Genomic DNA, 576,716 nt, shown 5'->3' with positions numbered 1-576,716 from the left:
CCCAGAGTAGCACCTGATTCCTCTGCTCGGTCCTTCCCTGGTCACGGAGTCGATTGAGCCACCGTACGGCCTTGGTCGGTACGAGTTGATACCTAGTTACGCCCCTCTGGCCCCTCCTTGCACCGCAGCACAGAGGTTCCACCACCCAGAACCATAACACATTATACTGTATGGAGGACTATGTGGGGGCATTATACTGTATGGAGGACTATGTGGGGCTATTATTCTGTATGGCGGACTATGTGGGGCCCATTATTCTGTATGCAGGACTATGTGGGGCCATTATACTATATGGAGGACTATGTGGGGCCATTATTCTGTATGGAGGACTATGTGTGGCCATTATTCTGTATGGAGGATTATGTGGGGCCATTATTCTGTATGGAGGACTATGTGGGGCCCATTCTTCTGTGTGGCGGACTATGTGGGGCCATTAGACTGTATGGAGGATTATGTGGGGCCATTATTCTATATGGAGGACTATGTAGGGCACATTATTCTGTATGGCGGACTATGTGGGGTCATTATACTGTATGGAGGACGATGTGGGGCCATTATTCTGTTTGGACGATTATGTGGGACCCATTATTCTGTATGGAGGACAATGTGGGGCCATTTACTGTATGGAGGATTATGTGGGGCCCATTATGCTGTATGAAGGACTATGTGATCCCCATTATACTGTATGGAGGATCATGTGAGGCCATTACTCAGTAAGGAGCACTATTCAGGGCCATTATTGTGTATGGAGGACAATGTGGGGCCCATTAGTCTGTAGAGAGCACTATACAAGGCCCGTTTTGCTGAATAGAGCATTATACAGTATGGAGCAGTAAATGAGGCCCATTATTCTGTATGGAGCACTATACGGGGCCCATTATTCTGTATAGAGCACTGAACGGGGCCCATTATTCTGTATAGAGTGTAACATCCCTGGAGGCGTGCTGGCATGGCTTACCATCTCCCACCATGCAAGACTGCCATCTTACCTATCACTCCAGGCTGCACACTTTGCTCCAGTGCCTGCTGTGTGCATGTCTCTTGTCTGATTGCTTTGGGCGGCGGCGCGGTTACTGCCTGATTCTTGTAGTTACTGTGTGTACACTCCTAATGGGTCCCCAGCCTATTGTTGTGAGTCACTGGATACTTAAACCCCCTCCACCCAATAGGAGGTGTCTGAGCAACACTTTCTTTCAGTGTGTTCTGTGCAACTGAGTTGCCAGGTCCTGTCCTGTATCTTGACTCTTTCTGCCACCCTGGGGGCTGTATACCAAGGCCTGTTACCTGTATTTGTGACTTCTAGTCTGTTCCGCCACCTTGGGGGCTGTATACCCAGGCCTGTTACCTGTATCTGTGACTTCTAGTCTGTTTCCGCCACCCTGGGGGCTGAGTTCCCAGGCTCGTTTCTGTATCTTGTTCCTGGTTCAGTTCCTGTCTGATCAGTGTCCTAGCCCATTACTTGTTTGTCTCTATGGTCGTATCTTCCCTTTTCCCGCAGTGTCTGAACCTGCACCTAACTCCAACTTGATGTCTCTGTACTTCTGTTTGTGAGTTTAGTGTCCACTCGCTACTTTATTGTAAGTACCTTGTGTGTATCTGCTCTGCTTGTCTACTGCACCTGCGGGTTTTGCTCTGCTCTGCTTGTCTACCGCACCTGCGGGTTTTGCGCTGCTCTGCTTGTCTACCGCACCTGCTGGTTTTGCTCTGCTCTGCTTGTCTACCACACCTGCGGGTTTTGTTCTGCTCTGCTTGTCTACCGCACCTGCGGGTTTTGCTCTGCTCTGCTTGTCTACTGCACCTGCAGATTTTGCTCTCCTTAGCTTGTCTACCGCACCTGCAGATTTTGCTCTGCTCTGCTTGTCTACCGCACCTGCGGGTTTTGCTCTGCTCTGCTTGTCTACCGCACCTGCGGATTTTGCTCTTCTCTGCTTGTCTACCGCACCTGCGGGTTTTGCTCTGCTCTGCTTGTCTACTGCACCTGCAGATTTTGCTCTCCTTAGCTTGTCTACCGCACCTGCAGATTTTGCTCTGCTCTGCTTGTCTACTGCACATGCGGGTTTTGCTCTGCTCTGCTTGTCTACCGCACCTGCGGGTTTTGCTCTGCTCTGCTTGTCTACCGCACCTGCTGGTTTTGCTCTGCTCTGCTTGTCTACCGCACCTGCGGGTTTTGTTCTGCTCTGCTTGTCTACCGCACCTGCGGGTTTTGCTCTGCTCTGCTTGTCTACTGCACCTGCAGATTTTGCTCTCCTTAGCTTGTCTACCGCACCTGCAGATTTTGCTCTGCTCTGCTTGTCTACCGCACATGCGGGTTTTGCTCTGCTCTGCTTGTCTACCGCACCTGCGGGTTTATCTCTCCTCTGCTTGTCTACCGCACCTGCGGGTTTTGCTCTGCTCTGCTTGTCTACCGCACCTGCGGGTTTTGCTCTGCTCTGCTTGTCTACTGCACCTGTGGGTTTTGCTCTGCTCTGCTTGTCTACTGCACCTGCGGGTTTTGCTCTTCTCTGCTTATCTACCACACCTGCGGGTTTTGCTCTGCTCAGCTTGTCTACCAACCCTGCGGGTTTTGCTCTCCTTTGCTTGTCTACCGCACTTGCGGGTTTTTCTCTCCTCTGCTTGTCTACCGCACCTGCAGGTTTTGCTCTTCTCTGCTTGTCTACCGCACCTGCAGGTTTTATTCTGCTCTGCTTGTCTACCGCACCTGCGGGTTTTGCTCTGCTCTGCTTGTCTACCGCACATGCGGGTTTTGCTCTGCTCTGCTTGTCTACCGCAACTGCGGGTTTTGCTCTTCTCTGCTTGTCTACCGCACCTGCGGGTTTTTCTCTCCTCTGCTTGTCTACCGCACCTGCGGGTTTTGCTCTGCTCTGCTTGTCTACCGCACCTGCGGGTTTTGCTCTGCTCTGCTTGTCTACTGCACCTGCGGGTTTTGCTCTGCTCTGCTTGTCTACTGCACCTGCGGGTTTTGCTCTTCTCTGCTTATCTACCACACCTGCGGGTTTTGCTCTGCTCTGCTTGTCTACCGCACCTGCGGGTTTTGCTCTCCTTTGCTTGTGTACCACACCTGCGGGTTTTTCTCTCCTCTGCTTGTCTAAGGCACCTGCGGGTTTTGCTCTTCTCTGCTTGTCTACCGCACCTGCAGGTTTTATTCTGCTCTGCTTGTCTACCGTACCTGCGGGTTTTGCTCTGCTCTGTTTGTCTACCGTACCTGCGGGTTTTGCTCTTCTCTTCTTGTCTACCGCACCTGCGGGTTTTGCTCTGCTCTGCTTGTCTACTGCACTTGCGGGTTTTGCTCTGCTCTACTTGTCTACCACACCTGCGGGTCTTGCTCTGCTCTGCTTGTCTACTGCACCTGCGGGTTTTGCTCTTTTCTTGTCTACCGCACCTGCGGGTTTTGCTCTGCTCTGTTTGTCTATTTCACCTGCGGGTTTTGCTCTGCTCTGCTAGTCTACTGCACCTGCGGGTTTTGCTCTGCTCTGCTTGTCTACTGCTCTTGCGGGTTTTGCTCTGCTTTGCTTGTCTACCGCACCTGTAGGTTTTGCTCTGCTCTGCTTGGCTACCGCACCTGTGGGTTTTGCTCCTCTCTGCTTGTCTACCGCACCTGCGGGTTTTGCTCTTCTCTGCTTGTCTACCACACCTGCGGGTTTTTCTCTGCTCTGCTTGTCTACCGCACCTGCGGGTTTTGCTCTTCTCTGCTTGTGTACCGCACCTGCGGGTTTTGCTCTACTCTGCTTGTCTACTGCACCTGCAGGTTTTGCCCTCCTTAGCTTGTCTACCGCACCTGCAGGTTTTGCTCTGCTCTGCTTGTCTACCGCACCTGCGGGTTTTGCTCTGCTCTGCTTGTCTACCGCACCTGCGGGTTTTGCTCTGCTCTGCTTGTCTACCGCACCTGCGGGTTTTGCTCTCCTTTGCTTGTCTACCGCACCTGCAGGTTTTGTTCTGCTCTGCTTGTCTACTGCACCTGCGGGTTTTGCTCTGCTCTGCTTGTCTACCGCACCTGTGGGTTTTGCTCTGCTCTGTTTGTCTACTGTACCTGCGGGTTTTGCTCTGCTCTGCTAGTCTACAGCACCTGCGGGTTTTGCTCTGCGCTGCTTGTCTACTACTCTTGCGGGTTTTGCTCTGCTTTGCTTGTCTACCGCACCTGCAGGTTTTGCTCTGCTCTGCTTGGCTACCGCACCTGTGGGTTTTGCTCCTCTCTGCTTGTCTACCGCACCTGCGGGTTTTGCTCTTCTCTGCTTGTCTACCACACCTGCAGGTTTTTATCTGCTCTGCTTGTCTACTGCACCTGCAGGTTTTGCTCTCCTCTGCTTGTCTACCGCACCTGCGGGTTTTGCTCTGCTCTGCTTGTCTACCGCACCTGCGGGTTTTGCTCTGCTCTGCTTGTCTACCGCACTTGCAGGTTTTGCTCTCCTTTGCTTGTCTACCGCACCTGCAGGTTTTGTTCTGCTCTGCTTGTCTACCGCACCTGCGGGTTTTGCTCTGCTCTGCTTGTCTACCGCACCTGCGGGTTTTGCTCTTCTCTGCTTGTCTACCGCACCTGCGGGTTTTTCTCTGCTCTGCTTGTCTACCGCACCTGCGGGTTTTGCTCTCCTTTGCTTGTCTACCGCGCCTGCAGGTTTTGTTCTGCTCTGCTTGTCTACCGCACCTGCGGGTTTTGCTCTGCTCTGCTTGTCTACCGCACCTGCGGGTTTTGCTCTTCTCTGCTTGTCTACTGCACCTGCGGGTTTTTCTCTGCTCTGCTTGTCTACCGCACCTGCGGGTTTTGCTCTTCTCTGCTTGTCTACTGCACCTGCAGGTTTTGCTCTCCTTAGCTTGTCTACCACACCTGCGGGTTTTTCTCTGCTCTGCTTGTCTACCGCACCTGCGGGTTTTGCTCTGCTCTGCTTGTGTACCGCACCTGCGGATTTTGCTCTACTTTGCTTGTCTACTGCACCTGCAGGTTTTGCTCTCCTTAGCTTGTCTACCGCATCTGCAGGTTTTGCTCTGCTCTGCTTGTCTACTGCACCTGTGGGTTTTGCTCTGCTCTGCTTGTCTACCGCACCTGCGGGTTTTTCTCTGCTCTGCTTGTCTACCGCACCTGTGGGTTTTGCTCTGCTCTGCTTGTCTACCGCACCTGCGGGTTTTGCTCTGCTCTGCTTGTCTACCGCACCTGCGGCTTTTTCTCTGCTCTGCTTGTCTACCGCACCTGCGGGTTTTGCTCTGCTCTGCTTGTCTACCGCACCTGCGGGTTTTCCTCTGCTCTGCTTGTCTACTGCACCTGCGGGTTTTGCTCTTCTCTGCTTGTCTACCGCACCTGCGGGTTTTTCTCTGCTCTGCTTGTCTACCGCACCTGCGGGTTTTGCTCTGCTCTGCTTGTCTACCGCACCTGCTGGTTTTTCTCTGCTCTGCTTGTCTACTGCACCTGCGGGTTTTGCTCTTCTCTGCTTGTCTACCGCACCTGTGGGTTTTTCTCTGCTCTGCTTGTCTACCGTACTTGCGGGTTTTGCTCTGCTCTGCTTGTCTACCACATCTGCGGGTTTTGCTCTCCTTTGCTTGTCTACCACACCTGCGGGTTTTTCTCTGCTCTGCTTGTCTACCGCACTTGCGGGTTTTGCTCTGCTCTGCTTGTCTACCGCACCTGTGGGTTTTGCTCTTCTCTTCTTGTCTACCGCACCTGCGGGTTTTTCTCTGCTCTGCTTGTCTACCGCACCTGCGGGTTTTGCTCTGCTCAGCTTGTCTACCGCACCTGCGGGTTTTGCTCTGCTCTGCTTGTCTACCGCACTTCTGGGTTTTGCTCTACTCTACTTGTCTACCGCACCTGCGGGTTTTGTTCTGCTCTGCTTGTCTACCGCACCTGCGGGTTTTGCTCTTCTCTTCTTGTCTTCTGCACCTGCGGGTTTTGCTCTGCTCTGCTTGTCTACCGCACCTGCGGGTTTTGCTTTGATCTGCTAGTCTACCGCACCTGCGGGTTTTGCTCTGCTCTGCTTGTCTACCGCTCCTGCAGGTTTTGCTCTGCTCTACTTGTCTACTGCTCCTGTGGGTTTTGCTCTGCTCTGCCTGTCTATCGCACCTGCGGGTTTTGCTCTGCTCTGCTTGTCTACCGCACCTGCGGGTTTTGTTCTGCTCTGCTTGTCTACCGCACCTGCGGGTTTTGCTCTGTGTAACATCTTTGGCGGTGTACTTGCATAGTGCACCACCTCCCACTATGCAAGACCACAATCTTACCTGTTAGGCCAGCCTGCAAACCTTGCTCCAGTTCATGCTGTGTGGATGTCTCTTGTCTGATTGCTTAGAGCGGCGGCCCGGTTACTTCCTGATTCCTATAGCTGCTGTGGGCGCACTCCTAATGCGTCCCCAGCCTATTGCTGTGAGTCACTGGATATTTAAACCCCCTCCACCCAGAAGGAGGTGTCTGAGCAACACTAACTTTCAGTGTGCTCCTTGCCTCTGAGTTGCCAGGTCTTGTCTTGTATCTTGTCTGTTTCTGCCTCCCTGGGGGCCACATACACAGGCCTGTTATCTTGTCTGTTTCTGCTACTCTGGGGGCTGTATACCCAGGCCTGTTATCTCTGACTTCTCGTCTGTTTTCGCCACTCTGGGGGCAGTATACCCAGGCTCGTTCTTGCATCTCATTGCAGCAGCAGTTCCTGTCTGAACTGTATCCTAGCCTGTTACCTGTTTGTCTCTTTGTCCGTACCTTCCCTTTTTCTGCATTATCTGAACCTGCAGCTAACTCCAACTCATTGTCTCTGTACTTCTGTTTGTGATTTTTGTGTCCACTCGCTATTTCATAGTAAGTACCTTGTGTGTATCTGGTTCTGCTTGTCCCTTTTCCCTTCCTCCGTATCTTCCTCCTGTGTTCTAGCCATCTTCCTGTATTTTCCAGTCTGTTCCATGTGAACCGAGCCCTGGCCTCTCTGCCTCCATCTTCAGCCCTGTTTGGCTCTGCTTGCTCACTGTGCCAGCGGTTTCTCTCTGCTCTGACTTGCACACCGCTCAGGCGGCTTCCCTCTGCTCTGCCTTACCCACCGCTCCAGCGGCTTCTCTCTGCTCTGACGTGCCCACCGCTCCGGGGGCTTCTCTGTGCTCTGCCTTGCTCACCGCTCCAGCGGTTTGTCTCTGCTCTGACTTACCCACCGCTCCGGCGGCTTCTCTCTGCTCTGACTTGTCCACCGCTCCGGTGGCTTCTCTCTGCTCTGCCTTGCTCACCGCTCCAGCGGTTTTTCTCTGCTCTGACTTACCCACCGCTCCGGCGGTTTCTCTCTGCTCTGACTTGTCCACCGCTCCGGTGGCTTCTCTCTGCTCTGCCTTGCTCACTGTGCCAGAGCTTTCGCTCTTCTCTGACTTGCTCATCGCTCCGGCGGCTTCCCTCTGCTCTGCCTTACCCACCACTCCGGTGGCTTCTCTCTGCTCTGCGTTGCCCATCGCTCCGGCGGTTCTGCTCTGCTCTGCCTTGTCCACCGCATCTGCGGTTTCGCTTTGCTCTGCCTCATCCACCGCACCTGCGGTTTCGCTCTGCTCTGCCTTGTCCACCACTCCGCCGGTTCCTCTCTGCTCTGCCTTGTCCACCGCTCCGGCGGTTCCGCTCTGCTCTGCCGTGCCAACCGCATCTGCGGCTCTGTACCTGTCTCCCAGTCTGTACTGGACCCTATCCAGCCTGCGCTCCAACCTCCTAGTACCTCCCTGTCTGCACTCCAGCCATGCTTGCCAGTGCCCACCTGTCTGCATACCAGTTGTGCTTGCTAGTGCCCACCTGTCTGCACTCCAGCTGTGCTTGCCATTATTTCACTGTCTGCACTCCAGCCGTGCTTGCCAGTGCCAACCTGTCTGTATACCAGCGGGGCTTGGCAGTACCCACCTGTCTGCATTCCAGCCGTGCTTGCCAGTACCCACCTGTCTGCATATCAGCCGTGCCTGCCAATACCCACCGGTCTGTATGCCAGTCTAACCTGCCTGTTCCTGCATTCCCCGGTGTGGGTCAACAGCTGTGACCGGGGTCTGACCTGGAGTAGCACCTGGTCATTCTGTTCGGTTCCTCCTTGGTTCACGGAGTCGACTAAGCCGCCCTGCGACCTTGGTCGGATCGGGTTGATACTTAGTTACGCCCCTCCAGGCACTCCTCGGTTCATGGTACAGTGGGATCACTAATCACGCTCACGCCAGTCAGTCCAGGTGCGAGCGTAACACTCTGCTTTGCTTGTCTATCACACCTGCGAGTTTTGCTCTGCTTTGTTTGTCTACCGCATCTGCGGGTTTGCTCTGCTCTGCTTGTCTACCGCATCTGCGGGTTTTGCTCTGCTCTGCTTGTCTGCCGCATCTGCGGCTCTGTTCCTATATCCCAGTCTATACTGGTCCCTATCCTGCCTGCGTTCCTATCTGCCAGTACCCACCTGTCTGCATACCAGCCATGCCTGCCAGTTCCCACCTTTCTGCATACCAGCTGTGCCTGCCAGTACCCACCTGTCTGCATACCAGCCGTGCTTGCCAGTACCCACCTGTCTGCATACCAGCCATGCCTGCCAGTACCCACCTGTCTGCATACCAGCTGTGCTTGCCAGTACCTACCTGTCTGTATGCCAGCCTAGCCTGCCTGTTCCTGCATTCCCCGGTGTGGCTCAACATCTGTGACCGGTGTCTGACCGGAGTAGCACCTGGTCCCTCTGCTCGGTTCCTCCCTGGTTCACGGAGTCGACTGAGCCGCCGTGCGATCTTGGTCGGACCGAGTAGATACTTAGTCATGCCAGGCACTCCTCGGTTCATGGTCCAGTGGGATCACTAATCACGCTCACGCCATTCAGTACGGGCGTGTGCGTAACATAAAACACTATACGGGACCCATTATTCTGCATGGAGGACTATGTGGGGCCCATTATTCTGTATGGAGGACTATGTAGGGCCCATTATTCTGCATGCAGTACTATGTAGAGCCATTATACTGTATGGAGGACTATGTGGGGCCCATGATACTGTATGGAGTACTATGCGGGGCCCATTATTCTGCATGGAGTACTATGTGGGGCCATTATACTGTATGGCAGACTGTGTAGGGCCCATTATTCTGCATGGAGGACTATGTAGAGCCATTATACTGTATGGAGGACTATGTGAGGCCCATGATACAGTATGGAGCAGTATATGAGGCCCACTATTCTGTATGGAGCACTGAACGGGGCCCATTATTCTGTATAGAGCACTATACGGGGCCCATTATTCTGTATGGAGAACTATGTTGGCCCATTATTCTGTATAGAGCACTATTCAGGCCCATTATTCTGTATGGAGGACTATGTGAGGCCATTATTCTGTATAGAGCACTATACGAGGCCCATTATTCTGTATGGGGGACTATGTGGGGCCATTATATTGTATGGAGCACTATGTGGGGCCATTATACTGTAAGAAGGACTATGTGGGGCCCATTATTCCGTATGGAGGACTATGTGGGGCCATTATACTGAATGGAGAACTCTGTGGGGCCCATTATACTGTATGGAGGACTATATGGGCCAATTATACTGTATGGAAGACCATGTGGGGCCATTATTCTGTATAGAGGACCATGTGAGGCCATTATTCTGTATGCAGGACTATGTGGGGTCCATTATTCTGTATGGAGGACTATGTGGGGCCTATTATTCTGTATGGAGGACTATGTGAGGCCATTATTCCGTATGGAAGACTATGTGGGCCTATTATTCTGTATGGAGGACTATGTGGGACCCATTATTCTGTATGTAGGACTATGTGGGACCCATTATTCTGTATGGAGGTCTATGTGGGGCCCATTATTCTGTATGGAGGACAATGTGGGACCATAATACTGTATGGAGGACTATGTGGGGACATTATACTGTATGGAGGACTATGTGGGGCCCATTATACTGTATGGAGGACTATGTGGGGCCCATTATACTGTATAAAGGACTATGTGTGTCCCATTATTCTGTATGGAGGACCTTGTGGGGCCATTATACTGTATGGAGGACTATGTGGGGCCCATTATTCTGTATGGAGGACTATATGAGACCATTACTCTTTATGGAGGACCATGTGAGGCCATTATTTTGTATGGAGCACTATGTGGGGCTCATTATTCTGTATGGAGGACTATGTGCGGCCATTATACTGTATAGAGGACTATGAGGGGCCATTATACTGTATGGAGCAGTATCTGAGGCTCATTGTTCTGTATAGAGCACTATACCAGGCCCATTATTCTGTATAGAGCATTTTACGGTATGGAGCTGTATATGTGCCCCACTATTCTGTATGGAGCACTATACGTGGCCCATTATTCTGTATAGGAAACTATATGGGGCTATTATATTGTATGAAGCACTATGTGGGGCCATTATACTATATGGAGGACTATGTGGAGCCATTATACTGTATGGAGGACTATGTGGGGCCCATTCTTTTGTGTGGAGGACTATGTGGGGCACATTATTCTGTATAGAGGACTATGTGAGGTCATTATTCCGTATGGAGTACTATGTGGGCCCATTATTCTGTTTTAAGGACTATGTGGGACCCATTATTCTGTATGGAGGACTATGTGGTGCCCATTATTCTGCATGGAGAACTATGTGGGGCCATTATTCTGTATGGAGGACTATGTGAGACCATTATACTGTATGGAGGACTATGTGGGGCCATTGTTCTGTATGGAGCACCATGTGGGGCCCATTATACTGTATGGAGGACTATGTGAGGCCATTACTCTGTATGGAGGTCTATGTGGGACCATTATACTGTATGGAGGATTATGTGGGCCAATTATTCTGTATGGAGGACTATGTGGGGCACATTATACTGTATGGAGGACCATGTGTGGCCCATTATACTGTATGTAGGACTATGTGGGGCCCATTATACTGTATGGAGCACTATGTGGGGCCCATTATTCTGTATGGAGAACTATATGAGGCCATTACTCTGTATGGAGGACTATGTGAGGCAATTATTCTTTATGAAGCACTATGTGGGGCCCATTATTCAGTATGGAGGACTATGTGGGGCCATTATACTGTATAGAGGACTATGTGAGGCCATTACTCTGTATGGAGGACTATGTGGGGTGTAGCGTCGGCGTCCCTGCCTCCTGGTAGGCAGGGACGCCGTTCCCCTCACCTCTCCGCTCCGTGCTCGGCGTCTTCCTCCCGCTCTGCTGGCAGCGCACGCTCCTTCCCGGCCACTGTGCTCAGGGCGCGCGCACGCGCACTCCCCCTCTCTTAAAGGGGCCGCGCGCGCCATCCTAAGGAGTCCCCGGCTAATGGCCGGAGGACCTCTCCATATATAAGGCACCTCCTCCAAAATGGAGGTGCCCGAGCAATGTTGTTGCAAAGCCTTTCAACTCTGCTTCAGCCCTCAGGTCCCGTTACCAGTTACCTGCCAGTTACCTGCCAGTTACCTGCCAGTCACCTGCCAGATTCCTGCTTGATACCTGCCTGATACTTATCTATCTGCTGTCCGACAGTCTGCCTACCAGCCCTGCCAGTCTGTCTATGGATCAGTCTGCCCGCTCACCTGGGAGCGCTCACCTGTTACCTGCCTGCTAGCCGACCTGGAGGCTCCGCCATCACGTGCTGTGACCACCTGCCTGTCCAGAGACTCTTGCCCGCTCACCTGGGAGCGCTCACCTGTTACCTGCCTGCTAGCCTACCTGGAGGCTCCGCCGTCACGTGCTGTGACCACCTGCCTGTCCAGAGACTCTTGCCCGCTCACCTGGGAGCGCACATCTGCTACCTGCCGGCTAGCCTACCTGGAGGCTCCGCCGTCAAGTGCTGTGACCACCTGCCTGTCCAGAGACTCTTGCCCACTCACCTGGGAGCGCACATCTGCTACCTGCCTGCTAGCCTACCTGGAGGCTCCTCCGTCACGTGCTATGACCACCTGCTTGTCCAGAGACTCTTGCCCGCTCACCTGGGAGCGCACATCTGCTACCTGCCTGGTAGCCTACCTGGAGGCTCTGCCGTCACTTGCCGTGACCACCCGTCTGTCTAGAGACTGTCCCTGTCACTTGCCGTATCCTCCTGCCCTTCTACCCAGAGACTGTCCCTGTCATTTGCCGTATCCTCCTGCCCTTCTACCTAGAGACTGTCCCTGTCACTTGCCGTGACTACCTGCCCACCTTCCCTGGGAGCCACCCGCTTCCTTACAAGGACTGCCCCTTTGTATTGTAGCTCAGAGGTTCCACCTCCCAGACCCGTTACAGTTTGCTCGGGCCATGGAACCCGGTGGCACCCAAGCTCCCTCGCTCTCGGACCTATGTCATGAACTGTCCCATCAGAGGTCCCAACAGGAGTCCATCCTGAGTCACCTGCGGAATGTCAACTCTCGCCTGGACACTCTGACTGCTCCACCAGCAACCACCGCTAGTGTCATGACTCGCAACCCGGCAGCGCCGCTGCCCACCAATACCATGGCATCCTGCCTTGGACCCCGGCTTTCTGCACCTCCTCGCTTCGGAGGCGACCCCGCTCAAGCTCGGGGTTTCATAAACTAGTGCACCCAGCACTTTGAACTCCTGTCCCACCAGTTTATTTCCAACCGGGCCAAAGTAGCCTTCATCATGTCTCATCTCACGGGGGAGGCACTGGCTTGGCTAAATCCTCTATGGGAGAGAGGAGACCCCCTGGTGTCCAACCTGCCAGCCTTTCTCACGGCTTTCCGGAAAGTCTTCGATGAACCAGGACGGAATACCTCATCCGCATCATCTCTGCTACGCCTCCGTCAGGGAAATCTCTCCATGGGCCAATATGCCATACAGTTCCGTACCCTTGCTTTGGAGCTGGCCTGGGATAACGACGCCCTGGTGGCTGTCTTTTGGGAGGGTCTGTCCGGCCGTATTAAAGATGAACTCGCCGGTTGGGACATTCCTACCACTCTCGATGACTTAATAACTCTTGCCACCCGGATTGACATCTGGTTCCAGGAGAGCGCCAAAGAGGTCACCCGTGAGAGGAGTTTTCCACGTCTAGCCCCTACCTTTCAGAAACCAGTCTCTTCTCTCGCTACTCCCCAGGCGCACTCACCCGAACCTATGCAGGTCGACCAGACCAAGATGGTCAAAACCTGTCAAGAGTTACGCCGAGCTGAGGGGAGCTGCTTCTACTGTGGCAGTAAGGAGCACCGGATCCGTTCCTGCCCGGAGAGGTCGGGAAACGCCTGTGTCTAGGATCGCTCAGAGAGGTCGTCCTAGACAAGAATAAACCCTCTCCATCTCTGTTGTTGTCGGTCTCTATCATTTGCGGGGAGAACCGTTATTTTGAACTAGCCCAACTTGACTCTGGAGCTGCTGGAAATCTCATTTCTCAGTCCCTGGTAGAAAAATACCGCATTCCCACCAAACCTCTGGCTGTACCCTTATCTGTCGCTGCCGTGGATGGGGGCCTCTTACCTCATCCCATCCAACTCATCACCGAATCCATTACTCTGCAGGTGGGAATGCTGCACTCTGAGAGCATCTTCTTTCATGTTCTGCCTGGACTCTCTCACGCCCTCTTGCTTGGCCTACCGTGGCTTCAAAAACATGCACCCGTGCTTGATTGGCAGACCGGAGAGGTCCTTCGCTTGGGGCAGGACTGCCATAAGACTTGTTTAGTTCCCGTCCATCCTGTCCGTCCTTCTCCTACCCCAGCCAATCTACCTGGACATCCGGTTCCCTATTGGTCTTATGCGGACGTCTTTAATAAAAAGGAGGCAGAGACATTACCCCCTCATAGACCATACGACTGCCCAATCGACCTGATACCCAACGTTACTCCTCCCCGTGGGCGTATTTACCCTTTGTCCGCTGCTGAGACCCGGTCCATGTCTGAATATATTGAGGAGAATCTGGCCCGGGGTTTTATCCGGAAATCTACCTCCCCGGCGGGAGCAGGCTTCTTCTTCGTCAAAAAGAAGGACGGCTCACTCCGTCCCTGTATAGACTATAGAGGCCTTAACCAGATCACGGTGAAGAATAAATATCCCCTTCCGCTCATTCTGGAATTATTTGACCGTCTGAGGGGGGCTAGAATCTTCACCAAGCTGGACCTCCGTGGGGCCTATAACCTGGTCCATATCTGTCAGGGGGATGAATGGAAGACGGCATTCAACACCCGGGACGGCCACTATGAGTACCTTGTAATGCCCTTTGGTCTCTGTAATGCTCCCGCCGTCTTTCAAGAGTTGGTCAATGACATCTTCCGGGACCTTTTCTACTCCTGCGTAGTGGTGTACCTGGACGACATCTTGATCTTCTCTCCGGATCTTCTCACTCACCGGAGAGATGTTCGTCAGGTCCTGCTCAGGCTCAGGCAGAACCACCTCTACGCTAAATATGAGAAGTGCCTCTTTGAGCAGACCTCGCTTCCGTTTTTGCGCTACATTATCTCTCAGACCGGCCTACGAATGGATCCTGAGAAACTGTCTGCCATCCAGAAGTGGCCTCGACCAGAGGGGTTGAAGGCTATTCAGCGGTTCCTGGGCTTCGCCAACTACTACCGCCTCTTCATATCGCACTTCTCTTCCCGGACTGCCCCAATCTCTGCGCTCACCCGTAAGGGCACTAATCCCAGAGAATGGCCGCCCGAAGCAGAGGAAGCCTTTCTTTCCTTAAAACAGGCTTTCTCTTCCGCCCCGGTGCTGCATCGCCCAGACGGCAACAAACAATTCTTCCTGGAAGTAGACACCTCCTCCTCTGCAGCCGGGGCGGTACTTACCCAAAAGTCATCTTCCGGAAGAATGGTAACTTGCAGCTTCTTCTCCAAACTCTTCTCCTCCTCTGAGCTCAACTATTCTATAGGAGACCGAGAGTTATTGGCCATTAAGCTGGCACTGGAGGAGTGGCGTTACCTGCTCGAGGGGGCTCTTCACTCGGTAATAATTTACACTGACCACAAGAACTTGGCTTACCTCCAGAGTGGCCAGAGACTTAACCCGCGCCAAGCCCGGTGGTCCTTGTTTTTTGCTCACTTTGATTTCGTTCTTCATTTTCGCCCGGCTGACAAAAACATCAAAGCTGACGCCTTGTCCCGATCCTTCCTGGTGTCTGATCTCGAGGAGGAACCTAAACACATCATCGATCCCGCCAGAGTAATGCAGGTGGCCCCCGTGAATCTAAATCGTCTCCCTCCCGGTAAGACGTTCGTAACTACACTGTGTTCCAAATTATTATGCAAATAATATTTTCTCAGATTTTCCCAAATTACCTATATGAATTGCAGTCATTGTAATTTTCCAGTCAAATAACTATTAGAGTACAATTGAAAGGTTTTTGTACAAACTGCCTATGATAACAGTATATTTTAAAAAAAATAAAAAACTCAAACTGCACTCAAAATGCATGTTCCAAATTATTATGCACAGCAGAGTTTTCAACCTTTTCATTTTAATAAAGAACAAAAAAATTGTCATTTTTGAAATTATAAGCATTAGCAGGTTATTACAAACAGAAATCAAACAGTTTTCAACTCAAAACTTTATTCTAGGTGATGTTACATTTGCACATACGACCGCTTGTTCGAAAGAAGCTTCTGAACTCTCTCGTCCATTGAATTTGTCAGGTTTTGGATGGTTTCTGCTTCAATTGTTTTGCATGAGGACAGAAGACCCTCCCAGAGCTGTTGCTTAGATGTGAACTGCCTCCCGCCATCATAGACACTCCTTTTGATGATGCTCCAGAGGTTCTCAATGGGGTTGAGGTCGGGGGAGCATGGGTGCCACACCATAAGTTTGTCCCCTTTTATGCCCATAGCAGCCAGAGATGCAGATGTGTTATGTGCAGCATGAGACGGGGCATTATCATGCATGAAATGATCTCGATGGTCCAGATGGATGGAGTGGAGGATGGCTGGTTGATGGACACCCCATGCAAACACGGCTATGGCGCTAACAACGAGGAGGTGGAGTAATGTTTTGGGCTGGAATCATGGGGAGAGAGATTGTCGGCCCTTTTAGGATCCCTGAAGGGGTAAAGATGAACTCCATAATGTATGTGGAGTTTCTCAAACAGTACTTCCTTCCATGGTTCAAGAAGAAGAACCGTGCATTCCGCAGCAAGATCATTTTCATGCGTGATAATGCCCCGTCTCATGCTGCACATAACACATCTGCATCTCTGGCTGCTATGGGCATAAAACGGGACAAACTTATGGTGTGGCCCCCATGCTCCCCTGACCTCAACCCCATTGAGAACCTCTGGAGCATCATCAAAAGGAGTGTCTATGATGGCGGGAGGCAGTTCACATCTAAGCAACAGCTGTGGGAGGGTATTCTGTCCTCATGCAAAACAATTAAAGCAGAAACCATCCAAAACCTGACAAATTCAATGGACGAGAGAGTTCAGAAGCTCCTTTCGAACAAGGGGTCCTATGTGCAAATGTAACATCACCTAGAATAACGTTTTGAGTAGAAAACTGTTTGATTTCAGTTTGTAATAACCTGCTAATGCTTATAATTTCAAAAATGACCATTTTTTGTTCTTTATTAAAATGAAAAGGTTGAAAACTCTGCTGTGCATAATAATTTGGAACATGCATTTTGAGTGCAGTTTGAGTTTTTTATTTTTTAAAAAATATACTGTTATCATAGGCAGTTTGTACAAAAACCTTTCAATTGTACTCTAATAGTTATTTGAATGGAAAATTACAATGACTGCAATTCATATAGGTAATTTGGGAAAATCTGAGAAAATATTATTTGCATAATAATTTGGAACACAGTGTATACTTGATCGGGAGAAGATCCTACACTGGGGTCACTCGTCTAAGCTAGCAGGCCACGCTGGTCAGAAAAAGACCCTCCAGCTTATTACCCGACACTACTGGTGGCCTACCCTGCACAAGGACGTAATAGACTTTGTTTCTGCCTGTGTGTCCTGCGCCCGCAACAAGGTTCCGAGACACCTGCCAGCCGGTCGCCTCCTTCCTCTTCCAGTACCTGCTGCCCCCTGGCAGCATATAGCTATGGACTTTATAACAGATCTCCCTGTCTCTGCCGGTTGTACGGTCATTTGGGTGGTCGCTGACCGCTTTTCCAAGATGGCTCACTTCATTCCCCTGCCGGGCCTCCCGTCTGCACCCGAGCTGGCTAGAGACTTTATCCGCCACATCTTCCGTCTCCATGGTCTGCCCCTCCACATCATGTCGGATCGTGGGGTTCAGTTCACCTCACGCTTCTGGAGAGCCACATGTAAGCTGCTAGACGTCACTCTGGACTTCTCCTCCGCTTACCACCCACAGTCCAAAGGTCAAGTGGAGCGGATTAATCAGATCCTGATCAGTTACCTCCGGCACTTCGTTAATGCCCACCATTCAGACTGGGTGGATCTCCTACCATGGGCCGAATTCTCTTACAATAACCACGAGAGCGAATCTTCCTACAAATCCCCGTTTTTTGTAGTCTTCGGTCAGCATCCTCGGATCCCATTTCCCGTCTCCACCTTGGTGGACAATCCGGCTGCGGAATCCCTCGTTAGCGAATTTTCCTCCATTTGGGAGAGTACCCGATCCGCACTCCTTCAGTCGTCCGAGCAGATGAAAAAACACGCTGCCAAAAAATGCCTGGATCCTCCACAATTCCATCCTGGAGATAAAGTCTGGCTCTCGTCCAAGTGTGTCCGGCTCAAGGTTCCTTCCTACAAGTTAGGGCCTCGGTTCATCGGCCCACTGGAGGTTATCAAACAGATCAACCCGGTGGCCTATAAATTGAAACTCCCGGCCAACTTGCGGATTCCTAACTCCTTCCATGTATCTCTCCTCAAACCCATGGTAACTTTTTCCAAGTTTACAGGTACGCCTCCTGCACCGGTTTCTGCTGAAGACGAGTTTGAGGTAGAGAACATTCTGGTCACCAAAAGGGTAAGAGGAAAGACCTTTTTTCTAGTAGATTGGAAGGGGTTTGGTCCTGAGGAGAGAACGTGGGAGCCCCGGGAGAGCATCCATGCCCCGCTCATCCTTGATAAATTTCTGTCTGGCCTAAAAAAGGGGGGGCCTAAAGTGGGGGGTACTGTAGCGTCGGCATCCCTGCCTCCTGCTAGGCAGGGACGCCGTTCCCCTCACCTCTCCGCTCCATGCCCGGCGTCTTCCTCCCGCTCTACTGGCAGCGCACGCTCCTTCCCGGCCACTGTGCTTAGGGCGCGAGCGCGCGCTCTCCCCCTCTCTTAAAGGTGCCGCGCGCGTCATCCTAAGGAGTCCCCGGCCAATGGCTGGAGGACCTCTCCATATATAAGGCACCTCCTCCAAAATGGAGGTGCCCGAGCAATGTTGTTGCAAAGCCTTTCAACTCTGCTTCAGCCCTCAGGTCCCGTTACCAGTTACCTGCCAGTTACCTGCCAGTCACCTGTCAGATTCCTGCTTGATACCTGCCTGATACTTATCCATCTGCGGTCCGACAGTATGCCTACCAGCCCTGCCAGTCTGTCTATGGATCAGTCTGCCCGCTCACCTGGGAGCGCTCACCTGTTACCTGCCTGCTAGCCTACCTGGAGGCTCCGCCATCACGTGCTGTGACCACCTGCCTGTCCAGAGACTCTTGCCCGCTCACCTGTTAGCGCTCACCTGTTACCTGCCTGCTAGCCTACGTGGAGGCTCCGCCGTCACGTGCTGTGACCACCTGCCTGTCCAGAGACTCTTGCCCGCTCACCTGGGAGCGCTCACCTGTTACCTGCCTGCTAGCCTACCTGGAGGCTCCGCCGTCACATGCGGTGACCACTTGCCTGTCCAGAGACTCTTGCCCGCTCACCTGGGAGCGCACATCTGCTACCTGCCTGCTAGCCTACCTGGAGGCTCCGCCGTCACGTGCTGTGACCACCTGCTTGTCCAGAGACTCTTGCCCGCTCACCTGGGAGCGCACATCTGCTACCTGCCTGCTAGCCTACCTGGAGGCTCTGCCGTCACTTGCCATGACCACCCGTCTGTCTAGAGACTGTCCCTGTCACTTGCCGTATCCTCCTGCCCTTCTACCCAGAGACTGTCCCTGTCATTTGCCGTATCCTCCTGCCCTTCTACCCAGAGACTGTCCCTGTCACTTGCCGTGACTACCTGCCCACCTTCCCTGGGAGCCACCCGCTTCCTTACAAGGACTGCCCCTTTGTATTGTAGCTCAGAGGTTCCACCTCCCAGACCCGTTACATGGGGCCATTATACTGTATGGAGGATTACGTGGGGCCAATTATTCTGTATGGAGGACTATGTGGGGCACATTATACTGTATGGAGGACCATGTGTGGCCCATTATACTGTATGGAGGACTATGTGTGGCCCATTATACTGTATGGAGGACTATGTGGGGCCCATTATACTGTATGGAGCACTATGTGGGGCCCATTATTCTGTATGGAGAACTATATGAGGCCATTACTCTGTATGGAGGACCATGTGAGGCCATTATTCTTTATGGAGCACTATGTGGGGCCCATTATTCAGTATGGAGAACTATGTGGGGCCATTATACTGTATGGAGGACTATGTGGGGACATTATACTGTATATAGGACTATGTGGGGCTATTATTCTGCATGGAGCACTATACATGGCCCATTATTCAGTATGGAGGACTATGTGCGACCCATTATAGTGTATGGAGGACTATGTGGGGCCCATTATACTGTATGGAGGACTATGTGGGGCCCAATATTCTGTATGGAGTACTATATGAGGCCATTATTCTGTATGGAGGACCATGTGAGGCCATTATTCTTTATGGAGCACTATGTGGGGCCCATTATTCTGTATGGAGGACTATGTGGGGCACATTATACTGTATGGAGGACCATGTGTGGCCCATTATACTGTATGGAGGACTATGTGTGGCCCATTATACTGTATGGAGGACTATGTGGGGCCCATTATACTGTATGGAGCACTATGTGGGGCCCATTATTTTGTATGGAGAACTATTTAAGGCCATTACTCTGTATGGAGGACCATGTGAGGCCATTATTCTTTATGGAGCACTATGTGGGGCCCATTATTCTGTATGGAGGACTATATGGGGCCATTATACAGTATGGAGGACTATGTGGGGCCCATTATTCTGTATGGAGCACTATACGTGGCCCATTATTCTGTATGGAGCACTATACCGGGCCTATTATACTGTATAGAGCATTATACAGGGTACAATGAGACGAACATGGCATCACCTGGTCTTATATAGACCCGATGACATCATGCAATCGGCCAATCACTGTAATGCCAGTAACCAACATGGCAATGGCATTACCATGATTGGCGGGCAATCTCCACATGTTTAGTGGCTGAAAATCAGTTGCAAAGCATGCGGGGTGGGGAATCAAGCATACTCGATTGAGTACCGAACAGTGCCTAGCACACTCGCCCATCACTAAACATCATCATTACCACCTAACATCAACCCTCACCAAAGAAAAGTCGCCCCTGCTACCACATTAGGGAGGAGATAATTTAATGTCTGACCACACATAGCAGGATCATTTATTAGTTGGTAATTTTGTACGGCTGTTAATGATGTTATACATATCAAAATGACACTCAGCAAAAATAAGGTCTAAAATTAATAAGTAGCACGTTCCTTCTCTCAGATATGCAAAATGTGCAAAAAATGCATTTGGCCCCAACATAAACAAGGAAGAAACATCCTTGTCCTCACTTTCTGTCAGTGTGTGATACAAGGCATTACCATTGTGAGTGGTGTCTTCTTCTCTCTGGTCTTTACAGAAGGTGTGAGTGGACCTCCTGTGGACCTTCCTAATCTCTGTGATCTCCAGAGGATTCAGCTGACTCCTCACACCTATGACATTACCATTTCAGCAGGAGCTTCCAGCTGCTCACCATCATTAGGATCCATGGCCAGGGATGATGGCCATGTATTACTGTTACAGTCTTAGGCTACGTTCACATGTCCAGTAATGATCCATTAGAACAGATCCAGCAGAAATTCATTAGGAAAAAAGTTGTGATGACACACCGTTTCACTCCATTATTCACTAACTGGTCTCTGCCAGATCTGTTTTTTTAACATTGGAGTCAATGGGTAACGGATCTGTTAATGCGGCATCCATTGTCGGCTATTTCTAACAGATCCGGCAAGAAAAGCAGTCCCTATAATGTATTAGGGCCCCCACAGTAGTCCCTATAATATATGAGGGCCCCCACAGCAGTCCCTATAATATATGAGGGCCCCCACAGTAGTCCCTATAATGTATGAGGGCCCCAAAAGTGGTCCATATAATATATGAGGGCCCCCCACAGCATTCCCTATTATATATGAAGGCATCCAAGGAAGTCCCTATAATGTATGAGGGCCCCACAGTAGTCCCAATAATATATGATGGCCCCCACAGCAGTCCCTATAATATATGAGGGCCCCCACAGTAGTCCCTATAATGTATGAGGGCCCCCACAGTTGTCCCTATAATGTATGAAGGCGCCCACAGTAGTCCCTATAATGTATGAGGGCTCCCACAGTAGTCCCTATAATATATGAGGGCCCCCACAGCAGTCCCTGTAATATATGAGGGCCCCCATAGTAGTCCCTATAATATATGAGGGCCCCCACAGTAGTCCCTATAATGTATGAGGGCCCCCACAGTAGTCCCTATAATGTATGAGGGCCCCCACAGTAGTCCCTATAATGTATGAGGGCCCCCACAGTAGTCCCTATAATATATGAGGGCCCCACAGTAGTTCCTATAATATATAAGGGCCCCACAGTAGTCCCTATAATATATGAGGGCGCCCAGAGTAGTCCCTATAATGTATGAAGGCCCCCACAGTAGTCCCTATAATGTATGAGGGCCTCCATAGTAGTCCCTATAATGTATGAGAGCCTCCAAGATAGTCCATATAATGGATGAGGGCCCCCACAGCAGTCCCTATAATATATGAGGGCCCCACAGTAGTCCCTATAATATATGAGGGCCCCCAGAGTAGTCCCTATAATGTATGAAGGCCCCCACAGTAGTCCCTATAATGTATGAGGGCCTCCATAGTAGTCCCTATAATGTATGAGAGCCTCCAAGATAGTCCATATAATGGATGAGGGCCCCCACAGCAGTCCCTATAATATACGAGGGCCCCCACAGCAGTCCCTATTATATATGAGTGCCTCGAAAGTAGTCCCTATAATGTAAGAGGGCCCCCACAGCAGTCCTTATAATATATGAGGGCCCCCACAGCAGTCCCTATAATATATGAGAGCCCCCACAGTAGTCCCTTTAATATATGAAGGCACCCACAGCAGTCCCTATAGTATATGAGGGCCCCCAGAGTAGTCCCTATAATATATGAGAGCCCCCACAGTAGTCCCTATAATATATGAGGGCCCCCACAGCAGTCCCTATAGTATATGAGGGCCCCCACAATAGTCCCTATAATGTATGAAGGCCCCCACAGTAGTCCCTATAATGTATGAGGGCCCCCACAGAAGTCCCTATAATAAATGAGCCCCCACAGTAGTCCTTATAATGTATGAGGGCCCCCACAGCAGTCCCTATAGTATATGAGGGCCCCCAGAGTAGTACCTATAATATATGAGAGCCCCCACAGTAGTCCCTACAATACATGAAGGCTCCCACAGCCATCCCTATAGTATATGAGGGCCCCCACAGTAGTCCCTATAAGGTATGAAGGTCCCCACAGTAGTCCCTATAATGTATGAGGGCCCCCAGAGTAGTCTCTATAATGTATGAGAGCCTCCAAGTTAGTCCATATAATGGATGAGGGCCCCACAGCAGTGCCTATAATATATGAGGCCCCCACAGCAGTCCCTATTATATATGAGGGCCTTAAAGGTAGTCCCTATAATGTATGAGGGCCCCCACAGCAGTCCCTATAATATATGAGGGCCCCCACAGCAGTCCCTATAGTATATGAGGGCCCCCACAGAAGTCCCTATAATAAATGAGCCCCCACAGTAGTCCTTATAATGTATGAGGGCCCCCACAGCAGTCCCTATAGTATATGAGGGCCCCCACAATATTCCCTATAATGTATGAGGGCCTCCACAGTAGTCCATATAATGTATGAGGGCCTCCAAGATAGTCCATATAATGTATGAAGGCCCCACAGCAGTTCCTATAATGTATGAGGGCCCCCACAGCAGTCCCTATAATGTATGAGGGCCCCCATAGCAGTCCCTATAATATATGAGGACCCCCACAGCAGTCCCTATAATGTATGAGGGCCCCCACAGCAGTCCCTATAATATATGAGGACCCCCACAGCAGTCCCTATAATGTATGAGGGCCCCCACAGCAGTCCCTATAATATATGAGGGCCCATCATTACATAGTTACATAGTTAGTAAAGCCGAATAAAGACTTGCGTCCATCAAGTTCGACCTGTTAGTTCTGTAATTGATAAAGTTGATCCAGAGGAGGCAAAAACCCCAAATGATTTAGCCAATCTTCACCTGAGGAAAAATTCCCTCCCGACTCTGAAACCAGCAGTCAGAATAAATCCCTGTATCAACCTACTATTTTATTCTATTTTTAAGTATATGCAGAAATCTGCCTGGTATCTAGAAATGCATCCAGTCCCTGCTTGAACTGGTGTAGTGAATCCGACATTACCGTCTCCTCACTCAGTGAATTCCATATTCTCACTGCTCTTACCGTAAAGAACCCCTTCCTATGCTGGTGCTGAAACCTTTTCTCTTCCAGTCTTAGTGAGTGCCCTCTTGTTACCGTAATATCCCTCCTTTTGAACAAATCCCGGGCTAGATCTCTATACTGTCCCCTAACATATTTGTACACATTTATTATGTCCCCCCTCAACCTTCTCTTTTCCAGGCTGAATAGTCCTAGTTTTGCCAACCTCTCTGGGTATTGCAGTCCCTCCATTCCCCTTATTAATTTTGTTGCCCTCCTTTGTACCTTTTCAAGCTCATTTATATCCTTTCTATATATTGGGGCCCATAACTGAGCACAGTATTCCAAGTGTGGTCTGACCAGTGCTTTGTACAGTGGAAGAACAATGTTCTCATCCTTTGCAGCTATACCTCTTCTGATACATCCCATTACCCTGTTTGCCCTTACAGCAGCCGCCTGACTTTGGGCACTCCAATTTAGTTTGCTATCAATCAAGATGCCCAAGTCCTTCTCCATCTCTGAATTCCCCAATGATTTCCCATTCAGTGAGTACTGGTGACTTCCATTTTTCCTTCCCATATTTATGACCTTACATTTCTCCTCATTAAACCTCATTTGCCATTTAATGCTCCACCTACCCAGCTTATCCAAATCCCTCTGTAGGTCTGCACTGTCCTCTTTTGTATTAATTGTTTTACATAACTTTGTGTCATCTGCAAATATTGATATTTTACTATTTATCCCGTTGACTATGTCGTTAATAAAGATATTAAATAACATTGGGCCTAGTACAGACCCCTGTGGTACCCCACTAGTGACGCTTACCCAATCTGAGTATATTCCATTTATAACCACCCTCTGCCTTCTATCCTTTAGCCAGTTAGCTACCCACTTGCAGACATTTTCCCCCAGCCCCATCATTCTCATTTTGTATACCAACCTATTATGTGGCACGCTATCGAACGCTTTTGAGAAGTCGAGATACACGACATCCACTGGTTCCCCCTGATCTACTCGAGAGCTAACCTCCTCGTAGAAGTCAATCAGGTTTGTTTGGCAGGAGCGATTCCTCATGAATCCATGTTGGTTCGGGGTTAATAGATTATTAGCATCAAGATGCTCCGTAATTGCCTCATTAATAAAGCCTTCAAAAATTTTGCCCACAATGGACGTCAGACTCACCGGCCGATAGTTTCCGGCGTCACTTTTCGCTCCCTTTTTGAATATTGGCACTACATTCGCCTGTCGCCAATCAAGTGGCAAAGACCCAGTCTCAACAGAGTCCTTAAATATAAGATATAACGGTCTGTCTATCACATTACTTAGTTCCCTTAGTACCCGTGGGTGTATGCCATCAGGTCCTGGTGATTTGTTTATTTTAATGTTACTGAGGCGTTTCTGTACCCCAGCTTGGGTTAGATTTGTCATACTTAGTGGAGGATTAAGTTTGTCACTTCTCATTTCTCCTGTTAGTTCGATTTCCTTTGTGAAAGTTGTCGAAAAAAAATTATTTAATAGATTAGCTTTTTCCTCATCTTTCTCTATGATTTTGCCTTCCTCACTTTTTATCGGTCCAATATTATCTGGTTTAATCCTTTTACTATTTATATACGTAAAGAACAGTTTGGGATTTGATCTACTTTCCCTAGCAATACGTCTCTCTGTTTCCTCCTTCGCTATTTTTATTTGTTTTTTGCAGGTTCTCGTTTTTACCTTGTAACACATTAGTGCCTCCTTACTGTTTTCCTGTTTTAATCTCTTGAATGCCTCTTTTTTGCTATTTAACGCCCCTTTTACGTTCTTGTTCAACCATATTGGTTTCCTCTTATTTCTAGCCCTTTTATTCCCATACGGTATATACCTCTCGCACTGAGTATTCAGAATTCTTTTGAAGGTTTCCCATTTACTATTCGTATTCCTTTGATTAAGTACTTTGTCCCAGTCAATAAGTTGAAGGTTTTCTTTCAGATGATCAAACTTCGCCCTCCTAAAGTTTAATGTTTTTGTTGTTCCCTTATTGATAACCCTACTGAAGGGCATTTTGAAGTCGATAATATTATGGTCGCTATTACCTAGGTGCCCCCCTATCTGTACCTCAGTTATTCTATCAGGCCTATTAGTCAATATTAAGTCCTACACGACCTTCCCTCTCGTTGGTTCCTGCACTAGTTGGGAGAGATAATTATCCTTAATATTTGTCAAGAACCTTTTTCCTTTCTGCGATCTACAGGTTTCTGTTTCCGCCAGCTTCCCACTTGTTCTCAGACATTGTTTCAGGTTCCCTCATTATTTATGATTCGCCCACAAGTTTTTAATTTAAATTAAAAAAATCCTATCCTCACCTAATCCAGGATCCTGACGACTCCATCGGAGAGACTCAGGCTGACCAACTTGCTGTCATCGCACCGACACATGCACAGGACGTCAGAGTTCGGCGCGGCGCGAAGGCTTCACCGTCCTGGGACTTTGACATTCTGCGTCTGTGTCAGCGCCTCAACCGTTCTGTAGACCCCAGGCTTAAATTGTCCTGCAGTCTACAGAACAGACAGCATTTACAGTCAGTGAGTCAAGTCACTGACAGGTCTCCAGAAACTGCCGTAGATGAGTACTACAGTGTATGAGACCAATGATAAAAGTAAAAAATACACATATCCAACAGTGGGACTAAGTGAAAAAGTAAAAAAAAAATACATAAAATGTGTAAAAAATAAAAAAAAACAAAAAAGAGAACCCAAATCACAAAAAGCCATTCTACCACTAAAAAGGCAACATTTGCATCAAAGCAAAAATAAACAAAAAAAATACACAATTAGTATCTCCGCTTCCAGAACGACCCGATCTATAAAACTGACGAGTTATTTATTCTGTACGAGGAATACAGTAAAAAAAAACACCCCAAAAATGTCTCTTTTAAATCTTATTGACACATAAAAAATTGAATAAAAAGTGATTGAAAAGACAGATTTAAAAAATGATATAAAAAAGTAAATTAATTTTTGTAAAATATTGGGTAAAATAAAAGCAGCCGTTTATTAAATAATTTTAAAAGATAATGTATACAAATACATTTTATCAGACGTACATTAGCTATTTCATAGATAGAAGAGAGGGGATTTTGTTCCTAAATGCAGGATAGGAAAATAGGTGTCTATAGATGCTGGGTGGAGGAGTCTGGCAGGCCATGACTATTTCAATTATTGGGTTGATTCTTCCCTGGTGGAGAGGAAGAGAGGGGCAGAGTAGTTAGTTGCTAGAAAGAGTATATTAAAATATATGAAAAAGAGGGGTAAAAGGTGATATTACTTAAGAATTTTGATTTAGTTTTTTTTTTACTAAGGTAGGACAGTGGTTAGGGACAATTACCTGGAGAAGGTAGATGCCGAGGTAGATGAGCGGACTCTTCACTGGTGCTCATGGAAGGCGGCGTGTAGGTCTGGAGGAGATGAGAAACTGCCAAAAATAAAGATGCTGCTGAGCATGTGTAATTTGTGAGTGTATATGGTAGCGTACCTCACCGGAGGTGTGCCTGGCGCCTGATGTAGACTTACCAGTAATATGTTGTAGTTAGTATACAAGGTGGTCTGCAGATATGCCCTATGTGGCTGGTTTAGGCACCAGGTTGTGTCCTCAAGGTTCATGGACCTGGCGTGCTCTTTGCCTGGGGAGAAGTGACAATTACCAATTTACGGGGTGCAGGTCTCCACAATCACAAGGCAAGGTGGGGACACTATACTTTATGGGGGCACAAAGAAAAAAAGCCTGGCGTGAATGTTACAAAACAGTCAATGCAACCCTGAATTAATTCATTAAGAGGTGCAATTTCTACAATGGGGTCAACTTTTGGGGTTTCTCTGCTGTTCTGGCACCTTAGGGGCTCTGCAAATGTTGCCCGCAAACTATTTTAGGGTTCCAAAAGCCAAATGGCAGTCTTACCATCTCAGCCCTGACGTGTGGCCAAAAAGTATTCGCTGATGACAAATGGGGCATCACCGCCTTTGAGAGAAGCTGCGCAATAAATTGTGGGATCCAGTTTCACCTATTAACCCTTGTGAAATTGACAAATTTGAAACAAAAAAATACATTTTTACCACTAAAATGTTATATTTCCACATCCCAATGTTATAAAATTCTGTGAGGCATCTATGGGCTATAAATACTCACTATAACCCTGATCAATTCCTTAAGCAATGAAGTTTCCAATCTGGGGAGTTGTGGGGGTTTCTGCTGATCTGGCACCTGAGGGTCTCGGCTAATGGCGCCCATAATCTATTGAATCTGCATTCTAAAAGCCAAGTAGCGCTGCTTGTCATGTGCGCAAACAGTAGTGTACAACCACATATGGGTGCTGCCACGTTCATAACAAATTATGGGGTCCATTGCCTCCTATTACCCCCTCCTGCAAATTATAAATTTGGTGCTAAAATAGTACATTAATGGAAAAAAATAATTTTTTTGTTTTCACATCTAAATGTTATAAAGTTTTGTGAATCTTCTGTAGGTTACAAAATACTTAGTACACCCCTTAATGAATTCCTTGAAGGGTATAGTTTCCAAAATGGGGTCACTTTTGGTGGGTTTCTGGTATTTTTGGCATTTCAGTGGCTCTGCAAATGCTACAAGGCATTCACAATCTATTCCAGACAATTTTACGCTGCAAAAATCAAATAGCACTGTTTCCTTTCCGAGCCCTGCCATGTGCCACATATGGGGTATCTTCGTATTTGAAAGAAATTGTGTTACCAATTATTGAGTCCCTTTTTTCCTATTATCCATTGAGAAAATTATAAATTCGGGGCTAAAACAACATTTTAACAGAAAAAAACATAATTTTCTTTTTCATATGCACTTTTTAAAAAGTTCTTGAAGCACCTACGTGTTCAACAAGCTCAACACAGCCCTAGATGAATATCTTGATGCATCTAGTTTCCAAAATAGAGTAATTTGTGGGGGTTTCTGCTGTTTAGGTACCTCAGCGGCTCAGCTAACCAGACATGGTGTCTGCAATCTATTCCAGCCAAATGTACATTCCAAATACCAAATGTCACTTCTTCCCTTCCGAGCCCTGCCGTGGGTCCAAGCAGAACTTTTAAACTACACGTTGGGTATTAACGCCTATAAACATGACACACAATCTCAATATAATAAGATATAATGATTATTAATGATATTAAAATTTTACAAAAGAAAAATAAATTAGAAAAGAATGCCCAAGAGAAACAGGCACTGGGGTGTCAGTATATATATTGACAGTATAATGCTAGAGTAATTAAGCACTGCAATTGGATGTCAGAGCCAGAGATGGGGACTAGAGTGTGCCATCCAACGCGTGTTCACCGTATGCTTTGATGAGGATGTGTCCTCGTCAAAGCATACAGCGAAGCACGTTGGATAAAGCACAGACACTTTTGGGTTAGTATTCACCATTTATTCCTTGTTCATGCATATATACTCTGATTTATTGGCACACTCTAGTGCCCATCTCTGGTATAACAATTACCTTGTTTAGTAGCAATGAACAGGGATGTGCTATTTTGCTATTGGCATTTTAAAGCATATTTTAACGTCTGCTTTTGGTAATTACTTTATCATGTACTGCATACTATAGTTATTATATTAGGCACCTTATGTACCACATATTATAGCATAACACTAAGCACTTTATCTATTTGTCATTTTTGCTTGGGTAATGTTGATATGCATAAAAGAAGTTCATGACTTTTCATGACATTCAATTGCATTGCTTAATTATTCGAGCAATATACTACCAACAGTGCCTGTTTCTCGTGGGCATTCTTTTACAATTTTTTATTCTTTTGTCATATTTTAATATCATGAATTAACATTATATCTTATTATATCGAGATTATGTGTCATGTTTATAGGCGTTAATGAATTCTTGGTGGGCACGTAACATATGCTATTTTTTCCATTTTCTGACTACACGTTGGGTTTTCCCAAACTCAGAAGAAAGTGGGTAACAAACTGTGAGGTCATCTTTTTCACGTTACCTCTTGCAAAAGCCAAAAGTTTGGGGCTAAAGCAACCTTTTTGTTAAAAAAACTGAACATTTTCAATATGATGACCTACTGTTATCAAATTCTGTGTAGTACCTGTGAGATCAAAATGCTTACTACACCCCTGGGTAAAATTTACAAATAAAGTAAATGAATAAATAATAAATAAAGTAAATACATTTATATATATACTTTTTCTTTGGGAGGTTGCGACGACACATCATGTGGGAGAAGTCATGCAACAGTGGGGATCACAAGCCTCCCATGTGGCTGCCACTCCCTCGCAAGCCAGGCCTTTCATCTGACAGGTAACTGACTCTTAATATCTGCATACTTTTGTACCACTACTATTGTGTTTGCATCTCTGACCATTACATATGTATAAGCCTTGTGTATATAGTGTATTGTCTAGTGTGCCCTTAAGGTGATTACACATGGGGTCAAAATTGTTGGTATCCCTCGTTACATAGTTACATAGTTACATAGTTTATAAGGCCGAAAAAAGACAAGCGTCCATCCAGTTCAGCCTATTTCTTGTGCACTGCAGCTATTCCGCAGCGTTGATCCAGGGGAAGGCAACAAAAAACCATGAGGTATAGGCCAATTTACATCACTGAGGAAAAATTCACTTCCCGACACCAATCTGGCAGTAAGATTAAATCCCTGGATTAATTAACTAAGCATAAAATGTAATTTTATTGTTCTCAAGAAAGGCGTCCAGGCCTCTCTTGAACTCTTTAAGTGAGTTGGACATCACCACTTCCTCTCCCAGAGAGTTCCAGAGTCTCACGGCTCTGACCGTAAAGAATCCCCTTCTATGCTGGTGCAGGAACCTCCTTTCCTCCAGACGCATAGTGTGCCCCCTCGTCTTTGTCACCATCCTTGGTATAAACAGGTCATGGGAGAGATCTCTGTACTGCCCCCTGATGTATTTATACATGTTTATGAGGTCTCCCCTAAGCCTTCTCTTTTCCAATGTAAATAGGCCTAATTTTGACAACCTCTCTGGGTATTCTAGTCCCTCCATTCCCTTTATTACCTTAGTCGCCCTCCTTTGTACCCTCTCTAGCTCCAATATGTCTTTCCTGAGCACCGGAGCCCAGAACTGTGCACAATATTCTAAGTGCGGCCTTACCAGCGCTTTATACAGAGGAAGAATAATGTTCTCATCATATGCCCCTATTCCTCTTCTGATGCATGCCATGACTCTATTTGCCTTCGCAGCTGCTGCCTGACACTGGGCACTCCAATTTAATTTGCTGTTAACCAAGACGCCCAGGTCCTTCTCCATGTCAGATTTCCCCAACGGTTTCCCATTTAATATGTATGGGTGACTGCTGTTTTTCTTTCCCATGTGCATGACCTTACATTTATCGGCATTGAACCCCATTTGCCATTTTTTGGCCCAACTCCCCAATTTATCTAAATCCTCCTGTAGCTGTGCCCTGTCCTCATCTGTATTAACTACTTTACAAAGTTTAGTATCATCTGCAAATATTGCTATTTTACTATGCAACCCTTCCACTAGATCATTAATAAATATATTAAATAATATAGGGCCGAAGACAGACCCTTGAGGCACCCCGCTAGTAACCCTGACACACCCTGAGCTTACTCCATTGATAACCACCCTCTGCTTTCTATCACTCAGCCAGCTATTTACCCACTTGCACACATTATCCCCCAGACCCAGCATTCTCATTTTATATACCAACCTTTTGTGAGGCACGGTATCAAACGCTTTGGAGAAGTCAAGGTATACAACATCCACTGACTCTCCCCGGTCCAGCTGTGAGCTCACCTCCTCGTAGAAGGCGATCAGGAGCGATCCCTCATGAATCCATGTTGATATGGAGTTAGACAGTTATTATCATTAAGATATTCTACAATAGCATCTCTAAGAAATCCTTCAAACAATTTACCCACAACAGACGTTAAGCTGACTGGTCTATAGTTCCCAGGGTCACTTTTAGACCCCTTTTTGAATATTGGTACCACATTTGCTTGGCGCCAGTCTAGCAAAATCGTAAATTAAAGAAAAGCACACAATGGTCACAGAAATAACTTGAATCTGACAAAAGTAATAATAAATTAAAAATCTATGGAAATGAACAAATGAAAGTCAGACATTGCTTTTCTACCCTGCTTCCACAGAATTTAAAAAAAAATTAAACTCGTGAAATAGGCCTGGACAGAAATGATGGTACTCTTAACTTAATTTTTGTTGAACAACCTTTTGAGGTAATCACTGCAATCAAACGATTCCTGTAACTGTCAATGAGACTTCTGCACCTCTCGATAGGTATTTTGGCCCACTCCTCATTAGCAAACTGCTCCAGTTGTCTTGTGTTTGAAGGTTGTCTTTTCCAGATGGCATGTTTCAACTTTTTCCAAAGATGCTCAATAGGTCAGGGCTCATTGAAGGGCACTTCTGAATAGTCCATTGTTTTCTCTTAGCCATTCTTTGGTGTTTTAGCTGTGTGTTTTGGGTCATTATCCTGTTGCAGGACCCATGACTTGTGACTGAGAACAAGCTTTCTGACACTGGGCAGCAAATTTCTCTCTAGAATCCCACAGATTCAAGACACCATGTGCTAGATGCAGCAATGCAGCCCCAGAACAAAACAGAGCCTCCTCCATGTTTCACAGTAGGGACAGTGTTCTTTTCTTGATATGCTTCATTTTTCCGTCTGTGAACATAGAGCTGATGTGCCTTGCCAAACACTTCCATTTTTGTTTCATCTGGCCATAGGACATTCTAACAGAAGCTTTGTGGCTTGTCAACATGTAGTTTAGCAAATTCTAGTCTGGCTTTTTTATGATTTTTTTTCAACAATGGTATTCTCCTTTGTCGTCTCCCATGAAGTCCACTTTGGATCAAACAACGATGGATGGTGTGATCTGACACTGATGTTCCTTGAGCTTGAAATTCACCTTTAATCTCTTTAGAAGTTATCCTGGGCTCTTTTGTTACCATTCCTACTATCCGTCTCTTTTCCTCCTGCGGCCACGTCCAGGGAGGTTAGCTACAGTCCCATAGATCTTCCCTTTGGAAGTACATTGAGCAGTAGGTTGGATTGCTGCTAAAAGAGGAAAAAAATCCTCTTTAAATCCTTTTCCTTAGCGAGTGTGAACGGAGCGTAAGTGCAAACGGATGTAAGTGTGTGACTTGTTTTTCAGTGAAGAGGTATTTGGGAATCCTGCAGAAAATACCTGTATGAATTGCTGTGAGTTGTTGAATTGTGGACTGCTGAGTGCTTTTCTACCTGTTTAGTATTATTGGGCTTTTTAAAACCTATTTTCTCTCTATAGTTTTACAGTCTCTTATTTTACTACCTGTGTATTTAAAGGTTGTAGCGCCGGCGTCCCTGCCCTCTGCTAGGCAGGGACGCTGTTCCCCTCACCTCTCTGCTCCGAGCCCGGCGTCCTCCTCCCGCTATGCTGGCAGCGCGCGCTCCTTCCCGGCCACGGTGCTTAGGGCGTGCGCGCGCGCGCTCCCCCCTCTTAAAGGGGCCGCGCGCGCCGTCCTAAAGAGTCCCCGGCCAATGGCCGGAGGACTTCACCATATATAAGGCACCTCCTCCAAAATGGAGGTGCCCGAGCAATGTTGTTGCACTGTTCACTACTCTGCTTCAGCCCTCAGGTCCCGTTGCCAGTTACCTGTCAGTTTCCTGCCAGTTTGCTGTCTGATTCCTGCCTGATAATCCGCTTACCTGCTTGCTAGCCTGAGGTCCGACGGTCTGCCTTCCGACACCTGTCAGTCTGTCTATGGACCAGCTTGCCCGCTCTCCTGGGAGCGCTCATCTGCTACGTGCCTGCTAGCCTACCTGGAGGCTCTGCCGTCACGTGCTGTGATCACCTGCCTCTCCAGAGACTCTTGCCCGCTCACCTGGGAGCGCTTATCTGCTACCTGCCTGCTAGCCTACCTGGAGGCTCCGCCGTCACGTGCTGTGACCACCTGCTTCTCCAGAGACTCTTGCCCGCTCACCTGGGAGCGCTCATCTGCTACCTGGCTGTTAGCCTACCTGGAGGCTCCGCCGTCACATGCTGTGACCACCTGCTTATCCAGAGACTCTCGCCTGTTCACCTGGGAGCACACATCTGCCATCTGCCTGCTAGCCTACCTGGAGGCTCAACCGTCACAGGTCGTACCTACCCTTTACCCAGAGACTGTCCTGGTCACTTGCCGTGACCTCCTGCCCGTTCAACCAGAGACTGCCCCGGTCACTTGCTGTGACTCCCTGCCCGTTCACCCAGAGACTGTCCCGGTCACTTGCCGTGACCTCCTGCCCGTTTACCAGAGACTGTCCCGGTCACCTGCTGTGACCGCCTGCCCGTCTTCCCTGGTCGCCACCCGCTTCCTTACAAGGACGGCCCCCTTGTATAGTTGCTCAGAGGTTCCGCCTCCCAGACCCGTTACAAAGGTTAACTACATTGCACTTAAATCCTGAGGTGTAGCTATACTCACAAGGGATTAATTAAAGGTGAGGGGTCATAATTAAGGGTTTATCAGGGGCAGCTGGTTGGGGCATCCAGTCCTTTGGAAGTGCATTGAGCTGTAGGTTGGATTGCTGCTAAAAGGGAAAAAAAAAAAACCTCTTTAAATCTTCTTCCTTAGCGAGTGTGAATGAGCTGAGTGTGACCGGAGTGTAAGTGCAAATGGAAGTAAGTGTGTGACTTGTCTTTCAGTGACTTGGATTCAGGGAGTTTGGAAGGGAGGAATTTGGACTGAATTGCTGTCTGTATTTTATTAATTCTTAACATTTCGCTTTACCTAACATTTCTGTCTAGTGTAATCCCCATTAGGAAATGAGCTCTATTATTGACATTGCTATCCGGTGTACATCTTGCCACATGTATGCAATCCTTGAAAAGCCGTTTGGGGGTGCATACTGCTATGCGAGATGTGTGCACATTGTGTGTTTGGAAGCCCAGGTACTGTATCTAAATGAGCAGCTGGCAACACTGAGATTCTTTGACAATATGGAAAGGAGTCTGCTGCTCATTGAGTGGCTGCTCACTGGGGTAGATGTGGGGGAGGGTGGTAGTAGGGAGCTGCAAGACAGTGAGGCAGCTAGCTGGGTGAGAGTTAGAAGGGGAGTAGAAGGAAGAGTGCCAGGGAGGCTAGTCCTGATCTGGCACACCCCAATAAGTTTGCAAAGTTGACAATTGAGGGGGGTGTGGGTACAGGGGTAGCACTGCTGCTGCAAGGCATGTCCTCTGAAAGCCGGAGGAGTGTCAGCTCCAGTAAGGGGGAAAATAGGAGAGCAGGGCAGACAAGGCAGGTGCTGGTAGTGGGGGACTCAATTATTAGGGGAACAGATAGGGCAATCTGTCACAAAGACAGGGATCGTCGAACAGTGTGCTGCCTACCTGGCGCTTGAGTCCGGAACATCGCAGATCGGGTTGACAGATTACTGGGAGGGGCTGGTGAGGACCCAGCGGTCATGGTGCACATTGGCACAAATGACAAAGTTAGAGGTAGGTGGAAGGTCCTTAAAGATGATTTCAGGGAATTAGGTTGCAAGCTAAATGCAAGGACCTCCAAGGTGGTATTCTCTGAAATACTTCCTGTACCACGCCAGAGAGGCAATGGGAGATTAGGGAGATAAATAAGTGGCTGAGGAACTGGTGTAGGAAGGAGGGGTTTGGGTTCCTGAAGAACTGGGCCAACTTCTCAGTTGGCTACAGATTCTACGCTAGGGACGTGCTGCACCTCAATGGGGAGGGTGCAGCTGTGCTGGGGGAGAAAATGGCTAGAAGGTTGGAGGAGTATTTAAACTTGGGATTGGGGGGAGGGTATTCATTTTATAGGTGGGGAAGATAGTGCAAATAGTGACCTGGGCACAAATAAAGAAATTGGGGGTGGGGTTAGAACAGTCAATATAGTAAGAAGGAATAGAGGTACAGAGAGATACATAAAATGCATGTACACTAATGCCAGAAGCCTCACCAGCAAAATGGAGAAATAGGAATTAATTTTGTTGGAAAATAATTATGACATGGTGGGGATATCTGAGACATGGCTGGACGAGAGCCATGACTGGGCAGTTAATTTACAGGGCTATAGTCTGTTCAGAAATGACCGTACAAGCAAGCGAGGGGGGTGTGTGTTTATATGTAAAATCATCCTTAAAACCCATCTTGCATGAGAATATATGTGAATCTAATGAAAATGTAGAGTCCCTGTGGGTGGTGATAAGGGGAGGGGGAAAAAATAATAAATTACTGATAGGGGTTTGATATAAATCTCCAAAAATAATGGAAGCAGCGGAGAGTATCCTCATAAAGCAAATATATGAAGCAGCGACTGAAGGAGAAGTCATTATTATGGGGGACTTCAACTACAGAATTTCAATTGGGGAACAGAAACCTGTAGTTCAAGCAAAGGTAATAGGTTTTTGACAACTATGAGAGACAATTACCTTTCACAACTGGTTCAGGACCCAACAAGAAGGGGGGCACTGCTAGACCTAATATTAACCAACAAGCCAGACCACATATCAAATATACGAGTTGGGGGTCACTTGGGTAATAGTGATCACAAAATAATAAGTTTTCATGTATCCTTTAATAAGATGTGTAGTAGAGGGGTTACAAGGACACTAAACTTCAGGAAGGCAAATTTCCAACGGTTGAGAGATGATCTTAGTGCAATAAACTGGGACGATATCCTGAGACATAAAACGACACAAAGCAAATGGAAGACATTTATTAGCATCCTGAATAGGAGCTGTGCACAATATATACTCTATGGGAATAAACATGCTAGAAATAGGAGGAAACCACTATGGCTAAACAGAGTTGTAAGGGGTACAATTAGTGACAAAAAGAAAGCATTTAGAGAACTAAAGCAAATAGGTAGTGATGAGGCATTAAATAAATACAGAAAATTAAATAGATTCTGTAAAAACCAAATCAGGGCAGCAAAGATTAAGACAGAGAGACTCATTGCCAGGGAAAGTAAAAATAATCCCAAAATATTCTTTAACTACATAAATAATAAAAAACTAAAAATTGATAGTGTTGGCCCCCTTAAAAATAGTCTGGGTGAAATGGTGGATGAGGATGAGGTAAAATCCAATATGCTTACACAAGAAAATCGCATGACAGAAAACATGATTAGTGATAACAAAAATTCTCCATTAAATGTCACTTGCTTAACCCAGCAGGAAGTACGGCGGCGTCTAAAAATCACTAAAGTTGACAAATCCCCGGACCCGGAGGGGATACACCCGCAAGTACTGCAGGAATTAAGTAAAGTCATAGATAGACCATTATTTTTAATCTTTAAATATTCCATAATAACAGAGTCTGTACCACAAGACTGGCGTATAGCAAATGTGGTGCCAATATTCAAAATGGGGACAAAAACTGAACTTGGAAATTATAGGCCAGTAAGCTTAACCTCTACTGTGGGTAAAATCCTGGAGGGTTTCCTAAGAGATGCTATTGAGATAATTGTAAAGCACTGTGCAAAACTGTAACTGAAAATGACCTGGGTGTATTGGTGGATGACAAGCTCACGTTTGGTGGCCAGTGTCAGGCAGCTGCTGCAAAGGCAAATAAAATAATGGGATGCATTAAAAGAGGCATAGATGCTCATGAGGAGAACATAATTTTACCTCTATACAAGTCATTAGTGCGACCACACTTAGAATACTGTGTACAGTTCTGGTCTCCGGTGTATAAGAGAGACATAGCTGAACTAGAGCGGGTGCAGAGAAGAGCGACCACGGTTATTAGAGGACTGGGGGGGTCTTCAATACCAAGACAAGTTATTACACTTGAGGTTATTTACTTTGGAAAAACGAAGGCTTAGGAGTGATCTTATTACTATGTACAAGTATATGAGGGGACAGTATAAAGACCTTTCTACTGATCTTTTTACTCTGAGGCCAGAGATGGGGACAAGGGGGCATCTTCTACGTCTGGAGGAAAGAAGGTTTAATCAAAATCACAGACGGGGATTCTTTACTGTAAGAGCAGTGAGACTATGGAGCTCTCTGCCGCATGATGTTGTAATGAGTGATTCACTACTACAATTTAAGAAGGGCCTGGATGCCTTTCTTGAAAAGTATAATATTACAGATTATATATACTAGATTCCTTGATAGGGCATTGATATAGGGAACTAGTCTGATTGTCATATGGAGTCAGGAAGGAATTTTTTTCCCCAGTGTGGAGCTTAGTGTTGCCACATATTTTTTTTTTTGCCTTCCTCTGGATCAACATGTTAGGCTATGGGTTGAACAAGATGGACTTAGTCTTCCTTCAACCTTAAAAATTATGTTACTATGTTAAATTTCTGAATAATATGTGCAACTGTAGTCACAGGAACATCAAGCTGCTTGGAGATGGTCTTATAACCTTTACCTTTAACATGCTTGTATATAATTTTCTTTCTAATCTGAGACAACTCTTTCCTTTGCTTCCTCTGGTCCATGTTGAGTGTGGTACACACCATGTCACCAAACAGCACAGTGAGTATCTGCAGCCCTATATACAGGCCCACTGACTGATTACAAGATTGTAGACACCTCTGATGCTAATTAGCGGACACAAATTGATTGAACATGTCCCTTTTGTCACATTATTTTCAGGGGTACCATCATTTCTGTCCAGGCCTATTTCATGAGTTTAATTTTTTTTTTAATTCTGTGGAAGCAGTGTTGAAAAAGCAATGTCTGACTTTCATTTGTTCATTTTCATAGATTTTTAATTTATTATTACTTTTGTCAGATTCAAGTTATTTCTGTGACCATTGTGGGTTTTTCTTTCATTAAATGAGGGGTAACAACAATTTTGACCACGTCTGTAAATATATAATTTAACCTTGGGCTGCTCTTTTATCTCGATCCATGAATCCACACGTCCATTGTTCGGTTCAATTCCCATTCTACCAGGGCTGGTTTCTGGCCCGATATAATAACCGTTAATGGATCGAGGCTTATATTGTATAGGAACCGGTGGTGGCTCTACCAGGCTGATAAGGTTCTGTTTTCACTGGGGCTAGTAGAAGGGGCCTCTCAGCCTGTCAGGGGTGTGAGCGAGTGTGGTGCTACGTCAGTGACTGAGTGGGCCACTTCTTCTCACTCCCGGTTCCTTCCTTAACTCATGCGAACAGGGGTGTCTATGTAAAACTGTACCAATGTTACCTTACATGTCCCCAAGGGGGTGTGGAAATCACGCTGGTACAAAGTGCGGATCTGTATCACATGATCCATCTGACATAATAGCGACATAATTTGGGAGGTGAGGATCCTTCACATGGTAAAGTATATAAATAAAATGATTATTATTGTTATTATTATTATTATTATTATTATTAATAATAAAATCCTTGAGGGGTGTAGTTTCCAAGATTGGGTCATTTGTGAGCCTTTATTTCTATTTGGGTGGCTTAGAGGCCATGAAAATGCGACATGATGCCCTCAATCTCTTGCAAAAGTGAAAAATTTGAGCATAAAGCAACATTTATTGTGAAAAAAAAAAAGAAAATATTAGGTTGTCATATTGAAAATTATTAAATTCTGTGTAGCATCTGTGGATTCAAAATGCTCAGTATACCCATGAATAAAATTCTTGAGGGGTTTATTTTCCAAAATGAGGTCACTTGTTTGGAATTTATGCTCTTTAGGCACCTTAGGGGCCCTGCAAATGAGACATGGCGTCCACAATCTATTTCAGCCAAACTTGTGTTCCAATATTCAAATGATGCTGCTCCTTCCCTTCTGAGCCTTGACATTTGTCCAGAGGTTGCTGAATACATGTGTGGTATCAGCATGGTCAGAAGAATCTGGGTAACAAATTGTGGGGTCCATTTTCTTGTGCTATATCTTGTAAACGTGAAAAAATTGGGAAAAAAGCAACATTTTAGAATAAAAATTATTATTTTTTTTTTTCATTTGACTTTGCATTAATTCCTGTGTAGCACCTGAAGGGTTAAAAAATCTCCTAACAGCAGTTTTGAAGCATTTGCGAGGTACAGTTTTTAAAATGGTATCACTTTTGGGGAGTTTCCAATATATAGACCCCTCAAAGTCCATTGAAATATGTATAGAAGACACAAGTTTTGTAAATTTCTTTAAAAAAATGAGAAATTGCTACTAAATTTTTAACCCTTTTGACATCCTAATAATAACAAAATAAAATGACATTTGAAAAATGATGCAGATGTAAAGTAGACATATGGGAAATGTTATTTGTTAATTACTCTGTACAGTATGACTCACTGGTTTAAAGGGGTTGTCCACTACTAGGACAACCAATTCTTGAACTAAATGTTTGGCTCCGATAAAATAATAAAAAACTATACTCACCTCCCATGCTGCCATCGTTCCAGCGGTGTCGGCACTCGCGGTCCCGGAGCCCTTGTGAGGTGGAATGACACGTAATGCCTCAGCGCTGCCATCACTGTCTCCGCCTTCGGACAAATCGAGCATGAAGAGTAAGTCTGGGCTTCAGCTGATCCTGAACTTCCTCTTCGTATTCATTTCGACAAGAGGCAGGGACAGTGATGCCATCGCTGATTGGGCGCTGGGCATCATGTGTTATTCCATTCCATCACAGCTCCGGGACCGCCGAGTGCTGACAATGCTGGAATGGCGCCAGCACGGGAGGCGAGTATAGTTTTTTTATTTTATCGGGGCCGACCATTTATTTCAAGAAGGGGTTGTCCACTTTAAGGATATAAAGATTGAAAGTTTGAAAAGTGTGATTTTTTTTTACATTTTTTGTCAAAATTCTGATATTTTAACAAATAAACACAAATAAAAAATCGACCTAAATTTATCACTAACATAAAGTACAATGTGTCACAAAAAACAATCTCAGAATCACTGGGATCCGTTAAAGTGTTCCAGAGCTATTACCATATAAAGTGACACTGGTCAGGTTTCATAAATTTGGCCTGGACATTAAGGTTAAAATTGCCTCGGTTACTAAGAGGTTAAATAAAATATATCACCAATTGAAACCTTATTGTCATTGCATTGACTGAAAATCCCAGACTTTAATTTCAAGTTCAAATTATCTGCTAATCCTAAAGGATCACATACTTTTTCCTCTCACAGACATGTGATATTAGATTATTTTCCTCAATAATAGATGACAAAGTCTAATATGTATGACTCATTTCTTTAATCTGGTTCTCTATATCTACTTTTAGGACTTGTGTGAAAATCTGATATAGTATTAGGTAAAATTTTTGCAGAAATATGGTAAAATTCTGAAGGTCTACAAACTTTCAAGGACATCTGCATACTCATTCTGTGTCCTCCACCGGACTCCTGACTTTCACTTCCGGAGGCGTATGCCATGTGCCAGGCAGGGGGCAAGGTATTCTGGTGTCCTAGGAAGATGAAGCCAATGGCAATCAACCTACCAACAAAGAAATGGGTCAGAAAATTAGGTAACTGGACTCCTAATGCATCACTCTCCTTCATCAGATGGGTCAAGTAGCAATCTCATGATCTACTTCAACTAGAATTGTTACCTCTTTCACCAAACAATTCCAGCAAAAGTAAAAAAAAGTATGGCTGACTAATTGTTTGTGGATTGTATACATGATACCAGGGACATATAAAGATATTCATCCCTGAAATCCTCTATTTTAAATGCTAAATCCAAGGATAGTCATGAAAATGAATATAGCATTTGTTTTCAATTAAGGTGCTAGCATTTGGTGGATATCCTAATGGAAATCAAACAGACCCCATTATAGTTGAAGGGTTAAGTCTGATGGTTTTTTATGTCTATCTTGGGAGAAATACAGTTTGCAATAAAACAAATGGTGGTTCTTGAGAAGCATTCAAGTACTGATGATCGTTCTGGTGCCGTATTCATGTACTGATGGTGGTTCTTATGCTATATTCATGCACTAATGGTGGTTCTAGTGACATATTCATGTACTGAAGGTGGCTCTGATTATGTATACATGTAGTAATGGTGGTTCTGGATACAGTATGTATCCATCATCAGTGCATAAATACGGCTCTAGAACCATCATATTTATATAAAGGCATACTGCACAAGACCCACTATCAGTACTTGACTACAAAGCTTTTAAGTACAGACATCATTTGTAATGTCAGTTCAGTCCCAACAAACATTTGTATCACATGAATCTACAACTCCCAGTATGTACTTAATATTGGAAAGAAAATGCTGGAAGTTGTTGCCAGTAGTGTTGAGTAGCCACCCCCGTAGTGTTCGGGTTCGGTTCGGTTCGTCGAACACCGGGATGTTCGAGGAACTGTTCGTCGAACTGTTCGTCGAACACCTTAGAACACCGTCGAACACCGTTAAAACCAATGGCAGGCAAACAAAAACACATAGAAACACATAGAAAACACCTTCAAAGGTGTCCAAAAGCTGACAAACTGCTCAGAAGACACTTTCTTTAAAAAAGCCGGCCGGCAATTCAGCAGCGGCATACACCGGTACCCGACAATTTAGACAAGAAGGAATAGAGCCTCACACATAGATTAGATAGATAGAAACATGTCAGTCACACATATAAGAAGCACAGTGACAGTGTTGCTTACTGTACTTGTCATTTAGTGTTAAGGATTTATTAAAAATATAATAGTGTTTTCGTGCACCGTCTCTTTAAAAAAGCCGGCCGGCAATTCAGCATCTGTACCCGACAATTTATAACAGACAGAATAGAGCTTCACACATAGATTAGATAGATAGAAACATGTCAGTCACATATATATGAAGTACAGTGACAGTGTTGATTACTGTACTTGTCATTTAGTGTAAAGGATTTATTTAAAAAAATAATAGTGTTTTCGTGCACCGTCTCTTTAAAAAAGCCGGCCGGCAATTCAGCATCTGTACCCGACAATTTATAACAGACAGAATAGAGCTTCACACATAGATTAGATAGATAGAAACATGTCAGTCACATATATATGAAGTACAGTGACAGTGTTGCTTACTGTACTTGTCATTTAGTGTAAAGGATTTATTAAAAAAAATAATAGTGTTTTCATGCACTGTCTCTTTAAAAAAGCCGGCCGGCAATTCAGCATCTGTACCCGACAATTTATAACAGACAGAATAGAGCTTCACACATAGATTAGATAGATAGAAACATGTCAGTCACATATATATGAAGTACAGTGACAGTGTTGGTTACTGTACTTGTCATTTAGTATTAAAATAAAGGATTTATTATTAAAAAAAATTGGCGTGGGGTTCCCCTTAATTTTAGGCTCTAGCGGAGGTTAAGCAGACGACTGGGGCAGATGTTTGAAGCCTGGGAAGGGGGTAATACCCATGGAGCTTCCCAGGCTACTAATATCAGCCCCCAGCTGAATACCTAGCCTTTACTAGCTATTAAAATGGGGGACCCCCCCAAAAAAATGACGTGGGGTCCCCCCTAATTTAATAGCTAGCAAAGGCTAGGCAGACAGCTGGGGGCTGATATTAATAGCCCAGGAAGGGTACCATGAATATTGGCCCCCTCCCAGGCTAGAAACACCAGCCGTCAGCCGCCCCAGAAATGGCGCATCCATAGGATGCGCCAATTCTGGCACTTAGCCTCGCTCTTCCCACTGCCCTGTAGCGGTGGCAGTGCGGTAATAGGGCTGGGGTTGATGTCAGCTTATAATGCCAGCTGACATCAAGCCCAGGTTAGTAATGGAGAGGCGTCTATAAGACACCCCCATTACTAACCCCATAGTCAAAGTTACAAAAAAACACAAACACCAAGAATAAAGTCCTTTAATTGAAATAAAGACACATTCCTTTATTGTTCTAAATTAAACCCTACTTACCGTATCGCCCATTCCAGCTGAAGCCAACGATCTCCTGCAATAAAAGAAAAATAATAAAGCAACATCATCCTTACCTTTCCATGGTTCCCACGATGGCTCCAGCTCTGCTAAATCGAGATGACAGGCTGGACCGCAGCAGAAAGCTGCCATCCAGCCTGTCATCCCGCAGACACTGAGAAGCACAGGCATGCTTGCGCTCCTCAGTGTCTGACTGTGACGGCATCCAGATGAGCCGACAATGAACTCTGCTCACCTCATGTACGTCACTGACAGCGTGGGAGAATTCTCGTGCTGAGTGCAGGAGAATTTTCCCACACTGTCAGTGACGTGCATGAGGCTGATATTTAAATTTGGCGCACAAATCGGTGATTGGTCGCGGGCAGCGTCCGCGACCAATCAGCACAGTAGTGTTTAACTTTGGCGGCAAGATCAGTGATTGGTCGCGGTCAAGACGGCGACCAATCACCGATTTGTGCGGCACATTTAAATAGCGGCCGCGACCAATTGGATGTCAGCGCCGCTCCCCGGTCCTCCCTTCACGCCCTAGCCGCATGGATGTCAGTGGCGTTGCCTGTGTGGATACTTCCGTTGCGAGAACCCGGGACATGAGCGGGCACTCGCAGCAGAAGTATCCCGACCCGCAGCGCCGCTCCCCGGTCCTCCCTTCACACCCTAGCTGCTGATCTCCCCACAGTATCTGCATGGTGTTACAAAGGTCCGGACATTTGTGTTAAAAATCGCTGATTGGTCGCTGGCGCTGCCCGCGACCAATCACCGATTTGGGCGCCAAATTTAAATATCGGCCGCGACCAATCACCCATCTTGGCTCCACATTTAAACACCGCTGTACTGATTGGTCGCGGACGCTATTTAAATGTGGCGCCAAAATCGGTGATTGGTCGCGCCCAGCGTCGGCGACCAATCAGCACAGCGGTGTTTAAATGTGGAGCCAAGATCGGTGATTGGTTGCGGCCGATATTTAAATTTGGCGCCCAAATCGGTGATTGGTCGCTGGCAGCGCCAGCGACCAATCAGCGATTTTTAACACAGATGTCCGAATCTTTGTAACACCATGCGGATACTGTGGGGACATCAGCGGCTAGGGTGTCAAGGGAGGACCGGGGAGCTGCGCTGCGGGTCGGGATACTTCTGCTGCGACCAGTCGCTCATGTCCCGGGTTCTCGCAGCGGAAGTATCCAACCAGGCAGCGGCGCTCCCCGGTCCTCACCAATACGATTCGCTGATTGGTCGCGCTCTCCGCACGCGACCAATCAGTGATCTTGGCGCTAAAGTTAAACACCGCTCTGCTGATTGGTCACGGACGCTGCCCGCGACCAATCACCGATTTGGGCGCCACATTTAAATAGCGGCCGCGACCAATCAGCGAGCTTGGCGCCAAATTTAAACAACGCTCTGCTGATTGGTCGCGGACGCCAGACGCGTCAAATCAGTGAGATTGGCGCCAAATTTAAACAACGCTCTGCTGATTGGTCGAGGACCCCAGACGCGTCCAATCAGTGAGATTGGCGCCAAATTTAAACAACGCTCTGCTGATTGGTCGCGGACTCCAGCCGCGACCAATCAGCGAGATTGGCACCAAATTTAAACCCCGCTCTGCTAATTGGTCGCGGATGCCGGCCGCGACTAATCAGCATTATTGGTGCCAAATTTAAACACCGCTCTGCTGATTGATCGCGGTCACCGTCCGCGACCAATCAGCAGTATTGGCGCCAAATTTAAACCCTGCTCGGCTGATTGGTCACGGTTGCCGGCCGCGACCAATCAGCAGTATTGGCGCCAAATTTAAACCCTGCTCGGCTGATTGGTCACGGTTGCCGGCCGCGACCAATCAGCAGTATTGGCGCCAAATTTAAACCCTGCTCGGCTGATTGGTCACGGTTGCCGGCCACGACGAATCAGCAGTATTGGCGCCAAATTTAAACCCTGCTCGGCTGATTGGTCACGGTTGCCGGCCGCGACCAATTAGCGATTTTGGCGCCAAATTTAAACCCCGCTCTGCTGATTGGTCGCGACCGCCGGCCGCGACTAATCAACATTGTTGCCGCCAAATTTAAACACCGCTCTGCTGAATGGTCGCGGTCGTGACCAATCACCATTATTGACGCAAAATGTAAACACCGCTTTGCTGATTGGTCGCGACCGCGACCAATCAGCATTATTGGCGCAAAATTTAAACCCCGCTCTGCTGATTAGTCGTGACCGCCGGCCGTGACCAATCAAGGATATAGTCGCCAAATTTCAACACCGCTTTGCTGATTGGTCGCGGTTGCTGGCCGCGACCAGTCAGCGATTTTGGCGCCAAATTTAAACACCGCTCTGCTGATTGCGTCGGGTCTGCGGCATACATATTCTAGAATACCCGATGCGTTAGAATCGGGCCACCATCTAGTTTCATGAAATAATTAAAAAAAAAATTGATGTGGGGCTTCGCCCTATATTTGTGTCCAGCCACGTACAGCAGGCAGGAACGGGCTGCCCCCAACCACCAGCTGCCTATTTGTACCTGGCCGGACACAACAATATAGGGAAGCCCTTTTTTTCTTAATTATTTCATGAATTTCATGAAATAATTAAAAAAAAAAATACGTGGGGCTTCGCCCTATTTTTGTGTCCAGCCAGGTACAACTAGGCAGCTGGGGGCTGGAATCGGCAGCGCAGGGAGGCCCAAGCTTTCTGGGTCCCCCCCGCTGCAAAATGCAGTCCGCAGCCACCCCGGAAAATGGCGCATTCATAGAAGCGCCATCTTCTGGCGCTGTACCCAACTCATCCAGGGCCCTGGTGCGGTGGCTCACTGGGTAATAAAGGGGTTAGGGCCAGCTTGGCATTATCAGCTGGCCCTAAGCCTGAAATTCATGGGGTCACGCCAATATTAGACATGACCGCCATGAATTTCTAGTAAAGTATTTAAAAAAAACACAAACACCCAGAAAAAAGTCCTTTAATTGAAATAAACACACAATTCTTTATTGTTCTAAATTAAACCCTACTTACCGTCACGCCCATTCCAGCTGAAGCCAATGTCTTCTGCAATAAAAGTAAAATAATAAACCAACATCATCCTTACCTTTCCATGGTTCCCACAACAGCTTCAGCTCTGCTACATCGAGATGACAGGCTGGACCGCAGCAGAACGCTGCCATCCAGCCTGTCATCCCGCAGACACTGAGAAGCGCAGGCATGCTTGCGCTCTGCAGTGTCTGGCTGTGACTGCATAAAGATGAGACGAGTTCATGTCCAATGAACTCGGCGCACCTCATGCACGTCACTGACAGCGTGGGAGAATTCTCCTGCACTCAGCACTTCAGCGTGAGAATTCTCCCACGCTGTCAGTGAAGTGCATGAGGTGAGCTCATTCATGTCCAATGAACTCAGCTGACCTCATGTACGTCACTGACAGCGTGGGAGAATTCTCACGCTGAAGTGCTGAGTGCAGGAGAATTCTCCCACGCTGTCAGTGACGTGCATGAGGTGCGCCGAGTTCATTGGACATGAACTCGTCTCATCTTTATGCCGTCACAGCCAGACACTGCAGAGCGCAAGCATGCCTGCGCTTCTCAGTGTCTGCGGGATGACAGGCTGGATGGCAGCGTTCTGCTGCGGTCCAGCCTGTCATCTCGATGTAGCAGAGCTGAAGCTGTCGTGGGAACCATGGAAAGGTAAGGATGAGGTTGCTTTATTATTTTTCTTTTATTACAGGAGATCGTTGGCTTCAGCTGGAATGGGCGTGACGGTAAGTATGGTTTAATTTAGAACAATAAAGGATTGTGTGTTTATTTCAATTAAAGGACTTTATTCTGGGTGTTTGTGTTTTTTTTAACTTTGACTATGGGGTTAGTAATGGGGGTGTCTTATAGACGCCTCTCCATTACTAACCTGGGCTTGATGTCAGCTGGCATTATAAGCTGACATCAACCCCAACCCTATTACCCCCTCCCACCGCACCAGGGCAGCGTGGAAGAGCGAGGCTAAGTGCCAGAATTGGCGCATCCTATGAATGCGCCATTTCTGGGGCGGCTGATGGCTGGTGTTTCTAGCCTGGGAGGGGGCCAATATTCATGGCTCCCTTCCTGGGCTATTAATATCAGCCCCCAGCTGTCTGCCTAGCCTTTGCTAGCTATTAAATTAGGGGGGACCCCACGTCATTTTTTTGGGGGGGTCCCCCATTTTAATAGCTAGTAAAGGCTATGTATTCAGCTGGGGGCTGATATTAGTAGCCTGGGAAGCTCCGTGGGTATTACCCCCTTCCCAGGCTTCAAACATCTGCCCCAGTCGTCTGCTTAACCTCCGCTAGAGCCTAAAATTAAGGGGAACCCCACGCCAATTTTTTTAATAATAAATCCTTTATTTTAATACTAAATGACAAGTACAGTAACCAACACTATCACTGTACTTCATATATATGTGACTGACATGTTTCTATCTATCTAATCTATGTGTGAAGCTCTATTCTGTCTGTTATAAATTGTCGGGTACCGCTGCTGAATTGCCGGCCGGCTTTTTTAAAGAGACGGTGCATGAAAACACTATTATTTTTTTTAATAAATCCTTTACACTAAATGACAAGTACAGTAAGCAACACTGTCACTGTACTTCATATATATGTGACTGACATGTTTCTATCTATCTAATCTATGTGTGATTCTCTATTCCTTCTATTCTAAATTGTTGGGTATAGATGCTGAATTGCCGGCCGGCTTTTTTAAAGAGACGGTGCATGAAAACACTATTATTTTTTTTAATAAATCCTTTACACTAAATGACAAGTACAGTAATCAACACTGTCACTGTACTTCATATATATGTGACTGACATGTTTCTATCTATCTAATCTATGTGTGAAGCTCTATTCTTTCGGTTCTAAATTGTCGGGTACCGGTGTATGCCGCTGCTGAATTGCCGGCTTTTCATGTTTCACTGTTGGCACTGTTCCCATCGATTTGGGCAATTATTGCAATGCCGCAACCACCATGGCTGTGGCATTACAGTGAGTGGCAGACAATCCCTGCATGATTGGTGCTCTAAATAGCGCCAGACATGCAGGACACGCTTTTGGTGCATGAACAGTTATCGAACATAACCTCGAACAGCGGAATTTTTTGCAAATCGTTCGGGTTCGTCGAACAACTCGAACACCGCCCAAAACAGCTCGAATTTGAGATTGGCGAACAGTTCTAGTCGAACACCGCTCATCTCTAGTTGCCAGCCACAAGACAGCGGACCATTCAGGAACCATAATACTGGTTAGATGTAGTTCAAATCAGAAATAAGCAGATACATTCTGGTACCTTAAATGTGATGTCTTCTGTGATTGGAGTCATTCTTATCCCTTTTGTTTCCATCTGGTACAGATGTCATCATGACTTTTTACAGCCATTGCTCATATCTGCAGACTTGCCTCTTTTCACTTCTTCTCCAGCACAACCTGACGTAACACAGCATCCTTAACGATACGAATGTTATCATAAGACCCTCTACATAAAAATATCTGTCCATACTGTGCATCATTTTAGCAGAACATGAGACTCTTATCTGAAGAATATTCTTATAAAGGTATTAATTACTTCTTACAACCTCCTTCGAGATTTGTTTTACACAGCGGACTGTGCACTATTGTACCCCACCAGCCCAGTTTTACTACATTGTTCTAACTCGCTCACACGGCTCATGAAATAGTTCTTTACTTTTGTCATCTTCTTTTTTTTTTGCCTTTTTAGTATAAAAAGTCACTTGGTCCGCTAAAGGTGTTGCAAAAGTTTCACAAAATAAATGTCATATTATTATTATCTATTATTTATTATTATATTGACTTGCCCCCTGGGCCGTGGGGCACTCGGATCCGGGCAATAGGGGAACGATGGGGGTAGTAGTGGCTGCCCGGTCCGTGGCTCAGGGTGGTCAGGCCAGTGGTAGTCTGCTATGTGCTGTTAACAATGTCCGACTACGCCACCCGTGGATTTGCGGTCATTAGGAACCGCCGCTGCAAGGCAGACCGCTGGGGCTGATGATGTATGCAGCTGGGATGCTGTGACTCCCCACGGGAAGAGTGCGGCCCCAGGGCAGTGTAGTGGATGGTGGGAGTGATAGTAGTGAGAGTCCCAGTGCTGATAGTGCTGGAGGAGCAAGGAGCACACAGACAACAGGTTGCAGTACAGGGTCTTTACTAGAACAGGTAAACTGACCCACAACCAGTCCCGGCTAGGAGGGGGCCTGGATGTCTGAGAGCAATGGGGAAATTGGCCCTGGTCAGGGTGAGGGTGTAGGCCTACCATGCTTTCTGCGCTCCTTCTGGCTATCTCCTCCTTATAGGGTAACAGCCCACGTTTCCGAGCTCTCCGTGTATTCTCGCCTGTATGACCTGCGACGTGGGTTCCTTTCTGCTCCCAGCCTTGTACGGCTTTGCTGGTCCCTTCTGTTGTGGCAGGGCCTCCAGGCTTCTTAGGCCAAGGAATATACAGTCCCCTGTGGACTGGTTCTCTGCTGGGGGATGTGGAATCCTCCCAGCCTCAGACACCAAAGTCTGGTAAATTAAGTCCGTTATCTGCCAAGACAGGCTCTCTTCGCCTCTTGTCTCTGGCTTGTGGCTCTCCTCCTGCCTCACTTCCTCTTAGGTGCAATACAACTTTCTGTCCCTGCTCTGCTCTGGGACACGTCTCAGTGCTGAGACAGGACATCCAGTTCTCTCTAACCCTGCCCCTAGTACCAGCTTTTATAGGGGCATCCAGCTCCCCCTACTGGCCTGAGACAGGAGGCATTGCATGCTAATGTTCCCCTGACTAGAGAACCTCCCCCTTGCTCTCAGACACAGCTTTATTACACTTATGGCATCCAGGCCAGGGTGACACATTCCCCCCTAGTAGAATTTTAGTACTCCGGGACTAAACAATAAACAAAGACAATATACATGACTATAAAACATTAACAGGCAAACGACGCACAGATTGAGTTCTTAAGGTCACAGTGTGGTCTGTGACAGGGTGTCCATATCACCAATACAACGGGGAGCCTTAACCAGGTGGGGGTCTGTCCTACCCCAAGTCCTTTACAGTCTTAGTTCATTTCTTGGTTAGGCTCCGAAAGCAGTCCATACAAGGTCCCGGTTATAAAAAGCCCATAACCTTTGAGTCCTTACGGTAGCTGCAAGAAACTGAAACACAGAATTACCAAACATGCATGTAACTTTGCAAACATTTCAACATTTGGCAACAAGGTTATTTACAATTTTAGCATGCTCTATATTCTCCAGCGAGCGGGTATCTGTCCCTTTGTGCTCCTGGTTGACCTCCTTAACCCACTGTCTGGTGGTGGACTGACTTGGCTTTCCCCACTAGCGTTAGGGGTGCAGCTACCAGCTGGGTGTACAGGTAGGGCAGGCAGCTGTCTGCGGGTCCTTTGGCTTACCGCAGGCATGGCAGGCTCACTGTCAGCAGAGGGTTGACTCTCCCGGGCTGCTGGTACAGGCTCTTCTGCCTCTGGAACCGCTTGCTCCTCTTCACCTTCCGGCTCTGGTGTTGGTTTTTGCTGTGCCGGTTGCAGGAAATGCAGGACGGGTACCACTATGGCATCATTTATGCGAGTCCAGGACTGAGGGAACTCTCCGAGAATGGCGCTGATCATTTCTTCCTTGTCCTCTGCGGGTTCAAGGTCACTCTGATCCTCTTCTGCACTACGGAGTTGCTCGGGGCATCTTTTGAGGTGGTCTCTGGAGACGGTGCTAGTGGTTTCTCCTCCGTCCTTGGTGATCACGCACACCTTCGGGTTGTCGTGATGAGACTGCAGTACGGTGTAGGTTTCCCTTTCCCACTGGTTGTCCAACTTATGTAGCCTTCTCTTCCACTTCAGGACTTGCTCACCAGGTTCTAGGGGACCAGCAGGGGCATGTTGGTTTAAGAGTTTTTCTTGCCTCTCTCTCACCTGGGCCAGGCTCTTCTCCACACTCTCCTGTACCTTCTTGTACTGCAGTTGCCTTTCCGTATCCCAGTCTGCATCCGGGGAGGTGTCCTCAGGTATTAGGACTCCCATCTCCAGGTCTACGGGCAGCTTACCTGGTCTGGCTCGCATCAGGTAAGCCCGGGTGCAGTTGGTAGCATTCACCGGGATATGATTGTATAAGTCTATCAGGTCCGGCAGTTTTTCTGGCCACAGGCTGCGTTCCTCCAGGGGCAACGTCTTCAGGAGATCAAGAACTATATTGTTCATCTTCTCACACATCCCGTTGGTTTGTGGGTGGTAAGACGTTGTACGAATCTTCTTACAGCCATAGAGGTTGCAGAACTCCTGGAAGATTTCAGCTTCGAACGCTGGACCCTGGTCTGTCAGGACCTGTTCCGGATACCCGTGTGGACGGCAGAAGTATTGCTGGAAGGCTCTGGCCGCTGTTTGGGCTGTCAAGTCCTTTACCGGGACCACCACTAGAAAACGGGAATAGTGGTCCACGATTGTCAGGGCATAGATGTATCCTGAACGGCTGGGAGCCAATTTAACATGGTCCAGAGCTACCAGCTCAAGAGGCTGCGTGGTGACGATGGGCCTCAAGGGTGTCTTCTGGCTGGTGCGGTCCTTCCTCCTTAGGTGACAAGGGCCACAGTCTCTGCACCATTTTTCTACAGCTCCTCTCATGCCGACCCAAAAGAACCTTCCTCTTAGCAGGAACTCCAGTTTCTTCCAAACGAAGTGCCCCGCTCTGTCATGGTAAGCCCCCAGGACCATAGCTGCATCCCGCCTTGGGACCACGACTTGCCAGGTCAGCTCGTGCGTCCGGTGGTTGACAATCCTTCTGCACAACTTGCCTTCGTAGAGGAACAGCTTGCTCTTCTCTTTCCATAGCTGCTTGGCTTCCTCTGGTTCGTCCGGATCCATGCGGGCATCTTCCTGGGTCAGCATATCTTTCACCAGGCGGATGGCAGGGTCACTATCTTGGGTCTCGGTCCAGCTGTGGTGAGGTAGGGGATTGATCATCACAGTTGTTAGATCCTCCTCCTTCACGCGGTGGGATTGTTGAGCGGCTCCATACCGGTGAAACGTGGGGAGTTCTACCTCCTCCAGCGCTTCTGGGTCTTCGTCACCTTCAGATAAGTGAGGCATTCTTGATAGGGTGTCCACGTTGGCATTGCTTTTGCCTGCCCGGTACTTGATCATGAAGTCATAGTTGGAGAGACGGGCCATCCACCACTGTTCCAGGGCACCCAGTCTTGCATTGTCCAGGTGTGTCAACGGGTTGTTGTCCGTATACACGGTGAACTTTGCGGAGGCCAGGTAATGCTTGAAGTGTTCCGTCACGGCCCACACCACCGTCAAGAATTCTAGCTTGAAGGACCTGTAATTCTCCGGGTTCCTCTTGGCGGGCCTCAGCTTCCGACTGGCGTATGCGATCACCCGTTCTCTGCCCTGTTGGTTTTGGGACAGTACGGCTCCCAGTCCCACATTACTGGCGTCTGTGTGGAGAATGAAAGGCTGGCCATAATCAGGGTAGGCCAGGATCTCATCCCCCGTGAGGGCCATCTTTAGCTGGCGGAAGCACTCCTCTTCCGGTTTATCCCACTTGAAGGGTGGCGTTTGACTTCTGGACTTAGACTGTCCGATCAGGAGGTCCTGCATAGGAGCTGCCATCTTAGTGAACCCGGGGATGAACCTTCGGTAGTAGCCTACCAACCCGAGAAACTGTCTCACCTCTTTGATGTTCGAGGGGCTTGGCCAGCTCTTGATTGCCGTGACCTTGTCAGGGTCAGGGGCTACTCTTTCCGCGCTTACCACGTCCCCTAGGTACTGGACCTTTGGTTTCAGCAGGTGACACTTCGATGGTTTCACCTTCAGGCCATAGACTGCCAGGGCTTCGAACACCTCGGCCAGGTGCTTTAGATGGTCCTCATAGGTCTTCGAATAGACGATCATGTCGTCCAGGTAAAGGAGGACCGTCTCGAAGTTTCGGTGCCCTAGACAGCATTCCATCAGCCGCTGGAAGGTCCCTGGTGCGTTGCAGAGCCCAAAAGGCATACAGTTGAATTCGCTCAGTCCCATCGGGGTGGTGAAGGCGGTCTTCTCTTTGTCAGCCTCTGCCACAGGAACCTGCCAGTACCCGCTAGTAAGGTCCAAAGTAGAAAAGAAGTTAGCTGATTTTAGTGCGGCTAAAGACTCCTCTATTCTAGGCAGCGGATATGCGTCTTTGTGGGTGATACGGTTGATTTGTCTATAGTCCACGCACATTCTCATGGTGCCATCTTTCTTTTTCACCAGAACCAATGGGTCTGCCCAGGGGCTACAGCTATCTCTAATGACCCCAGCTTCCTTCATTTCTCTTAGCATGCCCTTTGCGTTCTAATAATGTGCAGGGGGTACAGGTCGGTGTCTTTCTTTTATCGGTGGGTGGCTCCCTGTGGGGATGTGGTGTTCTATCCCTTTTACTCTGCCGAAGTCTAACGGGTGCTTATTAAAGACTCTCTCGTACTCCTGTACCACCCGGTAGACTCCTTGTTTTTGGTGCAGGGGAGTGGAGTCAGCACCCACGTGGAGTTTCTGGCACCAGTCCTCCTTTTGTTTCTGGGAGCCATTACCCTCCGCCTGAGGAGATGGAGGCAAGGGTTCTACGGCCCTGATAGCTTTGTGTTCGACAACAAACAGTTTGGCGAGTGTAGCGTACCTGGGTAAGTGTACTTCCCTCTCCCCAATGTTGAGGATGCGGACGGGCACCCTCCCATGACGGACATCAACCACCCCCCGGGCTGTCAAAATGGTGGGCCTGCTGTCTGAGTACATGGGTTCTACCATGGCTTGGTAGTCTCTACCTCTCAACTAGAGATGACCCTTGACTTTTGTTATTGAGGTTGTGGGACCAGTGGGAGAAAACAGTCATTAATTACTAGGAATGTAATTAGCAAAGCAAACAGCTCCCTGGAGGTCTCTTCACAGACAGGAAGGGACAGGGGCTCCTTGATTCCCTGTGTGGCCTGAATGGACACGTCATCGTCTGGGGGATGTGTGCACCTGAGGAAGGGGGCTGCAGAGGATGGAGCATCTGGATGACGTCTAAGATGGCTCGTAATTTATCAAATACTGTAGAGATTAGTTACAATTCACACTGGAGATGAAATGAAGACTGGCGGCAGAGGTGCAGCTGTAGGGGGCGCAGTACATGGACTTAGAATGTTAATTAAGATTGTAAGCCATCACGGGCAGGGTCCTCGCTCCTCCTGTACCAATCACCGACTTGTATTGTTCAAATTTAATAAACTTTACATAATGCGTTAAGCACAAAAGGCCCCAAATGGGGCTTCTATCCATGTGGCCAATGTTTGGCCTGTTCTAACATGGAGAGATCCCTTACTTTTGACTCCAGTGATAATACCAAAACCTTTAGGATCACACAACATATTACCTGCGATACTGAGAGGGTCATATACTATGCTTCCAGCCCATGTGGACTCGTTTATATTGGACTTACTTGGGTTAGAATAAGGGAGCACATACTTGATATTGGTAAAGCCAAAGAGATTTGTGATGTAACCACGCTCAAACCAATTCCTAGACATTTCAAGTTGAAACATGATTGTAATGCCAGACTCATGGGCGCACCCACCGTGGGGCAGGGGGGCAGCTGCCCCCCCCTAGAAGCAGGGCCGGCATCAGCACCCGGCACACCCGGGCAAATGCTGGGGCCCTGAACAGGCAGGGGGGGGCCAGTATCCTGTATGGAGCGTTATATGCGAGCCAGTATTCTTTATGGAGTGTTATATGGGGGGCCAGTTTTCTGTATGGAGCATTATATGGGGGCCAGTATTCTGCATGGAGCGTTATATGGGGGCCAGTATCCTGCCTGGAGCGTTATATGGGGGTCAGTATCCTGTATGGAGTGTCATATGGGGACCAGTATCCTGTATGGGGTATTTTATGGGGGCCAGTATACTGTGTGGAGCGATTTGCCGGTTTCTCAGCTATTGTGGAATTTACAATAGATATCACTCATGTAATGTAAGAAGTGAAATCTTTGCATTGTACTATATATATATTTCTCTTCGGTATCTGTGACCATGGCTTGCCCCCCCCCCCCAGTTTTGATCCTGGGTACTCCCATGGCCAGATTACTGAAGGTGAAGGGAATAGATCGAGTTCATTTGAACAACAGAGGGGGCAATTTAATAAAGATGTTAGCTCAGCTAGATGTGCAATGGATTTGGAACATTTTGAGTTTTGAACATTTTTTATGAGTCGGGCACAAGTCATTTTTGATAAGCTTCTCTTTCTTAATTGTTTTATTTTATTGTTTTTAGGTTTTTAATTATCTTGTATACTCACCTTACGGCACCATCTTGAAAATTGGCACATTTTGACAATCAACTCCGGGACACTATATATAATCATTTTTCTTTTTATTTATTTCATAGTTAGTAATGGTTGTAATGAGTATATATATATATATATATATACATGTATATATATTTTGTAAGTTTAATCAGATATTATTTTTTTATCTGTGCAGCATATTTCACTCCACTGGACGTTGTGATTGCACTCTCTGTCCACCATTTTGGTGGGCTGGTAGTTCAATTGCAGTGTCCCTTACTTTTTAACACTCCTTTTCGTCACTTTTTTCACATTTTGTCCCTGTATTTTTTCAGGGTCTTTTTTTCAACTTTATGGTCTGGATGGGTGATTTTATTTTATTGATTCAGTGTCTGCATCAAGTATTTGAAATATTACCCTCCCCTTTTTTTAATCATATTTTACAGCAATTTGAGGTTTATCATACTCCAGTGTTTATATATATTGATGCATTTTTCACATCTCACTTGTTTTATCACAGATTTTCTCAATAAAATTCTTCTTTTATAAGTAATTTTGTATTTTTATGAATTTCTTTTAATTATGAAATGGAATTATTATTTTTTTTTTTTAAATTATTTTCATTGTATGTATAATATTTAATTATTTATTATAGTATAATGATTATTTAAAATTTAGGAGGAATAGAAAGAACATAATGCCCAGTGGTTTTGATAGATTTGTTTGTTTTTCTATGGCTAGTATGGATGCTTGTATGATTTTTAAAAAGAACTCTAGATGACATGGTGCGCGTCCTTCTACAACCGAGCCACGCAGCCATGACAACCACAAGCGTCTCAGTGACGTCGAGCTCCCTGCCTCATGCTCTGACGCGTCGAGCGGAGGATTGTGGGAGGCTGACGTCAGACGCCGAGGTCCAGGCCTGTGATGCTCGTGATTGCGGGGACGCCTGAGTATATGTCGCACTTGAGGTAGGGTATATAAGATCTGCTTCCCTGTATAGCATCACCCCTTCTTGAAGAATCTCGTGCGAAACGCGCGTAAGGGGGGTATTTCTTGGTGGCTGACCGGTCTTCTTTCCCTACTTGGGTAACTATGTTATTACAATTAATGTGCACATGTGTGTTTTGATGGTGTCTCCTGGGCATAGATGAATCATGATGTCACTGTGATTTGTCTTTTTTAGATGTACTAACTTCAATGCCCATGTCACACCATCTGTGGGACAGTCTACAAGCTTTCTTTAAGATTAATATTTTTTAGACTAAGATGCATAAAATGTGTGGTAAAACAACATTGCTTTCCGTGTCTGTTATTTAAATAAATTACAGTTGTTTGTAGAAAAAAAAATTTCACCGCTTGGTGGCACCATTATAATGTGTTTTAGTATTAAGCACTAAGCGCTATGTAAACTGTCTTACAATTAATAAAAATAAAGTGTAATTTAATTGGTCATGCCACTTGATACCCATCATTGTGATACCTCATGCTTTTTTACTCTTCATTGTTTTTAATAATGTCTGAAATAAAGAATTGTTAATTGTTATAAAAAATCTCTGTTTGGTTATATCGGTTTACTTGTTGAAGTGGAGAGGTTATTATATAATTGGCCTATTTATTGGTATAATTATATATTGTAGTGCGGCGGTGTTCAAATTGTGCGGTAATGAGGCAGTGACCCAAGTACAGTTCAACTTAAATGTCTTTATTTCCAAAACTCACAAATTAAAGGCAAACGGTATCCTCCGGTTCGCAGCCGGGTCCACAAAGAACAGTCAGTTTCCAAACCCGTTGCCGTGGGCGACTACGCCGCCGTGTCGCTCTGAGGTGCGTCAGAAACTTTGCCTTCTTGGGCTCTGTGTTCAGGTCACACAGGGCAGTATTGCAGGGCCTCCAGCTCTGCGGCTTGCAAACACAAAACTGGCACACCCAAACCTTTGCTGCAGGTTTTTAAATGAAAACTGTAGACATGAGCCACATGCAAGACCCGGGCTATAGGGAGTGGACCGCCCCACTGCCATCCTGTAGTCCACTCAAAGAATAAAAGCCCATGCCGGGTTTTACTAAATCTGCCTTGGTCAAATAGCTTGACCACGTCCAAACTTACTTTTATTCTGCACTGCAACCACAGTTGTCGGTGATTGCAATGCACTCTAGCGGATTCAATATGCTTCTATGCACATCCTGGGGGATACATACCGTCCCTCGCATATAATTCCCCTCACTGCCTCACATAACTCCCCCATGTTCAAACTTGTGGGGTTGAACACTTGTCACCATATAGGGTGCCCGTGACAGGGCATCCGCATTGCCCTGCGACTTTCCAGACTGATGTTCCACCAAAAACTAAAATTTTGTAGGGACAAGTACCATATGGTGAACCAAGCATTCCTCTCCTTTGGGTTTCTCATCCATACCCAGGGTAAATGATCCGTCACCAAACGAAACTGTCGCCCCAAGCAAATAATAGCGTAGGGACTCCAAGGCTCACTTAATAGCCAAGCACTCCTTCTCCACTATGCTATAATTTCTCTCTGCCGGGGTAAGTTTCTTACTCAAATAGGGGTCCGGATGTTCCTCTCTGTTCACCTCTTGCGACAGTACCGCACCTAGTCCTACCTCTGAGGCATCCGTTTTCACAATGAAGTTTGTTTTGAAGTTGTGGCTGATGAGGACCGGCTGTACACACAACGCCAACTTCATGGACTGGACTGAGGGTTCCACCGAACCATGACTGACTTCTTCCTCTTTAAGAGATCAGTCAGGGGTGCCGATCTCAAAGCAAAATTAGGTTAAACCGACGGTAGTACCCAATAATGCCGAGGAACGCTCTCTTTAGTAGTCAAGGGCCTGGGCCAGTTTTGAATGGCCTCAATCTTATTTAATTTGGGGTTTTGATAACCCCACGGCCAATCACGTACCCTAAGTACCAGGCTTCCTTGAGACCTATCGCACATTTTTTTGGGTTCGCTGTTAACCTCGCGACTCCAAGTGAATCCAGCACGGCTTGTACCTGGGACAGGTGGGTATGCCAGTTGGTACTAAAGAAGATATCATCTAAATATGCTGACACTTATTTTTGATGAGGTTCTAACACTATGCCCATCAATCCAAAATGCAAGATGACATAGTGATAGAGACCCTCGTGTGTTACAAAGGCGGTCTTTTCTTTCGCCGACTCTGTCAGAGGTACCTGCTAGTAACCCTTGGTGAGATCGAGCGTGGTGAAATACTGGACCTGCCCCAGCCTCTCGATCAGCTCATCTAACCGAGGCATTGGGTAAAGGTCAAAATTCGACACTTCATTCAATTTTCTGAAGTCATTACAAAATTGTAATGATCCGTCCAGCTTCGGTATCAGCACAATGGGGCTAGGCCACTCATTCCTGACTCCTAAATGGAGCATTTGCTTTACCTCAGCCACGATGGCTTGTCTCCGGGCCTCCAGCACATGGTACGGTTTCATTCGTACCCTTACCCGAGGCTCGGTAACAATGTCATGTTGGATCACAGATGTACGGCCGGGCATTTCGAAGAATATGCCCGTAATCTACTGCACCAATTTACTAATTTCCGAGCCTCCCACCGCTGATGTTTAGTGAGAGCGTCATTTTTTTATCTCTTCTCCGGCCTCCTCCCAGGCCAGTGTTGGAGGGTCCACAGACGATACGACCGGAGTTGCTTCTGTAATCATACATTCCTGGTCTTTCCAGGCTTTAAGCAAATTGACGTGATATAGATGTTCAGGGTTTCCTCTTCCTGAGCTGGTATATGCTATAATTTACCTCCCCCACATTTTCCCAGACTTCACATGGCCCTTGCAACTTTGTCAATAGCTTACTCTCTGCAGTGGGCACTAATACCAATACCCGATCCCCTTCTTTAACCACTTGGGATTTTCCATTTTTGCATTTTCAATTTTTGCTCTCCTTCTTCCCAGACCCATAGCCTTTTTACTTTTCTGTCAATATTGCCATGTGAGGGCTTATTTTTTGTGGGACAAGTTGTAGTTTAAAACGCCATCACTGGTTTTACCATATCATTTACTGGAAAGCAGGAAAAAATTCCAAGTGTGGTGAAATTGCAAAAAAAATGCAATTTAACAGTTGCTAAAACTGACCTGCCATTATTATTCTCCAGGTCATTATGAGTTCGTAGATACCAAACATGTATAGGTTCTTTTTTATTTAAGTAATGAAAATAAAATCCAAAGTTTGCTAAAAAAAGAAAAAATGGCGCCATTTTCCGAGACCCGCATCGTCTCCATTTTTCGAGATCTGGGGCCGGGTGATGGCTTATTTTTTGCGCCTCATACTGATGTTTTTATTGATACCATTTTGGGGGTAGATACAATGTTTTGATAAAGCGTTATGTCATTCTATTGCAATGCTGCAGCGTCCAAAAAAACATAATTCTGGCGTTTAGAATTTTTTTCTCATTATGCCGTTTACCAATCGGATTAATTTTTTTTTTATATTGATAGATGGGGCGATTCTGAACGTGGCAATACCAAATATGTGTATGTGGTTTTTTTTATTTTTTATTTTTAATGGGGTGAAAGGGGAGTGATTTAAACTTTTATATTTTTTTACATTTTTAAAAACTTTTTTTTACACTTTCTGCTTGCTTCAATAGTCTCCATAGGAGACTAGAAGCAGCACTTACCCGAATGCTCACTTTCTATGAGCGCCGACCACTGGGTGGCACTCATAGCAATCAGGACATGACAACCCAGGGGTCTGCTGCAGACCCCGGGTTGTCATGTCCACCCATCGGTGACCTGCGATCATATGATGGGGTCACCGATGGGCGGGACTAATGGCACGTTTCCGGTGCGGCAATGTTAAATGCCGCTGCCTGAGATTGACAGCGGCATTTAACTGGTTAACAGCCGAGGGTGGATTGCGATTCCACTCACGGCTGTTGCGGGCGCATGTCAGCTGTATAAATCAGCTGACATGTGCCCGGTTCAGTGCGGGCCCAGCGCAGGAGCCCTTACTGAACTGGCCTGCTGACCTGGTGCGTACTATAACTGACCAGGTTGGAAAGGGGTTAAAGGACCTAACACTGGCCTTTCTATTAAACCTCTCGACTAAACCGTCGGTCTGAGGATGGTACACCGACATGCGCAGCTGTTTTATTTTTAGCAGATTGCACAGTTCTTTTGTCACCTTGGACATAAAAAGGAGTCCTCTTGTCCGTCAGGATTTCCTTAGACAGCCCAAGGCAACAGAACATGACAAACAGCTCCCGGGCAATAAGTTTAGCCGAAGTGTGGCGTAGCGGATGGCCTCTGGGTAACAAGTGGCATAATCGACAACCATAAAGTATGTGTTGGTGGCCACAAGCTGACTTTACAATGGGCCCCACCATATCCATCGCAATCCGTTCTAAAGGTACTCCTATAACCGGCAGAGGTACCAATGGGCTATGAAAGCTTGCGGTGGGTATGGTCAACTGAAATTCTGGGCAAGATTCACAATACCTCAGCGTAAATCCCAGGCCTAAAGAACCGCTGCAAGATGCGCTCTTGCGTCTTTTTAAACCCTAGATGCCCACCCAGCAGGTGTGTGTGGGCCATCTCGAGTACTGTCCGACGGTACGACTGAGGCACTACTAGCTGTTCCATGACCTCATCTCAGATCCTGTCAACCCTATAGAGTAAATCTTGGCTGACCACCATGCGCGGAAAAACCGTCTCTGCACCCGGTTGCTGAGCCACCCCATTTACCTCTATTACACTTTCCCGTGCCCGGGTCAGGGTAGGATCCTGCAGCTGAGCTGTCCCAAATGTTCCCTTCCATCTCTGGGATCAATGGGGTCTCCTTGACCTTTCCTGCCAATACCTCTAAGGGAAACCTATCGGGTTTACACTCTGTCCCTAGGTTTGCGACCCCTACGGCAGATATCCCTGACTAGAGATCTTCGGGTTCCACACCCGTACACACTTTTATTCTGGGAGGGTTAATCTTACTCTCCCAAAAGGACCAAAACAGGGGTAAATCTCTTCCGAGCACAGTCCCTTAAGGAAGAGTCTTCACCACTCCCACCACATGTTTAACTTCTCCACACAGAGTGGAAAAGGTAACCCAACCTCCGGCGTCAGATATTTGCAGAGTTTGCCATGTATGCAAATGACCCCGACTTTACCCCCAGTGGGTTCTAACCCCGAGATAAATGACCCATGGACGAGGGTCACTAGGCTTCCTGAGTCCATGAGAGCCTCCGCTCGATGTCCATTGACGTGCACCTGACACAGGTGGGGTTCAGTCATTGGACCGACAGGGTCCGTGGCGTACATACATAGACACCCGTCATGTAAACCCGCAGTCCATGGGTTCAGCAGTCAGGGGGCAGTTGGCAGCCACATGTCCTGGCACTTGGCATCGCTACCACCTAATAGTGGTGGCACCGGCAGTCCTCGAGATCGATTTAGGGGAAACTGGTCTCCCGCCTCCCTCACTCCGGGTACCCTCTCAGTGTCGGCTTGGTTTTTGACTGTCCCCAGCAGAGGGACGTGACCCTTTCCCAGGCTCTTGGGCTTGCAGGGTCCAGCGTGATAGCCGCAGAGGGGCATAGTCCCGTACAAAGTCCTGGGTGGCTGTGTACCACTCGATCAGGCTAACCACCTGGTCTAGGTTACCTGGGTCCCCTTGCCCCACCCAACGCTGTATGGCTGCTGGCAGAATTCACACCAGCCAGTCAACCACTACCCTTACCATTTGGGCTGGGCTCAAGGTCTCAGACTAGAGCCACTTTTTGACTAACTGTAATAAGTCATATGCATGAGACCTAGCTGGTCGGGACTCCGCAAAAGACCACTGGTACACACATTGTGCCCGCACATAAGTGTTAACCCCAAGTCGGGCAATGATCTCACCTTTTAGCTTCCCGTACTTGAGGGCATCCTCCCGGGTGAGGTCAAAGTAAGCCTTCTGGGCATCTCCCATGAGGAACAGGGCCATCACCTCAGCTCACTGAGCAATAAGCAAGCTCTCCCGCTCTGCTGTGCATTCAAACACCATGAGGAAAGCTTTCACATCGTCCCCAAGACTCATCTTTCTCACTGCTGACCTGACTTTGTCCCGGGCTTCAGAACGAATCGGAGTTGGTGTTGGGGGCGTCTCTCGCAGGACTGCAATCTGTTGCAAGATCAGTTCATTAGTTTTCTGCTGCTGTTGATATAGTAGCTGCTGCTGCTGATTGTGTTGCTGTTGCTGCTGCTGCAATTGATGCTGCTCTTGCTGTTGCCACTGGAGCTGCTAGTGCTGTTCCTGTTGTTGCCGCTGAAACTGAAGCTGCTGCTGCTGGGTGAGTACCAACTGCTTTAGTAGCTCCTCAATGTTGTCGGCAGGCCCAAGTTGTAGTTTTGCAGGCTGGCTCACGGACATGCAGGTATGCCTCAGTTTACACTGCCCGCATTCTCCACTATATTGTAGTGCGTTGGTGTTCACATTGTGCGGTAATGAGGCGGTGACTCAAGTACAGTTCAACTTAAATGTCTATATTTCCAAAATTCACAAATTAAAGGCAAACAATATCCTCCGGTTTGCAGCCAGGTCCACAAAGAACAGTCCGTTTCCAAACCTGCCACCGTGTCACTCTGAGGTGCATCAGAAGCTTAACCTTCTTGGGCTCTGTGTTCAGGTCACACAGTGCAGTATTGCAGCGCCTCCAGCTTGCAAGCACAAAACTGCCACACCCAAACCTTTGCTGCAGGTTTTTAATTAAACTGTGGACATGAGCCATATGCAAGACCCGGGCTGGAGGAAGTGGACCACCCCACTGCCATCCTGTTGTCCACTCCAAGAATAAAAGCCCATGCCGGGTTTTACTAAATCTGCTTTGGTCAAATAGCTTGACCAAGTCCAAACTTACTTTTATTCTGCACTGCAACCACAGTTGTCGGTGATTGCAATGCACTCCAGCGGATTCAATATGCTTCTATGCGCATCCATGGAGATACATACCGTCCCTCACTGCCTCACAATATGTACAGCTGGTATAACCTGGGTATCTCCTGTATATAGTTATATATGGACAGCAGGCATAACCTGGGCATCTCCTGTATATAGTTATGTAGGTACAGCTGGTATAAACTGGGCATCTCCTGTATATAATTATATATGTACAGCCGGTATAACCTGGGCATCTCCAGTATATAATTATATATGTACAGCCGGTATAACCTGGGCATCTCCTGTATATAATTATATATGTACAGCTGGTATAACCTGAAAATCCTCTGTATATCTGGTAATATGGAGCATGCTGGAATAACCTGGGTATCTTCTGTATCCAATTATATATGTACAGCCGGTATAAACTGGGCATTTCCTGTATATAATTATATATGTACAGCCGGTATAACCTGGGCATCTCCTGTATATAATAATATATGTACAGCTGGTATAACCTGGGCATCTCCTGTATATAATTCGATATGTACAGCTGGTATAACCTGGCTATCTCCTGTATATAATTATATATGTACAGCTGGTATAACCTGGGTATCTCCTGTATATAATTATATATGTACAACTGGTATAACCTGGGTATCTCCTGTATATAATTATATATGTACAGCTGGTATAACCTGGGTATCTTCTGTATACAATTATATATGTATTGCTGATATAACCTAGTTATCTTCTTTATATAATTATATTAGTGCAGCTGGTATAACCTGGGTATTTCCTGTATATAATCATGTATTTATAGCTGGTATAACCTGGGCATCTCCTGTATATAATTATATAGCAAAGGGTGTGAATACTTATGACCATGTGATATTTAAATTTTTCTTTTTTAATAAATTTGCAAAAATTTCTACATTTCTGTTTTTTTTTCAGTCAAGATGGGGTGCAGAGTGTACTTTAACCCCTTCAGGACCCAGCCTATTTTGACCCTAAAGACCTTGGCATTTTTGTCAATTCTGACCAGTGTCCCTTTACGAAGTAAAAACTCTGGAACACTTCAACGGATCCTAGCGATTCTGAGATTGTTTTTTCGTGACATATTGGGCTTCATGTTAGTATTAAATTTAGGTCGATAATATTTGCGTTTATTTGTGAAAAAATCAAAAATATGGGAAAAATTTTGAAAATTTTGCAATTTTCAAATTTTGAATTTTTATTCTGCTAAACTAGAGAGTGATGTGACACAAAATAGTTAATAAATAACATTTCCCACATGTCTACTTTACATCAGCACAATTTTTGAAAAAAAAAAAATTTTTGGTAGGAAGTTAGAAGGGTTCAAAGTTCATCAGCAAATTTTCTTTTTTCCAGCAAAATTTGCAAAGCCATTTTTTTTAGTGACCACATCACATTTGAAGTCCCTTTGAGGGGTGTACATGACAGAAAACACCCAAAAGTGACACCATTCCAAAAACTGCACCCCTCAAGCTACTCAAAACTACATTCAAGAAGATTATTAACCCTTCAGGTGCATCACAGGAACTAAAGCCACATGGAAGAAAAAAATGAACATTTTTATTTTTCTAACAAAAATTTTCTTTTAGCCTAAATTTTTTAATTTTCACATGGGTAACAGGATAAAATGCATCCTAAAATTTGTTGGTCAATTTCTCCTTAGTACACTGATACCTCATATGTGGTCATAAACCACTGTTTGGGCACACGGCAGGGCTCAGAAGGGAAGGAGCGCCATTTTACTTTTTGAATGGAAAATTAGCTCCAAAAGTCAAATTGCGCTCCTTCTCTTCTGAGCCCTGTCATGTGCCCAAACAGTGGTTTACGACCACATATGAGGTATCAGTGTACTCAGGAGAAATTGACCAATACATTTTAGGATGCATTTTATCCTGTTACCCATGTGAAAATTAAAAAATTTAGGCTAAAAGAAAATTTTTGTGAAAAAAAAAGTACTTTTTTGTTTTCACAGATCATTTTGTGAAGCACCTGGGGGTTCCAAGTGCTCACTATGCATCTAGATAGGTGCCTTGGGGGGTCTAGTTTCCAAAGTGGGGTCACTTGTGGGGGAGCTCCACTGTTTAGGCACATTAGGGGCTCTCCAAACGCAACATGGTGTCCGCTAACAATTTGAGCCGATTTTCCATTCAATTTGTTAGCGGACACCATGTCGCGTTTGGAGAGCCGCTGTGTGGCCAAACATTGGAGCTCCCCCACAAGTGACCCCATTTTGGAAACTAGACCCCCCAAGGCACCTATCTAGATGCACAGTGAGCACTTGGAACCCCCAGGTCATTCACAAATTAATCCGTAAAAATAAAAAAGTGTTTTTTTTTCCACTTTTTCATTTTTATGAATCAATTTGTGAAGCACCTGGGGGTTCCAAGTGCTCACTATGCATCTAGATAGGTGCCTTGGGGGGTCTAGTTTCCAAAATGGGGTCACTTGTGGGGGAGCTCCAATGTTTGGGCACACAGCGGCTCTCCAAAAGCAACATGGTGTCCGCTAACAAATTGTCGGCTCAAATTGTTAGAAGACACCATGTTGCGTTTGGAGAGCCGCTGTGTGGCCAAACATTGGAGCTCCCCCACAAGTGACCCCATTTTGGAAACTAGACCCCCCAAGGCACCTATCTAGATGCATAGTGAGCACTTGGAACCCCCAGGTCCTTCACAAATTAATCCGTAAAAATAAAAAAGTGTTTTTTTTTCCACTTTTTCATTTTTATGAATCAATTTGTGAAGCACCTGGGGGTTCCAAGTGCTCACTATGCATCTAGATAGGTGCCTTGGGGGGTCTAGTTTCCAAAATGGGGTCACTTGTTGGGGAGCTCCAATGTTTGGGCACACAGCGGCTCTCCAAAAGCAACATGGTGTCCGCTAACAAATTGTCGGCTCAAATTGTTAGAAGACACCATGTTGCGTTTGGAGAGCCGCTGTGTGGCCAAACATTGGAGCTCCCCCACAAGTGACCCCATTTTGGAAACTAGACCCCCCAAGGCACCTATCTAGATGCATAGTGAGCACTTGGAACCCCCAGGTCCTTCACAAATTAATCCGTAAAAATAAAAAAGTGTTTTTTTTTCCACTTTTTCATTTTTATGAATCAATTTGTGAAGCACCTGGGGGTTCCAAGTGCTCACTATGCATCTAGATAGGTGCCTTGGGGGGTCTAGTTTCCAAAATGGGGTCACTTGTGGGGGAGCTCCAATGTTTGGGCACACAGCGGCTCTCCAAAAGCAACATGGTGTCCGCTAACAAATTGTCGGCTCAAATTGTTAGAAGACACCATGTTGCGTTTGGAGAGCCGCTGTGTGGCCAAACATTGGAGCTCCCCCACAAGTGACCCCATTTTGGAAACTAGACCCCCCAAGGCACCTATCTAGATGCATAGTGAGCACTTGGAACCCCCAGGTCCTTCACAAATTAATCCGTAAAAATAAAAAAGTGTTTTTTTTTCCACTTTTTCATTTTTATGAATCAATTTGTGAAGCACCTGGGGGTTTCAAGTGCTCACTATGCATCTAGATAGGTGCCTTGGGGGGTCTAGTTTCCAAAATGGGGTCACTTGTTGGGGAGCTCCAATGTTTGGGCACACAGGGACTCTCCAAACGCAACATGGTTCCAATTTGTTAGTGGACACCATTGTGTAGTGTATGTCAGGTTGGTGTGCGGTGTGGTATATTGTAGTGTATACACCACACACACACACACACACTACAACACACACACCAACCTGACATAGCCTACTAAGCTGAGTACGCCCTAGACTGGGATGAGTGGGACGGGCGGGACATTTTGTGTGCTGTGTGCGTGTGTAAAAAAAAAAAAAAAAAAAAAAATCGAAACTTTATTATAGTGTGAGTGTACGTGTGTGTGTGTGTGTGTGTGTGCTTGGTGTAACCTTCTGCAGTCACGTGTGGGGGCTGTCAGGCGTAGGGGGCTGTCAGGCGTAGGGGGGCTGTCAGGCGTAGGGGGGCTGTCAGGCGTAGGGGGGCTGTCAGGCGTAGGGGGGCTGTCAGGTGTACGGGGGCTGTCAGGCGTACGGGGCTGTCAGGCGTACGGGGCTGTCAGGCGTAGGGGGGGGGCTGAAGAGATGGAGGAGCCAGCAGCTGCAGCAAGGGGGGTGATCACTGGGGCAGGAGCCGGCAGTAGCAAGGGGGGTGATCACTGGGGCAGGAGCCGGCAGCAGCAAGGGGGGTGATCACTGGGGCAGGAGCCGGCAGCAGCAAGGGGGGTGATCACTGGGTTTGCGGGGGGGGGGATGATCACTGGGATGGGGGGGTGCACACTGGGGATGGGGAGTGAACACTGGAGACAGGGGGGGTGAACACTGGGGACAGGGGGGGTGAACACTGGGGGGGTGAACACTGGGGTCAGGGGGGGTGAACACTGGGGACGGGGGGGTGAACACTGGGGACAGGGGGGGTGAACACTGGGGACAGGGGGGGTGAACACTGGGGACAGGGGGGGTGAACACTGGGGGAGGGGTGATTATTGGGAGGTGGGGGGTGATATCACTGGGACTGGGGGATGGTGGGTTTGATCACAGGAGCAGGGCATTTACACTGAGCCTGCTGCTGCTGTGATCACAGTCCACCGGCTGTCAGAAGGAGAGCAGCAGCCGGTGGATGAAGACGTGGGAGAGGGAGCAGAGGGAGCGGAGGTCGGGGTGCAGGTATGAAAGTGGAGGGGGGGTCGGGGGTGGAGGGGGGGGGCAGGGTGGAGTGGAGGGGGGGTCGGGGGGGAGCGGGGGCAATACTACCTGATGCAGATCAGCGGCGGCAGCAGGCGATCAGCGGCGGCAGCAGGCGATCCACGGGGGGGCAGCTGCAGAGGGTCCACGGGGGGGCAGCAGCAGAGGGTCCACAGGAGGCAGCAGCAGAGGGTCCACAACGGCCGGCACCCGATCCATGGACGGGCAGTTGCGGCCATCATTAAAAACTCCCTCCACATCTGATTGGGGCTAGTATCCATGTGACGCTAGCCCCCCAATCAGATCTGGGGGGAGGGGGGGACAGAGGTGACACTCCCCCCAGCCAATGGCTGATGCTGTAAGCATCAGGCCATGCCCAGATTTAAATATTACACCAATTTTCATTGGTGAAATATTTAATTCATACCGATTGGCAGTTTCATTAAAAGTGAAAATGAAACAGCCAATCGGAGGGGTCCCAGGCACGGGGGGGTTAATCCACCCCCCGGGGGGTCGACTTCAGGATGTCCAGTTGCAGTAGCAACTGTGACACCTGAGCGACCCCGCTCGCAGGCGCTGCAGGGGGTCTTTCCCTCCATGTCACAGACGCTGTGACATGGGTCGGGAACGAACTGTTTTCCATGTCACAAACGGTGTGACACGGGTCGGGAAGGGGTTAATGAGAAAATAATTGAACTCTTTAGAATTTACCAAATGGCTGCAATGAAACAAAGAGTGAAAATTTTAAAGGGGTCTGAATGCTTTCCATACCCACTGTATGTGTACAGCTGGTATCACCTGGACATCTCCTGTATATAATTATATATGTACAGCTGGTATAACCTGGGCATCTCCTGTATATAATTATATATGTACAGCTGGTATAACCTGGTCATCTCCTGTATATAATTATATATGTACAGCTGGTATCACCTGGACATCTCCTGTGTATAATTATATATGTACAGCTGGTATAACCTGGGTATCTTTTGTATATAACTATATATGTACAAATGTATCACCTGGGCATCTCCTGTATATAATTATATATGTACATCTGGTATGACCTGGGCATCACCTGTATATAATTATATATGTACAGCTGGTATAACCTGGGTATCTCCTGTGTATAATTATTTATGTACAACTGGTATAACCTGGGTATCTTTTGTATATAATTATATATGTACAGCTGGTATAAACTGGGCATCTCCTGTATATAATTATATATGTACAACCGGTATAACCTGGGCATCTTCTGTATATAATTATATATTTACAGCTGGTATAACCTGAGTAAATGTAGTATTTAACTATATATGCACAACTGGTATAATCTGGGCATCTTCTGTATATAATTATATATGTACAACTGGTAATACCTGAGCATCTTCTGTAAACTATTATATATTGTGAGGCAGTGACGGGGATCATATATGAGGGACGTTATATATCCCCCAGAATGTGTACAGAGACCTATTAAATCCATTGGAGTGCATTGGAGTCACAGACACAGCTGCGGCTGCAATGCAGGAATGAAGGTGAGCAATCACCTGGTCAGACTACCTGGCCAAGGCAGATTAAGTAAAACCCGGCAGGGCCTTCATTTCTTGGAGGAGGTCACAGGAGGCAGTGGGGCGGCCTCCTCCCTCCAACCCGGATTTTCCAGTGGCTCTTGCCACAGGGCCTTTAAAACTCCTTCACTAAGGTTTAGTGTTGTTCTATGTTGCAACCTGCTGGGAGCTTAGCAGGACTGAGTGTGGCTGAACCACCGCCTAGGAAGGCTCTGCACCTGTCAGGCTCTGCGCGGCCCGGCGTGGCCGTTGTTCCCGGCAACCGTTGTTTATGGACTCATGTTAACCCGGCTGCGAACCGGAGGACTTTCTGTTTAAACCGTGAGTTGCTGAATAAAAGCTGTTTAAGTTTGACTTGCTTGGGTCACTGCCTCAGTTACTGCATGGTGTGAACACCGCCGCCTTACAATATGTACAGATGGTATCACCTGGGTATCTTTTGAATATAATTATATATGTATACCTGGTATAACCTGGGCATCTCCTGTATATAATTATATATGTACGCTGGTCACATGAGCTGGCCGCACATCACAGTGATCATGTGATCAGGCCAGGTCACATGATCCTGCTAGTACCGCTCAGTACAGACACGAGCAGCGCGGAGGGACATACGGTATGTATGACATGTATGTTAGGAAGGCCGGAGTCACATTACGGTATAACACGGCTGAGTGCTCTGCGATAAATCATGGCATAGCACTCGGCCCAGTGTTATTCTATGGGCCGGCTCAGATCAGCGATAATTTTCTCATGACGATTTGGCATGAGAGAACAATGGCAGCATGCTGCGATGTGCAGCGAGACTCGATTCACCCGCCCCCATACAAGTCTATGGGTGCGAGTGAAACATAGAACTGCACTCAGATGTCAGCTCAGTGCAGTCCGATATATTCAGTCATGTCATGGAGGAGATGGAAAGATTACTTTCTCCGTCTCCTCTGCGGCACGAGAGAATCGCAGCATGGTAGCATGACTGCCGCTCGCAGGAGCCGATGGTCATTAGCATAATCGGATGTGATATGCTCTCGCGTCGTATGCCATACGCTGGCGTGACGCCGGCCAAATAAAGTGAATTGCACTGTGTAATGCGCAAAGTGACCACTTGTAATATTAGAAACTGACACAAGATGGCGCTGGGGAAAATAGAAGAGCAGGTGCGCTCACACAGCAGTATGGCTGCTAGAAATGAGAGGACAAGTGTGTGTGTGTGTGTGTGTGTGTGTGTGTGTGTGTGTGTGTGTGTGTGTATATATAAGGATGAAGAGGAGCGGTGGAGAAGCGAGGGGTGTGAATGTGAGGAAAAGGTGAGCAGCAGGGAATATAGATGCAGTAACCCCTCCTCACACCCGGTCATGTTGGGGTGATGTACCCCTGCTCTCCCCCTTGATAAAGCTTCCATCCTGTCCGGTGTTGTTAGAAGGTGGATTGGAATATTCTTAATATCAGCACTGATTTTTCTCGATTCAGATCAGATCTTTTGTGACATTCAGTTCGGCGACTCTTCTTATTGCCAGTCCTGCCATACATAGGTCATGGCCACTTGATCTTTTTCTTACAGGGTGGCATGGTGGCTCAGTGGTTAGCACTGCTTCTCTGGGGTCCTGGGTTCAAACCCCACTAAGGACAACATCTGCAAGGAGTTCGTATGTTCTCCTCTTGTTTGAGTGGGTTTCTTCCAGTTTACTCCCACACTCCAAAGACATACTGATAGGGAATGTAGATTGTGAGCCCCAATGGGGACAGTGTCCATAATGTCTGTAAAGCGCTGTGGAATTAATGGCGCTATATAAGTGAGTAAAATAAATAAATACATTTTGTATACTTTTCTCTTATAAAAGATTATTTTCAATCATTCCTCTACTTCTATACTATGACCTTTAGGCCACGTTCACACGTTCAGTATTTGGTCAGTGTTTCACATCAGTATTTGTAAGCCAAAACCAGGAGATAAATCCAGAAGTGGTGACGTGCTTCTATGATACTGATTGTTCCTCTCCTGGTTTTGGCTTACTGAATGTGCGAATGTGCCCTAACACCTTGTTCACGCTGGGGTTGTCTGTTGCGCGGCCCCTTATATTGGTTGTCTAATCCCCTGTTCACACTGGAGTTATATGTGGAGACTCCGGCCCTTTACACTTATCCAGGTTTCCTGGCGGCCGTTGGATCCGGTTCTGATTCCTACTAAGTGATGTCTCTGGTTCCTCCACTTCTGGAGATCTGGGTGTCTGTGGATTATCTTCCACATTAGGGGGGGTGTTTCTCCAGGACCCCCGGTTCCTGCCATGTTATAAGTTATGGAGGCGCAGGAAAGAGCCATTATACACATTGTCGTCACTTATTCCCTATTTTGCCCTTTCTTTATCGCGGTCTCCCTTATCCAATATGGCGTTTACATAGTTGATAATACTAACTGAGCATGTGCGGATGAGCGCTGATTATATATGGGCCTTTCCCTTTTCCAAGATGCCGCCTGTGGGTGCAGAGCTCAGGACCTTTTCCTTCTTCCTGTTTGGAATAACTTTATTGAAAACCACTGCACATATCAATAGACGCCGGATTCGACTCCACATGGGGCGTTTTAGACCATTAATGGAGTGAGTTCCTCTCCGTCCTGTATCCTCGTGTGCGGTACACAACAGATTTCTGCTCTTTATTTCCCTTGTCACATTGATCTGCTGACCACATCTGCACGGTGTGATGATGACCTACAATATCTGATTATATCTAGATCCATGTTCCACTGATGCCACAAAATCAGGATATTTACATATTAATGACGTCTAATGTCTCTAATTCTTATACCGTTCTATACGCTGCTTGTGCTCTTGTATAACTGCCTGAGGAAGGTCACACCGAGCCTGAAACGTCGTCACATGGGCCATTACAGTCCTATAACCTGTGTTATTCTCGTAGCGCTGCGTCTAATTTTTTTGTTTTATTTGATCGGCCTACTGAAGCGCAAAAATAATTGAGGCAGCACGTTCTTTAATAAAACATAGAAAAATATTGTTCCCAGGGAACGTGACCTTTTTGGCTCTAGGGCCACGTTCACACGGTCAGTAATTTACAGCAGTATTTGTAAACCAAAATGAGGACCTTTTTCCTCTGATTGTTCCTCTCCTGATTTTCACTTACAAATACTGATGTAAATTACTGAACGTGTGAACGTGGCCTAAAACGGAGCTTTTCTCGGAGCTGAACAGTACTTTGGGTTTGGAATATATATTTTTATGTAGTCAAGATGTATCAGTAACGGGCCATAAATTGGCGCTAATCAACTTGTATATAAGTAGATGGATTCGCTGAAATATGAGCACACATTGGGTATACGGAATATAATGCACCAGTGCTGTATGGAATAGTAGTTATCCACCATATGCATCAGGTTTAGGGTCCGGCCTTGGCTGGTGGGCTCACACCAATTGGCCAATTTGTTCCTTCATTTCATAAGTATCTTCTATATGGCAGTAATGGATTTCTATTCACTGTTGTCGTCTTTGTTTCTTAGATGGATTGTACTTTATGGGTTAATAATCCATCTTTGTTGCACAGTAATATTGGAGTACTGTCGGCTTTTTTTTTCTGATTAGTTATTTATGGGGTCTCCGGTAATCCTTTGAATTTGTCCAACCAGCAATACATTACTAGTACAGCATCATTTTTTTTTCTATTAAACAAAAAACAACAAAAAAAAAATGGAGCAGCACAATCCAAAGTGCCGTTATTCCGAGAGCTCAGGGTCACCTGACAAAGGTGCAGTTGCTCATGAGCGAAAAATGTGGCACCTGTTTACATTGCCTAATAAATACTGCAAGTTTTTTTTTTTTGCTATTGTATCCTGCCCATTATAGATAGATAGCAGAGTAACAGTTCTATAACTGTGCTATAGTGTTATAAGAGTTATACATTATAATTAGTGATGAACGTGAGTGCTCGTTACTCGAGTTTACAAAGGGTGCGCGGGTATGCATAGAGTATTGCGGTGCATACCTCAGCACCCTCAGCAGATTCGAACGCTCCTCGCTAATTATTAGTGATGAGCGAGTATGTTCTGTTAACCCTTTTGGCGAGTATACTCGGGCGAGCACGGAGTAGTTACAGCTGCTCAGTGATATGTTTGAATCACTCCCATCTGCATGATTTGAAACTATTCGACAGCTTTATTACATGTGAGGAATGTGTAAGAAGCAGACACTCCTCACATGTATTAAAGCTGTCAAACAGTCGCAAATCATGCAGATGGGAGCCATTCAAGCATATCACCGAGCAGCTGTAACTACTCCGTGCTCGCCCGAGTATACTCGCCAAAAGGGTTAACAGAACATACTCGCTCATCACTAATAATTATAACTGTGTAATAGCAGTGCTATACAAATACTGTACCAATATTAAAGTATTATGACAATAAGGGTGGCACTATGTCACTGAGCCAGGGAAGGGTTAATTAGGTTACATGGTTAAATCTACCCCACTGAGCCTGTTAGGCATTTGCTGGATTCAAAATGGGTTCAGAACCATCAGTGGATTCTGTGGTTTCCCATTCCAGTCCAGCCAGGGCTGATGCTGCTCAGCATCATAGTCAGTCCCAACGCCTAGCTGGTGCACGAGATGTACAAGTTGTCTCTCAGGTCTTTGTTCCTAGCAACTTGAAGCATAGGTTGCGGAGGGAAACAGGGCTGCTACAGCCTAAGTCCAGGATTCACTGCATGCCCGTGACATTGCGGACCGTGATTGGTGGTTTGGGAGTCAGCTGATCCTGTGACCTGGCACCGCCTGATTGGTCGCGGGTGATGTCACTAGTAGTGCGATGGTGGGCAGGGCTTAATTGTTAAATAGCCCGCCCACAAACATGGCGGCGTGCTCTGATCATTGAGCTGTGATGGTGTTGCTCCCAAATACCGGCATCACTACAGAGAACAATATTACAGCAGTAGTTTTCCATTATGGAATTATCCAGCACAATGTATCACAACAATTTTAGAACAGTATATTGGTATTATATGGCTCAGTATTTAGCACTGCAGCCTTGCAGCGCTGGGGTCCTGGGTTCATATCACACCAAGGTCAACATCTGCAAGGAGTTTGTATGTTCTCCCCGTGTTTGCATTTTCCTCTGGGTTCTCCACTTTCCTCCCACACTCCACAAACATCATGATAGGGAATGTAGATTGTGAGCTCCAATGGGGACAGTGCTGATAATGTCTGTAAAGAGCTGTGGAATTAACCCCTTTACAGCCCAAGACGTACTAATACGTGTCTGTTCCCTGGGACTTAAGAGCCTGATCCGTATTAGTACGTCGTATCTTTAATGCGGCACTGTGACTTAAGTCACCTGTATTCAGGAGCTCTGATTACCTGACTACCTCCACCTGTCACCACACCATCATCACCCTGTGACCGCCCTGCAGACCCTCACACTTGGTGAGGATTTCTACAGAGCGGTCACATCTGATGTGTCTGTGCTGGGCCTTGTAGTGCCACAGAATATTCTGTGACACCTCAAGACCATCTTCTCACCTGTTCCAGTTGCTGCTGCTGCTGGATCTTCTGCTCCAGCGTCCTGGGTATCCTGCTCCTGACCTGCTGTGGTTCCTGCTACAGAGCCTGCTGCTGATCCTGCAGAGAAGACTTTGGTAAGTCTGTTCTCCCCTCATCCACCCCAATCCCATCTTACCACCATTTTTTTTTTTCTGCGTCCTGCAGCGGTCACCAGCGCCGGTCTCCTGCTCTGGGCTCCCGGTCCTGAAAGAAGAACAGAGAGGACTTTGGTAAGTTATCTCTGTTCTCCCATCATCCACCCCAATTCCCCTCTTCCCGCACATCCAGCAGCCGCCGAGTATTGATTGGTGACATAGTTCACCAATCCACACTCGTGCTCGCTGTTTGCACCACATACAGTATTTCCTTTTTCCACACACTCTAAATAAAGTACTGACACACACGCACCACATGCATAACAAACAATGTCCCGCTCATCCCAAACTCGCTATTCAGCGGAGGAGGCATACGCTATTCTTGCCACTGACAGCGAGGATCCCACATTTTTTTTATTTTTCTGACTCCTCGTCTTCTTCTTCCTCTTCCGCTGGACCGCCACGACGTCGTCGCAGGAGTCAATGATCCAGCGCTCCTCACTACTGATCCCATATGGACCTCACCCCCCTGAAAATTATGAGCCACTGATTCCTGATTTCGTGGTGGAATCAGGAATCAAGTTTGACACCACCAGCCTCACAGAAATAGACTTTTTCAAAGTCTTTTTCTCTGAGGATTTTGTAAACCTCATGGTGGGCCAAACTAATTTATACGCTCATCAATTTTTGGAACAAAACCCCTCTTCATCATTTTCTAACTGGTCTCCTGTAGACACAGTAGAAATGATGAAGTTTTGGGGCCTGGTCCTTCTTATGGGGATCCTGAAGAAGCCCGAGCTTCGGCAATACTGGAGTGTTGACGTTTTGTATAACACTCCAGTGTTCCAAATGGTCATGATCCGGAGACGCTTTCAGGCCATCCACAAGTTCTTGCATTACCAAGATAATGCAATGTGTCCTGCATGCGATAACCCGAACTTTGATCGTCTTTTCAAAGTTTGGCCGGTCATCGAACACTTCAACAACAAGTTTGGTGAAGTGTACGTGCCCCAAAGGGACATCTGCGTGGATGAGTCCTTAATTTCTCTTAAGGGGCAGCTTGGATTCCGGCAGTACCTGCCCAGTAAGAGGGCAAGGTACGGGATCAAGCTGTATAAACTTTGTGAGAGTACCTCAGGGTACACTCACAAGTTTAGAGTTTATGAAGGGAAGGACTCCCGGATTGAACCCCCTGAATGCCCCCGCCCCGTTCTGGGAGTGAGTGGGAAAATTGTGTGGGACTTGGTGCACCCACTGCTGGATAAAGGTTATCACCTGTACGAGGATAACTTTTTATACAAGTATCCCGCTCTTCAAGTCCCTCTCTGCGCGACGTACTGCAGCCTGCGGTACTGTCCACAAAAATCAGAAAGGCCTCCCAAAGACCCTAATTGGGCAGCTGCTCAGAAGGGGTGAGAGCAGCGCCCAATGTAGCGACCACCTGCTGATGGTCAAGTACAAGGACAAAAGAGATGTCCTTTTCTTGACCACCATACTTGGTGATGGCAGCACCCTCAGCTCTGTACGAGGTTTCACTACACAGGTCGCCAAACCAGACTGTGTAGTGGGGTACAACAAGTACATGGGGGGAGTTGATCTTTCAGATCAAGTCCTCCCACCGTACAGTGCTTTGAGAAAGGCCAAGGTATGGTATAAGAAGCTCGCCGTGCATATTGTAGAGATGGCAATGCACAACGCTTTCCTTCTGTCACAATGTGCAGGCCAATGAACAAAAAAAGCAGCACACTGTAACACTGAGTATGTAGATATGAAATATGAATAGCATAACTGCTGTAGAAAATAGAAATGAAAAAGAGAGAAACATTTTTGTGCATGTAAATATGAAGTATGAAATATGAATAGCATTACTGCTGTAAAATAAATGAGAAATCTTGGCGCATAAATTGGCCAATTCATGTGTACCTGACAGCCGCGGTAAGGCGTTTCTCGATGTCAGGACCTAACTATGTGAATACCTCTCTAAGAGACCTCCGTCTGCTTATGTGTGGTTAGGTCCTGACATCGAGAAACGCCTTACCGCGGCAGTCAGGTACACATGAATTGGCCAATTTATGCGCTAAGATTTCTCATTTATTTCACAGCAGTAATGCTATTCATATTTCATACTTCATATTTACATGCGCAAAAAATGTTTTTTCTTTTTCATTTATTTCTATTTTCTACAGCAGTTATGAAATATGAATAGCATATCTACATACTCAGTGTTACAGTGTCCTGCTTTATTTGTTCATTGTATATGGAGGTAGCTGCTCTTAGTAAGCACCTGTTCACACCTATTTCTTGTAGTGGAAGTGCCATCATTTTCTTTGTTACAATGTGCAGGCCAGACTTCTACATCATACCTTCACTTCCAGGAGGCTGTTATCAAGGCCCTGATATTTGGCAGCGGTGACGGAGCAGGCCCTAGTAGTTCCGGAACTGAAGGACCAAGAATTGTACCAGGCCAGCATTTCCCAGGGCAGATCCCTCACAGCGGAAAAAAAAGAAAGTCACAAAAGAGATGCTGAGTGTGGAATACGCAAGGACAACATTTATCAATGTGACACCTGCCCTGATAAACCTGGCCTGTGTATGAAAGACTGCTTCAAAAGGTACCATACTTCGATCGACTATTGAATTAATTTCTGACGTATGACAACCTGACGAACACTACACAGCTGACGTAGTGTTCGTCAGGTTGTCATACGGCAGTTGTGTAGTGTTCGTCAGGATGTCCTACACAACTGATGTATAACACTACATTATAAAATTCAAAAATCAACTACACCACATTTCCGGGGGACAGGGTGAGAATGCTCCTACGGGAGAGCACAACTGTCCCTGATCCCTGGCTGGAGTGGGGAGGAACCACTTAGATAGGGGGAACCGGGTAGTGGATGGGTGGAGGACGTACATCCTGGGCGCACTGAGTAGGAGCATAAAAAGAGGGAAGCCATCTTAGAGACAGAAGACAGTCAGAGGAGTAGACAGGGGGCAGAGGCCCTGTATGAGCTCTGCTTCACAGGCAGGCCCAGACAGGAGGCCTGAGCCTGGATGGAGAGAAGAGAGGAAAGGGGAGCAGGAGAGGCTCCAGGACGAGGAGAGAAGGGACCCCAGGGGTACGGGCCGTGCAGCAAGCCACCCGTACGCCCGCCGCTGCCAAGAGGTAGGGGGGTCAAGCCAAAGAAGGGGAACCGGGTCCCCCAACCAGCAGAGACTACAGGGCTCAACTGGGAACCGGAGGCTGCAGCACTTTAAGTACAGCAAGCCATAAGTCCACACCAGCCACCAAGAAGGTAGACGCATAGGACCCAGGGGACGGAACACACGTCGCCCGCCAAGGCCCGAGGGTACCGGATAGAGGTGCCACTAGGTGTGAGGTACAAGGAGAGAGGCCAGAGAGAGGACACACTGAAGGGGGTCCTGATAAGTACTCCGGAGCTACCTGGGAGTCGACTGAGCCCCTCACTCGGTAAACACAGGACGACGCGGTAAGTTATAAACCTGCAGTAATAACTTGGAGTGAAAGAACTGTGAGTAAAGACCCTGGGACTGCACTGCAAAGACTCCGTGTTGTTATTACCGATACCCTGCACTACTACCATCATCATCCTTACACGCTGCCATGAAGCTACACTTCTCCTGTGGGGAGTCACATCACCTAGCTGCATACACCACCAGCTTCAGCCGACTGCTCCGCAGCGGCGGTTACCAATAACCGCAGTCCACAGGTGGTGTAGTCGGACATTAATATTTGTACACATAGACTACCCCTCTGGTTTGACCGCCCTAAGTCATGGACCGGGTCACCGCCATGGTGACTACAACCCCCCCCCCCCCCCCCCCTGCATCTAACAGGCCCAGCTCCGGGTACCCCACGGCCCAGGGGGCGCGTCATCACCAATAGTGTTGAGCGAGTATGCTCATTACTCGAGATTTACGAGCCTGTTCTGACGAACACCAGGTATCTTCAGTGTATGTGGTGATATGTTTTAATCACTCGTGTGCATGATTTGCGACTGTTTGACAGCTTTAATACGTGTGAGGAATGCCAAAGAAACAAGCATTCCTCATCTGATTTTGACTCTGCTTCACTCTTCGATTCTGACTTTGGTTCTTCTCGTACCAGAACATTGACATCTGCATCCTCACTCCTCTGTGTCCAGTTTTCCTCTACTATGGATCATGATTTAGGGTCAGGAGCAGACATGCCATTATTGGAACCTGTGCAGCCACGCAAGATCCCAAGAGATCCAAAGCGGAAAGAAACTTCTGTAGGACAGAAATGGGCGCATTATCATGATCTACTGGACTGAAAGGGTCCTTGTACTGGTTTTGCTATTCTGTGTGTATAAGCATTTGCGTAGGGTCCATATTGGCCTATAAAATTTGTACAAGGTGTATGACTATAGGGGAACATCGAGAACAGTTGCACCTTGACTCAGGAGCCTTAGATGACCAATTGTGCCCCTGTCATATAGGAAGACATCAAGGAGAAAAGGGTACATAGGTGTTGGGGGCCAATGTGGTAGTACTTTTTACATTATGGCCCCAAAGTTATGCCCCTGATTGCTGTGACTATTGATATAAAGTAGATTGAAGATTTTTAGCTCCCCCCCAACCTGGACGACCTGTTTATTTCTATCAAGAGAGAAAAATAAGACCTCAGACTGTCTGAGCTCTGAAGTCCCAGCCCATCATCAGCTTCGGTGTGCTCAGAGCCCCCTTCATGATTCCATAGACCCAACAGCTTCTACATGTGGGTGACTGTTAAGCCCCCCCATTCATTCTATATAGCTGTCCACCAAACTATGACTCCGCTGATCATTCGTCCGGCAGCTATCTCTCCTACTTCTCTCATACACACGCCAGGCCGGCTAATCAAGAGGAGCTGTGACATGGCGTCTCGCTGTTTATTGGACATTGATATTTACTCCCAGTATTCTGTACATCAATTTACTTTATTTTCTGTTAGTGTTTCACATGGTTTACAGAGAGGGTACAGACTAGGGCATTTAGGGCCATTCTAGGTTGAGTGGGGGCACCATTGCGTAGTTTAGGGTCTTATCAGGGACCTTTAGTTACTTCTCATACTTTTTTGTCCTATATTTTTCATTTTGGTCCTGTTACTACCCAGCACCTTTTCTCCACACTATTGAATTTGAGTGCCAGTGTATCGTTTTTAGAGCATATCCATTAGAAGTAAAGCCCTAAAAAATTACATATACATATATAATTTTTTTTTTTTTTTGGAGTGCTGTGTCTACTATTTTTTTTCATATATATATATATATATATATATATATATATATATATATATATATATATATATATATATATATATATATATATATATATATATATATATATATATATATATATATATATATATATATATATATATATTAGAAATAGCACTCCAAAACCTCTACATCATCATGTGACAGTGTGATCTACACGTGTGATAATTTTTTTGCATGTCAATATATATTGTTGCTAATTTTTGGATCAACATTGAGTATCATATGAGTCTTTATTATATATTCTCTTTATAATGTATATAGCCAATATGCCTATACGGTTCATTTATTAAAGGGCTTGGTTGAAACTTGGCATGTGTATATAACATGGGAATGGATGCATTGGGCATGGTGGGCTGAGTAACTTGCCCCTAACCGGGTGAGTGGCTCCCCCTATTGCTCTGATATTGGGTTTACCAACCCCAGCTAATAGGGTATCCTTATATGTCCCTATTATAAAAAAGAGAAAATATACAATATCGCACTATTACCTGTTTTTTGGCCCTTTTTGTCCGTTATTGTTGCTATGTGCTAAGCATTATTAGGTTTCAGACTTTAATTATTGTATAATACAGTATATGGTAATAGCCTAAACATATATGACTCTTGTGGGCATACCTTAATAATAATGGCGCTGATGCAACACATTTATATAGCTACTTGCACAATGGATAGTGGGTATATGTACCACATCAAGGATGGCGTCTAAGGGCGGACGTGCTATAGTACAATGTCATATCCGCCAGTGATGTCATTGGAGCGTGCTCAGTGTCGCTTCTCTGTACGCCACAGTTTGGTCTCCTCCCTTTTTCGGCAGCAATCCTGACATGCGTTTTTTAACACTGGAGACGCCGCTTTTCGCCGTTGTTCACATGGTGATGCGGTGAGTCAATCCTGATTCCTTTGATTCCATACACCTGTATCTATTAAGTGATTTATCATGGATTGAGCTATATCATGTAAACATTGTGTATGTATTCTCATGAATCAAAAAAAGCTTTATATAATGTGATCTATCTATGGATATGTACTGTATGTTTTTATGCACTTTTTGCGCTTTATAATGTAATTGTCCTTTAAATGGATGACCTGATATATACTTCACCTGTATACTCTGCACTTTGCTTGAAAAAGGCTGTATTCAGCCGCAACGTTGCCGCAGCTCTAGATGAGCTAATAAATCATCTATTTTGGAGGCTGTTTCTACTTTTTTTCATATGTAAGAAGGTTTGGTATTTACCTGGAGGACGGGCACCCGCTCATTTACAAGTTGTTTGCTTGTGCTGCTCTTTTTCTTCTTTTTTTTTTCTCTAATATATATATATAAATTAATATAATATAATATAATATAATATATAATATATTTATTTTTCTCGACCAAGTTGTTCTCCCTGAAATAAGTTGCTTTCTCAGAAGACAGAAGCTCAGGCTGTCTACATCATAGGAGTCTTAAAGGCTTTTTTTTCCTTTTCAGCCCCTTCTGTCTGTTACCTGTGAGGAGATGCAGGTTTCTCCAGGGGCAGATGTCACATCTCTTTATTCATAGTGTGACACCCCAGGGGTCTGGTTGCCACAGTGATAGAGATATTACGTCTGAGAGCAGGTGGGAGGTCTCTTGGTCAGGAATCCTATGCATGCCACACCTCCTGCCCAGTCCTGGGAGGGGAAGAACTTCCCCCTATATAAACCTAGGGCTGAGGCAGGGTTAGTGAGTAGAGAAGAAGTAGAGACAGAGAAAAGAAGCAAATATAGGAACAGAACATCAGGAGCTCTGTGGGAGCAGTGTTACAAGGAGTCAGGGGCTGGCAGCTGCAGAGCTCGCCCTGACTGAGAAGATTTCTTACCGGACCCGGAGTCCGAGGCTGTGGGGACTAACTCCTACCCAGCAGCAGAATCCGTCAGGCAGGGGATTCCAGGTCCTCTGGCCAAGAAACCCGAAGGCACGGTCACACGCGTGGGACCAGCACCGCCGTCGTGGAGCGGAAGCTACTAGAAGGCCCCGAGTCACCGGCCATACGGGTGAGCACCACACGGTACACTCAGGGACGTGGGCTACTTATACCCGCCTCTAGCAAGGTAGCCAGAAGAGTACAGTTAGTTTGGGAGGCCTACAACTCCGCCTGGCCAGGGGAGATCCCATCTGCTCAAGGACTGACCAGGCCCCAATCGCTAGCCAGTACTCCGGGAGGGTCTATCTTTGTCACCAGTAAAGACCCTGAACTACACCGTACCGTCTCCGAGTGGTTCCTGCTACCCCCATCATCCACGTCGGCTGCCCTGAGGCCATACCCCTCCCGTTGGGGGTTATACTATCACGCTGCACAATCCTACCACCGGCCTCAGCGGTCTGCCCTGCAGCAGCAGCTCCTTAGCTGTACTCAACGGGTGGCGTAGTCGTCCAACATCTACCGCTGATACATCGCCGCTCAGTTTGACTCCCTGGGCACGGACCGGGTCACCGCCACGAGACTACAACCCTCAACAGATCCGGCTCCGGGTAAGTGTGGCACCCCAGGGGTCTGGTTTTCCACAGTAATGTAATGTTATGTCTGAGAGCAGGTGGGAGGTCCTTTGGTCAGGGATCCTGTGCATGCCACACCTCCTGCCCAGTCTTGGGAGGGGAAGAACTTCCCCTGTATAAACCCGGGGCTGAGGCAGGGTGAGTCAGACAAGTGGAGTAGAGACAAGAAGCAGCATAGGAAACAGCAGAGTTACAAGGAGTCAGGGGCTGGCAGCCGCAGAGCTCGCCCTGACTAAGAAGACTTCTTTCCGGACCCGGAGTCCGAGGCTGTGGGGACCAACTCCTACCCAGCAGCAGAATCCGTCAGGCAGGGGATTTCAGGTCCTCTGGCCCAGAAGCCCGAAGGCACGGTCACACGCGTGGGACCAGCACCGCCATCGTGGAGCGGAAGCCATTAGAAGGCCCCGAGTCACCGGCCATACGGGTGAGCACCACACGGTACACTCAGGGACGTGGGCTACTTACATCAGCTTCTAGCAAGGTAGCCAGAAGAGTACAGTCAGTTTGGGAGGCCTACAACTACGCCTGGCCAGGGGAGATCCCATCTGCTCAAGGACTGACCAGGCCCCATTCGCTAGCAAGTACTCCGGGAGGGTCTATCATTGTCACCAGTAAAGACCCTGAACTACACCGTACCGTCTGAGTGGTTCCTGCTACCCCCATCATCCATGTCGGCTGCCCTGAGACCATACCCCTCCCGTTGGGGGTTATACTATCACGCTGCATAATCCTACCATCGGCCTCAGCGGTCTGCCCTGCAGCAGCAGCTCCCTGGCTGCACTCAACGGGTGGCGTAGTCATCAACTATTTACTACTAGTAGACTGCCGTCCAGTTTGACTCCCTGGGCACGGACCGGGTCACCGCCACGAGACTACAACCCTCCACGGATCCGGCTCCGGGTAAGCTCCCGCGTGCGCACCGCAGCGCGACACAGGCCCAGGGGCGCGTCATAAGCTCCCGCGTGCGCAACGCAGCGCGACACAGGCCCAGGGGCGCGTCAATAGCTCCCCATAAGTGTGAAATGTCCAGAGTAGTGGAGGGTGCCGGTGTCCGTACCCCATGTGCAGGCACAGAGGTGATTCCACACTCTTCAGCTTGTTATATTAATTATTTATATCTAATAATTAGTATTTGGTGCTAATAACATTTTTACAAAAAAGTTGATTAGATCAAGAGTGATGAGGACTTTTCTTTCAGATTAAGAATTTCTGAGACTTGTGTTTCTCACATCGGAATCTTGGATCTCGCCTGTAGAAGTTGTCGCTCTGTGTTCTCGAGTCATAGGAGCGCTAATTCTTTCTTTCATGTGCCAACAGCGCCACCTTCTGCTTTTTCCAGGATATACAGCCTTCACCAACTGTCCCATAGGATCTCTGCCCTACAAGATGGGACCCTCCAAACTGAAGAGGATTAGGACGGTCTTCACTCCAGAACAGCTGGACCGCTGGAGGAAGACTTCCAGAAGCAGCAGTACATGGTGGACCTGGCGGCCACACTGAGCCTCACAGATCTCCAGGTAAGGGCTGCCACATGCACTGACTGTTCTCTACTTTTGGATTTTGCAATACATTATTTTTTTTGTTAGCTAAACATATTTTCCTTGTAATATATTATATACAGTGCCTTGAAAAAGTCTTCAAACCTCATAAACTTTTCCACATTCTTTTCACATTACACCCACAAACTTAAATGTATTTTATTGGGATTTTATGTGATTCAAACACAATGTAACAAGTATTTTTTAAGTGTAATGGAAATTGAGGTTTTCTAAATATTTAAAAAATATAAACCTGTAAGTTGTGATGTGCATTTGTATTCAGCCCCTGAGTCAGGACTTTGTCGCACCTTTCTCTGCAGTCTTTTGGGGTCTGTCTCTCTCAGCTTTCGCTGCAGTTTATTGTGGATGTCTCTTCAGCTTTGCACATCTAGAGGGGACATTTTGCCCGGTCTTCTTTGTACACTCGCTCTCGCTCTGTGAGATCGGATGGAAACGTCTGTGATCAGTCATTATCAAGTCGTCACAGATTCTCACTGGGATTTAGGTGTCTATAAAATACACTTATGTTTGTGGGTGTAAAATAGAAAAAAATGTAAAAATGTGGAAAAGATCACTGGGCATGGACACTTTTTTTATATATGGGTCACTGTGGTGTAACTAAAGTTTCACAGTTTCTTTACATTGCAGTTTTTAACAATGTCTTCTCCTTTCTTCATAGGTGAAGGCCTGGTTCCAGAATCGCAGAATTAATTGGAGGAAACAGTCTGGAACAAAAGAAGGCTAAACTGTCCTAGTTTGGAGTCCTCCCAAAAGCCTCAGACCCCAGAGAAGAGAGGGAGAATGAAGAGGATGAGGTGGATGTGGTTCAGTTGATCTCCACCCAGACCTTCTTTCTCTATTGACCATTAGTTTGAGGAATTCTGCTGACTACAGGATGATGCGATCTTTCTTTGTCAAAAGAAACACTATGGACAATGAGATGGATGCCTAACGTACTAGTCACTTGGTGCACAAAGGTTATCTTTGGAAAAACCTAACCCTACTTGTCCTTGTCCTCCAACCATGAAGACTCCAAGCAAGAGTTGTGTGATGGACTTTTTCTTTTCCCTACGTGTGGTAGACGTCTTAGTGCTTGGATGACACATTGGAGTCCTATGTTGTAGACCATTTGACATGGAGGACTTTATATTCTTTCTACCATCTTCCATAAATGAAAAATTGGCTTTATACTTTTGTCTGATTTTTAATTTTAGGACAGAGGTTGGGTTAATGAACAGATCTCCCGGAGCCCCTCGTTGGCTGGACATGAGGCGCAGTATATATGATTTGTCCCTCATCTTACTGTGGTCCTTTCTAGTAACTGTGTTACTGTTATTGCCTTTTATACTTGCGTTGTCTCAATGCATCTTGCACTTTTCTCCTACTTGCAGCAGAGTCAAGAAACCCAGAACCTGATTTGTGGATTTCTTCCAGTTTTAGCCTTTATCACTATCAGTAATGGGGGGCTTGGCTCTGCCTGTATAATTATAATACCCCTCACCCACCTTCTGATTGGCTGGAGACTGTTCAGCCCGTCCCCTGTTCTATAAAATACATCTCAGCCCCTATGGCGGCTTGTGAAGGGTCATTGTACTTTATATTTATACGTAGGCCATTATATAAATCAGATGTTTTATTCTGTTATTTATTTTATCTTTTTAATAAAGATTTTTTTTTATACGCTTATTACTAAATTGTCTTTTAGCATTCTCTCCCCATGTATCTTATTATAATGCTCATCAATCATCCTTTTATTTAATTATTATTAATCAGCTTTTGTAAAGTTCTGAATCTTTGTAATATACTCCATTACTATATTTTCTTTCTATCTATAACACCGTGCTGGAAGTTCTGGCTTATCTGCTTAGTTCTTGCTGTCTTAGTAGCTGACTTGAACTGCAGGTCTAGAAAACTTTGTCCCCCTGTGTGATCTTGTCTGCTCCCCTCCCCCCATGCTCAGACTGTGAGGGTGTCTGTACATAGTCTCTGAGTGTGGGGGGAGGGGAGCAGAGAAGATCACACAGGCACAAGGATTGCAAGACCTGCAGTTCAAATCAGCTACGAAGACTGCAAGAGCTAAGCAGCTAAGCCAGAACTTCCAGCATGGTGTTCTAGATAAAAAGAAAATAAGGTAATGGAGTATATTAAAAATTCTAAAAAAAAAAATACTTTCTAAGGGAGACTTATCAGGGGATGGACAGGCAATGAGTGACAAATTTACTTTACAGAAACAACCCGACTGCAGATTTCTTCACTGAATGTATATATTAAATCAGTATAATAGCGCCAAATTTGAGCAGACCTTTAGTACACTGCTCAAAAAAATAAAGGGAACGCTCAAATACCACATCCTAGATCTGAATGAATGAAATATTCTCATTGAATACTTTGTTCTGTACAAAGTTGAATGTGCTGACAACAAAATCACACAAAAATCATCAATGGAAATCACATTTATTAACCAATGGAGGCCTGGATTTGGAGTTATCCCCAAAATTAAAGTGGAAAAACACACTACAGGCTGATCCAACTTTGATGTAATGTCCTTAAAACAAGTCACAATGAGGCTCAGTATTGTGTGTGGCCTCCACGTGCCTGTATGACCTCCCTACAACGCCTGGGCATGCTCCTGATGAGGCTGAGTATTGTGTGTGGCCTCCACGTGCCTGTATGACCTCCCTACAACGCCTGGGCATGCTCCTGATGAGGCTGAGTATTGTGTGTGGCCTCCACGTGCCTGTATGACCTCCCTACAACGCCTAAGCATGCTCCTGATGAGGCTCAGTATTGTGTGTGGTCTCCACGTGCCCGTATGACCTCCCTACAACGCCTGAGCATGCTCCTGATGAGGCTCAGTATTGTGTGTGGCCTCCACGTGCCTGTATGACCTCCCTACAACGCCTGGGCATGCTCCTGATGAGGCTGAATATTGTGTGTGGCCTCCACGTGCCTGTATGACCTCCCTACATTGCCTGGGCATGCTCCTGATGAGGCTGAGTATTGTGTGTGGCCTCCACGTGCCTGTATGACCTCCCTACAACGCCTGGGCATGCTCCTGATGAGGTTGCGGATGGTCTCCTGTGGGATCTCCTCCCAGACCTGGACTAAAGCATCCGCCAACTACTGGACAGTCTGTGGTGCAACGTGACATTAGTGGATGGAGCGAGACATGATGTCCCAGATGTGCTCAATCGGATTCAGGTCTGGGGAACGGGCGGCCAGTCTATAGTTTCAATGCCTCCATCTTGCAGGAACTGCTGACACACTCCAGCCACATGAGGTCTGGAATTGTCCTGGATTAGGAGGAACCCTGGGCCAACCGCACCAGCATATGGTCCCACAAGGGGTCTGAGGATCTCATCTCGGTACCTAATGGCAGTCAGGCTACCTCTGGCGAGCACATGGAGGGCTGTGCGTCCCTCCTAAGAAATGTTACCCCACACCATTACTGACCCACTGCCAAACCAGTCATGCTGAAGGATGTTGCAGGCAGCAGATCGCTCTCCATGGCGTCTCCAGACTCTGTCACATCTGTCACATGTGCTCAGTGTGAACCTGCTTTCATCTGTGAAGAGCACAGGGCGCCAGTGGCAACTTTGCCAATCCTGGTGTTCTGTGGCAAATGCCAAGCGTCCTGCACGGTGTTGGACTCTGAGCACAACCCCCATCTGTGAACGTTGGGCCCTCATACCACCCTCATGGAGTCAGTTTCTAACCGTTTGTGCAGACACATTCACATTTGTGGCCTGCTAGATGTAATTTTGCAGGGCTCTGGCAGTGCTCCTCCTGTTCCTCCTTGCACAAAGGCAGAGCTAGCGGTCCTGCTGCAGGGTTGTTGCCCTCCTACGGCCCCCTCCACGTCTCCTGGTGTACTGGCCTGTCTCCTGGTATCGCCTCCAGCCTCTGGACACTATGCTGACAGACACATCAAACCTTCTTGCCACAGCTCGCATTGATGTGCCATTGTGAATGAGTTGCACTACCTGAGCAACTTCTGTGGGTTGTAGAGTCCGTCTCATGCTACCACTAGTGTGAAAGCACAACTAACATTCAAAAGTGACCAAAACATCAGCCAGAAAGCATTGGTACTGAGATGTGGTCTGTGGTCCCCACCTGCAGAACCACTCCTTTATTGAGGGTGTCTTGATAATTGCCAATAATTTCCATCTATTGTCAATTCCATTTGCACAACAGCTTGTTAAATTGATTTTCAATCAGTGTTGCTTTCTAAGTGGACAGTTTGATTTCACAGAAGTTTGATTTACTTGGAGTTATATTCTGTTGGTTAAGTGTTCCCTTTATTTTTTTGAGCATACCTTTAGTATAATATATATATATATATATATATATATATATATATATATATATATATATATATATATATATATATATATAACCTTGATGACAAATTCTCTTTAAATACCTCTTCCCAAATGCTTGCTTTCCCTCTATTTGAGCCAGATAAGGGCGGAGATAGTGGGAAGGTGCATTTTAATAATTGGTCAAAACATGGTGCACCGAGCCCCTGTTCTTGGTTTTAACAGTCATTCTGTGCTGACAGAGTTCCTTTAATACATTGGACCTCAGGGTGGTTCTGATAACAAGGCGGCTCTGGTCCTTGTATGATCAGGTCAGTCATTATCAGCCGCACTGAATAAAACCTGTTTCCCTGCAGCTCTGAAGTGGAAGCTTCACACCCGGCCGAGGGCTTCATCTGCATGTGTCTGGTCTCCATGTGCATGATCTCCATGTGTATGATCTCCATGAGTCTGAACACAGCTCTACACTGGGGAGGAGCAGACACCACAGGAGTCTCCTAGACTCGGCTTTCTAACAGAAAAGTTACAAAGATGCAGGTGTGAAGCTCATCATTGTAGGACGCCCTGGCTGGAACTGGTGGAGACCATTTTATTTTTAATATCAGACAGTCTGACATTGTCAGTGATGACACGGATAAGGCCCCGTCACACTCAGCGACGCTACAGTGATTCCGACAATGATACGACCTGTCAGGGATCGTTGCTGCACCGCTATGTGGTCGCTGGTGAGATGTCAAACAGTGAGATCTTCCCAACGACGCAGCAACGATGTGGCGACCTGTAACGATCTGTATAACGATGCACGCCTATGTGTTTCTGTGTCTGAGTCGTCATCAAGGTCGTTGGTAAGGTGTCAAACACAGCGATGCCTGCTACCCAGCTGGACCTCAACGATCAAATAAATGTCCAGACCATTCTGACACGACCAGCGATCTCACAGCAGGGGCCTGGTCGCTGCTAAGTGTCACACATAGCGAGATCGCTGCTGAGGTCGCTGGTGCGTCACAAAACTTGTGACTCAGCAGCCATCTCGCTAGCGATCTCGCTTAGTGTGACGGGGGCTTTATGAACTATTCTGGCAGCAATGGAGGATGCAGCAAGATTGGACTTTAATCCATACAATTCTTTGTTTTAGGCCATGGCTCCACTATGAGTATTTGGTCAGTGTTTAGTCAGTATTTTTTCTCAGGAGTAGGAGCCAAAATCAGGAGTGGGTGATAAATGTAGAATTGGTGACTTATGACCCACTCTTTGTTTTGGCTCCTACTCCTGAGAAAAAATACTGACCAAGTACTAATATTGGTGCCGTGGCCTTACAGGACCGTGACCGTGCAGGAAATCCTTGGCGATGCTTAAGGTTTCCAGGTGATGATTACCCTTCCCAAACTGTCTCTCTCCAGACTTGAAAGCAAGTATTGTGTCAGGACTTCCAGGTGATCTTATTCCCATTCCAACTTTTCTAGTTTTTCAAAAAGCTTATTAATATATTGTCTAAAAGCAGAACACGCCTATATTCTAAGTCTTGCGCTCACATTACTTTGTGGAGGAATATACAGTGCTGATGCCTACTGTGGCTGGGATCACAATGGAGGTGCAGGTTACGTGTGAAGAGACAAGGTCACTGGCGGCCGGGTGCACAGACTGGAGGAGAACAAAGCTGGCATTACAATGGATGCATCCTGGGGAAGGAGAGAGGATTAGTGATGAGCGAGCACTAAAATGCTCGAGTGCTCGGTCCGAGTAACGAGCCCAATGTAAGTCTATGGGAAACTCGAGCATTTTTCTGGCGGACTCCCCGGTCCCCGGAGGTCTGCAGAGGGCCTAAAAATTGCCCAAATCGATGGGAACAGTGCTCAAATGACATGGGAAAAGCATGGGGAAGACCCCTGGAAGCATTTCTCACTCCCAGATCACTGCTGTCAACAACGTTGTCAGAGATATTACGCCATTTTTACGGTCTCACAATAAAACATACAAAAACGAAACCAAAATGGATTTTCCTGGGAAATATGTTAAAGAACATGCTTTCCAGGGTAATGACTTGTATATAAAGCAGAATAAATATACAAAAATGCTCGTCCACACCTTGGGCTATGTTCACAAGTAGCGTTTTTGATGTGTTTTTGCACTTTTGCATTGCTTTCAACCAAGACAAATGCATTCACTGGGAAATGTCATTTTGCCATTTTACAACCTTATCTGGCCATGTGGTGTGTGACACATCATCAGACACATCCTGTTTCATTATGATGGAGGGACTCTGAAAGTCACAAAGCCTATTTTTATATGGCCATCAGGCCGGCCTTACTTTTCTTAAAGGACCAGCAGTCGGCTATGCTTTGTTGTTCCCATTATTAACGAGTCGGTCTCCTATACAGTTGTTGCGTATGCAGTGACTGCAACGCCTGCCAAAAATTTGAAGGAACTCCAATGCCCCTTGCAAGAGACATAGAGGTCGGAGGGCCTCCTGCAAAACATGCTCCCATTATTAGGAAATGTGTCTGTAGCACCCCGAGGACTCGGTCGCTACAGAGGTATTGCACCTCAGCCAGAGGTGTGATATTCCACTCCCAGGTAAGGATGGAGTATGGACCAGGGCTTAGATAGCTGCATGCATCACACACACCCCATTTCCGGGGGACAGCTCAGCGGTGCTCCCATTTAATAATAATGCAGGTACGACAGAAGCTGTCCCTGGCTGGAGTGGGGATGGGGGAGGAAAACCCAGTGGTGTAGGAGCAGGAGGGGATGGTTCCTGAGCGTAGGTAGGAGCTCATTGAGTGCTAGTCACCCGTGCTCATGTTTTGGAGGGAGGTATAAAAGGTGGGCACCATCTTAGAACAGTGTTCAGTCTGTGTGGAGAACGCAGAGGAGAAGACAGAAAGCAGAGGCTCTGTAGGAGCTCTGCTCAGAGGCATGCCTGAGAAGAGGCCGGGGCCTGAGAGAGAGGAGAAGGAACAGTGGAGAGGAGAAGGAACAAGACTGGAGCAGGAGTGACAGAGAAACAGAAAGGCTCAGGAACAAGAAGGTGGAAGGAACCCTAAGGACCCAGGAGATTGCGGGTGACGGGTTGGCAGAACAGGGTACCGGATCCCAAGTTGGTGGAGGTGACTAATCTTCAGCCAAGAACTGGAGGTCGCGACCATCACTTGGTGCGACCCCTTGCTAAACCCTGCTAGGAAGGCATACCACATAGGGTCAGGGAGGTGAGCACGAAGCCCTCCCAAGAGAAGGCCCGCGGGAGCTAGACATAAGCTGGGTCACTGGTGGGGCAAGAGCCAGAAGAAAGGATAGGAAGGAGCTCTGAGCCATACTCCTGAAAGACCTGGGGGTTGATCGAGCCCCTTGCCTGGTGGACACTGCACGGCTTGGGTGGTCACTGCTTGCGCAGAAGTGACCCGGAGTTTATGAACTGTGAGTAAAAGACATTGGACTGCAGTACGTTGTCTGTGTACTGCTTGCTCCTCCAGCACTGAGACTCTCTTCATCATCACCCCCACCATCCACTACACTGCCCTGAGGTTATACTCTTCCCGTGGGAGTTATCCCATCCCTGAGCTGCACACCAACATCAACCTCAGCGGTCTGCCCTGCAGCGGCGGTCACCCTGACCGCAATCCACGGGTGGCTTAGTCGAACTTTAACTCTAAAACATACAAATAGACTGCCACTGGTCTGACCACCCTGGGCCACGGGACCGGGCCGCCACTACTACTCCCAGCGTTGCCCCGTTGCCCGGTCCCGAGTGCCCCACGGCTCAGGGGGCGAGACATGTCTCCCATGCTGTTTGCCTATGCAGTGAAGCAACGGCTGCCAAAAATTTGGAGGAACTCCAATGCCCCTTGCAAGAGACATAGAGGTCGGAGGGCCTCCTGAAAACAACATTTCCATTATTAGAAAGTGTGTCTCCCATACTGTTTGCTTATGCAGTGAAGCAACAGCTGGCAACAATTTGGAGGAACTCCAATACCCCTTGCAAGAGATGTAGAGGTCGGAGGATATCCTGCAAAAAATGCTCCCATTATTAATAAGTGTGTCTCCCATACTGTTTGCCTATGCAGTTAAGCAACGGCTGCCAAAAATTTGGAGGAACTCCAATGCCCCTTGCAAGAAACGTAGAGGTCGGAGGGCCTCCTGAAAACAACATTCCCATTATTAGAAAGTGTGTCTCCCATACTGTTTGCTTAAGCAGTGAAGCAACAGCTGGCAACAATTTGGAGGAACTCCAATACCCCTTGCAAGAGATGTAGAGGTCGGAGGACATCCTGCAAAAAATGCTCCCATTATTAATAAGTGTGTCTCCCATACTGTTTGCCTATGCAGTTAAGCAACGGCTGCCAAAAATTTGGAGGAACTCCAATGCCCCTTGCAAGAGACGTAGATATGTTGATATGGTACATATGGTGGTGATATGGGGGTGGAGGATGAGGATGCGGAGAAGGATGAGGACAAGAGCAAATAGACAAAATCAGGAATCGTATACCCATGTCTGGGTGTGAAGACTGAGGTGCATGGGAATAGGGTTACACCTCCCAAAAAAAGACACTGTATTTGAGTTTATGTTACACTTCTATCATTCAGTGGTGTTGAGAAGTCTGGCCCTATCCAGCCCTTGTTAATTTTTATAAGAGTCAGCCTGTCAGCATTTTCAGTTCATGGGCGGATGCGCCTATCGGTTATAATTCCACAGGCGGCACTAAAATCCCGCTCTGACAAAACTCTAGCGGCAGGGCAGGCCAGGACCTCCAAGGCGTAGAGATCCAGTTCATGCCACGTGTGCAACTTGGATACCCAATAATTATAAGGCACAGAAGAATCATGGAGGACGTTGGTATGGTCGGGAAGGTACTCCCTCAGCATCTTCCTCAACTTTTCCCTGCTTGAGAGAGTACCCCGCGCATCAGAGGTTGTGCGATGGGAGGGTCTGAAAAAAGAGTCCCAGAACTTTGACAGTGTTCCTCTGCCTCTGCTCGATTGCATTTGTGTCTCTCTCACCTGTACTCCTTGGTTGTCCAACGAACTGTGACCTCTGTAGCCAGTGTTTTCAGATGGGAATTTTTTTAATAATTCCGCAACAAGGGCCTTCTGGTACTACACCATTTTATAAGGCCTGTCCTGCAAGTGAATAAGAGACAGAAAGTTCTCCTTGTAGTGTGGGTTTAGAAGTGTCACCAACCAATAATGACTGTCGCCCAAAATTTGGACAACGCGAGGGTCACGGGAAAAGCAGCGTAACATAAACTCAGCCATGTGTGCCAGACTGAAAAGAGGCAAGACTTCCGTGTCCTCACCAAGAGGACGACTGGCCATGCTCTCCTCTTCATCATCCTCCTCTTTCTCCTCCTCCTCCCTGTCCTCTGGCCATCCACGCTGAACAGACGGTATGACAGTTGTGCAAGTAGTACCATCTATAGCGCATGAAACTAGCTCCAGTTCTTCCTCTTCCTCCTCTTTCTCATTGTCACCCAATCCACGTTGGGATGAGATGGGGCTGGGCTATGTGGAATCACTTTGTATGGTTCCTTGCACCATCTCATCGTGCTCTGCCTGCAATGCATCCTCTTTAATTGTGAGCAGAGAGCGTTTCAGAAGACAGAGAAGTGGGATGGTGATGCTAATTATTGCGTCATCGCTGCTCGTCATCTTGGTGGAGTCCTCAAAGTTTTGAAGGATGGTACATATGTCTGACATCCATGTCCACTCCTGAGGTTTTATGTGTGGAGTCTGATCTGAATACTAACGGCCTTGTTGATGCTGGTAGTCAACAACTACCCTCTTCTGCTCAAAAATTCTTCCCAACATCTGCAATGTAGAGTTCCAATGCGTGGGGACATTGCAGATCAGTCTGTGAGCTGGAAGCTGCAAATGCTGCTGAAACACGGCAAGGGCGGCGGAAGCTGTAGCTGACTTTCTAAAATTGGCACACAGGCGGCGTGCTTTGACAAGCAGATCCAACAGATCCAGGTAGGTTGTGAGAAACTATTGAGCCACGAGGTGAAGCACATGGGCCAGGCATGGTACGAGTGTGAGCTCGCTTCAGAGCCGCCACCAGGTTCTGGCCATTGTCACACACGACCATGCCTGGCTGTAGGTTCAGCGGTGTCAGCCACAGATATGCCTGCTCTTTCAGAGCTGTCCACAACTCTTTAGCAGTGTGCGGTTTATAACCTAAGCATATTAGCTTCAGCACAGCCTGTTGCCGCTGGGCAGTGGCAGTGCAGCAGTGCTTCCAGCTTGCGACTAAAGTCATTTCAGAGATGGAGGCTGAAGAGGAGGAGTAGGAGGTGCAGGAGCTGTGGAATGTAGGGGCAACCCTGATTGACCCAGGGCCCGCAATCCTTGGCGTCGGGAGGATGAGTTCCGTTCCAAGGTCCAACTGGGTCCCAGCTTCCACTATGTTTACCCAGTGTGGCATCAGCGAGATGTACCGCCCATGCCCCCAAGCACTTGTCCACGTGTCCGTGGTTAGGTGGACTTTCCCAGTTACTGCGTTGTTGAGGGCACGGCTAATGTTGTGGGACACATGCTCATGTAATGCGGGGACTGTACTCCGGGAGAAATAGTGGTGGCTGGGGACCGAGTACCAAGGGACGGCTGCCAACATCAGGTAGCGGAAAGCTTCCATCTCCACAAGCATAAGAGGCAACATTTTGAGAACAAGCATTTGCGAAATGTATGAATTTAGTAGTGTGGCCTGTGGGGCGTTGGCTGCGCATTTGCACTTGCATTCCAAGAACTGGGGTAGGGACAACTGAGCGCTGTACTGGGACATGGATATGGACGTGCTTGCTGATGGTGCTAGCTGAGAGTTTGCAACGACAGGTGCAGGGCAGGAGGCATCTTGGAAAGCGCCATGGACAGGGGATTGGCATGCACGCACAACATCGGAAGAAGCAGTGGTGTTATCCACAGACACTATTGCTGGACCCTGGGGTTTGGCCCACTTAGTTGGGTGCTTTGCTGTCATGTGCCTGATCATGCTGGTGGTGGTCAGGCTGCTAGTTTTGCTACCTCTGCTTATGCTGGCCTGGCAGGTGGTGCAAATGGCCTTTTTTGGGTTATCGGCAGAGTCTTTAAAAAATAACCAGACTCGGGAAGACCTACCAGTTGTACTGGCAACTTCCATTGTGTTGTCGTTACGAGGAATGCTTTCCTGCCTTGTGTCTGCGTCCACCATGGTGCTTCTTCCTGCATGTTGTGGTGCTATGCCTCCCTCCCCCTGTGTGCTGCTGCTTTCCTCGCTCTGTATCTCCCTCTGCCAGGTTGCGTCAGTTACTATATTATCCACAACCTCGTCTTAAACTTCCGCACCCTGGTCCTCCTCCTGACATTCTGGCAATTGTGTCTCATCATCATCATCTACCTCTTGTGACAGTAATTACACTTTCCCACCGTTGCCTTCGTGTGACCGTGGCTGATCCAATATTTGGGCATCGCTACACGCGTTCTCCTCTTGACTCGCTTGAAGCTGGCCGGGCGAGAGGCCCGAATCTACCAATGGAAAAGTGAACAGCTCTTCTGTATGTGCAAGTGTGGGATCAGTTGTCTCTGGGCACTCGGCATGGTGGGAGGAAGGAGGATCAGGGTGAGGAATATGCTGTCCAGACTCACGGCTACTGAGACTTGACTGTGTGGAAGACAGGGAGGTGGTGGTGACTAAGTGACTGGAAACATTATCTGCTATCCAACCAATAACCTTTTGACATTGCTCTGTGTTGAATAGTGGTGTTCTGCGGTCCCCTAATAATGGGGACAAGAAGGTCGAGTGACAAGATGTGGGTGTTTGTTGTGGCACAATTTCAGCTTGCCCACGGCCACGTTCTCGGCCTCGGCCTCTGCATGAACCTTCAACATCACGTCCAGTTCCCCGTCCCTTGCCACGCACCTTGCCCATTTTTAATAGAGGACAATATTTTCAACGTTCACGAAAATTGCTGATTTTGGAACGCAGTTATATGTGATACGTCTGACAGAGAACCACAATTTTAAATAGCAGGCCAGTAATTTGCTAATGCTATCTTTCACAGACACATAGTGTGAATAGCTTGACCAACACACTGCAATGGAATGAAAATGGAAGAAATGGCTGATTTTGGAACACTCTTATAGGTGTTATGTTTGACAGAGAACCACTGTTTTAAACAGCAGGTATGTTATTTGCTGATACTATCCTTCATAGACACCTAATGTGAATAGATTGACCAACACACTGCAACAGAATGGAAAATATTTTTCCATTTTCCAATATTTTGCACGTTCAGTTTAAATTTTTGGATTTTATCACTGAAATATGGAACAGATCTGGCTTTATTCTGCAGTGAGAACAAGCAAATGGAGCAGAAAAATGGTGTACTCTGGATTGCTTTTTAAGCAAATAACCAGGATTAAGATAAAAAAAAATTTCCCTGGCCCCTGATATTCGGGGCTATGTCTACAAATATCTGTAATAACAGCAGCAGCAGGAATGTTCATTGGACCCTCTTGCATTATATGCACTGCAGTCTGCCACATACTCTGCCTGCCTGCCTAATTACTGCTATCACCACTGAATATATGCAGCTGGATTAGTCCTCAGAAGGACTGTTAGTTCAGATGTACATATATACAGTATATATACTGTATATATATATATATATATATATATATATACAGTGTATATATATGTTGTGAAATACCTATACTAATGGATAATATGCTAATACTAGTATACTAGTATAATATACTAATGGATCCTCAATGGACCCTCTTGTGCTGTATCATGCACTACAGTCTGCCTAACTCCTGCTATCACCACTGATTATATGCAGCTGGATTAGTCCTCAGAAGGACTGTTAACTCAGTTGGATATAAATACTATTTATGCTTTGGAATACCTATACTAACTATGAAGAAGCAAATCTATCCCTGATGCAGCAGCAGCTCTCCCTACTCTGCCTGTTTCCGGAGTGACAGTGACGAGCATAGCGGCACCCGGTCTTATATACACCTGATGATGCTGTGTGGCCAGCCAATCACTGTAATGCCCACAACCAACATGGCTACGGCATTGCAGTGCATGGCAGGCAATCCCTGCATGTTCATTGGCTCTCTAAAGAGCGCCAAACATGCAGAGAGGGGACCCGAGTACCCGCACAAACAACCCGAAAATACTCGCCGAGCTGTTCGAGCACAGTGATGCTCGGGCAAGTACCGAGCAGTGGCGAGCACGTTCACTCATCACTAGAGAGGACCTTTTATTTTTTTATTTGATCCACTGCTGCAAATTACTGTATATTAGAAAAAAATTGTAACAAATTCCACACGATTTGCTTCTGTGGATTACTCTACAGCTTCATTTGGATTTGCTGCACATTTTTTTTGCAGCAAATTCGATGTGTGAATGTACTTTAAAACTGGGCTTGCACACAATATTACTGGCTTCTTTGTGCCGATTTTATTGTCTGCTTATATATCTGGGTTCTTATAAAATGCAGTCTTTGGTTTATTTAAAACCTGACTTCTCGTCTGTGACCGAAGGTTTCCCAGTTGATGGTTATACTTGATTCATGGCTAGATAAGGATAGTAAAGACTGTTATGCTCTTAGGTGCTGCACATGGTTCATGGACCCACTGAGCCACAGACTTTTGGTGTTCGCTGGAGCCTCTAGTGGTGAAGTCTGGTTTGTGAGGCAGTTAGCTGCCAGGTGCCACTCCAGGGGGTGTTTCGACAGGAGCAGCTGACCCCAAAGGGCAGAGACGTTACTTAATATTCTCAATAGGGCAGAACGGCCACTTGTGACAAGTTCAGACAGGACGGAAACTTGGGAAAGGGTTCAGACTCGCTGGTCTTGGGTAAAAGGTCTGGTACCACCAATGCAGCCACAGGGTGCAGATGCAGTTTCAGGATCAGGGTTTGGACCTGGGCATTCAGCCCCTCAATGAATCTGAGGATATCATCCCCATACCTTATGGCATTCAGGGTACCTCTGGCTAGGACATGGAGGGCTGTGCGGCCTTCCAAAGAAATGCCTTCCCACATCTTGTCTGACCCACTGCCAAACCGGTCATGCTGAAGGATGTTGCAGGCAGCAGAACGTTCTCCACGGCACCTCCAGACTGTCACGTCTGTCATATGTGCTCAGTTTGAACCTGCTCTCATCCATGAAGAGCACAGGGTGCCAATGTGGAATCTGCCAATCATAGTGTTATCTTGCAAACGCCAATCACCCTGCACAGTGTTGGGCTGTAATCTCAACACCCACTTGTGGATGTCGGACCCTCATGGAGTCTGTTTGTGACAGTTTGAGCAGACACATGGATGTTAATGGCCTGCTGGATGTCATTTTTCAGGCTCTAGCACTGCTCCTCCTGTTCCTCCTTGCACAAAGGAGGAGGTAGAGGTCCTGGTGCTGGGTAGTTGCCCTCATACAGCCCCCTCTACATCTCATGATGTACTGGCCTGTCTCCTGGTATCTTCTCCATGCTCTGGACACTGTGCTGACAGACACAGCTACCATTCTTGCTACAGCTTGCATTGATGTGCCATCCTGGATGAGCATCACTACCTGAGCAACTTCTGTAGGATGTAGACACCGCCTCATGCTACTGTACTGCTAGAGGTGAGAGCAGTGACAAAATGCAAAAGCGACCAAAACAACAACTAAAAAAACATGAGAACAGAGAAATGGTCTGTGGTCACCACCTGCAGAACCGCTCCTTTATAGGAGGTGTCTTGCTAATTGCCGATCATTTCTACCTGTTGTCTGTTCCATTTGCACAACAGCAGAAGAAATTAATTCACAATCACTGTTGCTTCATCATTAGACAGTTTGATTTCACAGAAGTGTGATTGATTTGGTGTTATATTGTGTTGTTTAAGTGTTCCCTTTATTTTTTTGATCAGTGTATATTGTGGTAGATCGCTCACTCAGTTTCACGAGGAGGTAGACACAGGTACTGTGTCTCTTTAAATTTCTTGTTGGTTTTTTAAAATGCGGCATAAACCAACATTGAGTCCATGAAAGTAAACACAACCCTTTGGGCAAAAACAGGAAAACAAAACAAAATGGTAACACAAAGCACAGTCCTTTTGGTAGCAGGGATCCGCCTGCTCAGAATTCAGCAACTCCACGTGGTTCAGGATATCAAAACACAAACAGATCTGGAGTTACTCTCTCCAGACCAACTGACCACTGAAAGCCTCCATAGGCCGAATATTTAAACACCAGACCACACCCTGGGGTGGAGATATGGTGAACGACCTCCCACCTGCTCTATAATAGTTCACAAAAAAACTGGCCCATTAAAAATGGGTGCTTTTCCCTCTCAGCACATAACATGCAGGAGAAGACTTCCCGGTTTCACATCACTGAAGCTAATAGCCTCAGTGAAACATATCTCCCCTCCAGCACTTTGCCAGTGACTTTGTCACAATGTATACATATACACTGATGAGAAAAAGGGTAACAATGTTTTGAACTTTTGACTTTCAGGCTCCATATCTCACCATCCACTACTGCATTGAAAGTGAGACTACCATCGTTTTATAGATAATCATCTTGGCTATGTCATAGATAAATTTGACTTGCAACTATTATGATAAATAATGCAGATTCTTGTCATGCCTCTGCATTGTTACTGTTTTGCTCCTGATTGTTGTAAAAACATTTTCTTCCTATATACTACAAAATACAACCTGTTCTCACATTCCCTAATAGCTCAGTGTGTTATTAGGTTGATTCCCAAGTGAAAAGACACTGGTTTGAATCGAGGAGCAGCCATGGAGAAGATTTCCCAAGAAAAGAGAAACAGCATCATCCAGCTCATGAATAGCGGCAAAGAAAATTGCCAAACTGCATCATGTGAGTGCCATGACATTTGGAAGAATACGAAATGAAGTCTGTGCATCCATTCAAAAGCCAAGAGGTGGACGTCCAGGCAAAATATAGGAGTCAACAAGTTGTCCCATCACAAGGTCTATCAGTTCAGGAGTTACAATCATGGCAGTGGAGGTGGCTCATATGCTTCATAATAGTGTCATGCACGTTACTTAAGTATGGAATGGTGGCTAGAAAAAAGTTAAAGAAGCCACGAATTCTATATTCTCAGCTTGAGTTTTCAAAAGTGTATAAAAATTGGACAATAGAAGATTGAAAACGGGTCGTTTGCAGCAATGAAGCGAAAGTCAATAGACTAGGCTCTGATGGGTGCAAATGGGTCTGGAGGAAACAAGGGATAAAGGGGCTAATGGATTGAGAAATTGAAGGAACTGTGAAGTTCGATGGATGAAGCCTAATGATGTGGGGTTATTCCAAGCAAAGACGTTGGATACTTGACCAGAATTGATGGTGGTGTCAACGCTGAGCTGTATGTGAGTATCATACAAGATGAGTTACTTTGTACACTCAGGTACTATGGGTATGAAAATGATGACATAATTTACCATTACATAGTGGAGACTCTAGCTCTTAGCTTTAGATTAAGCTGTTGTCTGCAATAATACAGGCTGTGGGTTCAATTCCCGGGGCGATCAAATTTCAAAGCGAAAAAATGGTGTTTTTGCAATTGCTTTAAATTATTTTTTACTAATCTTATAGAAAGAAAAAATGATGACCTTTATTTTCTCTGTAGAACACAGGTACATTATAACTGTTTGCACTATTCCTCCCACAAACTCATCCTCAAACAGAACAAGTGGTTTGGCATCAGTGCAATCAATCTCTTCCACTTGTGGGGCAGAGCCAGGTGGATAGCCCATGGAACCACAGCCAGCAAAGTCATCAAAAAGCTGAAGTGACTGCTGCGTGACTTGAGGCTCAGACTGCTTTCCTGATTTGCAAGGGTGTGAGGTGGAAGACAGATGTCCATAGGCCGCAGGTGCAAAATCTGTGCTTTCAGCATGGAACCGGGTGGAAGACAAAGCGAAGGAACTGAAGACATTCTCAGCCAACCAATCTTATACCCATTCTTCTTGCTTTGTCCACACCATTCATCCAGCAGTACTCAGGCCTTCGAAATTACACAAAACGTCCTGCACCAAAGGAAGGTGTTTTATTTGGGCGCGACCACGGCCTCTCTCTCCCTGCAGTAGCTACACCACCACTGAGATAATCTTATAAATGTGCCCCTGCTGTGTACTGTGTAATGGCTGTGTCTGACAGTACAGCAACATGGTCTGATCATACCACATCTCCTGGGCAGGGCTTGTCATTTGCCTATCCACATTCTTTGTACCCCAAAAGAGTGCAGAGTATTGCATGGCTAGCAGATAATTACACTGCCTGTTTTCAGAGTACATCCCACCAAAAAAATAAATAAAGACTGTTGGCTACCTCATCATCCTATGCTTCTTCTACCTATACGCTACATTTCCACATATCCACATTTGTTTGCAGGGTAATTGTCCTGCTCTTACCTCCATTTAGCTTCATTTTGCAGCCCTATAGCCCTTACTGTGACCATTTTACAGCCATTTTAAAAAAACAAATTTCAGGTCCCCATTGACTTCTATTGGGTTCGTGTTCGGGGTCAAGTTCGAGGTCACGTTCGGATGCCGAACCAAACTTTGGACTACAGTTTGGCCGAACCTGACAAACTCAAACTTCCAAATGTTCGCTCCTTTCTACTAGTGTTGAGCCACCCCCGTAGTGTTCGAGTTCGGTTCGGTTCGTCGAACACCCGTGTGTTCGCCGAACTGTTCGCCGAACTGTTCGTCGAACTGTTCGTCGAACACCTTCGAACACCGTTAAAACCAATGGCAGGCAAACAAAAACACATAGAAACACATAGAAAACACCTTCAAAGGTGTCCAAAAGCTGACAAACTGCTCAGAAGACACAACTAACACATGGAAAAGTAACAAGTACATATAGTCATGCGAAAATAAAAGAGGTGGAGGAGTAAAAGGAGGGGGAGAAACAGATATAGGCATGTCATGCCCTTCTAAAATCCAAAAAGTGAGAAGCCGACACGGCCAGTCCGCTCCTGCCCGTGCCACCTCCGTGTCGCCGGGTTTGTGCCAGAGCCGCGGTGAACCCTGATGGCCAGCCCCCCTCTCCCAATACTGGTGCCTGTCCGCTGGTGGGTCGAGCGAGCCCCCCTGTGGTGGAGGCAGCTCTAAGCTTTTTAATTTAAATTGTCTCTCTAATTTGAATGAATACACTTTAAATCCATTTACAAGGATCTATTGGAGGGCAAGTCTCATGCCAGCAGCCGCGTAATTCCAGCTCCAGTAGCGTCCACTAAAGCTGCTGCAGTTAAAAAGCTTTTATAAGGATCGAGCTCGGCTGTCCACCGCAAGGCATTCTACTGCCAGTCCCAGCCCCTATGCCTTGGGGTGCCTCCTGATGCTCTTCACTGAGTATCCCATGGTCCCGAAGCATTTCCTTTGAAAAAATTAAGTGTCTAAACTACAGGTGGTGTAGCTTGCTTAACAGCCGGGATAATCCGCTGACTAGCAGACACTGCTACTAGGCACAAAGTATTTCCTGGGCTAGATGCAGTTAAAAATTTGTAATTAGATACTCTCGTTGGATGCTGAGAAAGCATTCCATAGAGTCTCCTGGCACGCCATATATGATTCTCTTAAAAAGCTTGGGGTAGGGGTCTAGGGGACCCTTTTATAGCCAAAATCACGGCCCTGTATCGCAATACGTCACCTAGGCTGAAGATAAATGGAACTGTAGCACCCTGAGGGCTCGGTTGCTACAGATGTATTGCACCTCACCCAGAGGTGTGATATCTCACTCTCAGGTAAGGATGGAGTGTGGATCAGGACCCGACACCTGCATGCATTACACCACATTGCCGTGGGGCAGGGCGACCAATATGCCCCTGAGATGGGCACGACAGTCCCTGTCCCTGGCTGGAGTGGGGGGAGGGAACACTGAGGAAGGGGAACCCTGTAGTGCAGGAGCAGGGAGGAAGCAGTTCCTGGGTGCATTGAGAAGGGAGTATAAAAGGTGGGCACCATCTTAGTTCAGTGCAGAGAAGTCTGAGCAGAAGTGGCAGGGAGCAGGGGCTCTGCATGAGCTCTGCTCCGGAGGCGGGCCTAGTAACAGAGGCCCAGGCCTGGAAGAGGGAGAAGGAAGGAAGAGGAGCGGAGAAGGCTCCAGGAACGAGGAATGAAGGGATCCCAGGGGTGCGGACGGGCGAGTCGCCACCGCACGCCCGAATCCACCTGCGTGGAGGGGTCAGGCCAAAGGGGGAGACCGGTCCCCGAACTAGTGGAGGCAGGAAACGACCCTCAGCTAGAAACCGGAGGCTCTGACATTTTATGTGGCGCAGCCCCTCGCTACACCCGCTAGGAAGGCACCACATAGGGTCAGGGAAACTGGCGCCAAGTTTACCAAGAGGAGGCCCGAGGCAGCCGGACAGAAGTGTTGGTAAGAAAGGCCAGACAAAGGACACACAAAGGGGGTCCTGTGAAGTGCTCCAAAGTTATCTGGGAGTTGTCTGAGCCCCTCACCTGGTGAGCACAGTACGACGTGGGCAGCCGTTACCTGCAGACGTGGTCTGGATAATAAGAACTGTGAGTAAAGGCCCTGGACTGCATCACTGACTCCGTGTCGTTACTGCTGCTGCCCTGCACCATCACCCCCATCCTCCGCATACACTGCCCTGAGGCTATACTCCTCCCGTGGGGAGTTATGCTACGCTCTGCTGCACCCACAACACCAGCCTCAGCGGTCTGCCCTGTAGCGGCGGTTCACTCTGACCGCAATCCACGGGTGGCGTAGTCGGACATTTAAACATCAAAACCACATAAATAGTTCCGCCACTGGTTTGACCGCCCTGAGCCACGGAACCGGGTCGCCGCCACGAAGACTACAACCACCAGCATCCACCAAAAAGGGTCCGGCTCCGGGTGTCCCAAGGCCCAGGGGGTGCGTCAGAACATTTTCATCACCTTTCACAATCACCAATGGGACAAGGCAGGGATGTCCTCTGTCCCCTCTCTTATACATCCTAGTGACGGAGCACCTGCTCTCATAAATTCGCCATAACCCCAATATTAGGTGGATTGAGGTGGGAGGCACCGAGTACAAGTGCTCTCTATTTGCTGATGATGTCCTAGTATATATCACTCAATCACATATATCCATCCATGCTGTTATGGCTGAAATAGATCACTTTGTTACATGGTAAAATTTTAAAATCAATGCAGCGAAGTCTGAGGCCCTCGATGTCTCCCTCCCCAAATCCATATAGGATTCCATCCAGTCCAACTTTCCCTTTGCCTGGCCCTCACAGGGTATCAAATACTTAGGAATTCCTATTCATAGAGACCTCTCCCATCTATGTTATCTTAATTTTGGGCCCTTTATTGAACAATTCCATACAGACCACGGTTGGCAAGTTAGAACTGTAAGATTCACTACGTGAACCGCTGGTGTTTTGTGGAAAAGCACATGTACACCGCGTTCCAAATTATTATGCAAAAAGTGTTTAGGAGTGATAAGGGAAGAATTTGTTTGTTTGTCAGTTAAACTCATTGATGGTGATGTGTGTCAGGGCTCTTTATATCACTGTAAGCAATTGCAGACACCTGTGCTAATTAGTTTGGCAGGTGTGTCCAATGAAAGGCAAGACTACTTAAGAAGGCTCTCTCACATTATTAAACAGCCTACATTTTCTGCCAAAATGGGAAAGAAAAAGGATGTGTCGGCTGCTGAGAAGCAACAAATTGTGGAGTGTTTAGGTCAAGGCATGACTACAATCAACATTGTGCGATGATCAGGATGAAGTGTCTTGGCAATCAAGAAGTATGTAGCTGATTCACAGTACACACGTGTGCGTGCTGATAAGGGCAAATTGAGGACTCTTTCCTACAGGCAATTACGTCAGGTTGAAAGAGCAGCGGCAAAAAAGCCTTGTCATAGCAGCAGACAAGTTTTTGAAGCTGCTTGTGCCTCCAACGTCCCCCGAACAACAAGATGCAGGGTCCTTCAGAGGTTTGCAGCTGTGCATACGCCATCCTGTCGACCTCCTCTATCCACTTCACACAAGCAGAAACGGCTCCAGTGGGCCAAACATTACATGAAGACTGATTTCAAAACTGTTTTGTTCACGGATGAGTGCCGTGCAGCGCTCGATGGTCCAGATGGATGGAGTGGAGGATGGCTGGTTGATGGACACCCCACGCAAACACGGCTACAGTGCCAACAAGGAGGAGGTGGAGTAATGTTTTGGGCTGGAATCATGGGGAGAGAGATTGTCGGCCCCTTTAGGATCCCTGAAGGCGCTAAAGATGAACTCCATAATGTATGTGGATTTTCTCAAACAGCACTTCCTGCCATGGTTCAAGAAGAAGAACCGTGTATTTCACAGCAAGATCATTTTTCTGCATGATAATGCACCATCTCATGCTGCACATAAAACATCTGCATCTCTGGCTGATATGGGCATAAAAGGGGACAAACTTATGGTGTGACCCCCATGCTCCCCTGACCTCTACCCCATTCAGAACCTTTGGAGCATCATTAAAAGGAGTGTCTATGATGGCGGGAGGCAGTTCACATCTAAGCAACAGCTCTGGGAGGGTATTCTGTCCTCATGCAAAACAATTGAAGCAGAAACCATCCAAAACCTGACAAATTCAATGGACGAGAGAGTTCAGAAGCTCCTTTCGAACAAGGGGTCCTATGTGAAAATGTAACATCACCTAGAATAAAGTTTTGAGTTGAAAACTGTTTGATTTCAGTTTCTAACAACCTGCTAATGCTTATAATTTCAAAAATGACCATTTTTTTGGTCTTTATTAAAATGAAAAGGTTGATCGAAAAGTTTGGGGGATCTAAGAGTGTGGCAACCCAGTAGTCATGATTACTTCGAATTCTGACAATATCAGAATGTGTCTTGCGCATCTCGGAGCCCCAAAATTATTTTCCGGGCTAGATGCAGCTAAAAATTATTTTTAATTTTAAATCTGGTGGAGCTTATTATAGATGGCCTAATAGGATCAGTGCTGCACACTGCTACAAAGCCCAAATTATTTTCCAGTCAAGATACAGATAAACATGATTAGTAATTTGAAAACTTAAAACGTTTGGTAGGGTGATTTTAACCAATCATCAAGCTTTTACTCTCCCCAGGATGACACAGGGGTAGAAAAGTCGTTTCGGATCCATGATTTGTTCATCTTTATGAACGTGAGTCTGTCTACATTATCAGTGGAGAGCCGCGTGCGCTTATCTGTCAGCACACCACCAGCAGCGCTGAACACACGTTCAGACAGAACGCTGGCTGCGGGGCATGACAAGATCTCCAAGGCGTAAGTGGCTAGCTCCGGCCATTTATCCAGATTGGAAGCCCAAAAAGAGCAAGGGTCCAGTGACACAGTCGTGGCTTCAATGTTTACTTGGAGATACTCCTGTCTCTAGGCGTTGACTATGTGTCAGACTTCTTGTCTCCTGTGGCCTTGCAAAGGATGGGCTAAAAAAGTGGTGAAATGATTCCGCAAAATTGATGTTACCAGCAGATACTGTGGTTCTGTTACGGTTTGAGTGCTGAACACTTGACGGTCCCACGGTTGGCAAGTTGGAACTGTGAGATTCACTACGTGCACCACTGGTATTTTGTGGAAAAGCACATGTAAGATTCTGCAACAGTCTCTGCTGATACTCCTGCATGCATGCATCCCTTTCTATGGCAGGAATAATTTCTGCAAATTTACTTTTGTACCGGGGATCTAACAGTGTGGCAACCCAGTAGTCAGGATTATTTCTAATTCTCACAATTCGAGGGTCATGTTGCAGGTAGTGCAGCAAGAAGGCACTCATGTGTGTTGCGCATCCAGGAGCACCAAGTCCCTGTTGTGTTGGTGGCGAGGTAACAATCATGCTTCCTTCCTCTGTCCTCTCCCCCCAACCTCGCACAACAGAAATGTGATCAAGGTCTCCCTCATCTGATGAGTCTTCCATCAGTTCGTCCTCCACTTCTTCCTGGGCTCCTGCACCTTGCTCACTAGTTTGGCTGCTACCATGCGCCCTGGTAAAACCATCTCCCCCACCCTCACATGCCTGCCGCCTTGGTGCTGCCGACCTTCTGGACCTTGCAGATGTTAGCCCTTCCGCATACAACTCCTCCTCCTCTACTTCCTCCACCTCCTCTTGTGCCACCACCTGACTCCGAATTCTGTTTAACATGTGCTCCAGCATGTAAATCACTGGAATAGTCATGCTGATAATGGCATCGTCAGCACTAAACATCTTCGTCGCCATTTCAAAACTGTGCAGAAGGGTGCATAGGTCCCTGATCTGAGCCCACTCCTCCAGCGTGATTTGCTCCACCTCTGAATCTCGTTGGCCCAGGCTATACGTCAGAACGTATTGCACCAGGGCTTGTCGGTGCTGCCACAGTTGCTGCAACATGTGCAGAGTTGAATTCCACCGGGTAGGCACATCGCATTTTAGCCGGTGAAGTGGCAGGCCCAACGACTTCTGTAGAGATGTAAGTCGCTGAGCTGCGGGATGCGAACGGCGGAAGTGAGCACACAGCGACCGTGCCCTCTGCAGAAGGCCATCTAGTCTGGGATAGTGGGCTAAAAATTGCTGGACAACCAGGTTCAACACGTGAGCCATACAAGGCACGTGTGTGACATTGCCCCGGCGAAGGGCCGCACCCAGGTTTGCAGCATTGTCGCACACGGCCTTCCCTGGTTTCAGGTCCAGTGGAGACAACCATTCATGAAATTGGTTCTCCAGAGCTGACCACAACTCCTCAGCTGTGTGACTCACATTTCCCAGACATTTCAATGTAAAAACCGCCTGATGACGTTGAGCCCTACTGCCAGCATAGTAAGGAGGTGTGCAGGATCCCTTCTGCGCAGTTAGAAAGCTTGTGGCATGACCAGACAGGCTTTGGGTGCAGGTGGAAGACCGAGAGGAGGTTGAGGAGGCAGAAGCAGTGGAGGAACTTTGACATAAAGAGGATTGACGCACAACTCGTGGGGACGGCAAGACTTGGACAGCAGCCCCTTGTCCTGCTGTCACCATAGTTGCCCAGTGCCCAGTCAGCGACATGTAACGCCCCTGTCCATGCCTACTCGTCCAAGTGTCTGTGGTGAAATGCACCCTGTCACACACAGAGTTTCTCAAAGAAGCGGTGATGTTGTGTGCGACATGCTGGTGGAGCGCAGGCACACCTTTCTTTGAGAAGTAGTGCCGACTGGGCATCTGGTACTGGGGCACTGCGACGGACATAAGGTCTCGAAAATCCTCTGTGTCCACCAGGCGGAAAGGCAGCATTTCTGTAGCCAAGAGCTTGCAGATGGTGAAATTCAACCTCTTAGCTTTCTCATGGCTAGGAGGAAATGGTCTTTTACTTGTCCACATCTGAAGGACCGAGGGCTGGCTATTGTGCTTAGACGAGGTTGATAAGGGTGTCCCCGGCAAACTGCCGGTCTGTGAGGAAGATGCAGGCGGACATGTTAGGTTGCCTTCATCCAAAGGTGGTGCTATCGATGTCGGACAGCGCTCAACACCAGCTGGTGTTACCACCTCCAAAGAAAATGATGACCTGCCAATCACGCTGGCTGTTGCGGGTAAAGAGGTGGCAGGTCTGCGCCCCAAAACAGGTGTGACTGCTGTCCCCCCAGTCACAGAGGATGAAGAGGCCGCGGATGCACAAGATATGGCAGACGGTGGTTGGCCCGGCCGGCTAGGCCGCATTGTAGCACACTGAGCTTCCCACTGCAACTTATGCTTCATGTCCATGTGCCGGTTCATGCATGAAGTACTCAAACTATGTATTTTTTGGCCTCTACTTAGCTTTTGCTGACAAATGTTACAGATAACACGAGTTGGGTCATCTTTATCGATCTGAAAAAATGCCCAGGCTATGCAAGGCTTAGCACCCATGCGACCTGAAGAGCCACCACGACTTGTGGTGAGAGGCAGAGTTGTGTTTGAGGATGCAGTTGTTGACGTGCTTCCAGTACTACGTCTCTGTCCAGGAAGGCGCAACCTGACCTCGTCGTCACTAGCATCTTCCTCCACCTCCTCTGCTGACCTCATCTCTTGGCTGACTGTGGGTTGACAGTAAGTGGGATCTCCGACCTCATCATCATCACCCTGTGCGTTATCACACCCGTCGTCCTCAGAGCCAACCTGTTCCTGCCCTGACAAAAAACTAAAGTTGTCGCTCCAATCAGGTATTTGAGTCTTATCATCATCTTCCTCATTGTCTCCACCAACAGGAGTTACAGTTTGGGAATGAGGGTCTACATTATGGTCAGAACCTTCTGCGTCTGGTCCTGGATCCGACTCATAAAGATTCTGGGCATCAGTGCAGATCATTTCCTCGTCTGGATTCACAGAAGCGCTGGAGTCGACCTCTGATTCCCAGGCTATAGTATGAGTAAACAGCTCTGCAGACTCAACCATCTGTTCTACCTCATACTCAGACGGGCAGCTGGAGATTTGGGAGCTGTGAGGAAGCAAGTGCGATTTGGGTGACACCTTTGAGGACTGGAGTATTTGTGATGTTGAAGTTGATGTGGAGGAGAGCCCACTTAAAGGAGCACTTGATATCCGTTGAAGCACCTGCTGTTTTTGTGCCTCATCTGGAATTTGTAGCGATTGGCGTGGCCGTAAGAAAGGGATCTTATCACATTGTCCGCTAAAAGAAGTAGACATTTTAGTTTGGCTGGAAGATGGTCTTTCTTCTGCAGATGTTACTGTTGCTTTAACACCTACCCCACGGACACAACCTTTTTTCCCCTTCCCAACACGCCTATTCCCCTTTCCACCAGCAGCAGGCCTTTTTCCACTCATTTTGGTGGTTAACTAATTCACAACTCTGGAGTTGTTTGCACAAAAAAACAATGGATGGTAACCGAGCAGAGCTGAGTGGCCAAACTGTGGTATTAGGCCAAAACTATTGGCTGGGTTAGATGCAGAAAAAAATTATTTTGAATTTGCAACCTGATGGAGGTCAGTATAGATGGACTAATAGAGAAAGTCCGACACACTACTAGAAGGCCAAATATTTTTTCAGAGGTAGATCCAGAAAAAAATATATTCAGTTTGCAACCTGATGGAGGTCAGTATAGATGGACTAATACAACAAGTCCCGCACACAGCTAGAAGCCCAAATATTTTTTCAGAGGTACTGTAGATGCAGATAAAAATTAGTTTTAATTTGCAACCTGATGGAGGTCAGTATAGATGGATTAATAGAACAAGACCCACACACAGCTAGAAGCCCAATATTTTTTCAGAGGTAGATGCAGAAAAAAATATATTCAGTTTGCAACCTGATGGAGGTCAGTATAGATGGACTAATAGAATGATGCTATGCCCAAAAGATTTTACTTCACTAGGTGCAGTAAAAAAATTGGTATTCTATACACAGGTGTTATATCTTGCAACACAGATAGGCTACTCCACTGACTAACACACTCTGCAATAGGCCAAAAAGGATTAGCTTTGCTAGATTCAGCCAAATGCTGTGAAAAAAACTTGCACAGCACTGGCACAGACCTGCCTGGCAAAAACTGATAGGAACTCATGTAACCTAGTCCTGAAAAGGACTGCAATTACAATTAGTCTTTACTCCCACAACCGATCTATTTAAGAGCACAGACCTCCCTGATAAAAGTCGTAGGAAATGCTGTAACCTAGTCCTTAAAAGGACTGCAATCACAACTATTCCCTACTCCCAAGCTATCTGTATATTTGTGCGAAAATTGGCTTGAAATTAACAAGGTATAGCGCACACAGCAACAGCGGTGCCGTCTAACACGCAGCTGCAGCAGTGAGAAAATGGTGGCGACGGGGAAAATGGCTTGGTCTTATAGGGAAAGGACATGTGACATACACTGCCAATGACACATGCCCTTGCTTGTGTGAAAAAAAGCACTTCGCTCCGTGTGTGCGCTGCTGATAGGCTGACAGATTGCACCTCCCCACTGTAAATGCGGGAAAGAGAAAAAAAAATGGAGATCTTCATTGTTCCTGCAGAGATCCATCCCCTGACCCTCCCCCCACCCCGCTGTACACTCAAACTGCGTATTAACATTAATTTTCATCATTACTGAGAAAAAATCCAGTTATGATTTTGGTGCACGAACAGTTATCGAACATAACCTCGAACAGCCGAATTTTTCTCAAATTGTTCGTGTTCGCCGAACGGCACGAACACCGCCCAAAACAGCTCGAATTTGAGATTGGCGAACAGTTCGAGTAGAACAACGCTCATCTCTACTTTCTACCTGTGAACGTTTCCATATTATTTCACGTTACACCAACAAACAGAAATGGATATTATATGTGGTCAGTTAGGTTGTTTGTTAGCATCGGTTACAATCCATTTTCCCCATGACAGATAGGTTGAGGTTACTTGGACATTAAAATGGCTGTGTTTGCATTACAAGGCTTAAAATGCTTTTTAAGGGAAATTCAGAGTGTTATACCCATAGGTTCCAGAAATTTGAAAACTGTTTAATTTTGCAATTTGTGGCAAATTTATTTATGGCACATCAAATATTCTGAGAAATTTTGTCAAAGCCGGAATATTTCAATCCCAAAAGATCTTCTCATCTCTACCCTCAATACATTAGGTGCATTGTGTCACGGTTTCATCGCTGACTGTGACCTAGGGACTCTGTGAGGGACAGGTCAGCTGACCTCTGGAATCTGGAGTGTGCTGGACTATCGGTTTTGTGAGTGAAAGTCCAGTCATCCAATTTGATCCTGGGTCGTGCTGGGTAGAGATGGGCAAACCTGAACGGTAAAGTTTAGGGTGCATACCGGATACTCAGTGTCCGTGCACGGACTTCTCCGAGAAGTTTGTGTTACTGTTTGGTTTTGGCAGCCCGAACAAAGCTTGTTGAAAGTCTACAGCACAGCCAATCAACAAGCTTTCCTCTATTGGCACTTCTGGCTTAATCACAGCCATATCAAGTATAGGCATAGCTGTGATTGGCCGGCACAGAGTGTAAAAAAAATAACTAAATAAAAAAACAAAGACGTGCGGTCCCCTCTATTCCTAATAACCAGCGCAGGTAAAACTGACATCTGCAGGCTGCAGCCCCCAGCTGTAAGCTTTATCTTGGCTGGTTATCAAAAATTGAGGGGTCCCACGCCATTTTTAAAAAATATATATTTAAATGAATAAATAAGCAGAGAGCTGAGGTTTGTATTCTCAGACTGGAAGGGAACCATGGATATTGGCTCTCCCAAACTTAAAAATAGCAGCTTATAGCCATCCCAGAAAAGGTGTATCAATTAGATGCACCAATTCCGGCACTTTGCCCGACTCTTTCTATTTGCCTTGGTGCGGTGGCAAGTGGGGTAATAGTTTTGAGGTTGATGTCAGCTGTTTTATGTTCGCTGACATCAAGCCCAGGGGTTAGTAATGAAGAGGTGTCTATCAGACTACCCCATTACTAACCCCATAAAAAAGTAAAAGTAATAAATGCTATTGGGACATTTGAAAAATTGGAAAAAGTATTTTATATGTGCTCCTGTTCTAATCCAATCCCATCTTCGGGAACCATTCATTGTGGATTTGGATGCTTCGGAGGTCGAGGTAGTGGCCGTTTTATCTCAGTGGCCCAAAACTTTGACTAATTTGAGGCTGTGTGCATTTTTCTGAAAGAAAGTTTCGTCTGCTGATAGATATTATGATGTTGGGAATCGTCAGTTATTCGCTGTTAAATTAGCTTTAGAAGAACGGAGGCATTTTTTAGAGGAGGCATTTTATAAAGTCACTGTTGTCACTGACCATAAAAATTTAGCTTACATTGAATGAGCTAAACGGCTAACTCCTAGACAGGCCAGATGGTCCTTATTTTTCTCTACATTCAAGTTCTCCATCACATTCAGGTCGAAGTTTAAGAATGTGAAGGCTTACTCATATATGTCCATAAATTTCATCACGGATTTGCCTCTGTCTGATGGGAAAACTGTTATTTGGGTGGTGGTTGAGTGATTCAGTAAACAAGCTCATTTTGTTCAGCTGTCAGAGTTACCTAATGCAGAAACACTCTCTAGGTTGTTTCTTTGTCATGTGATTACATGGAATTCCTCTTAACATTGTGTCTGATAGGGGAGTGCAATTTGTCTCCAAGTTATGGAGAGCTTTTTGAAAGAATTTCGGGATCAACTTGTCTTTTTCCTTTGCATACCAACCTGAAACCAATGGTAAGACAGAGAGGACAAATCAATCTATGGGGTAAATTTTGAGGTGTTTTGTTATGGCTCAGCAGGAGGACAGGTCCTCATTCCCACCTATTGCAGAGTTTATCTTTAACAGTTGGGTTAATCAATGCACTGGAACTTCGCCGTTGTTCTGTAATCATGGTTTTCATCCATCTATTTTGGTGAATTTTCCAGGTTAAGATCTGAGTGTCCAGGGGTGAAGGTCACTATATAGAAGCATAGGGATGTTTGGAAGGAGGTTCATAGGAATATTGAGGTTGTTCATATTTGTCAAAAATGAAAAGCTGATAAAAGATGTTTGGCGGTTCCTGTTTTTTAAGTGGGCAATAGGGTTTGGCTAACATCCAGAAACATTAAGCCGAAATTCATCTGTCCTTATGAGGTTCTGAAAGTGGTCAATCTAGTGGCATTTAGGTTGAAGCTTTCACTACCTCTCCGCATCTCTTCCATAGATCCAAGTTGAAGGAATTGTTCCCTTGGTGTGTTAAGGGGACAGTTGCAAACAACTTTATTAAATAATGGAAAGCAACCAAACTCGGGGTCCGCGATGCAGCCTGGAGGACTGCGGCCGAACACCTTCCAGGTGAGAAGGTAAGACAACCAACTTAAATAACAATCCCTTCCGTGTTACTGCACACTGGAACGGGAATAGGGATTCACACTATCTCCGTTAACTGCACGAGAGATGTGCGATAAATAATGTATCTGTAGCCCTGTTTACAGCACAGGGACTACACAGCAGTTGCTAGGATGCATGTGTGATACACGCCGGTGTATACGTGCTCCCTGCCGGCGTTCTACCGGACTAAGGAGTATCTCTCCATGTGGCGTACAGGCGGTGCCGGGAATACAGTGTCTGCAAACGGCTCAGGGTGTATGGCGACCCTTTTGTCAGAGCCAGACTGTCAGACGAAGCTACCTGCCTCCCTCCATCTAAGGCTGCCTATCTCCCGCTAAACCTGCCTGACAGAAGCAAAAGCACACATGGAGCCCAAACAACCAAGCGTCCACACAACAACACCCTCACAGCTCAAAGATCAGAGCTCGCCGCCATGTTTGTGGGTGGACTATTTAAAGATTAAGCCCTGCCCACCATTGCAATATTGGTGATGTCCCCCGCGACCAATAAGACGGTGCCAGGTCACCGGATCAGCTGACTCCAAAACCACCAATCACGGTCCGCCATATCATGGGCATGCTCAGTGCAGTGAATCCTGGACTTAGACTGTAGCAGCCCTGTTTCCCTCCGCAACCTATCATTCATGTTTCTAGGAACAAAGACCCAAGAGACAACCTGTACATCTCGTGCACCAGCTAGGTGTTGGGACCGACGACGATGCTGAGCAGCATCTGCCCTGGCTGGACCAGAATGGGAGACCACAGAATCCACTGATGATTTTGAACCCATTTCAGATACAGTAAACTCCCAATGCCTAACATTATCCCCCCTTCTAACATCCCGCTCCACTTGATGCTCATATTCCTCAATGAGCAGGGAAACATGAATACGGTCCACTGGTTCCCTGGAACAATCCTCAGATCCATGGCCCCTCCAGTGTACTAGGTAATAATTTTTGCCATGAACCATCTTTGACCCCACGATCGCCTGTATCTCGAGATCATCACAGCTGGAGTCTGAAGCGGGTTGGGGTTCCGAGAATTTTGTCAGGCGAACCGACTTAAGGAGCGACACATGAAAAGTGTCGTGAATCCTCATGTGTCGTGGTCACTGTAACCGGTACACTACGGGGTTTATTTGGGCCAAAATTTTGAAAGGACCAATAAAACGGGAGGCAAACTTAGTAGATTCCCCGCGTACTCTGATATTGTGAGCCGCGTGCCACACCGTCGCCCGGAGTGAATACGGGGGCTGGACGGCGATGAGTGTCAGCCGACTCTCTCATCCGATTCTTGGAGGCCAATATAGCATTCTGGGTATGATCCCAAACCTCCCGCGCCTCCAGAGCCCAATCTCTGACCCCAGGTTCACCTGAGGAAATTGGCATAGGAACTGGGACTCGCAGATGTTGGCCATTATTTAGAAGAAACGGAGTCTGACCTGTGGAATCCGCCACTGCGTTGTTTAAAGCAAATTCTGTCCAAGGAAGCAATATCGCCCAATCATTATGATTGGCCGAAACAAAATGGCGTAAGTATGTCACAAGCGTCTGGTTAGTGAGTTCCACCAGACCATTGGCCTCCGGGTGATAGGCAGTAGAAAGTTTCAGTTCAATGCTAAGCAAATTACACAATTCTTTCCAGAACCGGGAGGAAAACTGTGGACCCCGGTCACAGACAATCCTATCAGGCACTCCGTGGAGACGGAAAACGTGATGAATGAACAGTGATGCCAGAACTCGAGAAGAAGGTACCCTAGGCAAAGGAACTAGGTGAATCATCTTAGAAAAATGGTCAGAAACCACCCATATTGTTGTGTTTCCCTGGGATTAAGGTAACTCGACAAAGAAATCCATCCCAATCAGCTCCCAAGGTCTATCCACCACGGGTAACGGATGAAGAAGACCAGCCGGCCTCTGACGGGACGACTTATTTCTCGCACAGGAGACACAAGCTTGAACATATTCCTTAACGTCCTGGGGTAACCAAGGCCACCAATACGACCGTTGGAGAAACTCCATGGTACGTTTGACCCCAAAATGACCTCCGATCTTAGAGGCATGTGCCCAGGAGAGCACCTCATTTTGTAAATTAGGAGGAACGAACGTCCTCCCGGGTGGAACCTGGTTTGGGACACTGGAGCCACCGTCTGCATACACTACGGAGGAACAATAAGCCTGGGCTCGTCAACGTCCTCAGCCGTATCCATGGACCGGGACAAAGCGTCCGCCCGAGGGTTCTTTTCCCCTTTTAAAAAATGAATGGAAAAATTGAATCGGGAAAAGAAAAGAGACCACCTGGCCTGCCTCGGGTTAAGACGCTGTGCTGTCTGTAAGTACGAAAGATTTTTATGATCGGAATATACCACAAAAGGATGTTTAGCTCCCTCCAAGAGGTACCTCCATTCCGAAAAAGCCATCTTAATGTCAAGTAATTCTTTGTCACCAATTGTATAATTCCTCTCTGCTGGAGAGAAGGTCTTGGAGAAGAAAAAACATGGTCTTGTCTGACCCTGTTCATTCTTTTGATAGAGAACCACTCCTGCTCCGACAGACGAAGCGTCGACCTCCCGGAAGAATGGCTTGTCCACATCCGGGCAACGGAGAATGGGAGCTCTAGAAAAATAGGATTTAATCTCCCAGAACGCCTTGGATGCCTCCTTAGACCAATTCTTGGGATTGGCACCTTTCCTGGTTAAAGCGGCCAAAGGAGCCACTAGTGTGGAAAAATATGGTATGAACTGCCTGTAGTAGTTGATAAAGCCCATGAAGCATTGTACCGCTTTAAGGGAATGGGGCTCCTGCAAGTTCTGTACTGCTAACAACTTTTGTGGGTCCATAGCCAATCCCTTACTGGATATGATGTAGCCCAGGAACGGTAGGGACTCTCGTTTGAACTGACATTTCTCCAGTTTACAATACAGAGAATTTGCATACAATCGTTCAAAAACTCTGCAAACATCCTCTCTGTGTGTGGGGAGGTCCGGGGAAAAAATAAGAATATCATCAAGATAGACTACCACGGATGATAGCAGCAAATCCCGAAAGATATCATTGACAAAATCTTGAAAAACAGCAGGGGCATTGCATAACCCGAAAGGCATGACAAGATACTCGTAATGACCATCACAAGTGTTAAAGGCTGTTTTCCACTCGTCACCTTCACGGATTCGCACAAGATTATATGCCCCTTTCAGGTCCAATTTAGTGAAGATGTTAGCCCCTTGCAACCTGTCAAATAGTTCAGAAATAAGGGGCAGAGGGTATTTATTTTTGATGGTAATGGAATTTAGTCCTCTGTAATCAATGCAGGGACGTAAATCATCCTCTTTCTTCTGGACGAAGAAAAACCCTGCTCCAGCAGGAGAGACCGATTTTCTGATAAACCCCCCGGGCCAGGTTCTCTTTGATATAATCTGACATGGCCTGGGTCTCGGGGACAGACAGGGGGTAAATCCTACAGCAAGGAGGCTCCGTGCCGCGGACCAAATCTATAGGACAGTCATACGGTCAGTGGGGAGGTAATGTCTCTGCAGCCTTTTTGGAAAAGACATCCGCAAAACTTTTATATTGCACAGGCAGAGCGGACCAGTTGGTAGAAGGCTCTGAGACTAGCCTCTGGGTGGCTATAACCATACATTGAGAGACACAATTCTCACCCCAGGAAGAAATTCTCCCCGTATTCCAGTCAATGTGTGGAGTGTGACGACGTAGCCATGGAAGACCCAATAGCACCTCATCTAATACCCCGGGGATAATAGGGAAGGAGATAACCTCCCGGTGACCCTGAGGAAACAACATGGTGAGAGGGACCGACTGGTGAGTGATTTGCGTGTCCAGCAGTGAACCGTTGACCACCCTAATGTTCATTGGTTTTGGCAGTAACTCCATAGGAATGGCATGCCTCTGGGTAAATGTTGATGACAAAAAATTGCCATCGGCACCAGAATCCACCCACGCCCTGGCAGCAACCATGGTTGTTCCGAAGCACAATGTCACCTCATACAATAATTTGTAGGAGGAAGCCCCTGAATCTAACACACCCCCTCCAACGGTGGTTAGACACCTTCGTTTCTCGACCGCTTGGAATCCTTATTAATGGGGTACTCCAAGAGATGTTCAGGTCGGAAATGAGAGGACTTAGACTTAGTCCGGGACATATCTGTGTCACCCCAGCCCTAGATGCCACAAATAATAAAGGCTGTGTCGGAGAGCAGGAGGGAGGTTCCCTGGTTAGGGACAATTAGCATACAGCACCTCCAGTCCCAGGCCAGTAGGGGGAGCTAGCTGCCCCTATAAAAGCTGGAACTGAGGGCAGAGTTAGAGAGAACTGGACGACCTAGCTCAGGAGTGAGACTAGTCCCAGAGAAGGAGGGACAGTTCAGCTGTAGCTGAGGAGGTCGTGAGGCAATGGAGGAACTGCTAGCCAGGGACGTATGGCGCTGAGAGCCTGTCCTGGCAGAGAGGGAGAACCATCTAACCGGACATTGGGGTCCGAGGCTGTAAAGACTCTAAGTCCAGCAGCAAAGAACTAATCCGTGAGGGATTTCATGTCCCTTGGCCTAAGAAGCCCGGAGGCTCCGCCACAACAGAAGGGACCAGCAAAGCCAAGAGAGGCCAGAGGTAAAAGGAGCCCAAGTTGCAAGCCATACAGGTGAGAATACATGGCACGCTCAGGAACGTGGGCTATTATACCTTTAAAAGGGGAATAGTCAGAAAGAGCATAGAGAGAACAGTAGGCCTACACACTCACCCTGACCAGAGGGGCTTCCCAAGTGTTCTCAGACATCCAGGCCCCCTTCTAGCTGGTACTGTTGTTGGGTCATTACCATCTGTTACAATAAAGACCCTGAACTGTTTAAGCGGACTCTGCATTCTGACTACCGCGACCAGGACTATCACCCCCAACATCCACCTACACTGCCCTGGGGCTACACTCCTCCCGTGGGGAGTTATACCATTCCTGTGCTGCTCACCAACACCAGCCTCAGCGGTCTGCCTCGCAGCGGCGGTTATCTCTGACCGCAGTCCACGGGTGGCGTAGTCGGACATTTACCAATCTATAAATAGACTGTCACAACCTTGGTCTGACCACCCTGAGCCATGGGATCGGGTTGCCACTACTACCCCCAGTATCGTACAGAAGGCCCGGTTCCGGGTACCCCACGGCCCAGGGGGTGAGTCATATCCATAGTCTCAGGCTCCAGGTCGGGAGCCGCGGGTTTGGAGGTAGGTCTAGAGAATGAAGGTGCCAACCGAAACCGAGGTCGGGAAAGCTCCAGCTCTAACTTGCGTTCTGCATGACGCAGATCTATTCAGTTAGCGAGGGTGATTAACTCTTCCAGAGAGGTTGGGATCTCTCTGGTAGCTAGAGCATCTTTAATATGCCCAGCCAGCCCCCTCCAAAACACCGGGATTAGCGACCGCTCAGACCAATCCAGTTCAGCTGCTAAGGTTCTGAACTGGATAGCATAGTGGCTGGCGGTGGCCGAACCCTGGACCAATGCAAGAAGCTTAAGAGCCGTATCATGCGTGACCTGAGGACCTAGGAAAACACTCTTTAGGGCACTAAGAAAGAGACCTGCATTAGCCACTTCCGGGTCATTCCGCTCCCACAGAGGGGTAGCCCACTCCAGAGCCCTGTGGGAGAGTAACGAGATGACATAACCCACTTTGGCCCTTTCGGAGGGGAACCGTGCTTCCATCATCTCCAACTGAATGGAGCACAGATTTATATAACCTCTGCAGGATTTGCTGTCACCAGAAAATTTTTCCGGGAGAGCAAAACGGGGTAATGGGGCAATTGCAGCTGCTGCAGCATTCACCGCAGCCGTGTTAACCAGATTGGCCGCTTGAGAAGCTGCCTGGGTAGCTACTGCAGCAATATCAGTGACCGGGGCAGCTTGTTCCAGAGTCCTAAGTCTGTCCTCAAGTTGCTGTATATAGCACTGCAGTTGCTGGTTGTCAGCCATGTTCGGCAAGAACCTGGCGCTCTGATACTGTTAAAGGGACGGTTGCAAACAACTTTATTAAATAATGGAAAGCAACCGAACCCGGGGTCCGCGATGCTGCCTGGAGGACTGCGGCCAAACACGTTCCGGGTGAGAAGGTAAAACAACCAACTTAAATAACAATTCCTTCCGTGTTACTGCACACTGGAACAGGAATAGGGATTCGCACTATCTCCGTTAACTGCACGAGAGATATGCGATAAATAATGTATCTGTAGCCCTGTTTACAGCACAGGGACTACACAGCAGGCGCCAGAATGCATGTGTGATACACGCCGGCGTATAAGTGCTCCTTGCCGGCGTTCAACCGGATTAAGGAGTATCTCTCCAAGTGGCTTACAGGCGGTGCGGGGAATACGGCGTCTGCAGACGGCTCAGGGTGTATGGCGACCCCTTTGTCGGAGCCAGACTGTCAGACGAAGCTACCTGCCTCCCTCCATCTAAGGCTGCCTATCCCCCGCTAAACCTGCCTGACAGAAGCTAAAGCACACGTGGAGCCCAAATGACCAAGCGTCCACACAACAACACTATCACAGCTCAAAGATCAGAGCTCACCGCCATGTTTGTGGGCGGACTATTTAAAGTTTAAGCCCTGCCCAACATCACATTATTGGTGACGTCACCTGCGACCAATCAGGCGGTGCCAGGTCACCAGATCAGCTGACTCCCAAACCACCAATCACGGTCCGCCATATCATGGGCATGCTCAGTGCAGTGAATCCTGGACTTAGACTGTAGCAGCCCTGTTTCCCTCCGCAACCTATCCTTCATGTTGCTAGGAGCAAAGACCTGAGAGACAACCTGTATATCTCATGCACCAGCTAGGCATTGGGACTGACAATGATGCTGAGCAGCATCTGCCCTGGCTGGACTGGAATGGGAGACCACAAAATCCACTGATGATTCTGAACCCATTTCAGATCCAGCAAACGCCTGATGCCTAACACGGTGTTCTCACTCTCTTCCACGCCTCATCTTGTTGCTGCTGAAGATAGTTTAGAGTCTGAGGGGTAGAGAGTTGTGGATTCCCAGAGGGTCTTAAATTCCCCCCAGTACCTCATACATTGGAAGGGATATGGACCGGAGGAGTAAAATTGTGTTGCAGCCTGATGCTTGAGGTCCGATCATGCTAGTTTTCCTGGGATTCCTGGGGGTCCAGTGCTCCCCCTCAAAGAGGAGGAACTGTTATGGCTTCATCACTGACTGAGGCCTAGGGACACTATGAGTGACCACTAAGCCAATGTATGGGAGCTGGAGTGTGCAGCACCATCAGTTTTGTGAGTGACAGTCCAGTCAGTCATCCAATCTGATCCTGGGGCGTGCTGGACTCTAGGCATTTTGATTGACAGTCCTTCTGTTCAATATGATTAGCAAAATAGCCCAAATATTAGAAATTGGGTGTAGGCGAGGGAGCGAAGTCCCCTCCAATACCGACTCAAAAGCAACATTTTTTTAACAAGAGGAAAACAGAGTCATCATGGTTTAAAAAGAGATACATATTTTATTGAAAAGTTAATTAAAAAGAGTATATAATCCAAAGAACAAAATAAAAAACAAGTGAAGAGCAAGGTGGACAATGAAATATCCGAATTAGCCAAACAGACCTGCCTCAATACTAGATACTCAATCAAATAAACATAACTTTACAATTGGAAAAATTTTTTTTCCATCAAAGTGAAAAGACACACTGCACCCAAAATTCTTGACCAGTAGAATAAGGATTATATAAGTAATAGACCTAAAATTTGTTTAAATAAGGTACAACATAATGTCAAGATTGACAAGCTGTTATTAAACCAACCATGTGGTGGTGCACTCTATAGTGCACTGCTAAAAAGCAGCAAAACCAGACTTGTCAATTAAAGTGCAGCGTGCATATTTATATTGATATAAAGTTATGCAGATAGGAGAACATCTCCACACATTCCCTCCCCTCCCCCCACCCCCACCAGAAAAAAGGAGAGGGAAGTGACCTCTTGTATACTCATAGGCTAAGTGCCAGGGGAGATGTGTCACTTAAATGAGCATGAGGGAGATAGTGGTCTTACCAGAGGTGATAGGCAGTCAGTGGGCAATTCAGATAAGGAACCACGTGCGTCCCCCGACGCGCGTTTCGCGGCAGCTGGGGCCGTTTTCTCAAGGGGCGGTGATAATATTGGGGAAGAGAGACCTTTTTAAACTGTTCGCGCCGGTCACGTGAACGCTCACGTGACCAGTCGCACGTGTGATGGGGGCGTGCACGGGTGCCCCAGCGACGCCAAAATGGCGCATGCGCCCGCCGAGTCCCGCGTCAGACAATGCCCCCAAGCCGTCAAGAACCACCGCGCACGCGCGGGCACGCCGCTCAAAGAGCGGAAGTGCCCGACCGTGCGCGGACGTCATACAGACAGCTGGGGGCGTGCCCAACAACAGGAAGGCCGGCGCATGCGCACCACGTCACAGGGCAGCAGCACTCGCCTACAAATTACATATACACGAGACAGAGAAGACAGAACAGGAGTTTAAACAGGGAAATGCATATATAACACAATATCCATGACAGTTTGTCCATCAGTGGTCCTTTTCTTTGTCTTTTTCCCATCATTCTGTCATCCCATCCTTCATTACATATGGAACATCTGCATCACACAGTCATTTTGAATAAATAAGGATTGATCCAATAAGGTGTAAAGAAAGAAGTCATACATTATCTGAAAAAAAGCTGAAAAAGTATATATAAACAGATTAAAAATAAAGAATGAATTAAAAACAAAAAATAAACCCCAAACTAAACATATATGTCCCTCGGGCACAATGAGGGTCGAGAGGAGGGGATCATTGTATGATATAGGATCAACTATAAATATCTTGATATCATAAGAAGGAGGAGAAGGAAAGGGACTCATTTAGTCCACGGGGCGACAATGTCCCAAGTGTCACTATCCACTTAGCTTCAACCTGCGCCAAAACCTTTCTGACATTGCCACCCCGCGCACCCAAATGTATCACGTCTATCCCCCGCACTTTGAAACAGCGAGGGTCGCAATTATGGACAGCCCTGAAGTGCCTGGGAATGCTTTTGAGTTCGTTGACATCGGTCGCTGTCCTGGCCGCACCAATGTCGCGCACATGCTCACGCACACGTATTCTCAGTTCCCTGGATGTAAGTCCAATATAGATTAAAGGGCAATCACACATGGCATAATAGATGACGTTACTAGTACCACATGAAATATAGTGTCTTATTTTGAAATGTCTGTTGCCATCTGAGGACGTGAACGTGTTGCAGCGCCCGACATTGGTGCAGACAACGACCGCAAGGGAAAGTCCCGAGGGTCGGTCCATGAGAACCAAAAGGATTTGGTCCTATCGGAACATAGTGACTCGAGACTAGGAGGTCTTTAAGATTTTTGGCCCGTCTCGGGGTCATAAGGGGACGATCCCCAAGGATTGGTCCCAGGGAGGGGTCGGTTGCCAGGATGTCCCAATGCTTGGTCATGATCTTCCTCATATTTTCCCACTCATGGTTATAATTAGAGATATACCAAATTTTTGCTTGTCCGGTTTCCAAACCTTTAATGGTGTTAGAATATAATAAGTTGTTATGTGGGGTTCGCCTAGCCCTATCATATCCATGCCTGATACACCTGTTACTATACCCTCGTTGTTTGAATCTGTGCTTCAAATCCACGGCCTGACGTTCAAATTTAAGGTCAGAGGAGCAGATCCGCCTCGCCCTCAGGAACTGCCCGACAGGGACGACCCTTATAGTTGTGTGATGGTGTGCCGTATCAGCATGTATTAGGGCATTGACTGACGTAGACCTCCTAAAGATGTCGGTCTGGAGGCACCTCCCATCATCAACCTCCAGCTCGACATCCAGGAAGTCAATTTTTGTGGTGTGAAATTTATATGTCAGCTTAATGCCCCATGTATTCTGATTTAATTGGACCATGAATTCGTCGAGCTGCCGCACCGTCCCTCGCCAAAAAAACAAAATATCATCAATGTAACAGAGCCAGCATAAAATTTGGTCCGTGGCCCCCGCGCCCTCATCGCCAAAAATATACCTTTCCCATGCTCCCAGGAAAAGGTTGGCGTACGAGGGCGCGCAGGCCGCCCCCATAGCTGTGCCCCGTTTCTGCAGATATACTGCATCTTTAAACAAAAAATAATTGTGGGTCAGGACGAATTGCAGGAGCTCGACGATCAGTCCACACAAAGGGCCGCCCAAATCGGACGCCCCGAGGAAGAGGCGGACCGACTCCAGGCCGGTGGTGTGCTCAATACAGGTGTACAGGCTTTCCACATCTGCTGTAACAAGCAGTACCCCACCATCCAGAAGGACGCCATCGACCCGCGTAAGGACGTCCGCCGTGTCCCTGATATACGAAGGCAAGGTCTCAACAATTGGCTTCAAATAGAAATCAATAAATCTGCATATAGGTTCACATAAGCCACCCAAACCCGACACGATCGGACGTCCCGGCGGGTCGATGGGGTCCTTGTGGATCTTGGGTAAAACGTAGAAAGTCGGTGTTTTTGGGAACCGGACAGTCAGGGCCTCCACAGTTTTCTTGTCTATAACCCCACCCTCACAGGCATTGGCCAAAATCAACTGGAGCGCTGCGGAGAAGGAGGCAGTAGGATTATAACAGAGTTTAGAATAGGTATTAGCATCCTTGAGTTGTCAGAATGCTTCCCTTTCATATTTTGTGCAGGGCCAAATCACGATATTTCCCCCCTTGTCTGCTGCTTTAATTACAATATCACTATAGGACTGTAATGTACCAATTGCTTTCCGTTGTTATGCTGTGAGATTATCAAATCTCCTGGAAGTAGATAGCCTTCCAAAGTCCTCGGACACAAGCTTAGAAAAAATTTCCACAGCAGGGCACAGGGACAAGGGGGGAAAGCGCGTGGATTTAGGTCTTACACATGGGGGTAACCCACCTTGTTGGAGAGATCCTTGCTCCTGTAACAGTTCCTCCAAATTTGAAATTGCCTCCTGCTCCGCCGCACTCCAGGATTCACAAGGCGCCATGCTCCTAGAGTGTAGTTTATGGAGGATGAGTTTACGTGCAAAAAGGTGGAGGTCCTTTAATGCTGTGAAGTAATTAAAACCATTAGTGGGAGAGAAAGACAATCCCTTGCTCAGAACCTCTAACTGCTCTACAGAGAGAACGTGGGAGGACAAATTGACAACCTGTAACTCCCCCTGGGACCCACTCACCCGTTGTTGTAATGGACCTTTATTCTTGCTAGTCTGTCGAGTCTGGACCCTTCTAGGAATTTGTCCCAGAACACTCGGACCATCCACAAATTGTGTCTTTTCATGGTGGTCCTCCACAGACGTGGTGGATGACATAGACGTTGATCTCGATCTGGAAAGGGAGCCTCCTCTCTGTTGAGGGCGAGACCGTTTATTTGAATGTCCTCATTTGTACATACGTTGTAATTGCTTGTCTTGTAAATCACGCGAAAATTTCTTGGATTTAAACGACTGGACCTCATTAGCCAGTTCCTGAGATAGAATTTCGATGTCTTCGTTAAATTTTTTTAAAGACTCGTTGGACATCTCCTTCTTCAATATGAGCTGTAGTTGCTCAATTTCTGTCTCAATCAATGTTAGAGATTTTTGATTCATCTCAATGAGTCCCTTTCCTTCTCCTCCTTCTTATGATATCAAGATATTTATAGTTGATCCTATATCATACAATGATCCCCTCCTCTCGACCCTCATTGTGCCCGAGGGACATATATGTTTAGTTTGGGGTTTATTTTTTGTTTTTAATTCATTCTTTATTTTTAATCTGTTTATATATACTTTTTCAGCATTTTTTCAGATAATGTATGACTTCTTTCTTTACACCTTATTGGATCAATCCTTATTTATTCAAAATGACTGTGTGATGCAGATGTTCCATATGTAATGAAGGATGCGATGACAGAATGATGGGAAAAAGACAAAGAAAAGGACCACTGATGGACAAACTGTCATGGATATTGTGTTATATATGCATTTCCCTGTTTAAACTCCTGTTCTGTCTTCTCTGTCTCGTGTATATGTAACTTGTAGGCGAGTGCTGCTGCCCTGTGACGTGGTGCGCATGCGCCGGCCTTCCTGTTGTTGGGCACGCCCCCAGCTGTCTGTATGACGTCCGCACACGGTCGGGCACTTCCGCTCTTTGAGCGGCGTGCCCGCGCGTGCGCGGCGGTTCTTGACGGCTTGGGGGCGTTGTCTGACGCGGGACTCGGCGGGCGCATGCGCCATTTTGGCGTCGCTGGGGCACCCGTGCGCACCCCCATCACACGTGCGACTGGTCACGTGAGCGTTCACGTGACCGGCGCGAACAGTTTAAAAAGGTCTCTCTTCCCCACTATTATCACCGCCCCTTGAGAAAGCGGCCCCAGCTGCCGCGAAACGCACGTCGGGGGACGCACGTGGTTCCTTATCTGAATTGCCCACTGACTGCCTATCACCTCTGGTAAGACCACTATCTCCCTCATGCCCATTTAAGTGACACATCTCCCCTGGCACTTAGCCTATGAGTTTACAAGAGGTCACTTCCCTCTCCTTTTTTCTGGTGGGGGTGGGGGGAGGGGAGGGAATGTGTGGAGATGTTCTCCTATCTGCATAACTTTATATCAATATAAATATGCACGCTGCACTTTAATTGACAAGTCTGGTTTTGCTGCTTTTTAGCAGTGCACTATAGAGTGCACCACCACATGGTTGGTTTAATAACAGCTTGTCAATCTTGACATTATGTTGTACCTTATTTAAACAAATTTTAGGTCTATTACTTATATAATCCTTATTCTACTGGTCAAGAATTTTGGGTGCAGTGTGTCTTTTCACTTTGATGGAAAATTTTTTTTTCCAATTGTAAAGTTATGTTTATTTGATTGAGTATCTAGTATTGAGGCAGGTCTGTTTGGCTCTTTCGGATATTTCATTGTCCACCTTGCTCTTCACTTGTTTTTTATTTTGTTCTTTGGATTATATACTCTTTTTAATTAACTTTTTCAATAAAATATGTATCTCTTTTTAAACCATGATGACTCTGTTTTCCTCTTGTTAAAAAAAAAAAAAAAAAAAAAAAACTTCTGTTCAATCTGGTCTAGTCTGCAGGCATTTCTCCAGGTGCCTCCCGTTCCCAATGATTTGCAAGCTTTTTAGCTGGCTTGCTGTGAGCAGCACATAGCCAGTTGTAGCTTAGCTTAGTTAGGTGTGTTTGCTTGCTCTTCATTTGACTTTTGATCTTATTGCTCAGATTTGTCGTGACTATTCATGAGGTTATCTGCTTTAAAACAATCTCTGACTTTAGGTATCTGACCCCAGACTTGGCTCCTGACTAACCATTTGTTGTACTCCCTTGTCTTGATAGTCCCTCCTGGTATTTGACCCCAGACTGTTTACTGACCATGCTCTTGTCTTAACCCTATGTACCACAAGCCCTCCTGGTGTCTGACCTCGGATCTCCTAACTACTGTGGTAAAACGACTTGCTTGGCTGTATGCGGAGATAGACACAGGACACTGTCTCTTTAAATTTCAGGTTAATTTATTAGGCGTTCTAAACTAACCTGGAGTCCATAAAGAAAAACACAGCCAATGAGGCTAAAAATGGCAAAACAAAACACAAACTTGCAGCACAGCCCGTATATAAGCCGGGGTCTGGCCACTCAGGAATAGGCACACTCGGGTCAGCACAACATGTGAAAGCTCCTCTCTGGAGCAGGTTTCTCCAAACACTGACCATACTGGGTGTAAAGCCTGGCTGTTTAAAGCCCAGACCACTCCCTGGATTGGAGATAAGGTGGGTGGCGTCCCGCCCTGCAATTCACCATCCACTCAAAATATGCCCTTGTAAACCTGGGAGCCTGGGCCGTTAACCCTCTCTGCACCAATTGTGCATTAGAAATTTCCATGTTTCACTTCTTTGAGGCTAACAGCCTCAGTGACACATATCTCCCTTCCGATACGCTGCCAGTGACTTTGTTACACTACCCTGTCTCACGGCTTGACTGTGAGTAGTGACTCAGTGAATAGTAACATATCTAAGTTACAAGCTGACTTTTAAAGTACCAGTATTAATAATTTATATCTTTAATGTATATAATTTTGAGCAATAGAGACTTTTAAGGTAACTTTAGTCACACTTAAACTCTCAGAATTGGCTTCTGTGCATTTTTAGAATAATTTATATGGATAACTGATTAATTTAGAAATCCTGCCTAAGTGATACCTTTGACATCAGACATGGGAGGAGAGATACAATATTTACTTGATTTGGCAGAAGCAGCTCATTAATTATGATATCACCTTGCAGACAATATTTACAATAAGTAGAATCAGTTGTGAAGAGTTTACATTTTGCTGAAAAATTCAGGATCAGGTTTCCACAAAATGATGAACACAAAATAATTAACCAGTCAATGAGTCAAAGTAGAAAACCCCCTGGAGGCTGCAGCGAGCGGGTGAAGAATAGACAGGTACATCATGTAATTACTGCTGGAATCTGACAGCTCTGCACATCTTCAGTCCTGTAGTGAAGATGCGTGGTCATGAAATGTATTTATTTATATATTTTACTCACTTACATAATTAAGCATATATTCTTTGACTCAGAAGTATAGCTGAATATAATATTCTCATTCTGATTCCACTTTTTTTCTTTTTTATATTATACAGTTTTGTAAGACAATAATATCTCTATCTGATATGTTAAAGAATAACTTCATCATCAGTGGTAGTTTTTTCTTTAACTTAAATACATGCGATTTTGGGAAAAAAATTACAAATACGATGCATAATGCACTTGAAATCCAATATATATATACAGTACAGACCAAAAGTTTGGACACACCTTCTCATTTAAAGATTTTTCTGTATTTTCATGACTATGAAAATTGTACATTCACACTGAAGGCATCAAAACTATGAATTAACACATGTGGAATTATATACTTAACAAAAATGTGTGAAACAACTGAAAATATATCTTATATTCTAGGTTCTTCAAAGTAGCCACCTTTTGCTTTGATGACTGCTTTGCACACTCTGGGCATTCTCTTGATGAGCTTCAAGTGGTAGTCACCGGAAATGGTTTTCCAACAATCTTGAAGGAGTTCCCAGAGATGCTTAGCACTTGTTGGCCCTTTTGCCTTCACTCTGCGGTCCAGCTCACCCCAAACCATCTCAATTGGGTTCAGGTCTGGTGACTGTGGAGGCTAGGTCATCTGGCGTAGCACCCCATCACTCTCCTTCTTGGTCAAATAGCCCTTACACAGCCTGGAGGTATGTTTGGGGTCATTGTCCTGTTGAAAAATAAATGATGGTCCAACTAAACGCAAACCGGATGGAATAGCATGCCGCTGCAAGATGCTGAGGCAGCCATGCTGGTTCAGTATGCCTTTAAGTTTGAATAAATCCCCAACAGTGTCACCAGCAAATCACCCCCACACCATCACACCTCCTCCTCCATGCTTCACGGTGGGAACCAGGCATGTAGAGTCCATCCGTTCACCTTTTCTGCGTCGCACAAAGACATGGTGATTGGAACCAAAGATCTCAAATTTGGACTCTTCAGACCAAAGCACAGATTCCGCTGGTCTAATGTCCATTCCTTGTGTTCTTTAGCCCAAACAAGTCTCTTCTGCTTGTTGCCTGTCCTTAGCAGTGGTTTCTTAGCAGCTATTTTACCATGAAGGCCTGCTGCACAAAGTCTCCTCTTAACAGTTGTTGAAGAGATGTGTCTGCTGCTAGAACTCTGTGTGGCATTGACCTGGTCTCTAATCTGAGCTGCTGTTAAACTGCGATTTCTGAGGCTGGTGACTCGGATAAACTTATCCTCAGAAGCAGAGGTGACTCTTGGTCTTCCTTTCCTGGGGCGGTCCTCAAGTGAGCCAGTTTCTTTGTAGCGCTTGATGGTTTTTGCAACTGCACTTGGGGACACTTTCAAAGTTTTCCCAATTTTTCGGACTGACTGACCTTCATTTCTTAAAGTAATGATGGCCTCTCGTTTTTCTTTACTTAGCTGCTTTTTTCTTGCCATAATACAAATTCTAACAGTCTATTCAGTAGGACTATCAGCTGTGTATCCACCAGACTTCTGCACAACACATCTGATGGTCCCAACCCCATTTATAAGGCAAGAAATCCCACTTATTAAACCTGACAGGGCACACCTATGAAGTGAAAACTATTTCCAGTGACTACCACTTGAAGCTCATCAAGAGTATGCCAAGAGTGTGCAAAGCAGTCATCAAAGCAAAAGGTGGCTACTTTGAAGAACCTAGAATATAAGACATATTTTCAGTTGTTTCACACTTTTTTGTTAAGTATATAATTCCACATGTGTTAATTCATAGTTTTGATGCCTTCAGTGTGAATGTACAATTTTCATAGTCATGAAAATACAGAAAAATCTTTAAATGAGAAGGTGTGTCCAAACTTTTTGTCTGTACTGTATATATATATATATATATATATATATATATATGTATATATATATACCAAAGTTTTTGTTAATACCTTACAATGTAGTAAATATAAAATGGAGAATCTAAGAGGAATTCAGATATAGAAGAAGTAAGTAATCACTCAATTATTGGTTGATCCCATGGGAAAAATAAAATTCAAATGCAGAAATACCACCGTCATAAAATATTAAATTCACACAGGTTACTTTATCTTAACATTTTGAAGTGACCATGTACTAACGTCACACCACAAATGATGCCAGTGGTACTGGAAAATATTGAAATAAGTTCTTTCTACAGCTGATGGAATCAATCCACTGAGAGCCAAAGATAAGTTGAAATACATCAAATTCAGAGGTCCCATCCAATTTAAACAATTTGTGATTCAATTCATGTGGATAAATGCAAATTGTCTCTTCAGAGAGGAAGAGGACTAGAACTCTGGTGCCACGTACAGGAAGTAGCAACCATAAAAGTCAATAGTGACCCTTTAATGATCCTTATCACATGACTTAGGATATAAGCCAGAATCAGAAACTCAATTTGCAGACACTGTGTTTCTGGGTACTGCCCCTCGTCAGTGCAAAGTGTGAGTTCTGGTTTGGCTGGGTAAGAGGCATCAAACCTATATCTAAGGGGTAACATTTATCCTTGCAGAGAGTGACATGTTAAGCACGTCATGGTGAGGAGACTTTTAAAGCCACAATGCTCTTCTGGGAAATATGCAAATTGTCTCTTCAGAGAGGAAAAGGACTAGAACTCTGGTGCTACCTACTGGAAGTAGCAACCCTAAAAGTCAATAGTGACCCTTTAATGAGCCTTATCAGACAACTTAGGATATAAGCCACAACCAGAAACTCAATTTTCAGACAGTGCCATTCGGGGTACTGCCCCTCGTCAGTGCAAAGTGAGAGTTCTGGTTTGGCTGGGTGAGAGGCATCAGACCTGTATCTAAGGGGTAACATTTCTCCCTGTGGAGAGTGACATGACTGATGAGGGGCAGTACCCTGAAACACAGTGTCTGCAAATTGAGTTTCTGGTTCTGGCTTATATCCTAAGTCGTGTGATAAGGCTCATTAAAGGGTCTCTATTGACTTTTAGGGTTGATACTTCCTGTAGGTGGCACTAGAGTTCTAGTCCTCTTCCTCTCTGAAGAGACAATTTCCATTTTTCCCAGAGGAGCATCAAGGCTTTAAAAGTCTCCTCACCGTGACACGCTTAACATCTCACTCTCCGCAAGGATAAATGTTACCCCTTGGATACCGGTCTGACGCCTTTCATCCAGCCAAACCAGGACTCACACTTTGCACTGACGAGGGGCGGTACCCTGAAACACAGTGTCTGAAAATTGAGTTTCTGGTTCTGCCTTATATCCTAAGTCTTGAGATAAGGCTCATTAAAGGGTCTCTATTGACTTTTATGGTTGCTACTTCCTGTAGGTGGCACTAGAGTTCTAGTCCTCTTCCTCTCTGAAGAGACAATTTGCATATTTCCCAGAGGAGCAGTGCGGCTTTAAAAGTCTTCTCACCATGAAATGCTTAACATGTCACTCTCCGCAAGGAGAAATGTTACCCCTTGGATATAAATCAGGTGGATCAATAAAGAAATGCTGGAATTGTGGCTGTCTTACATTTGGGAGTAATTCTTGCTCTCTGCATGGCTCATGTCCTCAATTTAATTGTGCAAAATTTCTTTAACAAATATTCCTGCTTGAGGAAGGTGGTGGCTATGGTCAGAAAAGTGACAGCTAATTTCAACTGTTTGACATGGTAAAGCACTTGCTCCGGACTGTGATAAACAGAGTTCTCTCCCAGAGCGCCATATGATTTATGATGTCATAGTAGTCACGGCAATTTATATACTGGGGCATATAAATGAGCAGCATAAAGCGGTGCTGGATAATATCATGCAACAGTTGAATTGGAGCATGGGTTACTGGTGCCTTCAGTGCTGATGTCCTATGCCAAGCCAGGCATATATACCCTCTACATCCCGCTATCTACTCTGTGCTGCTGCTGGGACTCACATTGCTGGTCCTGCACCATGCCTGCCCCACTATATTTCTTTACTGTCACTGCCACTGCCATTAGATGGCCACACATCTGCCTGTAAACTGTGTCTTACGGTGCTAGACTGCATTGCTGCTCCCAAGATTGCCACAGCCAGCCATAGCCGGCCATACACTTCCAGACCTAGTTACAACATACAGTTGAAAAAAAGATAAATGTCAATCAAGGTCAACCAAGGCAATGGCTCTTGCACAACCACAATGCATGATCGAGTCCACTCTAAAAGAGTTAATTGTTCCCTCTTGATTTTAATTACCAATCCAATGGACCAAACAATCAGAAAAAAACATCACACATTTATAGAAACATTTAAATTATTTTCTTCTAAATAAGAATCTTTTCTAAACCTTCAATGGGCCCCACTGTGAGCAGCTCCTGAGATACGCTATGTTGCAGAATAGCAGTTATTATGGTAAAGAAGGTCTCCCTACTCTTGTATTTTGAGGAGATTTGACATGAAACAGCTTTTGACCATATTTTTGCAAAAACCTTTTATTTTCTCTTATTAAGAGTAAATAAATATAATCAATTGAATATTTCCTGATAACTTATCAGTTATGCAGCTTTTCTTTTTTCCTGCTCCATCTCCAGGGCATCAATTCAATTAACTGGTGCCCAGTAGTGTTGAGCGAGCACTAAAATGCTCTGGTGCTCGATGCTCGGGTCGAGCTCACCGTGATACCCGAGCAACGAGCCCATTGTTAGTCTATGGGAGACCCGAGCATTTTTGCGGCGGCACCCCTGGCAGTCTGTAGAAAGCCTAAAAAGTGCCCCAAACGATAGTGGCAGTGATCAAATGCCATGGGTACAGCATGGGGACCACCCCTGGAAGCATTTCTGACCCCCAGGTCACTGCTGTCAACAACGTGGTCAGAGGTATTAAGCCACTTTAACGGGCTCACAATAAAACGTTCAAGGAACATCCTTTCCAGGATAAAGACTTGTGTATAAGGTAAAATAAATAACCAAGAACAAAAATACTCTTGGGCTATGTTCAAGAGTAGCATTTTTTATGCGTTTTTGCACTTTTGCAATGCTTTCAACTGTGACAAATGCATTCAACGGAAAATGTCATTTTAACATTTTACAATCTTATCTGGCCATGTGCTGTGTGACACATGCATACAGTGCTGAAAAGACATGGGAACAGCATGGGGAAGACCCCTGGAAGCATCTCTGACACCCAGGTCACTGCCTAAAAGTGTGCCCATCAGAAGTGATCCTTGCCGCATCAGAAGATGCAGACTTGCAATTATCCCCGTGCAAGTCCTTGTTCCAGGGCAGTGTTCAATTTTACCTCCCCCATTCCTTGCAATGCAAGCGCAAGTATGCAGCCTGCCACCCACCCACCTCCAGGCGGCAATACTATACTGCCAGCTTGCACTTGAAATGGGGCCTTTTAGGCATGTGGAAGCGGAATCTGGTCACCAAGTCATGGCTGTGTCGGTGGTCTGGTATCCATACTCAGTCGCCAGCCACCCGGCGGCCGGGTGTCCACGCTTGGTCACCAGCCGTCAGGGGGCGGCCGGGTGTCCATACTCGGTCCCCAGCCACTCCGCGGCAAGATTGCCCAAACACAGTCCCCAGCTGCCTGGGGGCGCCGCATGTCCATAAACGGTCCCCAGCCACTCCTATTTGTCCCGGTGCACCTTATACACAAGCGCACATATCAAAACATTACCTGTGCCCTCCCGAGTGCATTTAGTGAGAAGGACAGCCTAACCACAAACACGTGGACAAATGAATGTGGCCAGGGATGGTCCATCTCACTGACGCCTTCACACTGGGTTAATATTGTGGAAGCCGGGACACAGTTGGACACTGGGATGCAACACGTCCTCCAGACATAGAGGATAGCGGGTCCTGGGTCAATGAGGCTTCAACACAAAGTTCAGAAGGTAGACAGCAGCAGTGGTCGGCCTCCTACACAACGAGTAAATTATTCATGATCATGAGGCCATCCATCTCCTTAGCTTTCTGTTCCTTGGAATGCAAGTACATGTATGTAGTAGCGGCTAGGCCTGAGGTGGTCAGCGTTTTGGCGCATATCCTACCTCCTCCGAGGATTGCAGGATGTTTTCCTGCTACTATCCCAGTTCTATGACTCCCATTAAAACAAAGCTTCAGATAATGAATGATGGATGAGGTGGTGGCAAAGGTGAAAGAGCAGGAGGAACAGGGAACATTCACATCAATATCAGGCCAGTCAACCACACATGTCTTGTAGGATATGTTTCTGTACCAAAAGGAGCTGTTCGACTACACAGTTATAGGGCATACAGTGAGTGCAATGCCTACCAAAAATTTCGAGGCACCCCAATGCCTCTTGGAAGTGACATGGAGGTCAGAGAGCCTTAACTAAACTGTTTTTTCCATTTATAGCAGCTGGGTCTCCTGTACACTGTTGGCCTAAGCAGTGAATGGAAGGCTTTCCAAAAATTAAGAGGAACTGCAAAGCCCCTTGAAACAGACGTGGATTACAGCATACTAAAAACCTTCTACCCATTATTGGGGAGTGGGTCTCCCTTAGTGCTCGCCTAAGCATTGAAAAGCAAAAGCTGACTAAAATTAGGGGGAAATGCAATGCCCGTTAAAAGAGTCGTGGAGGTTAGAGTTAATTAAAAACAACATTTCAATGCCCCTTGTAAGAGCTGTGGAGCTCAGAGTGGTTTAACAAGATGGTTTTAATGCCACAAGTAAGAGACGTGGAGGTCACAGTAGCTTAACAAGACGGTTTTAATGCTCCTTGGAAGAGACGTGGAATTCAGAGTGGTATAACAAGATGGTTTTAATACCCTTTGGAAGAGACGTGGAGTTCAGAGTGGTTTAGCAAGACAGTTTTAATGCCCCTTGGAAGAGATGTGGAGATCACAGTAGCTTAACAAGACAATTTTAATGCCCCTTGGAAGAGACGTGAAGTTCAGAGTGATTTAACAAGACGGTTTTAATGCCGCTTGGAAGAGACGTGGAGGTGACAGTAGCTTAACAAGACGGTTTTAATGCCCCTTGGAAGAGATGTGTAGTTTAGAGTGGTTTAACAAGACGGTTTTAACGCACATTGGGAGAGACATGGAGGTCACAGTTGCTTAACAAGATGGTTTTAATGCCCCTTGGAAGAGATGTGGAGTTCAGAGTGGTTTAACCAGATGGTTTTAATGCCCCTTGGAAGAGACATGGAGGTCACAGTGGCTTAACAAGACGGTTTTAATGCCCTTTGGAAGAGACGTGGAGTTCAGAGTGGTTTAACAAGACGGTTTTAATGCCCCTTGGAAGAGATGTGGAGGTCACAGTAGCTTAAAAAGACGGTTTTAATGCCCCTTGGAAGAGTCGTGGAGTTCAGAGTGGTTTAACAAGATGGGTTTAGTGCACCTTGGAAGAGACGTTGAGGCCAGAGTGGTTTAACAAGACGGTTTTAATGCCCCTTGCAAGTGACGTGGAGGTCACAGTTGGTTAACAAGACGGTTTTAATGCCTCTTGGAAGAGACGTGGAGTTCAGAGTGGTTTAACAAGACGGTTTTGATGCCGGGTGGAAGAGACGTGGAGGTCACAGTAGCTTAACAAGATGGTTTTAATGCCCCTTGGAAGAGACGTGGAGTTCAGAGTGGTTTAACAAGATGGTTTTAGTGCCCCTTGGAGAGATGTGGAGTTCAGAGTTGTTTAACAAGATGGTTTTAATGCCCCTTGCAAGTGACGTGGAGGTCACAGTAGGTTAACAAGACGGTTTTAATGCCTCTTGGAAGAGACGTGGAGTTCAGAGTGGTTTAACAAGACGGTTTTGATGCCGGTTGGAAGAGACCTGGAGGTCACAGTAGCTTAACAAGACGGTTTTAATGCCCCTTGGAAGAGACGTTGAGTAAACAGTGGTTTAACAAGACGGTTTTAATGCCCCTTGGAAGAGACGTGGAGGTCACAGTAGCTTAACAATACGGTTTTAGTGCCACTTGGAAGAGACGTGAAGTTCAGAGTGGTTTAACAAGATGGTTTTAATGCCCCTTGGAAGAGACGTGGACGTCACAGTAGCTTAACAAGACAGTTTTAGTGCCCCCTGTAAGAGACGTGGATTTCAGAGTGGTTTATCAAGACGGTTTTAATGCACCTTGGAAGAGACGTGGAGGTCAGAGTAGCTTAACAAGACGGTTTTAATGCCCCTTGGAAGAAACGTAGAGTTAAGAGTGGTTTAACAAGATGGTTTAATGCCACTTGGAAGAGACGTGGAGGTGACAGTAGCTTAACAAGATGGTTTTAATGCCCCTTGGAAGAGACGTGTAGTTTAGAGTGGTTTAACAAGACGGTTTTAATGCACCTTGGGAGAGACATGGAGGTCACAGTTGCTTAACAAGATGGTTTTAATGCCCCTTGGAAGAGATGTGGAGTTCAGAGTGGTTTAACCAGATGGTTTTAATGCCCCTTGGAAGAGACATGGAGGTCACAGTGGCTTAACAAGACGGTTTTAATGCCCTTTGGAAGAGACGTGGAGTTCAGAGTGGTTTAACAAGACGGTTTTAATGCCCCTTGGAAGAGATGTGGAGGTCACAGTAGCTTAAAAAGACGGTTTTAATGCCCCTTGGAAGAGTCGTGGAGTTCAGAGTGGTTTAACAAGACGGTTTTAATGCCCCTTGCAAGTGACGTGGAGGTCACAGTAGGTTAACAAGACGGTTTTAATGCCTCTTGGAAGAGACGTGGAGTTCAGAGTGGTTTAACAAGACGGTTTTGATGCCGCTTGGAAGAGACGTGGAGGTCACAGTAGCTTAACAAGACGGTTTTAATGCCCCTTGGAAGAGACGTGGAGTTCAGAGTGGTTTAACAAGATGGTTTTACTGCCCCTTGGAGAGATGAGGAGTTCAGAGTTGATTAACAAGACGGTTTTAATGCCCCTTGGAAGAGACCTGGAGGTCACAGTAGCTTAACAAGACGGTTTTAATGCCCCTTGGAAGAGACGTGGAGTAAACAGTGGTTTAACAAGACGGTTTTAATGCCCCTTGGAAGAGACGTGGAGGTCCCAGTAGCTTAACAATACAGTTTTAGTGCCACTTGGAAGAGACGTGAAGTTCAGAGTGGTTTAACAAGATGGTTTTAATGCCCCTTGGAAGAGACGTGGACGTCACAGTAGCTTAACAAGACGGTTTTAGTGCCCCCTGTAAGAGACGTGGATTTCAGAGTAGTTTATCAAGACGGTTTTAATGCATTTTGGAAGAGACGTGGAGATCACAGTGGCTTAACAAGACGGTTTTAATGCCCCTTGGAAGAAACGTAGAGTTAAGAGGGGTTTAACAAGATGGTTTAATGCCACTTGGAAGAGACGTGGAGGTCACAGTAGCTTAACAATACGGTTTTAGTGCCACTTGGAAGAGACGTGAAGTTCAGAGTGGTTTAACAAGATGGTTTTAATGCCCCTTGGAAGAGACGTGGACGTCACAGTAGCTTAACAAGATGGTTTTAGTGCCCCCTGTAAGAGACGTGGATTTCTGAGTGGTTTATCAAGACGGTTTTAATGCACCTTGGAAGAGACGTGGAGGTCACAGTAGCTTAACAAGACGGTTTTAATGCCCCTTGGAAGAAACGTAGAGTTAAGAGGGGTTTAACAAGATGGTTTAATGCCACTTGGAAGAGACGTGGAGGTCACAGTAGCTCAACAAGACAGTTTTAATGCCCCTTGGAAGAGACGTGGAGTTCAGAGTAGTTTAACACGATTGTTTTAATGCCACTTGGAAGAGACGTGGAGGTCATAGTAGCTTAACAAGACGGTTTGAATGTACCTTGGAAGAGACGTTGAGTTCAGAGTGGTTAACAAGACGGTTTTAATGCCCCTTGGAAGAGACATGGAGTTCAGAGTGGTTTAACAAGACAGTTTAATGCTTCTTGGAAGAGACGTGGAGTTCAGAGTGGTTTAACAAGACGGTTTTAATGCGCCTTTGAAGAGACATGGAGCTCAGAGTGGTTTAACAATACAGTTTTAATGCCCATTGGAAGAGATGTGGAGGTGACAGTAGCTTAACAAGATGGTTTTAGTGCGCCTTGGAAGAGACGTGGAATTCAAAGTGGTTTAACAAGACGGTTTAAATGCCACTTGGAAGAGACGTGGAGTCCAGAGTGGTTTAACAAGACAGTTTTATTGCCCCTTGGAAGAGACGTGGAGTTCAGAGTTGTTTAACAAGACGGTTTTGATGCCCATTGGAAGAGACGTGGAGGTCACAGTAGCTTAACAAGATGGTTTTAATGCTCCTTGGAAAAGACGTGGAGTTCAGAGTGGTTTAACAAGATGGTTTTAATGCACCTTTGAAGAGACGTGGAGGTCACAGTAGCTTAACAAGACGATTTTAATACCCCTTGTAAGAGACGTGGAGTTCAGAGTTGTTTAACAAGATGGCTTTAATGCCACTTGGAAGAGACGTGGAGGTCACAGTAGCTTAACAAGACTGTTTTAATGCACCTTGGAAGAGACGTGGAGTTCAGAGTAGTTTAATAAGACGGTTTTAATGCCCCTTGGGAGAAACGTGGAGTTAAGAGTGGTTTAACAAGATGGTTTTGATGCCGCTTGGAATAGACGTGGAGGTCACAGTAGCTTAACAAGACGGTTTTAATGCCCCTTGGAAGAGACGTGGAGTTCAGAGTGGTTTAACAAGATGGTTTTAGTGCCCCTTGGAAGAGACGTGGAGTTCAGAGTTGTTTAACAAGATGGTTTTAATGCCCCTTGGAAGAGACGTGGAGGTCACAGTAGCTTAACAAGACGGTTTTAGTGCCCCTTGGAAGAGACGTGGAGCACAGAGTCTTTTAACAAGACGGTTTTAATGCCCCTTGGAAGAGACGTGGAGGTCACAGTAGCATAACAATACGGTTTTAGTGCCACTTGGAAGAGACATGAAGTTCAGAGTGGTGTAACAAGATGGTTTTAATGCCCATTGGAAGAGACGTGGACGTCACAGTAGCTTAACAAGACGGTTTTAGTGCCCCTTGTAAGAGAGGTGGATTTCAGAGTGGTTTAACAAGACGGTTTTAATGCACCTTGGAAGAGACGTGGATTTCAGAGTGGTTTAACACGATTGTTTTAATGCCACTTGGAAGAGACGTGGAGGTCATAGTAGCTTAACAAGACGGTTTGAATGCCCCTTGTAAGAGACATGGAGTTCAGAGTGGTTTAACAAGACAGTTTAATGCTCCTTGGAAGAGACATGGAGTTCAGAGTGGTTTAACAAGACGGTTTTAATGCGCCTTTGAAGAGACATGGAGTTCAGAGTGGTTTAACAATACAGTTTTAATGCCCATTGGAAGAGATGTGGAGGTGACAGTAGCTTAACAAGATGGTTTTAGTGCGCCTTGGAAGAGACGTGGAGTTCAGAGTGGTTTAACAAGAACGTTTTAATACCACTTGGAAGAGACGTGGAGTCCAGAATGGTTTAACAAGACAGTTTTATTGCCGCTTGGAAGAGACGTTGAGTTCAGAGTAGTTTAACAAGACAGTTTTAATGCACCTTGGAAGAGACGTGGAGGTCATAGTAGCTTAACAAGACGATTTTAATGCCCCTTGTAAGAGACATGGAGTTCAGAGTGGTTTAACAAGATGGCTTAATGCCACTTGGAAGAGAGGTGGAGGTCACAGTAGCTTAAAAAGACAGTTTTAATGCCCCTTGGAAGAGACATGGAGTTCAGAGTGGTTTATCAAGATGGTTTTAATACCAATTGGAAGAGACGTGGATGTCACAGTAGCTTAACAAGACGGTGTAATGCCCATTGGAAGAGACGTGGAGTTCAGAGTGGTTTAATAAGATGGTTTTAATTTCCCTTGGAAGAAACGTGGAGTTAAGAGTGGTTTAACAAGATGGTTTAGTGCCACTTGGAAGAGACGTGGAGGTCACAGTAGCTTAACAAGACAGTTTTAATGCCCCTTGGAAGAGGCGTGGAGTTCAGAGTGGTATAAAATAATGGTTTTAATGCCACTTGGAAGAGACGTGGAGGTCACAGTAGCTTAACAAGACTGTTTTAATGCCCCTTGGAAGAGACGTGGAGTTCATAGTGGTTTAACAAGATGGTTTTATTGCGCCTTGGAAGAGACGTGGAGGTCACAGTAGCTTAACGAGATGCTTTTAATGCCCCTTGGAGGATGCGTGGAGTTCAGAGTGGTTTTACAAGATGGTTTTAATGCCCCTTGGAAGAGACATGGAGTTCAGAGTAGTTTAACAAGACAGTTTTAATGCACCTTGGAAGAGACGTGGAGGTCACAGTAGCTTAACAAGACGATTTTAATACCCCTTGTAAGTGACGTGGAGTTCAGAGTTGTTTAACAAGATGGCTTTAATGCCACTTGGAAGAGACGTGGAGGGCACAGTAGCTTAACAAGACGGTTTTAATGCACATTGGAAGAGACGTGGAGTTCAGAGTATTTTAATAAGACGGTTTTAATGCCCCTTGGAAGAAACGTGGAGTTAAGAGTGGTTTAACAAGATGGTTTTGATGCCGCTTGGAAGAGACGTGGAGGTCACAGTAGCTTAACAAGACGGTTTTAATGCCCCTTGGAAGAGACGTGGAGTTCAGAGTGGTTTAACAAGATGGTTTTAGTGCCCCTTGGAAGAGACGTGGAGTTCAGAGTTGTTTAACAAGACGGTTTTGATGCCCATTGGAAGAGACGTGGAGGTCACAGTAGCTTAACAAGATGGTTTTAATGCTCCTTGGAAGAGACGTGGAGTTCAGAGTGGTTTAACGAGATGGTTTTAGTGCCCCTTGTAAGAGACGTGGAGTTCAGAGTGGTTTAACAAGATGGTTTTAATGCACCTTGGAAGAGACGTGGAGGTCACAGTAGCTTAACAAGAAGGTTTTAGTGCCCCTTAGAAGAGCCGTGAAGTTCAGAGTGGTTTAACAAGACAGTTTTAATGCCCCTTGTAAGAGACGTGGAGTTCAGAGTAGTTTAACAAGACAGTTTTAATGCACCTTGGAAGAGACGTGGAGGTCACAGTAGCTTAACAAGACGATTTTAATACCCCTTGTAAGAGACATGGAGTTCAGAGTTGTTTAACAAGATGGCTTTAATGCCACTTGGAAGAGATGTGGAGATCACAGTAGCTTAACAAGACGGTTTTAATGCACCTTGGAAGAGACGTGGAGTTCCGAGTGGATTAATAAGACGGTTTTAATGCCCCTTGGAAGAAACGTGGAGTTAAGAGTGGTTTAACAAGATGGTTTTGATGCCGCTTGGAAGAGACGTGGAGGTCACAGTAGCTTAGCAAGACGGTTTTAATGCCCCTTGGAAGAGACGTGGAGTTCAGAGTGGTTTAACAAGATGGTTTTAGTGCCCCTTGGAAGAGACGTGGAGTTCAGAGCTGTTTAACAAGACGGTTTTAATGCCCCTTGGAAGAGACGTGGAGGTCACAGTAGCTTAGCAAGACGGTTTTAATGCCCCTTGGAAGAGACGTGGAGTTCAGAGTGGTTTAACAAGATGGTTTTAGTGCCCCTTGGAAGAGACGTGGAGTTCAGAGTGGTTTAACAAGATGGCTTAATGCCACTTGGAAGAGACGTGGAGGTCACAGTAGCTTAAAAAGACAGTTTTAATGCCCCTTGGAAGAGACGTGGAGTTCACAGTAGCTTAAAAAGACAGTTTTAATGCCCCTTGGAAGAGACGTGGAGTTCAGAGTAGTTTAACAAGACAGTTTTAATGCACCTTGGAAGAGACGTGGAGGTCACAGTAGCTTAACAAGACGATTTTAATACCCCTTGGAAGAGACGTGGAGTTCAGAGTTGTTTAACAAGATGGCTTTAATGCCACTTGGAAGAGACGTGGAGGTCACAGTAGCTTAACAAGACGGTTTTAATGCACCTTGGAAGAGACGTGGAGTTCAGAGTGGTTTAATAAGACGGTTTTAATGCCCCTTGGAAGAAACGTGGAGTTAAGAGTGGTTTAACAAGACGGTTTTAATGCCCCTTGGAAGAGACGTGGAGCACAGAGTCTTTTAACAAGACGGTTTTAATGCCCCTTGGAAGAGACGTGGAGGTCACAGTAGCATAACAATAGGGTTTTAGTGACACTTGGAAGAGACATGAAGTTCAGAGTGGTTTAACAAGATGGTTTTAATGCCCGTTGGAAGAGACGTGGACGTCACAGTAGCTTAACAAGACGGTTTTAGTGCCCCTTGTAAGAGATGTGGATTTCAGAGTGGTTTAACAAGACGGTTTTAATGCACCTTGGAAGAGACGTGGATTTCAGAGTGGTTTAACACGATTGTTTTAATGCCACTTGGAAGAGACGTGGAGGTCATAGTAGCTTAACAAGATGGTTTGAATGCCCCTTGTAAGAGACGTGGAGCTCAGAGTGGTTTATCAAGACGGTTTTAATGCCCCTTGGAAGAGACATGGAGTTCAGAGTTTTTTAACAAGACAGTTTAATGCTCCTTGGAAGAGACGTGGAGTTCAGAGTGGTTTAACAAGACGGTTTTAATGCGCCTTTGAAGAGACATGGAGTTCAGAGTGGTTTAACAATACAGTTTTAATGCCCATTAGAAGAGATGTGGAGGTGACAGTAGCTTAACAAGATGGTTTTAGTGCGCCTTGGAAGAGACGTGGAGTTCAGAGTGGTTTAACAAGACCGTTTTAATGCCACTTGGAAGAGACGTGGAGTCCAGAATGGTTTAACAAGACAGTTTTATTGCCCCTTGGAAGAGACGTGGAGTTCAGAGTAGTTTAACAAGACAGTTTTAATGCACCTTGGAAGAGACGTGGAGGTCATAGTAGCTTAACAAGACGATTTTAATGCCCCTTATAAGAGACGTGGAGTTCAGAGTGGTTTAACAAGATGGCTTAATGCCACTTGGAAGAGACGTGGAGGTCACAGTAGCTTAAAAAGACAGTTTTAATGCCCCTTGGAAGAGACGTGGAGTTCAGAGTGGTTTAGCAAGATGGTTTTAATGCCAATTGGAAGAGACATGGATGTCACAGTAGCTTAACAAGACAGTGTAATGCCCCTTGGAAGAGACTTGGAGTTCAGAGTGGTTTAATAAGATGGTTTTAATGCCCCTTGGAAGAAACGTGGAGTTAAGAGTGGTTTAACGCCACTTGGAAGAGACGTGGAGGTCACAGTAGCTTAACAAGACAGTTTTAATGCCCTTTGGAAGAGGCGTGGAGTTCAGAGTGGTATAAAATAATGGTTTTAATGCCACTTGGAAGAGACGTGGAGGTCACAGTAGCTTAACAAGACTGTTTTAATGCCCCTTGGAAGAGACGTGGAGTTCATAGTGGTTTAACAAGATGGTTTTATTGCGCCTTGGAAGAGACGTGGAGGTCACAGTAGCTTAACGAGATGCTTTTAATGCCCCTTGGAGGATACGTGGAGTTCAGAGTGGTTTAACAAGATGGTTTTAATGCCCCTTGGAAGAGACGTGGAGTTCAGAGTAGTTTAACAAGACAGTTTTAATGCACCTTGGAAGAGACGTGGAGGTCACAGTAGCTTAACAAGACGATTTTAATACCCCTTGGAAGAGACGTGGAGTTCAGAGTTGTTTAACAAGATGGCTTTAATGCCACTTGGAAGAGACGTGGAGGTCACAGTAGCTTAACAAGACGGTTTTAATGCACCTTGGAAGAGACGTGGAGTTCAGAGTGGTTTAATAAGACGGTTTTAATGCCCCTTGGAAGAAACGTGGAGTTAAGAGTGGTTTAACAAGACGGTTTTAATGCCCCTTGGAAGAGACGTGGAGGTCACAGTAGCTTAACAAGACGGTTTTAGTGCCCCTTGGAAGATACGTGGAGCACAGAGTCTTTTTACAAGACAGTTTTAATGCCCCTTGGAAGAGATGTGGAGGTCACAGTAGCATAAAAATACGGTTTTAGTGCCACTTGGAAGAGACATGAAGTTCAGAGTGGTTTAACAAGATGGTTTTAATGCCCGTGGGAAGAGACGTGGACGTCACAGTAGCTTAATAACACGGTTTTAGTGCCCCTTGTAAGAGACGTGGATTTCAGAGTGGTTTACCAAGACGGTTTTAATGCACCTTGGAAGAGACGTGGAGGTCACAGTAGCTTAACAAGACGGTTTTAGTGCCCCTTGGAAGATACGTGGAGCACAGAGTCTTTTTACAAGACAGTTTTAATGCCCCTTGGAAGAGATGTGGAGGTCACAGTAGCATAAAAATACGGTTTTAGTGCCACTTGGAAGAGACATGAAGTTCAGAGTGGTTTAACAAGATGGTTTTAATGCCCGTGGGAAGAGACGTGGACGTCACAGTAGCTTAATAACACGGTTTTAGTGCCCCTTGTAAGAGACGTGGATTTCAGAGTGGTTTAACAAGACGGTTTTAATGCACCTTGGAAGAGACGTGGATTTCAGAGTGGTTTAACACGATTGTTTTAATGCCACTTGGAAGAGACGTGGAGGTCATAGTAGCTTAACAAGACGGTTTGAATGCCCCTTGTAAGAGACGTGGAGTTCAGAGTGGTTTATCAAGACGGTTTTAATGCCCCTTGGAAGAGACATGGAGTTCAGAGTGGTTTAACAAGACAGTTTAATGCTCCTTGGAAGAGACGTGGAGTTCAGAGTGGTTTAACAAGATGGTTTTAATGCGCCTTTGAAGAGACATGGAGTTCAGAGTGGTTTAACAATACAGTTTTAATGCCCATTGGAAGAGATGTGGAGGTGACAGTAGCTTAACAAGATGGTTTTAGTGCGCCTTGGAAGAGACGTGGAGTCCAGAATCGTTTAACAAGACAGTTTTATTGCCCCTTGGAAGAGACGTGGAGTTCAGAGTTGTTTAACAAGACGGTTGTGATGCCCCTTGGAAGAGACGTGGAAGTCCCAGTAGCTTAACAAGATGGTTTTAACGCTCCTTGGAAAAGACGTGGAGTTCGGAGTGGTTTAACAAGATGGATTTAGTGCCTTGTAAGAGATGTGGAGTTCAGAGCAGTTTAACAAGACAGTTTTAATGCACCTTGGAAGAGACGTGGAGGTCATAGTAGCTTAACAAGACGATTTTAATGCCCCTTGTAAGAGACGTGGAGTTCAGAGTGGTTTAACAAGATGGTTTAATGCCACTTGGAAGAGACGTGGAGGTCACAGTAGCTTAAAAAGAGTTTTAATGCCCCTTGGAAGAGACGTGGAGTTCAGAGTGGTTTAGCAAGATGGTTTTAATACCAATTGGAAGAGACGTGGATGTCACAGTACCTTAACAAGATGGTGTAATGCCCCTTGGAAGAGACGTGGAGTTCAGAGTGGTTTAATAAGATGGTTTTAATGCCCCTTGGAAGAAACGTGGAGTTAAGAGTGGTTTAACAAGATGGTTTAGTGCCACTTGGAAGAGACGTGGAGGTCACAGTAGCTTAACAAGACGGTTTTAATGCACCTTGGAAGAGACGTGGAGTTCAGAGTGGTTTAATAAGACGGTTTTAATGCCCCTTGGAAGAAACGTGGAGTTAAGAGTGGTTTAACAAGACGGTTTTAATGCCCCTTGGAAGAGACGTGGAGGTCACAGTAGCTTAACAAGACGGTTTTAGTGCCCCTTGGAAGATACGTGGAGCACAGAGTCTTTTTACAAGACAGTTTTAATGCCCCTTGGAAGAGATGTGGAGGTCACAGTAGCATAAAAATACGGTTTTAGTGCCACTTGGAAGAGACATGAAGTTCAGAGTGGTTTAACAAGATGGTTTTAATGCCCGTGGGAAGAGACGTGGACGTCACAGTAGCTTAATAACACGGTTTTAGTGCCCCTTGTAAGAGACGTGGATTTCAGAGTGGTTTACCAAGACGGTTTTAATGCACCTTGGAAGAGACGTGGAGGTCACAGTAGCTTAACAAGACGGTTTTAGTGCCCCTTGGAAGATACGTGGAGCACAGAGTCTTTTTACAAGACAGTTTTAATGCCCCTTGGAAGAGATGTGGAGGTCACAGTAGCATAAAAATACGGTTTTAGTGCCACTTGGAAGAGACATGAAGTTCAGAGTGGTTTAACAAGATGGTTTTAATGCCCGTGGGAAGAGACGTGGACGTCACAGTAGCTTAATAACACGGTTTTAGTGCCCCTTGTAAGAGACGTGGATTTCAGAGTGGTTTAACAAGACGGTTTTAATGCACCTTGGAAGAGACGTGGATTTCAGAGTGGTTTAACACGATTGTTTTAATGCCACTTGGAAGAGACGTGGAGGTCATAGTAGCTTAACAAGACGGTTTGAATGCCCCTTGTAAGAGACGTGGAGTTCAGAGTGGTTTATCAAGACGGTTTTAATGCCCCTTGGAAGAGACATGGAGTTCAGAGTGGTTTAACAAGACAGTTTAATGCTCCTTGGAAGAGACGTGGAGTTCAGAGTGGTTTAACAAGATGGTTTTAATGCGCCTTTGAAGAGACATGGAGTTCAGAGTGGTTTAACAATACAGTTTTAATGCCCATTGGAAGAGATGTGGAGGTGACAGTAGCTTAACAAGATGGTTTTAGTGCGCCTTGGAAGAGACGTGGAGTCCAGAATCGTTTAACAAGACAGTTTTATTGCCCCTTGGAAGAGACGTGGAGTTCAGAGTTGTTTAACAAGACGGTTGTGATGCCCCTTGGAAGAGACGTGGAAGTCCCAGTAGCTTAACAAGATGGTTTTAACGCTCCTTGGAAAAGACGTGGAGTTCGGAGTGGTTTAACAAGATGGATTTAGTGCCTTGTAAGAGATGTGGAGTTCAGAGCAGTTTAACAAGACAGTTTTAATGCACCTTGGAAGAGACGTGGAGGTCATAGTAGCTTAACAAGACGATTTTAATGCCCCTTGTAAGAGACGTGGAGTTCAGAGTGGTTTAACAAGATGGTTTAATGCCACTTGGAAGAGACGTGGAGGTCACAGTAGCTTAAAAAGAGTTTTAATGCCCCTTGGAAGAGACGTGGAGTTCAGAGTGGTTTAGCAAGATGGTTTTAATACCAATTGGAAGAGACGTGGATGTCACAGTACCTTAACAAGATGGTGTAATGCCCCTTGGAAGAGACGTGGAGTTCAGAGTGGTTTAATAAGATGGTTTTAATGCCCCTTGGAAGAAACGTGGAGTTAAGAGTGGTTTAACAAGATGGTTTAGTGCCACTTGGAAGAGACGTGGAGGTCACAGTAGCTTAACAAGACAGTTTTAATGCCCCTTGGAAGAGGCGTGGAGTGCAGAGTGGTATAAAATAATGTTTTTAATGCCACTTGGAAGAGACGTGGAGGTCACAGTAGCTTAACAAGACTGTTTTAATGCCCCTTGGAAGAGACGTGGAGTTCATAGTGGTTTAACATGACGGTTTTATTGCGCCTTGGAAGAGACGTGGTGGTCACAGTAGCTTAACGAGATGCTTTTAATGCCCCTTGGAGGATACGTGGAGTTCAGAGTGGTTTAACAAGATGTTTTTAATGCCCCTTCGAAAAGACGTGGAGGTCACAGTAGCTTAAAAAGACGGTTTTAATGCCCTTTGGAAGAGACGTGGAGTTCAGAGTGGTTTAACAAGACGGTTTTAATGCCCCTTGGAAGAGATGTGGAGGTCACAGTTGCTTAAAAAGATGGTTTTAATTCCCCTTGCAATAGACGTGCAGGTCACAGGAGCTTAACAAGATGGTTTTAATGCCCCTTGGAAGAGACGTGTAGGTCACAGTAGCTTAACAAGACGGTTTTAATGCCCCTTAGAAGAGATGTGGAGTTCAGAGTGGTTTAACAAGATGAATTTAATGCCCCTTGGAAGAGACATGGAGGTCAGAGAGGTTTAACAAGACGGTTTTAATGCCCCTTGGAAGAGACATGGAGTTCAGAGTGCTTTAGCAAGACAGTTTTAATGCGCCTTTGAAGAGACGTCGAGTTCAGAGTGGTTTAACAATACGGTATTAATGCCCCTTGAAAGATATGTGGAGGTCACAGTAGCTTAACAAGACGGATTTAATGCGCCTTGGAAGAGACGTGGAGTTCAGAGTGGTTTAACAAGACGGTTTTAATGCCACTTGGAAGAGACGTGGAGTTCAGAGTGGTTTAACAAGACGGTTTTATTGCCCCTTGGAAGAGACATGGAGGTCACAGTAGGTTAACAAGATGGATTTAATGCCCCTTGGAAGAGACGTGGAGTTCAGAGTGGTTTAATAAGATGGTTTTAATGCCCCTTGGAAGAGACGTGGAGGTGACAGTAGCTTAATAAAATGGTTTTAATTCCCCTTGCAATAGACGTGCAGGTCACAGTAGCTTAACAAGACAGTTTTAATTTGCCTTGGAAGAGACGTGGAGTTCAGAGTGGTTTATCAAGATGGTTTTAATGGCCCTTGGAAGAGATATGGAATTCAGAGTGGTTTAACAAGTTGATTTTAATGTCCCTTAGAAGAGACGTGGAGTTCAGAGTGGTTTAACAAGACAGTTTTAATGCCCCTTGGAAGAGACTTGGAGTTTAGAGTGGTTTAACAAGACGAATATAATGCCCCTTGGAAGAGACGTGGAGGTCACAATAGCTTAACAAGACGGTTTTAATGCCCCTTGGAAGAGACGTGAAGTTCAGAGTGGTTTAACAAGATGGTTTTAATGCCCCTTTGAAGAGACGTGGCGGTCACAGTGGTTTAAAAAGATGGTTTTAATGCCCCTTGGAAGAGACGTGGAGTCCAGACTGGTTTAACATGATGGTTTTAATGCCCCTTGGAAGAGAAGTGGTGGTCACAGTAGCTTAACAAGACGGTTTCAATGCCCCTTGAAAGAGACGTGGAGTTCACAGTGGAATAAAAAGACAATATTAATGACCCTTGGAAGAGACGTGGAGGTCACAGTAGCTTAACAAGAAGATTTTAATGCCCCTTACAAGAGCCATGCAGTACAGCATATTAAAAACATTATTCCTATTATTGGGGAGTGGGTCTCCCATAGTCTTTGCCTATGCCTTCCAAGCAAAAGCTGCCAAAAATTAGGATGGATAAACTTGCAATGCCCCTTACAAGAGCGATGTAGTACAGCATATTAAAATCATTATTCCCATTATTGGGGAGTGGGTCTCCCACAGTCTTTGCCTATGCCTTCCAAGCAAAAGCTGCCAAAAATTAGGACGGAGCAACTTGCAATGCTGGCAACAGGGACCACAGTCACCCTGTTGATATCATGGTGGTGGAGTCTGAGGATAAGGAGAAGAGCAAAAAACAGCCGAAATGAGGAAGCGTATACCCATGTGTGGGTGTGAAGCGGTGCAAGAAAATACACCTCCAGAAATAACACAGTGGATTTGACTTTATTCTACTCTTCTGTCATTTGGTGGTGATGAGAAGTCTGGCCCAATCCAGCCCTTGTTCATTTTGATAAGGGCTAGCTTGTCAGCATTGTCAATTGACAGGTGAGTGCACATATCAGTTATAATTCCCTCAGCGGCACTAAAAACACGCTCCGATAACACGCTAGTGGCAGGGCAGGCCAGGACCTCCAAGGTGTACAGAGCGAGTTCATTCCTACTGTCGATCTTGGATACCCAATAATTAAAAGGCACAGAGGAATTACAGAGGACGCAGGTACGATCGGCAAGGTACTCCCTCACCATTTTTTAAACTTTCCACTCCTTGTGAGAATACCCCACGCCTCAGGGCCTGTAAGCTGGGCTGGTCTCAGAAAACTGTCTCAGAACATTGACAGTGTTCCCCTGCCTCTGCTGGATTGTAATTGCGTCTCTCTCGACTGTATGCCTTGGTTGGGCAACGAACTGTGACCTCTGCCGCAAGCGTGTTCAGATGGGAATTTTTTTATCAGTTCTGCAGCAAGGGCCTTCTGGTACTGCTACATTTTTCTAGACCTCTCCACCTCAGGAATAAGAGAGTGAAAGTTCTCCTTGTAGCCGGGGGTTTAAAAGTGACACCAACCAGTAATGACTGTCACCCAACACTTTGACAATGCGAGGTTCACAGTTAAGGCAGCGTAAAATAAAGTCAGCCATGCGTGCCAGACTGGTAACAGGCAAGACTTCCGTGTCCTCACCAAGATGACGACTGACCATGCTCTCCTCCTCCTCCCTCCTATCCTCAGGCCACCCACGCTGAACCGACGGTATGACAGTTGTACAGGTACTACCGTCTACAGCGCATGATACCAGCACCTGTTCTTCCGCCTCCTCCTCCTCTCCCTCATTGTCCCCCAATGCACGTTGGGATGAGCTGAGGCTGGGCTGTGTGTAATCGCCCGCTACGGCTTCTTGATGCATATCATCATACTCTGGCTGCAATGCCTCCTCTTTAATTCTATGCAGAGAGCGTTGAAAAAGACAGACAAGTGGGATGCTGATGCTAATGATGGCGTCATCGCCACTCACCATCTTTGTGGACTCCTAAAAGTTTGTCAGGATGGTCCATATGTCAGACATCCAGGTCCACTCCTGAGGTCTTATGTGTGGAGTCTGACCTGAATATCGACGGCCTTGTTGCAGCTGGTACTCCAAAACTGCTCTCTTCTGCTCACAAATGCTTTGCAACATGTGGAGGGTAGAGTTCCAATGTGTGGGGACATCACCCACCAGTCAGTGTGCCGGAAGCTGCAAACACTGCTGCAACTCAGCAAGGGCGGCGGAAGCTGTAGCCGACTTCCAAAAATGAGCTGACAGGTGTCGTACTTTGGACGAGCAGAACTGGCAACTCTGGGTACGATTTAATAAACAGCTGAACCACGAGGTTAAGCAAATGAGCCAGGCATGGTACGTGTGTGATCTCGCCTCGCCTCAAAGCCGCCACCAGGTTACGGCCATTGTCACACATGACCATGCCTGGATGTAGGTTCAGCGGTTTCAGCCACAGATCTGCCTGCTCTTTCACAGCTGTCCACAACTCACAAGCAGTGTAAGGTTTATCACCTAAGCTTATGAGTTTCAGCACAGCCTGTTGCCACTTGGCTGAGGCAGTACTGCAGTGTTTCCAGCTTGTAACTGATGTGGTGATATCTGAGATGGAGGCTGAACATGAGGAGGAGGAGGATGATGCACAGGAGCTGTACACTGTGGGGTAAACTTTGACTGACATAGGTCCCGCAATCCTCGGTGTGGGGAGGATGTATTCCGTCCCAAGGTCCGACTGGGTCCCGGCTTCCACTATGTTTACCCAGTGTGCCGTCAGGGAGATGTACCGTCCCTGGCCACACGCACTTGCCACATGTCCGTTGTCAGGTGGACTCTCCCAGTAGCTGCGTTGTTGAGGGCATGGCAGATGTTTTGAGACACGTGCTTGTAAAGTGCGGGGATGGCACACCGAGTAAAATAGTGTCGGCTGGGGACCGAGTACCGAGGGATGGCCACCGCCATAAGGTTGCTGAAGGATTCCGTCTCCACCAGCCTAAAAGGCAGCATTTCCAACGCAAGCAGTCGTGAAATGTGCGAATTTAGTACTGTGGCCTCTGGGGTGTTGGCTGCGAATTTGCGCTTTCGTTCAAAGGGCAGGGATATGGACAATTGAACGCTGCAGTGGGACGTGGACGTGGACGTTGATGCTGCTTCTTGAGAAAATGCCATAACAAGTGAAGACTGAGAGGAGGGGGCATCTTTGCATGCAGTATGGACAGGGGATCGCTTTGCATGCACAACAGGGAGTTCTCTTACACGCACAATAGCGGAAGAAGCAGTGGCGACACCCGCTGACACTGGTCGTGGACCCTGAGGTTCGCCCCACAAAGTCGGGTGCTTTGCTGACATGTGCCTGATCATGCTGGTGGTGGTCAGGCTGGTAGTTTTGTCAACCCTGCTGATGCTGGGCTGGCAGGTAGTACAAATGGCCTTTTTGGGGTTATCAGCAGAGTCTTTAAAATAATTCCAGACTCTGGAAGACCTACTGGTTGTACTGGAAATATCCCTCGTGTTGGTGTTATGGGGAACGATTGCGCGTCTTCTGTGTGCGGCCACCACACTGCTTCTTCCTGCCTGTTGGGGTACTCTGCCTCCCTCCCCCTGTGTGCTGCTGGCCTCGCTCTGCGTGTCCTCCTGCCATGTTGGGTCAGTTACTAGATCATCCACCACCTCCTCCTCTTCCACTTCCGCACCACGATCCTCCTCCTCACTTCGTGGCAATTGTGTCTCGTCATCGTCCACCTCTTGTGACAAATTGCCAGCGTCGCCTTCCTGTGGCTGTGGCTGTTCAAATATTTTGGCATTGCTACATGGGATCTCCTCTTCCACCACTTCAAGCGGAGCAGGCGAGGGCCCCAAACATGGAAATGACCAGTGAACAGCTCTTCAGTGTGTCCAACTGTGGGATCAGTTGCTGTCTGACAACACTCGGCATGGTGGGAGGAATAAGCATCAGAGTGAGGAGGAGTATGCAGTCGAGAATCATGGCTACTAATACTTGACCGTGTGGAAGACAGACCGGAGGTGGTGGTGCCCAGGTGACTGGAAGTATTATCTGCTATCCAATTAATAACCTGTTCACACTGATCATTTCGCAATATTGGTGCTGTTGTGTGCTTCCCTATTAATTCGGTCAAGAAGTGGGAGCGAGAAGATGTGGCTGTTGGTTGTGCCACATTTTCACCTTGGCCACGGCCCCGTCCTCTGACGCATCATCACCAGAACGCCCAGTTCCACGTCCCTTGCCACGCGCCTTGCCCATTGTAAATGAAGTAAAATAGCTTACACTCACCCTATCAATGGAAAAAGGGTAATAAAAAGTAGATTAGAACAGTGGAAGAGGAAAACCACAGTTCTAGTTCTCTGGCCTACACCAGAATCTTTTAAACAGATATATTTGTGTCTGAACAGTCAGCGAGACACTCAAAATGTTTTTTTTATGCAAAAAGGTGGATTACATCCAGATTTGAACCGTGGAAGAGGAAAACCACAGTTCTAGTTATCTGGCCTACTCCAGAATCTTTTAAACAGATATATTTTTGTCTGAACTGTCAACGAGACACTCAAAATGTTTTTTTTTATGGAAAAAAGGCAAAAAAGTGGATAATACAAAGATTTGAAGCGTGGAACTACAAAACCACAGTTTTAGTTATCTAGCCTACACCAGACTCTTTTAAACAGATATATTTGTGTCTGAACAGTCAGCGAGACACTCAAAATGTTTTTTTTTATGCAAAAAGGTGGATTACATCCAGATTTGAACCATGGAAAAGGAAAACCACAGTTCTAGGTATCTGGCCTACACCAGAATCTTTTAAACAGATATATTTGTGTCTGAACAGTCAGCGAGACACTCAAAAGGTTTTTTTTTATGGAAAAAAGGCAACAAAAGTGGATAATACAGAGATTTGAACCGTGGAACTGCAAAACCACAGTTTTAGTTATCTGGCCTACACCAGACTCTTTTAAACAGATATATTTGTGTCTGAACAGTCAGCAAGACACTCAAAATGTTTTTTTTTTATACAAAAAGGTGGATTACACCCAGATTTGAACCGTGGAAGAGAAAAACTACAGTTCTACTTATCTGGCCTACACCAGAATCTTTTAAACAGATATATTTGTGTCTGAACACTCACAGACACACTCAATTTTTTATTTTGGGGGGGGGGGGGGGGGGAATACCAAAAGGTTAATAAGATGGGTATTTGTACAGTCTGACTGAGGAAAAAAAAGGATTTTTCCTGGCCCCTGAGACCTGGGGCTAAGTCTAGCAATTTTAAAAGGAGCACACAGGACTGTAATTCAGTGTTTGTTGGTATAATTACTGCCTCTCCTATACAGCCTGCCTGATATCTGGGATGGATATTAGTCCTGAGAAGGACTGTTTGTTTGATTTTGCAGGCTTTAGAGACCCTACACTACCTATTTCGCAGTATAAATCTCTCCCTAGCTCAGCAGCACTCTCCCTACACCGTCTGATCCGGAGCGACTGTGTCCAAGATTGTGGCACCCGGTTTTAAATACTCGAGGTGACGCTGTGCGGCCAGCCAATCGCTGTAATGCCCACAATTAATATGGCTGCGGCATTACAGTGACTGGCTGGCAATCCCTGCATGTTCATTGGCTCTGTAAAGAGCGCCAATCATGCAGAGCGGAGACCCGAGCTCCTGCCCGAGTAACCCGGAAATGCTCGGTGCTCGCCGAACATCCCGAGTAGTGAGATGCTCGGGCGAGTATCCAGCAGTGTCGAGCATGCTCGCTCAACACTATTAATAACCCTTATTTATTATAATGATGGCTGGACCGTACATTACAAGCATGTACTACCTGTTGTGTCCCTTTATTTCCTTATAGATTGTAATTTGCATCCAGGGCCAGCACTCCTCCTGTAACTGTGGAACTACAGTATCTGTTACTTTGTAATGTCTTTATTGTCTGTATATGTCCTCACTTAATTGTAATGTGAAGGCTATAATCACTTCTCACGGACAAGCCATGAGAGAAGTCAAGGAGTCCGGGGTCAAATACCAAGAGAGTACATCAAAGGCAGAGGGGTAAGACAGAAGAGTAAATGGGTATCAGTTCAAGGTCAGAAGTCCAAAACAGTAGTGGATGAAAACAAAGGAGATAGACAAACAAATAGTCAAAAAGCATGGCAACAAAAGATCAGAACAGCAGAACACAGAAACACAAGGCACATATCACTGTCTTAACTGAAAAAAAAAAATAGTCAGTGTGGGTAAGGGTATGGCCTCCCCTTCTTTTAGCTGAACATTACATTTATATAGCTTCCCATTTGCTGAGTATCCATATTTGGGAGTCGATCCTGCTTGGCCCTTATTCACATTGACGTCACTTTGTGTTACGGATCCGGGTGGTGGAACCTCTGTGCTGCGGTGCAAGGAGGGACCAGAGGGGCGTGACTAGGTATCAACTAGGACTGACCAAGGTCGCACGGCGGCTCAATTGACTCCGTGAACCAGGGAAGGACCAAGCAGAGGGACCAGGTGCTATGCTGGGCCAGTCCTTGTATGAGAGCAGGTGACTCCCACGGGTCAGAAGCCAGGGATTGACTGGTACAGGAGATGAGCACGGCAGGCAGGCTGACAGGTGATCCGGGTAGACGGACTGGTAGACACCACGGGTAACTGGCAGGAGCCTCCAGGTAGGCTGGCTGGTAGGCATGGCAGGTAACTGGTACATTCTCCCTGGGAAGGCAGGCAAGCCTGGCCCATAGACAGACTGGTGGGTTTGGACTGTAGGCAGACTGTCGGGCTGGAGTGTGTACTTGTCTGGCGGAGACTGGTAGTCAGGCTAGCAGACTGGACTGGTAGTCAGGCTGGCGGACTGGACTGGTAGTCAGACTGGCGGACTGGACTAGTAGTTTAGGCTGGCGGACTGGACTGGTAGTCAGGCTTGCGGACTGGACTGGTAGTCAGGCTGGCGGACTGGACTGGTAGTCAGACTAGCAGCGGGAACCAGAGGGCTGAAGCAGAGTTTAGAACACAAAGCTACAACCTTGCACGGGCACCTCCATTTTGGAGGAGGCGCCTTTTATATGGGAGGTCCTCCAGCCATTGGCGGGGACTCCTTAGGACGGCACGTGCGGCCCCTTTAAGAGGGAGGGAGCGCACGCGCGCCATGAGCACAGTGCTAGGGAAGCTGCGCGCGACGGCAACAGCAGCAGCAGGAGGGCCGGAAAACGCCGGGCCTGGAGCGCGGCGGTAAGGGGAACAGCGTCTCTGCCTGTCAGGGGGCAGAGAAGCCGATGCTACTCTTTGACACATGGTAAGGTTTTAATACTAGAGGTTAGGACCATCCCGATTTGGGTACACCTTGATGCTGGTGGGATGGCTTTTATACTTTTTTTGTTCAAAAACAGTGTTTACTAAGTGCCCTATGTTAATTGTATGCACTATTGCTATCACTTATTTACTTACGGCAGGGTAAATGTTAATTTTATTTCTGTCTTTAGTTTTCTCTTTTTATTCACACCATCGAGTGAACCTACAACTGGCAATGACCTGACCATTGCCAACCAGCATTACCAATAGCAAGTAAATAACTCTGAAAGGGTGACACCTGGAGAAAGCCCAGCAGGCTCCGCTTGTTATTGGACTGCTGGGCAATATTTAATTTGAATGGTGATAGCCCATCATGGCCTAGCCCCTGACTGGATGGGTGTGCTATCAGTAATTAGCATAAAAATAGTCAGCTTGCTCCTGTCTCCGACTGGGCAGCTGGACCATCCCATTAACCCATTAACAATACTGACAGCCCAGTATGGCCCTGCCATCTATTGGGAGGATGAGCTGTTAATCACTGCATCCCTAGGACACAGTGAGCGGCCGAGTCATGACAGTAAGTTGTGCAAAAATGCAAATTTAGCTAATTTGATAATACACCAGGGCAATCGGGAAGAGGCGGACAAAGTGCCAGAATTGGTGCATCTTATAGATGCGCCAATTCTGGGGCAGCTGCGGGCTGGTATTTTTAGGCTGGGAAGAAACTAATATCCATGGATATGCAGTAACTAAATAGAAGAAAGGCAGCACTCCCCATAGGTATGCAGGATCTGCAATGTTTATTTAGATAAAGACATACGGGAGCAGCGGTGCAGGAGGAGTGCGGGGGAGAGCGTTACTGGACTGCGGAATTTTTTTAGCTTTATTGCGCTTCTACGGGTGTATATGTGAGCGCGTTTTCTCTGGATGTATGAGTCCAGGTGCCGGCTTAACTCTTTCATAGACTAATATCCATGGACGCGCCCAGCTTGATAATATCAGCCCCCATCTGTCTGCTTTATCTTGGCTGTTTCCTTGGCTCCATTTATCCTTAATCTTTTGTCCAGCAGTGCAGAATTTATCCAATTATTCCTGCAATCATTGTCTTTCTTTGGTCGGTCTGCAGCAGCCATGCTCAAGCTCTATTTAGGGTTGTGGTACACAACCTTAAAAGGTTAGAAGTTTTTTTCCTAATTCTATTCTAATTTAATAGGATAGGACCTTATTTTCCAGCCATCTTTCATTTAAATGTACATACGACACATAAAATAAGGAAAAAGTGATCTTGAAGATATATACTTTGTATTATTAAACGACTTATTACTGTGATAGCTTCATTCAGGATGATAATTTCATGTTACTGATGGCTAAGAGAAAATTCAATGGCCAATTCCCATTAGAAAGAGCAGAAGATTTCTCACTTGTAAATAACTAAAAGTGTTTCATTGTTCTCTGGAGTCATTGTCACGGTGATAATATGTTTCGTCCCCTATAATTATGAATCTGAATGAGAAGCATATGTCTGGGGAATTCTACACCAAGCGGCATGGTAAGATGTGAGGCGGGGGCCGCTCCGGTCATCTGAGTCATTTTACTTGATTTTTTTTATCATAGATTCAATACCTTCCTGTATATTTATGCATCCAGGTAGCTGACTCCTGGATGTACTACAGATTTATCCTCATGAGTGCGGGAGGGGGAGCGGAGTGTGACAGCTGTGACTGCAGCTTTATACAACAGGATGGAATGTAACACAAAATACAATCTATAATGAATTAATAATCATATATCTGGACTATAGATTACAATACAAATTAGAATATAATAAATAGTGATGGGTGAGCACTAAAATACTTGGGTGCTTGGGTCGAGCACATTGGAATACTCGAGTGCTTCACCCGAGCAACGAGCCCAAAGTAAGTCTATGGGAAGCTCGAGCATTTTTCTGGCAGCTCCCCCCTGACGGTCTGCAGAAGACCTAAAAATTGCCCAAATCAATGGAAACAGTGCTCAGATGACATGGGAACAGCATGAGGAAGACCCTTGGAAGCATTAATGACTCCCAGGTCACTGCTGTCAGCAATGTTGTCAGAGGTATTACGCCACTTTTACAGACTTACAATAAAACATACAAAAGCGAATACAAAATGGATTTTCCTGGGTAATATTGTATGTTAAGGAACATCCTTTCCAGGGTAATGACTTGTATATAAGGCAAAATAAATAACCAAAACCAAAAATATTCCTCCATATCTTGGGCTATGTTCACACGTAGCATTTTTGATGCGTTTTTACACATTTGCATTGCTTTCAACAGTGAAAAATGCATTCACCAGGAAATGTCATTTTAACATTTTACTACCTTATCTGGCCATCTGGTGTGTGACATGGGAACAGCATAGGGAAGACCCCTGGAAGCATCTCTGACTCCCAGGGCACTGCCTAAAACTGTGGTCATCTCATCAGACGTGATCCTATATTACTGCGGAAATAATACAGACATTTTTGGCAACGTGACAAATCTTAAACTCCATTTAAAATGGGCAAGGTGTGTGTCAAGAGACGGGAAAGTGGACGTTATGGTGATGGTGATAGTGCACTCAAAGACCATGGGCAAGATTAAAGTGTGCCTGCTGAGGGAGCACAACAAACACCCATATCATGTCGAACTACATTCCGGTCCCAATTTCTAGGGGGCCGGGGAACACCCCTATTCAAGCCAGAGCAGTGTAAATAGGTTGTTGATTGGATAGCAGATAAAGTTTCCTGTCAGTTTGCCACCAACACCGCCCTGTGTTCCACATGGTCCAGTCTCAGTAGATGTGAGTTTGGATCACATTATTACTATTACTTTATCACCATTTATTCCATGGCGCTTTACATGTCAAAAAGGGGTATACATCACAAAAAGAATTACAATAATTTTGAACAAAAATGTGACAGCGACTGGTACAGTAGAGGATAGGAGAGGACCCTGCCCCCGAGGGTTCATAGTCTACAAGAGATGGGTGAGGATACAGAAGGTGAAGATAGAGCTGGTCATGCAGTAGTATGGTGGAGCGAGGGTTACTGCAGGTTGTACGCATGTCGCAAGAGGTGGGTCTTCAGGTGCTTTTTGAAGGTTTTAACAGTAGGCGAGAGTCAGAAATGGTGGGGTAGAGGGTTCCAGAGAAGTGGGGATGCACAAGAGAAATCTTGTATGCGATCGTGGGAAGAGGAGATAAGAGGGGAGTAGAGAAGGAGATCTTGTGAGGATCGGAGGTTGTGTACAGGTAAGTACTGGGAGACTAGGTCACAGATGTATGGAGTAGACAGGTTGTGGATAGCTTTGCATGCCAAGGTTAGGGTTTTGAACTAGGGAGCCAGTGAAGGGATTGACAGAGAGGAGAGGCCAGGGAATAGAGAGGGGATAGGTGGATTAGTCGGGCAAGAGAGTTTATGATAGATTGGAGGAATGCGAGAGTGTTAGAAGGGAGGCCACAGAGCAGGAGGTTGCAGTCGTTGAGAAGGGAGATGAGTGCGTGCACTAGTGTTTTTGTAGATTCGTGGTTGAGGAATGTGCAGATCTGGGAGATTTTTTTTAATTGGAGTCGGCATCTTCCTCACCCTGATCCTCCTTCCTCCCATCATTCCGAGTGCCCTGACACAACTAATCCCACACTTGGACACTTTCACTTTGAAGAGATGCTTTGTTCATCTTTCCATTTATAGATTCTGGCCTCTCGCTCAGTCCACTCAGAAGTGGAAAGAGCTTGGATATGTGGTTTAAAGGAGAGATTAGAGTCCAGGGTTACCCCAAGAGCTGTTCACTTTTCCATCGAAAGATTTGGGCCTCTCGACCGGCCAGCTTCGAGCAGGGCAACAGAAGATCGCATGCAGCAATTTGAGCAGCCATGGTCACCCGAAGGTGACGGTGGGAAAGTGCAATTACTGTCACAAGAGGTGGATAATCATGAGACACAATGGATAGAAAGTCAAGAGGAGGACCAGGGTGCGAAAGTGGAAGACAAAGCGGTGGATGATGAAGTGACTGACCCAACCTGGCAAGAGGACATGCAGAGCGCAGACAGCATCACACAGGGGAAGGGAGGCTTAGCACCACAACAGGCAGGAAAAAGCAGTGTGGTGGCCACAAACACAAGTTGGGCAATTGCTCCCCGGAACACCAACACGACGGAAGTTTTCAGTACAACTCTTAGGTCTTCCCGACTATGGTTCTTTTTTAAAGACGGTTTAGATAACCCCTAAAAGGCCATTTGCAACATCTGCCAGGCCAGCATCAGAAAGAGCACCAAAACTAGCAGCCTAACCACCACCAGCATGCTCAGGCATATGACAGCAAAGCACCTGACTAGCTGGCCGAACACCAAGGTCCAGAAACAGTGTCTGCGGGTGACACCACTGCCTCTTCCACTATTGAGCGTGCACGCCAATCCCCTGTCCATGGCGCATGCGAAGATGCCTCTGGCAGTGCACCTGTCATTGCAGACTGGCAACCATCACCGTTCAGCTTTCAATCATCGTCCTTGTTCCTTTGCAGCATTCTGCTGTCCATACCACAGTACTTGGAATGCAAGCGCAAGTATGGAGCCAGCCACCCACCCACAAGCAGCAACACTAAACTGCCATATTTCTTGACTGCTAGCACTTGAAATGTTGTCTTTTAGGCTCGTTTTGGCGGAAGTTTTCTAAAACCTCATGGTAGCGGCGGCCAGGTGTCGATACTCTGTCCCCTGATGCCACTATTTCTCCCGGTATCGTCTCCGCCTTCCACAAGCGCGGGTCCCAGAACATTACTCATGCCCTCCCCAGTGCATCTAAGTGGAAATGACCACCTAACCACAAACACAGTGGACAAGTGAATGTGGCCAGGGAAGGTACATCTCACTGACGCATGTCACTTGGTTAAAATTGTGCTCAGTCTCCTAGACGAAAACCAAATTATTCATGATGGTTGGATCATCCATCTTCTTAGCTTTGTGTGACTTGGAATGCAAGCGCAAGTATGCAGCCAACCACACACCCACCCACAAGCCTCAATACTAAACTGCCACATTTCTGGACTGATTGCACTTGAAATGTTCCTTTTAGACTCGTGAAGGCAGAAGTTTCCAAAACCTCATGCCGGCGGCGGCCGGGTGTCCATACTCTGTTACCCGCCGCCACTATTACTCCCAGTATCGTCTCCACCTTCCACAAGCGCGAGTCCCAGAACATTACCCGTGCCCTCCCCAGTGCACTTAAGCGTGAAGGACCGTCTTAGCACAAAAACGTGGACAAGTGAATGTGGCCAGGGATGGTACATCTCACTGACGCATGTCGCTGGGTTATTATTGTGCTCGGTCTCAAAGACAATAACCAAATTATTCATGATGGTTGGATCATCTATCTCCTTATCTTTGTGTTACTTGGGATACAAGCGCAAGTATGCAGCCAACCACCCACCCACCCACAGGCCGCAATACTACAAACTGCCACATTTCTGGACTGCTTGCTTGCACTTTAAATGTTGCCTTTTAGGCTTGTGGAGGCGGAAGATTTTCACAACCTCATGCTGGCGGCGGCCGGGTGTCGATACTCTGTCCCCAGCTGCCATCATTTCTCCCGGTATCGTCTCCGCCTTCTACAAGCGCGGGTCCCAGAACATTACTCGTACCCTCCCCAGTGCACTTAAGTGGGAAGGACCACCTAACCACAAACACAGTGGACAAGTGAATGTGGCCAGGGAAAGTGCACCTCACTGACGCATGTCACTGAGTTAATATTGTGCTCGGTCTCCTAGACAACAACCAAATTATTCATGATGGTTGGATCATCCATCTTCTTAGCTTTGTGTTTCTTGGAATGCAAGCGCAGGTATGCAGCCAACCACTCACCCACAGTCCTCAATACTAAACTGCCAGATTTCTGGACTGCTTGCTTGCATTTGAAATGTTGCTTTTTGGGCTCGTGGAGGCGGATGTTTTTCACAACCTCATGCCGGGCGCGGCCGGGTGTCCATACTCGGTCCACAACCACCACTATTTCTCCCGGTATCATCTCCGCCTTCCACAAGTGCATGTCCCAGAACATTACCTGTGCCCTCCCCAGTGCACCTATTGGGAAGGGCCACCAAAGAACAAAGACATGGACAGGTGAAAGTGGCCAGGGATGGTACAGAGCCAGTGCACAGTAAAAAAGCAGCCATAGAGTGTCCGGGAACCTTCCCACACACTTATCTTAGCCAGGGCTGCTTCTTGGCAGTGTTGAATGGGCCTACCAGAGAACTGGAGACTCCTCCGGTGGGCTCTGGCTTCACCATCAGGAGAGTTCATAGTTCCGAGGTGAGGTCGTAATTAGTGTTGAGCCACCCCTGTAGTGTACGAGTTCAGTTCGGTTCGTCGAACACCCGTATGTTCGCCGAACTGTTCGTCGAACTGTTCGTCGAACACCTTCGAACACCGTTAAAACCAATGGTAGGCAAATAAAAACACATAGAAACACATAGAAAACACTTCAAAAGGTGTCCAAAAGCTGATAAACTGCTCAGAAGACACAACTAACACATAGAGAAGTGACAAGTACATATAGTCATGCGAAAATAAAAGTGGTGGAGGAGTAAAAGGAGGGGGAGACACAGATATAGGCATGTCATGCCCTTCTAAAACCAAAAAACTGCGAAGCCGACAATGCCAGTCCGTTCCTGCCCGTGAGACCTCCGTGATGCCGGGTTTGTGCCAGAGCCGCGGTGGACCCTGACGGCCAGCCCCCCTCTCCAAATACTGGTGCCTGTCCGCTAGTGGGTCGAGCCTCCCCACGGTGGGGGGGAGTAACATCTGCAGAACAAAGACCATCTTCCAACCAAACTAAGATGTCTACTTCTTTTCGTGGACAATGTGATACGATCCCTTTATTACAGACACGCCCATCGCTACAAATTCCAGATGAGGCACAAAAACAGTAGGTGCTTCAACGGATATCAAGTGCTCCTTCAAGTGGGCTCTCCTCCACCTCAACTTCAACATCACAAATACTCCAGTCTTCAGAGGTGTCACCCCAATCGCACTTGCTTCCTCACAGCTCCCAAGTCTCCAGCTGCCCGTCTGAGTATGGGGTAACACAGATGGTTGAGTTTACTCATACTATAGCCTGGGAAATGGAAGTCTGCTCCAGAGCTTCTGTTAATCCAGACGAGGAAATGATCTGCACTGATGCCCAGAATCTTTATAAGTCGGATCCAGGACCAGATGAAGAAGTTTTGAGCATAATGTAGACCCTCGTTCCCAAACTGTAACTCCTGTTGGTGGAGACAATGATGAAGACAATGATGAGACTCAAATACCTGATTGGAGAGACAACTTGACTTTTCGGTCAGGGCAGGAAGAGGTTGGCTCTGAGGACGACGGGTGTGAGAACACACAGGGTGATGATGACGAGGTTGGAGATCCCACTTACTGTCAACCCACAGTCAGCCAGTCGATGAGGTCAACAGAGGAGGTGGAGGAGGATGTGACTAGCCCAGAGGATTGGGATGACTCAGTACCCGGGCCTTTGCCTGGCCTTGAGGATGTCGCGGTGGTCGGCTCCCTGGCCCGTACCCTGGGGTCACTCTTTAAAAGGTTGGATAATTGTTAATTTTATAAGAGTTTGTGACACCACCTGTGGTATCTGGTGAGAAGCACCAGTGCTGCAGCAGTCCACTGAGGTCAGTGATAAGGCAGCTCGATGGTATAGCTTCCCACAGGTGGAGCTAGGTCTCAGGGAAGCGTATGCAGGGGGAATGCAGGACAGGCGAGACCCAGCTGGGTAAGAGCAAGAACAGGAACGGACACGGTAGTCACTTCAGTACCTTTTACTGGTGGAAATTCAGCCACATACCGGAGCACTGTAGGGTGAAGGGTGCATATCAGGATCCTCCCCAATGAGCGGGTGTAGGGCCTCCTGTTTCTTGCCTCTGCGTAGTAAGTTTCTGACCAGCCTGGAGCTAGGCCTGGAGCTAGGCCTAACTTTGTCTCTGTCCTGCGCTGGCTGACCTTGTGGTAGGGCCTTCTCTTGGAGTTCACGCTCCCAGTATGCGGGGCCTAAGCATCTCCTGGCTCTGTTACGTATCAGCACCTTAGCGATCCTGGGACTTGTAGTTCTCCAGGGATTCCGGTTATGCCTTACTGGGTCATAGAGATCCCGGTAAGCTCGGATCCGGTGTCCGGTAAATGCTTAGGGGTGAGCTGGTTAAGCTCCTCTGCCCCTTATGTACTAATTCGCCACTCGCCTTCGGCCTACTCGGGCCCTCACTAGGCTATACACACTTACGGCAGCTTGCCGCGCTTCACCAATCTTATGGCGCTGGCACACCATAAGCCTTGTGCTCCACTGCTGAACTATTAACTGAGTTCTCTAGACTAGACTGAGCTCCACTACAGACTGACCTCTCTTAGGCTTCTCTACTTCAGGAACTCTTCAGAGGAACTGAACTGCCTAGCTCCACCTTCCCTATTTATATCCCTAACCGGCTCCCTCTGCTGATCTGAGGTGGAAGGTGGAGATGTGTGAATGTTTATGGGCGCCTCTTGTGGAGTATTCCATCAATGCACTCTTCTAGGATCTGTGATACCAAGCGCAGCGGGGCGTCACAGATGCTATTGATGATGAGGTTAGGTTGCGCCTTCCTGGACAAAGACGGAGTACTGGAAGCACGTCAACAACTGCATCCTCAACCACAACTCTGCCTCTGACCACAAGTCGTAGTGGCTCTTCAGGTCGCATGGGCTCTAAGCATTGCATAGCCTGGGCATTTTTTCAGATCGATAAGGATGACCCAACTCGTGTTATCTGTAATATTTGTCACCAAAAGCTAAGTAGAGGCCAATAAATCCATAGTTTGAGTACTTCATGCATGTACCGTCACATGGATATGAAGCATAAGTTGCAGTGGGAAGCTCACTGTGCTACAATGCGGCCTAGCAGGCCGGGCCAACCACCGTCTGCCCCATCTTGTGCATCCGCAGCCTCTTCATCCTCTGTGACTGGGGGGACAGCAGTCACACATGTTTTTGGATGCAGACCTGCCACCTCTTTACCCGCAACAGCCAGTGTGATTGGCAGGTTGTCAGTTCATTGGGAAGTGGAAACACCTGATGGTGTTGAGCGCTCTCCGAGATCGAGAGCACCACCTTTGGATCAAGGCAACCTAACATGTCCGCCTGCATCTTCCTCACAGATCGTCAGTTTGCCGGGGACACCCTACTCAACCCCGTCTAAGCACAACAGCTAGCCCTCCGTCCCTCTGATGTGGAAAAGTAAAAGACCATTTCCTCCTAGCCATGACAAAGCTAAGAGGTTGAATGTCACCATCTGCAAGCTGTTGGCTACAGAAATGCTGCCTTTCCACCAGGAGGACACAGAGTATTTTCGAGACCTTATGTCCGTCGCAGTGCCCCAGTACCAGATGCCCAGTCGGCACTACTTCTCAAAGAAAGGTGTGCCTGCGCTCCACCAGCATGTCGCACACAACATCACCGCTTCTTTGAGAAACTCTATGTGTGACAGGGTCCATTTCACCACAGACACTTGGACGAGTAGGCATGGACAGGGGCGTTACATGTCGCTGACTGGGCACTGGGTAACTATGGTGACAGCAGGACAAGGGGCTGCTGTCCAAGTCTTGCTGTCCCCACGATTTGTGCGTCAATCCTCTCGAAGTTCCTCCACTGCTTCTGCCTCCTCAACCTCCTCTCGGTCCTCCACCTGCACCCAAAGCCTGTCTGGTAATGCCACCTGCTTTCTAACTGCGCAGAAGGAATCCTGCACACCTCCTTACTATGCTGGCAGCAGGGCTCAACGGCATCAGTGTTTACTTTGAAATGTCTGGGAAATGTGAGTCACACAGCTGAGGAGTTGTGGTCAGCTCTGGAGACCCAGTTTCATGAATGGTTGTCTCCACTGGACCTGCAACCAGGGTAGGCCGTGTGCGACAATGCTGCAAACCTGGGTGCAGCCCTTCACCAGGGCATTGTCACACACGTGCCTTGTATGGCTCACGTGTTGAACCTGGTATTCCAGCAATTTTTAGCCCACTATCCCGGACTAGACGGCCTTCTGCAGAGGGCACGGTCGCTGTGTGCTCACTTCCGCCATTCGCATCCCGCAGCTCAACGACTTACATCTCTACAGAAGTCGTAGGGCCTGCCAGTTCACCGGCTGAAATGCGATGTGCCAACATGGTGGAATTCAACTCTGCACATGTTGCAGCGACTGTGGCAGCACCGACAAGCCCTGGTGCAATACGTTCTGACGTATAGCCTGGGCCAACGAGATCCAGAGGTGGGGCAAATCACGCTGCAGGAGTGGTCTCAGATCAGGGACCTATGAAGTTGACCCCCCTGGGCCGTGGGGTACCCGGACCCGGGCCGGTAGATGCTGGGGGTTGTAGTCACTTTGGCGGTGACCCGGTCCATGACCAAGGGAGGTCAATCCAAGGGTAATTTTTATATATAGGTTTTATAATGTCCGACTACGCCACCTGTAGAGTGCGGCCAAAGGGCCCGCCGCTGCGGAACAGTCCTCTGAAGCTGGTGGTTTTGCAGCAATGGTATTATTACTCCCCACAGGAAGAGTGTAGCTTCAGGGCAGTGTGGGTGGATGATGGTGGTTGTAGTGCAGGGAGTCAGTAATGAACACAGAGTCCATGTGATGCAGTCCCAAGATCTTTACTCACAGTTGTTGCAATCCAGATTACAGGTACCAGAGCAATCTCCCCCGTCATGCTGTGCGTACTCAGTGAGGGGCTCAGTCCACCCCCAGATAGCTCCGGAGTACTTAGCAGGACCCCCTTCTGTGTGTCCTTTTTCTGGCCTTCTCCCTGCACCTCACACCCAGTGACACTTCTATCCGGTATCCTTGGGCCTTGGCGGGCAAAGTGTGTTCCGTCCCCAGGGTCCTATGTGACTACCTTCTTAGTGAAATTGGTGTGGACTTTGGCCTGCAGTACATGAAATGCTGCATCCTCCGGTTTCTAGTTGAGCCTTGCTGTTTCTCCGCTAGATGAGGGACCGGTTCCCCTTATCTGGCCTGACCCTTCTTCCTCCTGGTAGCAGCGGGAGTACGGGTGGCCTTCTGCATGGCCCGTAGCCCTAGGGTCCCTTCGGTTCCTGGAGCCTTCCTGCTCCCACTCCTCTTTTCTCTCCTTCAGTCCTGGGCATCCCAGGCTAGGCCCGCCTTCGGAGCAGAGCTCATGCAGAGCCTCTGCTCCTGTCACTTTTCCTCCTCTGACTGGCTTGCTCTTTCTAAGATGGCTTCCTATTTATACTCTCCCTGTCATGTGCTCCCCTAAGCTGCTCCACTAAGCACCCACTACATAGGACCCTCCCGCCAGCTAGGGACCTGGGACTGTGCTCTCCCTTAGGAGCAATCTCACCCTACCCCCACACCGGGTATGTGTTGGATGCAGGTGTTAGGGTCCCGAGCCATATGCCTTCCTTACTTGAGGGTGAGATACCACACCACTGGGTGAGATGCAGTAACTCTGTGATGACTGAACCCTCAGGGGCACCACACACCCTTCTGCACAGTTTTGAAATGACGACGAAGATGTTTAGTGCTGACGACGATGCCATTATCAGCATGACTATTCCGGTGATTTACATGCTGGAGTACACATTAAACAGAATTCAGAGTCAGATGGTGTGACAAGAGAAGGTGGAGCAAGTACAGGAGGAGTCGTATGCGGAAGGGATAACATCTCCAAGGTCCAGACGGTCGGCAGCATCAAGGCGGCAGGCATGGGAGGGTGAAGGAGAGGGATTAACCAGGGCGCATGGTAGCAGCCAAACTGTTGAGGAAGGTGCAGGAGCCAAGGAAGAAGTGGAGGACGAACTGGCGATGGGCATGGAAGACTCATCAGATGAGGGAGACCTTGATCACATTTCTGTTGTGCAAGGTTGGGGGGAGAGGGCAGAGGAAGGAAGCATGATTGTTACCTCGCTACCAACACAACAAGGACTTGGTCCTCCTGGATGCGCAAGACACATGAGTGCCTTCTTGCTGCACTACCTGCAACATGACCCTCGGATTGTCAGAATTCGAAGTAATCCCGACTACTGGGTTGCCACACTCTTAGATCCCCGGTACAAAAGTAAATTTGCCGAAATGATTCCTGCCATAAAAAGGGATTTACGCATGCAGGAGTATCTGCAGACGCTGTTGCAGAATCTTACATTTGCTTTTCCACAAAACACCAGTGGTGCATGTAGTGAATCTCACAGTTCTAACTTGACAACCGTGGGACTGTCAAGTCTTCATCACTCAAACTGTAACAGTAACACAGTATCTGCTGGTAACAGCAATTTTGTGGAATCGTTTCACCACTTTTTTAGACCATCCTTTGCAAGGCCACAGGAGACAAGAAGTCTGACACATAGTCAAGGAGGTACAGGAGTATCTCCAAGTGAACATCAAAGCCATGACTGTGTCACTGGACCCTTGCTCATTTTGGGATTCCAATCTGGAAAAATGTCCGGAGCTCGCCACTCACGCCTTGGAGTCTTGTCATGCCCTGTAGCCAGCGTTCTCTCTGAACGTGTGTTCAGCGCTGCTGGTGGTGTGCTGACAGATAAGCGCACGCGGCTGTACACTGAGATTGTAGACAGACTCACGTTCATAAAGATGAACAAATCATGGATTCGCAAGGACTTTTCTACCCCTGTGTCATCCTGGGGAGACTAAAAGCTTGAGGATTTGGTAAAATCACCTCACCAACCGTTTTAAGCAACTGTGGGGCAATTGATGCCACTTAACCCTAGAACGCATGACCATAAAAATCTACACTTTCACATACCTGGGGCCTTTTAGGCCCATGTGCAAATAGCATGGAATAACTGAAACTCAAATTACAAATAACTATATACATGAAGAATACCTAGAGTTTCAAAATTCTAACTAAATTAATCTTGTAGAAAATAGAAAACAATTAACAGGGCGGGCCTGCGAGGCCCCAGGTATGCATTCTATGGTTAAGTGGTGTCTGTGCCACAATTTTGAGAGTCCCCTTGCTGTGTCTTACGTGACGTTGGCATCGTCAATTCGAGGTGGGTTGGGTCGCCCCCCCCCCTTTTAACTGTAAGAAACTACATACACTATGGCTTGGGGTAACACAGATGGTTGATTCTAATGAGCTGTTTACTCAGAGGTCTGCTCCAAAGCGTCAGTGTCTGCTTGTCAGCGTAGAATTTTTAACTGCATCTAGCCTAGGCAATACTTTGGGCGTAGTAGCCTAGCTGCGAAGCAAGCTGCACCGCCTGTGTATCTAATAAGAATTTTTAAATGCATCTAGCCTAGGCAGACTGTGGGGACCCCCAACCAAACCCAGATGCTCAGCCCCCCTACCGCACCCCTTTCCTTCACAATACAATAATGTAACTCTTACAACTGGATGGGTGAGGATCGGTCACAGCTTTATTAACTCTTTATACTCATTCCATTAGAAAGGCATTTTATTTCTAAAATAATTCAGCTTGTTGCAGCATGCCCTGGGTCTCCACTCCGGCAAGTTGGCCAACAAGTGTAACTCTCCAACATGTCCTTTCTATTTCCAGGCTACGGAGGATCCTGCGTACTCATATGCAGGACTCAGACCCCCACCCATCACTCTTAACGCTTGTTCCACTCCGTCCTGAAGTCCTGACAGGAATATGTCCAGTCCAATATCCATTAAGTGAACACTGTCGGGCCGTATGAGGCCTGCTTTATCTCCTTCCAGTTGTCAGTGTCGTATCCCTACACCCCCTCTGTCTCTTCTAAATTTTGCCATCCGAATATTTATTACCCGCCTTGTCCGTTCGATGGCCGTGATGTCTCGCGCACCTTCCCATACCGCTATCGGCACAATCTCTGACCATACTATAGCTAGTTTTGTGAAAAATTCTCTGATGCGCTCAGTGTCTAGTTTCATTATTGCCATTAGTTATGCGCTCTTGTGATGACCTACGTTGTTTCCCCCGGCCTGTATAACTAAGATGACCAGACCTCTTGCCTCTCTCCCTACCTTGATTACTTCCATTAGTAATCTTTGGGGTGGTTCCCTGCCGATGTTATGCATTTATTAAATATAGCTTGGAACTGGTATCTTGATAATGGCGTTCCATCAATGTGTGATAGGAAGAAATTACTTTGTGATCTGATGGTTAGATATGTTTTTACTATTGTTACCCAACTCAGTGTACCGTTTGTGGGTTGTAGAAGTACCCAAGTGCCCCTGCCCGCTGGAACCGTTTTCGATTTGTGTATGCGTAGACGTATTGCATTATTGGCTATGACTACGTCCTGGTGTATTAAGCCTCCACTGGTGGGAATTTTTTGATTGAGGGACTAATTCGCTTATGCATAGCGCCCCGAAGAAGGCGATCACAAATGCAGTAGACAGTAGTGTTGCTTCAAATTGTGAGTGTCATGTTAATGGTGTTAGGGATATGATGTGAGAAATCAGTTTTAGTGACACGGGACGGGACGTCTACACTCCTGACTTGGCTGACCCCTTTTCCACCCTTTTATGGATTGTCTGATGATGAATCTTTGTCACATCTCCCCAATTCAGTAGTTGGAAGTGAAATGCTACTCCAGTCAGACAACGCTGCGCTGACGCCCCTGATATGCCCCTCATCATTAGCTGGTGGAGAAATTCTATGGTGACTTGTGATCTGGCTTGTTCACATTGGTAAACCCGTCTGCCTGCTACGAGTCGTGTCCACTCTTCCCATGCCTTACTGTATGCTTGCCACGTCGACGGGGCAACTGACGCTCTGATTAATGGCATCAACTATTCGCCACTAGATCCCATAGGGATGGTGGGCAACTGCTGCCCGATGGGTGGGCGTTGGGGAAGAGCTCTGTGAAAATCTGCCAATTTAATTGTTATAAAGCATTAGCAACAGCTTTAGACCCCTCAGCATAGTGGCTAGCGCGGACCCATACATTGTGTTTTAGGCACAGGAATGCTAGCCGACGTAGTAGGCCTAGCACTGGGAGAGACGATGATGCCATCTTATTAATGCAATGCGCTAGGCTGGTGTTTTTTGTCATGAAGCGTATATTTTTGTTAGCCAGGCGCGCGCCCCATATTTCTATTGCTACCAATAACGGGAATAAAAAATATTTTCAGGGATAGATGCAGCTAAAAATTATTATTAATTTCAAAGCTGGTGGAGCTTGGTATAGATGGCCTCATACAGTGGGTACCACACACTGCTACAAGCCCAAATATTTTTTCAGAGCTAGATGCAGAAAAAAATTAGATTGAATTTGCAACCTGATGGAGGTCAGTATAGATGGACTAATAGACCAAGTCCCACACACTGCTGGAAGCCTAAATATTGTTTTAGAGCTAGATGCAGATAAAAAATATTTTTAATTTGCAACCTGATGGAGGTCAGTATAGATGGACTAACAGAACAAGTCCCACACACTGCTCGAAGCAACAACCTCCAATGGGAATGTGGAAGAGACTGAATTCCAGAGGGAGGTAAAGAGCAGAGCGGATGGAGCTAGCCAGGATGGAGATGGCAGAGCGGACCAAGATAGACCTAGCCAAGATGGAGATGGCGGAGTGGAGAGAGGAGATACAGTGAGCAGGGGGAGCCCTGGCTTCCTCCCCGGTACCAGCAGGGGTAAGCCACAAAAAGATCCAATACAATGCCTTCTGACAGTTGGGGGAGGCATAGGAAGACATTGATGGCTTTCTGCAGGACTGCAGTGTACCCTTCATAAAGTGGAGCCGGAGGATTGGGTCAGCAAGATGGCAGGCCGGGCAGCGGATGCCTATCGCACTGTATCGGATAAGGACTGTATGGACTATAAGCGAGTCAAAGAAGTGATCTTGGCCCGGTATGCACTAACACCAGAGGCATACCGTCAAAAGTTCTTCAAAACTACAAAACGGGAAATGGATACCCATGCTGAAATTGCCTGTAAACTATGGCGGTCACTGCTACAGTGGGTACAAGGTAGCAAAGCAGACACGAAGGAGAATGTCCTACAGCTCATCACGTTAGAACGATTCTTTACTGGGTTAACTCCTGAGATGCAAGAATGGCTTCGGGACCGACGACCGACGAATCTTGAGGAGGCCGCACGGCTGACCGATGAACATTATGATGCCAGGAGGGCCCAATTGTCAGGGTCCAAAACTGTCTCAGGGGGCCCTCCCATGGGTCTGAAGGCCCCTAAACTAAAGAAGCTTGGCGGGGGACCCACCAATACCACGGTCTACCAGAGTCCTCCAGGGGTGCGATGCCACACCTGCCATCAGCTGGGTCACCTGCAGAGACACTGTCCCAACCGGACCCAGTGCACCCAGTGGCCAAAACTGGAAATGGCTACCTTCCACCGGGCCGCTGTACACTGCTACCAAGGCAAAGCCGACCCGGCATCCGTGACTATGGCTAATTATGGGATGGAAGAGATAGACGGAGTGCTGCATGAAGTGGACCCTGTGCAGGCAGCCCAGGTGGATAATCGACAACAACATCGACAGTCGGTGTGGATTAATGGGAAACGGCTGCAGGGATTAAGAAATTCAGGAGCTACTCTTACACTTGTGAAGTCGCATCTCGCCCAAGACCAAAAGACAGGTCGGACAGTGGTGGTCCGTGTAGCAGGGGGAGCCATACATCGACTGCCCATGGCCAAGATTCACCTGAACTGGGGGGTCGGGGATGGCCTTGTCGAGGTCGGCATGATGAAGGATTTGCCTGCAGACGTCCTGCTGGGAAATGACTTGGGGCCCATGTTGTCTTCCTTCTCGGTCGCCCCCCTGGCTGAGACATATCCTGTGACTACCCGGAGACAAGCTCGAGCTGCGGAGGCGGAATCACACTCGGAGGAGGCCCAGGTAAGACACTACAGCCCTTCGCGTATTCCCATAGCCAGACACATTTCATGGGACACCCCAGCAGAATTTAGGAGGGAGGTACTAGAGGATCCCTCATTGCAGGGATATCGCGGGAAGGCACAGGAGGGGAGAAGGGTACTGGAAGGTGAACAGTTTATATGGCATCAGGGACTCCTCTACAGGGTTACAGAGCAAACTCACTCAGGGACGAGCCCCACTGTAAAACGACAGCTGGTAGTTCCCAAAAAGTATAGGCAGTAGTTGCTGCGAATCTCTCATGACATACCCTTGGCGGGGCACCTCGGAGTCAGCCGCACCAGGCATCGTCTGACACAAATCTTCTTTTGGCCAGGGGTATCCCATGATGCTCGTCAGTACTGCCAGACCTGTGACAGTTGCCAGTGCATTGGCAAGAGGGGAGATCGCTGCAAGGCCAAATTACACCCCCTTCCCATTGTGGAGGAGCCATTTAGCAGAGTAGCGGTCAATCTGATAGTGCCGCTAGCCAAACCCAATCCGTCAGGGAAAAGGTATATATTGACAGCGATAGATTACGACACGCGGTATCCATAGGTGGTTGCATTACCTAACATACTGGCAGAGACGGTGTCGGCTGCCCTGCTCCAGGTTTTCTCATGGGTTGGATTTCCCCGGGAGATTATCTCGGATCAGGGTACCCAATTTACGGCAGAGGTGACCAGCCAACTGTGGAGACTGTGTGGTGTAAAGTCCATTAGAAGCACCCCATACCACCCGCAAACCCATGGGTTGTGTGAGTGCTTTAATGGAACGTTAAAACAACTCATTGGGACGTTCACCCGGACCTAAAGGGACTGGGAGAAATTCTTGCCGCATCTCCTGTTTGATTATCAGGAAATTCCCCAAGAATCTGCGGGGTTCTCCCCATTTGAACTGTTATATGGGAGGCGGATGAGGCGCCCCTAGACTTAGTGCGAGAGCTCTGGGAAGGAGAGGAAACCATAACAGGAACCCCTATCGTGCACTCGTGCTGGATCTCCGGGACCACCTGCGCGGCGCCAGCGCGTATGGTACGATCAGAGGGCTAGAGAACGCACCTTCGAGATAGGACAGAAGGTCCTGGTACTAGAACCTGTTAGGCAGAACAAATTCCAGGCCGCATGGCAGGGGCCTTACCGGGTAGTGGGGAAAATAGCCGACACCACTGTAAGGCAGCACTACTCATCATAATGGGGAATACTCGTTTTGCTGCGACAATCAATGCACACGTGCAATGTCTTTCCGTTTATAAACAATGCTCAGCAGTTTATTACTTCATAAACCACAAGTCCACACAGTTCATCTTAGTCCGCCACCAGCATGTTTACACACATAAACACAATGTTCATGAGCCAAGTGGCACACCGGCCCACTTGCTCCAGGTTATAGCTTACGGCAAGGTAAAAATAGCAATGTTCATTTCACAATGTCCATATAGCACAGAGTATTACCTTTGCCGGGTTTAGCTGTCTCAGTCCATTATGCTTGCCACCACTGTGGCTTTGTGGCTTCCCAGGTAGGGGTCTCTAGCCATCGTTCCCTCAAAGGCAACTGACATCCACACAAGATCCAGGCTCTGCCTTTCAGGACTCTTACTCAAGCCGGCTCTCCCTCAAAGGCCACTGACATCCACACAGGATCCAGGCTCGACCTTCCAGGTACCAGGCTTCACTCCAAAGCCGCTGCCTTCCAAGGCCACTAGCATCCGCACAGGATCCAGTCTTTGCCTTCAGGCTGCCAGGCTTCACTCGGCCTCACTAGGCCTCTCATAAACGGTGTCCCACACACATGCGGAGCACAGGCCTCACGCCTCACACCAAACACCTGTCTCAAATTAAGCAGGGTTTATATATGCTGTGCACAGACAGCCACATACTGACAGGACCTTGCTGATGTCACAGTCATGTGATCAGTCAGCTGTGTGTATAGGTCCTGTGTGCTGTCCCAGTCATGTGTACAGAGCTTTACTGTGCATACAGGACCTGTGTGATGTCACAGTCATGTGACCAGTCAGTTAAAGGGGAAGGTACATGGTCCGGTAAACACATCCTGGACCTTTTACAGTAATGCTAGCAAGCTGCTGCATTACATATCCCCCCCTCTGTTCAAACTTGTGGGGTTGAACACATAATATACACAATAACAATATAACCCCCAGCTCACATAGAGACCATGAACTTTACAATAGTGCGACTCAGCCCCTGGAACCTTAGTCAACGACATTAGCCCATTCCTTAGGGACCTACCATTTGTCACTGTCACTGACTTCGTCAGGTCACCTTTCCGGGTCCTAACCTTGCCAGGTCTCCCTCGCTCCCTGCGGTCAGTCATAATCTTGTCAGACCTCCCCCGCTCCCAGCAGTCAGTCATACAGCGGTGTGACTCACATGCCCTGGTATCTAAGGTCCGGTTCGACTCCGTACTGTCCCGTCCTCTATGGGGTCGTTTGTATGGGCTGCTCAAACCTGAGTTACTGGAGGTCTCACTACCTCTAAACCCACGCCCACTACTCTCAGGACATCTTGAAAGGTCCCTAACTTCAGCTGTAGCTGTTCTGTTATTTAGGGGGCCCTTTCTCTGTCGGGTCTCTGACGGCTTCCATCTTCTGCTGCTCAGATGATGCTGTCTATCTACTCGCAGACTAGCGAGATTCAATTGTTCTACCTCCTGCAGGTAGGTCACTTGATACTCAATCAGCATGCGTATATATTCTAGGCTTTCTTCTGTTCCTACAGTGGAGAAGGATACCATGCCTTCTTCGTCTGGTATCCAGTCCTGATGATCACGTGGACTGCTTACTTTCACCACACCAGACTTCTTGACCATCATCTGCATGGCTCGACCGCTTCTCCCAATGAGCTTTCTCACCAGAACATGAGGCACCCGGATGACCTCTTCACGCATACTGTGAGCTTTTCTCCTAAGTTCCAGTTGTCTAACGGCTTGTTCCGTCTTCAACCGGAGAAACCGCTTCGTGCGAATACATCGACAGTGCATGTCACTTAGGATAGCCACCCTCTTCACTGTGACTTCGGTCGTGGACAGGACCACCAGCTGTTTAGCTTCTGAGGTCAGGTACACCTTACAGGCTCCCACGGCCTTCTTAAACTCCTCATGCACTAAGTCACGGGTGCATTCTTCCCTCAAGTCCTCGGGTACATCTACGAGGCACTTGAACCGAGACGTTTCGGTCTCACCAGTGGTTTCCAGACGATCAACCAGCTCAGGTTTCAGGGACAACTGACTTCCAGCTTCTTCACCCTGGATGCTTCCCCTGAGCTGACTCACAGCTACCACTTCACAACTTTTTATCTTGACCACCTCCACTTCACCTTTATCTTCCAACACCAAACTCTTAGCTCTCCTCAGGTCCATCTTCTCATGGTCTAAGGGAGTGAGTGCAACTTGTTTGCCTTTTCCCTTCTCCGAGGAGACCTCGTTCACCACGTGACACTTTGCTAGGCGACCTTTGAGCTCTAAAACTTCTACTTCCAGCTCAGTTACTCGCCTCTCAGTGGCCCGTCTCTGAAGCTCTTCCTGCTTCAACTGCTCTTCCAGCAGCAGAGCTCTCTCAGACCTCTCCGTCTCCAATGTGCCCACTCGGCTCTCAATAGCCAGTCTCTCACGCTTCTCTTGCATCCACTGGGTTTGTAGCAACTACTTGAGCTGCTTGATCTCGGCTTCGACATCCACCGAACCCTCCGAGCCCACATCACTCGAGGAGGTATCTGCTTCATACCTCCCATCACCAGCGGTCAACTCATGGCCCTGGTCTGTGGCTTTTCCTATGGACTCCTCCATCCTCTCATGCTCAGCTTCCATCTTGCTGACTGTTTCCTTAAGGTACGTCTTCGCCTTCTGGAGAGTATCACAGGACATCTGTAGCTCCTTCACCTGAGCTTCCAGATCTAGGGTCTTTCCCCGGAGATCATCATTCTCCTCACGGGTGTCTTGCAGAGTGGTCTCAACCACTTGGCGCACTTGCTCTGCACCCGCCTTATCCTCCTCTAGTTTTTTTCTTCACCTTGAGGAGATCCTCATAATCTCTCTTACTCTGTTGCAATTCCCTACTGCGTTCACCACACACCTTCTTGGAGTCACACAGCTCCTGGTTGAGCTGTTTGCGCAGTCGTTCTAGGATTTGTTCGCGTCCAGAAACACCATTCTGCCTCACCTCCTTCTCAAGCTTCAACTGCAAAACCTCTTCCTGGATTTTGCGGCGGTCCTCCTTATTTGCGTAGAACATTTCCTTCCACTGGTTAATTTCCTCGTTGCTTCCCTTTAGATCTCGCTGTAAGTTCTTCACAAGCTGGTGTATTTTCTGCTGTTCAGACTCCAGGCTCCGCTGGTCTGAGGACACGTTCCCCAGGTTTTAACATAATTGCTGCCCGTCACTCTGACCCTGCTGGCCGATAGGTTCCAGCTCTTGGTCACAACTGGTCGCCTCCTCTTTCAGGGCTGTCAGATCCTTCTGACTCGGTACCGTACCGGAGGTTGCTACTGGCAACGTCACCTCCTCTTCTACCTCTAATGGAGGACCCACACTTGAAGCAAAGGCACACAGTACTACCCTCTCTTTATTTTTATTTTCAGCCAAGTCTACAGGAGCAACCTTTTTGTGGCCCTTGCACCGTCTACGAGATGGGGACTCTCTTACCTCGTCTAGCCCCTCCTGACTGACCTCTCCTTCTACTTTCGTAGTGTCACCGTCAGCTACGGGGTCTGTGTCACTCCCCATGGTGTTGTGGACTAACAGGTCACCTCCCACTTTGACATCACCCCCTTCTACTGGAGTTACCCCGTTATCAACGGTCACATTGTCATTTTTAGGAGGCACCAACCCACCACCAGTAACAATTTCCAGTTTTCTGCAGTCCACACTCTTGTGAAAATCCGCCCCCTGTTTAGACTCCACCCCCTTTTTAACAACCACACCGGCAGGGTAATTTTTACACAAAAAATCAGCAGTAGTCTTAGGACTCAGTTCACAACATCTCTTACCACCTCCCCGGGCACTCTGGGACAACCCTGGCGCCCCCGGAGAGTCCATAGAATGGTCCACTGCCGCCATTCCATATGGTGCCCACAGCTCCTGCGGTTCCTGCACCATGTCCAGTAAAAGTTTCCCAAATACCTGCTAAGTTCCCAACTGGCCCTTCAACCGCTCAACAGCTCCAGACAGATCTGCTGCTTTGCTCACAGCCATCGTGGTACACTGTTCACACTAGCACTTCATCGCTCTCCCGGAAAAATTTCCGTGGCCCCACCAAGCCACCTCAAAACTGGATTTGAGTGCGATAAGAATCTTCGCAACCCCGCCGAGTTGCCGCAAGATGCTTTATACTTCGTGAGCCCCGCCGAGCCATAGCAAACCAGGTTTGAGTGCGACGCCAATCTTCGCAACCCCGCCGAGTTCCTGCAAGATGCTTTATCCACACTCGTCGTCCAGTGCCGTTGACGCTAGCAACCGGGTTGTCGTTGCCGCTAGCAACCAGGCTGCTGTTGCCCGCACTCTCGAACCATATGTAAGGCAGCACTAGTCATCATAATGGGGAATACTCGCTTTGCCGTGACAATCAATGCACACGTGCAATGTCTTTCCGTTTATAAACAATGCTCAGCAGTTTATTACTCATAAACCACAAGTCCACACAGTTCATCTTAGTCCGCCACTGGCATGTTTACACACATAAACACAATGTTCATGAGCCAAGTGGCACACCGGCCCACTTGCTCCAGGTTACAGCTTACGGCAAGGTAAAAATAGCAATGTTCATTTCACAATGTCCATATAGCACAGGGTATTACCTTTGCCGGGTTTAGCTGTCTCAGTCCATTACGCTTGCCAACACTGTGGCTTTGTGGCTTCCCAGGTGGGGGGGTCTCTAGCCGTCGTTCCCTCAAAGGCCACTGACATCCACACAGGATCCAGGCTCGACCTTCCAGGTACCAGGCTTCACTCCAAAGCCGCTGCCTTCCAAGGCCACTAGCATCCGCACAGGATCCAGTCTTTGCCTTCAGGCGGCCAGGCTTCCCTCAGCCTCACTAGGCCTCTCACAAACGGTGTCCCACACACACGCGGAGCACAGGCCTCACGCCTCACACCAAACACCTGTCTCAAATTAAGCAGGGTTTATATATGCTGTGCACAGACAGCCACATACTGACAGGACATTGCTGATGTCACAGTCATGTGATCAGTCAGCTGTGTGTATAGGTCCTGTGTGCTGTCCCAGTCATGTGTACAGAGCTTTACTGTGCATACAGGACCTGTGTGATGTCACAGTCATGTGACCAGTCAGTTAAAGGGGAAGGTACATGGTCCGGTAAACACATCCTGGACCATTTACAGTAATGCTAGCAAGCTGCTGCATTACACCACCTACAATGTCACCGATTGTGACGACCCCAGGGTTATCCGCATGTTCCACGTGAATATGCTGAAGCCCTACCGGGAGCGCCCTGAAGAGGTAGCTGCCATCTGCGCACCCAAAGGAGAGGATTTAGCCAGACTCCCCTTGCCTGATGTCTTAGGTGAGAGGACTCAGTCGAAAACCTGGGGCCAGGTACACTTAGGAGAAAACCTAGGGGCCCGGGACAGAGAGCAGGCCGAGACATTGCTGAGGAAGCGGCAGACGATGTTCTCAGAGAGACTGGGGTTCACCCGACTTGCACAACACAAGGTTTAGACACAAGATCAGACCCCCCTGAGACAACCCCCCTTCCGCGTCCCGGAGTCTGTACGAGAAGGGATGTGACAAGAGATACAGGAGATGTTGCGGTTAGGGGTCATTGAGGAGTCAGATAGTCCCTGGGCGTCCCCTGTAGTGTTAGTGCCTAAGAAAGATGGGACTACCCGGTTTTGTGTAGTCTATCGCAAGCTAAATGAGAAAACTGTGACGAATGCGTATCCCATGCCGTGTGTGGACGAGTTGTTAGACCGGCTGGCTGGGGCAAAGTATTTGACCACCATCGTTCTATGCAAAGTCTATTGGCAGATTCCCCTAAGTCCTGATGCTATTCCCAAGTCTGCATTTGTCACCCCGTTTGGCTTATTCCAGTTTCGGGTTATGCCATTTGGGATGAAGAATGCCCCCGCGACCTTCCAGAGGCTGGCTGACCGGCTTCTGGATGGTCTCCAGGACTATGCTTGTGCCTACCTGGATAACATCGACGTCTACAGTGCAACATGGGATGAGCATCTAAATCATCTAGAGACAGTATTGGATACTATCCACAAAGCCGGAATCACCCTGAAACCCAACAAGTGTCACGTAGGCAAAGCAGAGGTTCAGTATTTAGGACATTGGATGGGGGGTGGAAAACAACGACCGAAACCCGCCAAGATTGAGGCCGTGGCCAAGTGGCCCACCCCACGTACTAAAACCCAAGTCATGTCCTTTCTAGGGACAGCGGGGTATTATAGGAAATTTGTCCCTAATTACAGCAGCATTGCCAAGCCCCTCACTGATCTGACACGTAAGAACCTCCCCCGCCAGGTAACCTGGACCCCCGAGTGTGAGGAAGCCTTCCACCAGCTAAAGGACACTCTCACAAATACCCCGATATTGGCCGCACCCGATCCAACTAAACGTTTCCTTGTTCACACAGATGTGTGGGTTGTGGGCAGTACTGAGCCAAGTCGGGCCTGATGGCCAAAAACACCCAATACCTTATCTGAGTCGGAAATTACTTCCTCGAGAAGTCAGCTATGCGGCCGTCAAAAAGGAATGCCTGCAGTAGTATAGGCTGCCAAGAAGCACCAACCATATTTGTATGGAAGACAGTTTTCCCTCATAACGGACCATAACCCCCTGGTATGGCTTAATCGGGTCTCCGGGGACAATGCCAGACTACTACCGTGGAGTTTGGCGCTACACCCGTTAGACTTCACCATCCACTATAGACCCGGCAAGCAAAATGGTAACGCCGATGGACTAAGCCAACAAACCGATCTGCTACCAACCTCATAAATCATGGACCTCCTCCAGCTGATCCGTCGGGGAGCAGACTGGGTAGGCCAATCCTGTCTGGGAAGGGGGAGCATTGTGACGGATCAACCCCGTACTCCAAGATTTTGCCACATGGGGGTTGTCATAGCGCCTATGCAGCTAATGGGACATAATGTTATAAAGTGGGGTGAATATTGTGGATCACAAATTGTTGGACATTTTGTGATGTGACCGAAGCACTCCTGGCCCCCCACCTTCCTGTTCTCACTTAGCAGTGGCAAACAGACAATGTGCTGATTAATGGGTTGTTGCATATCTGCTGTCTGGGAGCCTACTGTGGGTATTATCTGGTGAGAACAATGGGTGCTTAAAATTGCCTGTGTAATTCTCTATAAAACCTGCTTGTGAGAATAAAAGTTAAGTTCATCTTGGAGACACTGTGCGATAGTCATATTTTATATATCCCAGTGTGAGAAAAGCCTTTCCATGTCAGGGGCCTACAGAAGAAGATTGGACATCTGCGGATGGGGTAACTAGCTCCCGTCACTCCAGGTATCTAAAATTGTGTTTTCTCCATCACACAAATCGCATATACTTTTTCTGAAAATACTGCCATTTCTGACCTCCACTAATTATTAGTTTCAGTGTGTCAGTGAAACAATTGACACCAGTTTGCTGTTCAAAATAGTTATCTACAGACCAGGTATTTAAAACTGAGGTTTGTCCGTCACACGGGTCACATATACGTTTTCAGAAAAAAATGCCATTTCTTACCTCCATTAAAAATTTGTTTCTGTGTGTCAGTGAGGTAATTGACACCAGTTTGCTATTCAAAATAGTTACCTACAAGCCAGGTATTTAAAACTGAGGTTTTCTCCGTCACACAGATCACATATACGTTTTCAGAAAATTCTGCCATTTCTGACCTCCATAAAAAAAAATTTTTCAGTGTGTCAGTGAAGAACTTGACAACAGTTTGCTGTTGAAAATAGTTACCCAAAGGCAAGTTATTTAAAACTATGGTTTGTCCATCACACGGATCACATGCACGTTTTTAGAAAATACTTCTTTTTCCGACCTCCATTAAAAATTTGTTTCAGTGTGTCAGTGAAGCAATTGACACCAGTTTGCTGTTCAAAATAGTTATCTCCAAGCCAGGTATTTAAAACTGTGGTTTGTCTGTCACACGGATCACATATACAGTACAGACCAAAAGTATGGACACACCTTCTCATTTAAAGATTTTTCTGTATTTTCATGACTATGAAAATTGTACATTCACACTGAAGGCATCAAAACTATGAATTAACAAACGTGGAATTATATACTTAACAAAAAAGTGTGAAACTACTGAAAATATGTTTTATATTCTAGGTTCTTCAAAGTAGCCACCTTTTGCTTTGGTGACTGCTCTGCACACTCTTGGCATTCTCTTGATGAGCTTCAAGAGGTAGTCACCGGAAATGGTTTTCACTTCACAGGTGTGCCCTGTCAGGTTTTATAAGTGGGATTTCTTGCCTTATAAATGGGGTTGGGACCATCAGTTGTGTTGTGCAGAAGTCTGGTGGATACACAGCTGATAGTCCTACTGAATAGACTGTTAGAATTTGTATTATGGCAAGAAAAAAGCAGCTAAGTAAAGAAAAATGAGTGGCCATCATTACTTTAAGAAATGAAGGTCAGTCAGTGCGAAAAATTGGGAAAACTTTGAAAGTGTCCCCAACTGCAGTTGCAAAAACCATCAAGTGCTACAAAGAAACTGGCTCACATGAGGACCGCCCCAGGAAAGGAAGACCAAGAGTCACCTCTGCTTCTGAGGATAAGTTTATCCGAGTCACCAGCCTCAGAAATCGCAGGTTAACAGCAGCTCAGATTAGAGACCAGGTCAATGCCACACAGAGTTCTAGCAGCAGACACATCTCTTCAACAACTGTTAAGAGGAGACTTTGTGCAGCAGGCCTTCATGGTAAAATAACTGCTAGGAAACCACTGCTAAGGACAGGCAACAAGCAGAAGAGACTTGTTTGGGCTAAAGAACACAAGGAATGGACATTAGACCAGTAGAAATCTGTGCTTTGGTCTGATGAGTCCAAATTTGAGGTCTTTGGTTCCAACCACTGTGTCTTTGTGCGAAGCAGAAAAGGTGAACGGATGGACTCTATATGCCTGGTTCCCACCGTGAAGCATGGAGGAGGAGGTGTGATGGTGTGGGGGTGCTTTGCTGGTGACACTGTTGGGAATTTATTCAAAATTGAAGGCATACTGAACCAGCATGGCAACCACAGCATCTTGCAGCGGCATGCTATTCCATCCGGTTTGCATTTAGTTGGACCATCATTTATTTTTCAACAGGACAATGACCCCAAACACACCTCCAGGCTGTGTAAGGGCTATTTGACCTAGAGCGAGAGTGATGGGGTGCTACGCCAGATGACCTGGCCTCCACAGTCACCAGACCTGAACCCAATCGAGATGGTTTGGGGTGAGCTGGACCGCAGAGTGAAGGCAAAAGGGCCAACAAGTGCTAATCATCTCTGGGAACTCCTTCTAGATTGTTGGAAGACCATTTCCACTGACTACCTCTTGAAGCTCATCAAGAGAATGCCAAGAGTTTGCAAAGCAGTCATCAAAGCAAAAGGTGGCTACTTTGAAAAACCTAGAATATAAGACATATTTTCAGTTGTTTAACACTTTTTTGTATATAATTCCGCATGTGTTAATTCATAGTTTTGATGCCTTCAGTGTGAATGTACAATTTTCATAATCATGAAAATACAGAAATATCTTTAAATGAGAAGGTGTGTCCAAACTTTTGGTCTGTACTGTACTTTTGAAGAAAATACTGCCATTTCTGACCTCCATTAATAATTTGTTTCAGTGTGTCAGTGAAACAATTGACACCAGTTTGCTGTTCAAAATAGTTACCCACAGGCCAGGTATTTAAAACTATGCTTTCCCTGTCACACGGATCACATATACATTTTCCGAAAATACTGCCATTTCTGACCTCCATTAATAATTTCTTTCTGTGTGTCAGTTAAGCAATTGACATGAGTTTTCTGTTCAAAATAGTTAACCACAGGCCACGTATTTAAAACTGTGCTTTCTCTGTCACACGGATCACATATAAGTTTTCAGAAAATACTGCCATTTCTGACCTCCAATAAAAATTTGTTTTAGTGTGTCAGTGAAGCAATTGACACCAGTTTGCTGTTCAAAATACTTACCTACAGGCCAGGTATTTAAAACTGTGATTTCTCTATAACACGGATACACATAAAAGTTTTCAGAAAATACTGCCATTTCTGACCTCCATTAATAATTTCTTTCAGTGTGTCAGTGAAGCAATTGACACGAGTTTTCTGTTCAAAATAGTTACCTACAGGCCAGGTATGTAAAACTGTGATTTCTCTGTCACACGGATCACATATAAGTTTTTAGAAAATACTGCCATTTCTGACCTCCATTAATAATTTGCTTCAGTGTGTCTGTGAAGCAATTGACATGAGTTTGCTGTTCAAAATAGTTACCCACAGGCCAGGTATTTAAAACTATGCTTTCTCCATCACACGGATCACATATACGTTTTCAGAAAATACTGCCATTTCTGACCTCCATTAAAAATTTGTTTCAGTGTGTCAGTGAAGCAATTGACAGCAGTTTGCTGTTCAAATTAGTTATCTACAGGCCAGGTCTTTAAAACTGTGGTTTGTCCTTTACACGGATAATATATACGTTTTCAAAAAATACTGCCATTTCTGACCTCCATAAATAATTTGTTTCAGTGTGTCTGTGAAGCAATTGACACCAGTTTGCTGTACAAAATACTTACCTACAGGCCAGGTATTCGAAATTGTGGTTTGTCCGTCACATGGATCACATATACGTTTTCAGAAAATACTGCCATTTCTGACCTCCATTAAAAAAAAATTTCAGTGTGTCAGTGAAGCAATTGAAATCAGTTTTCTATTCAAAATAGTTACCCACAAGACAGGTATTTAAAACTATGGTTTCTTCATCACGCTGATCGCATACACGTTTTCTGAAAATACTGCCATTTCTGACCTCCATTAAAAATTTGTTTCAATGTGTCAGTGAAGTAATTGACATCACTTTGCTGTTTAAAATAGTTACCTACAGGCCAGGTATTTAGAACTGTGGTTTGGCCGTCACACGGATCACATATAAGTTTTCAGAAAATACTGTCATTTCTGACCTCCATTAGAAATTTTTTCAGTGAGTCACTGAAGCAATTGACACCAGTTTGCTGTTCAAACTAGTTAGCCACAGGCCAGGTATGTAAAACTTTGTTTTCTCCGTCACACGGATCGCATATACATTTTCAGAGAATACTGCCATTTTTGACCTTCATTAAAAATTAGTTTCACTGTGTCAGTGAAGCAATTGACACCAGTTTTCTATTCAAAATATTTACCCACAGGCCAGGTATTTAAAACTGTGTTTTCTCCATCACGCGGATCACATATAAGTTTTCAGAAAATACTGCCATGTCTGACCTCCATTAAAAATTTTTTTTATTGTGTCTGTGAAGCAATTGACACCAGTTTGCTGTTCAAAAAAGTTACCTACAGGCCAGGTATTTAAAACTGTGTTTTGTCCACTACACGGATCACATATACGTTTTCAAACAATACTGCCATTTCTGACCTCCATTAAAAATTTGTTTCAGTGTGTTAGTGAAGCAATTGACAACAGTTTGCTGTTCAAAATAGTTACCTACAGGCCAGGTATTTAAAACTGTGGTTTGTCCATTACGCGGAAAACATATTAGTTCACTTCAAATTCAGTCATTTGTAGTGAGTGTGGAAGATATTGTCCTCCATTTAAAATGGGCAATGCACGTGGCAAAGGTCTGGGAAGTGGACGTAATGGTGAGGGTGCATTCAGAAGCTGAGGCCGTGGGCAAGCTAAAATTGTGCCACAACAAGCACCCACATCTTCTCGCTTGACCTTCCTGTCCCAATTAATAGGGGAATGCAGAACACAACTATTGAGCACAGAGAAGTTTGAAAAATGTATTGGTTGGATAGCAGATAATGCTTCCAGTCACTTAGGCACCACCACCACCTTCTCTTCCACAGGGTCAAGTCTCAGTAGCTGTGAGTCTGGACCGCATATTCCTCACCCTGAACCTCCTTCCTCCCACCATGCCAAGTGCCCATAGTCAACTTATCCAACACTTGGACACTCCAAAGAGCTTTTCACTTTTCCATTTATAGATTTAGGCTTCTCGCTCGCTCCACTTGAAGCGGGGCAAGATCAGATCGCATGTAGCGATGCCCAAATATTTGAGCAGCCACGGTCATACGAAGACGATGGTGGGAAAGTGTCACAAGAGGTAGATGATGATGAGACACTATTGCCAGAAAGTCAGGAGGAGGACCAGAGTGTGGAAGTGGAAGACGAGGTGGATGATATAGTAAATGACCCAACCTGGCAGGAGGACATGCAGAACGAGGAACGCAGCACACAGGGGGAGGGAGGCAGAGCACCCCAACAGGCAGTAAGAAGCAGTGAGCTGACCGCAGAAAAAAGGCAGGCAACCATTCCCCGTAACACCAACATGAAGGAAGTTGCCAGTACAAATGTTAGGTATTCCCGAGTCAGGTTGTTTTTTAATGACTCTGCCGATAACTCCAGAAAGGCCATTTGCACCACCTGCCAGGCCAGCATCAGCAGGGGTGGCAAAACGACCAGCCTGACCACCACCAGCATGATCAGGCACATGGCAGCAAAGCACCCGACTTTGTGGGCCGAACCCCAGGGTGCAGGAACGGTGTCTGCGGGTGGCACCACTGCTTCTTCTGCTGTTGTGCATGCAAGCCAATCCCCTTTCCATGGTCCATGCAAAGATGCCTCCTGTCCTGCACCTGTCATTGCAAATTCTCAAGTAGCATAAACAGAAAGCATGTCCATGTCCTTCTCCCAGCGCAGTGTTCAGTTTTCCATACCCCAGTCCTTGGAACGCAAGCTCAAATACGCAACCAAAACCCCACAGGCCACACTACTAAATTCCCACATTTCGCGACTGCTTGCTCTAGAATTGTTGCCTTTTAGGCTCGTGGAGATGGATGCATTCTGCAACCTGATGGCGGCGGCCGTTCCTCGGTACTCAGTCCAAAGCCGTCACTTTTTCTCCCGGTTTGCCGTCCCCGCATTACACATGCTTGTGTCGAAAACATTAGCCGTGCCCTCAGCAACGCAGTTACCTGGATAGTCCACCTAACCACAGACACGTGGACAAATGCTTGTGGGCAGGGACAGTACCTCTCGCTGACGGCACACTGGGTTAACATAGTGGAAGGCGGGACCCAGTCAGACCTTGGGACGGAACACATTCTCCCGACGCCAAGGATCTTAGGCCCTAGGTCAATCAGGGTTGCCCCCACAATCTACAGCTCATGCACCTCATTCTCCTCAGCCTCCTCCTACTCTTCAGCCTCCATCTCCGAAATGACTACATCAGTCACAAGCTGGAAGCACTGCCTTGGCCAAGCGGCAACAGCCTGTGTTGAAGCTAATATGCTTAGGTGACAAACCGCACAATGCTGAAGAGTTGTGGACAGCTCTGAAAGAGCAGACAGATCTGTGGCTCACACCACTGAACCTACAGCCATGCATGGTTGTGTGTGACAATGGCCGGAACCTGGTGGCGGCTCTGAGGCGAGCTCACACACGTACCATGGCTGGCCCTTGTGCTTAACCTCATGGCTCAGCGATTTCTAAAATCCTACCCGGAGCTGCCGGATCTGCTTGTCAAAGTGTGCCCATTTTAGAAAGTCAACTACAGCTTCCGCCGCCCTTGCTTTGCTTCAGCAGTGTTTGCAGCTTCCGGCTCACAGACTGGTGTGTAATGTCCCCACGCGTTGAAACTCTACACTGCAGATGTTGGGAAGGATTTGTGAGCAGAAGAGGGCAGTTCTTGACTACCAGGATCAACAAGGCCATCGGTATTCAGTTCAGACTCCACACATAAGATCTCAGGAATGGACATGGATGACAGACATATGTATCATCCTCCAAAACTTTGAGGACTCCACCAAGATGGTGAGCGGCGATGACGCCATATTTAACATCACCATCCCTCTTCTCTGTCTTCTAAAATGCTCTCGGGTAACAATCAAAGAGGATGCATTGCAGGCGGAGCACGATGAGATGAACCATTCAGGGTGATTACACACAGCCCAGCCTCATCTCATCCCAACGTGGATTGGGTGACAATGAGGAAGAGTAGTAGGAGCAGGAGGAAGAACAGGAGCCATAGACGGTACTACCTGCACAACTGTCATACCATCTGTTCAGCGTGGATGACCTGAGGACAGAGAGGAAATGGAGAGGATGGTCACTCGTCCTCTTGGTGAGGACAAGGAAGTCTTGCCTATTAGCAGTCTGGCACGCATGCCTGAGTTCATGTTACACTGCCTTTCCCATGACCCTCGCGTTCTCAAAATTTTGAGTGACAGTCATTACTGGTTGGTGACAATTCTAGACAAGGAGAACTTTATATCTCTTATTCCTGAGGCGGATAGGTCTACAAAAATGGGGCAGTACCAGAACGCCTTTGTTGCGAAACGATTAAAAAAAAACACTGGCGGCAGAGGTCGTAGTTCATTGGACAACCAAGGACTACAGGCGAGAGAGACACAACTCCAATCAAGCAGAGGCAGGGGAACACTGTCAAAGTTCTGGGAGAATTTTCTCAGCCCCTCCCATCGCACAAGCCCTGAGGCGTGGGGTACTCTCACAAGGAGTGCAAAGTTTGGGAAGATGCTGAGGGATTACATCACCGACTGTACCAACATCCTCCGTGATTCCTCTGTGCCTTATAATTATTGGGTATCCAAGCTGGACATGTGAAATGAACTGTCTCTCTATGCCTTGGAGGTCCTGGGCTGTCCTGCCGCTAGCGTTTTATCAGAGCGTGTTTTTACTGCCGCTGATGGAATTATAACTGATAAGCGCATCCGCCTGTCAACTGAAAATGCTGACATGTTGACTCTTATGAAAATGAACAAGGGCTGTATTGTACCAGACTTCTCAACACCACCGAATGATAGCAGCGTAACAAACTCAAATCCAGTGTCTTTTTGGGGAGGTGTATTCCCATGCACCTTTTCACACCCACACATAGGTATACGCTTCCTGATTTTGGCTATTTTCTCTTGTCCTCCTGCTTCTCCTTATCCTTATCCTCCACCAACATATCACCAGAGTGACTGTGGTCCGTGATGCAACACCCACATAATTTTTTTAAAGGGTGTTTTTGATGCCCATGTATACCTCCAGGGGTAAATGTTTGTCAGCCAATACAATTAGTGCATGGGCATTACAAGTTTAGGAGACCCTCTCCTTTCTAATGGGAAAATTTTTTTATGAGGCCCTCTAAGTCTTTTCCAAGGGGCATTGGAGTGCCTCCCAATTTTTGGCAGCTCTTGCATTCACTGCATTCACTGCATAGGCCAACACTACGGGAGACCCACTTCCTAATGATGTGAACATTTTTTCATGAGGCCCTGTACGTCTCTTCCAAGAAGCATTGGAGTGCCTTCCAATTTTTGGCAGCGCTTGCATTCACTGCATAGGCCAACACTATGGGAGACCCTCTCCTTTCTATTGTGAATTTGTCGTTACTGTGGCCCTGTGTCTTTAAATTGTTAGTGGGGTTTTTCCTAAATTTGGTCAGCCATTGGACTCACTGCATACCCTATAACTGTATAGCAGACCCTCTCCTTTCTAATGGGAACATATAGTACTCGTTACTGTGGCCCTGCTCTATGTGTCTTTAAGTTCTGAGGGGATTTTTTCTAAATTTGGTCAGCTGTTGGACTCATTGCATACCCTATAACTGTATAGCAAACTCTCTCCTTTCTAATGGGAACATATCATACTCCTTACTGTGGCCCTGCTCTATGTGTCTTTAAATTCTTGGTGGGGTTTTCCCAAATTTTGGCAGCCCTTGTAGTCACAGCATGGGCATTACCACTACAGCAGACCCGCTCCTTTATAATGGGAACATTTTTTTTACTCAGACCCTCCTCTATGTCTCTTCAAAGGGGTATTGGGTTGCGTCCGAATTTTTGGAAGCACTCACAGTCACTGCATACGCAATAACAGTATAGGAGACACACTCGTTAATAATGGGAACAACAAAGCATAGCCGGCTGATGGCTCTCTAACAATAGTGATGGCCAACTGCTGGCCTTTTAAGAATAGTAAGGGCCGCCTGATGGCCCTATAAAAAAAGGCTTTGTGACTTTCAGAGTACCTCCAGCATAAATGAAACAGGAGGTGTCTGATGATGTGTCACACACCACATTGCCAGATAAGGTTGTAAAATGTTAAATTTGTCTTAAAAAATAACATAAAAAAAACAAAACAGTAAGATCTTTCTGTAGTATAAAAAACAGAGTTGCCAATGTAACCTCAATGTAATCACATTGTTCAGCTCCTGCACCTCCTCCTCCATCTCCGAAATGACCACATCAGTCACAAGCTGAAAGCAATGCAGCACTGCCTTGGCCAAGCGGCAGCAGGCTGTGCTGAAGATAACATGCTTAATGCTTAGGTGACAAACCACCCAGTGCTGCACAGTTGTTGAAAGCTGTTACAAAGCAGCCTGAGCTGTGGCTCTCACCGCTGAACATACAGCCAGGCATGGTTGTGTGTGACAATAGGCGGAACCTGGTGACGGAGAAATGACAGCCAGAGTAGATAGGGTTTCCCTCTATGCCAGACCTTTCACCGAGCTAAAGAATATGGCTGTGGTGAAATACAACTCCCACTGAGAAGCTGTTTCAGATTGAAAAACATTGGGCCCACCAGAGTATTTGATTCTGAGGGCTTACCTTTCTCCCCCGATCAAGAGCCCCATAGCAGCTGCAAAGTTAGATATCATGAACTCTCCTGATGTAGAAGCCAGGGCACACCTGAGGATTCTCTGGTGGGACCATCCAACCCTGCCGATAAGCAGTCCTGACTAAGAAAAGTGAAGGTTCCCGGACACTCTATGGCTGCTTTTTTACTGAGGTGGAATCCCCCCGAAACACGGGGAGAACATGCAAAATCCTTGCAGATGTTGTCCTTGCTGGGATTTGAACTCAGGATCCCAGCGCTGGAAGGCTTCAGTGCTAACCACTGATCCAATGTACTGCCATTCACCGTCTGATATCTAACAGGCTTGCACCTACTGCCACTCTATCTTCAGCTCCTTTGTGAGAAACTAATGTAATTGGGCAGCCACACAGTCTACCAAAAGGAATTCCTGAGAAGGAAATTGGGGATGGCATCGCTACTGGTACTGGGGGCAGTGCTAATACCATGGCTGCGTACCATAGTTTACTTGAAATATTCCAGGCTGGTAGGAGGCAATCAGATTCCCACAGAAAAGTACCAGCAGTAATGTTCAGGGACCCGCGCTTATAGAAGGCGGAAACAACACAGGGAGAAATAGTGGCGGCTGGGGACCGAGTATGAATATGAAGCATGAGGTTGTGAAAAGCTTCCGCCTCCACGAGCCTAAAAGGCCACATTTCAAGTGAAAGCAGTTTTAGAGGACTTCCTGGGAGAAATGACAGCTGGAGTAGATATGGTTTCCCAAGTCCTTTCATCAAGCTAAAGAATATGGCTGTGGTGAAATTCAACTCAGCAAAAAATGCTGTGCACTGGCTCCGTACCGTCCCTGGCCACATTCAATTGACCACGTATTGTGGGTAGGTGGTTCTTCCCAGTAAGTACACTGGGGAGGGAACGGGTTATGTTGTGGGACCAGTGCTTGTGGAAGGTGGAGACATTACCTGGAGAAATAGTGGTGGCTGGGGACCGAGTATGGACACCCGGTCGCCGCCGCCATAAGATTGTGGACAGCTTCCGCCTCCACATTTCAAGTTCAAGCAGGGTGGGTGTCTGGCTGTATACTTGCTCTTGCATTCCAAGGAATGGGGTAGGGACAACTGAATGCTGCACCAGAACAAGGACGTTGACAGTGATTGTTGCAAGTCTGCAACGACAGGTGCATGGCAGGAGGCATCTTCTCATGCACCAAGGATCACTTATGATGGGCACACTTTTAGGCAATGACCTGCGAGTCAGAGATGCTTCCAGGGGTCTTCCCCATGCTGTTCCCATGTCTTTTCAGCACTGTATGCATGTGTCTGATGATGTGTCACACACCACATGGCCAGATAAGGTTGTAAAATGTTAAAATGACATTTCACTGTGAATGCATTTGTCTTGGTTGAAAGGATTGCAAAAGTGCAAAAATGCATCAAAAATGGTACGTGTGCACATAACCCAAGGTGTGTAGGAGTATTTTTGGTTTTGGTTATTTATTTTACCTTATATACAAGTCATTACCCTGGAAAGGACGTTCCTTTACATATTTCCCAGGAAAATCTATTTTGGATTCGTTTTTGTTTGTTTTATTGTGAGTCTGTAAAAGTGGCTTATTAACCTCTGACAACATTGTTGACTGCAGTGACTTGGGAGTCAGAAATTCTTCCAGGGGTCTTCCCCATGCTGTTTCCATGTCATTTGAGCACTGTTTTCATCGATTTGGGCAATTTTTAGGCTCTCTGCAGACCGCCGGGGGGAGCCGCCTGAAAAATGCTCGAGTTTCCCATAGACTTACATTGGGCTCGCTGCTCAGGTTGAGCAACCGAGTATTCAATTTGCTCCACCCGAGCATCGAGCACCCGAGCATTTTAGTGCTCGCCCATCACTACACTGAAGCTTTGCAGTGCTGGGGTCCTGGGTTCAAATCCTACCAAGGACAACTTCTGCAAGGATTTTGCATGTTCTACCCATGTTTGCGTGGGTTTCCCCCTCTGTAAAAAAAACAGCCATAAAGTGTCCAGGAACCTTCCCACACACTTTTCTTAGCCAGGGTTGCTTCTCGGCAGGGTTGGACAGGCCCACCAGAGAACCGGAGAATCCTCCAGTAGGACCTGGCCTCTCCTTCAGGAGAGTTCATCGTGCCGAGGTGAGGTTGTGATGATGATAGAGGCCATCATCTGCTTAGTTTTCTGTTACTTTGAATGCAAGCGCAAGTATGCAGCCAGTCACCCACTCACCCACAGGCAGCAATACTAAACTTGAAATGTTGACTTTTAGGCTCGTGAAGGCAGAAGCTTTCCAAAACCTCATGGTGGCAGCGGCCGGGTGTCCATACTCGGTCCTCAGCCGCCTCTATTTCTCACGGTATCATCTCCGCCTTCTACATGCACGAGTACCATACCATTACCCGTGCCCTCCCCAGTGCACTTAATTGGGAAGGACCGCCTAACCACAAACACGTGGACCAGTGAATGTGGCCAGGGACGGTTCATCTCACTGACGCATTCCACTGGGTTAATATTGTGGAAGCTAGGACCCAATGGGACCCTGGGACGGAACACAGCCTCCCGATGCAGATGATTGCGGGCCCTGGGTCAAAGTGGGTTACCCCTACATTCTACAGCTCCTGCACCACCTCCTCCTCTTCAGCCTCACTGACTGGTGTGCGATGTGATTATGCAATGGAAATCAATGTTGCAGATGTTTGGAATGATTTTGAGCTGGAGAGAGCAGTTGTTGAGCACCAGCTTCAACACGTCCGTCGGCATTCAAGTCAGCCTCCGCACATAAAAGCTGATAAGTGGGAAAGGATGTATGACATCTATGCCCTCCTCCAAAACTTTGAGGACTCCACCATAATTAGCATCACCATCCCGATTTTTTGTCTACTGAAACGCTAGCTGCTCACTATTAAAGAGGAGGCATTGCAGGCGGAGCAAGGAACTATACAGGGTAATGCTACTCAGCCCAGCCTCATCTCATCTCAACGTGAATTGGGTGATAATGAGGAGGAGGAGGAAGAGAACATAGACTGTCATACTCTTGGTGAGTACAGGGAAGTCTTTGCTGTTAGCAGTCTGGCTCACAAGTCCAACTTTATGTTCACCTGCCTTTACCATGACCATTGCTTTGTACGCATCTTGGGCATTACAGAAAACGGGCACGGCACGAGAGAATTCTTGGAGATGGAGGTGTGAGGTTCGGATTAAGCAGTATGTCAGTCTTAGATCAGTTGCAGAACGCAGGGCACAGGAGGGGTGATACACAGAAATGATGGAAGAGATATAGGCCGGTGCAGAACTGTGAACAGCTTGGAAGGTGAGAGAGATGAGTTTGTATTGTATTCTGTAGTGATTGTTTAACCTAACCCATGCAGTGACTGACACAGGGTAGAGGCATTGGTGAAGCGGTTGATAGAAATATGACCTTGGCTGCTGCATTCAGAGGGGATAGGAGAGGAGACAGTTTGTTTAGATGGAGACCGATTAGAAGAGAGTTGCACTAGTGAATAAGAGCGACAATAAGGGTATGTGCACACGATGCAGAATTGAAGCAGAAAATTTCTGCATCATTTCTGCATCTCCCTGGCAGAAAAAACGCATGCAGATTGTGCATGCGTTTTTCCTGCAGAATACATGCGGATCCACATGCGGATTCACATGCGTTTCCGCATGCAGATTGACAAGCGCTTTCCAGGCGATTTTAGCATCACCTGGAAAGTGCTTGACAACTAGGTCACACTATATAAATCCATGCAAACAGCATGGATTTATATAGTGTGACCCGAGAGAGTGTATATACTTACCTCCGATGGCCCGCGCTGTCCTGCTCACTCCATTCTCCCGGATGCCGGCAACTTTGAATTGAAAGACCTGCCGACGTCAGCGTCACGTGACCGGTCACATGACTCTGACGTCAGCGCAGGTCCTTCAACTCACTGCAAGTGCCGGGAACCAAGCAGGAGCGCTGCGCGGACCGACAGATGGTAAGTATATATATTTTTTTATTTTATTCTTGTTTTACAGCTTTTTTAATGGTACCTGGGTGTGGATGAGACTCTCCTCTTCTCCACACTCGGGTACCATCCGCACATTAGAACGCGCCAATAACGCAAGTACAGATGCAGTCTTGCGGAATTGGCGCATTCTAGTGCAAGTCAATGGCGGCGAAAACGCCGCGTTTACGCAAAATTAATTGACATGCTGCGGATTTTTGAGCGCAGCGTTTACGCTGCGGAAAAATCCGCATCATGGGCACAGCACTTGCGGATTTCAATTGGGGAACATTGCTGCCCTTCTACCATGCGTTTTTCATGCGTTTCCGCGGCGTTTACGCAACTGCAAAAACGCCGCGGAAACGCATTAAATACGCATCGTGTGAACTCAGCCTAAGAGTTTTTGGAGTATCAAAGGCGAGAAAAGGTCGACTTCTGGAGAAGTTTTTAAGGTGCAGGTGACATGAGCAAGTGAGTGATTTTCCACCTTGAATAAAGGAAAGTTGTGTGTCAAATATGACTCCAAGATAACAGATGTGCCGAGTGGGAGTTATAGTGGCAGCACCTAAAGGAAATTGCAAAGTCAGGTATAGATAAGTTAGTAGAGGGAGGAAACCGAAGGAGTTCATTTTTGGAGATATTAAGTTCAGGCATTTGTTGAAGAATTATAACAAAAAAAAAATTCCCTTCTGACAACAGGTCACAGTCAGACAGTTCATTGGACAACCAAGGAGTACAAGCAAAGAAGACACAAACCAGATGTGGTAGAGGCAGGAGAACGCTGTTAAAGGTCTGGGAGAGTTTTCTCAGACCCTCCCAGTGCCCAGGCATTGATACACGGGGTACTCTGACAAGGAAGAAAAAGTTTAGGAAGATGCAAGCTGAACACGTGGCATGAACGTCTTTCTATGCCTTGGAGGTCCTGGCCGCTAGCGTTTTGTCAGAGATAGTTTTTACTGCCGCCGGGGGCATTATAGCTGATAAAACTGATAGGCGCATCAGCCTGTCAACTGAAAATGCTGACAGGCTGACTCTTATAAAATGAACAAGGGCTGAATTGTGCCAGACTTCTCAACACCACCAGATGATAGCATCAAACAAACTTAAATCCAGTGGTTATTTTTTGGGGGTTCAATTCCCATGCACCACCTCACACCCACACATGGGTATACCCTTCAGGAATTGTTCTATTTTATGTTACCCTCCTCCTTCTCCTCATCCTCCACCACCATATTACCAGGGAGACTGTGATGCAACACCCACATCATTTTTGTATGGGTGTTTCTGATTAGAGACAAACGAATATTTCAATATTCGTTTAGGATTACAATCACCATTTTTGCAATATTCTCCAATGTAATTGTCGAATTTTCGCTGAACATTGCCAAACGCCATTGGATTCAATGGGTGCCAAAACCAAACATATACACAACACCTTCAAACGGGACCAAAAGTTGCCAAAACACATCAATTTAGGGGCAGTCACCAGGAAAGTGCCATCAATTGACCCAGAGTACAAGTAGTACAATTATTATTATTTATTATTTTAGCGCCATTTATTCCATTGCGCTTTACATGTGAAAAGAGGTCACTGACTGGTACAAGAGCACAGAGGACCCTGTCTGTTAGGGCGCACAAACAGTCTATAAGGGATGGGTGAGGATACAGTAGGTGAGGGTACTGCTGGTCATGCAGCGGTATGGTGGAGCGAGGGTTACTGCAGGTTGTAGACTTGTCAGAAAATGTGGGTCATCAGCTTTATTTTAAGGTTTCAACAGTAGGCGAGAGTCTGACAGGTTGGGGTACAGAGCTCAAGAGTAGAAGGGATACATGGGAAAAATATTGTATGCGATAGTGGGAAGAGGAGATAAGAGGGGAGTAGAGAAGGAGATCTTGTGAGGATTGGAGGTTGCGTGCAGGTATGTATCGGGAGACTAGGCCACAGATATATGGAGCAGACAGGTTGTGGATGGCTTTGCATGTCATGGTTACGGTTTTGAACTGAAGTCTTTGGCCAATGGGGAGCCAGTAAAGGGATCATAGATTGCAATCTTATAGATTGCTGGAGCCAGTCGACAGTAAAAAAACAGCCATAAAGTGTCCAGGAACCTTCCCACAGACTTTTCTTAGCTAGGGCTGCTGCTCGGAAGTGTTGGACTGGCCCACCAGAGAACCGGAGACTCCTTTGGTGGGCCATGGCTTCTTCATCAGGAGAGTTCATAGTGTCGAGGTGAGGTTGTGGTGATGATGATTGAGGCCACCATCTCCTTAGCTTGCTGCTAGTACTTTTCTCTGGAAACAGTTTGGCTCCAACCAGCATGGAATATTTCCAATGAACTATGGCACGATGCCATGGTATTAGCAGTGCCCCCAGTATCAGTAGCGACGCCATCTACAATTTCCTTTTCTTTTGCCCAAATGCATTAGTTTCTCAAAAAGGAGCTGAAGATACTGAGTGGCAGTATGGGCAAGTTTCTCCAGCATGTTAGATATCAGAGGGGGAGCAGAGAGGGTAGCATAGTGGCTCAGCAGTTAGCACTGAATCCTTGCAGCACTGAGATTCAAATGACACCAAGGACATCTGCAAGGATTTTGTATGTTCTCCCCGTGTTTGCTTGGGTTTCCCCCTCAGTAAAAAAGGAAGCCAGAATTAGAGTGTCCAGGAACCTTCCAACACACTTTTATTAGCCAGGGCTGCTTCTCGGCAGGCTTGGATTGGCCCACCAAAGAAATCTCGGAAGGGCCCAGGCTTCTCCATCAGGAGAGTTCACGATAGCGCAAACGTTGCAGCTGCTATGAAGCTCCTGAGTGGGGGAGAAAGATGGGCCCTTAGAATCAAATCCTCTGGTGGGCCCAATGTTTTTCAGTCTGACACTGCTTCTCGGTGACAGCTAGCATAGAGGGAAATCTTATCTACTCCAGCTGTCATTTCTCCGCCCCCAGATTCCGCCCATTGTCACACACGACCATGCTTGGCTCTATGTTCAGCGGCGAGAGCCATAGATCAGGCTGCTGTGTTATAGCTTTCAACAACTCTGCACTGCTCGGTTTGTCATCTAAGCATTAGGCGTGTTATCTTCAGCACAGCCTCTTGCCGCTTGGCCAAGGCAGTGTTGCATTACTTTCAGCTAGTGAATGATGTGGTCATTTTGGAGATGGAGACCGAACTGGAGTAGGAGATGCAGGAGCTGAACAACGTGATTACATTGAGGTTACATTAGCTAGTCTGGTTTTTATACAAAAGAAAGATCCTACTGTGTTTTTATTTATTTATTTATTTTTTATTTTTATGTCTCTTTAAATGTGTATTGGAGTGCGTCCTAATTTTTGGCAGACCTTGAAATTGTTGCATATGCAATAACAATATAGGAGACACACTCCTTAATAATGGGAAGGACAGTTCAAATAGATTCTATATTCTAGAATATTAACTGTCTTATCTGAAATTCTTTTACGGGTGAAGTATCGCAGAGTGAATAGCGTATTACACCAATCCAGCCAGGTATTATTGCCTTATACTGCGTGCTGCTGGTGCTGCCCATAAAAATTTAAAATTAATTCTATTCCCTATCGATAACGCTGTTAGATGCATTTATAATAGGAACAGGTACTGCTGCTAGGTGGTATCATCACCAGCTACAGATGAGTGTTCATTCTGGTCGCATAAATGTCTTCCACAGTTCATAACTTTATTGTCTTTATTTCTTTGGCCTTATATGTATATATATAGTCATTTCCTTGGAAAGAATGTTTTTTAACATTTTTTCCATTTTACCTTGTTTTCTGTATGTTTTTTTTGTCAGTCCGCAAAAGTGGCGTAATACTCTGACATTATTGTTCACAGATATTCTATTTGTCAGCAGCCAACTGAGAATAGGTTTGAACCCTCAACTGCAATACTTTAAATGGAGTGTAATATTTGACACGCTCACAATAATTGCTAGATTATTAGGGCAGTCATATGTGATGACGTCTGATAGCCACGGTTTCAGGCAGTCGCCTAATAGTATGGTATTTGCCAGTGACCAAGTGTCAACTGCTTCAACATAACACAGGCGGCTGACTTTAAAAGGAGTGGAATATTTGGCACGCTCACAATAATTGCTAGATCATTACAGCAGTAATATGGATGACGTGAGTCTGATCATTAAAAAAAGTTATTCTGCTTCCACAATACAGTAGTATGAATAAAACTAAAAAAATCTGGCTGTATTCTGCGAATGGAGCAGTAAAATGGTGTACAGTGACACACTGCTACAATCTATAAATGGAGGACAATATTTTCCATATTCACTACAAATGGCTGGATTTGAACAGCAGTTATATGTGATACGTCTGACAGAGTGCCACGGTTTTAAATAGCAGGCCTGTAGTTTACTAACACTATTCTTCAGAGGCATAGTGTAAATAGCTTGACCGACACACTGCAATGAAATGGAAGGCAGAAATGGCTGATTTTGGAACACTGTTATATGTTATATGTCTGACAGAAAACCACGGTTTTAAATAGCAGGCCTGTAATTTACTAATACTATTCTTTACAGACACCTAGTGTGAATAGCTTGACCGACATATTGCAACAGAATGGAAAAGGAGGCCAATATTTTCCACGTTCAGTTCAAATTTCTGGATTTTTATCACTGAAATATGGAACAGATCTGGCTGTATTCTGCATTGAGAACAAGCAAATGGAGCAGAAAAATTGTGTACTCTGAATTGCTTTTTAAGCAATGTTGTGGAATACCTATACTAACATTCAATGGACTCTCTTGCACTATATGCACTGCAGTCTGCCAAATACCCTGCCTGCCTATGTCCTGCTATCACCACTGATTATATGCAGCTGGATTAGTCCTCAGAAGGACTGTTAGTTCAGATGGATATAAAGGTGCATCTCACAAAATTAGAATATCATCAAAAAGTTAATTTATTTCAGTTCTTCAATACAAAAAGTGAAACTCGTATGTTACATAGAGTCATTACAAACAGAGTGATCTATCTCAAGTGTTTATTTCTGTTAATGCTGATGAATATGGCTTACAGCCAATGAAAACACAAAAGTCATTATCTCAGTACTGTAAATTAGAATACTTTATAACAACCGATTGAAAAATGTTTTTAAAATCCGAAATGTTGGCCTACTGAATGTATGTTCATTAAATGCACTCAATACTTGGTCGGGCTCCTTGTGCATCAATTACTTCATCAATGCGGCGTGGCATGGGGGGTGATCAGCCTGTAGCACTGCGGAGGTGTATGTAAGCCCAGGTTGCTTTGATAGTAGCCTTCAGCTCATCTACATTGTTGGGTCTGGTATCTCTCATCTTCCTCTTGACAATACCCCATAGATTCTCTATGGAGTTAAGGTCAGGTGAGTTTGCTGGCCAATCAAGCACAGTGATACTGTTGTTTGTAAACCAGGTATTGGTACTTTTGGCAGTGTGGACAGTGGTCAAGTCCTGCTGGAGAAAGAAATTTCCATCTCCAAAAAGCTTGTCGGCAGAGGGAAGCGTGAAGTGCTCTAAAATGTCCTTGTAGACGGCTGTGCTGACTTTGGTCTTGATAAAACACAGTGGACCTACACCAGCAGACGACATGGCTCCCCAAACCATCACTGATTGTGGAAACTTCACACTAGACCTCAATTAGCTTGGATTGTGGCCTCTCCACTCTTCCTCCAGACTCTGGGACCTTGTGGAGTGTGTCAATGACTGCCTTCTGGACATCTGTCAAATCAGCAGTCTTCTCCATGATTGTGGAACCTACTGAAACAGAGAAAGGGACCTTTTAAATTCTTAGGAAGCTTTTGCAGATTTTTTTTGTGAATTATTTTAATTTACTGAGATATTGACTTTAATGTTTTCATTGGCTGTAGCCTGTAAGCCATAATCATCAACATTAGGAGAAATAAACACTTGAAATAGATCACTCTATTTGTAATGACTCTATATAATATACGAGTTTCACTTTTTGTATTGAAGAACTGAAATATATTAACTTTTTGATGATATTCTAATTTAATGAGATGCACCTGTAGCTATATGTTGTGGAATACCTATGCTAACTATAAACAAGCAAAACTGTCACTGACGCAGCAGCACCTCTCCCTACTGATTCCAGAGTGACTGTAACGAGTATGGTGGCGCCCGATATAATATAGACCTGATGATGCTGTGCGGCCAGCCAATCACTGTAATGCCACAACCAACATGGCTACGGCAATACAGTGCGTGGCAAGCAATCCCTGCTGTAGCATCGGTGTCTCTGCCCCCTGCCAGGCAGAGACGCCGTCCCTCTCACCTCCCCGCTCCCCGCACGGCATTCTCCAGCGCTCCTCTTCCTGCGACAGCCGGGGATTGCTCCTTCCCGGGCACTGTGCTTAGGGCGCATGCTCCCTCTCTCTTAAAGGGGCCACGCGCGCCGTCCTAAGGAGTCCCCGGCCAATAGCCGGAGGACCTCCTATATATAAGGCACCTCCTCCAAAATGGAGGTGCCCGAGCAAAAGTTGTTGCACAGTATACTTATCTCTGCTTCAGCCCTCAGGTCCTGTTGCCAGCCTGACTACTGTTCCAGTCTGCCAGTCTGACTACTCTCCAGCCCGACAATCTGCCTCCAGTCTTCCGCCAGTCTGTCTATGGGCAAGTCCACTTGCTTACCAGGAAGCACCCGCCAGTTACCTGTCTGCTATCTGCCGTGCCTGCTAGGCCGCTCACCTGGGAGCACTCGTCTGTTACCTGCCTGCTGGCCTTGAGACTTCAGCCTGCTTGGCCGTGACTTGCCGTGACCACCTGATAGCCTACCTAGAGGCTCCTGCTTTCACTTGCCGTGACCACCTGCCTGCTAGCCAAGAGACTTCTACCTGCTCTGCTGTCACTTGCTGTGACCACCTGCCTGCTAGCCAAGAGACTTCTACCTGCTCTTCTGTCACTTGCCGTGACCACCTGCCTGCCAGCCAGGAGACTTCTACCTGCTCTGCCGTCACGTACCGTGACCTCCCGTCAGCTACCCAGAGACTTCTGCCTGCTTGTTCTGTCCATCCGCTTTACCGGTCAGTCCCAGCCATCTGACCCGTGGGAGCCACCTTCTCTCTTACAAGGTCGTCCCCAGAGTAGCACCTGGTCCCTCTGCTCGGATCCTCCCTGGTCACGGAGTCATTAGCCACTGTCCGACCAGGGTCGGTTCGAGTTGATACTTAGTTACGCCCCTCTGGGTCCCTCCTTGCACCGCGGCACAGAGGTTCCACCACCCGAACTCGTAACAGTTTGCTCGGGCCATAGAACCCGGTGGCAACCAAGCTCCCTCGCTCTCTGACCTATACCATGAAGTCTCCCGTCAGAGATCCCAACAGGAAACCATCCTGAACCACCTGCGGAATGTCAACTCCCAACTGGACACACTGACTACTCCACCAGTACTCGCCTCTAGTCGCACGACTTGCACCCCGGAAGCACCGCTGCCCATCAATACCATGGTATCCGGCTTTGGTCCCCGGCTTTCTGCACCGCCTCGTTTTAGTGGTGACCCCGCCTTAGCTCGAGGTTTCATAAACCAGTGCACCCTGCACTTTGAACTCTTGGCACATCAGTTCATCTCTGACCGGGCTAAAGTGGCATTCATCATGTCCCATCTCTTTAGTGAAGCACTGGCATGGCTAAATCCCCTGTGGGGGAGAGGGGACCCCCTGGTGTCCAACCTGTCGTCTTTTCTCACTGCTTTCCGAAAAGTCTTCGATGAACCGGGATGAAAGACCTCATCAGCATCCTCTCTGCTACGTCTCCGCCAAGGGAGTCTCACCGTGGGCCAATATGCCATACTGTTCCGTACCCTCGCTTCTGAGCTTGCCTGGGATAATGAGGCCCTGGTGTCTGTCTTCTGGGAGGGTCTTTCCGGTCGGATTAAAGACTAGCTTGCCGGTCGGGACATTCCTACCACCCTGGATGACTTGGTGTCACTAGCTACCCAGATCGACATCCGGTTCCAAGAACGCACCAAAGAGACCACCCGTGAGAGAAGGTTCCCCTCGCTTTGCTCCTACTTATCAGAGACCAGTTTCTTCATCAGTCACTCCCCGAGTGCACACACCCGAGCCCATGCAGATTGACCAGACCAAGATAGTCAAATCTCGCCTAGAGTCACGCCGAGCCGAGGGGAGCTGTATCTATTGTGGCAGTAAGGAGCACCTGATCCGTTCCTGCCCGGAGAAGTAGGGAAACTCCAGTGTCTAGGACCGCTCAGAGAGGTCATCCTAGACAAAAGTAAGCCTTCTCCTTCCCTAACTCTGTCAGTCTCTATCTCCGCGGGAGAGAACTGTCACTTTGAACTCGCCCACCTGGATTCTGGAGCTGCTGGAAACCTCATTTCCCAGTCCCTGGTAGAGAAATACCGTATTCTCACCAAATCTCTGGCTGAAACATTGTCAGTCGCCTCCGTGGATGGAAGACTCCTTCCGGTGACCATCCTGCTCGTCACTGAACCCATAACCCTGCAGGTGGGAATGCTGCACTCTGAGAAAATCTCCTTCCATGTGCTACCCAGACTCTCTCACTCCCTTTTGCTAGGTCTCCCCTGGCTCCAGACACATGAATCCGTATTGAACTGGCAATCCAGTGAAGTACTCCGGTGGGGGCCGGACTGCAATAGGACCTGCCTGGTTCCGGTTCGCCCCGTTCGTCCACCACCTACCCCAGCTAATTTAACAGGTCTTCCGGCTCCTTACTGGCGCTATGCAGACGTCTTTGGTAAAAAGGAAGCAGAGACACTGCCACATCATAGGCCGTATGATTGCCCGATCGACCTGGTAACTTGCGCCACTCCACCCCGTGGGCGTATATACCCGTTGTCGGAGGCCGAAACCCGGGCCATGTCGGAGTACATTGAAGAGAATCTGGCTAGGGGTTCATCCGGAAATCTACCTCTCCGGATGGAGCCAGATTCTTCTTTGCAAAAAAAAAAGGATGGCTCGCTACGCCCCTGTATTGACTATAGAGGACTCAATCAGATCACGGTAGAAAACAAATACCCACTGCCACTCATCTCTGAGTTGTTTGACTGCCTTAAAGGTGCCTGGATCTTTTCCATACTGGATCTACGTGGTGTTATGTTCTGCTACCAAAGCTAAGGAAAGAGAGGAGATCTGTCCCTACTATAAGACTCAGCTGAATCCCTACGATGTAACAGGGAACCTGATCCTGCGATCAGACCTGCTAAAGTCCTAATCTAGTCTGTACGAAGACCTATAGATGTGGGGAGGGAATCCCTACAAGTACTAAGGACTGGGAGGAATATGGGACACCTCCTAACAGAAATAGTAGCAGACAGACGAACAAACAAAATAGATAGAACATAGAGGTCCGTAGACCAAGCAAACTAACAGAGTTAGATACAGAGCACAGGCTAGCTAGAAAGTAGATATACAATGAAGTCCAGCAAAGCCAGAAGGGCGGTGCAGGATTAAATAGGCCAACAAGGTCATGTGACCAGCAAAGGAAAAAAACCTAACAGCAAGGTTCTAACACGTGGAGCGTATAACCTGGTCCGTATCCGTCAAGGAAACGAGTGGAAGACGGCATTCAATACCCGGGACGGTCACTATGAATACCGTGTGATGCCCTTCGGTCTCTGCAATGCTCTCTGCAATGCTCCCGCCGTCTTCCAAGAACTGGTCAACGACATCTTCCGTGATCTTCTTTACTCCTGCTTGGTGGTGTACCTGGACGATATCTTGGTCTTCTCCCCGGATCTTCCCACACACCGGAGGGATGTTCGTCTGGTCCTGCTTAGGCTCAGGCAGAACCACCTCTATGCTAAATACGAGAAGAGCCTCTTCGAGCAGACCTCTCTTCCATTCCTGGGCTATGTTATCTCCCAGACAAGCTTGCGAATGGATCCCGAGAAGCTCTCTGCTGTCCTTAAGTGGCCTTGTCCGGAGGGGTTGAAGGCGATTCAGCGATTCCTGGGCTTCGCTAACTACTATCGTCTCTTCATTCCACACTTCTCTTCCCGGACTGCTCCCATATCTGCACTCACCTGTAAGGGAGCAAATCCCAAGATATGGTCGCCCGAAGCCGAGGAGGCCTTCCTTTCCTTAAAGCAAGACTTCTCCTCTACCCCAGTACTGCACCATCCGGACTGCAATAAACAATTCTACCTGGAGGTTGATGCTTCCTCCTCCGGAGCTGGAGCGGTGCTCACCCAAAAATCTTCTTCTGGGAGAATGGTAACCTACGGCTTCTTCTCCAAAATCTTCTCCTCGTCTGAGCGCAACTACTCCATAGGAGACCGAGAATTGTTAGCCATTAAATTGGCACTGGAGGAGTGGCGCTACCTGCTTGAGGGGGCTCTATACCCGGTGATCATCTATACTGATCACAAAAACCTGGCATATCTCCAGAATGCCGAAAGACTCAATCCGCGTCAGGCTCGGTGGTCTTTGTTCTTCGCCGCCTCGACTTCAACCTACATTTCCGTCCGGCGAACAAGAATGTCAAAGCCGATGCCTTGTCCCGATCCTCCCTGTCCTTCGATCAAGAGGAGGAGCCTATGCACATCATCGACCCCTCCAAGGTGATGAATGTGGCCCCCTTGGATTTGACTCGTCTTCCACCCGGTAAGACGTTTGTAGCGGTACCAGATCGTGAGAAGGTTCTTCGCTGGGGTCAATATTCTAAATTAGCCGGCCATGCAGGCCAAAAGAAGACCTTCCTGCTCATTACCCGGCATTACTGGTGGCCTACCCTGCGCAAGGATGTGGCAGACGTCATCTCAGCCTGTTCGTCTTGTGCCCGCAACCAAGTTCCAGACATCTACCAGCCAACGGCATGGATTTATATAGTGTGACCGAAAGAATGATAAAAAATAAAAAAATAAATCTATACTTACCTTTTGATGGTCCCCGGTGTCTTGCTTCACTCCATTCTCCCTTGCCGGCAGCGGTACACTGAAGGACCTGCCGACGTCAGCGTCGCCTGACCCGTCACATGACTATGACGTCTGCCCAGGTCCTTCAGTCCATCGCGATCTGCTGGCTTGAAAGGAAGAGTGCAGCGGGGGCCGCCAGAAGGTAAATATAATCTTTATTTTTTATTTTATTCTTTTTTTCACAGTTTCTATGGTACACGGGTCCAGAGGAGAGTCTCCTCTCCTCTAGACCTGGGTACCATCCGCACATTGGAACGCGTGCATTCCGCATGTCCTTATCTAGTGAAGCAGAATCCATGCGTTCTAATGCAAGTCAATGGCGGAGAAAACGCAGCACTTCCGCAAGATAATTGGTAGTGCTGCATTTTTTTCTGCAATAATAATCCGCAGCAGAAATTTCCACAGCATGTACACAGCACATGCGGATTATCATTGGGGAACATGGCAGGCCTTCTACCATGCATTTTTTTAAGCATTTCTGCAGCATTTTTTGCCGCTGCAGAAATGCTTAAAAAACGCATTGTGGACACACAGCCTTAATGAAACACCTTCCTCTGGTGCACGCAGGTGACTGAACGTTCTGTTCAAGTTCGTAGGCTTGACTACCGTTGGATGAATGATGAGGCCAGAACAAGTAGAGGTGGTTTTAGATTGGTTTGCTGAGAGTGCCTTCAGTCCCTTCGCTTTGTCTACCACCCCATCTACTGCTGAAAGCACAGATTTTTCACCTGTGGCCCATAGGTATCAGTCTTCCACCTAACCCCATTGCAAATCAGGCAAGCAGTCTGTGCTGCAAGTCATTCAGCAATCTCTTCTGCTTTTTGATGACTCTGCTGACTGTGGTTCCATGGGCTATTCACCTTGCCAATTCGAAGAGATTGAGTTCACTGATGCTAAATGACTTGTTCTGTTGGAGGATGAGTACATGGGAAGGGTAATGCAAATGGTCAGTGGACCACCACAGCACATCTCTGATGATGAAACACAGGTGCCAACTGATGCAACTTTTGGCTGTGTGTAGTCCATCAAGGAGGGCAGGGGCGAGGAATGGATGGAACATAATGCGGAGGATTATTATTATTATTATTTATTTTAGAGCATCATTGATTCCATGATGCTGTACATGAGGAGGTTACATACAAAACCCAAATAGAAATTACAAGGAACAAACTATTAGTGCCAGACAGGTACAGAGAGGAGAGGACCCTACCCTTGTGGCCTTACATTCTATAAGATAATGGGGAAAGAGACAGTAGGTTCAGGGGTTGCAGCAGCTCTGGTGTTGGTGAGGTGGCAGCTGGGTAATTGCAGGCTGTAAACTGTTCTGAAGACATGGGTTTTCAAGTTCCACTTGAAAGTTATGAATGTAGGAGTTAATCGGATTTGTTGAGAGACAGAATTCTACAGGATGGGGATACTCGGGAGAAGTTTTTCAGGCGATGGGATGAGGAACATACAATTGTGGAGAAGAGAAGGAGGTCTTGGGAGGACCAGAGGTTATGTGATGGGAGATATTGGGAGTAGTGATGAGCGAGTACTGTAATATTTGTTATCGCTATACTCGTAAGTCGTAATGAGTACTTTGTAATAAACGTGTATTCGTTCCAAATAGCGAGTACAATGTAAGTCAATGGTAAATGTGAGTAATTTTCTACTGGACCCTACAAAGGGAACTGAGGGCCTGAGGAAAAGGCTGAAATGGATGGGAAAGTGATGAAACAGAATGGGAAGAGCCTGGAGAATAGAGCCTGTCACTGGAGTTGACTGACCTACGCTATGAGGTTCAGCAGCAGCAACAGCAGCTGCAGGTCTTTAATGTTGGGGTCTCTGCAGGTAGGCTGGTCCAGTTTGAACCCAAGGTTGCCCTCCCGGACAGTTTTTCAGGAGGTAGGGTTTTTTGTGTTCAAGCCAGCTTGCAAACTATATTTTAAACTTCATCCTCTGGAGATGAGGAGCAGCGAGTGGGAATTGTGATCTCACTGCTGCAAGGAGATCCTCAATCGTGGGCTCTCTCTTTGCCACAGGGTTCGGTTTGTCTAAAGTCTGTGGAGTTTTTTTTTGTGGCTCTAGCCTTCATCTATGATAACCCTGACCAAATCTCCTTTCCTGAGTCAGGCTGCATCGCCTTCAGCAGGAGAATCGGTCAGTGGAGACGTATAGCGCTGAATTCTGCAGATGGGCAACTGATACAAAATGGAAACACCCGGCTCTTAGAGGCCAATTTTGTCAGGGCCAATTTTGCTTTGGCAGTGAAGGAAACCCCAGAGTCTTTGGAGGCTGACATGCTGTTGGCTATGCCTGTTGATAGACGCATTTGGGATAGGTGGTTGAGACCACGTTCTCTAGAGCCTTCTTTTCAGGCTACTGCCCCTTTGCCAGGGGGAGCGGTCTTCTTGTGAACCAGTACTGGGGGAGTTGGAAGAACCCATACTGTTAGGGGTTGCCCCTGCATCATATGATGCATAGATCCGCAAAAAAAAGGCATATTTTTTTGGGTTGAAAAAAAGGGACATTTTATTGGGGTCTGTCCTTTGATTCCTAAGCAAAAGGAGACTCAATTAACTCTTGGTAGTCTGAAGTTGGATAATCAAGGGGTGCATTTATCATCAACCTGCAGTTCTTGCTTTGTTCTGACAGCAGAGGAGGTGCTAGAGAGCAAGACCAAGAACATTTTTGCGTTTGTTGACAGTGAAGCTAGAGTCAGCATGGCTGATGCTGAGTTTATGAGAACTCATAATAAATATAATAATCATTTTTATTTATATAGCGGCAACATATTCCACAGCACTTTACAATTAAGAGGTCTTGCTTGCTGCGCCACTTGCACAGAAAGCTCTGACTCAGATTATACATAATGTAAGACTGACGGTGATATCGGTTCATTGAGATATTCCTTGCTATGTCCTGGACGGTATTCACACTCCAATTGTATTGGGTCTACCCTGATTGGTGAAACATAATTCGCTGGTGGATTGTCAATCCAGGGAGATCATTGAGTGGGGAGATTGATTACTGCCATGAGAACTGTTTAAACATTTGCCTTTTTACAGTCTCTACAGAGACCTTACCTGCATTTTTGTCTGATTTTGAGGATGTTTTTTATGAGAGGGGGTGTCAGGATTTGCCTCTTCATCGTGCATATGACTGTCCTATTAACTTGACCCCCAGAGATTAACTACCAAAATCCAGACTGTATAATCTTTCTGGCCCTGAGAGACAAACCATCAAGGATATCATTGCAGAAAGTCTGGAGAAGGGACATATCAGACCCTCATCTTCGCCCATGGTGGCAGGATTCTTCTTTGTGAAGAAAAAAGATGGCGGTTTATGTCCCTGTTTAGTTTTCTTAGAATTAAATCAAATTACCATCCGAAATCCATACACTCTTCCTCTGATTGCTGATTTGTTCAGCCAAATTGTGGGAGCTAAGGTATTCTCCAAGTTGGATTTAAGGGGAGCCTACAATCTGGTTAGAATCAGAGAAGGGGGTGAATGGAAAAAGCGTTCAATACCCCTGAAGGGCATTTCGAGAGTCTGATTATGCCTTTCTGTCTGACCAATGCACCTGCGGTTTTCCAGCATTTCATTAATGATATTTTCCCTCATTTGGTGGTAAGGTTTGTGGTGGCCTATCTGGATGATATTTTCATTTACTCACCTGATTTTGAGACACATCTGGGGCATGATAAACAGGTGCTTCAGATATTAAGGGATAACATACTATATGCCAAACTAGAAAAATGTGTTTTCATTGTCCAGGAGGTACAGTTTTTGGGGTACCTGTTTTCATCTTCGGGTTTTCGGATGGATCCGGAGAAGATCTGTGCTGTCCTTGATTGGGAGCTTCCCGAGAACCTGAAGGCTCTACAGCGTTTTTTGGGCTTTACTAATTTTTACCGGAAAATATCCAAAATTATTCAGTAATTGTGAAACCCCTCACTGACATGACAAGGAAGGGGTCTGATTTTTCTAAATGGTCGGATTCTGCACTGCAGGCTTTTTCCTCCCTAAAGAGCTGTTTTGCCACTGCACATATACTCAGTCAACCTGATGTTTCTCAATCCTTTATTGTGGAAGTTGATGCGTCAGAGGTGGGTGTTGGGGCTGTGTTGTCTCACGGTCTGTCCCCTGGTAAATGGCGTCCATGCGCTTTCTTTTCTATGAAATTGTCTTCAGCTGAGAGAAATTATGACGTGGGTAATAGCGAGCTTTAGGCGATTAAATTGGAGTTCAAAGAATGGTGACATTGATTAGAAGGGGCTGTCCATCCTATTACTGTTATCACAGAGGATAAGAAATAGTCATATCTTCAGTCGGCTAAACCTCTCAACCATAGACGAGCTAGATTGTTTTTTTTACTAGGTTCAATTTTGTTGTTACTTTCCGTCCAGGGGTCAAAAACGTCAAGGCTGATGCTTTGTCCCGGAGCTTCCCTGGCGGTTGTGACCATGAGAATCCTGCCCCGATTTTAGAGAGGGGGGTAGGTCATTTTTGTTATGATCTGCTACAGGGACTAAGGAAAGACAGGAGATCTGTCCCTACAATAGAACTAAACTAGATCCCTACGATGTAACGGGGAACCTAATCCTGCGATCAGACCCGCTAAAGTCCTCGGCTAGTCTGTACAAAGACCTATAGATGTGAGGGAGGGATCCCTACAAGAACTAGGGACGGGGATAAGTTGGACACCTCCTAGCAGAAATAGTAGCAGTCAAAGACAAACACACAACAAAAAGCATAGAGGTCAGAAGACCTAGCAAAACTAGCAGAGAACGGCAACAGAGCACCAAGCTAGTTCAAGAGTAGTAAATACAATGAAGTCCAGCAAGGCCAGGAGGGCGGAGCCGGATTAAATAGGCAAAAATGGTCATGTGACCAGCAAACTAAAAAAAAAAAAACTGGAGAGTTCTAACAGTACCCCCTCTTCTAAGAGGATCCTCCGGATCCCCTAGGCCCAGGCTTATCAGGAAACCTCCTGTGAAACGCTCTGACAAGTCTGGAAGCAGAAACATCATCCGCCCTCACCCATGAGTTATCCTCAGGTCCGAAACCCTTACAAGCGACGAGATACTGCAAACTCCCTCTATACCGTCTAGAATTTAGGATGCGGGAAATTTCATATTCCCCGTCCTCCACCACCGGAGGAACAGTGGCAGAGGCGTCACCATCCGACACATCAGCTTTTTTCAACAGAGAAACATGAAACACCGGGTTAATCTTCCAGGACGTAGGAACCTCCAACCTAACAGCAGATTGGTTAACTATCTGAAGCACCTTAAAGGGCCCTACGAACTTGGGACCCAATTTTTTAGAATGAATCCTCAATCGCAGATTCTTAGAGGACAACCAAACCATGTCACCAACAGCAAACAAAACCTCTTGCCGTTTCCTATCAAAGTACCTCTTAGATTTTTTGTTAGCCTCCTGAAGATTACCACGCACATCCGTCCAAACTCTCTCCAAATCACCGGAAAACTCTCCTCCTCAGGCACAGCTGATACCAATTTGGAGAATGACCCAAAAGACGGATGTCTCCCAGAACAACAAAAAAAAGGCGAACACCCAGCAGAAGAGGATGTATGGTTGTTAAGAGCAAATTCAGCAAGTGGCAGAAACTCAGACCACCCCTCTTGATTGTCTGCCACAAAACAACGCAAGAACTGCTCAACATCCTGGTTCTTCCTTTCTGTCTGGCCATTAGACTCAGGATGATATCTGGATGAAAACGACAAATGAACTCCCAACCTGTCACAAAAGGCACGCCAAAAATGAGCCACGAACTGAGGTCCCCTATCAGAAACAATGTCAGTAGGAACACCATGTAGTCTGACAATTTCCTTGACAAAGGCCTTAGCGAGTGTCTTAGCGCAAGGCAGTTTGATGAAGGGAACCAAGTGACACATCTTGCTAAAACGGTCCACGACCACCCAGATGACCGTGAAACCTTCAGAGGGGGGAAGGTCAGTAATAAAGTCCATAGCCAGATGTGTCCAAGGTGCACTAGGAACCTCCAGAGGGCAAAGCAACCCCGCAGCAGGAGCATGCGAAGACTTGGATCTAGCACACACAGTACATTGGCGCACCCACTTAATGACTTCCTTCTGCCATCCAGGCCACCAAAAACTGCGACCCACAAGTCTCTTGGTCTCAGAAATTCCTGGATGACCTGCCAACCGAGACTCATGACACTCAACAAACAAATCTCTCCTAAAGGTCCTAGGCACAAACAACCTCCCATGGGGAGTGTTAGATGGGGTATTCTCCTGAGCTTTAAGAATCTCATCCTCCAAAACAGAGTCCAAAGGAGCAATCACAACACCTTCTTGTAAAATGCTCTCCTCTTCCTCCTCAACAAAGACCATGGGAGAAAAGCTGCGAGACAAAGCATCCGCTTGAACATTCTTGGTACCCGGGATGTAAGTAACGGAAAAATTAAACCGCGAGAAAGAAAAGTGCCCACCTAGCCTGACGGGCATTCAAGCGCTTGGCAGCATCAAGATAGATCAGATTTTTATGATCAGTGAAAACCTGAATGGGAAATTCAGCACCTTCCAAGAGGTGACGCCAGTGTTCAAATGCGAGTTTAATCGCCAGCAATTCCCGATTACCAATATCGTAATTAAGTTCAGTCTCAGAAATTTTTTTTGAAAAAAAGGCACAGGGATGTACTCCATTCTTGTTTTCCTGAGACAACACCGCACCGACCCCACCGAAGAAGCATCAACCTCAACCAAAAACGGCTTAGTCACATCAGGCTGCATAAGGATGGGAGCAGAGGTGAACCTCTCCTTTAGAAACACAAAAGCTTCAATGGCCTCAGAAGTCCACTGAACCACATTAGCACCTTTCCTGGTGAGATCGGTCAGCGGTTTGACAATAATAGAATTTTTTTTTATGAATTTTCTGTAATAATTGGCGAAACCCAAAAACCTCTGTATCGATTTCAAACCAATAGGCCTAGGCCATTCCTGCACAGCTTGAACTTTAACCGGGTCCATCTCAAAACCTTCACTGGAGATAATGTAGCCCAAAAAACTAATTCTCTGTACAGCGAACTCACATTTCTCCAGCTTAGCAAAAAGCGAATTGTCCATTAATAACTGTAATACCTCACGTACGCTCCGCCATTGAGACTCCAGATCAGGCGAATAAATCAGAATGTCATCCAAATACACAACCACATTTTTGCCGATTAAAGGTCTAAGGATGTCATTAATAAAATGAAAAAATGATGGAGCATTGGTAAGACCAAAAGGCATCACCAGATTCTCAAAATGACCCACAGGAGTGTTAAAAGCAGTCTTCCATTCATCACCCTCCTTCATGCGCAACAAATTGTATGCCCCCCGGAGATCAATATTAGAGAACCACTTGGCCCCCACTAACTGGTTAAATAAATCAGGAATCAATGGCAGTGGGTAAGGATTGCGTACAGTAATTTTATTAATCTCACAAAAGTCCAGACAAGGACGTAAACCACCATTTTTTTTTTTACAAAAAAAAATCCAACAGCCACAGGAGACTTGGAAGGCCTAATGTGACCGGCGGCCAAGCTTGTCTGTATGTATTCCTCCAAAGCCTTTCTCTCAGGAATAGTAAGATTAAATAAACGACTTTTAGGAAGAGTCGCTCCAGGGACAAATTCAATGGTACAATTATAGTCTCTATGGGGAGGCAAAATTTGTGACTCCTCCTCAGCAAAAACTCTCCAAAAATCCTGAATAGGTACAGGTAATTCCCCTTTTTCCACCGCAGCAATACACCCGTTACAACACTTGTCATAACACTTAGGGCTCCAGGACTTAATTTCATTGGTAGACCAATCCAGTACAGGATTGCGCAATTTCAACCAGGGTAACCCCAATATTACTGGAGAAGGCAAATTATCCAATACCACCAAATCCAAATTCTCTTGATGAATACCATTAATAGTGAGGGGAAATTCACAGACCTTATGAGTAACACTCTTCAAGGGAGAGCCATCAACAGAAACCACAGCAATAGGGGATGACAAAGTTTTAGGTTCTAATCTAAGTTTTTCCAAGAATCCCCCATCAATCACATTCAGAGTAGAACCACAATCCACAAATACCCGAAATTCAATTAATTCATCCTGAGCAGCAGTAGTGGCAGATAGGAATACTCCCTTAGAATTTAAACAGGCTATACGTGCATGACTGACCTTTTTTTTTTCTTTCTTCATACGAAGCACACAGTTCTTAATAAAATGACCAGAATTTCCGCAATAGAAGCACAAGCCTTCAGAAAGCCTGCGGTCTTTTTCCTGAGAGCGGGGTGCCATCGCACCAATCTCCATCGGCTCTCCATTGTCAGCACAGACCCTTTCAGGACTCAGAGCTGACATAGCAGAGGATTTGCTCTCATTAACCCTTGCACGCAGTCTCCTGTCCACCCGTATAGCTAATTGCATTGCATCCTGCAAGTTTCCAGGTGTGGGATAAGCAATCAGTAAATCCTTAACCCTTTCACCTAGCCCTGCAAGAAACAAGCTTTTCAAAGCTGAATCGTTCCACCCCACCTGGGCAGACCACCGACGGAAGTGAGAACAATATTTTTCCACATTACCTGATCCCTGCCTCAGATGTCTCAATTCAGACTCAGCAGATGAGACACGATCAGGATCATCGTACAACAAACCCAAAGCAGAAAAAAAACTATCCACTGATCTAAAGCACGGATCACTAGGTTGGAGAGAGAAGGCCCATCCCTGCGGATCTTTGCGCAAAAGTGACATTATGAACCCTATGCGCTGTGATTCATCACCAGAGGATCCGGGTCTCAAACGAAAATACAATAAACAAGCATTTTTAAAAGAAAAAAAATCTTGTTGTGCGCCAAAAAATAGATCAGGCAGACGTACCTTTGGTTCCACAAAATGTGCTCCAGAACAGCTACTCACGTGTTGTTGGAGCTTGGCCACCTCCAGAGAGAGTCCCTGCAAGCGTTGAGCCAAATCTTGAACCGAGACCATGATGGAAAACTGGAGGTCTTTCCTTAGAGAATTTTTTCTTTTTTTTTCTTTTAGGGCTGGACTTACTGTTATGATCTGCTACAGGGACTAAGGAAAGACAGGAGATCTGTCCCTACAATAGAACTAAACTAGATCCCTACGATGTAACGGGGAACCTGATCCTGCGATCAGACCCGCTAAAGTCCTCGGCTAGTCTGTACAAAGACCTATAGATGTGAGGGAGGGATCCCTACAAGAACTAGGGACTGGGATAAGTTGGACACCTCCTAGCAGAAAGAGTAGCAGTCAAAGACAAACACACAACAAAAAGCATAGAGGTCAGAAGACCTAGCAAAACTAACAGAGAACAGCAACAGAGCACCAAGCTAGCTCAAGAGTAGTAAATACAATGAAGTCCAGCAAGGCCAGGAGGGCGGAGTCGGATTAAATAGGCAAAAATGGTCATGTGACCAGCAAATTAAAAAAAACCTAACAGGAGAGTTCTAACAATTTTGGCATTGTACCCTGAACTGGAGGGTGAGGTGTTGAAGGCTCAGGTGTACTCCCCTGCCTCCTGCCCTTCAGGAAGGTTATTTGTACCATCTAATCTACGCTACCAACTAATTAGGGAACATAATAACTCTGTGCTTGCTGGTCATCCAGGTGGTAAGGCAACTGTGGACTTCCTTTCTCCTCATTTTTGATGGCTGGATTTGCATTGGTATGTGATTGAACTGCTTGGAGTGTTTGTGCGCGTTCTAAGATAACGCATACCTGTCTGTCTGGTACTCTTCTTCCACTACCTATTCCTAGCAGGCCATGGACACACTTGTCCATGAATTTTATTACTGACCTACCGGTATCTGCAGGCAAGACTGTGGTTTTGGTGGTTGTATAAAGGTTCAGTAAAATGGTTCACTTTGTCGCATTACTGGCACTTCCGAATGTCAAGACTCTTGCTTAGGTGTTTATAAATGAGATCATGAACCTTCATGGGGTTCCCTCCGATGTGGTCTCAGATTAGGGGACCCAGTTTGTTTCTCTGTTCTGGAAAGTGATCTGTTCTTGACTGGGGGTGCAGCTGTCCATTTCCTCCACCTTCCATCCTCAGTTGAATGGGCAGATTGGGCGCATTAACAAGAATTTGGAGACTTACCTCAGATGTTATGTCTCCGAAAACCAGGAGAATTGGGCATCTTATTTACCCCTGGCAGAATTTTCCATTAATAATCATCGCAAAGAATCTACCGGCAGGTCACCTTCTTTGGTGCATACGGTTTCCATCCACAGTTTGGTACTTTTAGTGGGGGAGGGACATCGGGAGATCTTGAGGAGGAACATTTTGCTTTTCAGCTCTCCTCAGTATGGCGGGGGTTCTGAGTAATTTGAAGATCATGGCTGACAGAAAGCGCTCGCCAGGTCCAGACTTTAGTGTGAATGACTTTGTGTGGTTGTCTACCAGGAGCATCAAGTTGAAGGTTCTTTCCTGGAAGCTGAGACCTAGATTTACTGGTCCCTATAAAATAACCCAGCAGCATTTCATCTTGAGCTACCTCAGGCCCTTAAGATCCACAATGTACTTCACAAGTCTCTGCTCAAGAAATATGTAGAACCTCTTGAGTCCTCTCCCCTACCTCTGCCGCCAATCATGGTTGATGGTAATTTTGAGTTCCAGATTTTGAGGATTGTATTCTCATCTCCAGCGTCGTTCCCTACAATACTTGGTGCACTGGAAGGGTTGTGGTCCGAAGGAAAGGATTTGGGTTTCAGCATCAGAGGTGAATGAGGTTGGTTCATGCATTCCACACGTCTTATCCTGCGAAAACTGGTCCTGAGTGTCCGGAGGCCACTCGTAAAAAGGGGGGGGGGTACTGTGAAGGGTGTGTCAAGTGTAATACACACTCGCTCTAGACCTAGCTGTAGAATGTCACTGCACTTGGCATTGCAGACGCCTTCTTAATCCTTCTTCGTTTAGGACCCAGCGGCGACCTCCCTCCTGCTGCTGATTGACACACCCTGGTCTGGGTGTTTAAAAACACTCAATTTGCTGCAGGGAATCGCCAGTGATATTTCAATGTACCTTGGCACAGGCTTGGAGCACTAGCAGTCAGCTAGCTTCTTCTCTGGTGTCCTTGGAGGACAGTTGGTGTTATTCTTCTAGTGTCTGCACAAGCTAAGTTTATTCCCTTTGTTTGTCTACCTTATTGTCTTTAGTTTGTAGTGGGGCATGACCAGTGCTCACCCCTCCCCCTCCCTATCTAGGGTCTAGCTGAAGGGAAAAACAGGGCTTGAGTTTTCTGCTCGGCGATAGGTATGGAACCTATATAGGAACGGTAGGATTGGTAGGGTGATATTAGATCTGCCTTGGGGTCTCCACTCCCCCTTTCCTTAGTGTTTGGTCTACCTCCCCCTCTTCCCTTCATGTTGAACTTAGTCTTTCCCACACCTTGCGTGACACCTAATGATGAGCAAATACATTCGGCACTATTTGTTACTCGCACGAATAGTACGGTATTCGTTACTTGGTTATTAATTAGCTATTCGCCTCGATATATTTGAGTGACCCACCCAGCATGTTTGGTGCTTTATTTACAGTCAATGAACATGCAGGGCTTTCTTGCCAGAACAGTAATTTCTGCGCCGTCTTTGGTGTGGCATCACTGTGATTGGCTGGCCTTACAGTGTCATAGCGATTATTTAATCCCTCCCATCAAGATCTTGTGCACATTACAGCCGGAAACAGCGTAGTGTGAGCATAGAGAGAGTGAAAGCAGCATATAGGGAGAGTTAGTGATTACAAAAAGCTCTTTTAAGAACTACTGAGGGTGAAGATTAGTTCTCTATTAGGTGGAGATAGCGTAGAGAGAGATTTAAACAAAGGGAGAGTTAAAGTCAGTCACCTAGGTGTTTGCAAGTACATGCTGCAGATCTCTGCTACTTTGCATTCTGTTGTATAATGTAGGAACAGGCTGTGGGATTAGGGAAAGATGCAGGGTCCATGCATTCCATGCATGGCCCACGTGCTGAACTTGGTTGTACATCAGTTTTTAAAAACATACCCTTACTTGCCAAGGTACTCCATGTCAGCGCCCATTTCCGAAAGTCATCTCAGGCTTTCGCCGGTCTGGCTTCGCTGCAGCAGGGCTTTAATTTGCATCATCACCGATTGATTTGTGACTTGCTCACATGCTGGAATTCGACCTTTCATATGTTCGCAAGGTGTGGAACGCTGACATATGTGAGGTTCTTCAAAACTTTGAATACTGCACCACGCTGGTGAGTGCTGATGACATTATTATCAGCGTAACCATCCTGCTGCTCTATCTATTAAAATGTTAGCTGCAGAATCTCAAAGAGGAAGCTTTGAATGCCAAGCAGGTGGCTATGGAGCAAGATTTTACAGTGGCTGATACCACGCAGCCCATCCTCACACAATATTCGGAGGCCACATTGGGTGATGACAAGGATCAGGAGGAGAATGAGGAGGAACAGGAGTTTTTGGTCTGCACTACAGAGGGGACTCCCAATCCCAGCTTCATGTCTGTCCAGCATGGATGGCCTGAAGATGAGGAGGAGGCGATGCATCGTGAGGAGGAGAGGATGGTTAGTGTTCATCCTGGTGGTAACACTCAACGTTTGACTCTATTTAGTTTGTCACACATGGCACAGTTCATGTCCAGATGCCTTCCCCAAGACCCTCGCGTGAAAGACATTTAGTCCACCAAGAAATACTGGCTTTGCACATTTTTTAACCCATGGTACAAGGAGAAATTTCCTTCTCTCATGTCAGAGGCAAACATGCCATTTTCAGTGCATGCATGCCAGAGGGCCGTTGTGGAAGACTTGCTGAAAAGATTACCCTCAGACAGCGCTGCTGGCAGAGGCACCGGCTATTTTCACCCACAAGGATTACAGGGTAGGTACACGCACACCAAGTGCAACTCTGGGGGGGTGGGGTGTCCATCAACTGGGCCATTTTCATGAAACTGTCACATCAGCAAGGGCTATCTGTGGGTGCAACTATGATGAGGAGGGAGAAGTTGACCAAGATGGTGAAGGAATACTTAAGTGACCATACCAGCATCCTTCCTGATTCTTCAGTGCCCTTTAACTATTGGTTGTCTAAGCAGCACACTTGGTCCGACCTCTCCTTGTACACCTTGGAGGTGCTGTCATACTCTGCCGCAAGTGTGTTGTCTGAGCGAGTTTTTAGTTTGGCCAGTGCAATCATAACAGATAGGCACACATGCCTGTCAATGGAAAATGCAGACAGGCTGATGCTTCTAAAATTGAACAAGGGCTGGATTTCCTCCGAATTTGTAAGCCCTACAGTACAGATCATAGAATCATAGAATCATAGAATGGTAGAGTTGGAAGGGTCCTCCTGGGTCATCTGGTCCAACCCCCTGCTCAATGCAGGATTCACTAGATCATCTCAGACAGATGTCTGTCCAGCCTCTGTTTGAAGACGTCCATTGAAGGGGAACAGCAACCTAACGTGAATGCAGCCCAAATGTTTTCATTTGGAAGTTGTCTTAACGTCCATGCCTTACCATCCTAACCTATTTTGTTCTGGAAATCATGTCCTACTCCTCCTGCTTCTGCAACAAGTACTTAGTGGGTCATATATGTATACCCTACATGGGTAATGTTTTTACATTTTTGGAAACCTTTGCACATTGTGCAATGGTGAAACTTGTTCTCCCTATCTCTATCAATTATCATAACTGCAAAATGTATTGTGAGGTCCCTATCATGGCCTCTTTCAGCATATATATAATACAGACCCCTTGGGTAATTTTTGGAAACATTTGTACATTGTGCAAGGGTGAAACTTGTACACCCTATCTCTACCTATTCTAATAACTGTAAAATGTATTGTGAGGTCCCCATCATGGTCTCTTTCAGCCTGTATGATACAGACACCTTTGGTAATTTTTGGAAAACTTTGCACTTTGTGCAATGGTGAAATTTCTACTCTTACTCTCTATATATTCTATTATTATAATTTTTTTATTGTGTTGCCCTTCTCACGGTCTTTTTCAGCATGTATCCGGGAGCCTGATGTTGATTTTTGGGTCTGCACTTTGAAAATGTGGAACATCACTGCAATAATATGCTCCATGCTTCAGGTTTCAGCCTTAAACAGAATAATAATATGAGTAATGAAACATGCTCTATATATATACTGCTAGTTCGAAAATCTTACCCACACATCCCTTTATAAAGGGAAATCGGACATAATACCTCTGTTAGCATACGCCATATACTGCTGTCATACGCAGCACCCCAGTAGGTGGGCGGAACGCCTGGGTACAAAATCTGTGTCTGAGGATGAAGCCACTGGCCCTTCCCATGTGTTACGTCCTTCCCAATCTGCTGTCCAGGAAGCAGGCGCTGATGCCTCCTGCCCACAACCTGCAGTTGCACATACAGTAAGAACATTCAGCAACCACGTCCACTTTTTGGTCCCAGCGCAGTGTTCAGTTTTCCCTTGTCAGCATATGTCTCATCTTACATTGTTAGTTAGATAGGGCATACATATTCGTTAGCACTTTACATAGTCCGGTGCTGGACAAAGACCATTCCTGGCTTTTCCAGGCTCCTAAATGAGACTTGTGTCTTTTTATTAAACTGTAGCTTCCCTTAAATTATGTTAAAAAAATAATGGTGGTGGGTTATTGGCCAGTTTCTGTACATTTTAAGCAGGTCTAAGAGACTGGGGTAATACGCTCCACAGACCTATCCAGGCTGCAGCCTTACACATATTGGAACATGGCCATTGCGACACTAAGGCCTTTACCTGAGCTCTGTAGTACTGCCTGTCACCTGAGTAATGCAATCCACAGATCTCATCACTCTCTGGGACATATCCTGTAATTACTTCATTCTTGCTCAAAACCATGCAAAAGATATATTCTGCCTGGTTGGGTAGTTTCCAGAAGAGGTCCGTAGGCTTGTGCAGATTGCTCAATGGCACTCCTGTCTCTTTCCCTTGAAGAGGCTGCTTCAAAGTAAAATGAGGCTTGTACATGTTCCTGACATGGGTTTCAGGTCTAACAGACTGACCACAATACAGGCCCTATACACTGTATTCAGAATTTAAGTCAAATGCTTTTGGTGTCTGGTAGAATCCAATTTACTGACATTGATCATACAGCTCCCCCCAACTCCTGTATTATATTCACCTTCCAGTGGCTTCACCTGCTATGACAGTGGCTCCATTGGGAACCAGTGGCCAAAATAAACTGTGGAGCTCATAAAGCTGAGGTTTCATGGCACCTGAAGGCCCTCTGAAAATGTGAAGCGAGGGTCGCATAATGACATGGCGGTGGACGTGGCGGTGGGCGAAGCCCAAACTTCAAATAGGCATGTTTTATCTGGCATTGTAAAGTGCTGGGGAATATGTATTCCACTATCTAGCTAACAATTTTGAATGAGGGAGGGACCTCCCAAATGTAGGAGTGAGAGCCCTCACAAATGTATAAGAAAAAACTAAAGCCAAAACGCTATGTGTGAACATATGCTAAAGGGGAGGTATAGTTTTTTTTTTATTATTATTTTTTTTATTTTAAGATTGCGCTATATACAAATTGTAAGGCTGCGGTGTTCACACCATGCAGTAACTGAGGCAGTGACCCAAGCAGTCCAACATAAACAGCTTTTATTCAGCAACTCACGGGTAAACAGAAAGTCCTCTGGTTCGCAGCCGGGTTAACATGAATCCTTAAACAACGGTTGCCGGGGGCAATGGCCGTGCCGGGCCGCTCAGAGCCTGACGGGTGCAGAGCCTTCCCAGGCGTGGATTCAGCTACACACAGGCCCGCTGGGCTTTCCTGCTACCCGGGTTGGAGGAAGGAGGCCGCCCCACTGCCTTCCTGTAGCCTCATCCAAGAAATGAAGGCCCTGCCGGGTTTTACTAATCTGCCTTAGCCAGATAGTCTGACCAGGTCAATGCTCACTTTCATTCCTGCATTGTAACGGCAGGTAAGTTTGTGACTGCAATGCACTCCAATGGATTTAATAGGTCTCTGTACACATTCTGGGGATATATAACGTCCCTCGTATACAATCCCGGTCACTGCCTCACATATCCCCCCCCTTCTGTTCAAACTTGTGGAGTTTGTCTGCGACTTCCCAGAGTGATGTTCTACAGAGAAACTTAAATTTTGCAGTGACAGTAACCACCTGGTGACTCGCGCATTTTTCTCCTTGGCATTCCTCATGCATACCAAGGGTGAGTGGTCCATCACCAAGGGGAACTGACACCCGAGTAAATAATAACGTAGCAATTCAAAGGCCCGCTTAATAGCCAAACACTCTTTCTCTACCACGCTATAGTTTTTCTCTGCCTGGACAAGTTTTCTACTCAAGTAGGTGACCGGGTGCTCTTCAACACTCACTTTTTGTGACAATACCGCCCCTCGGTCTACCTCCGAGGCATCTGTCTGTGCAATGAAGGTTTCCTTGAAGTTGGTGCTGATGAGGACCGGCTGTCCACACAGGGCCAACTTCATGGACTGAAAGGCTTCTTCTGCCTGAGGGTTCCACCGAACCATTACCGATTTTTTTCCTTTCAAGAGATCAGTCAGGGCCGCCGTTCTCCCAGCAAAATTAAGTATAAACCGGCAGTAATACCCAAGGATGCCAAGGAATGCCATCACCTGCTTTGTACTTGATGGTTTCGGCCAGTTTTTTATACCCTCAACTGTATTGATTTGGGGCTTGATAACTCCTCGGCCAATCACATACCCCAAATATCGAGCTTCCTCTAGCCCTATCGCACATTTTTGGGGTTTGCCGTTAACCCTGCGGCTCTGAGAAAATCCAGAACAGCTTGTACCTGGGATAGATGCGTATTCCAGTCCGTGCTAAAGATGATAATATCATCTAGATACGTGTAAGCGTACTCCTGATGTGGCTTGAGCACTATGTCCATCAACCTCTGGAATGTAGCCGGGGCCCCATGTAACCCAAAAGGTAAGACCACATAGTGATATAGACCCTCCAGAGTTATGAAGGCGGTCTTTTCCTTTGTGGATTTCGTGAGAGGTACCAGCCAGTAACCCTTGGTGAGATCGAGCGTGGTAAAGTACTGGGCCTGCCCCAGTCTCTCATTCAGCTCATTCACCCTGGGCATTCGATAAAGGTCAAACTTTGACACTGCATTTAATTTCAGGAAATCGTTACATAAGTGTAACGATCTGTCTGGTTTCGGAATCAGTACGATGGGGCTAGCCCACTCACTCTGTGATTCCTCGATGATGCCTAACTGGAGCATTTGTTTTACCTCAGCCGTCTCATTCGCACCCATACCCCGGGTTTGGTGACACCTACCCGGTGTAGCGTCGGCGTCCCTGCCTCCTGCTAGGCAGGGACGCCGTTCCCCTCACCTCTCCGCTCCGTGCCCGGCGTCTTCCTCCCGCTCTGCTGGCAGCGCGTGCTGCTTCCCGGCCACTGTGCTTAGGGTGCGCGCTCCCCCTCTCTTAAAGGGGCTGCGCGCGCCGTCCTAAGGAGTCCCCGGCCAATGGCTGGAGGATCTCACCATATATAAGGCACCTCCTCCAAAATGGAGGTGCCCGAGCAATGTTGTTGCAAAGCCTATCAACTCTGCTTCAGCCCTCAGGTCCCGTTACCAGATACCTGCCAGTTACCTGCCAGATTCCTGCTTGATACCTGCCTGATACCTGCCTATCTACTTGCATTCCTGCGGTCCGACAGTCTGCCTACCAGCACCTGCCAGTCTGTCTATGGATCATTTTGCCCGCTCACCAGGGAGCGCTCACCTGCTACCTGCCTGCTAGCCTACCTAGAGGCTCTGCCGTCACTTGCTGTGACCACCTGCCAGCCAGCCGTGAGACTCTTACCTGCTCTCCTGGCAGCGCTCACCTGCTACCTGCCTGCTTGCCTACCTGGAGGCTTAGCTGTCACTTGCTGTGACCACCTGCCTGTCCAGAGACTCTTGCCCGCTCACCTGGGAGTGCCCACCTGCTACCTGCCTGCTAGCCTACCTGGAGGCTCTGCCGTCACTTGCTGTGACCACCTTCCTGTGCAGAGACTCTTGCCCGCTCACCTGGGAGCACCCACCTGTTTCCGTCCTGCTAGACTACATGGAGGCTCTGCCGTCACTTGCTGTGACCACCTGCCTGTCCAGAGACTATTGCCCGCTCACCTGGGAGCGCTCACCTGTTTCCGTCCTGCTAGACTACCTGGAGGCTCTGCTGTCACTTGCCGTGACCACCCGCCTGTCAAAACACTGTTCCCGTCACTTGCCGTGTCCGTTCTGCCCTTTAACCCTGAGACTGTTCTTGTCACCTGCCGTGTCAACCTTCCCGCGTTCCCTGGGAGCCACCTGCCTCCTTACAAAGACTGCCCCTTTGTATAAAAGCTCAGAGGTTCCAACTCCCAGACCCGTTACAGTTTGCTCGGGCCATGGAACCCGGTGGCACCCAAGCTCCCTCGCTCTCGGACCTATGTCATGAACTTTCCCGTCAGAGGTCCCAACAGGAGTCCATCCTGAGTCACCTGCATAGTGTTAACTCCCGCCTGGACACATTGACTGCCTCATCGGGAGCCGCCTCCACTCGCACCCTTACTACCCCGGCACCACCACTGCCCATCAATACCATGGCATCTCTTCCCGATCCCCGCCTCTCCGCCCCACCTCGTTTTGGCGGAGATCTCGGCCAGGCACGGGGCTTCATTAACCAGTGCACTCTGCACTTCGAACTGTTGGCACACCAGTTTTCCACCGACCGAGCAAAAGTAGCCTTCATCATGTCCCATCTCACGGGGGAGGCGCTGGCTTGGCTAAATCCTCTATGGGAGAGAGAAGACCAGGATAAACCAGGACGGAAGACCTCTTCCGCCTCATCTCTGCTACGCCTCCGTCAAGGAAGTCTCACCGTGGGCCAATATGCCATATGGTTCCGTACCCTTGCTTTGAAGCTTGCCTGGGATAACGACGCCCTGGTGTCCGTCTTCTGGGAGGGTCTGTCTGGCCGTATTAAAGATGAACTCGCCGGTCGGGACATTCCTACCACTCTCGACGACTAAATAATACTTGCCACCCGGATTGACATCCCGTTCCAGGAGCGCACAAAAGAGGTCACCTGTGAGAGGAGGTTTCCACGCCTTGCCCCTACCTTCCAGAGACCCGTCACTTCCTCCGTTACTCCCCAGGTGCACTCTCCCGAGCCTATGCAGGTCGACCAGACCAAGATGGTCAAAACCAGTCAAGAATTACTCCGTGCCGAGTGGAGCTGCTTCTACTGTGGCAGTAAGGAGCACCGGATCCGTTCCTGTCTGGAGAGGTCGGGAAACGCCTGTGTCTAGGATCGCACAGAGAGGTCGCCCTAGACAAAAGTAAACCCTCTCCATCTCTGATGCTGTCGGTCTCTATCATTTGCGGGGAGAACCGTTATTTTGAACTGGCTCAACTTGATTCTGGAGCTGCCGGAAATCTCATTTCTCAGTCCCTGGTAGAGAAATACCACATTCCCACCAAACCTCTGGCTGTACCCTTATGTGTCGCCGCCGTGGACGGGGGCCTCTTACCACATCCCATCCAACTCATCACTGAATCCATAACTCTGCAGGTGGGAATGCTGCACTCTGAGAGCATCTACTTCCATGTTCTGCCTGGACTCTCTCATGCCCTCTTGCTAGGCCTACCTTGGCTCCAGAAACATGCACCCGTACTTGATTGGCAGACCAGAGAAGTCCTTCGCTGGGGACAGGACTGCCATAAGACTTGTTTAGTTCCCGTTCTTCCTGCCTGTCCCTCTCCTACCCCAACCAATCTACCCGGCCTACCGGTCCCCTATTGGTCTTATGCGGACGTCTTTAATAAAAGAGAAGCAGAGACATTACCTCCTCATAGACCATACGACTGCCCAATCGACCTGATACCCAGCGCTACTTCTCCCCGTGAGCGTATTTACCCTTTGTCCGCTGCTGAGACCCGGTCCATGTCTGAATATATTGAGGAGAATCTGGCCCGGGGATTTATCCGGAAATCTGCCTCCCCGGCGGGAGCAGGCTTCTTCTTCGTTAAAAAGGACGGCTCACTCCGTCCCTGTATAGACTATAGAGGCCTTAACCAGATCACAGTGAAAAATAAATACCCCCTTCCGCTCATTCCTGAATTATTTGACCGTCTGAGGGGGGCTAGAATCTTCACCAAGCTGGACCTCCGTGGGGCGTATAACCTGGTCCGTATCAGTCAGGGGGATGAATGGAAGACGGCATTCAACACCCTGGACGGCCACTATGAATACCTTGTAATGCCCTTCGGTCTCTGTAACGCTCCCGCCGTCTTTCAAGAGTTGGTCAATGACATCTTCCGTGACCTTCTCTACTCTTGCGTGGAGGTGTACCTGGACGACATCTTGGTCTTCTCTCCGGATCTTCTCACTCACCGGAGGGACGTTCGTCACGTCCTGCTCAGGCTCAGGCAGAACCACCTCTACGCTAAATATGAGAAGTACCTCTTTGAGCAGACCTCGCTTCCATTTCTCGGCTACATAATCTCTCAGACCGGCCTACGAATGGATCCTGAGAAACTGTCTGCCATCCAGAAGTGGCCCCGACCAGAGGGGTTGAAGGCTATTCAGCGATTCCTGGGCTTTGCCAACTACTACCGCCTCTTCATTCCGCACTTCTCTACCCGGACTGCCCCTATCTCTGCGCTCACCCGTAAGGGAGCTAATCCCAGAGAATGGCCGCCCGAAGCAGAGGAGGCCTTCCTTTCCTTAAAACAAGCTTTCTCCTCCGCCCCTGTGCTGCATCGTCCGGACGGCAACAAACAATTCTTCCTAGAAGTTGACGCTTCCTCCTCCGTAGCCGGAGCGGTACTTACCCAAAAATTGTCTTCCGGAAGAATGGTAACCTGCGGATTCTTCTCCAAACTCTTCTCCTCTTCTGAGCGCAATTATTCTATAGGAGACCGAGAATTATTGGCCATTAAGCTGGCACTGGAGGAGTGGCATTACCTGCACGAGGGGGCTCTTCACCCAGTAATAATTTACACGGACCATAAGAACTTGGCTTGCCTCCAGAGCGCCCAGAGACTTAACCCACGCCAAGCCCGGTGGTCCTTGTTCTTCGCCCGCTTGGATTTCATTCTTCATTTTCGCCCGGCAGACAAAAACATCAAAGCTGATGCCTTGTCCCGATCCTTTTTGGTCTCTGATCTAGAGGAGGAGCCTAAGCACATCATCGACCCCGCCAGAGTAATGCAGGTGGCCCCCGTAAATCTAAATCGTCTTCCACCCGGTAAGACGTTCGTAACAGTACCTGATCGTGAGTCGGTCCTACACTGGGGACACTTGTCTAAGCTAGCTGACCACGGTGGTCAGAAAAAGACCCTCCAGCTTATTACCCGGCATTACTGGTGGCCTACCCTGCACAATGACCTAATAGATTTTGTTTCAGCCTGTGTGACCTGCGCCCGCAACAAGGTTCCGAGACACCTGCCAGCCGGCCGCCTCCTTCCTCTTCCTGTACCTGCTGCCCCGTGGCAGCATATAGCTATGGACTTTATAACTGACCTCCCTGTCTCTGCGGGTTGTACGGTCATTTGGGTGGTCAATGACCGCTTTTCCAAGATGGCTCACTTCATTCCCCTGCCGGGTCTTCCGTCTGCATCTGAATTAGCTAAAGACTTTATCCATCATGTTTTCCGTCTTCATGGTCTTCCTCTCCACATTGTATCCGGCCGAGTGGTTCAGTTCACCTCTCGCTTTGGCGAGCCATGTGTAAATTGCTGGGGGCCACCTTGGACTTTTCTTCTGCTTATCACCCACAGTCCAATGGCCAAGTAGAGCGGATCAACCAAATTTTAACCAGTTTCCTCCGGCACTTTGTTAATGCTCACCATTCCGACTGGGTGGATCTTTTACCGTGGGCCGAATTTTCCTACAATAATCACGGGAGTGAATCTTCCTCCAAATCCCCGTTTTTTTGTAGTCTTCGGTCAGCATCCTCGGATCCCGTTTCCCGTCTCCACCTCGGTGGACAATACGGCTGCTGAATCTCTCGTTAGCAAATTTTCCTCCATTTGGGAGAGTACCCGATCCGCACTTCTTCGGTCATCCGAGCGGATGAAAAAACAGGCTGACAAAAGACATCTGGATCCACCACAATTACGTCCTGGAGATAAAGTCTGGCTCTCGTCCAAATATGTCCGGCTCAAGATTCCTTCCTACAAGTTAGGGCCTCGGTTCATCGGCCCACTGGAAGTTATCAAACAAATCAACCCGGTGGCCTATAAATTGAAACTCCCGGCCAACTTGCGGATTCCTAACTCCTTCCATGTATCTCTACTCAAACCTGTGGTACTTAACTCTTTTTCCAAGTCTACAGGTACGCCTCCTTCTCCGGTTTCCGCTGAAAACGAGTTTGAGGTAGAGAACATTCTGGCCACCAAAAGGGTAAGAGGAAAGTCCTTTTTTCTGGTGGATTGGAAGGGGTTTGGTTCTGTGGAGAGAACGTGGTAGCCCCGGGAGAACATCAATGCCCCTCTCATCCTTGATAATTTTCTCTCTGGCCTAAAAAAGGGGGGACCTAAAGGGGGGGTACTGTAGCGTCGGCGTCCCTGCCTCCTGCTAAGCAGGGACGCCGTTCCCCTCACCTCTCCCCTCCGTGCCCGGCGTCTTCCTCCCGCTCTGCTGGCAGAGCGTGCTGCTTCCCGGCCACTGTGCTTAGGGCGCGCACGCTCCCTCTCTCTTAAAGGGGCCGCGACCGCCGTCCTAAGGGGTCCCCGGCCAATGGCCGGAGGATCTCACCATATATAAGGCACCTCCTCCAAAATGGAGGTGCCCGAGCAATGTTGTTGCAAAGCCTATTAACTCTGCTTCAGCCCTCAGGTCCCGTTACCAGATACCTGCCAGTTACCTGCCAGATTCCTGCTTGATACCTGCCTATCTACTTGCATTCCTGCGGTCCGACAGTCTGCCTACCAGCACCTGCCAGTCTGTCTATGGATCAGTTTGCCCGCTCACCAGGGAGCGCTCACCGGCTACCTGCCTGCTAGCCTACCTGGAAGCTCTGCCGTCACTTGCCGTGACCACCTGCCAGCCAGCCGTGAGACTCTTACCAGCTCTCCTGGGAGCGCTCACCTGCTACCTGCCTGCTAGCCTACCTGGAGGCTTAGCCGTCACTTGCTGTGACCACCTGCCTGTCCAGAGACTCTTGCCCGCTCACCTGGGAGCGCCCACCTGCTACCTGACTCCTAGCCTACCTGGAGGCTCTGCCGTCACTTGCTGTGACCACCTGCCTGTCCAGAGACTGTTCCCGTCACTTGCCGTGTCCATTCTGCCCTTTTACCCTGAGACTGTTCTTTTCACCTGCCGTGTCTACCTTCCCGCCTTCCCTGGGAGCCACCTGCCTCCTTACAAAGACTGCCCCTTTGTATAAAATCTTAGAGGTTCCACCTCCCAGACCCGTTACACCCGGTAGCTCTGAGAACACGTCTGTATTCTGCTGCACCAGCGAGCAAGCCTCCCGTCGCTGCTGTTTAGTGAGAACATCACTTATCCTTACCTCCCCCCCGGATGCATCCCTGGCTGAAGGTAGAGAACTCTCTGGCGATATGCCAGGAGTGACGTCTGTAACTAAACACTCTTGATCTTTCCAAGGTTTTAGCAGGTTTACATGATAAAGCTGCTCAGGTTTCCTCCTTCCGGGCTTATACACCTGGTAATTTACCTCCCCCACCTTTTCTCCAGCCTCATATGGCCCTTGCCACTTGGCCATGAGCTTACTCTCGGCTGTGGGTACCAGTACTAACACCCAATCTCCCTTGTTAAAAGACCTGTCCATGACTCTTTTATTATATGTGCGCCTCTGGGCTGCCTGAGCATCTAACAGATGTTCTTTCACGATGGGGATGACCGCCGCAAACCGATCCTGCATACTAGCCAAATGTTCAATTATACTCCTATGTGGAGTCGGCTCTTGTTCCCACGTCTCTTTTGCTACGTCCAACAGACCCCTAGGGTGTCTGCCAAACAATAACTCAAAGGGAGAGTACCCTGTGGAAGCTTGGGGTACCTCACGGAGGGCGAATATCAAATAGGGTAGCAACATGTCCCAATCCCTTCCGTCCTTAGAAACCACTTTTTTCAACATGGACTTGAGGGTTATATTGAATCGTTCTACTAGCCCGTCGGTTTGAGGGTGGTACACCGAGGTGTGCAATTGTTTAATTTTTAGCAGTTTGCACAGTTCCCTAGTCACATTGGACATAAAAGGGGTCCCTTGATCCATCAGGATCTCCTTAGGTAGTCCAAGACGACAGAGCATGGCAAACAGCTCCCGTGCAATCAGTTTCGCCGAGGTGTGGAGTAGCGGTATAGCCTCCGGGTACCAGGTGGCATAGTCGACGACCACCAGTATATGTTGGTGGCCACGAGTGGATTTTACAATGGGCCCTACCAAGCCCATTGCAATCCATTCAAAAGGTACATCTATCACTGGCAGGGGTACCAATGGGCTATGGAAACTTGCGTTGGGTGTGGTCAACTGACATTCGGGGCAGGATTCACAGTACTTTTGGACCTCCGAGTAAATCTCCGGCCAAAAGAACCGCTGCAAGATAAGCTCTTGCATCTTTTTAACCCCTAAGTGCCCACCCAGCAGGTGTGTGTGTGCCAACTCCAGAACCGCCAGACGGTACGAGTGAGGCACCACAAACTGTTCCACGACCTCGTCCCTGATTTTGTCTAACTTTATTGAGCAACTCACCATTGAACACCTTGCGTGGAAATACAGTATCTGCACCAGGCTGTTCAGCTATGCCATTTACCTTTAACACCCTTTCCCGTGCCCGAGTCAGAGTGGGATCCTGTAGCTGAACTGTCCCAAATGTGCCTAGGGACACTTCCAGGTCAGGGATCGATGGTGTCTCTATGACCTCCCCTGCCAGCACCTCTAGGGGAGACCTATCGGGGTCACACTCTGTCCCTAGGTTGGACACCCCTATGGCAGGTACCCCTGACTTGGGTTCGTCGGGTACAGCACCTGTAACAAATTTTACCGGGGGAGAGTGGATTTTGTTTTTCCACAGAGTCCAGAATAGGGGCAAGTCTCTTCCCAACACAGTCCCATAGGGAAGAGTTTTTACCACCCCCACCACATGTTTTATATCTCCACATGGCTTTGACAAAACTACCTCCGAAGCTGGGTACTCTCGGAGGTCACCATGGATACACACAACCCCGACTGTCCATCCACTGGGGTTGTCTCCTTCCACCAGCGACCCATGTACCAAAGTCACTAGGCTCCCCGAGTCTAGGAGGGCCTCCATGGGGTACCCATTAACCAGTACCTGACACAGTTGAGGTTCACTGTCTGAGGGGTCGGCACTCGCAGTGCAGATGGTCTGGGCGTAAATTGAGACCCGGCGGTTATACCCGTAGTCTATGGGTTCCGTAGTCAGGGGGCAGTTAGCAACCATGTGTCCCGGCCCCTGACACTGCCAGCACCTAATGGTGGAGGTACTGTTAGGTCATATGACCGTTTGGGAGGAAACCGGTCTCCTGCCACTCTCACTCCGGGGTACCCCTTCAGCACTGGTACAGTGCTGACTGTCCTCAGCAGAGGGACGTGACCCCTTTCCCGGCTCCTTGGTTGGCACGGATCGGCGTGACAGCCGCGAGGGGGTAGAGTCCCGGATAAAAGTCCTGAGTGGCCGAGTAGTGCTCAATCAGGCTGACCACCTGGTCGAGGGTGCCGGGGTCCCCTTGCCCCACCCAACGTTGGATAGGGGCCGGCAGAGTCCTCACCACACAGTCGACCACCACCCTCTCCACCATCTGGGCTGGAGTCAAAGACTAGGGCTAGAGCCACCTCTTGACCAGCTGCAAAAGGTCATAAGCCTAAGACCGGGTGGGTCTCCACATAGGCCCATGAAAATACACGCTGAGCCCTCACGTATGTATTGACCCTCAGTCAAGGATCTCACCTTTGAGCCTCTGGTAGTCCTGGGCGTCCTTCCAACTGAGGTTGAAGCAGGCCTTTTGGGCTTTGCCGACCAAAAACAGAGCCACCACTTCTGCCCACTGGCCGGCTGGTAGTTTTTCCCGCTCTGCTGTGCACTCAATAATGGCTTCCACTTCATCCTCCGGTCCCATCTTCCTCAACGCTGAGCGAACCTTGTCCCGGACCTCTCGACGTTCCGGAGCTGGTGCCGGCGGTGTCTCCCGCAGGGTTGTGAGCTGCTGCACGATCAGCTCATTGGTGTGCTGCTGCTTGATCTGCTCCTGCTTCTGCCGCTGCATGAGGACCAATTGTCTTAACAGCTCCTCCATTTTGTCCACGGGGTTGGGCTGAAAGGTGGCAGGCCGGATTGTGGTCATGTAGCTGCCGGTGGGGTATGCCTCAGTCATAATGCCCACATTCATCACCTAGCTGTAAGGTGGCGGTGTTCACACCATGCAGCAACTGAGGCAGTGACCCAAGCAGTCAAACATAAACAGCTTTTATTCAGCAACTCACGCGTAAACAGAAAGTCCTCTGGTTTGCAGTCGGGTTAACATGAATCCTTAAACAACGGTTGCCGTGAGCAACGGCCGCGCCGGGCCGCTCAGAGCCTGACGGGTGCAGAGCCTTCCCAGGCATGGATTCAGCTACACACAGGCCCGCCGAGCTTTCCTGCTATGCTCCTAGCAGGTCCCAACACTGAACAACACTAATTCTTAGTGCTGGGTATTTAAAGGACCTGTGGCAAGAGCCACTGGAAAACCTGGGTTGGGGGGAGGAGGCCGCCCCACTGCCTTCCTGTAGCCTCCTCCAAGAAATGAAGGTTTTACTAATCTGCCTTAGCCAGATAGCCTGACCAGGTCAATGCTCACCTTCATTCTTGCATTGCAGCCGCAGCTGTGTCTGTGACTGCTATGCACTCCAATTGATTTAATAGGTCTCTGTACACATTCTGGGGGAGATATAACGTCCCTCATATACGATCCCGGTCACTGCCTCACAAAGTTAATATGAAGGAAAAAATGTTTCTTAGCATTTTTCTCTTTAAAAAAATGTAGGTTTGGTAGGACTTATAAATCCATAAAAGTGGCGCAATAGTCTGACAACATTATTCCCAGATACCATATGAGAGTCAAAAAGGCATGTAGGCATCTTGTCCATGCTGTTCCCATTTAGTTTTAGCATTTTCCCACCTGAAATATTTGGCTTTCCCATTGACTTGCATTGGATTTGTTATTCGGTATAAATACACGGATATTAGAAATTATTGGTGCTGATTTTCCCAAATCCGAATATTTCACTATTGGCTCATCACTAAGGATTAACACTAGTAGTAAAACAAATTACCGGAGTAACTAAATAGTAGAGTCGCAGCTGGTGGAATATTTCAGTATAAAGTGTTTGCTTCTTCAAGACTCCAGAGATTTAGACTTTTTCATTTTGTTAAATAAATAAAACTATGAATAAAGTAAGTTTTATGGAATTATCTTGTGACTTTTCTCTGCACCTGGAGCTTTAGGCTGGTGATCGCTGAGTTATATAAGGTGCAGCCTGTCATTGTACTATCACACACGGACTCTGAAGTGCTGAAGATCTGCAGAACTGTCTGTGACAACATGGAGTGAAATTATCCTGCATCCATGGACCGGTCTCTGGTAGATAGAGCAACTTATATCTTTACAGTCTTATTCTTGCTCATTCTTCTGTGTGCAGCGTCCTGTGGATTGAGAACACAGTTGTCATCACCACCATCATCTTTATCATCACCATGTTATCTTCATTTTATTGAGTCAAATATTAAATTTGAATTTTATATGAAAGGGGACGTCATTATCGGAGGACTTTTTTCTATATTATGGAAAGATATTTTATTTCCCACTTTTGAAAGCCACAAGGAAAGGTTGGAACCAACAATGTAAGTACTAAATTTTTGACTTTTATACCTACTTATGCCCTGTAGCTAATATACAGTAGCACCAACATATTCTGTGATGCTGTACAGATATTGGCATCATTTACACCCTGCATACAATGAGGCTGGGACCTCAATGTTCTGTTTATCAGAGTCTAGAAGGAAATCAAAATATCTGGAGCAAATCTCTGATTATAGATAGGTTTATTATAATGGTTGAAACACAGGATTATTTGTGGCACTGATTCAGACATTTGCATTCAGCTCTAGGCTCTTAGATACCACCACTACATATACACTGTGTTCCAAATTATTATGCAAATAATATTTTCTCACATTTTCCCAAATTACCTATATGAATTGCAGTCATTGTAATCTTCCAGTCAAATAACTATTAGAGTACAATTGAAAGGTTTTTGTACAAACTGCCTATGATAACAGTATATTTTTAAAAAAATAAAAAACTCAAACTGCACTCAAAATGCATGTTCCAAATTATTATGCACAGCAGAGTTTTCAACCTTTTCATTTTAATAAAGAACAAAAAAATGGTCATTTTTGAAATTATAAGAATTTTCAGGTTATTAGAAACTGAAATCAAACAGTTTTCAACTCAAAACTTTATTCTAGGTGATGTTCCATTTGCACATAGGACCCCTTGTTCGAAAGGAGCTTCTGAACTCTCTCGTCCATTGAATTTGTCAGGTTTTGGATGGTTTCTGCTTTAATTGTTTTGCATGAGGACAGAATACCCTCCCTGAGCTGTTGCTTAGATGTGAACTGCCTCCTGCCATCATAGACACTCCTTTTGATGATGCTCCAGAGGTTCTCAATGGGGTTGAGGTCAGCGGAGCATGGGTGCCACACGATAAGTTTGTCCCCTTTTATGCCCACTGCAGCCAGAGATGCAGATGTGTTATGTGCAGCTTGAGATGGGGCATTATCATGCATGAAAATGATCTTGCTGCGGAATGCACGGTTCTTCTTCTTGAACCATGGAAGGAAGTGCTGTTTGAGAAACTCAACATACATTATGGAGTTCATCTTTACCCCTTCAGGGATCCTAAAAGGGCCGACAATCTCTCTCCCCATGATTCCAGCCCAAAACATTACTCCACCTCCTCCTTGTTAGCGCCGTAGCCGTGTTTGCATGGGGTGTCCATCAACGAGCCATCCTCCACTCCATCCATCTGGACCATCGAGATCATTTCATGCATAATAATGCCCCGTCTCATGCTGCACATAACACATCTGCATCTCTGGCTGATATGGGCATAAAAGGGGACAAACTTATGGTGTGGCACCCATGCTCCCCTGACCTCAACCCCATTGAGAACCTCTGGAGCATCATCAAAAGGAGTGTCTATGATGGCGGGAGGCAGTTCACATCTAAGCAACAGCTTTGGGAGGGCATTCTGTCCTCATGCAAAACAATTAAAGCAGAAACCATCCAAAACCTGACAAATTCAATGGACGAGAGAGTTCAGAAACTCCTTTTGAACAAGGGGTCCTATGTGCAAATGTAACATCACTTAGAATAAAGTTTTGAGTTGAAAACTGTTTGATTTCAGTTTGTAATAACCTGCTAATGCTTATAATTCCAAAAATGACCATTTTTTTTGTTCTTTATTAAAATGAAAAGGTTGAAAACTCTGCTGTGCATAATAATTTGGAACATGCATTTTGAGTGCAGTTTGAGTTTTTACTTTTTTAAAAATATACTGTTATCATAGGCAGTTTGTACAAAAACCTTTCAATTGTACTCTAATAGTTATTTGACTGGAAAATTACAATGACTGCAATTCATATAGGTAATTTGGGAAATTTGAGAAAATATTATTTGCATAATAATTTGGAACATAGTGTAAAGCCATGACCGTGTACGGCCAACCTGGGTTCCTCCCATGTAAATTCCCCCACCCATCTTCCAGCACTCACCTTTACCCGCCAAATAAAAACACTGCACCTGTATTTCTTTTGGATAAATTTGGCCACCGCGGCCATTTTATTGACAAACAACATTAACATTTTAAAACAGCTTTATAAAATAAATAAGAGTGGAGGGTTCTTGGAGCTAAACAAATCTGGCATAAATAAAACTAAATTCGAACTGCCATGTTACCCTCAGCCATCCACTACATACTCAAGGACACCAAAGATCCCAGGGTAAATTCCCATCCAGAGCCCAAAACCAAATGCTAGACCACCCCCACTCAAATTAACAAACTGCCTGTAATTTTTTACCAAATTCTTTCCACCGACACTTCTGTACCAACTCCAAGAACCAAACCTGCCAAACACGAACAGCCTTGAAACCTCAGGCTCGTGAGTACCCCAAAACCACCAAAGCCCTCTCTATCCCCTCATGTATAGCCAATGCCCACAAATCAATACCAATGGCATTCAAGTGCACGCCATCCTCAAACCAAAAATTTCCAACCCCTGCCTCGAGCTCAAAATGTCTAACGCTCACTCCCCCGTTCGTAGACACAAAACTTCATATGGCCCTGTTCAACTTTACTCGTGCCCTAATAATCCCCTTCAACGATCTAGCCTCCCTCCATTTCTGCCTTGGCACGATGTCAGACCAAACCGTCAAAAACTCCGGAAAAGATGTCCACAACCTTAAAAAATCAAAATGTATATCTCCAATCAATTCCCTAACAGAGCGCGCCCCCAGATCGTTCCTTCCCATATGCACCACCAAAATATCCGGTGTTCTGTCCAAGCGGGCCGCCTTGTTAAATTCAGGCAGCACCCTTCTCCATACCATTCCCATAAAGCCCAGTCACCGAACTACCACCTGCTCTCTTCAAAATCCCAATTGCCCACCGTCTGGCCTCATATCAGCATGCAGCGCCCCCCCAGTGGAGGAGGAATTGTCCAAGAATCCATGCTAACAAAGAGACGCCTCCTGCAACAAACAACCACATAGTATATAACACTTGCTCAATAAAAAACATTTCACCCTCCTTACCTAATGACGGACATAAGACAAATACAGATCAAAACTCCACCTTCCGATAAGTTTTATCACATCCGCACCTAACCCCAAATTATTGGCTTCTGATGCAGCGCCAATCCTGAAACAATGTGAACCATACACTTCAGGACTAAGGCCCAACACTTGAACTTCTTTTTTATATACCCCTACAAATTGAAAAAGTGACAAAAACTTGCCATTTTCATGACATAATAGTGGACCAACTCTTCCCAACCATGCCTGCCAATATGTCACTAAACATTTTCTTGGGCACATGAAAGCCCCATCTACCTCACCCAATACCACCTGCCTGCCTCTGCCCATTTGGTCTGTCTTTGCACTCCTGATCCAAAATTCAATGTGCCCAGCCCAACAGCTCACGTCCTCAGCCAACAAACCCCCAGCATTGTTCCTGCTCGGTGCCACCAACTCACCTAATCTCATTGCCCCATGCAATACCCAACTGTGCCATACTCGCCATGATGCCTCATATGACGATCAGGTCTACCTTGTAATGGACTCCTGTATTAACCATCCCGCTCCTCCATAACCAGCTGCCACAGATGCAAAGGGCATGTCCTCTCTCTGGTGCCAATGTCCAGAAATGATCCCACTGGAAACGAGACAAGGAATCTGCAATGAAATTTTGCACACCTGGAACGTGGACTGTGTAATCCAAGCATTCAATTCAAGACAACGGAGAACTAGTTCCCTAAGCAGCTTAATCACCGGAGGAGACGAGGCCAATAAACTGTTAAGTACTGACACCACACTCATAATTGCAATGAAACCGTACCCTCTTTTTAGAGAAACATTCCCCCCATATTGAAATTGCGACTACGATAGGAAATAGTTCCAAAAGAGCCAGGTTCCTTGTAAAACTCCTTTCTTTCCACAAACCTGGCCATTTTCCAACACTACACCGACCCTTACAATAGGTCCTGCAACCAGCACCTCCTGCCGCATCTGTAAAAATCTTGCAATCAAAACTGCTCAAAAACTCGTGCTGAATTAATGACCTCTCGTTGTAATTTTCCAAAAACGACTTCCAAACCCTCAAATCCTCCTTGTGATCCTTAGTTAAACGAATTAAACAATTTATCCTCTGGCAGACGATACTCCATTCTATCAGAGTCAATTAATATGCCAAAAAAACTTAAAACGGTGCAACGTCCTTCCGTTTTCTCTTTCGCCAATGGTACACCAAAATGCTCCGCTACACACACCATGGTTCCTAAGAAAATCCCACATACCAAAGATTCTGGAGGACCTATAAAGAAAAAATCATCCAGATAATGAATGACCGACTTCACTGATGCCAATTCCCTCACCACTCATTCCAAAAAGGTACTAAGGTACTAAACATTTCAAACAAAGAACACAAAATTGCACAGCCTTTTCCAAACACCTATCCAAGTAATACTTGCCGTTCCAAAAACAACTTAATAATGGAATGCTATCCGGTGCACTGGCAGCAACCTGAATGCCGACTCAATATCAGTCTTAGCTAACAACGACTCAGGCCCATATCTCCGCACCGATTGCACCGCCGCATTGAATGATGTATATTGAACCGAACACAATTGTTGCGCAATGCCATCATTCACAGAAAGGCCCTTTGGGTACGACAAATGCTGAATCAAACAAAATTTATTTGGCTCCTTCTTAGGCACTACCCTCAACGGAGAAATAATCACATCCCTGCTCGGTAAATTCTGAAACGGCCTGGCCATCCTTCCCAACTCTACCTCCTTTGCCAAATTCTCACTAATCACATCCGGATTGTAACGGGTCTGGGAGGCGGAACCTCTGAGCTACTATACAAGGGGGCGGTCCTTGTAAGGGAGCGGCTGGCGACCAGGGTAGATGGGCAGGCAGACACAGCAGGTGACCGGGACAGTCTCTGAATGAACGGACAGGAAGTCACAGCAAGTGACCGGGGCAGTCTCTGGATGAACGGGCAGGAGGTCACGGCAAGTGACCGGGGCAGTCTCTGGGTAAAGGATTGGTACGACCTGTGGCGGCAGATGATAGACGTGAGCTCCCAGGTGAGCAGGCGAGAGTCTCTGGATAAACGGGTGGTCACAGCATGTGACGGCGGAGCCTCCAGGAAGACCAACAGACAGGTAGCAGATGAGCGCTCCCAGGTGAGCGGGCAGGAGTCTCTGGACAGGCGGGTGGTCACAGCACGTGACGGCAGAGCCTCCTGGTAGGCTAGCAGACAGGCAGCAGATGAGCGCTCCCAGGTGAGCGGGCAAGCTGGTCCTTAGACAGACTGACAGGAGTTGGAAGGCAGACCGTCGGACCTCAGGCAAGCAGGCAGGTAGAAGATGTGCGCTCCCAGGTGAGCGGGCAAGCTGGTCCTTAGACAGACTGACAGAAGATGGAAGGCAGACCGTCGGACCTCAGGCTAGCAGGCAGGTAGCAGGATATCAGGCAGGAATTAGACAGCAGACTGGCAGGAATCTGGCAGGTATCTGGCAGGTAACTGGCAACGGGACCTGAGGGCTGAAGCAGAGTAGTGAACAGTGCTACAACATTACTCGGGCACCTCCATTTTGGAGGAGGTGCCTTTTATATGGGAGGTCCTCCGGCAATTGGCCGGGGACTCCTTAGGACGGTGCGCGCGGTCCCTTTAAGAGAGGGGGAGCACGCGCGCGCCCTAAGCACACTGCCGGGGAAGGAGCGCGTGCCGGAAGCAGCGGGGAGAGAAGCGCTGGAGGACGCCGCGCCAGGAGCGGGGAGGTGAGAGGGACGGCGTCTCTGCCTAGAACGGGGCAGAGACGCCGATGCTACAGTCCCCCTCCCTTTAGGCCCCCTCTTTTTTTGGCCAGAAAGAAATTTCTCAAGGAGAAGCGGGGCGTTGATGTTCTCCCTGGGTTCCCAAGTTCTCTCCTCAGGACCAAACCCCTTCCAATCTACCAGAAAAAAGGTTTTTCCTCTTACCCTCTTGGAGGCCAGAATACTCTCTACCTCAAACCGGAGCAGGAGGGGCACCTGGATTTTTGGAAAAAAAGTTAAAGACAACGGGTTTGAGGAGAGATACGTGGAAGGAGTTGGGGATCCGTAGGGTGGCCGGGAGTTTTAATTTGTAGGCCACAGGGTTAATTTGCCTGAGGACTTCGAAGGGGCCGATGAATCGAGGACCCAACTTGTAGGAGGGTACTTTGAGCCGCACATGTTTGGATGAGAGCCAAACCTTGTCTCCCGGACGGAATTGGGGCGGATCCAGACGTCTCTTATCAGCATATCTCTTCATCCGCTCAGAGGACAGAAGAAGACCGGACCTGGTGCTCTCCCAAATAGTAGAAAATTCGCTGACAAGAGACTCCGCAGCAGGGTTGTCCACAGAAACGGAGACAGGAAGTGGAATCCGGGGATGTTGGCCACCGACTATAAAGAACGGGGATTTGGAAGAGAACTCGCTCTCATGGTTGTTATAAGAGAACTCGGCCCATGGTAGGAGATCCACCCAGTCCGAGTGGTGAGCATCAATGAAGTGCCGGAGGTAGCTGGTCAAGATCTGATTGATCCGCTCCACTTGACCATTGGACTGAGGGTGGTAAGCGGAGGAGAAATCCAGGGTAATGTCCAGCAGCTTACATGTGGCTCTCCAGAAGCGAGAGGTGAACTGAACCCCACGATCCGACACGATGTTGAGGGGCAGACCATGGAGACGGAAGATGTGGCGGATAAAGTCTTTAGCCAGCTCGGGTGCAGACGGAAGACCAGGCAGGGGAATGAAGTGGGCCATCTTAGAAAAACGGTCAGCGACAACCCAAATGACAGTACAACCGGCAGAAACTGGAAGGTCGGTGATAAAGTCCATAGCGATGTGTTGCCAAGGAGCAGCAGGTACGGGAAGGGGCAGGAGATGGCCGGCAGGTAGATGTCGGGGAACTTTGTTACGGGCACAGGATGAACAGGCCGCGACGAAGTCTACCACGTCCTTACGCAGGGTAGGCCACCAGTAATGCCGGGTAATGAGTTGGAAGGTCTTCTTTTGGCCAGCATGGCCAGCTAGTTTAGAAGAATGTCCCCAGCGAAGAACCCTCTCCCGATCTGGCACAGCTACGAAAGTCTTACCGGGTGGAAGACGAGTCAGATCCAAGGGAGCCACATTCATCACCTTGGAGGAGTCGATGATGTGCGTAGGTTCCTCCTCTTGATCGGAGGACAGGAAGGACCGGGACAAGGCATCAGCTTTGACGTTCTTGTCCGCCGGACGGAAATGAAGAATGAAGTCGAAGCGGGCAAAAAACAACGACCACCGGGCCTGGCGAGGATTGAGTCTCTGGGCATTTTGGAGATATGCCAGGTTTTTGTGATCCGTGTAGATAATTACCGGGTAGAGAGCCCCTTCAAGCAGATAGCGCCACTCTCCCAGTGCCAATTTGATGGCTAGCAATTCACGGTCTCCTATGGAGTAGTTGCGCTCCGACGAGGAGAAGATTTTGGAGAAGAAGCCGCACGTTACCATACTCCCGGTAGAAGACTTCTGGGTGAGCACCGCTCCGGCTCCGGAGGAGGAGGCATCAACCTCCAGGTAGAATTGTTTATTACAGTCCGGACGGTGCAGGACGGGAGCAGAGGCGAAGGCTTTCTTTAGGGAAAGGAAGGCCTCCTCGGCTTCAGGCGACCATGTCCTGGGGTTAGCCCCCTTACGGGTAAGTGCAGATATGGGAGCAGTCCGAGACGAGAAGTGTGGGATGAAAAGACGATAGTAATTAGCGAAGCCCAGGAATCGCTGTATCGCCTTCAGACCTTCAGGACGAGGCCATTTTAGAACGGAAGAGAGCTTCTCGGGATCCATTTGTAGACCTGTTTGGGAGATGACATAGCCCAAGAACGGAAGGGAGGTCTGATCGAAGAGGCACTTCTCGTATTTGGCATAAAGGTGGTTCTGCCGAAGCCTAAGCAGGACCTGACGAACATCCCTCCGGTGTGTGGGGAGATCCGGAGAGAAGACCAAGATATCGTCCAGGTATACCACTACGCAGGAGTACAGGAGGTCACGGAAGATGTCGTTGACTAGTTCCTGAAAGACCGCGGGAGCATTACAGAGACCGAAGGGCATCACAAGGTACTCGTAGTGACCGTCCCGGGTATTGAATGCCGTCTTCCACTCGTCTCCTTGACGGATACGGACCAGATTATACGCTCCTCGTAGATCCAGCTTGGAGAAGATCCTGGCGCCCTTGAGACGGTCAAACAATTCGGAGATGACTGGCAGGGGATATTTGTTTTTTACCGTGATGAGATTGAGTCCTCTGTAGTCAATACAGGGACGTAGCGAGCCGTCTTTCTTTTTGACAAAGAAGAATCCGGCTCCAGCCGGGGAGGTAGATTTTCGGATAAATCCCCTAGCCAGATTCTCTTCAATGTACTCAGACATGGCTCGGGTCTCGGCTGCAGACAACGGGTAGATACGCCCACGGGGAGGAGTGGTGCCAGGTACCAGGTCGATCGGGCAATCGTATGGCCTATGGGGTGGCAACGTCTCAGCTTCCTTCTTACCGAAGACGTCCGCATAGGGCCAGTAGGGAGCCGGGAGACCAGGTAAGTTAGCTGGAGTAGGCTGAGGGCGAAGTGGACGGACCGGGACCAGGCAGGTCCTATGGCAGTCAGGACCCCATCGGAGTACTTCACCGGACCGCCAGTTCAATACGGGTTCATGTGTCTGGAGCCAAGGTAGACCTAGCAACAGGGAGTGAGAAAGTCCGGACAGCACATGGAATGAGATCTCCTCAGACTGCAGCATTCCCACCTGCAGGGTTATGGGTTCAGTGACGAGCAGAATGGTCTGCGAGAGAAGTCTTCCATCCATGGAGGCGACTGACAATGGTTCAGCCAGGGACTTGGTGGGAATACGGTATCTCTCTACCAGAGACTGGGAGATGAGGTTTCCAGCAGCTCCAGAATCCAGATGGGCGAGTTCAAAGAGACGGTTCTCTCCCCAAGCAATAGAGACCGGTAAGGTCAGAGACGGAGAGGGCTTACTTTTGTCTAGGACGACCTCTCCGAGTGGTCCTAGACACTGGCGTTTCCCGGCTTTTCTGGGCAGGAACGGATGAAGTGCTTCATACTGCCACAATAGAAACAGCTTCCCTCGGCTCGGCGAGATTCTCGGCGAGAACCGACCATCTTGGTCTGGTCGACCTGCATAGGCTCAGGAGAGTGTACCTGAGGAGAGACGGAGGGAGTGACGGGTTTCTGAAAAGTAGGAGCTAGACGTGGAAACCTCCTCTCACGGGTGACCTCTTTGGCACGCTCCTGGAGCCGCAGGTCAGTCCGGGTGGCAAGAGTTATTAGGTCATCGAGAGTGGTAGGAATGTCCCGACCGGCAAGTTCATCTTTAATACGGCCGGACAGACCCTCCCAGAAGACGGAAACCAGAGCGTCATTATCCCAGGTCAGCTCCGAGGCAAGGGTACGGAACCGTATGGCATATTGGCCCACGGTGAGACTTCCCTGACGGAGGCGTAGCAGAGATGATGCGGATGAGGTCTTCCGTCCGGGTTCATCGAAGACTTTCCGGAAAGCCGTGAGAAAGGCAGGCAAGTCGGACACCAGGGGGTCTCCTCTCTCCCATAGAGGATTTAGCCAGGCCAGGGCCTCCCCGGTGAGATGGAACATGATGAAGGCAATTTTGGCCCGGTCGGAGTTAAACTGGTGAGACAGGAGTTCAAAGTGCAGGGTGCACTGATTTATGAAGCCCCGAGCCTGGGCGGAGTCGCCTCCGAAACGAGGAGGTGCAGAAAGCCGGGGTCCGGGGTAGGATACCATGTTATTAGTGGGCAGTGGAGCTGCCGGATTGCGAGTCATGGCACTGGCGGTGGTTGTAGGCAGAGCAGTCAGAGTATCCAGGCGAGAATTGACATTCCGCAGGTGACCCAGGATGGACTCCTGTTGGGACCTCTGACGGGACAGTTCATGACACAGGTCCGAGAGTGAGGGAGCTTGGGTGCCACCGGGTTCCATGGCCCGAGCAAACTGTAACGGGTCTGGGAGGCGGAACCTCTGAGCTACTATACAAGGGGGCGGTCCTTGTAAGGGAGCGGGTGGCGACCAGGGTAGACGGGCAGGCAGACACAGCAGGTGACCGGGACAGTCTCTGAATGAACGGACAGGAGGTCACAGCAAGTGACCGGGGCAGTCTCTGGATGAACGGGCAGGAGGTCACGGCAAGTGACCGGGGCAGTCTCTGGGTAAAGGATTGGTACGACCTGTGGCGGCAGATGATAGACGTGAGCTCCCAGGTGAGCAGGCGAGAGTCTCTGGATAAACGGGTGGTCACAGCATGTGACGGCGGAGCCTCCAGGAAGACCAACAGACAGGTAGCAGATGAGCGCTCCCAGGTGAGCGGGCAGGAGTCTCTGGACAGGCGGGTGGTCACAGCACGTGACGGCAGAGCCTCCTGGTAAGCTAGCAGACAGGCAGCAGATGAGCGCTCCCAGGTGAGCGGGCAAGCAGGTCCTTAGACAGACTGACAGGAGTTGGAAGGCAGACCGTCGGACCTCAGGCAAGCAGGCAGGTAGAAGATGTGCACTCCCAGGTGAGCGGGCAAGCTGGTCCTTAGACAGACTGACAGGAGATGGAAGGCAGACCGTCGGACCTCAGGCTAGCAGGCAGGTAGCAGGATATCAGGCAGGAATTAGACAGCAGACTGGCAGGAATCTGGCAGGTATCTGGCAGGTAACTGGCAACGGGACCTGAGGGCTGAAGCAGAGTAGTGAACAGTGCTACAGCATTGCTCGGGCACCTCCATTTTGGAGGAGGTGCCTTTTATATGGGAGGTCCTCCGGCAATTGGCCGGGGACTCCTTAGGACGGCGCGCGCGGTCCCTTTAAGAGAGGGGGAGCGCGCGCGCGCGCGCCCTAAGCACACTGCCGGGGAAGGAGCGCGTGCCGGAAGCAGCGGGGAGAGAAGCGCTGGAGGACGCCGCGCCAGGAGCGGGGAGGTGAGAGGGACGGTGTCTCTGCCTAGAACGGGGCAGAGACGCCGATGCTACACGGATGAAGTGAAGCCAACCTTAAATTTTTAACTGAAAAAATAACGTCATGACTAGGTGGAGGAATCCTGAAACCTTCCGAAAAACCATCTGAAATAACCATTGCCTTCAACTAATCCGGATGTCTACTTAGAAAGGGGCCCATCGGGAGAGGTCGAACCGGATTCAGCCCCTTGACCGATACCCACCGAAGGTTTTCCCTTTCCTTTCTTAAAACATTTTGTTGCCCAATGTGAACTTCCATTACAATGAGAGCACTCGTGATTAAATTTACAACCATTCCCATACTTACACTGGCCATCATTAAATTGCCAGCATGTTCCTGTTTCCTTCTTAGTGCTTTGTTCCCCTGGCTACACCCCCTGTGTTCTATTGGTTTTTCCCACTGCTTCTGCTCCCGTGAAAGGACTGCCTGTACCTCGCCGGGGCCATAACCTTTAGCCACAGCCCTATGTCCTTCTGATCCCATCTAATCTCCGGCCGCACCGCCTTCCCCTGCTGAAACTGCTCATCGTATCTTAACCAAGTCTGGCCCCCATAAGTACGATGTGCCTCCCCAATAGCATCTACGTAACAAAATAAACCCGAGCAATTATCCGGAGCTTTCTCTCCAATGACGCTGGCCATTATCGCAAATGCTTGCAACCAATTCACGAACGTCTGGGGAATCAACCACCATCTATGCTTCTCTTCCTCCTCTTTTTTACTCTAGTCCTATTTCCCCTTACCAAATTAAACTTTTCAAGGGGAAGAAGGGAGAAAATTTCCACATATTCATCCCAACAGATTTTTTCTTTTACTTCCTTCTTCAAGTGTGCCCCCAATGGTCCCTCAAAGCACACACATACCTCCCCTTTTGCCCTATCATTAAGCTTCATGGCGTCTGCTTTGTCCTTTTCTGTCTAGAGGTTGATGAATGAAGCCAGGCAGCAGGTCTTTAAATTGCTGCTGCCTGCCCATAGCACCCCTGTGCGGTGCTCACCTGCTGCTCATTCTATCAGACACCCCAACTTGCTCATGGCCGGGTGTGCCTGCCGTGGTGCTGCCTCTTCTGTCCCTGCTTCTCTGCGTTTCCTTCCACTGTGCAAGCTGTGCATCCCCGCCAGCTCCTCTCATGGGGGACCACAACGGTGAGGGACCGCTTGCTTCCGGTGTGACCCTGGCTCCCTTACCGCCCTGCACCCTCGATGTAGGTCGCACTTCTGGCGAGGCCCTCACGGACCGTGACCTGCTCACGGAAACGTCCGCAGGCTGGCTGGGAGGATACCTGCTGTGGCGGGTGCACAAGCGGGGGATTACGCTGCCACGCTCACCTGTCGCAGGGTCCCCAGAGGGGCTCCGCAGCCTGCACCTGCTATGCTTGGACACCTGTGGCGAAAGTCTCTCAGGGGCCGCGTTCTCCTTGCTCTCCTTCCTGAACTCATTGGTAAATCTTCGGTCCGAGCACTCCCCAGAAAGTTGGATAGCTGGGACTTCAACCACCCCCCACGTCTGGATCATGCTGCGTCCCGCGGCCTCCTGACCAGGGTGTCCATTGTATCCAATAGGACTAGAGATGAGCGTTGTTCTACTCGAACTGTTCGCCAATCTCAAATTCGAGCTGTTTTGGGCGGTGTTCGAGCCGTTCGGCGAACACGAACGATTTGAGAAAAATTCGGCTGTTCGAGGTTATGTTCGATAACTGTTCGTGCACCAAAATCATAACTGGATTTTTTCTCAGTAATGATGAAAATTAATGTTAATACGCAGTTTGAGTGTACAGTTGGGGTGGGGGGAGGGGCAGGGAATGGATCTCTGCAGGAACAAGGAAGATCTCCATTTTTTTTCTCTTTCCCGCATTTACAGTGGGGAGGTGCAATCTGTCAGCCTATCAGCAGCGCACACACGGAGCGAAGTGCTTTTTTTCACACAAGCAAGGGCATGTGTCATTGGCAGTGTATGTCACATGTCCTTGCCCTATAAGACCAAGCCATTTTCCCCGTCGCCACCATTTTCTCACTGCTGCAGCTGCGTGTTAGACGGCACCGCTGTTGCTGTGTACGCTATACCTTGTTAATTTCAAGCCAATTTTCGCACAAATCTACAGATAGCTTGGGAGTAGGGAATAGTTGTGATTGCAGTCCTTTTAAGGACTAGGTTACAGCATTTCCTACGACTTTTATCAGGCAGGTTTGTGCTCTTAAATAGATAGATTGTGGGAGTAAAGACTAATTGTAATTGCAGTCCTTTTCAGGACTAGGTTACATCAGTTCCTATCAGTTTTTGCCAGGCAGGTCTGTGCCAGTGCTGTGCAAGTTTTTTTCACAGCATTTGGCTGAATCTAGCAAAGCTAATCCTTTTTGGCCTATTGCAAAGTGTGTTAGTCAGTGGAGTAGCCTATCTGTATTGCAAGATATACCACCTGTGTATAGAATAAGAATTTTTTTACTGCACCTAGTGAAGTAAAATCTTTTGGGCATAGCATCATTCTATTAGTCCATCTATACTGACCTCCATCAGGTTGCAAATTGAATATAATTTTTTTCTGCATCTAGCTCTGAAAAAATATTTGGGCTTCTAGCAGTGTGTGGGACTTGTTCTATTAGTCCATCTATACTGACCTCCATCAGGTTGCAAACTGAATATAATTTTTTTCTGCATCTAGCTCTGAAAAAATATTTGGCCTTCTAGCAGTGTGTGGGACTTTCTCTATTAGTCCATCTATACTGACCTCCATCAGGTTGCAAATTAAAAATAATTTTTTGTCTGCATCTAGCTCTGAAAAAATATTTGGCCTTCTAGCAGTGTGTGGGACTTTCTCTATTAGTCCATCTATACTGACCTCCATCAGGTTGCAAACTGAATATATTTTTTTTCTGCATCTACCTCTGAAAAAATATTGGGCTTCTAGATGTGTGTGGGACTTGTTCTATTAATCCATCTATACAGACCTCCATCAGGTTGCAAACTGAATATAATTTTTTTCTGCATCTACCTCTGAAAAAATATTTGGGCTTCTAGCTGTGTGTGGGACTTGTTCTATGAGTCTATCTATACTGACCTCCATCAGGTTGCAAACTGAATATAATTTTTTTTCTGCATCTAGCTCTGAAGAAATATTTGGCCTTCTAGCAGTGTGTGGGACTTTCTCTATTAGTCCATCTATACTGACCTCCATCAGGTTGCAAATTCAAAATAATTTTTGTCTGCATCTAGCTCTGAAAAAATATTTGGCCTTCTAGCAGTGTGTGGGACTTTCTCTATTAGTCCATCTATACTGACCTCCATCAGGCTGCAAATTAAAAATAATTTTTATCTGCATCTACCTCTGAAAAAATATTTGGCCTTCTAGCTGTGTGTGGGACTTGTTCTATTAGTCCATCTATACTGACCTCCATCAGGTTGCAAACTGAATATAATTTTTTTCTGCATCTAGCTCTGAAAAAATATTTGGCCTTCTAGCAGTGTGTGGGACTTTCTCTATTAGTCCATCTATACTGACCTCCATCAGGTTGCAAATTAAAAATAATTTATATCTGCATCTAGCTCTGAAAAAATATTTGGCCTTCTAGCAGTGAGTGGGACTTTCTCTATTAGTCCATCTATACTGACCTCCATCAGGTTGCAAATTAAAAATTATTTTTTGTCTGCATCTAGCTCTGAAAAAATATTTGGCCTTCTAGCAGTGTGTGGGACTTTCTCTATTAGTCCATCCATACTGACCTCCATCAGGTTGCAAATTAAAAATAATTTTTTGTCTGCATCTAGCTCTGAAAAAATATTTGGCCTTCTAGCAGTGTGTGGGACTTTCTCTATTAGTCCATCTATACTGACCTCCATCAGGTTTCAAACTGAATATAATTTTTTTCTGCATCTAGCTCTGAAAAAATATTTGGCCTTCTAGCAGTGTGTGGGACTTGTTCTATTAGTCCATCTATACTGACTTCCATCACGCTGCAAATTCAAAATAATTTTTATCTGCATCTACCTCTGAAAAAATATTTGGCCTTCTAGCTGTGTGTGGGACTTGTTCTATTAGTCCATCTATACTGACCTCCATCAGGTTGCAAACTGAATACAATTTTTTTCTGCATCTACCTCTGAAAAAATATTTGGGCTTCTAGCTGTGTGTGGGACTTGTTCTATTAGTCCATCTATACTGACCTCCATCAGGTTGCAAATTGAATATAATTTTTTTCTGCATCTAACCCAGCCAATAGTTTTGGCCTAATACCACAGTTTGGCCACTCAGCTCTGCTTGGTTCCCATCCATTGTTTTTTTGTGCAAACAACTCCAGAGTTGTGAATTAGTTAACCACCAAAATGAGTGAAAAAAGGCCTGCTGCTGGTGGAAAGGGGAATAGGCGTGTTGGGAAGGGGAAAAAAGGTTGTGTCCGTGGGGTAGGTGTTAAAGCAACCATAACATCTGCAGAAGAAAGACCATCTTCCAGCCAAACTAAAATGTCTACTTCTTTTAGCGGAAAATGTGATAAGATCCCTTTCTTACGGCCACGCCAATCGCTACAAATTCCAGATGAGGCACAAAAACAGCAGGTGCTTCAACGGATATCAAGTGCTCCTTTAAGTGGGCTCTCCTCCACATCAACTTCAACATCACAAATACTCCAGTCCTCAAAGGTGTCACCCCAATCGCACTTGCTTCCTCACAGCTCCCAAATCTCCAGTTGCCCGTCTGAGTATGAGGTAGAACAGATGGTTGAGTCTGCAGAGCTGTTTACTCATACTATAGCCTGGGAATCAGAGGTCGACTCCAGCGCTTCTGTGAATCCAGACGAGGAAATGATCTGCACTGATGCCCAGAATCTTTATGAGTCGGATCCAGGACCAGATGCAGAAGGTTCTGACCATAATGTAGACCCTCATTCCCAAACTGTAACTCCTGTTTGTGGAGACAATGAGGAAGACGATGATGAGACTCAAATACCTGATTGGAGCGACAACTTTAGTTTTTTGTCAGGGCAGGAACAGGTTGGCTCTGAGGACGACGGGTGTGATAACGCACAGGGTGATGATGATGAGGTTGGAGATCCCACTTACTGTCAACCCACAGTCAGCCAAGAGATGAGGTCAGCAGAGGAGGTGGAGGAAGATGCTAGTGACGACGAGGTCAGGTTGCGCCTTACTGGACAGAGACGTAGTACTGGAAGCACGTCAACAACTGCATCCTCAAACGCAACTCTGCCTCTCACCACAAGTCGTGGTGGCTCTTCAGGTCGCATGGGTGCTAAGCCTTGCATAGCCTGGGCATTTTTTCAGATCGATAAAGATGACCCAACTCGTGTTATCTGTAACCTTTGTCAGCAAAAGCTAAGTAGAGGCCAAAAAATACATAGTTTGAGTACTTCATGCATGAACCGGCACATGGACATGAAGCATAAGTTGCAGTGGGAAGCTCAGTGTGCTACAATGCGGCCTAGCCGGCCGGGCAAACCACCGTCTGCCATATCTTGTGCATCCGCGGCCTCTTCATCCTCTGTGACTGGGGGGACAGCGTTCACACCTGTTTTGGGGCGCAGACCTGCCACCTCTTTACCCGCAACAGCCAGCGTGATTGGCAGGTCATCATTTTCTTTGGAGGTGGTAACACCAGCTGGTGTTGAGCGCTATCCGACATCGATGGCACCACCTTTGGATCAAGGCAACCTAACATGTCCGCCTGCATCTTCCTCACAGACTGGCAGTTTGCCGGGGACACCCTTATCAACCCCGTCTAAGCACAATAGCCAGCCCTCGGTCCCTCAGATGTGGACAAGTAAAAGACCATTTCCTCCTAGCCATGAGAAAGCTAAGAGGTTGAATTTCACCATCTGCAAGCTCTTGGCTACAGAAATGCTGCCTTTCCGCCTGGTGGACACAGAGGATTTTCGAGACCTTATGTCCGTCGCAGTGCCCCAGTACCAGATGCCCAGTCGGCACTACTTCTCAAAGAAAGGTGTGCCTGCGCTCCACCAGCATGTTGCACACAACATCATCGCTTCTTTGAGAAACCCTGTGTGTGACAGGGTGCATTTCACCGCAGACACTTGGACAAGTAGGCATGGACAGGGGCGTTACATGTCGCTGACTGGACACTGGGTAACTATGGTGACAGCAGGACAAGGGGCTGCTGTCCAAGTCTTGCCATCCCCACGAGTTGTGCGTCAATCCTCTTTATGTCAAAGTTCCTCCACTGCTTCTGCCTCCTCAACCTCCTCTCGGTCTTCCACCTGCACCCAAAGCCTGTCTGGTCATGCCTCAAGCTTTCTAACTGCGCAGAAGGGATCCTGCACACCTCCTTACTATGCTGGCAGTAGGGCTCAACGTCAACAGGCGGTTTTTACTTTGAAATGTCTGGGAAATGTGAGTCACACAGCTGAGGAGTTGTGGTCAGCTCTGGAGAACCAATTTCATGAATGGTTGTCTCCACTGGACCTGAAACCATGGAAGACCGTGTGCGACAATGCTGCAAACCTGGGTGCGGCCCTTCGCCGGGGCAATGTCACACACGTGCCTTGTATGGCTCACGTGTTGAACCTGGTTGTCCAGCAATTTTTAGCCCACTATCCCAGACTAGATGGCCTTCTGCAGAGGGCACGGTCGCTGTGTGCTCACTTCCGCCGTTCGCATCCCGCAGCTCAGCGACTTACATCTCTACAGAAGTCGTTGGGCCTGCCACTTCACCGGCTAAAATGCGATGTGCCTACCCGGTGGAATTCAACTCTGCACATGTTGCAGCGACTGTGGCAGCACCGACAAGCCCTGGTGCAATACGTTCTGACGTATAGCCTGGGCCAACGAGATCCAGAGGTGGGGCAAATCACGCTGGAGGAGTGGTCTCAGATCAGGGACCTATGCACCTTTCTGCACAGTTTTGAAATAGCGACGAAGATGTTTAGTGCTGACGATGCCATTATCAGCATGACTATTCCGGTGATTTACATGCTGGAGCACATGTTAAACAGAATTCGGAGTCAGGTGGTGGCACAAGAGGAGGTGGAGGAAGTAGAGGAGGAGGAGTTGTATGCGGAAGGGCTAACATCTGCAAGGTCCAGACGGTCGGCAGCACCAAGGCGGCAGGCATGTGAGGGTGGGGGTGATGGTTTTACCAGGGCGCATGGTAGCAGCCAAACTAGTGAGGAAGGTGCAGGAGCCCAGGAAGAAGTGGAGGACGAACTGATGGAACACTCATCAGATGAGGGAGACCTTGATCACATTTCTGTTGTGCGAGGTTGGGGGGAGAGGACAGAGGAAGGAAGCATGATTGTTACCTTGCCACCAACACAACAGGGACTTGGTGCTCCTGGATGCGCAACACACATGAGTGCCTTCTTGCTGCACTACCTGCAACATGACTCTCGAATTGTGAGAATTAGAAATAATCCTGACTACTGGGTTGCCACACTGTTAGATCCCCGGTACAAAAGTACATTTGCAGAAATTATTCCTGCCATAGAAAGGGATGCACGCATGCAGGAGTATCAGCAGAGACTGTTGCAGAATCTTACATGTGCTTTTCCACAAAACACCAGTGGTGCACGTAGTGAATCTCACAGTTCCAACTTGCCAACCATGGGACCGTCAAGTGTTCAGCACTCAAACCGTAACAGAACCACAGTATCTGCTGGTAACATCAATTTTGCGGAAACATTTCACCACTTTTTTAGCCCATCCTTTGCAAGGCCACAGGAGACAAGAAGTCTGACACATAGTCAACGCCTAGAGACGATGGTACAGGAGTATCTCCAAGTAAACATTGAAGCCATGACTGTGTCACTGGACCCTTGCTCTTTTTGGGCTTCCAATCTGGATAAATGGCCGGAGCTAGCCACTTACGCCTTGGAGATCTTGTCATGCCCCGCAGCCAGCATTCTGTCTGAACGTGTGTTCAGCGCTGCTGGTGGTGTGCTGACAGATAAGCGCACGCGGCTCTCCACTGATAATGTAGACAGACTCATGTTCATAAAGATGAACAAATCATGGATCCGAAACGACTTTTCTACCCCTGTGTCATCCTGGGGAGAGTAAAAGCTTGATGATTGGTTAAAATCACCTCACCAACCATTTTAAGCTTTCAAATTACTAATCATGTTTATCTGTATCTTGGCTGGAAAATAATTTGGGCTTTGTAGCAGTGTGCAGCACTGATTCTATTAGGCCATCTATAATAAGCTCCACCAGATTTAAAATTACTAATCATGTTTATCTGTATCTTGGCTGGAAAATAATTTGGGCTTTGTAGCAGTGTGCAGCACTGATCCTATTAGGCCATCTATACTAAGCTCCACCAGATTTAAAATTAATAATAATTTTTAGCTGCATCTAGCCCGGAAAATAATTTTGGGGCTCCGAGATGCGCAAGACACATAAGTGCCTTCTTGCTGCACTACCTGCAACATGACTACTGGGTTGCCACACTCTTAGATCCCCCAAACTTTTCGATCAACCTTTTCATTTTAATAAAGACCAAAAAAATGGTCATTTTTGAAATTATAAGCATTAGCAGGTTATTAGAAACTGAAATCAAACAGTTTTCAACTCAAAACTTTATTCTAGGTGATGTTACATTTTCAGATAGGACCACTTGTTCGAAAGGAGCTTCTGAACTCTCTCGTCCATTGAATTTGTCAGGTTTTGGATGGTTTCTGCTTCAATTGTTTTGCATGAGGACAGAATACCCTCCCAGAGCTGTTGCTTAGATGTGAACTGCCTCCCGCCATCATAGACACTCCTTTTGATGATGCTCCAGAGGTTCTGAATGGGGTAGAGGTCAGGGGAGCATGGGGGTCACACCATAAGTTTGTCCCCTTTTATGCCCATATCAGCCAGAGATGAAGATGTGTTATGTGCAGCATGAGATGGTGCATTATCATGCATAAAAATGATCTTGCTGTGGAATACACGGTTCTTCTTCTTGAACCATGGCAGGAAGTGCTGTTTGAGAAAATCCACATACATTATGGAGTTCATCTTTACCCCTTCAGGGATCCTAAAGGGGCCGACAATCTCTCTCCCCATGATTCTAGCCCAAAACATTACTCCACCTCCTCCTTGTTGGCGCTGTAGCCGTGTTTGCATGGGGTGTCCATCAACCAGCCATCCTCCACTCCATCCATCTGGACCATCGAGCGCTGCACGGCACTCATCCGTGAACAAAACAGTTTTGAAATCAGTCTTCATGTAATGTTTGGCCCACTGGAGCCGTTTCTGCTTGTGTGAAGTGGATAGAGGAGGTTGATAGGATGGCATATGCACAGCTGCAAACCTCTGAAGGACCCTGCATCTTGTTGTTCGGGGGACGTTGGAGGCACCAGCAGCTTCAAAAACTTGTCTGCTGCTATGACAAGGCTTTTTTGCCACTGCTCTTTTAACCTGACGTAATTGCCTGTAGGAAAGAGTCCTCAATTTGCCCTTATCAGCACGCACACGTGTGTACTGTGAATCAGCTACATACTTCTTGATTGCCAAGACACTTCATCCTGATCATCGCACAATGTTGATTGTAGTCATGCCTTGACCTAAACACTCCACAATTTGTTGCTTCTCAGCAGCCGACACATCCTTTTCCTTTCCCATTTTGGCAGAAAATGTAGGCTGCTTAATAATGTGAGACAGCCTTCTTAAGTAGTCTTGCCTTTCATTGGACACACCTGCCAAACTAATTAGCACAGGTGTCTGCAATTGCTTACAGTGATATAAAGAGCCCTGACACACATCACCATCAATGAGTTTAACTGACAAACAAACAAATTCTTCCCTTATCACTCCTAAACACTTTTTGCATAATAATTTGGAACACAGTGTACATGTGCTTTTCCACAAAACACCAGTGGTTCACGTAGTGAATCTTACAGTTCTAACTTGCCATCCGTGGTCTGTATGGAGTTGTTCAATAAAGGGCCCAAAATTAAGATAACATAGATAGGAGAGGTCTCTATGAATAGGAATTTCTAAGTATTTGATACCCTGTGAGGGCCAGACAAAGGGAAAGTTGGACTGGATGGAATCCTGTATGGATTTGGGGAGGGAGACATCGAGGGCCTCAGACTTCGCTGCATTGATTTTAAAATTTGACCATGTAACAAAGTGATCTATTTCAGCCATAACAGCATGGATGGATATATGTGATTGAGTGATATATACTAGGACATCATCAGCAAATAGAGAGTACTTGTACTCGGTGCCTCCCACCTCAATCCACCTAATATTGGGGTTATGGCGAATTGATGAGAGCAGGTGCTCAGTCACTAGGATGTATAAGAGAGGGGACAGAGGACATCCCTGCCTTGTCCCATTGGTGATTGTGAAAGGTGATGAAAATGTTCTGATGCACCCCCTGGGCCTTGGGACACCCGGAGCCGGACCCTTTTTGGTGGATGCTGGTGGTTGTAGTCTCCATGGCGGCGACCCGGTTCCGTGGCTCAGGGCGGTCAAACCAGTGGCGGAACTATTTATGTGGTTTTGATGTTTAAATGTCCGACTACGCCACCCGTGGATTGCGGTCAGAGTGAACCGCCGCTGCAGGGCAGACCGCTGAGGCTGGTGTTGTAGGTGCAGCAGAGCGTAGCATAACTCCCCACGGGAGGAGTATAGCCTCAGGGCAGTGTATGCGGAGGATGGGGGTGATGGTGCAGGGCAGCAGCAGTAACGACACGGAGTCAGTGATGCAGTCCAGGGCCTTTACTCACAGTTCTTATTATCCAGACCACGTCTGCAGGTAACGGCTGCCCACGTCGTACTGTGCTCACCGGGTGAGGGGCTCAGACAACTCCCAGATAACTTTGGAGCGCTTCACAGGACCCCCTTTGTGTGTCCTTTGTCTTGCCTTTCTTACCAACCCTTCTGTCCGACTGCCTCGGGCCTCCTCTTGGTAAACTTGGCGCCAGTTTCCCTGACCCTATGTGGTGCCTTCCTAGCGGGTGTAGCGAGGGGCTGCGCCACATAAAATGTCACAGCCTCCGGTTTCTAGCTGAGGGTCGTTTCCTGCCTCCACTAGTTTCGGGGACCGGTCTCCCCTTTTGGCCTGACCCCTCCACGCAGGTGGATTCGGGCGTGCGATGGCGACTCGCCCGTCCGCACCCCTGGGATCCCTTCGTTCCTCATTCCTGGAGCCTTCTCCGCTCCTCTTCCTTCCTTCTCCCTCTTCCAGGCCTGGGCCTCTGTTACTAGGCCCGCCTCCGGAGCAGAGCTCATGCAGAGCTCCTGCTCCCTGCCACTTCTGCTCAGACTTCTCTGCACTGAACTAAGATTGTGACCACCTTTTATACTCCCTTCTCAATGCACCCAGGAACTGCTTCCTCCCTGCTCCTGCACTACAGGGTTCCCTTTCCTCAGTGTTCCCTCCCCCCACTCCAGCCAGAGACAGGGACTGTCGTGCCCATCTCAGGGGCATATTGTTTGCCCTGCCCCACGGCAATGTGGTGTAATGCATGCAGGTGTCGGGTCCTGATCCACACTCCATCCTTACCTGAGAGTGAGATATCACACCTCTGGGTAAGGTGCAATACCTCTGTAGCAACCGAGCCCTCAGGGTGCTACAGTTCCATTTATCTTCAGCCTAGGTGACGTATTGCGATACAGGGCCGTGATTTTGGCTATAAAAGGGACCCCTAGACCCCTACCCCAAGCTTTTTAAGAGAATAATATATGGCGTGCCAGGAGACTCTATGGAATGCTTTCTCAGCATCCAACGAGAGTATCTAATTACAAATTTTTAACTGCATCTAGCCCAGGAAATACTTTGTGCCTAGTAGCAGTGTCTGCTAGTCAGCGGATTATCCCGGCTGTTAAGCAATCTACACCAACTGTAGTTTGGACACTTAATTTTTTCAAAGGAAATGCTTTGGGACCACGGGATACTCAGTGAAGAGCATCAGGAGGCACCCCAAGGCATATGGGCTGGGACTGGCAGTAGGATGCCTTGCGGTGGACAGCCGAGCTTGATCCTTATAAAAGCTTTTTAACTGCAGCAGCTTTAGTGGACGCTGCTGGAGCTGGAATTACGCAGCTGCTGGCATGAGACGTGCCCTCCAATAGATCCTTGTAAATGGATTTAAAGTGTATTCATTCAAATTAGAGAGACAATTTAAATTAAAAAGCTTAGAGCTGCCTCCACCACAGGGGGGCTCGCTCGACCCACCAGCAGACAGGCACCAGTATTGGGAGAGGGGGGCTGGCCGTCAGGGTTCACCGCGGCTCTGGCACAAACCCGGCGACACGGAGGTGGCACGGGAGGAGCGGACTGAACGTGTCGGCTTCTCACTTTTTGGATTTTAGAAGGGCATGACATGCCTATATCTGTGTCTCCCCCTCCTTTTACTCCTCCACCTCTTTTCTTTTCGCATGACTATATGTACTTGTCACTTTTCCATGTGTTAGTTATGTCTTCTGAGCAGTTTGTCAGCTTTTGGACACCTTTGAAGGTGTTTTCTATGTGTTTCTATGTGTTTTTGTTTGCCTGCCATTGGTTTTAACGGTGTTCGAAGGTGTTCGACGAACAGTTCGACGAACAGTTCGGAGAACACACGGGTGTTCGACGAACCGAACCGAACTCGAACACTACGGGGGTGGCTCAACACTAATTAGGACAGGTCAGTGATCTATAATGATTGGATGGGTACTTCCTCTGTGATTACACTGAGGGAATGGCGATTTTCCCACACTTTTTCCCACATATACCCCCCCTTTTCCAGTGCCCACCCCTTTAGGTCCTCATATCCAATCCCCATCCCCTAATTTTGAAAATTGCCCCTCCTGGCCAATCCCGGTCATGTGGGGTCTTCTCCTAGTTGTGCTTGCCTCCTTCCCCCTCCTGGACTGATGATTCATGCATCGCAAACACAGCACATAGGTTACCTGAACTCAGCACGGTAATACTGAAGGCAGGAATCTTCGATGGTCCACAAATCAGACAACTTATAAATTACTAGTTAGAGCATGTACTGGACAAGGCAGATAATATATGTCAGCTACCGTATAAAATGCTGTATATAGTTAGTGATACAAATAGTTAAATTGACATATTAATGCTAGAGGATAAATGGTCAGCCATTCAAAAGGAAACATGAATGGCCAAAGAAGAAGAATCGAACATAAGGTCACAGAAGGAGACAACCAATAAACTAAAAAATAAATAACCTTTATTGACAAGCACTGGTTAGATGGTGGCACTGTAGAAGACGGGTGCACACAGAAGCATACAATCAACAATTATTTAAGTACATGTGTAAATACAGGGATAAATAAAGCAAGAAAAAATTAAAACGACCCCTCAAGAGCACATAGGGGATATAAGCCAGAAGGACACAGTAGAGTTTAGGCACGGGCCTGAGTAGGAGACCATAGGGTTAAAAAAAGTACAAGGTAGCTGTTTAATACCAAAGTATATGAGAAGATGTAAATCTAGCATATGCACACTAAATGGTATATATAATGGTATAGCTAAAGTGGGTAATATAAGTGGTTCAGCACAAATCTATCAAAGGAAATTATAAAGAAAAAAGCAAACGACAACAAAGCCCCTAATAAGCATATAAAAAATATATTTTTTATTCGACACATATATCAAGAATATACAAAAATGGTTGTAAAGGAGCTGAGAGGCACAAAGAGCCACATATGTAGTTAAAAAACAAAGGACACCAAGGAGCCCCGACAGTAACCCAATATAAGTAACAATTCAAGGGTGTATAGTGATAACACCACAACTGCATACATCAGTAACAGCACCAAAAGAAACAATACACTTGAATCAGATAGTACACAGGAGAAGGGTAAGTAAGGACCATAGGGAATGGAAAACCAAATGTATAAGTAAGTGGCCTACAATCCGGGTAACTATAACTGTAACTATAGGCCACTTACTTATACATTTGGTTTTCCATTCCCTATGGTCCTTACTTACCCTTCTCCTGTGTACTATCTGATTCAAGTGTATTGTCCATTGCACGTTCTTTCTGCTGCTGTTACTCATATCTATAGCCATATATATATCAGGGCTATTAATCTTTTTGCTCATAATCCTGATTATTTTGTTGAAAAGCAATATAATTCACAATTTTTACTACTCCATTTGCTTGTTGGCAGCATACAGCCAGATTTTGTTAATTTTAATAGCATTGTTGTATTATGGAAGCAGAGAAACTTGTCCGTCATCAGACATGATCCTATATATTACTGCGGTAATAATCCTGACATTATTGGGAACGTGACAAATATTATACTCCATTTAAAGTCTGCCAGTTGTGTGCTGAAACCTATTCACACTTGGTTGCTGACCAATGGCATATCTATTAGGCCACTGCCTAAAATCGTGGTCATCAAACGTGATCATATATTACAGCAATAATAGTGCAGAAATTTTTGGGAAAGCGATAAATATTATGCTCCATTTAAAGTCTGTCAGTTGTGTGTTCAAACGTATTCACACTTGGTTGCTGACCAATAATATATGTATTAGGCCACTGCCTAAAACCATGGTAATCAGATGTGATCCTATATTACTGTGGTAATAATACAGACATTTTTGGGAACGTGATAAATATTATACTCCATTTAAAATGGGCAAGGTGTGTGTCAAGGGACAGGGAAGTGGATATGATGGTGATGGTGCACGGAGAGGCCAAAGCCATGTGCAAGCTGAAATTGTGCCTGCTGAGGGAGCACAACAAGCACCCACATCATGGTGCCCTACCTTCCTATCCCACTTTCTAGGGGGAAGCAGAACACCACTCTTGAAGCAAGAACAGTGTAGAAAAGGTTGTTGGATGGATAGTAGATAATGCTTCGAGTCAGTTTGCCACCAACACCCTGTCTTAAACATGGTCCAGTCTCAGTAGTCGTGTGTCTGGACCACATATTCCTCATTCTGATACTCCTTCCTTCCACCATGCCGAGTGCCCATAGACAAGTGACCCCACACTTGGACATTCCGAAGAGCTGTTCACTTTTCCATTTATAGGTTTTGGGCCTCTCGCCCAACCAGCTTCAAGCAGGGCAAGAGCAGATTGCATGTAGCGATGCCCAAATATTTGAGCAGCCATGATCACACAAAGGCTATGGTGGGAAAGTGGAGCTACTGTCGCAAGAGGTTGATGATGATGAGACACAATTGCCAGCAAGTCAGGAGGAGGCCCAGGGTGTGTATGTGGAAGATGAGGTGGTGGACAATGAAGTCATTGACCCATCCTGGGAAGGGGACATGCATAGTGAGGACAGCAGCACACAGGGGGAGGGAGGCATAGCACCACAACATGCAGGCAACTGTTCCCCAGAACATCAACAGGAGGGAAGTTGCCAGTCCAACAGTTAGGTTTTCAAGAGTCTGGATCTTTTTTAAAGACTGTCCAGTTAACCACAAAAAGTCCAGCATCAGCAGGGGCAGCACAACTACCAGCCTGACCACCACCAGCATGCTCAGGCACATGGCAGCAAATCAATCGACTAGTTGGACTGCCTGTTGTGCTGCTGTGTGAGCACGCCAATCTCCTGTCCATGGCGCAGGCGGAGATGCCTCCCACTCTGCACATGTTGCTGCACACTTGTCACCACCACCATCAGCAACCATGTCCACGTCCTGTCACGGGTGTTTAAGATGTGACACTCAGTCGCCCTGCAGTTGGCTGCAGGAGATCTCTTTGTTTGGCATTACAGACACCTTCTTAGATATGTCTCATTCTAGGACCCAGGGAAACCTCCCTCTTGCTGATTAACACCCTGGCCAGGTGTTTAAATACTTTCAGTCAGCAATAGAGAGGCACCGGTGATATTCACGTGTTTCCTTGTGAAAGCTTGGAGGGAGTGCAGTCTGTTTACTTCATCTCTGGCGCTAAGAGGATGTGTGTGTTATCTCTCTGTAGACGGTTCAAGCTAAGTTATTTTTTCTCCATGTCTGTCTACCTTGTTGTCTTTAGTTGTTAGTGATGACTGACTAGTGCTCATCCCTCCCTTCCCTAGCCAGGGCCAAGTGCTATGGAAAGACAGGGGTAGGTTCCTGTGTGGCAACTGGTGAAGAACCAATATAGGGATGGTAGTGGAGACAGGATGATATCAGATCAGCCTAGGAGGTCTGTTTTCCCCTCTTTCCTTAGAGTCTGGGCTCCCTTCCCCTCATCCCTTTGTGTTGTGCTTAGTCTTTTCCACAACTTGCATAACATTATCACCGGCCGTGCACATTTAGAGAAAAAAAGCAAAAACTGACACTTGGGTTTAATGCTTTGTTTTCGGGCTGTGGTTTTTCTTTTTTTACCTTTCTCCATTGGTATGAGTTCAATTGCAGAGCTCGCAGAGTGGCTGCGCAGTCTGTCTCTGGAGGTGAATGACCTCCACAGTGAGGTCCAGCAACAGCATCAGCATCTACAGGTCTCTAATGTGGGGGACCCTGCAGATAGGCCTGTCCAGCATGAACCCAAGGTTGCCCTCCCGGCCAGATTTTAAGGAGGTAGGGACAAGTTTTTTTGTATCCAAGGAGGCCTGGAAACTGTATTTTAAACTTCATCCTTACTCGTCCAGAAGTGAGAAGCAACCAGTTGGAATCCTCGGTTTTTTCCTTTCCACAGGATTTGGTTAGTCTCCAGTCTGTGGAGGTTATTTTTTGGGGCTCTGGCCCTCATATATGATGACCCTGACCGAGTCGCCTTGGCTGAGTTTAGGCTATGTTGCCTTCAGTAGGGGAATTGGTCAGTGGAGACATACAGTTCGGAATTCCGTAGATGGGTAATGAATTCTAAATGGAATGACTCTGCCCTTAGAAGACAATTTTGTGAAGGTCTTACTGAAAGGTTGAAAGATGCTTTGGCAGTATATTAAACCCCTCAGTCCTTGGAAGCTGCCATGTCGTTGGCTATATGTCTGTAAACTAGGGACTTGGGGGGAGGGTATTCATTTTATAGGTGGGGAAGATAGTGCAGATAGTGACCAGGGCACAAATAAAGAAATTGGGGGTGGAGTTAGAACAGTCAATATAGTAAGAAGGAATAGAGGTACAGAGAGCTACATAAAATGCATGTACACTAATGCCAGAAGCCTCACCAACAAAATGGAGGAATTAGAATTAATTTTGTTGGAAAATAATTTATGACATGGTGGGGATATCTGAGACGTGGCTGGATGAGAGCCACGACTGGGCAGTTAATTTACAGGGCTATAGTCTGTTCAGAAATGACCGTACAAACATGCGAAGGGGGATGTGTTTATATGTAAAATCATCCTTAAATCCCATCTTGCGGGAGGATATATGTGAATCTAATGTAAATGTAGAGTCCCTGTGGGTGGAGATAAGGAGAGCTGGAAAAATAATAAATTACTGATAGGGGTTTGTTGAAAGTCTCCAAAAATAATGGAAGTAGCGGAGAATATCCTCGTAAACTAAATAGATGAAGCAGCGACTCAAGGAGAAGTCATTATTATGGGAGACTTCAACTACCCTGAAATACATTGGGAAACAGAAACCTGTAGTTAAAGCAAAGGTTATAGGTTTTTGACAACTATGAGAGACAATTACCTTTCACAACTGGTTCAGGACCCAACAAGAAGGGGGGCACTGCTAGACCTAATATTAACCAACAAGCCAGACCGCATATCAAATATACGAGTTGGGGGTCACTTGGGTAATAGTGATCACAAATTAATACGTTTTCATGTAACCTTTAATAAGATGTGTAGTAGAGGGGTTACAAGGACACTAAACTTCAGGAAGGCAAATTTCCAACGGCTGAGAGATGATCTTAGTGCAATAAACTGGGACACTATCCTCAGACATACAAATACACAAAGCAAATGGGAGACATTTATTAGCATCCTGAATAGGAGCTGTGCACTGCACAATATATACCCTATGGGAATAAACATGCTAGAAATAGGAGGAAACCACTATGGCTAAATAGAGCTGTAAGGGACGCAATAAGTGATAAAAAGAAAGAATTTAGAGAACTAAAGCAAGTAGGTAGTGAGGAGGCATTAAATAAATACAGAAAGCTAAATAAATTCTGTAAAAACCAAATCAAGGCAGCATAAGATTGAGGCAGAGAGACTCATTGCCAGAGAAAGTAAAAATAATCATAAAAATATTATTTAACTACATAAATAGTTAAAAAATGATAGTGCTGGCCCCCTTAAAAATAGTCTGGGTGAAATGGTGGATGAGGAAAAAGCTAATATGCGAAATTATTTTTTTTCAACAGTATTTACGCAAGAAAATCGCAGAAAACATGATCAGTGATGACAAAAATTCTCCTTTAAATGTCACTTGCTTAACCCAGCAGGAAGTATGGCAGCATCTAAAAATCACTAAAGTTGACAAATCCCCAGGCCCGGATGGGATACACCCGCGAGTACTGCAGGAATTAAGTAACGTCATAGACAGACCATTATTTTTAATCTTTAAAGATTCCATAATAGCAGGGTCTGTAGTCCAGGACTGGTGTATAGCAAATGTGGTGCCAATATTCAGAAAGGGGACAAAAACCGAACTTGGAAATTATAGGCCGGTAAGCTTAACCTCTACTGTGGGTAAAATCCTGGAGGGTTTCCTAAGAGATGCTATATTAGAGTATCTGAAGAAGGAGAACCTCATGACCCAATATCAACATGGGTTTACGAGGGACCGTTCCTGTCAGACTAATCAGATCAGCTTTTATAAGGAGGCAAGTTCTGGACTGCACCAAGGAAATGCAGTGGATGTTGTGTATATGGACTTTTCAAAAGCTTTTGATACGGTTCCACACAAAAGGTTGATACTAGTGTTGAGCGATACCTTCCGATATCAGGAAATATCGTATCGGATTGGATCGACCGATACCCAAAAAGTATCGGATATCGCCGATTCCGATACCGGAAACCAATGCAAGTCAATGGGACACAAATATCGGAATGAAAATAAACCCTTTCTTTCCTTGTAGGTTAATTCTACATGAAGTAAAACAACTAAGAATAATGTAAAATGTATTACACGAAAAGCCGGCAATTCAGCAGCGGCATACACCGGTACACGGCAATTTACAACAGAAAGAATAAAGCTTCACACATAGATTAGATAGATAGAAACATGTCAGTCACATATATATGAAGTACAGTGACAGTGTTGCTTACTGTACTTGTCATTTAGTGTAAAGGATTTATTAAAAAAAATAATAGTGTTTTCATGCACTGTCTCTTTAAAAAAGCCGGCCGGCAATTCAGCAGCGGTACCCGACAATTTAGAATAGAAGGAATAGAGAATCACACATAGATTAGATAGATAGAAACATGTCAGTCACATATATATGAAGTACAGTGATAGTGTTGATTACTGTACTTGTCATTTAGTGTTAAAATAAAGGATTTATTTAAAAAAAAATTGGCGTGGGGTTCCCCGTAATTTTAGAATTTTAGGCTCTAGCAGAGGTTAAGCAGACAGCTGGGGCAGATGCTTGAAGCCTGGGAAGGGGGTAATACCCACGGAGCTTCCCAGGCTACTAATATCAGCCCCCAGCTGAATACCTAGCCTTTACTAGCTATTAAAATGGGACCCCCCCAAAAAAATGACGTGGGGTCTCCCCTAATTTAATAGCTAGCAAAGGCTAGGCAGACAGCTGGGGGCTGATATTAATAGCCCAGGAAGGGTGCCATGAATATTGGCCCCCTCCCAGGCTAGAAACACCAGCCGTCAGCCGCCCCAGAAATGGCGCATCCATAGGATGCGCCAATTCTGGCACTTAGCCTCGCTCTTCCCACTGCCCTGTAGCGGTGCCAGTGGGGTAATAGGGCTGGGGATGATGTCAGCTTATAATGCCAGCTGACATCAAGCCCAGGTTAGTAATGGAGAGGCATCTATAAGACGCCCCCATTACTAACCCCATAGTCAAAGTAAAAAAAAAACACAAACACCCAGAATAAAGTCCTTTAATTGAAAAAAAGGCACAATTCTTTATTGTTCTAAATTAAACTCTACTTACCGTCACGCCCATTCCAGCTGAAGCCAACGATCTCCTGCAATAAAAGAAAAATAATAAAGCAACCTCATCCTTACCTTTCCATGGTTCCCACGACAGTTTCAGCTCTGTTACATCGAGATGACAGGCTGGACCGCAGCAGAACACTGCCATCCAGCCTGTCATCCCACGGACACTGAGAAGCGCAGGCTTGCTTGCGCTCCTCAGTGTCTCGCTGTGACGGCATAAAGATGAGCCGAGGTCATGTCCAATGAACTCGGCTCACCTCATGCACGTCATTGACAGCGTGGGAAAATTCTCCTGCACTCAGCACTTCAGCGTGAGAATTCTCCCACGCTGTCAGTGACGTGCATGAGGTGTCACGGGTGTGTCGCCACGAAGATCGTCACGATTACACAGCCTGACTTTTTGCAGCTGACTTTTTGGTGCTTTGTGTTTTTCGGCAGTGAGGGAGTTAATTCTCTCTCTCTCTGTGCTAGACGAGGTCCAGCCTCGCCCAGCTGCAGTCAATGCTGCTGTAGTGAGACTCCTTCAAATGCCTGCTGGTCTGTTAGGGAAGTGTCGGTGAAAGCATTTCATGCAGACTAACAGAGCGGATCGTGGTATTTGGAGTTTCAGAGATAAGTGTATTTGGAGCGTTTTTTCCCTTCCTCGCTTTATCATTTATCTCCTTTCCCGTTGGTGTTCCCTCTGTTGTAGTTGTGTAGTTTTTGTATGCAAGGTGGTTTTGGTTTTTCCCTTGTACTGTCTCGTTCATCTAAGTACTATGTGTGGGCATATTATTACTTGTCCCCTTTTGTTGTGATCGGGGTCCTTCTCAGGACTAGATTACTTAGGTGCAGGGATCCTCAGGAGGTAGGGGTTACGCTGGCGGCCTGGACCTCTGTACCTTTAACAGTACCTCCAGGTTGAGGGATTAGTCAGGGCCCCAGCTCAGGGTCAGCTTAGGCCCCCTACCTCCAGTATACAGAGACAGCGTGACATTTTCACCGACCCCTTAGATTTTCTCCAGCTACCATGGATCCAGTAGCCGGTCTAGCTCGGCAGTTGCAGAGTTTGTCCATGGAGCTGGCGGACGTTAGGTCCAAGGTTTTGTATCCTCAGGAGCAAGCCGGACCAGAACCTAAAGTAGCTCTCCCTGACAGGTTCACTGGGGGGCGGGACAAGTTTTTTGTTTTCCGGGAGGCATGCAAGTTGTACTTTCGGCTGCGGCCTCGCTCATCGGGGAGTGAAGAACAAAGGGTGGGAATTGTCATCTCGCTCCTACAAGGGGACCCACAATCTTGGGCGTTCTCTCTTCCCCCGGGCTCCCCAGCTCTCCAGTCAGTGGATAGGTTTTTTGCTGCTCTGGGACTCGTATATGATGACCCAGATCGGATCTCCCTTGCTGAGTCTAAGTTACGTAGGATTCAGCAGGGAGATCGTCCGGCGGAGGAATTCTGTTCGGAGTTCCGTAGGTGGGCCACGGACACCCAGTGGAATGACCCGGCTCTTAGGAGCCAGTTTTGTCAAGGTTTATCCGACAAATTACAGGATGTGTTGGCACAGTATGACTCTCCCGCGTCACTGGAAGCCGCTATGGCCCTTGCTATTCGCGTTGACAGACGGCTTCGGGAGAGGTGCGGGATAACTCTACCCCCTGTGATGACTCCACCTCCTACAAGGTCCCCTCATATGGTGGTTCCCCTGGTCAGTCCAGAGGAGCCTATGCAATTAGGAGGGACATCATTTCGGGGGAGGGGACCGGTGGTGCGCCATAAGACAGGAAGGTGTTTCTTCTGCGGTAGAAAGGGACATTTTATTGGGGGGTGTCCATCCCGTCCCTTGCAGAGTGAAGAGTCGTCGGAAAACTGTTGATCCCAGGTTGTGTGGTGGACGCCAATCTGGGAGTAGGTATTTCGTCCCTAGGTTCGTCTCAGTTTCTCGTACCGGCGGAGGTGGTGGTGGGTACGAGAACTGAGAGGATATCTGTTCTTCTGGATAGTGGGGCCGGCGCTAATCTGGTTGATGCTCGGTTTGCCCGGGTTCAAGGTATGCGATTGAGTGAGTTGGCTAAACCCATCCCCATATTCTCGATCGATGCCAGGCCTCTCGGTCAGGGAAGTTTTTTGCAAGCTGTGCATGACGTAAAACTTCAAGTGGGGGCGATACATAAAGAACTGTTGTCTTGCTACGTGTTGGAGGGTCTTCCCACTCCTATAGTGTTGGGCCTTCCTTGGTTAACTAAGCATAACCCGGTTATTAATTGGCAAACCAGAGAGATAAGCCAATGGAGTAAATTCTGTAATAAAAACTGCATGAACACGGTCATCGGTGCGGTTACTCCTTGGGTCTTACCTCCATTTCTGGCGGACTTTGAGGATGTATTCTCGGAGAAAGGGTGTCAGGAACTACCTCCTCATCGCGAGTATGACTGTTCTGTAAAACTGCTCCCTGAGGCCAAGTTACCTAAAGCTAGGTTGTATAACCTTTCTGGTCCTGAGAGGCAGGCCATGAAGGATTATATTTCAGAAAGTCTGGCTAAGGGGAATATTAGACCTTCATCTTCACCGGTGGCTGCGGGGTTCTTCTTTGTTAAGAAGAAAGATGGAGGCCTACGCCCTTGCCTGGATTTCCGTGAACTTAATCGGATTACGGTCCGAGATCCGTATCCGCTCCCACTTATTCCCGATCTCTTTAATCAGATCGTGGGCGCCAAATGGTTCTCTAAGTTGGATCTCAGGGGGGCGTACAATCTGATTAGGATGAAGGAGGGGGATGAGTGGAAGACGGCGTTTAACACTCCGGAGGGGCATTATGAGAACCTTGTCATGCCATTCGGTCTGACTAATGCCCCGGCGGTGTTCCAACACTTTGTTAATGACATTTTTCGCCGCCTGGTGGGACAGTTTGTTGTCATATATCTGGATGATATCTTAATTTACTCACCGGATCTGGTGTCTCATCAGGAGCACGTTAGGCAGGTGTTACAGATCTTGCGGGATAATAAACTGTATGCCAAATGGGAAAAGTGTGTGTTCGCCGTACAGGAACTCCAGTTTTTAGGCTTCCTGGTTTCAGCGTCCGGTTTTCGTATGGACCCTGGGAAAGTGCGGGCAGTTCTTGAGTGGGATCGGCCAGAGAATCTTAAGGCACTACAACGTTTCCTGGGGTTTGCTAATTATTACCGGAAGTTCATTCGTAATTTCTCGTCCATGGTTAAGCCTCTCACAGACATGACTAAAAAGTGGACGGATTTTTCTAGGTGGTCTGACAAGGCTTGTCAAGCATTCTCCTCCTTGAAAAAATGTTTTGCCTCGGCACCCATACTCATTCAACCTGATGCGTCACAGCCATTCATTGTAGAGGTAGACGCTTCCGAGGTAGGGGTAGGAGCAGTATTGTCACAAGGTTCGTCCCCTGGTAAGTGGCATCCGTGCGCCTTTTTCTCTAAAAAATTGTCGTCCGCTGAGAGGAATTACGATGTCGGCAATAGGGAACTCTTGGCCATTAAGTTAGCTTTTGAGGAGTGGCGCCATTTTTTGGAGGGGGCAGTCCATCCGGTCACCGTCATCACCGATCACAAGAACCTCCTATATCTGGAGTCCGCGAAACGTCTGAATCCCAGACAAGCTAGGTGGTCATTGTTTTTTACCAGGTTTAATTTTGTCGTTACATATCGTCCTGGGTCAAAAAATGTTAAGGCGGATGCCTTATCTCGTAGTTTCCCTGGGGCCGGGAATACGGACGGCCCGATTCCTATCCTTCAGGAGGGGGTGGTGGTTTCGGCAGTATGCTCTGAGCTGGAGGAGGAGGTATTGGAGGCTCAGGGGGACGCCCCTGTTGGACCTCCGGGGAGACTGTTTGTTCCAGATCAGTTGCGACAAAAGGTGATCGAGGCACACCATAACTCAGTTTTTGCAGGACACCCGGGGAGTAAAGCAACTGTGGATCTCCTCTCGCGTCGGTTTTGGTGGCCTAACTTACATAAGGAGGTGGTAACTTTTGTCGCGTCCTGTGGGGTTTGTGCGCGCTCTAAGACCTCACATACCCGTCCATCTGGGGCCCTCTTACCTTTGAAGATCCCGGAGCATCCTTGGACTCATCTGTCTATGGACTTTATTACGGACCTCCCTCCGTCTTCGGGTAAAATGGTCATACTCGTTGTAGTGGACAGGTTCAGCAAGATGGCACATTTTATCGCTCTTCCTGCTCTCCCTAATGCTAAAACTCTTGCGCAGGTGTTCATTGGGGAGATTGTGAGGCTTCACGGGGTACCCACCGAGGTGGTGTCTGATCGGGGGTCTCAGTTTGTGTCCAAGTTCTGGAAGGCGTTTTGTGCACGGCGGGGGATGCATTTGTCGTTCTCATCGGCTTTTCATCCTCAGACCAATGGTCAGACGGAACGAATGAACCAGAGCTTGGAGACATATCTCCGGTGTTTTGTGTCAGAGAACCAGGAGGACTGGGCTTCTTTCTTACCTCTGGCAGAGTTTGCTCTTAATAATAGGCGGAGCGAGTCCACTGGTAAGTCCCCGTTTTTTGGGGCATATGGTTTTCACCCCCAGTTTTGTACTTTCAGTAGGGGGGGGCTCTTCGGGGGTTCCTGAGGAGGAACGATTTTCCTCATCACTCGCTTCAGTATGGAGAGGGGTACTGAATAATCTGAGTACTATGGGGAACCGTTACAAACGTATGGCTGACAGGAGGAGAGTGTCTGGTCCGGACCTAACGATCGGGTATGGTTGTCTACCAGGAATATAAAACTTAAGGTTCCCTCCTGGAAACTGGGTCCCAGGTTCATCGGGCCGTACAGAATCAGTTCTATAATTAATCCGGTGGCATTCCGTCTTGACCTCCCCCCTACGTTTAAAATTCACAACGTGTTCCACAGATCGTTGCTTAAGAGGTATGTGGCGCCGGTGGTACCGTCACCTTTACCTCCCCCTCCAGTGGTGGTCAATGGTAACTTGGAGTTCCAGGTATCGAGGGTCATCGATTCACGCTTTAATCGCCGGTCCCTTCAGTACCTGGTTCATTGGAAAGGGTATGGTCCTGAGGAGAGGATGTGGGTTCCTGCGTCGGATATTAACGCAGACCGATTAGTTCGGGCCTTCCACACGACTCACCCGGATAAACCTGGCCCTGAGGGTCCGGAGGCCCCTCGTAGAAGGGGGGGTACTGTCACGGGTGTGTCGCCACGAAGATCGTCACGATTACACAGCCTGACTTCTCGCAGCTGACTTTTTGGTGCTTTGTGCTTTTCGGCAGTGAGGGAGTTAATTCTCTCTCTCTCTGTGCTAGACGAGGTCCAGCCTCGCCCAGCTGCAATCAATGCTGCTGTAGTGAGACTCCTTCAAATGCCTGCTGGTCTGTTAGGGAAGTGTCGGTGAAAGCATTTCATGCAGACTAACAGAGCGGATCGTGGTATTTGGAGTTTCAGAGATAAGTGTATTTGGAGCGTTTTTTCCCTTCCTCGCTTTATCATTTATCTCCTTTCCCGTTGGTGTTCCCTCTGTTGTAGTTGTGTAGTTTTTGTATGCAAGGTGGTTTTGGTTTTTCCCTTGTATTGTCTCGTTCGTCTAAGTACTATGTGTGGGCATATTATTACTTGTCCCCTTTTGTTGTGATCGGGGTCCTTCTCAGGACTAGATTACTTAGGTGCAGGGATCCTCAGGAGGTAGGGGTTACGCTGGCGGCCTGGACCTCTGTACCTTTAACAGTACCTCCAGGTTGAGGGATTAGTCAGGGCCCCAGCTTAGGGTCAGCTTAGGCCCCCTACCTCCAGTATACAGAGACAGCGTGACATGAGGTCAGCTGAGTTCATTGGACATGACCTCGGCTCATCTTTATGCGGTCACAGCGAGACACTGAGGAGCGCCAGCAAGCCTGCGCTTCTCAGTGTCTGCGGGATGACAGGCTCGATGGCAGCGTTCTGCTGCGGACCAGCCTGTCATCTCGATGTAGCAGAGCTGAAGTTGTCGTGGGAACCATGGAAAGGTAAGGATGAGGTTGCTTTATTATTTTTCTTTTATTGCAGGAGATTGTTGGCTTCAGCTGGAATGGGTGTGATGATAAGTATGGTTTAATTTAGAACAATAAAGAATTGTGTGTTTATTTCAATTAAAGGACTTTTTTCTGGGTGTTGTGTTTTTTTAAATACTTTACTAGAAATTCATGGTGGTCATGTCTAATATTGGCGTGACCCCATGAATTTCGGGCTTAGGGCCAGCTGATAATGCCAAGCTGGCCCTAACCCCTTTATTACCCAGTGAGCCACCGCACCAGGGCCCTGGATGGGTTGGGTACAGCGCCAGAAGATGGAGCTTTTATAAACGCGCCATTTTCCGGGGTGGCTGCGGACTGCAATTTGCAGAAAGCTTGGGCCTCCCTGCGCTGCAGATTCCAGCCCCCAGCTGCCTAGTTGTACCTGGCTGGACACAAAAACAGGGAGAAGCCCCACGTCAATTTTTTTTTAATTATTTCATGAAATAATTTAAAAAAAAAGGGCTTCCCTATATTGTTGTGTCCGGCCAGATACAAATAGGCAGCTGGTGGTTGGGGGCAGCCCGTTCCTGCCTGCTGTGCCTGTCTGGACACAAATATAGTGCGAAGCCCCACGTCAATTTTTTTTTAATTATTTCATGAAATAATTTAAACAAAAGGGCTTCCCTATATTGTTGTGTCCGGCCAGGTACAAATAGGCAGCTGGGAGTTGGGGGCAGCCCGTTTCTGGTTGCTGTACCTGGCTGGCATACAAAAATATGGCAAAGCCCACGTCAAAATTTTTTGGAAAAATTAATTAAAAAATAAATAATAATTTAGGGACTGCATCTTTATTAACCCCTCAAGTGTCATTTAGTGTTAAAATAAAGGATTTGTTAAAAATAAAATTGGCGTGGGATCCCCTATAATATTAGTCTCTAACGGAGGTTAAGCAGACGGCTGGGGCAGATGTTTGAAGCCTGGGAAGGGGGTAATACCCACGGAGCTTCCCAGGCTACTAATATCAGCCCCCAGCTGAATACCTAGCCTTTACTAGCTATTAAAATGGGAGACGCCCCCAAAAAAATTACGTGGGGTCCCCCCTATTTTAATAGCTAGCAAAGGCTAGGCAGACAGCTGGGGGCTTATATTAATAACCCAGGAAGGGTGCCATGAATATTGGCCCCCTCCCAGGCTAGAAACACCAGCCGTCAGCTGCCCCAGAAATGGCGCATCCATAGGATGCGCCAATTCTGGCACTTAGCCTCGCTCTTCCACGCTGCCCTGGTGCGGTGGCAGGGGGTAATAGTGGTGGGGTTCATGTCAGCGCCAGCTGCCATGAAGCCCAGGTTAGCAATGATGGGCGTCTATAAGACACCCCCATTACTAACCTACAAAGTGTTAAAAATAAAAAACACACACTACACCCAGAAAAAAAATAATTTATTTGAAATAAAACACACCATTTTATTTAATTCTTAGTTTACTAAAAAAAAAATAGTTACCTGTCCATTTTCCTGCGCTGATCTCCCATGCACAGCTGTCACATCTGGAGATGGTGACAGCTGTGCATTGCTGCTGTAAGCTCACACTGCCGGGAACACGTCCGCTCCCGGCAGTGGGAGCCACTGACTAAGGTCACCGGAGTGCATTCAGTCAGCGCAGCTCCGGTGACCTCCTTTACGGCACTGCTGTACCGTGGGAATTTCTCATGGTACAGCGGGGCCGTAAAGCAGCTAACCAGAGCAGCGCTGCCTGAACTCCGGCGAACCCGCTTATGCAATGACGGAGCTGCTTTAAGGCCCCATCATTCTAGTGGCGGCGGCGGTTCAGAGCGGTCACATTCTATGTGGCTGCTCTGAACTGGAGATCATCGTGGGACACTCGTGGACTACTACGGAGGGGCAAGGATAAGGTTGTGGTTTATTATTTTATATTTTATTACAGGAGATCGATGGCTTCAGGGAATTAGGTGTCTAGGTGAGTATAGGTGTATTTTTTTATTTTTTACTTTATTTTAGGTGGCGATCGGCGGGGACAGGTAATGTATAAACTAATTTATTTTAGGTAACCACTGGCCACCAATGACATGTATTTAAAATTTATTGGGGACGAAAAAAAAAAAAATTTATGGGGGCCTAAAAAAATAAAACATGTATAGGGCCAAAATAACATATGGGGTAGTTTAAATAGCAGGATCAGGCTGATGGGAACTATTGCTCCCATCAAGCTGATCCTGCTGGCACAAGTCGACGGGGGACAGACATAGTCCGATGGGAGTAGTATTGTCACATCGGCCTATGTTTGCCTGCACGCACACACCCGCAGACATCGTACTGACACCGCGCACAGCCGCACACACCTGCAGACATTGCACAGACACCGCGCACACCCGCAGACACCGCACGCACACAGCGCACACCCGCACACATTGCACAGACACCCACACACACCAATCATGACCGGTCTGGGAGGTGAGGCTGACCTGTGTGGCTGTGGGAAAGTTCATGTGAGTTCATGCAGTCAAGCATGAACTCACATGAACCCTCTGAGGGTACCGCGGCACTTCAAATGAACAGCTGATCGGCATCACCTGATACCTCAGCTGTTCATTTGAAATAACCGGCGAGAAAGTGCAGCACACAACGGGAAAGCCGGCGGTGAAGTATTTTCACTGCTGGCTTCCCCGCCCGGGTCCTTCGCTCCCCGCTCCTTGGTGCTGCGCTCCCCGCCCGGTCCTAACTTACGATCGGGATGGGAGGTGGCGAGGGGAGCGGAGGATCGGGGTGGGAGGTTGCGGGGAAGCAGTATGGGGCTGTGTGATTGTTTAAAAGCCGGCAGCTTTTTACCGCCCGCCGGCTTTTAAACAATCAGGAGAATTCTCCCACGCTGAGATGGCATTCTGATGACAGGCTGGATCACAGCTAAGCGCTGCCATCCAGCTTGTCATCCTTCAGAGACACTGCAGAGCGCAGGCATTATGGGAACTTCCGATTCCGGTATTCGATATTCTAAAAGTATCGGAATTAAGTATCGGAATTCCGATACCGCGAATATCGGCCGATACCCGATATTTCAGTATTGGAATGCTCAACACTAGTTGATACATAAAATGAGAACAATGGGGATAGGGGAAAATATATGTAAGTAGGTTAAGAACTGGCTCAGTGATAGGAAACAAAGGGTGGTTATTAATGGAACACAGACTGGGTCTCAGTTAACAGTGGGGTACCACAGGGGTCAGTATTGGGCCCGCTTCTTTTTAACATATTTATTAATGACCTTGTAGGGGGCATACAGAGTAGTATTTTAATATTTGCATATGACACTAAACTCTGCAGGGTAATCAATACAGAGGAGGACAATTTTATATTACAGGAGGATCTATGTAAACTAGAAGCTTGGGCTAATAAATGGCAAATGAGCTTTAATGGGGATAAATGTAAGGTAATGCACTTGGCCAGAGGAAATAAAATGTATAATTATATGCTTAATTGTAAAACACTGGGCAAAACTGTCACTGAAAAAGACCTAGGTGTATTGGTGGATGACAAGCTCACGTTTGGTGGCCAGTGTCAGGCAGCTGCTGCAAAGGCAATTAAAATAATGGGATGCATTAAAAGAAGCATAGATGCTCATGAGGAGAACATAATTTTACCTCTATACAAGTCATTAGTGCGACCACACTTAGAATACTGTGTACAGTTCGGGTCTTCGGTGTATAAGAAAGACATAGCTGAACTAGAGCGGGTGCAGAGAAGAGCGACCATGGTTATTAGAGGACTGGGGGGTCTGCAATACCAAGACAGGTTATTACACTTGGGGTTATTTACTTTGGAAAAACTAAGGCTACGGGGTGATCTTATTACTATGTACAAGTATATGAGGGGACAGTACAAAGACCTTTCTACTGATCTTTTTACTCTGAGGCCTGAGACGGGGACAAGGGGGCATCTTCTACATCTGGAGGAAAGAAGATTTAATCATAATCACAGATGGGGATTTTTTACTGTAAGAGCAGTGAGACTATGGAACTCTCTGCCGTATGATGTTGTAATGAGTGATTCACTACTAACATTTAAGAAAGGCATGGATGCCTTTCTTGAAAAGTATAATATTACAGGTTATATATACTAGATTCCTTGATAGGGCATTGATCCAGGGAACTAGTCTGACTGTCGTATGGAGTCAGGAAGTAATTTTTTTCCCCAATGTGGAGCTTAGGGTTTGCCACTTGTTTTTTTTTTGCATTCCTCTGGAACAACATGTTAGGCTATGGGTTGAACTAGATGGACTTACTCTTCCTTCAACTTTAAAACTATGTTACTATGTTACTATGTCTTGATAGATGCCTTTGGGATAGACGGGTGAGACCACCTTCTCCGGGCCCTTCTTGTGGTTATGTACCTCTGACGGGGGAGCGATCTGGTGGTGAACCAGTGGGAGATAGAGGAACCCATGCAGTTAGGGGGAGCCTCTGCATCATAAATTTCCCTGGAGATTCTCAAGAAAAAAGTTGCATGTTTTTTTTGTGGGAAAAAGGGACATTTTATTGGGATCTGTCCTTTAATTCCTAAACAAAAAGAGACTCGATTAAATATTGGTAGTCTGGAGTTGGATAAACAAGGAGTGCATTTGTCGCCATCCTGCAGTTCCCGGTTTGTCCCGACAGCAGAGGTGGTGCTAGAGAGCAAAAGAGAGAAAATTTCTGTGTTTGTTGACAGTGGAGCTGGAGTCAGCATGGTTGATGCTGAGTTTGTGAAAACTCATGGTTTTGCTTGCTGTGCTTTAGCTACGCCTATTCCCATCTTCACCATTAACTCAGTGACACTTGCATAGAAAGCATTTACTCAGATTGTACATCATGTACATCTGAGGGTGGGGTCTGTTCATTGTGAAATAATCCCTTGCTATGTCCTGAACAGTATCCCCCCCAATTGTTTTGGGTCTTTCCTGGCTGGTGAAACATAATCCATTGGTGGATTGGCAAATTTGGGAGATTATTGAATGGGGAGATTACTGCCATTAAAACTGTTTAAATATTTCCCTTGCTCCAGTTTCTATGGAAATATTACCTGATTTTCTGTCTGGTTTTGAGGACATTTTTTCTGAGGGGGGGTGTCGGGATTTGCCTCCTCATCGTGCATATGATTGTCCTATTAACCTGACCCCGGGAGCTAAACTACCAAAGTCCAGACTGTATAATCTTTCTGGCTCTCAGAAACAAGCCATGAAGAATTTCATTTCGAAAAGTCTGGAGAAGGGAAACATTAGGCCCTCATCTTTACCTGTGGCGGCAGGGTTCTTCTTCGAGAAGAAAAAAAATGGCGGTCTACGTGCCTGTTTAGATTTCTGTTGTAAACAAATGGTGCAGCGGTCTCAGGGAGTGCCAAAGGAATACTGGACAATTTACTAGATGGCAACTGACCTTTATTCTTCCTCCAATACCACTGCCACAACGCGTTTCAACGGTCTAAGCCGTCTTCAGCAGTTGGGGTAAAAAATTGTCCAGTATTCCTTTGGCACTCCCTGAGACCGCTGCACCATTTGTTTACATGTGAAATATCTCCATACGGAGAAAAAGCGGTGGAGCAGCCTGGCATATTTGGATGTTTGAGGACCTGCGGTTATCCAGCCACCGGGTTAAACTACTGAGAACCTGCGGTGACGTGGTATCTGGTCCGGCAGGATCGTTTGACCACTTGAGGAGCACGGAGTTGCGAGGCAAACACCGACAGGACGGTACTACAAATAGAGAGAGGCGACCCGGAGCCTCATTAATCACACGCTTAATCTTGGTTGTGTAGACGTACACAACCATCACAGGTGAGTGCACTGGCACTTTTTAATGTATACAAATAGCCCTGTGAGTCTACACATGCGCCCTTTCTTTTCTTTTCGCATGTTTAGATTTCTGGGAATTAAATCAAATTACCATCAGTGATCCATATATTCTTCCTCTGATTCCTAACTTGTTCACCCATGTTGTGGGAACTAAAGTTTTCTCCAAGTTGGATTTAAGGGGAGCCTACAATCTGGCTAGAATCAGAGAAGGGGACAAATGGAAAATAGCATTCAATCCCCCTGTAGGGCATTTCGAGAGTCTGTGGTTATGCGTTTCGATTTGACTAATGCACCTGTGGTGTTCCAGCATTTCATTAATGATATTTTTCATCATTTGCTGGGGAGGTTTGTGGTGGTCTATCTGGACAATATTTTAGTTTACTCACCTGATTTTGAGACACATCGGGGGCATATTAAATAGGTGCTCCAGATATTAAGGGATAACCAGCTATATGCAAAACTAGAAAAATGTGTTTTCGCCATTCAGGAGGTGGAGTTTTTGTAGTACTTGTTGCCATCTTTGGGTTTTCGGATGGATCTGGATAAGATCTGTGTAGTCCTTGATTGGGACCATCCCGAGAACCTGAAGGCTCTACAACGTTTTCTGGGCTTTACTAATTTTTACCGGAAATTCATCCAAAATTACTCAGTAATTGTGAAACCCCTTAATGACATGACTAAGAAAGGGTCTGATTTTTCCAAATGGTCAGATGCTTCCCTCTAGGATTTTTCTTCCTTAAATAATTATTTTGCTACTGCTCCTATGCTCAGTCAACCCAACGTTTCCCAACCCTTTATTGTGGAAGTTGATGCGTCAGATGTAGGGGTTGGGACTATGTTGTCTCAGGGTCCATTCCCTGGTAAATGGCATCCATGTGCCTCCTTTTCTAAAAAATTGTCTTCGGCTGAGAGAAATTATGACATGGGAAATAGGGAACTTTTGGCGATCGAAGAATGCTGACATTGGTTGGAGGGAGCTGTCCGTCCTATTACTATTATTACTGACCATAAGAACCTGTCATATCTCCAGTCAGATAAACATCTCAACTAGTGATGAGGGAACACTAAAATGCTCGGGTACTCATTGCGCAATTTGGAATGCTCAAGTTCTCGTTCTGAGCAACGAGCCCAATGTAAGTCTATGGGAAAATCGAGCATTTTTCCGGTGGCTACCCCGGCGGTCTGTTGAGGGCCTAAAAATTGCCCAAATCGATGGGAACAGTGCTCAAATGACATGGGGACAGCACGGGGAAGACCCCTGTAACATCTCTGGCTCCCAGGTCACTACTGTCAACAATGTTGTCAGAGGATTATGCCACTTTTTCGGGTCTCACAATAAAACATACAAAAACGAAACCAAAATGGATTTTCCTGGGAAAAATGTTAAAGAACAACCTTTCCAGGGTAATGACTTGTATATAAGGCAAAATAATTATACAGAAACAAAAATGATCCTCCACACCTTGAGTTATGTTCACGCATAGCGTTTTTGATGCATTTTTGCACTTTTGTATTGCTTTCAACTGTGAAAATACATTCACCGGGAAATGTCATTTTAACATTTTACAACCTTATCTGGCCATGTGGTATGTGAGACATGATCAGTCACATTCATACAGTGCTGAAAAGACATGGGAACAGAATGGGGAAGACCCCTGGAAGCATTTATGACTCCCAGATCACTGCCTAAAACTGTGTTTTTCTCATCAGACGTGATCCTATATTTCGGCATGACCATGTATGGCCAACTCGTTCCTTTCCTCCCATCCATCCGATAAAATCCTCTTCCCTCTCCCCATACCCTTCCATTTTTATTTAATAATACACTTGAGACAGGTTTATTTGGATATAATTGGCCATAGCGGCCATTTATTAACAAACAATAACAATAATATTTAAATGCCGAACATTATGGGGAGGGAAGGTCCTTGAAGCGCCAAGATCTGGCACATTTAAAATCCAAGTGTTTTCCAATCTGATTATCCTTTACCCTTAGCTGCGACCCCCAGCTCAAGGGCACCACACCACCATCAGTGGTAAAAGAACACCTCCACTGGCTCCCAGGGTACACCCCGTCCAGAGCCCCATTAAGTGCCAGATCAGCCGACCATAATTCCATCCTGAAGGGAGTCATCCATATAAAATCCCCCCATAACAAATTCCACCAACTCCAAGGACACCCACCGCCAACACAAATGCACTCTGAAACCTCAAGTGCGTGTGCCCCCAGCCAACTCCAATGCTCGTTCCATCCCCTCCTGGATAGCGAGAGCCCACAGATCTATACCCATCGCATTTAAATGAACGCCATCATTTCTCCAAAAATTCCCATCACCCGTTTCCAAATCATAATGACGCACTCCGACACCCCCATTACGCACTACAAAAGCTGAAATAGCTTTGTTCAATTTAACCCTTGCTCTATTGATTCCCTTCTCCCATCTTGCTCCCCGCCAAATTTTTCTGGGCACTATATCCGACCACACTACTATCGTTTTGGGAGACACCATCCAAAAACGCAAAAGGTCAAACCGTATATCTTTAATCAGTTCCCTGACTGACCTAACCCCAAAGTCATTGCCTCCCACGTGTAACACTAGAATTTCAGGCATCCTATCCAAACGTGCCGCCTTATGCAGTTCCTGTAAGACCCTATTCCACACCGTACCTCTGAATCCGAGCCATCTAATAATCAAGTTGTCTCTATTGAAGCCTAGTTGTCTTCCTTTGGGTCTGATATCAGCACGGAGAGCCCCCCAATGCACGTAGGAGTGGCCAAAAAGCCAGGCTAAATATGGACCACCATCTGCAATAGATAACCAAATAGCAAGATCTTCGCAAACCAACCTGTCTAAACTTAAAACCACTACAACCAATTCGCTTTAACGAAGTATGTATGACGCAAAACAAGAAGAGTCCAACCCCAGCGTGTTCAAACACTTCCGCATCACAGCCGTAAACTGATACCTAGAGAGGAAAGAACCATCCTCATGTCTCAGCAATGGGCCCCTCGTCTCTTTTCCCAACCTTTTATATTCCATGAAACAATGCACCGGGCACATCACTGATCCCGCCACTGACCTCAGCACAACTCTTCTGCCCCCACCAGCCTGATCAGTTTTTGACCTCCTAATCCAAAATACCAAAAAACTATCTGAACAACAAATGTCCTCCCGCAGCAAACCACCCACTCTACTTTTACTTGGCGACACTAATTCTCCTACTCTCATTGCCCAAAAGAAAGCCAAAGAAGAGGCTAACTTAAATAAATCTCTTTCAAAAGCCGAAACACAGACTAAAACCAATTGGCCCCCAAGTCTTTCCAAAATTTCAGATGATACTGGACGCCTTTTATCCTTCATGAAATGCCCTTTTCTATAACCTTTTAAAGCTTGACTAACCATAAAGTCATTTGTCACATCCTTCTGACCCCGAAGTTTAAAACCAAACGCCAATGCCGCTATAAAGCTATTAACCTTTGACACTGACCAGCGTAGCTCAGCAGCTCGACCAACAAAAAACAACACAGCAAACATTCTGTCCTTATCCGAAGTAACATTGCCCCAATACATTAACCAGCTGCACCATACTCGCCACGCCGATTCGTACGACTCCCATGTACGGTCAGCCACCGAACCGCGAATCAGCCATCCTGCTCCGAGGTAACCAATCTCCACAGGTGCCGTGGACATTCCAAACCCGACTCCTGTGCTTCCGTGACCAAGCTCCGAAAACGCTGCCACTGAAACCGAGATAAAGAATCAGCAATAGAATTCTCAATTCCCGGAACATGAACAGCCACAAAACTCACATTTAATTCCAGGCTACGCAAAACTAATTCCCTAAGCAATCTTATTACTGGCGGGGATGAAGCCGTAAGATTGTTAATAATGGCTACCACCCCCATATTGTCACAATAAAACCTGACTATTGTTCTTGAATTTTTCTCCCCAAATGGATACTGCTACCACTATTGGAAATAACTCCAGCAAAACTAAATTCTTTAACAAACCTTGTCTTCCCCATTCCTCAGGCCACTAACCTGCACACCATTGCCCCTTACAATAAGCTCCAAAGCCAGCACTACCCGCAGCATCTGTGTAAATCTCCAGATCAACGTTGTCCTGCACCTCGTTTTGAATGTTGAACCGACCTTTGTAATTTTCCAAAAACCTGCTCCAAACCGCCAAATCCTCTCTATGGTCTTTTTTTAATCCTTTTTTTAATCGCACATAATGATGCGGGGCTCTCACTCCCGCTGTTGCAGCCGCCAACCTCCTACTAAAAATCATGCCCATAGGCATAATCCTACATGCGAAATTCAACTTTCCCAATAATGATTGCAATTCCTTCAATGTCAATTTATGCAAATGCTGCGCCCTTTTTACTTCCTGTTGTAACGACAACAGCTTATCATCTGGCAGGCGACACTCCATGGCCACTGAGTCTATTTCGATGCCCAAAAAACTCAAACACGTGTTTGGTCCTTCTGTTTTATCACCAGCTAAAGGTACTCCAAAACGTTTTTCAACCCAAAACAAGGTTATACTAACAAATTCTTACACATTGACTCAGGTGGCCCTATGAATAAAAAGTCATCCAGATAATGAATGACTGACCGGATACTAGATACATCTTTAATTACCCATTCTAAAAATGAACTAAATGCTTCAAACAATGAACAAGAAATTGCGCAACCCATCGGCAAACACCTATCCAGGTAGAAATTTTCTTCCCAAAAACAACCCAATAAACGTATACTCTCTAGGTGAACCGGTAATAACCGAAAAGCCGCTTCAAAGTCTGTCTTAGCCAATAGTGTCCCCGGCCCATATCTCCGTACCCATTTAACCGCCTCATCAAACGATGTGTAAACTACTGAACTTAATTCAGAGTCAATTCCATCATTCACCGACCGACCCATTGGATACGAAAGGTGATGAATGAGATGAAATTTATTCGGCTCTTATTTGGGTATGACTCCCAATGTTGACACAATTAAATTCGCTATTGGAGGAAATTGAAAGGAACCCGCCATACGTCCTAACTGTACCTCTTTTTGAAGTTTTTCAGCCACAACCCAAGGGTATGATAAAGCCGACCTTAAAATCTTTTTTGAAAACGGAACCTGATGCTGCGGAGCTGGAATTTTAAAACCTTCCTTAAAACCTTGGAAATTATACTCTGCCCTTACTCTATCTGGGAATCTATTTAGAAAGGGGGCCATCGCGAGAAGACTCCGGTGTCTCCCCCTTTTTTACTATTGTAGCCACCCCTTCCCTTTCCTTTCTTATAACACCTCGCTGCTCCATGCGATGACCCATTACATTGGGAGCAGATATGGCAATATTTACAACTTGCCCCATATTTACATTGCCCCTAATAAAACTGCCAGCATGCTCCTGGCTTCTCTTTTTCTCCTTGTGACCCCTGACTGTTTCCTCACCCAGTTCTAGATTGATTCCCCCCACCTGTGCCTCCGAGAAAGGACTGCCCATACCGGTACGGCGCCATCACTTTTAGCCACAGTCCAATATCTTTTTGATCCCATCTGAAGCTGGGACGCACCGCCTTCCTTTCGTCATAACGAAGCCAAGCTTGTCCCCCGTATGTCCTATGCGATTCCCCTATAGAGTCCATATAGCAAAAAAGAGGGGAACAATTTTCCGGTGCTTTTTCACCGACTACACTTGCTAAGATAGCGAAGGCTTGAAGCCAATTTATAAAGGTCTGTGGAATCAGACGCCATCTTTGCTTTTCTTCCTCCTCTTTTTTGCTATCATCCTTCTTTCTTTTGTCTAAATTAAATTTTTCAAGGGGCAGCAAAGAAAATATTTCTATATATTCATCCTTCCAAATTTTTTCTTTTATTTCCTTTTTTAGATGTGCCCCCAATACCCCTTCAAAACACACATACACCTTTCCCTTTGCTCTGTCGTCCAATTTTATAGATTCACTTTTTTCTTTTTCAGTTTGGACTGACATTGACACTCCTCCCAACACCGACTCCGTTCCCGGGCAAACACTAACATCTATATTCCCCTGCCCCGCCGGGTTAACTTGATTTGCCACCCATGCAGAAGTTGGGGAAGCTATGACCCCGGACCTGATCCCCACTCCACCCGCACTAAGAGCTCCCTCACGCTGTTTAATAACTCCCTGACCCCCATACCTTCCACATCATTCCCACAATTACTAGGAGCTGCCATCGGGATCTCTGCCTGCCCCCCCCCACTCTCAGATAACGGTCTATTATTTGTAAACGGACAAAACATGGATCCATACTCACCAGGCTGCGCAGCTGTTGAGACCATGCCAGCTGGAGATCCTGCATCCAGCTGATCGTCCCTGGGTGCTCCTTGTCCCGCTGAGTCTTGATTATTCCTGTCGACCCTTCGATCCTCACCCCTCACCTCAGATGAGGACGGGGAATTTGTGGTCCGTCTGAATTTTCTTCTTCCAGGCCAGCTGTTTGCTGCCCGCTCCTGCCTCCGTGCCATTGCTGCCGACTTCTCCCTGCGGCCCGTTTGTTCCCTCCGCTTCTTCCAACCTTCATCTTCTGACCCCGCTTCCTGTTGTCCCGAGAAGGCCCTGCCCCTGAAACATCAGGACCAGGACCCACCGTTCTCCTGCTCACTACCTGTCTTCCAGCTGTACCAACAGCGGTGATTCTGCCTGCAATATCCGCAGCGTCCTCTATATGGCGATGTTCCCCTTCCATAGCTGAATTTTCATCTGTCCTCTTGCCTGCAGTACCGCGGCGTTCACTAGATGTCGCTGTTCTTCAATACAAACAGGCCCTGCGACAGGAACATCGCCGACAAAGCCCACCACTGCAACTCTGACTTCCAGTCTTCTAGGAGAAGCAGGCCTTGCGGCCCACTCCCGCTGTGGCCTGCTTCCTCCTGCTGCAGCCTGCTACCTCCCGTGGCCCCAGGCTGGCTGGTCAGATTCCTCCCAGAACGTGGGCGACATCCGGATCGGAGGTTAGTGCACCCGCCTACCGGAGGTTCCCCGGAGGGGCTCCGAAGTCTACGCCTGGAGCGTGGAGTCATGTTGGGGCTCAATCTCTCAGGCGGCCTGGTCCTTCTAGGCCGCCGACCAGCAGTCTCCTGCACTGGCTGTGGCACTACTGCTCCCAGCAGTCCGGACAACTGCTCCTCCAGCCACGCCTCACCTCTCAAGCCTGCAGCCATTCTCAGCTGGCCCAGGAGGGCTTCCAGGTTAGCCATCCTGTCCCTAGCAGTTGAGAGTTAATGGGGGATATACTGTTCACAATAGGATAACCCCTGTAATGGCTCCTTTCCCGCACTTTTCCCCTTTATACGCCCTTTCTTTACTCCACCCCCACCTATTTACATCCAATGCCCTAGCCGTAATTCAAATCCCTATACTCTCCTGGCCCAATCACAGTCATGAGGGCCTTTACCTACAAGTACGGCTCCGGCCCCTTCTGTAATAAATCAATAGCAGAAGCAAAAAAATGATCAAAAAGCCATAAATATAGAAATATATCAAAGTTTATTAACGAATAATAGCATAAGGGGATAAACCACAGGTACAGTAGAATAGAACCTTAATCCACGTGATGCATATAAAAATATATAATGGCAAATTTGCAAAGTAAATTATCACCAAAGAGGCCCCATATATCAAGTTCAATCAATAAATATATATCAAGTATCATAATGTGCCCTTAGACGTTTAGACATAATAATAGTACTCATGTACCAACACTTATAGAGCCACTAGAGGCCCCCACTATACATACAAGTGAATCGATTGCAGGGGAAGCCTATGGGCAAACAGTCAGGGCACAGGGGCAGGAGTAAGGCTACACACGTAATAATACAGACATTTTTGGCAACGTGACAAATATTAAACTCCATTTAAAATGAGCAAGGTGTGTGGAAAGGGAAGAGAAATGGACATTATGGTGATGGTGATAGTGCCGTGGGCAAAATGAAACTATGCCTGCTGAGGGAGCACAACAAAAACCCACATTATGCCTTCCTGTCCCAATTTCAAGGGGGCCTTGAAATATAAATCTTGAAGGCAGATCATTGTGAAAAGGTTGCTGGTTGGATAACAGAAAATACTTTCAGTCAGTTTGCCACCACCACCTCCCTGTCTTCCATATGTGGCGCACCTGAGGGTTCAGTCACCAAAGAGGTACTGCACCTCACCCAGAGGTGTGGTGTCTCCTTCTCTCAGGTAAGGAGGGAGTGCTGCCCGGAACCCCAACACCCGCATTCAACACTACACTGCTTCAGGCTGGCTGGAAGGGCAAGATGCAATGTGTTTTTCTGCTGAGCCCTGTCCCTGGCTGGAGTGGGGGGAACCAAATGTAGGGGGAACCAGTAGTGGGTATGGGTGGAGGAAGTAGAGTAGGGGAGCACCATTGTAGGAGGTATATAAAGGGAAGCCATCTTAGTCAGTCAGGGAGCAGAGTCTCGTCAGGAGCTCTGCTCTACAAGTGGGGCCTAGTGATAGAGGCCCAGGAGGGGAGCAGAGGTGAAAGGCTCCATTCTATAGAAGGGATCCCAGGGGGTACGGCGAGTGCAGGACGGCACCCGTACGCCCCGAATCTGCCAGGTGTCAGAGGGATCAGGCCGCAAGAAGGGGACCGGTCCCTGGACCAGCCATGTTACTCCAGGTCTCGGCTGGAAAAACCAGAGGCTTCTGACTTTTATGGTGCAGTTGCCACAGCCTCATCTTAGTCACTGTGAGGGTCAAGTAGGTCCGGGAACTCCCAAGTTGCCCCGAGGGAATTCAGAGCACCCGATCGGGACTGTGAGTGGGGAAGAGCAGGGCTGGAGGGAGAAGACCCAGGGTGAGAAGTCGGTCTAGTGAGGAACATAAGAAAGCGGGGTTCCGTCAAGTGCTCCTGACCTATCTGAGGAAGAGCTGAACCCCTGTTCTGGTAGACGCAGCGCGACGTGGGAGGCTGGCACCCACGCAGTGTACCTGTGGAACTTACATGAGAACTGTGAGTAAAAAACTCGGATGACTGCACTGCACTGCCTCCGTCATTTATTTTAGCTGCGCCATCTCTCCCTCTGCACTACAACGCCCAGCATCACCCCCATCTGCACCTACACTGCCCCGGGGGCCCGCTCCACCTGTGGGGAGCAGAAACATCCCAGCTGCCATCCCATCACCTCCGGAGGACTGCAGCAGCGCTGGTAATCCTTACCAGGTACCACAGGTGGCATCACGAACACTTTCTAAAACTACAAACCCCATATAAATAACATTCCCCTTTTTGTTCACCGGGACCGGGCCAGCCTCCGTGACATATCCCTTTTCTCAGCATCCATCGGCCCGGCACCGAACACCCCCACGGCCCTGGGGGTGCATCATCTCTGGCGTCACGAACAGGATACATGACCAGCCCGTTATTAGCGGGTATTGTGTGCCTAATATGAACAGTTTTTCCACCTTGAATGTGGCGCCCGCCTCAGAAGAACGCCATTATGTGCATGATCAAAAACAACAATATGGAACCTCCCATCGTGGGCCAGGTCCCAGAATGGCGCCAAAAGCACAACCTGCCCCTTGCAACTGTGACTGTCCGCATGGATGTGTCCGTCAAGGCAGGGAGGACATCTCAGGGAGTGACCGACAGCAAGCTGCCATGGGACCGCCCCGGAAAAGGGAGAGGAGGAGGAGTGAAAGAATGGAGACGGGGTGTGGTCTTAACCAGTCCAGACAGACTGCTCCCGGCAGCCAGCATGGACGGAAGCAAGGACCAAGCCTCCGCCTCTGGCCTGCAGCAGAATGTGCCTTCCCTCACCCTGGAGGGAGATACAGATCAGCTTTCCCCGGAGGATGCGGAATTCCTCCAAAAAGAGATCCTGGAGCTGAGCCAGCAGGTGGAACGGTCCCAGCAAGCAGCGGTCGCCAACTGGAAGGGCGAGCTGCTGGAAAAGTTAGCAGCTCGGCGGCAGCCAGCACCGGGTACCATCAGCGGCACCCCAGCCCCGGCGGAGCCAGATGAACCCCAGGAGGCTGTATGCAGCACAGGAGCAGGTAGGAAGAGTTCCCCCATCCCGGGCGCTGCAAGCGCTGACCTGCTCCTCGGCCTCCTGCAGCAGAAGCCCCTGTACCCAGGCGCGTGCACCTTAGACCAGCTGCTAAGCCTGGAACCTCCACCCCCGGGTGCTGAATCCGAAAACCTCCTGCTCAGCTCCCCTCCCGGAACCGCCACCTCTGGCACCCGAGTGAGTGTACCGCGTGCCTTCCTTTGATTGGTCTGCCAGATTTGAGGACCAGCAGCCATACCCGCTACTCCCGACACCAGCACCCCCGGTTGCCTGCCCCAACGGAGAAAAATTTAGTTGGGACAACAGGGTGGGGGTTTTCGCAGGAGACCCAAGCTGAAGCCCTGCAGAGAAAGGTGTTCTGCAGGCGGGAGCTCCAACAGCTGGAGAAGGAGCGGTGCACCCAGCGGGCGGAAGAGTATGACACACCCAGGGTATGGGGATGACTCCGTACCCGGGCCTTTACTTGGTTTGGGGATGTCGCGGTGGTCGGCTCCTGGGCCCGTACCCTGGGGTCACTCTTGAAAAAGGGGATTGAAACTTGGGTAGAAATAAAAATAAAATTAATAGTTTGTGACGCCACATGTGGTACCTGGTAAGGATTACCAGCGCTGCTGCAGACCTCTGGGGTGATGGGATGGCAACTGGGATGTTTCTTCTCCCCACAGGCGGAGTGGGCCCCCGGGGCAGTGTAGGTGCAGATGGTGGGTGGTGATGCTGGGACAGGTGGAATGGCGCAGCAGGAGTAACTGACAGAGACAGGGGATTCGCTTCAATACCTTTACTGGTGCGGATGTCAGGTACGGTCCAGGGTACTCAGTAGGATGGGTGCACTTCAAGACTTCTCCCCAGTGAGCAGGTATAAGGCCTCCTGGTCCGTGTCTGCCTCTCTGTATGCTCCTGGCCAGCGTGCAACTGGGCCTAGCTTATGTGTCATGCTGTTCCTTCACCTCACCTGTCGCTTGGTAGTAGGACCTTATGCTGGCAACCACTATCTCTGGTAATGCTGGGGCCTTCGTGGTTCCTGGTCCTGTTAAGGGTTTAGCTTCAGGTCGGCCAGGAACTTGTAGTCCTCCTGGTCTGCCGGTGATCCCTACTGGGTATAAAGGACCCTGTAGGCGCGGACCCGGTGTCCCGTTTGTATCTTGGGGTGAGCCTATGATGCTCCTCTGCCCCCTCAACTCCTCTCCTCTTTGCTGTCGGCCACACTCGGTGCCCTCAGAACTCAGCAGCAGACATGCTGCATCTTCGCTGCTCTAAGAGTCAGCACGCTCTCTCAGACTGAGACTGACTCTGTCTGACTGACTTTGTCTTCTGACTGACTGCCTGGCTCAACCCTCCATATATATATATCCCTAATGGGCTCTCTCTGGTGGTATGAGGTGGAAGGGTGGAGGTGTTTGTATGTAATGAGGGCCTCTTGTGGAGAAGACCATCCATGCACCCTGGGTCCTGTGGTACCTGTGAACAGCAGGTTGCCACATTTCCCCCTAGTAAAATTCAGTACTCCTGGACTGAAGCATTTTGCAAAACAGGTTAACAACAATAACAACAATAATTACATTTTCTTATATAAAACACTCTTCTTAGAATCTCAGTGAGAGCCATTACTGGTGTCCATCTCACTGGTGAAGGTGTAACAACAGGAATATGAGGGACCCGCCTGAAAACCCTCAAAGTAGGCCCTGGGTGTGGCTACAGGGCATAAGTGATCCAGGTGCTGGACCACGTCTTCGGCCACGCCAAACGGGTTTTTGTTCTGTGGTCAAATAAAGGGGGGCACTTTGATAAGTGCAACTATTTACAGGACAGTTTTTGGCTGCTCACAGTCCTCAGCCTACCAATCTCTATACCCTGACGGGTAACTAAATGCACACATATTATATTGACAGTTTATACAATAAATAATAGGCAATACCCAACTGGGTAACTATTTACAATTTAGGCACTTCATGCTTATTCCCTAAACCGGGCAGGGATTTGTCCTTGTGTGCTGCGTGTGGACCTTCATAGAACTGGGGTGTCACTAGTGTCTGTGCGTACCCTTTCTGCTAATCTAGCAGGTGTACATGCTGGTAGATTATAGAACTGCCTTAATCTCTCTATGGGACTGGCAAGTACACTGTCCACTGGGCCTTCAGGCTCCGTCTCAACGGGTAATCCTCCTCTTACTGGAGACTCTTTCTGTTCTTGAGCAGGTTCTTCCAGAGCGCTCACAGGTTCTTCTTGTGGCTGATAGAAGTGTATTACGGGTGTAATCACTGCTCCATCAAGTTGAGGCCAGTCCGCAGGGAGATCTCCTAGAACTGTGTGAAGCACGTCTTCCTTGGGTTCTTCCGGTGCTATAGGAGGTACTTCTTCTTCTGTTGTCTTCAGTAGACCTGGGCACACTTTCAGGTGGTCTCTTGAGACTGTTGCAGTTGTTTTACCTCCATCTTTGCTAATCAGGCTGGTTTTAGTGTTATCAAACTTGGAGTTCAACACTGTGAAGGGCTCTCTTTCCCACTGATCAACGAGCTTGTGACCTCTTCTCTTCTGCTTTAGCACTATCTCTCCAGGTGCCAAGGGTTCTGCTTGTGCATGTTTATTGTACTGCTCTTCTTGCCTTTCCCTTACTCTTTTCAGACTGTCTTCAATACAGGCCTGTACTCTCTTGTACTGCTCTTGCCAATTTGTATTCCAGTCTTCAGTGGACATAACTGCTTCTGGTCCTACCACTCCGAGTTCCAGGTCCATGGGCAATTTCCCAGGTCTTGCTCTCATGAGGTACGCTGGGGTACAATTAGTAGAACTCACAGGTATGTGATTGTACAGATCTACCAGGTCAGGTAGTTAGTCTGGCCACTGGTTCCTTTCTTCCAAGGGTAAGGTTTTCAGCAGGTCTATGACGATGTTGTTCATTTTCTCACAAAAACCATTGGTCTGAGGGTGGTACGGCATAGTCCGGATCTTTTTGCACCCGTACAGGTGGCAGAATTCTTTAAACAGCTCACCTTCAAAGGCAGGGCCTTGATCCGTCAGCACTTTGTCTGGGTATCCATGGAGCCTGCAGAAGTATGCTTGGAAAGTTCTTGCTGCAGTCTCTGCTGTCAGGTCCTTGACAGGGGCTACCACCAGGAACCGGGAATAGTGATCCACCAAGGTCAGGGCATAGGAGTAGCCTGACCTGCTGGGTGACAGCTTGACGTGATCCAGAGTGACGATCTCCAGGGGCTTGGTTGTCTTGATGAACTGCAAGGGTGCTTTCTGGCTGCCGTAGTCTTTTCTTCTGAAGCTACAGGGCCCACAATTCCGGCACCACCTCTCTATGGAGCTCCGCATTCAAACCCAGTAGAACCGGTCCTTCAGCAGGGTTTCCAGCTTCTTACAGCCAAAGTGACCTGCTTGATCGTGGTAGGCTTCCAACACCATCTGGATATCCGTCCTGGGTACAACAATCTGCCACACCATTTCATGGGTCTTGGGGTTGACATATCTTCTGCACAGCTTCTCTCTGTAGATGAACAGCTGGCTTCTTTCATTCCACAGTTGCTTGGCTTGTAGAGGAGTATCCTTCTCCAGGTGAGAACCTTCCTGGGTGATCAGTCTTTTGATAAGGCTGACAACCGAGTCACTGTCCTGGGTCTCCTTCCAATTGTGGTGGGGTAGAGGATTCAGGTTCCTTTCCTGACGTCTTCTGGTGACGTGTTGCTCATGGACCACTCCGCTTTGGTGGAAAGTAGGTAATTCAAATTCCTCTAAATCATCTACTTCATCCTCCGTGTCTGACTGGTGAGGAATCCTTTACAGGGCATCAGCATTGGTGTTCTTGTGACCTTGATGGTGAACTGATAATTTGACAGTCTGGCCACCTAATGCTGTTCCATGACTCCCAACCTGGCTGTTTCCAGGAGTGTCAACGGATTGTTGCCATTAAAATCTGTAAACTTAGTTGAGGCTAGGTAATGCTTGAACCTTTCAGTGATAGCCCAGACCAAGGCCAGGAGCTTCAGCTTAAAGGAACTGTAGTTCTCTGGGTTCCTCTCGGTAGGCCGTAGCTTCCTGCTGGCGTACGCAATTACTTCTCTCTTCCATTTTGCTTCTGGGACAACACAGCTCCCAGTCCCTCGTTGCTGGCATCGGTGTACAGCAGGAAAGGCTGGCTGTAGTCAGGGTAAGCCAGGATTTCTTCACTAGTCAGGATTTCCTTCATTACCGCAAATGATTCAGCCTGTTCTTTGCCCCACTGGAATGGGGGACTTTTTCCTCTTTTGGACTGTCCTACCAGGTGGTCTTGTAGGGGTGCTACCTTTTTGGTATAGTCCTTTATGAACCTCCTGTAGCACCCGACCAGTCCCAGGAATTGCCATACTTCATTGATGCTTCTCGGTTCAGGCCACTTCTGGATGGCACTGACCTTCTCTGGGTCTGGTGCTACTCCATCCGAGCTGACTACGTGCCCCAGGTACTGAACCTTCTGTTTGAGCAAGTGGCATTTAGAAGCCTTTAATTTCATCCCATACCGGGACAATGATTCAAATACCTCCGCCAGGTGCTTCAGAGGGTCCTCATATGTCTTCGAGTACACAATAACGTCATCCAGGTACAGCAGCACTGTCTCAAAGTTCCGATGTCCCAAGCAACACTCCATCAGCCTCTGGAACGTTCCGGAGCATTGCAGAGTTCAAACGGCATACTGTTGAACTCGCACAGTCCCATCGGGGTGGTGAAGACCGTCTTCTCCCGGTCTTCCTCAGCAACAGACACTTGCCAATACCCGCTAGTAAGATTCAGTGTAGAGAAGTAATTGGCAGATTTTAGTGCAGCCAGGGATTCCTCTATACGGGGCAAAGGGTATGCATCTTTATGTGTTATGCGATTAATCTGTCTATAATCTACACACATCCTCATGCTACTATCCTTTTTCCTGACCAGGACCAGGGGAGCTGCCCAAGGGCTACAGCTATCCCATACTACCCCTGCCTTTTTCATGTCACGCAACATTTCCTTGGCTTGCTGATAATGTGCTGGTGGTATCGGTCGGTAACGCTCCTTAATGGGTGGATGGTTACCGGTGGTTATGTGGTGTTGTACCTCTTTAACCCTTCCAAAGTCAAATGGGTGTTTACTAAACACTTGTTCATATTCCTGAACCACTCTGTGAACACCGTGTTTCTGATGGACAGGAGTGGCGTCAGTCCCAACATGGAGCTGTTGACATCAATCCTCCAGCTGAGCTTCAGAGTCGTTGTCCTCCACTGCATCTGGTGGGGTCAAGGATTCCACTGTGTGTATGGCATCACCATTCACAGTATACAATCTAGCAACAGTGGCATATCTTGGCAATTTGACTTCCTCCTCCCCACAATTTAGGAGTCATACGGGCACCCTCCCATTGCGTACGTCAACTACCCCTCTAGAAGTTAGGAGTGTAGGTCTGTGTTCTGAGCTAATGGGCTCCACTACCGCCTGGTAGTTCTGTCCCTTGAGACCTATTGTTGCCCTATGCCAAATCAGCATCTCACTCATTGGGGGAATCACAATGGGTATCGGGTCTGTCACCTGTACATTACCAATCTCACCACCTGTTAGCTTTACCTGTTGCTGGTACAGGAGGGCTCGAATCTCTCTCTGGAGCACCTTCCTCTGCCCTGGTTTGGCAGTGTCAGCAATCTGTTGGAGCAAAAACAACACTTCTCCCAAACAGTTACCAACAATATTTGTACCAAGTATCATATACAAGTTTGTATCACCAGGGTTAGATTCTATGACAATTAGTCCTTGGTCCTTTAGTTCCACTCTCCCCACCTTCACTGTCACATCCTTAACCCCTACTAGGTTAAGAGGAAGGCCGCTAGAGGCATACACAGAGAGGTTCGGGGCTGGTGGGTGGAGTTCATCTATGGACCAGTACCTTTTGAAGAGGACATCAGGTATGATGGTTACCTGTGAGCCGGTGTCCAGTAATGCAGGTGTGGCTATACCGTCCAGCACGATGGACAGGAAAGGTCTTCCTGCTACAAACCGATGGTACCAGCTTGATGGGCCTGGTTGATTTACTCCTTGGTGTCGGCCCTCGGCCCCAGGGTTTGCCCGTTTAAAGGATAGTTCCGCGCTGTGTGGCCTGCCTTGTGGCAACGATAGCAGATGAAGTCTCCTGGAGGGCGGCGTTGGTCGTTGGTCCTCCCACGGGGTGGTGTTGTCCTCCTTCTTCTCCTAATCCAGGGGACATCCTCAGGACTGTCGACGAGTAGGATCCTTCCTTCCGGCTCAAGCTCCGTCTGTAGCTGCAGGGTGCTCAGGACAGTGGCCAGGGTTTTACTTAGCTGATGCACTTCAGAGCGCAGGCTGTCCAGCTCACTAGGGGGCACTGTTTGTGTCTTTGTTTCAGCCATTAATGAAGGAGCAGTGGGTGCTGCGGGCACTGGGGTGGCCCCACCCTGGTAACGCTGGATAGCAGTCCCTGATGTTTCCAGGGGCTGAAGGCCCTTAATAGCCATGTCCTTCAGGGTGTCAAAAGTGGCATCTGGATGATCTAAGACCCACCACCGTACGGTTCTGCTCTCCTCTTGGGACCTCAACCCCCGGATGAATTGTTCTGTCAGCATTTTATTCTCATCTTGTATGCTACCTGGACTAACCTGTTTCAGGGCCTGCAAGGCTTCCTGTAAGCGCCAGGCATAGTCCCGGATACTGTCCTCAGGTTTCTGGGTACAGTGGTAGAACCTCATCCGGAGATCTGTCTCAGTGCGGTTTTCAAAGACAGTTTGCAGTCTCTTAAAGATAATGGATACAGATTCTTGATCTGCGGCTGGCCAGGTTTCAATTTCCCACTCGGAGGCACCAGTCAATTGTCCCAGCACAACAGCGGCTCTCTGTTTACCAGTCATTCAGTACATATCCAGTACACAGCATATCTTCCTTTTGAATCCAGACAGGGTGTCTGGTTTGCCATCATACTGGGGAAGCCATTTTGCTCCAAGGATATATGGCAGGGACATGGGCATCAACAGTGTCACGACCCCTGCTGGTGGGGCGACCGCTCCGGTCTGTACAGCGCCGAGCGCAAGTTGTGCATCGAGAGCGTTATCCGCTGCTCCGGTGTCTTGATGGTCGTCGACCATGGTTATGCCCCCCTAGTGAACCGTAGCCTAGCTCCTGTTTTGCTAATCGGGTAGGCCGCAGCTCCGCAGACAACGGACTCCTTCCAGGACCTGACACTTCCTGGTGCGTCAGAACGCGAGGTGGGGCTTGAGCTTCGCGTGCTTCCAGCAGTCATGCCTCTCTGATTCCAGCGGTTACACCCCTCTTCTTCCCACGAGGTGACTCGAAAATGGCGGACAATGGCGGGAAACAGTGGCAATTGGCGGGAAAACTTCACCACAGTATGCGACACAGTTCTTTAAGGCGCACAGTACCCGGTGGTAAAGGGCACGCAATCCTGTTCGTGACGCCAGGAAGAGTATGACACGCCCATGGGATGGGGATGACTCGGTACCCGGACCTTTACTTGGTTTGGGGATGTCACAGTGGTCGGCTCCAGGGCCCGTACCCTGAAGTCACTATTGAAAAAGGGGATTGAAACTTGGGTAGAAATAAAAATAAAATAAATAGCTTGTGACGCCACCTGTGGTACTTGGTAAGGATTACCAGCGCTGCTGCAGACCTCCGGGGGTGATGGGATGGCAGCTGGGATGTTTCTGCTCCCCACAGGTGGAGCGGGCCCCCGGGGCAGTGTAGGTGCAGATGGTGGGTGGTGATGCTGGGACCTGTAGTACAGGCGGAATGGCACAGCAGGAGTAACTGACAGAAACAGGGGACTCGCTTCAATACCTTTACTGGTGCAGATGTCAGGTACGGTCCAGGGTACTCAGTAGGATGGGTGCACTTCAGGACTTCTCCCCAGTGAGCGGGTATAAGGCCTCCTGGTCCGTGTCTGCCTCTCTGTATGCTCCTGGCCAGCCTGCAACTGGGCCTAGCTTATGTGTCGTGCTGTTCCTTCACCTGTCGCTTCGTAGTAGTACCTTCTGCTCGTAACCCCTATCCCTGGTAACGCTGTGGCCTTCGCGGTTACTAGTCCTGTTAAGGGATTAGCTTCAGGTTGGCCAGGGACTTGTAGTCCTCCTGGTATGCCGGTGATCCCTAATGTGTGTCATCACAATGTCAGTTTCAGGGTCAGATAACTAATTTAATAAAGACCTCCCATAGCCCTCCACTGCCGGCAGTGGCTGTGACGTCAGTACCCTCTGATGTACAGTTGGTCTCTCCTGAACCTGTAATAGCCCTCCCTGATAAATTTTCTGGAGGTAAAAAGCAGATTAGGATCTTCAGGGAGAGCTGTAGGTTATTTTTTACCCTGCACCCCTGATCGTCAGGGGAAGAGTTCCAGCGGGTGGGAATAATAATGTCCCTACTGCGAGGGGGCCCTCAGATGTGGGCATTTTCCTTGTCCCCACAAGCCCCATAATGGTTTCTGTTGATGCCTTCTTTGACAGTTTAGAACTGATATATGATGAACATGACAGGATTCAGGTGGCTGAGGCAAAGATCATGAACCTGGCACAAGAAGGTTGCAAGCTGAAAACTACTGTACTGAGTCCTGGCAGTGGTCCACTGCAGTTTGGTGGAACAATGAAGCTCCAAGGTGCCAGTTCCACAAAGACCTTTTCTAAACCCTTAAGAACGCACTGGTCCTACATGACACCCCTTGTTCTCTGGCGGAGTCCATGACCCAGGCCATACAAATGAAGTGTGGAATCCGTGAGAGATGGGATGAACACCATTATATTTCCCTGGAGCAGATCCATTTACCGGAGATGGAGCCATCGGAGATTAGAGTTGCTAGTCTTCGTGTTGTTGAGAAAAAATGTAGACAAGATCTCGGACTCTGTCTGTCCTGTGGTCTCTCTGGACATTTTCACAAGAATTGCTTAACTCGTCCTTAGGCTGGCAAACCATCAGGAGAACATCTGAGTCTGGGTGACAACCAAGGAAGTCACCCAGACTCCCAGTTACCTTTTTCTAAAGTACTGATAAATACTGTGTTATCCTTCGAGAACGAGGTGTTCTCAACATTGGCGTTCATTGACTGTGGGTCTGCTGCTAACTTTACTGATTTGGGACTGGTTCTGAAGTTAGAGTTAGGGACAGTTAGTTTAGAAAGACTCATGCTAATCTTCGCCCTTGACAAGACACCATTATCCTGGAATTTGGTCTAGAAAGAAACAGTGGATTTCACGCTTCAAGTAGGAGCTCGCGACTCTGAATCCATCTCATGTTTTGCATTGGATAATTTGCCTGTTGGGTTAGTACTGGGGCTTCCATGGTTGCTGATTTACAATCCTGTGATCGATTGGTATCAGAGGAAGATTGGAGCTCCAATTGTTGCAAGAAATGTCTAAGAACAGTACAAATATGCTCCGCTAGTCTGAAGGGTCTGCCGTGGTACCTGAAGGACTTCGGAGATGTGTTCTCGGAAAAAGAGGTGGAGATACTACCTCCCTATCCTCCTTATGATTGTTCTATTGATCTTATTCCTAGTGCCAAACTTTCTAAAGCTCGCCTTTACAATTTGTCTGGACCTCAACGGGCCGCCATGAAATAATATGTTAAGAAAAGTTTACGGAAGGGTCATTTCCATTCTTCCTCCTCTCCGGTAGCTGCCAGATTTTTCTTCATAAAAAAGAAAGATGGGGGTCTCCTTCCTTGCCTCGATTTCCGAGAACTAGACAAAATCACGGTTAAAAACACTTACCCGGTTTCACTCATCCCCGACCTATATAATCAACTTCTGGGGGCCAGGATTCTCTAAACTTGATCTTACAGGAGCTTACAATTTGATACGCATCTGAGAGGGTGATGAGTGGAAAACGGCATTGTTAACGTCTGAGGGTCTGTTTGAAAACCTCGTCATGCCATTTGGGTTATCAAATGCACCTGCTATGTTTCAAAATTTTATGAATGATATTTTCTCTGATTGCATTGGAAGATATGTTGGATGATATTCTAATCTTCTCTCCAGACTTGGATTCTCATCAGGAACATGCCTGGGTTGTGTTACAAAAGAACTCATTGGTTGCTAAATTGAAGAAATGTGTTTTTTCTGTTCAGGAAATTTCATTCTTGGGGTCCATCTTGTCAGCAGAAGGGTTTACAATGGACCCTGGGAAGGTACAGACCATAATTGACTGGGTTCAGCCTCGTGATGTTAAGGCTTTGCAATGTTTTCTGGGATTCACCAACTATTATAGGAAATTTATTGAGGGTTTTTCTCAGAATGCTAAACCTCTTTCTGACCTTACACATAAGGGGACTCATCTCAAGGTATGGTCGCCTGATACTATCAGGGCTTTTTAAAAATTAAAAGAGTGTTTTATGTTTGCTCCCATTCTGATCCAACCTGATCTCCATGAACTATTCATTGTAGAGGTGGATGATTTAGAGGTTGGCGTAGGGGAAATTTTGTCACAGGGGCCCAAAACTCTGACTAATTTGCGTACATGTTCTTTTGTATCTAAAACATTTTTGCCGGCGGAAAGAAATTATGATGTTAGGAATTCATGAGTTACTTGCTGTAAAATTAGCTTTGAGGAATGGAGGCATTTTTTGGAGGGGGAGCTCATCCAGTTACTGTGGTCACTGATCACAAGAATCTAGCCTACATTGCGTCAGCTAAAAGTTTAACTACCAAACAGGCCAGATGGTCCTTGTTTTTCTCAAGGTTTAATTTTTCGATTACATTGAGACCGGGGTTTAACAATGTGAAAGCTGATGCATTATCTCGTAGTCTCGATCTAGTTTCTCCTCCAGAACCTCCATCCTCCATTATTCCTCAGGGTATTGTGGTTTCTATGGTAACCTCAGAATTGGAGGAGAAGATCCGCAATGCCCAGTCATTTACTCCTCCCGCTTCTCCAGGGTCTAAATTATTTGTGCCTGTATACCTAAGATTGTGTGTGTTACAGGAATTTCATGATTCCACCTTGAGTGGTAATCCTGGAGTTACTGCTACATGGAGAGCAATTGCTAGACTTTTTTGTTGGCCGTCCATGCATAATGATTAGTGATGAGTAGTGTTGAGCGAGCATGCTCAACACTGCTCGGTACTCGCCCGAGCATCACGCTACTCAGGATGTTCGGCGAGCACCGATCATTTCTGGGTTACTTGGGCGGGAGCTCGGGTCTCCGCCCTGCATGTTTGGCGCTCTTTTCAGAGCCAATGAACACGCAGGGATTGTCAGCCAGTCACTGTAATGCTGCAGCCATGTTGTTTGTGGGCATTACAGTGATTGGCTGGCCGCACAGCGTCACCTCGAGTATTTAAAACCGGGCGCTGCCATCTTGGACACAGACGCTCCGGATTAGAGAGTGTGGGGACAGCGCTGCTGAGCTAGGGAGAGATTTATCCTGCAAAATAGTTAGTGTAGGGTGTGTAAAGGCTGCCAGAACAAACAAACAGTCCTTCTCAGGACTAATATCCATCCTAAATATCAGGCAGGGAGGCTGTATAGGAGACACAGTGGTTATACCAGCAAACGCTGCATTAGAGTCCTGTGTGCTCCTGTTTCTGAAATTGCTGGACTTAGCTCCCGGTCTCGGGGGCCAGTAAAAATCCTCCTTAACACTGTACAAGTACCTGTCTTATTAACCTATTGGTGTCCCCCCCCTCCAAAAAAAAAAAGTGTGTCTCTGATTTTTCAGACACAAAAATATATCTGTTGAAAATAGTCTGTTGTAGGCTCGACGAATCCCAGTGTGGTTTTGCAGTTCCACGGGTCAAATCTCTCTAGTATCCAGTTTTGGGCCTTTTGTATAAAAAAAAAAAAAAAACAGTTTGAGTGTGTCGCTCACTGTTCAGCCGCAAATATATATATTTAAAATTTTATGGTATACCCCAGTAAACAATAACTGTGGCTTCGCCATTCCACGGTAAAAAATCTCTATTATTCAGGTTTTGGTATTTTTTCCATAAAGAAAAACCGTAATAGTTTCTCCCTAATTGTTCTGATTGTTTAAAAGAGTCGGGTGTAGGCCAGAGAAATAGAACTGTGGTTTTCCTCTTCCACGGTTCTAATCTCCTTTTTATTACCCTTTTTCCATTGATAGTGCAAGTGTAAGCTATTTTACTTCATTTACAATGGGCAAGGTGCGTGGCAAGGGACGTGGAACTGGACATTCTGGTGATGGTGCGTGCAGAGGACGGGTCCGTGGCCAAGGTAAAAATGTGCCACAACCAACAGCCACATCTTCTCGCTCCCACTTCTTGACCGAATTACTAGGGAAGCACAGAACAACTCCAGTATTGCGAACTGATCAGTGTGAACAGGTTATTATTTGGATAGCAGATAATACTTCCAGTTACCTGAGCACCACCACCTCCAGTCTGTCTTCCACACGGTCAACTCTTTGTAGCCGTGAGTCTCGACCGCATACTCCTCCTCACACTGATGCTCCTTCCTCCCACCATGCCGAGTGTCTTCAGACAGCAACTGATCCCACACTTGGACACTCTGAATAGCTGTTCACTGGTCCATTTCCAGATTTGTGCCCCTCGCCTGCTCCGCTTGAAGTGGTGGAAGAGGAGATCCCATGTAGCAATGCCCAAATATTTGAACAGCCACGGCCACAGGAAGTCGACGCTGGCAATTTGTCACAATAGCTGGACGATGACGAGACACAATTGCCAGGAAGTGAGGAGGAGGATCGTGGTGCGCAAGTGGAAGAGGAGGAGGTGGTGAATGATCTAGTAACCTACCCAACGTGGCAGGAGGACATGCAGAGTGAGGCCAGCAGCACACATGGGGAGGGAGGCAGAGTACCCCAAAAGGCAAGAAGAAGCAGTGTGGTGGCCGCAGACAGAAGGCGGGCAGCCACCCCCCGTAACACCAATATGAGGGACGTTGCCAGTACAAGCAGGAGGTCTTCCAGAATTTGGAATTTTTTTAAAGACTCTGCTGATAACCCCAAAAAGGCCATTTGTACCACCTGCCATGCCAGCATCAGCAGGGGTGACAAAACTACCAGCCTGACCACCACCAGCATGATCAGGCACATGGCAGCAAAGCAACCGATTTTGTGGGGCGAACCCCAGGGTCCACAACCAGTGTTAGCGGGTGTCACCACTGCTTCTTATGCTGTTGTGCTTTCAATAGAACCCCCTGTTGTGTGTGCAAGGCAATCCCCTGTCCATACTGTATGAAAAGATGCCCCCTCCTCTTAGTCTTCACTTGTTATGGCAGTTTATTCAAGAAACAGCACCAACGTCCACGTCCCACCACAGAGTTCAATTGTCCATATCCCAGACCTTTGAACAAAAGCGGAAATTCGCAGCTAACGCCCCACAGGCCACAGTCCTAAATTCACACATTTCATGACTGCTTGCATTGGAAATGCTGCCTTTTAGGCTGGTGGAGATGGAATCCTTCCACAACTTTATGGCGGTGGCCGTCCCTCGGTACTCGGTCCCCAGCCAACACTATTTTGCCCGGTGTGCCATCCCCGCACTACACAAGCACATGTCCTGAAACATTTGCTGTGCCCTCAACAACGCAGTTACTGGGAGAGTCCACCTGACAACGGACACGTGGACAAGTGCTTGTGGCCAGGGATGGTACATCTCCCTGATGGCACAGTGGGTAAACATAGTAGAAGCCGGGACCTTGGGACAGAACACATCCTCCCCAAACCGAGGATTGCGGGCCCTATGTCATTCAGAGTTGCCCCCACAGTGTATAGCTCCTGCGCATCATCTTCCTCCTCCTCATGTTCAGCCTCCATCTCAGATATCACCACATCTGTTACAAGCTGGAAGCACTTTTGTAGGTTTTGCAATTTTTTTAGCTTACCATGTGCTTAGGTGGTCTAATATTGGGACCCGGTTCTATTTGTCTACCCTTTTATATGCATCATTTCAACTCTGATATACAGTAAGGTTTTTAATATAGACAGTGTAGGACCATCCCAATTAGGGTCACCTTGTCGCTGGTGGGACGGCTTATATACTTTTTTTGTTCAAAAATAGTTCACTAAGTACCCTATATTTCATATGCAACTTTGCTTTACATTTATATATAATGATGGTAGGGTATGTGATATATTTTTTGTCTTTTGTAGGTTTTGCATTTTTTGCTAGTGTGAACATGCTCTTATTCCTTGCATGTTCACCATCTTAGACCTCAGTTCACATTGCTTGTTTTTTTGTCTTGTTTGCATTCTGTGCAAATTAGGGGTGTGGCATCCCCCTTGTTGAGCTGGTCAGTATATGTGTAGCTTACCACGGGCTTAGGTGGTCTGATATTGGGACCCAGTTCTATTTGTCTACTCTTTTATATGCATCACTTCAACTCTGATATACAGTAAGGTTTTTAATATAGACAGTGTAGGACCGTCCCAATTAGGGTCACCTTGTCACTGGTGGGACGGCTTGTATACTTTTTTTGATCAAAAAAAGTTCACTAAGTACCCTATATTTCATATGCAACTTTGCTTTAGATTTATATATAATGATGGTAGGGTATGAGATATATTTTTTGTCTTTTGTAGGTTTTGCATTTTTTGCTAGTGTGAACATGCTCTTATTTCTTGCATGTGCACCATCTTAGACCTCAGTTCACATTGCTTGTTTTTTTGTCTTGTTTGCATTCTGTGCAAATTAAGGTTGTGGCATCCCCCCTGTTGAGCTGTTCAGTATATATGTAGCTTACCACGGGCTTAGGTGGTCTGATATTGGGACCCAGTTCTATTTGTCTACTCTTTTAGATGCATCACTTCAACTCTGATATACAGTAAGGTTTTTAATATAGACAGTGTAGGACCGTCCTAATTAGGGTCACCTTGTCGCTGGTGGCACTTTTTGTATACTTTTATTGATCAAAAAAAGTTCACTAAGTACCCTATATTTCATATGCAACTTTGCTTTACATTTATATATAATGATGGTAGGGTATGTGATATATTTTTTGTCTTTTGTAGGTTTTGCATTTTTTGCTAGTGTGAACATGCTCTTATTCCTTGCATGTTCACCATCTTAGACATCAGTTCACATTGCTTGTTTTATTTTCTTGTTTGAATTCTGTGCAAATTAGGGGTGTGGCATACCCCTTGTTGAGCTGGTCAGCATATATGTAGCTTACCACGGGCTTAGGTGGTCTGATATTGGGACCCAGTTCTATTTGTCTAGCCTTTTATATACATCACTTCAACTCTGATATACAGTAAGGTTTTTAATATAGACAGTGTAGGACCGTCCCAATTAGGGTCACCTTGTCGCTGGTGGGACGGCTTGTACACTTGTTTTTGATCAAAAATAGTTCACTAAGTACCCTATATTTCATATGCAACTTTGCTTTACATTTATATATATAGATGTTAGGGTATGTGATATATTTTTTGTCTTTTGTAGGTTTTGCATTTTTTTGCTAGTGTGAACATGCTCTTATTTCTTGCATGTGCACCATCTTAGACCTCAGTTCACATTGCTTGTTTTTTTGTCTTGTTTGCATTCTGTGCAAATTAGGGGTGTGGCATCCCCCTTGTTGAGCTGGTCAGTATATATGTAGCTTACCACGGGCTTAGGTGGTCTGATATTGGGACCCGGTTCTATTTGTCTACCCTTTTATATGCATCACTTCAACTCTGATATACAGTAAGGTTTTTAATGTAGACAGTGTAGGACCGTCCCAATAAGGGTCACCTTGTCGCTGGTGGGACGGCTTGTACACTTGTTTTTGATCAAAAATAGTTCACTAAGTACCCTATATTTCATATGCAACTTTGCTTTACATTTATATATAATGATGGTAGGGTATGTGATATATTTTTTGTAGGTTTTGCATTTTTTTGCTAGTGTGAACATGCTCTTATTTTTTGCATGTGCACCATCTTAGACCTCAGTTCACATTGCTTGTTTTTTTGTCTTGTTTGCATTCTGTGCAAATTAGGGGTGTGGCATCCCCCTTGTTGAGCTGGTCAGTATATATGTAGCTTACCACGGGCTTAGGTGGTCTGATATTGGGACCCGGTTCTATTTGTCTACCCTTTTATATGCATCACTTCAACTCTGATATACAGTAAGGTTTTTAATATAGACAGTGTAGGACCATCCCAATTAGGGTCACCTTGTCGCTGGTGGGACGGCTTGTATACTTTTTTTGATCAAAAATAGTTCACTAAGTACCCTATATTTCATATGCAACTTTGCTTTACATTTATATATAATGATGGTAGAGTATGTGATATATTTTTGTCTTTTGTAGGTTTTGCATTTTTTTGCTAGTGTGAACATGCTCTTATTTCTTGCATGTGCACCGTCTTAGACCTCAGTTCACATTGCTTGTTTTTCCATATCTGCCAGAGCAGCTTGTGAAAGTACGCCACATGTGTGCCCATTTCAGAAAGTCAGCTACAGCTTTCACCACTCTGGCAGGGCTTCGTTTGTAGCTTCCACCTCTCCAATTGGTGTATGATGTGGCCACGCATTGGAAATCAACATTGTATATGTTTGGAATGATTTTGAGCAGCAGAGAGCAGTTGTTGAGTACCAGCTTCAACACGCCCATCGGCATTCAGCCCAGCCTCTGCAAATAAGAGCTGATGAGTCGGCATGGTTGTCTGACTTCTGTGCCATCCTCCAAAACTTTGAGGACTCCGCCAAGATGGTGAGCGGCGATGATGCCATAATTAGCATCACCATGCCGCTTCTCTGTCTACTGAAATGCTTGCTGCTCACAATTAAAGAGGAGGCATTGCAGGCAGAGTAAGGAACTGTCATGGTTCCACCCCTCACTGTGTCTGGGATGCAGTTTCTGACAGCTCAGCCATCCAATCTTGTACAGGGGCATGCTGTAGCTGTCAGTACTGTGATTGACAGCTCGACCATCCAATCTGGTACAGGGGAATGCAATAGCTGTCAGTGTGTTGATTGACAGCTCGGCTTTCCAATCTGAGACTGGGAATAACTGGATATCTTCAGGTGTTCATTATCCCAGGTGAATGCCTGGATACTTAACTGAGCTGTTTCTCCCAGATCTTTGCCAGACATACATTCAGCTGGTGTGAGGTTTGTTCTCTGTGCCTAGAGTTCGGTGTTCTGATCTTCTGCTACTTGACCCTTTGGACCGTGTTCTGACTATCCCCTTGTCTTGTCCTTTGGCTTTGTTCTGCTTTCTCTTGGTATTGACCCTGGACTGTGATCTGACTACGCCTCTGTCTTTTCCCTTGGAATCTACATGCTCTCTTGGTATTGACCCCAGAACGTCTAACTATCTGCCTCATGGTTGTGACGCGCCCCCTGGGACATATTCCGTTTTGAGGGGAATACCCGGCACCGGATCAGATGGGGGGGGTTGTAGTCTCCGAGCGGCTGTGACCCGGTCCCGTGCCCAGGGCGTCAAGCTAAGTGTTATGTGGCAGTCTTTACTGATGTTATTAAAGTTCGTTGTGTCGACTACGCCACCCGTTGTGATGCGGTCACTGTGACCGCCGCTGCGGCAGGGTCCGCTGAGGCTGATGGTGGATGCGCAGCTTGGTGGGATAACCCCCAACGGGAGGGGTATAGCCTCAGAGGGGACAGGCGCAGAGGATGGGGGTTGTGGTGGTGCGGTGCAGCCGGTAATGATGACAGACTCGGGTTGTGCAGTTAAGGGTCTTTACTTACTGCAGATGTTCCTGGTCACTCTAGCTCCAAGTGACCTCCCGAGCCGTGCTGCGTCCACCAGGTCCTGGATCCGGCCAACCCCCAAACAAGTCCGGAGCGTGGCCCTGAGCTCTCCCTCTGTCCTTACTTCAGCCGTCCCCACCAGTGATTCACCTAAGTCCAGCTCCCTCGGGCCTTCTGTTGGGCAACCTTTGGCCTTAGGTTCCCTGACCCTTCCTGTGGTGTGCCTTCAGGGTGAATGTAGTGGGTGACCGTGACAGACACTGCCCACGGTCTCCGGTCTCTGGCTGGGGAATGTCTTTGCCCCCACCAGCTTGGGTTCCGGTACCCTCTTGCTGACTCCTCACCCGGTGTTCTTATTTGGGTTCTTGGGTCCCTTCTTTGTCCCCCTCTGGGTCTTTCTTCACTCCACTCTCTCTCTCTCCAGGGCTGCTGTTTCCTGCTCTCTGCATCTGACTTGTCCTCTGCAGCTAACTGACTCTCTGCGTCTGACCCTGATCCTAGTTGGTGCCCTCCTTATATATCCCTCTATGTGTGAGCTCAGGTGACCAGCACCCAATGAGCTCCTATCACTACCCAGACTGCTCCCCCTATCTGCCCCTACACTACATGGGATGTTCCTCCCCCCTCCCACTCCAGCCAGGAACAGGCTCGGTCGCACCTGCACATTTCTAAGTGGGAGTGCCGTCGGCCTGCTCCTCTGGAATGGGATGTATGTAGTGCATGCAGTCTATCTGAGCTCAGTTCCACACTCCTTCCTTACCCGGGAGTGGAATATCACACCTCTGGGTTGAGGTGCAATACCCCTGTAGCAGCCGAATCCTCAGGGTGCTACATTCCCCCCTGGTAAATCACAGCACGTCCTCGGGCTGCAAAGACAAAAACACCAAAACATACAAATTTTTATAAACATATAAAACATATAAAATATTATATATATATAACTTTTTCATATAGACATCATTATAACATTCTCGTCGTCTCTTTCTTTCTTCCTCCTCTGGTCACCGTGCAACTCGTGACCAGGTAAAGTGCGACAGTCTTTTGATAAGCAGTTTCTCATAAAACCAGTAGGGGGCGCCTTAGGAAGCGCAACTATGTACAGGGAAGTTTTGGCCGTTCTCAGTCCCCGGCCAAGTAAAGGGAATGGGATGGCTGCTCACAGTCCTCAGCCTGGTTTGGGTAGGGGACACACAGGTTAAACTGTTCACTGGTCCCAACGGGGACTAAACTTTAAAGCAGCCACGGTTACTTGTGTACCCCGACGGGTAACTATTTACATCTCCTTTGTACTATTTCAGTCATAGTACCTTCTAGCCTGGAACCCGTCCGGGTCTTCTGGCTCCTCCTCCCTACACCGCAACTCCTCCTCTGTCAGGCGATGCACGTGGAGGGCGTAAGGTCCCTTGGCACACTTGTGCCGGGTGAACGTTACCTCGTCACCGACGTAGAGGTCACGGCCTTTGTGACCCTCTGGCAGGTGAGACTCGACATCCCGTCGGGTAACGAAGACGTCACCCATGGTGTTCCGGTCCTTTATGAAGCCCCACCCATGCTGCGCATTAAACTTTATTACCGTCCCGATGGTACGGGGACGATCTGCTGCATAGGGGTCCCTTCTGGTCCGACTCTTTTGCTCCGCGCTGCGGGTCCGGGCCCATTGCTCTCTGACCCGCCTCTCCTCCCGTTCTCTCTTAAACTCGGCCAGCTGTTGACGGCAACACTCGGTACGCTCTGCTGCAGCTGCCCGAGTCTCTCCGGTGAACCCCATCAAATCTTCTCCCGTGGGGTCCCACACGAACTGGGCTTCCTCGAGTGGAAGCGAGACCCGAGTCACGGGCTTTGGAGCCGGGATCAGGGGCTCACACAGGGGACCTAACTTCTTTTGTCGCTCCAGTTCCAAGAATTCTTTGGGCCAGATGAAGGGCCGCCCGTCCGGCCACGCTAGCTGGCTGAAGGGGTCCTCTCCCAGACTTGGCACCCTAGATGTTACGGGTGCGGGCGCGATGGTGGGGGCGCCCAGGTTGCCCAGGCCTTGCGGCCAGGCCTGGGGCATCTGGAAGGTAAATGGAACTGTTAACACGGCGGCACCCTGGGCCACCTGGCCTTGCGACCAGGCCGGAGGCTCCGCGGAGGTAGATGGCTCTGCTGGGGATGCGGCGCCCGGAAACGCTAGGCCTTGCGACCAGGCCGGAGGCTTCCCTTCCTTCGCCATGCTCCGGGTCACGACGCGTGACGTCACTGGGGTCGCGACGGCGGCTTCCGGTCGGGGCCTAGTCGGTGGCGGTGTCATGGCGGTCTCGGGTACGGCAGGGGGACTTTCGGGCTCTGCGACGGGGAGCTGGGGCAGGTGGGTGGTCTTCCGGTATGGGGTATAGGCGTCCCCCTTACCTGCTGCCATACGTCTCGCTCCCTCTTCTGCGCCGTCTCCGGCCTTGGGTCCTCCCGCGTCATCCGCAGAGGTAGTCGGTGTCTTCTTCCAAGGGAGCGGGTTCCGTGGACGGATTCCAGCTTGCTGGGCCATCTCCCGGCCCCACTCCGCCAGGATCTCCCTCTGCACTCGGGCCATCCTTCCCGCGAGGCCCTCCAGGGCACTCCGCGCGCACTCCCGATCTCGGGGAAGCTGCGCCAGGATCTCCGCTAAGCCTAGCGGGGTTGTTGACTCCAGCAGGCTCCTGACCATCGGGTCGGTGCTGCTCTGCTCTGCTTCCGGCAGGCTCCTGGCCAGCGGGCCGGTGCTGCTCTGCTCTCCTCTTTCTTCCTTTTGCAGGCTCCTGGCCAGCGGGCCGGTGCTGCACTGCTGCCGCTCCATTCCCGGGTCTACTCTTTCTCTCCTCGACTCCGGGTGCTCTCGCTCTGGACACCTTGCCTCCGGGTGCGCTCGTTCTAGACTGCTCCAAGCGACACCCATCTTTGTTCTTCTCTTTCGTCTCCTCCCACTTAGAGGGCGGTCCCGGGGCAACTCGGTGACTGTCCGCTCCAGGGGGAGTTCTTTCACGCTGACAGACACCTCCAGCATCACAGTCTCTGTTGGTGGGGGCGGTTTCCACTTTTGGCGCCATTTTCTGTCCTGGCCCACGATGGGAGGTGGCCTCTTGCCCTCCTTTGGCACGCCCATAATGGCGTCCGCTGCTCTTCCAAGGCGGGAAATCTGCGGTTTTGGCGGGAATCGCTTCCCAGTGGCGGGAAACTCTGCAGATGGCGGGAACAAGCTGGAAATGGCGGACAATCGGCGGGAAACGACTGGTGATGGAGTCCGATGGCGTGGACCCTCCGGAACCGGCAGGAGTCTTCTTTCTGAGGTAAACTTGCACTTTTCTTCAGGCACGCAGTACCCGGGTGTTGCGGGCACGTAATCCTGCCGACTACGCCAAAGTTGACGCGCCCCCTGGGACATATTCCGTTTTGAGGGGAATACCCGGCACCGGATCAGATGGGGGGGGTTGTAGTCTCCGAGCGGCTGTGACCCGGTCCCGTGCCCAGGGCGTCAAGCTCAGTGTTATGTGGCAGTCTTTACTGATGTTATTAAAGTTCGTTGTGTCGACTACGCCACCCGTTGTGATGCGGTCACTGTGACCGCCGCTGCGGCAGGGTCCGCTGAGGCTGATGGTGGATGCGCAGCTTGGTGGGATAACCCCCAACGGGAGGGGTATAGCCTCAGAGGGGACAGGCGCAGAGGATGGGGGTTGTGGTGGTGCGGTGCAGCCGGTAATGATGACAGACTCGGGTTGTGCAGTTAAGGGTCTTTACTTACTGCAGATGTTCCTGGTCACTCTAGCTCCAAGTGACCTCCCGAGCCGTGCTGCGTCCACCAGGTCCTGGATCCGGCCAACCCCCAAACAAGTCCGGAGCGTGGCCCTGAGCTCTCCCTCTGTCCTTACTTCAGCCGTCCCCACCAGTGATTCACCTAAGTCCAGCTCCCTCGGGCCTTCTGTTGGGCAACCTTTGGCCTTAGGTTCCCTGACCCTTCCTGTGGTGTGCCTTCAGGGTGAATGTAGTGGGTGACCGTGACAGACACTGCCCACGGTCTCCGGTCTCTGGCTGGGGAATGTCTTTGCCCCCACCAGCTTGGGTTCCGGTACCCTCTTGCTGACTCCTCACCCGGTGTTCTTATTTGGGTTCTTGGGTCCCTTCTTTGTCCCCCTCTGGGTCTTTCTTCACTCCACTCTCTCTCTCTCCAGGGCTGCTGTTTCCTGCTCTCTGCATCTGACTTGTCCTCTGCAGCTAACTGACTCTCTGCGTCTGACCCTGATCCTAGTTGGTGCCCTCCTTATATATCCCTCTATGTGTGAGCTCAGGTGACCAGCACCCAATGAGCTCCTATCACTACCCAGACTGCTCCCCCTATCTGCCCCTACACTACATGGGATGTTCCTCCCCCCTCCCACTCCAGCCAGGAACAGGCTCGGTCGCACCTGCACATTTCTAAGTGGGAGTGCCGTCGGCCTGCTCCTCTGGAATGGGATGTATGTAGTGCATGCAGTCTATCTGAGCTCAGTTCCACACTCCTTCCTTACCCGGGAGTGGAATATCACACCTCTGGGTTGAGGTGCAATACCCCTGTAGCAGCCGAATCCTCAGGGTGCTACAGTTGCTCTGTCAGTTGATGACTAGTGTCACGTTACGCCTGACCCATACATTTTTCTTTTTCACCAGTATGGAGACTGTTCACACTCTCTGTGAGCAGGTGGTGAATCTGAAGCAGATGACTAAGGATCTGCCTAAGGAATGCCAGAGTCCAGAGTCATCACAATGTCAGTTGCAGGGTCAGATAACTAATTTAATAAAGACCTCCCATAGCCCTCCACTGCCGGCAGTGGCTGTGACGTCAGTACCCTCTGATGTACAGTTGGTCTCTCCTGAACCTGTAATAGCCCTCCCTGATAAATGTTCTGGAGAGAATAAGCAGATTAGGATCTTCAGGGAGAGCTGTAGGTTATTTTTTACCCTGCACCCCTGATCGTCAGGGGAAGTGTTCCAGCGGGTGGGAATAATAATGTCCCTACTGTGAGGGGGACCTCAGACGTGGTCATTTTCCTTGTCCCCACAAGCCCCCTAACGGTTTCTGTTGATGCCTTCTTTGACAGTTTAGAACTGATATATGACGTACCCGACAGGATTCAGGTGGCTGAGGCTAAGATCATGAACCTGGCACAAGAAGGTTGCAAGCTGAAAACTACTGTACTGAGTCCTGGCAGTGGTCCACTGCAGTTTGATGGAACAATGCAGCTCCGAGGTGCTAGTTCCACAAAGACCTTTTCTAAACCCTTAAGGATGCCCTAGTCCTACATGACACCCCTTGTTCTCTAGCGGAGTCCATGACCCAGGCCATACAAATGGAGTGTGGAATCCGTGAGAGATGGGATGAACAGCAGGCTGCCCATTATATTTCCCTGGAGCAGATCCATTTACTGGAGATGGAGTCATTGGAGATTAGAGTTGCTAGTCTTCGTGTTGTTGAGAAAAAATGTAGACAAGATCTGTCTGTACTGTGGTCTCTCTGGACATTTTCTCAAGAATTGCCTAACTCGTCCTCAGGCTGGCAAACCATCAGGAGACCATCTGAGTCTGGGTGACAACCAAGGAAGTCACCCAGACTCCCAGGTACCTTTTTCTAAAGTACTGATAAATACTGTGTTATCCTTCGAGAACCAGGTGTTCTCAACATTGGCGTTCAATGACTGTGGGTCTGCTGCTAACTTTACTGATTCGGGACTGGTTCTGAAGTTAGAGTTAGGGACAGTTAGTTTAGAAAGTCTCATGCTAATCTTCGCCCTTGACAAGACACCATTATCCTGGAATTTGGTCAAGAAAGAAACAGTGGATTTCACGCTTCAAGTAGGAGCTCGCGACTCTGAATCCATCTCATGTTTTGCATTGGATAATTTGCCTGTTGGGTTAGTACTGGGGCTTCCATGGTTGCAGATTTACAATCCTGTGATTGATTGGTATCAGAGGAAGATTGGAGCTCCAATTGTTGCAAGAAATGTCTAAGAACTGTACAAATCTGCTCCGCTGGTCTGAAGGGTCTGCCGGGGTACCTGAAGGGCTTCGGAGATGTGTTCTCGGAAAAAGAGGTGGAGATACTACCTCCCCATCGTCCTTATGATTGTTCTATTGATCTTATTCCTAGTGCCAAACTTTCTAAAGATCGCCTTAACAATTTGTCTGGACCTGAACAGGCCGCCATGAAAGAATATGTTAAAAAAAGTTTACGGAAGGGTCATTTCCGTCCTTCCTCCTCTCCGGTAGCTGCCGGATTTTTCTTCATAAAAAAGAAAGATGGGGGTCTCCTTCCTTGCCTCGATTTCCGAGAACTAAACAAAATCACGGTTAAAAACACTTACCCGGTTTCACTCATCCCCCACCTATATAATCAACTTCTGGGGGCCAGGGTTCTCTAAACTTGATCTTACAGGAGCTTACAATTTGATACGCATCCGGGGGGGTGAAGAGTGGAAAATGGCGTTTTTAACGTCTGAGGGTCTGTTTGAAAACCTCCTCATGCCATTTGGGTTATCCAATGCACCTGCTATGTTTCAAAATTTTATGAATGATATTTTCTCTGATTGCATTGGAAGATATGTTGGATGATATTCTAATCTTCTCTCCAGACTTGGATTCTCATCAGGAACATGCCCGGGTTGTGTTACAAAAGAACTCGTTGTTTGCTAAATTGAAGAAATGTCTTTTTTCTGTTAAGGAAATTTCATTCTTGGGGTCTATCTTGTCAGCAGAAGGGTTTAAGATGGACCCTGGGAAGGTACAAGCCATAATTGACTGGGTTCAGCCTCGTGATGTTAAGGCTTTGCAATGTTTTCTGGGATTCACCAACTATTATAGGAAATTTATTGAGGGTTTTTCTCAGAATGCTAAACCTCTTACTGACCTTACACATAAGGAGACTCATCTCAAGGTATGGTCGCCTGATACTATCAGGGCTTTTGAAAAATTAAAAGAGTGTTTCATGTCTGCTCCCATTCTGATCCAACCTGATCTCCATGAATTACTCATTTTAGAGGTGGATGCTTTGGAGGATGGCGTAGGGGCGGTTTTGTCACAGGGGCCCAAAACTTTGACTAATTTGTGTACATATGCTTTTGTATCTAAAACATTTTTGCTGGCGGAAAGAAATTATGATGTTGGGAATTCATGAGTTACTTGCTGTAAAATTAGCTTTGAGGAATGGAGGCATTTTTTGGAGGGGGAGCTCATCCAGTTACTGTGGTCACTGATCACAAGAATCTAGCCTACATTGCGTCAGCTAAAAGGTTAACTACTAGACAGACCAGATGGTCCTTGTTTTTCTCAAGGTTTAATTTTTCGATTACATTCAGACCGGGGTTTAACAATGTGAAAACTGATGCATTACCTTGTAGTCTCGATCTAGTTTCTCCTCCAGAACCTCCATCCTCCATTATTCCTCAGGGTATTGTGGTTTCTATGGTAACCTCAGAATTGGAGGAGAAGATCCGCAATGCCCAGTCATTGACTCCTCCTGCTTCTCCAGGGTCTAAATTATTTGAGCCTGTATACCTAAGATTGTGTGTGTTACAGGAATTTCATGATTCCATCTTGAGTGGTAATCCTGGAGTTACATGGAAAGCCATTGCTAGACTTTTTTGTTGGCCGTCCATGCATAATGATTAGTGATGAGTAGTGTTGAGCGAGCATGCTCGACACTGCTCGGTACTCGCTCGAGCATCACGCTACTCGGGATGTTCGGCGAGCATCGAGCATTTCCAGGTTACTCGGGCGGGAGCTCGGGTCTCTGCCCTGCATGTTTGGCGCTCTTTTCAGCGCCAATGAACATGCAGGGATTGTCAGCCAGTCACTGTAATGCCGCAGCCATGTTGTTTGTGGGCATTACAGTGTTTGGCTGGCCGCACAGTGTCACCTCGAGTATTTAAAACCGGGTGCTGCCATCTTGGATACAGACGCTCCGGATTAGAGAGTGTGGGGACAGCGCTGCTGAGCTAGGGAGAGATTTATCCTGCAAAATAGTTAGCGTAGGGTGTGTAAAGGCTGCCAGAACAAACAAACAGTCCTTCTCAGGACTAATATCCATCCTAAATATCAGGCAGGCGGGCAGGCAGTGGTTATACCAGCAAATGCTGCATTACAGTCCTGTGTGCTACTGTTTCTGAAATTGCTGGACTTAGCTCCAGGTCTCGGGGGCCAGTAAAAATCCTTTTTTTTCATCTAAATCCTTTTTTTTCCCCCTCCTTAACACTGTACAAATACTCGTTTTATTAACCTATTCGTGTCCCCTCCCAAAAAAAAAGTGTGCCTCTGATTTTTCAGACACATATATCTGTTAAAAATAGTCTGTTGTAGGCCCGACAAATTACAGTGTGGTTTTGCAGTTCCACGGGTCAAATCTCTTTAGTATCCAGTTTTGGGCCTTTTGTATCTAAAAAAAAACAGTTTGAGTGTGTCGCTTACTGTTCAGCCGCAAGTATATATATTTAAAATTTTATGGTATACCCCAGAAAACAATAACTGTGGTTTTGCCATTCCACGGTATAAAATCTCTATTATTCAGGTTTTGGTATTTTTTCCGTAAAGAAAAACCGTAATAGTTTCTCCCTGATTGTTCTGATTGTTTAAAAGAGTCGGGTGTAGGCCAGAGAAATAGAACTGTGTTTTTCCTCTTCCACGGTTCTAATCTACTTTTTATTATCTTTTTTCCATTGATAGTGCGAGTGTCAGCTATTTTGCTTCCTTTACAATGGGCAAGGTGCGTGGCAAGGGACGTGTAAGTGGACATTCTGGTGATGGTGCGTGCAGAGGACGGGTCCGTGGCCAAGGTAAAAATGTGCCACAACCAACAGCCACATCTTCTCGCTCCCACTTCTTGACCAAATTACTAGGGAAGCACAGAACAACACCAGTATTGTGAACTAATCAGTGTGAACAAGTTATTAATTGGATAGCAGATAATACTTCCAGTTACCTGAGCACCACCACCTCCGATCTGTCTTCCACACGGTCAACTCTTTGTAGCCATGAGTCTCGACCGCATACTCCTCCTCACACTGATGCTCCTTCCTCCCACCATGCCGAGTGTCGTCAGACAGCAACTGATCCCACACTTGGACACTCTGAATAGCTGTTCACTGGTCCATTTCCAGATTTGTGCCCCTCGCCTGCTCTGCTTGAAGTGGTGGAAGAGGAGATCCGATGTAGCAATGCCCAAATATTTGTACAGCTACGGCCACAGGAAGTCGACGCTGGCAATTTGTCACAATAGCTGGACAATGACGAGACACAATTGTCAGGATGTGAGGAGGAGGATCGTGGTGCGCAAGTGGAAGAGGAGGAGGTGGTGGATGATCTAGTAACTGTCCCAACGTGACAGGAGTACATGCAGAGTAAGGCCAGCAGCACACATTGGGAGGGAGACAGAGTACCCCAAAAGGCAAGAAGAAGCAATGTGGTGACCGCAGACAGAAGGCGGGCAGCCACTCCCCGTAACACCAATACGAGGGACGTTGCCAGTACAAGCAGGAGGTCTTCCAGAGTCTGGAATTTTTTTAAAGACTCTGCTGATAACCCCAAAAATGCCATTTGTACCACCTTCCATGCCAGCATCAGCAGGGTTGACAAAACTACCAGCCTGACCACCACCAGCATGATCAGGCACATGGCAGCAAAGCACCCGACTTTGTGGGGCGAAACCCAGGGTCCACGACCAGTGTCAGCGGGTGTCACCACTGCTTCCTCCGCTATTGTGCGTGCAATAGAACCCCCTGTTGTGTGTGCAAGGCAATCCCCTGTCCATACTGCATGCAAAGATGCCCCCTCCTCTCAGTCTTCACTTGTTATGGCAGTTTCTGAAGAAACAGCATCAACGTCCACGTCCCACCGCAGAGTTCAATTGTCCATATCCCAGACCTTTGAACGAAAATGGAAATTCGCAGCTAACGCCCCACAAGCCACAGTCCTAAATTTGCACATTTCATGACTGCTTGCATTGGAAATGCTGCCTCTTAGGCTGGTGGAGACGGAATCCTTCCGCAACCTTATGGCGGTGGCCGTCCCTCGGTACTCGGTCCCCAGCCAACACTATTTGGCCCGGTGTGCCATCCCCGCACTACACAAGCACATGTCCCGAAACATTTGCTGTGCCCTCAACAACGCAGTTCCTGGGAGAGTCCACCTGACAACGGACATGGGGACAAGTGCTTGTGGCCAGGGATGGTACATCTCCTTGACGGCACACTGGGTAAACATAGTGGAAGCCGGGACCCAGTTGGACCTTGGGACAGAACACATCCTCCCCACACCGAGGATTGCGGGCCCTATGTCATTCAGTGTTGCCCCCACAGTGTACAGCTCCTGGGCATCATCCTCCTCCTCCTCCTCCTCATGTTCAGCCTCCATCTCAGATATCACCACATCAGTTACAAACTGGAAGCACTGTAGTACTGCCTCTGCCAAGCGGCAACAGACTGTGCTGAAATTCATAAGCTTAGGTGATAAACCTCACACTGCTTGTGAGTTGTGGAAAGCTGTGAAAGAGCAGGCAGATCTGTGGCTGAGACCGCTGAACCTACATCCAGGCATGGTCGTGTGTGACAATGGCCTTAACCTGGTGGCGGCTCTGAGGCGAGGCGAGATCACACACGTACCATGCCTGGCTCATGTGCTTATCCTCGTGGTTCAGCAGTTTCTTCAATCGTACCCCGAGTTGCCAGATCTGCTCGTCAAAGTACGCCGCCTGTCAGCTCATTTTTGCAAGTTGGCTACAGCTTCCGCCGCCCTTGCTGTGTTGCAGCAGCGTTTGCAGCTTCTGGCACACCGACTGGTGTGTGATGTCCCCACACGTTGTAACTCTTCCCTTCACATGTTGCTAAGTATTTGTTAGCAGACGAGAGCAGTTGTGGAGTACCAGCTGCAACCAGGTCATCGATATTCAGGTGAGACTCCACACATAAGACCTCAGGAGTGGACCCGGATGTCTGACATATGTACCATCCTGACAAACTTTGAGGAGGCCACCAAGATGGTGAGTGGCGATGATGCCATCATTAGTGTCAGCATCCCACTTGTCTGTCTTTTGCAAAGCTCTCTGCAGAGAAGTAAAGAGGAGGCATTGCAGCCAGAGTATGATGAGATGGATCAAGAAGCCGTAGCGGGCGATTACACACAGCCCAGCCTCATCTCATCCCAACGTGCATTGGGGGACAATGAGGGAGAGGAGGAGGAGGAGGAAGAACAGAAGCTGGTATCATGTGCTGTAGACGGTAGTACCTCTACAACTGTCATACCGTCGGTTCAGCGTGGGTGGCCTGAGGACAGGGGGGAGGAGGAGAGCATGGTCAGTCGTCATCTTGGTGATGACACGGAAATCTTGCCCATTACCAGTCTGGCATGCATGACTGACTTTATATTACGCTGCCTTAACCGTGACCCTCGCGTTGTCAAAATGTTGGGTGACACTTGTAGACCTCCGCTACAAGGAGAACTTTCACTCTCTTATTCCTGAGGTGGAGAGGTCTACAAAAATGGGCCAGTACCAGAAGGCCCTTGCTGGAGAACTGTTAAAAAAATTCCCATCTGAACACGCTAGCGGCAGAGGTTACAGCTCGTTGTTGCCCAACCAAGGCGTACATGCGAGAGAGACGCAACTCCAATCCAGCAGAGGCAGGGGAACACTGTCAACGTTCTGGGACAGTTTTCTCAGACCCTCCCTTCGGACAGACCCTGAGGCGCAGAGTACTCTCACAAGGAGTGTAAAGTTTTAAAAGGTGGTAAGGGAGTACCTTGCCGATCGTACCAGCATCCTCCGTGATTCCCCTATGCCTTTTAATTATTGGATATCCAAGCTGGACATTTTTGAATGAACTCGCTCTGTACGCCTTGGAGGTCCTGGCCTGCCCTGCTGCTAGCGTGTTATCGGAGCGTGTTTTTAGTGCCGCTGGGGGAATTATAACTGATAAGCATACTCGCCTGTCAGCTGACAATGCTGACAAGCTGACCCTTATCAAAATGAACAAGGGCTGGATTGGGCCAAACTTCTCATCACCACCAGAGTAACATAAAGTCAAATCCACTGTGTTATTTCAGGAGGTGTATTCACATGCACCGCTTCACACCCACACATGGGTATACGCTTCCTCATTTCAGCCGTTTTATGTTCTTCTCCTTATCCTCATCCTCCACCACCACTATACCACCAGGGTGACCGTGGTCCGTGTTGCCATTATTGAAAGTCCCTCCATCCTGATTTTTTTCAGCTTTTGCTTGGAAGACATAAGCAAAGACTGTGGGAGACCCACTCCCCAATAATGGGAACAATATTTTTAAGATGCTGTACTGTATGGCTCTTCCAAGGGGCATTAAAAGCATCTTGTTATACCACTCTGACCTCCACGTCTCTTCTGAGGGGCATTAAAAGCGTCTTGTTATATCACTCTGACCTCCACGTCTCTTCTGAGGGGCATTAAAAGTGTCTTGTTATACCACTCTGACCTCCACTTCTCTTCTGAGGGGCATTAAAACCTTCTTTTTATACCACTCTGACCTCCATGTCTCTTCTGAGGGGCATAAAAAGCATCTTGTTATACCACTCTGACCTCCACGTCTCTTCAAAGGGGCATTAAAAGTGTCTTCTTAAGCCACTCTGAACTCCACAGCTCTTCCAAAGGACATTGAAATGTTGTTTTTAATTACCTCTAATCTCCATGACTCTTCCAACGGGCATTGCATTTCCTCCTAATTTTAGTCAGCTTTTGCTTTTCAATGCAAAGGCGAAAACTAAGGGAGACACTCCCCAATAATGGGTAGAAGGGTTTTAGTATGCTGTAATCCACGTCTGTTTCAAGGGGCATTGCAGTTCCTCATAATTTTTGGAAAGCCTACCATTCACTGCTTAGGCCAACAGTGCACAGGAGACCCAGTTGCTATAAATGGAAAAAAAGGTTTAGTTAAGGCCCTCTAACCTCAATGTCATTTCCAAGGGGCATTGGAGTGCCTCAAAATTTTTAACTGTGTAGCCGAACCGCTCCTTTTGCTACAGAAACATTTCCTACAAGACATATGTGGTTGACTGGCCTGATATTGATGTGAATGGTCCCTGTTCCTCCTGCTCTTTCTCCTTTGCCACTACCTCATCCATCATTTATCACGTGAAGCTTTGTTTTAATGGGAGTCATAGAACTGGGATAGTAGCAGGAAAACATCCAGCAATCCACGGAGGAGGTAGGATATGCTCCAAAACGCTGACCACCTCAGGCCTAGCCGCTACTACATACATGCGCTTGCATTCCTTGAAAACAAAGCAGATGCTAACTTCTATCATCCTCATCATGCTCCTCACCTGGCACTCTCCACTCCCCTGATGGAGAAGCCAGGGACCACCGGAGGAGTCTGGTTCTCTGGTGGGCTTGTCCAATGCTGCCCTAAAGCAGGCCAGGCTAAGAAAAGTGTGTGGGGGGATGTTCCAAGGAGAAATAGGGGTGGCTGGGGACCGTTTATGGACACCCGGCTGACTCCAGGCGGCTGGGGACTGTGTGTAGATACCCGGCCGCGGGGCGGCTGGGGACCGAGTATGGACACCCGGCCGCCCCCTGGCGGCTGGGGACTGATTGTGGACACCCGGCCACCGGGCGGCTGGGGACTGAGTATGGATTCCAGGCCACCAACGCAGCCATGACGTCGTGGCCAGATTCCCCTCCACATGCCTTAACTGCCCAATTTCAAGTGCAAGCAAGCAGTATGGTATTGCAGCCTGGGAGTGGGTGGGTGGCAGGCTGCATACTTGCGCTTGCATTGCAAGGAATGGAAGAGGTATAATTGAACATTGCCCTGGGACAAGGACTTGAACGGGGATAGTTGCAAGTCTGCAATGACAGGTGCAGGGTGGGAGGCATCTTCGCATGTACTATGAACAGGGGTTTGAAATACACACACTGCAGTGGAATAGGCTGTCCTTTCCACTAAGTGCACTGGGGAGGGCATAGGTAATGTTTTGGCATGCGCGCTTAATCTTATGTATAAGGCACACCGGAATAAATAGGGGTGGCTGGGGACTGAGTATGGATACATCGCTAGCGAAGCAGCCATGAGTTAGTGGCCAGCTTTGGCCTCCTCCAAACTAAAAGGCCCATTTTAATTGCAAGCTAGCAGTATGGCATTGCAGCCTGGGGGTGGGTGTGCGGCAGGCTGCACACTTACGCTTGCATTAAAAGAAAACAAAGCAGATGCTAATTTGTATCATCATCATCATGCTCCTAAACCTTGGCACTCTCAGCTCCCCTGATGGAGAAGCCAGGGCCCACCGGAGGAGTTTGGTTCTCTGGTGAGCTCGTCCAATGCTGCCCTAAAGCTGGCCGGGCTAAGAAAAGTTTGTGGCCGGATGTTTCAAGGAGAAATCGGGGCAGCTGGAGACCATTTATGGACACCCTGCTGCCGCCAGGTGGCAGGGGACCGCGTGTGGACACCCTGGCGCGGGGCGGCTTGGGACCGAGTATGGACACCCGGCCGCCCCTGGCGGCTGGGGACCGAGTGTGGACACGGGGCAGCCGGGCAGCTGGGGACTGAGTATGGATTCCAGGCCGCGAACGCAGCCATGACGTGGTGGCCAGATTCCACCTTCACATGCCTAAAAGGCCCAATTACAAGTGCAAGCAAGCAAGCAGTATGGTATTGCAGCCTGGGAGTGGGTGGGTGGCAGGCTGCATACTTGCTCTTGCATTGCAAGGAATGGGAGAGGTATAATTGAACACTGCCCTGGGACAAGGACTTGAACGGGGATAGTTGCAAGTCTGCAACGACAGGTGCAGGGTGGGAGGCATCTTCGCATGTACCATGAACTGGGGTTTGGCATGCACACACTACAGCGGAATAGGCTGTCCTTCCCACTAAATGCACTGGGGAGGGCACAGGTAATGTTTTGGTATGCGCGCTTAATCTTATGTATAAGGCACACCGGAACAAATAGGGGCGGCTGGGGACTGAGTATGGATACCCTCGCTGCCGAAGCAGCCACGAGGTAGTGGCCAGCTTTGGCCTCCTCCAAAATAAAAGGCCCCATTTCAAGTGCAAGTTAGCAGTATGGCATTGCAGCCTGGGGTGGGTGGGTGGCAGACTGCACACTTACGCTTGCATTAAAAGAAAACAAAGCAGATGCTAACTTGTATCATCATCATCATGCTCCTCCACCTTGGCACTCTCAGCTCCCCTGATGGAGAAGCCAGGGCCCACCGGAGGAGTCTGGTTATCTGGTGGGCTCGTCCAATGCTGCCCTAAAGCAGGCCGGGCTAAGAAAAGTGTGTGTTGGGATGTTCCAAGGAGAAATCGGGGCAGCTGGGGACCGTTTATGGACACCCTGCTGCCCCCAGGCAGCTGGGGACCACGTGTGGACACCCGGCCGCAGGGCGGCTTGGGACCGAGTATGGACACCCGGCCGCCCCTGGCGGCTGGGGACCGAGTGTGGACACCCGGCAGCTGGGCAGCTGGGGACTGAGTATGAATTCCAGGCCGCCAACGCAGCCATGACGTGGTGGCCAGATTCCACCTTCACATGCCTAAAAGGCCCTATTACAAGTGCAAGCAAGCAAGCAGTATGGTATTGCAGCCTGGGGGTGGGTGGGTGTCAGGCTGCAAACTTGCGCTTGCATTGCAAGGAATGGGAGAGGTACAATTGAACACTGCCCTGGGACAAGGACTTGAACGGGGATAGTTGCAAGTCTGCAACGACAGGTGCAGGGTGGCAGGAATCTTCGCATGTACCATGAACAGGGGTTTGGAATGCACACACTACAGCAGAATAGGCTGTCCTTCCCACTAAATGCACTGGGGAGGGCACAGGTAATGTTTTGGTATGCGCGCTTAATCTTATGTATAAGGCACACCGGAACAAATAGGGGCGGCTGGGGACTGAGTATGGATACCCTCGCTGCCGAAGCAGCCACGAGGTAGTGGCCAGCTTTGGCCTCCTCCAAACTAAAAGGCCCCATTTCAAGTGCAAGTTAGCAGTATGGCATTGCAGCCTGGGGTGGGTGGGTGGCAGGCTGCACACTTACGCTTGCATTAAAAGAAAACAAAGCTGATGCTAACTTGTATCATCATCATCATGCTCCTCATCTTGGCATTCTCAACTCCCCTGAGGGAGACGCCAGGGCCCACTGGAGGAGTCTGGTTCTCTGGTGGGCTTATCCAATGCTGCCCGAAAGCAGGTCGGGCTAAGAAAAGTGTGTGTTGGGATGTTCCAAGGAGAAATAAGGGCAGCTGGGGACCGTTTATGGACACCCGGCTGCCCCCTGGCGGCTGGGGACCAAGTGTGGACATCCGGCCGCCGGGCGGTTGGAGACTGAGTATGGATTCCAGGCCCCCAACGCAGCCATGACGTGATGGCCAGATTCCGCCTCCACATGCCTAAAAGGCCCAATTTCAAGTGCAAGCAAGCAGTATGGTACTGCAGCCTGGGGGTGGGTGGGTGGTTGGCTACATATTTGCGCTTGAATTGCAAGGAATGAGGGAGGTACAATTGAACACTGCCCTGGGACAAGAACTTGCACGGGGATAGTTGCAAGTCTGCATCTTCTGATGCGGCAGGGATGACTTCTGATGGGCACACTTTTAGGCAGTGACCTAGGTGTCAGAGATGCTTCCATGGGTCGGGTCTTCCACATGCTGTTCCCATGTCTTTTCAGCACTGTATGCATATGTCACACAGCACATGGCCAGATAAGGATTGTAAAATGTTAAAATGACATTTCCTGGTGAATGCAATTATCACGGTTGAAAGCAATACCAAAGTGCAAAAACGCATAAAAAATGCTACTTGTGAACATAACCCAAGGTGTGAAGGAGTATTTTTTGGGGGGGTTATTTATTTTACCTTATACACAAGTCTTTACCCTGGAAAAGAACTCCCTTAATATATTTCACAGGAAAGCAGTTTCAGTTTTGTTTTTGAACGTTTTATTTGGGAGCCCTTAAAAGTGTCTTAATACCTCTGACTATGTTGTTGACAGCAGTGACCTGGGGGTCAGAAATGCTTCCTGGGGCGATCCCCATGCTGTCCCCATGTCATTAGAGCACTGTCACTATCGTTTTGGGCACTTGTTAGGCTTTTAAAAGACTGCCGGGGGTGCCGCCGCAAAAATACTCGTGTCTCCCATAGACTAACATTGGGCTCGTTGCGCGGGTCGAGCACCCGAGTATCACGGCGAGCTCGGCCCAAGCTTCAAGCACCCGAGCATTTTAGTGCTCGCTCAACACTAGTGGTGAGTGAATGTGCTCGCCACTGCTCGGTACTCTCCCTAGCATCTCACTGCTCGAGATGTTCGAGATGCTCGGCGAGTATTTCCTGGTTGCTAGAGCAGAAGCTCTGGTCTCCTCCCTGCATGTTTGGCGCTCTTTAGAGTCACTGACCCAACATCACAAGGTGACATGCAGAGCAAGGACAGCAGCACACAGAGGGAGGGAGGGGTAGCACCACAACAGGCAAGAACAAGCAGTGTGGTGGCCGCAGACAGAAGGCGGGCAACCGTTCCCCGTAACATCAACATGACGGAATTTGCCAGTACAACTGTTAGGTCTTTCCAAGTCTGGTTGTTTTTTAAAGAATCTCCAATAACCCCAAAAAAGTGATTTGCACCACCTGCAAGGCCAGCATCAGCAGGGGTAGCAAAACTAGCAGCCTGACCACCACCAGCATGATCAGGCACATGGCAGCAAAGCACCCGACTAAATGGGCCAAACCCCAAGGTCCAGCAACAGTGTCTGCGAGTGACGCCACTGTTTGTTCTGCTGTTGGTGTGCACACCAATCCCCTGTCCATGGCGCACCTGTCTCCCACCCTGCACCTGTCGTTGAACACTCTCAGCAAGCACCATCAGCAAGCACATCCACGTCCTTATCCCAGTGCAGGGTTCAGTTGTCCATACCCCAAGTCCTTAGAACTAGTGTTGAGCGAGCACTAAAATGCTCAGGTGCTTGAAGCTCGGCCCGAGCTTGCCGTGATACTCGGGTGCTCGACCCGAGCAACGAGCCCAATGTTAGTCTATGGGAGACCCGAGCATTTTTGTGGCGGCACCCCTGGCAGCCTGTAGAAAGCCTAAAAAGTGCCCAAAACGATAGTGACAGTGCTCAAAAGACATGGAGACAGCATGGGGATCGCCCCAGGAAGCATTTCTGACCCCTAGGTCACTGCTGTCAACAACGTGTTCAGAGGTATTAAGCCACTTTTACAGGCTCATAATAAAACGTTCAAAAACGGAAGTGATAATTTTTTCCTGTGAAATATGTGAAGGAATTTCTTTTCCAGGGTAAAGACTTGTGTATAAGGTAAAATAAATAACCAAAAACAAAAATACTCCTCCACACCTTGGGTTATGTTTACAAGTAGCATTTTTTATGCGTTTTTGCACTTTTGTATTGCTTTCAACTGTGACAAATGCATTCACCGGGAAACGTCATTTTAACATTTTACAACCTTATCTGGCCATGTGCTGTGTGACACATGCATACCGTGCTGAAAAGAAATGGGGACAGCATGGGGAAGACCCCTGGAAGGATCTCTGACTCCCAGGTCACTGCCTAAAAGTGTGCCCATCAGAAGTGATCCTTTCCGCATCAGAAGATGCAGACTTGCAACTATCCCCGTGCAAGTCCTTGTCCCAGGGCAGTGTTCAATTGTACCTCCCCCATTCCTTGCAATGCAAGCGTAAATATGCAGCCAACAACCCACCCACCCCCAGGCTGCAAAACCATACTGCTAGCTTGCACTTGAAATGGGGCCTATTAGTTTTGAGGAGGCCGAAGCTGGCCACTACCTCATGGCTGCTTCGGCAGCGAGGTATCCATTCTCGGTCCCCAGCCACCCCGCGGCCGGATGTCCACACACGGTCCCCAGCTGCCTGGGGGCAGCTGGGTGTCCATAAACGGTCCCCAACCATTCCTCTTTCTCCTGTTACCGACCCACACACTTTTCTTAGACTGGCCTGCTTTAGGGCAGCATTGGACGAGCCCAACAGAGAACCAGAATCCTCCGGTGGTACATCGCTTCTCCATCAGGGACGTTCAGAGTGCCAAGGTGAGGAGCATGATGATGATAGAAGTTAGCATCTTCTTTGTTTTGTTGGAATGCAAGCATGCAACCTGCCACCCACCCACCCCCAGGCTGCAATACCATACTGCTAGCTTGCTTGCACTTGAAATTGGGCCTTTTAGGCATGTGGAGGCAGACGCCGGCCACCATGTCATGGCTGCATTGGCGGCTCTTTTATCCATACTCAGTCAACAGCCACCCGGCAGCCGGGTGTCCACGCTCGGTCACCAGCCTCCAGGGGGCGGCCGGGTGTCCATACTCGGTCCCCAGCCGCCCCGTGGCCGGGTGTCCACACACGGTCCCCAACCGTCTGGGGGCGGCCGGGTGTCCATAAATGGTCCCCAACCGTCCCTCTTTCTCCTGTTACGGACCCACACACTTTTCTTAGACTGGCCTGCTTTAGGGCAGCATTGGACGAGCCGACCAGAGAACCAGACTCCTCCGGTGGTCCCTGGCTACTCCATCAGGGGAGTTGAGAGTGCCAAGGTGAAGAGCCTGATGAAGATGATAGAAGTTAGCATCTGCATTGTTTTCAAGGAATGCAAGCGCATGTATGTAGTAGCGGCTAGACCTGAGGTGGTCAGCGTTTTGGCGCATATCCTACCTCCTCCGTGAATTGCTGGATGTTTTCCTGCTACTATCCAAGTTCTATGACTCCCGTTAAAACAAAGCTTCAGGTGATAAATGATGGATGAGGTAGTGGCAAAGGAGAAATTGCAGGAGGAACAGGGACTATTCACGTCAATATCAGGCCAGTCAACCACATATGTCTTGTAGGATATGTTTCTGTAACAAAAGGAGCGGTTTGTCTACACAGTTATAGGGCATGCAGTGAGTGCAATGCCTACCAAAAATTTTGAAGCACTCCAATGCCCCTTGGAAATGACATTGAGGTCAGCTTAACTAAACCTTTTTTAACATTTATAGCAACTGGGTCTCCTGTGCACTGTTGGCCTAAGCAGTGAATGGAAGACTTTCCAAAAATTATGAGGAACTGCAATGCCCCTTGAAACAGACATGGATTACAGCGTACTAAAAACCTTCTACCCATTATTGGGGAATGTATCTCCCTTATTTTTCACCTTTGCATTGAAATCAAAAGTTGACTAAAATTAGGAGGAAATGCAATGCCGGTTGAAAGAGTCATGGAGATTAGAGGTAAGGTAATTAAAAACAACATTTCAATGCCCCTTGGAAGAGCTGTGGAGTTCAGAGTGGCTTAAGAAGATGCTTTTAATGCCCCTTTGAAGAGACGTGGAGGTCACAGTTGCTTAACAAGACGGTTTTAATGCCCCTTGGAAGAGCTGTGGAGTTCAGAGTGGCTTAAGAAGATGCTTTAAATGCCCCTTTGAAGAGACGTGGAGGTCACAGCTTTAATGCCCTGTGGAAGAGTGGTAGAGGTCGCAGTGGAATAAAAAGACAATATCAATGCCCCGTGGAAGAGACATGGAGGTCACAGTAGCTTAACAAGACAGTTTTAATGCCCCTTGGAAGAGACGTGGAGGTCACAGTAGCTTAACAAGACGGTTTTAATGCCCCTTCAAGAGCCATACTGTACAGCATCTTAAAAACACTATTCCCATTATTGGGGAGTGGGTCTCCCATAGTATTTGCTTATGCCTTCCAAGCAAAAGCTTCCAAAAATTAGGATGGAGCAACTTTCAATGCCCCTTACAAGAGCCATGCAGTGCAGCATATTACAAACATTAGTCCTATTATTGGGGAGTGGGTCTCCCATAGTATTTGCTTATGCCTTCCAAGCAAAAGCTTCCAAAAATTAGGATGGAGCAACTTGCAATGCCCCTTACAAGAGCCATACAGTACTGCATCTTAAAAACATTATTCCCATTATTGGGGAGTGGATCTCCCATAGTCTTTGCTTATGTCTTCCAAGCAAAAGCTGACAAAATTAGGACGGAGCAACGTGCAATGCCTCTTACAAGAGCCATGCAGCACAGCATATTACAAACATTATTCCCATTATTGGGGAGTGTGTCTCCCATAGTCTTTGCTTATGCCTTCCAAGCAAAAGCTTCAAAAAATTAGGATGGAGCATCTTGCAATGCCTCTTACAAGAGCCATGCAGTACAGCATATCACAAACATTAGTCCCATTATTGGGGAGTGGGTCTCCCATAGTATTTGCTTATGCCTTCCAAGCAAAAGCTTCCAAAAATTATGAGGAAATGCAATGCCCGTTCGAAGAGTCGTGGAGGTCCCAGTAGCTTAACAAGACGCTTTTAATGCCCCTTACAAGAGACATGGAGGTCAGAGTGATATAACAAGATGCTTTTAATGCCCCTTACAAGAGACGTGGAGGTCAGAGTGGTATAACAAGAAGCTTTTAATGCCCCTCAGAAGAGACGTGGAGGTCAAAGTGGTATAACAAGATGGTTGTAATGTCCCTTACAAGAGACGTGGAGGTCAGAGTGGTATAACAAGATGCTTTTAATGCCCCTCAGAAGAGATGTGGAGGTCAGAGTGGTATAACAAGACACTTTTAATGCCCCTTACAAGAGACGTGGAGGTCAGAGTGGTATAACAAGACGCTTTTAATTCCCCTCAGAAGAGACGTGGAGGTCAGAGTGGTATAACAAGACGCTTTTAATGCACCTTGGAAGAGGCAAACAGTAGATCATCTTAAAAATATTATTCCCATTATTGGGGAGTGGGTCTCCCACAGTCTTTGCTTATACCTTCCAAGCAAAAGCTCACAAAAATCAGGAAGGAGGAACTTTCAATAATGGCAACACGGACCACGGTCACCCTGGTGGTATAGTGGTGGTGGAGGCTGAGGATAAGGAGAAGAACATAAAATAGCCGAAATGAGGAAGCGTATACCCATGTGTGGGTGTGAAGCGGTGCATGTGAATACACCTCCCGAAATTAGACAGTGGATTTGACTTTGTTACTCTGGTGGTGATGAGAAGTCTGGCCCAATCCAGCCCTTGTTCATTTTGATAAGGGTCAGCTTGTCAGCATTGTCAGTTGACAGGCGAGTGCGCTTAGAAGTCATAATTCCCCCAGCGGCACTAAAAACACGCTCCGATGACACGCTAGTGGCAGGGCAGGCCAGGACCTCCAAGGCGTACAGAGTGAGTGTCCAGCTTGGATACCCAATAATTAAAAGGCACAGAGGAATCACGGAGGATGCTGGTACGGTCGGCAAGGTACTCCCTCACCATCTTTTGAAACTTTACACTCCTTGTGAGAGTACCCCGCGCCTCAGGGTCTGTCCAAAGGGAGGGTCTGAGAAAACTGTCCCACAACGTTCACAGTGTTCCCCTGCCTCTGCTGGATTGGAGTTGCGTCTCTCACACATGTACGCCTTGGTTGGGCAACAACGAACTGTGACCTCTGCCGCTAGCTTGTTCAGATGGGAATTTTTTTAACAGTTCGGCAGCAAGGGCCTCTGCTACTGGCCCATCTTTGTAGACCTGTCCACCTCAGGAATAAGAGAGTGAAAGTTCTCCTTGTAGCGGAGGTCTACAAGTGTCACCAACCAGTAATGACTGTCACCCAACATTTTGACAACGCGAGGGTCACGGTTAAGGCAGCGTAACATAAAGTCAGCCATGCGTGCCAGACTGGTAACGGGCAAGATTTCCATGTCCTCACCAAGATGATGACTGACCATGCTTTCCTCCTCCTCCTGCTCCCCCCTGTCCTCAGGCCACCCACACTCAACCGACGGTATGACAGTTGTACAGGTACTACCTTCTACAGCTCATGATACCAGCTCCTGTTCTTCCTTCTCCTCATCCTCATTATCCCCCAATGCACGTTGGGATGAGATGAGGCTGAACTGTGTGTAATCGCCCGCTATGGCTTCTTGATGAATCTGATCATACTCTGGCTGCAATGCCTCCTCTTTACTTCTCTGCAGAGAGAGTTGCAAAAGACAGACAAGTGGGATGCTGACACTAATGATGGCGTCATCGCCACTCACCATCTTGCTGGCCTCCTCAAAGTTTGTCAGGATGGTACATATGTCAGACATCCAGGTTCACTCCTGAGGTCTTATGTGTGTAGTCTGACCTGAATATCGACGGCCTTGTTGCAGCTGGTACTCCACAACTGCTCTCTTCTGCTCACAAATCCTTATCAACATGTGGAGGGTAGAGATCCAACGTGTGGGGACACTGTAGCTGACTTGCGAAAATGATCTGACAGGCGGCGTACTTTCACGAGCAGATCTGGCAACTCAGGGTACAATTTAAGAAACCTCTGAACCATGAGGTTAAGCACATGAGCCAGGTATGGTACGTGTATGATTTCACCTCGCCTTAGAGCCGCCACCAGGTTACGGCCAGCCATTGTCACATACGACCATACCTGGATGAAGGTTCAGCGGTCTCAGCCACAGATCTGCCTGCTCTTTCACAGTTGTCCACAACTCACAAGCAGTGTGAGGTTTATCACCTAAGCTTATGAGTTTCAGCACAGCCTGTTGCCACTTGGCGGAGGCAGTACTGCAGTGCTTCCAGCTTGTAACTGATGTGGTGATATCTGAGATGGAGGCTGAACATAAGGAGGAGGAGGATGATGCACAGGAGCTGTACACTGTGGGGGCAACTCTCACTGACATAGGGCCCGCAATCCTCGGTGTGGGGAGGATGTGTTCCGTCCCAAGGTCCGACTATGTCCTGGCTTCCACTAGGTTCACACAGTGTGCCGTCAGGGAGATGTACCATCCCTGGCCACAAGCACTTGTCCACGTGTCCCTTGTCAGGTGGACTCTCCCAGTAAGTAACTGCGTTGTTGAAGGCACGGCAGATGTTTTGGGACACGTGGTTGTGTAGTGCGGGGATGGCACACCGAGCAAAATAGTGTTGGCTGGGGACCGAGTACCGAGGGACGGCCACCGCCATAAGGTTGCGGAAGGATTCCGTCTCCACCAGCCTAAAAGGCAGCATTTCCAACGCAAGCAGTCGTGAAATTTGTGAATTTAGTACTGTGGCCTGTGGGGCGTTAGCTGCGATTTTCCGCTTTCATTCAAAGGTTTGGGATATGGACAATTGAACGCTGCGGTGGGACGTGGACATGGACGTTGAAGCTGTTTCTTGAGAAACTGTCATAACAAGTGAAGACTGAGAGGAGGGGGCATCTTTACATGCAGTATGGACATGGGATTCTATTCAATGCACAACAGCGGAAGAAGCAGTTTTGACACCCGCTGACACTGGTCGTGGACCCTGGGGTTCGCCCCACAAAGTCGGGTGCTTTGCTGCCATGTGCCTGATCATGCTGGTGGTGGTAAGGCTGGTAGTTTTGTCACCTCTGCTGATGCTTGCATAGCAGGTGGTACAAATGGCCTTTTTGGGGTTATCAGCAGAGTCTTTAAAAAAATTACAGACTCTCGAAGACCTACCGCTTGTACTGGCAACGTCCCTCGTGTTGCTGTTACGGGGAACGGCTGCCCGACTTCTATCTGCAGCCACCACACTGCTTCTTCCTGCCTGTTGGGGTACTCTGCCTCCCTCCCCCCTCCCTCTGTGTGCTGCTGGCCTCATTCTGCGTGTCCTCCTGCCATGTTGGGTAAGTTACTAGATCATCCACCACCATCTCCTCTTCCACTTGCGCACCACGATCCTCCTCCTCACTTCCTGGCAATTGTGTCTCATCATCGTCCACCTCTTGTGACAAATTGCCAGCGTTGACTTCCTGCGGCCGTGGCTGTTCAAATATTTGGGCATCGCTATATGGGATCTCCTCTTCCACCACTTCAAGCGGAGCAGGCGAGGGGCACAAATCTGGAAATGGACCAGTGAACAGCTATTCAGAGTGCCCAAGTGTGGGATCAGTTGCTGTCTGACGACACTCGGCATGGTGGGAGGAAGGAGCATAAGGGTGAGGAGGAGTATGCAGTCGAGACTCATGGCTACAAAGAGTTGACCGTGTGGGACACAGACCGGAGGTGGTAGTGCTCAGGTAACTGGAAGTATTATCTGCTATCCAATTAATAACCTGTTCACACTGATTAGTTCGCAATACTGGTGTTGTTCTGTGCTTCCCTAGTAATTTGGTCAAGAAGTTTGAGCGAGAAGATGTGACTGTTGGTTGTGGCACATTTTCACCTTGGCCACGGCCCCGTCCTCTGCACGCACCATCACCAACCCGTCCACTTCCACATCCCTTGCCATGTGCCTTGCCCATTGTAAAGGAAGTAAAATAGCTGACACTCGCACTATCAATGGAAAAAGGGTAATAAAAACTAGATTAGAACCGTGGAAGAGGAAAACCACAGTTCTATTTCTCTGGCCTACACCCGACTCTTTTAAACAATCAGAACAATCAGGGAGAAACTATTACTGTTTTTCTTTACGAAAAAAATACCAAAACCTGAATAATAGAGATTTTTTACCATAGAATGGCAAAACTACAGTTATTGTTTACTGGGGTATACCATAAATTGTTAAATATATATATTTGCGGCTGAATAGTGAGCGACACAATCAAACTGTTTTTGTTTAGATACAAAAGGCCCAAAACTGGATAATACAGAGATTTGACCCATGGAACTGCAAAACCACACTTGGATTTGTCAGGCCTTTAACACTAGAACTACTGATGGAGTCATTTTGACTCCTTTCGTTTTTTATTTCTCTTCTGTGACTGCATTTTTCAGAATTCCGGCTTGAAACTCGGTGACTTTTCCTCAAATATGATGTGAAAAAAGATTTTGTGAGAATAAATAATTTTGGTGAAAAATTTGCGCGTTTTTTTCAAAATTTACCAAGAACTACTGAAGGGAGTCATTTTGACTCCCTACTATATTTTGAGGTCCTTTTGTCACTAAATGTTGCTATAAAGTTTTGTGCATAATTTTTTCACTCTGTCTTATTTACCCTGATGTTCATATAGATGTAGTTCAATTTACATGTCAACTTTTCACATTTTCCTTGTGTTTTACCTGCTTGTATTACTGTGTAATGCTGAACAAACTCTATCTGATGAGGAGCTAGATGCATTCATTGCGATATTCTATGCTCGTGGAATATCTGGCACGAACCGTCACTCGATTAGCAGTATTTGGTGTAATGACTGGGGAATACCGTTTTGCAAAGCGACAATGTCTAGGGACCGCTTTGTTGAAATTATGAGGTTTCTCAGATTTGATGAGAAATCTACTCGATCGGAGAGACTGCAAACGGACAAGTTTGCTCTATTTTCTACTGTGTGGGACAGGTTTATTGAAAATTGTATTGCGTGTTACAAACCTGGCAATGTGAACTGAGGTCTAAGATGGCAGACATACAAGAAACAGAGGCATGTTCACACTAGCAAAAAAGAAGCAAGACAAAAATATATCTCATACCCTACCATAATTATATATAAATGTAAAGCAAAGTTGCATAATAAATATAGGGTACTTAGTGAACTATTTTTGATCAAAAAAAGTATACAAGCCGTCCCACCAGCGGCAAGGTGACCCTAAATTGGGACGGTACCTATACTGCCTATATTAAAAACCTTACTGTATATCAAAGTTGAAATAATGCATATAAAAGGGTAGACAAATAGGACCGGGTCCCAACTCCAGACCACCTAGGCCCGTGGTAAGCTACATATATACCAATCAGCTCAACATCAGCTGTTACAAACCTGGCCCATACATAATGGTGGATGAGCAACTTTTCCCAAGCAAAACTAGGTGTCCATTCACGCAGTACATGCCTTCCAAACCAGATAAATATGGCCACAAATATTGGCTAGCTGTTGATAAGAGGAGCAAATATCTGGCAAATGGCTTCCCTTATCTAGGCAAAGATGACACACGCCGTGCTGAGGACCGTTTAGCTGACCATGTGGTAATGAAGTTATTGGACCCGTTTTTGAAAAAAGGTCGCAATGTTACAACCGATAATTATTTTACTTCAGTAAAATTAGCTAAACAGCTAAAAAGCAAAGGAACAACCATCGTGGGAACACTGAACAAGATAAGGCGAGAAGTGCCTAAAGAAATAAAATCCATGAAAGAGGAATTGTACAACACTAAAGTGTTTAGAAATGAAGACAATTTTACACTTACAGTATATCAAGGAAAGCCCAACAAAAATGTTGTCATTTTGAGTTCCGTCCATCCAGATGTTGTTGTTGCGTCTGATTCCGCTAAAAAAACTCCAGAAACGGTAAAGTTTTACAATGAAACAAAATATGGAGTAGATGTAGTGGATCAGATGGCACGAAAATATACCACACGAACATGCACAAGGAGATGGCCTGTTCATGCATTTGAAAATGCCTTAGACTTTGCGGGTATAAATGCATGGATAATATTCAAGGAGATTACCCACCAAAAAATGTCACGCAAGGCATTTTTGCAAACGCTTGTGAGAGAGTTGAGTGGTCCTTATGTCACAGATAGGGAAAAGGGTTCCACGTCCCAAGTTTCTACATGCTCAGAAGTGATGGTTCAAACAAAATTTTGCCAGATCAAAGAAAAGTGCAAGAAAAATAGATCTGTCGGAAATTGTAAGACTTGTGGTAAGTCTTTGTGTGGGCAATGTACTGCCATAAATCAAAGGCAATGCCTAAAATGCGAAACACCAAATGTTTAGAAGGTGAATTCTGCGCCATATTTTCATTTTTATGCTCCTCCACCTACATTTTCTCTGCTTTTTGTTCTTCAGTTGTTGTTTATATGTGTGCACTTGAATAAAAAAAAATGTTTGAAAAACGTCTATTATAATTATTGTTATTTTCTGTAGAAAAATAAGAAAAGCAGAAAAAAAACAATCAAAAGCATTACTGTTGGATCTCACAATAATAATACATTACAAAAAATATAATTATTAATAAATAACCACAAATGAAACTCTAAAAATAAACGAAAACAAGCAAGGAGTCAAAATGACTCCTTTCAGTAGTTCTAGGCGGGGTCACGAGTCCAGTAGTCCTAGTGTTAACAGACTATTTTAAACAGGTATATTTTTGTGTCAGAACAGTCAGGAGACACTGCTGGTTTTTTTGAAGGCAAAAAATGCAAAAAGCAGGATAATAGAGATTTTTTACCGTGGAACAGCAAACCCACAGTTATAATTTACTGGTGTATAACAGACTTTTTTAAATATATAGATTTGCGGCTGAACAATGAGCGACACACTCAAACCTTTTTATTTTACATACAAAAGGCCCAAAACTGTATAATACAGAGATATGACCCGTGGAACTGCAAAACCACACTGGGATTTGTCGGGCCTACAATAGACTATTTTCAACAGATATATTTTTGTGTCAGAACAGTCAGGAGACACTACTGGTTTTTTTTAATGCAAAAAATGCGAAAAGCAGGATAATAGAGATTTTTTACCATGGAACAGCAAACCCACAATTATAATTTACTGGTGTATACCAGACTTTTTTAAATAGATATATTTGCGGCTGAACAGTGAGCGACACACTCAAACTGTTTTTTTATACATACAAAAGGCCCAAAACTGGATAATACAGAAATTAGACCCGTGGAACTGCAAATCCACACTGGGATTTGTCGGGCCTACAACAGACTATTTTCAACAGATAGATTTTTGTGTCTGGACAATAAGGGAGACACGATAATTTTTTTTTTTACTGCAAAAAATGCGAAAAGCAGGATAATAGAGATTTTTTACCATGGAACAGCAAACCACAGTTATAATTTAATGGTGTATACCAGACTTTTTTAAATATATAGATTTGCGGCTGAACAGTGAGCGACACACTCAAACTGTTTTTTTATACATACAAAAGGCCCAAAACTGGATAATACAGAGATTTGACCCGTGGAACAGCAAAACCACACTTGGATTTGTCGGGCCTACAACAGACTATTTTCAACAGATATATTTTTTGTATCAGAACAGTCAGTAGACACTACTGTTTTTTTTAAGGGAAAAAATGCGAAAAACAGGATAATAGAGATTTTTTACCATGGAACAGCAAAACCACAGTTGTAATTTACTGGTGTTCCCAGACTTTTTTAAATATATAGATTTGCGGCTGAACAGTGAGCGACACACTCAAACTGTTTTTTTTTAGATACAAATGGCCAAAACTGGATAATACAGAGATTTAACCCGTGGAACTGCAAAACCACAATTGGATTTGTTGGGCCTAAAACAGACTATTTTCAACAGATATATTTTTGTGTCTGGACAATAAGGGAGACACGATTACATTTTTTTTTTACTGCAAAAAATGCGAAAAGCAGAATAATAGAGATTTTTTACCGTGGAACAGCAAACCCACAGTAATAATTTACTGGGGCATACCAGACTTTATTAAATATATAGATTTGCGGCTGAACAGTGAGCGACACACTGAAACTGTTTTTTTATACATACAAAAGGCCCAAAACTGGATAATACAGAGATTTGACCCGTGGAACTTCAAAACCACACTGTGATTTGTCGGGCCTACAACAGACTATTTTCAACAGATATATTTTTGTGTCTGGACAATCAGGGAGACATGATTATTTTTTTTCTTTTACTGCAAAAAATTCCAAAAAGCAGGATAATAGAGATTTTTTACCGTGGAACACTAAGCCCACAGTTATAATTTACTGGTATATACAAGACTTTTTTAAATATATATATTTGCGGCTGAACAGTGAGCGACACACTCAAACAGTTTTTTTTAGATACGAAAGGCCAAAAACTGGAAAATACATAGATTTGACCCGAGGAACTTCAAAGCCACACTTCTGTTTCTGTGGCCTACACCAGACTCTTTTCAACAGATATATTTGTGTCTGAAAAATCAGAGACACACTTTTTTTTTGGGGGGGGGGGGGGACACCAATAGGTTAATAAGACGGGTATTTGTACAGTGTAAAGGAGGAAAAAAAAAGAAAGAGGATTTATATGAAAAAAAAGGATTTTTACTGGCCCCTGAGACCTGGAGCTAAGCCCAGCAATTTCAGAAACAGGAGCACACAGGACTGTAATGCAGCGTTTGCTGGTATAACCACTGCGTCCTCTATACAGCCTGCCTGCCTGCCTGATATCTGGGATGGATGTTAGTCCTGATAAGGACTGTGTGTTTATTCTGGCAGCCTTTACAGACCCTACACTAACTATTTTGCAGGAAAAATCTCTTCCTAGCTCAGCAACGCTGTCCCTACACTCTCTAATCCGGAGTTACTGTGTCCAAGATGGCGGCGCCCGGTTTTAAATACTCAAGGTGACGCTGTGCGGCCAGCCAATCACTGTAATGCCCACAAACAACATGGCTGCGGCATTACAGTGACTGGCTGGCAATCCCTGCATGTTCATTGGCTCTGTAAAGAGTGCCAAACATGCAGGGCGGAGACCCGAGCTAAACCGGAAATGCTCGGTGCTCGCCGAACATCCCGAGTAGCGTGATGCTCGGGTGAGTTCCGAGCAGTGTCGAGCATGCTTGCTCTTCACTACTTAGAACGCAAGTGCAAATACCCAGCTAACGCTCCACAGGCCAAACTACTAAATTCACACATTTCACGAATGCTTGCGCTCAAAATGTTGCCTTTTAGGCTTGTGGAGACTGAAGCTTTCCGCAACCTGATGGCGGCGGCCGTCCCTCGGAATTCGGGCCCCTGCTGCCACTATTTCTTCCGGTGTGCCGTCCCTGCATTACACAATCACGTGTCCCACAGAATTATCCGTGCCCTCAACAACGCAGTTACTGGGAAAGTAGACCTAACCACAGACACGTGGACTAGTGCTTGTGGGCACGGATGGTACATCTCACTGACTGCACACTGGGTTAACCTTGGGAAGCCACGATCCAGTCGGACCATGGGACTGAACACATCATCCCGACGCTGAGGATTGCGGTCCCTAGGTCAAACAGGGATGCCCCACATTCAACAGCTCCTGCACCTCCCTCTCCTTTTCAGAATCCATCTCCGAAATGACCACATCAGTCACAAGCTGGAAGCACTGCAGCACTGCCTTGGCCAAATGGCAACAGGCTGTGCTGAAGCTAATAAGCTTAGGTGACAAACCTCACAAAGCTGAAGAGTTGTGAACAGCTCTGAAAGAGCAGGCAGATCTGTGTCTGACACTGTTGAACCTACAACTAGGCAAGGTCATGTGTGACAATGGCCGGAACCTGTTAGTGGCTCATGTACCATGCCTGGCCCATGTGCTTAATCTTGTGGTTCAGCCATTTCACAAAACCTACCCCGATCTGTCAGATCAGTTTGTCAAAGTACGGCATCTGTGTGCCCTTTTTAGAAAATCAGCTACAGCTTTCGACGCTCTTGCTATGCTTCAGCAGCGTTTGCAGCTTCCGGCTCACCGACTGGTGTGTGATGTCCCCACACGTTGGAACTCTACATTGCAGATGTTGGAAAGGATTTGTGAGCAGAAGAGGGTAGTTGTTGACTACCTGCACCAACAAGGCAGTCGGTATTCAGGTCAGACTCCACACCAAAAATCTCAGGAGTGGACATGGATGTCAGACATCTGTACCATCCTCCAAAACTTTGAGGACTCCATCAAGATGGTGAGCAGCGATGACATCATAATTAGCATCACCATCCCGCTTCTCTGTCTTCTGAAACGCTCTTTGCTCTCAATTAAAAAGGATGCATTGCAGGCAGAGCACAATGAGATGGAGCAAGGAACCATACAGGGTGATTACACACAGCCCAGCCTCATCTCATCCCAAAGTGGATTAGGTGACAATGAGAAAGAGGAGGAGGAGGAAGAACAGGAACTAGTTTCATGCGCTATAGATGGTACTACCTGCACAACTGCCATAACGTCTGTTCAGCGTGCATGGCCTGAGGACAGGGAGAAGGAGGAAAAGGAGGATGAAGAAGAGAGCATGGTCAGTCATCCTCTTGGTGAGGTCACAGAAGTCTTGCCTCTTTGCAGTCTGGCACACATGGCTGAGTTTATTTTACGCTGCCTTTTCCATGACCCTCGCGTTGTCCAAATTTTGGGTGACAGTCATTACTGGTTGGTGACGCTTCTAGATCCACACTACAGGGAGAAACTAATGTCTCTTTTTTCTTTGCAAGACAGGCCTAATAAAATGGGGCAATACGAGAAGGCCCTTGTTGTGGAATTAGTGAAAAAATTCCCATCTGAAAAAGCTGGCAGCAGAGGTCACAGTTCATTAAACAACCGAGGAGCACAGGCGAGAGAGCCACAAATGCAATCCAGCAGAGGCAGGGGAACACTGTCAAAGTTCTGGGATAGTGTTCTCAGACCCTTCTTTGGTTCCCCTGCGGGTCCAGTCACCACAGAGGTACTGCATCTCAGCCAGAGGTGTGGTACCCCACTCTCAGGTAAGGAGGGAGCACTGCCCGGGACCCACACACCCACATCCAATACCACATCACTCCAGTAGGGAAGGGTGAGATTGCTCCTGAGGGGGAGCACAGTCCCTGTCCCTGTCTGGAGGGGGGAACTAAGTAGAGGAGATGGGTGGAGGAAGTAATTTAGGGGAGCATTGAAGGAAGGACCGAAGGTAGAGGGGACCACATAGAGTGACAGTTGGTGATGTGGGTCATATGACAGGGAGTATAAAAGGAAAGGTAGAAAGATCTAAAAGGGTCCTAGGAGCAAGAACGCAGTGAGTGAGGACTGTTGAGGAGAAGGGTCCAGACAGAGTGAGGGTCCAATCAGAGGAGCCCAGTAAAAGAAAGAACAAAAGGAGGGGGCTCAGAGAAGGGCTCCAGAGACAGAAAAAGGATCTTAGAGGCACGGGAAGTGCGGAGTCCACATGTGCACCCGAATTCAAGCTGACCGTGAAGGGATCAGGTCACAGTAAGGGACCGGCCCCAGACTAGTGGAGGACTGCAAGACTCAGCTAGCAAACCGGAGGCTGCGGTATCTCTAAGTGCCATAGCCAATACCACACACATTCGCTGAAAAGGTGGCCATATAGGACCAAGGGGACAGAGGACATCGCCCGACAAGGCCCGTGGCCACTGGTTCGGTACACTGTGTGTGAGGTGCAGGGCAAATGGGCGATAGCCAGTGCAGAGAGATGACGCAGGAAGGTACACAAGAAGTGGGTCCCGATCAATTGCACCAAAGTTATCTGAGAGTTGGCTGGATCACTTCCCCGGAGGACACAGGACTCAGTGGGCTGTTATAACATGGCTAGCAGTTGTAACCTGAAGCACCTTAAATACTGTGAGTAAAATCTTGAAGACTGCACCCCGCTGTGTCCTTGACTTAATTGCTGCATCACCTGCCTTGCACTACACCAACATCTAAAATCACAAATTTAACTGTCTTAAGGCCTAGCTCTACCCATGGAGAGCTGGACCATCTCTGCTGCGTCACCAACGGCCCCAGTGGATCTGAACAGCAGCGGCGGCCACCTATAGCTGCATACCACGGGTGGCGTCATGAAACTTTATTCACAAAACTATATTCCCTTCCTTTATTTCTTTATTGACTGGCCTGGGCCACGGAATGGATCACTGCCACCGTTACTACCCAAAAAAGAACTGACCAGCCCAGCTTCTGAGTACCCCACGGCCCCAGGGGGCATGTCACTTCCATAGCGCAGGCCCTGAGGCGGGGGGTATTCTCACAAGGAGTGTAAAGTTTTGGAACATGGTGAGGGAGTACCTTGCTGACCCTACCAATGTCCTCCGTGATTCCTCTGTGCCTTATAATTATTGGGTATCCAAGCTGGACCCATGGCATGAACTGGATCTCTACGCCTTGGATGTCCTGGCCTGCCCTGCCACTAGCGTTTTGTCAGAGCTGGTTTTTAGTGCCGCCGGTGGAATTATAACCGATAACTGAAAATCCTGACAGGCTGAATTTTATAAAAATTAACAAGGGCTTAATTGGGCCAAACTTCTCAACACCACTGAATGATAGCAGAGTAACATAAATTCAAATACACTGTCTTTTTTTGGGGAGGTCTAACTCTGTTCCCATGCACCTCTGTCTTCACACCCAGACATGAGTATATGCTTCCTGATTTTGTTTATTTGCTCTTTTCCTCCTCCTTCTCCGCATCCTATTCCTCCACCACCATCTCACCACCATATGTACCATATATACATATCTACGTCTCTTGCAATGGACATTAGAGGTCCTCCAAATTTTTGGCAGTTGTTGTTTCACTGCATAGGCAAACACTATGGTAGACCCACTTCCTAATAATGGGGACATTGTTTTTAGGAGGCTTTCTGACCCCTACGTCTATTGCATGGGGCATTGGAGTGCCTCCAAATTTTTGGCAGCCTTTGAAGTCACTGCATAAGCAATAACAGTATAGGAGACCCACCCGTTAATAATGGGAACAACAAAGCATAGCCGGCTGATGACTCTCTAACAATAGCAAGGGCCGACTACTGGTCCTTTAAGAATAGTAAGGGCTGCCTGATGGCCCTATAATAATTGGCTTTGTGACTTTCAGAGTCACTCCATCATAAAAGAAACAGTATGTGTATGATGATGTGTCACACACCACATGGCCAGATAAGGTTGTAAAATGTTGAAATGACATTTCCCAATGAATGCATTTGTCTTAAAAAATAACTTAAAAAAACAAAAACACGGTAGGATCTTTCTTTAGTATAAAAACCAGAGTTGCCAATGTAACCTCTATGTAATCACATTGTTCAACTCCTGCACCTTCTCCTCTATCTCCGAAAGACCACATCAGTCACAAGCTGAAAGCACTGCAGCACTGCCATGGCCAAGCGGCAACAGGCTGTGCTGAAGATAACATGCTTAATGCTTAGGTGACAAACCACCCAGCCCTCCAGAGTTGTTGAAAGCTGTAACACAGCAGCCTGTGGCTCTCACCACTGAACATACAGCCAAGCATGGTTGTGTGTGACAATGGGCGGAACCGGGTGACAGAGAAATGACAGCCGGAATAGATACGGTTACCCAAAAGTCAGTCCTTTCACCGAGCTAAAAAATAAGGCTGTGGTGAAATACAACTCACCGATAAGCTGTGGACTGGCTCTGTACCGTCTCTGGCCACATTCAGTTGACCACGTGTTTGTGGTTAGGCGGTCCTTCCCAGTAAGTGCACTAGGGAGGGCACGGGTAAAGTTGTGGGACCCGTGCTTGTTGGAAGACGCAGAAGACACCGGGAGAAAAAGTGGCGGCTGGGGACCGAGTATGGACACCCAGCCGCCGCCACCATGAGGTTGTGTACAGCTTTCACCTCCACGAGCCTAAAAGGCCAAATTTCAAGTGCAAGCAGCTGTCAAAAATTTGGCAGCATAGTATTGCAGCCTGGGGGTGGGTGGGTGGCTAGCTGCATACTTGCACTTGCATTCCAAGGAATGGGGTAGGGACAACTGAACGCTGTGCTGGGACAAGGACATGGACGGTGATTGTTGCAAGTCTGCAACGACAGGTGTATGGCGGGAGGCATCTTCGCATGCTCCAAGGATAACTTATGATGGGCACACTTTTAGGCAGTGAACTGGGAGTCAGAGATGCTTCCAGAGGTCTTCCCCATGCTGTTCCCACATCTTTTCAGCACTGTATGCATGTGTCTGATGATCTATCACACACCACATCGTCAGATAAGTTTGTAAAATGTTAAAATTACATTTCTCGGTGAATGCATTTGTCTTGGTTGAAATCAAAGCAAAAGTGCAAACACGCATCAAAAACGCTACGTGTGAACATAGCCCAAGATGTGGAGAAGCATTTTTATTTTTGGTTATTTATTTTGCCTTATATACAAGTCATTACCCTTGAAAATATGTTCTTTAACATATTTCCCAGGAAAATCCATTTTGGTTTTGTTTTTGCATGTTTTATTGTGAGTCCGTAAAAGTGGCATAATACCTCTGACAACGTTGTTGACAACAGTGACCTGGGAGTCATAAATGCTTCCAAGGGTCTTTTCCATGTCATTTGAGCACTGTTCCCATCGATTTGGGCAATTTTTAGGCCCTCTGCAGACTGCCGGCGGCTGCCAGAAAAATGCGAGTTTCCCATAGACTTACATTGGGCTCATTACTCGGACTGAGCACTCGAGCATTCCTATTTGCTCGACCCGAGCAATGAGTACCCAAGCATTTTAGTGCTCGCTCATCACTAATAATGATATCGAAGGTTTTGTATCTGCTTGTGTAGTCTGCACACGCTCTAAAGTCAGTCATAGCCAGCCGGGGAATTGGCTTCATTACCAATTCCAGAAAGACCATGGACTCATTTGTCCTTGGATTTCATCACAGATTTGCCTCTGTGTAGTGGGAAAACTGCTATCTCGGTGTTTGTGTACCGATTCAGCAAAAAAGCTCATTTTAATCCTTTGTCAGGATTACCTAATGCAGAGACACTCTCCAGGTTGTCTATGTCCCATATTTTAAGGTTACATGCTATCACTCTTAACATTGTGTCCGATAGGGGAATACAATTTGTCTCTAAATTCTGGAGAGCTTTTTGTAGTAAGCTTGGGATTGAACTGTCAATTTAATCTGCTTACCACCCTGAGACTAACAGTCAGACTGAGAGGACATATGAATCCTTGGAACAAATTTTAAGGTGCTCTGTGGCTGCTCAATAGGAAGACTAGTCTTCATTTTTACCTCTCGCTGAGTTTGCATTTAACAGTCGAATTAATCAGTATACTGGAACCTCTCTGTTTTCTGTAATTATGGATTTCATCCCCATTTTGGTGAATTTTCTAGGATTAGTTCTGAATGTCCTGTGGTGGAGGTTACCGTTTAAAGACTTGGGGATGTCTGGAAGGATGTTCAAAAGAATATTGGGACTGCTCAGACTCGCCAAAATAGAAGGCCGATAGAAGACGTTCTGTGGGTCCTGTGTTTAAGATTGGGGATAAAGTTTGGTTGTCATCCAAGAATATTAAACTTAGAGTGCCATCAGCAAAGTTGGGTCCAAAGTTTATTGGTCCTTATGAGCTCCTTGAGGTGGTCAATCCAGTTGCGTTAACATTGAAACTTCCTCTATCCATTCACATCCCCAATGTCTTCCATAAATCCCTATTAAAGGAGTTTGTCCCTTCGGTATGGTTTCCCTCATCCCCGCCTCCTCCAGTGTCAGCTGACTGAGGCTTAGATTATGAGGTTCAGAGAGTGGTGGATTCTTGTAGGGTCCATAATTCCCTTCAATACCTCATGGAGGGGATATGGACCAGAGGAGAGATCATGGGTCCCTGCTCAAGATGTGAAGACCGATCGGTTAGTCAGGGCCTTCCATCTAAAGTTTCCTGGGAAGTCTGGGGGTCCAATCTTGTACAGGGGCATGCTGGAGCTGTCAGTACTGTGATTGAAAGCTCAACCATCCAATCTGGTACAGGAGCGTGCAATAGCTGTCAGTGTGTTGATTGACAGCTCGGCTGTCCAATCTGAGATTGGGAGGAACTGGCTATCTTCATGTGTTTATTATCCCAGGTGAATGCCTGTCTACTTAACTGAGCTGTTTCTCCCAGATCTCTGCAAGATGTACATTCAGCTAGTGTGAAGTTTGTTCTCTGTGCCTAGAGTTCTGTGTTCCGATCTTCTGCTGCCTGACCCTTTGGACCGTGTTCTGACTATCCCCTTGTCTTGTCCTTTGGCTTTGTTCTGCTTTCTCTTGGTATTGCCCCTATACTGTGATCTAACTACGCGTCTGTCTTTTCCCTTGGAATGTACGTGCTCTCTTGGTATTGACGGAACATCAGACTATCTGCCTCATGGTCACTCTGTGAGTTAGTGACTAGCGTCACAGGAACTATACAGGGTGATGCTACTCAGCCCACGTTGGAGCGACGTTGGAGACGAGAATCTACAATTCTCGAAATCTGGAACTCCAGATTACCATCAACCATTACTGGGGGCAGTGGTAGATGTGAGGGTTCAAGAGGTTCCACATGTCTTTTGAGTAATGACCTGTGGAACACATTGTGGACCTCAAGGGCCTGAGGAAGTTCAAGACAAAACGCTGCTGGGTTAATGATGGTGGTTATTTTATAGGGACCAATAAACCTAGCTACCAGCTTACCAGAAGGAGTTTTCAATCTTATATTCCTGGTAGACAACCACACAAACTCATTCACATTCAGGTCCGGACCTGGCAAGCGTTTTCTGTCAGCCATAGGTCTATATCTGTCTCCCATGATCTTTAAATTACTCTGAACACCCTATTATACTGAGGAGAGAGACGAAGCAAACCATTCCTCCTCAGGAACTCCTGAAGCTCCTCCCCCACTAAAGGTAACAAACTGTGGGTGATAAACATATGTACCGAGGAGCGGTGACCTGCCATTGGATTTTTGACGATGATTATTAATGTCAAATTCTGCAAGCGGTAAGTAGGACACCCAAACCTCCTGATTTTTGGAGATGAAACACCTGAGGTATGTCTCCAAGTTCTGTTTGACACACTCGGTCAGACCATTCGACTGAGAGTGGAAGGCAGAGGAAAAGGACAGCTGCACCCCCAGTCGAGAACAGAATGCCTTCCAGGACTTGGAAACAAACTGGGTCCCCCGATCAGACACCACATCGGAGGGAACCCCGTGAAGTTTCACAATATCATTTATGAACACCTGAGCAAGTGTCTTGGCATTTGGAAGTGCACGTAATGCGACAAAGTTAACCATTTTACTGAACCTATCCACTACCACCAAAACCACCATTTTCCCTGAAATGACTACCCCTTTCTGTAATATCAGGGAAGGGTTCTTGTTACGCCCGAGCCCGGACTGACTGGCGTAAGCGTGATTAGTGATCCCACTGTACCATGAACCAAGGAGTGCCTTGAGGGGCGTAACTAAGTATCAACCCAATCCGACCAAGCTCGCACGGCGGCTCAGTCGACTCCGTGAACCAAGGAGGAACCGAGCAGAGGGACCAGGTGCTACTCCAGGTCAGACCCCGGTCACTGCTGTTGATCCACACTGGGGAATGCAGGAACAGGCAGGTTAGACTGGCATGTAGACAGGTGGGTATTGACAAACACGGCTGGTATGTAGACAGGTGGATGTTGACAGGCACAGCTGGCATGCAGACAGGTGGGCACTGGGAGGCACGGCTGGCATGCAGACAGGTGGGCACAGGCAAGTACGACTGACATGCAGAGAGGCGGGTACTGGCAGGCAGAAACGCAGGCAGGATAGGGACTCGTACAGACTGGGACATAGGAACGGAGCCGCAGGTGCGGTAGACGAGCAGAGCAGAGAAAAACCGGCAGATGCGGTAGACAAGCTGACAGAGCAAAATCCGCAGATGCGGTAGACAAGCTGAGCAGAGCAAAACCTGCAGATCTGGTAGACAAGCTGAGCAGAGCAAAACCCGCAGATGCGGTAGACAAGCTGGGCAGAGCAAAACCCGCAGATGCAGTAGAGATGCTGAGCAGAGCAAAACCCGCAGATGCGGTAGACAAGCTGAGCAGAGCAAAACCCGTAGATGCGGTAGACAAGCTTAGCAGAGCAAAACCCGCAGATGCGGTAGACAAGCTGAGCAGAGCAAAACCACAGGTGCAGAGAACAAGCAGAGCGGAGCAAAACCGCAAGCACGGTGAACAAGCAGAGCAGAGCAAAACCGCAGGTGCGGAGAATCAGCAGAGCGGAGCAAAACCTCAGGCGCGGTGAACAAGCAGAGCGGAGCAAAACCGCAAGTGTGGTAAGTAAGCAAAGCAGAGCAAAACCGCCAGAGTGGTTAAAAGCAGAGCAGAATATAACCGCCGGTGCGGTAACCAAGCGGAGCAGAGCGGAACCGCCGGAGCGGTGGACAAGCAGAATAGAACGGAGCAGAAAGTGAAGGCAGACAGGAAAGGGCTCTGTTCACATGTAACAGACTGGAAAATGCAGGAAGATGGTTGGAACACAGGAGGTAGATACGGAGGAAGGGAAAAGGGACAAGCAGAACCAGATACACACAAGGTACTTACAATGAAGTAGCGAGGGGACACAAAACTCACAAACAGAAGTACAGAGACAACGAGTTGGAGTTAAATGCAAGTTCAGAAACTGCAGGCAAAGTGAAGGTACGGACACAGAGACAAACAGGTAACAGGCTAGGATACAGTTCAGACAGTAACTGCTTCTGCAATGAGATACAAGAACGAGCCTGGGTATACAGCCCCCAGAGTGGCAGAAACAGACTAGAAGTCACAGGTAACAGGCCTGGGTATACAGCCCCCAGAGTGGCGGAAACAGACTAGAAGTCAGAGATAACAGGTCTGGGTATGCAGCCCACAGAGAGGAGTAAACATACAAGATACAGGACAGGACCTGGCAATTCAGTTGCAAAGACAAACTGAGTGAACGTGTTGCTCAGGCACCTCCTTCTGGGTGGAGGGGGTTTAAATATCCAGTGACTCACAGCAATAGGCTGGAGATGCATTAGGGGTGCGCCCACTGCAGCTATAAGAATCAGGAAGTAACCGGGCCGCCGCCCTAAGCAGTCAGTCAAGAGACATGAACACAGTATGAACTGGAGCAAGGTTTGCAGGCTGGACTGACAGGTAAGATTGTGGTCTTGCATAATGGGAGGTGGTGCACTATGCAAGCATGCCGCCAGGGATGTTACAGTTCTCATGGTCAACACCACCAGGGAAGCTCCGGGACAAAGCATCAGCCTTGACTTTTTTGACCCCTGGACAAAAAGTGACAAAATTGAACCTAGTAAAAAATAGGGACCATCTGGCTTGCCTAGGGTTGAGAAGTTTAGCTGACTGGAGATTAGAGATGAGCGTTCTTCGACTCGAACTGTTCTCCAATCTGAAATTCGAGCTGTTTTGGGCGGTGTTCGAGCCGTCCGGCGAACACGAACGATTTGAGAAAAATTCGGCTGTTCGAGGTTATGTTCGATAACTGTTCGTGCACCAAAATCATAACTGGATTTTTCCTCAGTAATGATGAAAATTAATGTTAATACGCAGTTTGAGTGTACAGTGGGGCGGGGGGAGGGGCAGGGGATGGATCTCTGCAGGAATAATAAAGATCTCCATTTTTTTTTCTCTTTCCCGCATTTACAGTGGGGAGGTGCAATCTGTCAGCCTATCAGCAGCGCACACACGGAGCGAAGTGCTTTTTTTCACACAAGCAAGGGCATGTGTCATTGGCAGTGTATGTCACATGTCCTTGCCCTATAAGACCAAGCCATTTTCCCCGTCGCCACCATTTTCTCACTGCTGCAGCTGCGTGTTAGACGGCACCGCTGTTGCTGTGTGCGCTATACCTTATTAATTTCAAGCCAATTTTTGCACAAATCTACAGATAGCTTGGGAGTAGGGAATAGTTGTGATTGCAGTCCTTTTAAGGACTAGGTTACAGCATTTCCAATGACTTTTATCAGGCAGGTCTGTGCTCTTAAATAGATAGGTTGTGGGAGTAAAGACTAATTGTAATTGCAGTCCTTTTCAGGACTAGGTTACATCAGTTCCTATCAGTTTTTGCCAGGCAGGTCTGTGCCAGTGCTGTGCAAGTTTTTTTCACAGCATTTGGCTGAATCTAGCAAAGCTAATCCTTTTTGGCCTATTGCAAAGTGTGTTAGTCAGTGGAGTAGCCTATCTGTGTTGCAAGATACACCACTTGTGTATAGAATACCAATTTTTTTACTGCACCTAGTGAAGTAAAATCTTTTGGGCATAGCATCATTCTATTAGTCCATCTATACTGACCTCCATCAGGTTGCAAACTGAATATAATTTTTTTCTGCATCTAGCTCTGAAAAAATATTTCGCCTTCTAGCAGTGTGTGGGACTTTCTCTATTAGTCCATCCATACTGACCTCCATCAGGTTGCAAATTAAAAATAATTTTTTGTCTGCATCTAGCTCAGAAAAAATATTTGGCCTTCTAGCAGTGTGTGGGACTTGTTCTATTAGTCCATCTATACTGACCTCCATCAGGTTGCAAACTGAATATATCTTTTTTCTGCATCTACCTCTGAAAAAATATTTGGCCATCTAGTAGTGTGTGGGACTTGTTCTATTAGTCCATCTATACTGACCTCCATCAGGTTGCAAATTCAAAATAATTTTTTGTCTGCATCTAGCTCTGAAAAAATATTTGGCCTTCTAGCAGTGTGTGGGACTTTCTCTATTAGTCCATCTATACTGACCTCCATCAGGTTGCAAACTGAATATAATTTTTTTCTGCATCTAGCTCTGAAAAAATATTTGGCCTTCTAGCTGTGTGTGGGACTTGTTCTATTAGTCCATCTATACTGACCTCCATCAGGTTGCAAACTGAATATATTTTTTTCTGCATCTACCTGTGAAAAAATATTTGGGCTTCCAGCTGTTTGTGGGACTTGTTATATTACTCCATCTATACAGACCTCCATCAGGTTGCAAACTGAATATAATTTTTTTCTGCATCTAGCTCTGAAAAAATATTTGGCCTTCTAGCTGTGTGTGGGACTTGATCTATTAGTCCACCTATACTGACCTCCATCAGGTTGCAAATTAAAAATATTTTTTATCTGCATCTACCTCTGAAAAAATATTTGGGCTTCTAGCTGTGTGTGGGACTTGTTCTATTAGTCCATCTATATTGACCTCCATCAGGTTGCAAACTGAATATAATTTTTTTGTGCATCTAGCTCTGAAAAAATATTTGGCCTTCTAGCAGTGTGTGGGACTTTCTCTATTAGTCCATCTATACTGACCTCCATCAGGTTGCAAACTGAATATAATTTTTTTCTGCATCTACCTCTGAAAAAATATTTGGGCTTCTAGAGGTGTGTGGGACTTGTTCTATTAGTCCATCTATACTGACCTCCATCAGGTTGCAAACTGAATATAATTTTTTTCTGCATCTAGCTCGGAAAAAATATTTGGCCTTCTAGCAGTGTGTGGGACTTTCTCTATTAGTCCATCTATACTGACCTCCATCAGGTTGCAAATTAAAAATAATTTTTTGTCTGCATCTAGCTCTGAAAAAATATTTGGTCTTCTAGCTGTGTGTGGGACTTGTTCTATTAGTCCATCTATACTGACCTCCATCAGGTTGCAAACTGAATATAATTTTTTTCTGCATCTAGCTCTGAAAAAATATTTGGCCTTCTAGCAGTGTGTGGGACTTGTTCTATTAGTCCATCTATACTGACCTCCATCAGGTTGCAAATTAAAAATAATTTTTTGTCTGCATCTAGCTCTGAAAAAATATTTGGCCTTCTAGCAGTGTGTGGAACTTGTTCTATTAGTCGATCTATACTGACCTCCATCAGGTTGCAAATTCAAAATAATTTTTGTCTGCATCTAGCTCTGAAAAAATATTTGGCCTTCTAGCAGTGTGTGGGACTTTCTCTATTAGTCCATCTATACTGACCTCCATCAGGTTGCAAACTGAATATAATTTTTTTCGGCATCTAGCTCTGAAAAAGTATTTGGGCCTCTAGCTGTGTGTGGGACTTGTTCTTTTAGTCCATCTATACTGACCTCCATCAGGTTGCAAACTGAATATATTTTTCTTCTGCATCTACCTCTGAAAAAATATTTGGGCTTCTAGCAGTGTGTGGGACTTGGTCTATTAGTCCATCTATACTGACCTCCATCAGGTTGCAAATTGAATATAATTTTTTTCTGCATCTAACCCAGCCAATAGTTTTGGCCTAATACCACAGTTTGCCACTCAGCTCTGCTCGGTTCCCATCCATTGTTTTTTTGTGCAAACAACTCCAGAGTTGTGAATTAGTTAACCACCAAAATGAGTGGAAAAAGGCCTGCTACTGGTGGAAAGGGGAATAGCCGTGTTGGAAAGGGGAAAAAAGGTTGTGTCCGTGGGGTAGGTGTTAAAGCAACAGTAACATCTGCAGAATAAAGACCATCTTCCAGCCAAACTAAAATGTCTACTTCTTTTAGCGGACAATGTGATAACATCCCTTTCTTACGGCCACGCCAATCGCTACAAATTCCAGATGAGGCACAAAAACAGCAGGTGCTTCAACGGATATCAAGTGTTCCTTTAAGTGGGCTCTCCTCCACATCAACTTCAACATCACAAATACTCCAGTCCTCAAAGGTGTCACCCCAATCGCACTTGCTTCCTCACAGCTCTCAAATCTCCAGCTGCCCGTCTAAGTATGAGGTAGAACAGATGGTTGAGTCTGCAGAGCTGTTTACTCATACTATAGCCTGGGAATCAGAGGTCGACTCCAGCGCTTCTGTGAATCCAGAAGAGGAAATGATCTGCACTGATGCCCAGAATCTTTATGAGTCGGATCCAGGACCAGACACAGAAGGTTCTGACCATAATGTAGACCCTCATTCCCAAACTGTAACTCCTGTTGGTGGAGACAATGAGGAAGACGATGATGAGACTCAAATACCTGATTGGAGCGACAACTAGTTTTTTGTCAGGGCAGGAACAGGTTGGCTCTGAGGATGACAGGTGTGATAACGCACAGGGTGATGATGATGAGGTTGGAGATCCCACTTACTGTCAACCCACAGTCAGCCAAGAGATGAGGTCAGCAGAGGAGGTGGAGGAGGATGCTAGTGACGACGAGGTCAGGTTGCGCCTTCCTGGTCAGAGGCGTAGTACTGGAAGCACGTCAACAACTGCATCCTCAAACAGAACTCTGCCTCTCACCACAAGTCGTGGTGGTTCTTCAGGTCGCATGGGTGCTAAGCCTTGCATAGCCTGGGCATTTTTTCAGATCGATAAAAATGACCCAACTCGTGTTATCTGTAACATTTGTCAGCAAAAGCTAAGTAGAGGCCAAAAAATACATAGTTTGAGTACCTCATGCATGAACCGACACATGGACATGAAGCATAAGTTGCAGTGGGAAGCTCACTGTGCTACAATGCGGCCTAGCCGGCCGGGCCAACCACCGTCTGCCTTATCTTGTGCATCCGCGGCCTCTTCATCCTCTGTGACTGGGGGGACAGCAGTCACACCTGTTTTGGGGCGCAGACCTGCCACCTCTTTACCTGCAACAGCCAGCGTGATTGGCAGGTCATCTTTTTCTTTGGAGGTGGTAACACCAGCTGGTGTTGAGCGCTGTCCAACATCGATAGCACCACCTTTGGATCAAGGCAATCTAACATGTCCGCCTGCATCTTCCTCACAGACCGGCAGTTTGCCGGGGACACCCTTATCAACCCCGTCTAAGCACAATAGCCAGCCCTCGGTCCCTCAGATGTGGACAAGTAAAAGACCATTTCCTCCTAGCCATGAGAAAGCTAAGAGGTTGAATTTCACCATCTGAAAGCTCTTGGCTACAGAAATGCTGCCTTTCCGCCTGGTGGACACAGAGGATTTTCGAGACCTTATGTCCGTTGCAGTGCCCCAGTACCAGATGCCCAGTCGGCACTACTTCTAAAAGAAAGGTGTGCCTGCGCTCCACCAGCATGTTGCACACAACATCACCGCTTCTTTGAGAAACTCTGTGTGTGACAGGGTGCATTTCACCACAGACACTGGGATGAGTGGGCATGGACAGGGGCGTTACATGTCGTTGACTGGGCACTGGGTAACTATGGTGACAGCAGGACAAGGGGCTGCTGTCCAAGTCTTGCCGTCCCCACGTGTTGTGCGTCAATCCTCTTTATCTCAAAGTTCCTCCACTGCTTCTGCCTCCTCAACCTCCTCTCGGTCCTCCACCTGCACCCAAAGCCTGTCTGGTCATGCCACAAGCTTTCTAACTGCGCAGAAGGGATCCTGCACACCTCCTTACTATGCTGGCAGTAGGGCTCAACGTCATCAGGCGGTTTTTACTTTGAAATGTCTGGGAAATGTGAGTCACACAGCTGAGGAGTTGTGGTCAGCTCTGGAGAACCAATTTCATGAATGGTTGTCTCCACTGGACCTGAAACAAGGGAAGGCCGTGTGCGACAATGTTGCAAATATGGGTGCGGCCCTTCGCCGGGGCAATGTCACACACGTGCCTTGTATGGCTCACGTGTTGAACCTGGTTGTCCAGCAATTTATAGCCCACTATCCCGGACTAGATGGCCTTCTGCAGAGGGCACGGTCGCTGGGTGCTCCCTTCCGCCGTTCGCATCCCGCAGCTCAGCGACTTACATCTCTACAGAAGTCGTTGGGCCTTCCACTTCACCGGCTAAAATGTGATGTGCCTACCCGGTGGAATTCAACTCTGCACATGTTGCAGCGACTGTGGCAGCACCGACAAGCCTTGGTGCAATACGTTCTGACGTATAGCCTGGACCAACGGGATCCAGAGGTGGGGAAAATCACGCTGGAGGAGTGGTCTCAGATCAGGGACCTATGCACCCTTCTGCACAGTTTTGAAATGGCGACGAAGATATTTAGTGCTGACGATGCCATTATCAGCATGACTATTCCGGTGATTTACATGCTGGAGCACATGTTAAACAGAATTCGGAGTCAGGTGGTGGCACAAGAGGAGGTGGAGGAAGTAGAGGAGGAGGAGTTGTATGCGGAAGAGCTAACATCTGCAAGGTCCAGACGGTCGGCAGCACCAAGGCGGCAGGCATGTGAGGGTGGGGGAGATGGTTTTACCAGGGTGCATGGTAGCAGCCAAACTAGTGAGGAAGGTGCAGGAGCCCAGGGAGAAGTGGAGGACGAACTGATGGAAGACTCATCAGATGAGGGAGACCTTGATCACATTTCTGTTGTGCGAGGTTGGGGGGAGAGGACAGAGGAAGGAAGCATGATTGTTACCTCGCCACCAACACAACAGGGACTTAGTGCTCCTGGATGCGCAACACACATGAGTGCCTTCTTGCTGCACTACCTGCGACATGACCCTCGAATTGTGAGAATTAGAAATAATCATGACTACTGGGTTGCCACACTGTTAGATCCCCGGTACAAAAGTAAATTTGCAGAAATTATTCCTGCTATAGAAAGGGATGCACGCATGCAGGAGTATCAGCAGAGACTGTTGCAGAATCTTACATGTGCTTTTCCACAAAACACCAGTGGTGCACGTATTGAATCTCACAGTTCCAACTTGCCAACCGTGGGACCGTCGAGTGTTCAGCACTCAAACCGTAACAGAACCACAGTATCTGCTGGTAACATCAATTTTGTGGAATCTTTTCATTACTTTTTTAGCCCATCCTTTGCAAGGCCACAGGAGACAAGAAGTCTGACACATAGTCAACGCCTAGAGACGATGGTACAGGAGTATCTCCAAGTAAACATTGAAGCCATGACTGTGTCACTGGACCCTTGCTCTTTTTGGGCTTCCAATCTGGATAAATGGCCGGAGCTAGCCACTTACGCCTTGGAGATCTTGTCATGCCCCGCAGCCAGCGTTCTGTCTGAACGTGTGTTCAGCGCTGCTGGTGGTGTGCTGACAGATAGGCGCACGCGGCTCTCCACAGATATTGTAGACAGACTCACGTTCATAAAGATGAGCAAATCATGGATCCGAAATGACTTTTCTACCCCTGTGTAATCCTGGGGAGAGTAAAAGCTTGATGATTGGTTAAAATCACCTCACCAACCGTTTTAAGCTTTCAAATTACTAATCATGTTTATCTGTATCTTGGCTGGAAAATAATTTGGGCTTTGTAGCAGTGTGCAGTACTGATTCTATTAGGCCATCTATACTAAGCTCCACCAGATTTAAAATTACTAATCATGTTTATCTGTATCTTGGCTGGAAAATAATTTGGGCTTTGTAGCAGTGTGCAGCACTGATTCTATTAGGCCATCTATACTAATCTCCACCAGATTTAAAATTAATAATAATTTTTAGCTGCATCTAGCCCGGAAAATAATTTTGGGGCTCCGAGATGCGCAAGACACATATGTGCCTTCTTGCTGCACTACCTGCAACATGACCTTCATATTGTCAGAATTCGAAGTAATCCTGACTACTGGATTGCCACACTCTTAGATCCCCCAAACTTTTCGATCAACCTTTTCATTTTAATAAAGACCAAAAAAATGGTCATTTTTGAAATTATAAGCATTAGCAGGTTATTAGAAACTGAAATCAAACAGTTTTCAACTCAAAACTTTATTCTAGGTGATGTTCCATTTTCACATAGGACCCCTTGTTCGAAAGGAGCTTCTGAACTCTCTCGTCCATTGAATTTGTCAGGTTTTGGATGGTTTCTGCTTCAATTGTTTTGCATGAGGACAGAATACCCTCCCAGAGCTTTTGCTTAGATGTGAACTGCCTCCCGCCATCATAGACACTCCTTTTGATGATGCTCCAGAGGTTCTGAATGGGGTAGAGGTCAGCGGAGCATGGGGGTCACACCATAAGTTTGTCCCCTTTTATGCCCATACCAGCCAGAGATGCAGATGTTTTATGTGCAGCATGAGATGGTGCATTATCATGCATAAAAATGATCTTGCTGTGGAATACACGGTTCTTCTTCTTGAACCATGGCAGGAAGTGCTGTTTGAGAAACTGCACATACATTATGGAGTTCATCTTTACCCCTTCAGGGATCCTAAAGGGGCCGACAATCTCTCTCCACATGATTCCAGCCCAAAAATTACTCCACCTCCTCCTTGTTGGCGCTGTAGCCGTGTTTGCGTGGGGTGTCCATCAACCAGCCATCCTCCACTCCATCCATCTGGACCATCGAGCGTTGCACGGCACTCATCCGTGAACAAAACAGTTTTGAAATCAGTCTTCATGTAATGTTTGGCCCACTGGAGCCGTTTCTGCTTGTGTGAAGTGGATAGAGGAGGTCGACAGGATGGCGTATGCACAGCTGCAAACCTCTGAAGGACCCTGCATCTTGTTGTTCGGGGGACGTTGGAGGCACCAGCAGCTTCAAAAACTTGTCTGCTGCTATGACAAGGCTTTTTTGCCGCTGCTCTTTTAAATTGACGTAATTGCGTGTAGGAAAGAGTCCTCAATTTGCCCTTATCAGCATGCACACGTGTGTACTGTGAATCAGCTACATACTTTTTGATTGCCAAGACACTTCATCCTGATCATCGCACAATGTTGATTGTAGTCATGCCTTGACCTAAACACTCCACAATTTGTTGCTTCTCAGCAGCCGACACATCCTTTTTCTTTCCCATTTTGGCAGAAAATGTAGGCTGCTTAATAATGTGGGACAGCCTTCTTAAGTAGTCTTGCCTTTCATTGGACACACCTGCCAAACTAATTAGCACAGGTGTCTGCAATTGCTTACAGTGACATAAAGAGCCCTGGCACACATCACCATCAATGAGTTTAGCTGACAAACAAACAAATTCTTCCCTTATCACTCCTAAACACTTTTTGCATAATAATTTGGAACACAGTGTACATGTGCTTTTCCACAAAACACCAGTGGTTCACGTAGTGAATCTTACAGTTTTAACTTGCCAACCGTGGTCTGTATGGAGTTGTTCAATAAAGGGCCCAAAAGTAAGATAACATAGATGGGAGAGGTCTCTATGAATAGGAATTCCTAAGTATTTGATACCCTGTGAGGGCCAGGCAAAGGGAAAGTTGGACTGGATGGAATCCTGTATGGATTTGGGGAGGGAGACATCGAGGGCCTCAGACTTCGCTGCATTGATTTTAAAATTTGACCATGTAACAAAGTGATCTATTTCAGCCATAACAGCATGGATGGATATATGTGATTGAGTGATATATACTAGGACATCATCAGCAAATAGAGAGCACTTGCACTCGGTGCCTCCCACCTCAATCCACCTAATATTGGGGTTATGGCGAATTGATGAGAGCAGGTGCTCTGTCACTAGGATGTATAAGAGAGGGGACAGAGGACATCCCTGCCTTGTCCCATTGGTGATTGTGAAAGGTGATGAAAATGTTCTGATGCACCCCCTGGGCCTTGGGACACCCGGAGCCGGACCCTTTTTGGTGGATGCTGGTGGTTGTAGTCTCCGTGGCGGCGACCCGGTTCCGTGGCTCAGGGCGGTCAAACCAGTGGCGGAACTATTTATGTGGTTTTGATGTTTAAATGTCCGACTACGCCACCCGTGGATTGCGGTCAGAGTGAACCGCAGCTGCAGGGCAGACCGCTGAGGCTGGTGTTGTGGGTGCAGCAGAGCGTAGCATAACTCCCCACGGGAGGAGTATAGCCTCAGGGCAGTGTATGCGAAGGATAGGGGTGATGGTGCAGGGCAGCAGCAGTAACGACACGGAGTCAGTGATGCAGTCCAGGGCCTTTACTCACAGTTTTTATTATCCAGACCACGTCTGCAGGTAACGGCTGCCCACGTCGTACTGTGCTCACCAGGTGAGGGGCTCAGACAACTCCCAGATAACTTTGGAGCTCTTCACAGGACCCCCTTTGTGTGTCCTTTGTCTGGCCTTTCTTACCAACCCTTCTGTCCGGCTGCCTCGGGCCTCCTCTTGGTAAACTTGGTGCCAGTTTCCCTGACCCTATGTGGTGCCTTCCTAGCGGGTGTAGTGAGGGGCTGTGCCACATAAAATGTCACAGCCTCCAGTTTCTAGCTCAGGGTCGTTTCCTGCCTCCACTAGTTTCGGGGAACGGTCTCCCCCTTTGGCCTGACCCCTCCACGCAGGTGGATTCGGGCGTGCGGTGGTGACTCGCCGGTCCGCACCCCTGGGATCCCTTCGTTCCTCATTCCTGGAGCCTTCTCCGCTCCTCTTCCTTCCTTCTCCCTCTTCCAGGCCTGGGCCTCTGTTACTAGGCCCGCTTCCGGAGCAGAGCTCATGCAGAGCCCTTGCTCCCTGTCACTTCTGCTCAGACTTCTCTGCACTGAATTAAGATGGTGCCCACCTTTTATACTCCCTTCTCAATGCACCCAGGAACTGCTTCCTGCCTGCTCCTGCACTACAGGGTTCCCCTTCCTCAGTGTTCCCTCCCCCCACTCCAGCCAGGGACAGGGACTGTCGTGCCCATCTCAGGGGCATATTGGTCGCCCTGCCCCACGGCAATGTGGTGTAATGCATGCAGGTGTCGGGTCCTGATCCACACTCCATCCTTACCTGAGAGTGAGATATCACACCTCTGGGTGAGGTGCAATACCTCTGTAGCAACCGAGCCCTCAGGGTGCTGCAGTTCCATTTATCTTCAGCCTAGGTGACGTATTGCGATACAGGGCCGTGATTTTGGCTATAAAAGGGTCCCCTAGACCCCTACCCCAAGCTTTTTAAGAGAATCATATATGGCGTGCCAGGAGACTCTATGGAATGCTTTCTCAGCATCCAACGAGAGTATCTAATTACAAATTTTTAACTGCATGTAGCCCAGGAAATACTTTGTGCCTAGTAGCAGTGTCTGCTAGTCAGCGGATTATCCCGGCTGTTAAGCAAGCTACACCACCTGTAGTTTGGACACTTAATTTTTTCAAAGGAAATGCTTCGGGACCACGGGATACTCAGTGAAGAGCATCAGGAGGCACCCCAAGGCATAGGGGCTGGGACTGGCAGTAGGATGCCTTGCGGTGGACAGCCGAGCTCGATCCTTATAAAAGCTTTTTAACTGCAGCAGCTTTAGTGGACGCTACTGGAGCTGGAATTACGCGGCTGCTGGCATGAGACTTGCCCTCCAATAGATCCTTGTAAATGGATTTAAAGTGTATTCATTCAAATTAGAGAGACAATTTAAATTAAAAAGCTTAGAGCTGCCTCCACCACAGGGGGGCTCGCTCGACCCACCAGCGGACAGGCACCAGTATTGGGAGAGGGGGGCTGGCCATCAGGGTTCACCGCGGCTCTGGCACAAACCCGGCGACACGGAGGTGGCACAGGCAGGAGCGGACTGGCCGTGTCGGCCTCTCACTTTTTGGATTTTAGAAGGGCATGACATGCCTATATCTGTGTCTCCCCCTCCTTTTACTCTTTTACTCCTCCACCTCTTTTCTTTTCGCATGACTATATGTACTTGTCACTTTTCCATGTGTTAGTTGTGTCTTCTGAGCAGTTTGTCAGCTTTTGGACACCTTTGAAGGTGTTTTCTATGTGTTTCTATGTGTTTTTGTTTGCCTGCCATTGGTTTTAACGGAGTTTGAAGGTGTTCGACGAACAGTTCGACGAACAGTTCGGCGAACACACGGGTGTTCGATGAACTGAACCGAACCCGAACACTACGGGGGTGGCTCAATACTACTGGAGATATGACAGATTCTTATGGTCAGTAATAACAGTAATAGGATGGACAGCCCCCTCCAACCAATGTCGCCATTCCTCGAACGCCAATTTGATCGCCAAAATTGCCCTATTACCCACGTCATAATTTCTCTCAGCCAAAGACAATTTTTTTAAAAAAAAAGTACGATGGGTGTATAGGTGCAGTGGCAAAATGATTCTTTAAGGAAGAAAAAGCCTGGAGGGAAGCATAGGACCATTTGGAAAAATCAGAACCCTTCTTAGTCATGTCAGTATGGGGTTTCACTATAACAGAGTAATTTTGGATGAATTTCCTGTAAAAATTGGTAGAGCCCAGAAAACGCTGTAGAGCCTTCAGGTTCTCGGGATATTCCCAGTCAAGGACTGCAGGGATCTTCTCCGGATACATCCGAAAACCCGAAGATGACAACAAGTACCCCAAAAACTGCACCCCCTGAACAGTGATAACACATTTTTATAGTTTGGCATAAAGTTTGTTATCTCTTAATATCTGTAGCACTTGCATAACATGCACCCAATGAGTCTGAAAATCAGGTGAATAAACCAAAATATTGTCCAAGTAGACCACCACAAACCTCCCAACCAAATGATGGAAAATATCATTTATGAAATGCTGGAATACCGCAGGTGCATTGGTCAAACCGAAAGGCATATCCAGACTCTCGAAATGTCCTTCCGGGGTATTGAACGCTGTTTTCCATTCATACCCTTCTCTGATTCTAACCAGATTGTAGGCTCTCCTTAAATCCAACTTCTAAAATACCTTAGCTCCTATAACCTGGCTGAACAAATCAGGAATCAGAGGAAGAGGTTATGGATCACGGAAATCTAAACAGAGACGTAGACCGCCAACTTTTTTTCTTCACAAAGAAGAACCCTTCCGCCAAGGGCAAAGATGAGGGTCTGATATGTCCCCACTCCAGACTTTCCATAATGAAATCCTTCATGGCTTGTCTCTCAGGGCCAGAAATATTATACAGTCTGAACTTCGGTAGTTTAGCTCCGGGGTCAGAAGTTTAGCTCCAGTAGGCCCTGGATTCTCCTTCAGGAGAGTTCATAGCTAGTGTTGAGTGAGCACTAAAATGCTTGGGAGCTCGAAGCTCGGGCCGAGCTCACCGTGATACTCGGGTGCTCGACCCGAGCAACGAGCACAATGTTAGTCTATGGGAGACCAGAGCATTTTTGCGGCGGCACCCCTGGCAGTCTGTAGAAAGCCTAAAAAGTGCCCAAAACGATAGTGACAGTGCTTAAAAGACAGCATGGGGATCGACCCAGGAAGCATTTCGGACCCCCAGGTCACTGCTGACAACAACGTAGTCAGAGGTATTATGCCACTTTTACGAGCTCACAATAAAACGTTCAAAAACGAAACTGATACGGTTTTCCTGTGAAATATGTTAAGGAATATCCTTTCCATGGTAAAGACTTGTGTATAAGGTGAAATAAATAAGCAAAAACAAAAATACTCCTCCACACCTTGGGCTATGTTCAGAAGTAGCATTTTTTATGTGTTTTTGCACTTTTCTATTGCTTTCAACCGTGACAAATGCATTCACCGTGAAATGTCATTTTAACATTTTACAACCTTATCTGGCCATGTTCTGTGCGACACATGCATACCGTGCTGAAAAGACATGGGAACAGCATGGGGAAGAACGCTGGAAGCATCTCTGACTCCCAGGTCACTGCCTAAAAGTGTGCCCATCAAAAGTGATCCTTGCCGCATCAGAAGATGCAGACATGCAACTATCCCCGTGCAAGTCCTTGTCCACACACGGTCCCCTGGGGGTGTCCATGTGTCCATAAACGGTCCCCAGCCACCCCTATTTCTCCTGTGGCATTTCCTTATACTTTTCTTAGCCTGGCCTGCTTTAGGGCAGCATTGGACGAGTCCACCAGAGAACCAGACTACTCCACTGGGCCCTGGCTTCTCCATCAGGGGAGTTGAGAGTGCCAAGGTGAGGAGCATGATGAGGATGATAGAAGTTAGAATCTGCTTTGTTTTCTTGGAATGCAAGTGTAAGTGTGCAGCCTGCCACCCTCCCACCCCCAGGCTGCATTACTATACTGTTAGTTTGCTTGCACTTGAAATGAGGCCTTTTAAGCTTGTGGAGGCAGACGCCGGCCACCATGTCATGGCTCCGTCGGCAGCCTGGTATCCATACTCGGTCCCCTGCCGCCCCTAATTTTCCCGGTGCGCATTATACATAAGATTAAGCGCGCATACCAAAATATTACCTGTGCCCTCCCCAGTGCATTTTGTGGGAAGGACAGCCTATTCCGCTGTAGTGTGTGCATGCCAACCCCCTGTTCATGGCACATGCAAAGATGCCTCCCGTCCTGCACCTGTCGTTGCAGACTTGCAACTATCCCCATTCAAGTCCTTGTCCCAGGGCAGTGTTCAATTGTAGCTGCCCCATTCCTTGCAATGCAAGCGCAAATATGCAGCCAACCACCCACCCACCAGAAGGTTGCAATACCTTACTGCTAGCTTGCACTTGAAATGGGGCCTTTTAGTTTGGAGGAGGCCGAAGCTGGCCACTACCTCATGGCTGCTTCGGCAGCGAGGTATCCATACTCAGTCCTCAGCCTTCCGGCAGCCGGTTGTCCACGCTCGGTCCTCAGCTGCCAGGAGGCGGCCGGGTGCCCACACATAGTCCCCAGCCGCCTGGGGGCGGCCGGGTGACCATAAACGGTCCCCAGCCGCCCCTATTTCTCATGGGAACTTCCCCCACACTTTTCTTAGCCTGGCCTGCTTTAGGGCAGCATTGGACGAGCCCACCAGAGAACCAGACTCCTCCGGTGGGCCCTGACTTGTCCATCAGGGGAGTTGAGAGTGCCAAGGTGAGAAGCATGATGATGATGATGATAGAAGTTAGCAATTGTTTTGTTTTCTTGGAATGCAAGCGTAAGTGTGCAACCTGACACCCACCCACCCCCAGGCTGCAATGCCATACTGCTAGCTTGCACTTGAAATGGGGCCTTTTAGTTTGGAGGAGGCCGAAGCTGGCCACTACCTCATGGCTGCTTTGGCAGCGAGGTATCCATACTCAGTCCCCAGCCGCCCGGCAGCCGGGTGTCCACGCTCGGTCACCAGCTGCCAGGGGGTGGCCGGGTGGCCATACTCGGTCCCCAGCCACCCCGCGGCCGGGTGTCCACACATGGTCCCCAGCCACCTGGGGGCAGCCGAGTGTCCATAAACGGTCCACAGCCGCCCCTATTTCTCCTGTGACCTTCCCCCACACTTTTCTTAGCCTGGCCTGCTATAGGGCAGCATTGGACGAGTCCACCAGAGAAGCAGACTCCTCCGGTGGGCTCTGGCTTCTCCATCAGGGGAGTTGAGAGTGCCAAGGTGAGAAGCATGGTGAGGATGATAAAAGTTAGAATCTGCTTTGTTTTCTTGGAATGCAAGCGTAAGTGTGCAGCCTGCCACCCACCCACCCCCAGGCTGCAATACCATACTGCTAGCTTGCTTGCACTTGAAATGAGGCCTTTTAGGCTTGTGGAGGCAGAGGCCAGCCACCATGTCATGGCTGCGTTGGAGGCCTGGTATCCATACTCAGTCCCCAGCCGCCAGGGGGTGGCCGGGTGTCCATACTCGGTCCCCTGCTGCCCCTAATTTTCCTGGTGTGCATTAAACATAAGATTAAGCACGCATACCAAAACATTACCTGTGCCCTCCCCAGTGCATTTAGTGGGAAAGACAGCCTATTCCGCTGTAGTGTGTGCATGCCAACCCCCTGTTCATGGCACATGCAAAGATGCCTCCCGCCCTGCATCTGTCATTGCAGACTTGCAACTATCCCCGTTCAAGTCCTTGTCGCAGGGCAGTGTTCAATTGTACCTCCCCCATTCCTTGCAATGCAAGCGCAAATATGCAGCCAACCACCCACCCACCCGGAGGTTGCAATACCATACTGCTAGCTTGCACTTGAAATGGGGCCTTTTAGTTTGGAGGAGGCCGAAGCTGGCCACTACCTCATGGCTGCTTTGGCAGCGAGGTATCCATACTCAGTCCCCAGCCGCCCGGCAGCCGGGTGTCCACGCTCGGTCACCAGCTGCCAGGGGGTGGCCGGGTGGCCATACTCGGTCCCCAGCCACCCCGCGGCCGGGTGTCCACACATGGTCCCCAGCCACCTGGGGGCAGCCGAGTGTCCATAAACGGTCCACAGCCGCCCCTATTTCTCCTGTGACCTTCCCCCACACTTTTCTTAGCCTGGCCTGCTATAGGGCAGCATTGGACGAGTCCACCAGAGAAGCAGACTCCTCCGGTGGGCTCTGGCTTCTCCATCAGGGGAGTTGAGAGTGCCAAGGTGAGAAGCATGGTGAGGATGATAAAAGTTAGAATCTGCTTTGTTTTCTTGGAATGCAAGCGTAAGTGTGCAGCCTGCCACCCACCCACCCCCAGGCTGCAATACCATACTGCTAGCTTGCTTGCACTTGAAATGAGGCCTTTTAGGCTTGTGGAGGCAGAGGCCAGCCACCATGTCATGGCTGCGTTGGAGGCCTGGTATCCATACTCAGTCCCCAGCCGCCAGGGGGTGGCCGGGTGTCCATACTCGGTCCCCTGCTGCCCCTAATTTTCCTGGTGTGCATTAAACATAAGATTAAGCACGCATACCAAAACATTACCTGTGCCCTCCCCAGTGCATTTAGTGGGAAAGACAGCCTATTCCGCTGTAGTGTGTGCATGCCAACCCCCTGTTCATGGCACATGCAAAGATGCCTCCCGCCCTGCATCTGTCATTGCAGACTTGCAACTATCCCCGTTCAAGTCCTTGTCGCAGGGCAGTGTTCAATTGTACCTCCCCCATTCCTTGCAATGCAAGCGCAAATATGCAGCCAACCACCCACCCACCCGGAGGTTGCAATACCATACTGCTAGCTTGCACTTGAAATGGGGCCTTTTAGTTTGGAGGAGGCTGAAGCTGGCCACTAACTCATGGCTGCTTCGGCAGCGAGGTATCCATACTCAGTCCCCAGCTGCCCGGGAGCCGGGTGTCCACGCTCGGTCACCAGCTGCCAGGGGGTGGCCGGGTGTCCATACTCGATCCCCAGGTGCCCTGCGACCGGGTGTCCACACATGGTCCCCAGCCACATGGGGGCAGCCAGGTGTCCCTAAACGGTCCCAAGCCGCCCCTATTTCTCCTGTGACCTTCCCCCATACTTTTCTTAGCCTGGCCTGCTTTAGGGCAGCATTGGACGAGCCCACCAGAGAACCAGACTCCTCCGATGGGCCCTGGCTTCTCCATCAGGGAAGTTGAGAGTGCCAAGGTGAGGAGCATGATGAGGATGATAGAAGTTAGCATCTGCTTTGTTTTCTTGGAATGCAAGCGCATGTATGTAGTAGCAGCTAGGCCTGAGGTGGTCAGCATTTTGGCGTATATCCTACCTCCTCCGAGGATTGCTGGATGTTTTCCTGCTACTATCCCAGTTCTATGACTCCCGATAAAACAAAGCTTCAGGTGATAAATGATGGATGAGGTGGTGGCAAAGGAGAAAGAGCAGAAGGAACAGGGACCATTCACATCAACATCAGGCCAGTCAACCACACATGTCTTGTAGGATATGTTTCTGTACCAAAAGGAGCCATTCAGCTACACATTTATAGGGCATACAGTGAGTGCAATGCCTACCAAAAATTTCGAGGCACTCCAATGCCCCTTGGAAGTGACATAGAGGTCAGACGGCCTTAATTAAACTGTTTTTTCCATTTATAGCAACTGGGTCTCCTGTACACTGTTGGCCTAAGCAGTGAATGGAAGGCTTTCCAAAAATTATGAGGAACTGCAATGCCCCTTGAAACAGACGTGGATTGCAGCGTACTAAAAACCTTCTACCCATTTTTGGGGAGTGGGTCTGCCTTAATTTTCGCCTTTGCAAAAGCTGCCTAAAATTAGGAGGAAATGCAATACCCCTTGGAAGAGTGGTGGAGGTTAGAGGTAATTAAAAACAACATTTAAATGCCCCTTGGAAGAGCTATGGAGTTCAGAGTGGTTTAACAAGACGCTTTTAATGCCCCTTTGAAGAGACGTGGAGGTCACAGTAGTTAAAAAGATGGTTTTAATGCCCCTTGGAAAAGTGGTGGAGGTCGCAGTAGCTTAACAAGATGGTTTTATTGCCCCTTGGAAAAGTCGTGGAGGTCACAGTAGCTTAACAAGATGGTTTTAATGCCCCTTACAAGAGCCATACAGTACAGCATCTTAAAAACATTATTCCCATTATTGGGGAGTGAGTCTTCCATAATCTTTGCTTATGCCTTCCATGCAAAAGCTGCCAAAAATTAGGATGGAGAAACTTGCAATGCCCCTTAAAAGAGCCATGCAGTACACCATATTACAAACATTATTCCCATTATTGGGGAGTGGGTCTCCCATAGTCTTTGCTTATGCGTTCCAAGCAAAAGCGGCCAAAAATTAGGACGGAGGAACTTTCAATGCCCCTTGCAAGAGCCATGCAGTACAGCATATTACAAACATTGTTCCCATTATTGGGGAGTGGGTCTCCCATAGTCTTTGCTTATGCCTTCCAAGCAAAAGCTGCCAAATTTAGGATGGAGGAACTTGCAATGCCCCTTGCAAGAGCCACGCAGTACAGCATATTACAAACATTATTTCCATTATTGGGGTGTGGGTCTCCCAAAGTCTTTGCTTATGCCTTCCAAGCAAAAGCTGCCAAAAATTAGGACGGAGGAACTTGCAATGCCCTTTACAAGAGCCATGCAGTACAGCATATTCCAAACATTATTCCCATTATTGGGGAGTGGGTCTCCCATAGTCTTTGCTTATGCCCTCCAAGCAAAAGCTGTTATGATCTGCTACAGGGACTAAGGAAAGACAGGAGATCTGACCCTACAATAGAACTAAACTAGATCCCTACGATGTAATGGGGAACCTGATCCTGCGATCAGACCCGCTAAAGTCCTCGGCTAGTCTGTACGAAGACCTATAGATGTGAGGGAGGGATCCCTACAAGAACTAGGGACTGGGATAAGTTGGACACCTCCTAGCAGAAATAGTAGCAGTCAAAGACAAACACACAACAAAAAGCATAGAGGTCAGAAGACCTAGCAAAACTAACAGAGAACGGCAACAGAGCACCAAGCTAGCTCAAGAGTAGTAAATACAATGAAGTCCAGCAAGGCCAGGAGGGCGGAGCCGGATTAAATAGGCAAAAATGGTCATGTGACCAGCAAACTAAAAAAACCTAACAGGAGAGTTCTAACAGTACTCCCTCTTCTAAGAGGATCCTCCGGATCCCCTAGGCCCAGGCTTATCAGGAAACCTCCTGTGAAAGGCACTGGCAAGTCTGGAAGCAGAAACATCATCCGCCCTCACCCATGAGTTATCCTCAGGTCCGAAACCCTTACAAGCGACGAGATACTGCAAACTCCCTCTATACCATCTAGAATTTAGGATGCGGGAAATTTCATGTTCCCCGTCCTCCACCACCGGAGGAACAGTGACAGAGGCGTTACCATCCGACACATCAGCTTTTTTCAACAGAGAAACATGAAGCACCGGGTTAATCTTCCGGGGCGTAGGAACCTCCAACCTAACAGCAGATTGGTTAACTATCTGAAGCACCTTAAAGGGCCCTACGAACTTGGGACCCAATTTTTTAGAAGGAATCCTCAATCGCAGATTCTTAGAGGACAACCAAACCATGTCACCAACAGCAAACAAAACCTCTTGCCGTTTCCTATCAAAGTACCTCTTAGATTTTTTGTTAGCCTCCTGAAGATTACCACGCACATCCGTCCAAACTCTCTCCAAATCACCGGAAAAACTCTCCACCTCAGGCACAGCCGATACCAATTTGGAGAATGACCCAAAAGACGGATGTCTCCCAGAACAACAAAAAAAAGGCGAACACCCAGCAGAAGAGGATGTATGGTTGTTAAGAGCAAATTCAGCAAGTGGCAGAAACTCAGACCACCCCTCTTGATTGTCTGCCACAAAACAACGCAAGAACTGCTCAACATCCTGCTTCTTCCTTTCTGTCTGGCCATTAGACTCAGGATGATATCCGGATGAAAACGACAAATGAACTCCCAACCTGTCACAAAAGGCACGCCAAAAACGAGCCACGAACTGAGGTCCCCTATCAGAAACAATGTCAGTAGGAACACCATGTAGTCTGACAATTTCCTTGACAAAGGCCTTAGCGAGTGTCTTAGTGCAAGGCAGTTTGATGAAGGGAACCAAGTGACACATCTTGCTAAAACGGTCCACGACCACCCAGATGACCGTGAAACCTTCAGAGGGGGGAAGGTCAGTAATAAAGTCCATAGCCAGATGTGTCCAAGGTGCACTAGGAACCTCCAGAGGGCAAAGCAACCCCGCAGCAGGAGCATGCGAAGACTTGGATCTAGCACACACAGTACATTGGCGCACCCACTTAATGACTTCCTTCTGCCATCCAGGCCACCAAAAACTGCGACCCACAAGTCTCTTGGTCTCAGAAATTCCTGGATGACCTGCCAACCGAGACTCATGACACTCAACAAACAAATCTCTCCTAAAGGTCCTAGGCACAAACAACCTCCCATGGGGAGTGTTAGATGGGGCATTCTCCTGAGCTTTAAGAATCTCATCCTCCAAAACGGAGTCCAAAGCAGCAATCACAACACCTTCTTGTAAAATGCTCTCCTCTTCCTCCTCAGCACCGACCATGGGAGAAAAGCTGCGAGACAAAGCATCCGCTTTAACATTCTTGGTACCCGGGATGTAAGTAACGGAAAAATTAAACCGCGAGAAAAAAAGTGCCCACCTAGCCTGACGGGCATTCAAGCACTTGGCAGCATCAAGATAGATCAGATTTTTATGATCAGTGAAAACCTGAATGGGAAATTCAGCACCTTCCAAGAGGTGACGCCAGTGTTCAAATGCGAGTTTAATCGCCAGCAATTCCCGATTACCAATATCGTAATTAAGTTCAGTCTCAGAAAATTTTTTTGAAAAAAAGGCACAGGGATGTACTCCATCCTTGTTTTCCTGAGACAACACCGCACCGACCCCCACCGAAGAAGCATCAACCTCAATCAAAAACGGCTTAGTCACATCAGGCTGCATAAGGATGGGAGAAGAGGTGAACCTCTCCTTTAGAAACACAAAAGCTTCAATGGCCTCAGAAGTCCACTGAACCGCATTAGCACCTTTCCTGGTGAGATCAGTCAGCGGTATGACAATAATAGAAAATTTTTTTATTAATTTTCTGTAATAATTGGCGAAACCCAAAAACCTCTGTATCGATTTCAAACCAATAGGCCTAGGCCATTCCTGCACAGCTTGAACTTTAACCGGGTCCATCTCAAAACCTTCACTGGAGATAATGTAACCCAAAAATCTAATTCTCTGTACAGCAAACTCACATTTCTCCAGCTTAGCAAAAAGCGAATTGTCCATTAATAACTGTAATACCTCACGTACGCTCCGCCAATGAGACTCCAGATCAGGCGAATAAATCAGAATGTCATCCAAATACACAACCACATTTTTGCCTATCAAAGGTCTAAGGATGTCATTAATAAGATTCTGAAAAAATGCTGGAGCATTGGTGAGACCAAAAGGCATAACCAGATTCTCAAAATGACCCACAGGAGTGTTAAAAGCAGTCTTCCATTCATCACCTTCCTTCATGCGCAACAAATTGTATGCCCCCCGGAGATCAATTTTAGAGAACCACTTGGCCCCCACTAACTGGTTAAATAAATCAGGAATCAATGGCAGTGGGTAAGGATTGCGTACAGTAATTTTATTAATCTCACGAAAGTCCAGACAAGGACGTAAACCGCCATCTTTTTTTTTTACAAAAAAAAATCCAACAGCCACAGGAGACTTGGAAGGCCTAATGTGACCGGCGGCCAAGCTTGTCTGTATGTATTCCTCCAAAGCCTTTCTCTCAGGAATAGTAAGATTAAATAAACGACTTTTAGGAAGAGTCGCTCCAGGGACAAATTCAATGGTACAATCATAGTCTCTATGGGGAGGCAAAATTTGTGACTCCTCCTCAGAAAAAACTCTCCAAAAATCCTGAATAGGTACAGGTAATTCCCCTTTTTCCACCGCAGCAATACGTCCGTTACAACACTTGTCATAACATTTAGGGCTCCAGGACTTAATTTCATTGGTAGACCAATCCAGTACAGGATTGTGCAATTTTAACCAGGGCAACCCCAATATTACTGGAGAAGGCAAATTATCCAATACCAGCAAATCCAAATTCTCTTGATGAATACCATTAATAGTGAGGGGAAATTCACAAACCTTATGAGTAACACTCTTCAAGGGAGAGCCATCAACAGATACCACAGCAATAGGGGATGACAAAAGTTTAGGAGTTAATTTAAGTTTTTCCAAGAATCCCCCATCAATCACATTCAGAGTAGAACCACAATCCACAAATACCCGAAATTCAATAAATTCATCCTGAGCAGCAGTAGTAGCAGATAAGAATACTCCCTTAGAATTTAAACAGGCTATACGTGCATGACTGACCATTTTTTTTTCTTTCTTCATACGAAGCACACAGTTCTTATTAAAATGACCAGAATTTCCGCAATAGAAGCACAAACGTTCAGAAAGCCTGCGGTCTTTTTCCTGAGAGCGGGGTGCCATCGCCCCAATCTCCATCGGCTCTCCATTGTCAGCACAGACCCTCTCAGGACTCGGAGCTGACATAGCAGAGGATTTGCTCTCATTAACCCTTGCACGCAGCCTCCTGTCCACCCGTATAGCTAATTGCATTGCATCCTGCAAGTTTCCTGGTGTGGGATAAGCAATCAGTAAATCCTTAACCCTTTCACCTAGCCCTGCAAGAAACAAGCTTTTCAAAGCTGAATCGTTCCATCCCTCCTGGGAAGACCACCGACGGAAGTGAGAACAATATTTTTCCACATTACCTGATCCCTGCCTCAGATGTCTCAATTCAGACTCAGCAGATGAGACACGATCAGGATCATCGTACAACAAACCCAAAGCAGAAAAAAAACTATCCACTGATCTAAAGCACGGATCACTAGGTTGGAGAGAGAAGGCCCATCCCTGAGGATCTTTGCGCAAAAGTGACATTATGAACCCTATGCGCTGTGATTCATCACCAGAGGATCCGGGTCTCAAACGAAAATACAACAAACAAGCATTTTTAAAAGAAAAAAATCTTGTTGTGCGCCAAAAAATAGATCAGGCAGACGTACCTTTGGTTCCACAAAATGTGCTCCAGAACTGCTACTCACGTGTTGTTGGAGCTTGGCCACCTCCAGAGAGAGTCCCTGCAAACGTTGAGCCAAATGTTGAACCGAGACCATGATGGAAAACTGGAGGTCTTTCCTTAGAAAAAAATGTTTTGTTTTTTTTTCTTTTTGGTCTGGACTTACTGTTATGATCTGCTACAGGGATTAAGGAAAGACAGGAGATCTGACCCTACAAAAGAACTAAACTAGATCCCTTCGATGTAACGGGGAACCTGATCCTGCGATCAGACCCGCTAAAGTCCTCGGCTAGTCTGTACGAAGACCTATAGATGTGAGGGAGGGATCCCTACAAGAACTAGGGACTGGGATAAGTTGGACACCTCTTAGCAGAAATAGTAGCAGTCAAAGACAAACACACAACAAAAAGCATAGAGGTCAGAAGACCTAGCAAAACTAACAGAGAACGGCAACAGAGCACCAAGCTAGCTCAAGAGTAGTAAATACAATGAAGTCCAGCAAGGCCAGGAGGGCGGAGCCGGATTAAATAGGCAAAAATGGTCATGTGACCAGCAAACTAAAAAAACCTAACAGGAGAGTTCTAACTAAAGCTGCCAAAAATTAGGAGGAAATGCAATGCCCGTTGGAAGAGTCGTGGGGGTTAGAGTTAATTAAAAACAACATTTCAATGCTGCTTGGAACAGCTGTGGACTTCAGAGTGGTTTAACAAGACGCATTTAATGCCCCTTGGAAGAGACGTGGAGGTAGCAGTAGCTTAAAAAGACTGTTTTAATGCCCATTTGAAGAGACGTCAAGGTCGCAGTAGCTTAACAAGACGGTTTTAATGCCCCTTGGAAGAGACATGGAGCTCACAGATGCTTTACAAGACGCTTTTATTGCTCCTTGGAAAAGTGGTGGAGGTCACAGTTAGAGATGAGCGGTGTTCGACTAGAACTGTTCGCCAATCTCAAATTCGAGCTGTTTTGGGCGTTCGAGTTGTTCGACGAACCCGAACGATTTGCAAAAAATTCGGCTGTTCGAGGTTATGTTCGATAACTGTTCGTGCACCAAAAGCGTGTCCTGCATGTCTGGCGCTATTTAGAGCACCAATCATGCAGGGATTGTCTGCCACTCACTGTAATGCCACAGCCATGGTGGTTGTGGCATTACAGTGATTGCCCAAATCGATGGGAACAGTGCTCACAGTGAAACATGAAAAGCCGGCAATTCAGCAGCGGCATACACCGGTACCCCACAATTTAGAACCGAAAGAATAGAGCTTCACACATAGATTAGATAGATAGAAACATGTCAGCCACATATATATGAAGTACAGTGACAGTGTTGCTTACTGTACTTGTCATTTAGTGTAAAGGATTTATCAAAAAAAATAATAGTGTTTTCATGCACCGTCTCTTTAAAAAAGCCGGCCGGCAATTCAGCAGCGGTACCAGACAATTTGGAATAGAAAGAATAGAGAATCACACATAGATTAGATAGATAGAAACATGTCAGTCACATATATATGAAGTACAGTGACAGTGTTGCTTACTGTACTTGTCATTTAGTGTAAAGGATTTATTAAAAAAAATAATAGTGTTTTCATGCACTGTCTCTTTAAAAAAGCCGGCCGGCAATTCAGCATCTGTACCCGACAATTTAGAATAGAAGGAATAGAGCATCACACATAGATTAGATAGATAGAAACATGTCAGTCACATATATAAGAAGTACAGTGATAGTGTTGATTACTGTACTTGTCATTTAGTGTTAAAATAAAGGATTTATTTAAAAAAAAATTGGCGTGGGGTTCCCCGTAATTTTAGGCTCTAGCGGAGGTTAAGCAGACGGCTGGGGCAGATGTTTGAAGCCTGGGAAGGGGGTAATACCCACGGAGCTTCCCAGGCTACTAATATCAGCCCCCAGCGGAATACTTAGCCTTTACTAGCTATTAAAATGGGGGACCCCCCCCCCAAAAAAAATGACGTGGGGTCCCCCCTATTTTAATAGCTAGCAAAGGCTAGGCAGACAGCTGGGGGCTGATATTAATAGCCCAGGAAGGGTGCCATGAATATTGGCCCCCTCCCAGGCTAGAAACACCAGCCATCAGCCGCCCCAGAAATGGAGCATCCATAGGATGCGCCAATTCTGGCAATTAGCCTCGCTCTTCCCACTGCCCTGTAGCGGTGGCAGTGGGGTAATAGGGCTGGGGTTGATGTCAGCTTATAATGCCACCTGACATCAAGCCCAGGTTAGTAATGGAGAGGCGTCTATAAGACACCCCCATTACTAACCCTATAGTGAAAGTTACAAAAAAAACACAAACACCCAGAATAAAGTCCTTTAATTGAAATAAAGACACAATCCTTTATTGTTCTAAATTAAACCATACTTACCACCACGCCCATTCCAGCTGAAGCCAACGATCTCCTGCAATAAAAGTAAAATAATAAAGCAACCTCATCCTTACCTTTCCATGGTTCCCAGGACAGCTTCAGCTCTGCTACATCGAGATGACAGGCTGGACCGCAGCAGAACGCTGCCATCCAGCCTGTCATCCCGCAGACACTGAGAAGTGCAGGCATGCTTGCGCTCCTCAGTGTCTCGCTGTGACGGCATCCAGATGAGCCGAGGTCATGTCCAATGAACTCGGCTCACCTCATGCACGTCACTGACAGCATGGGAGAATTCTCCTGCACTCAGCGCTTCAGCGTGAGAATTTTCCCACGCTGTCAGTGACGTGCATGAGGTGAGCCGAGTTCATTGAACATGAATGAGCTCACCTCATGCACGTCACTGACAGCGTGGGAAAATTCTCACGCTGAAGCGCTGAGTGCAGGAGAATTTTCCCACACTGTCAGTGACGTGCATGAGGTGAGCTCATTCATATACATTGAACTCAGCTGACCTCATGTACGTCACTGACAGCGTGGGAGAATTCTCACGCTGAAGCGCTGAGTGCAGGAGAATTCTTCCACGCTGTCAGTGACGTACATGAGGTGAGCTGAGTTCATTGGACATGACCTCGGCTCATCTGGATGCCGTCACAGCCAGACACTGAGGAGCGCAAGCAAGCCTGCGCTTCTCAGTGTCTGCAGGATGACAGGCTGGATGACAGCGTTCTGCTGCGGTCCAGCCTGTCATCTCGATGTAGCAGAGCTGAAGCTGTCGTGGGAACCATGGAAAGGTAAGGATGAGGTTGCTTTATTATTTTACTTTTATTGCAGGAGATCGTTGGCTTCAGCTGGAATGGGCGTGACGGTAAGTATGGTTTAATTTAGAACAATAAAGAATTGTGTGTTTATTTCAATTAAAGGACTTTTTTCTGGGTGTTGTGTTTTTTTAAATACTTTACTAGAAATTCATAGTGGTCATGTCTAATATTGGCGTGACCCCATGAATTTCGGGCTTAGGGTCAGCTGATAATGCCAAGCTGGCCCTAACCCCTTTATTACCCAGTGAGCCACCGCACCAGGGCCCTGGATGAGTTGGGTAGAGCGCCAGAAGATGGCGCTTCTATGAACGCGCCATTTACCGGGGTGGCTGCGGACTGCAATTTGCAGCTGGGGGGACCCAGAAAGCTGCCTAGTTGTACCTGGCTGGACACAAAAATAGGGCGAAGCCCCACGTATTTTTTTTTTAAATTATTTCATGAAATTCATGAAATAATTAAGAAAAAAAGGGCTTCCCTATATTGTTGTGTCCGGCCAGGTACAAATAGGCAGCTGGTGGTTGGGGGCAGCCCGTTCCTGCCTGCTGTACCTGGCTGGACACAAATATAGTGCGAAGCCCCACGTCAATTTTTTTTTAAATTATTTCATGAACCTAGATGGTGGCCCGATTCTAACGCATCGGGTATTCTAGAATATGTATGCGGCAGACCCGGCGCAATCAGCAGAGCGGTGTTTAAATTTGGCGCCAAAATCGCTGACTGGTCGCGGCCAGCAACCGCGACCAATCAGCAAAGCGGTGTTGAAATTTGGCAACTATATCACTGATCGGTCATGGCCGGCGGTCGCGACTAATCAGCAGAGCAGGGTTTAAATTTTGCACCAATAATGCTGATAGGTTGTGGTCGCGACCAATCAGCAAAGCGGTGTTTAAATTTGGCGCCAATAATGGTGATTGGTCACGACCTCGACCATTCAGCAGAGCGGTGTTTAAATTTGGCGGCAACAATGTTGATTAGTCGTGGCCGGCATCGCGACCAATCAGCAGAGCGGGGTTTAAATTTGGCGCCAATAATGCTGATTGGTCGCAATCGCCGGCCGCGACCAATCAGCAGAGCGGTGTTTAAATTTGGCGTCAAAATCGCTGATTGGTCGCGGAAGGCAACTGTGACCAATCAGCAGAGCGGGGTTTAAATTTGGCGCCAATACTGCTGATTGGTCGCGGCCGGCAACCGTGACCAATCAGCCGAGCAGGGTTTAAATTTGGTGCCAATACTACTGATTGGTCGCGGACGGCGACCGCGATCAATCAGCAGAGCGGGGTTTAAATTTGGCGCCAATCTCGCTGATTGGTCGCGGCTGGCGTCCACGTCCAATCAGCAGAGCGTTGTTCAAATTTGGCGCCAAGCTCGCTGATTGGTCGCGGCCGCTATTTAAATGTGGCGCCCAAATCGGTGATTGGTCGCGGGCAGCGTCCGTGACCAATCAGCAGAGCGGTGTTTAACTTTGGCGCCAAGATCACTGATTGGTCGCGTGCGGAGAGCGCAACCAATCAGCTAATCGTATTGGTGAGGACCGGGGAGCGCCGCTGCCTGGTCGGATACTTCCATTGCGAGAAGCCGGGAGATGAGCGACTGCTCGCAGCAGAAGTATCTCGACCTGCAGCGCCGCTCCCCGGTCCTCCCTTGACACCCTAGCCGCTGATGTCCCCACAGTATCCGCATGGTGTTACAAAGATCTGGACATTTGTGTTAAAAATCGCTGATTGGTCGCTGGCGCTGCTGGGCGCCAAATTTAAATATCGGCCGCAACCAATCACCAATCTTGGCTCCACATTTAAACACCGCTGTGCTGTGCCACATTTAAATAGCGTCCGCGACCAATCAGTACAGCGGTGTTTAAATGTGGAGCCAAGATGGGTGATTGGTCGCGGAGGATATTTAAATTTGGCGCCCAAATCGGTGATTGGTCGCGGGCAGCGCCAGCGACCAATCAGCGATTTTTAACACAAATGTCCGGACCTTTGTAACACCATGTGGATACTGTGGGGACATCAGCGGCTAGGATGTGAAGGGAGGACCGGGGAGCGGCTCTGACATCCAATTGGTCGCGGCCGCTATTTAAATGTGCCGCACAAATCGGTGATTGGTCGCCGTCTTGACCGCGACCAATCACTGATCTTGCCGCCAAAGTTAAACACTACTGTGCTGATTGGTCGTTGACGCTGCCCGCGACCAATCACAGATTTGTGCGCCAAATTTAAATATAGGCCGCGACCAATCACCGATCTTGGATCCACATTTAAACAACGCTGTGCTGATTGGTCACGGCCGATATTTAAATGTGGCGCCCAAATCGGTGATTGGTCGCGGTCTTGGCGCGCGACCAATCACTGATCTTGCCACCAAAGTTAAACACTACCGTGCTGATTGGTCGCGGACGCTGCCCGCGACCAATCACCGATTTGTGCGCCAAATTTAAATATCAGTGGTGGAGGTCACAGTAGCTTAATGAGACGGTTTAAATGACCCTTACAAGAGCCATAGAGTACAGAATCTTAAAAACATTATTGTTAGAACCCTCCTGTTTTTTTTCTATTTTGTTGGTCACATGACTTTCTGCCTATATAATCCAGCTCCGCCTTCCTTGCCTTGCTGGACTACAGTGTTGTAATTACTCTTAAGCTAGCCAGGTGCCTTGTACATAACTCTTGTTTGCTTGGTCCTTGGACCACTAAGTAATATTTGTTTGTTTGTCTATCTCTGCTACAACTTCTGCTAGGAGGTGTCCAACTTTTATCCCAGTCCTTAGTTCTTGTAGGGACTCCTTCCTTATATCTATAGGTCTGCGTTCAGACTAGCCGAGGACTTAGGCTGGTCTGTTCACAAGGAACAGGTCCCCCGCTGCATTGTAGGGAATCAGCTTAGTTGTATTGTAGGGACAGTTATCCTATCTATCCTTAGTGCTTGTAGCAGTTCATAACAATAAGTCCAGCCCAAAAACAAAAAAAAACCCTCTAAGGAAAGAAATCCAGATTTCAGCATGGTGTCGGTTCAGTAGTTGGCTCAACGCCTGCAGGGACTCTCTCTGGAGGTGGCCGAGCTCCAGCAACACGTGAGTAGCTGTCCTGGAGCGCATTTTGTGGAACCGAAGGTAGGATTGACAGATATTTTTTATGGTAAACAGCAAGATTTTTTTTCCTTTAAAAATGCTTGTTTATTATCACTTTTGCGCAAAGTACAAAAGGGATGGGCCTTTTCTCTTTAACCTAATGATCCGTGTTTTAGATCAGTGGAAGATTTTTTTTCTTCTATGGGGTTGTTGTATGATGATCCTGATCGAGTGTCATCAGCTGAAACTGAATTGAGACGTTTGAAGCAGGGATCAGGTGATGTGGAAAATTATTGTACATACTTCCGTAGGTGGTCTGCTGAAGTGAAATGGAATGATTCGGCATTGAAATGTCTATTTCTTGCTGGTCTAGGTGAAAGGGTTAAGGATCTGCTGATTGCCTTCCCAACACCTGGAACCTTGCAGGAGGCAATGCAATTAGCTATACGTGTGGACAGGAGACTGCATGCTAGGGTTCATGAAGAGAAATCTACTGCTATTGCAGCTCCTAGTCTTCAGAAGGTCTGCTCGGATGGTGGGGAACCGATGGAGGTTGGGGCGATGTCACCCCGCTCTCAGGAAAAAGACCACAGGTTTTCTAAGGGATTGTGTTTTTATTGCGGTAAATCTGACCATTTTATTAAGAACTGTGTGCTTCCGTTGAACAAAGAAAAAAAAAAGGTCAGTTACGCCCGTATAGCTTGTTTAAACTCCAAGTGGGTATTTCTTTCAGGGAGTACCTCATCCCAGGAGGAATTGATTGAATTTCGGGTATTTGTGGATTGTGGTTCAACACTTAATGTGATTGATAAGGCATTTTTGGAAAAACTTAAATTAGATTCCAAACTTTTGTCATCTCCTATTTCTGTGGTTGCTGTCGATGGCTCTCCTTTGAAATGTGTTACCCACAAGATTTTTGAATTTCCCCTCACTATTAATGGTATTCACCAAGAGAATTTGGATTTGGTGGTATTAAATAATTTGCCTTCTCCAGTGGTTTTGGGGTTACCTTGGTTAAAATTACACTGGACTAGTCTACCAATGAAATTAAGTCTTGGAGTCCTAAGTGTTATGATAAATGTTGTAACGGTCGCATTGCTGCTGTGGAAAAAGGGGAATTACCTGTACCTATTCAGGATTTTTGGAAGGTTTTTTCTGAGGAAGAGTCGCAAATTTTGCCTCCTCATAGGGACTATGATTGCACCATTGCGTTTGTCACTGGAGCTACTCTTCCCAAGAGTCGATTATTTAATCTGACTATCCCTGAGAGAAAGGCTTTGGAGGAATACATACAGACGAGCTTGGCCGCCGGTCACATTAGACCTTCTAAGTCACCTGTGGCTGTTGGATTTTTTTTTGTAAAGAAAAAGGACGGCGGTTTACGTCCATGTTTAGACTTTCGCGAAATTAATAAAATTACCGTACGCAATCCCTACCCACTACCGTTAATTCCTGACTTGTTTAACCAGTTAGTGGGGGCCAAGTGGTTCTCTAAAATTGATCTCCGGGGGGCATACAATTTGTTACGAATGAAGGAAGGTGATGAATGGAAGACTGCTTTTAACACTCTGGTTGGTCATTTTGAGAATCTGGTTATGCCTTTTGGTCTTACCAATGCACCAGCGTTTTTTCAGTACCTTATTAATGACATCCTAAGACCGTTGATCGGTAAGAATGTGGTTGTGTATTTGGATGACATTTTGATTTATTCGCCGGATCTGGAGTCTCATTGGCGGAGCGTCCGTGAGGTGTTGCAGTTGTTAAGTGACAATTCACTTTTTGCTAAGCTGGAGAAATGTGAGTTTGCTGTCCTGAGAATTAGTTTTTTGGGCTACATTATCTCCAGCGAGGGCTTTGAGATGGACCCGGTGAAGTTTCAGGCAGTGCAGGAATGGCCTAGGCCTATTGGTTTGAAATCGATACAGAGATTTTTGGGTTTCACCAATTATTACAGAAAATTCATTAAGAATTTTTCTATAATTGTTAAGCCGCTGACTGATCTCACCAGGAAAGGTGCGAATACGGTTCAGTGGACTTCTGAGGCCATTGAAGCTTTTGTGTATCTCAAGGAGAGGTTCAGTTCTGCCCCCATCCTTATGCAGCCTGATGAGGCCAAGCCTTTTTTGGTCGAGGTTGATGCTTCTTCTGTGGGGGTCGGTGCTGTTTTGTCTCAGGAGAACAAGGATGGAGTACATCCCTGTGCTTTTTTTTCAAAAAATTTTTCTGAAACCGAACTTAATTACGATGTTGGTAATCGGGAATTGCTGGCTATTAAACTCGCATTTGAACATTGGCGTCATCTCTTGGAAGGTGTTAAATTTCCCATTCAGGTTTTCACTGATCATAAGAATCTGATCTATCATGCTGCTGCCAAGCGCTTGAATGCCCGTCAGGCTAGGTGGGCACTTTTTTTTTCGCGGTTTAATTTTTCTGTTACTTTCATCCCGGGTACCAAGAATGTTAAAGCTGATGCTTTCTCTCGCAGCTTTTCTCCCATGGTTGGTACCGAGGAGGAGGAGAGCATTTTACCGGAAGGTGTTGTGATAGCAGCATTGGACTCCGTTTTGGAAGATGGGATTCTGAAAGCGCAGGAGGATGCCCCATCTAACACTCCCCATGGGAGGTTGTTTGTGCCTAGGACCTTTAGGACAGATTTGTTTGTGGAGTGTCATGAGTCTACGTTGGCAGGTCATCCAGGAATTTCTGAGACTAAGAGACTTGTAGGTCGCAGTTTTTGGTGGCCTGGGTGGCAGAAGGAAGTCATTAAGTGGGTGTGTCAATGTACTGTGTGTGCTTTATCTAAGTCTTCACATGCTCCCGCTGCGGGGTTGCTTTGCCCTCTGGAGGTTCCTAGTGCACCTTGGACACATCTTGCTATGGATTTTATTACTTACCTGCCTGCCTCTGAGGGTTTTACTGTCATCTGGGTGGTCGTGGACCATTTTAGCAAGATGTGTCACTTGGTTCCTTTCATCAAACTGCCCTGCGCTAAGACACTCGCTAAGGCTTTTGTTAAGGAAATTGTCAGACTCCATGGCGTTCCTACCAACATTGTTTCTGATAGGGGACCTCAGTTCGTGGCTCGTTTTTGGCGTGCCTTTTGTGACAGGTTGGGAGTTCATTTGTCATTTTCATCTGGATATCATCCTGAGTCTAATGGACAGACAGAAAGAAAGAACCAGGATGTTGAGCAGTTCTTGCATTATTTTGTGGCAGACAATCAAGAGGGGTGGTCTGAGTTTCTGCCACTTGCTGAATTTGCTCTTAACAACCATACATCCTCTTCTGCTGGGTGTTCTCCTTTTTTTTGTTGTACTGGGATACATCCATCATTTGAGTCATTCTCCAAATTGGTATCGGCTGTGCCGGAGCAGGAGAATTTTTCCGGTGATTTGGAGAGAGTTTGGACTGATGTGGTATGTGGTAACCTTCAAGAGGCTTACAAAAAATCCAAGAGGTACTTTGACAGGAAACGTCAAGAGGTTTTGTTTACGATTGGTGACATGGTTTGGTTGTCCTCTAAGAATCTGCGGTTGAGGTTTCCTTCTAAGAAATTGGGCCCGAAGTTTGTAGGGCCATTTAAGGTGCTTCAGGTAGTTAACCAATCTTCTGTTAGGTTGGAGGTTCCCACCTCCTGGAAGATTAATCCGATGTTTCATGTTTCCTTATTGAAAAAAGCTGATGTCTCGGATAGGGATGCCACGGTCACTGTTCCTCCGGTGGTGTAAGATGGTGAATATAAAATTTCTCAAATTCTTAATTCTAGATGGCATAGAGGGAGATTGCAGTATCTCATCGCTTGGAAAGGTTTCGATCCCGAGGATAACTCCTGGGTAAGGGCAGATGATGTTTCTGCTCCTAGACTTGTCGGAGAATTTCATAGGAGGTTTCCTGATAGACATGGGCCTGGAGGATCTGGGGGATCCTCATAGAAGAGGGGGTACTGTTAGAACCCTCCTGTTAGTTTTTTTTCTATTTTGTTGGTCACATGACTTTATGCCTATATAATCCAGCTCCGCCTTCCTGGCCTTGCTGGACTTCATAGTTGTAATTACTCTTAAGCTAGCCAGGTGCCTTGTACCTAACTCAGTAGTTTGCTTGGTCCTTGGACCACTAAGTAGTATATGTTTGTTTGTCTATCTCTGCTACAACTTCTGCTAGGAGGTGTCCAACTTTATCGCAGTCCTTAGTTCTTGTAGTGACTCCTTCCTTATATGTACAGGTCTGCGTTCAGACTAGCCGAGGACTTAGGCGGGTCTGTTAACAAGGAACAGGTCCCCCGCTGCATTGTAGGGAATCAGCTTAGTTGTATTGCAGGGACAGTTATCCTATCTTTCCTTAGTGCTTGTAGCAGTTCATAACAATTATTCCCAAAGCTGCCAAAAATAAGGACAGAGGAACTTGCAATAATGGCAACACGGACCACGGACACCCTGGATGGTATAGTGGTGATGGAGGTTGAGGATAAGGAGAAGAGTATAAAACAGCCGAAATAAGGAGCGTATACCCATGTGTGGGTGTAAAGTGGTGCATGTGAATACATCTCCTGAAATCACACAGTGGATTTGAGTTTATGTTACTCTGCTGTCATTTGGTTGTGATGAGAAGTCTGGCCCAATCCAGCCCTTGTTCATTTTGATAAGGGTCAGCTTGTCAGCATTGTCAGTTGACAGGCGAGTGCGCTTATCAGTTATAATTCCCCCAGCGGCACTAAAAACACGCTCCGATAACACGCTAGCGGCAGGGCAGGCAAGGACCTCCAAGGCGTACAGAGCAAATTTATTCCAAGTGTCCAGCTTGGATACCCAAAAATTGAAAGGCACAGAGGAATCACGGAGGACGCTGGTATGGTCAGCAAGGTACTCCCTCACCATCTTTTGAAACTTTCCACTCCATGTGAGAGTACCCCGCGCCTCAGGGCCTGTAAGCTGGGCGGGTCTCAGAAAACTGTCCCAGAACATTCACAGTGTTCCCCTGCCTCTGCTGGATTTGAGTTGCGTCTTTCTCCCATGCACGCATGGGTTGGGAAACAAGCTGTGACCTCTACCACTAGCGTGTTCAGATGGGAATTTTTTTAACAGTTCTGAAGCAAAGGCCTTCTGGTACTGCCCCATTATTGTAGACCTCTCCACCTTAGGAATAAGAGAGTAAAAGATCTCCTTGTAGTGGGGGTATAAAAGTGTCACCAACCTGTAATGACTGTCACCCAACATTTTGACAACGTGAGGGTCACGGTTAAGGCAGAGTAACATAAAGTCAGCCATGCGTGCCAGACTGGTAACGGGCAAGACTTCCGTGTCCTCACCAAGATGACGACTGACCATGCTCTCCTCCTCCTTCTCCTCCCCCCTGTCCTCAGGCCACCCACGCTGAACCGACGGTATGACAGTTGTACAGGTACTACCGTTTACAGCGCATGATACAAGCTCCTGTTCTTCCTCCTCCTCCTCCTCCTCTCCCTCATTGTCCCCCAATGCACGTTGGGATGCGATGAGGCTTGGCTGTGTGTAATTGACTGCTACGCCTTCTTGATCCATCTCATCATACTCTGGCTGCAATGCCTCCTCTTTAATTCTCTGCAGAGAGCGTTGCAAAAGACAGACAAGTGGAATGCTGATGCTAATGATGGTGTCATCGCCACTCACCATCTTGGTGGACTCCTCAAAATTTGTCAAGATGGTACATGTCAAACCTCCAGGTCCACTCCTGAGTTCTTATGCGTGGAGTATGACCTGAATATCAATGGCCTTGTTGCAGCTGGTACTCCAGAACTGCTCTCTTCTGCTCACAAATCCTTTTCAATATGTGGAGGGTAGAGTTCCAATGTGTGGGGACATCACACACCAGTTCGTGTGATGGAAGCTGCAAACGCTGCTGCAACACAGCAAGGGCGGCAGAAGCTGTAGCCGACTTGCGAAAAAGAGCTGACAGGAGGTGTACTTTGATGAGCAGATCTGGCAACTCAGGTTAAGATTTAAGAAACCGCTGAACCACGGGGTTAAGCACATGAGCCAGGCATGGTACGTCTGTGATCTCACCTCGCCTCAGAGCCACCACCAGGTTACGGCCATTGTCACACATGACCATCATGCCTGGATGTAGGTTCAGCGGTCTCAGCCACAGATCTGCCTGCTCTTTCACAGCTGTCCACATCTCACAAGCAGTGTGAGGTTTATCACCTAAGCTTATGAGTTTCAGCACAGCCTGTTGCTGCTTGGCGGAGGCAGTACTGCAGTGCTTCCAGCTTGTAACTGATGTGATGATATCTGAGATGGAGGCTGAACATGAGGAGGAGGAGGAGGATGATGCACAGGAGCTGTACACTGTGGGGGCAACTCTGACTGACATACGGCCCGCAATCCTCGGTGTGGGGAGGATGTGTTCCGTCCCAAGGTCCGACTGGGTCCCGGCCTCCACTATGTTTACCCAGTGTGCCGTCAGGGAGATGTACCATCCCTGGCCACAAGCACTTGTCCACGTGTCCGTTGTCAGGTGGACTCTCCCAGTAACTGTGTTGTTGAGGGCTCGGCAGATGTTTCGAGACATGTGCTTGTGTAGTGCGGGGATAGAACACCGTGCAAAATAGTGTTGGCTGAGGACTGAGTACCGAGGGACGGTCACCGACATAATGTTGCGGAAGGATTCCATCTCCACCAGCCTAAAAGGCAGCATTTTCAGCACAAGCAGTCGTGAAATGTGCGAATTTAGTACTGTGGCCTGTGGGGCGTTGGCTGCGAATTTGCGCTTTCGTTCAAAGCTCTGGGATATGGACAATTGAACGCTGCTTTGGGACATGGACGTTGATGCTGTTTCTTGTGAAACTGCCATAACAAGTGAAGAGGAGGAGAGGAGGGGGCATGTTTGCACGCAGTATGGACAGGGGATTGCCTTTCACACACAACAGGGGGTTCTATTGCACGCACATCAGCGGAAGAAGCACTGGTGACACCCGCTGACACTGGTCGTGGACCCTGGGGTTCACCCCACAAAGTCGGGTACTTTGCTGCCATGTGCCTGATTATGCCGGTGGTGATCAGGCTGGTAGTTTTGTCACCCCTGCTGTTGCTGGCATGGCAGGTGGTACAAATGGCTTTTTCGGGGTTATCAGCAGAGTCTTTAAAAAAATTCCAGACTCTGGAAGACCTACCACTTGTACTGGCAACGTCCCTCGTTTTGGTGTTACGGGGAATGGTTGCCCGCCTTCTGTCTGCGGCCACCACACTGCTTCTTCCTGCCTGTTGGGGTACTCTGCCTCCCTCCCCTTGTGTGCTGCTGGCCTCACTCTGCATGTCCTCCTGCCATGTTGGGTCAGTTACTAGATCATCCACCACCTCCTCCTCTTCCACTTGCACACCATGACCCTCCTCCTCACTTCCTGGCAATTGTGTCTCGTCATCGTCCACCTCTATTGACAAATTGCCAGAGTCGACTTCCTGTGGCCGTGGCTGTTCAAATATTTGGGCATTGCTACATGGGATCTCCTCTTCCACCACTTCAAGCGGAGCAGGCAAGGGGCACATATCTGGAAATGGACCAGTGAACAGCTATTCAGAGTGTCCAAGTGTGGGATCAGTTGCTGTCTGACGACACTCGACATGGTGGGAGGAAGGCACATCAGTGTGAGGAGGAGTATGTGGTCGAGAATCATGGCTACAAAGAGTTGACCATGTGGAAGACAGACCGGAGGTGGTGGTGCTCAGGTAACTGGAAGTATTATCTGCTATCTAATTAATTAACTGTTCACACTGATCAGTTCGCAATACTGGTGTTGTTGTGTGGTTCCCTAGTAATTCGTTCAAGAAGTGTGAGCGAGAAGATGAGGCTGTTGGTTGTGGCACATTTTCACCTTGGCCACGGCCCCGTCCTCTGCACGCACCATCACCAGAACGTCCAGTTCCACGTCCCTTGCCACACGCCTTGACTATTGTAAATGAAGTAAAATAGCTTACACTCGCACTATCAATGGAAAAAGGGTAATAAAAAAGATAATAGAACCGTTGAAGAGGAAAACCACAGTTCTATTTCTCTGGCATAAACCCGACTCTTTTAAACAATCTGAACAATCAGGGAAAAACTATTACTGTTTTTCTTTACAGAAAAAATACCAAAAGCTGGATAATAGAGATTTTTTACCGTGGAACGGCAAAACCACAGTTATTATTTGCTGGTGTATACCATACTTTTTTAAATAGATATATTAGCGTCTGAACAGTAAGCGACACACTCAAACTGTTTTTTTTTACGTAATAATGTCCCAAAAGTGGATAACACAGAGGTTTGAACCGGGGTACTGCAAAACCACACTTCTTTTTCTCTGGCCTACACCAGACTATTTTCAACAGATATATTTGTGTCTGAACAATCAGGAGACACTATTACTGTTTTTCTTTACGGAAAAAATACCAAAAAGCAGGATAATAGAGATTTTTTACCGTGAAACGGCAAAACCACAGTTATAATTTAATGGTGTATACCAGACTCTTTTGAACAGATATATTTGTGTCTGAACAATCAGGAGACACTCTTACTGTTTTTCTTTACAGCAAAAAATGCCAAAAGCAGGATAATACAGAGATTTTACCCGTGGAATTGCAAAACCACACTTCTATTTCTCGGGCCTACACCAGACTTTTTTAAAGAGATATTTGTGTCTGAACAATCAGGAGACATTATTAATGTTTTTCTTTACAGAAAAAATACCAAAAGCTGGATAATAGAGATTTTTTACCGTGGAACGGCAAAACCACAGTTAGAATTTACTGGTGTATACCAGACTCTTTTAAACTGATATAGTTGTGTCTGAACAATCAGTAGACACTATTACTGTTTTTCTTTACAGCAAAAAATGTCAAAAGCAGGATAATACAGAGATTTGACCCTGGAACTGCAAAACCACACTTCTATTTCTCGGGCCTACACCAGAGTCTTAAACAGATATATTTGTGTCTGAACAATCAGGAGACATTATTACTGTTTTTCTTTATGGCAAAAAATGCCAAAAGCAGGATAATACAGAGATTTGACCCGTGGAAATGCAAAACCCCACTTATATTTCTCGGGCATACACCAGACTCTTTTAAACAGATATATTTGTGTCTGAACAATCAGGAGAAACTATTACTGTTTTTCTATATGGAAAAAAATGCCAAAAGCAGGATAATACAGAGATTTGAACAGTGGAACTGCAAAACCAGACTTCTATTTCTCTGGCCTACACCAGACTCTTTTAAACAGATATATTTGTATCTAAACAATCAGGAGACACTATTACTGTTTTTCTTTACGGAAAAAATACCAAAAGCTGGATAATAGAGATTTTTTACAGTGGAACCGCTAAACCACAGTTATAATTTACTGGTGTATACCAGACTTTTTTAAATAGATATATTTGCGGCTGAACAGTGAGCGACAGACTCAAACTGTTTTTTTTAGGCTCAAAAGTGGATAATACAGAGGTTTGAACCGTGGAACTGCAAAACCATACAATTTCTCTGGCCCACACCAGACTATTTTAAACATATATAATTGTGTCTGAACAATCAGGGAGAAACTATTACTGTTTTTCTTTACGGAAAAAATACCAAAAGCTGGATAATAGTGTTGAGCCACCCCCGTAGTGTTCGAGTTCGGTTCGGTTCGTCGAACACCCGTATGTTCGTCGAACTGTTCGTCGAACCATTAACCATTCGTTGAACACCTTCGAGCACCGTTAAAACCAATGGCAGGCAAACAAAAACACATAGGAACACATAGAAAACACCTTCAAATGTGTCCAAAAGCTGACAAACTGCTCAGAAGACACAACTAACACATGGAAAAGTGACAAGTACATATAGTCATGCAAAAAGAAAAGAGGTGGAGGAGTAAAAGTAGGGGGAGACACAGATATAGGCATGTCATGCCCTTCTAAAACCAAAAAAGTGCGAAGCCGACACGGCCAGTCCGTTCCTGCCCGTGCGACCTCCGTGTCGCCGTGTTTGTGCCAGAGCTGCGGTGGACCCTGATGGCCAGCCCCTCACTCCCAATACTGGTGCCTGTCCGCTGGTAAGTCGAGCAAGCCCTCCTGCGGTGAAGGCAGGTCTAATCTTTTTAATTTAAATTGTCTCTCTAATTTGAATGAGTACACTTTAAATCCTTTTACAAGGATCTATTGGAGGGCAAGTCTGATGCCAGCAGCTGCGGTAATTCCAGCTCCAGTAGCGTCCACTAAAGCTGCTACAGTTAAAAAGCTTTTATAAGGATCGAGCTTGGAGGTCCACCGCATGGCGTCCTACCGCCAGTCCCAGCCCCTGTGCCTTGGGGTGCCTCCCGATGCTCTTCACTGAGTGTCCCGGGGGCCCGAAGCATTTCCTTTGAAAAAATTAAGTGTCCAAACTACAAGTGGTGTAGCTTGCTTAACAGCTGGGATAATCCGCTGACTAGCAGACACTGCTACTAGGCACAAAGTATTTCCTGGGCTAGATGCAGTTAAAAATTTTTAATTAGATAATCTCGCTGGATGCTGAGAAAGCATTCCATAGAGTCTCCTGGCACGCCATATATTATTCTCTTAAAAAGCTTGGGGTAGGGGTCTAGGGGACCCTTTTATAGCCAAAATCACGGCCCTATATCGCAATACGTCACCTAGGCTGAAGATAAATGGAACTGTAGCACCCTGAGGGCTCGGTTGCTACAGAGGTATTGCACCTCACCCAGAGGTGTGATATCTCACTCTCAGGTAAGGATGGAGTGTGGATCAGGACCCCGACACCTGCATGCATTACACCACATTGCCGTAGGACAGGGCAACCGATATGCCCCTGAGATGGGCACGACAGTCCCTGGCTGGAGTGGGGGGAGGGAACACCGAGGAAGGGGAACCCTGTAGTTCAGGAGCAGGGAGGAAGCAGTTCCTGGGTGCATTGAGAAGGGAGTATAAAAGGTGGGCACCATCTTAGTTCAGTGCACAGAAGTCTGAGCAGAAGTGACAGGGAGCAAGGGGCTCTGCATGAGCTCTGCTCCGGAGGCAGGCCTAGTAACAGAGGCCCAGGCCTGGAAGAGGGAGAAGGAAGGAAGAGGAGCAGAGAAGGCTCCAGGAACAAGGAACGAAGGGATCCCAGGGGTGCGGACGGGCAAGTCGCCACTGTACGCCCGAATCCACATGCGTGGAGGGGTCAGGCCAAAGGAGGAGACCGGTCCCCGAAACTAGTGGAGGCGGGAAACGACCCTCAGCTAGAAACGGGAGACTGTGACATTTTATGTGGTGCAGCCCCTTGCTACACCCACTAGGAAGGGACCACATAGGGTCAGGAAAACTGGCGCCAAGTTTACCAAGAGAAGGCCCGAGGCAGCCGGACAGAAGCGTAGTCACTGGTGGGATAAGAAAGGCCAGAGAAAGGACACACAAAGGGGGTCCTGTGAAGCGCTCCAAACTTATCTGGGAGTTGGCCGAGCCCCTCACCTGGTGAGCACAGTACGACGTGGGCAGCCGTTACCTGCAGAAGTGGTCTGGATAATAAGAACTGTGAGTAAAGGCCCTGGACTGCATCACTGACTCTGTGTCATTACTGCTTCTGCCCTGCACCATCACCCCCATCCTCCTCATACACTGCCCTGAGGCTATACTCCTCCCGTGGGGAGTTATACTACGCTCTGCTGCACCCAAAAACACCAGCCTCAGCGGTCTGCCCTGCAGCGGCGGTCCACTCTGACCGCAATCCACGGGTGGCGTAGTCGGACATTTAAACATCAACACCACATAAATAGTTCCGCCACTGGTTTGACCGCCCTGAGCCACGGAACCGGGTCTCCGCCACGGAGACTACAACCCCCATCATCCACCAAAAAGGGTCCGGCTCCGGGTGTCCTAAGGCCCAGGGGACGCGTCAGAACATTTTCATCACCTTTCATAATCACCAATGGGACAAGGCAGGGATGTTCTCTGTCCCCTCTCTTATACATCCTAGTGACGGAGCACCTGCTCTCATCAGTTCGCCATAACCCCATTATTAGGTGGATTGAGGTGGGAGGCACCGAGTACAAGTGCTCTGCATTTGCTGATGATGTCCTAGTATATATCACTCAATCACATATATCCATCCCTGCTGATGTCCTAGTATATATCACTCAATCACATATATCCATCCCTGCTGTTATGGCTTAAATAGATCACTTTGTTACATGGTCAAATTTTAAAATCAATGCATCAAAGTCTGAGGCCCTCGATGTTTCCCTCCCCAAATCCATATAGGATTCCATCCAGTCCAACTTTCCCTTTGCCTGGTCCTCACAGGGTATCAAATACTTATGAATTTGTATTCATAGAGACCTCTTCCGTCTATGTTATCTTAATTTTTTTCCTTTATTGAACAACTCCATACAGACCACGATTGGCAAGTTAGAACTATATGATTCACTACGTGAACCACTGGTGTTTTGTGGAAAAGCACATGTACACTGTGTTCCAAATTATTATGCAAAAAATGTTTAGGAGTGATATGGTAAGAACTTTTTTGTTTGTCAGTTAAACTCATTGATGGTGATGTGTGTCAGGGCTCTTTTTATCACTGTAAGAAAATTTCAGACACCTGTGCTAATTAGTTTGGCAGGTGTGTCCAATGAAAGGCAAGACTACTTAAGAAGGCTGTCCCACATTATTAAGCAGCCTACATTTTCTGCCAAAATGGGAAAGAAAAAGGATGTGTCGGCTGCTGAGAAGCAACAAATTGAGGAGTGTTTAGGTCAAGGCATGACTACAATCAACATTGCCAAGACACTTCATCCTGATCATCGCACAATCATGAAGAATGTAGCTGATTCACAGTACACACGTGTGCGTGCTGATAAGGGAAAATTGAGGACTCTTTCCTACAGGCAATTACGTCAGGTTAAAAGAGCAGCGGCAAAAAAGCCTTGTCATAGCATCAGACAAGTTTTTGAAGCTGCTGGTGCCTCCAACGTCTCTCGAACAACAAGATGCAGGGTCCTTCAGAGGTTTGCAGCTGTGCGTAAGCCATCCTGTTGACCTCCTCTATACACTGTACACAAGCAGAAACGGCTCCAGTGGGCCAAACAATACATGAAGACTGACTTCAAAACTGTTTTGTTCACCGATGAGTGCCGTGCAACGCTCGATGGTCCAGATGGATGGAGTGGAGGATAGCTGGTTGATGGACACCCCATGCAAACACGACTATGGCGCCAACAAGGAGGAGGTGGAGTAAAGTTTTTGGTTGGAATCATGGGGAGAGAGATTGTCAGCCCCTTTAGGATCGCTGAAGGGGTAAACATGAACTCTATAATGTATGTGGAGTTTCTCAAACAGCACTTTCTGCCATGGTTCAAGAAGGAGAACCATGTATTCCTCAGAAAGATCATTTTCATGCATGATAATGCATCGTCTCATGCTGCACATAACACATCTGCATCTCTGGCTGATATTGTCATAAAAGGGGACAAACTTATGGTGTGACCCCCATGCTCCCCTGACCTCAACTCCATTGAGAACCTCTGGAGAATCATCAAAAGGAGTGTCTATGATGGCGGGAGGCAATTCACATCTAAGCAACAGCTCTGGGAGGGTATTCTGTCCACATGCAAAACAATTGAAGCAGAAACCATCCAAAACCTGACAAATTCAATGGAGGAGAGCGTTCAGAAGCTCCTTTCGAACAAGGGGTCCTATGTGCAAATGTAACATCACCTAGAATAAACTTTTGAGTTGAAAACTGTTTGATTTCAGTTTTTAATAACCTGCTAATGCTTATAATTTCAAAAATGACCATTTTTTTGTTCTTTAGTAAAATGAAAAGGTTGATCGAACAGTGTGGGGGATCTAAGAGTGTGGCAACCCAGTAGTCAGGATTATTTCGAATTCTGACAATCTGAGGGTCATGTTGCAGGTAATGCAGCAAGAATGCACTCATGTGTCTTGCGCATCTAGGAGCCCCAAAATTATTTTCCGGGCTATATGTAGCTAAAAATTATTATTAATTTGAAAGCTGGTGGAGCTTAGTATAGATGGCCTAATAGAATAGAGTACTGCAAACTGCTACAAGGCCCAAATTATTTTTCAGCCAAGATGCAGTGTAACATACCTGGCGGCGTCCTTGCATAGTGGTCCATCTCCCACTGTGCAAGAGCGCGCACTTGATCTCCTGTCCAGAATGTCTCTCTGGCTTCCCTCCATGCTGTCTGTTTGTGTCTGTTTCTGCTGCTTAAGGGCAGCGCCCGATCACTTCCTGCTTTTTGTACCTGCTGTGGGTCACACCCCTTGTGCGTCCTCAGCCTATTGCTGTCTGTCACCTGGTATATAGCTCAGCAGCTCCAATCATTCCCTGCCTGAGCATAGTGTTTCATTCAGTGTGTGCTTGCACTCTGAAGGTGCCAGGTCCCGTTCTTTGTCTCCTGCTTTGCGGTATCAGTTCCCGTGTCTGAACTGAGTCCTGTCTATGTCTCCTGCCTTGCGGTATCAGTTCCTGTGTCTGAGCTGAGTCCTGTCTATGTCTCCTGCCTTGCGGTATCAGTTCCCGTGTCTGAACTGAGTCCTGTCTATGTCTCCTGCCTTGCGGTTTCAGTTCCCGTGTCTGAACTGAGTCCTGTCTATGTCTCCTGCCTTGCGGTATCAGTTTCCGTGTCTGAACTGAGTCCTGTCTGTGTTCTCTTGTCTGCCTATCCTGGAGGCTGTATTTCCAGGCCTGTCTGAACACGCTCCTAGCCTGTTCCTTCCGCCTTCTAGGGGCCGATTACCTAGATCCGTTCCTGTATCTTGTCTGTCCTGTCTGAACACGCTCCTAGCCTGTTCCTCCCGCCTTCTAGGGGCTGATTACCTAGACCCGCTCCTGTATCTTGTCTGTCCTGTCTGAACACGCTCCTTGCCTGTTCATCCTGCCTCTCTGGGGGCCGTATTCCCAGACCCGCTCCTGTATTCCGCTGCAGTGTCGGTCTCCTCCGTACACTCAGTTCCAGTCTGAACTCTCTCCTATCCTTTACCTGTTTTGCCTCTATGTCCGTTACCTTACTTTTTCTGCAGAGTCTGAACTCGTACCTAACTCCTGCTTGTTGTCTCTGTACTCCCGTTTGTGAGTTTGTGGTCCACTCGCTACTTCACTGCAAGTACCCTGTGGGCATCTGGCTCTGCCTTTCCCTTCCTGTCTGTTCCGTGTGTACAGAGCCCTGTCCCCCCTGCTCAGCCTTGCCTGCTCTGACTCCTTTGCTCACCGCTCCGGCGGTTCTAGCCTGCTCTGACTCCTTTGCTCACCCCTCCAGCGGTTCTAGCCTGCTCTGACTCCTTTGCTTACTGCTCCGGCGGTTCTAGCCTGCTCTGACTCCTTTGCTCGCTGCTCCGGCAGCCTTGCTCCGCTCTGACCCTTTTGCTCACTGCTCCGGCAGTCTCGCTCCGCTCTTATCCTTTTGCTCACTGCTCCGGCAGTCTTGCTCCACTCTTGCTCACCGCTCCAGGCGGTCTCGTCCTGCTTTACTCTTGCTCACTGCTCCGGCAGTCTCGCTCAGCTCTGACCTTTTGCTCACCGCTCCTGGCGGCCTTGTCCTGCTCTACTCTTGCTCACCGCTCCAGGCGGTCTCGTCCTGTTTTACTCTTGCTCACTGCTCCGGCAGTCTCGCTCAGCTCTGACCCTTTGCTCACCGCTCCTGGCGGCCTTGTCCTGCTCTACTCTTGCTCACCGCTCCAGGCGGCTTTGTCCTGCCCTGTTCTCGCTCACCTCTCTGGGCGGCCTCACTCTGCTGTGTTTGTCCGCCACATCTGTGGTTCTGTTCCTGAGTCCCAGTGTGTACTGGGTCCTATCCCGCCAGTGTCCCTACCTGCTAGTGCCTCCCTGTCTGCACTCTAGCTGTGCTTGCCTGTACCCCCCTGCCTGCATACCCGCCTGCCTGCATACTAGTCGTGCCTGCCTATACCCACCAGGCTGTGTGCCAGCCTACCAGTCTGTTCCTGTATTCCCCTGTGTGGGTCAACAGCCGTGTCCGGGGTCTGTCCTGGAGTAGCACCTGGTCCCTCTGCTCGGTTCCTCCTTGGTGCACTGGCGTCGTATGCCGTCGTGCGACCCTGGTCGGATCGGGTGAATACCTAGTTACGCTCCTCCAGGCATTCACTCTCCGGCACGGTCCAGTGGAATCACTACAATCACACGCACACGCCGCTCAGCCCGGGCGTGTGCATTACATGCAGATAAACATGATAAGTAATTTTAAATCTTGTGGAGTTTAGTATAGATGGATTAATAGAATCAGTACTGCAAACTTCTACAAGGCCCAAATTATTTTCCAGCCAAGATACAGATAAACATGATTAGTAATTTGAAAGTTTAACACGGTTGGTGAGGTGATTTTGACAAATCATCAAGCTTTTACTCTCCCCAGGATGACACAGGGGTAGAAAAGTCCTTTTGGATCCATCATTTGTTCATCTTTATGAACGTGAGTCTCTCTATATTATCAGTGGAGAGCCGCGTGCGCTTATCTGTCAGCACACCACCAGCAGCGCTGAACACACATTCAGACAAAATGCAGGCTGCGGGGCATGACAAGATTTACAAGGCGTAAGTGGCGAGCTCCGGCCATCTATCCAGATTGGAAGCCCAAAAAGAGCAAGCGTCCAGTGACATAGTCATGGCTTCAATGTTTACTTGGAGATACTAATGTACCATCATCTCTAGGCGTTGACGATGTGTCAGACTTCTTGTCTCCTGTGGCCTTGCAAAGAATGGGCTAAAAAAGTGGTGAAATGATTCCGCAAAATTGCTGTTACCAGCAGATACTGTGTTTCTGTTATGGTTTGAGTGCTGAACACTCGACGGTCCCATGGTTGGCAAGTTGGAACTGTGAGATTCACTACGTGCACCACTGGTGTTTTGTGGAAAAGCACATGTAAGATTCTGCAACAGTCTCTGCTGATACTCCTGCATGCGTGCATCCCTTTCTATGGCAGGAATAATTTCTGCAAATTTACATTTGTACCGGGGATCTAACAGTGTGGCAACCCAGTAGTCAGGATTATTTCTAATTCTCACAATTTGAGGGTCATGTTGCAGGTAGTGCAGCAAGAAGGCACTCATGTGTCTTGCGCATCCAGGAGCACCAAGTCCCTGTTGTGTTGGTGGTGAGGTAACAATCATGCTTCCTTCCTCTGTCATCTCCCCCCAACCTCGCACAACAGAAATGTGATCAAGGTCTCCCTCATCTGATGAGTCTTCCATCAGTTCGTCCTCCACTTCTTCCTGGGCTCCTGCACCTTCCTCACTAGTTTGGCTGCTACCATGCGCCCTGTTTAAACCATCTCCCCCACCCTCACATGCCTGCCGCCTTGGTGCTGCTGACCGTCTGGACATTGCAGATGTTAGCCCTTCCGCAGACAACTCCTCCTCCTCTACTTCCTCCACCTCCTCTTGTGCCACCACCTGACTGCGAATTCTGTTTAACATGTGCTCCAGCATGTAAATCACCGCAATAGTCATGCTTATAATGGCATCGTCAGCACTAGACATCTTTGTCGCCATTTCAAAACTGTGCAGAAGGGTGCATAGGTCCCTGATCTGAGACCACTCCTCCAGCGTGATTTGCCCCACCTCTGGATCTCATTGGCTCAGGATATATGTCAGAACATATTGCACCAGGACTTGTCGGTGCTGCTACAGTCACTGCAACATGTGCAGAGTTGGATTACACCGGGTAGGCACATCGCATTTTAGCCGGTGAAGTGGCAGGCCCAACGACTTCTGTAGAGATGTAAGTCGCTGAGCTGTGGTATGCGAATGGTGGAAGTGAGCACACAACGAACGTGCCCTCTGCAGAAGGCCATCTAGTCAGGGATAGTGGGCTAAAAATTGCTGGACAACCAGGTTCAACACGTGAGCCATACAAGGCACGTGTGTGACATTGCCAGCATAGTAAGGAGGTGTGCAGGATCCCTTCTGCGCAGTTACAAAGCGTGTGGCATGACTAGACAGACTTTGGGTGCAGGTGGAGGACCGAGAGGAGGTTGAGGAGGCAGAAGCAGTGGAGAAACTTCGAGATAAAGTGGATTGACTCACAACTCATGGGGATGGCAAGACTTGGACAGCAGCCCCTTGTCCTGCTGTCACCATAGTTACCCAGTGCCCAGTCAGCGACATGTAACGCCCCTGTCCATGCCTACTCGTCCAAGTGTCTGTGGTGAAATGCACCCTGTTACATACAGAGTTTCTCAAAGAAGCGGTGATGTTGTGTGCGACATGCTGGTGGAGCGCAGGCACGCCTTTCTTGGAGAAGTAGTGCTGACTGGGCATCTGGTACTGGGGCACTGCGACGGACATAAGGTCTCAAAAATCCTTTGTGTCCAGCAGGCGGAAAGGCAGCATTTATGTAGCCAAGAGCTTGCAGATGTGAAATTCAAGCTCTTAGCTTTCTCTTGTCTAGGAGGAAATGGTCTTTTACTTGTCCACATCTGAGGGACCGAGGGCTGGCTGTTGTGCTTAGACGGGGTTGAGAAGGGTGTCCCCGGCAAACTGCCAGTCTGTGAGGAAGATGCAGGCGGACATGTTAGGTTGCCTTTATCCAAAGCTATCGATGTCGGACAGCGCTGAACACCAGCTGGTGTTTCCACGCCCAAAGAAAATGATGACCTGCCAATCACGCTGGCTGTTGTGGGTAAAGAGGTGGCAGGTCTGCGCCCCAAAACAGGTGTGACTGATGTCCCCCCAGTCACAGAGGATGAAGAGGCCGCGGATGCACAAGATGTGGCAGACGGTGGTTGGCCCGGCCGGCTAGGCCGCATTGTATCACAGTGAGCTTCCCACTGCAACTTATGCTTCATATCCATGTGCCGGTTCATGCATGAAGTACTCAAACTATGTATTTTTTGGCCTCTACTTAGCTTTTGCTCACAAATGTTACAGATAACACGAGTTGGGTCATCCTTATCTATCTGAAAAAATGCCCAGACTATGCAAGGCTTAGCACCCATGCGACCTGAAGAGCCACCAAGACTTTTGGTCAGAGGCAGAGTTATGTTTGAGGATGCAGTTGTTGATGTGCTTCCAGTACTACGTCTCTGTCCAGGAAGGCACAACTGTTAGAACTCTCCTGTTAGGTTTTTTTTAGTTTGCTAGTCTCATGACCATTTTGCCTTTTTAATCCAGCTCCGCCCTCCTGGCCTTGCTGGACTTCATTGTATTTTCTACTCTTGAGCTAGTTTTGTGCTCTGTTACTGTTCTCTGTTAGTTTTGCTAGGTCTTCTGACCTCCATGCTTTTTGTTGTGTATTCGTCTTTGACTACTACAATTTCTGCTAGGAGGTGTCCAACTTTTAACAGTCCCTAGTTCTTGTAGGGATCCCTTCCTCACATCTATAGGTCTTCGTTCAGACTAGCCGAGGACTTTAGCAGGTCTGATCGCAGGATCAGGTTCCCCTTTACATCGTAGGGATCGAGTTTAGTTATATTGTAGGGACAGATCTCCTGTCTTTCCTTAGTCCCGGTAGCAGATCATAACAGTAAGTCCAGCCTAAAGAAAAAAAAAATTTTCTCTAAGGAAAGACCTCCAGTTTTCCATCATGGTCTCGGTTCAAGATTTGGCTCAACGCTTGCAGGGACTCTCTCTGGAGGTGGCCAAGCTCCAACAACACGTGAGTAGTAGAGATGAGCGTTGTTCTACTCGAACTGTTCGCCAATCTCAAATTCGAGCTGTTTCGGGCGGTGTTCGAGCCGTTCGGCGAACACGAATGATTTGAGAAAAATTCGGCTGTTCGAGGTTATGTTCGATAACTGTTCGTGCACCAAAATCATAACTGGATTTTTTCTCAGTAATGATGAAAATTAATGTTAATACGCAGTTTGAGTGTACAGCGGGGTGGGGGGAGGGGCAGGGGATGGATCTCTGCAGGAATAATGAAGATCTCCATTTTTTTTTCTCTTTCCCGCATTTACAGTGGGGAGGTGCAATCTGTCAGCTAATCAGCAGCGCACACACGGAGCGAAGTGCTTTTTTCACACAAGCAAGGGCATGTGTATGTCACATGTCCTTGCCGTATAAGACCATGCCATTTTCCCCATCGCCACCATTTTCTCACTGCTGCAGCTGCGTGTTAGACGGCACCGCTGTTGCTGTGTGCGCTATACCTTGTTAATTTCAAGCCAATTTTCGCACAAATCTACAGATAGCTTGGGAATAGAGAATACTTGTGATTGCAGTCCTTTTAAGGACTAGGTTACAGCATTTCCTACGACTTTTATCAGGCAGGTCTGTGCTCTTAAATAGATAGATTGTGGGAGTAAAGACTAATTGTAATTGCAGTCCTTTTCAGGACTAGGTTACATCAGTTCCTATCAGTTTTTGCCAGGCAGGTCTGTGCCAGTGCTGTGCAAGTTTTTTTCACAGCATTTGGCTGAATCTAGCAAAGCTAATCCTTTTTGGCCTATTGCAGAGTGTGTTAGTCAGTGGAGTAGCCTATCTGTGTTGCAAGATATACCACCTGTGTATAGAATACCAATTTTTTTACTGCACCTAGTGAAGTAAAATCTTTTGGGCATAGCATCATTCTATTAGTCCATCTATACTGACCTCCATCAGGTTGCAAATTGAATATAATTTTTTTCTGCATCTAGCTCTGAAAAAATATTTGGGCTTCTAGCAGTGTGTGGGACTTGTTCTATTAGTCCATCTATACTGACCTCCATCAGGTTGCAAACTGAATATAATTTTTTTCTGCATCTAGCTCTGAAAAAATATTTGGCCTTCTAGCAGTGTGTGGGACTTTCTCTATTAGTCCATCTATACTGACCTCCATCAGGTTGCAAACTGAATATATTTTTTTTCTGCATCTACCTCTGAAAAAATATTTGGGCTTCTAGCAGTGTGTGGGACTTGTTCTATTAATCCATCTATACAGACCTCCATCAGGTTGCAAACTGAATATAATTTTTTTCTGCATCTACCTCTGAAAAAATATTTGGGCTTCTAGCAGTGTGTGGGACTTGTTCTATTAATCCATCTATACAGACCTCCATCAGGTTGCAAACTGAATATAATTTTTTTCTGCATCTACCTCTGAAAAAATATTTGGGCTTCTAGCTGTGTGTGGGACTTGTTCTATTAGTCCATCTGTTAGAACCTTGCTGTTAGGTTTTTTTTCCTTTGCTGGTCACATGACCTTGTTGGCCTATTTAGTCCTGCTCCGCCCTTCTGGCTTTGCTGGACTTCATTGTATATCTACTTTCTAGCTAGCCTGTGCTCTGTATCTAACTCTGTTAGTTTGCTTGGTCTACGGACCTCTATGTTCTATCTATTTTGTTTGTTCGTCTGTCTGCTACTATTTCTGTTAGGAGGTGTCCCATATTCCTCCCAGTCCTTAGTACTTGTAGGGATTCCCTCCCCCACATCTATAGGTCTTCGTACAGACAAGATTAGGACTTTAGCAGGTCTGATCGCAGGATCAGGTTCCCTGTTACATCGTAGGGATTCAGCTGAGTCTCATAGTAGGGACAGATCTCCTCTCTTTCCTTAGCTTTGGTAGCAGAACATAACAGTAAGTCCAGCCAGCAAATTCTCTTAGGAAAGATTTTTCTGTTCCATCATGGTGTCGGTTCAGGATTTGGCTCATCGCCTGCAGGGACTCTCTCTGGAGGTGGCCGAGCTCCGTCAGCACGTGAGTAACTGTCCTGGAGCACATTTCTTGGAGCCTAAGGTATGTTTGCCGGATTTGTTTTTTGGTGAACACCGAGAATTTTTTTCATTTAAAAATGCTTGCTTATTGTATTTTCGTTTGAGACCTAAGTCCTCTGGGGATGAATCCCAGCGCGTAGGGTTCATAATGTCACTTTTGCGCAAAGAGCCTCAGGAGTGGGCCTTTTCTTTGCAACCTAGTGATTCATGCTTCAGATCAGTGGATAGTTTTTTTTCTGCTTTGGGACTATTATATGATGATCTTGACCGTGTCGCATCAGCTGAGACTGAGTTGAGACGTCTAAAACAAGGATCGGGTAATGTGGAAAAATATTGTACACATTTTCGTCGTTGGTCCACTCAAACAGGGTGGAACGATTCTGCTCTGAAAAGTCTATTTCTTGCTGGGCTCAGTGAAAGGGTTAAAGACCTGCTAATTGCTTATCCTACACCTGAAGATTTGCAACAGGCTATGCAATTAGCTATACGGGTGGATAGAAGACTGCGTGCTAGGGTTAATGAGAGCAAATCCTCTGCTATGTCAGTTTCTGGTTATGATAATGTGAGGTATTACAGTTATTAATGGACAATTCGCTTTTTGCTAAGCTGGAGAAATGTGAGTTCGCTGTACAGAGAATTAGTTTTTTGGGCTACATTATCTCCAGCAAAGGTTTTGAGATGGATCCGGTTAAGGTTCAGGCTGTGCAGGAATGGCCTAGGCCTATTGGTTTGAAATCGATACAGAGGTTTTTGGGTTTCGCCAATTACTATAGAAAGTTCATAAAAATTTTTTCTAGTATTGTCAAACCTCTGACTGATCTCACCAGGAAAGGTGCTGATGCGGTTCAGTGGTCTTCTGAGGCTATTGAAGCTTTTGTGTATCTCAAGGAGAGGTTCACCTCTGCTCCCATCCTTATGCAGCCTGATGTTACTAGGCCGTTTTTGGTTGAGGTTGATGCTTCCTCTGTGGGGGTTGGCGCAGTATTGTCTCAGGATAACGGGGATGGATTACATCCCTGTGCCTTTTTTTCAAAAAAATTTTCGGAGACTGAATTGAATTACGATATTGGTAATCGGGAATTATTGGCTATTAAACTCGCATTTGAACACTGGCGCCACTTCTTGGAAGGTGCGGAATTTCCCGTTCAGGTTCTTACGGATCATAAAAATCTGATATATCTTGATGCTGCCAAGCGCCTGAATGCCCGTCAGGCTAGGTGGGCACTGTTTTTCTCGCGGTTTAATTTCTCCGTTACTTACATCCCTGGTACTAAGAATGTTAAGGCGGATGCCTTGTCTCGCAGTTTTTCTCCCATAGTCGGTGCTGAGAAAGAGGAAAACATTTTACAAGAAGGTGTTGTGATAGCTGCTTTAGACTCCGTTTTGGAAGATGAGACTCTTAAAGCTCAGGAGAATGCCCCATCTAACACTCCTCATGGGAGGTTGTTTGTGCCTGAGACCTTTAGGAGAGATTTGTTTGTTGAGTGTCACGAATCTCGGTTGGCAGGTCATCCCGGAATCTCTGAGACCAAGAGACTGGTGGGTCGCAGTTTTTGGTGGCCTGGATGGCAGAAGGAAGTCATTAAGTGGGTGCGCCAATGTACTATATGTGCTAGATCTAAGTCCTCACATACTCCTGCTGCGGGGTTGCTTTGTCCTTTGGAGGTCCCCAGTGCTCCTTGGACACATTTGGCTATGGACTTTATAACTGACCTTCCCCCCTCTGAGGGTTTTACTGTCATCTGGGTGGTCGTGGACCGCTTTAGCAAGATGTGTCACTTGGTTCCCTTCGTCAAACTGCCCTGCGCTAAAACTCTCGCTAAGGCCTTTGTCAAGGAAATTGTCAGACTTCATGGCGTTCCTACTGACATTGTTTCTGATAGGGGTCCTCAGTTCGTGGCTCGTTTTTGGCGTGCCTTTTGTGACAGGTTGGGAATTCATTTGTCGTTTTCGTCCGGATATCATCCTGAATCTAATGGCCAGACAGAAAGGAAAAACCAGGATGTTGAGCAGTTCTTGCGTTGTTTTGTGGCAGACAATCAAGAGGGGTGGTCTGAGTTTCTGCCACTTGCCGAATTTGCTCTGAACAATCATACATCTTCTTCTGCTGGTTGTTCGCCTTTTTTTTGTTGTTCTGGGAGACATCCGTCGTTTGGGTCGTTCTCCAAGTTGGGATCTGCCGTGCCTGAGGAGGAGAATTTTTCCGGTGATTTGGAAAGAGTTTGGACGGATGTGCGTGGTAATCTTCAGGAGGCCAACAGAAAATCTAAAGGCTACTTTGATAGGAAACGACAGGAGGTTTTGTTCGCTGTTGGTGACATGGTTTGGTTGTCCTCTAGGAATCTGCGGTTGAGGATTCCTTCTAAGAAATTGGGTCCCAAGTTTGTAGGGCCCTTTAAGGTGCTTCAGGTTGTCAACCAATCTGCTGTTAGGTTGGAGGTTCCTACCTCCTGGAGAATTAATCCGGTCTTTCATGTCTCTCTGTTAAAAAAAGCTGTTGTGTCGGATGGTGACGCCTCTGCCTCTGTTCCTCCGGTGGTGGAGGACGGGGAATATAAAATTTCTCGCATCCTTGACTCTAGACGGTATAGAGGTAGTTTGCAGTATCTTGTGGCCTGGAAAGGTTTCGGACCCGAGGATAACTCTTGGGTGAGGTCAGATGATGTTTCCGCGTCCAGACTTATCAGAGCGTTTCACAGGAGATTTCCTGATAAGCCTGGTCCTAGGGGATCCGGAGGATCCTCTTAGAAGGGGGGGTACTGTTAGAACCTTGCTGTTAGGTTTTTTTTCCTTTGCTGGTCACATGACCTTGTTGGCCTATTTAGTCCTGCTCCGCCCTTCTGGCTTTGCTGGACTTCATTGTATATCTACTTTCTAGCTAGCCTGTGCTCTGTATCTAACTCTGTTAGTTTGCTTGGTCTACGGACCTCTATGTTCTATCTATTTTGTTTGTTCGTCTGTCTGCTACTATTTCTGTTAGGAGGTGTCCCATATTCCTCCCAGTCCTTAGTACTTGTAGGGATTCCCTCCCCCACATCTATAGGTCTTCGTACAGACTAGATTAGGACTTTAGCAGGTCTGATCGCAGGATCAGGTTCCCTGTTACATCGTAGGGATTCAGCTGAGTCTCATAGTAGGGACAGATCTCCTCTCTTTCCTTAGCTTTGGTAGCAGAACATAACACCATCTATACTGACCTCCATCAGGTTGCAAACTGAAAATAATTTTTTGTCTGCATCTAGCTCTGAAAAAATATTTGGCCTTCTAGCAGTGTGTGGGACTTTCTCTATTAGTCCATCTATACTGACCTCCATCAGGTTGCAAATTAAAAATAATTTTTATCTGCATCTACCTCTGAAAAAATATTGGGCTTCTAGCTGTGTGTGGGACTTGTTCTATTAATCCTTCTATACAGACCTCCATCAGGTTGCAAACTGAATATAATTTTTTTCTGCATCTACCTCTGAAAAAATATTTGGGCTTCTAGCTGTGTGTGGGACTTTCTCTATTAGTCCATCTATACTGACCTCCATCAGGTTGCAAATTGAATATAATTTTTTTCTGCATCTAACCCAGCCAATAGTTTTGGCCTAATACCACAGTTTGGCAACTCAGCTCTGCTCGGTTCCAATCCATTGTTTTTTTGTGCAAACAACTCCAGAGTTGTGAATTAGTTAACCACCAAAATGAGTGGAAAAAGGCCTGCTGCTGGTGGAAAGGGGAATAGGCGTGTTGGGAAGGGGAAAAAAGGTTGTGTCCGTGGGGTAGGTGTTAAAGCAACAGTAACATCTGCAGAAGAAAGACCATCTTCCAGCCAAACTAAAATGTCTACTTCTTTTAGCGGACAATGTGATAAGATCCCTTTCTTACGGCCACGCCAATCGCTACAAATTCCAGATGAGGCACAAAAACAGCAGGTGCTTCAACGGATATCAAGTGCTCCTTTAAGTGGGCTCTCCTCCACATCAACTTCAACATCCCAAATCTCCAGCTGCCCGTCTGAGTATGAGGTAGAACAGATGGTTGAGTCTGCAGAGCTGTTTACTCATACTATAGCCTGGGAATCAGAGGTCGACTCCAGCGCTTCTGTGAATCCAGACGAGGAAATGATCTGCACTGATGCCCAGAATCTTTATGAATCGGATCCAGGACCAGACGCAGAAGGTTCTGACCATAATGTAGACCCTCATTCCAAAACTGTAACTCCTGTTGGTGGAGACAATGAGGAAGACGATGATGAGACTCAAATACCTGATTGGAGCGACAACTTTAGTTTTTTGTCAGGGCAGGAACAGGTTGGCTCTGAGGACGAAGGGTGTGATAACGCACATTGTGATGATGATGAGGTTGGAGATCCCAATTACTGTCAACCCACAGTCAGCCAAGAGATGAGGTCAGCAGAGGAGGTGGAGGAAGATGCTAGTGACGACGAGGTCAGGTTGCGCCTTCCTGGACAGAGACGTAGTACTGGAAGCATGTCAACAACTGCATCCTCAAACACAACTCTGCCTCTCACCACAAGTCGTGGTGGCTCTTCAGGTCGCATGGGTGCTAAGCCTTGCATAGCCTGGGCATTTTTTCAGATCGATAAAGATGACCAACTCGTGTTATCTGTAACATTTGTCAGCAAAAGCTAAGTAGAGGCCAAAAAATACATAGTTTGAATACTTCATGCATGAACCGGCACATGGACATGAAGCATAAGTTGCAGTGGGAAGCTCAGAGTGCTACAATGCGGCCTAGCCGGCCGGGCCCACCACCGTCTGCCATATTTTGTGCATCCGCGGCCTCTTCATCCTCTGTGACTGGGGGGACAGCAGTCACACCTGTTTTGGGGCGCAGACCTGCCACCTCTTTACCCGCAACAGCCAGCGTGATTGGCAGGTCATCATTTTCTTTGGAGGTGGTAACACCAGCTGGTGTTGAGCGCTGTCCGACATCGATAGCACCACCTTTGGATCAAGGCAACCTAACATGTCCGCCTGCATCTTCCTCACAGACCGGCAGTTTGCCGGGGACACCCTTATCAACCCCGTCTAAGCACAACAGCCAGCCCTCGGTCCCTCAGATGTGGACAAGTAACAGACCATTTCCTCCTAGCCATGAGAAAGCTAAGAGGTTGAATTTCACCATCTGCAAGCTCTTGGCTACAGAAATGCTGCTTTTCCGCCTGGTGGACACAGAGGATTTTCGAGACCTTATGTCCATCGCAGTGCCCCAGTACCAGATGCCCAGTCGGCACTACTTCTCAAAGAAATGTGTGCCTGCGCTCCACCAGCATGTCGCACACAACATCACCGCTTCTTTGAGAAACTCTGTGTGTGACAGGGTGCATTTCACCACAGACACTTGGACGAGTAGGCATGGACAGGGGCGTTACATGTCACTGACTGGGCACTGGGTAACTATGGTGACAGCAGGACAAGGGGCTGCTGTCCAAGTCTTGCCGTCCCCATGAGTTGTGCGTCAATCCTCTTTATGTCAAAGTTCCTCCACTGCTTCTGCCTCCTCAACCTCGTCTCGGTCTTCCACCTGCACCCAAAGCCTGTCTGGTCATGCCACAAGCTTTCTAACTGCGCAGAAGGGATACTGCACACCTCCTTACTATGCTGGCAGTAGGGCTCAACGTCATCAGGCGGTTTTTACTTTGAAATGTCTGGGAAATGTGAGTCACACAGCTGAGGAGTTGTGGTCAGCTCTGGAGAACCAATTTCATGAATGGTTGTCTCCACTGGACCTGAAACCAGGGAAGGCCGTGTGCGACAATGCTGCAAACCTGGGTGCGGCCCTTCGCCGGGGCAATGTCACACACGTGCCTTGTATGGCTCACGTGTTGAACCTGGTTGTCCAGCAATTTTTAGCCCACTATCCCAGACTAGATGGCCTTCTGCAGAGGGCACGGTCGCTGTGTGCTCACTTCCGCCGTTCGCATCCCGCAGCTCAGCGACTTACATCTCTACAGAAGTCGTTGGGCCTGCCACTTCACCGGCTAAAATGCGATGTGCCTACCCCGTGGAATTCAACTCTGCACATGTTGCAGCGACTGTGGCAGCACCGACAAGCCCTGGTGCAATACGTTCTGACGTATAGCCTGGGCCAACGAGATCCAGACGTGGGGCAAATCACGCTGGAGGAGTGGTCTCAGATCAGGGACCTAAGCACCCTTCTGAACAGTTTTGAAATGGCGACGAAGATGTTTAGTGCTGACGATGCCATTATCAGCGTGACTATTCCGGTGATTTACATGGTGGAGCACATGTTAAACAGAATTCGGAGTCAGGTGGTGGCACAAGAGGAGGTGGAGGAAGTAGAGGAGGAGGAGTTGTATGCGGAAGGGCTAACATCTGCAAGGTCCAGACGGTCGGCAGCACCAAGGCGGCAGGGTGGGGGAGATGGTTTTACCAGGGCGCATGGTAGCAGCCAAACTAGTGAGGAAGGTGCAGGAGCCCAGGAAGAAGTGGAGGACGAACTTATGGAAGACTCATCAGATGAGGGAGACCTTGATCACATTTCTGTTGTGCGAGGTTGGGGGGAGAGGACAGAGGAAGGAAGCATGATTGTTACCTCGCCACCAACACAACAGGGACTTGGTGCTCCTGGATGCGCAACACACATGAGTGCCTTCTTGCTGCACTACCTGCAACATGACCCTCGAATTGTGAGAATTAGAAATAATCCTGACTACTGGGTTGCCACACTGTTAGATCCCCGGTACAAAAGTAAATTTGCAGAAATTATTCCTGCCATAGAAAGGGATGCACGCATGCAGGAGTATCAGCAGAGACTGTTGCAGAATCTTACATGTGCTTTTCCACAAAACACCAGTGGTGCATGTAGTGAATCTCACAGTTCCAACTTGCCAACCATGGGACCGTCAAGTGTTCAGCACTCAAACCGTAACAGAACCACAGTATCTGCTGGTAACATCAATTTTGCGGAATCATTTCACCACTTTTTTAGCCCATCCTTTGCAAGGCCACAGGAGACAAGAAGTCTGACACATAGTCAACGCCTAGAGACGATGGTACAGGAGTATCTCCAAGTAAACATTGAAGCCATGACTGTGTCACTGGACCCTTGCTCTTTTTGGGCTTCCAATCTGGATAAATGGCCGGAGCTAGCCACTTACGCCTTGGAGATCTTGTCATGCTCCGCAGCCAGCGTTCTGTCTGAACGTGTGTTCAGCGCTGCTGGTGGTGTGCTGACAGATAAGCGCACGCGGCTCTCCACTGATAATGTAGACAGACTCACGTTCATAAAGATGAACAAATCATGGATCCGAAACGACTTTTCTACCCCTGTGTCATCCTGGGAAGAGTAAAAGCTTGATGATTGGTTAAAATCACCCTACCAACCGTTTTAAGCTTTCAAATTACTAATCATGTTTATCTGTATCTTGACTGGAAAATAATTTGGGCTTTGTAGCAGTGTGCAGCACTGATCCTATTAGCCCATCTATACTAAGCTCCACCAGATTTAAAATTAATAATAATTTTTAGCTGCATCTAGCCCGGAAAATAATTTTGGGGCTCCGAGATGCGCAAGACACATAAGTGCCTTCTTGCTGCACTACCTGCAACATGACCCTCATATTGTCAGAATTCGAAGTAATCATGACTACTGGGTTGCCACACTCTTAGATCCCCCAAACTTTTCGATCAACCTTTTCATTTTAATAAAGACCAAAAAAATGGTCATTTTTGAAATTATAAGCATTAGCAGGTTATTAGAAACTGAAATCAAACAGTTTTCAACTCAAAACTTTATTCTAGGTAATGTTACATTTTCACATAGGACCCCTTGTTCGAAAGGAGCTTCTGAACTCTCTCGTCCATTGAATTTGTCAGGTTTTGGATGGTTTCTGCTTCAATTGTTTTGCATGAGTACAGAATACCCTCCCAGAGCTGTTGCTTAGATGTGAACTGCCTCCCGCCATCATAGACACTCCTTTTGATGATGCTCCAGAGGTTCTGAATGGGGTAGAGGTCAAGGGAGCATGGGGGTCACACCATAAGTTTGTCCCCTTTTATGCCCATATCAGCCAGAGATGCAGATGTTTTATGTGCAGCATGAGATGGTGCATTATCATGCAAAAAAATGATCTTGCTGTGAAATACATGGTTCTTCTTCTTGAACCATGGCAGGAAGTGCTGTTTGAGAAAATCCACATACATTATGGAGTTCATCTTTAGCGCCTTCAGGGATCCTAAAGGGGCCGACAATCTCTCTCCCCATGATTCCAGCCCAAAACATTACTCCACCTCCTCCTTGTTGGCACTGTAGCCGTGTTTGCGTGGGGTGTCCATCAACCAGCCATCCTCCACTCCATCCATCTGGACCATCGAGCGCTGCACGGCACTCATCCGTGAACAAAACAGTTTTGAAATCAGTCTTCATGTAATGTTTGGCCCACTGGAGCCGTTTCTGCTTGTGTGAAGTGGATAGAGGAGGTCGACAGGATGGCATATGCACAGCTGCAAACCTCTGAAGGACCCTGCATCTTGTTGTTCGGGGGACGTTGGAGGCACCAGCAGCTTCAAAAACTTGTCTGCTGCTATGACAAGGCTTTTTGCCGCTGCTCTTTTAACCTGACGTAAATGCCTGTAGGAAAGAGTCCTCAACTTGCCCTTATTAGCACGCACACGTGTGTACTGTGAATCAGCTACATACTTCTTGATTGCCAAGACACTTCATCCTGATCATCGCACAATGTTGATTGTAGTCATGCCTTGACCTAAACACTCCACAATTTGTTGCTTCTCAGCAGCCGACACATCCTTTTTCTTTCCCATTTTGGCAGAAAATGTAGGCTGCTTAATAATGTGAGACAGCCTTCTTAAGTAGTCTTGCCTTTCATTGGACACACCTGCCAAACTAATTAGCACAGGTGTCTGCAATTGCTTACAGTGATATAAAGAGCCCTGACACACATCACCATCAATGAGTTTAACTGACAAACAAACAAATTCTTCCCTTATCACTCCTAAACACTTTTTGCATAATAATTTGTTACACAGTGTACATGTGCTTTTCCACAAAACACCAGTGGTTCACGTAGTGAATCTTACAGTTCTAACTTGCCAACCGTGGTCTGTATGGAGTTGTTCAATAAAGGGCCCAAAATTAAGATAACATAGATGGGAGAGGTCTCTATGAATTGGAATTCCTAAGTATTTGATACCCTGTGAGGGCCAGGCAAAGGGAAAGTTGGACTGGATGGAATCCTATATGGATTTGGGGAGGGAGACATCGAGGGCCTCAGACTTCGCTGCATTGATTTTAAAATTTGACCATGTAACAAAGTGATCTATTTCAGCCATAACAGCAAGGATGGATATATGTGATTGAGTGATATATACAAGTACATCATCAGCAAATAGAGAGCACTTGTACTAGGTGCCTCCCACCTCAATCCACCTAATATTGGGGTTATGGCGAATTGATGAGAGCAGGTGCTCCGTCACTAGGATGTATAAGAGAGGGGACAGAGGACATCCCTGCCTTGTCCCATTGGTGATTGTGAAAGGTGATGAAAATGTTATGATGCAACCCCTGGGCCTTGGGACACCTGGAGTCGGACCCTTTTGGGTGGATGCTGGTGGTTGTAGTCTTCGTGGCAGCGACCCGGTTCCGTGGCTCAGGGTGGTCAAACCAGTGGCGGAACTATTTATGTGATTTTGATGTTTAAATGTCCGACTACGCCACCCGTGGATTGCGGTCAGAGTGAACCGACGCTGCAGGGCAGACCGCTGAGGCTGGTGTTGTGGGTGCAGCAGAGCGAAGCATAACTCCCCACGGGAGGAGTATAGCCTCAGGGCAGTGTATGCGGAGGATGGGGGTGATGGTGCAGGGCAGCAGCAGTAACGACACGGAGTCAGTGATGCAGTCCAGGGCCTTTACTCACAGTTCTTATTATCCAGACCATGTCTGCAGGTAACGGCTGCCCACGTCGTACTGTGCTCACCAGGTGAGGGGCTCAGACAACTCCCAGATAAGTTTGGAGCGCTTCACAGGACCCCCTTTGTGTGTCCTTTGTCTGGCCTTTCTTACCAACCCTTCTGTCCGGCTGCCTCGGGCCTCCTCTTGGTAAACTTGGCGCCAGTTTCCCTGACCCTATGTGCTGCCCTCCTAGCAGGTGTAGTGAGGGGCTGCGCCACATAAAATGTCACAGCCTCCGGTTTCTAGCTGAGGGTCGTTTCCTGCCTCCACTAGTTTCGGGGACCGGTCTCCCCCTTTGGCCTGACCCCTCCATGCAGGTGGATTCGGGCGTGCGGTGGCGACTCGCCCGTCCGCACCCCTGAGATCCCTTCGTTCCTCGTTCCTGGAGCCTTCTCCGCTCCTCTTCCTTCCTTCTCCCTCTTCCAGGCCTGGGCCTCTGTTACTAGGCCCGCCTCCGGAGCAGAGCTCATGCAGAGCCCCTGCTCCCTGCCACTTCTGCTCAGACTTCTCTGCACTGAACTAAGATGGTGCCCACCTTTTATACTCCCTTCTCAATGCACCCAGGAACTGCTTCCTCCCTGCTCCTGCAGTACAGGGTTGCCCTTCCTCAGTGTTCCCTCCCCCCACTCCAGCCAGGGACAGGGACTGTCGTGCCCATCTCAGGGGCATATTGGTCGCCCTGCCCCACGGCAATGTGGTGTAATGCATGCAGGTGTCGGGTCCTGATCCACACTCCATCCTTACCTGAGAGTGAGATATCACACCTCTGGGTGAGGTGCAATACCTCTTTAGCAACCGAGCCCTCAGGGTGCTACAGTTCCATTTATCTTCAGCCTAGGTGACGTATTGCGATACAGGGCCGTGATTTTGGCTATAAAAGGGTCCCCTAGACCCCTACCCTAAGCTTTTTAAGAGAATCATATATGGTGTGCCAGGAGACTCTATGGAATGCTTTCTCAGCATCCAACGAGAGTATCTAATTACAAATTTTTAACTGCATCTAGCCCAGGAAATACTTTGTGCCTAGTAGCAGTGTCTGCTAGTCAGCGGATTATCCCGGCTGTTAAGCAAGCTACACCACCTGTAGTTTGGACACTTAATTTTTTCAAAGGAAATGCTTCGGGACCACGGGATACTCAGTGAAGAGCATCAGGAGGCACCACAAGGCATAGGGGCTGGGACTGGCAGTAGGATGCCTTGCGGTGGACAGCCGAGCTCGATCCTTATAAAAGCTTTTTAACTGCAGCAGCTTTAGTGGACGCTACTGGAGCTGGAATTACGCGGCTGCTGGCATGAGACTTGCCCTCCAATAGATCCTTGTAAATGGATTTAAAGTGTATTCATTCAAATTAGAGAGACAATTTAAATTAAAAAGCTTAGAGCTGCCTCCACCACAGGGGGGCTCGCTCGACCCACCAGCGGACAGGCACCAGTATTGGGAGAGGGGGGCTGGCCGTCAGGGTTCACCGCGGCTCTGGCACAAACCCGGCGACACGGAGGTGGCACGGGCAGGAGCGGACTGAACCTGTCGGCTTCTCACTTTTTGGATTTTAGAAGGGCATGACATGCCTATATCTGTGTCTCCCCCTCCTTTTACTCCTCCACCTCTTTTCTTTTCTCATGACTATATGTACTTGTCACTTTTCCATGTGTTAGTTGTGTCTTCTGAGCAGTTTGTCAGCTTTTGGACACCTTTGAAGGTGTTTTCTATGTGTTTCTATGTGTTTTTGTTTGCCTGCCATTGGTTTTAATGGTGTTCGAAGGTGTTCGACGAACAGTTCGACGAACAGTTCGGCGAACACACGGGTGTTAGACGAACCGAACCGAACTCGAACACTACGGGGGTGGCTCAACACAAGTGAGTAGCTGTTTGGAGCACATTTTGTGGAACCAAAGGTACGTCTGCCTGATCTATTTTTTGGCGAACAACAAGATTTTTTTTCTTTTAAAAATGCTTGTTTATTGTATTTTCGTTTGAGACCCAGATCCTCTGATGATGAATCACAGCGCATAGGGTTCATAATGTCACTTTTGCGCAAAGATCCTCAGGGATGGGCCTTCTCTCTCCAACCTAGTGATCCGTGCTTTAGATCAGTGGATAGTTTTCTTTCTGCTTTGGGTTTGTTGTACGATGATCCTGATCGTGTCTCATCTGCTGAGTCTGAATTGAGACATCTGAGGCAGGGATCAGGTAATGTGGAAAAATATTGTTCTCACTTCCGTCGGTGGTCTTCCCAGGAGGGGTGGAACGATTCAGCTTTGAAAAGCTTGTTTCTTGCAGGGCTAGGTGAAAGGGTTAAGGATCTGCTGATTGCTTATCCCACACCTGGAAACTTTCAGGATGCAATGCAATTAGCTATACGGGTGGACAGGAGACTGCGTGCTAGGGTTAATGAGAGCAAATCCTCTTCTATGTCTGCCCTGAGTCCTGAGAGGGTCTGTGCTGACAAAGGAGAGCCGATGTAGATTGGGGCGATGGCACCCCGCTCTCAGGAAAAAGACCGCAGGCTTTCTGTAGGTTTGTGCTTCTATTGCGGAAATTCTGGTCATTTTATTAAGAACTGTGTGCTTCGTATGAAGAAAGAAAAAAAAATGGTCAGTCATGCACGAATTGCCTGTTTAAATTCTAAGGGTGTATTCCTATCTGCTTCTACTGCTGCTCAGGATGAATTAATCGAATTTCGGGTTTTTGTGGATTGCGGTTCTACTCTGAATGTGATTGATGGGGGATTCTTGGAAAAACTTAAATTAAAACCTAAAACTTTGTCATCCCCTATTACTGTGGTTTCTGTTGATGGCTCTCCTTTGAAGAGTGTTACTCACAAGGTCTTTGAATTTCCCCTCACTATTAATGGTATTCATCAAGAGAATTTGGATTTGGTAGTATTAAATAATTTGCCTTCTCCAGTAATATTGGGGTTGCCCTGGTTAAACTTGCACAATCCTGTACTGGATTGGTCTACCAATGAAATTAAGTCCTGGAGCCCTAAGTGTTATGAGAAGTGTTGTAACAGGCGCATTGCTGCTGTAGATAAAGGGGAATTACCTGTACCTATTCAGGATTTTTGGAGAGTTTTTTCTGAAGAGGAGTCACAAATTTTGCCTCCCCATAGAGACTATGATTGTATCATTGAATTTGTCCCTGGAGCGACTCTTCCTAAGAGTCGTTTATTTAATCTTACTATTACTGAGAGAAAGGCTTTGGAGGAATACATACAGACAAGCTTGGCCGCTGGTCACATTAGGCCTTCCAAGTCTCCTGTGGCTGTTGGATTTTTTTTTGTAAAAAAAAAGATGGCGGGTTACGTCCTTGTTTGGACTTTCGTGAGATTAATAAAATTACTGTACACAATCCTTACCCACTGCCATTGATTCCTGATTTATTTAACCAGTTAGTGGGGGCCAAGTGGTTCTCTAAAATTGATCTCCGGGGGGGCATACAATTTGTTGCGCATGAAGGAGGGTTATGAATGGAAGACTGCTTTTAACACTCCTGTGGGTCATTTTGAGAATCTGGTTATGCCTTTTGGTCTTACCAATGCTCCAGCATTTTTTCAGAATCTTATTAATGACATCCTTAGACCTTTAATCGGCAAAAATGTGGTTGTGTATTTGGATGACATTTTGATTTATTCGCCTGATCTGGAGTCTCATTGGCAGAGCATACGTGAGGTTTTACAGTTATTAATGGACAATTCGCTTTTTGCTAAGCTAGAGAAATGTGAGTTCGCTGTACAGAGAATTAGTTTTTTTGGGTTACATTATCTCCAGTGAAGGTTTTGAGATGGACCCGGTTAAAGTTCAAGCTTTGCAGGAATGGCCTAGGCCTATTGGTTTGAAATCGATACATAGGTTTTTGGTTTTCGCCAATTATTACAGAAAATTCATAAAAAATGTTTCTATTATTGTCAAACCGCTGACCGATCTCACCAGGAAAGGTGATAATGCAGTTCAGTGGACTTCTGAGGCCATTGAGGCTTTTGTGCTTCATAAGGAGAGGTTCACCTCTGCTCCCATCCTTATGCAGCCTGATGTGACTAAGCCGTTTTTGGTTGAGGTTGATGCTTCCTCTGTGGGGGTTGGTGCGGTGTTGTCTCAGGAAAATAAGGATGGAATACATCCCTCTGCTTTTTTTTCAAAAAAATTTTCTGAGACTGAACTTAATTACGATATTGGTAATTGGGAATTGCTGGCTATTAAACTCGCATTTGAACACTGGTGTCACCTCTTGGAAGGTGCTGAATTTCCCATTCAGGTTTTCACTGATTATAAAAATCTGATCTATCTTGATGCTGCCAAGCGATTGAATGCCCATCAGGCTAGGTGGGCACATTTTTTCTCGCGGTTTAATTTTTCCGTTACTTACATCCCGGGAACCAAGAATGTTAAAGTGGATGCTTTGTCTCGCAGCTTTTCTCCCATGGTCGGTGCTGAGGTGGAGGAGGAGAGCATTTTACAAGAAGGTGTTGTGATTGCTGCTTTGGACTCCGTTTTGGAGGATGAGATTCTTAAAGCTCAGGAGAATGCCCCATCTAACACTCCCCATGGGAGGTTGTTTGTACCTTGGACCTTTAGGAGAGATTTGTTTGTTGAGTGTCATGAGTCTCGGTTGGCAGGTCATCCAGGAATTTCTGAGACTATGAGACTTGTGGGTCGCAGTTTTTGGTGGCCTGGATGGCAGAAGGAAGTCATTAAGTGGGTGCGTCAATGTACTGTGTGTGCTAGATCCAAGTCTTCGCATGCTCCTGCTGCGGGGTTGCTTTGCCCTCTGGAGGTTCCTAGTGCACCTTGGACACATCTGGCTATGGACTTTATTACTGACCTTCCCCCCTCTGAAGGTTTCACGGTCATCTGGGTGGTCGTGGACCGTTTTAGCAAGATGTGTCACTTGGTTCCCTTCATCAAACTGCCTTGCGCTAAGACACTCGCTAAGGCCTTTGTCAAGGAAATTGTCAGACTACATGGTGTTCCTACTGACATTGTTTCTGATAGGGGACCTCAGTTCGTGGCTCGTTTTTGGCGTGCCTTTTGTGACAGGTTGGGAGTTCATTTGTCGTTTTCATCCGGATATCATCCTGAGTCTAATGGCCAGACAGAAAGGAAGAAGCAGGATGTTGAGCAGTTCTTGCGTTGTTTTGTGGCAGACAATCAAGAGGGGTGGTCTGAGTTTCTGCCACTTGCTGGATTTGCTCTTAACAACCATACATCCTCTTCTGCTGGGTGGTCGCCTTTTTTTTGTTGTTCTGGGAGACATCCGTCTTTTGGGTCATTCTCCAAATTGGTATCGGCTGTGCCTGAGGAGGAGAGTTTTTCCGGTGATTTGGAGAGAGTTTGGACGGATGTGCGTGGTAATCTTCAGGAGGCTAACAAAAAATCTAAGAGGTACTTTGATAGGAAACGGCAAGAGGTTTTGTTTGCTGTTGGTGACATGGTTTGGTTGTCCTCTAAGAATCTGCGATTGAGGATTCCTTCTAAAAAATTGGGTCCCAAGTTCGTAGGGCCCTTTAAGGTGCTTCAGATAGTTAACCAATCTGCTGTTAGGTTGGAGGTTCCTACCTCCTGGAAGATTAACCCGGTGTTTCATGTTTCTCTGTTGAAAAGAGCTAACGTGTCGGATGGTGACGCCTCTGCCACTGATCCTCCTGTGGTGGAGGACGGGGAATATGAAATTTCCCGCATCTTAAATTCTAGACGGTATAGAGGGAGTTTGCAGTATCTCGTCGCTTGGAAGGGTTTCGGACCTGAGGATAACTCATGGGTGAGGGCGGATGATGTTTCTGCTTCCAGACTTGTCAGAGCCTTTCACAGGAGGTTTCCTGATAAGCCTGGGCCTAGGGGATCCGGAGGATCCTCTTAGAAGAGGGGGTACTGTTAGAACTCTCCTGTTAGGTTTTTTTTAGTTTGCTGGTCTCATGACCATTTTGCCTATTTAATCCGGCTCCGCCCTCCTGGCCTTGCTGGACTTCATTGTATTTTCTACTCTTGAGCTAGCTTGGTGCTCTGTTACCGTTCTCTGTTAGTTTTGCTAGGTCTTCTGACCTCCATGCTTTTTGTTGTGTATTTGTCTTTGACTGCTACTATTTCTGCTAGTTCTTGTAGGGATCCCTTCCTCACATCTATAGGTCTTCGTTCAGACTAGCCGAGGACTTTAGCGGGTCTGATCGCAGGATCAGGTTCCCTGTTACATCGTAGGGATCGAGTTTAGTTATATTGTAGGGACAGAGCTCCTGTCTTTCCTTAGTCCCGGTAGCAGATCATAACAGCAACCTGACCCGGTCGTCACTAGCATTCTCCTCCACCTCCTCTGCTGACCTCATCGACTGGCTGACTGTGGGTTGACAGTAAGTGGGATCTCCAACCTCGTCATCATCACCCTGTGTGTTATCACACCCGTCTTCCTCAGCGCCAACCTCTTCCTGCCCTCATAAAAAAGTCAAGTTGTCGCTCCAATCAGGTGTTTGAGTCTCATCATTGTCTTCCTCATTGTCTCCACCAACAGGAATTACAGTTTGGAAATGAGAGTCTACATTATGGTCAGAACCTTCTGCATCTGTTCCTGGATCCAAATTATAAAGATTCTGGGCATCAGTGCAGATCTTTTCCTCGTCTGGATTCACAGAAGCTCTGGAGCCGACCTCTGATTCCCAGGCTATAGTATGAGTTAACAGCTCTGCAGACTCAACCATCTGTACTACCCCATACTCAGACGGGCTGCTGGAGACTTGGGAGCTGTGAGGAAGCAAGTGCGATTGGGGTGACACCTCTGAGGATTGGAGTATTTGTGATGTTGAAGTTGAGGTGGAGGAGAGCTCACTTAAAGGAGCACTTGATATCCGTTGAAGCACCTGCTTTTTTTGTGCCTCATCTGGAATTTGTAGTGATGGGCGTAGCCGTAAGAAAGGGATGTTATCACATTGTCCGGTAAAAGAAGTAGACATCTTAGTTTGGCTGGAAGATGGGCTTTTTTCTGCAGATGTTACTGTTGCTTTGCCACGCACCCCACGGGCACAACCTTTTTTTCACTTCCCAACACGCCTATTCCACTTTCCACCAGCAGCAGGCCTTTTCCACTCATTTTGGTGGTTAACTAATTGACAAATCTGGAGTTGTTTGCACAAAAAATAATGGATGGGAACCGAGCAGAGCTGAGTGGCCAAACTGTGGTATTAGCCCAAAAGTATTGGCTAGGTTAGATGCAGTAAAACAATTTTATTACATACACAGTTGATGGAGGTTAGTTTAGTAGGACTAATACAACAAGTCCCACACACTGCTACAAGCCAAAATATTTTTTTCAGAGCTAGATGCAGATAAAAATTAGTTTTAATTTGCAACCTGGTGGAGCTTAGTATAGATGGACTAATAGAACAAGTCCCACCCACTGCTACAAGCCCAAATATTTTTTCAGAGCTAGATGCAGATAAAAATTATTTTTAATTTGCAACCTGGTGGAGCTTGGTACAGATGGCCTACTACAATGAGTATCACACACTGCTACAAGCCCAACTATTTTTTCAGAGCTATATGCAGATAAAAATTATTTTTAATTTGCAACCTGGTGGAGCTTGGTATATATGGACTAATATAATGAGTACTACACACTGCTGCAAGCCAAAATATTTTTTCAGAGCTAGATGCAGATAAAAATTAGTTTTAATTTGCAACCTGGTGGATCTTGGTATATATGGACTAATAGAACAAGTCCCACACACTGCTACAAGCACAAACATTTTTTCAGAGCTAGATGCAGATAAAAATTATTATTAATTTGCAACCTGGTGGAGCTGGGTATAGATGCCCTACTACAATGAGTACCACACACTGCTACAAGCCCAAATATTTTTTCAGAGCTAGATGCAGATAAAAATTATTTTTAATTTGCAACCTGGAGGAGCTTGGTATAGATGGAATAATAGAACAAGTCCCACACACTGCTACAAGCCCAAATATTTTTTCATAGCTAGATGCAGATAAATTTTATTATTATTTGCAACCTGGTGGAGCTTGGTATAGATGGACTAATACAATGAGTACCACACACTGCTATGAGCCCAAATATTTTTTCAGAGCTAGATTCAGATAAAAATTAGTTTTAATTTGCAACCTGGTGGAGCTTGGTATAGATGGACTAATAGAACAAGTCCCACACACTGCTACAAGCCCAAATATTTTTTCAGAGCTAGATGAAGACAAAAATTAGTTTTAATTTGCAATCTGGTGGAGCTTGGTATAGATGGACTAATACAATGAGTACCACACACTGCTATAAGCCAAAATATTTTTTCAGAGCTAGATGCAGATAAAAATTAGTTTTAATTTGCAACCTGGTGGAGCTTGGTATATATGGAATAATAAAACAAGTCCCACACACTGCTACAAGCCCAAATATTTTTTCAGACCTAGATGCAGATAAAAAATATTATTAATTTGCAACCTGGTGGAGCTTGGTAAAGATGGCCTACTACAATGTGTACCACACAATGCTACAAGCCCAAATATTTTTTCAGAGCTAGATGCAGATAAAAATTATTTTTAATTTGCAACCTGGTATAGCTTTGTATATATGTCCTACTAAAATGAGTACCACACACCGCTACAAGCCCAAATATTTTTTCAGAGCTAGATGCAGATAAAAAATATTATTAATTTGCAACCTGGTGGAGCTTGGTATAGATGGCCTACTACAATGAGTACCACACACTGCTACAAGCCCAAATATTTTTTTCAGAGCTAGATGCAGATAAAAATTATTATTAATTTAAAACCTGGTGGAGCTGGGTATAGATGGCCTACTGCAATGAGTACCACACACTGCTACAAGCCCAAATATGTTTTCAGAGCTAGATGCAGTTAAAAATATTTTTAATTTGCAACTTGGTGGAGCTTGGTATAGATGGACTAATAGAACAAGTCCCACACACTGCTACAAGCCCAAATATTTTTTCAGAGCTAGATGCAGATAAAAATTATTATTAATTTGCCACCTGATGGAGCTTGGTATAGATGGACTAATACAATGAGTACCACACACTGCTACGAGTCCAAATATTTTTTCAGAGCTAGATGCAGATAAAAATTAGTTTTAATTTGCAACCTGGTGGAGCTTGGTATAGATGGACTAATAGAACAAGTCCCACACACTGCTACAAGCCCAAATATTTTTTCAGAGCTAGATGCAGATAAAAATTATTTTTAATTTGAAAGCTGGTGGAGCTTGGAATAAGTGGACTAATAGAAAAAGTCCCACACACTGTTACAAGCCCAATATTTTTTCAGAGCTAGATGCAGATAAAGAATATATTTAATTTGCAACCTGGTAGAGCTTGGTATAGATGGACTAATAGAACAAGTCCCACACACTGCTACAAGCCAAAATATTTTTTTCAGAGTTAGATGCAGATAAAAATTATTATTAATTTCCAACCTGGTGGAGCTTGGTATAGATGGCCTACTACAATGAGTACCACACACTGCTACAAGCCCAAATATTTTTTCAGAGCTAGATGCAGATAAAAATTATTATTAATTTGCAACCTGGTGGAGCTTGGTATAGATGGCCTTCTACAATGAGTACCACACACTGCTACAAGCCCACATATTTTTTCAGAGCTAGATGCAGAAAAAAATTTGTTTTAATTTGCAACCTGGTAGAGTTTGGTATAGATGGACCAATACAATGAGAACCATACACTGCTACAACCCCAAATATTTTTTCAGAGATAGATGCAGATAAAAATTATTATTAATTTGCAACCTGGTGGAGCTTGGTATAGATGGACTAATAGAACAAGTCCCACACACTCCTACAAGCCCAAATGTTTTTTTCAGAGCTAGATGCAGATAAAAAATATTTTTAATTTGCAACCTGGTGGAGCTTGGTATAGATGGACTAATAGAACAAGTCCCAGACACTGCTACAAGCCAAAATATTTTTTCAGAACTAGATGCAGATAAAAATTATTTTTAATTTGCAACCTGGTGGATGTTAGTATATATAGATGGACTTATAAAATGATGCTATGCCCAAAAAGTTTTAGTTGCCTAGGTGCAGTGAAAAAATTGTATTCTATACACAGGTGGTATAGCTTGCAACACAGATAGGCTATTCCACTGACTAACAAACACTGCAAGAGGCCAAAAAGGATTTGCTTTGCTAGATTTAGCCAAATGCTGTGAAAAAAACTTGCACAGCACTGGCACAGACCTGCCTGGCAAAAAGTGATAGGAACTGATGTAACCTAGCCCTCAAAAGGACTGCAATTAAAATTAGTCCCTACTCCAAACCTATCTATTTAAGAGCACAGACCTGCCTGATAAAAGTCATAGGAAATGATGTAACCTAGTCCTCAAAAGGACTGCAATTACAAGTAGACCCTACTCCCAACCTATCTATTTAACAGCACAGTCCTGCCTGATAAAAGTCGTAGGAAATGATGTAACCTAGTCCTCAAAAGGACTGCAATCACAACTATTCCCTACTCCCAAGCTATCTGTATATTTGTGTGAAAATTGGCTTGAAATTAACACTCAAAGTATATCCACAAAACAACCGCGGTGCCATCTAACATGCAGCTGCAGCAGTGAGAAAATGGTGGTGACGGGGAAAATGGCTGGGTCTTATAGGGCAAGGACATGTGACAACACTGCCAAGGACACATGCCCTTGCTTGTGTGAAAAAAAGCACTTTGCTCCGTGTGTGCACTGCTGATAGGCTGAATTTTTTTCAAATCGTTCGTGTTCGCCGAATGGCTCGAACACCGCCCAAAACAGCTCGAATTTGAGATTAGCAAGCAGTTCGGTTCGAACACCGCTCATCTCTACTGGATAATAGAGATTTTTTACCGTGGAATGGAAAAACCACAGTTACAATTTATTGGTGTATACCAGACTCTTTTAAAAAGATATATTTTTGTCTGAACAATCAGGAGACACTATTACTGTTTTTCTTTTTGGCAAAAAATGCTAAAAGCAGGATAATACAAAGATTTGAACCGTTTTACTGCAAAACCACGCTTCTATTTCTCGGGCCCACACCAGACTCTTTTAAACAGATATATTTGTGTCTGAACAATAAGGAGACACTATTACTGTTTTTCTTTACGGCAAAAAATGCCAAAAGCAGGATAATACAGAGATAATACCCATGGAACTGCAAAACCACACTTCTATTTCTCGGGCCTACACCAGAATCTTTTAAACAGATATATTTGTGTCTGAACAATCAGTAGACACTATTACTGTTTTTCTTTACGGCAAAAAATGCCAAAAGCAGGATAATACAGAGATAATACTCGTGGAACTGCAAAACCACACGTCTATTTCTCGTCCCTACACCAGACTCTTTTAAACAGATATATTTGTGTCTGAACAATCAGGAGACACTATTACTGTTTTTCTTTACTGAAAAAATACCAAAAGCTGGATAATAGAGATTTTTTACAGTGGAACTGCAAAACCACAGTTATAATTTACTGGTGTATACCAGACTCTTTTAAACAGATATATTTTTGTCAGAACAATCAGGAGACACTATTACTGTTTTTCTTTTTGGCAACAAATGACAAAAGCAGGATAATACAGAGATTTGAACCGTGGTAATGCAAAACCACACTTCTATTTCTCGGGCCTACACCAGATTTTTTTAAACAGATATATTTGTGTCTGAACAATCGGGAGACACAATTACTGTTTTTCTTTATGGCAAAAAATGGCAAAAGCCGGATCATACAGAGATAATACCCGTGGAACTGCAAAACCACACTTCCATTTCTCGGGCCTACACCAGACTCTTTTAAACAGATATATTTGTGTCTGAACAATCAGGAGACACTATTACTGTTTTTCTTTATGGCAAAAAATGCCAAAAGCAGGGTAATACAGAGATTTGACTCGTGGAACTGCAAAACCACACTTCTATTTCTCGTCCCTACATCAGACTCTTTTAAACAGATATATTTGTGTCTGAACAATCAGGAGACACTATTACTGTTTTTCTTTACTGAAAAAATACCAAAAGCTGGATAATAGAGATTTTTTACAGTGGAACGGCAAAACCACAGTTATAATTTACTGGTGTATACCAGACTCTTTTAAACAGATATATTTTTGTCAGAACAATCAGGAGACACTATTACTGTTTTTCTTTTTGGCAACAAATGACAAAAGCAGGATAATACAGAGATTTGAACCGTGGTAATGCAAAACCACACTTCTATTTCTAGGGACTATACCAGATTCTTTTAAACAGATTTATTTGTGCCTGAACAATCAGGAGACACTATTACTGTTTTATTTTACGGAAAAAAATGCCAAAAGCAGGATAATACAGAGATAATACTCGTGGAATTGCAAAACCACACTTCCATTTCTCGGGCCTACACCAGACTCTTTTAAACAGATATATTTGTGTCTGAACAATCAGGAGACACTATTTACTGGTGTATACCAGACTTTTTTAAATAGATATATTTGCGGCTGAACAGTGAGTGACACACTCAAACTGTCTTTTTTTGGGTAAAAATGCCCCAAAAGTGGATAAAACAGAGGTTTGAACCGTGGAACTGCAAAGCCACACTTCTATTTCTCTGGCCTACACCAGACTCTTTTAAACAGATATAATTGTGTCTGAACTGTCACAGACACACTTTTTTTTTGGGGGGGGGGGCGACACCAAAAGGTTAATAAGGCGGGTATTTTTACAGTGTGAAGGAGGAAAAAAAGAAAGAGGATTTAGATTTCAGCAACAGGAGCACACAGGACTTTAGTGCAGCGTTTGCTGGTATAACCACTGCATCTCCTATAAAGCCTGCCTGCCTGCCTGATGTCTGAGATGGATATTAGTCCTGAGAAGGACTGTTTGTTGGATTTGACAGGCTTTACAGACCCCACACTAACTATTTGGCAGTATATATCTCTCCCTAAATCAGTAGCGCTGTCCCTACACTGTCTGATCCCGGCCGACTGTGTCCAAGATGGCGGCGCCCGGTTTTAAATACTCGTGCGGCCAGTCTATCAATGTAATGCCCACAACCAACATTGCTGCGGCATTACAGTGATTGGCTGGCAATCCCTGTATGTTCATTGGCTCTGTAAAGAGCGGCAAACATGCAGGGCGGAGACCCCAGCTTCTGCCCGAGTAACCCGGAAATGCTCGGTGCTCGCCGAACATCCCGAGTAGCGTGATGCTCGAGCGAGTACCGAGCAATGTCGATCATGCTCGCTCAATGCTATTCATAGCGCATAGTTTCTCACAAAGGAGCTGAAGATACTGAGTGGCAGAATGTGCAAGTTTCTCCAGCATGTTAGATATCAGAGGCATAACAGAGAAGGCAGCATAGTAGCTCAGTGGTTAGCACTGAACACTTGCAGCGCTGGGGTCCTGGGTTCAAATTCTACCAAGGACAACATCTGCAAGGATTTTGTATGTTCTCTCTGAGACTCCTCCGGTTGGCCCTAGTTCTCCATCAGGAGAGTTCATGATAGCGCAAACTTTTCAGCTGCTATGGGGCTCTTGAGTGGGGGAGAAAGGTGGGCCCTCAGAATAAAATCCTCTGGTGGGCCCAATTTCCTTAAGTCTGACACTGCTTCTCGGTGAGAGTTGTATTTTACCTCAGCCATATTCTTTAGGTCGGTGAAAGGACTGTCATTTCTCCTAGGAAGACCTTTAATGCAGCTTGCTCCATAAGCAACATCAGCCCGTCCAACATCATCTCACACTTCTCAGTGGTACTTAGTCATACACAAAGATCTTACTTTACACTTTGACATTCATGACTATAGAGTTGGGCAATTGCTTGATCTTTAATGTGTTTTGAGAAATAACGTGCATAAGCAAAGACACGGTTTAGGCTACTGAAGGCCATCATTACGTGAAACTCAAACAGCTTTACCGCATACTGCAAGAGGGGTACTCCTACTCCGAGACAACCAAGACTACCTTGTCCTTTCCAAGATTACAACTGTCCATGTTTTCCTCCTCCTCTTCATTATGAACCAATCTGCGTTGAGATGAGATAAGGATGGGCTCTATAGTTCCTTGCTCCACCTGCAATGCCTCCTCTATAACTATGAGAATCAAGTGTTTCAGTAGGCAGAGAACTGGATGGTGATGCTAATCATGACAACATCGCTACTCACCATCTTGGTGGAGTCCTCAAAGTTTTGGAGGAGATGTCAGACAACCATGCCCACTCATCAGCTCTTATGTGCCGAGGCTGACCTGAATTCCAAGTGGCATGTTGAAGCTGGTACTCAACAACTGCCCTCTACTGCTCAGAAATCCTTCCCAACATATGCAACATTGATTTCCAATGTGTGGTGACATCGCACGACAGTTGGTGTTCTGGAAGCTACAAAAACTGCTGAAGCACTGCCAGGTTGGAGGAAGCCATAGCTGACTTTCTGAAATGAGCACACACCCGTTGTACTTTTTCAAGCAGTTCTGGCAGATCTGGGTAGGTTTTGATAAACTGTTGAAGCACTAAATTGAGCACAATTTGTGCTATCTCATTACTATTGTGCAACCCTGTATGAAGACAATATCAGCACCAAAGAAATAAAACATGAAATATAGCCTGCTTTATATACCATGGTACTAAGAAAACCAATACATTTTATACCAGTGAGATTTCCAGTGTAAAGCATGTTGATTGCACATGTGAAAGTTCATGCATGTAGTATTCAAATCATTACACTTTTTCCCTCTACTGAGTTTTTTCTTGCAAAATTTTCAGATAACGTGATTGGCTGATCCTTTGTGGTCTCAAAAAGGCCCAGGCTAGGCAACCCTTGCCATCCCTGTGAGCTGCAGACCCGCGATCGCTGAGGGCCTCAGCCACAGTTGTGGCTAAGGATGCAGTGCTTGTCGTGGTTGCATCACTCCATGTGCATGCTATAGGATGCAACATAACCTCCTCGTCTTTTTCCTCCTCCACCTCCTCAGATGAGCTACTCAGCTGCATGCCTCTGGGTTAACACCAAGTGGGATCCACAACCTCAACATCATCCAATATGTTATCCCATTCCTAGCACTGACAGTCACCCTCCTCCTCTTCTTGCCTTGACAGCACAGTACAGTCCGCCTGAACCTCAGGTAACTGAGTCTCTTCAGGATCACCTCCCTCCAACTAGTGGTTAATGTCTGGGGATGAGGGTCAGGAAGCTGCTTGGACCCAACTTTTTTTTCCCCCTGTATGGAGAACAATATTTGCCCCAAAGAATTTTAAGCTCAGATGTAGTCTGCTTTCTATACCAATTTTGAGTTTATGTCTGTGTACCCCTGTGTAGAGAAGAATGCATGTGGAGAATCCTGATTGGGATCTCCACATTTACAAAAATTAAAGGCAGACACCAGCAAAGTGGCATCAATTTCAGTACAGTAGAATTTGTAGAATTAGGAATGACATCTCTTCCACTACCGCCAACCCAATAGATGGAGACTCAATCAGGAGTGTTTACATTCTAAAAACATTAGGGCCTAAAATCACCAAAGTGGCATCAATTTCACTAGAGTATAAATAGTATAATGGGGACTGACACCACTTCCACTACAGCCAACCCAGCAGATGGAGACACAAACAGGACTGTTCACATTTAAAAAAAAATAGGGCCTAAGACCACCATTTCTGTGGCCAACAAATTGGAGATGGTGGAGTTCAACCTCTTAGCTTTGCCATGTGTAGAAGGAAACAATCTTTTACGTGACCACAACTGAGGGACTAAGGGCTTTCTGCAGTGCTGAGAGAGGGTAGTGTAGGGTGAACCGGGCAAACTGCTCGTTCTTTTCCGTTAGAGCTGACTGGCTCTCACCCAGCCTGACTGGAGCAGGTATACAACTGGAGGTTGCAGGATTGGAGACCTGCGTGACAATACTTCACATGGTAACAGAGAAGGAAGAAGCAGCAAATGCATTTGATGGGGCGGCTAATGCTAATGTTTATTGAAAACCAATTTTGAGTTTATCATGTTTGTGTACCCCTTTGTGGAGAACAATATCTGCACCAAAAAAATTAATTTCACTACAGTATAGCTATTATAATGGAGACCCAACCAGGAGTGTTCACATTAAAAAAATTAGGGCCTGACACCATTAAAGTGGCATCAATTTCAATAGATTAGAAGTAGTATACTAGGGACAGACATCTCTTCCACTACAGCCAACCCAGAAGATGGAGACCCAATCAGAATTCTCCACATTTACAAAAATTAGTGTCAGACACCAGCGATGTGGCATCAATTTCACTACAGTAGAAATTGTAGAATTAGGAATGAGAGACCTCTTCCACTACAGCCAAACCAGCAGATGTACACTCAATGAGGAGTGCACCATCCTCTCCATTCGTTCACCATGTGTCAGAGTTGTAGTCTGTTGTGGTGATGCACAAACTGACCAAAAAAATATGTGGAAGGACTCACAGAAATTGCTTCTGCCACTTACACTACTGCTGTTGCTAATATTTTGGCATTGACAAATTAACGTGCCGGAGGTTGGAAGTGTAGAGCTGCGATGCACTTAACTTATCTCCTGAGTGCTTTTCTACTTGTTTAATTATATTGGGCTTTTTAAAACCTATTTTCTCTCTACAGTTTTACAGTCTCTTATTCTACTACCTGTGGGTTTTAGGGTTAACTACATTGCACTTAAATCCTGAGGTGTAGCTATACTTACAAGGGGGTAATTAAGGGTGAGGGGTCATAATTAAGGGTTTATAAGTGGCAGCTGGTTGGGGCTTCAAGTCCTTTGGAAGTGCATTGAGCCGTAGGTTGGATTGCTGCTAAAGAGAAAAAACAAACAAAAAAAACAACCTTTTTAAATCTTCTTCCTTAGCGCGTGTGAACGAGTTGAGTGTGACCAGAGCGTAAGTGCAAACAGAAGTAAGTGTGTGATTTGTGATTCAGTGACTTTGGATTCAGGGAGTTTGGAAGGGAGGAATTTAGACTGAATTGCTGTCTGTATTTTATTAATTATTTACATTTCTTTTCACTTAACACTTCTGTCTAATGCAATCCCCATAAGGAAATGAGCTCAATGATTGACAATGCTATCCAGTGTACATCTTGCCACATGTATGCAATCCTTGAACAGCCGGTCGAGGGTGCATACTGCTGTGCGAGATGTGTGCACGTTGTGCGTTTGGAAGCCCAGAAACTGGATCTAATTGAGCAGCTGGCAACACTGAGATCCATAGAAAATATGGAAAGGAGTCTGCTGCTCACTGAGCAGCTGCTCACTGGGGTAGATGTGGGAGAGGATGGTAGTATGGAGATGCAGGACAGTGAGGCAGCTAGCTAGGTGACAGTTAGAGGGGGGGGTAGAGGGAAGAGTGCCAGGGAGGCAAGTCCTGATCTGGCACACCCCAATAAGTTTGGAAAGTTGGCAGATGAGAGGGGTGTTTGTACAGGGGAAGCACTGCTGCAGCAAGGCATGACCTCTGAAAGCCAGAGGAGTGTCAGCTCCAGTAAGGGGGGAAATAGGAGAGCAGGGCAGGCAAAGCAGGATCTGGTAGTGGGGGACTCAATTATTAGGGGAACAGATAGGGCAATCTGTCACAAAGACTGGGATCATCGAACAGTGTCTGACTACCTGGCACTCGAGTCTGGCACATCGCTGATCAGTTTGACAGATTACTGGGAGGATCTGGTGAGGACCCAGCGGTCATGGTGCACATTGGCTCAAATGACAAAGTTAGAGGTAGGTGGAAGGTCCTTAAAGATGATTTCAGGGAATTAGGTGGAAAGCTTAGAGCAAGACCTCCAAGGTAGTATTCTCTGAAATAGGGGAGGTAAGGGGAGGGGGAAAAATAATAAATTACTGATAGGGGTTTGTTGTAAGTCTCCAAAAATAATGGAAGCAGCGGAGAATATCCTCATAAAGCAAATAGATGAAGCAGCGACACAAGGAGAAGTCATTATTATGGGGGACTTTAACTACCCTGAAATACATTGGAAAGCAGAAACTTGCTACAAAGAAAATAGGTTTTTGACAACTATGAGAGACAATTACCTTTCACAACTGGTTCAGGACTAGAGATGAGCGTTGTTCGACTCGAACTGTTCGCCAATCTCAAATTCGAGCTGTTTTGGGCGGTGTTCGAGCCGTTCGGCGAACACGAACGATTTGAGAAAAATTCGGCTGTTCGAGGTTATGTTCGATAACTGTTCGTGCACCAAAATCATAACTGGATTTTTTTTCAGTAATGATGAAAGTTAATGTTAATACGCAGTTTGAGTGTACAGCGGGTCGGGGGGAGGGGCAGGGGATGGATCTCTGCAGGAATAATGAAGATCTCCATTTTTTTTTCTCTTTCCCGCATTTACAGTGGGGAGGTGCAATCTGTCAGCCTATCAGCAGCGCACACACGGAGCGAAGTGCTTTTTTTCACACAAGCAAGGGCATGTGTCATTGGCAGTGTATGTCACATGTCCTTGCCCTATAAGACCAAGCCATTTTCCCCGTCGCCACCATTTTCTCACTGCTGCAGCTGCGTGTTAGATGGCACCGCTGTTGCTGTGTGCGCTATGCCTTGTTAATTTCAAGCCAATTTTCGCACAAATGTACAGATAGCTTGGAAGTAGGGAATAGTTGTGATTGCAGTCCTTTTAAGGACTAGGTTACAGCATTTCCTACGACTTTTATCAGGCAGGTCTGTGCTCTTAAATAAATAGGTTGTGGGAGTAAAGACTAATTGTAATTGCAGTCCTTTTCAGGACTAGGTTACATCAGTTCCTATCAGTTTTTGCCAGGCAGGTCTGTGCCAGTGCTGTGCAAGTTTTTTTCACAGCATTTAGCTGAATCTAGCAAAGCTAATCCTTTTTGGCCTATTGCAGAGTGTGTTAGTCAGTGGAGTAGCCTATCTGTGTTGCAAGATATAACACCTGTGTATAGAATACCAATTTTTTTACTGCACCTAGTGAAGTAAAATCTTTTGGGCATAGCATCATTCTATTAGTCCATCTATACTGACCTCCATCAGGTTGCAAACTGAATATAATTTTTTTCTGCATCTAGCTCTGAAAAAATATTTGGGCTTCTAGCAGTGTGTGGGACTTGGTCTATTAATCCATCTATACTGACCTCCATCAGGTTGCAAATTAAAAATAATTTTTTTCTGCATCTAGCTCTGAAAAAATATTTGGGCTTCTAGCGGTGTGTGGGACTTGGTCTATTAGTCCATCTATACTGACCTCCATCAGGTTGCAAATTAAAAATATTTTTTTTCTGCATCTAGCTCTGAAAAAATATTTGGGCTTCTAGCAGTGTGTGGGACTTGGTCTATTAGTCCATCTATACTGACCTCCATCAGGTTGCAAATTAAAAATAATTTTTTTCTTCATTTAGCTCTGAAAAAATATTTGGGCTTCTAGCAGTGTGTGGGACTTGTTCTATTAGTCCTTCTATACTGACCTCCAGCAGGTTGCAAATTGAATATAATTTTTTTCTGCATCTAGCTCTGAAAAAATAGTTGGGCTTCTAGCGGTGTGTGGGACTTGGTCTATTAGTCCATCTATACTGACCTCCATCAGGTTGCAAATTAAAAATAATTTTTTTCTGCATCTAGCTCTGAAAAAATATTTGGGCTTCTAGCAGTGTGTGGGACTTGGTCTATTAGTCCATCTATACTGACCTCCATCAGGTTGCAAATTAAAAATAATTTTTATCTGCATCTACAGTACCTCTGAAAAAATATTTGGGCTTCTAGCAGTGTGTGGGACTATTTGTATTAGTCCATCTATACTGACCTCCATCAGGTTGCAAATTCAAAATAATTTTTTTCTGCATCTAACCCAGCCAATAGTTTTGGCCTAATACCACAGTTTGGCCACTCAGCTCTGCTCGGTTACCATCCATTGTTTTTTTGTGCAAACAACTCCAGAGTTGTGAATTAGTTAACCACCAAAATGAGTGGAAAAAGGCCTGCTGCTGGTGGAAAGGGGAATAGGCGTGTTGGGAAGGGGAAAAAAGGTTGTGTCCGTGGGGTAGGTGTTAAAGCAACAGTAACATCTGCAGAAGAAAGACCATCTTCCAGCCAAACTAAAATGTCTACTTCTTTTAGCGGACAATGTGATAAGATCCCTTTCTTACGGCCACGCCAATCGCTACAAATTCCAGATGAGGCACAAAAACAGCAGGTGCTTCAACGGATATCAAGTGCTCCTTTAAGTGGGCTCTCCTCCACATCAACTTCAACATCACAAATACTCCAGTCCTCAAAGGTGTCACCCAAATCGCACTTGCTTCCTCACAGCTCCCAAATCTCCAGCTGCCCGTCTGAGTATGAGGTAGAACAGATGGTTGTGTCTGCAGAGCTGTTTACTCATACTATAGCCTGGGAATCAGAGGTCAACTCCAGCGCTTCTGTGAATCCAGACGAGGAAATGATCTGCACTGATGCCCAGAATCTTTATGAGTCGGATCCAGGACCAGACGCTGAAGGTTCTGACCATAATGTAGACCCTCATTCCCAAACTGTAACTCCTGTTGGTGGAGACAATGAGGAAGACGATGATAAGACTCAAATACCTGATTGGAGCGACAACTTTAGTTTTTTGTCAGGGCAGGAACAGGTTGGCTCTGAGGACGACGGGTGTGATAACGCACAGGGTGATGATGATGAGGTCGGAGATCCCACTTACTGTCAACCACAGTCAGCCAAGAGATGAGGTCAGCAGAGGAGGTGGAGGAAGATGCTAGTGACGACGAGGTCAGGTTGCGCCTTCCTGGACAGAGACGTAGTACTGGAAGCACGTCAACAACTGCATCCTCAAACACAACTCTGCCTCTCACCACAAGTCGTGGTGGCTCTTCAGGTCGCATGGGTGCTAAGCCTTGCATAGCCTGGGCATTTTTTCAGATCGATAAAGATGACCCAACTCGTGTTATCTGTAACATTTGTCAGCAAAAGCTAAGTAGAGGCCAAAAAATACATAGTTTGAGTACTTCATGCATGAACTGGCACATGGACATGAAGCATAAGTTGCAGTGGGAAGCTCAGTGTGCTACAATGCGGCCTAGCCGGCCGGGCCAATCACCGTCTGCCATATCTTGTGCATCCGCGGCCTCTTCATCCTCTGTGACTGGGGGGACAGCAGTCACACCTGTTTTGGGGCGCAGACCTGCCACCTCTTTACCCGCAACAGCCAGCGTGATTGGCAGGTCATCATTTTCTTTGGAGGTGGTAACACCAGCTGGTGTTGAGCGCTGTCCGACATCGATAGCACCACCTTTGGATCAAGGCAACCTAACATGTCCACCTGCATCTTCCTCACAGACCGGCAGTTTGCCGGGGACACCCTTATCAACCCCGTCTAAGCACAATAGCCAGCCCTCGGTCCCTCAGATGTGGACAAGTAAAAGACCATTTCCTCCTAGCCATGAGAAAGCTAAGAGGTTGAATTTCACCATCTGCAAGCTCTTGGCTACAGAAATGCTGCCTTTCCGCCTGGTGGACACAGAGGATTTTCGAGACCTTATGTCCGTCGCAGTGCCCCAGTACCAGATGCCCAGTCGGCACTACTTCTCAAAGAAAGCTGTGCCTGCGCTCCACCAGCATGTCGCACACAACATCACCGCTTCTTTGAGAAACTCTGTGTGTGACAGGGTGCATTTCACCACAGACACTTGGACGAGTAGGCATGGACAGGGGCGTTACATGTCGCTGACTGGGCACTGGGTAACTATGGTGACAGCAGGACAAGGGGCTGCTGTCCAAGTCTTGCCGTCCCCACGAGTTGTGCGTCAATCCTCTTTATGTCAAAGTTCCTCCACTGCTTCTGCCTCCTCAACCTCCTCTCGGTCTTCCACCTGCACCCAATGCCTGTCTGGTCATGCCACAAGCTTTCTAACTGTGCAGAAGGGATCCTGCACACCTCCTTACTATGCTGGCAGTAGGGCTCAAAGTCATCAGGCGGTTTTTACATTGAAATGTCTGGGAAATGTGAGTCACACAGCTGAGGAGTTGTGGTCAGCTCTGGAGAACCAATTTCATGAATGGTTGTCTCCACTGGACCTGAAACCAGGGAAGGCCGTGTGCGACAATGCTGCAAACCTGGGTGCGGCCCTTCGCCGGGGCAATGTCACACACGTGCCTTGTATGGCTCACGTGTTGAACCTGGTTGTCCAGCAATTTTTAGCCCACTATCCCAGACTAGATGGCCTTCTGCAGAGGGCACGGTCGCTGTGTGCTCACTTCCGCCGTTCGCATCCCGCAGCTCAGCGACTTACATCTCTACAGAAGTCGTTGGGCCTGCCTCTTCACCGGCTAAAATGCGATGTGCCTACCCGGTGGAATTCAACTCTGCACATGTTGCAGCGACTGTGGCAGCACCGACAAGCCCTGGTGCAATACGTTCTGACGTATAGCCTGGGCCAACGAGATTCAGAGGTGGGGCAAATCACGCTGGAGGAGTGGTCTCAGATCAGGGACCTATGCACCCTTCTGCACAGTTTTGAAATGGCGACGAAGATGTTTAGTGCTGACGATGCCATTATCAGCATGACTATTCCGGTGATTTACATGCTGGAGCACATGTTAAACAGAATTCGGAGTCAGGTGGGGGCACAAGAGGAGGTGGAGGAAGTAGAGGAGGAGGAGTTGTATGCGGAAGGGCTAACATCTGCAAGGTCCAGACGGTCGGCAGCACCAAGGCGGCAGGCATGTGAGGGTGGGGGAGATGGTTTTACCAGGGCGCATGGTAGCAGCCAAACTAGTGAGGAAGGTGCAGGAGCCCAGGAAGAAGTGGAGGACGAACTGATGGAAGACTCATCAGATGAGGGAGACCTTGATCACATTTTTGTTGTGCGAGGTTGGGGGGAGAGGACAGAGGAAGGAAGCATGATTGTTACCTCGCCACCAACACAACAGGGACTTGGTGCTCCTGGATGCGCAACACACATGAGTGCCTTCTTGCTGCACTACCTGCAACATGACCCTCGAATTGTGAGAATTAGAAATAATCCTGACTACTGGGTTGCCACACTGTTAGATCCCCGGTACAAAAGTAAATTTGCAGAAATTATTCCTGCCATAGAAAGGGATGCACGCATGCAGGAGTATCAGCAGAGACTGTTGCAGAATCTTACATGTGCTTTTCCACAAAATACCAGTGGTGCACGTAGTGAATCTCACAGTTCCAACTTGCCAACCGTGGGACCGTCAAGTGTTCAGCCCTCAAACCGTAACAGAACCACAGTATCTGCTGGTAACATCAATTTTGCGGAATCATTTCACCACTTTTTTAGCCCATCCTTTGCAAGGCCACAGGAGACAAGAAGTCTGACACATAGTCAACGCCTAGAGACGATGGTACAGGAGTATCTCCAAGTAAACATTGAAGCCACGACTGTGTCACTGGACCCTTGCTCTTTTTGGGCTTCCAATCTGGATAAATGGCCGGAGCTAGCCACTTACGCCTTGGAGATCTTGTCATGCCCCGCAGCCAGCGTTCTGTCTGAACGTGTGTTCAGCGATGCTGGTGGTGTGCTGACAGATAAGCGCACGCGGCTCTCCACTGATAATGTAGACAGACTCACGTTCATAAAGATGAACAAATCATGGATCCGAAACGACTTTTCTACCCCTGTGTCATCCTGGGGAGAGTAAAAGCTTGATGATTGGTTAAAATCACCCTACCAACCGTTTTAAGCTTTCAAATTACTAATCATGTTTATCTGTATCTTGACTGGAAAATAATTTGGGCTTTGTAGCAGTGTGCAGCACTGATCCTATTAGGCCATCTATACTAAAGCTTCACCAGATTTAAAATTTAATTTTGGGGCTCCGAGATGCGCAAGGCACATAAGTGCCTTCTTGCTGCACTACCTGCAGCATGACCCTCATATTGTCAGAATTCGAAGTAATCATGACTACTGGGTTGCCACACTCTTAGATCCCCCAAACTTTTCGATCAACCTTTTCATTTTAATAAAGACCAAAAAAATGGCCATTTTTGAAATTATAAGCATTAGCAGGTTGTTAGAAACTGAAATCAAACAGTTTTCAACTCAAAACTTTATTCTAGGTGATGTTACATTTTCACATAGGACCACTTGTTCGAAAGGAGCTTCTGAACTCTCTCGTCCATTGAATTTGTCAGGTTTTGGATGGTTTCTGCTTCAATTGTTTTGCATGAGGACAGAATACCCTCCCAGAGCTGTTGCTTAGATGTGAACTGCCTCCCGCCATCATAGACACTCCTTTTAATGATGCTCCAAAGGTTCAGAATGGGGTAGAGGTCAGGGGAGCATGGGGGTCACACCATAAGTTTGTCCCCTTTTTTGCCCATATCAGCCAGAGATGCAGATGTTTTATGTGCAGCATGAGATGGTGCATTATCATGCAGAAAAATGATCTTGCTGTGAAATACACGGTTCTTCTTCTTGAACCATGGCAGGAAGTGCTGTTTGAGAAAATCCACATACATTATGGAGTTCATCTTTAGCGCCTTCAGGGATCCTAAAGGGGCCGACAATCTCTCTCCCCATGATTCCAGCCCAAAACATTACTCCACCTCCTCCTTGTTGGCGCTGTAGCCGTGTTTGCGTGGGGTGTCCATCAACCAGCCATCCTCCACTCCATCCATCTGGACCATCGAGCGCTGCACGGCACTCATCCGTGAACAAAACAGTTTTGAAATCAGTCTTCATGTAATGTTTGGCCCACTGGAGCCGTTTCTGCTTGTGTGAAGTGGATAGAGGAGGTCGACAGGATGGCACATGCACAGCTGCAAACCTCTGAAGGACCCTGCATCTTGTTGTTCGGGGGACGTTGGAGGCACAAGCAGCTTCAAAAACTTGTCTGCTGCTATGACAAGGCTTTTTTGCCGCTGCTCTTTCAACCTGACGTAATTGCCTGTAGGAAAGAGTCCTCAATTTGCCCTTATCAGCACGCACACGTGTGTACTGTGAATCAGCTACATACTTCTTGATTGCCAAGACACTTCATCCTGATCATCGCACAATGTTGATTGTAGTCATGCCTTGACCTAAACACTCCACAATTTGTTGCTTCTCAGCAGCCGACACATCCTTTTTCTTTCCCATTTTGGCAGAAAATGTAGGCTGCTTAATAATGTGAGAGAGCCTTCTTAAGTAGTCTTGCCTTTCATTGGACACACCTGCCAAACTAATTAGCACAGGTGTCTGCAATTGCTTACAGTGATATAAAGAGCCCTGACACACATCACCATCAATGAGTTTAACTGACAAACAAACAAATTCTTCCCTTATCACTCCTAAACACTTTTTGTATAATAATTTGGAACGCAGTGTACATGTGCTTTTCCACAAAACACCAGTGGTTCACGTAGTGAATCTTACAGTTCTAACTTGCCAACCGTGGTCTGTATGGAGTTGTTCAATAAAGGGCCCAAAATTAAGATAACATATATGGGAGAGGTCTCTATGAATAGGAATTCCTAAGTATTTGATACCCTGTGAGGGCCAGGCAAAGGGAAAGTTGGACTGGATGGAATCCTATATGGATTTGGGGAGGGAGACATCGAGGGCCTCAGACTTCGCTACATTGATTTTAAAATTTTACCATGTAACAAAGTGATCTATTTCAGCCATAACAGCATGGATGGATATATGTGATTGAGTGATATATACTAGGACATCATCAGCAAATAGAGAGCACTTGTACTCGGTGCCTCCCACCTCAATCCACCTAATATTGGGGTTATGGCGAATTGATGAGAGCAGGTGCTCCATCACTAGGATGTATAAGAGAGGGGACAGAGGACATCACTGCCTTGTCCCATTGGTGATTGTGAAAGGTGATGAAAATGTTCTGACGCACCCCCTGGGCCTTGGGACACCCGGAGCCGGACCCTTTTTGGTGGATGCTGGTGGTTGTAGTCTTCGTGGCGGCGACCCAGTTCCGTGGCTCAGGGCGGTCAAACCAGTGGCGGAACTATTTATGTGGTTTTCATGTTTAAATGTCCGACTACGCCACCCGTGGATTGCGGTCAGAGTGAACCGCCGCTACAGGGCAGACCGCTGAGGCTGGTGTTGTGGGAGCAGCAGAGCATAGCATAACTCCCCACGGGAGGAGTATAGCCTCAGGGCAGTGTATGCGGAGGATGGGGGTGATGGTGCAGGGCAGCAGCAGTAATGACACGGAGTCAGTGATGCAGTCCAGGGCCTTTACTCACAGTTCTTATTATCCAGACCACGTCTGCAGGTAACGGCTGCCCACGTCGTACTGTGCTCACCAGGTGAGGGGCTCAGACAACTCCCAGATAACTTTGGAGTGCTTCACAGGACCCCCTTTGTGTGTCCTTTGTCTGGCCTTTCTTACCAACCCTTCTGTCCGGCTGCCTCGGGCCTCCTCTTGGTAAACTTGGCGCCAGTTTCCCTGACCCTATGTGGTGCCTTCCTAGCGGGTGTAGCGAGGGGCTGCGCCACATAAAATGTCACAGCCTCCTGTTTCTAGCTGAGGGTCGTTTCCTGCCTCCACTAGTTTCGGGGACCGGTCTCCCCCTTTGGCCTGACCCCTCCACGCAGGTGGATTCTGGCGTGCGGTGGCGACTCGCCCGTCCGCACCCCTGAGATCCCTTCGTTCCTCGTCCTGGAGCCTTCTCCGCTCCTCTTCCTTCCTTCTCCCTCTTCCAGGTCTGGGCCTCTGTTACTAGGCCCGCCTCCGGAGCAGAGCTCATGCAGAGCCCCTGCTCCCTGCCACTTCTGCTCAGACTTCTCTGCACTGAACTAAGATGGTGCCCACCTTTTATACTCCCTTCTCAATGCACCCAGGAACTGCTTCCTCCCTGCTCCTGCACTACAGGGTTCCCCTTCCTCAGTGTTCCCTCCCCTCACTCCAGCCAGGGACAGGGACTGTCGTGCCCATCTCAGGGGCATGTTGGTCGCCCTGCCCCACGGCAATGTGGTGTAATGCATGCAGGTGTCGGGTCCTGATCCACACTACATCCTTACCTGAGAGTGAGATATCACACCTCTGGGTGAGGTGCAATACCTCTGTAGCAACCGAGCCCTCAGGGTGCTACAGTTCCATTTATCTTCAGCCTAGGTGACGTATTGCAATACAGGGCCGTGATTTTGGCTATAAAAGGGTCCCCTAGACCCCTACCCCAAGCTTTTTAAGAGAATCATATATGGCGTGCCAGGAGACTCTATGGAATGCTTTCTCAGCATCCAACGAGAGTATCTAATTACAAATTTTTAACTGCATCTAGCCCAGGAAATACTTTGTGCCTAGTAGCAGGGTCTGCTAGTCAGCGGATTATCCCGGCTGTTAAGCAAGCTACACCACCTGTAGTTTGGACACTTCATTTTTTCAAAGGAAATGCTTCGGGACCACGGGATACTCAGTGAAGAGCATCAGGAGGCACCCCAAGGCATAGGGGCTGGGACTGGCAGTAGGATGCCTTGCGGTGGACAGCCGAGCTCGATCCTTATAAAAGCTTTTTAACTGCAGCAGCTTTAGTGGACGCTACTGGAGCTGGAATTATGCGGCTGCTGGCATGAGACTTGCCCTCCAATAGATCCTTGTAAATGGATTTAAAGTGTATTCATTCAAATTAGAGAGACAATTTAAATTAAAAAGCTTAGAGCTGCCTCCACCACAGGGGGGCTCGCTCGACCCACCAGCGGACAGGCACCAGTATTGGGAGAGGGGGGCTGGCCATCAGGGTTCACCGCGGCTCTGGCACAAACCCGGCGACACGGAGGTGGCACGGGCAGGAGCGGACTGGCCGTGTCGGCTTCTCACTTTCTGGATTTTAGAAGGGCATGACATGCCTATATCTGTGTCTCCCCTTCCTTTTACTCCTCCACCTCTTTTATTTTCGCATGACTATATGTACTTGTCACTTTTCCATGTGTTAGTTATGTCTTCTGAGCAGTTTGTCAGCTTTTGGACACCTTTGAAGGTGTTTTCTATGTGTTTCTATGTGTTTTTGTTTGCCTGCCATTGGTTTTAACGGTGTTCGAAGGTGTTCGACGAACAGTTCGACGAACAGTTCGGCGAACACACGGGTGTTCGAGGAACCGAACCGAACTCGAACACTAAGGGGGTGGCTCAACACTATTCCCTACTCCCAAGCTATCTGTAGATTTGTGCGAAAATTGGCTTGAAATTAACAAGGTATAGCGCACACAGCAACAGCGGTGCCGTCTAACATGAAGCTGCAGCAGTGAGAAAATTGTGGCGACGGGGAAAATGGCTTGGTCTTATAGGGCAAGGACATGTGACATACACTGCCAATGACACATGCCTTTGCTTGTGTGAAAAAAAGCACTTCGCTCCGTGTGTGCGCTGCTGATAGGCTGACAGATTGCACCTCCCCACTGTAAATGTGGGAAAGAGAAAAAAAAATGGAGATCTTCATTATTCCTGCAGAGATCCATCCCCTGCCCCTCCCCCCGCCCTGCTGTACACTCAAACTGCGTATTAACATTAATTTTCATCATTAATGAGAAAAAATCCAGTTATGATTTTGGTGCACGAACAGTTATCGAACATAACCTCGAACAGCCGAATTTTTCTCAAATTGTTCGTGTTCGCCGAACGGCTCGAACACCGCCCAAAACAGCTCGAATTTGAGATTGGCGAACAGTTCGAGTCTAACAACACTCATCTCTAGTGCCAATACTTTTGACCAGCACTGTATGTGTGATGTATAAATACATCACTACACTTGATCTCCTCATGTCCCTCTTGAAACGTGCAGGGCGTGAGGCCAGAATCAATAAATGGAAATGTAAAGAGCTCCTCAGAGTGTCTGAATGTGGGATTACTTGTCTCTTCAAAATTGCCATTGGAGGAGGAAGGTACTGTAGATCAAGGTGAGGATTATGTGATCCAGACTGTTGATTAGTGAGACAGGACCGTGTGGAAGACAGGGTGGTGCTGGGAAACAGACTAGAATAATTATCTGCCATCAAACTGACCATCCTATGCCACTGTTTTGGCTTCAAGAATGGTGTCCCGCATCCCCTACAAAGTGGCACAGGATGCTTTATCTCGAGGATGAGCATGTTTGTTGTGTTTGTAAGGGACTCCTAAGGGATCTGAATTAATTTTACGGTCATGTTTGAGGTCTTAATTATTTTAGGATACACAGATGACTTAAGTGAAAAAAGGAATTGTAGTATGTAGACCTTGCGCTGATGTGGAAGATTTCAGAGACTGCAAGAACCATAAGCAGCAGCCAGCAATGCATCTGTGTAATGACAATTATGAACAATTATTTTTGCATATTGCCCCCACCTACACTGCCACAGAACCTCTACACGCCTGTCACTTCAAAGAACATGTCATGTTGCACCTTGATCTGATATCCTTCCAATCTCTCCTTTTCCCTCGTAAATCTATCATCTAATATCTCTACCCAGCTCTAGATAGAAGCGCCCTCTAAAAATGTTTTCTCTATTTTCTTTGCCCTTCCAGACCGCATCTGACTCCTCACAATCTCTCACCACTTTGTTTTATATGAGCCTTCCCCACCACTTCCAGAGCCCATCAGTCATGACAGTATTCAATTAATAAATTCATGATGGTGGCCCTACCACTGCTTGATCATATTATTATTATTTATTATTATAGCGCCATTTATTCCATGGCGCTTTACATGTGAATCATATGATTTTAATATGGGTGGTCTATGTTTATGGGTGGTCTTTTTTTTAAGAATGTGCTTTTGTCCTCTACATGCCTTAAAGGGTAAGATGTTCTTTGAAAGTAGAACATGCAAAGATGGTTTGACAATCAGAGTACATAATTAGTGTTTGGAAATAGAAGGAAAAAACAACTATGTTCAGAATATTTTTTTCATTATTTTATCATATTTTCACAGTCCACATTTAAGAAGTTATGCTGCATTCTTGGCCTTTGCCTTTGCTATTCATCACATTAACAACGATCCCAAACTTCTACCCAATATTAGTCTGGGCTACCATATTTTTGATGTATATGAAGACGAAATTAAAGCCGTACAAAGTCTCTTAAAGATTCTGTCTGGTGAAAACCTTGAGGCTCCAAACTATTCCTGCATGAAAGATGGTGAAGTAGCTGGATTTTTGGGCCAGTCGTTCAAAATGGAACAAATTCAGCAAATATATGGCTACACGATGGTGAGTCTGACCAACAGAGAATTTATGGTGTAGTTTTTGCTTTTTACTTTTGCAGTCATAGAAGGATGGTAAAAACTCTATGTAATATAAAAACTGTGTATAATGAATGTAGCCAAAGGTTTCTGAAAAAAAATGGACATGTGAATATAAAAATATGTAAAAGGAAACTAAAAAGAACCTAAAGACTTTAGTACATTAGATCCCAGCCAATTGTTGCTTTTCCACATATTTTTTTACAGTGTCAATTCTGCATTTCAAAAATTCATCTTATCTCTAATCTCTGCTCAACACAGAACTACATCTTTGAATCTTTTCTAGTGCCCCTCTGTCACGCAAACCCAAGATCGGAGCCACGTGCCCCTGATCCTTCCTCACAACTTCCGTGAGTTCCAGGTTTAGGATACTGTGAAGCGAGCTTATAAATTTTATATATTTATTTACTCAAAAGAGCGATGCTAGGTACAATATATACAAGCGGTTACGATATATATATATATGTATATATATATGCAGTAGTCAGACAATACAGTAAGGAAGCAGTAATACTATACCTTAAAATAAAAAGTAATAAAAGCGAAAATTCCACACTTTCATTAAAGATCTCTGGACAGCAGGAAGGGTGCTGTCAAGGATCCAGAGCTGTTCCTTGGTCTTTCTGCACATCTGTAGCGACAGGTGACCCTCAACAGAAGACAACTCCTCTGTCTCAGAGGGACACATTTATTGGTAACTTGGGAAGGGCAGAAAATAGTTGATTTACATGTCATCTCCTCTTTAGTGTTGAGCCACCCCCGTAGTGTTCGAAATCGGTTCGGTTCGTCGAACACCCGTACGTTCTCCGAACTGTTCGTCGAACTGTTCGTCGAACACCTTCGATCACCGTTAAAACCAATGGCAGGCAAACAAAAACACATAGAAACACATAGAAAACACATAGAAAATACTTCTAAAGGTGTCCAAAAGCTGACAAACTGCTCAGAAGACACAACTAACACATGGAAAAGTGACAAGTACATATAGTCATGCGAAAAGAAAAGAGGTGGAGGAGTAAAAGGAGGGGGAGACACAGATATAGGCATGTCATGCCCTTCTAAAACCAAAAAGTGAGAAGCCGACCAGTTTGTTCCTGCCCGTGCGACCTCCGTGTCGCCGGCTTTGTGCCAGAGCTGCCAGAGCTGCGGTGGACCCTGATGGCCAGCCCCCCTCTCCCAATACTGGTGCCTGTCCGCTGGTGGGTCGAGCGAGCCCCCCTGTGGTGGAGGCAGGTCTAAGCTTTTTAATTTAAATTGTCTCTCTAATTTGAATGAATACACTTTAAATCCTTTTACAAGGATCTATTGGAGGGCAAGTCTCATGCCAGCAGCCGCATAATTCCAGCTCCAGTAGCGTCCACTAAAGCTGCTGCAGTTAAAAAGCTTTTATAAGGATCGAGCTCGGCAGTCCACCGCAAGGCGTCCTACCGCCAGTCCAAGCCCCTATGCCTTGGGGTGCCTCCTGATGCTCTTCACTGAGTATCCCGGGGTCCCGAAGCATTTCCTTTGAAAAAATTAAGTGTCCAAAAATTAAGTGTCCAAACTACAGGTGGTGAAGCTTGCTTAACAGCAGGCTTAATCTGCTGACTAGCAGACACTGCTACTAGGCACAAAGTATTTCCTGGGCTAGATGCAGTTAAAAATTATTAATTAGATACTCTCGTTGGATGCTGAGAAAGCATTTCATAGAGTCTCCTGGCATGCCATATATTAATCTCTTAAAAAGCTTGGGGTAGGGGTCTAGGGGACCATTTTATAGCCAAAATCACAGCCCTGTGTCGCAATACGTCACCTAGGCTGAAGATAAATGGAACTGTAGCACCCCGAGGGCTCGGTTGCTACAGAGGTATTGCACCTCACCCAGAGGTGTGATATATCACTCTCAGGTAAGGATGGAGTGTGGATCAGGACCCCGACACCTGCATGCATTACACCACTTTGCCGTGGGGCAGGGTGACCAATATGCCCCTGAGATGGGCACGACAGTCCCTGTCACTGGCTGGAGTGGGGGAGGGAACACCAAGGAAGGGGAACCCTGTAGTGCAGGAGCAGGGAGGAAGCAGTTACTGAGTGCATTGAGAAGGGAGTATAAAAGGTCGACACCATCTTAGTTCAGTGCAGAGAAGTCTAAGCAGAAGTGACAGGGAGCAGGGGCTCTGCATCAGCTCTGCTCCGGAGGCGGGCCTAGTAACAGAGGTCCAGGCCTGGAAGAGGGAGAAGGAAGGAAGAGGAGCGGAGAAGTCTCCAGGAACGAGGAACAAATGGATCCCAGTGGTGCGAATGGGCGAGTCGCCACCGCACGCCCGAATCCACCTGCGTGGAGGGGTCAGACCAAAGGGGGAGAATGGTCCCCAAATCTAGTGGGTGCGGGAAACAACCCTCAGCTAGAAACCGGAGGCTGTGACATTTTATGTGGCGCAGCCCCTCGCTATACCCGCTAGGAAGGCACCACATAGGGTCATGGAAACTGGCGCCAAGTTTACCAAGAGGAGGCCCGAGGCAGCTGGACAGAAGCATTGGTAAGAAAGTCCAGACAAAGGACACACAAAGGGAGTCCTGTGAAGCGCTCCAAAGTTATCTGGGAGTTGTCTGAGCCCCTCACCTGGTGAGCACAGTACGACGTGGGCAGCCGTTACCTGCAGAAGTGGTCTGGATATTAAGAACTGTGAGTAAAGGCCCTGGACTGCATCACTGACTCCGTGTCCTTACTGCTGCTGCCCTGCACCATCACCCCCATCCTCTGCTTACACTGCCCTGAGGCTATACTCCTTCCGTGGGGAGTTATACTATGCTCTGCTGCACCCACAACACCAGCCTCAGCGGTTTGCCCTGCAGCGGCGGTTCACTCTGACCGCAATCCACGGGTGGTGTAGTCGGACATTTAAACATCAAAACCACATAAATAGTTCCGCCACTGGGTTGACCGCCCTGAGCCACGGAACCGGGTTGCCGCCACGGAGACTACAACCACCAGCATCCACCAAAAAGGGTCCGGCTCCGGGTGTCCCAAGGCCCAGGGGGCAAGTCAGAACATTTTCATCACCTTTCATAATCACCAATGGGACAAGGCAGGGATGTCCTCTGTCACCTCTCTTATACATCCTAGTGACGGAGCACCTGCTCTCATCAATTTGCCACAACCCCAATATTAGGTGGATTGAGGTGGGAGGCACCAAGTACAAGTGCTCTGCATTTGCTGATGATGTCCTAGTATATATTACTCAATCACATATATCCATCCCTGCTGTTATGGCTGAAATAGATCACTTTGTTACATGGTCAAATTTTAAAATCAATGCAGCGAAGTCTGAGGCCCTCGATGTCTCTCTCCCCAAGTCCATACAGGATTCCATCCGGTCCAACTTTCCCTTTGCCTGGCCGTCACAGGGTATCAAATACTTAGGAATTCCTATTCATAGAGAACTCTCCCGTCTATGTTATCTTAATTTTGGTCCCTTTATTGAACAACTCCATACAGACCACGGTTGGAAAGTTAGAACTGTAAGATTCACTATTTGAACCACTGGTGTTTTGTGGAAAAGCACATTTACACTGTGTTCCAAATTATTATGCAAAAAGTGTTTAGGAGTGATAAGGGAAGAATTTGTTTGTTTGTCAGTTAAACTCATTGATGGTGATGTGTGTCAGGGCTCTTTATATCACTGTAAGCAATTGCAGAAACACCTGTGCTAATTAGTTTGGCAGGTGTGTCCAATGAAAGGCAAGACTACTTAAGAAGGCTGTCCCACTTTATTAAGCAGCCTACATTTTCTGCCAAAATGAGCAAGAAAAACGATATGTCGGCTGCTGAGAAGCAACAAATTGTGGAGTGTTTAGGTCAAGGCATGACTACAATCAACATTGCCATGACACTTCATCCTGATCATCGCACAATCAAGAAGTATGTATCGGACTCACAGTACACACGTGTGCGTGCTGATAAGGGAAAATTGAGGACTCTTTCCTACAGGGAATTATGTCAGGTTAAAAGAGCAGCGGCAAAAAAGCCTTGTCATAGCAGCAGACAAGTTTTTGAAGCTGCTGGTGCCTCCAACGTCCCCCGAAAAACAAGATGCAGAGTCCTTCAGAGGTTTGCAGCTGTGCGTAAGCCATCCTGTCGACCTCCTCTATCCACTGCACACAAGCAGAAATGGCTTCAGTGGGCCAAAGAATACATGAAGACTGACTTCAAAACTGTTTTGTTCACCGATGAGTGCCGTGCAACTACAGCTACAGCGCCAACAAGGAGGAGGTGGAGTAATGTTTTGGGCTGGAATCATGGGGAGAGAGATCGTCGGCCCCTTCAGGGATCCTAAAGGGGTAAAGATGAACTCCATAATGTATGTGGAGTTTCTCAAACAGCACTTCCTGCCATGGTTCAAGAAGAAGAACCGTGTATTCAACAGCAAGAACATTTTCATGCATGATAATGCACCGTTTCATGCTGCACATAACACATCTGCATCTCTGGCTAATATGGGCATAAAAGGGGACAAACTTATGGTGTGACCCCCATGCTCCCCTGACCTCAACCCCATTCAGAACCTCTGGAGCTTCATCAAAAGGAGTGTCTATGATGTCGGGAGGCAGTTCACATCTAAGCAACAGCTCTGGGAGGGTATTCTGTCCTCATGCAAAACAATTGAAGCAGAAACCATCCAAAACCTGACAAATTCAATGGACGAGACAGTTCAGAAGCTCCTTTAGAACAAGGGGTCCTATGTGCAAATGTAACATCACCTAGAACAAAGTTTTGAGTTGAAAACTGTTTTATTTCAGTTTCTAATAACCTGCTAATGCTTATAATTTCAAAAATGACAATTTTTTTGTTCTTTATTAAAATGAAAAGGTTGATCGAAGAGTGTGGGGGATCCAAGAGTGTGGCAACCCAGTAGTCAGTATTACTTCGAATTCTGACAATCTGAGGGTCATGTTGCAGGTATTGCAGCAAGAAGGCTGTAGTGCCGGCGTCCCTGCCCTCTGCTTGGTAGGGACGCTGTTCCCCTCACCTCTCTGCTCCGTGCCCGGCGTCCTCCTCCCGCTCTGCTGGCAGCGCGCGCTCCTTCCCGGCCACTGTGCTTAGGGCGCACGCGCGCGCTCTCCCTCCCTCTCAAAGGGGCCGCGCGCGCCATCCTAAGGAGTCCCCGGCCAATGGCCGGAGGACTTCACCATATATAAGGCACCTCCTCCAAAATGGAGGTGCCCGAGCAATGTTGTTGCACTGTTCACTACTCTGCTTCAGCCCTCAGGTCCCGTTGCCAGTTACCTGCCAGATACCTGCCAGATTCCTGCCAGCTTGCTGTCTTATTCCTGCCTGATATTCTGCTACCTGCCTGCTAGCCTGAGGTCCGACGGTCTGCCTTCCAACTCTTGTCAGTCTGTCTATGGACCAGCTTGCCCGCTCACCTGGGAGCGCACATCTGCTACCTGCCTGCTAGCCTACCTGGAGGCTCCGCCGTCACGTGCTGTGACCACCTGCCTGTCCAGTGACTCCTGCCCGCTCACCTGGGAGCGCTCATCTGCTGCCTGTCTGCTAGCCTACCTGGAGGCTCTGCCGTCACGTGCTGTGACCACCCGCCTGTCCAGAGACTTCTGCCCGCTCACCTGGGAGCGCTCATCTGCCGCCTGTCTGTTGGTCTTCCTGGAGGCTCCGCCGTCACATGCTGTGACCACCCATTTATCCAGAGACTCTCGCCTGCTCACCTGGGAGCTCACGTCTACCATCAGCCGCCACAGGTCGTACCAACCCTTTACCCAGAGACTGCCCTGGTCAGTTGCCGTGACCATCTGCCCGTTCACCCAGAGACTGCCCCGGTCACTTGCCGTGACCATCTGCCCGTTCATCCAGAGACTGCCCCGGTCACTTGCCGTGACCTCCTGCCTGTTCTTCCAGAGACTGTCCCGGTCACCTGCTGTGACTGCCCGTCTGGTCGCCACCCGCTCCCTTACAAGGACCGCCCCCTTGTACAGTAGCTCAGAGGTTCCGCCTCCCAGACCCGTTACAGGTTGCTCGGGCCATGGAACCCGGTGGCACCCAAGCTCCCTCGCTCTCGGACCTGTGTCATGAACTGTCCCGTCAGAGGTCCCAACAGGAGTCCATCCTGGGTCACCTGCGGAATGTCAATTCTCGCCTGGACACTCTGACTGCTCCGCCAGCAACCTCCTTCAGTGCCATGACTCGCAATCCGGCAGCTCCGCTACCCACTAATACCATGGTATCCTACCCCGGACCCCGGCTTTCTGCACCTCCTCGCTTCGGAGGCGACTCCGCCCAGGCTCGGGGCTTCATAAATCAGTGCACCCTGCACTTTGAACTCCTGTCCCACCAGTTTAACTCCGACCGGGCCAAAATTGCCTTCATCATGTCCCATCTCACCGGGGAGGCCCTGGCCTGGCTAAATCCTCTATGGGAGAGAGGAGACCCCCTGGTGTCCGACTTGCCTGCCTTTCTCACGGCTTTCCGGAAAGTCTTCGACGAACCCGGATGGAAGACCTCATCCGCATCATCACTGCTATGCCTCCGTCAGGGAAGTCTCACCGTGGGCCAATATGCCATACGGTTCCGTACCCTTGCCTCGGAGCTGGCCTGGGATAACGACGCTCTGGTATCCGTCTTCTGGGAGGGTCTGTCCGGCCGTATTAAAGATGAACTTGCCGGTCGGGACATTCCTACCACTCTCGATGACTTAATAACTCTTGCCACCCGGATTGACCTACGGTTCCAGGAGCGTGCCAAAGAGGTCACCCGTGAGAGGAGGTTTCCACGTCTAGCTCCTACTTTTCAGAAACCCGTCACTCCCTCCGTCTCTCCCCAGGTACACTCTCCTGAGCCTATGCAGGTCGACCAGACCAAGATGGTCAAAACCCGTCAGGACTTATGCCGTGCCGAAGGGAGCTGCTTCTACTGTGGCAGTAAGGAGCACCCGATCCGTGCCTGCCCGGAGAGGTCGGGAAACGCCTGTGTCTAGGTTCGCTCAGAGAGGTCGACCTAGACAAGAATAAATCCTCTCCATCTCTGCTGCTGTCAGTCTCAATCGTCTGCGGGGAGAACCGTTATTTCGAACTAGCCCAACTTGACTCTGGAGCAGCCGGGAATCTTATTTCACAGTTCCTGGTAGAGAAATACCGCATCCCCACCAAACCTCTGGCTGTACCCTTGTCTGTTGCTGCCGTGGATGGGGGTCTCTTACCATGCCCCATCCAACTCATCACCGAATCCATTACTCTGCAGGTGGGAATGCTGCATTCTGAGAGTATCTCCTTTCATGTTCTGCCTGGACTCTCTCACGCCCTCTTGCTAGGTCTACCTTGGCTCCAGAGACATGCACCCGTGCTTGACTGGCAGAACGGAGAAGTCCTTCGCTGGGGACAGGACTGCCATAAGACCTGTCTGGTTCCCGTCCATCCCGTCCGTCCTTCTCCTACCCCAGCTAATCTACCTGGACTTCCGATTCCTTATTGGTCTTATGCTGATGTCTTTAATAAAAAGGAGGCAGAGACACTACCCCCTCATAGACCATACGACTGCCCTATCGACCTGTTACCCGGTACTACTCCTCCCCGTGGGTGTATTTATCCATTATCCGCTGCTGAGACCCGGTCGATGTCCGAATATATTGACGAGAATCTGGCCAGGGGATTCATCCGGAAATCTACCTCTCCGGCGGGAGCAGGCTTCTTTTTCGTCAAAAAGAAGGACGGCTCTCTCCGTCCCTGTATAGACTATAGAGGCCTTAACCATATCACGGTGAAGAATAAGTACCCCCTTCCGCTCATTCCGGAGTTATTTGATCGTCTGAGGGGGGCTAGAATCTTCACCAAACTGGACCTCCGTGGGGCGTACAACCTGGTTCGTATCCGTCAGGGGGATGAATGGAAGACGGCATTCAACACCCGGGACGGCCACTATGAATATCTGGTAATGCCCTTTGGTCTCTGTAACGCTCCTGCCGTCTTTCAAGAGTTGGTCAATGACATCTTCCGGAACCTTCTCTACTCCTGCGTAGTGGTGTACCTGGACAACATCTTGGTCTTCTCTCCGGATCTCCAGACTCACCGGAGGGACGTTCGTCAGGTCCTGCTCAGGCTCAGGCAGAATCACCTCTTCGCTAAATACGAGAAGTGCCTCTTTGAGCAGACCTCGCTTCCGTTTTTGGGCTACATTATTTCTCAGACCGGCCTACGAATGGATCCAGAGAAACTGTCTGCCATCGAGAAATGGCCTCGACCGGAGGGGTTGAAGGCCATTCAGCGGTTCCTGGGCTTCGCCAACTACTACCGCCTCTTCATACCGCACTTCTCTTCCCGGACTGCCCCAATTTCCGCGCTCACCCGTAAGGGTACTAATCCCAAAGAGTGGCCGCCCGAAGCAGAGGAGGCCTTTCTTTACTTAAAACAGGCCTTCTCTTCCGCCCCGGTGCTGCATCGCCCGGACGGCAACAAGCAGTTCTTCCTGGAAGTTGACGCCTCCTCCTCTGGAGCCGGAGCGGTACTTACTCAAAAATCATCTTCCGGGAGGATGGTAACTTGCGGCTTCTTCTCTAAACTCTTCTCCTCCTCAGAGCGCAATTATTCCATAGGAGACCGAGAGTTATTGGCCATCAAACTGGCATTGGAGGAGTGGCGTTACCTGCTCGAGGGGGCTCTTCACCCGGTAATAATTTACACTGACCACAAGAACTTGGCTTACCTCCAGCATGCCCAGAGACTTAACCCGCGCCAAGCCCGGTGGTCCTTGTTTTTTGCTCGCTTTGATTTTGTTCTTCATTTTCGCCCGGCTGACAAAAACGTCAAGGCGGACGCCTTGTCTCGATCCTTTCTGGTGTCTGATCTCGAGGAAGATCCGAAACACATCATCGATCCCGCCAGAGTAATGCAGGTGGCTCCCGTGAGTCTAAATCGTCTCCCTCCCGGAAAGCCGTTTGTATCAGTACCTGATCGGGAGAAGATCCTTCACTGGGGTCACTCGTCTAAACTGGCTGGCCACGCCGGTCAGAAAAAGACCCTCCAGCTTATTACCCGGCACTACTGGTGGCCTACCCTGCACAAGGACGTAATAGACTTTGATTCTGCCTGTGTGTCCTGCGCCCGCAACAAGGTTCCGAGACATCTGCCAGCCGGTCGCCTCCTTCCGCTTTCTGTACCTGCTGCCCCCTGGCAGCATATAGCTATGGACTTTATAACTGACCTCCCAGTCTCTGCCGGTTGTACGGTCATTTGGGTGGTCGCTGACCGCTTCTCCAAGATGGCTCATTTCGTTCCCCTGCCAGGCCTCCCGTCTGCACCCGAGCTAGCTAAAGACTTTATTCGTCACATCTTTCGTCTTCATGGCCTGCCCCTCCACATCGTGTCGGATCGTGGGGTACAGTTCACCTCACGCTTCTGGAGAGCCACTTGTAAACTGCTAGACGTCACCCTGAACTTCTCTTCCGCTTACCACCCACAGTCCAATGGTCAAGTGTAGCAGATCAATCAGAACCTGACCAGTTACCTCCGGCACTTCGTTAATGCCCATCATTCAGACTGGGTGGATCTCCTACCATGGGCCGAGTTCTCTTATAACAATCACAAGAGCGAATCCTCCTCCAAATCCCCGTTTTTTGTAGTCTTCGGTCAGCATCCTCGGATTCCTTTTCCTGTCTCCACCTCTGTGGACAACCCGGCTGCGGAATCTCTCGTTAGCAAATTTTCCTCCATTTGGGAGAGTACCCGATCCGCACTCCTTCAGTCGTCCGAACGGATGAAAAGACACGCTGACAAAGAACGCCTGGATCCTCCACAATTTCGTCCTGGAGATAAAGTCTGGCTCTCATCTAAATATGTCCGACTCAAGATACCTTCTTACAAGTTAGGGCCTCGGTTCATCGGTCCTCTGGAGGTCATCAGTCAGATCAACCCGGTGGCCTATAAATTGAAACTCCCGGCCAACTTACGGATCCCTAACTCCTTCCATGTATCTCTCCTCAAACCTGTGGTACTTAACTCTTTTTCCAAGTCTACAGGTACGCCTCCTGCTCCGGTTTCTGCTGAGGACGAGTTTGAGGTAGAGAACATTCTTGCCACCAAAAGGGTAAGAGGAAAGACCTTTTTTCTAGTAGATTGGAAGGGGTTTGGTCCTGAGGAGAGAACGTGGGAGCCCCGGGAGAACATCCATGCCCCGCTCATCCTTGCTAAATTTCTGTCTGGCCTAAAAAAGGGGGGGCCTAAAGGGGGTGGTACTGTAGTGCCGGCGTCCCTGCCCTCTGCTAGGCAGGGACGCTGTTCCCCTCACCTCTCTGCTCCGTGCCCGGCGTCCTCCTCCCGCTCTGCTGGCAGCGCGTGCTCCTTCCCGGCCACTGTGCTTAGGGCGCGCGCGCGCGCTCTCCTTCCCTCTTAAAGGGGCCGCGCGCGCCGTCCTAAGGAGTCCCCGGCCAATGGCCGGAGGACTTCACCATATATAAGGCACTTCCTCCAAAATGGAGGTGCCCGAGCAATGTTGTTGCACTGTTCACTACTCTGCTTCAGCCCTCAGGTCCCGTTGCCAGTTACCTGCCAGATACCTGCCAGATTCCTGCCTGCTAGCCTGAGGTCCGACGGTCTGCCTTCCAACTCTTGTCAGTCTGTCTATGGACCAGCTTGCCCGCTCACCTGGGAGCGCACATCTGCTACCTGCCTGCTAGCCTACCTGGAGGCTCCGCCGTCATGTGCTGTGACCACCTGCCTGTCCAGTGACTCCTGCCCGCTCACCTGGGAGCGCTCATCTGCTGCCTGTCTGCTAGCCTACCTGGAGGCTCTGCTGTCACATGCTGTGACCACCCGCCTGTCCAGAGACTTCTGCCCGCTCACCTGGGAGCGCTCATCTGCCGCCTGTCTGTTGGTCTTCCTGGAGGCTCCGCCGTCACATGCTGTGACCACCCGTTTATCCAGAGACTCTCGCCTGCTCACCTGGGAGCTCACGTCTACCATCAGCCGCCACAGGTCGTACCAACCCTTTACCCAGAGACTGCCCCGGTCACTTGCCGTGACCATCTGCCCGTTCACCCAGAGACTGCCCCGGTCACTTGCCGTGACCTCCTGCCCGTTCTTCCAGAGACTGTCCCGGTCACCTGCTGTGACTGCCCGCATGGTCGCCACCCGCTCCCTTACAAGGACCGCCCCCTTGTATAGTAGCTCAGAGGTTCCGCCTCCCAGACCCGTTACAAAGGCACTCATGTGTCTTGCTCATCTAGGAGACCCAAAATTATTTTCCGTGCAAGATGCAGCTAAAAATTATTATTAATTTGAAAGCTGGTGGAGCTTAGTATAGATGGCCTAATAGAATCAGTACTGCACACTGTTACAAAGCCCAAATTATTTTCCAGCCAAGATACAGATAAACATGATTTGTAATTTTAAAGCTTAAAACGGTTGGTGAGGAGATTTTAACAAATCATCAAGCTTTTACTCTCCCCAGGATGACACAGGGGTAGAAAAGTCATTTCGGATCCATGATTTGTTCATCTTTATGAACATGAATCTGTCTACATTATCAGTGGAGAGCCGCGTGTGCTTATCTGTCAGCACACCACCAGCAGCGCTGAACACACGTTCAGACAGAACGCTGGCTGCGGGGCATGACAAGATCTCCAAGGCGTAAGTGGCGAGCTCCGGCCATTTATCAAGATCGGAAGCCCAAAAAGAGTAAGGGTCTAGTGACACAGTCATGGCTTCAATGTTTACTTGGAGAAACTCCTGTACCATCGTCTCTAGGCGTTGACTATGTGTCAGACTTCTTGTCTCCTGTGGCCTTGCAAAGGATGGGCTAAAAAAGTGGTGAAATGATTCTGCAAAATTGATGTTACCAGCAGATACTGTGTTTCTGTTACGGTTTGAGTGTTGAACACTCGACGATCCCACAGTTGGCAAGTTGGAACTGTGAAATTCACTACGTGCATCACTGGTGTTTTGTGGAAAAGCACATGTAAGATTCTGCAACAGTCTCTGCTGATACTCCTGCATGCCTGCATCCCTTTCTATGGCAGGAATAATTTCTGCAAATTTACATTTCTACCGGGGATCTAACAGTGTGGCAACCCAGTAGTCAGGATTATTTCTAACTCTCACAATTTGAGGGTCATGTTGCAGGTAGTGCAGCAAGAAGGCACTCATGTGTCTTGCGCATCCAGGAGCACCAAGTCCCTGTTGTGTTGGTGGTGAGGTAACAATCATGCTTCCTTCCTCTGTCATCTCCCCCCAACCTCGCACAACAGAAATGTGATCAAGGTCTCCCTCATCTGATGAGTCTTCCATCAGTAGGTCCTCCACTTCTTCCAGGGCTCCTGCACCTTCCTCACTAGTTTGGCTGCTACCATGCGCCCTGGTATAACCATCTCCCCCACCCTCACATGCCTGCCACCTTGGTGCTGCCGACCATCTGGACCTTGCAGATGTTAGCCCTTCCGCATACAACTCCTCCTCCTCTACTTCCTTCACCTCCTCTTGTGCCACCTCCTGACTCCGAATTCTGTTTAAAATGTGCTCCAGCATGTAAATCACCGGAATAGTCATGGTGATAATGGCATCGTCAGCACTAAACATCTTAGTCGCTATTTCAAAACTGTGCAGAAGGGTGCATAGGTCCCTGATCTGAGACCACTCCTCCAGTGTGATTTGCCCCACCTCTGGATCACGTTGGCCCAGGCTATACGTCAGAACGTATTGCACCAGGGATTATCGGTGCTGCCACAGTCGCTGCAACATGTGCAGAGTTGAATTCCACCGGGTAGGCACATCGCATTTCAGCCGTTGAACTGGCAGGCCCAACAACTTCTGTAGAGATGTAAGTCGTTGAGCTGCGGGATGCGAACGTAGGAAGTGAGCACACAGCGACCGTGCCCTCTGCAGAAGGCCATCTAGTCCGGCATAGTGGGCTAAAAATTGCTGGACAACCAGGTTCAACACGTGAGCCATACAAGGCACATGTGTGACATTGCCCCGGCGAAGGGCCGCACCCAGGTTTGCAGCCTTGTCGCACACGGCCTTCCCTGGTTTCAGGTCCAGTGGAGACAACCATTCATGAAACTGGTTCTCCAGAGCTGACCACATCTATTCAGCTGTGTGACACACATTTCCCAGACATTTCAAAGAAAAAACCGCCTGATGACATTGAGCCCTACTGACATTATAGTAAGGAGGTGTGCAGGATCCCTTCTGCGCAGTTAGAAAGCTTGTGACATGACCAGACAGGCTTTGGGTGCAGGTGGAGGACCGAGAGGAGGTTGAGGAGGCAGAAGCAGTGGAGGAACTTCGAGATAAAGAGAATTGATGCACAACTCGTGGGTACGGCAAGACTTGGACAGCAGCCCCTTGTCCTGCTGTCACGGTAGTTCCCCAGTGCCCAGTCAGCGACATGTAATGCCCCTGTCCATGCCTACTCGTCCAAGTGTCTGTGATGAAATGCAACCTGTCACACACAGAGTTTCTCAAAGAAGCGGTGATGTTGTGTGCGACATGCTGGTGGAGTGCAGCCACACCTTTCTTTGAGAAGTAGTGCCGACTGGGCATCTGGTACTGGGGCACTGCGACGGACATAAGGTCTCGAAATTCCTCTGTATCCACCAGGTGGAAAGGCAGCATTTCTGTAGCCAAGAGCTTGCAGATTGTGAAATTCAACCTCTTAGCTTTCTCATGGCTAGGAGGAAATGGTCTTTTACTTGTCCACATCTGAGGGACCGAGGGCTGGCTGTTGTGCTTAGACGGGGTTGAGAAGAGTGTCCCCGGCAAACTGCCAGTCTGTGAGGAAGATGCAGGCTGACATGTTAGGTTGCCTTGATCCAAAGGTTGTGCTATCGATGTCGGACAGCGCTCAACACCAGCTGGTGTTGCCACCTCCAATGAAAATGATGTCCTGCCAATCACGCTGGCTGTTGCGGGTAAAGAGGTGGCAGGTCTGCGTCCCAAAACAGGTGTGACTGCTGTCTCCCCAGTGACAGAGGATGAAGAGGCCGCAGATGCACAATATGTGGCAGACGGTGGTTGGCCCGCCCGACTAGGCTGCATTGTAGCACAGTGAGCTTCCCACTGCAACTTATGCTTCATGTCCATGTGCCTGTTCATGCATGAAGTACTCAAACTATGTATTTTTTGGCCTCTACTTAGCTTTTGCTGACAAATGTTACAGATAACACAAGTTGGGTAATCTTTATCAAACTTAAAAAATGCCCAGGCTATGCAAGGCTTAGCACCCATGCGACCTGAAGAGCCACCACGACGTGTGGTCAGAGGCAGAGTTGTGTTTGAGGATGCAGTTGTTGACGTGCTTCCAGAACTACGTCTCTGTCCAGGAAGGCGCAACCTGACCTCGTTGTCACTAGCATCCTCCTCCACCTCCTCTGCTGACCTCATCTCTTGGCTGACTGTGGGTTGACAGTAAGTGGGATCTTATCACCCTGTGTGTTATCACACCCGTCGTCCTCAGAGCCAACCTGTTCCTGCCCTGACAAAAAACTAAAGTTGTCGCTCCAATCAGGTATTTGAGTCTCATCATCGTCTTCCTCATTGTCTCCACCAACAGGAGTTACAGTTTGGGAACGAGGGTCTACATTATGGTCAGAACCTTCTGTGTCTGGTCCTGGATCTGACTCATAAAGATTCTGGGCATCAGTGCAGATGATTTCCTCATCTGGATTCACAGAAGCGCTGGAGCCGACCTCTGATTCCCAGGCTATAGTATGAGTAAACAGCTCTGCAGACTCAACCATCTGTTCTACCTCATACTCAGACGGGCAGCTGGAGACTTGGGAGCTGTGAGGAAGCAAGTGCGTTTGGGGTGACACCTCTGAGGACTGGAGTATTTGTGATGTTGAAGTTAAGGTGGAGGAGAGCCCACTTAAAGGAGCACTTGATATCCGTTGAAGCACCTGCTGTTTTTGTGCCTCATCTGGAATTTGTAGCGATTGGCGTGGCCGTAAGAAAGGGATCTTATCACATTGTCCGCTAAAAAAAGTAGACATTTTAGTTTGGCTGGAAGATGGTCTTATTTCTACAGATGTTACTGTTGCTTTAACACCTACCCCATGGACATACCCTTTTTTACCCTTCCCAACACGCCTATTCCCCTTTCCACCAGCAGCAGGCCTTTTTCCACTCATTTGGTGGTTAACTAATTCACAACTCTGGAGTTGTTTGCACAAAAAAACAATGGATGGGAACCGAGCAGAGCTGAGTGGCCAAACTGTGGTATTAGGCTAAAAGTATTGGCTGGGTTAGATGCAGATAAAAATTATATTGAATTTGCAACCTGATGGAGGTCAGTATAGATGGCCTAATAGAACAAGTCCCACACAGTGCCACAAGCTGAAATATTTTTTCAGAGCTAGACGCAGAAAAGAAATTAGATTGAATTTGCAACCTGATGGAGGTCAGTATAAATGGACTTATAAAACAAGTCCCACACACTGCTACAAGCTGAAATATTTTTTCAGAGCTAGATACAGAAAAAAATTAGATTGAATTTGCAACCTGATGGAGGTCAGTATAGATGGACTAACAGACCAAGTCCCACTCACTGCTAGAAGCCTAAATATTTTCAGATCTCGATGCAGAAAAAATTCTATTGAATTTGCAACCTGATGGAGGTGAGTATAGATGGACTAATAGAACAAGTCACACACACTGCTACAAGCTGAAATATTTTTTCAGAGCTAGATGCAGAAAAAAATTAGATTGAATTTGCAACCAGATGGAGGTCAGAATAGATTGACTAATAGACCAAGTCCCACACACTGCTAGAAGCCTAAATATTTTCAGAGCTCGATGCAGAAAAAAATTATATGGAGGAGCTTAGTATAGATGGCCTAATAGAATCAGTACTGCACACTGCTACAAAGCCCAAATTATTTAATGGCTGGGTCTTATAGGGCAAGGACATGTGACATACAGTGCCAATGACACATGCCCTTGCTTGTGTGAAAAAAAGCACTTTGCTCCGTGTGTGCGCTGCTGATAGGCTGACAGATTGCACCTCCCCACTGTAAATGCGGGAAAGAGAAAAAAAAATGGAGATCTTCATTATTCCAGCAGAGATCCATCCCCTGCCCCTCCCCATGCCCCGCTGTACACTCAAACTGCGTATTAACATTAATTTTCAGCATTACTGAGAAAAAAGTTATGATTTTGGTGCATGAACAGTTATCGAACATAACCTCGAACAGCCGAATTTTTCTCAAATCATTCGTGTTCGCCGAACGGCTCGAACACCGCCCAAAACAGCTTGAATTTGAGATTGGCGAACAGTTTGAGTAGAACAACGCTCATCTCTACTCCTCTTCCCTTCTATCAGACATTTCATAATCCATTTCCCAGCAATATACTCATTGTGAGGTGCGCATGTTAATTGATCTAACACAAGGACTTCCCATGACTTCAGAGGTATTCAATTAGCTATTCTTCATTGCCAAGATTCAATTAGCTCCCCCATACTCTGGTCAGGAATAGGCATTTGCACTACAAAGACATAGGAAAACAAATGCTGATGTATTCAATTCTCTCCTTGCTTGTCACCCTGGTCAATAGCATCCTTTTGGTAATTGCCTTTTGGAGCCCGCATAGTAATGCAATGGTAACCAAGTCATATCCTGACTGTGGGGAATATGAAATAACTGGGAATATGAATTTCCAGTCCCTGGCCTCACCACACCTCCCCCTTTTAGAGTGCGTTCAGTGTAAGACCTCGTTGGTCATCATCCGCAAGCACTTCAGCTGCCTCACCTTGCCTGGATAACCCATCTGCGTTAACGTGGGCCCGACCGGACTTATACCGAACATCAAAGTTGTAGTGTTGGAGAGCGAGGCTCCAATTCAACAACCTTCCGTTCTCACCGGCTACTCGAGATAGCCAAGTGAGGGGGTTGTGGTCCGTCACCACGGTGAAATGGCGCCCGTACACGTATGGCTGCAGATGCTGCAGAGCCCACACTATCGCCAGGCATTCCTTCTCCACCGTAGAGTAGGCCACTTCCCTCTGCAGAAGTTTCCAACTGACGTATTGGACTGGGTGCTCTTGACTAGAGATGAGCGTTGTTCGACTCGAACTGTTCGCCAATCTCAAACTCGAGCTGCTTTGGGCGGTGTTCGAGCCGTTCGGTGAACACGAACGATTTGAGAAAAATTCGGCTGTTCGAGGTTATGTTCGATAACTGTTCGTGCACCAAAATCATAACTGGATTTTTTCTCAGTAATGATGAAAATTAATGTTAATACGCAGTTTGAGTGTACAGCGGGGTGGGGGGAGGGGCAGGGGATGGATCTCTGCCGGAATAATGAAGATCTCCATTTTTTTTTCTCTTTCCCGCATTTACAGTGGGGAGGTGCAATCTGTCAGCCTATCAGCATTTCCTACGACTTTTATCAGGCAGGTCTGTGCTCTTAAATAGATAGATTGTGGGAGTAAAGACTAATTGTAATTGCAGTCCTTTTCAGGACTAGGTTACATCAGTTCCTATCAGTTTTTGCCAGGCAGGTCTGTGCCAGTGCTGTGCAAGTTTTTTTCACAGCATTTGGCTGAATCTAGCAAAGCTAATCCTTTTTGGCATATTGCAGAGTGTGTTAGTCAGTGGAGTAGCCTATCTGTGTTGCAAGATATACCACCTGTGTATAGAATACCAATTTTTTTACTGCACTTAGTGAAGTAAAATCTTTTGGGCATAGCATCATTCTATTAGTCCATCTATACTTACCTCTATCAGGTTGCAAATTGAATATAATTTTTTTCTGCATCTAGCTCTGAAAAAATATTTGGGCTTCTAGCAGTGTGTGGGACTTGTTCTATTAGTCCATCTATACTGACCTCCATCAGGTTGCAAACTGAATATAATTTTTTTCTGCATCTAGCTCTGAAAAAATATTTGGCCTTCTAGCAGTGTGAGGGACTTGTTCTATTAGTCCATCTATACTGACCTCCATCACGCTGCAAATTCAAAATAATTTTTTGTCTGCATCTAGCTCTGAAAAAATATTTGGCCTTCTAGCAGTGTGTGGGACTTTCTCTATTAGTCCATCTATACTGACCTCCATCAGGTTGCAAATTAAAAATAATTTTTATCTGCATCTACCTCTGAAAAAATATTTGGGCTTCTAGCTGTGTGTGGGACTTGTTCTATTAGTCCATCTATACTGACCTCCATCAGGTTTCAACTGAATATAATTTTTTTCTGCATCTAGCTCTGAAAAAATATTTGGCCTTCTAGCAGTGTGTGGGACTTTCTCTATTAGTCCATCTATACTGACCTCCATCAGGTTGCAAATTAAAAATAATTTTAATCTGCATCTAACTCTGAAAAAATATTTGGCCTTCTAGCAGTGTGTGGGACTTTCTCTATTAGTCCATATATACTGACCTCCATCAGGCTGCAAATTAAAAATAATTTTATCTGCATCTACCTCTGAAAAAATATTGGGCTTCTAGCAGTGTGTGGGACTTGTTCTATTAGTCCATCTATACTGACCTCCATCAGGTTGCAAATTAAAAATAATTTATATCTGCATCTAGCTCTGAAAAAATATTTGGCCTTCTGGCAGTGTGTGGGACTTTCTCTATTAGTCCATCTATACTGACCTCCATCAGGTTGCAAATTAAAAATAATTTTTTGTCTGCATCTAGCTCTGAAAAAGTATTTGGCCTTCTAGCAGTGTGTGGGACTTTCTCTATTAGTCCATCTATACTGACCTCCATCAGGTTGCAAACTGAATATAATTTTTTTCTGCATCTACCTCTGAAAAAATATTTGGCTTCTAGCTGTGTGTGGGACTTGTTCTATTAATCCATCTATACAGACCTCCATCAGGTTGCAAACTGAATATAATTTTTTTCTGCATCTACCTCTGAAAAAATATTTGGGCTTCTAGCTGTGTGTGGGACTTGTTCTATTAGTCCATCTATACTGACCTCCATCAGGTTGCAAACTGAATATAATTTTTTTCTGCATCTAGCTCTGAAAAAATATTTGGCCTTCTAGCAGTGTATGGGACTTTCTCTATTAGTCCATCTATACTGACCTCCATCAGGTTGCAAACTGAATATATTTTTTTTCTGCATCTACCTCTGAAAATATATTTGGGCTTCTAGCTGTGTGTGCGACTTGTTCTATTAGTCCATCTATACTGACCTCCATCAGGTTCCAAACTGAATATATTTTTTTTTTGCATCTACCTCTGAAAAAATATTTGGGCTTCTAGCTTTGTGTGGGACTTGTTCTATTAGTCCATCTATACTGACCTCCATCAGGTTACAAACTGAATATAATTTTTTTCTGCATCTACCTCTGAAAAAATATTTGGGCTTCTTGCTGTGTGTAGGACTTGTTCTATTAGTCCATCTATACTGACCTCCATCAGGTTGCAAATTGAATATAATTTTTTTCTGCATCTAACCCAGCCAATAGTTTTGGCCTAATACCACAGTTTGGCCACTCAGCTCTGCTCGGTACCCATCCATTGTTTTTTTGTGCAAACAACTCCAGAGTTGTGAATTAGTTAACCACCAAAATGAGTGGAAAAAGGCCTGCTGCTGGTGGAAAGGGGAATAGGCGTGTTGGGAAGGGGAAAAAAGGTTGTGTCCGTGGGGTAGGTGTTAAAGCAACAGTAACATCTGCAGAAGAAAGACCATCTTCCAGCCAAACTAAAATGTCTACTTCTTTTAGCGGACAATGTGATAAGATCCCTTTCTTACGGCCACGCCAATCGCTACAAATTCCAGATGAGGCACAAAAACAGCAGGTGCTTCAACGGATATCAAGTGCTCCTTTAAGTGGGCTCTCCTCCACCTTAACTTCAACATCACAAATACTCCAGTCCTCAGAGGTGTCACCCCAATCGCACTTGCTTCCTCACAGCTCCCAAATCTCCAGCTGCCCTTCTGAGTATGAGGTAGAACAGATGGTTGAGTCTGCAGAGCTGTTTACTCATACTATAGCCTGGGAATCAGAGGTCGACTCCAGCGCTTCTGTGAATCCAGACGAGTAAATGATCTGCACTGATGCCCAGAATCTTTATGAGTCGGATCCAGGAACAGACGCTGAATGTTCTGACCATAATGTAGACCTTCATTCCCAAACTGTATCTCCTGTTGGTGGAGACAATGAGGAAGACGATGATGAGACTCAAATACCTGATTGGAGCGACAACTTTAGTTTTTTGTCAGGGCAGGAACAGGTTGGCTCTGAGGACGACGGGTGTGATAACACACAGGGTGATGATGATGAGGTTGGAGATCCCACTTACTGTCAACCCACAGTCAGCCAAGAGATGAGGTCAGCAGAGGAGGTGGAGGAAGATGCTAGTGACGACGAGGTCAGGTTGCGCCTTCCTGGACAGAGACGTAGTACTGGAAGCACGTCAACAACTGCATCCTCAAACACAACTCTGCCTCTCACCACAAGTCGTGGTGGCTCTTCACGTCGCATGGGTGCTAAGCCTTGCATAGCCTGGGCATTTTTTCAGATCGATAAAGATGATCCAACTCATGTTATCTGAAACATTTGTCAGCAAAAGCTAAGTAGAGGCCAAAAAATACATAGTTTGAGTACTTCATGCATGAACCGGCACATGGACATGAAGCATAAGTTGCAGTGGGAAGCTCAGTGTGCTACAATGCGGCCTAGCCGGCCGGGCCAACCACCGTCTGCCATATCTTGTGCATCCGCGGCCTCTTCATCCTCTGTGACTGGGGGGACAGCAGTCACACCTGTTTTGGGGCGCAGACCTGCCACCTCTTTACCCGCAACAGCCAGCGTGATTGGCAGGTCATCATTTTCTTTGGAGGTGGTAACACCAGCTGGTGTTGAGCGCTGTCCGACATCGATAGCACCACCTTTGGATCAAGGCAACCTAACATGTCCGCCTGCATCTTCCTCACAGACCGGCAGTTTGCCGGGGACACCCTTATCAACCCCGTCTAAGCACAATAGCCAGCCCTCGGTCCCTCAGATGTGGACAAGTAAAAGACCATTTCCTCCTAGCCATGAGAAAGCTAAGAGGTTGAATTTCACCATCTGCAAGCTCTTGGCTACAGAAATGCTGCCTTTCCACCTGGTGGACACAGAGGATTTTTGAGACCTTATGTCCGTCGCAGTGCCCCAGTACCAGATGCCCAGTCGGCACTACTTCTCAAAGAAAGGTGTGCCTGCGCTCCACCAGCATGTCGCACACAACATCACCGCTTCTTTGAGAAACTCTGTATGTGACAGGGTGCATTTCACCACAGACACTTGGACGAGTAGGCATGGACAGGGGCGTTACATGTCGCTGACTGGGCACTGGGTAACTATGGTGACAGCAGGACAAGGGGCTGCTGTCCAAGTCTTGCCGTCCCCACGAGTTGTGCGTCAATCCTCTTTATGTCAAAGTTCCTCCACTGCTTCTGCCTCCTCAACCTCCTCTCGGTCTTCCACCTGCACCCAAAGCCTGTCTGGTCATGCCACAAGCTTTCTAACTGCGCAGAAGGGATCCTGCACACCTCCTTACTATGCTGGCAGTAGGGCTCAACGTCATCAGGCGGTTTTTACTTTGAAATGTCTGGGAAATGTGAGTCACACAGCTGAGGAGTTGTGGTCAGCTCTGGAGAACCAATTTCATGAATGGTTGTCTCCACTGGACCTGAAACCAGGGAAGGCCGTGTGCGACAATGCTGCAAACCTGGGTGCGGCCCTTCGCCGGGGCAATGTCACACACATGCCTTGTATGGCTCACGTGTTGAACCTGGTTGTCCAGCAATTTTTAGCCCACTATCCCAGACTAGATGGCCTTCTGCAGAGGGCACGGTCGTTGTGTGCTCACTTCCGCCGTTCGCATCCCGCAGCTCAGCGACTTACATCTCTACAGAAGTCGTTGGGCCTGCCACTTCACCGGCTAAAATGCGATGTGCCTACCCGGTGGAATTCAACTCTGCACATGTTGCAGCGACTGTGGCAGCACCGACAAGCCCTGGTGCAATACGTTCTGACGTATAGCCTGGGCCAACGAGATCCAGAGGTGGGGCAAATCACGCTGGAGGAGTGGTCTCAGATCAGGGACCTATGCACCCTTCTGCACAGTTTTGAAATGGCGACGAAGATGTTTAGTGCTGACGATGCCATTATCAGCATGACTATTCCGGTGATTTACATGCTGGAGCACATGTTAAACAGAATTCGGAGTCAGGTGGTGGCACAAGAGGAGGTGGAGGAAATAGAGGAGGAGGAGTTGTATGCGGAAGGGCTAACATCTGCAAGGTCCAGACGGTCGGCAGCACCAAGGCGGCAGGCATGTGAGGGTGGGGGAGATGGTTTTACCAGGGCGCATGGTAGCTGCCAAACTAGTGAGGAAGGTGCAGGAGCCCAGGAAGAAGTGGAGGACGAACTGATGGAAGACTCATCAGATGAGGGAGACCTTGATCACATTTCTGCTGTGCGAGGTTGGGGGGAGAGGACAGAGGAAGGAAGCATGATTGTTACCTCGCCACCAACACAACAGGGACTTGGTGCTCCTGGATGCGCAACACACATGAGTGCCTTCTTGCTGCACTACCTGCAACATGACCCTCGAATTGTGAGAATTAGAAATAATCCTGACTACTGGGTTGCCACACTGTTAGATCCCCGGTACAAAAGTAAATTTGCAGAAATTATTCCTGCCATAGAAAGGGATGCACACATGCAGGAGTATCAGCAGAGACTGTTGCAGAATCTTACATGTGCTTTTCCACAAAACACCAGTGGTGCACGTAGTGAATCTCACAGTTCCAACTTGCCATCCGTGGGACCGTCAAGTGTTCAGCACTCAAACCGTAACAGAACCACAGTATCTGCTGGTAACATCAATTTGCGGAATCATTTCACCACTTTTTTAGCCCATCCTTTGCAAGGCCACAGGAGATAAGAAGTCTGACACATAGTCAATGCCTAGAGACGATGGTACAGGAGTATCTCCAAGTAAACATTGAAGCCATGACTGTGTCACTGGACCCTTGCTCTTTTTGGGCTTCCAATCTGGATAAATGGCCGGAGCTAGCCACTTACGCCTTGGAGATCTTGTCATGCCCCGCAGCCAGCGTTCTGTCTGAACGTGTGTTCAGCGCTGCTGGTGGTGTGCTGACAGATAAGCGCACGCGGCTCTCCACTGATAATGTAGACAGACTCATGTTCATAAAGATGAACAAATCATGGATCCGAAACGACTTTTCTACCCCTGTGTCATCCTGGGGAGAGTAAAAGCTTAAAAGCTTGATGATTGGTTAAAATCACCCTACCAACCGTTTTAAGCTTTCAAATTACTAATCATGTTTATCTGTATCTTGGCTGGAAAATAATGTGGACTTTGTAGCAGTGTGCAGCACTGATTCTATTAGGCCCTCTATAATAACTCCACCAGATTTAAAATTAATAATCATGTTTATCTGTATCTTGACTGGAAAATAATTTAGGCTTTGTAGCAGTGTGCAGCACTGATCCTATTAGGCAATCTATACTAAGCTCCACCAGATTTAAAATTAATAATAATTTTTAGCTGCATTTAGCCCGGAAAATAATTTTGGGGCTCCGAGATGCGCAAGACACATAAGTGCCTTCTTGCTGCACTACCTGCAACATGACCCTCATATTGTCAGAATTCGAAGTAATCATGACTACTGGGTTGCCACACTCTTAGATCCCCCAAACTTTTCGATCAACCTTTTCATTTTAATAAAGACCAAAAAAATGGTCATTTTTGAAATTATAAGCATTAGCAGGTTATTAGAAACTGAAATCAAACAGTTTTCAACTCAAAACTTTATTCTAGGTGATGTTACATTTTCACATAGGACCCCTTGTTCGAAAGGAGCTTCTGAACTCTCTCGTCCATTGAATTTGTCAGGTTTTGGATGGTTTCTGCTTCAATTGTTTTGCATGAGGACAGAATACCCTCCCAGAGCTGTTGCTTAGATGTGAACTGCCTCCCGCCATCATAGACACTCCTTTTTATGATGCTCCAGAGGGTCTGAATGGGGTAGAGGTCAGGGGAGCATGGGGGTCACACCATTAGTTTGTCCCCTTTTATGCCCATTTCAGCCAGAGATGCAGATGTTTTATGTGCAGCATGAGATGGTGCATTATCATGCAAAAAAATGATCTTGCTGTGAAATACACGGTTCTTCTTCTTGCACCATGGCAGGAAGTGCTGTTTGAGAAAATCCACATACATTATGGAGTTCATCTTTAGCGCCTTCAGGGATCCTAAAGGGTCCGACAATCTCTCTCCCCATGATTCCAGCCCAAAACATTACTCCACCTCCTCCTTGTTGGCGCTGTAGCCGTGTTTGCGTGGGGTGTCCATCAACCAGCCATCCTCCACTCCATCCATCTGGACCATCGAGCGCTGCACGGCACTCATCCGTGAACAAAACAGTTTTGAAATCAGTCTTCATGTAATGTTTGGCCCACTGGAGCCGTTTCTGCTTGTGTGAAGTGGATAGAGGAGGTCGACAGGATGGCGTATGCACAGCTGCAAACCTCTGAAGGACCCTGCATCTTGTTGTTCGGGGGACGTTGGAGGCACCAGCAGCTTCAAAAACTTGTCTGCTGCTATGACAAGGCTTTTTGGCCGCTGCTCTTTTAACCTGACGTAATTGCCTGTAGGAAAGAGTCCTCAATTTGCCCTTATCAGCACGCACACGTGTGTACTGTGAATCAGCTACATACTTCTTGATTGCCAAGACACTTCATCCTGATCATCGCACAATGTTGATTGTAGTCATGTCTTGACCTAAACACTCCACAATTTGTTGCTTCTCAGCAGCCGACACATCCTTTTTCTTTCCCATTTTGGCAGAAAATGTAGGCTGCTTAATAATGTGAGACAGCCTTCTTAAGTAGTCTTGCCTTTCATTGGACACACCTGCCAAACTAATTAGCACAGGTGTCTGCAATTGCTTACAGTGATATAAAGAGCCCTGACACACATCACCATCAATGAGTTTAACTGACAAACAAACAAATTCTTCCCTTATCACTCCTAAACACTTTTTGCATAATAATTTGGAACACAGTGTACATGTGCTTTTCCACAAAACACCAGTGGTTCACGTAGTGAATCTTACAGTTCTAACTTGCCAACCGTGGTCTGTATGGAGTTGTTCAATAAAGGGCCCAAAATTAAGATAACATAGATGGGAGAGGTCTCTATGAATAGGAATTCCTAAGTATTTGATACCCTGTGAGGGCTAGGCAAAGGGAAAGTTGGACTGGATGGAATCCTATATGGATTTGGGGAGGGAGACATCGAGGGCCTCAGACTTCGCTGCATTGATTTTAAAATTTGACCATGTAACAAAGTGATCTATTTCAGCCATAACAGCATGGATGGATATATGTGATTGAGTGATATATACTAGGACATCATCAGCAAATAGAGAGCACTTGTACTCGGTGCCTCCCACCTCAATCCACCTAATATTGGGGTTATGGCGAATTGATGAGAGCAGGTGCTCTGTCACTAGGATGTATAAGAGAGGGGACAGAGGACATCCCTGCCTTGTCCCATTGGTGATTGTGAAAGGTGATGAAAATGTTCTGATGCACCCCCTGGGCCTTGGGACACCCGGAGCCGGACCCTTTTTGGTGGATGCTGGTGGTTGTAGTCTTCGTGGCGGCGACCCGGTTCCGTGGCTCAGGGTGGTCAAACCAGTGGCGGAACTATTTATGTGGTTTTGATGTTTAAATGTCCGACTACGCCACCCGTGGATTGCGGTCAGAGTGAACCGCCGCTGCAGGGCAGACCGCTGAGGCTGGTGTTGTGGGTGCAGCAGAGTGTAGCATAACTCCCCACGGGAGGAGTATAGCCTCAGGGCAGTGTATGCGGAGGATGGGGGTGATGGTGCAGGGCAGCAGCAGTAACGACACGGAGTCAGTGATGCAGTCCAGGGCCTTTACTCACAGTTCTTATTATCCAGACCACGTCTGCAGGTAACGGCTGCCCACGTCGTACTGTGCTCACCAGGTTAGGGGCTCAGACAACTCCCAGATAACTTTGGAGCGCTTCACAGGACCCCCTTTGTGTGTCCTTTGTCTGGCCTTTCTTACCAACCCTTCTGTCCGGCTGCCTCGGGCCTCCTCTTGGTAAACTTGGCGCCAGTTTCCCTGACCCTATGTGGTGCCTTCCTAGCGGGTGTAGCGAGGGGCTGCGCCACATAAAATGTCACAGCCTCCGGTTTCTAGCTGAGGGTCGTTTCCTGCCTCCACTAGTTTCGGGGACCAGTCTCCCCCTTTGGCCTGACCCCTCCACGCAGGTGGATTCGGGCGTGCGGTGGTGACTCGCCCGTCCGCACCCCTGGGATCCCTTCATTCCTCGTTCCTGTAGCCTTCTCAGCTCCTCTTCCTTCCTTCTCCCTCTTCCAGGCCTGGGCCTCTGTTACTAGGCCCGCCTCCGGAGCAGAGCTCATGCAGAGCCCCTGCTCCCTGCCACTTCTGCTCAGACTTCTCTGCACTGAACTAAGATGGTGCCCACCTTTTATACTCCCTTCTCAATGCACCCAGGAACTGCTTCCTCCCTGCTCCTGCACTACAGGGTTCCCCTTCCTCAGTTTTCCCTCCCCCCACTCCAGCCAGGGACAGGGACTGTCGTGCCCATCTCAGAGGCATATTGGTCGCCCTGCCCCCGGGATTGTGGTGTAATGCATGCAGGTGTCGGGTCCTGATCCACACTCCATCCTTACCTGAGAGTGAGATATCACACCTCTGGGTGAGGTGCAATACCTCTGTAGCAACCAAGCCCTTAGGGTGCTACAGTTCCATTTATCTTCAGCCTAGGTGACGTATTATGATACAGGGCCGTGATTTTGGATATAAAAGGGTCCCCTAGACCCCTACCCCAAGCTTTTTAAGAGAATCATATATGGCGTGCCAGGAGACTCTATGGAATGCTTTCTCAGCATCCAACGAGAGTATCTAATTACAAATTTTTAACTGCATCTAGCCCAGGAAATACTTTGTGCCTAGTAGCAGTGTCTGCTAGTCAGCGGATTATCCCGGCTGTTAAGCAAGCTACACCACTTGTAGCTTGGACACTTAATTTTTTCAAAGGAAATGCTTCGGGACAACGTGATACTCAGTGAAGAGCATCAGGAGGCACCCCAAGGCATAGGGGCTGGGACTGGCAGTAGGATGCCTTGCGGTGGATAGCCGAGCTCGATCCTTATAAAAGCTTTTTAACTGCAGCAGCTTTAGTGGACGCTACTGGAGCTGGAATTACGCGGCTGCTGGCATGAGACTTGCCCTCCAATAGATCCTTGTAAATGGATTTAAAGTGTATTCATTCAAATTAGAGAGACAATTTAAATTAAAAAGCTTAGAGCTGCCTCCACCACAGGGGGGCTCGCTCGACCCACCAGCGGACAGGCACCAGTATTGGGAGAGGGGGGCTGGCCGTCAGGGTTCACCGCGGCTCCGGCACAAACCCGGCGACACGGAGGTGGCATGGGCAGGAGCGGACTGGCCGTGTCGGCTTCTCACTTTTTGGATTTTAGAAGGGCATGACATGCCTATATCTGTGTCTCCCCCTCCTTTTACTCCTCCACCTCTTTTCTTTTCGCATGACTATATGTACTTGTCACTTTTCCATGTGTTAGTTGTGTCTTCTGAGCAGTTTGTCAGCTTTTGGACACCTTTGAAGGTGTTTTCTATGTGTTTCTATGTGTTTTTGTTTGCCTGCCATTGGTTTTAACGGTGTTCGAAGGTGTTCGACGAACAGTTCGACGAACAGTTCGGCGAACACACGGGTGTTCGACGAACCGAACCGAACTCGAACACTACGGGGGTGTCTCAACACTACTCTTGACCTGCTGAGTCAGGTTGGCTCAGCACCACACCGAGTCCGTAGGTGCTGGCGTCAGTCTGTACTACTAGCGGCCGGGAGTCGTCATACGCCTGGAGTACAGGGGTTTCCGCAAGGGCAGCTTTCAAGGCCCGGAAGGAGCGCTCGCAGTCTGCTGTCCAGTTGACAGCTTGCGGCAGCTTTTTCTTGGTGAGGTCTGTCAGGGGCTTGGCAGGGCACTATAGTCCTGTACGAACTTCCTATAGTACCCGGCCGTACCCAAAAAATACATCACCTGTTTCTTGGTCCTTGTGGTGGGCCAGGTCGTGATTGCATCCACCTTCCCGGGTTCTGGTCTCAGTTTCCCCCCACCTACCCAGTGTCCCAGGTATTGGACCTCGTTCATGCCCACCTTACACTTTCCCAGCTTGATGGTCAAGCCTGCCCGGTGGATCCGCCCCAGCACCTCTGACAGGTGCCGAAGGTGTTCCTCCCAAGTGGGGCTGAAGACGGCAATGTCATCCAGGTACACGGCTGTGAACCCTTCGAACCCTGACAGCAAGGTGTTGACCATCCGCTGGAAAGTGGCAGGGGCATTCTTCATGCCAAATGGCATGACAGTGGACTCATATAGTCCAAAATGAGTGATAAAGGCTGATTTCTCCTGTGCCTCCGCTAAATATCACCCACCTAACCCAGGAGGAAGTTCAGAAACGCCTAAATAATATCAAAATAGACAAGTCACCAGGCCCAGATGGCATACACCCCCGGGTACTAAAAGAATTAAGTAATGTGATAGACAGACCGCTGTATCTTATATTCAAGCACTGTTTATGGACAGGGACTGTCCCACTAGACTGGCGCCAAGCAAATGTGGTACCAATATTCAAAAAGGGGTCTAAAAGTGGGAACCCTGGGAACTATAGACCAGTCAGCTTAACGTCTGTTGTGGATAAATTGTTTCAAGGATTTCTTAGAGATGCTATTGTAGAATATCTTAATGATAATAACTGTCTAACTCCATATCAACATGGATTCATGAGGTATTGCTCCTGCCAAATAAACCTGATCGCCTTCTACGAGGAGGTGAGCTCACAGCTGGACCGGGGAGAGTCAGTGGATGTTGTATACCTAGACTTCTCCAAAGCATTTGATACTGTGCCACACAAAAGGTTGGTATATAAAATGAGAATGCTTGGTCTGGGGGATAATGTGTGCAAGTGGGTAAATAGCTGGCTGAGTGATAGAAAGTGGTTATCAATGGAGTAAGCTCAGGGTGTGTCAGGGTTACTAGCGGGGTGCCTCAAGGGTCTATCTTGGGCCCTATATTATTTAATATATTTATTAATGATCTAGTGGAAGGGTTGCATAGTAAAATAGCAATATTTGCAGATGATACTAAGCTTTGTAAAGTAGTTAATACAGATGAGGATAGGGCACAGCTACAGGAGGATTTAGATAAATTGGGGAGTTGGGTAAAAAAATGGCAAATGGGGTTCAATGCCGATAAATGTAAGGTCATGCACATGGGAAAGAATAACAGCAGTCACCCATACATATTAAATGGGAAACCGTTGGGGAAATCTGACATGGAGAAGGACCTGGGCGTCTTGGTTAATAGCAAATAAATTGGAGTGCCCAGTGTCAGGCAGCAGCTGTGAAGGCAAGTAGAGTCATGGCATGCTTCAGAAGAGGAATAGGGGCATATGATGAGAACATTGTTCTTCCTCTGTATAAAGCGCTGGTAAGGCCGCACTTAGAATATTGTGCACAGTTCTGGGCTCCGGTGCTCAGGAAAGACATATTAGAGCTAGAGAGGGTACAAAGGAGGGCGACTAAGGTAATAAAGGGAATGGAGGGACTAGAATACCCAGAGAGGTTGTCAAACTTAGGCCTATTTACGTTGGAAAAGAGAAGGCTTAGGGGAGACCTCATAAACATGTATAAATACATCAGGGGGCAGTACAGGATCTCTCCCATGACCTGTTTATACCAAGGATGGTGACAAAGATGAGGGGGCACACTATGCGTCTGGAGGAAAGGAGGTTCCTGCACCAGCATAGAAGGGGATTCTTTACGGTCAGAGCCGTGAGACTCTGGAACTCTCTGAGAGAGGAAGTGGTGATGTCCAACTCACTTAATGAGTTCAAGAGAGGCCTGGACGCCTTTCTTGAGAATAATAAAATTACATCTTATGCTTAATAATAGTTAATTAATCCAGGTATTTAATCTGACTGCCAGATTGGTGTCGGGAAGTGAATTTTTCCTCAATGATGTAAATTGGCCTATACCGCATGTTTTTTTTTTTGCCTTCCCCTGGATCAACGCTGCGGAATAGCTGCAGTGCACAAGAAATAGGCTGAACTGGATGGACGCTTGTCTTTTTTCGGCCTTATAAACTATGTAACTAAGTAACTATGTAACTATGCCAGTGTCCTTGGCTCAAGTCCATTATGGTCAAGTACTGAGCCTTGCCCAACCGGTGAAGCAGGTCGTCGATGCGCGGCATGGGGAACGCGTCACGGTGGTAATGGCATTGAGCCCCCTGTAATCCACACAGAACCGGGTCGTGCAGTCCTTTTTGGGTACGAGGACGACAGGCAAGGCCCATGCACTGGTGGACGGGCGGATCACCCCCAGCTCCAGCATCTCAGCAATCTCTTTCCGCATTTGCTCCTGTACCTGACATTCTGCAAGTTTTCACAGGCCCTCCCAACCGGCCCACCCACCAAAAGAAATTATGCATTAGGCCCTGGGGCCTTGAATGGGGAGTTCTTCCTCTGCTTCTCTGGGCAAGTGGCACTGAGATGACCAGTCTGGTTGCAGAAATAACACCTGCGGGCATCAGAGACGGAAGGTCGGCAGGCAGGGGCAGGAATGGTGGTTGATGGCTTACCCCCTTTCCAGCTGGCGACGACCGGCTTCCGCACCTCTGGTCTCTGGTTAGCCTCGTAGGTGTCTGCGATCTGCGCTGCTTTATTGGCATCTGGTGGCTCCCGATCCATCACGAACTGCCATAACTCAGTCGGACACAGATGCAGGAACTGGTCTTTCACCATCAGATCCTTTAGCTGCTCAAAGGTGGTCGCTGACAGTCCTTGGATCCACTGCTCAAGGTTGGTTTGGAGCCCATGCACCACATCGCTGTAACTGTCATGCGGTCCACGTTGGAGGTTCCGGAACTTTTTTCAGTACATCTCAGGAGTCAGTTGGAACTAGAGATGAGCGTTGTTCTACTCGAACTGTTCGCCAATCTCAAATTCGAGCTGTTTTGGGCGGTGTTCGAGCCGTTCGGCGAACACGAACGATTTGAGAAAAATTCGGCTGTTCGAGGTTATGTTCGATAACTGTTCGTGCACCAAAATCATAACTGGATTTTTTCTCAGTAATGATGAAAATTAATGTTAATACGCAGTTTGAGTGTACAGCGGGGTGGGGAGAGGGGCAGGGGATGGATCTCTGCCGGAATAATGAAGATCTCCATTTTTTTTTCTCTTTCCCACATTTACAGTGGGGAGGTGCAATCTGTCAGCCTATCAGCAGCGCACACACGGAGCGAAGTGCTTTTTTCACACAAGCAAGGGCATGTGTCATTGGCAGTGTAAGTCACATGTCCTTGCCCTATAAGACCAAGCCATTTTCCCCATCGCCACCATTTTCTCACTGCTGCAGCTGCGTGTTAGACGGCACCGCTGTTGCTGTGTGCGCTATACCTTGTTAATTTCAAGCCAATTTTCGCACAAATCTACAGATAGCTTGGGAGTAGGGAATAGTTGTGATTGCAGTCCTTTTAAGGACTAGGTTACAGCATTTCCTACGACTTTTATCGGGCAGGTCTGTGCTCTTAAATAGATAGATTGTGGGAGTAAAGACTAAGTGTAATTGCAGTACTTTTCAGGACTAGGTTACATCAGTTCCTATCAGTTTTTGCCAGGCAGGTCTGTGCCAGTGCTGTGCAAGTTTTTTTCACAGCATTTGGCTGAATCTAGCAAAGCTAATCCTTTTTGGCCTATTGCAGAGTGTGTTAGTCAGTGGAGTAGCCTATCTGTGTTGCAAGATAAACCACCTGTGTATAGAATACCAATTTTTTTACTGCACCTAGTGAAGTAAAATCTTTTGGGCATAGCATCATTCTATTAGTCCATCTATACTGACCTCCATCAGGTTGCAAATTGAATATAATTTTTTTCTGCATCTAGCTCTGAAAAAATATTTAGGCTTCTAGCAGTGTGTGGGACTTTCTCTATTAGTCCATCTATACTGACCTCCATCAGGTTGCAAACTGAATATATTTTTTTTCTGCATCTACCTCTGAAAAAATATTGGGCTTCTAGCTGTGTGTGGGACTTGTTCTATTAATCCATCTATACAGACCTCCATCAGGTTGCAAACTGAATATAATTTTTTTCTGCATCTACCTCTGAAAAAATATTTGGGCTTCTAGCTGTGTGTGGGACTTGTTCTATTAGTCCATCTATACTGACCTCCATCAGGTTGCAAACTGAATATAATTTTTTTCTGCATCTAGCTCTGAAAAAATATTTGGCCTTCTAGCAGTGTGTGGGACTTGTTCTATTAATCCATCTATACAGACCTCCATCAGGTTGCAAACTGAATATAATTTTTTTCTGCATCTACCTCTGAAAAAATATTTGGGCTTCTAGCTGTGTGTGGGACTTTCTCTATTAGTCCATCTATACTGACCTCCATCAGGTTGCAAATTAAAAATATTTTTTTGTCTGCATCTAGCTCTGAAAAAATATTTGGCCTTCTAGCAGTGTGTGGGACTTTCTCTATTAGTCCATCTATACTGACCTCCATCAGGTTGCAAACTGAATATATTTTTTTTCTGCATTTACCTCTGAAAAAATATTGGGCTTCTAGCTGTGTGTGGGACTTGTTCTATTAATCCATCTATACAGACCTCCATCAGGTTGCAAACTGAATATAATTTTTTTCTGCATCTACCTCTGAAAAAATATTTGGGCTTCTAGCTGTGTGTGGGACTTGTTCTATTAGTACATCTATACTGACCTCCATCAGGTTGCAAACTGAATATATTTTTTTTCTGCATCTACCTCTGAAAAAATATTGGGCTTCTAGCTGTGTGTGGGACTTGGTCTATTAGTCCATCTATACTGACCTCCCTCAGGTTGCAAACTGAATATAATTTTTTTCTGCATCTAGCTCTAAAAAAATATTTGGCCTTCTAGCAGTGTGTGGGACTTGTTCTATTAATCCATCTATACAGACCTCCATCAGGTTGCAAACTGAATATAATTTTTTTCTGCATCTACCTCTGAAAACATATTTGGGCTTCTAGCTGTGTGTGGGACTTTCTCTATTAGTCCATCTATACTGACCTCCATCAGGTTGCAAATTAAAAATATTTTTTTGTCTGCATCTAGCTCTGAAAAAATATTTGGCCTTCTAGTCGTGTGTGGGACTTTCTCTATTAGTCCATCTATACTGACCTCCGTCAGGTTGCAAATTAAAAATAATTTTTATCTGCATCTACCTCTGAAAAAATATTTGGGCTTCTAGCTGTGTGTGGGACTTGTTCTATTAGTCCATCTATACTGACCTCCATCAGGTTGCAAATTAAAAATAATTTTTTGTCTGCATCTAGCTCGGAAAAAATATTTGGCCTTCCAGCAGTGTGTGGGACTTTCTCTATTAGTCCATCTATACAGACCTCCATCAGGTTGCAAACTGAATATAATTTTTTTCTTCATCTACCTCTGAAAAAATATTTGGGCTTCTAGCTGTGTGTGGGACTTGTTCTATTAGTCCATCTATACTGACCTCCATCAGGTTGCAAACTGAATATAATTTTTTTCTGCATCTAGCTCTGAAAAAATATTTGGCCTTCTAGCAGTGTGTGGGACTTGTTCTATTAATCCATCTATACAGACCTCCATCAGGTTGCAAACTGAATATAATTTTTTTCTGCATCTATCTCTGAAAAAATATTTGGGCTTCTAGCTCTGTGTGGGACTTGTTCTATTAGTCCATCTATACTGACCTCCATCAGGTTGCAAACTGAATATAATTTTTTTCTGCATCTAGCTCTGAAAAAATATTTGGCCTTCTAGCAGTGTGTGGGACATGTTCTATTAATCCATCTATACAGACCTCCATCAGGTTGCAAACTGAATATAATTTTTTTCTGCATCTACCTCTGAAAAAATATTTGGGCTTCTAGCTGTCTGTGGGACTTTCTCTATTAATCCATCTATACTGACCTCCATCAGGTTGCAAACTGAATATAATTTTTTTCTGCATCTACCTCTGAAAAAATATTTGGGCTTCTAGCTGTGTGTGGGACTTGTTCTATTAGTCCATCTATACTAACCTCCATCAGGTTGCAAACTGAATATAATTTTTTTCTGCATCTAGCTCTGAAAAAATATTTGGCCTTCTAGCAGTGTGTGGGACTTGTTCTATTAATCTATCTATACAGGCCTCCATCAGGTTGCAAACTGAATATAATTTTTTTCTGCATCTACCTCTGAAAAAATATTTGGGCTTCTAGCTGTGTGTGGGACTTGTTCTATTAGTCCATCTATACTGACCTCCATCAGGTTGCAAACTGAATATAATTTTTTTCTGCATCTAGCTCTGAAAAAATATTTGGCCTTCTAGCAGTGCGTGAGACTTGTTCTATTAATCCATCTATACAGACCTCCATCAGGTTGCAAACTGAATATAATTTTTTTCTGCATCTACCTCTGAAAAAATATTTGGGCTTCTAGCTGTGTGTGGGACTTTCTCTATTAGTCCATCTATACTGACCTCCATTAGGTTGCAAATTAAAAATAATTTTTTGTCTGCATCTAGCTCTGAAAAAATATTTGGCCTTCTAGCAGTGTGTGGGACTTTCTCTATTAGTCCATCTATACTGACCTCCATCAGGTTGCAAATTAAAAATAATTTTTTGTCTGCATCTAGCTCTGAAAAAATATTTGGGCATCTAGCTGTGTGTGGGACTTTCTCTATTTGTCCATCTATACTGACCTCCATCAGGTTGCAAATTGAATATAATTTTTTTCTGCATCTATCCCAGCCAATAGTTTTGGCCTAATACCACAGTTTGGCCACTCAGCTCTGCTCGGTTCCCATCCATTGTTTTTTTGTGCAAACAACTCCAGAGTTGTGAATTAGTTAACCACCAAAATGAGTGGAAAAAGGCCTGCTGCTGGTGGAAAGGGGAATAGGCGTGTTAGGAAGGGGAAAAAAGGTTGTGTCCGTGGGGTAGGTGTTAAAGCAACAGTAACATCTGCAGAAGAAAGACCATCTTCCAGCCAAACTAAAATGTCTACTTCTTTTAGCGGACAATGTGATAAGATCCCTTTCTTACGGCCACGCCAATCGCTACAAATTCCAGATGAGGCACAAAAACAGCAGGTGCTTCAACGGATATCAAGTGCTCCTTTAAGTGGGCTCTCCTCCACATCAACTTCAACATCACAAATACTCCAGTCCTCAAAGGTGTCACCCCAATCGCACTTGCTTCCTCACAGCTCCCAAATCTCCAGCTGCCCGTCTGAGTATGAGGTAGAACAGATGGTTGAGTCTGCAGAGCTGTTTACTCATACTATAGCCTGGGAATCAGAGGTCGACTCCAGCGCTTCTGTGAATCCAGACGAGGAAATAATCTGCACTGATGCCCAGAATCTTTATGAATCGGATCCAGGACCAGACGCAGAAGGTTCTGACCATAATGTAGACCCTCATTCCCAAACTGTAACTCCTGTTGGTGGAGACAATGAGGAAGACGATGATGAGACTCAAATACCTGATTGGAACGACAACTTTAGTTTTTTGTCAGGGCAGGAACAGGTTGGCTTTGAGGACGACGGGTGTGATAACGCACAGGGTAATGATGATGAGGTTGGAGATCCCACTTACTGTCAACCCACAGTCAGCCAAGAGATGAGGTCAGCAGAGGAGTTGGAGGAAGATGCTAGTGACGACGAGGTCAGGTTGCGCCTGGACAGAGACGTAGTACTGGAAGCACGTCAACAACTGCATCCTCAAACACAACTCTGCCTCTCACCACAAGTCGTGGTGGCTCTTCAGGTCGCATGGGTGCTAAGCCTTGCATAGCCTGGGCATTTTTTCAGATCGATAAAGATGATCCAACTCATGTTATCTGTAACATTTGTCAGCAAAAGCTAAGTAGAGGCCAAAAAATACATAGTTTGAGTACTTCGTGCATGAACCGGCACATGGACATGAAGCATAAGTTGCAGTGGGAAGCTCAGTGTGCTACAATGCGGCCTAGCCGGCCGGGCCAACCACCATCTGCCATATCTTGTGCATCCGCGGCCTCTTCATCCTCTGTGACTGGGGGGACAGCAGTCACACCTGTTTTGGGGCGCAGACCTGCCACCTCTTTACCCGCAACAGCCAGCGTGATTGGCAGGTCATCATTTTCTTTGGAGGTGGTAACACCAGCTGGTGTTGAGCGCTGTCCGACATCGATAGCACCACCTTTGGATCAAGGCAACCTAACATGTCCGCCTGCATCTTCCTCACAGACCGGCAGTTTGCCGGGGACACCCTTATCAACCCCGTCTAAGCACAATAGCCAGCCCTCGGTCCCTCAGATGTGGACAAGTAAAAGACCATTTCCTCCTAGCCATGAGAAAGCTAAGAGGTTGAATTTCACCATCTGCAAGCTCTTGGCTACAGAAATGCTGCCTTTCCGCCTGGTGGACACAGAGGATTTTCGAGACCTTATGTCCGTCGCAGTGCCCCAGTACCAGATGCCCAGTCGGCACTACTTCTCAAAGAAAGGTGTGCCTGCGCTCCACCAGCATGTCGCACACAACATCACCGCTTCTTTGAGAAACTCTGTGTGTGACAGGGTGCATTTCACCACAGACACTTGGACAAGTAGGCATGGACAGGGGCGTTACATGTCGCTGACTGGGCACTGGGTAACTATGGTGACAGCAGGACAAGGGGCTGCTATCCAAGGCTTGCCGTCCCCACGAATTGTGCGTCAATCCTCTTTACGTCAAAGTTCCTCCACTGCTTCTGCCTCCTCAACCTCCTTTCGGTCTTCCACCTGCACCCAAAGCCTGTCTGGTCATGCCACAAGCTTTCTAACTGCGCAGAAGGGATCCTGCACACCTCCTTACTATGCTGGCAGTAGGGCTCAACGTCATCATGTGGTTTTTACTTTGAAATGTCTGGGAAATATGAGTCACACAGCTGAGGAGTTGTGGTCAGCTCTGGAGAACCAATTTCATGAATGGTTGTCTCCACTGGACCTGAAACCAGGGAAGGCCGTGTGCGACAATGCTGCAAACCTGGGTGCGGCCCTTCGCCGGGGCAATGTCACACACGTGCCTTGTATGGCTCACGTGTTGAACCTGGTTGTCCAGCAATTTTTAGCCCACTATCCCAGACTAGATGGCCTTCTGCAGAGGGCACGGTCGCTGTGTGCTCACTTCCGCCATTCGCATCCCGCAGCTCAGCGACTTACATCTCTACAGAGGTCGTTGGGCCTGCCACTTCACCGGCTAAAATGCGATGTGCCTACCCGGTGGAATTCAACTCTGCACATGTTGCAGCGACTGTGGCAGCACCGACAAGCCCTGGTGCAATACGTTCTGACGCATAGCCTGGGCCAGCGAGATTCGGAGGTGGGGCAAATCACGCTGGAGGAGTGGTCTCAGATCAGGGACCTATGCACCCTTCTGCACAGTTTTGAAATGGCGACGAAGATGTTTAGTGCTGACGATGCCATTATCAGCATGACTATTCCGGTGATTTACATGCTGGAGCACATGTTAAACAGAATTCGGAGTCAGGTGGTGGCACAAGAGGAGGTGGAGGAAGTAGAGGAGGAGGAGTTGTATGCGGAAGGGCTAACATCTGCAAGGTCCAGACGGTCGGCAGCACCAAGGCGGCAGGCATGTGAGGGTGGGGGAGATGGTTTTACCAGGGCGCATGGTAGCAGCCAAACTAGTGAGGAAGGTGCAGGAGCCCAGGAAGAAGTGGAGGACGAACTGATGGAAGACTCATCAGATGAGGGAGACCTTGATCACATTTCTGTTGTGCGAGGTTGGGGGGAGAGGACAGAGGAAGGAAGCATGATTGTTACCTCGCCACCAACACAACAGGGACTTGGTGCTCCTGGATGCGCAACACACATGAGTGCCTTCTTGCTGCACTACCTGCAACATGACCCTCGAATTGTGAGAATTAGAAATAATCCTGACTACTGGGTTGCCACACTGTTAGATCCCCAGTACAAAAGTAAATTTGCAGAAATTATTCCTGCCATAGAAAGGGATGCACGCATGCAGGAGTATCAGCAGAGACTGTTGCAGAATCTTACATGTGCTTTTCCACAAAACACCAGTGGTGCACGTAGTGAATCTCACAGTTCCAACTTGCCAACCGTGGGACCGTCAAGTGTTCAGCACACAAACCGTAACAGAACCACAGTATCTGCTGGTAACATCAATTTTGCGCAATCATTTCACCACTTTTTTAGCCCATCCTTTGCAAGGCCACAGGAGACAAGAAGTCTGACACATAGTCAATGCCTAGAGACGATGGTACAGGAGTATCTCCAAGTAAACATTGAAGCCATGACTGTGTCACTGGACCCTTGCTCTTTTTGGGCTTCCAATCTGGATAAATGGCCGGAGCTAGCCACTTACGCCTTGGAGATCTTGTCATGCCCCGCAGCCAGCGTTCTGTCTGAACGTGTGTTCAGCACTGCTGGTGGTGTGCTGACAGATAAGCGCACGCGGCTCTCCACTGATAATGTAGACAGACTCACGTTCATAAAGATGAACAAATCATGGATCCGAAACGACTTTTCTACCCCTGTGTCATCCTGGGGAGAGTAAAAGCTTGATGATTGGTTAAAATCACCCTACCAACCGTTTTAAGCTTTCAAATTACTAATCATGTTTATCTGTATCTTGACTGGAAAATAATTTGTACTCTGTAGCAGTGTGCAGCACTGATCCTATTAGCCCATCTATACTAAGCTCCACCAGATTTAAAATTAATAATAATTTTTAGCTGCATCTAGCCCGGAAAATAATTTTGGGGCTCCGAGATGCGCAAGACACATAAGTGCCTTCTTGCTGCACTACCTGCAACATGACCCTCATATTGTCAGAATTCGAAGTAATCATGACTACTGGGTTGCCACACTCTTAGATCCCCCAAACTTTTCGATCAACCTTTTCATTTTAATAAAGACCAAAAAAATGGTCATTTTTGAAATTATAAGCATTAGCAGGTTATTAGAAACTGAAATCAAACAGTTTTCAACTCAAAACTTTATTCTAGGTGATGTTACATTTTCACATAGGACGCCTTGTTCGAAAGGAGCTTCTGAACTCTCTCGTCCATTGAATTTGTCAGGTTTTGGATGGTTTCTGCTTCAATTGTTTTGCATGAGGACAGAATACCCTCCCAGAGCTGTTGCTTAGATGTGAACTGCCTCCCGCCATCATAGACACTCCTTTTGATGATGCTCCAGAGGTTCTGAATGGGGTAGAGGTCAGGGGAGCATGGGGGTCACACCATAAGTTTTTCCCCTTTTATTCCCATATCAGCCAGAGATGCAGATGTTTTATGTGCAGCATGAGATGGTGCATTATCATGGAAAAAAATGATCTTGCTGTGAAATACATGGTTCTTCTTCTTGAACCATGGCAGGAAGTGCTGTTTGAGAAAATCCACTTACATTATGGAGTTCATCTTTAGCGCCTTCAAGGATCCTAAAGGGGCCGACAATCTCTCTCCCCATGATTCCAGCCCAAAACATTACTCCACCTCCTCCTTGTTGGCGCTGTAGCCGTGTTTGCGTGGGGTGTCCATCAACCAGCCATCCTCCACTCCATCCATCTGGACCATCGAGCACTGCACGGCACTCATCCGTGAACAAAACAGTTTTGAAATCAGTCTTCATGTAATGTTTGGCCCACTGGAGCCGTTTCTGCTTGTGTGAAGTGGATAGAGGAGGTCGACAGGATGGCATATGCACAGCTGCAAACCTCTGAAGGACCCTGCATCTTGTTGTTCGGGGGACGTTGGAGGCACCAGCAGCTTCAAAAACTTGTCTGCTGCTATGACAAGGCTTTTTTGCCGCTGCTCTTTTAACCTGACGTAAATGCCTGTAGGAAAGAGTCCTCAATTTGCCCTTATCAGCACGCACACGTGTGTACTGTGAATCAGCTACATACTTCTTGATTGCCAAGACACTTCATCCTGATCATCGCACAATGTTGATTGTAGTCATGCCTTGACCTAAACACTCCACAATTTGTTGCTTCTCAGCAGCCGACACATCCTTTTTCTTTCCCATTTTGGCAGAAAATGTAGGCTGCTTAATAATGTGAGACAGCCTTCTTAAGTAGTCTTGCCATTCATTGGACACACCTGCCAAACTAATTAGCACAGGTGTCTGCAATTGCTTACAGTGATATAAAGAGCCCTGACACACATCACCATCAATGAGTTTAACTGACAAACAAACAAATTCTTCCCTTATCACTCCTAAACACTTTTTGCATAATAATTTGGAACACAGTGTACATGTGCTTTTCCACAAAACACCAGTGGTTCACGTAGTGAATCTTACAGTTCTAACTTGCCAACCGTGGTCTGTATGGAGTTGTTCAATAAAGGGCCCAAAATTAATATAACATAGATGGGAGAGGTCTCTATGAATAGGAATTCCTAAGTATTTGATACCCTGTGAGGGCCAGGCAAAGGGAAAGTTGGACTGGATGGAATCCTATATGGATTTGGGGAGGGAGACATCGAGGGCCTCAGACTTCGCTGCATTGATTTTAAAATTTGACCATGTAACAAAGTGATCTATTTTAGCCATAACAGCATGGATGGATATATGTGATTGAGTGATATATACTAGTACATCATCAGCAAATAGAGAGCACTTGTACTCGGTGCCTCCCACCTCAATCCACCTAATATTGGGGTTATGGCGAATTGATGAGAGCAGGTGCTCTGTCACTAGGATGTATAAGAGAGGGGACAGAGGACATCCCTGCCTTGTCCCATTGGTGATTGTGAAAGGTGATGAAAATGTTCTGATGCACCCCCTGGGCCTTGGGACACCCGGAGCCAGACCCTTTTTGGTGGATGCTGGTGGTTGTAGTCTTCGTGGCGGCGACCCGGTTCCGTGGCTCAGGGTGGTCAAACCAGTGGCGGAACTATTTATGTGGTTTTGATGTTTAAATGTCCGACTACGCCACCCGTGGATTGCGGTCAGAGTGAACCGCCGCTGCAGGTCAGACCGCTGAGGCTGGTGTTGTGGGTGCAGCAGAGCGTAGCATAACTCCCCACGGGAGGAGTATAGCCTCAGGGCAGTGTATGCGGAGGATGGGGGTGATGGTGCAGGGCAGCAGCAGTAACGACACGGAGTCAGTGATGCAGTCCAGGGCCTTTACTCACAGTTCTTAATATCCAGACCACGTCTGCAGGTAACGGCTGCCCACGTCGTACAGTGCTCACCAGGTGAGGGGCTCAAACAACTCCCAGATAACTTTGGAGTGCTTCACAGGACCCCCTTTGTGTGTCCTTTGTCTGGCCTTTCTTACCAACACTTCTGTCCGGCTGCCTCGGGCCTCCTCTTGGTAAACTTGGCGCCAGTTTCCCTGACCCTATGTGCTGCCCTCCTAGCGGGTGTAGCGAGGGGCTGCGCCACATAAAATGTCACAGCCTCCGGTTTCTAGCTGAGGGTCGTTTCCTGCCTCCACTAGTTTCGGGGACCGGTCTCCCCCTTTGGCCTGACCCCTCCATGCAGGTGGATTCGGGCGTGCGGTGGCGACTCGCCCGTCCGCACCCCTGGGATCCCTTCGTTCCTCGTTCCTGGAGCCTTCTCCGCTCCTCTTCCTTCCTTCTCCCTCTTCCAGGCCTGGGCCTCTGTTACTAGGCCCGCCTCCGGAGCAGAGCTCATGCAGAGCCCCTGCTCCCTGCCACTTCTGCTCAGACTTCTCTGCACTGAACTAAGATGGTGCCCACCTTTTATACTCCCTTCTCAATGCACCCAGGAACTGCTTCCTCCCTGCTCCTGCACTACAGGGTTCCCCTTCCTCAGTGTTCCCTCCCCCCACTCCAGCCAGGGACAGGGACTGTCGTGCCCATCTCAGGGGCATATTGGTCGCCCTGACCCACGGCAATGTGGTGTAATGCATGCAGGTGTCGGGTCCTGATCCACACTCCATCCTTACCTGAGAGTGAGATATCACACCTCTGGGTGAGGTGCAATACCTCTGTAGCAACCGAGCCCTCAGGGTGCTACAGTTCCATTTATCTTCAGCCTAGGTGACGTATTGCAATACAGGGCCGTGATTTTGGCTATAAAAGGGTCCCCTAGACCCCTACCCCAAGCTTTTTAAGAGAATGATATATGGCGTGCCAGGAGACTCTATGGAATGCTTTCTCAGCATCCAACGAGAGTATCTAATTACAAATTTTTAACTGCATCTAGCCCAGGAAATACTTTGTGCCTAGTAGCAGTGTGTGCTAGTCAGCGGATTATCCCGGCTGTTAAGCAAGCTACACCACTTGTAGTTTGGACACTTAATTTTTTCAAAGAAAATGCTTCGGGACCACGGGATACTCAGTGAAGAGCATCAGGAGGCACCCCAAGGCATAGGGGCTGGGACTGGCAGTAGGATGCCTTGCGGTGGACAGTCAAGCTCGATCCTTATAAAAGCTTTTTAACTGCAGCAGCTTTAGTGGACGCTACTGGAGCTGGAATTATGCGGCTGCTGGCATGAGACTTGCCCTCCAATAGATCCTTGTAAATGGATTTAAAGTGTATTCATTCAAATTAGAGAGACAATTTAAATTAAAAAGCTTAGAGCTGCCTCCACCACAGGGGGGCTCGCTCGACCCACCAGCGGACAGGCACCAGTATTGGGAGAGGGGGGCTGGCCGTCAGGGTTCACCGCGGCTCTGGCACAAACCCGGCGACACGGAGGTGGCACGGGCAGGAGCGGACTGAATGTGTCGGCTTCTCACTTTTTGGATTTTAGAAGGGCATGACATGCCTATATCTGTGTCTCCCCCTCCTTTTACTCCTCCACCTCTTTTCTTTTCTCATGACTATATGTACTTGTCACTTTTCCATGTGTTAGTCGTGTCTTCTGAGCAGTTTGTCAGCTTTTGGACACCTTTGAAGGTGTTTTCTATGTGTTTCTATGTGTTTTTGTTTGCCTGCCATTGGTTTTAACGGTGTTCGAAGGTGTTCGATGAACAGTTCGACGAACAGTTCGGCGAACACACGGGTGTTCGACGAACCGAACCGATCTCGAACACTACGGGGGTGGCTCAACACTAGTTGGAACCTCTGGATTAGGGCCTGCTTAATGGCATCATAGTTCCCATCGAGGCTTGGAGGAAGAGCCACAAACACATCCAGAGCTTTGCCTCTCAGCCCTGCAGTTAAATATCGCGCCCAGTGCTCCTCAGGCAGCTGGTACTGCCTGCAATTCTTTTCAAAACCCTTCAGAAAGGTGTCGAGGTCGCCGTCCTTTTCCATCACAGGAAAATGCTCTGGACGGGGCTTAAACAGGGTCGGATTGTTGGTCTCACCGTTCCGTGAGTTCGATGCTGGGATCCCGAGTTGGGCCATCTGCAGTTCATGGTCCCTCTGAGCTTGAGCCTCCTTTCACCGCTCGGCAGCCTCTCGCTGGGCTCTCTCGGCCTCTCGCTGGGCTCTCTCGGCCCTCTCTGCATCCGCTCGCCGCTCGGCAGCCTCCTGGTGCTGTTGAATTATTTTCAGCCGTCCTTCATGATCCTCTGCAGGAAGTTGCTGTAGAGTCATCTGCAGATAGGGGTCCACGCTGCCCTGTTCGCTGACGCGGCATGCGTCTACAGGTGGGACCCCAGCAGCAGTACTGTCCATATCTCGACTGACCCCTGGCCATGCTGAGGTCTGGAGAAGGGCTTGCTCGATCTCCTGTTGCGCCAGTGCAGCAGCCATTTGTTCTTTGTTTTTGCCGATGAGGTCAATGCCTTTGGTTATACATATTCCAATAAGAGTGACCTTTTTCTGCTGGCGGTACCAGTGCTCCCCAACTACGACCATGATCACCAAAATAAAAATAGAAAAGAAAAAACGAAGAAGGGTAGGGGTAACTGCTACACATACAGTATTGTCTCAGATCTAATAAACACTGAGTTCGATCTTCAAAACTTTTGTGCAGGGTCCAGATAAGAACTGTGCAAGTTTTTTGTGAGAGGAATGATTCCTCAAACCAGATCACTAATGTCCTGTGATCCCACCGCTGCCACCAATTTGTCAGGAAACAACACCCACTTTTGGGTCAGACTGCTGGTCAAACACGGTATTGACCGAGGATAAGCACGGGTGCCGCTGCTCTATTTTATGTCAACTATTGTGGCACGTGATGTGACAGGACGTATATATACCACCAGTACCCTGCAGGAACGTATATATACCTCCAGCCAGCCACCCTCAAACCACAATATCACATAAATACTGGTATACTGCCACAACTGATCGCTTAACAGGTGGATCGGGTATCCGTTAGGTAACGTGAATTAGCGGGTGAGGAACTTGTTTGCTCGACATAGGACAAGAAGAACGAAGCTGGTATATAATAATGATTTACTCCCGAAAGTGGGCAGTGTTTACAAAAGATATACAAGATATTATAAAAGAGACAATTTATATATATGCATAAACAGTTATTAAAATAAAAGGGATAAGTAATAGCAAAACCTGCTTCACAACGTGATGGTCTCAGATTCTGTGAGGGGGGACGGCTCCCCAGAAAGTAGAGGTGCCTACTGCCGTTCGTGTGTCACCTGTCATAGGATGGGGAAGGCGGGGCCAGGCCCTAAAGCCCCATTGATACCTCTGCCCATAATAGGTGAGCCTTTCCAGCGGATTGCTGTGGACCTCATTGGGCCGCTGCCCATTCCCAGCAGCTCTGGGAAATGCTACATACTAGCGGTAGTGGACTACGCTACTAGGTACACAGAAGCTGTCACGCTGTCCTCCATCTGGGCAGACATAGTGGCCAATAAAACAAGTGGGCTAGCCGAGCTTTGGTCTTAGCGACCCCTAGGTGGCCAGTCAACGGAATCTCATGCGTGAGCCGTAACAGCTCAGCTCGGTACGGCTGAGGTACCACTAGGTGATTCTTGCCACGCCAACCTTCCTGTCCATTGGTGGGCAGAGTTTCCCTATATAGCCTCCCTTGGTCCCAGAACAAGCGGTCCTTGTCTGTCTCCAAGGGGAGCTTACCAGCGCGTTCCTTCAAGGCTTCCAGGCTGCTGTCGGCTTGGACAGCCGCCTGGAACTCCTGGCTGGAGCCCCCTAACAGGGACCTGAAGGCCGTACTCTCGCCGGACCCCTCAGGGAGCGGCACTGGGGGGTAAACACCAGTGGGCCCAGACCCATGTGATGGGGTGGAGGAGTCAGGGTGCAAAGATGCCTCTGCCTCCTGAGCCCTCCGGCTGCCGGTGACCACAGCAATGCCCGGGGTCCCCTCAGGGAGTCCCGGTCCCCTTCCCTCACCTGGATGGGTTGTGGGGCCACTGTGAGTTGCCCCAACATGTGATATACACTTGACAGGTTCACTAGGTTTTGAGCTGCTGGAGGGATCTTGTGCAAGCTGACAGTTGGGAGGGGCAGGCAAGGCCCCCACCAGCTCCTCAGCCAAGCCAGAGAGTTCATTAGCACAACAATGAATTACATTAGCATTCTCACTGAAAAGTTCAGAGCTGGACATGTCAGCTGAGAGAGCAGGAAAGGGGGCTAAATCCCCCCCAGCTGCACTCCTGTCAGCTGGCAGGGCACTACAAGGATCAGCATGCCTGGTACCACAAAGCATATTATCACTTACAGATACATTACCACGGGGCAGTGGGGTTGCTCTCTTCTCATACTGAGAGGTGAGGGGCCCCAAGTCGGTCCCCAACAAGACATTAGCAGGGAGACGAGATGTAACCCTGACCTCTACCAGCCCCTTGTCCCCACCCCAATCCAGATGCACAAGCCATGGGTAGAGTTATCTCCTCCGTACCAACCCTGCTGACAGTCAACGTCTTTCCAGGGATGGTACTCTCCGGGGGTACCAGTTCAGGCTGTACTAGAGTCACATCGGCTCCCGTGTCCCTTAGTCCCATAACCACTTTATTCCCCACAGTCACTTGCTGGAGATTGTCATTGGGCCGGGCCCCACCCCTCCCCACCACATAAACTGTTGGACCCGCTGCTGGGGTTTGGGAAGTAGGGGGGTTCCTCTTCAGGCTAGGGCAGTTCACCCTGTAATGTTCCGGCTGATTGCAGGCATGACATCGAGGGGGTCCTCCATAGGGCTTGGAAGGGGGAACAATGGGGCCCATAGGTTTTTGGGCGGGGGTAGTCTCAGGGGGAACTGCAGGGTCACCCGCAACAGGATTGGTGTTAACCCCTCTCCAGCCGGTGCTGACGGGTCTCCGCGATGTCCAGTTGGCGACTTACTCATCCGCTAGCTCCGCAGCAGTTCTGGCATCTTGGGGTTTCCGGTCCAAGACATACTGTTGCACTTCCTCCGAGCAAATGTTTAAGAATTGCTCCTTGAGGAACAGATCCAGGGTTGCTTCGTCGGGATTGTCCATCTCTCCCTCTGCCCATCTGTGAAGCGGGACACTCATCTGGAGCAGAGTCTCAAGGTGGCTCTCGGTCGGTCATTTCCTCAGGTTGCGGAATTTCACTCTGTACACCTCAGGCATGAGATGGTACCTCAGGATCAGCGCAGCTTTAATGAGGTCATAGTCCTGGTTCTGGGCTATAGGGAGGGACGAGAAAGCGTCCAGGGCTCTCCCTCTTAGCCTGGTGGACAGGGTGCATGCCCAGTCTGCCTTGGGTACCTGGTACTGGAGACATACCTGTTCAAACCCTTTCAGGAAAAGGTCCAGGTCTCCGTCCAATTCCAGGACAGGCAGATCCTCTGAGCGCAGCTTAGCTCTTGGGGCTGTTTGAGTCTGTGCTGTTTGAGCCAGTGTGTCCTGCTGGCTCCGCAGTTGGCCTAACTGTAGCTGGCACTGCCTCTCCTCCTTTCTTTCCTGGGCATCTCGCTCAGCTTGCTCCTTTCTTTCCTGGGCATCTCGCTCTGCTTGCCACATGCAGAGCACGGCCTGGCTCTGCTCCTGCTGTCCGTCTCTCAGAGCCTGGAGGTAGGCCTGCAGAAGAGCATCCAGGGCCGGGATACTGGCCCTTCCAGCTGGAGCTGTGGATTGCATAACAGAATGTCCAGGATTTTCGTGGGTGTCAGGGGTATTTCCACCCTCCTCTGACACATCAGTCTGGTCAGCGACTGGCACCATACTGCCACCTTCCATCTGCTCAGCGTCCCCTCTGGTAGCACTCATCTGGAAACCTTTGCTTCTGAGGCAGTATGCCATCGACCAGAGACCGTAGCCAAATAAAAGATAGGACAGAAAACTAAGAGGGGGAAGGGTACAGTATCGTACACACGCTTTCACTGTATACTATGTCTGATCTACTAACTAGCACTGAGCTCAGTTCACAGATATCCAAATCCCGCTGTTGCCACCAATTTGTCATGCCAACCTGCGATCGGAGTCACGTGCCCCTGATCCTTCCTCACAACTTCCGTGAGTTCCGGGTGTAGGATAATGTGAAGCGAGCTTATAAATTTTATATATTTATTTACTCAAAAGAGCGATGCTAGGTACAATATTTACAAGCGGTTACGAGATATATATATGCAGTAGTCAGACAATACAGTAAGGAAGCAGTAATACTATACCTTAAAATAAAAAGGAATAAAAGTGTAAATTCCACACTTTCATTAAAGATCTCTGGACGGCAGGAAGGGTGCTGTCATGGATCCAGAGCTGTTCCTTGGTCTTTCTGCACATCTGTAGCAACAAGTGACCCTCAACAGAAGACAACTCCTCTGTCTCAGAAGGACACATTTATTGGTAACTTGGGCAGGGCAGAAAATAGGTGATTTTCATGTCATCTCCTCTTCCCTTGTATCAGATATTTCATAATCCATTTCCCAGCAATATACTCATTGTGAGGTGCGCATGTTAATTGATCTAACACAAGGACTTCCCATGACTTCAGAGGTATTCAATTAGATATTCTTCATTGCCAATATTCAATTAGCTCCCCCATACTCTGGTCAGGAATAGGCTTTGCACTACAAAGACATAGGGAAACAAATGCTGATGTATTCAATTCTCTCCTGGCTTGTCACCCTGGTCAATAGCATCCTTTTGGTAATTGCCTTTTGGAGCCCGCATAGTAATGCAATGGTAACCAAGTCATATCCTGACTGTGGGGAATATGAAACAACTGGGAATATGAATTTCCAGTCCCTGGCCTCACCACACCCTCAATACATTTGGCTGAACCGCTTTATTGGGATGAATTTGTTCATAATATTGTGGTGATGTGGAGGTCAGAGGGCCTCCTGAAAACAATATTCCCATTATTAGGAAGTGGGTCTCCCATTATGTTTGCCTATGCAGTGAATACAAGGGTTGCCAAAAATCTGGAGGCACTCCAATGCCCCTTGGAAGAGATGTGGAGGTCAGAGGGCCTCATGAAAAAATGTTCCCATTATTAGGAAGTGGGATTCCCATTGTGTTGGACTATGCATTGAATGCAAGGGATGCCAAAGATTGGGAGGCACTTCAATGACCCTTGGAAGAAACGTGGAGGAGGGCCTCATAAAAAAATGTTCCCATTAGAAAGGAGCGGGTCTCATATACTTGTAATGCCCATGCACTAAGTGTATGGGCTGCCAAACATTTACCCCTGGGGGGTATACATGAACATACTGTATAAAAAACTTTTTTTACATAAACACCCTTTAAAAAAATTATGTGGATGTTGCATCACGTACCACGGTCACCCTGGTGATATGGTGGTGGAGGATGAGGATGAGGAGAAGGAGGAGGACAAGAGCAAATAGCCAAAATCAGGAAGCGTAAACCCATGTGTGGGTGTGAAGAGGTGCATGGAAATACACCTCCCAAAAAAAGACACTGGATTTGAGTCTATGTTACGCTGCTATCATTCGGTGGTGTTAAGAAGTCTGCCTGTGATAACAGTATATTTTTAAAAAAATAAAAAACTCAAACTGCACTCAAAATGCATGTTCCAAATTATTATTCACAGCAGAGTTTTCAACCTTTTCATTTTAATAAAGAACAAAAAAATGGTCATTTTTGAAATTATAAGCATTAGCAGGTTATTACAAACTGAAATCAAACAGTTTTCAACTCAAAACTTTATTCTAGGTGATGTTACATTTGTACATAGGACCCCTTGTTCAAAAGGAGCTTCTGAACTGTCTCGTCCATTGAATTTGTCAGGTTTTGGATGGTTTCTGCTTTAATTGTTTTGCATGAGGACAGAATACCCTCCCTGAGCTGTTGCTTAGATGTGAACTGCCTCCCGCCATCATAGACACTCCTTTTGATGATGCTCCAGAGGTTCTCAATGGGGTTGAGGTCAGGGGAGCATGGGTGCCACACCATAAGTTTGTCCCCTTTTATGCCCACAGCAGCCAGAGATGCAGATGTATTATGTGCAGCATGAGACGGGGCATTATCATGCATGAAAATGATCTTGCTGCGGAATACATGGTTCTTTTTCTTGAACCATGGAAGAAAGTGCTGTTTGAGAAACTCAACATACATTATGGAGTTCATCTTTACCCCTTCAGGGATCCTAAAAGGGCCGACAATCTCTCTCCCCATGATTCCAGCCCAAAACATTACTCCACCTCCTCCTTGTTAGCGCCGTAGCCGTGTTTGCATGGGGTGTCCATCAACCAGCCATCCTCCACTCCATCCATCTGGACCACCGAGATCATTTCATGCATGATAATGCCCCGTCTCATGCTGCACATAACACATATGCATCTCTGGCTGCTATGGGCATAAAAGGGGACAAACTTATGGTGTGGCACCCATGCTCCCCTGACCTCAACCCCATTGAGAACCTCTGGAGCATCATCAAAAGGAGTGTCTATGATGGCGGGAGGCAGTTCACATCTAAGCAACAGCTCTGGGAGGGTATTCTGTCCTCATGCAAAACAATTAAAGCAGAAACCATCCAAAACCTGACAAATTCAATGGATGAGAGAGTTCAGAAGCTCCTTTCGAACAAGGGGTCCTATGTGCAAATGTAACATCACCTAGAATAAAGTTTTGAGTTGAAAACTGTTTGATTTCAATTTGTAATAACCTGCTAATGCTTAAAATTTCAAAAATGACCATTTTTTGTTCTTTATTAAAATGAAAAGGTTGAAAACTTTGCTGTGCATAATAATGTGGAACATGCATTTTGAGTGCAGTTTGAGTTTTTTATCTTTTTAAAAATATACTGTTATCATAGGCAGTTTGTATAAAAACCTTTCAATTGTACTCTAATAGTTATTTGACTTGAAAATTACAATGACTGCAATTCATATAGGTAATTTTGTAAAATCTGAGAAAATTTTATTTGCATAATAATTTGGAACACAGTGTAGTTCCACAACAAGGGCCTTCTGGTACTGCTCCATTTTTGTAGACCTGTCCACCTCAGGAATAAGAGATATAAAGTTCTCCTTGTAGCGTGGGTCTAGAAGTGTCATCAAACAGTGATGACTGTCATCAAAAATTTTGAGAACGTGAGGGTCATGGGAAAGGAAGCATTACATAAACTCTGCCATGTGTGCCAGACTGCTAACAGGCAAGACTTCTGTGTCCTCACCAAGAGCATTGTGCGGTTAGTCACCTAAGCATATTAGCTTCAGCACAGCCTGTTGCCGCTTGGCCGAGGCAGTGCTGCAGTGCTTCCAGCTTTTGACTGATGTGGTCATTTTGGAGATGGAGACTGAAGAGGAGGCTGAGGAGGATGAGGTGCAGGAGCTGGAGACTATGGGGGCAACCCTGATTGACCTAAGGCCCGCAATCCTTGGTGTCAGGAGGACCTGTTCCATCCCAAAGACCGACTGGGTCCCGGCTTCCACTTTGTTAACCCAGTGTGCCGTCAGCGAGATGTGCCATCCCTGCCCACAAGCACTTGTCCACGTGTCTGTGGTTAGATGGACTTTACTGGTAACTGCTTTATTGAGGGCACGGCTAATGTTTTTGGACACCCACGTACTTGTGAAATGCGGGGATGGCACACTCGGAGAAATAGTGGCGGCTGGGGACTAAGTACCAAGGGATAGCCACCACCATCAGGTTGTGGAATGCTTCCATCTCCACGAGCCTAAAAGGCAAAATTTTGAGTGGAAGCAGTCACAAAATTTGTGAATTTAGTAGTATGGCCTGTGCGGCATTGGCTGTGTATTTGCGCTTGCGTTCCAAGGACTGGGGTATGGACAACTGAACGCTGTGCTGGGACAAGGACATTGACTTGCTTCTTGATGCTGCTACTTGAGAGTGTGCAATGACAGGTGCAGGGCAGAAGGCATCTTTGCATGCACCATGGACAGAGGATTGTCTTGCATGCACAACAGCGGAAGAAGCAGTGGTGCCACAAGCAGACACTGTTCCTGGACCCTGGGATTCGGCCCACAAAGTCGGGTGCTTTGCTGCCATGTGCCTGATCATGCCGGTGGTGGTCAGGCTGGTAGTTTTGCCACCTCTGCTGATGTTGGTCTGGCAGGTGGTGCAAATGGCCTTTTTAGGGTTATCGGCAGAGTCTTTAAAAAACAACCAGACTCGGGAAGACCTAACACTTGTACTGGCAACTTCTGTCATGTTGGTGTTACGAGGAATGGTTGCCTACCCCTTCTGTCTGTTGGCACCACACTGCTTCTTCCTGCCTGTTAGGGTGCTCTGCCTCCCTCCCCCTGTGTGCTGCTCTCCTCGCTCTGCATGTCCTCCTGCCAGGTTAGGTCAGTTACTATATCATCCATCACCTCGTCTTCCACTTCTGCACCCTGGTCCTCCTCCTGACTTTCTGGCAATTGTGTCTCATCATCATCCACCTCTTGTGACACTTTCCCACCGTCATCTTCATGTGACCGTGTCTGATCAAATATTTGGGCATCGCTACATGCAATCTCCTCTTGCCCCGCTTCAAGTGAACCGGGCGAGAGGCCCGAATCTATAAATGAAAAAGTGAACAGCTCTACGGAGTGTCCAAGTGTGGCATCAGTTGTCTCTGGGCACTTGGCATGATGGGAGAGACTTGACCATGTGGAAGACAAGGTGGTGGTGGTGGTGGCTAAGTGACTGGAAGCATTATCTGCTATCCAACCAATAACCTTTTTACACTGCTCTGTGTTCAATACTGGTGTTCTGCAGTCCCCTATTAATTGGTACAGGAAGTTCGAGTGAGAAGATGTGGGTGTTTTTTGTGGCACAATTTCAGCTTGCCCACGGTCTCGGTCTCGGCATGCACCATCACCATCACGTCCAGTTACCCGTCCCTCGCCACGTGACTAGCCCATTTTAAATGGAGGACAATATCGTCCACTTTCATTATAAATGGCTGAATTTGAAGCAAACTTATATGTGATCCGTGTGATGGTGCAAACAGAGTTTTAAATACCCGGCCTGTAGGTAACTATTTTGAACAGCAATCTGGTGTCAATAGCGTCACTGACACACTGAAACAAAATTTTAAAGGAGGCCAAAAATGGCAGTATTTTCAGTGCAATTATATGTGATACATGTGACGGACAAACCATAGCTTTAAATAGCTGGATTTTTAGCGCTGTAATATGGAAAGGACCTGGCTGTATTCTGCAGTGCCAATAGGCAAATGGCACAGAACAATGGTGATCTCTGGATTGCTTTTTAAGCAAATAATGAGGATTAAGATCCAAAAAAAAATTATTCCTGGCCCCTGAGCCTATAAATATTATTATTCTATAAATATCGAACATCCACAGCAACAGCGAAAACTGGATTGGAGCCTCTTGTGCTATGTGCACTGGAGTCTGCTATATACCTTGCCAGCCTGCCTATATATACTGTCTGCTTGATATCTCTGCAGATGAATTAGTTCTCAGAAGGATTGTTTGTTGAGATGGATATGTGTCTCTAATATAGTTTGGTACACCTACACAAACTAGAAACAAGCAAATCTCTCCCTATCTTGGCAGCATCTCTCCCTACTGTTAGGCGTTGGGTGTTTGCTGGATTTGAAATGGGTCCAGAACCTTCTGTGGTCTACCATTCCAGTCCAGCTGGGGCTGATGCTGCTCAGCATTGTCATCAGTCCCAACGCCTAGCTGGTCCACGAGACGTACAGGTTGTCTCTTGGGTCTTTGTTCCTAGCAACATGAAGGATAGGTTGCGGATGGAGACAGGGCTGTTAAAGCCTAAGTCCAGGATTCTCTGTACTGAGCATGCCCGTGACATGGCGGACCGTGATTGGTGGTTTGGGAGTCAGCTGATCTGTTGACCTGGCACCGCCTGATTGGTCGCGGGTGACGTAACCAATGGTGCGACGGTGGGCAGGGCTTAATCTTTAAAAGCCCGCCCACAAACATGGTGGTGCGCTATGATCATTGAGCTGTGATGGTGTTGTGTGGACGCTTGGTCTCTTGGGCTCCACGTGTGCGTTAGTTTCTGGCAGACAGGTTTAGTGGAAATAGGCAGGCTTAGATGAAATAGGCAGGTAGCTTCATCTGACAGTTTGGCTCTAACAAAGGGGTCGCCTTACACCCCGAGCAGTCTGCAGACACCCTATTCCCAGTACCACCTGTAAGCCATGTGGAGCGATACTCCTCAGTCCAGTAGCACGTCGGCTGGGAGCACGTATTTGCCGGCGTGAGTCACACACGCTTCCTAGCGCCAACAGTGTAGTCCCTGTGCTGCAACAGGACTACAGATACATTATTTATCGCACATCTCTCTTGCAGTTAACAGAGATAGTGCGAATCCCTATTCCCGCTCCGGTGTGCTGTAACACAGAGGGGATTGTTATTTAAGTTGGTTGTTTTACCTTTTCACCCGGAAGGTGTTCGGCCGCAGTCCACCAGGCTGCATCGTGGACCCAGAGTTCGGTTGCTTTCCATTATTTAATAAAGTTGTTTGCAACCGTCCCCTTAACACCGACACTTTCTGATTCCGGAGTGAGTGTGACAAGCATGACGGCGCCAAGTCTGATATAGACCTGATGATGATGTGCGGCCAGATAATCACTGTAATGCCACAACCAACATGGCTTCAATAGTGGTGTTCCGCGGCCCCCTATTAATTGGGACAGGAAGGTCGGGGGACAAGATGTGTGTGTTTGTTGTGCTACCTCAGCAGGCAAAGTTTCATCTTATCTAATGCCTCGGCCTCTGTGTGCACCATCAACATCATGTCCACTTCTCCGTCCCTTGCCATGGCGCCTTTACCATTTTAAATGGAGTGGAACATTTGGCACTCTCCACAAAAAGTCTAAATTATTATCACAGTAATATACGATCACGTGTGACGACCATGGTTTTAGGCTGTGGCCTTGTAGTATAGCATTGGTCAGCAAACATGTGTGAATAGGTTCAATAAAACATAGATGGCTAACTTTAAATGGAGTGGAATATTTGGCACGCTCCAAAAAATTTCATGATTATTACCGCAGTAATATGCGATCACATGTGACGACCATGGTTTTAGGCTGTGGCCTTGTAGTATAGCATTGGTCAGCAAACAAGTATGAATAGGTTCAATAAAACACAGATGGCTAACTTTAAATGGAGTGGAATATTTGGCACGCTCCAAAAAATTTCACGATTATTACCGAAGTAAAATGTGATCATATGTGGTGTGATGTAAAAGTTTCTCTGCTTACACATTACAGCAATGTGAATAAAATAAAAAAAAATCTGTCTGTTTACTGCTAACAATCAAATGGACCAGTAAAATGGAGTACTGAATTGCTTTTTAAGCAAATAATCAGGATTAAGAGCAAAAAAATAGCTTTGATGTGTAGGGCTATGTAGATATGTAACAGCAGCAGCAGCAGACTGAACATGCAATGGACCCTATTGTGCTGCATACACTGTCCACAAACCTTGCCTAACTACTGCTATCACCAGTTATATATGCAGCTGGATTAGTCCTCAGAAGGACTGTTGGATCAGATGGATATATATTTATATATATATATTTATATATATATACACACACACATACACATACATACGCACACACATATACGCACACTATATATGTGTTTAGCTCAACAAGGTCAAGGTTATCACTCCCAGAGTAATTTTAAACAAACAAAAAAACTCAAGCTGTATAGGCCAAGTTTAAAGGAAGATAAATAGACACATATAAAATCAATATAATTTATTTCAATAGTTTTAAAATATATTTTTTTATATAAAAAACAGGTGCCTTCAAATATTTCAACAACCAAACCACCAACATCTTTCCACATACTTAAAACAACCCCCCCCTTTTTGCACTTGCACTTTACCTTGTTTCAGGGGAGTTCTATATGCATTTTTCATTCACGGATTAATTGGCAACAGCACTTTATAATAGGGTTAGTGCAATAATGGATCTATGAATCAAAATTGTCATGGATGGGCTAATTTTCATGTTCTAATATAGCTATGTTGGAGGTTTGGTTGTTGTAATATTTGAAGGCACCTGTTTTTTATATAAAAAAATATATTTTAAAACTATTGAAATAAATTATATTGATTTTATATGTATCTATTTATCTTCCTTTAAACTTGGCCTATACAGCTTGAGTTTTTTTGTTTGTTTACTATATATATGTTGTGGAATACCAATACTAACTAATAAACAAGCAAATCTCTCCATGACGCAGCAGCAGCTCTCCCTACTCTGCCTGTTTCCGGAGTGACTGTGTCGAGCAGGGCGGTGCCAGGTCTGATATAGACCTGATGACTTTGTGCGGCCAGCCAATCGTTGTAATGCCACAACCAATATGGCTGCGGCATTACAGTGTGTGGCAGGCCTGCCAAACATGCAGGAAGGGGACCCAAGCTCCCGCCCGAGCATCCCGGAAATACTCTAGGAGCGCTGATCATCTCGAGCAGTGAGATGATCGGGTGAGTACCGAACAGTGACGAACACGCTCGCTCATTACTAGAGAGGACACATTGGGGAAGAGTGGAGAGACATGGGGGCAGAATGGAGATGACATGGGGCAGAATGGAGATGACATGGGGGCAGAATGGAGATAACATGGGGGCAGAATGAGAGATGACATGGGGGCAGAATGGGAGATGACACATGGGGCAGAATGGAGAGGCATGGGGGCAGAATGGAAGATGACACATGGGGGCAGACTGAAGTCACATGGTGCCAGGATGTGAAATCATATGAGAGCAGGATGAAGACATGTGGGGTCCAGAAAGAAGTGTTAGAACTAGAGATGAGCGTTGTTCTACTCGAACTGTTCGCCAATCTCAAATTCGAGCTGTTTTGGGCGGTGTTCGAGCCGGTCGGCGAACACGAACAATTTGAGAAAAATTCGGCTGTTCGAGGTTATGTTCGATAACTGTTCGTGCACCAAAATCATAACTGGATTTTTTCTCAGTAATGATGAAAATTAATGTTAATACGCAGTTTGAGTGTACAGCGGGGCGGGGGGAGGGGCAGGGGATGGATCTCTGCAGGAACAATGAAGATCTCCATTTTTTTTTCTCTTTCCCGCATTTGCAGTGGGGAGGTGCAATCTGTCAGCCTATCAGCAGCGCACACACGGAGCGAAGTGCTTTTTTTCACACAAGCAAGGGCATGTGTGATTGGCAGTGTATGTCACATGTCCTTGCCCTATAAGACCAAGCCATTTTCCCCGTCGCCACCATTTTCTCACTGCTGCAGCTGAGTGTTAGACGGCACCGCTGTTGCTGTGTGCGCTATACCTTGTTAATTTCAAGCCAATTTTCGCACAAATATACAGATAGCTTGGGAGTAGGGAATAGTTGTGATTGCAGTCCTTTTAAGGACTAGGTTACAGCATTTCCTATGACTTTTATCAGGCAGGTCTGTGCTCTTAAATAGATAGATTGTGGGAGTAAAGACTAATTGTAATTGGAGTCCTTTTCAGGACTAGGTTACATCAGTTCCTATCAGTTTTTGCCAGGCAGGTCTGTGCCAGTGCTGTGCAAGTTTTTTTCACAGCATTTGGCTGAATCTAGCAAAGCTAATCCTTTTTGGCCTATTGCAGAGTGTGTTAGTCAGTGGAGTAGCCTATCTGTGTTGCAAGATATACCACCTGTGTATAGAATACCAATTTTTTTACTGCACCTAGTGAAGTAAAATCTTTTGGGCATAGCATCATTCTATTAGTCCATCTATACTGACCTCCATCAGGTTGCAAACTGAATATAATTTTTTTCTGCATCTAGCTCTGAAAAAATATTTGGGCTTCTAGCAGTGTGTGGGACTTGGTCTATTAGTCCATCTATACTGACCTCCATCAGGTTGCAAATTAAAAATAATTTTTTTCTTCATTTAGCTCTGAAAAAATATTTGGGCTTCTAGCAGTGTGTGGGACTTGTTCTATTAGTCCTTCTATACTGACCTCCAGCAGGTTGCAAATTGAATATAATTTTTTTCTGCATCTAGCTCTGAAAAAATATTTGGGCTTCTAGCGGTGTGTGGGACTTGGTCTATTAGTCCATCTATACTGACCTCCATCAGGTTGCAAATTAAAAATAATTTTTTTCTTCATTTATCTCTGAAAAAATATTTGGGCTTCTAGCAGCGTGTGGGACTTGTTCTATTAGTCCATCTATACTGACCTCCATCAGGTTGCAAATTAAAAATAATTTTTTTCTGCATCTAGCTCTGAAAAAATATTTGGGCTTCTAGCAGTGTGTGGGACTTGGTCTATTAGTCCATCTATACTGACCTCCATCAGGTTGCAAATTAAAAATAATTTTTTTCTGCATCTAGCTCTGAAAAAATATTTGGGCTTCTAGCAGTGTGTGGGACTTGGCCTATTAGTCCATCTATACTGACCTCCATCAGGTTGCAAATTGAATAAAAAAATTTTCTGCATCTAGCTCTGAAAAAATATTTGGGCTTCTAGCGGTGTGTGGGACGTGGTCTATTAGTCCATCTATACTGACCTCCATCAGGTTGCAAATTAAAAATAATTTTTTTCTGCATCTAGCTCTGAAAAAATATTTGGGCTTCTAGCAGTGTGTGGGACTTGGTCTATTAGTCCATCTATACTGACCTCCATCAGGTTGCAAATTAAAAATAATTTTTTTCTTCATTTAGCTCTGAAAAAATATTTGGGCTTCTAGCAGTGTGTGGGACTTGTTCTATTAGTCCTTCTATACTGACGTCCAGCAGGTTGCAAATTGAATATAATTTTTTTCTGCATCTAGCTCTGAAAAAATATTTGGGCTTCTAGCGGTGTGTGGGACTTGGTCTATTAGTCCATCTATACTGACCTCCATCAGGTTGCAAATTAAAAATAATTTTTTTCTGCATCTAGCTCTGAAAAAATATTTGGGCTTCTAGCAGTGTGTGGGACTTGGTCTATTAGTCCATCTATACTGACCTCCATCAGGTTGCAAATTAAAAATAATTTTTTTCTGCATCTAGCTCTGAAAAAATATTTGGGCTTCTAGCAGTGTGTGGGACTTGGTCTATTAGTCTATCTATACTGACCTCCATCAGGTTGCAAATTAAAAATAATTTTTTTCTTCATTTAGCTCTGAAAAAATATTTGGGCTTCTAGCAGTGTGTGGGACTTGTTCTATTAGTCCTTCTATACTGACCTCCAGCAGGTTGCAAATTGAATATAATTTTTTTCTTCATCTAGCTCTGAAAAAATATTTGGGCTTCTAGCGGTGTGTGGGACTTGGTCTATTAGTCCATCTATACTGACCTCCATCAGGTTGCAAATTAAAAATAATTTTTTTCTGCATCTAGCTCTGAAAAAATATTTGGGCTTCTAGCAGTGTGTGGGACTTGGTCTATTAGTCCATCTATACTGACCTCCATCAGGTTGCAAATTAAAAATAATTTTTTTCTGCATCTAGCTCTGAAAAAATATTTGGGCTTCTAGCAGTGTGTGGGACTTGGTCTATTAGTCCTTCTATACTGACCTCCATCAGGTTGCAAATTGAATAAAAAAATTTTCTGCATCTAGCTCTGAAAAAATATTTGGGCTTCTAGCGGTGTGTGGGACTTGGTCTATTAGTCCATCTATACTGACCTCCATCAGGTTGCAAATTAAAAATAATTTTTTTCTGCATCTAACCCAGCCAATAGTTTTGGCCTAATACCACAGTTTGGCCACTCAGCTCTGCTCGGTTACCATCCATTGTTTTTTTGTGCAAACAACTCCAGAGTTGTGAATTAGTTAACCACCAAAATGAGTGGAAAAAGGCCTGCTGCTGGTGGAAAGGGGAATAGGCGTGTTGGGAAGGGGAAAAAAGGTTGTGTCCGTGGGGTAGGTGCAGAAGAAAGACCATCTTCCAGCCAAACTAAAATGTCTACTTCTTTTAGCGGACAATGTGATAAGATCCCTTTCTTACGGCCACGCCAATCGCTACAAATTCCAGATGAGGCACAAAAACAGCAGGTGCTTCAACGGATATCAAGTGCTCCTTTAAGTGGGCTCTCCTCCACATCAACTTCAACATCACAAATACTCCAGTCCTCAAAGGTGTCACCCAAATCGCACTTGCTTCCTCACAGTTCCCAAATCTCCAGCTGCCCGTCTGAGTATGAGGTAGAACAGATGGTTGAGTCTGCAGAGCTGTTTACTCATACTATAGCCTGGGAATCAGAGGTCGACTCCAGCGCTTCTGTGAATCCAGACGAGGAAATGATCTGCACTGATGCCCAGAATCTTTATGAGTCGGATCCAGGACCAGACGCAGAAGGTTCTGACCATAATGTAGACCCTCATTCCCAAACTGTAACTCCTGTTGGTGGAGACAATGAGGAAGACGATGATAAGACTCAAATACCTGATTGGAGCGACAACTTTAGTTTTTTGTCAGGGCAGGAACAGGTTGGCTCTGAGGACGACGGGTGTGATAACGCACAGGGTGATGATGATGAGGTCGGAGATCCCACTTACTGTCAACCCACAGTCAGCCAAGAGATGAGGTCAGCAGAGGAGGTGGAGGAAGATGCTAGTGACGACGAGGTCAGGTTGCGCCTTCCTGGACAGAGACGTAGTACTGGAAGCACGTCAACAACTGCATCCTCAAACACAACTCTCCCTCTCACCACAAGTCGTGGTGGCTCTTCAGGTCGCATGGGTGCTAAGCCTTGCATAGCCTGAGCATTTTTTCAGATCGATAAAGATGACCCAACTCGTGTTATCTGTAACATTTGTCAGCAAAAGCTAAGTAGAGGCCAAAAAATACATAGTTTGAGTACTTCATGCATGAACCGGCACATGGACATGAAGCATAAGTTGCAGTGGGAAGCTCAGTGTGCTACAATGCGGTCTAGCCGGCCGGGCCAACCACCATCTGCCATATCTTGTGCATCCGCGGCCTATTCATCCTCTGTGACTGGGGGGACAGCAGTCACACCTGTTTTGGGGCGCAGACCTGCCACCTCTTTACCCGCAACAGCCAGCGTGATTGGCAGGTCATCATTTTCTTTGGAGGTGGTAACACCAGCTGGTCTTGAGCGCTGTCCGACATCGATAGCACCACCTTTGGATCAAGGCAACCTAACATGTCCGCCTGCATCTTCCTCACAGACCGGCAGTTTGCCGGGGACACCCTTATCAACCCCGTCTAAGCACAATAGCCAGCCCTCGGTCCCTCAGATGTGGACAAGTAAAAGACCATTTCCTCCTAGCCATGAGAAAGCTAAGAGGTTGAATTTCACCATCTGCAAGCTCTTGGCTACAGAAATGCTGCCTTTCCGCCTGGTGGACACAGAGGATTTTCGAGACCTTATGTCCGTCGCAGTGCCCCAGTACCAGATGCCCAGTCGGCACTACTTCTCAAAGAAAGGTGTGCCTGCGCTCCACCAGCATGTCGCACACAACATCACCGCTTCTTTGAGAAACTCTGTGTGTGACAGGGTGCATTTCACCACAGACACTTGGACGAGTAGGCATGGACAGGGGCGTTACATGTCGCTGACTGGGCACTGGGTAACTATGGTGACAGCAGGACAAGGGGCTGCTGTCCAAGTCTTGCCGTCCCCACGAGTTGTGCGTCAATCCTCTTTATGTCATTTTTCCTCCACTGCTTCTGCCTCCTCAACCTCCTCTCGGTCTTCCACCTGCACCCAAAGCCTGTCTGGTCATGCCACAAGCTTTCTAACTGCGCAGAAGGGATCCTGCACACCTCCTTACTATGCTGGCAGTAGGGCTCAACGTCATCAGGCGGTTTTTACATTGAAATGTCTGGGAAATGTGAGTCACACAGCTGAGGAGTTGTGGTCAGCTCTGGAGAACCAATTTCATGAATGGTTGTCTCCACTGGACCTGAAACCAGGGAAGGCCGTGTGCGACAATGCTGCAAACCTGGGTGCGGCCCTTCGCCGGGGCAATGTCACACACGTGCCTTGTATGGCTCACGTGTTGAACCTGGTTGTCCAGCAATTTTTAGCCCACTATCCCAGACTAGATGGCCTTCTGCAGAGGGCACGGTCGCTGTGTGCTCACTTCCGCCGTTCGCATCCCGCAGCTCAGCGACTTACATCTCTACAGAAGTCGTTGGGCCTGCCACTTCACCGGCTAAAATGCGATGTGCCTACCCGGTGGAATTCAACTCTGCACATGTTGCAGCGACTGTGGCAGCACCGACAAGCCCTGGTGCAATACGTTCTGACGTATAGCCTGGGCCAACGAGATTCAGAGGTGGGGCAAATCACGCTGGAGGAGTGGTCTCAGATCAGGGACCTATGCACCCTTCTGCACAGTTTTGAAATGGCGACGAAGATGTTTAGTGCTGACGATGCCATTATCAGCATGACTATTCCGGTGATTTACATGCTGGAGCACATGTTAAACAGAATTTGGAGTCAGGTGGTGGCACAAGAGGAGGTGGAGGAAGTAGAGGAGGAGGAGTTGTATGCGGAAGGGCTAACATCTGCAAGGTCCAGACGGTCGGCAGCACCAGGGCGGCAGGCATGTGAGGGTGGGGGAGATGATTTTACCAGGGCGCATGGTAGCAGCCAAACTAGTGAGGAAGGTGCAGGAGCCCAGGAAGAAGTGGAGGACGAACTGATGGAAGACTCATCAGATGAGGGAGACCTTGATCACATTTCTGTTGTGCGAGGTTGGGGGGAGAGGACAGAGGAAGGAAGCATGATTGTTACCTCGCCACCAACACAACAGGGACTTGGTGCTCCTGGATGCGCAACACACATGAGTGCCTTCTTGCTGCACTACCTGCAACATGACCCTCGAATTGTGAGAATTAGAAATAATCCTGACTACTGGGTTGCCACACTGTTAGATCCCCGGTACAAAAGTAAATTTGCAGAAATTATTCCTGCCATAGAAAGGGATGCACGCATGCAGGAGTATCAGCAGAGACTGTTGCAGAATCTTACATGTGCTTTTCCACAAAATACCAGTGGTGCACGTAGTGAATCTCACAGTTCCAACTTGCCAACCGTGGGACCGTCAAGTGTTCAGCACTCAAACCGTAACAGAACCACAGTATCTGCTGGTAACATCAATTTTGCGGAATCATTTCACCACTTTTTTAGCCCATCCTTTGCAAGACCACAGGAGACAAGAAGTCTGACACATAGTCAACGCCTAGAGACGATGGTACAGGAGTATCTCCAAGTAAACATTGAAGCCACGACTGTGTCACTGGACCCTTGCTCTTTTTGGGCTTCCAATCTGGATAAATGGCCGGAGCTAGCCACTTATGCCTTGGAGATCTTGTCATGCCCCGCAGCCAGCGTTCTGTCTGAACGTGTGTTCAGCGCTGCTGGTGGTGTGCTGACAGATAAGCGCACTCGGCTCTCCACTGATAATGTAGACAGACTCATGTTCATAAAGATGAACAAATCATGGATCCGAAACGACTTTTCTACCCCTGTGTCATCCTGGGGAGAGTAAAAGCTTGATGATTGGTTAAAATCACCCTACCAACCGTTTTAAGCTTTCAAATTACTAATCATGTTTATCTGTATCTTGACTGGAAAATAATTTGGGCTTTGTAGCAGTGTGCAGCACTGATCCTATTAGGCCATCTATAATAAGCTTCACCAGATTTAAAATTAAAAATAATTTTTAGCTGCATCTAGCCCGGAAAATAATTTTGGGGCTCCGAGATGCGCAAGACACATAAGTGCCTTCTTGCTGCACTACCTGCAGCATGACCCTCATATTGTCAGAATTCGAAGTAATCATGACTACTGGGTTGCCACACTCTTAGATCCCCCAAACTTTTCGATCAACCTTTTCATTTTAATAAAGACCAAAAAAATGGTCATTTTTCAAATTATAAGCATTAGCAGGTTGTTAGAAACTGAAATCAAACAGTTTTCAACTCAAAACTTTATTCTAGGTGATGTTACATTTTCACATAGGACCCCTTGTTCGAAAGGAGCTTCTGAACTCTCTCGTCCATTGAATTTGTCAGGTTTTGGATGGTTTCTGCTTCAATTGTTTTGCATGAGGACAGAATACCCTCCCAGAGCTGTTGCTTAGATGTGAACTGCCTCCCGCCATCATAGACACTCCTTTTAATGATGCTCCAAAGGTTCTGAATGGGGTAGAGGTCAGGGGAGCATGGGGGTCACACCATAAGTTTGTCCCCTTTTATGCCCATATCAGCCAGAGATGCAGATGTTTTATGTGCAGCATGAGATGGTGCATTATCATGCAGAAAAATGATCTTGCTGTGAAATACACGGTTCTTCTTCTTGAACCATGGCAGGAAGTGCTGTTTGAGAAAATCCACATACATTATGGAGTTCATCTTTAGCGCCTTCAGGGATCCTAAAGGGGCCGACAATCTCTCTCCCCATGATTCCAGCCCAAAACATTACTCCACCTCCTCCTTGTTGGCGCTGTAGCCGTGTTTGCGTGGGGTGTCCATCAACCAGCCATCCTCCACTCCATTCATCTGGACCATCGAGCGCTGCACGGCACTCATCCGTGAACAAAACAGTTTTGAAATCAGTCTTCATGTAATGTTTGGCCCACTGGAGCCGTTTCTGCTTGTGTGAAGTGGATAGAGGAGGTCAACAGGATGGCGTATGCACAGCTGCAAACCTCTGAAGGACCCTGCATCTTGTTGTTCGGGGGACGTTGGAGGCACAAGCAGCTTCAAAAACTTGTCTGCTGCTATGACAAGGCTTTTTTGCCGCTGCTCTTTCAACCTGACATAATTGCCTGTAGGAAAGAGTCCTCAATTTGCCCTTATCAGCACGCACACGTGTGTACTGTGAATCAGCTACATACTTCTTGATTGCCAAGACACTTCATCCTGATCATCGCACAATGTTGATTGTAGTCATGCCTTGACCTAAACACTCCACAATTTGTTGCTTCTCAGCAGCCGACACATCCTTTTTCTTTCCCATTTTGGCAGAAAATGTAGGCTGCTTAATAATGTGAGAGAGCCTTCTTAAGTAGTCTTGCCTTTCATTGGACACACCTGCCAAACTAATTAGCACAGGTGTCTGCAATTGCTTACAGTGATATAAAGAGCCCTGACACACATCACCATCAATGAGTTTAACTGACAAACAAACAAATTCTTCCCTTATCACTCCTAAACACTTTTTGCATAATAATTTGGAACGCGGTGTACATGTGCTTTTCCACAAAACACCAGTGGTTCACGTAGTGAATCTTACAGTTCTAACTTGCCAACCGTGGTCTGTATGGAATTGTTCAATAAAGGGCCCAAAATTAAGATAACATAGATGGGAGAGGTCTCTATGAATAGGAATTCCTAAGTATTTGATACCCTGTGAGGGCCAGGCAAAGGGAAAGTTGGACTGGATGGAATCCTATATGGATTTAGGGAGGGAGACATCGAGGGCCTCAGACTTCGCTGCATTGATTTTAAAATTTTACCATGTAACAAAGTGATCTATTTCAGCCATAACAGCAGGGATGGATATATGTGATTGAGTGATATATACTAGGACATCATCAGCAAATAGAGAGCACTTGTACTCGGTGCCTCCCACCTCAATCCACCTAATATTGGGGTTATGGCGAATTGATGAGAGCAGGTGCTCCGTCACTAGGATGTATAAGAGAGGGGACAGAGGACATCCCTGCCTTGTCCCATTGGTGATTGTGAAAGGTGATGAAAATGTTCTGACGCACCCCCTGGGCCTTGGGACACCCGGAGCCGGACCCTTTTTGGTGGATGCTGGTGGTTGTAGTCTTCGTGGCGGCGATCCGGTTCCGTGGCTCAGGGCGGTCAAACCAGTGGCGGAACTATTTATGTGGTTTTGATGTTTAAATGTCCGACTACGCCACCCGTGGATTGCGGTCACAGTGAACCGCCGCTACAGGGCAGACCGCTAAGGCTGGTGTTGTGGGTGCAGCAGAGCGTAGCATAACTCCCCACGGGAGGAGTATAGCCTCAGGGCAGTGTATGCGGAGGATGGGGGTGATGGTGCAGGGCAGCAGCAGTAACGACACGGAGTCAGTGATGCAGTTCAGGGCCTTTACTCACAGTTCTTATTATCCAGACCACGTCTGCAGGTAACGGCTGCCCACGTCGTACTGTGCTCACCAGGTGAGGGGCTCAGACAACTCCCAGATAACTTTGGAGCGCTTCACAGGACCCCCTTTGTGTGTCCTTTGTCTGGCCTTTCTTACCAACACTTCTGTCCGGCTGCCTCGGGCCTCCTCTTGGTAAACTTGGCGCCAGTTTCCCTGACCCTATGTGGTGCCTTCCTAGCGGGTGGAGCAAGGGGCTGCGCCACATAAAATGTCAGAGCCTCCGGTTTCTAGCTGAGGGTCGTTTCCTGCCTCCACTAGTTCGGGGACCGGTCTCCCCCTTTGGCCTGACCCCTCCACGCAGGTGGATTCGGGCGTGCGGTGGCGACTCGCCCGTCCGCACCCCTGGGATCCCTTCATTCCTCGTTCCTGGAGCCTTCTCCGCTCCTCTTCCTTCCTTCTCCCTCTTGCAGGCCTGGGCCTCTGTTACTAGGCCCGCCTCCGGAGCAGAGCTCATGCAGAGCCCCTGCTCCCTGCCACTTCTGCTCAGACTTCTCTGCACTGAACTAAGATGGTGCCCACCTTTTATACTCCCTTCTCAATGCACCCAGGAACTGCTTCCTCCCTGCTCCTGCACTGCAGGGTTCCCCTTCCTCAGTGTTCCCTCCCCCCACTCCAGCCAGGGACAGGGACTGTCGTGCCCATCTCAGGGGCATATTGGTCGCCCTGCCCCACGGCAATGTGGTGTAATGCATGCAGGTGTCGGGTCCTGATCCACACTCCATCCTTATCTGAGAGTGAGATATCACACCTCTGGGTGAGGTGCAATACGTCTGTAGCAACCGAGCCCTCGGTGCTACAGTTCCATTTATCTTCAGCCTAGGTGACGTATTGTGATACAGGGCCGTGATTTTGGCTATAAAAGGGTCCCCTAGACCCCTACCCCAAGCTTTTTAAGAGAATCATATATGGCGTGCCAGGAGACTCTATGGAATTCTTTCTCAGCATCCAACGAGAGTATCTACTTACAAATTTTTAACTGCATCTAGCCCAGGAAATACTTTGTGCCTAGTAGCAGTGTCTGCTAGTCAGCAGATTATCCCGGCTGTTAAGCAAGCTACACCACCTGTAGTTTGGACACTTAATTTTTTCAAAGGAAATGCTTCGGGACCACGGGATACTCAGTGAAGAGCATCAGGAGGCACCCCAAGGCATAGGGGCTGGGACTGGCACTAGGATGCCTTGCGGTGGACAGCCGAGCTCGATCCTTATAAAAGCTTTTTAACTGCAGCAGCTTTAGTGGACGCTACTGGAGCTGGAATTACGCGGCTGCTGGCCTGAGACTTGCCCTCCAATAGATCCTTGTAAATGGATTTAAAGTGTATTCATTCAAATTAGAGGGACAATTTAAATTAAAAAGCTTAGAGCTGCCTCCACCACAGGGGGGCTCGCTCGACCCAACAGCGGACAGGCACCAGTATTGGGAGAGGGGGGCTGGCCGTCAGGGTTCACCGCGGCTCTGGCACAAACCCGGCGACACGGAGGTGGCACGGGCAGGAGCAGACTGGCCGTGTCGGCTTCTCACTTTTTGGATTTTAGAAGGGCATGACATGCCTATATCTGTGTCTCCCCCTCCTTTTACTCCTCCACCTCTTTTCTTTTCGCATGACTATATGTACTTGTCACTTTTCCATGTGTTAGTTGTGTCTTCTGAGCAGTTTGTCAGCTTTTGGACACCTTTGAAGGTGTTTTCTATGTGTTTCTATGTGTTTTTGTTTGCCTGCCATTGGTTTTAACGGTGTTCGAAGGTGTTCGACGAACAGTTCGACGAACAGTTCGGCGAACACACGGGTGTTCGACGAACCGAACCGAACTCGAACACTACGGGGGTGGCTCAACACTAGTTAGAACCCTCCTGTTTGTTTTTTCCATCTTGTATTTTGCGGTCACGTGACCATCTGCCTTTACATTCCAGCTCCGCATTTTTGGCTGTGCTGGACTGCAGTGTTGTTTGACTGTTTTGCTAGCCAGGTGCTTCTGTGCCTATATCTCTCAGTTCGCTTGGTCCTTTTGGGACGTTTAGTACCTTTTTGTCAGTTTATCTTTTGTGTTCTGCAACAACCTTCTCTGTTCAGGAGGTGTGCCATTTTTGTTCCAGTCCTTAGTTCTTTTAGGGACCCCTTCCCTTTATTCTATAGGACTTCATTCAGACTAGCCTAGGACTAAGGCGGGTCTGTTCACTAGAAACAGGCAGCCCGCTACATCGCAGGGATTCAGCTTAGTCTTCCTGTAAGGACGGCTTCCAACTTCATTCCTTAGTACTTGTTTGCTGATCATAACAGTAAGTCCAGCCCAAAAAAAAAATATAGGAAATATTAATACGGGGATCAGTATGGCTTCCGTCCAGGGTTTGGTTCAACGCTTGCAGGGGTTGACTCTGGAGGTGGCAAAGCTCCAGCAACACGTGGGTAGCTATTTTGGAGTGCATTTTGTGGAACCCAAGGTAGGACTGCCGGATGATTTTTATGGTAAACAGCAAGATTTTTTTTCCTTTAAAAATGCTTGTTTGTTATATTTTCATTTGAGACCAAGGTCCTCTGGGAATGAATCACAGCGCATTGGTTTTATTATGTCACTTTTGCGCAATGAACCACAAGGGTGGGCCTTTTCTCTTCAACCTAATGATCCATGTTTGAGGTCGGTAGAAGAGTTTTTTTCTGCTATGGGTCTCTTATATGATGATCCTTTTCGAATCTCATCTGCTGAGGCAGAACTCAGGCGTTTGAATCAGGGGTTAGATGATGATGAGATTTATTGCACACACTTTAGAAGGTGGGCTTCTGAAGTCAGATGGAATGATCCTGCTCTGAAATCTCTATTTCTTGCTGGTCTGAGTGAAAGGGTTAAGGATTTGGTAATTGCATTCCCTGCACCTGAGACTCTGCAGGATGCCATGCAATTAGCTGTTCATGTGGATAGGAGGCTGAGATCTAGGCAGAATGAGGTAAAGACTCCTGTAATGCCAGGTCCTAGTCCCCAGAAAATCTGCTCAGACGCCTGAGAAACTATGGAGTTTGGGGCAATGTCTCTCCTCTCTCAGAGACCGGAGGTTCGCCAAAGGATTGTGTCTTTATTGTGGTAAAGCTGACCATTTGATTAAGTATTGTGAACTTTGTTTAAGTAAAGAAAAAAAAATGGTCAGGTACGCCCCTATAGCTTGTTTACTCTCTGCAGGAGTATTTCTTTCAGGGAGTACTACTTTGCAGGAAAATTTGATTGAATTTCAGGTATTTATGGATTGTGGTTCTACACTTAATGTGATTGATAAAGGGTTTTTGGAAAAACTTAAATTGAAATCCAAAACTTTGTCATCACCTATTTCTGTGATTGTAATTGATAACACTCCCTTGAAATGTATTACTCACAAGGTTGCTGCATTTCCCTTCACTATCAATGGTCTTCACTAAGAAATTTTGGACTTGGTTGTATTAGATAATTTACCCTCTCCAGTCGTTCTAGGATTGCCTTGGTTAAAACAGCACAATCCTTTACTGGACTGGTCTACTAACATGATAAAGTCTTGAAGTCCGAAATGCTATGATAAATGTTGTAATGGTCGCATTGCGGCTGAGGGAAAAGGGGAATTACCTGTAATTATTCAAGATTTTTGGAGAGTTTTTTCGAAAGGAGGAGTCGCAAGTTTTACCTTCTCATAGGGATTATGATTGCGCCATTGAGTTTATTCCGGGAGCTACTCTTCCGAATAGTCGCTTGTTTAATCTAACTATCCCTGAAAGAAAGGCCTTGGAGGAGTACATACAGACTAGCCTGGCTGCTGGTCACATTAGACCTTCTAAGTCGCCTGTGGCAGATGGACTCTTCTTTTGTTAAAAAAAAGGACGGGGGTTTGCGTCCGTGTCTGGATTTTCGGGAAATTAAGTAGATTACTGTACGCAATTCCTATCCATTGCCGTTAATTCCTGACTTGTTTAACCAGTTAGTGGGGGGCCAAGTGGTTCTCTAAGATTGATCTCCGGGGGGCATACAATTTTTTACGAGTGAAGGAGGGCAATGAATGGAAAACTGCTTTTAACTAGTGTTGAGCCTCCCCCGTAGTGTTCGAGTTCGGTTCATCGAACACCTTCGAACACCGTTAAAACCAATGGCAGGCAAACAAAAACACATAGAAACACATAGAAAACACCTTCAAAGGTGTCCAAAAGCTGACAAACTGCTCAGAAGACATAACTAACACATGGAAAAGTGACAAGTACATATAGTCATGCGAAAAGAAAAGAGGTGGAGGAGTAAAAGGAGGGGGAGACACAGATATAGGCATGTCATGCCCTTCTAAAATCCAAAAAGTGAGAAGCTGACACGGCCAGTCGGTTCCTGCCCGTGCCACCTCCGTGTCGCCGGGTTTGTGCCAGAGCTGCGGTGAACCCTGACGGCAAGCCCCTCTCTCCCAATACTGGTGCCTGTCCGCTGTTGGGTCGAGCGAGCCCCCCTGTGGTGGAGGCAGCTCTGAGCTTTTTAATTTAAATTGTCTCTCTAATTTGAATGAATACACTTTAAATCCTTTTACAAGGATCTATTGGAGGGCAAGTCTCATGCCAGCAGCTGCGTAATTCCAGCTCCAGTAGCGTCCACTAAAGCTGCTGCAGTTAAAAAGCTTTTATAAGGATCGAGCTCGGCTGTCCACCGCAAGGCATCCTACTGCCAGTCCCAGCCCCTATGCCTTGGGGTGCCTCCTGATGCTCTTCACTGAGTATCCCGTGGTCCCGAAGCATTTCCTTTGAAAAAATTAAGTTTCCAAACTACAGGTGGTGTAGCTTGCTTAACAGCCGGGATAATCCGCTGAATAGCAGACACTGCTACTAGGCACAAAGTATTTCCTGGGCTAGATGCAGTTAAAAATTTGTAATTAGATCCTCTCATTGGATGCTGAGAAAGCATTCCATAGAGTCTCCTGGCACGCCATATATTATTCTCTTAAAAAGCTTGGGGTAGGGGTCTAGAGCAGTGGTCCCCAACCTTTTTTGCACCAGGGACCGGCTTGAAGCAAGATCATTTTTCCATGGCCCAGCAAGGAGGGGGTGGGGTGGGCAGGGCTTTGGTCATATGGGGGCGGGGTAATGGAGGGATTTGGAGTTTAGTGCATACTTATCATATAGTGTAGACCAGGTCCCCGCCAGGAGCTATGCCAGGAGCCCCACATAATGTGCTGTGCCAGGAGCCGCATCACTGAGGCCCCATCACGCCCTGCAGCAGGACAGGGCAGCTGTCCTGACAGCTGCTGTTCAGCTGCATTTACTTCATCCCAGGGGCGGACACAGACTGTAGTGGGCCCCTGTGCAAGAAATTTTTGGGGGCCCCCCCCGCCCTTCATAAGGCAACAAAGTTATGTAAACATAACCCCCCCATGTGCATCTCTCACCCCCCCATGTGCAGCTCACCCCCGTGCATCTCTCATCCCCCTCCGTGCATCTCTCATCCCCCTCCGCGCATCTCTCATCCACCCCCGTGCATCTCTCACCCCCCCGTGCATCTCTCATCCCCCCCGTGCATCTCTCATCCACCCCCCATGCATCTCTCATCCCCCCCGTGCATCTCTCACCCCCCCGTGCATCTCTCACCCCCCCGTGCATCTCTCATCCACCCCCCGTGCATCTCTCATCCCCTCCGTGCTTCTCTCATCCCCTCCGTGCATCTCTCATCCCCCCCGTGCATCTCTCACCCCCCCGTGCATCTCTCACCCCCCCGTGCATCTCTCATCCACCCCCCGTGCATCTCTCATCCCCCCCGTGCATCTCTCACCCCCCCGTGCATCTCTCATCCACCCCCCGTGCATCTCTCATCCCCCCGTGCATCTCTCACCCCCCCGTGCACCTCTCACCCCCCCGTGCATCTCTCATCTCTCCCCTCCCTCCCATATGCATCTCTCATCTCTCCCCTCCCCCCATGTGCATCTCTCATCTCTCCCCTCCCTCCCATGTGCATCTCTCATCTCTCCCCTCCCCCCCATTGTGGATCTCTCATCTCTCCCCTCCCCCATGTGCATCTCTCATCTCTCCCCTCCCCCCCATGTGGATCTCTCATCTCTCCCCTCCCCCATATGCATCTCTCATCTCTCCCCTCCCCCCATGTGCATCTCCCATTCCCCCCACTCCTAGTTAATTGTATTTAAAAAAAAATAAAACTTGTTATACTTACCCCCATGCGATCCCTGCAGAATCCTGGCGCTCGTCCAAATCGCTGACACCAGGTTCTCCTGACTTCCGGCCATGTGACGGCACCGTCACATGACCGGAAGTCAGGGGAATCATGAAGGTGCTGCCGCAGCAGCGCAGCACTAAGATGTCCCGGACCCGGCGCTTAGCATGCGGCCGGGGGCCCCATGAGGAGAGAGACGCACAAGAGGGGGGCTCCGAGGGGGCTCCTACCGGCCGGGCCCCATACTGGAGTCAGGGCAGTCATGCCCTGATGGCGGCCCTGCTGGAGGCTGGAGGGGCCCCCTCTCCCCGCGGACCGGCTGAAAAACCCCAACGGCCCGGTCCTGGTCCGCGGACCGGCGGTTGGGGACCTCTGGTCTAGAGGACCCTTTTATAGCCAAAATCACGGCCCTGTATCACAATACGTCACCTAGGCTGCAGATAAATGGAACTGTAGCACCCTGAGGGCTCGGTTGCTACAGAGGTATTGCACCTCACCCAGAGGTGTGATATCTCACTCTCGGGTAAGGATGGAGTGTGGATCAGAACCCGACACCTGCATGCATTACACCACATTGCCGTGGGTCAGGGCGACCAATATGCCCCTGAGATGGGCACGACAGTCCCTGTCCCTGGCTGGAGTGGGGGGAGGGAACACTGAGGAAGGGGAACCCTGTAGTGCAGGAGCAGGAAGGAAGCAGTTCCTGGGTGCATTGAGAAGAGAGTATAAAAGGTGGGCACCATCTTAGTTCAGTGCAGAGAAGTCTGAGCAGAAGTGACAGGGAGCAGGGGCTCTGCATGAGCTCTGATCTGGAGGCGGGCCTAGTAACAGAGGCCCAGGCCTGGAAGAGGGAGAAGGAAGGAAGAGGAGCGGAGAAGGCTCCAGGAACGAGGAACGAAGGGATCCCAGGGGTGCGGACGGGCTAGTCGCCACCGCATGCCCGAATCCACTTGCGTGGAGGGGTCAGGCCAAAGGGGGAGACCGGTCCCCGAAACTAGAGGAGGCGAGAAATGACCCTCAGCTAGAAACCGGAGGCTGTGACATTTTATGTTTCACATCCCCTCGCTACACCCGCTAGGAAGGCACCACATAGGGTCAGGGAAACTGGCGTCAAGTTTACCAAGAGGGGCCCAAGGCAGCCAGACAGAAGGGTTGGTAAGAAAGGCCAGACAAAGGACACACAAAGGGGGTCCTGTGAAGTGCTCCAAAGTTCTCTGGGAGTTGTCTGAGCCCCTCACCTGGTGAGCACAGTACGACGTGGGCAGCCGTTACCTGCAGAAGTGGTCTGGATAATAAGAACTCTGAGTAAAGGCCCTGGACTGCATCACTGACTCCGTGTCATTACTGCTGCTGCCCTGCACCATCACCCCCATCCTCCGAATACACTGCCCTGAGGCTATACTCCTCCCGTGGGGAGTTATGCTATGCTCTGCTGCACCCACAACACCAGCCTCAGCGGCCTGCCCTGCAGCGGCGGTTCACTCTGACCGCAATCCACGGGTGGCGTAGTCGGACATTTAAACATCAAAACCACATAAATAGTTCCGCCACTGGTTTGACCGCTCTGAGCCACGGAACTGGGTCGCCGCCACAGAGACTACAACCACCAGCATCCACCAAAAAGGGTCCGGCTCCAGGGGGCGCGTCAGAACATTTTCATCACCTTTCATAATCACCAATGGGACAAGGACGGGATGTCCTCTGTCCCCTCTCTTATACATCCTAGTGACGGAGCACCTGCTCTCATCAATTCGCCATAACCCCAATATTAGGTGGATTGAGGTGGGAGGCACCGAGTACAAGTGCTCTCTATTTGCTGATGATGTCCTAGTATATATCACTCAATCACATATATCCATCCCTGCAGTTATGGCAGAAATAGATCACTTTGTCACATGGTCAAATTTTAAAATCAATGCAGCGAAGTCTGAGACCCTCGATGTCTCCCTCCCCAAATCCATACAGGATTCCATACAGTCCAACTCTCCCTTTGCCTGGCCCTCACAGGGTATCAAATACTTAGGAATTCCTATTCATAGAGCCCTCTCCTGTCTATGATATCTTAATTTTGGGCCCTTTACTGAAAAACTCCATACAGATCACGGTTGGCAAGTTAGAACTGTAAGATTCACTACGTGAACCACTGGTGTTTTGTGGAAAAGCACATGTACACTGTGTTCCAAATTATTTTGCAAAATGTGTTTAGTAGTGATAAGGGAAGAGTTTGTTTGTTTGTCAGTTAAACTCATTGATGGTTTTGTATGTCAGGGCTCTTTATATCACTGTAAGCAATTGCAGACACCTGTGCTAATTAGTTTGGCAGGTGTGTCCAATGAAAGGCAAGACTACTTAAGAAGGCTCTCCCACATTATTAAGAAGCCTACATTTTCTGCCAAAATGGGAAAGAAAAAGGATGTGTCGGCTGCTGAGAAGCAACAAATTGTGGAGTGTTTAGGTCAAGGCATGACTACAATCAACATTGTGCGATGATCAGGATGAAGTGTCTTGACAATCAAGAAGTATGTAGCTGATTCACAGTACACACGTGTGCATTCTGATAAGGGCAAATTGAGGACTCTTTCCTACAGGCAATTACATCAGGTTAAAAGAGCAGCGGCAAAAAAGCCTTGTCATAGCAGCAGACAAGTTTTTGAAGCTGCTGGTGCCTCCAACGTCCCCCGGACAACAAGATGCAGGGTCCTTCAGAGGTTTGCAGATGTGCGTATGCCATCCTGTCGACCTCCTCTATCCACTGCACACAAGCAGAAACGGCTCCAGAGGCCAAACAATACATGAAGACTGACTTCAAAACTGTTTTGTTCACGGATGAGTGCCGTGCAAAGCTCGATGGTCAAGATGGATGGAGTGGAGGATGGCTGGTTGATGGACACCCCACGCAAACACGGCTACAGCGCCAACAAGGAGGAGGTGGAGTAATGTTTTGGGCTGGAATCATGGGGAGAGAGATTGTCGGCCCCTTTAGGATCCCTGAAGGGGTAAAGATGAACTCCATAATGTATGTGGAGTTTCTCAAACAGCACTTCCTGCCATAGTTCAAGAAGAAGAACCATGTATTCCACAGCAAGATCATTTTCATGCATGATAATGCACCGTCTCATGCTGCACATTACACATCTGCATCTCTGGCTGACATGGGCATAAAAGGGGACAAACTTATGGTGTGACCCCCATGCTCCCCTGACCTCTACCCCATTCAAAACCTCTGGAGCATCATCAAAAGGAGTGTCTATGATGGCGGGAAGCAGTTCACATCTAAGCAACAGCTCTGGGAGGGTATTCTGTCCTCATGCAAAACAATTGAAGCAGAAACCATCCAAAACCTGACAAATTCAATGGACGAGAGAGTTCAGAAGCTCCTTTAGAACAAGGGGTCCTATGTGCAAATGTAACATCACCTAGAATAAAGTTTTGAGTTGAAAACTGTTTGATTTCAGTTTCTAATAACCTGCTAATGCTTATAATTTGAAAAATGACCATTTTTTTGGTCTTTATTAAAATGAAAAGGTTGATGAAAGAGTATGGTTTATCTAAGAGTGTGGAAACCTAGTAGTCAGGATTACTTCAAATTCTGACAATCTGAGGGTCATGTTGCAGGTAGTGCAGCAAGAAGGCACTTATGTGTCTTGCGCATCTCGGAGCCCCAAAATTTCCGGGCTAGATGCAGCTAAAAATTATTATTAATTTTAAATCTGGTGGAGCTTAGTATAGATGACCTAATAGAATCAGGACTGCACACTGCTGCAAAGCCCAAATTATTTTCCAGCCTAAATACAGATAAACATGATTAGTAATTTTAAATCTGATGGAGCTTAGTATAGATGGCCTAATAGAATCAGTACTGCACACTGCTACAAAGCCCAAATTATTTTCCAGCCAAGATACAGATAAAGATGATTAGTAATTTTAAATCTGGTTGAGCTTAGTATAGATGGCCTAATAGAATCAGTACTGCACACTGCTACAAAGCCGAAATTATTTTCCAGCCAAGATACAGATAAACATGATTAGTAATTTTAAATAGGGTGGAGTTTAGTATTGATGGCCAAATAGAATCAGTACTGCAAACTGTTACAAAGCCCAAATTATTTTCCAGCCAAGATACAGATAAACATGATTAGTAATTTGAAAGCTTAAAACGGTTGGTGAGGTGATTTTAACCAATCATCAAGCTTTTACTCTCCCCAGGATGACACAGGGGTCGAAAAGTCGTTTCAGATCCATGATTTGTTCATCTTTATGAACGTGATTCTGGCTACATTATCATTGGAGAGCCGCGTGCACTTATCTGTCAGCATACCACCAGCAGCGCTGAACACACGTTCAGACAGTACGCATGCTGCGGGGCATGACAAGATCTCCAAGGCGTAAGTGGCGAGCTCCGGCCATTTATCCAAACTGGAAGCCAAAAAAGAGCAAGGGTCCAGTGACACAGTCATGGCTTCAATGTTTACTTGGAGATACTCCTGTACCATCGTCTCTAGGCGTTGACTATGTTTCAGACTTCTCGTCTCCTGTGCCCTTGCAAAGGATGGGCTAAAAAAGTGGTAAAATGACTCCACAAAATTGATGTTACCAGCAGATACTGTGTTTCTGTTATGGTTTGAGTGCTGAACATTCGACGGTCCCATGGATGGCTAGTTGAAACTGTGAGATTCACTACGTGCACCACTGGTGTTTTGTGGAAAAGCACATGTAAGATTCTGCAACAGTCTCTGCTGATACTCCTGCATGCGTGCATCCCTTTCTATGGCAAGAATAATTTCTGCAAATTTACTTTTGTACTGGGGTCTAACAGTGTGGCAACGCAGTAGTCAGGATTATTTCTAATTCTCACAATTCGAGGGTCATGTTGCAGGTAGTGCAGCAAGAAGGCACTCATGTGTGTTGCGCATCCAGGAGCACCAAGTCCCTGTTGTGTTGGTGGTGAGGTAACAATCATGCTTCCTTCCTCTGTCCTCTCCCCCCAACCTCGCACAACAGAAATGTGATCAAGGTCTCCCTCATCTGATGAGTCATCCATCAGTTCATCCTCCACTTCTTTCTGGGCTCCTGCACCTTCCTCACTAGTTTGGCTGCTACCTGGTAAAACCATCTCCCCCACCCTCACATGCCTGCCACCTTGGTGCTGACGACCGTCTGGACCTTGCAGATGTTAGCCCTTCCACATACAACTCCTCCTCCTCTACTTCCTCCACCTACTCTTGTGCCACCACCTGACTCCGAATTCTGTTTAACATGTGCTCCAGCATGTAAGTCACCGGAATAGTCATGCTGATAATGGCATCGTCAGCACTAAACATCCTCGTCGCCATTTCAAAACTGTGCAGAAGGGCAGAAGTGTGCATAGATCCCTGATCTGAGACCACTCCTCCAGCGTGATTTGCCCCACCTCTGGATCTCGTTGGCCCAGGCTATATGTCAGAACGTATTGCACCAGGGCTTGTCGGTGCTGCCACAGTCGATGCAACATGTGCAGAGTTGAATTCCACCGGGTAGGCACATTGCATTTTAGCCAGTGAAGTGGCAGGTCCAACGACTTCTGTTGAGATCTAAGTCGCTGAGCTGCGGGATGCGAACGGCAGAAGTGAGCACACAGCGACCGTGCCGTCTGCAGAAGGCCATCTAGTCCAGGATAGTGGGCTAAAAATTGCTGGACAACCAGGTTCAACCTTGTATGCCCTCAGAATCCTCCTGGATGGAGAAAGAAGAATGTTGTGAAGAAAAAACGGAGAGTGGTGGTCATGGGGAATTCCCTGTTAAGAGGAACAGAGGCCGCTATCTGCAGACCAGACATAACCTCAAGAGAAATGTGCTGTCTTCCAGGAGCAAAAATTAAAGATGTGTCTGACAGGATATCAAGACTCTTCGGACCTACAGATCACTACCCATTCCTGCTAATACATGTGGGGACAAATGACACCGCAAGAAAGGACCTGGAAACCATCTGCAGTGACTTTGAAGACTTAGGCAAGAAAGTGAAAGAATTGGGAGCGCAGTTGGTCTTCTCATCCATCCTCCCAGTGGATGGCCATGGAACAATGAGGTGGAATAAGATTCTACAGGTGAACAACTGGCTACGTCGATGGTACCGTCAACAAGGATTTGGATTTCTGGATCACGGAATGAATTACCTATACGATGGACTACTTGCTAGAGATGGGGTGCACCTTACGAAGACTGGAAAACATGTATTTGGAAGTCGCCTTGCTACACTCATCAGAAGAGCTTTAAACTAGAACAATGTGGGAAGGGAAGCAAAAGGCCAGAAAAAGCCATACAGCTGACAAATACTATTGAGATCTCTGCTACTGGAAGTGGAAAGGAAGAACAAAGACAAAACAATTTAAATAATAAAAATATGGGAGGAAGAGAAACCAATCACAAACTAAAATGTTTTTATACATATGCACAAAGCATGGGCAACAAACAAGGAGAATTGGAACTACTAATGCAGGAAAAGGAATATGATGTCATTGGAATCACTGAAACTTGGTGGGACGATACACATGATTGGAATAAAAGGCTAAAAGGATACAACTTATTTGCAAGAAACAGACTTGATAAACGAGGAGGAGGTGTTGCATTGTATGTTAGAAAAGCGTATATTTGCACAGAGATTGAAGCTTCAGAGACTGGGAGTTCTGTGGAAACTGTTTGGGTAAGAATACAAGGAGAGAACAACGGAAAGGACACCATTGTAGGCATTTACTACAGGCCACCTGGGCAAGCTGAAGATATGGATGAACTCTTTATGTATCAAATGACCAAGTTCTCCAAAAATATAACGTAGTGGTCATGGGAGATTTCAACTATCCAGACATTTGTTGGGAATCTCTCTCAAGTAAAACTAACAGGTCAAGCAAATTCTTATCCTCTCTTGCTGACAACTTTATCTTCCAAATGGTAGGGGAGAAAACAAGGGGATCTGCTACTTTGGATCTAATCCTTATAAACAGGGAGGAAATGGTTGAGGAGGTAAAGGTGGCTGGGACCCTAGGAGGCAGCGGTCATGCTATTATAGAATTTTGGATAATTAGAGGAGGAAGACATATGAAGACTCAAACTTCAAGGTTAGATTTTAGAAAGGCAGATTTTAAGAGACTCAGAAAGAGAATAGGAGGGATCCAATGGCTGGATGTCCTTAAGGACAAAAATGTCCAGGAAGGATGGGAAATTTTTAAAAATGAGATTCTCAAAGCACAATCGTTAACAATCCCGAAAAGTAGGAAGAATGGGAAGCATTTAAGGAAACCAGGATGGATGAACACAGAACTTAAACACATGCTAAAAAGAAAGAAAGAAATGTTTATTAAATGGAAAGAGGGAGGCATATCTAAAGAAGATTATAATGCAGTCTGCAGATCCTGCAGGGCACGTATCAGGTTAGCTAAAGCTGACAATGAATTAAGGCTTGCAAGAGATGTCAAAAGCAATAAAAAAGGATTTTGGGGGGATGTCAAAAGTAAAAGAAAAGTCAAAGATGCTATAGGATTTTTACAGGATGAAAATGGAGAAATGGTAAGAGAGGATGTTGAGAAGGCCGAACTTTTTAATTCCTATTTTGCATCTGTTTTCTCTCAGAAAGAAAATGTAACATCAACTGATCTTCACTGTCCTTTTAAAGGAATAGAGGAATCCAAGTTATCTGTAAACAGAAAGATTGTGAGGGAATATTTAGCTAACATAAATGAGTTCAAGTCTCCAGGTCCAGATGAATTACACCCCAAAGTACTGAAGGAGATCATAGAAGAAATTTTAGAACCACTCTCCATAATCTTTGAAAATTCTTGGAGAACAGGAGAAGTCCCAGAAGACTGGAGAAGAGCAAATGTTGTTCCTATCTTCAAAAAGGGGAAGAAGGTGGACCCAGGGAACTATAGGCCGGTGAGTCTGACTTCTATACCAGGAAAGATCTTTGAACAAATTATTAAACAACATGTATGTAAGTACATGGATAAGAATGAAGTGATTAACCAGAGTCAGCATGGGTTTGTAACTAACAAGTCATGTCAGACTAACTTAATTTCCTTCTATGACAGAATCACTGACTGGGTGGATCAGGGAAATGCTGTAGATATAGTATATCTTGACTTCAGCAAAGCATTTGACAAAGTATCTCACACCATCCTTATTGAAAAAATGACCAAGTATGCAATGGACCAGGCAACTGTTAGGTGGATTCATAACTGGCTTAGTGATCGGACTCAAAGGGTGGTTGTAAATGGCTTCACATCCAGCTGGATGAATGTCTCAAGTGGGGTACCACAGGGCTCCGTCCAGGGACCTGTATTGTTCAACATCTTTATCAATGATTTAGTTGAAGGAATTGAGGGTAAACTGATTAAATTTGCTGATGACACAAAGTTAGGAGGGATAGCAAATACTAGAGAAGAGAGAGAGAGGATTCAAAAAGACCTAAATAAACTGGAGCAGTGGGCAGCAACCAACAGAATGGTTTTTAACAGGGAAAAATGCAAAGTACTACATCTGGGCAATAAAAATGAAAAAAGCATATACAGAATGGGAGGAATAGAGCTAAGCAACAGTACATGTGAAAAAGACTTAGGTATACTAATAGATCATAGACTGAACATGAGTCAACAGTGTGATGCAGCAGCAAAAAAGGCAAATACAATTCTGGGATGTAGTAACAGAAGCATACAGTCTAGATCACATGAAGTCATTCTCGGTCTTTACTCCTCTTTGGTCAGACCTCATCTGGAATACTGTGTACAGTTTTGGGCACCACATTTTAAAAAAGACATAGACAAACTGGAGCAAGTTCAGAGAAGAGCGACCAGAATGGTGACTGGTCTGCAAACCATGTCCTATGAGGAACGGTTGCAGGATTTGGGAATGTTTAGCTTGCAAAAAAGAAGACTGAGAGGAGACTTAATAGCTGTCTACAAATATGTCAAGGGCTGTCACATTGTAGAAGGATCATCTTTATTCTCATTTGCACAAGGAAAAACTAGAAACAATGGGATGAAACTAAATGGGAGGAGACACAGATTAGATATTAGAAAAAACTTTTTGACAGTTAGGGTGATTAATGAGTGGAACAGGCTGCCACGAGAGGTGGTGAGTAGAGATGAGCGTTGTTCTACTCGAACTGTTCGCCAATCTCAAATTCGAGCTGTTTTGGGCGGTGTTCGAGCCGTTCGGCGAACACGAACAATTTGAGAAAAATTCGGCTGTTCGAGGTTATGTTCGATAACTGTTCGTGCACCAAAATCATAACTGGATTTTTTCTCAGTATTGATGAAAATTAATGTTAATACGCAGTTTGAGTGTACAGCGGGGTGGGGGGAGGGGCAGGGGATGGATCTCTGCAGGAACAATGAAGATCTCCATTTTTTTTTCTCTTTCCCGCATTTACAGTGGGGAGGTGCAATCTGTCAGCCTATCAGCAGCGCACACACGGAGCGAAGTGCTTTTTTTCACACAAGCAAGGGCATGTGTCATTGGCAGTGTATGTCACATGTCCTTGCCCTATAAGACCAAGCCATTTTCCCCGTCGCCACCATTTTCTCACTGCTGCAGCTGCGTGTTAGACGGCACCGCTGTTGCTGTGTGCGCTATACCTTGTTAATTTCAAGCCAATTTTCGCACAAATATACAGATAGCTTGGGAGTAGGGAATAGTTGTGATTGCAGTCCTTTTAAGGACTAGGTTACAGCATTTCCTACGACATTTATCAGGCAGGTCTGTGCTCTTAAATAGATAGGTTGTGGGAGTAAAGACTAATTGTAATTGGAGTCCTTTTCAGGACTAGGTTACATCAGTTCCTATCAGTTTTTGCCAGGCAGGTCTGTGCCAGTGCTGTGCAAGTTTTTTTCACAGCATTTGGCTGAATCTAGCAAAGCTAATCCTTTTTGGCCTATTGCAGAGTGTGTTAGTCAGTGGAGTAGCCTATCTGTGTTGCAAGATATACCACCTGTGTATAGAATACCAATTTTTTTACTGCATCTAGTGAAGTAAAATCTTTTGGGCATAGCATCATTCTATTAGTCCATCTATACTGACCTCCATCAGGTTGCAAACTGAATCTAATTTTTTTCTGCATCTAGCTCTGAAAAAATATTTGGCCTTCTAGCAGTGTGTGGGACTTGTTCTATTAGTCCACCTATACTGACCTCCATCAGGTTGCAAACTGAATATATTTTTTTCTGCATCTACCTCTGAAAAAATATTGGGCTTCTAGCTGTGTGTGGGACTTGTTGTATTAGTCCATCTATACTGACCTCCATCAGGTTGCAAACTGAATATATTTTTTTCTGCATCTACCTCTGAAAAAATATTGGGCTTCTAGCTGTGTGTGGGTCTTGTTCTATTAATCCATCTATACAGACCTCCATCAGGTTGCAAACTGAATATAATTTTTTTCTGCATCTAGCTCTGAAAAAATATTTGGCCTTCTAGTAGTATGTGGGACTTTCTCTGTTAGTCCATCAATACTGACCTCCATCAGGTTGCAAACTAAATATATTTTTTTCTGCATCTACCTCTGAAAAAATATTGGGCTTCTAGCTGTGTGTGGGTCTTGTTCTATTAATCCATCTATACTGACCTCCATCAGGTTGCAAACTGAATATAATTTTTTTCTGCATCTAGCTCTGAAAAAATATTTGGCCTTCTAGTAGTGTGTTGGACTTTCTCTATTAGTCCATCTATACTGACCTCCATCAGGTTGCAAATTAAAAATAATTTTTATCTGCATCTACAGTACCTCTGAAAAAATATTTGGGCTTCTAGCTGTGTGTGGGACTTGTTGTATTAGTCCATCTATACTGACCTCCATCAGGTTGCAAACTGAATATATTTTTTTCTGCATCTACCTCTGAAAAAATATTGGGCTTCTAGCTGTGTGTGGGACTTGTTGTATTAGTCCATCTATACTGACCTCCATCAGGTTGCAAACTGAATATATTTTTTTTCGGCATCTACCTCTGAAAAAATATTGGGCTTCTAGCTGTGTGTGGGTCTTGTTCTATTAATCCATCTATACAGACCTCCATCAGGTTGCAAACTGAATATAATTTTTTTCTGCATCTAGCTCTGAAAAAATATTTGGCCTTCTAGCAGTGTGTCGGACTTTCTCTATTAGTCCATATATACTGACCTCCATCAGGTTGCAAATTAAAAATAATTTTTATCTGCATCTACAGTACCTCTGAAAAAATATTTGGGCTTCTAGCTGTTTGTGGGACTTGTTGTATTAGTCCATCTATACTGACCTCCATCAGGTTGCAAACTGAATATATTTTTTTCTGCATCTACCTCTGAAAAAATATTGGGCTTCTAGCTGTGTGTGGGTCTTGTTCTATTAATCCATCTATACAGACCTCCATCAGGTTGCAAACTGAATATAATTTTCTTCTGCATCTACCTCTGAAAAAATATTGGGCTTCTAGCTGTGTGTGGGACTTGTTGTATTAGTCCATCTATACTGACCTCCATCAGGTTGCAAACTGAATATATTTTTTTCTGCATCTACCTCTGAAAAAATATTGGGCTTCTAGCTGTGTGTGGGACTTGTTGTATTAGTCCATCTATACTGACCTCCATCAGGTTGCAAATTGAATATAATTTTTTTCTGCATCTAACCCAGCCAATAGTTTTGGCCTAATACCACAGTTTGGCCACTCAGCTCTGCTCGGTTACCATCCATTGTTTTTTTGTGCAAACAACTCCAGAGTTGTGAATTAGTTAACCACCAAAATGAGTGGAAAAAGGCCTGCTGCTGGTGGAAAGGGGAATAGGCGTGTTGGGAAGGGGAAAAAAGGTTGTGTCCGTGGGGTAGGTGTTAAAGCAACAGTAACATCTGCAGAAGAAAGACCATCTTCCAGCCAAACTAAAATGTCTACTTCTTTTAGCGGAAAATGTGATAAGATCCCTTTCTTACGGCCACGCCAATCGCTACAAATTCCAGATGAGGCACAAAAACAGCAGGTGCTTCAACGGATATCAAGTGCTCCTTTAAGTGGGCTCTCCTCCACATCAACTTCAACATCACAAATACTCCAGTCCTCAAAGGTGTCACCCAAATCGCACGTGCTTCCTCACAGCTCCCAAATCTCCAGCTGCCTGTCTGAGTATGAGGTAGAACAGATGGTTGAGTCTGCAGAGCTGTTTACTCATACTATAGCCTGGGAATCAGAGGTCGACTCCAGCGCTACTGTGAATCCAGACGAGGAAATGATCTGCACTGATGCCCAGAATCTTTATGAGTCGGATCCAGGACCAGACGCAGAAGGTTCTGACCATAATGTAGACCCTCATTCCCAAACTGTAACTCCTGTTGGTGGAGACAATGAGGAAGACGATGATAAGACTCAAATACCTGATTGGAGCGACAACTTTAGTTTTTTGTCAGGGCAGGAACAGGTTGGCTCTGAGGACGACGGGTGTGATAACACACAGGGTGATGATGATGAGGTTGGAGATCCCACTTACTGTCAACCCACAGTCAGCCAAGAGATGAGGTCAGCAGAGGAGGTGGAGGAAGATGCTAGTGACGACGAGGTCAGGTTGCGCCTTCCTGGACAGAGACGTAGTACTGGAAGCACGTCAACAACTGCATCCTCAAACACAACTCTGCCTCTCACCACAAGTCGTGGTGGCTCTTCAGGTCGCATGGGTGCTAAGCCTTGCATAGCCTGGGCATTTTTTCAGATCGATAAAGATGACCCAACTCGTGTTATCTGTAACATTTGTCAGCAAAAGCTAAGTAGAGGCCAAAAAATTCATAGTTTGAGTACTTCATGCATGAACCGGCACATGGACATGAAGCATAAGTTGGAGTGGGAAGCTCAGTGTGCTACAATGCGGCCTAGCCGGCCGGGCCAACCACCGTCTGCCATATCTTGTGCATCCGCGGCCTCTTCATCCTCTGTGACTGGGGGGACAGCAGTCACACCTGTTTTGGGGCGCAGACCTGCCACCTCTTTACCCGCAACAGCCAGCGTGATTGGCAGGTCATCATTTTCTTTGGAGGTGTTAACACCAACTGGTGTTGAGCGCTGTCCGACATCAATAGCACCACCTTTGGATCAAGGCAACCTAACATGTCCGCCTGCATCTTCCTCACAGACCGGCAGTTTGCCGGGGACACCCTTATCAACCCCATCTAAGCACAATAGCCAGCCCTCGGTCCCTCAGATGTGGACAAGTAAAAGACCATTTCCTCCTAGCCATGAGAAAGCTAAGAGGTTGAATTTCACCATCTGCAAGCTCTTGGCTACAGAAATGCTGCCTTTCCGCCTGGTGGACACAGAGGATTTTCGAGACCTTATGTCCGTCGCAGTGCCCCAGTACCAGATGCCCAGTCGGCACTACTTCTCAAAGAAAGGTGTGCCTGCGCTCCACCAGCATGTCGCACACAACATCACCGCTTCTTTGAGAAACTCTGTGTGTGACAGGGTGCATTTCACCACAGACACTTGGACGAGTAGGCATGGACAGGGGCGTTACATGTCGCTGACTGGGCACTGGGTAACTATGGTGACAGCAGGACAAGGGGCTGCTGTCCAAGTCTTGCCGTCCCCACGAGTTGTGCGTCAATCCTCTTTATGTCAAAGTTCCTCCACTGCTTCTGCCTCCTCAACCTCCTCTCGGTCTTCCACCTGCACCCAAAGCCTGTCTGGTCATGCCACAAGCTTTCTAACTGCGCAGAAGGGATCCTGCACACCTCCTTACTATGCTGGCAGTAGGGCTCAACGTCATCAGGCGGTTTTTACTTTGAAATGTCTGGGAAATGTGAGTCACACAGCTGAGGAGTTGTGGTCAGCTCTGGAGAACCAATTTCATGAATGGCTGTCTCCACTGGACCTGAAACCAGGGAAGGCCGTGTGCGACAATGCTGCAAACCTGGGTGCGGCCCTTCGCCGGGGCAATGTCACATACGTGCCTTGTATCGCTCATGTGTTGAACCTGGTTGTCCAGCGATTTTTAGCCCACTATCCCAGACTAGATGGCCTTCTGCCGAGGGCACGGTCGCTGTGTGCTCACTTCCGCCGTTCGCATCCCACAGCTCAGCGACTTACATCTCTACAGAAGTCGTTGGGCCTGCCACTTCACCGGCTAAAATGCGATGTGCCTACCCGGTGGAATTCAACTCTGCACATGTTGCAGCGACTGTGGCAGCACCGACAAGCCCTGGTGCAATACGTTCTGACGTATAGCCTGGGCCAACGAGATCCAGAGGTGGGGCAAATCACGCTGGAGGAGTGGTCTCAGATCAGGGACCTATGCACCCTTCTGCACAGTTTTGAAATGGCGACGAAGATGTTTAGTGGTGATGATGCCATTATCAGCATGACTATTCCGGTGATTTACATGCTGGAGCACATGTTAAACAGAATTCGGAGTCAGGTGGTGGCACAAGAGGAGGTGGAGGAAGTAGAGGAGGAGGAGTTGTATGCGGAAGGGCTAACATCTGCAAGGTCCAGACGGTCGGCAGCACCAAGGCGGCAGGCATGTGAGGGTGGGGGAGATGGTTTTACCAGGGCGCATGGTAGCAGCCAAACTAGTGAGGAAGGTGCAGGAGCCCAGGAAGAAGTGGAGGACGAACTGATGGAAGACTCATCAGATGAGGGAGACCTTGATCACATTTCTGTTGTGCGAGGTTGGGGGGAGAGGACAGAGGAAGGAAGCATGATTGTTACCTCGCCACCAACACAACAGGGACTTGGTGCTCCTGGATGCGCAACACACATGAGTGCCTTCTTGCTGCACTACCTGCAACATGACCCTCGAATTGTGAGAATTAGAAATAATCCTGACTACTGGGTTGCCACACTGTTAGATCCCCGGTACAAAAGTAAATTTGCCGAAATTATTCCTGCCATAGAAAGGGATGCACGCCTGCAGGAGTATCAGCAGAGACTGTTGCAGAATCTTACATGTGCTTTTCCACAAAACACCAGTGGTGCACGTAGTGAATCTCACAGTTCCAACTTGCCAACCGTGGGACCGTCAAGTGTTCAGCACTCAAACCGTAACAGAACCACAGTATCTGCTGGTAACATCAATTTTGCGGAATCATTTCACCACTTTTTTAGCCCATTCTTTGCAAGGCCACAGGAGACAAGAAGTCTGACACATAGTCAATGCCTAGAGACGATGGTACAGGAGTATCTCCAAGTAAACATTGAAGCCACGACTGTGTCACTGGACCCTTGCTCTTTTTGGGCTTCCAATCTGGATAAATGGCCGGAGCTAGCCACTTACGCCTTGGAGATCTTGTCATGCCCCGCAGCCAGCGTTCTGTCTGAACGTGTGTTCAGCGCTGCTGGTGGTGTGCTGACAGATAAGCGCACGCGGCTCTCCACTGATAATGTAGACAGACTCACGTTCATAAAGATGAACAAATCATGAATCCGAAACGACTTTTCTACCCCTGTGTCATCCTGGGGAGAGTAAAAGCTTGATGATTGGTTAAAATCACCCTACCAACCGTTTTAAGCTTTCAAATTACTAATCATGTTTATCTGTATCTTGACTGGAAAATAATTTGGGCTTTGTAGCAGTGTGCAGCACTGATCCTATTAGGCCATCTATAATAAGCTCCACCAGATTTAAAATTAAAAAAATTTTTTAGCTGCATCTAGCCCGGAAAATAATTTTGGGGCTCCGAGATGCGCAAGACACATAAGTGCCTTCTTGCTGCACTACCTGCAGCATGACCCTCATATTGTCAGAATTCGAAGTAATCATGACTACTGGGTTGCCACACTCTTAGATCCCCCAAACTTTTCGATCAACCTTTTCATTTTAATAAAGACCAAAAAAATGGTCATTTTTGAAATTATAAGCATTAGCAGGTTGTTAGAAACTGAAATCAAACAGTTTTCAACTCAAAACTTTATTCTAGGTGATGTTACATTTTCACATAGGACCCCTTGTTCGAAAGGAGCTTCTGAACTCTCTCGTCCATTGAATTTGTCAGGTTTTGGATGGTTCTGCTTCAATTGTTTTGCATGAGGACAGAATACCCTCCCAGAGCTGTTGCTTAGATGTGAACTGCCTCCCGCCATCATAGACACTCCTTTTAATGATGCTCCAAAGGTTCTGAATGGGGTAGAGGTCAGGGGAGCATGGGGGTCACACCATAAGTTTGTCCCCTTTTATGCCCATATCAGCCAGAGATGCAGATGTTTTATGTGCAGCATGAGATGGTGCATTATCATGCAGAAAAATGATCTTGCTGTGAAATACACGGTTCTTCTTCTTGAACCATGGCAGGAAGTGCTGTTTGAGAAAATCCACATACATTATGGAGTTCATCTTTAGCGCCTTCAGGGATCCTAAAGGGGCCGACAATCTCTCTCCCCATGATTCCAGCCCAAAACATTACTCCACCTCCTCCTTGTTGGCGCTGTAGCCGTGTTTGCGTGGGGTGTCCATCAACCAGCCATCCTCCACTCCATCCATCTGGACCATCGAGCGCTGCACGGCACTCATCCGTGAACAAAACAGTTTTGAAATCAGTCTTCATGTAATGTTTGGCCCACTGGAGCCGTTTCTGCTTGTGTGAAGTGGATAGAGGAGGTCGACAGGATGGCGTATGCACAGCTGCAAACCTCTGAAGGACCCTGCATCTTGTTGTTCGGGGGACGTTGGAGGCACAAGCAGCTTCAAAAACTTGTCTGCTGCTATGACAAGGCTTTTTTGCCGCTGCTCTTTCAACCTGACGTAATTGCCTGTAGGAAAGAGTCCTCAATTTGCCCTTATCAGCACGCACACGTGTGTACTGTGAATCAGCTACAAACTTCTTGATTGCCAAGACACTTCATCCTGATCATCGCACAATGTTGATTGTAGTCATGCCTTGACCTAAACACTCCACAATTTGTTGCTTCTCAGCAGCCGACACATCCTTTTTCTTTCCCATTTTGGCAGAAAATGTAGGCTGCTTAATAATGTGAGAGAGCCTTCTTAAGTAGTCTTGCCTTTCATTGGACACACCTGCCAAACTAATTAGCACAGGTGTCTGCAATTGCTTACAGTGATATAAAGAGCCCTGACACACATCACCATCAATGAGTTTAACTGACAAACAAACAAATTCTTCCCTTATCACTCCTAAACACTTTTTGCATAATAATTTGGAACGCAGTGTACATGTGCTTTTCCACAAAACACCAGTGGTTCACGTAGTGAATCTTACAGTTCTAACTTGCCAACCGTGGTCTGTATGGAATTGTTCAATAAAGGGCCCAAAATTAAGATAACATAGATGGGAGAGGTCTCTATGAATAGGAATTCCTAAGTATTTGATACCCTGTGAGGGCCAGGCAAAGGGAAAGTTGGACTGGATGGAATCCTATATGGATTTGGGGAGGGAGACATCGAGGGCCTCAGACTTCGCTGCATTGATTTTAAAATTTGACCATGTAACAAAGTGATCTATTTCAGCCATAACAGCAGGGATGGATATATGTGATTGAGTGATATATACTAGGACATCATCAGCAAATAGAGAGCACTTGTACTCGGTGCCTCCCACCTCAATCCACCTAATATTGGGGTTATGGCGAATTGATGAGAGCAGGTGCTCCGTCACTAGGATGTATAAGAGAGGGGACAGAGGACATCCCTGCCTTGTCCCATTGGTGATTGTGAAAGGTGATGAAAATGTTCTGACGCACCCCCTGGGCCTTGGGACACCCGGAGCCGGACCCTTTTTGGTGGATGCTGGTGGTTGTAGTCTTCGTGGCGGCGACCCGGTTCCGTCGCTCAGGGCGGTCAAACCAGTGGCGGAACTATTTATGTGGTTTTGATGTTTAAATGTCCGACTACGCCACCCGTGGATTGCGGTCAGAGTGAACCGCCGCTACAGGGCAGACCGCTGAGGCTGGTGTTGTGGGTGCAGCAGAGCGTAGCATAACTCCCCACAGGAGGAGTATAGCCTCAGGGCAGTGTATGCGGAGGATGGAGGTGATGGTGCAGGGCAGCAGCAGTAACGACACGGAGTCAGTGATGCAGTCCAGGGCCTTTACTCACAGTTCTTATTATCCAGACCATGTCTGCAGGTAACGGCTGCCCACGTCGTACTGTGCTCACCAGGTGAGGGGCTCAGACAACTCCCAGATAACTTTGGAGCACTTCACAGGACCCCCTTTGTGTGTCCTTTGTCTGGCCTTTCTTACCAACACTTCTGTCCGGCTGCCTCGGGCCTCCTCTTGGTAAACTTGGCGCCAGTTTCCCTGACCCTATGTGGTGCCTTCCTAGCGGGTGTAGCGAGGGGCTGCGCCACATAAAATGTCAGAGCCTCCGGTTTCTAGCTGAGGGTTGTTTCCTGCCTCCACTAGTTCGGGGACCGGTCTCCCCCTTTGGCCTGACCCCTCCACGCAGGTGGATTTGGGCGTGCGGTGGCGACTCGCCCGTCCGCACCCCTGGGATCCCTTCATTCCTCGTTCCTGGAGCCTTCTCCGCTCCTCTTCCTTCCTTCTCCCTCTTCCAGGCCTGGGCCTCTGTTACTAGGCCCGCCTCCGGAGCAGAGCTCATGCAGAGCCCCTGCTCCCTGCCACTTCTGCTCAGACTTCTCTGCACTGAACTAAGATGGTGCCCACCTTTTATACTCCCTTCTCAATGCACCCAGGAACTGCTTCCTCCCTGCTCCTGCACTACAGTGTTCCCCTTCCTCAGTGTTCCCTCACCCCACTCCAGACAGGGACTGTCGTGCCCATCTCAGGGGCATATTGGTCGCCCTGCCCCACGGCAATGTGGTGTAATGCATGCAGGTGTCGGGTCCTGATCCACACTCCATCCTTACCTGAGAGTGAGATATCACACCTCTGGGTGAGGTGCAATACGTCTGTAGCAACCGAGCCCTCAGGGTGCTACAGTTCCATTTATCTTCAGCCTAGGTGACATATTGCGATACAGGGCCGTGATTTTGGCTATAAAAGGGTCCCCTAAACCCCTACTCCAAGCTTTTTAAGAGAATCATATATGGCGTGCCAGGAGACTCTATGGAATGCTTTCTCAGCATCCAACGAGAGTATCTAATTACAAATTTTTAACTGCATCTAGCCCAGGAAATACTTTGTGCCTAGTAGCAGTGTCTGCTAGTCAGCGGATTATCCCGGCTGTTAAGCAAGCTACACCACCTGTAGTTTAGACACTTAATTTTTTCAAAGGAAATGCTTCGGGACCATGGGATACTTAGTGAAGAGCATCAGGAGGCACCCCAAGGCATAGGGGCTGGGACTGGCAGTAGGATGCCTTGCGGTGGACAGCCGAGCTCGATCCTTATAAAAGCTTTTTAACTGCAGCAGCTTTAGTGGACGCTACTGGAGCTGGAATTACCGCGGCTGCTGGCATGAGACTTGCCCTCCAATAGATCCTTGTAAATGGATTTAAAGTGTATTCATTCAAATTAGAGAGACAATTTAAATTAAAAAGCTTAGAGCTGCCTCCACCACAGGGGGGCTCGCTCGACCCACCAGCGGACAGGCACCAGTATTGGGAGAGGGGGGCTGGCCGTCAGGGTTCACCGCGGCTCTGGCACAAACCCGGCGACACGGAGGTGGCACGGGCAGGAGCGGACTGGCCGTGTCGGCTTCTCACTTTTTGGATTTTAGAAGGGCATGACATGCCTATATCTGTGTGTCCCCCTCCTTTTACTCCTCCACCTCTTTTATTTTCGCATGACTATATGTACTTGTCACTTTTCCATGTGTTAGTTATGTCTTCTGAGCAGTTTGTCAGCTTTTGGACACCTTTGAAGGTGTTTTCTATGTGTTTCTATGTGTTTTTGTTTGCCTGCCATTGGTTTTAACGGTGTTCGAAGGTGTTCGACGAACAGTTCGACGAACAGTTCGGCGAACACATGGGTGTTCGACGAACCGAACCGAACTCGAACACTACGGGGGTGGCTCAACACTAGTGGTGAGTTCCCCTTCAACCTTCAATGGACGTCTTCAAACAGAGGCTGGACAGACATCTGTCTGAGATGATTTAGTGAATCCTGCTTTGAGCAGGGGGTTGGACCAGATGACCCAGGAGGTCCCTTCCAACTCTACCATTCTATGATTCTATGATTCTATGAACACGTGAGCCATACAAGGCATGTGTGTGACATTGCCCAATCGAAGGGCCGCACCCAAGTTTGCAGCATTGTCGCACACGGCCTTCCCTGGTTGTAGGTCCAGTGGAGACAACCATTCATGAAATTGGTTCTCCAGAGCTGACTTCAACTCCTCAGCTGTGTGACTCACATTTCCCAGACATTTCAAAGTGTAAACCGCCTGATGACGTTGAGCCCTACTGCCAGCATAGTAAGGAGGTGTGCAGGATCCCTTCTGCGCAGTTAGAAAGCTTGTGGCATGACCAGACAGGCTTTGGGTGCAGGTGGAGGACCGAGAGGAGGTTGAGAAGGCAGAAGCAGTGGAGGAACTTTGAGATAAAGAGGATTGATGCACAACTCGTGGGGACGGCAAGACTTGGACAGCAGCCCCTTGTCCTGCTGTCACCATAGTTACCCAGTGCCCAGTCAGCGACATATAATGCCCCTGTCAATGCCTACTCATCCAACTGTCTGTTTTGAAATGCACCCTGTCACACACAGAGTTTCTCAAAGAAGAGGTGATGTTGTGTGCGATATGCTGGTGGAGTGCAGGCACACCTTTCTTTGAGAAGTAGTGCCGACTGGGCATCTGGTACTGGGGCACTGCGACGGACATAAGGTCTCGAAAATCCTCTGTGTCCACCAGGCGGAAAGGCAGCATTTCTGTAGCCAAGAGCTTGCAGATGGTGAAATTCAACCTCTTAGCTTTCTCATGGCTAGGAGGAAATGGTCTTTTACTTGTCCACATCTGAGGGACCGAGGGCTGGCTGTTGTGCTTAGACGGGGTTGATAAGGGTGTCCCCGGCAAACTACCAGTCTGTGAGGAAGATGCAGGTGGACATGTTAGGTTGCCTTGATCCAAAGGTGCTGCTATCGATGTCGGACAGCGCTCAACACCAGCTGGTGTTACCACCTCCAAAGAAAATGATGACCTGCCAATCACGCTGGCTGTTGCGGGTAAAGAGGTGGCAGGTCTGCGTCCCAAAACAGGTGTGACTGCTGTCCCCCCAGTCACAGAGGATGAAGAGGCCGCGGATGCACAAGTTGTGGCAGACGGTGGTTGGCCCGGCCGGCTTGGCCACATTGTAGCACAGTGAGCTTCCCACTGCAACTTATGCTTCATGTCCATGTGCCGGTTCATGCATGAAGTACTCAAACTATATATTTTTTGGCCTCTACTTAGGTTTTGCTGACATATGTTACAGATAACATGAGTTGGGTCATCTTTATCGATCTGAAAAAATGCCCAAGCTATGCAAGGCTTAGCACCCATGCTACCTGAAGAGCCACCATGACTTGTGGTGAGAGGCAGAGTTGTGTTTGAGGATGCAGTTGTTGACGTTGTGTCCACCAACAGTAGTTACAGTTTGGGAATGAGGGTCTACATTATGGTCAGAACCTTCTCCGTCTGCTCCTGGATCCGACTCATAAAGATTCTGGGCATCAGTGCAGATCAGTTCCTCGTCTGGATTCACAGAAGCTCTGGAGCCGACCTCTGATTCCCAGGCTATAGTATGAGTAAACAGCTCTACAGACAAAACCTCATACTCAGACGGGCAGCTGGAGATTTGGGAGCTGCGAGGAAGCAAGTGCGATTGGGTTGACACCTCTTAGGACTAGAGTATTTGTGATGGTGAAGTTGAGGTGGAGGAGAGCCCACTTAAAGGAGCACTTGATATCCGTTGAAGCACCTGCTGTTTTTGTGCCTCATCTGGAATTTGTAGAAATTGGCGTGGCCGTAAGAAAGGGATCTTATCACATTGTCCGCTAAAAGAAGTAGACATTTTAGTTTGGCTGGAAGATGGTCTTTCTTCTGCAGATGCTACTGAAGCTTTAACGCATACCCCACGGACATAACCTTTTTTCCTCTTCCCAATACACCTATTCCCCTTTCCACCAGCAGCAAGCCTTTTTCCACTCATTTTGGTGGTTAACTAATTCACAACTCTGGAGCTGTTTGCACAAAAAAACAATGGATGGGAACCGAACAGAGCTGAGTGGCAAAACTGTGGTATTGGCTGGGTTAGATGCAGAAAAAAATTATATTGAATTTGCAACCTGATGGAGGTCAGTATAGATGGACTAATAGACCAAGTCCGACACACTGCTAGAAGCCCAAATATTTTTTCAGAGCTAGATGCAGAAAAAAATTATATTGAATTTGCAACCTGATGGAGGTCAGTATAGATGGACTAATAGAACAAGTCCCACACACTGATAGAAGCCCAAATATTTTTTCAGAGCTAGATGCAGAAAAAAATTATATTCAATTTGCAACCTGATGGAGGTCAGTATAGATGGACTAATAGAACAAGTCCCACACACTGCTAGAAGCCCAAATATTTTTTCAGAGCTAGATGCAGATAAAAATTATTTTTAATTTGCAACATGGTGAAGGTTAGTATAGATGGACTAATAGAACAAGTCCCACACACTGCTAGAAGCCAAAATATTTTTTCAGAGGTAGATGCAGAAAAAAATTATATTCAATTTGCAACCTGATGGTGGTCAGTACAGATGCACTAATAGAACAAGTCCCACACACTGCTAGAAGCCCAAATATTTTTTCAGAGCTAGATGCAGAAATTATTTTTATTCAATTTGCAACCTGATGGAGGTCAGTATAGAAGGACTAATAGACCAAGTCCGACACACTGCTAGAAGCCCAAATATTTTTTCAGAGCTAGATGCAGATAAAAATTATTTTTAATTTGCAACCTGATGGGGTCAGTATAGATGGACTAATAGAACAAGTCCCACACACTGCTACAAGCCCAAATATTTTTTCAGAGCTACATGCATAAAAAAATTATATTCAATTTGCAACCGGATGGAGGTCAGTATAGAAGGACTAATAGAACAAGTCACACACACTGCTAGAAGCCCATATATTTTTTCAGAGCTAGATGCAGAAAAAATTATATTCAATTTGCAACCTGATGGAGGTCAGTATAGATGGACTAATAGACCAAGTCCGACACACTGCTAGAAGCCCAAATATGTTTTCAGAGCTAGATGCCGAAAAAAATTATATTCAATTTGGAACTTGATGGAGGTCAGTATAGATGGACTAATAGAACAGGTCCCACACACTACTAGAAGCCCAAATATTTTTTCAGAGCTAGATGCAGAAAAAAATTATATTCAATTTGCAACCTGATGGAGGTCAGTATAGATGGACTAATAGAACAAGTCCCACACACTGCTAGACGCCCAAATATTTTTTCAGAGCTAGATGCAGAAAAAAATTATATTTAATTTGCAACCTGATGGAGGTCAGTATAGATGGACTAATAGAACAAGTCCCACACACTGCTAGAAGCCCAAATGTTTTTTCAGAGCTAAATGCAGAATAAAATTATATTCAATTTGCAACCTGATGGAGGTCAGTATAGATGGACTAATAGACCAAGTCCCACACACTGCTAGAAGCCCATATATTTTTTCAGAGCTAGATGCAGAAAAAAATTATATTCAATTTGCAACCTGATGGAGGTCAGTATAGATGGACTAATAGAACAAGTCCCACACACTGGTAGATGCCCAAATATTTTTTCAGAGCTAGATGCAGAAAAAAATTATATTCAATTTGCAACCTGATGGAGGTCAGTATAAATGGACTAATAGAATGAAACTATGCCCAAAAGGTTTTACTTCACTAGGTGCAGTAAAAAAATTGGTATTCTATACACATGTGGTGTAGCTCGCAATACAGATAGGCTACTCCACTGACTAACACACTCTGCAATAGGCCAAAAAGGATTACCTTTGCTATTTTTAGCCAAATGCTGTGAAAAAAACTTGCACAGCACTGGCACAGACCTGCCTGGCAAAAACTGATAGGAACTGATGTAACTGATGCAATTACAGTTAGTCTTTACTCCCAACCTATCTATTTAAGAGCACAGACCTGCCTGATAAAAGTCATAGGAAATGCTGTAACCTAGTCCTTAAAAGGACTGCAATCACAACTATTCCCTACCCCCAAGCTTTCTGTAGCTTTGTGCGAAAATTGGCTTGAAATTAACAAGGTATAGCGCACACAGCAACAGCGGTGCCGTCTAACACGCAGCTGCAGCAGTGAGAAAATGGTGGCGACGGGGAAAGTGGCTGGGTCTTATAGGGCAAGGACATGTGACATACACTGCCAATGACACATGCCCTTGCTTGTGTGAAAAAAAGCACTTTGCTCCGTGTGTGCGCTGCTGATAGGCTGACAGATTGCACCTTCCCACTATAAATGCAGGAAAGAGAAAAAAAAATGGAGATCTTCATTGTTCCTGCAGAGATCCATCCCCTGCCCCTCGCCCCGCCCCGCTGTACACTCAAACTGCGTATTAACATTAATTTTCAGCATTACTGAGAAAAAATCCAGTTATGATTTTGGTGCACGAACAGTTATCGAACATAACCTCGAATAGCCGAATTTTTTTCAAATCATTTGTGTTCGCCGAACTGATCAAACACCGCCCAAAACAGCTCGAATTTGAGATTGGCGAACAGTTCGAGTCGAACAACGCTCAACTCTACTTTTAACACTCCGGTAGGTCATTTTGAGAATCTGGTGATGCCTTTTGGTGTTACCAATGCACCTGCATTTTTTCAGAACCTTATTAATGACATCTTAAGACCTTTGATTGGTAAGAATGTGGTTGTGTATTTGGATGACATTTTGATTTATTCGCCAGATCTGGATTCCCATTGGCAGAGTGTGCGTGAAGTTTTGCAGTTATTAAGTGATAATTTACTCTTTGCCAAGATGGAGAAATGTGAGTTCGCTGTGCAGAAAATTCGTTTTTTGGGCTACATTGTCTCCAGCGAGGGCTTTGAGATGGACCTGGTGAAGGTTCAGACTGTGCAGGAATGGCCTATGCCTATTTGAAATCTATATAGAGATTTTTGGGTTTTGCCAATTATTACAGGAAATTCATTAAGAATTTTTCTGTAATTGTTAAGCCTCTTACCGATCTCACCAGAAAAGGTGCGAATATGGTCCAATGGACTACTGAGGCCATTGAAGCTTTTGTGTATCTCAAGGAGAGGTTCAGTTCAGCCCCTATCCTTATGCAGCCTGATGAGATCAAGCCTTTTTTGGTTGAGGTTGATGCTTCATCGGTGTGGGTCAGAGCAGTTTTGTCTCAGGAGAACAAGGATGGAGTACATCGTTGTGCCTTCTTTTCTAAAAAATTTTCGGAAACCTAATTAAATTATGATGTTAGAAATTGTGAGTTGCTGGCTATTAAACTCGCGTTTGAACATTGGCATCATTTTTTGGAAGGCGCTATATTTCCTATTCAGGTTTTCACAGATCATAAGAATTTGATCTATCTGGATGCTGCTTTTTCTGTTACCTATATCCCTGGCACTAAGAATGTTAAAGCCGATGCTTTATCTCGCAGCGTCTCTCCTGCGGTCAGTACCGAGGAAGAGGAGAACATTTTACAGAAAGGAGTTGTAGTGGCGGCATTGGACTCCGTTTTGGAGAATGGGATTCGAAAAGCTCAAGGTGATGCTCCATCTAACACTCCCCATGGGAGGTTGTTCATGCCTAGAACCTTTAGGAGAGACTTGTTTGTGGAGTGTCATGAGCCTCGGTTGGCAGGTCATCCAGGAATTTCTGAGACTAAGAGACTTATCAGTCGCAGTTTTTGGTGGCCTGGATGGCAGAAAGAAGTCATCAAGTGGGTGCGTCAATGTACGGTGTGTGCTAGGTCAAAAGCTTTATATACTCCTGCTGCGGGGTTGCATTGTCCTCTGGAGGTTCCTAGTGTGCCTTGGACGCATCTCACAATGGAATTTATTACTGATTTGCCTGTTTCCGAGGGTTTTCCTGTCATCTGGGAGTCGTGGACCGTTTTAGTAAGATGTGTCATTTGGTTCCATTCATTAAGTTGCCCTGCGCCAAGACACTTGCTAAGGCGTTTGTTACGGAGATTGTCAAGCTTCATGGCGTTTCCACAGATATTGTTTCTGATAGAGGACCTCAGTTTGTGGCTCGCTTTTGGCGTGCTTTTTGTCACAGGTTGGGAGTCCATTTGTCATTTTCATCTCGGTATCATCCAGAGTCTAATGGACAGACTGAAAGAAAGAAAGAACCAGGATGTAGAACAGTTTTTGTGATTTTTTTGTGGCGGAAAATCAAGAGTTTCTGCCCCTCCAGAATTTGCTCTTAACAATCATACATCCTCCTCAGCTGGGTGTTCTCCTTTTTTTTTGTTGTACTGGGAGACATCCATCTTTTGGTTTGTTCTCCAAGTTGGAGTCGGCGGTACAGGAGGAGGAGAATTTTTCCGGTGATTTGTAGAGACTTTGGACTAATGTACGTTGCAACCTTCAGGAGGCTAACAAGAAGTCCAAGAAGTATTTTGACAGGAAACGAAAGGAGGTTGTGTTTACTGTGGGTGACATGGTTTGGTTGTCCTCAAGGAACCCGCGGTTGAGGATTCCCTCTAAAAAACTGGGTCCTAAGTTTGTAAGTCCATTTAAAGTGCTTCAGGTTGTTAACCCGTCTGCAGTTAGGTTGGATGTTCCTACTTCCTGGAAGATTAATCCTGTGTTTCATGTTTCCTTGTTGAAAAAGGCGATTGTATCTGATAGGGATGCCACTGTCACAGTTCCTCCTGTGGTGGAAGACGGCAAATATGAAATTTCACATGTCTTGAATTCTAGATGGCCTAGAGGTGAAGTACAGTATCTCGTCTCCTGGAAGGGTTTCAGTCCCAAAGATAACTCCTGGGTAAGGGCGGATGATGTCTCTGTTCCTAGGCTTGTTAGAGCTTTCCACAAGAGGTTTCCGGATAGGCCTGGGCCTGGAGGATCCAGAGGATCCTCTTAAAAGAGGGGGTTCTGTTAGAACCCTTCTGTTTGTTTTTTCCATCTTGTGTTTTGCAGTCACGTGACCATCTGCCTTTATATTCCAGCTTTGCCTTTTTGGCTGTGCTGTACTTCAGTGTTGTTTGACTGTTTTGCTAGCCAGGTGCTTCTGTGCCTATATTTCTCAGTTCGCTTTGTCCTTTTGGGACCTCTAGTACCTTTTTGTCAGTTTATCTTTTGTGTTCCGCAACAACCTTCTCTGTTCAGGAGGTGTCCCATTTTTGTTCCAGTCCTTAGTTCTTTTAGAGACTCCTTCCCTTTATTCTATAGGTCTTCATTCAGACTAGCCTAGGACTAAGGTGGGTCTGTTCGCTAGGAACAGGCAGCCCGCTACATCGTAGGCATTCAGCTTAGACTTACTGTAGGGAGACCTTCCCCCTTCTTTCCTTAGTACTTGTTTGCAGATCATAACACGACTTACATATGGGAGAAGAATGTGAGACATTATTACTGTATGGGCTAATTAAGGATATTATTACTGCTGTGATGTATTTTATTTTTGAAAATACTATTTTCAGTGGGGGGTTCCTGTTACTGTGTAGGGAGATACTATGGTGCTTTTTTCTTCATCTGGTGTAGTATAGAAGTTGGGTAAAATTGGGGAATGTGATCTGAAAATTGCTGTAGATAACCATGTGTTAGCTTCTGCAGACACAAGTCCTGGAAGGAAGAAGTGATGGCGGTTTGTGTTGAATGAACAAGAAAAGCTAAGATGAAGGACTTCAACTAGAGACACACCGATTAGTCAGTGTGTTACCTCTACACTGACACTATACATTACATAATATACACAGGGCTCCTGTGTAAAAGATCACTGGTGATCCCTGTATGACCTGTACACTGACACTATATACAAAGTTCCTGTACATAATGTCACTGGTGATCACTGTATTACCTGTACACTGACACTATATACAGAGTTCCTGTGTATAATGTCACTGGTTATCCCTGTATTACCTGTACACTATATACAGAGCTCCTATGTATAATGTCACTGGTGATCCCTGTGTTACCTGTACACTGACACTATATACAGAGTTCCTGTGTATAATGTCACTGGTTATCCCTGTATTACCTTACACTATACACTGTGTATTATGTGCAGAGCTCCTGTGTATAATGGCACTTATAGTAATATTAGTATTGTGTTTTTTTTATTAATGATCAGTATTGTAGTAGTCACTATGTGGTGGTAATATGTGGTTTGGTAAAGGTGTGGCAGTATTTGTCCCTTGTATGTGGTATTATTGGTCATTTTAAAAAAATGTATGTGACCCATTCCCTTAAAGAAAAATATACTTATCAAGTGTTATAAGAAATGTTTAATAGGTTAGAGTAGAGTAGGGCCTGGCCAGAAGAGTCTACCTTGTCCTGGTGATGGCTTAAAAAATATTTTGGCCAAAACAAAAGCTGCTGACTATGTATGTGATACGGTGTTTGAGGGGTGGAGGCGGAGCTGGTGTGGAGCCTGGGGCGGAGTCTCAGGGGGGCTGAAAATTTTTGCCAGTATGGGGGCCTGAAATTCCTGGTGGCAGCCCTTTTGGTACTAATGAAATGTCTGTAAACTTTTGACTTTGCAGTAATAACAATGCCTTAAAGCATTCTCTCGCTCTCATTATTCTTGCATATGGCAAATATTAAAAATTATGGTAATCCTAATTGACCTAAAACGGAAAAGGTTTATTCTGATTTCATGTCAGATATTGAGAAAAATATGCAGCTGTGTCTTTTTATAGAGTGTATGTAAACTTCTGGTTTCAACTGTATATACAGCGCTCTGCATACGTATGAACACCCCTGTATTACCAGTAAACCTTTATATAATGTTGCACACGTTTTTCTGTCCGAAGCTGGGATGGGTGGAGCCTGTGCAGTGTGGCACCAGAGTGAGCATGTCCGTATACCATACTACGGCACCATTTTATTGAAAATATAGTGTTTGCAAATTCTCAGACACATTGTCTTCAACAAAATGGAACTGGATATCGCAGCACCATTTTATTGAAGAATTCTCCTACACCATCAACATAGCAGTGCGCACATACCGTCCATCACCATTATCCCTATGATTGGCGCGTGTGCTCTGCTATGTTGACTTTGTAGTACATTACTTCAATAAAATAGAGCCGGAGTAAGCGCATGCGCATACCCGTTTTATTGAAGACACTGTATGTACGTAATCACAGACACAATGTCTTTAAAACATGGTGCAGAATAGCACATGAACACTTGCTGACTCTGGCGCCATTAATAAACTTAAAAATGTACCAATGAAAATGCTCACTACCCGGGCGTAGAACGGGTTCAATAGCTATCAAAAGTATACTAGTATGTGTGTATATATATATGTTTAAAAAGAAACCCTTGAGCTGCACAGCTGAGCATCTGGTATTTAGGTGGACACCACTATTTTCTGAGCTCCTGGTAAAAGACAATCAAAGCTAGAGATATTCCCTGATAAGGCGATTGTTACACGCACGCCGTCTAAGTTCAGATAGGGGCGAGATGGGTTTCATGAATTCTTTGGAATCCTGGGGGAACCATTACTCGGTGCGACCATATGCTGCAGCTTCTCTCAGGCACACGATAGATTCAATTGCTGGCCAGACACATCTAACAAGAGTCTTTTTCAATAGTTTAAAAGTGGAATTTAATCTGAAGCATGGCCAGTGCAATTCAGCGATATTACAGCAACAATCTTCATTACAGTACAGACTGAGTTTCTTAAGCAACTGGCTCCAGTAACAATACAGTAGTTTCTTCACAGAGCACAGTATTACAGTCTCTTCAGTAGCATATTCAGCATAGATTATATCTCCTAGCAGCACACTTCTACACATACGCAGCCACAGGCTTTACCTTCACAAGGACATAATGGTACACAGCATTCTTTATCCTGCATGGAGATGGGGGTGGGGGGGTTTGATGAGGGAGAAGATCCCTTTGATAGAATTCCTTCCAGTCCTTACCTTCCTGCCAAATAATATTTTGCACTGTTAGTCCAGGGAGTCTATCTCACCTGTGTTTAGCTACCCTCATGACCTTAAATCTGTTCACTTGTCTTCTGTGAGATACAGATCACACACACCACCTTTCTCTTCAGCTCCAGCCAGACTAAAAAACAAGTTCCCCACATTCCCCCTGGGGCTCTGCTAAACACTCCCTGTCTCCTGTGACTGTGTTAACCCCTCTAGTTGCTGGATGCTTCTGAAGCATAACACTTCCTGTCTGTTGTGAGTGTGTTAACTCTAAGGCTATTTGCCCACGATGCAGAAATGAAGCAGAAAATTTCTGCAGCATTTCTGCATCTCCCGGGCAGAAAAAACGCATGCAGATTGTGCATGCGTTTTTCTTGCAGAATACATGCGGATCCACATGCGGATTCACATGCGTTTCCGCATGCAGATTGACAAGCGCTTTCCAGGCGATAGCATCACTTGGAAAGTGCTTGACAACTAGGTCACACTGTATAAATCCATGCAAACAGCATGGATTTATACAGTGTGAACCGTAAAAATTAAAACAAATAAAACTATACTCACCCCCTATGCCCGGCTGCAGCGCTCGTTCCTACCTGGTTCCTGGATGCCGGCATATCGCGAGACAGAGCGGTGAAGGGCCTGCAGTCACATGACTGTGACGTCACCGCAGGTCCTCAAGCGATGCCGGCATTCAGAGAAAAGCCTTCGGAAAGGTGAGTATAAACTTTATTTGTTATTTTATTCTTTTTTTACAGGTACAATGGTACCCAGGTCTGGATGAGAGTCTTCTCTCCTCCAGAACTGGGTACCATCCGCACATAGAGACGCATAGAAGCCGCTTGTTCAAATGTACAGTCGCGGTTTCTATGCGTCTCAATGCAAGTCAATGGCAGAAGTTCCGCTGCGCTTCCGCAAAATTAAATGACATGCTGCGGATTTTTGCACGCAGCATAAACGCTACGGAAAAATCCGCAGTATGTGCATAGAACATGCGGAATCCCCTTGGGGACCATGGGGTGCGGATTACCTAGCGTTTCACAAGCGTTTATGCTGTGGAAATTCCGCAGCATAAACGCTTGAAAAACGCTACGTGGGCACCCAGCCTTATAAGTGCTGGATGCTTTTAAAGCAACAGCACTACTTCTGCACGTCACATGATTGATCGCTTTTCCTTTATTGGAATGATCAGTAGTAAGCCATCCACCTGGTAAAGCTTCTGATGTATCACTAAGGCACATAAGAAGTTGTTGAAAATGGAAGGAAATCTGGCAAAACATTTAAAAAACTTGTCAGCAAAACCCAGTGGCATTTATATTTGTATTTCTGATTTGCAGATAAATTACGATATGACGGATAAACTGCTAAACAGCAATGTCTTTATAAATTCTCTCTTCAGTATGGCTCCACGTGATCATTTCTACCATTTGGCCATTGTGCACTGCCTGAAACATTTTGATTGGAATTGGGTTGGAATCATAACCCCAGATGATGAAAGCAGCGAGGCTGAAGTGCGGGAGCTCAGCAGAATGATGGCCAGATATGGAATCTGCATAGACTTTGTAGTAAAAATATTTAGCGATTCAAGTAAGAATGTAAAAAATCAATTAACCATCAATAAGTCTAAAGCTAATGTTCTGATAATATGTGGCCAGTTTACCACAATATACGGTAGATTGCTTGGGGCATTTAACCAGAAGAAAACTCTGATCCTGAATGACTCGTGGTTCGTGCATCCTCTTTTGGGACGTATTTATATAAATATAACTAATTGTAGTTTGAGCTTCTCACAAATCAGTAAACCATTGGTCAAGCTCTGGAAATTCATACATAGCTTAAATGGATTTAAATCCCCAGACGTTCCGGGTGTTCATTATATTTATAACTATTACTGCTTCAGTCCAAATGGAAGCATCGAAACTACTAAGACATCTATTTTTCTCAGGAGTTGTTCTACAAAATATTTCCCAACTATGGATATTTATTCAGGGGATATAATAGTGTATTATGTGTATACAGCAGTGTACGTCCTGGCTCACGCTTTACATGACATGAATATGTTTATGGACAGATTTGCTTACAAATCTAGAAAAGGCCATTACAGATCAAAGGTAATTAGAGTTAATATTAATGGCAATACTTTACTGTTACTATTACTACAAGTGCTGCTATAACCGCCATCATCACTACTAATTTTATAGCTTCACTATACTACCAATAATGTTAAAACTATTACCTGTCCTACTAGCAGTACTGGTATTATTGCTACAATTACTACTGCCACTTTTGTTAACAATCTTCCTCTTACTCCTGCTGTCTGTAACCCTCATATCAGCCATAGGAGCAGAAATGTAAATTAGGGCCAAGGAAAGAAGAGTAGGGAAATCTCTTCCTGCCATTTGCTCTGCAAATTTGCATCCAAACCCAGATCCAAATCAAAATCCTGCAGGAGAGCGGGACGTAAGCACAGATCTAAAACACAGGAAACACAACTACAGGACGAGATACCGCAAATAAATCAGTTTACCATCCTAAATCAATCTGCATGTATCCTTACGAACAACGAATTGAAAATATTGTGCAAAGGGCTTAACTTTGCGCCAAAGGACAATGGTGAATTTTTTTCTACAATCTTGAATGTCAACAAATTTGTGAGAAGATTGACTATCAGGAAACATTTTTTGATCAGGATCAATCAGCTGCTGAAACTAATCCTTCTTTTTTGCTAGTAAAGGCCCCGTCACACTAAGCGATGCAGCAGCGATCCCGACAACGATACGACCTGTCAGGGATCGTTGCTGCATCGCTAATACATCGCTGGTGAGCTGTCAAACAGGCAGGCTCACCAGCGATGAGGGGAGCAGCGATATCGTGGAAAGAATCGTTCCACGATGTCCTGCTCCCGTTCCCAGCCTGCCGCTTAAGCAGGAGCAGGCTGGTAACTATGGTAAATATCGGGTTACTAAGTGCGCGTGTGCCCCTAGTAACCCGCTGTTTACCATGGATACCACTCTGCTACCGTGCGCTGGAGCCTCCGCTCACCGTAGCAGAGTGGTATCTATGGTAAACAGCGGGTTACTAAGTGCGCGCGTGCCCCTAGTAACCCGATGTTTACCATAGTTACCAGCCAGATCGTTGGTCCCACTGGTCACACACAGCGATGTGTGCTGGCCAGCGGGAGGCCAACGACCAAAAAATGGTCCAGGACACTTTGCAACGATCAGCGACCTCACAGCAGGGGCCTGATCGTTGCAAAGTGTCACACATAGCGACATCGCTGGTGAGGTCGCTGTGAGTCACCAAAACCGTGACACAGCAGCGATCTCGCTAGCGATATCGCTTAGTGTGACGGGGCCTTTAATGAGTATGCAGGACTTTTAAAGAACAAGTTGCCTTGACAGAACTTTATTCCTTATCTGATTTTTCACAAAGGGACAATCTTGTTGGTGATAACAGCGTTGTTTCTAAAGTGCCAAACATAGATTTTTATCCCTTACAATCACGAGCCCCTATTATGGATGAGTTTCAGCTTTCAGTGGAACGGGAATTAAAATCTGTATATTCTAATTGTAATAAGGAGGATAATCTATCTTAGGCTGCGTTCACACATTGCGTATTTTTTTTGCGCGCGCTTTTTCAAAATACGCAATGTGCCTTGTGTCTGCCAGCAAAGTGAATGGGAAATTCACTTTTCCGTTCAGACACTGCGTGATTTTATGCAGCGCGAAAGTGCAGCTGCGTAAAGAATTGACATGTCAATTCTTTGTGCAGCTGCGTCCTGCGCTTTCTCCTATTGTGCCCATTATAAGCAATGGAATTACGCAGCGGTGTTCACACACTGCATAATTCCAGCGCTTTTTTATGGAGGTGCAGGAAAAACTATGGATACTCACCTATCCAATGGATGGGAGAGGCGTCCGTTCCGGTCCCACCGCCCGCTCCGGTCCTGCTGCTTCCAGCATTTGCCAGAGATGCGATCAGCTGACTGTAGCTTACCGGCTTCCGGTCAGCTGACTTACAAGCCGGTCACCTGACAGTCAGCTGATCGCTTCACGGCAGATGCTGGAAGCCGCGGGACCGGAGCGGACGCCTCTCCCATCCATCGGATAGGTGAGTATCAATAGTTTTTTTCTTTTAAAAAGCAGTGTATGTACTGCAGCCAGAAGCTGTCTGTACATACACTGCTAGGGGGACACTCACACACACGACACATAGACACAGACAGGACACACACGACACACAGACACATACATTACATTACATACATACACATACAGACACATACATTACATTACATAAAGGTGTCCATCCTCACACTTCATTTCTCCTGCATCCTCCATAAAAAAACGCAGGAAAAATGCAGTGTGTGAATGGAGGTGCTATTTTTACCTGCGTAAAAAAACGAAGGTAAAAAAAGCAGGAAAATACACGCGTAAAAAAAACGCAGGTAAAAAAGCAATGTGTGAACGCAGCCTAAGGGAGAAAGACAAGCACTAAAAAATATACGAAACAACGCAAACATTGTAGTGAAGAATGCTGATAAGGGGGGGGGGGGGGGTCAGTGGTAATACTGGATAAGACTCTATATGTAAGAGAGGTTAATAATATTCTAAATGACAGCCACTTATACAGAAAAATTGATGGGGATCCAACCCGAACTATAGAGGAAAGATTGGGGAAAATTTTACAAGAGGGGGTAGATTTAGGTATTCTTAATTTAAAACAAAAAGAATTCCTATTATCAGAAAATCCCCAAATTACTATTTTTCATGCCCTACCAAAAACTCATAAAGGGCTTTTTCCTCCTCCATTTAGGCCTATAGTGTCGGGTGTGGATTCACTATTGGAAAGACTAGGTTCCTGGCTAGATGAGAGACCGCAACCATTGGTAGTTATGTCACCCAGCTATTTGAAAGACAGCAAACATGTACTGTCAGTAATGCTAAATCAGAACTGGGATGAGAATCTCACGTGGATTACCTGTGATGTAAAAACATTATATTCTTGCGTTCCACATGGTTTAGCTATGCAAGCATTGACAGATTAACTAAACACATATTCCAATGTTTCTAATGAAATAATTTATTCTGGATGTCACTCTATTTTTGCTTCAGAATAATTACTTCAAATTCTCCCACCAGTTCTATGTGCCATGTCAGGGATGTTCCATGGGAGCTAAATTCTCCCCATCCCTGGCTAATTTGTACATGAACTAGTGGGAGTCCAAATTTATCTACTCTGAATCAAAAGCCCCCGTCTCACATAACGAGATCGCTAGCGAGATCGCTGCTGTGTCACAGTTTTGGTGACGCAACAGCGACCTCACCAGCGATGTCGCTATGTGTGACACTTTGCAGCGATCAGGCCCCTGCTGTGAGGTTGCTGATCGCTGCAAAGTCTCCTGGACCATTTTTTGGTTGTTGCCCTCCCGCTGGTCAGCACACATCGCTGTGTGTGACCAGCGGGAGCAGCGATCAGGCTGGTAACCATGATAAACAGCAGGTTACTAGGGGCACATGCGCACTTAGTAACCCGCTGTTTATCATGGTTACCACTCTGCTATGGTGAGCGGGAGGTTACGCTCACCATAGCCGAGTGGTAACCATGATAAACAGCGGGTTACTAAGTGAGCGTGTGCCCCTAGTAACCCGCTGTTTATCATGGTTACCCAGAAGCAGGCTGGTAACCTGAAGCAGGACATCGTGGAAAGATTCTTTCCACGATGTCGCTGCTCCCTGATCGCTGGTGAGCCTGCCTGTTTGACAGCTCACCAGCGATCGCTTAGCGACGCAGCAACGATCCCTGACAGGTCGTATCGTTGTCGGGATGGCTGTAGCGTCGCTAAGTGTGATGGGGCCTTAACCCTTATTCAGACTGCATAGAACAATACCTGTGTTTTCTAGATGACATCTTGATAGTGTGGAAAGGATCAGATGATTTAGTCCCTGGTTTTAATGATTACATTAATGATAATGATTGAAATCTGTCTTTTACAGTAGATACCAATAGGGATACGATTTCCTTTCTGGATATACAGCTGAGTGGAGACTGTCAGTTTTCTGCAAAAAAATCCCAGGAAATTCTATTTTGCCTCCAGTCAACACCCACAACATGTAATCAGGAATATCCCCACCGGGGAAGTTATCAGAGCTCAAAGGTGTTGTACTGGTGACAGAAATATAAGGAATAATGTGACAATATTAAGAAGAGACTACAGCATAGGGGCTATAATCATAAAACCATTGAAAAAGCTGAAATAAAAGCCAATGAAAAAAGCAGAGATCACAATCTACTCCAGACAAAAAAATCAGACCGGAAAGCTTGCTCTAAAGAAATGATCTTCTCTACCACATATCACAGCAATTATTATAAAGTAATTAATGTTGTTCGAAAACATCTACCATTGTTAACTACTGACAGCACCCTCAGAGAAATTCTGAAAAATGGTTGTAAATTTGTTCCAAAAAAATCCCTGACAATAGGAAATGTAATCTCCCCGAGTAAACTCCGAGAAAATACAGGTAAGATAGGTCGTACATGGCTGTCCACTAAGGGCTCATTCAGATGCGGGCAGAAGTCATGTCCTTAATGATAAATAATAACAAGTCTGTCATAAGTAATGAGGGTCAAGTATTTAATCTGAAGACTTTCATGAACTGTGCTACTGACCACTGTGTTTATATCATTTTTTGGACGATGTGCAGAAAACAATATGTGGGATCTACAAGCCGTAGTATAAGAAAAAGACTGCCGGAGCACATTTATGACATTAACAATGTCACTTCCCGCAGTCTTTTGGGGGCTTCCAAACATTTTTTGTATGAACACAAGGGGGATTTAAGTAGCCTGTGAGTAAGTGCTTTGGAATTTGTTTCTGCTCCCCGGCGAGGTGGTGATTAGTGTTGAGCGATACCTTCCGATATCGGGAAATATCGGATCGGATTGGATCGGACCGATACCGAAAAAGTATCGGATATCGCCGATTCCGATACCGGAAACCAATGCAAGTCAATGGGACATAAATATCGGAATTAAAATAAACCCTTTCTTTACTTGTAGGTTATTTCTACATGAAGGAAAACAACTAAGAATAATGTAGAATGTATTGGGGGAGGTGGGGGAGACAATAAAGGCATAGAGGTTTAGCCCAGTCAAATGGAATAGCAGGAATTAATATTTTTTTATTATGTTCTGAGTTACGGAAATATTAACTATGTTAAGTATTTTTATATTTTGTCAGATATTTATGTTTCACTACTTCCATGCTCTTCACCTTCTTTTTTACTTCTCCCACACTTTCTCCTTCATCATCCTCAGCATCTTTTTCATCCACTTCTTCTTCACCTTCTTCTTCTTCACCTTCTTCGTATTATTCTTTTTTTTACATTCTTCATATTCTACTTCTTCATCTTCTTCATATTCTTCTTCTTCATCATATTCTTATTTGTGACAGGCATTCCTGTAGTTGTTATCTATAAAAGGTTGGACATTACACCTTTCGTTCTGCCCGTCACAAAAGATTTACAACAGGATTTGTCCGCGTTCAGTTTGGCCTGCAGCAGCAGGTCTTTTCCAGGGGCACCACGAGGAGGAACGGACTCACCCCCATACACTGCTTAGTCATCTTCTGCTTATAATTTAGATATTATCTTTTGCTCTGATTTTTAGTCTTATGCTTAATGTTCTTCCGCTTTTTGTTCTGCAGCTTCTTGTATTTCTGCTTCTTGGTTTTCTGTCTCTTGTTTTTCTGTATCTTGGTGCTTGTCTTCTCTTCTTTGTCTTCTTGGTCAACTTCTTCAGGGTCATCTTCTTGGTCTTCTTCGGGGTGGTCTTCAGGGTCGTCGTCTTCGGGGGTCCTCGTCTTCGGGGTCCTCGTCTTCTTCGGGTTGGTCTTCTGGGTCCTCGTCTTCGGGGTCCTCGTCTTCTTCGGGGTGGTCTTCAGGGTCCTCGTCTTCTTTGGGGTGGTCTTCAGGGTCCTCGTCTTCTTCGGGGTGGTCTTCAGGGTCCTCGTCTTCAGGGTCATTGTCTTCGGGGTCCTCGTCTTCTTAGGGTTGGTCTTCAGGGTCCTCGTCTTCAGGGTACTCGTCAGGGAGATCCAGAGTGATTACCAAGAACCATTTCAAAAAGCTTGAACTTGGAAATGTAGCAGAAGGTACAAGAAAGCTGAGGAACTACCGAGGACCAGCTGACGGTACTGGAACCCGGATGGATAGCAGAAGGTACAAGAGCCAATGGAACTACCGAGGACCAGCTGATGTTACTGGAACTCGGTTACTAAGCAGGAGGTACCTGTGCCAGAAAGCACTACCAAGGACCAGCAGACGTTGGTGGAACTTGGATACCGAGAAGGAGGCACCTAATCCAAAGGCACTGCCGAGAACCAGCTGACGGTACTGGAACCCGGATGGGTAGCAGAAGATACAAGAGCAAATGGAACTACCGAGGACCAGCTGACGGTACTGGAACCCGGATGGGTAGCAGAAGGTACAAGAGCCAATGGAACTACCGAGGACCAGCTGATGTTACTGGAACTCGGTTACTAAGCAGGAGGTACCTGTGCCAGAAAGCACTACCAAGGACCAGCAGACGTTGGTGGAACTTGGATACCGAGAAGGAGGCACCTAATCCAAAGGCACTGCCGAGAACCAGCTGACGGTACTGGAACCCGGATGGGTAGCAGAAGGTACCCATGTAAAAAAAAAGTTCAAGGCCGCGAGCCGGCCGCAGTTACCAAAACCCACAGTCCTACAGAGGGTGCTTGTCCTATTGGCACTATGGAACCAGCCTTCATTGCCAGATCCCGCAGCCCACATAGGAGTCACCTAAACTGCAGGCACCATAGAGTCGGCTAACCCGACCGCAACACGACAGGACAACGCATTGGAGGCAAAGTGACGTTGACACTACCCGGAAACAGCTGGCGTGCTGGAACCAGGCTGGGCAGGAGGGAGTACCCGTGCCAAAGACACTGCCGAGAACCAGCTGACGGTACTGGAACCCGGATGGGTAGCAGAAGATACAAGAGCAAATGGAACTACCGAGGACCAGCTGACGGTACTGGAACCCGGATGGGTAGCAGAAGGTACAAGAGCCAATGGAACTACCGAGGACCAGCTGATGTTACTGGAACTCGGTTACTAAGCAGGAGGTACCTGTGCCAGAAAGCACTACCAAGGACCAGCAGACGTTGGTGGAACTTGGATACCGAGAAGGAGGCACCTAATCCAAAGGCACTGCCGAGAACCAGCTGACGGTACTGGAACCCGGATGGGTAGCAGAAGATACAAGAGCAAATGGAACTACCGAGGACCAGCTGACGGTACTGGAACCCGGATGGGTAGCAGAAGGTACAAGAGCCAATGGAACTACCGAGGACCAGCTGATGTTACTGGAACTCGGTTACTAAGCAGGAGGTACCTGTGCCAGAAAGCACTACCAAGGACCAGCAGACGTTGGTGGAACTTGGATACCGAGAAGGAGGCACCTAATCCAAAGGCACTGCCGAGAACCAGCTGACGGTACTGGAACCCGGATGGGTAGCAGAAGATACAAGAGCAAATGGAACTACCGAGGACCAGCTGACGGTACTGGAACCCGGATGGGTAGCAGAAGATACAAGAGCAAATGGAACTACCGAGGACCAGCTGACGGTACTGGAACCCGGATGGGTAGCAGAAGGTACAAGAGCCAATGGAACTACCGAGGACCAGCTGATGTTACTGGAACTCGGTTACTAAGCAGGAGGTACCTGTGCCAGAAAGCACTACCAAGGACCAGCAGACGTTGGTGGAACTTGGATACCGAGAAGGAGGCACCTAATCCAAAGGCACTGCCGAGAACCAGCTGACGGTACTGGAACCCGGATGGGTAGCAGAAGGTACCCATGTAAAAAAAAAGTTCAAGGCCGCGAGCCGGCCGCAGTTACCAAAACCCACAGTCCTACAGAGGGTGCTTGTCCTATTGGCACTATGGAACCAGCCTTCATTGCCAGATCCCGCAGCCCACATAGGAGTCACCTAAACTGCAGGCACCATAGAGTCGGCTAACCCGACCGCAACACGACAGGACAACGCATTGGAGGCAAAGTGACGTTGACACTACCCGGAAACAGCTGGCGTGCTGGAACCAGGCTGGGCAGGAGGGAGTACCCGTGCCAAAGACACTGCCGAGAACCAGCTGACGGTACTGGAACCCGGATGGGTAGCAGAAGGTACAAGAGCCAATGGAACTGCCGAGAACCAGCTGGCGGTGCTGGAGCCCAGGGTAAATACTAAAAACAGAAGAGCCAGAGGTGTATTTGGAGGAGGTTTTAAATCCGTACTACAGTGGATGTGGACAAAGCAGGAGAATTTGCCGGACACACAGCTGGGGATCAGCTGACGTTACTGAATCCCAATAACACTGGAGCAAGCGTTGACTGTGCAGACGGCACTTCTGAGCAGCAACTAGCGGTATTGGAGCCCAGGGTAAATACTAAAAACGGAGGAGCCAGAGGTGTAATTGGAGCAAGTTTTAAATAAGTAGCACAGTGAATATGGACAGAGCAGGAGAAATTGCCGTGAACACAGCAGGGGAACAGCTGACGTTACCGAACCCCAATAACACCGCAGCAAGTGTTGACTGTGCAGACGGCACTTCCGAGCGCCAACTGGCGGTGCTGGAGCCCAGGGATAAGAATGAAAACAGAGGAGCCAGAGGTGTAATTCGAGCAACTTTAAAATGTGTAGTACAGTGGATGTGGACAAAGCAGGAGAAATTGCCGTCCGCACAGCAGGAGAACAGCTGACGTTACTGAACCCCAATAACACGGCAGCAAGTGTTGACTGTGCAGACAGCACTTCCGAGCGCCAACTGGCGGTGTTGGAGCCCAGGGTAAATACTAAAAACGGAGGAGCCAGAGGTGTAATTGGAGCAAGTTTTAAATAAGTAGCACAGTGAATATGGACAGAGCAGGAGAAATTGCCGTGAACACAGCAGGGGAACAGCTGACGTTACCGAACCCCAATAACACCGCAGCAAGTGTTGACTGTGCAGACGGCACTTCCGAGCGCCAACTGGCGGTGCTGGAGCCCAGGGATAAGAATGAAAACAGAGGAGCCAGAGGTGTAATTGGAGCAACTTTAAAATCTGTAGTAGTGAGAATGTGGACAGAGCAGGAGAAATTGCCGTCCGCACAGCAGGGGAACAGCTGACGTTACTGAACCCCAATAACATGGTAGCAAGTGTTGACTGTGCAGACAGCACTTCCGAGCGCCAACTGGCGGTGCTGGAGCCCAGGGATAAGAATGAAAACAGAGGAGCCAGAGGTGTAATTGGAGCAACTTTAAAATCTGTAGTAGTGAGAATGTGGACAGAGCAGGAGAAATTGCCGTCCGCACAGCAGGGGAACAGCTGACGTTACTGAACCCCAATAACACGGCAGCAAGTGTTGACTGTGCAGACAGCACTTCCGAGCGCCAACTGGCGGTGTTGGAGCCCAGGGTAAATACTAAAAACGGAGGAGCCAGAGGTGTAATTGGAGCAAGTTTTAAATAAGTAGCACAGTGAATATGGACAGAGCAGGAGAAATTGCCGTGAACACAGCAGGGGAACAGCTGACGTTACTGAACCCCAATAACATGGTAGCAAGTGTTGACTGTGCAGACGGCACTTCCGAGCGCCAACTGGCGGTGCTGGAGCCCAGGGATAAGAATGAAAACAGAGGAGCCAGAGGTGTAATTCGAGCAACTTTAAAATGTGTAGTACAGTGGATGTGGACAAAGCAGGAGAAATTGCCGTCCGCACAGCAGGAGAACAGCTGACGTTACTGAACCCCAATAACACGGCAGCAAGTGTTGACTGTGCAGACGGCACTTCCGAGCGCCAACTGGCGGTGCTGGAGCCCAGGGATAAGAATGAAAACAGAGGAGCCAGAGGTGTAATTCGAGCAACTTTAAAATGTGTAGTACAGTGGATGTGGACAAAGCAGGAGAAATTGCCGTCCGCACAGCAGGAGAACAGCTGACGTTACTGAACCCCAATAACACGGCAGCAAGTGTTGACTGTGCAGACAGCACTTCCGAGCGCCAACTGGCGGTGTTGGAGCCCAGGGTAAATACTAAAAACGGAGGAGCCAGAGGTGTAATTGGAGCAAGTTTTAAATAAGTAGCACAGTGAATATGGACAGAGCAGGAGAAATTGCCGTGAACACAGCAGGGGAACAGCTGACGTTACCGAACCCCAATAACACCGCAGCAAGTGTTGACTGTGCAGTCGGCACTTCCGAGCGCCAACTGGCGGTGCTGGAGCCCAGGGATAAGAATGAAAACAGAGGAGCCAGAGGTGTAATTGGAGCAACTTTAAAATCTGTAGTAGTGAGAATGTGGACAGAGCAGGAGAAATTGCCGTCCGCACAGCAGGGGAACAGCTGACGTTACTGAACCCCAATAACATGGTAGCAAGTGTTGACTGTGCAGACAGCACTTCCGAGCGCCAACTGGCGGTGCTGGAGCCCAGGGATAAGAATGAAAACAGAGGAGCCAGAGGAGTAATTGGAGCAACTTTAAAATGTGTAGTACAGTGGATGTGGACAAATCAGGAGAAATTGCCGTCCGCACAGCAGGAGAACAGCTGACGTTACTGAACCCCAATAACACGGCAGCAAGTGTTGACTGTGCAGACGGCACTTCCGAGCGCCAACTGGCGGTGTTGGAGCTCAGGGATTACAGTTCAGGTGGTAGAAACATGAACAGAACAGGAGACCTGGATACTGTTGCCAACCAATTATTTATTCTGGAAGAGGACTGGCAAATTCATGAGAGATCCAGGCCTTGTTCATTTTGAGAAAAGTAAGCCGGTCAACGTTATCGGAGGATAGTCGCATGCGACGGTCTGTTAGTACACCACCTGCGGCACTAAAGACGCGTTCCGATAATACACTAGCAGCAGGGCAAGCTAGCACCTCCAGTGCATACTGACTAAGCTCTGGCCATGTATCCAGCTTACAGACCCAAAACTTGAAGGGAGAAGAGCCGTCTGGGAGTACACTAAGAGGGCAAGACATGTAGTCTGTCACCATCTGACGGAAACGTTGCCTCCTGCTGACTGGAGCTGTCTGTGATGGTGTAGACATTTGTGGCGGCGGGGACACAAAACTTTGCCACATTTCGGCCATACTGGTCTTGCCTTGTGCTGAGGCGCTGCTTCTGCTCCCTCTTTGTGCAGAGCTTCCTCCACTGCCTCGACGCACTGAGCTGCTTTGTAAAGCACTAGCAGCACTGCTCTCGGTTGGAATGGAGAACATGATGGAATGCACCAGTGCGTCTTGGTACTCCCGCATTTTACGCTCCCGGTTCAATGGTGTTATGAGGCTTTGTAAGTTGTCCCGGTAGCGAGGATCTAGGAGGGTGGACACCCAATAATCAGCCGTGTTGAGAATGTGGGCGATGCGGCGGTCGTTTCTGAGGCACTGCAGCATGAAATCAACCATGTGCTGCAGACTGCCAACTGGCCAAGAAACGCTGTCCCCTGCTTGAGGCGTGATCTCTGCCTGCTCTGCATCACCCCACCCTCGCTCTAGATACTGACTACTAGAGCATTGTGTACCTCCCTCCTCTGGACAGATGTCTTCCTCATCCATTGACTCCTCCTCATCCTCCTCACAAAGTGTCCCCTGCCTAGGCCTTTGTGAGGAACCACGTTGCGCAGACTGTAGAGAAGCAGATGGCATTTGTGACTCCTCATCCTCCACCTCTTCCAAAACCTCGTCCCTTAGTGCTTGCAGTGTTTTTTCAAGCAGGCAGATAAGGGGGATAGTCATGCTGACTAGTGCATCATCTGCACTCGCCATCCGCGTGGAATAATCGAAGGCACGCAAAACGTGGCAAATGTCCTTCATAGAGGCCCACTCAGTGGTGGTGAAGTGTGAACGGCGCGCACTGCGACTTGTTTGCGCCTGCTGCAGCTGGTACTCCATTACTGCTGCCTGCTGCTCACACAACCTCTCCAACATATGTAACGTTGAATTCCACCTGGTGGGTAGGTCACATATGATGCGATGTTCCGGAAGACATAATCGGCGCTGCAGAGCTGCAATGCGTGATCTTGCATTGCTGGAACGCCGCAAGTGAGCGCACTCTATGCGGACCTTGTGAAGCAGTGCATCAAGATCCGGATAGTCCCTCAAAAAACTCTGCACGACCAAGTTGAGCACATGTGCCAGACATGGGATGTGAGTGAGGTTGCCTAGGCCCAGAGCTGCCACCAGATTTCGGCCATTGTCACACACTACCATGCCTGGCTGGAGATTCGCTGGCACAAACCACACGTCACTCTGCTGCTTGATGGCATTCCAGAGCTCCTGCGCTGTGTGGCTTCGATTCTCCAAAGAAATTAATTTTAATACGGCCTGTTGACGTTTGGCCACGGCTGTGCTCATATCGGTCATCATAACAGGTAACCGTTCACGGGTCGATGTGGAGGTAGACCGTGACGGCTCCTGCAGCGCTGATTCAGAGGAACTGGAGTATGAGGAGGAGTCAATGTGTACAGACTGGATTCCTGCAATCCTTGGAGTTGGCAGAACACGTACAGCGCCACTCTCAAGATCTGTACCCGGCTCCACAACATTTACCCAATGGGCAGTGAGGGAAAGGTATCGTCCCTGTCCATGCTTACTGGTCCACGCATCAGTGGTCAGGTGGACCTTGCTACTGACGGCGTTTTGTAGCGCATGTTTAATTTTTCCCTCCACATGATGTTGCAGGGCAGGGACGGCTTGCCTGCTGAAATAAAAGCGGCTGGGCACGTTGTATTGTGGGACTGCCAATGCCATAAAGTTACGGAATGTGTCAGTCTCCACCAGCCTGAATGATAGCATTTCAAGGGCCAGTAGTTTAGCAATGCCAGCATTCAGAGCCTGTGCTCGGGGGTGGTTTGCCGAGTATGGGCGCCTTTTCTCCCATGCCTGTGCTAACGATGGCTGTAGACTGGCCTGGGAGTGTGAGGATGACTGGGAAAGTGGTGCTGTGGGTGGAATTACACTGTGTCTCTGTACAACAGTGCCAGAGATTCTTCCATGGCGATCCTGTGAGGAAGCCGAACCAGCTGTGTGTGAGCTGGAGGAAGAGGCTACAACACGAGCTGAAGAGGTGGTAGGTGGCGCTGTAGGTTGGCCTAGGTCTTCAGTGTGTTTGTGTAACTCCACCACGTGCTTGGTCCGCACATGTTTCCACATATTTGTGGTATTGAGGTTGCTGACACTTTTCCCTCTTTTCACCTTCTGATTACACAGCTTGCATTTGACAAAGCAAATGTCATCTGCAACTGTGTCAAAAAAGGACCAGGCACTGCAAGTCTTGGGAGCGCCCGCTTTGGATTTTGGAAGAGCCATGCTCCTAATGGGTGCCGAAGTGGAGGCTACAGGCAACCAAGTCTGCCCCCTCCCTCTCCCTCCTTTTTGGGCCGTTCGGGGAATCTCTTCCTCAGAGCTGCTCCCACCACCTTCCTGTCCCTCACGCCATGATGGGTCAAGGACCTCATCATCTACACCACCCTCTTCAAACAACTGCTTCTCCTGGGTAGTCTCGACAGCACAGTACGCACCAGAAAGTGGCACCTGAGTCTCATCATCAGATGCGTACTGAGGTGTGCTGCTGACCATAGGCACTGGCCCACCCGCCTCTTCAGATTCAGAGAGACAAAACGGTTGCGCATCACTGCATACTACCTCTTCTTCAAATTCTCGAATTCTGCTTGGCTGGCCCCCTCTTTCCAAGCCAAGAGATTCAGAGAACAGAAGTAGAGATGGCTCCTGTCCAGGGCTCTCTGACTGCCTGGGCAATTTGGCAGGTGGTGAAGAGACAGATGGGTGCTCTTCAGTGCTCAGGACCTGAGAGGATCTGGAACTAATTGAAGTCGATGCGTTAGCTGCCATCCATCCGACAACGGCTTCAATTTGGTCCTCGCGCAGCAGTGGGGTACGGCTAGCTCCTACAAAGCTGCGCATAAAGGACTGTTCCCTGGTAAAACTGGGGGATGCTGAGTCACTGGTGCCCGCAGCAGGCACAGAATCCCCACGTCCTCTCCCTGCAGGCACAGAATCCTCACGTCCTCTCCCTGCAGAAACTCCACGCCCACGCCCACGACCACGACCACATGCCTTACTCCCTGCCTTCTTCATCTTGGTAGACTGATAAAGATAGGCAGAAAAGTACTAAGGGCTTAGTGTGCTTATTCCTGAACAGCTGCTAACAGGTATAAGAAACACTAATTTTATAAAGTGTGGACTAGACTTTAATATGAGCTAATGTGGCCTACACAACTGTAAAGTGGAGTGTTTGGTGAACTTTATTTAGGTTTTTTTTGTCACAAAAAGACACTGGATGTGCCTAAAGATGTAATAACGATAGTATCACAAACTTTTTGTAGCTATTACAATGTAGGAAGGTAACCTACAATGCAATAGATGAGGCTGCAAAAAATAGGCTAATACTAATCTGGCTGGGGCTGCAGGGCCCAATGCTGCAGAAAGGCTCCTCTATCTACTCCTATATAGTGTGTTTGGAATCAATTTAGCTGAATATGGATGGAACCACCACACTAATAGGAGATATCAGGAAAAATTATGAATTGGCAATAAAGGACAATGTATGAGGCAGTGACACACACTGAGTGCACTACAACCAGACGGGGTTGAAGCACACACTACAGGGTGAGCTGCACTCACACACCAGACCTTGCAGACAGCGGTGAACAGTACAGATGCAGAGCACTGTGCACTAGTGCTGCAAGACGGAAAAAAAATTCTCTATCTACTCCTATATAGTGTGTTTGGAACCAATTTAGCTGAATACAGATGGAACCACCACACTAATAGGAGATATCAGGAAAAATTATGAATTGGCAATAAAGGACAATGTATGAGGCAGTGACACACACTGAGTGCACTACAACCAGACGGGGTTGAAGCACACACTACAGGGTGAGCTGCACTCACACACCAGACCTTGCAGACAGCGGTGAACAGTACAGATGCAGAGCACTGTGCACTAGTGCTGCAAGACGGAAAAAAATTTCTCTATCTACTCCTATATAGTGTGTTTGGAACCAATTTAGCTGAATACAGATGGAACCACCACACTAATAGGAGATATCAGGAAAAATTATGAATTGGCAATAAAGGACAATGTATGAGGCAGTGACACACACTGAGTGCACTACAACCAGACGGGGTTGAAGCACACACTACAGGGTGAGCTGCACTCACACACCAGACCTTGCAGACAGCGGTGAACAGTACAGATGCAGAGCACTGTGCACTAGTGCTGCAAGACGGAAAAAAATTTCTCTATCTACTCCTATATAGTGTGTTTGGAACCAATTTAGCTGAATACAGATGGAACCACCACACTAATAGGAGATATCAGGAAAAATTATGAATTGGCAAAAAAGGACAATGTATGAGGCAGTGACACACACTGAGTGCACTACAACCAGACTTGGCTGAAGCACACACTACAGGGTGAGCTGCACTCACACACACAGACCTTGCAGATAGCGGTGAACAGCACAGGGAACTGTGCACTAGCACTGCAAGGCACAGTGATTTAGAAAGTAGCTTGGGTAAAGCAGTATAGAGCAAATAGGTAGCTAAAACTGTCCCTCAGAACAACAGCATCCTATCCCTAACTGAATTCACAGCAGAGTGAGCTCAAAATGGCGGCGGTGGCTTTTATAGTGCATCATGACATCATTTCAGCAGCCAATCACAGCCATGCCATTAGTTAAGATGCCTACATGCCTAACAGGATGTGCCCACACTTCTTAGGATCCTCATTGGCTGAATAAAATGAAAATGTCTCATTGCATTATGGGAACTTCCGATTCCGGTATACGATATTGCAATAGTATCGGAATTAAGTATCGGAATTCCGATACCGCGAATATCGGCCGATACCCGATATTTCAGTATCGGAATGCTCAACACTAGTGGTGATAGGGTTAAATTACTCCAGATGACTGAAGCTCCATGGATTCTAAAACTAAATACCAGATACCCAGCAGGACTAAATCTAATACATGAATTGATGTATCTATATTAAAAAAAGTTGGGACAGGTTGAGGCAATTATCAAATGGAAGAAGGAAGGAAAGGGGAAAAAGGAAAAAAAGGAGATTTTTTTTTTTTTTGGGGAAAAGTATGCCCTTGAAATCAAATGTTAGAACAATAATTTTTAGAAAATAGGTAATTATATCTCTAGAAGCTCTTATTGTTACATATATATTTAAATAGTGCATCAATTGTTTATTCAATGAATTCACATATATAAAAACTTGGGTAAAAAGTGATCAAATAATTAGTGCATTACTAAGTGACAGTTCACATTGTAATATGTTTGTAGAGGATGGATGTACTATAGGGTTAAACTAGTGTTTAGATCACTGCTAGCCTTGAATTAGTGACCCTGATATCACAGCTGATTTTGGTGGGTGTTACCCTTCGCTGCTTCCCTTGACTGTTTTCCTTGAAATGTGCAACATTTATTCAGTACTTTATGCTATGACTAAGGGTCAAATATGATCCGAAACGCATAAGCCTACACATGCTTTTATCTCTGTTGGAATTGTATTTTTTAACGATGGATTAAATAAAGGCTTTTTCTAATTTTTCGACATCGTGTGCTGGAAAACTATTTTTTACTTTCACTGAGGATTTTTCTCCCAGAAGGGGATGGACTAATTCCGGGCACTGAGATCATGGAAAGGAGCACTGGGCAGGCTGGGCCAGGTGAGCTGAAGATCTTTTTCTTACTTGCTTACTCTGCACTCTGTATGGCCTCTGTTCCGCTTTGTCCTTCTTTTCAGAGGTGCACAAAACTGTGGCTAGCCGTGCTTTTATCTACGCCTAAAAATATGGACACTGTCAAATCATAGGTCAGACGGCATCCACAGTGTTTCCAATCTGCCTGATTATAGGGAATCTTCCGTCAGGGGTTCCGTCTGAATCACTTATTTCAGAGATTTACACAGAAACCTTGGTGTAAGCGCTCACCGCAGAGAGCAGGATAAATGTACACCGCACCTTACTGCGGTCTTTGGGAGGCTTTCACTGGTGTGTCGGAGGTGGCAGACAGTTGCCCTGCAGTGGCCTGTAGGAGATCTCCATGTTTGGCATTTCAGACAGCTTCCTAGATAGGAGGTTGTCTTTAGGACCCAGCGACTACCTCCCTCTGGCCTGGGTGTATGTATACAGTGCCTACAAGTAGTATTCAACCCCCTGCAGATTTAGCTGGTTTGATAAGATGCAAATAAGTTAGTGCCTTCAAACTGCAAACGAGAGTAGGTTTTATGAACAGAAGCATAAATCTTACAAACCAAAAAGTTATGTTGCTCAGTTGAATTTTATTAATTTTTAAACATAAAAGTGTGGGTCAATTATTATTAAACCCCTATGTTTAATATTTTGTGGAATAACCCTTGTTTGCAATTACAGCTAATAACCGTCTTTTATAAGACCTGATCAGGCCGGCACAGGTCTGTGGAGTTATCTTGGCCCACTCCTCCATGCAGATCTTCTCCAAGTTATCTAGGCTCTTTGGGTGTCTCATGTGGACTTTATTCTTGAGCTCCTTCCACAAGTTTTCAATTGGGTTAAGGTCAGGAGACTGACTAGGCCACTCCAACACCTTGACTTTTTCCCTCTTGAACCAGGCCTTGGTTTTCTTGGCTGTGTGCTTTGGGTCGTTGTCTTGTTGGAAGATGAAATTACGACCCATCTTAAGATCCTTGATGGAGGAGCGGAGGTTCTTGGCCAAAATCTCCAGGTAGGCCGTGCTATCCATCTTCCCATGGATGTGGACCAGATGGCCAGGCCCCTTGGCAGAGAAACAGCCCCACAGCATGATGCTGCCACCACAATGCTTGACTGTAGGGATGGTACTCTTGGGGTCGTATGCAGTGCCATCCAGTCTCCAAACGTCACGTGTGTGGTTGGCACCAAAGATCTCGATCTTGGTCTCATCAGACCATAGAACCTTGAACTAGTCTGTCTCAGAGTCCTCCAAGTGATCATGAGCAAACTGTAGACGAGCCTTGACATGACGCTTTGAAAGTAAAGGTACCTTACGGGCTCGTCTGGCACGGAGACCATTGCGGTGGAGTACGTTACTTATGGTATTGACTGAAACCAATGTCCCCACTGCCATGAGATCTTCCCGGAGCTCCTTCCTTGTTGTCCTTGGGTTAGCCTTGACTCTTCGGACAAGCCTGTCCTCGGCACGGGAGGACACTTTCAAAGGCTGTCCAGGCCGTGGAAGGCTAACAGTAGTTCCATAAGCCTTCCACTTACGGATGATGCTCCCAACAGTGGAGACAGGTAGGCCCAACTCCTTGGAAAGGGTTTTGTACCCCTTGCCAGCCTTGTGACCCTCCACGATCTTGTCTCTGATGGCCTTGGAATGCTCCTTTGTCTTTCCCATGTTGACCATGTCTGAGTGCTGTTCACAAGTTTGGGGAGGGTCTAAAATAGTCAGAAAAGGCTGGCAAAAGAGATCTTTAATCCACACATGTGAAGCTCATCATTCTTGGTGCCTGAACTACTTCTTAATACTTTAGGGGGACCAAACAGAATTCTTGTGGTTTGAGGGGTTGAATAATAAATGACACTCTGAATTAACTTTTAACGTTTTAAAAAAAAAAAAAAAAAAAAAAAACAAAAACAAAATTTGCTGCAGTGCATTTCCCACTTCCAGGCTGATCTACAGTACAAATGTCACAATGCCAATTAATTCCGCATGTGTCAACCAGCTAAATCTGCAGGGGGTTGAATACTACTTGTAGGCACTGTATATACCTGGTCTCTATAGGTGGGCGTTGCTGTTTATACTCATTTCTTCTTGGAGCGTGGTTGAAGTAGCATCACATTCTCTTTGGAGTCTTGAGGCCATGTGCCCTGTTGAAGTTTCTTCTAAAGCTAAGTTGTAATTCCCCTGTGTTGTCTTCCCCTTTTGTCTTTAGAGAGCTAGCAGAGGTTGACTAGTGCTCATCTGCTTCCACCCCCAGTTGTAGCCTGATGCCAGGGATAGTAGGGCGAGGCACGCGATCGGCGACAGCTGTGGAGGCTGTATAGGGAAGGTAGGGGAAGACAGAGTGATGCTAGTCCAGTTTAGGAGGTCACTACTTCCCCTTTCCCTAGTGTCTGGGATCCCTTTACTTTTCCCCCCTGTATTGCATTAACACCTGGCTTGACATTATAACCTGCTGAGCACGTTTTGAAAAAAAAAAAACACACAAGATTGACTTTTTTTTTTCTTTGTGTGTTTTTGGGCGTGCACCTTTTTCTTTTCCCTTACTCCCTTTAGTATGGGATCAGTTGCAGAGCTTGCAGACCAGTTCCGCTGTCTGTGTCTGAAGGTGAATGACTTCCACTGTGAGGTTTAGTAGCGGTTAGAAGCCGCCAATGTGGGGATTTCGGCAGGTAGGCCTGTCCAGCCTGAACCCAAAGTTGCCCACCCGGACAGGTTTTCAGGCGGTAGAGACAAGTTTTTTGTGTTTAAGGCTCTGTGCCCACGATGCATTTTTTAAGCGTTTCTGCAGCGGCTAAAACGCTGCAGAAATACTTAAAAAATGCATGGTAGAAGGCCTGCCATGGTCCCCAATGACAATTCACATTTGCTGTGCACATGCTGCGGAAATTTTTTGCTGCGAATTATCATTGCGGAAAAAAATGCTGCACTACCAATTATTTTGCGGAAGTGCTGCGTTTTCGACGCCATTGACTTGCTTTGAAACGCATGGATTACGCATCACTGCATATGTAGATGCGCATTCCATGCGTTTCAATGTGTGGATGGTACCCAGGTGTGGAGGACAGGAGACTCTCCTCCGGACCTAGGTACCATAGAACCTGTGAAAAAAAGAATAAAATAAAAAATAAATGTTATATTTACCTTCTGATGGCCCCCGCTGCGCTTGTCCTCCCATGCCGGCAGATCGTGGTTGACTGAAGGACCTGCACTGACGTCATAGTCAAGTTACGGCAGGTCCTACAGTGTACCGCGATCTGCTGGCAGCCAGGACAGAGCGAAGCAAGACTCCGGGGGCCATCGGAAGGTAAGTATAGATTTATTTTTTTATTTTTAACCAGTCTTTAAGGTCACACTAAATAAATCCATGCTGTTTGCATGGGTTTTTATAGTGTGACCAAGATGACAAGCACTTTCCAATTGATGCTAAAATTGCTTGGAAAGCGCTTGTCAACCCGCATGCGGAAATGCATGTGAAGAATAGTGTTGAGCAATACCTTCCGATATTGGCAAATATCGGATCGGATTGGATCGGACCGATACCCAAAAAGTATCGGATATCGCCGATTCCGATACCGGAAACCAATGCAAGTCAATGGGACAGAAATATCGGAATGAAAATAAACCCTTTCTTTCCTTGTAGGTTAATTCTACATGAAGGAAAACAACTAAGAATAATGTAGAATGTATTGGGGGAGGTGGGGGAGACAATAAAGGCATAGAGGTTTAGCCCAATCAAATGGAATAGCAGGAATTAATATTTTTTTTAAGACGTTTTGAGTTACGGAAATATTGACTATGTTAAGTATTTTTAGATTTTGTCAGATATTTATGTTTCACTACTTCCATGCTCTTCACCTTCTTTTTTACTTCTCCCATACTTTCTCCTTCATCATCCTCAGCATCAGCATCTTTTTCATCAACTTCTTCTTCACCTTCTTCATCTTCTTCTTCTTCACCTTCTTCGTATTATTCTTTTTTTTTACATTCTTCATATTCTTCTTATTCAACTATTATTCTTCTTCATATTCTACTTCTTCATCTTCTTCATATTCTTCTTCATCATATTCTTATTTGTGACAGGCATTCCTGTAGTTGCTATCTATAAAAGTTTGAACATTACACCTTTCGTTCTGCCCGTCACAAAAGATTTACAACAAGATTTGTCCGCATTCAGTTTGGCCTGCAGCAGCAGGTCTTTTCCAGGGGCACCACGAGGAGGAACGGACTCACCCCCATACACTGCTTAGTCATCTTCTGCTTATAATTTAGATATTATCTTTTGCTCTGATTTTTAGTCTTATGCTTAATGTTCTTCCGATTTTTGTTCTGCAGCTTCTTGTACTTCTGCTTCTTGGTTTTCTGTCTCTTGTTCTTCTGTATCTTTGTGGTTGTCTTCTCTTCTTTGTCCTCTTGGTCAACTTCTTCAGGGTCATCTTCTTGGTCTTCTTCGGGGTGGTCTTCAGGGTCGTCGTGTTCGGGGTCCTCGTCTTCAGGGTCGTCGTCTTCAGGGTCCTCGTCTTCGGGGTCCTCGTCTTCTTCGGGGTGGTCTTCAGGGTCCTCGTATTCAGGGCCCTCGTCTTCGGGGTCCTCGTCTTCTTCGGGTTGGTCTTCAGGGTCCTCGTCTTACGGGTCCTCGTCAGGGAGATCCAGAGTGATTACCAAGAACCATTTCAAAAAGCTTGAACTTGGAAATGTAGCAGAAGGTACAAGAAGGCTGAGGAACTACCGAGGACCAGCTGACGGTACTGGAACCCGGTTGGGTAGCAGAAGGTACAAGAGCCAATGGAACTACCGAGGACCAGCTGACGGTACTGGAACTCGGTTACTAAGCAGGAGGTACCTGTGCCAGAAAGCACTACCAAGGACCAGCAGATGTTGGTGGAACTTGGATACCGAGAAGGAGGCACCTAATCCAAAGGCACTGCCGAGAACCAGCTGACGGTACTGGAATCCGGATGGGTAGCAGAAGGTACAAGAGCAAATGGAACTACCGAGGACCAGCTGACGGTACTTGAACCCGGATGGGTAGCAGAAGGTACAAGAGCCAATGGAACTATCGAAGTCCAGCTGACGGTACTGGAACTCGGTTACTAAGCAGGAGGTACCTGTGCCAGAAAGCACTACCAAGGACCAGCAGACGTTGGTGGAACTTGGATACCGAGAAGGAGGCACTGCCGAGAACCAGCTGACGGTACTGGAACCCGGATGGGTAGCATAAGGTACCCATGTAAAAAAAGTTTCAAGGCCGCGATCCGGCCGCAGTTACCAAAACGCACAGTCCTACTGGGGGTGCTTGTCCTATTGGCACTATGGAACCAGCCTTCATTGCCAGATCCCGCAGCCCATATAGGAGTCACCTAAACTGCAGGCACCAAAAAGCCGGCTAACGCGACCGCAACACGACAGGACAACACATTGGAGGCAAAGTGATGTTGACACTACCCGGAAACAGCTGGCGTGCTGGAACCAGGCTGGGCAGGAGGGAGTAATCGTGCCAAAGACACTGCTGAGAAACAGCTGGTGGTGCTGGAACCCAGGGTAAATGCTAAAAACAGAGTGGAGCCAGAGGCGTGATTGGAGCAACTTTAAAATCTGTAATAGTGTGAATGTGGACAGAGGAGGAGAATTTGCCGGACACACAGCTGGGGAACAGCTGACGTTACTGAACCCCAATAACACTGGAGCAAGCGTTGACTGTGCAGATGGCACTTCTGAGCAGCAACTAGCGGTATTGGAGCCCAGGGTAAATACTAAAAACAGAGGAGCCAGAGGTGTAATTGGAGCAAGTTTTAAATCAGTAGTACAGTGGATGTGGACAAAGCAGGAGAATTTGACGGACACACAGCTGGGGAACAGGTGACGTTTCTGAACCCCAATAACACTGGAGCAAGCGTTGATTGTGCAGACGGCACTTCTGAGCAACAACTAGCGGTATTGGAGCCCAGGGTAAATACTAAAAACAGAGGAGCCAGAGGTGTAATTGGAGCAAGTTTTAAATCAGCAGTACAGTGGATGTGGACAAAGCAGGAGAATTTGCCAGACACACAGTAGGGGAACAGCTGACGTTACTGAACCCCAATAACACTGGAGCAAGCGTTGACTATGCATAAGGCACTTCTGAGCAGCAAATAGTGGTATTGGAGCCCAGGGTAAATACTAAAAACAGAGGAGCCAGAGGTGTAATTGGAGCAACTTTAAAATCTGTAGTAGTGAGAATGTGGACAGAGCAGGAGAAATTGCCGTCCGCAGAGCAGGGGAACAGCTGAAGTTACTGAACCCCAATAACACGGCAGCAAGTGTTGACTGTGCAGACGGCACTTCCGAGCGCCAACTGGCGGTGTTGGAGCTCAGGGATAATACTGAAAACAGAGGAGCCAAAGGTGTAATTGGAGCAACTTTAAAATCTGTAGTAGTGAGAATGTGGACAGAGCAGGAGAAATTGCCGGACACACAGCTGGGGAACAGGTGACGTTTCTGAACCCCAATAACACTGGAGCAAGCGTTGACTCTGCAGACGGCACTTCTGAGCAACAACTAGCGGTGTTGGAGCCCAGGGTAAATACTAAACACAGAAGAGCCAGAGGTGTAATTGGAGCAAGTTTTAAATCATCAGTACAGTGGATGTGGACAAAGCAGGAGAATTTGCCATACACACAGCAGGGGAACAGCTGACATTACTGAACCCCAATAACACTGGAGCAAGCGTTGACTGTGCAGACGGCACATCTGAGCAGCAACTAGTGGTATTGGAGCCCCGGGTAAGTACTAAAAACAGAGGAGCCAGAGGTGTAATTGGAGCAACTTTAAAATCTGTAGTAGTGAGAATGTGGACAGAGCAGGAGAAATTGCTATCCGCACAGCAGGGGAACAGCTGACGTTACTGAACCCCAATAACATGGCAGCAAGTGTTGACTGTGCAGACGGCACTTCGGAGCGCCAACTGGCGGTGTTGGAGCTCAGGGATAATACTGAAAACAGAGGAGCCATAGGTGTAATTGGAGCAACTTTAAAATCTGTAGTAGTGAGAATGTGGACAGAGCAGGAGAAATTGCCGTCCGCACAGCAGGGGAACAGCTGACGTTACTGAACCCCAATAACACGGCAGCAAGTGTTGACTGTGCAGACGGCACTTCCGAGCGCCAACTGGCGGTGATGGAGCTCAGGGATAATACTGAAAACAGAGGAGCCAGAGGTTTAATTGGAGCAACTTTAAAATCTGTAGTAGTGAGAATGTGGACAGAGCAGGAGAAATTGCCGTCCGCACAGCAGGGGAACAGCTGACGTTACTGAACCCCAATAACACGGCAGCAAGTGTTGACTGTGCAGACGGCACTTCCGAGCGCCAACTGGCGGTGATGGAGCTCAGGGATAATACTGAAAACAGAGGAGCCAGAGGTATAATTGGAGCAACTTTAAAATCTGTATTAGTAAGAATGTGGACAGAGCAGGAGAAATTGCTGTCCGCACAGCAGGGGAACAGCTGACGTTACTGAACCCCAATAACACGGCAGCAAGTGTTGACTGTGCAGACGGCACTTCCGAACGCCAACTGGCGGTCATGGAGCTCAGGGATAATACTGAAAACAGAGGAGCCAGAGGTGTAATTGGAGCAACTTTAAAATCTGTATTAGTAAGAATTTGGACAAAGCAGGAGAAATTGCTATCCGCACAGCAGGGGAACAGCTGACGTTACTGAATCCCAATAACACAGCAGCAAGTTTTGACTGTGCAGATGGCACTTCCAAGTGCCAACTGGCGGTGTTGGAGCTCAGGGATAATACTGAAAACAGAGGAGCCAGAGGTGTAATTGGAGCAACTTTAAAATCTGTAGTAGTGAGAATGTGGACAGAGCAGGAGAAATTGCCGTCTGCACAGCAGGGGAACAGCTGACGTTACTGAACCCCAATAACACGGCAGCAAGTGTCGACTGTGCAGACGGCACTTCCGAGCGCCAACTGTCGGTGTTGGAGCTCAGGGATAATACTGAAAACAGAGGAGCCAGAGGTGTAATTGGAGCAACTTTAAAATCTGTATTAGTAAGAATGTGGACAGAGCAGGAGAAATTGCTGTCCGCACAGCAGGGGAACAGCTGACGTTACTGAACCCCAATAACACAGCAGCAAGTGTTGACTGTGCAGATGGCACTTCCGAGTGCCAACTGGTGGTGTTGGAGCTCAGGTATAATACTGAAAACAGAGGAGCCAGAGGTGTAATTGGAGAAACTTTAAAATCTGTAGTAGTGAGAATGTGGACAGAGCAGGAGAAATTGCCGTCCGCACAGCAGGGGAACAGCTGACGTTACTGAACCCCAATAACACGGAAGCAAGTGTTGACGGTGCAGACGGCACTTCTGAGCGCCAAATGGCGGTGTTGGAGCTCAGGGATAATACTGAAAACAGAGGAGCTAGATGTGTAATTGGAGCAACTTTAAAATCTGTAGTAGTGAGAATGTGGACAGAGCAGGAGAAATTGCCGTCCGCACAGCAGGGGAACAGCTGACGTTACTGAACCCCAATAACACGGCAGCAAGTGTTGACTGTGCAGACGGCACTTCCGAGCGCCAACTGGTGGTGATGGAGCTCAGGGATAATACTGAAAACAGAGGAGCCAGAGGTTTAATTGGAGCAACTTTAAAATCTGTAGTAGTGAGAATGTGGACAGAGCAGGAGAAATTGCCGTCCGCACAGCAGGGGAACAGCTGACATTACTGAACCCCAATAACACGGCAGCAAGTGTTGACTGTGCAGACGGCACTTCCGAGCGCCAACTGGCAGTGTTGCAGCTCAGGGATAATACGGAAAACAGAGGAGCCAGAGGTGTTATTGGAGCAACTTTAATATCTGTAGTAGTGAGAATGTGGACAGAGCAGGAGAAATTGCCGTCCGCACAGCAAGGGAACAGCTGACGTTACTGAATCCCAATAACATGGCAGCAAGTGTTGACTGTGCAGATGGCACTTCCGAGTGCCAACTGGCGTTGTTGAAGCTCAGGGATAATACTGAAAACAGAGGAGCCAGAGGTATAATTGGAGCAACTTTAAAATCTGTAGTAGTGAGAATGTGGACAGAGAAGGAGAAATTGCCGTCTGCACAGCAGGGGAACAGCTGACGTTACTGAATCCCAATAACACAGCAGCAAGTGTTGACTGTGCACATGGCACTTCCGAGCGCCAACTGTCGGTGTTGGAGCTCAGGGATAATACTGAAAACAGAGGAGCCAGAGGTGTTATTGGAGCAACTTTAAAATCTGTATTAGTAAGAATGTGGACAGAGCAGGAGAAATTGCTGTCCGCACAGCAGGGTAACAGCTGACGTTACTGAACCCCAGTAACACAGCAGCAAGTGTTGACTGTGCAGATGGCACTTCCGAGTGCCAACTGGTGGTGTTGGAGCTCAGGGATAATACTGAAAACAGAGGAGCCAGAGGTGTAATTGGAGCAACTTTAAAATCTGTAGTAGTTAGAATGTGGACAGAGCAGGAGAAATTGCCGTCCGCACAGCAGGGGAACAGCTGACGTTACTGAACCCCAATAACACGGCAGCAAGTGTTGACTGTGCAGACGGCACTTCCGAGCGCCAACTGGTGGTGATGGAGCTCAGGGATAATACTGAAAACAGAGGAGCCAGAGGTTTAATTGGAGCAACTTTAAAATCTGTAATAGTGAGAATGTGGACAGAGCAGGAGAAATTGCCGTCCGCACAGCAGGGGAACAGCTGACGTTACTGAACCCCAATAAAACGGCAGCAAGTGTTGACTGTGCAGACGGCACTTCCGAGCGCCAACTGGTGGTGATGGAGCTCAGGGATAATACTGAAAACAGAGGAGCCAGAGGTTTAATTGGAGCAACTTTAAAATCTGTAGTAGTGAGAATGTGGACAGAGCAGGAGAAATTGCCGTCCGCACAGCAGGGGAACAGCTGACGTTACTGAACCCCAATAACACGGCAGCAAGTGTTGACTGTGCAGACGGCACTTCCGAGCGCCAACTGGTGGTGATGGAGCTCAGGGATAATACTGAAAACAGAGGAGCCAGAGGTTTAATTGGAGCAACTTTAAAATCTGTAGTAGTGAGAATGTGGACAGAGCAGGAGAAATTGCCGTCCGCACAGCAGGGGAACAGCTGACGTTACTGAACCCCAATAACACGGCAGCAAGTGTTGACTGTGCAGACGGCACTTCCGAGCGCCAACTGGCGGTGTTGAAGCTCAGGGATAATACTGAAAACAGAGGAGCCAGTGGTCTAATTGGAGCAACTTTAAAATCTGTATTAGTAAGAATGTGGACAGAGCAGGAGAAATTGCTGTCCGCACAGCAGAGGAACAGCTGACGTTACTGAACCCCAATAACACGGCAGCAAGTGTTGACTGTGCAGACGGCAATTCCGAGCGCCAACTGGCAGTGTTGAAGCTCAGGGATAATACTGAAAACAGAGGAGCCAGAGGTGTTATTGGAGCAACTTTAATATCTGTAGTAGTGAGAATGTGGACAGAGCAGGAGAAATTGCTGTCCACACAGCAGGGGAACAGCTGACGTTACTGAAGCCCAATAACGCGGCAGCAAGTGTTGACTGTGCAGACGGCACTTCCGAGCGCTAACTGGCGGTGTTGGAGCTCAGGGATAATACTGAAAACAGAGGAGCCAGAGGTTTAATTGGAGCAAATTTAATATCTGTAGTAGTGAGAATGTGGACAGAGCAGGAGAAATTGCTGTCCGCACAGCAGGGGAACAGCTGACGTTACTGAACCCCAATAACACGGCAGCATGTGTTGACTGTGCAGATGGCACTTCCGAGTGCCAACTGGCGTTGTTGAAGCTCAGGGATAATACTGAAAACAGAGGAGCCAGAGGTGTAATTGGAGCAACTTTAAAATCTGTAGTAGTGAGAATGTGGACAGAGCAGGAGAAATTGCTGTCCGCACAGCAGGGGAACAGCTGACGTTACTGAACCCCAATAACACGGCAGCATGTGTTGACTGTGCAGATGGCACTTCCGAGTGCCAACTGGCGGTGTTGGAGCTCAGGGATAATACTGAAAACAGAGGAGCCAGAGTTGTAATTGGAGCAACTTTAAAATCTGTAGTAGTGAGAATGTGGACAGAGCAGGAGATATTGCCGTCTGCACAGCAGGGGAACAGTTGATGGTACTGAACCCCAATAACACGACAGCAAGTGTTGCCTGTGCAGACGGCACTTCCGAGTGCCAACTGGCGGTGTTGGAGCTCAGGGATTACAGTTCAGGTGGTAGAAACATGAACACAACAGGAGACCTGGATACTGTTGCCAACCAATTATTTATTCTGGAAGAGGACTGGCAAATTCATGAGATATCCAGGCCTTGTTCATTTTGAGAAAAGTAAGCCTGTCAACGTTATCAGAGGATAGTCGCATGCGACGGTCTGTTAGTACACCACCTGCGGCACTAAAGACGCGTTCCGATAATACACTAGCAGCAGGGCAAGCTAGCACCTGCAATGCATACTGACTAAGCTCTGGCCATGTATCCAGCTTACAGACCCAAAACTTGAAGGGAGAAGAGCTGTCTGGGAGTACACTAAGAGGGCAAGATATGTAGTCTGTCACCATCTGACGGAAACTTTGCCTCCTGCTGACTGGAGCCGTCTGTGATGGTGTAGACATTTGTGACAGTGGGGACACAAAACTTTGCCACATTTCGGCCATACTGGTCTTGCCTTGTGCTGAGACGCTGCTTCTGCTCCGTCTTTGTGCAGAGCTTCCTCCACTGCCTCGACGCACTGAGCTGCTTTGTAAAGCACTAGCAGCACTGCTCTCGGTTGGAATGGAGAACATGATGGAATGCACCAGTGCGTCTTGGTACTCCCGCATTTTACGCTCCCGGTTCAATGGTGTTATGAGGCTTTGTAAGTTGTCCCGGTAGCGAGGATCTAGAAGGGTGGACACCCAATAATCAGCCGTTTTGAGAATGTGGGCGATGCGGCGGTCATTTCTCAGGCACTGCAGTATGAAATCAACCATGTGCTGCAGACTGCCAACTGGCCAAGAAACGCTGTCCCCTGCTTGAGGCGTGATCTCTGCCTGCTCTGCATCACCCCACCCTCGCTCTAGATACTGACTACTAGATCATTGTGTACCTCCCTCCTCTGGACAGATGTCTTGCTCATCCATTGACTCCTCCTCATCCTCCTCACAAAGTGTCCCCTGCCTAGGCCTTTGTGACGAACCACGTTGCGCAGACTGTAGAGAACCATATGGCATTTGTGACTCCTCATCCTCCACCTCTTCCAAAACCTCGTCCGTTAGTGCTTGCAGTGTTTTTTCAAGCAGGCAGATAAGGGGGATAGTCATGCTGACTAGTGCATCATCTGCACTCACCATCCACGTGGAATAATCGAAGGCACGCAAAACGTGGCAAATGTCCTTCATAGAGGCCCACTCAGTGGTGGTGAAGTGTGAACGGCGCGCACTGCGACTTGTTTGCGCCTGCCGCAGCTGGTACTCCATTACTGCTGCCTACTGCTCACACAACCTCTCCAACATATGTAACATTGAATTACAACTGGTGGGTAGGTCACATATGATGCGATGTTCCGGAAGACGTAATCGACGCTGCAGAGCTGCAATGCGTGATCTTGCGTTGCTGGAACGCCGCAAGTGAGCGCACTCTATGCGGACCTTGTGAAGCAGTGCATCAAGATCCGGATAGACCCTCAAAAAACTCTGCACAACCAAGTTGAGCACATGTGCCAGACATGGAATGTGAGTGAGGTAGCCTAGGCCCAGAGCTGCCACCAGATTTCGGCCATTGTCACACACTACAATGCCTGGCTGGCGATTCGCTGGCACAAACCACACGTCGCTCTGCTGCTTGATGGCATTCCAGAGCTCCTACACTGTGTGGCTTCGATTCCCCAAAGAAATTAATTTTAATACGGCCTGTTGACGTTTGGCCACGGTTGTGCTCATATCGGTCATCATAACAGGTAACCGTCGATGTGGAGGTAGAACGTGACAGCTCCTGCAGCGCTGATTCAGAGGAACTGGAGTATGAGGAGGAGTCAATGTGTACAGACTGTATTCCTCCAATCCTTGGAGTTGGAAGAACACGTACAGCGCCACTCTCAAGATCTGTACCCGGCTCCACAACATTTACCCAATGGGCAGTGAGGGAAAGGTATCGTCCCTGTCCATGCTTACTGGTCCACGCATCGGTGGTCAGGTGGACCTTGCTACTGATGGCGTTTTGTAGCGCTTGTTTAATTTTTCCCTCCACATGATGTTGCAGGGCAGGGACGGCTTGCCTGCTGAAATAAAAGTGGCTGGGCACATTGTATTGTGGGACTGCCAATGCTATAAAGTTACGGAAGGTGTCAGTCTCCACCAGCCTGAATGATAGCATTTCAAGGGCCAGTAGTTTAGCAATGCCAGCATTCAGAGCCTGAGCTCGGGGCTGGTTTGCCGAGTATGGGCACCTTTTCTCCCATGCCTGTGCTAACGATGGCTGTAGACTGGCCTGGGAGTGTAAGGATGACTGGGAAAGTGGTGCTGTGGGTGGAATTACACTGTGTCTCTGTACAACAGAGCCAGAGATTCTTCCATGGTGATCCTGTGAGGAAGCCGAACCAGCTGTGTGTGAGCTCGAGGAAGAGGCTACAACACGAGCTGAAGAGGTGGTAGGTGGCGCTGTAGGTTGGCCTAGGTCTTGAGTGTGTTTTTGTAACTCCACCACGTGCTTGGTCCGCACATGTTTCCACATATTTGTGGTATTGAGGTTGCTGACACTTTTCCCTCTTTTCACCTTCTGATTACACAGCTTGCATTTGACAAAGCAAATGTGATCTGCAACTGTGTCAAAAAAGGACCAGGCACTGCAAGTCTTGGGAGCGCCCGCTTTGGATTTTGGAAGAGCCATGCTCCTAATGGGTGCCGAAGTGGAGGCGACAGGCAACCAAGTCTGCCCCCTCCCTCTCCCTCCTTTTTGGGCTGTTTGGGGAATCTCTTCCTCAGAGCTGCTCCCACCACCTTCCTGTCCCTCACGCCATGATGGGTCAAGGACCTCATCATCTACACCACCCTCTTCAAACAATTGCTTCTCCTGGGTAGTCTCGACAGCACAGTATGCACCAGAAAGTGGCACCTGAGTCTCATCATCAGATGCGTACTGAGGTGTGCTGCTGAACATAGGCACTGGCCCACCCGCCTCTTCAGATTCAGAGAGACAAAACAGTTGCGCATCACTGCATACTACCTCTTCTTCAAATTCTCGAATTCTGCTTGGCTGGCCCCCTCTTTCCAAGCCAAGAGATTCAGAGAACAGAAGTAGAGATGGCTCCTGTCCAGGGCTCTCTGACTGCCTTGGCAATTTGGCAGGTGGTGAAGAGACAGATGGGTGCTCTTCAGTGCTCAGGACCTAAGAGGATCTGGAACTAATGGAAGTCGATGCGTTAGCTGCCATCCATCCAACAACGGCTTTAATTTGGTCCTCCCGCAGCAGTGGGGTACGGCTAGCTCCTACAAAGCTGCGCATAAAGGACTGTTCCCTGGTAAAACTGGGGGATGCTGAGTTACTGGTGCCCCGCAGCAGGCACAGAATCCCCACGTCCTCTCCCTGCAGGCACAGAATCCTCACGTCCTCTCTCTGCAGAAACTCCACGCCCACGCCCACGCCCACGACCACAACCACGACCACATGCCTTACTCCCTGCCTTCTTCATCTTGGTAGACTGATAAAGATAGGCAGAAAAGTACTAAGGGCTTAGTGTGCTTATTCCTGAACAGCTGCTAACAGGTATAAGAAACACTAATTTTATAAAGTGTGGACTAGACTTTAATATGAGCTAATGTGGCCTACAAAACTGTAAAGTGGAATGTTTGGTGAACTTTATTTATTTATTTTTTTCACAAAAAGACACTGGATGTGCTCAGAGATGTAATACCGATAGTATCACAAACTTTTTGTTGCTATTACAATGTAGGAAGGTAACCTACAATGCAATAGATGAGGCTACAAAAAATAGGCTAATACTAATCTGGCTGGGGCTGCAGGGCACAATGCTGCAGAAAGGCTCCTCTAACTACTCCTATATAGTGTGTTTGGAACCAATTTAGCTGAATACGGATGGAACCACCACACTAATAGGAGAAATCAGGAAAAATTATGAATTGGCAAAAAAGGACAATGTGACACACACTGAGTGCACTACAACAAGACGTGGCTGAAGTACACACTACAGGGTGAGCTGCACTCACACACACAGACCTTGCAGACAGCGGTGAACAGTGCAGATGCAGAGCACTGTGCACTAGCGCTGCAAGACAAAAAAAATTTCTCTATCTACTCCTATATAGTGTGTTTGGAACCAATTTAGCAGAATACGGATGGAACCACCACACTAATAGGAGATATCAGAAAAAATTATGAATTGGCAAAAAAGGACAATGTATGAGGCAGTGACACACACTGAGTGCACTACAACAAGACGTGGCTGAAGCACACACTACAGGGTGAGCTGCACTCACACACCAGACCTTGCAGACAGCGGTGAACAGTACAGAGAACTGTGCACTAGCGCTGCAAGGCACAGCGATTTATAAAGTAGCTTGGGTAAAGCAGAATAGACCAAATAGGTAGCTAAAACTGTCCCTCAGAACAACAGCGTCCTATCCCTAACTGAATTCACAGCAGAGTGAGCTGAAAATGGCGGCGGCGGCTTTTATAGTGCATCATGATATAATTTCAGCAGCCAATCACAGCCATGTCATTAGTAAAGATGCCTACATGCCTAACAGGATGTGCCCACACTTCTTAGGATCCTCATTGGCTGAATAAAATGAAACATGGGTCATTGGATTATGGGAACTTCCGATTCCGGTATACGATATTGCAAAAGTATCGGAATTAAGTATCGGAATTCCGATACCGCGAATATCGGTCGATACCCGATATTTCAGTATTGGAATGTTCAACACTAGTGAAGAACGCTTCACTTCTGCATGTCCCTGGCAGGAAAAATGCATGTACAATTCGCATGCGATTTTTTCTGCCAGGGAGATGCAGAAATGCTCGGGAAAAATCTGGAGCATTTCTGCATCGTGGGCACATAGCCTAAGGAATTTATGCAAATTTTACTTCAAACTTTGTCCCTACTCCTCCCCCAATGAGGAGAAACAGGTTGGTATTGTGATCTCTCTACTGCAGGGCGATCCTTAGTCATGGGCGTTTTTGTTACCGCAGGATTCGGTTTGTCTCCAATCTGTGGAGGATTTTTTTTGTAGCTCTTGCCCCCATCTATGATGACCCTGACCGAGTCGCCTTGGCTGAGTCTAATCTACGTTGCCTTCCGCTGGGAATTTGGTCAGTGGAGATGTACAGTTCGGAATTCCGTAGATGGTGACGGATTCCAAATGGAATGACTAAGCCCTTAAAAGTTAATTTTGTGAGGGACTAACGGAAAGGTTGAAAGATGCCTTGGCTGTATATGATACCCCTCAGTCCTTGGAGACTGCCATGTCTTTGGCCATATGTCTGGATAGGCACCTTTGGGATAGACAGGTGCGACCTTCTTCTCCGGGGCCTTCTTGTTGGGGTTGTGTACCTTTGCCAAGGGAGCAGTCTGGGGGTGAACCAGTACTGGGGGAAGTGGAGGAACGTATGCAGCTAGGGGGTTTCTCTACATCATACATCTCCCCAGAGATTCGAAAGAAAAAAGGCATATGTTTTTTTTTTGTGGGAAAAAGGGACACTTTGTTGGGACCTGTCCTTCAATTCCTAAACAAAAAGAGACTCGATTAACTCTCAATAGTCTGGAGGTGGATAAACAAGTGGTGCATTTGTGGCCAAACTGCAGTTCCCGCTTTTTGTCCTGACTGCAGTGGTGGTGCTAGAGAGTAAAATCGAAAAAAATTCTGTGTTTGTTGACAGTGGAGCCGGGGTCAGCATCCTTGATGCTGAGTTTGTGAAAACTCATGGTCTTGCTAGCTGTGCTTTAGCTGAACCTATTTCCATCTTTGCCATTGACTCGGTGCCAGTTGCACAGAAAGCATTTACTCAGATTGTACATAATGTAAAACTTAGGGTGGGGTCAGTTCATTGTGAAATCATTCCTTGCTATGTTATGGAGAATCTCCCTACTCCGATTGTCTTAGGTTAAACATAATCCATTGGTGGATTGGCAAGCTGGGGAGATTACTGCCATGAGAAGTGTCTGAATGTTTCCATTGCTGCTGTCTCTACGGAGTTTCTGCCTTCTTTTCTGTCTGGTTTTGAGGACATTTTTTCTAAGAAGGGGTGTCAGGATTTGCCTCCTCATCGTGCTTATGACTGTCCTATTATCCTGTCCCCCGGAGCTAAACTACCCAAGTCCACACTGTATAATCTTTCTGGCCCTGAGAGACAAACCATGAAGGATTTCATTGCGGAAAGTCTGGAGAAGGGACAGATCAGACCCTCATCTTCTCCCGTGGCGGCAGGGTTCTTCTTTGTGAAGAAAAAAGATGGCGGTCTATGTCCCTGTTTAGATTTCTGGGAATTTAATCACATTACCATACGTGATCCATATCCTCTTCCTCTGATTCCTGATTTGTTCAGTCAGCTTGTGGGAGCTAAGGTTTTCTCCAAGTTGGATTTAAGGGGAGCCTACAATCTGCTTAGAATCAGAGAAGGGGATGAATGGAAGACAGCAGAAGGTCATTTTGAGAGTCAGGTTATGCCTTTTGGTTTGACCAATGCACCTGCAGTATTCCAGCATTTCATAAATTATATTTTTCATCATTTGATGGGGAGGTTTGTGGTGGTCTATCTGGGCAATATTTTGGTTTATTCACCTGATTTTGAGACCCATCGAGGGCATGTTAAGCAGGTGCTCCAGATATTAAGGGAAAACAAACTTTATGCCAAACTAGAAAAATGTGTTTTTGTTGTTCAGGAGGTACAGTTTTTGAGGTACTTGTTGTCATCTTCAGGTTTTCGAATGGATCCGGAAAAGATCTGGGCAGTTCTTGACTGGAAGCGTCCCGAGAACCTGAAGGCCCTACAACGTTTTCTGGGCTTTACTAATTTTTACAGGAAATTCATCCAAAATTACTCTGCTGTAGTGAAACCCCATACTGACATGACTAAGAAGGGGTCTGATTTTTCAAATGGTCAGATGCTTCCCTTCAGGCTTTTTCTTCCTTAAAGAATCATTTTTTCCTGAACTGACCAAGGCCCGGCCTTTGAGGCTGAATTGTCCAAAGAGTTCTGCTATCTCTACGGGTGTAAGAAAATAAGAACTACACCGTACCACCCACAAACCAATGGTCTCAGTGAGAAGATGAATAACATCATCATCGGCCTGCTGAAGACCATCCCACTCGAGGAGAGAAACCAGTGGCCAGACCAACTACCTGGCTTAGTGGATCTTTACAACCACATACCCGTGAGTTCCACCAATTGTACTTCGGCATGTCTTATGTGTGCAAGACCTGGGAAGCTGCCCATGGATCTGGAGCTTGGTGTCGTGGAGCCTGAAGCAGACGTGACCACTGAGAACTGGGACACAACCAGACAAGAGCAGTACAGAAGGGTACAAGCCTGTGTCGAGGACAGTCTCACTCAAGCAAGGGATAAGCAGGAGGCCAACTATAACAAATTTGCGCCAGCAGAACCTTTCACACCTGGTGAAACAGTATTGAAAAGAAAGAGAAGAAACCACAAACTTGATGACCAGTGGGAAAAGGAACCCTACACTGTGTTAAATTCAAGATTTGATAATAAGAAGACATGCTAAATCAGTCGAGACGGAGGAAGAACGTCTGCCACAGTGTCAAGGGACCATCTAAAGTTGTGTCCAGAACTACTGAAACCCCAAGAAGAAGTGCCTCTCACCAAACCGGAAGAGCCAAAAGAACCAGTGATACACACTGACTTAGGAGATTTCCCGGCAGATTGGCCTCAAGTAGGAGGAGCAGTAATCGTTCCAGTACTCCACTTCTACCATCAGCCAGAAGACCCTCAACAGCAAGTTGAACCTCTAAGTGCTGAAGAAGAGCCAGCTCAAGCAAAGTACCTGGAAGTAGGATCCCCGGAAGGAACAGAGCAAGAAGGCCCAGCCAGTGGTATGCTTGCTAGTCCAGTAGAGAGGTCAACGCAGCCTTGTAGCCCCTCCACACATATTACTGATACATTGGGAGGTAGTACACCTACTAGTACATCACTTATTCCCATACTACGCAGGTCTACACGTAGTACCAATGGACAACCCCCAATCAGGTACACTAAGAAGGGAATTCTGACAAATGTAGATAGTTACCCCTAGGGTATGTTATTGTATCTTGAATATGTATATATTAATTTGTGCTTTGTTTTATTAATGGATACTTATCTAATTACCACTTTTATTATTTACCTATGAAATTCATGACTGAGGACGATGTGCAGCCCACAAACTGCTTTTTATATATATTTGCACTCCTTGGAGTGCCCCTTTAGGTGACCTCAGAAGGAAAACCTGTCTGGAGTGGCTCTACTGGAGGTCCAACTCGGGATCTTCATGCCCTGCAGCCACCCCAGGGCCTACATTGAGGGTTTAGGACAGGTCCCTCAAACTACAGGTACTCTACTTTGTGAGATGGACATCCTGCCTGGGAACCTCACCACCAGAGACTTGGATTCTGAGGACGCTTTGATTATATTTTTATGCAGCGTTTAAGATTGATGGCTCCCATAAAGGGAAGATTGCTGTTGTTTCAAAATGTTCATGATTGTTTTAAAAAATGTCTTCAGCCCGGGAGTGCTGAGCTTTGCTAGGGGGAATGTGGCACCCAGCTGTGCTTAGCACCACAGATCCTGGAACAGTGTATTAAAGGATTCCTCCACCAGGGGGCTCTCTAAGCACACACACACACCTTCACCTCCCACCTCAGACCACCAGAGGGAGCCTGTTAGGGATATAAAGAGGGAAGGTGGAGCTAGTTAGTTCAGTTAGTTTGTTCAGTTGAGACTGGAGTGCACAAAGAACAAGCATGCAGAGCAGTGACAGGTTGCTGTTCGAGGTAAGCTAAGCCTCCAACAATCCTGAGGTTCAATCCAGACACATATAGAACTCAGGTTAGTGAGCTAGGAGCGTTGCCGACGCTCAAAGAGCGGCAGAAGAGGCAGCCAGCTAACTGCCAGTGTGTATAGCCTAGTGAGGGCCCCGAGAAGGCCGAAGGCGAGTCGAGAGTTAGTAGCAGTGGAGGCAGAGTAGCTTTACCAGCTCACCCCGAACGTTACCGGACACCAGGTCCGAAGTTACTGGGATCGCTATGACCCAGTAAAGTACAACCGGAATCCCTGGAGGACTACAGATCCCAGGACCACTAAAGTGCTGATAAGTAACAGAGCCAGGAGACACATAGACCCCGCAAGCTGGGAGCGTGCACTCCAAGAGAAGGCCCTACCACAACCTCAGCCAGTGCAGGATAGAGACAAAGTTAGGCCTAGCTCCAGGCATGTCAGAAACTTACCACACAAAGACAGGAAACAGGAGGCCCTATCCTCGCTCC

The sequence above is a fragment of the Phyllobates terribilis genome, unplaced genomic scaffold (assembly GCF_046119375.1).
Source record: "Phyllobates terribilis strain yellow unplaced genomic scaffold, ASM4611937v1 Scaffold_1__5_contigs__length_1240528914, whole genome shotgun sequence".
In the NCBI taxonomy this organism is placed as follows: domain Eukaryota; kingdom Metazoa; phylum Chordata; class Amphibia; order Anura; family Dendrobatidae; genus Phyllobates; species Phyllobates terribilis.
The sequence above is the reverse complement of the archived record's forward strand: the minus strand, read 5'-3'. Positions refer to the sequence as shown.